We start from the raw sequence: 576,716 nt of genomic DNA on the forward strand, positions 1-576,716 counted from the left end.
TCCATCTACCTTTGTTTCCCAAGTGCTGGGATTAACGGCTTGTGCCACCACCTGGGCGAAGAGTGTTTCGGTTTCCAGGGAAATGCTATTCAACAATTGTGGAAGAATAAAATACGAAACACAATAAAGAGAAGAAGACATTAGGGCACAGAGATGCAGAGGTTGGCCCATGTGAAAAAGGTCCTGTTTCCAAGCCATTGAGAGAAGCCTCCTAAGAAACTAGTATGAGCTTTCTGTACTCTTAGAACGGCTAAAATACTCTTAGGTCCCAATGTTGGCAAGGACTTGGAGAAATCCGAGTTTTCATACATCGCCAGTGGGGAAGTAACATAATTTAGCACCACGGAAAGTACTTTTGCATTTTCTGGAAAGTTAAATATGTACTTCTTATCATCTGTAACATCCCACAGTGGCACATATCCCAGGAAATGGAAAATGACGTTCACTTCAGAATCTGTACAAGCACATTGAACCCATCTTTGCTTATAATCGCTGGTTTGGAAATAATCCAAACACCCTCTCACTTGTGACATGTGGAACAACGTATGCGATCTTATCATTGAATCCTGCTCTATCATGGAAAGATAATCAGCAGTGACTATTGGTACACACTACAGCCTGCATGAATCCTAAGGACGTTACACTGAGTGTGAGTCCATTCACATCCCACTGGAAAGAGTGAGATCTAAGGATGGGCCTGGGAAGAGAGCTCAGTCAGTAAGGTACTTGCTTCACAAGTGTGAAGGCCTGAGCTCAGGTCCCCAGCATCCATGTGTGATGGTCAACACTGACTGTCAGTCTGGTAGGATCTAGAATCACCTAGAAGAAAGGGGCTATTTGGATCAGGTTAGTCTCTGGGAACGTCCGTGAGAGATGAGCTAGAGTAGGTTAGGTGAAGTGGGAAGTCCCACCCTGAGTCTGGGCGCCACCATTCCGTAGCCTGGGGGTCCAGGACCAGATTAGAAAGGAGAAATCCAGGTGAGCATGGACCAGTCATCGCCCTCCCCCTCCTGACAAAGGGTGCGATGCAGGCAGCAGCCTCATGCTCTTGCTGTCATGACTGCCTGGTCAGAATAGCCCTCGCCTTGGACGACAAGCCAAAAGAGCCCCTTTCTTTCTCAAGTTGCTTTGATCAGATAGTTTCTTGCAGTAATAAGATAAGTAACTAATACACCATGTAGAAAGCAGGGTGTGGTGCTGCATGCCTGTAACCAGCGCTGCAGGCTGGGAGACAGGCTGGGAGGTAGGATGCGTGGTGGCCTGCAGGCTAGCTCTCCTGGTCTGCGTGGTTGAAGTCCCAGGCTCATGGGGTGTGTGTGTCCCCAGTCTGTTTTCATCATCTCATCTGCAGCCTGTGGAACAGCAGTGTGCGTGTGTGTGTGTGTGTGTGTGTGTGTGTGTGTGTGTGTGTCGGAGATATCCTTGGGATGCTCTGTCCGATTTGACACTGGTTTGGAGTCGACTCGAGCTGCTTTTGTAAATCAGGCCGATCCCTGTCTGTTCAGAGCCTTTAATGGACACTGCACAGAGCTCATGGCGCTCCAGCCTATTCTTGTTGCAGCTAAGATCAAGTAACTAGCAGATGCCCAGGAGAGTAAAGATGCATGTGTGTATGCACGTGTGTATGCACGCATGTGTGTGTATGTGTGTGTCTTGATAACCATTCCATGAAGAATCTGAAGATTTATTATTATTATTATTATTATTATTACTATTATTATTAACAATGTCACAACGAGTTCTCTTCTCAACCATTTTATTGTGCCCTTACTGTTTATCTTCCCACGCCTGCCACAAGCATTTTATGTGGCGGTTAAAATTGTAGAATTGCCAGTTTAGACTTCGAGCAGCCCAGGAATTCTTCTCTAATTTACCCACCTCAATTGCGCAGTTGTAACTAGAGTTTGCAAATGAGATATTCTCTTTGGACAGATCTGTGCTTTACCCTGCGTGGATTCAGAGTCAGTTCAACGTGTATGGCATATCTCTGTAAGGAGGTCTCTTTTTCTATAATGATGGGAGCTCCTGAGACTAGGGACAAAAATCACATCTATTTTTATGGCCAAAAATATTGTGGCAATATTGGTGCCTACATGCACCATCTCCACATTCAGATAGAACATGTCACAGTGGCATCTCCAAATGCCAGGCAGCTGTCAGTCCGGTACAGAGAGTGTGTGCTCATTATGATTATGCTTATGGTGAAGAGGATACATTTCTGGGTCTTTCTTAATCAGTGTGGTTCCATTTAAGCCACACTTACAGTAAAGCCTCACAGCCTTGTTCAGAAAGCAGGTCCCACAATTCTTATGGACTAAGATCAGACCAGTGACATTCTGTAACTAGTCACCCGTGCATGTTTCCATGGATGGACACGAGATCTAAGGAGGTCAAGGAATCAGCCTGAAAACATAGCCCGGCTGCTCTTCCTAATTTAGAACTCACAGCATCCATATCCCCAGGTCCTTCAAGATTTCTGGCTACTGGGGTCAGATGGCTGGAAACACAGGCTTCTTCTGATGAATCACAGGGTTGTGAGAGTGTGCAGTGTAGTGCAACGTCTGGGCACCTGTCCTTGTAAATTGTGCCTCTGGGTGACTATCAGAATGATTGTGTAGGTGTGAAATATTTTTTTTGCTGAAGGTTTCTCATGAGGATGCTTCACAGGAAACCATGGGGCTCTTTTAACTTTACCACCAGGTACACACAATCACAAACAAGAGAGTCATGGTTTTGGGCAGGGCTATTTCCATGGCAACAAAAGTTGCAAAGAAATAGCAGGAAAGCTTCAGAGAAGTTAGCATGAGGAATTTTATTAATGTCAAGAAGGATGCAGACACTATATTTTCAGATTAAATGCTTTTACCGGGGAAAAGTAGAACAGCTAAGCCAGCGCTGCTCTGTTTACGATCTTGGTGAAGCAGCCGGACGGTGGTGGCGCATGCCTTTAATCCCAGCACTCAGGAGGCAGAGGCAGGTGGATCGTTGCAAGTTCGAGACCAGCCTGGTCTACAAAGTGAGTCCAGGGCAGCCAAGATTACATAGAGAGACCTTGTCTCGAAAACCAAAATAAAACAAACAAAGAAACAAACAAAGGATCTTGGTGAACCACCGAGGCATGCCAGGTCCAGGCAGAGGCTCTTCATCACTGCTCCACTTTGCTGGTTGACATCTCCACCGTGTTTTCAGCTGTCTCAGGAGTGTCCTGCAGAGCCCTCTCGAGTACCATTTTGAGGGTCTGGTGCTTCAGATGATGCCTGAAGGAGCCCACGAAGAAGTAAATGATGGGGTTGGCACAGCTGTTAACAGCAGTCAGGACCAGTGACGCCAGATAAAGACCGTAAGCAAACACACCATACTCAATCTTAATCCAGATTAACAGGAACCAGTGAATGCCAAAGGGCAAGCCGCAGAGGAGAAAAACCAGCACGGTGAGCATGATGGTCACATACAATCTGGTGAGCTTCATCCTACCAGCGCCACAGAACAACCTGGCCAGCAGGGCGAAGCTGGAAGTGCAGAGGACCACAAACAAAAAGATTAGGCACGCGGCAATAAAGAAATTCGATGCCAGGCACCGCTTGTCATTTTCGTATTTTTTTTCCAGGAAACCACAAAAATACCTGTTCAAAATGCAGATCAACAGTGACAGGACCCAGATCGCAGCACACATGACAGTTGATGTGTGTTTTGGGCGGCGGCAGCGATACCAGATGGGGCACAGGACAGAGAGACAGCGCTCAGTGCTGATGGCACTGAGCATGCTCAGGCCTGCGATGTAGGGAACCATCATGACCGTGTTAAAGCTCGGCAGAAAAATAATGTCAGGGTAGGAAAACTTGAGGAGGAGCAGCGTGGAGTCTATGATGTGACAGAGGAGGAAGAGGAAGTCAGCTAGGGCCAGGTTCAGGATGTAGACGGAGAAGGCGTTTCTGCGTAAGCGGAAGCCCAAGAGCCAGAACACAGTGGCATTTCCTGTCAGCCCGAGTAGTCCCGTGATGATGATCATCAAATTTGGGATCAGGGTCCTGCTGTTGAAACTTCCGGGTACGGTTTTGTCCATTGGATTTGTTGTTGTGACTGCCATCCTTGAGGCTTCGGTGTTTAGGCTCAGAAACCCTGCACCAGTGCTGCTGGGAATGCAAAGAAGACATGAGGCCCGCTGTGTGATCACGCCTTTTGTTAAAAGACATATTTTATTAGCACATAGTAACAATATAAAATGATGATTTTATTATGAGATTTTCAGACATGTTTATAATGTACTTTAAAAAAATGATTATTTAGCCACTGTCAGGCCTAGCTTGCCACGTAGGAATAACATTCTTGGGTTTCCGGGGAGGTGGTACAGGCTGCTAAGGGCAGGCAACTGATTAAAGCCCCCCAAACCCTAGAACCTGCCCCCTCTCTTTTGAGCAGTTCATTAGAATCATACCCATGGTGTATTGATGTATGTGGATGGGAGAAAAGCCAGAGAAATAATGTCCAAATTAGGTTCAAGATTGCAATCAATATTGTAGATTAAGAAATCACTCAACTGAGAGTACAAAAAGAGTGAGGAAAAGAAGCTAACAAGATGAAACAAAATAGCAGTCATCTAGGAGGAAAAAATCAGAATCTGGAAGGTTCTTTTCCCCTCAGGGAAGGAGCAGCGAGTTCAGGAATTTGCAGAGGCAGGAGGCCTCTGGGCCAACAGAGGATGCACTGCTCTCTGGGGATGCAGACAGGCACCCAGGACCGAGTGCACAGCATCCTCACTGTGCTCTCTGAGAGACACCAGTCACCATGGTTCCGCTTGACTAAAAAAGGAAGCAAGTGGAAACCCAGTTAATTTTGTACTTCCAATTAAGGAGCTTAAGAAATGTGCAAAGCTAATTTTAGGGTCTGAAGTCTTCGTCTTTTGCATCAGACCAGGGGCTTCATAAGGAACAAGTTATACTTAGTTTGTTCACTAACAAACTTGGGTTTGTAGAATCCTCATTTATGACGGGTGGAAAAGCCCTAAAGGCTTTAATCAGACAAAGGACTCGTCCTCTGATGACGCCATCCAGGCAAGCCCTCTAAATACTCATTCCTGATCGCTTGCAGTCCTGCTCCTGGCTTTCCCTCCTCACATCACTACACACATCCACTAGGATGCTCTTCACCACTCTACACTTCCACATGCTGCTCTACATCACTATACAAGCCCACACTGATGCCACACGTCACTACAGAATCCCACCATGATGCTCTCCGTCACTGCACACTCCCACCATGATGCTCTCTGTCACTGCACACTTCCACCATGATGCTCTCCATCACTGCACACTCCCACCATGATGCCCTCCATCACTGCACACTCCCACCATGATGCTCTCCATCACTGCACACTCCCACCATGATGCTCTCCATCACTGCACACTCCCACCATGATGCTCTCCATCACTGCATACTCCCACCATGATGCTCTCCATCACTGCACACACCCATCTGATGCTCTCCATCACTGCATACTCCCACCATGATGCTCTCCATCACTGCACACTCCCACCATGATGCTCTCCATCACTGCACACTCCCACCATGATGCTCTCCATCACTGCATACTCCCACCATGATGCTCTCCATCACTGCACACACCCATCTGATGCTCTCCATCACTGCATACTCCCACCATGATGCTCTCCATCACTGCACACACCCATCTGATGCTCTCCATCACTGCATACTCCCACCATGATGCTCTCCATCACTGCATACTCCCACCATGATGCTCTCCATCACTGCACACACCCATCTGATGCTCTCCATCACTGCACACTCCCACCATGATGCTCTTCATCACTGCACACTCCCACCATGATGTTCCACATCACTGCACACTTCCACCATGATGCTCTCCATCACTGCATACTCCCACCATGATGCTCTCCATCACTGCACACACCCATCTGATGCTCTCCATCACTGCATACTCCCACCATGATGCTCTCCATCACTGCACACACCCATCTGATGCTCTCCATCACTGCATACTCCCACCATGATGCTCTCCATCACTGCATACTCCCACCATGATGCTCTCCATCACTGCACACACCCATCTGATGCTCTCCATCACTGCATACTCCCACCATGATGCTCTCCATCACTGCACACACCCATCTGATGCTCTCCATCACTGCATACTCCCACCATGATGCTCTCCATCACTGCACACACCCATCTGGTGCTCTCCATCACTGCATACTCCCACCATGATGCTCTCCATCACTGCACACACCCATCTGATGCTCTCCATCACTGCACACTCCCACCATGATGCTCTTCATCACTGCACACTCCCACCATGATGCTCTACATTAAGACAGTGTTTTTCTGTGTAGCCCTGGCTGTCCCGGACTCATTTTATAGACCAGGCTGGCCTCGAACTCACAGAGATCCACCTGCCTCTGCCTCTTGGAGTGCTTGGATTAGAGGTATGTGCCACCACTCCCAGCTTCTGGGTTATTTCCAGTTTTGATTTGTATGTTAGTCACTTTTATCTCAGTGGTGACAACAGCATATGATCAAAGCAGTTAAAAAAAAAAGAAAAAAAAAGGGTTTACTTTGGTTCATTGTTTGAGAGGATGCCATGGCAGGGAAGGTGTAGTGGCAGGAACATGAGGTGGCTGGCCACAGGTGTCTTAAGTCAGGAGAGAAGAGTGCTTTATTCTTTCTTCTCTTTTTGTCCAGTCTCGGAGTTCATTCAAAGAATGGGGTTATGCTAGCCACATTCAGGCTGAGTCTTTGCTCCTTAATTATACTACTCTGGAAATGTTCTCACAGTCATGGCCACAGATGCATCTCCCAGGCTCATCAAACCCAGTTAAGTTGCCAATGAAGAATAACTAGCTGCCACAGCCCACGTTACTCTAATAATCAGGTTCTATAGTCTGTGCATTTGTAAGTCTTATGCTATTAATAACAGCCATTTTTCTTTCAGTTTATCCAGCAAAGTCTTCTATTTCTGCATCACTTACGAGTGACAGATAAGCTTGGCATGCTGTTATTTCTTGTCGGTTACTTTTTTACTACAGTAATTTAAATACTTTACTCTGTGTTCTGGCCTGTGGGTTTTCTGCCAAGAAGTCTATGAATGGCTTTATTGGGATTTCTTCATTTGTAATGCATTAGAACATTCCTGATGCTCTCTGAATTTTTTGATTGTTGATGGGCTGGCTGTGATGCTTGGGGACATGCCTTCTTTGTGCTAAAATTCACGGGAGACCTTTGGACTTTCTGCACACTGATATTTCCTATTTTCCTGACAAGGGAAGCTTTTGTCCACATTTCTTTAAATATGCTTGCTGTATTTATTTTTTTATTTTGAATTTGACTCACTGTGTGGCCCAGGTTGGCCTTGAGTTCATGATCTTTCTGTCTCAGCCTCCCAAACTGTGATTATACTATGCGTCGCCACACTTTGTCTTCTTTCTTTTAAAACATTGTCTATTTTAAATTCTGTGTATGCGTGTGTGTCTGTGCAGAGTATCTGTACTTGAGTGTAGCTGCTTATGGAGGCCAGGAAAGGGTGCTGGGTCACCTGACCCCGAAGTTATAGTCATTTTTCTGCTGCCTGACTTGGGTGCTAAAAAGTGAACTTTGGTCTTTTCCAAGAAAAGCGTGCACTCTTTAACAGCGGAGCCACCTCTCACCTCTCCTGTGGTGCACTCAGGAGGTGTCTTTGTAACTCTCAGCCATTCCCTACACCCTAGTAAAGATTGCACTGAGATTTCAGACAGGCAGTAGTATGGATTTTTAGGCACGCTCCCTAACAGTGAGCTGCATCCAATCCCTGGCATGGGCATTTAAACAATGCTGAGTGTTCTAATGCAGGCTGCTTTTTTTTTTAACCTTTAAATGTCCTCTCCAATGGACTTAATCCTTCCACCTTAAAGATCTTTCACCCATAGTAGAATATGTTTCTAGGCATTTTTGTTGGATATGGCAGGGGACTCGTATTGTCTTTTCTACACAGCACAATATATAGCAATACTATCGACTGGTGTGTTGATGTTTTACTTTGCTGAGTTCGTTTATTAGTTCTAGTGGCCTTTGGTAGATTTCTTAAAGCTGTTGCTATAGGACCTTGCTCCCCGCAGAAGTCAGGACTGGCCTTTCTCACTCCGTATATGTATCTTTTACCTTGCCTGAATTCACCAGCAGGGACTTCTAGTACTATGTTGACTAAAACGGTGAAAACAAGCAGTATTGACTTTTCATTTTATTTGAGATTCTAGAGAAAAAGCTTCCAACTTCTCCTACGGTGTTAACCGGGCCTTATTGTGTATTTATTATGTCGAGATATAATAAGGTCCTTCTGTACCTACCAGTTCAGTTTCAGTTTTGGTGTTTTGAAAGGAATGCATTGTAAGAAATGGCATTTTTGCATCTCTTTGGATGACTCTATTTGTGTGTGTGTGTGTGTGTGTGTGTGTGTGTGTGTGTGTGTGCGCGCGTGCCCCCGCACTCATGTGTGCATACATGGATGGGGTCAGGGCAGAGTTTGATGTCCGTTGTTGTTTTCTTAGTTGCTTGGTATCTTAGATTTTAAGACAGAGTGTCTCACTGAACTTAGAGCTCACTGACTCGGTCAGACTAATTGGCCAGCAAGCCCCAAGGACCCTCCTGTGTCTGCTCTCTTATGAATAGCATTGCTGGTATGTGCCACACCTGGCTTTTATGTGAGACGCCAGGTATTTGAGTGCTTGTGTAGAAAGCACTTTGCCAACCAAGCAGTCTTCCCAGAACCTCTTTTCCTTTACTTTGTTCATTAGAGAGGGTCCCTTGGGAAGGCGCTGAGGACTGAGGCTGAGGTTTGTGCATGCTAAATACACACACTACCCCCAGGCCACCTTGAAACCTCTTGAGCCTGTTGGCAAGCGCACCATCCACACATTCAAGGAATAGTTATAGAGTTAGCGTTCGCAGTCTGACTTTGTGCACCCAGAGATTCTAAGCAGCTTGCTCATTTTAACTGGGCATCCCTAAACTTGAGGTTGGTGGTGATCTTGCTTTTGGGTGGGGTGGGGGGAGGGAGGCATCACTATTTCACCACTAGAGGGCGTTCCAAGCCCAGGTTTGTACTCAACGGACCTAGAGCCAGGCATAAAAGGGGGAACTTTGGTTACAGAAGTCCCAGGCTGGTTCTGTGTTAGACACAGGCACCCTTTCTGCTCACCAACATGCGCTCAGACACTGTAGCATTCTTCCTAGTTCTGTGTGTCCCCACAGAGTGACCAGCTCTCGCACAGTAGTTTGGTGTCCATTTCACTTTCCTTCCTCAGTCACTGCACTTCCTGGGATGGGAGAGGAGTGTGCAGTGGGCGTTGTCGTAGGAAACACAGGTTCCCAACCCCATGGAGACCATGTAGCACTCGGGAGGAACAAGCTCAGTCTGTTACAGGCTTCCTTTTTTTCTGGTAGATTCATGGTTAAACATAGTGTACTCAGATTCCATCTTAACACCCATCAGAATGGCTAAGGTCAAAAACTCAAGCGACACCACATGCTGGCGAGGATGTGGAGAAAGAGGAACACTCCTTCATTGCTGGTGGGAATGCAAACTAGCACAACCACTTTGGAAATCTATCTGGTACTATCTCAGAAAACTGGGAATAAGGCTTCCTCAAGACCTGGCTATTCCACTCCTTGGGATATACCCAGAAGATGCTCCAGCACACAACAAGAAAATTTGCTCAACCATGTTCATAGCAGCCTTATTCATAATAGCCAGAACATGGAAACAGCCTAAGTGTCCTTCAGTAGAACAATGGATAAAGAAACTGTGGTACATTTACACTATAGACACATTTACTACTCAGCTATTAAAAACAAGGAATTCCCAAAATTTGTGGACAAATGGATTGAGCTAGAAATGATCACACTGAGTGAGTTAACCCAGAAGCAGAAAGAGTCAAATGGTATATACTCACTTATAACTGGACACTAGCCCATGAAAATCTTCACCTACCAGGAAAGTGGAATAGATGTGAGGACATCCTATTGGGACTCTAGGTGAGAGAAGTATGGGAGAATGGGGAAATAGAAGGATCCAGAGTGTCCTAGAAACCTACAAGAAGAACATTATGACTGGCAGATCTGGGCCCAGAAGTTCTGCTCAGACTATTTCAACAATCAAGGACAATACATGCAGTAAACATTGAACCCCTACTCAGATCTTGCTAATGGACAGGACATTCTCCACAGTTAAGTGGAGAGTGGGGTCTGACTTTCACACGAACTCTGGTGCCCCATATTTGACCACGTCCCCTGGATGAGGAGGCCTGGTGGCACTCAAGGAAAGGATAGCAGGCTACTAAGAAGAGACTTGATACCCTATGAGCATATATAGGGGGAGGAGGTCCCCCTCAGGAACAGTCATAGGGGAGGGGAGTAAGGGAAAATGGGAGGGAGGGAGGAATGGGAGGATACAAGGGATGGGATAACAATTGAGATGTAATATGAATGAATTGATAAATAATTAAAAAACCCATAGTGTACTCAGATACAGGTGATGCAGGTCAGGATAGAATCCAAACAACTAGGGCCACTTTTCTTCCTATCTGGCATGGGGATAGGTCTGGACTTCACAACGATCTCTGTCCTGGGAACAGAGCCCTGTACGGCTCTGGTTGGCACCAGGGTTTTCTGGCTCACACTGACTACTAAGGCGACACCTTGAGGATCCTACTTTGTCTTATGCCCAGTGGCTAAGACTTGAGCCAGTGGTGTGCCATCCGAGGCTGGGAGTCGGATGGTGGCATATGCTGACGTCAGTTACTTCACAGCTAATGGATGAAGGATCCTGCACTATCCCAGGGGTCCACCAGAGCTCAGACTAAGACTGATGATGGTGAAAGTGAAACCCACGCCTGTTCTTTTAGGGAGACAGCCTCTGTGGCCTGCCAGGGCCAGTGTAGAGAATCAGTAAGAAAACACTAGCCAGGGGATGAGGTGTTTTAGCTCTGCCTCGTGTTGGACATCACTATAGTGCATCTGATATTATGATAAGGCACAGTCACACGTTCACTTTCCTGCCCTGAATCCCAGTGGGTAGAGTCTTTTTTCATGATGTGGCATGGCAAGGTTGGTGGAAACAGCCAGTAGCCCTGGGCTAGTGTAGTTCTAGAGGCTCAGTTCTTGGCCACCTGCTTAGGGGAAGTAGCTGTGGGGTTCTGACATGGTGCTAGGTGTCATAATAAAATGCCCGATGCAAGATTTTACATATAAGATCTGGACTCAATTTACTTTGCTATCTTGAAGCAGCAGGCATCTTTCTCCACTTTGCAGTATGTCAGGTGTGGGGGAGGTGATGCAGGCATCTTTTCCATGTTTGCTTCTAAGGTGCCTTTAAAAAACAGGTGCACTCAGAGGAAGGATAACAGGTCTCCAAGAAGAGACTTGATACCCTATGAGCATATACAGGGGGAGGAGGTCCCCCTCAGTCACAGACATAGGGGAGGGGAGTAGGGGAGAAGTGGGAGGGAGGGAGGAATGGGAGGATACAAGGGATGGGCTAACAATTGAGATGTAATAGGAATAAATTAATAAAATATTAAAAAAACCTACCAGGCACTCTAGCCTCTTGCCTGACTTTCTCCGCCCCTGTGAAGATGCTATGATAAATGGATAGGTGTTCCAGAATGCGAGCAGATGGGGGAAGACAGTGAATGATCCAGGGCCTTCTTGCATTTCCACCAGTCATGTGCTTGGCTGCCAGGAGAAGTGGGTTGTACGGAGAGGCAGGAAGGATAACATGGAACAGTCGACCAAGACAAGGAGAAACGCAGACCACGAGCTTTAGACCTACAGAAGAAACAACAGACCTGGCATAGAGTGATAAGAAGGAGTAGGGAAGTGAGACCTTCTTCTCTCAACGTGAATGGGGCTGTGGTCAAAACAGAAAAGCCTCACAAGCTGTCTCTGCAAAAATAGTGTTTAAGACTGTCTCTGCAGCCGGACATATGGGCACTCACCTCCAATCCCAGCACTCAGGAGGCAGAGGCAGGTGGATCTCTGTGAGTTCTATACCAACCTGCTCCACAGAGTGAGTCCCCAACAGCCAGGGCCACACAGAGAAACCCTGTCTCAGAATACATCTGAGATCACATCTGCATCTTGGAAGCATCATCCGGTCCTCAGCATTTTCTAAGTTGTTCACTGTTGCCTCGCAGGTGGATTATCTTAGGAGAGGTTGGAAAGTCAAACTGTTTGGCTAGGGAGACGACATCACACATTTTTATGTAGCCAGGCCCCCCAAATGTACATCGTACCCCCACAGGATGTTAATGTCCTGCCTGAGAAGCAGCGCAGACCTGGGGAGTTGGTGGTAATCATGGACCTGGTATCTACTTGGGTGGGAGGCACTGACTGATAAAGAAGTAATAAAGCTGAACACGCAGGGCAGCTCTAGCCTGCGTTCTGGAGCACAGATTCCAGGGCGCAAATTCAAGGGATATGGAAAGTAAGGCAGTCTGACATATTAAGAAACCCATAACTCCTCAATTACTGACTATAAAGATGCCAAATGGTTGAAATGTCAGACAATTCAAAAGCCCAGTGTTGAAGATTATGAACAACCTCAAGGCGTATTTGAACGAACTGATGAAGTGATGGTGTCAGGTGAAAACCTAAATGAGGCTGGGACGGGCGGTGCACACCTTCAGTTTCAGCTCTCAGCTGGCAGAGGCAGGAGGATCGCTGTGAGTCCAAGTCCAGCTTGGTGAACAAAGTAAGTTCCAGGTCAGCTAGGGTTACACAGTGAGGCCCTGTCTTGACACAAACAAAACTAAAACAACAACAACAACACTTGGTGAGAAAATCAGAAGTTCAACAAGAAAAATTGAGATTAAAAACAAAAACAAAAACAACAACAACAAACCCGCTTCCTCATCAAACCTAAACCCAAATGGAAGTGTTGAAAGTGAAAAAAAAACTCGGTAGATTAAATAAAAGCCAAGTGGAAAGGATGACCAGCAGGCTACAGCAAGCAGAAGGAAAGTAGAAACTCAAGGCAAGGTCAAGGATATATGACATCCATGAAGCAACGAGAAGCTGCTGCCACCAGGACGGCAGCTGAGAGTCTGCAGCCTCAGGCCAGCCCGCTCTTTAGCTACATCAGCACTTTGCTTCCTCCTCCTGACATCCCCCTCCAGTCCACAAAGCCATCTAAGCACCAGCAACCTCCTGGTGTCACCATGGCAACATACAACTACTCTTAAATTGTTAAGTCTATTATTATTGGCATACAGGAGTAGGAAAATCTTGCTAGCTTCATCAATTGACAGAAAAACATTATGGCTGATTGTCCTAGCATAATTGGTGTTGAATTTGGTGCAGGTTAGTGGCAAAAAAAAAAAAAATCAAACTGCAGATTTGGGGTACAGTAGGACAGGGGTGGTTCTGTCTATAGAGCTGTTATGAGGAGCTACTATACAGGAGCTGTGGGCACACTCATGGTATCTGACATCACTAGAAGAAGTTTATGTAACCACTTAAGCTTAACCTCACCAACCCAAACACTGTGCCAGTTCTCCTAGGAAACAGCAGGTTTGGAAGCACAGATAGAGGTACCAGTGAAGAAACCAACCAGTTTGCCAAAGAAAATGGCTTATTGTTCCTTGAAGCAAGTGCAAAAACGGGAGAGAACGTTGAAGATGCTTTTCTTGAGGCTGTCAGGAAAATCTAGCAGAACACTCAGGACAGAAGCCTGGATCTGAATGCTGCCGAGTCTGGTGTCAACAGAAAACCCCCAGCCCCGCAGGGGGGCTGCTGGAGACCTCTTGGCTCTGATCCCTCATTTGACCTTTCATCTTGGTCTGTTGGAAGCAGTACTTTTTTTTGTATTTTATTAATTTATTGATATTACATCTAAATTGTTATCCCATCCCTTGTATCCTCCCATTCCTCCCTCCCTCCCATTTCCCCTTATTTTCCTCCCTTATGACTGTGACTGAGGGGGACCTCCTCCCCCTGTATATGCTCATAGGGTATCAAGTCTCTTCTTGGTAGCCTGCTATCCTTATTCTGAGTGCCACTGGGCCTCCCCATCCAGGGGACGTGGTCAAATATGGGGCACATGAGTTTGTGTGAAAGTCAGACACCACTCTCTACTCAACTGTGGAGAATGTCTTGTCCATTGGCTAGACCTGGGTAGGGGTTAGAAGTTTACTGCACGTATTGTCCTTGGCTGGTGCCATAGTTTGAGTAGGACCCCTGGGCCCAGATCTGCCCATCATAATGTTCTTCTTGTAGGTTTCTAGGACCCTCTGGATTCTCCCATGCTTCTCTCACCTAGAGTCCCAATAGGATGTCCTCCCCTCTGTCCCACTTTCCTGGTAAGTGAAGACTTTCATGGGACATGCCCCTTGGGCTAGTGTCCAGATATAAGTGAGTATATACCATTTGAGTCTTTCGGAAGCAGTAGCTTTTACTGCTTCCTTGTATTTTGTACATCTTACCGGGTTTAATGTAAAAACAAAACGAAACAAAACAAAACAAAACACAGCACAACTCTTGTGAAAGGCAGTTCAGCAGTACTTATCTGCTAAACAACTAGATGTAATCAGGTTATCAGAGGCAAGCAGAGTAAGAAATCTCTCTGTCATCTTTTCCCCCTTTGATTGTCCTGTGATAGGTTTGTCACCAGTATATGATGTAAACTGAGCACTGATTTTGGACTCAGATTTTCACCTTCCCCTTTGTCAAGGCTTTGTCTCACTCTATAGTTTAAAATTGATCTCTTCAGCTTTTCTCCCATCTTCCAACTGCTGGGCTGTGTCTGTTGTAGCCAGTATTTCATTGCTGGGAAGTGAGTTCTGATGGTAGAGAAAGGGGGTCTGCAACTGCTTTTGTTTTTGTTGGGTGCATTCCCTGTTGTAGGGTGGCATTTTTCTTGATGAGGTTTGCGTCTGTCTTAACCTTGCACAGGGGGAAAAATACCCATTTATCGTCCCTTGTGCTTAATCAATAGCCTTATCTTTTTTCTTTATTTTTACACCATGTTGTCTTTGTCTTTTTCTTTTTGGTTTTTTGAGACAGGGTTTCTCTGTGTAGCTTTGACTGTCCTGACTCTCTTCGTAGACCAGGCTGGCCTTGAATTCACAGTGATCCTCCTGCCTCTGCCTCCCAAGTGCTGGGATTAAAGGCGTGCGCCACCACCACCTGGCTTGTCCTTTTCTTTTTTTAACAGAAAGTAAATATGGATAAAATTTGAAGGAACTAGCTAACATTACTCTCTATGTATATTATTTTAATGAAGAAAATAAGTTGATTGCTGGCATTGGAAGAGTATAAAAAAGACTGGCTGGCTTCAATATCCCACTCTTACTAATAGGTATGTTGTGCAGATAAAGCCCTAACAAATACATGTTAAACTATACAATAGATCAGAGAGACTTCACACCTAGAGAATAGTCCTTGTCATAGCTGTGGAATACATTTGCTTCCCAACAGGCAATGGAAGTTTCTCTAAGAGATATCACATGTTAGCTGACCCATAAACTCTCAGAAGTATGATTGCTTAAGCAAGATGTCATAATGACAATATCAGTTGACATGCCATGTGGATGGGGGAAATTTCACAAGACCCTACCCTAGCGGAGGAGCAACAGTCAATCAATGGCTCTTAAAAGAGAGGAGAATCAGTTTTCTTCAGGGATAAGTCTCCCATAGATTATCCAATCCCAAGTCATCATCCCTAAATACCTATCCACACAAGCAACACTAAATGATCTCACTATGTTGTATGTGTGTGTATGTGTATGCATGTAGTTGTATGTGCACATACATACATACACACACATACATGTATATAGTAATTAGAGAAGAGGTTATGGATTTATGGAAGAGCACATGGGAGGAGACACAGGAGCAGTTGGAATGGAGATAGGAAGAGGTAGAAATGATATAAATACAGTACTCATAAGTTCTCAAAAACATAAATAACTCAATTATTTATAAATAGAAATAATTTCTTTTACAAGATAATAGTAGAGTAAATCAAGAAATCAATAGCAAAGAAACTATAAAAACTTAAAATATATGGAGATAGAAACTTTTCTTGGATGAAGAAACCAGGGAGTAAATAGAAAATAACAGTGCCAAATGGTCATATACATACATACATACATACATACATACATACATACATACATTACATATATATGCATGATATAATTAGTGAAAAAAGAGGGGAGTGGAAACGGATATATGGGAGGGTTTGGAGAGAGAAAAGGAAGGGGGAAATGTAATTAAATTATAATTGGAAATATAAAAATAATATTGAAAAAATTAAATGACAAAAATTTATGTTTTGAAAAAAATCCAAGAATCATTTGAAAATCGAAAAAGAACTTAACATACATTTCACTCACAGTGAAGGCATTGGTGCTAAGTGGTGGTTTATAGCTATGAGTGCTTTTGCTGAAAAATCAGAATAAACTAAAGCAACTTAATGATGTACTTCCAAAGTCTTAGAAAACCAAGAGCAAGACAAGCCTTAGTTGGTAGACAGAAGCAACGGAGATCAGGGCAAAGGGAGCCAAGGAAATGACCTGGTTCTCTGAAAAGCTAAGCTAACATTAGTAAACCACCAGTCAAACTAAGCCCAAGTGACAGAGAGAAGACCAAAATAAAATTAGAGCTAAAAAGGTCCATTATGTCAGAGGATTACTAGGGGATATTTTGAAAAGTTATTTTCTGATAAGTTGGAAAAATCTAGAAGAAATGGATGCGTTTCTAGGCAAATGTGACTCGTTAAGCACAAATCCAATATTTAAAATGTAGTAGTTTTCTTCTATACCAATAAGAGATATACTGAAGAAGAAATCAGGAGAAGAGTCATAGTCAAGGACCTAAGAAATTCCTAGGAGTAAATATAACCAAGGCAGAAAAGAATGCAACAGTGAGAATAATAAAGCTGGCAAGAAAGAAGTAAAGAAGCCAGTTAAAGAGTTGGAGAGACTCATATCTGTTTGTTGTCCATATCAGGAATGTGAAAATGAGAAACAAACAAAAAGAAATGTGAAAATGGCTATATCGCTCAAAGTCATCCATGCATTCAGTGGAGTCTCCACAAAATTCCAATTATGTTCTCACAGAAATAGAAAGAAAACCCCTAAAAATCATACAGAAGCACAAAAGACCACAAGTGAGCATGGCAGTCCTGAGCAAGAGCAATGCTGGAAAGACCGCAGCATCTGATTTCAAATGGTAATACTGGCCCGTTTCCAACATTAAAAAAAAAAGTGATACTGGCACAAGAAACAGATAACGGAGACCAGTGTAATGGGTTGGAGGACCCAGACCTGGAACCACACAGCTACCTCCATCTGCTCCTCAACAACAACAACAACAACAACAACAACAACAACAACAACAACAACAACAAAGAAACTTGATACCTTAGCATCAAATTCAATGGGAGGAGGTCCTCTTCAGTCACAGTCATAGGGAAGGGGAATGGGGTGAAAGCAGAAGGGAGGGAGGAATGGGAGGATGCACAAGATGGGATGGCAATTGAGATGTAATATGAATGATTTTATTTTTCAATAAAAATAATTAAAAAATATAAAAAATACGATAACCTCTTATCAAAACGGGAAATCCATAGGCAGAAGATTGAAACCACCCCCATCTCTCATGCTGTACAAAGTCAATTCCAATGATCACCCCAGTCAGAATGAACAGCACCGAGGCAATAAACAGTCATGGATGCTGGCGAGGACACAGTGACCATGCATCCCTTGACGTGTAAGTTATGGCAGCCAGGAAGGAAGTCAGCATTGCTATCATTCAAAAACTAGAGCTAAAATAGCCATAGGCTCTACCTAGGCTGCCTTAGGGTGTATGCCGGAGAAATCTAAGTAAGTATACAATGGAGATAATTATATGACTATATACATCGTGGTCTTATTCACAATAGTCAAGTTATGGAGTTAATGTGTGTACATGAAAGAATGTATGGGTAAAGAAACTATATCCCCTCCTCACAGAAACACACGATGGTTTTATTCAGCTATAGAGAAAAAAAATGAGGGTCTGGGGATATGGCTCAGTGGGTCAAGTGTTTGGGTTCAGATCTTCATTACCCTTGTAAAAAAAAACCATGCATGATTGTGAGTGTCTGTAATCTCAGAGCTGGGAGGTGAAGACAGGTGATTTCTCATGGGCTTGCCTGTGAGCCAGTCTATCTGATCCGTGAGTTCCACCTTCACCGAGAGATGCTGTCTCAGAACATGTGAGGGAGGCTGGAGAGATGGTTCAGTGGATAATGCGCTTGCTGTGCAAACACAAGGATTGGAGCTCACATCTCCAGAGTCTACTTCAAAGCTGGCTAGGTGTGGCAGCCACCTGTAATCCAAGCACTTGGGAGGCAGAAACAGGCTATGCTGGAGAATTGTGTGTCAACTTGATACAGAGTAGAGTCATGTGAAAGGATGGAACCTCAAAAAAAAAGCCTCCATAAGATCTAGTTGTAAGGTTTCTTAATTAATTATTGATGGAGGAGGCCCAGCTCTTTGAGGTGGTCCCATCCCTGGGCTGGTGGTCCTGGGTTCTGTAAGAAAGCAGGTTGAGCAGTCTGTGAGGAGTGAGGCAGTAAGCAGCACCCCTCCATGGCTTCTGCATCAGCTCCTGCCTCCAGGTTCCTGCCTTGTGTGAGTTTGTACCCTACTTGAGTTTCCTGCCCTCACTATATTTGATGACGAACTGTTGTATGGAACTGTTATTGAAATAAACCCTTTCCTATCCAAGTTGCTTTTGGTCATGGTGCTCCATCACAGCAATAGTAACCCTAACTAAGACACAAGGGATCCTCAGAGCAAGATGGCAAGCCAGACTCGCTGGAGTTGGCTAGCTCTGGGTTTAGTGAGAGACCTTGACTCAGTAGATAAAGTGTGTGTGTGTGTGTGTGTGTGTGAGATCAAGGAAGACACCTTATTTCTACTTCTGAGGTACACACACACACACACACACACACACACACACACACACACACGTGGACACACACACGTGCACACACACACACACACACACACCCCTGTGTGAGCAATGAAATTATTTTAGATTGAGGGAATTGGAGAACTAAAAAAAACCTACATGAAAGTAGAATGGGGATGAAGTCGGGGTGGTGGAGACCAGCAAGAGGAGGAGGGAAAGAGGGGGTGATGAAGGTAGGAATACCATCCAGGTAGTCTGTTTACATATGAAATGTCATCAACAGAACCCATTATTTCGTATGGTTAGTATACGCTGATGAAAAAGAATAGCTGCTCAAATCGGTGTCTCAGTGAGGATATGGTTGCTTATTTCGGTGCTATGTTGCTCCCATACCTTAATTAATTTCTTGTCTTCATATCCTTGAATCTCACTGACAGTTTTAAGGAAGACTGGGATGGTCTGTATTTCCTGTCATTTCTTTTTTTTTAATAGTATTTTTTTATTAATTTATTCTTGTTACATCTCAATGGTTACCCCATCCCTTGTATCCTCCCATTCCTCCCTCCCTCCCATTTTCCCTTACTCCCCTCCCCTATGACTTCCTCCCCCTGTATATGCTCATAGGATATCAAGTCCTGTCATTTCTTTCCTTGTTTAATAACTGCTGGTGGAGGTTTGTTAGTGTTTTCAGAGGACTCACAGCTTCTTGGGATTTATAAAGCTGTATCTTTTCTCCCCCAGATAGTTGAGCATTTGTGGAGACAGTCATTTCTTTTTCGCTTTTCGTGGTGTCCTTTGGCAGCGGACAGACATAGACACCCTTTCCCCACATCTTGGTGTCTAGTCTGTGATGCTGAATAGGCAGCTGCTGCAGGTCCTGAGCGCTGAGCGCTGAGTGCTGAGTGCATGCTTTCAGTTTCTTTAGATAGCTGGGCAGTCCTCTTTGCTCTGGATTGGGTTGGGGCAGCCGACTGGGCTCTGGTGTTTGGCAAGACCACTGGCTGATATCTGCAACTAGGCTGAGAGAGAGGATGTGTACTAAAGTTGCCTCAGGTTTGGTGGAGCACTGAGTGTATTCTCTGGTCACAAGGCTCTGTGATTTGAGCTTAATTGTTGAGCAGGTTAGCGACAAAAGCTTTAGTGGCAAGGAGATCAGGATGGAGCCTAATGAATATATTGGTAGTTTCTAAGCACTCACTGTCCAGCCTTCCTGCACCAAAATCACCAAAAGAAAGTTGCATGGTCCTCATCTCTTCCTCTCCTGGCCCCCATGGCTACTTGAATATTTTGCCACAGAATGGATTTATATGGATATAAACACAGAAAAGAGAACACAAAAGATCTGGAAATAAGTTGTAGATAGAATCTTACCTTTCCCCCATTCTTCTTGCTGGATGTAGCAAGCTGGCTTGTATAGAAGGGAAGATAAAGTCACTACAGAACACTTCTCTGCTCTGGAGAAGTGGATTTAAAAGCTGGAAGGAAGTAAAGTTTATCAATCCACCAGACGGCCCTGTGGTTTCCTGCTTAGAGTCCTATTGACAAATGGGAGTGTAGGGTCTGTTACGTCATGTTCCTCCCTAGATGTTTCTCAATCTCTGGGTTTGCTATGTTTCTATCTCTCAACTTCTACTCGTCACAACCCCACTGTGTCTTCCTTCCTCTAAGTGATGGTTGTTTTGGAGTTTCCTGCCACCTGGGCAATGATACCAAGCAAGGTGAGCTGTGCTGGCAAGCGCTCAGTAAGGATGGAGTGGAGTCTTTCTAATTGTTACTCCACACTCCCCATGACCTGGCTTCTCCTTTTCTCTGTTAAAGCAATGATGTTGGCCCCTTTTCAGTTTCTTCCAAATGGCTGAGAAATGCATCAAACAAAAGGCGAATGTCTTACAAAACATTGTGCTTTGAAATGAATTGTTAAAGTGTTTATTCCCAGATATCTTATTAGCTGAGCTTATAGTTTTGATCAGCAAACATCCATTTTAGTCTTTAGAATTTGTCTGTGTTAACAGTTACATAATCCAACTCCACAAGAGTGGGGGGGGCGGGAAGACAGAGGGCCTGCAGAGAGTCGAGAACCCTTGGGCGGGGGCTTCTTTGTGAAAAGCTGGTAGGCTCTAGGAAAGATATGAGGGTGACTCTAGCTGAGACTTCTAGTAGCAGGGCTTCTGGAGACGGAAGGGGACACCCTCTAACTAGACACAAGGAGGGGAACACCAACTCGCCCACAAAACCTTTGACCCAAATCTTACTCTGTGTACAAGATGTGCAGGGACAAAAAATAAAGCAGAGATTGAGGAAATGTCCAACCAATGCCTGCCCCAACCCACCCCATGGAAGACAGGCAACCCCTGACACTATTAACGATACTTTGCTATACTTGCAGATGGGAACCTAGCATAGCTGTCCTCTGAGTGGCTCCACCCAGTAGGTGATGGAAACAAATGGAGAGACTTATAGCCAAACACTGGGGGGGGGGGAGGGAGCACAGGGAGTGTCGTGGAAGAGTGGGAAGAAGGATAGAAGGACTCAGACGGGGCAGGACCTACCTCCACAGGAAGACCAACAGAGTCAACTAACCAGGTCCCAGGGCGGGCCTGTGGAGACTGAAGCTCCAACCAAGGACCATGCATGGACTAGACCTATATCCCCTACACAGATATAGTTGACGGCAGCTGGGTCTCCATGTGGGTCCCCTAGTAAGGGGAACAGGGGCTATCTCCAACATGGACTCTGTTGCCTGCCTTTCAATCACTTCTCCCTGATGGGGCTACCTTGCCTGGTCACAGGGGAAGAGGATGAGCTTGGTCCTGATGCTACTTGACATCTGGGGTGGATGGGGGGGTTTCCCTTCTCTGAGGAGTAGGGGAGGGGGGATAGGGGAATCAGGGAGAGAGGGTGGGTCCAGAAGGAAAGGAGGGAGGGGGCTATGACTGAGATGTAAAGTGAATAATTAATAAAAAAGAAACTTAATAAAATCTTGTTACATATACTAGATATTCTGAGGAGTGACTAAGAGACTATGTATGTATGTATGTATGTATGTATGTATGTATGTATGTATGTATCTATCTATCTATCCATCTATCTATCTACCTACCTACCTATGACTGAATCTCATGTACTCCAAAATGGCTTTGAACTTACTATATACCCGAGAATGACACGGAACTTCTGGTTTTCTTGTCTTTTTTCTTCCAATGCAGGGATTATAGGCATGTGCCACCATAACTAATTTTATGTGATGATGAGGTTGGAACCTAGGGATTCTTCCATGCCAGGGAAGCACGGTACAGGCTGAGACACATCCCCATCCCCAACCCAGGAGTGAGAGATTTAAACAGCTAGTCAGTGTCTGGTAAGGAAGCGGTGGTGGATGCAGCAAAGGGCACCAAGGGTGTGTGTGCAGGGTCTTGACTACAACAGCACGTTGTGGCATCTGAATGCAGCAAACGTGGAAGTGTGACATCCAGGCAAGAGGCCGGAGTGGATGTGGGAAGGGTCATTGGAGCAGAGGCTCAAGGGAAAACAGCTATAGAGAGGAGGAGAGGATCAGGCAGATGACGTGGAAATGGTGATGTTGGAAGCCCTACTGTTGTGGAGGGTGGCTAGATACAGAACTGATGACTGAGTGGAGTGAGTGACAAGGTTAAAGAAGGTTTGAATATAGAGAAATGAGGATTGATCATCTACGTGGATGTGGTGGTGACTATACATGAGGACAGGGCTGGTGCTCAAAAAGCCTGTAAACCAGACAGGCCACAAGGTAACATAGCAGACACTTACACGCCCAATAGTGACCTTAAGAATGTAATATTGGGGCCTGGAGAGATGGCTCAGAGGTTAAGAGCACTGTGTGTTCTTCCAAAGGTCCTGAGTTCAAATCCCAGCAATCACATGGTGGCTCACAACCACCTATGATGAGATTTGGTACCCTCTTCTGGCCTACAGCATACATGTGGGTAGAATACTGTATAAATAATAAATAAATATAAAAAAAGAAGAAGAAAAAAAGAATGTAATATTTTTCTTATTTTCTACAAATTTCTCTTTAAAAATAGAAAAGACCACATATCTAACTAATGGCCCAACCCTGCATCGGATGTTGAAATTTGTGTGCCTCATTCATGGCATGTTAGAAAAAACAAGTTTTATCAAAAAAGCAAGATACTATAAAAACACACTGCCAATGGGTTTCATCACAACTTACAGAATTTAACAACAACGTTGTTGATGGCTGATTACAGTTTTAAGACACCTTCAGCATTCAAATATGAAAAGATTCGGTGTGTTATTTTGTGTGATTCAGCTTAAAGATGAATTGCTCACCCCTTTCATTTTGGGGTTACTCAACAGGTCCCCGCATGGTAGGAAACACATTAGGAAAACCTGTGTAACTGACAAAATCACAAACACCTAAGTTTTGCAATACGCTGAGCCAGTGGCATCACAGCATGACACCCTGCCTGTGCCTGACATCACATCTCGCCTGTGCCTGAATTTACAGCGTTGTTACCACATTTCCTGTTATCCGGTGGATGTCCTAAAGGCCAAAGTCTTCTATAACATTTGGACACATGCTGGGTAGTGTTTTGTTAACACAAACCTAGACATATCTGGGAAGAGGAAATCTCAACTGAGAATTTGCCTTCATTAGCTTGTCCTGTGGGCATGTCTATGGGGAATTTTCTTAATGAGTGATAATAACATGTGAGGGCCTAGCTCATGGTAGGTAGTGCCAACATGGACACACGGGCCTGGGTTCTACAGGAGAATGAGCTGAGGAAACCGTGGAGAACAAGCCAGTACGTAGTGTTCCTCCATGGTCTTCGCTTCAGTTCCTGACACCAGGTTCCTGCCTTGGCTTCCCCTAAGATGGATTGCAACTTGTAAGCCATATAAACCCTTGCCTTCCTGTGGAGGAATGCTAAGTGAGTGTATCAACCATCAATAAAGCGCTGTTTAGCCAATCAGCTGGGCAGAAGGACAGGAAGTGGGAGGCGGGACTTCCTGGAGGAGAGGAGAAAAGTTTGCCGGTTGGAGAAGGAGGAGAATTTTTGGATGGTTGGAGGAGGACAGTGGGAACTGGACACGAACCAGCCCAGGGGTCATAGTGACAAGTGTTTGGAATATATGTATGTTATAAGGTTTAGAGTAGTTTGTTTAGTTTATGAGTAGATTAGAATCAGTTCAGACTCTGCCCGGGGGAAGTGCTGGCAGCTTTAAAGTACGTTTTAGTCTCTCTGTGTCAGTTATTTGCTTTGTGGGCCGAACGGATACAAAACACTGTAACACCTTCCCAATTCTGTTTTGATCAGTGTTTTATCATAGCAGCAGACAAACAAACTAGGACAGAAACACACAGGATAGAGACTCAGCAGGGTTCCGGACCGGGGAGAACTTTGTGTCTGAAGCCAAGGAATCATAATTTGCAGCATTGAGTCATATAAGAGCCATCAAATGGGGAGGGTGTGTGTGTGTGTGTGTGTGTGTGTGTGTGTGTGTGTGTGTGTGTGTGTGTGTCTAGTGAGTATATAGGCTATGTGATTTTTTTATACATTATATACTATATGAAAATATATTTATGAGGCCCATTTCTATATCTAGTGAATATATACCAATAAAAAAGAGTCATGAATATATTTGGTTGGAAAAATTGAAAACCAGATGGTATAATTTCATAGGTGTTTTTAAAAGACCTTATTTTCTATTTTTTTACTAATGTGTATGTGTGTACTTGTGTCTGTGTCTGTGCACATGTGTGCAGTTACCTGTGTGTGCTTGTGTCTGTGTCTGTGCACATGTGTGCAGTTACCTGTGTGTGCTTGTGTCTGTGTCTGTGCACATGTGTGCAGTTACCTGTGTGTGCTTGTGTCTGTGTCTGTGTACATGTGTGCAGTTGCCTGTGTGTGCTTGTGTCTGTGTCTGTGTACATGTGTGCAGTTACCTGTGTGTGCTTGTGTCTGTGTCTGTGCACATGTGTGCAGTTACCTGTGTGTGCTTGTGTCTGTGTCTGTGTACATGTGTGCAGTTACCTGTGTGTGCTTGTGTCTGTGTCTGTGCACATGTGTGCAGTTACCTGTGTGTGCTTGTGTCTGTGTACATGTGTGCAGTTGCCTGTGGAGGCTAGAACATGGCACCGAGTCCCCGGAAGCTGGAGTTGTAGGCAGTTGCGAGATGCCTGATGTGGGTACTGGGAGCTAAGTTCTTTGGGTGGCACTAAGCACTCTTAACTACAGAACTATCTGTCCAGATCCTCGAGCTATGTTCTGAATATCCACACTCTACCTGCTAGCCTCCCCGAAGGTTAATATGTAAACTGGCGACCACAGAGAGCCTGTGTTGTTTTAGCATCTCACAGTGGTCCCTCTCTATATGTAGGTTCTTTGTGGATGAATAACCACTGTTACCAAATAGTCCTGAACTCTTGACACAACTTCTTCCCAATATAATTAACACAACATATCCTGGAAACCATTTATTAACAGTTCACATATTTATTATATAGTTGGAGACAATAGGCATTTCAAAATTATACCAATTTTCTATGACCTTTGCTCAGTCTAAATGGTCCTTCCTCTTATGGGGTGGATTTCAACCATCCCTTCCACATCCCTTAAACCTCATCTTTCCATTAGCTATACTGCCAAGGCAGTTCCCACCACATAGGGAACCATAGAGGCAGATGATGAGAGCTTTACACTCTGTGGTTCACATATATTAAAAGAGAGTAGGTCATCAGAAATGGCATTTCAAGTGTATTAAAAGAGAGTAGGTCAATTTGGAACCCATCAGGAACATTAGTGCAGGAAATAGGAGCAAAGTGGTTGCTTGGGGGACAGCAGAGGCAGACTCCAGAGCCCGGGATGGCTTCCTGTCTCTGAAAAGGGTCTGGTCAGTACAGACTGGCCGGGTCTTAACAGGACAGGAGGATCTGAGTGAAAGGTGGTGAGACCATCTGTGTATCGAGACTGAGCACATCCATGTGTCATGTGCTCTTCTGGTTTCTGCCCCCCCTGCTTAGCTTGCAGAGGATGTGAAGGAAAAAATCACAACCTCAGTTATTGTCCTGAAGAGAACACTGATCTTTTTCTCTGAGCTACTTTCATTAGAAACCATTCTCATTACTATTACCTGACAACAGCAACTTGTGGGTGGAAAGGTTTTTTTTTCTTTTGGTCCCCACAGTTTGAGGGAGTAGGGTCCACCTTGGCACAGAGGACGTGGCTGAGGCTCCCTAACACCTCCTCAGGGATCTCTCACACCTTAGGGTATCAGCAAGCAGGAAGGGGAAAAGGCTAGAATTCATCTGCCTTGTTCATCCCCGTCTTTTTTTTTTATTTAGTCCCAGGACTCCAATTTATGGGATGGCATCATCCACATTCAGGGTGCATTTCCCCTCCTCCACTAAGCCTATTTAGAAATGTCCTTAAGGATGTACCTTAGGTGAGTCTCATAGGTGATTCTGTGCATTGGAGTTTTGCCTGCATGCACGTCAGTGTGAGGGTGTTAGATCTTGGAGTTAGGGACAGTTGTGAACTTCCGTATGGGCCCTGAGAATTGAACCCAGGTCCTTTGGAAGAGCAGCCAGCAAGTACTATTAACCTTGGAGCCATCTCTCCAGCCCCATAGGTGATTCTAAATCCAGTCAGATTGATAATGAAGGTTACTAACCATCACCGCAACGAACACCAGCTGACGCTTGATGATGATGATGATTATATTTACTGTACACAGTACTGGGTTTCCTAAGGATATTTTTATATAAGTTTTATCATATCCCTTCATGCTCCATCTTTTGTTCTATATGTAATTTGTAACATAACATACAATATAATGTATGTATTATTAAATTTCATAACAAATAGTTTCTAGACATTCACAAGGCAAGTGACAACTGAGTTGAAGATGAAGGCTAGCACTCCTCAGAGGCCTCATTCCTTCTTATCCCACTGTTCTGTAGGCTAAGGGACCCCAGAAGTATTCTATTTCAGACATCGCCTCACTAAGTAACCCCAACTGCTCTGGAACTCTCTTTGTAGACAACGCTGACCTCGGACTCCTAGAGATCTGTCTGCCTCTGTTTTCCAAGTGCTGGGATTAAAGGAGTGCATTGCTATGCTAGCTCCAGGCCCTAAATATCTTTAATTTGCCTTCTAGTGAGACAGGCAGGAAGGATTCCCCAACTTAAGGAGCGCATGTACTTTCTGGTGGCCCATGTAAAAAGCAAAAAGATTTTTACACCATTAGCAAACACAGCATTTAGTAAACCCTGCCTCTATCTAACCCACAAGGTTGGATGGAAATAAGAACAAATGTTTTGTAAGGTAAGATACAAAGTAAGTATGGATGGGAAGGCAAATCTCTGGAGCCTGTGCTTCCCTTCTCGCAGTTGGCATTTGCTCTTCTGGCCTGTCTACCTCTCTGCCCCTTGGTTTCTGATTTGGTCATCAGCCTAGTGTCCTAGTCAACTTCTTTGCTGCTGTGATAAAGCACTGACCGAGAGCAACTTGGGGAGAAAAAGGTGTAATGCACCTTATAGGTTGAGTCCAACATCAAGGGAGCCAGGGAAGGAGCTCAAGCAGGGACCCAGAGGTAGGGATGGAAGCAGAAACCAAGAGAGGGCACTGCTCACTGGCTTGCTCCCTGTAGCTTGCTGTGCTTGCTCTCCTATATACCGCAGGACCACCTGCTCAACTTCATATGGAAAAAGAAAATCCCAGGACGGGCTCCATCTTAACTGGGTCTACTGCTCAGGACTTACAAGGATACAGACAAGGGGTTCATTGGGCCTGTGTGTCTCATTTTAATCTTAGGGTCTTTTATTAGCTTACTGACTGCCCTCAGGACCTAGTATTCTTCACAACATAGCCCCTTGTTCCTTAAAGACAACAGCTGAGTGTCTCTGGGACTTCCTGTCTTACAGCCAGATTTTCTTGAAAGGTCTTACTTGTTGGGCTCCACTGTCTTCCTGTTGTCCTTCCTCTTCCCTCTTCTCCTCCTCTTCCTCTTATTTTTCTTTCTCTTTCACTTTTTCCATTTTCCCCCTCCCTTCTTTCTCCTCCTCCTCCTCTTTGTAGACTGGGGATCAAATCTAGGCTGTGATGCTAGGCAAGCACTGAGACACACCCTCAACTGTACTTTCTATATCTTAGTGGTATGGGACATCTTTTGTGAGATAAATTACCTCAGATAGATTCTTTGATATTGAATGTCTTTCACGTGCTATTTTTTTTGAGACAGGGTTTCTCTGTGTAGTCCTGGCTGTTCTGGACTTGCTTTGTAGAACAGACTAGCCTCGAACTCACAGAGATCTGCCTGCCTCTGCCTCTCTGAGTGCAGGAGAGGCATACACCACTAGTTTTTTATGTGTATATTTTTATTGGTAAAGCATTGAAAATATATCTGTTCGTTTCAAAATGTAGTGTATCTTTATATTCTGAAACTGAGATTTGAATGGCCTTCATGTGTCTATCCAGACACAAACTGTTAGGAATGTGCCAATTTTACATGTCATTGGTTATGCTATGTTATGCTGTGCTATGTTACATTATGTTATGTTATGTTATGTTATGCAATGATGTTGGTTAAACACTTGCCTAGGTGCTGATTTTCAGAAGTGACTAACGGTTAAAGTCAGTAGACTCTGAGGAAAAACAGATTACCTTCCCAACACGGGTGAGCCTTGTTCAAGAAAATAAAGGTTTTAAGAGAGAGATTCTTTGTCTCGCTGTGTCTGCCTCTCTCTCTCACACACATATGATTAATTCTGTTTTTCTGAAGAACTCAAATGCATATGATTTTCAGTGTTTTAAATTGTAGAATATTATTAGACAACCAAGATCTTTACTAGAATATCATTGCTTTTAAGATCTTGAGTCTTAGGACTAAGGAATGTATATTTAAAAAGTCATAAATTTATACTGATAATCCTAACTTAAATTTAGCTTTATTTTTTTCTTAACCTCCTTGATTTTATATTTGTACACCTTGCTTAACAACATTGAAAATGATTGATTTATGTTATTTTGTAATACATAATATAAATATACAGTGGTGGTGCTGCTTCTGGTAAAATTCTAAATAAAGTTGTAGGTTGCTTTGGCATTTGTATATCCTTCCGAGGACACACAAAGTACCTTGTACTAAATTAATACAAAAATATTGGGAGATATTTTATCTTTTTGTGTAATTAGTTACACATGTTCCAAGTTTTCATTTTATTTTAGAGTTTTTTTTTGCTACTTTTCAATTTAATTTATTATTTGTATGTATGTGTAAGTAATTCATGTCTGTTCAGAAGTGCCAACTGTATATAAAGATATTCCCAGAAAAATTTGCTTTCCAGATTGCTCTTTTTCCAATTTTCAAAATTTTAATTAGTCTCAGATCTGATATATTTTTCTATTCCTGTACAATATAGTACTTGAATTTGTAGCTAAAGCAATAAGATAACTGAAAGAGATCAAGGGGATATAAATTGGAAAGGAATTAAAAATATCTTTATTACAGATGATAATATATATAAGTGGCCCTAAAAGTTCCACTGAGAAAATCCTACAGCTAATAAACACTTCCGGCAAAGTAGCTGTATATAAAATTAATTCACAAAAGTGAGTAGCTCTCCTGTGAACAAATGACAAACAGGCTGAGAAGGAAATAGGGGAAACAACACCCTCCACTAGAGCCTTAAATAATATAAACTATTTTGGGGGTAACTTTAACAATCAGGTGAAAGACTGTAAATGTTGCTTTTATTTCCTCAGATGCTGGGATGAGGTGAGAACTTTATGAATGCGTGGCTTGGGCGGAGACTAGAGGACTATCCCTGGGCCCAGGCCTGAAGGCGTCTAGCCTCCGTACTATCTAATCTTCTGCAAGCCTGGATGCTGAAGACTTCAGCTTCAAGCCGCCATCTGCTAATCCAGGCCTAGGATGTTTCCAGCCTCTGAGACTTGCTGCTGAATAAACTCACCCTTCCTGGTTCTTTCTGAACTCTGGATGGCTGGCTCAGCTCAGCTGTTCTGGGTCAAAACTCCTCTCCAAGCTGACTGATTCAAACTGGCTTCTGATGGATTCTCACTTGCCTCTACTTGGAAAAACTGTCTTTGAATTCCACTACTGACTGCATTGAAAGACCTTGGAACACCCAGCCCTAAGTGGGAAGTCTCCATCAAATACCCCCATCCCCCTCCTTAGGCCTCAAGGAATTCACTGAGATCAAGACAGCATGCACAGGGCCTGCCTGCATGGCCTGCATGGGTCTGCACCACATGGGGTCTTAGAGTTGGAAGGGAAAGTGGACATGAGCCACCATTCCTAACCCCCAAACTATCTCCTGCTGATAAGCACCTGCAAATGAAAATTTAGTTTTCTCCAACGGAGTCTCATTGGGGGAAACAACCTACTCCTAAGGCTAGGCTGCATGCCCAGCAGTAGAGGGCCAACAGATAACAAGCTCAATAGCATCTTTAGAGGTCTTGCCTCATAATGTCACAGTAGTGCATTACAAAAAATTGTATTTGCACTTTTATTTTATTTACATATTTCTCTCTTTTTACCTTACAGGTTCTTTGGGTATATATTAAGGTTTCCTGTTTAGTGTTTTTATGAGATTCTTGGGTGTGCAAGTGAGTGTGTCTCTGAATCTATATCTGTTTCTTGTGTTTGTTTGCTTTGTTGTTTTCCTGTGTTAGTTTTTGTTTATTTTATTTTATTATTATTATTCCTTAGGAGCCTGTTTGTTTTCTAATGAGAGACAGAAAAGGAGCGGGGGCAGGCAAAGTGGAGAGGAACTTGGAGTAGTAGAGTGAGGGGAAATCATAATAAGGATATAATATATGAGAAAAACTATTTCTTTTACCATTTCAACTCATTTTTAGATACTGTTTACCCTTTTATTTAAAGTTGAGTGTTTTTCCTCAAACAATATATTCTAATTACATTTCCCTTTCCTCTGCTTCTCACAGCTCTTCCCCATCTCCCCTCTTATCCTGATCCATTTCCTTTCTATCGCTCATTAGAAAAGGACAGAATTCTATGAGGTAACAAGAAAGTATAACAAAATAATATACTATAATAGCTAAAACAAAAACTAGCGTACTGAAGCTGGGCAAGCAAATCAACAAAAAGAAAAGACCCCAAGGGGAGGTACAAGAATCAGAGACCCATTCATTCACATACTCAGGAGTCCCATAAAATACTAAACTGAAAGCTGTAATATGTATACAGAGGACCTGGTACAGACCCGTGTCAGCCTTGTGCGTGCTACTTCAGTTTCTGTGAGTTCTGTGAGTTCAAAGGAGTTGCTGTCCTGGTGTTGCCCATCCCTTCTGGCTCTTGTACTCTTTCTGTCTCCTTTTCTGCAGAGTTCCTTGAGCTCTGAGGGTTAAGATTTGTTCTAGACATCCTATTAGAGTCGTGTGTTTCAAGGTCTCTCTCTGCATAATGTCTGGCTGTGGGTTTCTGTATTTGTTCCCATCTGCCACAGGAGGAAGGCTCTCTGATGATGGCTGAATAAGACAGTGACCTATGAGTGTAGCAGAACACAATTAGGAGTTATTTATTTATTTATATTTATTTTTTTTAGAAGATCAGTAGTCTCTGTGTCAGGTCTCTGTGCTATCTAGTCTCTGGTTCTTGGTCACCCAAGATTTGTCAGGGATGTGTTCCACCTCATAAGAGTGGGCCTTAAGTCAGATTTGGCATTGGTTGGTTACTACCACAAGCTTTGTGCCACCATTGCCCTAGAACATTTTGCAGGCAAGAGAGATTGTAGCTTGAAGGTCTTGTGGCTGTATTGCTGTCCCCAGAGTCCCATCCTGTATCAAAGAGACTAGAACATAGGGGTGAAGGCTCTGTGTAAGCACCAGCTTGACATCTTCATGTTCATTGAGGTGTGTGTGTGTGTGTGTGTGTGTGTGTGTGTGTGTGTGTGTGTTGTCCTTGGCAATGGAGCCCCACTGTTTGTCTGTGGAGAGCAACCCCTTGTCATAGCAACACCCTGAGTTGCTTTGGAGTTTTCATGGGCTCTTCCTTGGTCAACAACTCAACTGAGTGCAAATCAGTCCTGCCACTGGAAGCCTTGCCCGGTGACTAGAGATGGCCAAATAAGACTCTGTATCCCTGGGGGCTGGAGAGATGGCTCAGAGATTAAGAGCACTGGCTGCTCTTCCAGAGGTCCTGAGTTCAATTCCCAGCCACCACATGGTGGCTCACAACCATCTATAATGAGATCTGGTGCCCTCTTCTGATGCAGTTGTACATGTGAACACAACACTGTATATATAATACATAAATCTTTTAAAAAATGACTCTGTGTCCTCCATTACTAGGAGTCCTCATTAGGATCACTTTCATATATTCTAAGAAGTTTCCATTGTGTTAGGTTTCCTTACCACACCGCAAATGCCCATCAATACTAGGTGTCTCTTCCTGCATCTGGCCTTTCTACCCTATCTTCCCTTCCCTTCCCCACCTGATCCACACACCACCTACGAACATTTTCTTTGTCCATTTTTCTGTTGAATGACATCTTGGTTGTTTCCAGTTGTGGCTACTATGACTATTCTGGCTATTATGAATAAAGCAGCAATGAACATGATTGAGCAAGTGCCCTTGTGGTAGGATGGAGCATCCTTTGGGTATATACCTAAGACTGGTGTAGCTGAATCTTGAGGTAGATGGATTCCTAACTTTCTGAGGAACCACCATATTGATTTCCATAATGACTATATAAGTTTGCATCCCCCACCAACAATAGAGGGGTGTTTCCCTTGCTCCACATCCACATGAGCTGTTATTATTATTATTTTAGGGTTTTGAGACAGGGTTTCTCTGTGTTCATTCCTGGCTTTCCTGGAACTCACTTTGTAGACCAGGCTGGTGAACTCACAATGATACACCTGCCTTTGCCTCCCAAGTGCTGGGATTAAAGGTATGCGCCACCATGCCTGGCTGTTACTTGTATTATTGATCCTTACGTTATGACAGGTGTAAGTTGGAATATCCAAGTCATTTGATTTGCATTTCCATGATGGCTAAGGATGCAGAACATTTCTTTAAGTTTCTCAGCCATATGAATTTCCTCTATTGAGAATTCTGTTTAGATCTGTCCCTCATTTAAAAAATTGGGTTATTATTTTGATATCGAGTTTGAGTTCTTATATATTTTGGATATTAGTCCTTTATTGGATGTGGGGTTGGTAAAACTCTTTCCCCAACAACTGCCTTATTGTCTGAATGATGATGTCCTTTGCTGTGCAAAAGCTTTTCAGTTTTATGAGGGCCCATTTATTATTTGTTGACCTGAGAGCCTGTACTGTGTTAATGAGTTCTAGGCTGTTGTCCACTTTTTCTTCTGTCTGGTTCAGCGATCCTATTTCATGTTGTGTTCTTTGGTCTATTTGGAGTTCAATTTTGTGCAGTGAGATAAATATAGATCTATTTGCATTCCTCTACCTATAGCTATCCAGTTTGACCACCACCATTTGTTGGAGATTCTGTCTTTTTCTCAGTGTGTATTTCTGGCTTCTTTATCAAAAGTAAGATTACATAGATGTGTGGATTTATGTCTGGGTCTTCAAATTGGTTCCATTTATCAATATGTCTGTTTTTATGCCAATACCATGCTGTTTTTTATTTCTATATGTAGTTTTGTAGTATAGCTTGAAATCAGGAATGGTGATACCTCCAGCAGTTCTTTTATTGTTCAGGATTGTTTTAGCTCCCTCCCTCCCTCCCTCCCTCCCTCCCTCCCCCCCCCCCTCTCTCTCTCTCTCTCTCTCTGTTTCCATATGGACCTGAGAATTATTCTCTTAAGATGTATGAAAAATTGCCTCAGAATTTTTTTTGGGTGTACTTAATGTCTTAGGTTGAAGTTTTCCTTCTAGTACTTTCTGTAGTGCTGAATTTGTAGACAGATACTGCTTGAATTTGGTTTTATGGTAGAATGCTTTATCTTTTACATCTATTGTGATCAAAAGTTTTGCTGGGTATGGTAGTCTGCACTGGTATTCATGGTCTCTTAGAGTTTGTAGAACATTGATATTGACCCTTGTGGCTTTTAGAGTCTCCGATGAGAATTCAGGTTTTACTCTTTTCTTGTTTCTTGTTTTTTTTCTTTTTCTTTCTTTCTTTATTTTTGTTTTCCAAGACAGGGTTTCTTGTGTATGTAGCCTTAGCTGACTTGGACTTACTTTGTAAATCAGGCTGGCCTCAAACTCACAGAGATCTGCCTGCCTCTGCCTCCCCAAGTGCTGGGACTACAGGTGTACACCACTGTGCCTAGCGTGTCAGGTGTTATTCTAATACGTTTGTCTTTATATGTTACTTGACATTTTTTTCTTACAGCTTTTAATATTTGTTTTTTTTGTTCTGTAGATTTAGTATTTTGATTATTATGTGCCAAGGGGTCTTTTTTACTGATACAGTTTATTTGGTGTTCTGTATGGGTATTGTACCTTGATAGGCATAGCCTTGTTAGGTTAGGAAAGTTTTCTTCTATGATTTTGTTGAAAATACTTTCTGGGCCTTTTGACCTGTGTTTCTTTTCCATCATTTATTTCTATTTTCTTTAGATTTGGTCCTTTCATAGAGTCTCAGATTTCCTGGATATTTTGTGCCTGGAGTTTTTTTTTCCAATTTAACATTTTCTTTGACTGAGGTATCCATTTCTTCTACTGTTTCTTCAATGCCCGAGATTCTCTCATTCCTCCCTTGTATTCTGTTGTCGAGGCTTGTTTTTTGAGGTCCCTGTTCAAGTTCTTAAAATTTTCATTTCTAGGGTTTCCTCAGTTTAATTTTTCTTCTTCTTTTTAAAAACTTTTTATTGCTTCTTTGTGAGTTTCACATCATGCACCTCAGTCCTACTCACCTCTGTCCCTCATTGTCCACCCTCTGCCCTTGCAACCTTCCACAGAATAAAACACACATACACCAACAAAAAACTAAACAAGACAAAACAGAGCATAGAAATCATCTCCTTGTGGAAGCTGTAGCATGTCACAGTGTGTCCCACAGTGTACCTCTCTGCCCACACATCTTCACTTGCGAATGTTCATTGCAATGAGTCATTGATCTGGTTGGAGATCTCTGGCTTCTGTGACACCATCAGTACTGGATTCTCACTGGTACTCTGCCTGGTTATCTTTTTGTTGCCATGTATCATTCAGATACTGCATCTTCGGCTAATCAAAACTGGCCCTTTCACAAACCCCAGCAGTTCACAGGTGATGTAGATGTTGGGGTGGACCAACTAAAAGCTCTGAATCTGGGCCTGGGTGGTAGCTGAGCTGGTCAGCCCACTGGCCAAGGACGAGCTCTCCAGCTCTGCTCCTGCTAGCCTCCCAGTGCTACTATAAGCAGGAGGCAGGATCAGCTCTCTTGCTCTCATGCCCTTGGGGCTGGTTTACCAACACCTACAGGTCCATAGCCAGTTCTACTCTGCTTCCCAGTCGAGGTGCAGAGTCCACTCTTCCAAATGCTGCAGTCATCTATGGGCTGGGATAGCTCTTCTGCTCTCACACCCTTGGGCCTGACTTACCCATGCCTTCTCCATCAGGGCCAGCTTCAGGTACAGGGACTACTCTCCCAAGTGCTACAGCCAATGAGGGGCAGGGATAGTTCACCAGCTCTCATGACTTTAGGGTCATCTCTCTCAACTGTCTTGATTGGTGAGGGGCAAGGTGGGGAGGAGGCATCAGACCCATGCTTGTGCCACCCCATGGCAGACAAGTGGTAGGGCCGGCTCTTGGGGCTGGCTTACCTATGCCCCTGTCACCAGGGGCAGCTTCACTGTGTTGTCAGGGCAAGGCACAGGGTCTGTTCTCCTGAGTGCTGCCAGTGGTAAGTGGTGGGGCCAGATCTTTAGAGCACTGCAGCCAGTGAGGGGTACCATGGTTCTACACAACTCTTGGACAACTACATGGTCCCAGACAACTGCTCATTCCAGGGATGTTCCCATGGTCTCTAGCTGCAATATGAGCCATGTACATCAACACCAATCCCTGCTCCCGTATGGCCATGGACCCAGGCATGGCTCTCAGTGGCAGCATGGGCTGGGAGTTCACCATGGCCTCAGGTGGTGGGGCTGGTTACTCATCACAGGATATTCCTCTCCACCCTTGTGTCTCCAGTTCCATCTCTCTTCATGATGCTCAAACTGTTCTGCTTCTCTTTCTCTCCCATCTGCCCACCACATACTTTCTTATTGTAGTGGCTCCAGCTGTAGGCTGGGTGACCTTCTCTGTCCACATGCTGTGCCATGGCATCAGGTAGGTGGGTCTGTGGAGTCTGCAGCCCACCAACGTGTTTTGATCTTTCAGGTCATGAACTGTTTTATTCATTTTCCACATGATTTGCTTGTGTTTTCATAGATTTCTTCAAGAGACTTATCATTTCCCTTTTAAGGGCCTCTATCATATTCATAAAGGCTAGTTTAAGGTCTTTATCTTTTGCTTCAGCTATGTCACAATTCTCAGAGCCTATTGTGGTAGGATTTCTGGGCTTTCGTGGAGGCATATTGTCTTAGCTGTTACTGAGTGTGTTTTTTCACCAGTGTCTATGCATCTGAGTCTGGAATGTTTGTAACTCTCTAGGTGCTGATATCTGTGTGGTCTTGTTTTTGTTGGGTGGGTATTTCTTTCTTTGATTTCTATTTTCCTCTCTTAAGGAGGACCTTAAGGTTCTTAAGGAGGATGTGGTGGTCGTATGTTTCCTGGTAGGGAATTCTTCTGGGATCCTCCTAGGTATGGCCACCAGGGTTATGGGTAAAATGTGTTCTGGTATATTGGGAGCGGACACTTAGGAATGTGGATGGAATAGAAGGAAGGGGCTGAATAGATCCATGGGAGGGAGGATAGGAGGGTGCTGGGAATTGGCGGCAGAGACTGAGGAGACAGCACAGCAGGGCTGGGGATGTATCTAGGTAACTAGAAGGGACGGAAAGTGAAGATCTGCAGTTAGCCTACCTGCCTTCCTGGCTGGCATGGCTGGAGAATCCCTGGGTGAATGCCTTTTCTTTTATTGTATAAAAGGTGCCATATGAAAATGCTGTGCTGGAACTTCATTTATTTTATCTTATCTTTCTTCATCTAGCCTGAGTTTTAGAACGTATCAGTTTTACAGCTTTCTCCTCCTCCTCCTCCAATCTTCCCTCTCTTCATTTTCAAGTCTGACTAGTATCTTATATATTTTACTTATATATTATTTATATAATTAATTTACACGGTTCTCTTATGATAAATGATGTCACATGAGTGACACGGTTTGAGCGTTTACCATCTGGTTGTGTAGCTGTGTCTCCGGGATAGATCCTTATGTTAGATTTGTGGATTAAAAGCTCAGCATATATTAACGTCCTTTTGAGACATTGCCATTTTGCTATTTTCGGAGGCACTGGTCCTCTTTCTGCCAGTGAGTCAATCAGAATGCCTGTTTCTTCAGTTTCACCAACGGAAACCATTGTACAGCCTATGAATTTTTACCAATATGATGAGTAGTGGCATTTCAAGGCATTTATAGAACAGTTGCTACAATTAAGTTAGTCATTTTCTTTCCCAGAGGATTTTGTATGGGTATAAATTCATTGTGCTGCATCCCTTAAGGTCAGTTTATTTCAATTATATCGTGTGTGTTGACCACACTCACCATAGCCATTGCCTCCTCTTCCCTTTCCCCATTCCCTGCAATGTCTGTCCTTCCTCCAGCCTTCCTTCTGCTTTTACGCTGAGTGTTCGTGTGTGCATGCCTGTGTTTATGTGCACACGTGTGTGTGTGTGTGTGTGTGTGTGTGTGTGTGTGTGTATGACAGAATTACAGGACTTAAATGTAAAAGAAATCATGCAATATTTGTCTTTCTGTGTCTGAATCACTTTGCTTCAAATGATGATCTTCAGTTACATAATTTTCCTGCAAAGGACACAATTTCATTTTTGCTTACAAAGGAAGAAAGCTCCATTGTGTATATACATATTTTCTTTACCTGTTCATCTGTTAATGGACACTGGTCTGGCTAGTGTGCTGCAATATACAGAGATATGCAGGCATCATTGTACTGTGCTGATTTAGAGTCATTTGAATGTGTTGAAAGGAGTCGTACGGTTTTTTTTTGAAGCTGCATACTGATTTCCACAGTGGCTGATCAAATTTACATTCCTCTTGTCAGTTTATAAACATCCCCTTAACTCCACACTTTGGTCAGCATTTATTGCTTTGGCTTCTTAATTGGGCTGAGATGACAAAAATCTCAATATGGTTATAATTTGCATTACTCTGATGGCTAAGGATGTTGAACGCTTATCCAAATGCTTATTCATCATTTGAGAATGGTCTGTCCAATTTCATTAGCTTATTTATTGATCGGGTTGTTGGGTTTTTTGTTTAGTTAATTTCATCTCTTTATGTGTTCTAGATACTAACCCCCTGCCTGATGTACACCTCACAAAGAGTTTCCTCATTCTTTATAGGCTGCCTCATCACTCAGTCATTTCCTTTGATGAGCAGAGGAATTAACTTCATGTAATGTCCTTCTACTCTTCTTAGAGTGTTAGAGTTCTTTTCAGAAAGTTTGTGCCTGTGCCTACATCTTAAAATGTTTCCCCTAATATTTTGGGGGGTTTCCAGTCCCACTTTAGAATCTCAGATTAGTTTTAAGTTGATTTTTTTTTTTGGAGACAGGGCCCCTGCCATGATTCCATGTGGAGATGTCCAGTTCTCCCAATACCATTTATTGAAGATTCCATTTTTTCTTTTCTTCCTTTTTCTTTTTTATTGTTTAAATTTCCAAGCTACCTTTAATTCCTCCCAAAACACACACCAATAGTAAATGTTTTAAGACATTATGGCAAATAAACCACAGAAAATTTCTAAATTTTTCATATTTCTCAAGATATAATGGTTAAGTACAGCACATAGAAATGTGGATTCTAATGGCAGCTTTACATTTCAAACTTCTGAGTCTAAAACTCAATGGCATCAGAAAAGCCCCTTTTTTTAGGGATGCTGAGACTAAAATTTAGCACAGCCTGGCAAAATACAGAGGCTAGTTTACTTTCTAAGTGCAGGAGTGAGTGTGTACCACGATACACAGGCTTTCATAGAAAGCACCTTTACTCACTGAGACAACTTGCTGGCTCACCAAAGATTTCCTACACATCAGAGGGAAAAAATCACTCCAGGCTGGGGACACTGCTCAACAATATGCGAGGACCAGGGTCCCACCATGATCACCAAAACCAAACCGCTCTTCTAAACCTGAACTGTTCAACACGGGGTCAGGGTGCTGCCCTGTAGCCAACAACCTTCAGGGACCCAAGACTTCTCTGGTCAGCTCTGCTTATGCTCTCTAGCTTAAACCAGCATGGTAAGCAATGTTCCACAGGCCAACATAACCCAGTCAGTGTGAACACTGAACACAATCTAAATGTCTTTACAGGACAGCATTCAGCCCCCAGATGCAGCTGCCAAGACCCTGTTACCACTGTAAGAACTGACCTGGGCATGGTGGATGGCTCTGGCTTCCCACCTTTCTGAGATGGAGGTGGTGGACAAGATTTCTTCTTTAGGATCCACACTGCTCACTTGATCAGGCAGAGACTTCTTGGGGCCGATCTTATTACTTGGCTTCCAGGGCACTATGATCTTCTCTTTGATGCCCAGCACACCGTGTCTGAGGAGCACATGGTCAAGGCCAGTGTCAGCATTCTAGTTAACAGGGTCTCCACTGTGGTCCGTCAGAACATCCGCAAATTTCATGCACTTGACTGTCTGTCCTTGATGCTTCCCAGACACCACAACCTCATAGACCTTGGCTCTACTCTCCGTAATGAACTGAAGCACACCACACAGGCCTTTCACAAAGAAAGTCCTCCCCAGGAGACTGTAAAGCAGAGACTGCCTGGGCCATGACACACAGCCATCTTGTGGCCCCCTCTGCTGTGTAAAGCTCTATGCTGCCCACAGGGAAGCCTAACCTCTTTTGTACTACTGTAGTCAACTGTCTGATCTGACGACCTTTCTCACCAGGACCATTCTGTTTCGGGTTTTTTGCTCTGGTTGTGTTGGGGTCTCTTTAACTTGAGACTCTATCATGGTATGGTTTCTATCTTGTACCAGGCTAATTCCCAGGCACAGGCTAATTTCCAGAGATAGCTTCAGAATCAAATGTCCCAGATGTGTCTAAACCACGCTATCTCACCTCATGCTTGATCAGTTAGCACCTGGCTGGAACTGAAAGCTTAGATGCCGCTAAAGGGGCTCTGATTTGCTGGTCTCGTCTCAGGCCTGACTATCAAGGAAGTCGTCTGAGACAGAAACCCGCTTAAGGTGTCAGGTGTAAAATAATCTGGAACGCACAACGTGTGCACGGACCTGATCGGATGCCCTGGCCATTTGTGGGTTTTTTTTTTTTTTTTTGCTTTAAAAAGTTACCCTGCTATGACCTCAGGACACGGTTCCGGATTCCGAACCCAGACGTCTCCACGGAATGTCAGCTTCTGAATAAAGATACTTTGGCTTGTCTTGAGCTTGGTTTTTCATGGTGGATTATTCCCAAATTCTTAGCCCATAACAGTTGATCTGACTCAGACCAGAGCAGCCATCCTCAGCGCGCTTCCGAGTGAGAAAGTCACTCAGTTTAGCTTTGAAGATGCTATCAGCCACACATTCCGTCTCCTTGGAAGTCTGCACCGCCCTTTTACTGCTGAAAGGAAAGAAAGGGGCTCCAAGATGGAAGTGCGCATATCCCATCCTTACTTTCATTTATGTTTTTGGCATGTTTGTAAACATGCTGGCCTTCTCTATGTGAGCTATCCTTTAGGCCCTCTGTTTGATTCTATTGATCTACGTAACTGACTCTGTGCGACTACTACGTACCTTCCATTCAACACTGTTTTTCCGCTGCAATGACGTAAGTAGAATGATTTAAATAAGTTATTCGGATGCTTCCAACGCTGGGCATTTTGCTCAGGATTTCTCTGGGTAGCCGAAGTCTTTTATGATTCTGTGTTGAATTTTAGGGTTGGCTTTTCTACTTCTGTGAGGAAAGTCATTGGGATTTTGATGGGCCTCACATAATTTGTATATCATTTTTGGTAATATAGTCCTTTCACAATACTAATTCTGCCTCTCCTGTGGATGGTCCTTCCACCTGATAGTGTCTTCTGCAATTATTTTAAATACTTTAACATTTCCAATTTTTTTTCTCAGCATGTTTCTTTTTGGTATATGGAAAATTAGTAACATCTGTATGTTGACTCTGTATCCTGACACCTTGCTGAAAATGTCTATCAGTTCTGAGAAGTTTCCGGGGTAGTTTTTTGTGTCTCTTATACATGTGATATGTCTACAAGTAGGGATACTTTAACTTTTTCTTTCCCTATTTGTAAGCATTTTATATCTCTTGTCTTATTTCTACAGCTGATTTATCAATATAGTCATATTGAATAACACTGGAGAAAGCGGACACTTTTGTACTGTTATACTGAGATTCGCTCAGTATAACACCCAGGTCACCCAGATCGCAAGATCCCCAAAAAACTACCAGGACTTGATACCAATGCAATATACACAGGGTCCTGTATTATGGGCTCAGAGTTTCAGATCACAATTCTTCCTGACACAGCAGGATAGGAGAATGATACCAGAGCTTCAAGGGTAATAGGCTTATAAGGAAAAACTGTAATTAGGGGTTGGGGTCACAGGAATGTAGGTCCATAGGCAGGTTGAGTGGAGGCTGGATCTGGAGGGGAAGGTTTTGTGTGTGTGTGTGTGTGTGTGTGTGTGTGTGTGTGTGTGTGTGTGTGTGTGTTGTTTTTTGTTTTTAACTCAGAGGAACATTGGGAGTTATTTGTATCTAATCGCTCCTGCGGAGTCTCTGGAGCCTGCCGGCAGGTCTAGTTTTTGGCAGTGGTCTTTCCCGGACGGCAGGAAGCAGTGAAGTCACCTGGAGGACAACTTCTCACAGATCTTGGCATTAATTGTAGAATATACATTACATATAAAACATGGCATTAGTTTTGCCCTTAGAATACCATTCCTGATGTGATGGAAAGGCTTTGAGGTTTTCTTAATTTAGTATAAAAATTAGTTATGATCTTGTCATACATAGCCTTTATTGGGTTGCGATGTATTCCTTGTATTAGTAGTTTCTTCATGTACTTCTAAATGACAGAGTATTGGACATAAGCCATTTCTATATCTGTCAGGGTAATTGTGTGATTTCTAGCCTTGAGCTGCTTACTGTGATATATACATTTATTGATTTGTGTGTGTTTGATCATCCTCAAATTCCTTGAAAAACTGCCACTCTGTCGTGGCGAATGAACTTTTTGATGTTTAGTTTAATTAAGTTTGCAAATATTTTATTGAGAAATATTTGCATCTATGTTTGCCAGGGAGATTGTTCTGCAAATTTATTTGTTGTGTCTGTGTCTGGCTTTGGTGTAATACTATCTTCATAAAATAAGTTTGTCAGTCCCCCCCCCAACTTTTTGAGCAGTCTGAGGAGCATTGGTGTTAATATTTGAAGGGAATGAGAAAAATTAACCCTGGACTTTCTTTGTAGACCAGGTTGGCCTCGAACTCACAGCGAGTGCATGCGAACTTTTGAGTGCGAGTGCTAGGATTACAGGCGTGCACCACTAAGCTTGGCTGGCTTTTTCTCTTAATTGGGAAACTATTATTGCTTCAATCTTGTTGCTTGTCAAAGGGCCAATTGAGTGGGGTATGTCTTCTTGGGTTTAATCTTTGTAGGCCATATGTGTCTAGAAATATATTAATTTCTTCTAGATTTTTTCAAACTTCTTGGGATACAGGTTTTCAAAGCATTCTGTAAGAATCTAAATTTCACTGGTGTCAGCTGCAGCAGTCCCCTCTGTGGTGATTTGAATAAAAATGGCCCAACAGGCTCAAGTATTTGAATGTTTATTCACCAGAGGGCAACAGGATTTGAAAAGGATTAGGAGGTGTGGCTTGGCTTGGAGGAAGTGTGCCACTGGGGGATGGGCTTTGAGGCTTCAGAAAGCCCATGCCAGTCCCAGGCCCAGTGCGTCTCTCAGACAGTGGATTAGGATGTAGCTTTCATCCTCTTCTCCTGTGCTGTGCATGCTGCCGTGATGATAATGGACTAAGTCTCTGAAACTGCAAGCAAACCCTCAATTAAATGCTTTTTCTTACAAGAGTTGCTTTGGTCATGGTATCTCTTCACAGCAACAGAACAGTGACTAAGATACTCTACTTATTTATAATTTTACTAATTTGGGTGTTCATCACCCTACTTAAAAATACAGTGTCCCAGGCTCTTAGTACAGGAGACAGCTTCCTCAACAGAACACCAACGGCCCAGGCCTGAAGGACAACAATTAATGAATGGGACCTCATGAGGCTGAGAAGCTTCCCTAAGATAGAAGACACTGTCAATAGAACAAAGTGACAGCTTATAGACTGGGAAAAGATCTTCACCAACCCTACATCTGACAAAGGTCTAATATCCAAAATATATAAAGAACTCAAGAAAGTAAACACCACCAAACCAAATAACCCAATTGAGAAATGGGACTCAGAACTAAACAGAGAATTTTCAACAGAGGAATATCGAATGGCTGAGAAACACTTAAAGAAATGCTCAACCTCCTTAGTCATCAGGGAAATGCAAATCAAAATGACTCTGAGATTCTATTTTACACCCACCAGAATGGCTAAGATCAAAATTTCAAGTGACAGCATGTGCTGGCGAGGATGTGGAGAGAGAGAGGAACATTCCTTCATTGCTGGTGAGAATGCAAACTTGCACAACCACTTTGGAAATCTATCTGACACTTTCTCAGAAAACTGGGAATAGGGCTTCCTCAAGACCCAGCTATTCCACTCCTTGGAATATACCCAGAAAATGCTCTGCCACACAACAAGGACGTATGCTCAACCATGTTCATAGCAGCCTTATTCATAATAGCCAGAGGGTGGAAGCAGCTGAAATGTCCCTCAGTTGAAGAATGGATAAAGAAACTGTGGTACATTTACACTATGGAATACTACTCAGCTATTAAAAACAAAGAAATCCTGAAATTTGTGGGCAAATGGATGGAACTAGAAATGATCATACTGAGTGAGGTAACCCAGAAGCAGAAAGACTCACATGGTATATACTCACTTATAATAGGGCACTAGCCCAAAAGGCATGTCCTATGAAAATCTTCACTTACCAGGAGATTGGGATAGATGTGAGGGCATCCTACTGGGACTCTAGGTAAGAGAAATATAGGAAATGAGGAAATAGAAGGACCCAGAGGGTCCTAGAAACCTACAAGAAGAACATCATGATGGGTGGATCAGGGCCCAGGGGGGTCTGCTCAAACTATTGCACTAACCAAGGACAATACAAATAGGAAACATCGAAACCCTACTGTCCAATGGACAGGACATTCTCCACAGTTATGTAGAGAGCAGGGACTGACTCTGACATGAGCTCTGGTGCCCCATATTTGACCACCTCCCTTTGGTGGGGAGGCCTGATGGAACGCAAAGAAAGAATAAGCAGGGTACCAAGATGAGACTTGATAGCCTGTGACCATGTAGTGGGGGAGGAGGTCCCCCTCGGTCATAGACCAAGGGGAGGGGAATAGTGTGAAAGTGGGATGGATGGAGGAATGGGAGGATACAAGTGATGAATAACAATTGAGTTGTAATCTGAATAAATTAATTAAATAAAAAAAATAGTGTCTCTAGTACTCCAGACTGGCTTCAAACTCTTTATGTATCTGAGGCTACTATTAAACTCCTTACAGTTTTGCCTCCTGGGACCACGTATATTGGGACTAGGATTGACCTAAAATTATTACCAGAGTATCAGAGGTCATGCTATCTACTACCACAAATGCTGTGGGAAGAGAAAGAAATTAAATCTTTAAGTTGTGTTATATTAGAGAGCAGGCATTATGGAAAAGCAATGGGGTGGCATACTAGACAACAAGTTTATTACACTGTCTCACATGAAAGGCTATAGATAAAGGCACTCAATTATTGTAAAGCTCAGTCTTGCCCATCTGGTCGGGTAGTCAATTATATTTCTAAAACTTGTAAAATATATATTCACTTATTATCATATGTTGTAGTCTTCACTTATTCTCTGGATGTTTGGGCTTAGTAACTTCCTGGAATACAGAGTCTAGTTATTGTCTGTTAGTATCACCCCATGATCCTCCAGGAAATACCTAGGCTGGTTTTAACCAAGAAAATACAAGCCATTAACAGTTGATGTATGTTAAAATATTAATAATGTATACTGGCTGGTTTTGTGTCAACTTGATGCAAGCTAGAGTTATCAGAGAGGAAGGACCCTCAGTTGAGGAAGTGCCTCCATGGGATCCAACTGTGAGGCATTTTCTCAGTTAGTGCTCAGTGGTGGAGGGCCAGCCCCATGAGGGTGGGGGCATCCCTGGGCTGGTGGTCCTGGCTTCTGTAAGAAATCAGGTTCAGCAAGTCATGAGGAGCAAACCAGTAAGCAGTGCCCATCCATGGCTTCTGCATCAGCTCCTGTCCCAGGTTCCTGCCTTGTTTGAGTTCCTGTCCTGACTTCTTTGGTGATGGACAGCAATGTGGAAGTATAATCTGAATAAACCATTTCCTACCCAAATTGCTTTTCTGGCATTGGTGTTTTGTTGCAGCAATAAAAACCTAACTGAGACAGAATGTAAATGCAGATTCCTTTCTACACTAACGAACAGAAGTCTTCCTATAGCATGGAACACAAAAGTATCCTTATCAATCCTCTGTATTCCCTGTGGTTAGCAATAACTCTTCAATTATAAGATTAGTTTTACATGGAAGAAGATGGCACCTTGCTGCTATGAATCTTCTTAACTGTTAGCATAGTGTCTAACTAGTAAAGGGAAATCTATAACACATAGTTTTGCACATTGGATCACACTATATGCAAAACCAAACCATTACTGTTAAAAGGATAAAGAGTACATAACCCAGGAAGGCTTCCTTGAGACTTGTAAGGCTTAGGAAACAAGAAGCAAGAAAAGGTCAAAACTGAAGAAACACTCTCTGTTCTTTACAATAGAGGCACTTTTAAGAATTATTTTAATTTCTTTCTAGATACGGACAATTTTTAGAACATACTGTTAAAAATATAATCTTTTGCATGCCTGATATTTCTTTTCCCCAGGGGTAGCAATGCCCCCTCTTTGGTTTTGGACCTAAAATTTGGGGGAGTTGGGGGCTGATATGCTAGACTGTGTGTGAACATTCTCAGATTATGTGTGCACCTGAAGTAAATGTCGCAAATGGAATACAAATAAGAGCCAAGATTATGGAGATGTGCAGCTATTGCTCAGTACTCATACTCATAACTGTGCATAAGAAGCATTTCTCCTTCTCTGCACAGCTCTAATTGCTTTGGGGGGGCTGGCCTGAAAGATTCCATTTCTGTTTTTGGTTTTGGGTCTTGGGATATAGTTCATGCTGGCCTCAAACTCAAAGTTCCCCTGAGTTAGCCTCCCAAGTGCTAGGATTATAAGCATGCAACCACCATGCCCAGCATGAGTTCACTTTGGGTTTTATAACTTCCCTTCTAGTCTCAGAAAACTCTTTTTGAAGACATCACAGAGGAACCATCTGGAGGTTCGGTTTTGATTGTTCCTCATTTCTGGGATGGGAGCTGTTCTGGTTGATCTGATACCACATTGGTGTGTGTGTAAGTGACAGATGTCAAGGAGTTAGTGTGGGGAGGGAGGGAAGAACGGGAGGATACAAGGGAAGGGATAACCATTGAGATGTAACAAGAATAAATTAATTAAAAAAAAAAAAAAGGAGTTAGTGTGAATAAATCTATCTATGGCCAAGCTAAAGCAACTAAGAAGTACAAAAGTAGTACTTAATCCAAGTCGATGTAGAGTTCATTCTAAACTTAATTCTGTCTGTCCTATGGGTTACGCCCTAGCATCTACAAAATGACAGCTTGGGTTCTTTTGCTAGAGGCTATACTCTGAAGTACGTCAGTAGACAACATTTACAAGACTTACAAGGACCATTTACTCCTCCTTGTGAAGAACAGTGGAGCTAGCCAGTGTTTTCTCCCTCCCCTGGAGCATGGGGGAAGCAAATATTGGCTCAGAGTGGTGACTGGACAGAAGACTCACTTTTGGGATTAATGATGGCAAGCCAGTCAATTTATATCTTCATTAAAAAATCTCAACATATCTGAAGACAATAAAGACTAAGCAAAATTTCTAATGACACTTTATAACAACATATTTATTAAGTGTTAATTTATAAAGCTTATAAAATTAGCTTTAATATATAATAAATAATAATAATAAAATATAAATCAATGTGTGCATATGTGCTTGAGTTTGTGTCTCACAAGGACATTTTATATTTCAATCAGAAATTTTGAATCTAATGAGTCAATGAGCATAGAGGCCAGATTTAATAGTCTTTTTTATGAATAATACTAATTTTATTTTGGTAAGTTTACAATGTACATGATACCAAATTAGATACTAAAATATCTCATCTTATCATTTATAATAAAATTTTTTATTTATTAGCACTGGATAAATGTTGAGTGACAACTTTATCTTCCAACCTTACCAATGAAAAACGTATGTAAACTTCATATGGGGCAAATGCTAGAAACCATTGCAAAAGTGTCTCTACCTGTAAGTCAGTCATGTAGATTAAAAAATTTTATACTTTCATTTTATGTTTGCCTTGAAAAAATTAGTTCAGAAAATTTCAGAGTATTTAGCAAATGCAGAGTTTAATAATATTTAATAGAATAAACCTTTAAATGCGAGACATTATTTCTCTCTTTTTTAAACCCATAGCAAGTTTTCTTTCCCTTTTCAGTTTGTTTCCAGAATTGACATTTGTAAGCAAACTCCTTGCATGACCAATTTTTTTTCCTTTGCCCTAAACTTTACTGTTAACCTTTTAATTCCTGCATTTCAATTAAGCCTGTGTAAGATAAGGAGCCTAAGATAATATCTGATCCTATTTTTATAATATTTGGCAAAACAACTCTAGGTGTACACATATACATATGAGTATACACACACACACACACACACACACACACACACACACACACACACTTTCCTGATCCAGGCTGAGAGCTCTGTTGTACCCTGACATTGACTTCTTCCAGTGTGTACTCAGCAGTAGTACAACTGGGTCCCAAGATAGTTACTTCTATTTTAGAGTCTGAGGAAGCGTTTTACTGATTTACATAGTGCCGGCACTAAATTTAAATTTTTAACCAACAGTCTATAAAGGTTCCTATTTCTTTACATCTTTGCCAACACTGGTGAGTTCTGGTTGTCTTGATGGTGACCACTCTTGATGGAAAATCAATGTAGTGGTAATATGCGTTTCCCCAATGGCTGTGGATACTGAACACTTTTTCACAACCGTTCTTCTCTTGCTAATGGATATATTCATTTGCCCGTTGTCCTAAGTCACTTTTCTGTTGCTGTGACAAAACATGGTAACTATGGGCCATTTACACAAAACATTTAATTGGGGTTGCAGTTTCGGAGGGTTAAAGTCCCTGGTGGCAGAGCAGAGGCATAGTGGCAGGAATCACTGAGAGGTCACATCTTGATCCACAAGGAGGAGACAGAGAGAACTCAAAATGGTGCCTTTTGAAACCTCAGAGGCCACACTCGGTGACATACTTCCTCCGGCAAAGCTGCACCAGTTAATCCTCCCCAAGAGGCCACTAACTGGGGACCAACTATTCAAACATACGAGCTTATGGGGATATCCTCATTCAAACCATACTAATGCTGATTGCGTTAATTTTTTTTCTGTTGGTGTTTAATTTTTTAGTTCTTTGTACATTCTGGTTACGAATCCCCAGTGTGACGAACATCTGGCTAAGCCTTTCTTCCATTATGTAGGGTGTCTCATCAGTTTCATGTTCCTTTTGCTATGGGGGAACTTTTTTAGTTTGATGCTATGCCATTTGTCAACTTCAGCACTGGAGTGGTACAGGCAAGGAAGACTGCAAGCCTGAGGTCTGCTTGGGTCCCTGTGATGAGAAGGGGTCTTACAAAGGAAAACAGGAAAGAAGAAAAGAAGACATAGAAATTAGGTGCTAGTGGGCTGGAGAGATGGCTCAGAGGTTAAGAGCACTGATTGCCCTTCCAGGGGTACTGAGTTCAATTCCCAGCAACCACATGGTGGCTCACAATTAGGTGTTAAAATGGGGCTGGAGAGATGGCCCAGAGGTTAAGAGCACCCACATGGCAGTTCATGACTGTCTCTAACCCCGGTTCCAGGGGACCTGAGACCCTCACACAGACAAACATGCAGGCAAAACACCAATACACATGAAATAAAAATAAGTAATATTTTTAAAAAAGGAGATAAAACAAGAGGGGAGTGTAAAAGACAAAAACGTTGCATAAGGGTTTATATCTAAATATTTTTGTGTGTTGGTCTGATTAAAAGTTATATAGAAAATATAAGTTTTCCAAAATGAGACACAAAAGAGAAAAATAAAAACAAAATATTGAAAAGAAGACTGGTTTGTGATCTTTTAAGGTCAGTCATATGAGCAGCTGTGGAAGATTTTGACCTGCCTATGTCTTCCTTTCATGACCACTTAACTGTGTTTTACTTCGTAGAAAACAAATTTGTTTAATATTTGGCTTCCTCTCTCTTTTTTAGTGGTATTTCCCTAGCAACCGCAAGGTGTGGTTTGTGTGCAGAGACAGCTGCAGTTAGCTCTTCGTTACCAGCTATGGTAGACACATTTTCACTGGCTGCTCCTGGCCTCTCGTACCATTCGATGTCTGTTTATGGGTGGGAGTCTCAGTGCTTTGCACCACAGCAGACTGCTCGGTGTCTCTGATTTTCCATGCTGCAGCTCCGACATGCAACTACTGCTTCCCCTCACCCGCTAGCTCTCCTTGGTAACTTCTGTAATTGATGGCCGCAAGCAGGAACCGTTGTTATATCTCTCACGACTCTACCTGACTTCCCACCACGTTCGGGTTTCTGTGTCTGACTCAAAATCTTTCCTTTGTAGTTAGCTTCAGACAGGCACTCAGTGGATTAAAGCAAAACCTTTCCTGAGAATCCTCAGAGATGTGACAGTGTAGGGAACTTGGATTTCTCAAGCTGGAGGCCCAGGAACCTTTCCAAAGGGATTACCACTGCTACACAGCAACAAAATGGAGGGAACAGCAGAGAACTTTCCTAGTGCTGTTACACTATAAAAACCACACAGGACCCTCTTTTGATCGTAACGCAGTTTTGCTTGGCACCTAGAACAAAGCTTCTCTCTTTTTCTTTCTGGTCATTTCTTCTGTTGCAGCACTTCCATGGTTTCCATGTGCTAGAGCAGTTTCTTTTTCCATTCTGCTTTCTAAATTCTCTTTTTAATGAGATTATTTCTATTCACTGCTTAAAGGTTTTTTTTGAGGCTCCATTTTTCTTCATTTCTTGTATATCAGACCCTGCCCTTGGTTGCATACTCCAGACGTCACATGTTAAATGAACTTTTCCTGTTCTGCTCTCTAACTCCTCCAAAAAATAAGTCTGTCTGTTGTTGCCTATTCCAACCTCAATGCTTTCTCAACATTATCCGTCTCGAAGGGCAGCTGTTCTTCAGCTGTTTCCTCGTCATTCCCTGGAGAGGCCAGTGATTGGCTGTTGCTAATAGTCCACTCTTTTCCTGAACCAAGGGAGCTTTTATTCTTACAATAATGTTTCCATTGACAAGCATGGCTTCCCTGTTTATGAAAACTATCATATCTCATCTAGATAGAGGTAATTTGACATCTTTAGATTCTTAAGCCTCTCTTTCATTTCTTCCACTTGCCTGTTTTGTTGACATATATACTGTAGGCTTTGAACTTTTTCAAATCTACTATATTTGGGGTTCTTTAACGCTTATACCTCCCTTCCAACCCCTACCCTAGACTGGAGAGAAAGGAGGTTAATAGGAACAGGAGAAGCAGACCTTTATAGACTCAGTGACGTGGATCGATTCCACTGGCATCGTCGGCAGGATTCCAATAGATCAGGTAAACAGTAAACCAGCAATTCGGTGACGGTGACAGCAGCTGCAGGTGCTGGAACCCGGAGGAGGAGCAGCAGCAGCCAGAGCCGCCTTGAAGCATTTGCTGGAGCGGTTCTCTCTAGGAGCATCTTGAAATGGCGTGAGGAACAACCAAGACCAAAAAATCCCGCCTCCTCTCAGCGTCAGTACTAGGTTGTTTATCAATTGGCAAAGACCTCGTCCCCACAAGAAGTGATTCCTCTTCCAGTGGACAAACATCGCCTGTTCTCTCATAAGTCCGTTTTCAGTGGTGAAACACCACACCCCTTTACACAAGTCTGTTTCACATCCCACACTTGGGATCAAGACAAAAACATGTTTATATCCACTACAGGATACAGTACCCAACAGCAGATGTATCACTATTGTGGTGTCTGCTCATAGCTTATTTCTTCTGGGACTTTGGGTGTCCATTTTGAAATATAGGTGGTACTAAAGCCCTTGGAAATTGCCACTAAACTGTGGGCACTTTTTAAAGGCTCTAGTATACTACTACTACTACAACAATAACAACAACAATAATATGTCTTTTCTTGCTAATACTTTTGAATAGCTTAAGTCATGACTGTAATCCTCACTACCACCTTTAAAAGCAAACCTAACCAAAGCAGAACACCAAGCATCCTCATCAAGTTCCTTGACTCTGAGTTCTCCTTTCTGCTCACAGACCAGGCCTCTAGAATTCCAGAGGGACCCTTTGGTGTTGCCAGAGGAAGCAGGTGCCTGTGGAGGCTGGGTGACAGAAAAGTCCCTTTTTAGCCCCTTAGAGGACTTCCTCACAGACGCTTGCCGCAAGCCTTTCGCTGCACGCTCTCCACCGCGGGCAGCAGAAATGGCGGCGCTGTGGAAGTGCAGGCAGAAGCAGGGACTCCTGCAAAAGGCGGTGGGAGTCGGACCCTTCTGCTGGCCTGGCCGACTCCAGGATGAGAAGGAAGCCACGATGAGGGAACCGGAGGGGAGGAAAAGCAGGAGAAAAGGCATGGTGGAGAGTGGTAGCAGAGGAGGCAGAGGGAAGGAGCTGCAGCCTGTGCTCAGGGCTCTGTTGTTAGCAAGTAACCACTCAAATATCCATTTCATCTCAAGCGTTTGCTCTAGAGTCTTTCCTTACCGCCCCCCCCCCCCCGCCCCCGCGCTATCCTGAGTCAGACCCAGGGAGTGGGGAGAAGCCACTGTAGAGCCTTGACAGATGGTTCCTGCCCTGGAACTGGAATAGAGTTTTACCATCAGGAAATGCACAGTGTTCTTTCGAGTTTCTGGTTAGGATGGGCACTAATATTTAGTAGTTGGAAACGGGACAATAATTTTCTTGGTTTTAGGGCTGGTAGGTTGGGGTAAAGGGTACTTGGATGGCCTTTGCTTCCCTAGTGGCTACAATACTGTATGTAATGAATTAGGAGCTGGGCTTTCATCTGCTCCAACATCCCTTGGTTACCTCTTCATCCCTTCTGACTCCTGGGCCAGGGACCTGTTCAGTTCTACGCTGAAGGGACACAGCTTGTGCCAAGCACAATGCTGCAGGCACTGAGAAAGACCATGAAGGGTACCTGCTTTTCTTAGTTTTAGCTCATGCTCCTGGGGTCTTGCTGGCCCTGTAGCCATCACATGTGAGACAGACGAAAGTCTCGTCGACAGTTTAACCAGAAGTTGCATTTAGGTAGCACTTTCCCCCCTTCGCACAGACAAATATAGAGTTTTCTTGAGAGAGTAGTTCTTTACAAGTTGCTTGATTCAGAGGCTCAGGAAGTCAGGATCTCTGTAATCAGATACTTAGAAGGGACCTATCGCTTCCATTCACTGATGTGAGTTCCGTCATCTGGGCCAAAATGCTCAGGAGCTCTCCACTGATGTTGCAAGGGAGCACACGCCATACTTCAGTGCCTCTTGTTCAACCTGTGATTCTCAGGGCCGTCCTGCTGTGCAAGAATTTCTGTCCCTAAGTTACAGGAGAGGAGGCCGGCCGGCTTTCACAGACCAGGAAAACTATCATAAATTGGGGAGGCCTGCCCGCTTGATTCACATCCAGCTTTTGCTGAGTCCAATGCCTAGGTTCAGCACAGGCTCGCTACTGAAGTGTGGATATTTTGCAGCCTAATCACCATGCCATGTCCCCACACCATGTTTATATATCACGTCCATGCCCCTAGACTATTTTTGTGAGGAATGAAAAGTAAGTCTGAGATGGGATCTGACAGGCTTTGAGGAGAGATAGTAGACTTTCTTCAGTATTCTCTGTTCTGTGACAGACGAGGTCTCTGAAGTTTGGAAATCAAAAAGAGATGTTCTCAGACAATACAGGTCACTGGGATCAGCCCACTGAGGGGGAGCCGAGAGGACAGCGTGAACTCTTGGGAAAATAGGAAAGAGGGTTACTGTGCCCAGTACGCTAGACTATCTCAGTATTCCATCTATTACAGACATAACCCCTGGGACTGAGGAGATGGCTCAGTGGGCACAAATGCATGAGGACCCGAGTTCAGACCTCTAGCATCCACGTAAAACAAAGGCATACTTGTGTGTGGCCTTTAATCCCCATTAAAAGGTGGAGACGGCAGATGTCAGGAACATTCGGGCCATCCAGGTCAGTTTTAGTTTCAGCGAGAGATCCCATTTCAAGAGGGAAAAGTGGAGAGTGAAAGAGAAAGATAGCTGATGTCCTCCTCTGGCTTCTGATTGCACATGTAAGCTCTCATAAGTAAAGGAACCAAAGGGCATAAATGCTTCCCCACCCTCACTTGCTGAGAACATCTGATTATGTAGTCCAGATGGAGCTCAACTTTATGATCCTGTTTCAGCCTGAGTGCTGATTGCAAACTGGTGCTAACACACAAACAACTCACAAGTAGTCTTGACATCATTGGTTTCTAGGTGTGTGTGTGTGTGTGTGTGTGTGTGTGTGTGTGTGTGTGTGTGTGCAGAACATTGTGCTGCCATTGATTTAAATAACAAATAAAAAGAAGAATAGGCTAATTTTTTCCCCCAAGACAGGATTTCTCTGTGTAGCCTTGGCTGCTCTGAACTCACTTTGTAGACCAGGCTGGCTTCAAACTCACAGGGATCCATTTGCCCATGCCTCCCTAGTCCTGGGAGTACAGGTGAGTGCCACCACATCTGGCTACAGAATAGACTAATTTTAATCAATTGGTTTAAATGGGAAGTAGATAGGGAACCACATTTAAGGCTCTAAAACATGCATGTAAAATGAGAAGAAATGTCATTAACTGTTTTGACGGAAGCTCTCTGTAATAGAAGTATTACTTATATGTGCCCAAATAATGGAAGTTGATTCCAGATACATTCTTTAAAGAGAGGAATCGATACAGGTTTGCTGAACACCCAGAAGCATTTTGGTGCACTGTGTGGGACTAAGACTTGTCTGGGCTGAGTTGCTCAGCAGTGAATAGGAGGAGGGACTAAGTGAAGGTAAGGACCGAGTGACACTGCGAAGAGGCATTTGAAGTGGGTTAATAATGAAACACTTAGCTTTCTGTGGAACATAAAGCTACCACTCAACTTTGTGTCCTGCTCCTGTCCCTTTAAAGCCCATTGCATCAGCTAAGGTTCTTTAAAGCAACAGAACTGATGGAGTGAGTACACAGTAGATTTATTTCATTGGCTCATAGGATGTGGTCCTTGTACTGAAGCTGGCTGTTTCACTTATATTTAATTAATTTATTCAGATTACATCTAAATTGTTATCCCATTCCTTGTATCCTCCCGTTCCTCCCTCCCTCCCACTTTCACCCTATTCCCCTCCCCTAGGTCTGTGACTGAGGGGGACCTCCTCCCTCATTATATGGTCACAGCCTATCAAGTCTTATCTTGGTAGCCTGGAAAAGCCAAGAATCTCATAGTTGCTCAGTCCGTGTGGATGGGTGTCCCCACGGCTCCAGTCTGGCGCTGAAGGTCTGACGGGTGCCTGGAGAGCTGCTGGCCTTCTGTCTATGCTGGGATCTCAAAGGAATTGGTGAAGAAAGGCCACAACAATAGGGTAGATGGACTCGCTGTCAAGAGTGAAGGCAAGGAAGCAAAAAGCAGAAGTCACTGTCCATGTTCCGTATCCCCTCTGCCTGAGAGTCCAGCAGAAAGTGCTGTCCATGTCCAAGGTGGGCACTTGTGTTCCCTCACAGGAGTGTGCAGCAGCTTGTGTCTTAGTCCATTCCGGATGCAGTCAAGTTTGCAACCATTATTAGCCATCACGCCCACCAAGTGCAATTTATGCTTCCCATATGCTCTACACTCTACACTGCCTGGAGGCCTTTTTCCCCCCTCTAAGACATCTGCAGGAGGACGCAGTGCTTCATTACTGCGGCTTTAAGGCGCATGCTTCGTCAGGCATTGTCACTTTCTTTTTTTTCTTTTTTTATTATTAATTTATTCTTGTTACATCTCAATGGTTATCCCCTCCCTTGTATCCTCCCATTCTTCCCTTCCTCCCATTTTCCCCTTATTCCCCTCCCCTATGACTGTTCCTGAGGGAGATTACCTCCCCCTGTATATGCTCATAGGGTATCAAGTCTCTTCTTGGTAACCTGCTATCCTTCCTCTGAGTGCCACCAGGTCTCCCCCTCCAGGGGACATGGTCAAATATGAGGCACCAGAGTACGTGTGAAAGTCAGACCCCACTCTCCACTCTACTGTGGAGAATGTTTTGCCCATTGGCTAGATCTGGGTAGGGGTTTGAAGTTTACTGCCTGTATTGTCCTTGGCTGGTGCCTTAGTTTGAGCAGGACCCCTGGGCCCAAATCTACCTAGAATGGATAAAGAAACTGTGGTACATATACACTATGGAATGCTACTCAGCTATTAAAACCAAGGAATTCCCGAAGTTTTTGGACAAATGGATTGAGCTAGAAATGATCATAATGAGTGAGTTCACCCAGAAGCAGAAAGACTCAAACGGTATATACTCACTTATATCTGCATACTAGCCCAAGGGGCATGTCCCGTGAAAGCCTTCACTTACCAGGAAACTTGGACAGAGGGGAGGACATCCTATTGGGACTCTAGATGAGAGAAGCATGGGAGAATAGCAAAGTCACTTTCATTTATGGATGCTGACTACTGTAACAAGTGTCCTCAGGGTGTACTACTTTGTTCTTCCAGTTTGAGCTGCTTGTTTCCTCCCGGCACCTTCTGGGATTCAGGGAAGGTAAGCAGCCCTGCAAAGCACGTTAAGCAAGGAAGCCAGGGTTACAGCCGCCCAGCTTTGAGGACCAGTGCTGGCACCTTGTCAGTATTCCTGAAGTGAGTCTAAGGGGCAGCACTCTCCAAACAAAGGCAGCTTTGAATGGTTAGAGTAAAAGGGGGGGGGGATGTGTGAAGCAGGGTTGGGTGGGAAGAGTATCTGACCCTGTTCGAATCTTACATCAGGGGCATTGAACACTTGATGGTCAGAAGGAAGCTTCATTTCTGCATTTCCCCAATGGAAAAGCCACGGCTGCATGGAGCACTGCACACGCAGGGATGTGAATTCAAGCTGAGAAGAGCCTCGGGGACATGACAGGACCTCATGTGGACACTTCATTTTCATTCATCTGACACCGGAGAGCTGACTTATGCTGAAGAGACAGCATGCAAGCAAGGCTGAACTCTTCGTTTTCTAAGTTTACAGACAGATGCCTAAGGGAGTCAGAGCGAAAACTGGTAACCAAATGAAAAACTTATTAAAATTCTCAAAACTTGTGAAACTCTGCTCAGGGACTGTTTTTTTTTTTTTTTTTAAATAAATGGTTTCAATCCTAACTATCTTCCAAGGGGTCACAGCGAAGACTTAGTTCTTAGTTGATGGAGATATTGAGAGGCGGCTGAGCTTTGTGGTGTCTAATGGGTCTAGTGGTAATATTAGGGCGGCTGGCTAGTTTTATCTTGATACAAGCTAGAATCCTTCGTGAAGAAGAAGAAGAAGAAGAAGAAGAAGAAGAAGAAGAAGAAGAAGAAGAAGAAGAAGAAAACCTCAGTTGAGAAAATTCCCTCCATTAGATTGGCCTGTGGTGCATTTTCTTGATTGATGATTCATATGGGCGGTGTCACCCCTGGCCCCCCCAGGTTTGTGATTCCGAGTGCTGTAAAGAAGGAAGGTCAGAAAACAGTGACCCCCATCCCTAAAGAAAAGTGACTTTACCTCCCACAGTAGCCATCAACTGTCAGTAGATTCTCCACTAGCCGTGGGGCTTAGGAGCCCCTCCACTATTGGATAGATCTTGAGGGCAATATACTGACGAAAAAAAATCTGTCTGCAAATTGGATATTGTATGTTGTTATACAAAGTTTTAATATGTGTGTATGTAGGCGTGTGTGTGTGTATGTGTGTAAGTGTGTGCAGGTATGTGTGTATGTAGGGATGTGTGTGTAGGTATATAGGTGTGTGCATGTGTGTAGGTATGTGCATGTAGGGTTGTGTGTAGGGGTATGTGTGTATAGAGGTATGTGTGTGGGTGTATGTGTGTAAATATATAGGCATGTGTGTAGGTGTGTGTGTGTGTACCACAGTGTACAAATGGAAATAGCTCAGAGAGAATTAGTTCTATCATGCCAGCTTATGGGATCCTACTCAAGTTTTCAGGCCTGCAGCTCTGTGGCTATCACAGTCAAGAAGGGGGCTCCTGAATTCCTACCTGTTCTGAACTGGCCAAATACCTCTTTTTAACTGACTTGACTTTTCTCCTTGTTTCTAGAGGTGTTTTTCTCTACAATTTTGAATGCCAATTTTGATGTAGCTTGAGAACTGCATCTCTGTTTTCCCCACCCACATGTAATCAGTACACAGGAGTGGTCCACCCACATGTAATCAGCACACAGGAGTGGTCCACCCACATGTAATCAGCACACAGGAGTGGTCCACCCACATGTAATCAGTACACAGGAGTGGTCCACCCACATGTAATCAGCACACAGGAGTGGTGTGTAGGCATGTGTTTAGTCCCAGCACTCAGGAGGCAGAAACAGGTGCATCTCTGAGTTTGAGGCCAGCAGGTCATCATAGCAAATACACACACACACACACACACACACACACACACACACACTTATGCACGTATGTATATATATAGCACAGCTATAACATGTAAAAAACTGGGAGTAGGGAAAACATGGAAGATGGGGACTTTTGAGGAAGTAGGCTGCTGGGAGTGTGGTTTTGAGGGTTTATCTTGCTCTGGCTTTAAAACAATAACCTCTTTTTCTGTCTTCCAAAACAGTGAAGAGCAGCCTCTGGTACATGGTCTCACTACTATGCTCTTCTTCCAGAAGCATCAGTCCACATGACCATGGACTGGACCTTCAGCCAAAGAATGCATTCCTTCCCCCAAGTCGTTTCTGTCAGGTATTTTGATCATGCTATGAAGAAGTAATAAATACAGATAACTTACAGTGTTGGTGGTGATATATGTGACTATAAATATAACAGATTGTGGGAGAATTACCCATGAAAGTGGTTTCTATATACAGAAACAAAATTGTGCAGAAAGCTGAGAAGATCTGTAACACTAGTAATTGCACTAATCTTAATTTCCTGGTTCTGAAAAAGCATTCACTGCCACATTTCTTTCTTTGGTGATGTGTACACAGGAAATTCCTACATTAAAAAAAAAGCATCTTGCCATTAGTTTTAAAATTATTTAGAAAAAAAATTATTTAGAAATAAAAATAATAGCGGGGAAATGTTAGTTTATTATATAGACTGCTTCCAAGAATGAAGATGGGATATGCTAATGAGGAGTTGGTGAATCAGGCACGCAGGCAAGAAGGCAGTGCATTCATATGTTTCCTTCCGTGATGGATCTCACGCATGGCAATAACTTCTTAAAACTATTCTGATGCTGAGAAGTCCTTATCATAGAGTGACATCATAGCCACTGCTACCATCAATGCATTACTTACGTGCTTGCCACGACACAGTTGTACACAAAGACTCTACACTTCTATTAACATAGAAGCTTCACACCTACTGTGATTCCCAGTATGTAATGGCTATGGTACTGGAGTATATATCTGCTGCATTGTCTTTTTTATTGTTCTTTTAGGATGTACTTCTACCCATAATAAGAAAAAGCTTGCTGTGAACTTGTATGTATGAATACATATAGCACTCAAATACATATTGAGAAAGTTTCCTGATTGTATCATTTTTCTCTTATGATATAATCTTGTTTTGTTCATTAGGGTCCAATGATTAACAGGCTATACTAAATAGCAGATCGCCTGAGTGACAGGCTATACTGCCTAGGTTGTAAATATACTATAGTTCCATCTGATAAAACTTTGGCTCTTCCAGAATCTTTAACAATATGGATGGCAGCATCAGGTCCCTAAGGGCCTGTGTTATCACAATGAAAACAACTGAAGTGTCTGGATATTGCCCTGATAGAAAAGAGCCTCTCTCTGGGAGTTGTTCTGGGTCTTGAAGGTAACCTGTAAAGGAGGGTGGTTTAATGTCTCTATTCTTAGGTAGAGACATCAACTCACATTCTTTTCTTTCTTTTTGATTATTTTTTGTCTATTTTATTGTTTCCTCTGTCGCTATTTTATACTAAAAATTGGTTCTAAAACCGAAGTGGAGTATCTGTATCCATATCTGACAAAGTAGACTTGAAGCCAAACTTAGCCAGAAATGCTCAAGAATGCTACTATATATTACTAAAGAGCAAGTGCATCAAGAAGACATAGAAATTATAAGCACTGAGTGTTGGCACACTTAATTTTGTGAAACAAATATGAAGGGATGTGCTGGTCCAGTTATAGTAAAAGGGCTCCAACAACCCATCCTCATCAACAAATAGGTAGAACATCCAGACAAAAAGTTCACAGAGAAACGTCCAGTGTTAAACCACATTTATAGATTGAATAGGCTTAACAGACTTCTGTGAAATATGCCATCCAACCTCTATAGAATGAATATCTCCTCAGAGGTCCACAAAACATTTCTCAAAATAGTTCATAATTTGGACCACAAAATTCTTTTAAAAAAATTATTAATTTGCCGGGTGGTGGTGGCGCACGCCTTTAATCCCAACACTTGGGAGGCAGAGGCAGGCAGATCGCTGTGAGTTCGAGGCCAGCCTGGTCTACAAAGTGAGTCCAGGACAGTCAAGGCTACACAGAGAAACCCTGTCTCGAAAAACCAAAAAAATATTATTAGTTTATTCAGATTACAACTCAATTGTTATTCCAACACTTGTATCCTCTCATTCCTCCCTCCCTCCTGCTTTTACCCTATTCCCCTCCCCTAGGTCTATGACCGAAGGGGACCTCCTTCCCTACTATATGGTCATAGGCTATCAAGTCTCATCTTGGTAGCCTGCTTATTCTTTCTTTGAGTGCCACCAGGCCTCCCCACCAAGGGGAGGTGGTCAAATATGGAGCACCAGAGTTCATGTCAGAGTCAGTCCTTGCGCGCCACATAACTGTGGAGAATGTCCTGTCCATTGGGTAGATCGGAGTAGGGCTTCGATGTTTACTACTGGATGTTTACTCCCTGGTTAGTGCAATAGTTTGAGCAGACCTCCCTGGGCCCTGATCTACCCATCATGATGTTCTTCTTGTAGGTTTCTAGGACCCTCTGGGTCCTTTTATTTCCCCATCTCCTATAATTCTCTAACATAGAGTCTCAGTAGGATGTCCTCACATCTATCCCAGTCTCCTGGTAAGTGAAGACTTTCATGAGACATGCCTTTTGGGCTAGTGCCCAATTATAAATGAGTATATACCATGTGAGTCTTTCTGCTTCTGGGCTAACTAACTCAGTATGATCGTTTCTAGTCCCATCTATTTGTCCACAAATGTTGGGATTTCCTTGTTTTTAAAAGCTGAGTAGAATTCCATGGTGTAAATGTACCACAGTTTCTTTATCCATTATTCAACTGAGGGGCATTTAGGCTGTTTCCAGGTCTGACTAGTATGAATAAGGCTGCTATGAACATGGTTGAGCATATGTCCTTGTTGTGTGGTGGCACATTTTCTGGGTATATTCCAAGGAGTAGAATAGCTGGGTCTTGAGGAAACCCTATTCTCAGTTTTCTGAGAAAGCACGAGATAGATTTCCAAAGTGGTTGTACAACTTTGCATTCCCACCAGCAATGAAGGAGTGTTCCTCTTTCTCCATATCCTCCCCAGCATGTGGTGTCTCTTGAATTTTTGATCTTAGCCATTCTGATGGATGCAAGATGGAATCTCAGAGTCATTTTGATTTGCATTTCTCTGATGACTAAAGACGTTGAGCATTTCTTTAAGTGTTTCTCAGCCATTTGATATTCCTCTGTTGAGAATTCTCTGTTTAGTTCTGAGCCCCATTTCTCAATTGGGTTATTTGGTTTGGTGGTGTTTAATTTCTTGAGTTATTTATATATTTTGGATATTACACCTTTGTCAGGTATAGGGTTGGTGAAGATCTTTCCCCAGTGTGTAGGCTGTCGCTTTGTTCTCTTGACAGTGTCACCTGCCTTATAGAAGCTTCTCAGCCTCATGAGGTCCCATTTATTAATTGTTGACATTAATGCCTGGGCTGTTGGTGTTCTGTTCAGGAAGTTGTCTCCTGTGCTAATGTGTTCCAGGCTCTTCCCCGCTTTTTCTTCTAACTGATTTAGTGTCTCTGGTTTTATGTTGAGGTCTTTGATCCACTTGGCCTTGAGTTTTGTGCATGGTGACAAATATGGGTCCAATTGCATTTTTTTAAAAATGTAGGCATCCAGTTAGACCATTGTTGAAGATGCTATCCTTTTTCCATTGAATAGATTTGGCTTCTTTGTCAAAATATCAAGTGACCATATGTGTGTGGATTCACTTCTGGGTCTTCAATTCTATTCTATTGAACAACCAGCCTATTGCTGTGCCAGTACCATGCTGTTTTAATTACTGTTGCTTTATAGTACAGCGTGAGTTCAGGTATGGAAATTCCTCTGAAGGATCTTTTATTGTATAGGATTGTTTTTGCTATTCTGGGTTTTTTTTGTTTTTCCATATGAAGTTGAGAATTGATCTTTCAATGTCTTTAAAATATTTTGTAGGTATTTTGATAGGGATTTCATTGAATCTGTACATTGCTTTTGGTAAGATGGCCATTTTTACTATGGAGCACGAAATTCTCAACAGGCCCCAAACTGAACTAATTTCTTGTGTTGTATCATGTCATAATAGAATAAAACTAGAAATCAACAGCAGAACTGTATAGAATATAAACAGAAATATATAAAAACACTGAGATTGAAAATCAACTTTGAATGATTAACAAATCATAGAAGAAATTGAAGAAAATTTAAAACTTTCCTAGAGCCGAATGAAAAGTGAAAACCTCACTTACCAGAATTGTGGAATGTCAAGGGTTGAATAACATACCGTTGAGTATATGCATAACATGCAATCTGGGTGTGTGATTGCCTCATGTAAATACTTATGTTTACATAAGAACATATTTCTTAGAATCTATTCCTGTCTATAAGTGAGGAATGATATTGTAATAAACAACATACCCACCACTAAAATGAACCACAAAATACTATACATTTTGTTATATATTTTACCAATTTCCATCTTAAACACATAATGCTACAGAAGTAAATGAATAAATAACATGTTAAAAGTTCAGACCTGCATTTATTGTTATCTATACTCTTTGAGACATCTGAAGTGGCTATATGTTAAATATTAAATGTTATAGACATCACATTTAAAAGAGGCACATGGTTATATGCAAATGGTGACCATGAAATTTTTTTTCCATTTTTTTCTCCTTTATTAATTTATTCTTATTACATCTCAATGGTTATCCATCCCTTGTCTCCTCCCATTCTTTCCTCCCTCCCATTTCCCCCTTATTCCCCTCCCCTATGACAGTTCCTGAGGGGGATTACCTCCTCCTGTATATGCTCATAGGGTATCAAGTCTCTTCTTGGTAACCTGCTGTCCTTCCTCTGAGTGCCACCAGGTCTCCCCCTCCAGGGGACAGACCATGAAATTTTTGATAACCAGCTGTTAAGCTGTCATTGACATCAGGAGTACTACTATGTCAAGAACAATATGTTCAGTTTAGTTAAAAAATAAATTTTCTCCTCTGTTCCCAAGTTTGGTCCTATTGTCACTATGAATTGTCTCTTCTCCCATCTTTGTCTCCTGTGTTCCCAATTTTGGATGCATTGCTACTATGAATTGTCTCTTTTCCCATCTTCACCTGTTTCTAAATAATGTTTCTTTGAAAATATAATTACATTTTAATTAAAATATATTGAAAAACAAAAGTGAAAAATAAATAGAATTAAAAATGGAAAAAATTAATGTGGCTCTCAGAAGTGGTAGTGATACATACTAGGTAAGTGCTGGTCATGATCAACAAGCACACTTACTTCCCCATTGCACACCTCAACAACAACACACACACACACTCATACCCCATATGCAACACGCAACTCCACTCCCCCACCCACCAATGCAACAAATATGCATGTATATACACCACACACATCCACACCTCACACCACATCACCCCCAACCCACCAACACTCCCCTCCAACCTCGCAACCCAGCTCTGCATGCGCGCACGCACACACACACACATACACACACACACATACACACACACACACACACACACACACACACACACACACACACAAATGCCAGTATAGACAAGTGTTTGCAAAGAGATATCTTTTCAATATTCTGCATGCTCCTAAAGAAAACTAAAAACCAAATTTCATCACTTTTATCGTCAACATTGCTGCGTTGACAATACCAGTGACCATAGCACCTTATAGGAAGAGCACTGTAATAGCCACACAGTTCCCCAGTGGTGGGAGGAGAATGTACTCAAGGGGATTATACTCACAGTGCACCAACAGAATCTTCTAGTTCTGTTTAGCTCACTGTGCCTTCAGTTCACGTCAATGACATAGTCAATTCTTTTTTTTTTTTTAATTTTTTTATTTTATTTTTTATTTTTATTTTTCCTCCTTTATTAATTTATTCTTGTTACATCTCAATGGTTATCCCATCCCTTGTATCCTCCCATTCTTCCCTCCCTCCCAATTTCCCCTTATTCCCCTCCCCTATGACTATTCCTGAGGGGGATTACCTCCCCCTCTATATGTTCATAGGGTATCAAGTCTCTTCTTGGTAACCTGCTGTCCTTCCTCTGAGTGCCACCAGGTCTCCCCGTCCAGGGGACATGGTCAAAGGTGAGGCACCAGAGTATGTGAGAAAGTAATATCCCACTCTCCACTCTACTGTGGAGAGTGTTCTGTCCATTGTCTAGATCTGGGTAGGGGCTTAAGGTTTACCGCCTGTATTGTCCTTGGCTGGTGCCTTAGTTTGAGCGGGACCCCTGTGCCCAAATCTGCCTATGATAATGTTCTACTTGTAGGTTTCTAGGACCCTCTGGGTCCTTCTACTTTGCCTTTCTCCCATGATTCTCTCATCTAGAGTCCCACTAGAATGTCCTCTCCTCTGTCGCAGTTTCCTGGTAAGTGAAGGCTTTCATGGGACATGCCCGTTGGGCTAATATGCAGATATAAGTGAGTATATACCATTTGAGTCTTTCTGCTTCTGGGTTAACTCACTCATTATGATCATTTCTAGCTCAATCCATTTATCCACAAATTTCGGGAATTCCTTGTTTTTAATAGCTGAATAGTATTCCATAGTGTATATGTACCACAGTTTCTTTATCCATTCTTCTATTGAGGGACACTTAGGTTGTTTCCATGTTCTGGCTATTATGAATAAGGCTGCTATGAACATGGTTGAGCAAATTTTCTTGCTGTGTGCTGGAGCATCTTCTGGGTATATTCCAAGGAGTGGAATAGCTGGGTCTTGAGGAAGCCCTATTCCCATTTTTCTGAGATAGCACCAGATAGATTTCCAAAGTGGTTGTACTAGTTTGCATTCCCACCAGCAATGAAGGAGTGTTCCTCTCTCCCCACATCCTCGCCAGCATGTGGTGTTGCTTGAATTTTTGATCTTAGCCATCCTGATGGGTGTAAGATGGAATCTCAGCGTTGTTTTGATTTGCATTTCCCTGATGATTAAGGAGGTTGAGCATTTCTTTAAGTGTTTCTCAGCCATTTGATATTCCTCTGTTGAGAATTCTCTGTTTAGTTCCATGCCCCATTTCTCAATTGGGTTATTTGGTTTGGTGGTATTTAATTTCTTGAGTTCTTTATATATTTTGGATATTAGACCTTTGTCAGATGTGGGGTTGGTGAAGATCTTTTCCCAGTCTGTAGACTGTCGCTTTGTTCTCTTTACCGTGTCACCTGCCTTACAGAAGCTTCTCAGCCTCATGAGGTCCCATTTATTAATTGTTGACATTAATGCCTGGGCTGTTGGTGTTCTGTTCAGGAAGTTGTCTCCTGTGCCAATATGTTCCAGGCTCTTTCCCATTTTTTCTTCTAACTGATTTAGTGTCTCTGGTTTTATGTTGAGGTCTTTAATGCACTTGGATTTGAGTTTCATACAAGGTGACAAATATGGGTCCAGTTGCATTTTTTTACACATAGACATCCAGTTAGACCAGCACCATTTGTTGAAGATGCTATCCCTTTTCCATCGAATGGATTTGGCTTCTTTGTCAAAAATCAAATGACCATATGTGTGTGGATTCATATCTGGGTCTTCGATTCAATTCTACTGATCAACCAGCCTGTTGCTGTGCCAGTACCATGCTGTTTTAATTACTATTGCTTTATAGTACAGTTTGAGATCAGGTATGGAGATTCCTCCAGAGCACCTTTTATTGTACAAGATTGTTTTAGCTATTCTGGGTTTTTTGTTTTTCCATATGAAGTTCAGAATTGAACTTTCAATGTCTTTAAAAAATTGTGTAGGTATTTTGATAGGGATTGCATTGAATCTGTAGATTGCTTTTGGTAGGATGGCCATTTTTATTATGTTAATTCTCCCTATCCATGAGCAAGGTAGATCCTTCCATCTTCTCATGTCATCTTCAATCTCTTTCTGTAGGGTTTTGAAATTTTTTTCAAACAGGTCCTTCCCTTGCTTAGTAAGAGTAACTCCTAAGTACTTTATATTGCTTGTGGCTAATGTGAAGGGTGTAGTTTTCCTAGTTTCTTCCTCTGCAAGCTTATCATTTGTGTATAGGAAGGCTACAGACTTTTTTGAGTTAATTTTGTATCCAGCCAATTTGCTGAAGGTGTTTATCAGCTGTAGGAGTTCTCTGGTGGAATTTTGAGGGTCACTTATGTAGACTATCATATCATCTGCAAATAGGGATAATTTGACTTCCTCCTTTCCCATTTGAATACCCTTGATCTCCTTTTGTTGTCTTATTGCTCTGGCTAGAACTTCGAGTACTATATTGAAGAGATATGGAGAGAGTGGGCAGCCTTGCCTTGTTCCTGATTTTAGAGGAATTTCCTTAAGTATCTCACCATTTACTTTGATTTTGGCTATTGGCTTCCTGTATATAGCCTTTATTATGTTGAGGAAAGTGCCTTGTATTCCCAATCTCTCTAAAACTTTAAACATGAATGGGTGTTGGATTTTATCAAATGCTTTCTCTGCATCCAAAGAGATGATCATGTGGTTTTTTATTTTCATTTTGTTTATGTGGTGGATTACATTGATGGATTTCCGTATATTAAATTATCCCTGCATGCCTGGAATGAAGCCTACTTGGTCATGATGAATGATATCTCTGATGTGCTCTTGTATTCGTTTTGCAAGTATTTTATTTAGTATTTTTGCATCAATGTTCATCAGAGAAATTGGTCTGAAATTCTCTTTCTTTGTTGAGTCTTTGTGAGGTTTAGGTATCAATGAGACTATGGCCTCATAGAATGAGTTTGGTAATGTTCCATCCCTTTCTATCTTTTGGAGTAGCTTGAAGAGTATCGGTATTAGCTCGCCCTTGAAGGTCTGGTAGAATTCTGCACTGAAGCCATCTGGCCCTGGGCTTTTTTTGGTTGGGAGACTATCAATGATTACTTCAATTTCTGTAGGGGAAATGGGACTATTTAGCTTGTTTATCTGTTCTTCATTCAACTTTGGCAAGTGAAATTGATCAAGAAAATCGTCCATTTCCCTTAGATTTTCAAATTTTGTGGCATATATGCCTTCAAAGTAGGATCTTATGATTCTTTGTATTTCTTCAGTGTCTATTGTTATGTCTCCCTTTTCATTTCTGATTTTGTTGATTTCAATACTGTCTCTCTGCCTTTTAGTTAGTTTGGCTAATGGTCTGTCTATCTTGTTGACTTTCTCAAAGAACCAGCTCTTGGCTTTGTTGATTCTTTGGACTTTTTTCTTAGTTTCTAATTTGTTAATTTCACCCCTGAGTTTGATTATTTCCAGACGTCTACTCCTTTTGGGTGTTTCTGCTTCTTTTTTTTCTAGGGCTTCCAGTTGTGTCGTTAAGGTGTTTATGTGCGATGCTTCCAATTTCTTTTTAAAGGCACTTAGTGCTATGAATTTTCCTCTTAGCACTGCTTTCAATGTATCCCACAAATTTGGGTATGTTGTGCCTTCATTTTCATTGAATTTCAGAAACTCCTTGATTTCTTTCTTTATTTCTTCCCTGACCCAGGTGTCATTTAGCAGAGAGTTGTTTAGTTTCCACATACGTGTAGGCTTTTTGTTATTTCTGTTGTTGTTGAATTGCAGCCTAAGCCCATGATGATCTGATAGGATACAAGGTATTATTTCAATCCTCTTGTATCTGTTGAGGCTTTCTTTGTGAACTACAATGTGATCAATTTTGGAGAAGGTTCCATGGGGTGCAGAGAAGAAAGTATATTCTTTCTTGTTTGGGTGAAAGGTTCTATAGATATCTGTTAGATCCATTTGACCCATGGCATTGGTTAATGATGTTATTTCTCAGCTTAGTTTCTGTTTCGATGACTTGTCCTTCAGTGAGAGTGGGGTGTTGATGTCTCCCACTATTATTGTGTGGGGATCAATGTGTGGTTTAAGCCTTTTTAGCAGATCTTTTACAAATGTGGGTGCCCTTGTATTGGGAGCATAGATGTTCAGAATTGTGATGTCATCTTGGTTGATTTTACCTTTGATGAGTAAGAAGTGTCCATCCTCATCCCTTTTGATTAATCTTGGTTGAAAATCTATTTTGTTTGATATTAAAATGGCTACGCCTGCTTGCTTCTTGTGTCCATTTGCTTGGAATATTTTTTCCAACCTTTTATCCTGAGGTAATGCCTATCATTATGGGTGAGATGTGTTTCTTGAATGCAGAAGAATGTTGGATCCTGTTTATGCACCCATTTAGTTAGTCTGTGTCTTTTTATTGGAGAATTGAGACCATTGACGTTGAGAGATATTAACAACCAGTTACTATTAAGAGTCTTACTTTTGATGTTGGTTCCAGTTGAGCGTTTGTGTAGTTGTGTTTTTGCCATGGTATAGTTATCTATTTCCTGAGTAGTTTTGATTGTAGCTTGACCCTTTGGGATGGAGTTTTCCTTCTAGTACCTTCTGTAAAGCTGGATTTGTGGATAGGTACTGTTTGAATTTGGTTTTGTCGTGGAATATTTTGTTTTCTCCATCAATGTTTATTGATAGTTTTTCTGGGTAAAGTAGTCTGGCCTGGCATCTGTGGTCTCTTAGGGTTTGCAGGATCTCTGTCCAGGCCCTTCTGGCTTTGATGGTCTCTGCTGAGAAGTCGGGTGTAATTCTGATAGGTTTGCCATTAAATGTTATTTGGCCCTTTTCCCTTGCAGCTTTTAATATTTTTTCTTTGTTCTGTATGTTTTGTGTTTTGATTATTATGTGACGGGCAGTTTTTCTTTTCTGGTCAATTCTATTTGGTGTTCTGTATGCCTCTTGTATGTTTATAGGCATCTCTTTCTTTAGATTGGGGAAATTTTCTTCTATGATTTTGCTGAGAAGAGTTTCTGGGCCTTGGAGTCTGATATCTTCTCTTTCTTCAATGCCTATTATCCTCAGATTTCTTCTTTTCATGGTGTCCTTAATTTCTTGGATGTTTTGTGTCAGGAGTTTTCCAGATTTGGCATTTTCTTTATTGGTTGCTTCAAGATCTGTTATTGTATCTTCTAGACTTGAGATTCATTCTTCCATCTCTTGGATTCTGTTAGAAAAGCTCAGCACTGTGTCATTCACCTTCTTCTCTGAGGCCTCACGTTCTCGTTTTTCTTCTGTCTGTGTGTTTATCATTGAATCCATTTTCATATCTTGAACAGATTTTTTAATTTCTTTCATCTGGTTGTTTATATTTTCCTGAAAAATTTCCAGTTCCACTCTATGTGCTTCTTTTATGTCTCGCACCTGCTTCGCTGCTTCTTCCTGCATCTGATTTCGAATTTTATTTGTTTCCTCCATTATCATCCTCATTACCAAGGATTTGAGGTCATTTTCTTGTGTTTCCGTTGTATGTGAGTTCTCCAGGTTTTTTTCTTTGGGATAGCTGGGAACTGGAGACGTCATGTTGTTTTGGGTTTTTTTGCGAATGCTTTTACGCTGTCCCTTAGACATCTTGCCGTCTCTGTTTTTGTTAGGTAACTTCCAGAGTTGAGTGGAGGGAGTCTGATGATAGATTCACTTGTTTTCTCACGATTTCCATAGGCTGGAAGCCCTGATACTTCACTTGTGTGGATGGCAGGAGGTTAGCCCTGCAGTTTTGGGCTCTCACTGCCAGTGATCCTCAGCTCCCCTTTGCTGTGGGTCCTGCAATCGTTCTGGGTCTCTGAATGATCGTTGGGTCAGGCCAAGGTATCCACAACCTTTTGGGTCCCCTGTCAAGTCCAGCCAGGGATACTGGGCCCGAGCCACGCGTCGAGCTCAGCTAGTTTCTCAGGGCCTGAACCATCTGCCACAGCAGGAGAACTGTGACTGCACTGAGCAAGCACCTGGTGGAAGTGAGTGCTCCGCCCAGCTTGCGTCACAGCAGGAAAACCAAGGCTGCACTGAGCAAGCACCCAGGGTATAACTGAGCGCTCCACCCAGCCCGTGTCACAGCAGGAAAACTGCGGCAGCGCTGAGCAAGCACCTAGGGTAGAAGTGAGCGCTTTGCCAGGGTTGCGTCACAGCAGGGAAACTGGGACCACGCTGAGCAAGCACCCAGGGTAGAAGCGAGCGCTCCGCCCAACTTGCGTCGCAGCAGGAAAACCAAGGCTGCGCTGGGCAAGCACCCAGAGTATAACTGAGCGCTCCGCCCCGCTCGCTTCACAGCAGGAAAACTGCATCTGCGCTGAGCAAGCACCCAGAGTATAACTGAGCGCTCCGCCTCGCTCGCGTCACAGCAGGAAAACTGCGTCTGCGCTGAGCAAGCACCCAGAGTATAACTGAGCGCTCCGCCCCGCTCGTGTCACAGCAGGAAAACTGCGTCTGCGCTGAGCAAGCACCCAGAGTATAACTGAGTGCCCCGCCCCGCTCGCGTCACAGCAGGAAAACTGCATCTGCACTGGGCAAGCACCTGGAGTATAACTGAGCGCTCCGCCCTGCTCGCGTCACAGCAGGAAAACTGCGTCTGCGCTGAGCCGGAGCCCAGGGTGGAAGCGGGCACTCCGTCTAGCCTGCGTCACAGCAGGGGAGCTGCGCCTCGGGCCGAATTGCCCGCCGAGCCGAGCCAGCCTCTCCACAGCACAGCTCACTGAGCAAACCCAGGACTCCAGGCCGAACCGTCTGCTGAGTCCAGCCTGGGTCTCAAGGCACCACGCGACCCAAATCCTGTCCAGAGTCCCCTCTCCCGCAGCAACTCCCACCGTCCACCACACTAATCACCTCCACTGTAAGGCTCTGAGCTGCAAACCTCAGCCACCGCTGCTGGAGCCTCTGGAGCCGCTGGTGGCACTGCTGTCCCCACCGCCGCTGCTCTGATCCGAGAAAGTCCTCGCTCCTCCCGTGTGCAGGGGCAGGCAGGTCCTCCGCACCCTGGTCCCTCCGGACCGTGGAGCACTTCTGCTGCTGTGGTGTGGGGACCTTGGTGTTCCTGGCTCAGAAATCTGTGCAATTCCCTGAATTGTTCGCTGGAGCTTTCAAACACAGTCCACACTGCTCGCCGCCATCTTGGATCTCTCCGACATAGTCAATTCTTGATCTCTCATTCGTCTTATTTTAAAATAGAGTCCAGACCACAGCTTGAGCTTCCCAATCTAACTTTTAGATTTTACTTTTCTGGTTTGTCCAGCATTTCAATGGATTGGTCATATTTCTGTACTATGACTGAGAAGTAACTATTTGCTTACCATTAGCAAAGACGTGGGCTTTGATTCTAAGCCAAAACACAAGACATGTTTGTCATCACACCATGGGGAAAATCCTTCTCATAAGCCGGCCCACCTGCATTGTTCTTCCACAGACAGAGCGTGTCTGTGAAGAGGCTAGTCTCCTTAAACTGGAGATGTCAGTGATCCTTTGATGTGGTAGAAGTCATTCTTTCATAACAAAACTTACTGTCTTCACACTGGGAGAATCAGAGAATGTCAAATTCTTCGAGAAATGGCCCTGAATAAAAACATTTTATAAATTGTCACTTTCAGTTTGAGGGTTTGAATAGGAACTTTTCCACTATAAAAACTTCAAAATAATGTGGACAGAGAAATTTTCAGAGGATATTTGAGAAATTTATTGACAGTGCCAAGAAAGTTGGAGAAAAAAAATGTTAAACAGATTCTTATTTCTGAGTACTTTAGAATTATAAGAAAATCAGATAAAAAAAACCACTTGAAAGCATTGTTACCACTGTGGCATTGTTGAAAGAAAAGTATATCAATGTAATATTGACTTTCCACATCTTTCTGACTAAAGTAGGCATTATTATTTATACTTTGCTTTCTGCCATCTCTATGGTTTTCTGAAGATGGCAGTCTGTGTAGTCATTCTCCTCAGGAGTGTCCTCCAGAGCCCTCTGAAGTACCATTTTGAGGGACCGATGCTGCCTACGCTGCCTAAAAGAGCCTACAAAGAAGTAAATAATGGGGTTGGCACAGCTGTTTACACAGGACAGGACAGTAGTGATTCGGTAAAAATGACAAAGGGGATGATACAAATGGTAAAACAGGAACAAGTAAAGCCCAAGAGGCAGGCCACAGATGAGGAAGACCATCACTGTGAGTGAGATGGTGATGTACAGCCTGGTCACTGGATTCCGCCTGGAACCACAGAGGATTCTGACCAGTAGGGCCAGACTGGACCCAAAGAGAAGCGTAACTAAAGAAAACAGAAATGTAGTTACAATAAAGTCAACGTTTTTCCACGAATGATGGTGAACTTCACTCAGGAATCCTGAGAAGTACCAATCAAGGATGCTCATCCCAAGGGATAGGGCCCAGATTAGTGTGCATATGATGGCTGACATGTTTTTTGGGCGGTGGCAGTGGTACCAGATTGGCCTCAATACAGACAGGCAGCGCTCGGTGCTAATAGCGCTGAGTATGCTCAGGCCTGAGATATAGGGAACGAACGCTGTATTGCCTAAGATGTTTTTGACTAATGTATGGACATAGATGCCATAGAAACCAATGATCTGTAGCAGGGAGCCCGTAAATTGGCAGCAGAGGAAGATGGAGTCTGCCAAAGCCAGGTTGAGGATGTAGACTGAGATGGCTTTCCTGCGTATGCGGAATCCCAGGAGCCAGAGCACAGTGATGTTTCCAGCCAGTCCAACCAGGGCAATGATGAGGGTCAGGAAGTGCAGGGCCAGGATTGGACTGCAAGTTTGAACCTTGAGCTGGCCAGTTTCATTCCCTGGTGTAGATTCCGTGTTGTGGGATGACACGGTTGGATCCATGCTCACAAATCTTCCAGTAGTGACCCTGGGAACATAAACCATATTTAAGCGTCTTAACATGGTCCCTTCTTCTTGCGGCCATAATGTTTTGTAGATAATTGTTGCCGGCGTTTCTAAAGAAATTCACTTGTAAATAAAAGGAGAGTAAGATGTCTGCACGGATTAAGCCATCTATAAAGACTTGGGGGCTTCTGGACTGTGGATTCAATGCCAGAACGTGTTGAGGCTATTGTCTGAGTCGTTTCCCTGTGTATAGCTCAGAATATCTACCTCATGTGGAAATGCTTCATGTTATCCTGTCTCATATCCACAATATTCTATGAGACAAACTTCTCCAATCAGTGGCCTACATGGACCAAGCTCTACTCCTTTCTGGACCATAATTTTTTCTCCTGTGGATGGATTGACAAAAAACATAGAGGTGATTCATGACACCCCCATGATCAAGGTGGTTCCATCATCCATGAAGAATGAATATAATGTTTTTGGGCCACAAGAGTAATGCAAACTGTTTCTGAGACATTTGTTAGGATGACTGGGTCTGGTGATCTAGATAGGCGCTCCCATGCTGCCTGAGGTTTCTATCCTCCCACTAGCGCCCTCACTCCCCCCCCCCCCCCAGCCACCTATCCTGCTGTCTGCTTCCTCCCCTTAGGATCTGCAGACCATGCTGGGAAAGGGGGCTGGGAGCAGAGCCCAAAAGGCAATGGGAGGGGGTAGTTCTTAAAGACAGGAGTACTTTCTATTTTTTCTAGAGTTTAGCTCTTTGTATGTCATAGTGTGTCCTTTTCTTTTTTAAAAAGTATGTAAATTTAAAAATCATATTTAAAAAGTGTGTGTGTGTGTGTGCGTGCATGTGCACGCATCCCTGTAGCAATCAGAGTTGAAGGATTTAGTTCTCTCATTCTCTTTGTCCAAGGGATTGAATTTAGACCATCAGGCTTGGCAGCAAGTTCTTCTGCCACTACCTAATGACATTGCTCTTCCCTCAATGAGTGAAAGAACAAATGAAGTTCCTTCTATTAGTAGGTAATTTGAATTAAGTAGGAAATGTAAATAAAAATAAGTGAAAAGAATCAATATATAGATATTGTTCATTGAAACTACTTTTATACATAGCTCTGTATATTTTGGAATAGTGTCTATGCCCAAATAATTGAATATCTTTGTTGTGAGAATTCAGGATAATTTTGGCTAGCATCTAGGAATATTCTGTTATACAGTGTGAGTTCAGGGATTGGGCTGGGCTCATCAGTACAGAAGATGAAGTGGTAAGTTAGAGTGAGGTCTACGTAATATTACAAGAGGATATGAAAATAACAACGAGTGCTAAGAGTATGTTGTAAAATGCATGATGCAATCCAATTTCTGTCTCTTTAAAGATATCTCAAGTAGAGTTCGTTTGCTAATGAAAGCTTTTGTATTACAAGAGTTTATTGATGGTAGGGGTATAAAAGTACACTGTTTAAATTTGGAAGAGGGAGAGAGAGAGAGAGAGAGAGAGAGAGAGAGAGAGAGAGAGAGAGAGAGAGAGAGAGAGAGAGAAGGGGCAGATGCTTAATAACTAAAGAGAATATGTGGGAAAATAATGCCAGAGTTCAAGGGGAAAGAAACCAAGGGATAAAGTCATAAATACAAAACCTACCACTTCTGGTAGGTGGTGAGGTTAAATATGACAGGTGCATGTTATAAGTGGAGGGCAGGAAGCAGAGACAGGGAAGCCTGTGGTAGTTTCTCCCTTCTTTCTCTTTTGTTACACTTGGGCACTCAGTTTCTTGGATGAAACAAACCATCACATTCCTTCTTGAACTCTCCATTCTGATGCTTGCCTGAAGTGCCCCCTCTGAGTAATTAGCATGATTTTGTAGAATTTTCTTAATCCAGTCAAGTTGTTAGTCATGTTTAGCCATTGTAAACCCAGCACATATCAACTTGGCAGCCATATATGTCTCCTTAAATAATTCTGAATTTCCAAATAAAACCAATAGCACAGTCATAATTCTACTTAACATGATAGAAATGCCCTGTGTACAGCTGAAAATACAGTGGCACACTCTTTTAATCCCAGTAGTTTTAGCCTGCTCAGCTGCCGAGGTTCACAAATATCTTTTGAGACTCAGAGTAATTTTTTAGCTGTCATTCCTTAGGATAAATAAATTATAAAAGTTAGTTGTTAGTTTATCAAATCATGGTCATATCAATTACTAGTCTATTTTTCTCACAAGAACATACACCTTAAGTCCAACAGCTAGATATGATTCTATAGAAAAATAAGGTAAACTAGTTAGATAAGGTCTTCAAAAACCTCAGAGACATACAGAATATGGCATTTAAAATGTTTTTATTATTTTAAAGATTCACTGACAATGAGACAGGTTAACTCCTGGCAACACCCAGCCTACCTCAAAGAAGATGATGAGCATCAGAGAACCTCCTCATGGAGATGGCATCAAATGTGGCAAACAAATCATCGGGCAAAATGTTCTTGTTTCTACCACAGACAGAATTCTGCCTTGAAAAAGGGGCAAGCTTGGAGGCAGGCAGAGTCGATGGCCAAACTTTGCCAAGACAGGGCAAGCGAGTCCTCAATAGTTCCTGCCTCACAAATATGTCTGTCAGATATATTGGGCCAGAAGGCTGAAGAAGATGCTCCAGTGTGATAGAGAGTTTTGGGTGACTGTTCAGGTAGCAAACTGTCTCTGCCATCTTCTCACTTGGGAGGCTGCAAACCTGCACTTCCTGTCTACTCAGGTAATCAATCAATTTTATTTCTTCTCATATTTCTGATAGGGTTGAAGATCAGATAGTTTCATTTTATAATTAAGCTCAGCTGTTTAGGGGTTAAGCTGTTTTTAGGTCTAGATAGATGTTCTAAGTTGATAATGATGAGATATAATAGACATTGATTTACATTCTGAATTTTAGATGCACCAAAGAGAGGTTTTTCCTTCAAGGCTGCCAAATACAAATAGACGAAACACTAAGAATGTCACAATTATATAATTCCTGATTGTGTCATGGTTCTTCTTGCTGTAGGTAGTTTATTGTATACATATATATGTAATAATATAAATGTATATGTAAAAAATAAAAAAATCTAGTAAAAAAGAAAAAGTAATAAAATAGTATAAAAAATTAAATGTAGAAACTCCTAACATACAATCACATAGAGTAAACGTTCTCATCCTGAAACAGAAGACCCGGGAAATGAGAAGGAAGTAATGCACCTAAAAGCAGGAAGGAAACCCATCAGCCCACATGTTAAGTCTTGCATCTTCCTGCCCCGTCAATGAGGTCACATGGCACCGTGAATGTGACCTCAGAGGGCTCAGGGGTCCCTGCCCCTGTGGATTTTCCAATTGCAGCCTGTGTAGCCTTTCTGAATAGCTGCCTGTGTTTCTACCTACAGCAGTTTGTCCATGTGTCTGGCATCTCCAGCTTCCTTGGATTTTCATTTTGTCTTCAGCTTCGTTGTTACAGCAATTTAGTCAGTGGACTCAAAATACCATCAGATGTTTCTGATGCTTATGCAATTTCTGAGCAAATGCAAAATATATAGACAGCTAACATCATCCCGAAAGAAAAAAAAAACCCTAACAAGTCAGAAGACGCACACTGTTGGGCGCAGACTTCCCACTAAGCTCTGAGCACCAGCAGTAGGTGTAGGTGTAACTAGACCAGAGACTTATATGTGTTTTGATAAAGTTCAAGATAGTTGGTACTTTGGTACTTGTAGCTAGATGGTTTCTGTCACAAGTATTTAACTTTGCTGTTGTGTGAAGGTAGCTGCTGAGAATGCATAAATAAGGCCAATGAGGTCACTTGAACCAAACATTTCCCTGGGTTTCATCTCTAGAGCTCACATAGGGGAAGTAGATAATAGGCAGCAACAAGGGGTCCCCTCACCGCCACATACACCGTGGTGCAGGCGTACACACACAGACACAGCTCAAACATTTTCAGATGGCTGAAATGAACAAAGCAAAGAAAACCCAGTTATTGAGAACATAAGAAGTGACTGGTTTAAATATCGTTTAAATTTATTTTTGTAGTTTGTTTATTGTAGAATTCAAGAAGTATTGCTGTTCATCAAAACAGTGATATTTTTAAAATCTTATTTCATCCTTTCATTCTTTGATTCAAAGATATGTCATATTATTAAAAACATAGCTGGGCCGAGGGGCGCATCATTGTAATACCAAAGCCTGGGAGACAATGTCAGGCCGGTATGTCTGAGTTTGAAGCCAGCTCGGTCCACATAGTGAGTTCCAGGACAGCCATGGCTGTGTAGAGATGTCTCAAAAAGACATCCCAAGTTAGGAAAATTTCCCCTAATACAGTCTGACTGGACTCTGACTGATTAAAAAAAAAACTTTTTAAAAAAACTTTATTGACATTAAGAGAGCTGTGTTAACAATGAAAACAAGAAGCAATGCGGAGAGTCAATTTACAGAACGATAGAAATCCATTGACTCTCTCAACAGCCATCTCTCAGGGACGGCGTCACCTTCAAGTATCAGGAGACAGAAGAAGTGACGGGTCACCTCTGCATTATAGTGACGTATTCGAGAGCAGCAGACTTAGGACGGCTCCTCTTGAGTACCCAAGTTTGGATTCTAGCACCCACATCAGATGGCTCAGAACTACCTGTATTTCCAGGTCCAGGACATCTGATTCTTCTGGCAACCAGATACTCAAATGGTGAAAAGACACATATGGTAAAAATGTTTTCTTCATGTATGTTTTTTTAAAAATTAAATTTGATTTAATTTAGGTGCATAAGTTTTATACCAAGTGTATGCCGGGTATCAGTGGAGGCCAGAGAAGGTGTCAGATACTTCATGAGTTACAGACAGTTGTGAGCTGTCTCTTAGGTGCTGGGTACCAAAGCCAGGCCCTGTGGATGAGCAGCCAGTGCTCTTAGGGACCGAGCCACCTACTCAGCCCCATGAACATCATTAATAGCAGTGAGGTGTGAATGGATGCGGTGAACATAAATGTTTTTTTTTTTTGTTTTGATCCCAAATGGGCTGAGAAAGAGATTTGTGTGACTGTGTGCAGTATTTGCCCACTGGAAACAGACTTGTGAGAGAACATGTGATGTTTGTCCATTAGAAGAGGAACTGCCCTTTCAGGGGCATGGTGTTTGTCAACTGATAAATATATATATATATATATATATATATATATATATATATATATATATGCCACAAAACAAAGGGCTTGGCCTTTTGGTCTTGGCTATTCATCGCTCCACTTAGAGACTCTCCTAGAGAGAACCGTTCCAGCGAATGCTTTGACGTTCCAGCTGCTGTTCTGGGTTCCAGCTGCTGAAGTTGCGGTCACCTTAGCTGAATTTCTGGTTTGCCGTTCAACAGGTCTGTTGGAATCCTGCAACAATGCCAGTGGAAATGCTCCAAAGAACTGAGTCTAAAAAGTTCTACTCCTGTTCCCGTTAACCTCTTTTTTTTTCTCCTATCTAGGGTAGGTGCCTTGGAAGGCAGGCATAAGCATTAAAGAACACCAAATAAAGTAGGTTTGAAAAAGCTCAAAGCTGGTAACTTAAGTTGTGGCCGTCTTTTCTAAGCACAGTCATACAAAACACCCGAGACAGCCCTCCGTCTAGCTTTGCCCTGTTATTCCTCTGAGATGAAAGTGTTCCATCCTACAGGAACTCTCCCTCAGCAAGAAGGTAAACAATTCTAAACAGTTTCAGGAGTCCCTGAAACTGACCAGATTTTCCAGGCCCTTTCTTCCAAGGAATAAACAAGCCAAGCTGCAAAGAAGTCTGAGACCAGAGCAGCTGCCAGGAAGAAGCACAACTCAGCCCAGCTCCCTGGAGTAGGTGCCGATCCATGGGGTCCCTTGGAAAGGACACTGTCCAGTCTGCCGAGCTGCCTGCAGGGTGTGCAGTGTGCTCCAGGTTCCCAGCACGTGCGCGCTGTTGCCAGTGCTGGAGTGGGGCTTTGATGGTGCAACTGTTTTTGAGTCATTTCTGCTCCTGTGAGTAACCCCGCACCAGCATTCCCCTAAGCAACCCCAAAAGAACTCACTGGTTCACCAGTCAGACTTGGGGGGTATATAGGCTTTGGTCTGGTTTGGACTCCTTATCTGGGGTGAGAAGACTGTGTTGCATCTTACTAGAAGTTTTGATGTACAATAATTTACAGTATTTGCTTAAAAGCTTATCAACTATTTAAATGTAAGGCAAATTTCAAGTCTTTTGTATAGTGCATATTTGTCCAATACAGACTCAGAATTAAGTAAGTGCAATAATTATAACCTCCAAAGATCCCACAGACACCCCCATCCTCAAACATCTGAGGTGATAGCCAAGACTATTAGTTATTCTTGTTGTGAGGCTGAAGTCATTCAGAGATTCACCACTCTGACCCAATATTTAAATTTAGTAAAACAGAGGCTTTTATTTTTTTATTTAAAAAAACTGGCGTGGTGGCACATGCCTTTAATCCCAGCTCTCAGGAGGCAGAGGCAGACGGATCACTGTGAGTTAGAGGCCAGCGTGGTCTACAAAGCAAGTCCAGGACAGCCAAGGCTACACAGAAACAAACAAACAAACAAACAAACAACAAACAAACAAACAAAAAAAACTGTCCAGAATTGAACCAGAGAGATTTCTCTAGGTAAGGCCTCAGCTGTTGTTAGTCCAAGGATTAGAAAGGCAAAAACACAATGCTACAAATTTTGGGGAGCCAAATTAAGTCATATCCTGTAACCCATTACCTTGTAAGAATAACTGAGGCAGTGAGATAACAATCAACAGTTTTAAATATTCCAACTGAAAAGGGAAGTTGTTCTTCTTAGGCAAGTTAGCTGACAGGGTACATTAAAGACAGGAACAACTGCCTCATGGCTTATATAAGCTAAAAAATCATTTTGTTTTTACAAGCCTTTACAGATCAGTAAGTTATCATCTAAACATAATATTCATCATCACACTTCATAACCTGATTGATAGTCAGGCCTTATTGCTAAAGACATCTTAGTCCATGAACATGGAACAACGGAGCTAATGACCACCTAGATGCTTCCCTCCTAGTGACTGTTGCTCATGGTGCTGTAAGACACTGCACACTACCAGTGACCCTCAGTGACCCCCAGACAAACCCTGTAGCCTACAACAGAGCTCTAGCTGTGTGATATACTAGTATATATATATATATACATATATATATACATATATATATATATACATATATATATACATATATATATGTATCAGATATATATATATATCAGACATTAGACATATAAACAGACAGACCGACAATCTGACATAAGGACAATATATACATTTATACAACTGGTGAATGAAGTGGATTCCAGTGGGCTTCAACAACTATTTAATTCTGTCTTGTTTTTTTTTTCCCCACGTGTCTTGGGTTTTTATACCATCTAATACAAAGGTTCTTTATGTACAAAAAATTACTTCATTCAAAAATAGACACAATTGTTACATAAAAAGTTACAGTAGGACTGTTGATTGTAAGTTCTTTCATTAGTACCTTATCTAAGTAGATACTTTTGTTCATTATAAGTTTAAAGCAATGGTTTTACCTAGATGCTCATTATGAGTTCAAAGTAGAAGTTTTATCTTTTTCTTATATCCAATGTATGTTATGTGTTCAAATAGTTCAAAGAAGAGTTTTTTTTTTATGTCAAGGCTTTTCTAAGAAACAGGTGTCTGTCTTGACTCATGTAGCTGACCATTTACTGTTTGTTTCTATATGCATGTGGCTTTCTTATGGTGGTGTACACCCAGGCATCATCCTCAGAATAAACCTAAAATGAATGTATTTCCTTGATTATTATTTTGTGTCTATCTTGTTTTCCTTCTTGTTAAAATTCTGCCTCAGTCCCCCTACCTGTGATGCCATTGCTTACCTGCCATGGGGGCGTGGCTCTGCTCAGGGCCATATAAAAGGAGAAACCTTCCACATGGTCTCTCTCTCTCTTTTTCTCACTCCTGTGTCTGTGCCTGTGTCTGTGTCTGTGCCTGTGCCTGTGCCTGTGTCTGTGTCTATGCCTGTGCCTGTGTCTGTGTCTGTGCCTGTGCCTGTGTCTGTGTCTATGCCTGTGCCTGTGCCTGTGTCTGTGTCTGTGTCTGTATCTGCGTCTCTCTCTCTCTCTCTCTCTCTCTCTCTCTCTCTCTCTCTCTCTCTGTCTCTCTCTGTCTCTGTCTCTGTCTCTGTCTCTGGGGTACCCTTCCCCCCTTTCCTCCTTTCCCCATGCTCATTTAATAAACTCCTCTATAGCATAATATCTGCTGCCTGGTAACTTATTATTGTCTCATATCATTCTCTTTATCTTAAACATAAAACTTCTTGGTGTAAGTCAAGTGCTTCACAGAGATGTTAGCTGATTTTCAAGAGGGTGGAAGTTCCCTGAGTCAACTCAGGAATCATCGTGAGGAATTACAAAATCATCTTCCTGAGATTCTGCAGGAAATCTGCCCAGCAGAGAGAGCAGCACCTACGGGAACAGTAGGCAGTGAGGGGTTCTCTATTCCATGTCAGGTGTGAGACAGGCATGGAAAGGCAGCGCAGCAACAATACAAATCCCTGAGGCTCTGCCTACACCAGGGATGCACCCATTAGTCAGTCATGCGTAAAAGAGGCGGGCTGCCTCCAGGAAGTTCACGTGCTTGCTTCTGCCAATCCAGCGTGTGATTGCCTCTGACATTAAAATGTATAAAAATACATTTTAAATTAATAAATAGCTAGACAGATAGGTTAGCAGTTAAGAGCAGCGAGTGTTGTTACAGAGGACCCACGCTCCATCCCCAGAAACCACATGGAAGCTAACTCTAATCCCAGACATCCCCTGCCTTTTCCTGCCCTCTTGCAGGCACTGTACACAGACACATGCAGCAAACACCCACATGTATAAAATAAAATTAAAGCTCAAACAATAGGATTCCACATAGTGATGTCACAGTCTTAAGACAGACAGTAGTCAGAGCTAGTGAGCATTAACTCTGGCCTTGCCTGGAAGCAGATTTAACCTTCCTCTGAGCCAGCCTGCTGAGAGGCAACAGCAGCCTTACTGTGGGGTTAGAATACATGAGCAAAGCTGTCTCTCTACACACAGTGTCCACAGTGCTGATAAGAGACTTTTCCTTGGTGTTTACTGAGTCTGTGTCCTCTGTCCTTTGTATATGTGAGAATTGTGGCATTGATACACCTATCTGTTAGGTCACACACCATGACTGAACTGTAGTACAGGCCCCGTGCAATCTACTTTCACCGCCATTGATTTGCAGTTGAAACCTTGTGGTACATGATGAACATCCCAGAGGCATTTCTATCCACCAGTCTTATAATTTACATCTGCTTCTGCATGACTCTGAGCTAAGAATGCTCCTGACCATCTCTGCTTTACACCGTGATGACGTTCAGAAGAGGCTTTAACTTAGCATGCGTAGGAGTACGGACACCTGTATGTGAGCCCATCCAGACTCCCTGAGCCAAGGCCCGGGGCTTCCTGTGTTGAAGAAAATCATTGTTTTTGGAAACAATTCCCATGTTCTCCTCTCCTGCCACAGAAGGAAAATCCTCCTCAGCTCTTCTGTCTCGGCTGCTGTGATGGCTACTCCTGGAGTAGATTAAAACCCAAAGAGTTGGGCAGTGTGGGGGATTTTTTTCTTAATTATAGCTTTTGAAGTGGGAAAAGCCCTTCTTTAACTGGAATCGTTTGAGGTGCTAAGATCCACCTCTAATCTGGGCCACGGCTTCTGGTGGCAGCCTACATATAAAAAGGACACCGAAGGTGGCAGCTCTTTCTCTTTGTCTGCTTGCCCTGCCTCTGGCTAGCAATTTCATTTTTTTTACTGGTATTATTTCTTTGGAATTCTGGTATATTCAACAACATGGACTAAACCACTACTGGGTTCTCCAACTCTGCATTGGTAGACAGCCATTGCTGCACTAGGTGGCTCACAGCCTGGGAGACATTTTAATAAGCCCGCTTTCTACAAACATAGATCCGTTCTCTCAGTTCTCCTTATCTACAGAACCTTGACCAGGTGTGTGTGTGTGTGTGTGTGTGTGTGTGTGTGTGTGTGTGTGTGTGTGTTCACCTTCCCACCGAGGAAGATGTTTTTGCTGACGTAGTGCTCCACAGTGTTCGTCATCTGTTTCCTGCTTTTCTCCCAGGCTTGTCTCATACCTACCAATTAAAAAGTAGCTGCAGTTTGCCTGAACCCAGCATGAAGCCACAAGACAAAAATCTTGTTTCCTAAAATCTCTATTTAGTTGTTAATAATCTAGGCGCCTTTCCGCTTGTGGGACAGAGTAATAACTACACTGCAAGTTGAGTAGTGGCCTATGCAAGCTATCCACCTTCATCCCAGGAGAAAGAACACAAAGTGCCCACTGAGTGCTGTGCTGCTAGCGCAGGCAATCTCTGAAGTTGGGACCCGGTGAATGCAGTGACACTGCCCACAAAGGGGAGGAGCCGGCGGCTGAGCAGTGAGCAGTGGGAGCTCTCCAGCGCTGGGGAGAGGACGGACAAGTCTGCTGTTTAAGGACAAGCACAAGGACTACTGAAATGCAAGTCTCTGCACGTCTGGAAAAGGTCCGTGTCAGGAAGCACTGTGCTGTGCCCCTTTAGCACCCTCTAAGCCTAGGGGAGGTGCTCCTGTCACTCAGGACTCACTTGCCAATCAGGACCTCCAGGCTGACAGGAGAGGAGGCGGGTTCTTCCGGGTGCCAGGCTGTAGGTTCCGTTCAGTGGCTGAGGAGGTTTGAATGGTTCGGTGTGTAGTGCTGCTGCTGGGTGCCGAGGGGCGCTCAGGCAAGCTCCGAAGTCGGGTCGGTCGCGACATGGTGAGCACTTGGTCACTGCGCGCACAGCCGGGAGGGGCAGGCAGCGGAGCCGCGGGGGCTGGGTGGGAACCGACGGCCAGACGCGGCCACCTGTGAGGTCCCACCACTCGCTGGACCCGGCGGGTGGCCTCTGAGTAACTTCTCTATATTAGGGCAGCATCTTCGCAGAGCATTTGTAGCAGGCGCCTGCATATAGAAACTTCCTTGGCGGGATTCTAAACTCGGAGAGCCCTAGATTCCCTAGTATCTTATACAAATCCCGCCCTTAGCATTTAATATTTAGGTGTAAGATCCTTTTGGAGTTAATCTCATGGAGGTTGTAAGCAGCATCTCACGTGCTGGGCAGCACTCCAATAATAAGCTGTGATGTAGAATAGTGGGATTGATGATGTGAAGGATTTACCAGTGCTTAGGAGATAGTAGGTAACATCAAGCAGAATTTAGCTGGGGGAGGACGGCCTCTGAAACACCCCACATGTAAGTCGCATTCTAACCAGGCCTGTCAGAGATTAGGATGCTAAGATATACAGCTTTGTTCACCGTGATTGTCCAGAAACATGGCTCCAAACCACAGCAAAGGAAACAACTCGGATTTACAACCAGCCACTAGGCCCGTCCCCCCTAACAAGCTGCTCAAGCGGGGCATTGCAGGGTCACAACCAACATGAAGGCCTGGTGTGCCTTAAAGGTCCAGTTTTATTCCTGAGAAATGCACAGTTCTGTTGCATGCAAGCCCTCCCACAGGCCCTGCCCTGGACCATTACCAGCTCTCCCAAGCACATTCCTGGCTTAAAGAAGAAGCTCTGTGTTTTCTCTATACCCCAGGTCTTAGGGAAAGCTCCCGAGGCCTAGGCCCCAGACTGTTCCTGGCTCTGCCAGGCATGTTCCTGCGTTTCAGAAGGAGCTATGTCCAAATTCTCTTCTCACACTCAAGACAATGCCTTGACTTCCACATCTTGTAAAAATCATAAAACAAGCTATATCTTTCCAACATCAAATGGTACAGAATATCCTTCCCATTCCAATAGAGAGGAGTGTGTCCAAAGTGAGGGAAGATTAAACCAAGGCAAGAAACCCAGCAGGGCCAACACCAAATCCTGCAGCGCTGTCTCGGGCACATGGGCTTCGCATCCAAGGGCTTGGATGGCCCTGCCCCTTACCAACTTCTCACACATCCTCACTTTGGTCAGTTTCACTCCCTGTCTGCATCTCTCCATGGCAGATTTCTCATGGCTCAGGTGTCTCAACATCTTGTTTGTGGTCTCAAAATGCAACTCGGGCTTCATCCTCACAGCTTCAACGCAATGGACTCCCACAATATTGTCCCTGGGGCTCTCTGACTCTGCCAGACACAGATGGCTGGAACAGCGCTGAACTGAAACCACAGAGGAAGAGTCCATGACCATGAATCTTTCGTGTTTCTTGTTTTCGGAACCAGCACACTGCTGATCTGGTCAAGTCTGACTTCCCACCATGCTTGGACCACAGTTGCAGCCATGTCCTTTCCTTTTTATTTCTTTTTTCACGCCTCCCATTTCCTGTTCCTTGCTTTCAAATTCATAGTCACTTTTTGGTTTAGTTGTTGTTACTGTTTGATGTTGACTGAAGTTTGGCTGCAGGACTTCCCACTGGACATCGGGTACAATGGAAAGTGCACACAAAGGACCCCATGCTTGGAAGGAAAGTGGAAGATTCCACTAAAATACAAATTTACCAGACTAGGGCCCTTGGATGCGAAGCCCATGTGCCCGAGACAGCGCTGCAGGATTTGGTGTTTGCCCTGCTGGGTTTTTTGCCTTGGTTTAATCTTCCCTCACTTTGGACACACTCTTCTCTATTGGAATGGGAAGGACATTCTGTACCATTTGATGCTGGAAAGATATAGCTTGTTTTATGATTTTACAAGATGTGGAAATCAAGGGATTGTCTTGGGTGTCAGAAGAGAATTTGGACATTTGAACAGTGTACAGGCTGTTGCACACTATTAGGATCACTGAAGTGAGACTAAATGCATCTTCATCATAGGGTGACCATGAGCCTATAGTGACCAGGGTCAGAATGTAGTTGATTGAACCAAAAAGCTCCCATCAGCCAGGTGCAGTGGCGCACGCCTGTAATCCCAGCACTCAGAGAGGCAGAGGCAGGTGGATCACTGTGAGTTTGAGGCCAGCTTGGTCTACAAAGCGAGTCCAGGACAGCCAAGGCTATACAGAGAAACCCTGTCTCAAAAAAACAAAAATCAAGCAAAGAGAGAGAGAGAGAGAGAGAGAGAGAGAGAGAGAGAGACAGACAGACAGACAGACAGACAGAGACAGAGAGACACACACACACACACACACACACACACACACACACACAAAGAGAGAGAGAGAGAGAGAGAGAGAGAGAGAGACAGAGAGAGACAGAGAGAGACAGAGAGAGACAGAGAGAGACAGAGAGAGACAGAAAGGAGAAGGAGGAGGAGGAGGAAGAGGGAGAGAGAGGGGGAAGCTCTGAGATAGGATGATTTCATTGTACACTTGTGGCTTTCTTTGGGGAGCAATGGAAGCTTTTGTAGGAGGAATATTTCTAGATTCCTTATTAGGGATGAGATTTGAATATTTGTAGACTCAATTGATTTCCTGTTCTTTGTGTTTACTGTGCTGTGGTTGAAACTGATCAGCCAGCTTTTTTTCTCATGCTGTCATGCCTTCACCATTATAGACCCTATGCCTAAATCACATAATGTGAAGTAGAAGCGATTGTTAGTCAATGCCAAGCTGTTTTGCAAGCCTGATGTTTTTCTATTTTTAATTTTTTTTTCAAAGAGAAAGTTTCTTTGTGTAGCCCAGGCTGTCTTTAAAGTTGGTATGTAGAGCAGATAGGCCTCTAACTTAGAGGTCCACATAACTCTGGCTCCAGAGTGCTGGGAATAAATGTGGGCTAACATGCCTGGCTTTTTTTTGTTTTTTATTATTGGTTTATGGGCTAAAATGTAGGTTTTTGTATATGCCAAGGATATGCTGTTATGCTGTCCTTTAGCCACATCCAGACTTTTGGAATTTGGCAGGGAAAAGATTCTGTTTCTTAGGATGGCATGTGTTCATGACATTAACACTGCCTGAGCCCTCTTAGTCACTGGACCGCAGGTGTGTGACATTCTTCCTGCCTGTTATGTTTGTTTTGAGTATTTTTCCTGTCTGCATGAATATGCGCCTCACATGTGCCCTGTCAGCAGATGGCCTTAGAACCCCTGAACTCAGAGTAGCATAGCTGTGAGCTCCCATGGAAGCACTTGCAGCTGAGCCCAATTATTTGCAAGACCAGCAAGATCTTGTCACTGCGGGCCGTCTTTCCTGCCCTATGTTGCTTATTTATGATCTAGGTTTACATTGCTGATATTTTCACTTGTCCATTTGTAACTGTTTAAAGATGCATTTCCTTTTAGTAAGATCTTCTTACTGTTACAGTTTAAAGTAGGGCACTTCAGGATTCTGGAACATGAATACAGAACTAGAGCGAATGTGTAATTCTTTGTAAGAACTTCAGTAAAACTGTCTGAGTTCTTTTTATCTTTCTTGGTTGCTTGTTTCATTTTTGCAGGGGAGACAGGGTATGAATATGCACCTCTTGCAGTCCTGGAACTCACTGCATAGAGCAGGCTGGCATCCAACTCAACAAGATACACCTGCCTCTGCCTCCTGAGTTAGTGCTGGGATTAAAGGCATGTTCCAAAACACCCAGCTTGACCATAATTTTTTGTAGTTAGTAATTATTCATACAATTTCTCTGATGCCAATCAGGACTGTTTGCTTGTCTCTCTATATCTGGTAGGTGACATTTTTCTTGCAAGTCTATATCCTATTAAAAGGGCAAAAAAAAAAAAAAAAAAAAAAAAAGACAGAGGTGAGCCTTATTACTCAGTTTCCTTCTAAAATGACTTGGTAATTACATTAGAAAATAAGGAAATTACATCAAGGAATAAGTCAAGAAGGCACCAGAATTATATGAATATATTATCAGTGATGCATACATGTACAGTGATGTCAGTATCATGTTTTCTGTTGTACACATGTACGGCATATTTTAGGATGCAGTGACCTATCATGATGTGCATGTGAACTTCACGCGGGAAGAGTGGGCTTTGCTGGATCCTTCCCAGAAGAGTCTCTACAAAGATGTGATGCTGGAGACCTACAGGAACCTCATGGCTATAGGTAAGACTGTGAGTTTTCTTTCACTTTTTAAAATAAGGGAAAATGTTTCTTTGTTATTGATGCTCTTTTGTAATTCCAACTGAGTTTGAGGTAAAATTAGGTGAATAAATCAGGTTCACTGGATATAGTAACTTGAATTTTGCCTAATTTCCAATAATATATCATATATTTTCTGGTACTATATTTTAGGCAATAATTGGGAAGACCATAATATTGAAGAACATTTTCAAAGTTCTGGAAGACATAGAAGGTAATTTTTATCTGCAAGTTGATATGAATATGCCTCTGAAGAAATTTTAATGTGTCTTAGAAGTTAAAAAAAAAGCAAGTGAAAAAAGTACTGCTTTAAGTATATCAATGATTATTAAAATCTCACAAACCATGTACCGCAATGCTAAGTATCTGCTGTGGGTTGCAAGGCATTCCTCTAAGAAAGAAGACAAGGAAACAATGTCTTAACAGATACCACCATTTGAATCACAGCCCCATTACAGCTGCTCTGTAGAATGGCCCATCTGTTTAGTCTCATACCACTCACACATTGTAAAAGGAATACACCTTGAATAGTTGATAAGTATGTGTCCAAAACCTTCTAATGAGCAAGTATTCCATAGTAAACTGGTGATGCTCATATACTTATAGTAAAGTTCCTAAGGTTAGTAAGAAGGGCAGTTTATGAGAGTCAAGAATGTTGTTTTGGAGGAACCGTAATCTGATACCACATGTCTATGAGGAGCAAAAAGCCAAACTATGGGAATGTAGTGTGGAAATCTTTCATTTGTTATTCTTTTAATAGTTACATCATATGTCACGATGGATGCAAGGCATGTGAGCAGAGGGATAGTGAGAGAAGCTATATACCTCTCTGTGTCCCAGAACAGTTAGAAGATGTGTAGTGTCCCCACTTAGAGTTCCTGAGTGTGGAACAAGTTTATAATTGGTTGGGTTTCTAACTCCATTGTAAACTCTCACTACAGAAACTCCCTATGAGTACTAAGAATGTAAAAATCCTCTGTTTTACCTGGTTCCCTTTGCAAATATAGTATGAGTCACTCATTAGGAAAATTTATGAATGCAATCTGTGTGGTAAAAGTTTCACATGTCCCAATTATCTTTGCAGGCGTGAAAGAAGTCATACTCGAGAGAAAGACTCTGAATATACTCAATGTGGTAAAGCCTTTGCATATCAGAGCCATCCTCAAAGACATGAAAAAAATCATACTGGAGAGAAACCTTATGAAGGTATTCAGTATGGCGAAGCCTTTGCACATCGCAGTAGTCTCCAAATACATAAAAGCACACACACTGGGGAGAAACCGTACAAATGTAATCAATGTGATAAAGCCTTTTCACATCACACTTATCTAAGAACACATAAAAGAGCACATGCTGGGGAGAAGCCCTATGAATGTAATCAATGTGGTAAAGCCTTTGTATATCACTGCTATCTCCGAATACATAAAAGAACACACACTGGAGAGAAACCCTACAAATGCAATCAGTGTGGTAAAGCCTTTTCACAACCCAGTCATCTTCGAATACATAAAAGAACACACACTGGAGAGAAACCCTATCGATGTAATCAGTGTGGTAAAGGCTTTGCCTGTCACAGTCATCTGCAAAGGCATGAAAGAATCCATACTGGAGAGAAACCCTATGAATGTAATCAGTGTGATAAAGCCTTTTCACAGCACGGTTCTCTCCGAATACATAAAAGAACACACACCGGAGAGAAACCCTATGAGTGTAATGAGTGTGGAAAAGCCTTTGCATATCACGGTTATCTCCAAATTCATAAAAGAACACACACTGCAAAGAAACCCTACGAAGGTATTCAGTGTGGTGAAACTTTTGCACTTCCCACTGGTCTCCAAATACATAAAAGAACACGCACTCGAGAGAAGTCCTATGAGTGTAACCAATGCAGTAAAACTTTTGCATATAACAGTAGTCTCCGAAAACATAAAATAACACACACTGGAGAGAAAACCCACAAATGTGATCAATGTGATAAATCCTTTTCACAACGCGGTTATCTCCAAATACATAAAAAGACACACACTGGAGAGAAACCTTATGAATGTAGTAAGTGTGATAAAGCCTTTGCTTATCATGGTCAACTTCAAAGACATGAAAGGATTCATACTGGAGAGAAACCTTACAAATGCAATCAGTGTGGTAAGGCCTTTTCACAACACAGTTATCTCCAAATACATATAAGAACACACACTGGAGAGAAACCGTACGAGTGTAGTCAGTGTGGTAAAGCCTTTGCTTATCATGATTATCTTCAGATACATAAAAGAACACACACTGGAGAGAAGCCCTATGAATGTAATCAGTGTGGTAAAGCCTTTGCCTATCGTAGCTATCTCCAAGTACATAAAAGAACACACACTGGAGAGAAACCCTACAAATGTAATCAATGTGAGAAAGCCTTTTCACATCACAAAAGTCTCCAAATACATAAAAGAACACATACCGGAGAGAAACCCTATGAATGTAACCAATGTGGTAAAGCCTTTGCATGTCGCAGTGATCTTCAAAGGCATGTAAGAAATCATACTGGAGAGAAACCCTATGAATGTATTTAATATGGTGAAGCCTTCGCACATTTCTATAGTCTTTTTTTTTTATTATCACAAAGCTATTTATACTAGAGAGAAACCTTATGAGTGTAAACAATGTTGTAAAGCCTTTGCCCTTCACTGTTATCTCCGACTGCAGAAAAGAACACATACTGGAGAGAAAGCTTATGGATGTACTCAATGCCTTTACGTTATGAGGTCTGCTTAGATCTAGTACAACTTAAACACCAGGTCAATGCAAATGGCAAGAATTTATTGTAATCAAGCTGCTACTGATAGATCAGTGCCACAGAACAGACTCAGGAGTTGAACTGTGACCCAGAGGCCAGAATGCTACAGAGCTTTTAAGCTTGAAAACCCACAAACATCTGTGCCAAGTTACACTTAAAACTTTCCACCAATCAGGAAAGGAAGGATGGACCCAGGGGGTGCAACCAACAAAACTACCAGCCACGTAGTAGTGATGAAATGCGCCGTACAACACCAGTAACAGTCAGAATCTCTAAACAGTAAGCTACAGTGGTGCTTTTGCAGGATGCCCATCAGCAAAAGGAATATGCGGAGAAGGGCCCACAGGACACTTAATGTATGTTTTGTGGTAGTAGCGTCAACACAGGTCATATGTGGACAGGAAGTGGTACTAAAGCATTGAATGTGTTCAGGCCTGCAATAGCCTACTATATAGGAACAGCTGATCACAATGAGCAAGCCACTGGGGACCAAGATAGTGGTGGAATAAAATATGTAGGTGAATTAAGCCAGGGAACCTACAATGAAGTAATGTAGGGAGAGGAAGATGGTCCTTAGCTACACATATTGATGGAGGCTATTCCTGTGCATGCCGAAGCTCAGGATTTAGAGGATGATGGAATTTCCTGCCAGCCCCAACAGGGCAATGATGGTGGCTTGTAAGCTCCTCAGCAGAGGCACATTGCAGAAATATGGACGTTGCAGTTAGATTTTCTGTTGCTGTGGTAAAACACCATGGCCAAAATCAACTTTTGGAGGGAAGGGCTTATTTTGGGTGACTGCTCTCAGGACACACTCCATCCATCACTGAGGGAAATCAGGGCAGGAATTCAAAGGAGTCTGGAGGCAAGAGTTGAAGCAGCAGCCATGGAGGGATCCTTACTGGCTTGCTCTTTATGTTTTACTTAGCCTGACTTTCTGTAGCACTTAGGACCATTGGCCCAGGGCTGGCACCTGTCACAGTGGGCTGGCCATCCACTATCAATCATTAATCCAGAAAATGTCTGCCTACACACTGGGAAAAGGTCTCCCCCAACCTTTCATCTGACAAAGGTCTAATATCCAAAATATATATAAAGAACTCAGGAAATTAAACACCACCAAACCAAACAACACAATTGAGAAATGGGGCTCAGAATTAAACAGAGAATTCTTAACAGAGGGCTATTGAATGGCTTAGAAACACTTAAAGAAATGCTCAACATCTTTAGTTATCAGAGAAATGCAAATCAAAACAACCTTGAGATTCCATCTTATACCCATCAGAATGGCTAAGATCAAAAATTCAAGAGACACCACATGCTGGCGAGGATGTGGAGAGAGGGGAACACTCTTTCACTGCTGGTGGGAATGCAAACTTGTACAACCACTTTGGAAATCTATCTGGCGCTTTCTCAGAAAACTGGGAATAAGGTTTCCTCAAGACCCAGCTATTCCCCTCCTTGGAATATACCCAGAAGATGCTCCAGCACACAACAAGGACATATGCTCAACCATGTTCATAGTGGCCTTATTCATAATAGCCAGAACATGGAAACAGCCTAAGTGTCCCTCAATAGAAGAATGGATAGAGAAACTGTGGTACATTTACACTATGGAATACTACTCAGCTATTAAAAACAAGGAATTCCTGAAATTTGTGGACCAATGGATTGAACTAGAAATGCTTATAATGAGTGAATTAACCCAGAAGCAGAAAGACTCACATGGTATATACTCACTTATATCTGGACACTAGCCCAAGGGGCAGGTCCCATGAAAGTTTTTACTTATCAGGAAAGTGGGATAGATGTGAGGACATCCTATTGGGACTCAGTGAGAGAAGTATGAGAGAAAGGGGAAATAGAAGGATCCAGAGGGTCCTAGAAACCTACAAGAAGAACATTACAACGGGTGGATTTGAGCCCAGGGGTTCTGCTCAAACTATGACACCAGCCAAGGGCAATACATACAGTAAACATCAAACCTCTAACCAGATCTAACCAATGGACAGGACAATCTCCATAGTTGAGTGGAGAGTGTGGTTTGACTTTCACGTGAACTCTGGTGCCTCATATTTGACCACGTCCCCTTGATGGGGAGGCCTGGTGGCACTCAGAGGAAGGATAGCAGGCTTCCAAGAAGAGCATGCTCATATACCCTATGACATATACAGGGGGAGGAGGTCCCCCCCCCCAGTCATAGTCATAGGGGAGGGGACTAGGGGGTAAGCGGGAGGGAGGGAGGAATGGGAGGATACTAGGGATGAGATAACAATTGAGATGTAATATGAATGAACAAATTAAAAAAAAGAAAAGAAAATGTCTCACAGACTTGCCCACAGGCTAATCTGGTAGGCTTATTTTTCTTAACTAAGGTTCCCTTTTTCAAAATGACCACAGCTTGTATTAGGTTAGTACAAAACTAGACAACACAGTAGAGAAATGCTCTTCTTAGGTCCAGTCATTGCAGTAATGTGGGTTTCCTCAGTTGAGTTTACTGGAATCTCAAGTACCCCTGGGAGCCCAGGCACGACACAAGCACCCACAAGCGTGATTTCTCATTCTCAGGACCACAGTGTGGCATGGGAACTACTGTCCCTGTGTCACAGGGAAGGAAACAGGCACACAATTAAGTATTTTTAAAAGATGGGATGTTTTCACTTTGAGTTGGCCTGGTTCCTGTGGGCACTGAATACTATATTTTCTCTCTTTTACTGACAGAGAAATATTCTGTAGGCTAGACATTCATACAGACCCCAGCAGTCCCTGCCAGCCACCACACCATGTCTCCAGAATTTCTTAAGGTAAGAAGAGAAAAGTCGGGTAGGATTTGAGAAAGCAGGAATGTGGACATAGGCATTGTTTTGTCCTGGCCTAGAAAATTTCTCTCAGGTAATGAAATTAAAGATGGCAAAGAAAACCTCAGGCCACAATCATGACTGTTGATGTGGGAGATGATTTCATGTTGTAAGGGAGTCTGATTCTTGTGAGGGCGGATAGCGAAGACTTCTGGCTATGTAACCCAGTGAGAACAGGAATGTCTGCTTTTGAGGGTCTAACTCTGTGGGTGGCAGACTGTGTTCTTGATCTCTGCTAATCCAATGAGTGAGCGGCAGAGGACATGATGGTAGCAAAAATGAAACACAATTGTAGGTACTAAGACATTCAAGCAAAGGAAGATTAAGACTATTTTATTCCAAAATGAGAGAAAAAAATGACAGAGACATCTGCTAACGTGCACTTCCAGTTCACTCATGTAATTAAGTTTCATTCCTTCTTAAGTCTCTGATGGAGTTGAAGACCAGATAGTTTAGTCTTACAATTAACCTTAGCTGTTTAGAGGTTAAGAAGTTTTCAGGTCTAGATAGATGTTTTAAGTTGACAGAGGTGAGATAGGATAGATATTGACTCTCACTCAGAATTTTAGACTCACCAAGATAGGAAAGATGTTTTCTACAAGGCTGCCAAATACAGCTAGTCAAAACACCATGAATGTAACGTTCATATAATCCCTGATTGTTTCGTGGTTCTTCTTGCTGTATGTAATTTTTAAATTTATGTAAATAATATAAATGTATGTGCCAATAAAATAAAATCTTTAGAAAAATAAAAATATTTTCTTTTTCATGGCTCTCTTGGACAGCTCTGAATGTTTAGAAGAATTTCCTGAATATTACAGGGACAGACCTCTCTCTTGTGGCCAGCATTGGACTCACCTCCTGCTCTCTTGGTAACACTAGAAAGGGAAGCATCTTATTTCCTCCCTAGGACTTAAAATAACACAGAAGAGATAATACTATCAGGGTTTTGTTGAGGTGTATTAAGGGAAAGATACTTCCTCTCGGTCAAAAATGTGGATTCTGTGTTCTACCTCTAAGACACGACACTGGTCTGCTCAGCAGATTAAAACGTTACATAATTTTACCTCCTCCCTTGAGCTGACCAAGCTGAGCTTGTCGGTCAGCTGGCCGGGAGATTACTGCGGAGGTGGAAGGAAGGACAGCTCATTCATCTTCCTCCATGGAGCCACTCGGAGCTTCCCTCAGATGGTGCAGCTCAGCCTGATTCCCTTCTGTCTCTCTCTGCCTCTCTCTTCCCCTCCCCTCCCCCTTCTTTCTCTGTCTCTGGTTTTTTTTTAAAGACAGATTTTCTCTGTGTAGCCTTGGCTGTCCTGGACTTGCTTTGTAGACCAGGCTAGCCCTGAATTCACAGTGATCCACCTGCCTCTGCCTCCCTGAGTGCTGAGATTACAGGCATAAGCCACCACCACACTTGCCTTTTTAAAAAATATCTTACTTTCTTTTGGATATGAGCCAAAAGCTCAAGTGGGATTTTCCTGACACTCTGGACTTTCTCACTCGTCTCTGAAAACCACGTCCCCTCCCACCACGGAGTTTCTTTCCAGCCTCCATTGCTGGACATGCCAGCTTTCTTGGGACCCAGCTCAAAAGGCATGGCTTTTTCTCTTCCCCTTCTCCATCTTCCTCCTTCCCGAAGCTGCACAGATTTACAGCTTGCTTATTCTATTCTATTGCTCTGAAATCATAATAAAATTGTCAATGAGCTTCCTTTGAATCTGTTTTTGTGGGTGTGTGTGTGGTGTTTTAAAATTCTTTTGTACCTGAGGGAACCTTGATTTTTCCCCCCATAACACTAGAGCTCACTATGGCTTGGTGAGCATGTAGATTTATTTTTGCACTCTGTGTGTGTGTGTATGTGTATGTGTGTGTATGTGTGTATGTGTGTGTGTGTGTATGTGTGTGTGTTTGTATGTGTGTGTGTGTATGTGTGTGTGTATGTGTGTGTGTGTATGTGTGTGTGTATGTGTGTGTATGTGTGTGTGTATGTGTATGTGTGTGTGTGTGTCTCTGTGTGTGTATGTGTGTGTGTGTGTGTGTGTGTGTGTGTGTGTGTGTGTGTGTATGTGTGTATGCTTATGGTAGCCTGGGTTGGGGTTGAGTGGCAGAGGGTAATATATGAGTCTGGGCTGAATTGCCCAGCAACATACAGAACAACAGGAGAGTGAGGTATGAGTGCTGGGAAAAGAGGTGGTGGAATTAAAACAAAACAACAAAAGGAAGACTTAATTGGTGTGGTGTGAAGTAAGCCACATGAAAGAATTCCATTCCCTCTCCCAGGAGATCTTTAGTGGTATTTACTTAGCAGGAAAAAGCCTTTGTTGGAGAGACTACTTTTAAGGGCAGTGGAAGTGTAGAACTTAAAATACAAAGAGAGCACACACCCACACCCACACCCCCACACCCCCACACACACCCACACACTCACACCCTAACTATAGAAATAGCAACTGATCTGAAGTCAGCAGATATTTTCTCCTTTGGTTTGTTCAACAGCCGAAGAGGTAAGAGTTAACATTTTTCTCAATTGCTAGAAGATGGGACTGGAGCAGAGACGGTGAGTGATTTATTATTACTTAATACTGTGTTCTTTTTTCCTGCCCAGGCCTACCATCCCAGCATCACAGAACTACTTTCCCTTGGTCATAGAGGAGAGAAAAAAACCCCAGGGTTAATTTTCAAGTTGAACTCAAGTTTGACCTAACAATTTATGGGGTAAATAAAACATAACAGAAGCAAAGCCCAGAAATGAGGAAGGGCAGCCAGTGATGTAGAAGAAAGATATGGGTAGAAACCAGTTAAGGGCAGATGTCCCATTCCAGTGTCTCCCTTTGGCTTTAAAAAGTGGGCGTGACTCCCTTCAGAGGGCACACCTAGAAAGGAAGTTCCCAATGGACAGAGAGGACAGAGAGGGTACAGAGAGGCACCAGGAAGAGAACATGGTTCTTTTAGACAAGCTCTCAGAGCCTTAGTTGGCTGGAGGGTATGGGAAAGAAACTAAGATCTTTGTTGTCTGGACACAGTGTCCTTCAGTTTGACCATGTGGTTTTAGAGTCACTGGGAGACACCACCAGGAGACTGGAGGGAGGGAGGGAGGGAGGGAAGGAGGGAGAGAGGGACGAGGGAGGGAGGAGAAGAGAGTTGAGTTTTTGGTTCCTAGCTTTGACTCCTGAGCCTGTGAGTTGCCAGTGGCCGTGACTCTCCACTTTCATGGCTGTCCTTTTCTGCTCTAAAACTATAGCTAGGTCTTATTCCCTCTCCAAGAACTGTTTCTTCCCTGGCTATGTACAGGGTTAGACACAGTGCCTTACTATTGTATCCCTTAAGGTGATTTGTCATGCATTGCCAGTGTCCCTTAACCCTGTCTATGACTGTAAACAGCCAAGTCAAGGGACACTCCTCAAATATTTCAGGTTGTACCAACATTTTTCTTCTGGCACCTTCTCAGCTCTCAGATATGCAAAGGAGAATCGCACCGAAAGGCAAATGAAACAATAAAATCTGGCTAATAGCAGCCAGTCTAAGAAACAAGGTCTAAATGTGATCCCTGATCCATTCTTATCGTTTATTTATTTATTTTCAGGACAGTCTTTCCATGGAGCCCGGGTTGGGCTGCAACTTACTGTGTAGCCCAAGCTGACTTCAAGCAAATGTAATCCCCCTTCCCCCTCCGCCTCCTGAGTACTGAGATTAGGGGAGTGTGCAACCACATCAGCTTGCCTCTTAAATAAGTGTAAGATGCAGCATCCTCCCCATGGCAACACATTTCAATAACTGAAATGAAAGAAGGGTCAATGGTCTGGGTAGCCTTATTGGCATCCCCCCATATTCAAGGCTGCTGGCACTGTTTTCAGAAGACAGCACCGTCTCCTTCCTTTCCTTGAAGGAGATGCCATGATTCCTGTATGCAGCTTCTCAGTATGTAAACAGAAGGATATGAGCATAGATGAAAATTCTTAACAAACCCTGGGGGGAAAAAACCCCACACATCTCGGCACAAATCCTTACCTTTCTTCCAATGCTCTGTCAGGAGTTAGAGAGCTGATTGGTGCTGAAAACAGAGAGTCCTCTGTTTTATGTCCGCTAAGAAGTGCGCATAGGAGCTTTAGTAGGGGGCTAGTGGTCAAGTGAGGCTTACTGAGATGCTAGGAAGCCCATGTGATTTCCTGAGCAAGGGCCGTGGATTAATAAGATACCATATCAATGTGAGACACGTTTCTTCTCAGAGATTTCTGGATGATTTCCCAGTATCCACTCATATATGAGCCCTTCCCATGCCACCTCATCTGGTACCTCCTCCTCACCTCCTCCTCACCCCTCCTCATCCCCTCCTCACCCCTCCTCACCCCTCCTCCCCCCTCCTCCCCCCTCCTCACCTCCTCCTCACCCCTCCTCACCCCTCCTCCCCCCTCCTCCCCCCTCCTCCCCCCTCCTCACCCCTCCTCATCCCCTCCTCACCCCTCCTCACCCCTCCTCATCCCCTCCTCACCCCTCCTCACCCCCTCCTCACCCCCTCCTCATCCCCTCCTCACCCCTCCTCACCCCCTCCTCACCCTCCTCATCCCCTCCTCATCCCCTCCTCACCCCCTCCTCACCCCTCCTCATCCCCTCCTCACCCCTCCTCACCCCCTCCTCACCCCTCCTCATCCCCTCCTCACCCCTCCTCACCCCCTCCTCACCCCTCCTCATCCCCTCCTCACCCCTCCTCACCCCCTCCTCACCCCTCCTCACCCCTCCTCACCCCCTCCTCACCCCTCCTCACCCCCTCCTCACCCCTCCTCACCCCCTCCTCACCCCTCCTCACCCCCTCCTCACCCCTCCTCATCCCCTCCTCACCCCTCCTCACCCCCTCCTCACCCCTCCTCACCCCCTCCTCACCCCTCCTCACCCCTCCTCACCCCCTCCTCACCCCTCCTCATCCCCTCCTCACCCCTCCTCACCCCCTCCTCACCCCTCCTCATCCCCTCCTCACCCCTCCTCACCCCCTCCTCACCCCTCCTCATCCCCTCCTCACCCCTCCTCACCCCTCCTCATCCCCTCCTCACCCCTCCTCACCCCCTCCTCACCCCTCCTCATCCCCTCCTCACCCCTCCTCACCCCTCCTCACCCCTCCTCATCCCCTCCTCACCCCTCCTCACCCCCTCCTCACCCCTCCTCATCCCCTCCTCACCCCCTCCTCACCCCTCCTCACCCCTCCTCACCCCCTCCTCATCCCCTCCTCACCCCTCCTCATCCCCTCCTCACCCCTCCTCACCCCTCCTCACCCCTCCTCACCCCTCCTCATCCCCTCCTCACCCCTCCTCACCCCTCCTCACCCCCTCCTCACCCCTCCTCATCCCCTCCTCATCCCCTCCTCATCCCTCCTCACCCCCTCCTCACCCCTCCTCATCCCCTCCTCACCCCCTCCTCATCCCCTCCTCATCCCCTCCTCATCCCCTCCTCACCCCTCCTCATCCCCTCCTCATCCCCTCCTCACCCCCTCCTCACCTCCTCCTCACCCCTCCTCATCCCCTCCTCATCCCCTCCTCACCCCTCCTCACCCCCTCCTCACCCCCTCCTCACCTCCTCCTCCCCCTCCTCCCCCTCCTCCCCCCTCCTCAGCCCCTCCTCACCCCCTCCTCACCCCCTCCTCACCTCCTCCTCCCCCCTCCTCCCCCCTCCTCCCCTCTCCTCACCCCTCCTCACCCCTCCTCATCCCCTCCTCATCCCTCCTCACCCCTCCTCACCCCTCCTCACCCCTCCTCATCCCCTCCTCCTCCCCTCCTCACCACTCCTCACCCCTCCTCACCCCTCCTCATCCCCTCCTCATCCCCTCCTCACCCCTCCTCATCCCCTCCTCATCCCCTCCTCACCCCTCCTCACCCCTCCTCATTCCCTCCTCATCCCCTCCTCATCCCCTCCTCACCCCTCCTCATCCCCTCCTCATCCCCTCCTCACCCCTCCTCATCCCCTCCTCATCCCCTCCTCACCTCCTCCTCCCCCCTCCTCCCCCCTCCTCACCCCTCCTCACCCCTCCTAACCCCTCCTCACCTCCTCCTCACCCCTCCTCATCCCCTCCTCATCCCCTCCTCATCCCCTCCTCACCCCTCCTCATCCCCTCCTCATCCCCTCCTCACCTCCTCCTCCCCCCTCCTCCCCCCTCCTCCCCCCTCCTCCCCCCTCCTCCCCCTCCTCACCTCCTCCTCACCCCTCCTCACCCCTCCTCATCCCCTCCTCATCCCCTCCTCATCCCCTCCTCATCCCCTCCTCACCCCTCCTCATCCCCTCCTCACCCCTCCTCACCCCTCCTCACCCCTCCTCACCCCTCCTCATCCCCTCCTCACCCCCTCCTCACCCCCTCCTCACCCCTCCTCATCCCCTCCTCACCCCTCCTCACCCCTCCTCACCCCTCCTCACCCCTCCTCACCCCTCCTCATCCCCTCCTCACCCCCTCCTCACCCCTCCTCACCCCTCCTCATCCCCTCCTCACCCCTCCTCACCCCTCCTCACCCCTCCTCACCCCTCCTCATCCCCTCCTCACCCCCTCCTCACCCCCTCCTCACCCCTCCTCACCCCCTAAGTAACAGCATTCTGGAGCTTTAATTTCCGGCTATGAGCCTAGGCAGTGACAGTGTCCGGTAGATCGAGCTGCTTGTGAGATTTATAGCTAAAGAGTATTATAGTGTCTTAGGAGAATCCTCATGGCCCAACTTTTTCATTTGTCCTTTTTCTGTTTTCTCTACCTAATAATCATTGACCTGTAGGTCTCTTTTTATTGTGACTGACAGACAAGCACAAGCAAAGTGAACTTCTCCCCGAGCCCCATTCTCTGGCCTCCACACTTGTCCTTTCTATTTCCGTTGCTTTTATTTTCTCTGAATAGTAAAGTTATACTTCTGTTTTTAGGTATGCATGTTGAAAGAGGAATCAACTGAATTCCCTTACAAAACAGAGTTTAACTTATGAAGTGTATATGCCTTTCACTCTCCCGTACACAAAATTTGTTATATACTGATTTTTCTGCGCTGTGAATAGGAACATTTACAAGGGTTATCTCCTCTGTTCTCTTTTCTTGCCACACTTTATAGCCAGATTTAACTGTTTGCCATTTAAAAGTCCTTTAAAAGTCCTTTAAAAAGTCAATCTGTTAAATAATTTTTTTAAAATTATAATTTATTTACATTACATTTCGATTGTTATTCCCTCCCTCTTATCTTCCAGTTCCCGTGCTCCCTCCCTCTTCTGCCCTATTCCCCTCCCCTAGACCTCTGATGGAGGGGCTCCTCCCCCACCGTTTCATCACTGTCTATCATGTCTCATCAGGGTAGCCTGCACCCCCTTCCTTTGTGTGCCCCCAAGGCTGCCCTGCCAAGGGGCAGTGGTCAAATCACAGGTACCAGAGTTCATGTCAGAGGCAGGCCCCTCCCTTTCCCCTCCACATACACATGGAGCCCGAGCTGTCCATCAGCTACATCTGAACAGGGCATCTAGGTACTCTGCATGCATTGTCCGTGGTTGGTGCATCAGTTTATGCAGGCCCCCTGGGCCCAGATCTGTTGGCTTTGGTGGTCTCCATGTGGAGCTCCTGACCCCTCCTGGTCCTTCCACTCCCACCCCGAAAACTCTTCCGTACACTGCTCAGCTCCCCCCCAAGGTCCAGCTGCAAGTCCCAGTATCTGTCCCGAACCCCACTGGGTGGATTTTCTCAGAGGACTTCTATGTTGGCCTAATAAGTACTTAGAAAATGATTCATTGGATTTTTTTTCCTACATAATACAAAACAGCAATCTGTGTTCTTTCAGGTAGAAACCTTAACCTCCAGAACCTCGGAATGGGATGGTATTTTAAGATTTGGCCTATAAAGAAAGGATTAAATGGAGGTGCATTCATCAGCATGCATCCCAATTCAATGTGACTGGCAATTAAGATCCAGACACACAGTCTTGAAACAGGAGGAGACACCATCCACTGCCCAAAGAAAGAAACCGCAGGAAAACCATCCTTGCCAAATCCTTTCCCTGAGATTTCTAGTGCTCAAGAAAATTAAGAAAATAAAACTTTGTTGTTTAAGGTACCTGGTCAGGAAGACTTTGTTTTAACACCTCATCTAGACTTACAGTGTGGCAGGCAATTTTTTTTGGCCAGCCTTTAGAGTTATAGTGTGAACAAAACTAAATTATGGTTATTTATTTATTTATTTATTATTCTTTTAAAATTTTAAATGTATTTTAATTGAAATAGAATTATATCACTTTCCCTCCCTCATTCTACCTCCAGCCCCTCTCAGCTATCTTCCCCTAACCTCCTTACATTGCCCATCCAACTCTTAATTTGATGGCCTATTTACTTTTATTATTATTACTGTTATTAGTATTAATTGTTATCATCATCACCATTATTATTTATAAATGTATAAGGATATAACCTGCTGAGTTTGTTTTCATTGTTTTTATGTATGGTTTCAGGGTTGACCACTCTTCATTGGGTAGCCAATAAGGTGGCCTTCCCTGAGAGAGGCTAATTCTCCTTCTTCCAGTAGTCACTAGTTGCCTGGAGTTCTTTGCTTAGGAGTGGGACCTCATGAAATTTCTCCTCCCACATTAACATGTCCATTGATATCGCCACTGTCCCCACCTTGTTTATGCAGTCATTTTAGGAGAGACAGTTTTACAGAAGACTTCCTGATATTTTGGCTCTTACACTCTTTGACCCCTGACTCCATGATGTTCCCTGAGTCAAAGATGCAGGAGCTGTGATGTAGATATATCCATTGGGGCTCCCCCATGGTCTGTTGATCTCTGCATTGTGCCCACGTGTTGTTTTCTGTGACAGTTTCCATTTGCTGTAAAGACAAGTTTCTTTTTAAAAATCATTAAAAAGTTTTATTTTAATTTTATTAGTTTATTCAGATTACAACTAAATTGTTATTCATCACTTGTATCTTCCCATTCCTCCCTCCCTCCTGCTTTCAGCCTATTCCCCTCCCCTCGGTCTATGACCAAGGGGGACCTCCTCCCCCACTATATGGTCATAGGCTATCAAGCCTCATCTAGGTAGCCTGCTTATTCTTTCTTTGAGTGCCACTAGGCCTCCCCACCAAGGGGAGGTGGTCAAATATGGAGCACCAGAGCTCATGTCAAAGTCAGTCCCCACTCTCCACATAACTGTGGAGAATGTCCTGTCCATTGGGTAGATCAGAGTAGGGCTTCAATGTTTACTATTGTATTGTCCTTGGTTAGTGCAATAGTATGAGCAGAGCCCCTTGGGCCCCAATCCACCCATCATGATGTTCTTCTTGTAGGTTTCTAGGACCCTCTGGGTCCTTCTATTTCCCCATCTCCTATAACTCTCTTACCTAGAGTCTCAGTAGGATGTCCTCACATCTATCCCAATCTCCTGGTAAGTGAAGACTTTCATGGGATGTGCCCTTTCAGCTAGTGCCCAATTATAAGTGAGTATATACTATGTTAGTCTTTCTGCTTCTGGGGTAACTAACTCAGTATGATCATTTCTAGTCCCATCTATTTGTCCACAAATGTTGGGATTTCCTTGTTTTTAATAGCTGAGTAGAATTCCACAGTGTAAATGTACCACAGTTTCTTTATCCATTCTTCAACTGAGGGACATTTAGGCTGTTTCCATGTTCTGGCTATTATGAATAAGGCTGCTATGAACATGGTTGAGCATATGTCTTTGTTGTGTGGTGGAGCATTTTCTGGGTTTATTCCAAGGAGTGGAGTAGCTGGGTCTTGAGGAAGCCCTATTCCCAGTTTTCTGAGCAAGCGCCAGATAGATTTCCAAAGTGATTGTACTGGTTTGCATTCTCACCAGCAATGAAGGAGTTTTCCTCTCTTTCCATGTCCTCGCCAGCATGTGGTGTCATTTGAATTTTTGATCAGAGAAATGCAAACCATAATGACTCTGAGATTCCATCTTACACCCATTAGAAAGATAAGTTTCTCTGATGAAGGGTGGTAGCTACATTTAGCTGTTGGTATAAGGACGGATAGAATTTGAAATGTATCAAATAATTATACTGGTCTAGCAAAGGGTTGGAAGTAGACTTTTAAAAAATATACACACAATTTGCTTTAACTAAGCTATAGAAATGACAAATAAGAGCAATCTGATCACAAAGTTCACTGGAAACACTCCAAAAGGTAGAGTTATATGAAATGAGAGAATGATCCTGCCCCGGGAAGGAGAGACCCTGAGAGAAAACAGTTCACTTTTGCAGCTACCAGGTAGGACACAGCCAGAACAGAAGAATCGCAAAGCAGGTTTCCAGCATGTACCATTCCACTTTCTTTTTTTCCTATGTCATCTCAGTTTCACTTTCAAAATCCAGTGTCCCTACCGGAGGCAGCTAGATGATTCCTCTTACCTAACTGTGTAATGTTCCACTTCTCCTTTTTTGGAAAGAATTTTTGTTTTTAATTTTTCATGGGTCAACAAAATTCTACATCATAAAGTAGAAACAGTTGTGGTGTGTGTGAGGAGCCAGCTGCTTGTGGGTTAGCTATGCATTATGGGTAGCAATTTGCAGATGCTTCTCCTTGGACCTAAGAACTGTCTCTGTAATGAAGACATCCCAGAGAAGTAATTAAAAAAAAAAAAAAAAGCAAGTGTGGTCTCAGGCACACTCTAGAGGCCATAGAGCAGAAAAGAGTTCAAGTGTCAAGAGAACAGCAGTGCTCTTTCCCAACAGCCTTCCAAGCTAGTGTCAGCTTAGGCACAGAGATATACTGAAATCTAAGTATGGGAAACATGCATTTTAAAAAATTACTATTTAAAACAAAATATAAATTTAAGTATGTTTTGATCTTTTTGCTCCCCTCTTCTAAGTTCGTCTGGAACCTTTCCTCCTCCCTCCTCACCCAACTTTAAGTTCTTTTCAAAAAACAACTTCAAAACTGAACACAACAGAAGAATGCCTAAAACCTAGAAAATAAAATGCATTATAACCCAAAAAGAAAAACACAAACCAAAACCAAACAACCAAGTCCACCCCACCAACCTGTAACCAAAATAAAAGCACACACACACACACACAACTGTGAGTCCATTACTTGTTGGCCAACTACTTCTGAACATGAGACCTACCCTAGAGTGGTTGACTTATCCCGTGTCACTCCACTGGAAAAACAGACTTTTTTCTCTCCCAGCCCAAACAAATGACAATTATGTTAATCTTCACCCTAGTGGCAAGGTTTACATTATTCATTCATTCATTCACTCACACATTCATTTAAAAAAATAACAAAATAAAGTACAACACGATAAAACAAAAACTATTGCACCGAGTCCAACAAAACAGACCAGTGAAGGAAAAGAGCCCAAAAGAGAGCACAAGGGTCAGAGACCATTTGTTTCGGGAATACCATAAAAACACTAAACCGGAAGCCACATATAAGTGCAGAGCACCTGGTGCCGACCTGTGCAGCCCCTGTGCATGCTGCTTCAATCTCTGTGCATCCATATGAGCTTTGCTCATGTTAACGTAGAGGGCTTTGTTTTCTTGCTGTCTTCCATCCCCTCTGGCCCCTACATCTTTTTTTTTTTTGAGACAACAAAACAAAACAAAAAATAAAAAAAACAGTTGTAGCCTTAGCTGTCCTGGACTTCCTTATTAAACCAGGCTGCCCTCAAATTCACAGGGATCCACCTGCCTCTGCCTTCCTGAGTGCTGTGATTAAAGGTGTGCCCTGACATGTCTGGCCTGGCTCCTACACTCCTTCTGCCTCTTCTTCTGTGAGGTTCCCGGAGATTGGAGGGGGAGGAAATGGAATCTTTTCTAAGGTTCATGACATCATTAGTCTCAGGAAGCTTGCTAGGTGTCCAGTACCGTAGCTCCTTCTTAGGACAGTCAACAACAAGGAAGGGGCCCGGGATAAGGTACACATGACAAGTAGTATTTTTCTTGGCAGCAGCGATGGTAGTAGATGGTGATAGGCTGATCAGGTAGCACTTGATGCTTATGCTGAGCGTGCTTAGTTCTGTGACGTCTGAAAAGATTGACATTGTGATTAAAGAATAGAACGGATGCATGGAAGGGTTGGGAAACGCCAGCATACCCTAAGCTGGGAACTCATCCTGTGGCGGCACTAGATGAAGCGAACTCGGGTCAGATTGAGAGTTTAGGCAGTGCCATTCCTGAACACGCAGAGGTCCAAGGTTCAACATCCATCCAAATCAGCTGCCAGGTGAACTGGGGCAGCGATAGACACGTGCAGACTTGGGAATGAGGCTCTCCAAGTCACAAGGTGAGGAAGTTTGGTTTAGTACCACTCAGTGATGTTCTTCTTCCTCTGAGATGAGAGCGCTGAAACCCTGCACTGATGCTCTCAGGAATACTAGGAAGACTCAGCATGGAGTGTCTGAGTGCTTACTCATTCTTAGGACCACCCTGCCATGTGAGAATCACTGACCCTATGTTATAGGGGAGGGAAACAGAGAACAGGTGATGTTTCAAGAGCCAAAGAGTTCATGCAAACTGAGGTCACGTTGACTATAAGCTCGTGCACTCTATTGCAACTCAGATCTGTGCTGATGTGAGACAGGCTTGAGGTAAGGACTCAACATTACTCTGCCCAGGGATAGACATTTTTCTCTCAACTGGGAAAATTCAGGACAATGAGAGGTGATGTTGGTCCCTTCATGACTAAGAATACCCATACAAAGAGGAGGAGGAAAGTCAGGCTCTATGGGGTTGAGAGGTTTATGACCTGTGTTAGGATGAGTGTGAGGATGACTGAGCCTAATGGGTTATTCATCGCTCACTGTGTCAGCTACTGAAGATGGAAGCCACTTTTATATTCCATGATGCCTAGCTCTAAGTACTGCACACTATGATCTCACTATTCAGTAAATGAATGAGTGAGGAGCCTGATGTTAATAGGATATTTAGATTAATTGAAAAATGAAAAAAAAATACAATTAAAGCCCACAAGAGCACATAGCTGTGATGAGTTGAAGGAAATTGCACTCACTATAACTTTTGTTGGGAACATTTCCTTCTGACTTTGGAGCAATTACTTATGTGGGTCTGAGTAACTGAATTTGACCATTATGTGCTTTTAAGTGAATATGCAGTGAGGGTTTTCTGAGCACTTTAGAAACGTTTTAGTGTTCACTGTGTGTGGGGTTGGGCTTACATTTGAGCTGATTTACTCAGAAAAATGTGCAAAGGGGGGGTCATTGAAGAGAGTTCTGGGTGATTTTGAAAAGAGGAATTGAAGGAGAGAAATATCTACAGAAGACTACTAAGTGAGGTGTGTAATGTAAACATCCACTCTCTCTCTTTCAGTACATTCTTAGTAGAATTAGTTTTCAGATGAAATCTGTGTGTGTGTGTGTGTGTGTGTGTGTGTGTGTGTGTGTGTGTGTGAGAGAGAGAGAGAGAGAGAGAGAGAGAGAATTCTGTATGTATGCATGTGTGTATGTATATGTGATTTTAGGTTAACACATAAAGAAATTGCTGTCACTGTGACACTTCCATGTATATACTTTATTTTTAAAATCAATTCTTACCAACTACTTCTTCCATTTTCCCACTTCCACTTTCTTCAAATTTTTTTTCCTTCTTTTATTACATATATAGCTCATTACTCTATGTGGAATTTCCTTCTCCTACCCTTTATATCTCTTCCAAAAGGCCCTTTCAATACTGTTATTTGTGGGAATGTAAATTAGGACAGCCATCTATGGAAGCCAGTAGAGATGTTCCAAAATACCTAAACATAGGCTTTGCTTCAGCAGTATAGTATCGTCCTCTGCAGATTTCTTGCAGTGAGATGACCATTTAAACAACACTTGCTCCCCCTGGTGACATGTGTTGAAGTTACAGATATTACATTGAATAAACTCCTTTAAAAATATGTGTCCAACTAGCCCAAGGGGCATGTCTCATGAAAATCTTCACTTACCAGAAAAGTGGGATAGAGGTGAGGACATCCTATAGTGAGAGAAATATAGGAGATAGGGGAACAGATGGAATCAGAGGGTCCTAGAAACCTACAAGAAGAACATTGTGATGGGCGGGTCTGGGTCCAGGTGTTCTGCTTGATCTAAGGAACCAACCAAGGACAATACGTGCAGTCATCCTCAAATTCCTACCCAGACCTAGCCAAGGGACAGGACATTCTCCACAGTTAAGTGGAGACTGGGGACTGACTTTCACACACACTTTGGTGCCCCATATTTGGCCATGTTACTTGATGGGGAGGCCCGATGGCACTCGGAGGAAGGATAGCAGACTACCAAGAAGAAACTTGATCATCATATTCAAGGGGAGGAGGTCCCCTTCAGTCATAGTCATAGGGAAGGGGAATGGGGTGAAAGCGGGAGGGAGGGAGGAATGGGAGGATGCGTGGGATGCGCGGGATAGCAATTGAGATGTAATATGAATGATTTTCCTTTTCAATTAAGAAAAGACAGGAAAAAATATGTGTCCAAGTCGTAAGACAGAACAAAAATAAGAATCAATATCCTGTAAAGAAAAATATGGTACACAATGGAGGATTATCAGTGCCTGTTTCCCATCTTAGAACTGATATTTGTTCAGTTGTCTTGTCCTCTATGTCTGTCAGCTGTTGCTCAGTTGTGGTAGAGGACGTGCAGAATGCCACACTGCCTTCTTCTAGGTATACATAGCTCCTAGTAAAACAGTCGACATAGGTATATAGGAGGCAACCAGATCTTAGTAGCTAAGGATATAGACACAGAGTGTGTCTTAAGAAACTGCTCCAACCTAGAAGGGTAAGCTTAGACTCATTCAAATGGCTGCTAGTCTCTGAGTACATGCTGTGTTCCAGAGAGTTCTCTAGTTGACGTAGTTGTAAATAAGATGAAGTAAATTGGGGGAAATGATCTTAAATATTCTTTTCTAACCAGGATTATGACTCTTGACTATTATTTGATGAAACTCTGATCTGAGAAGTATTTTCATCATTGACATTTCTCAGAGTCTTGGGCCTTTAAAGATATTTGTGAATCACAGGGAAAGTAGTTGGGGTGTCTAGACACCATTTTCACAGACAGAAGCTCTTCTGGGTTCTAAAAGTGGATTTGGAGGGAGACTGACTCAGCTTGTTCTGATCTCAGCCTATTGGAGAAAGGAGAGAAGATGCAGACATGCGGTGTTGTGTGTGCTCACAACTGATTGGAGCTGGGAACCACCTTAGTGTAAGATCTTCTAGTGTCCGTTATTTAGAGATGGATAACAATGTGAGCTTGTAGTCTGTTGTCATTAGCAATTCCCATGTGTTGGCAAGGAGAACAAGCATATTTCAAATAAGTGCAGCCTAGATTAAAGCCATTGTGGACATCTTTTGGAGATAGTTTGCAAAGTTTGCATGTTTTCTTCTGTAAAGATTATCACTGTGTCTTTAAATGTTCTACCAGAAAGGATGCACAATTACCAAGTGAAAATAGATGTTTTTAAGGGAAGCCACATCTTCAAAGGCTCACGAGACAAACAAACTTAGTACTGTTGGGTCCATAAATATATTTCTTCTGTCTTCTTTTTATGTTTTTTCAAATGATTTATTGGACAAGTATTGCAGATAGTCTAAGCTTCCGCATGTGCAGTTAGTTTCTGGCCCTTTAAATGCAGCAGGATTTCCCTTCTTTGGCTGCTGCACTTATCGTAGGGCAGCATGACTACTGGAATGCGATCAGGGGAAATGACCTAAGTTGCCTTGTGGCCATAGAAGCAGTTAGTACCCACTGTCAGTCTCTCTAGAGACAACGAACTCTATGCTTCCTTTTGGGACAGAAGGCAGACTCGGTCTGAACTTGTTGTGATGGGCTTTTCCCCTATGTCCCTATAAGAACCTATGTTAAAAATAAGGTGCCTGAAGGTATGTGGGTTTGCTCTGGGTGATTTAGTCCACTGTGTACATGCCTGTTTTTGTTACTAAGGATCTTTAGTTTCCCTTGAAAGACGCCGTTGTCGTATCTCCACGTTGTTTCTTGTTAGAATTGCTTTGGGCATTTTAAATATTTTGTGTTCTTAAAAAGGCATTTTATGATATTTTTTTATACTTAAGTTTATAGTATCATTGGAATTTTATGGGCATCACGTTAGATCTGTAGATACTCTTCAGTCTTAGGGCCACATCGATGTCATCCCTTTCCGCTTTCTTGATGGCTTAGTTAACAGCACTATGATTCTCTAGAGGGCAATGGGGCTGGGGTTTAGTGTGGTTTGCAGACGGAGCAGAGGCAAGACAGTCTTCCCTAGTACACAGCCTAAACCATGATTGCGGTTGGAGTTTAGAGTAATGTAAGTGCAGAACTGAGATAGGTTATGCGACTCACTGTTCCGGTTACTTAAGGGAGAATATTGAGAGAACAGAACAAATGAGGATAAAATAAAATGGCACACACATATGAAACCCATTACTTTGTGTGCTAACCTAGCAGATAAAGCATATTGGAACCTCATTTTGACCTTAGATACCTAACCTGGCCATCAGATAACATGACACTTTATTTATTTTTTTATGGCACTTTAAAGAAACACACGCAGAGCACACAGACTGTAGAAAGTGCTCAAGAAGTGCTATTGAGGGCGAGAATAATGATATTGGTAACGATGGCAATAGCACTGTAGGCCTACCTGGCAGAAACCTTTTCCTACAAACTCTAGCGGGGTGAGGATTTCTCTAATGTTTATCCACATTTTCATCTAAGTGGTTACCCATTCTTGTATTAAAACAATTCAAGTCAGTGGACTTGTTCATTGATATAGGTCCCTGTTCCCTGATTTGTAGTTTTCAAACTGTCAAAAAGTTGGTTTTTTTTTTTAACCAAGTTTGATATCAGTGCCCTGTCCCCCATTGTACCAGAACACTGTTTGAAGCTTTTACATTTTTTTTTGTGCTATATTATTTATCAGTGCTGAAGATTTCCTAAAAAATCTTCATGTGAGCATGTACCAGATCTGAGAAGCAACCAGGCGCTGTAGATACTGGTACTCTTTGACACCTTTTATGACTTACCTCTTGTGATAATTCTGAGATTTTTATATCAGAAAAGGTCTCAATTATCAGCTTCCATTGATGATAGAAGGTATCATGTTGTCTTAGCCCTGACCAAAGGCATGGAATTGTAAATGTGGCCAACCTCAGGATCTTGAGATTAATTGAAGGTGGGGCCTTGTGTTTCCCATCCTTTCCCCCCGGGCCATAATTCTGATGAGCTTGAGAGCCATTAGTGACTGGAAGAGCGAGGTCATACATCTAGGCTGGGAAAGCTGCCATTTGGAATGGATTCTGTTGACTGATTCTACAGACTAGCTAGCCTAGGTCTAAATTGCTCTTTAATTAAGTCATTATTTTAATGGGGTTTCTACTAGAGTTACAAAAGCTATAATCCCAGCTAAATTATTATGCCCTACCTTTTAAAGTTACATCGTATTTACTTTCATTTGCTTCTTAAAAGCTAAAGAAATTTAAAACACTACCCCCAAAAGGGAGAAATTTTCTGGAGATGAGGTTAATAATCCATTACTGTTCAGATAGAGAATATCCCAGGATTCAGGGAAATATAAGTGTACAGTAAGGAAATGTGCTACTTGCCATCAAGATTTTGTTTTCTCTTCCTCTGTCCTTTGTTTCGACATAGTAACAGATTGGCTTCTATACTCTTCATCAGTGGGGTGTTTTCCTTCCAGTTTCTGGTTGAATTGCATCAGCAGGGATGGGACTCTCTGATAAAAGGCAAGCTACTTGTGTTTCCCATATGCAGGTTGTTCATGTGGCTCAGTGATGTAAGTGTCCATGCCTCCCCACCTCTCTGCTAATTCTTGTCTACTCTACAACTGCAGCTACATCCTTTCTCATCCATCACTGCTGCTTAAATGGTTCCTTTAGGCCTGAGGTGGGAAGAATGATTCTCTCCTTAAATCCAATTAGACAGCTTTTGGTTACCATCAAGATATTTTACCTTTAGGATCTCTTGCCATGGTGGCTGTGCTGGCTAGTTGTATTTCAGCTTGACCCGAGATATAATCATTTAGTAAGAGGGACCCTCAATTGAGAAAATACCCCCATAAGCTTTTCCAGCAGGTTACCGAGAAGAGACTTGATACCCTATAAGCATCTACAGGGGGAGGTAATCCCCCTCAGGAACAGTCATAGGGGAGGGGAGTAAGGGGAAATGGGAGGGAGGGAAGAATGGGAGGATACAAGGGATGGGATAACCGTTGAGATGTAACAAGAATAAATTAATAATAAAAAAATTAAAAAAGCTTTTCCTGTAGACATGTCTGCGGTTCATTTTCTTATCTCAGTCCACTGCGGTTGGTGCCATCTCTGGGCAGATGGTCCTGGGCTATATAAGAAAGTAGACTGAGGAAGACTGAGGAGCAAGCCGAAACATAGCAATCATTCATGACCTCTACATCAGTGCCTGCCTCCAGGCGCCTGCCTTGAGTTCTTGCCCCAACTTCCCTGGATTATGGACTAACAGCTCTACATTGAAATAAACCCTTTCTACCCAAGTTGATTTTGGTGGTGGTATTTTTTATCACAACAAACTCTAAGACACTGGCTATTTATTATTTTCCCCCTTGGCATCTTGCATTTTAGCACTCTGGTTCAGTTCCAGGCCGGTTACTACAAGCCCCCTGTCTTTAGCGCCCATATCGGGCAGATAACAGTCACCTGTAGCTCCAGCTTCAGGAAATTGGATGCTTTCTGGCCTCCTTGGACACCTACACTTGCGTGTGCATTCTAATGTGTACATGTGTGCACGTGGGTGCGCATGCACTCACACAAATTGAAAAAAGAATTTAAATAAGATTCACATGATTTAATGATGGTTATAGTTACTGGTTTTGTAATTGCTGAGGCATTTCCATATCAAAGTGTGACGAGTTTTACAGCCTAGTTTTAATAAGACGAATCTTCTCTTCTCATCTTGAAGTTTTTTCAGTGTATTTCTTCATCATGGAAAAAGATTCTCACCAAAGCTATATAAGTAATGAATCACACGGCCTCCAGGTTCCATAACTGTCCCCAGACTGAGCTGATGATATTACTTCAAAGCATTCTGCCCCGTGTCTGGCTTCCAGTGCTGCCATTCTGTTTTCTCCCATCTATAGGCAGTCCTTACATAAAACCAAACTCTTTTATGATATTTTAAGCCTTCCTTCCATTTTCTATCTCAAAATCCCCCAAATACTCATTCTTTATCTCTTTCAAATGCATGGCCTATTTATATACAGACATATTCCTAAATACACAGATACAACCTGCTCAGTCTATATAATGTTACGTGTATGTATGTTTTCAGGGCTGGCCATTTGGTTTTGGATAATCAACTGGTGTGTTCTCCCTGGGGAAGAACTTGTCTCCCACTCTCAGCATTCCTTATTTTTCTATAGATCCTTGTGTGTGGTTGAAACCTCATGGTGTTTCCCTTATTCACATTTGCATGTCTTTTGGTGCCATCCTTATTCATTTCATGTTTAGGCAGGGATGCTGGTGCTATAGCATTTGACATTATTAGAAGATGCAGTATTACAGAAAACTCACTGATCCTATGGCTCTTACATAGGCTTTTATGATTCCTCCTTAGGTGCAGGTGTTGTGTTGTAGATGAACAGCAGTTGGTTCTGGGCTTCACAGCCCTGCGTTTTGATTGGTTGTGGTTTTCTATATTGATCTCTGTCTTTGCAAGGAGAAGTTTCCTTGTGATATGTGAGGATTATACTTATTTGTGGGTACAAGAACAAATATTTAGAAGGTAATTCATGATTGTGCTGATTTAGTAAAGTGGTGGTGTGTAGGGCCTCCTCCAAGGTCCATGGCTTCACTAACTTTGGGTAGTTATCCCAGTTTCTGACACTAGGTATGATTTTCCTCTTGTTGCACAGGCCTTAAATCCAGTTGGATAACTGTTGTTAACTGACAAGTATGTGTGCCATTACTGCATCTGCACTGTTATCACGCGATGCTTATTATTATTGTGGTTTATAGGTGTCATAGTTGAATAAGTCTATAGATGGTTTCCCTTCTTTGGAAGCTTGTGTGGTGCTTGATTAAAATCTTAATAAACACTGTTTTCAGGGATAAAGCCATGGTGCAGAACAAACTTTCAACTATATTAGACAATTATTCCCAGAGCTTGCCTTATAAACACACTGGACTGTGTTGCATAGTCCCCGTGATCTATCGATATCCATGCAATCACTTATTCAAAACCAACTGATTTGCCTGCCATAGTAGTTATGCCACAGGACAAAATATGGTCCTGGGAATATAACTTGAAAGAAAAATAAGGACAGTTTTTACACTAACACATGTAGAATAACTATGAGCAAGGTTTTTTGGCTGTGTGTTTCTTGTATACAGTAGAATGATGGGCCCTGTTTTCACACCCATTCTGTCAGTCTGTGTCTTTTTACTGAGGAGTTGAGGTCATTGATGTTGAGAGATGTTAATGACCAATGGTTGTTAGTTCCTTTTATTTTGATGTTGATGGTGGTAGTGTGTGTGTGTGTGTGTGTGTGTGTGTGTGTGTGTGTGTGTGTGTTTCATTTCTTTTGGATTTGTGGATGTGGAGTTAATTATTTCCTGTGTTTTTCTGGGTGTAGTTAGCTGTCTTGAGTTGGAGTTTTCTTTCTAGTACCTTCTGTAGGGCTGGATTTGTGGTTAGGTACTTTTTAAACTTGGTTTTGTTATGGAATATTTTGTTTTCCCCATCTATAGTGATTGAAAATTTTGCTGGGTATAGTAGTGTGGGTTGGCATCTGTGGTCTCTTAATGTTTGCATGACTTCTGTCCAGGCCCTTCTAGATTTCATAGTCTCTGTTGAGAAGGTAGGTGTGAATCTGATGGGTTTGCCTTTTTATGTGACATGATCTTTTTCTCTTGATTTTTTTAATGTGGTGGGAAGATTTTCTTTTCTGGTTCAATCTGTTTGGAGTTCTGTAGGATTCTTTTATATTTATGGGCATTTCTTTCTTTAGGTTGGGGAAGTTTTCCTCTATGATTTTTTTTTTTGGGGAAATGTTTTCTGGGCCTTGGAGCTCAGAGTCTTCTCTTTCTTCTTTTCCTATTATTCTTAGGTTTGGTCTTTTTATAGTGTCCCACATTTCTTGGGAATTTTGTGCCAGGAACTTTTTAGTTTTAATGTTTTCTTTGATTGATGTATCTATAACGTCGATCATATCTTCCACACTGGAGATTCTTTCTTCCATCTCTTGTATTCGGTTAGTGTTGCTTGTGTCCACTGCTCCTGTTCTCTTCCCTGTTTTCCAACTCTAAGATTGCCTCAGCTTGTGCTTTCTTTGTTGCTTCTAATTCCCTCTTTAGGCATTGAATAATTTTATTAATTTCTTTTTCCATTTGGTTTAATATTCCTGTAGTTCTTTATAGGTTGTATTCAATTCCTCCACCTGTTTGAATGTACTTTCCTGAATTTCATTGACTGATTTATTTTCCTCTTTCAAGGCTTTTATCATTTTCATCACTTCAGTTTTAAAGTATTCTTCTTGTGCTTCCTGGGTGTTCATATCTCTAGGGCTTGCTGTGGTAAGATCACTGGTTTCTGGTGGTGTTATATGGCTGTGAGTTTTGTTGGTAAGTCTTCTTGTGCTGGTCTCAAGTCATCTGGTTGTCTCTGGTATTAGTAGGCCTAGGGGTTCCTCCAATGGGGTGACTGTCTGTGTCCCACATGGGCCAGGCAGGTTCAGAGCAAGCAATAAGAGCTCCAAGATGAAGGTTGTTTTCTAGGGCTCCCCAGAGTCCTCCTCAGGATGGTGGACAGTGGTTGTTGGAGCCTGCTCTCAGCTCAGCTCAACTGGGTTCCCTGTCTGTCTCCCAGTTGTGTCAGGCAGGAGAGGAGTTGCCTGATAGAATTCCAAGGCCAAAGCTTCCCAGGTGCCCTACAGCCCTTTTTTGAGATGGCAGGCCTCTTCCTATCTGCTCTGAGTTCCAGGCGTGTAGGTCAGCAAACAGCTGGGGGGGCTGGGAGAGATGCAAGTCTGAAGTGCTTGGGTGCCCCGCAGAACTTCTTGAGATGTCAGGAAATGTGAGTGTGGCCCAGGCCAGTTTCAGCTCTGCCTTTATGTCCTGTGTTCCAAATGGGCCAGGCTGCTATGCAGGTGGGGGACTATAGGAGATCTGAACCCAAAGCTGCTGGGGTGCTCCACAGGACTTCTTGAGATGGCAGGGCTCTGCTTATCTCCTCTGTGTCCCAGATGGGCTAGACCAGTAAGCAGCTGGTTGGTGGAGAGAGACCAGAGCCTAAGGCTGTTCAAGGAATGGCAACTAATGTGAAGTGTGGCACACATAGGTCTCTGTTCTCTTCCTGTCTTCTCTGTGACCTAGAGGGGCCAGGCTAATAAGCTGCAGGTGGATGGAGAGATATATGAGCCCAAAGCTGCTCACACATGGCAGGTAATGTGTAATGTGGCCCACTCAGGTCTCTTTGCTTAGCCTGTCTGCTCTATGTCCTAGCTCTGTCAGACCAGTAGGCTTCAGGTGGTCAGGGAGAGATCCTAGGCCAAAGCTGCTAGTAGTGTAGTGTAGTAGCTAATGTGGACTGTAGCCTGCACTGGACTCAGCTCTGCCTTTTTGATCAATGTCTTAGCTGTGTCAGACCAGTACGATATAGGCAGGGGGAGAGAGAAGCATGTATTTGATAGTGAACTATTATGCATGACTTGTCAGTGTTGTAGGAGTAAAGGGAAAGGGATATGATGTAATTTTATTATACTCTCAAAAATAACTAATAATTAACTTCGAGAGTTAAAAAGGAACTTTCAACTGAAACATTTTTGCACTTATATTATCAATTAGCATAAATAAAATAATCCAACAGAAATACCGAGATGCTCAGTAGGAATATCAATATATCATGCCTCAACATGTTAATTATACATATTTCCATATTATAATTTCAGATGTAATACTCACCAAAGCTGTCACTTTTTCAGGTAAGTTCCACTTCAGTGGACATCCAGAAAAAATGAACAATATCTTTCACCATGTCAGTTTATATGCACATGGCTCAGTTTCATGGGATATGCACAAGTATTGGGAAATTAACTTCTCCCCCATGACTGCTGTGTTTATAAACACAACTCAAAATATCTCACTTTGGAATATTTGTGTAACATTTATAAGACATGACATATATGAAAATAGCAAGACTGTGTAGATGTGGTGATGTGTCGTTGTAAACCCAGAGCTTCTGAGATGATTAATTAATGTTAGAGTTCATGTGATTACTCCCTTTCTCTAATGGAATTGAGTCCACATGGCAGAACATGTTAGTTTGATGTTAAAAAAATAAATATATCAGTGATTTAAAAAAAATCAGTAATGAGAGAGTGATGCCCACTATCCCCAATCCTTTCCAGTATAGTGCTGGAAGCTCCAGTTGGAACAATAAGGCAAGAGAAGGAAGTTAAGTGATACAAATAAGACAAGAAAAATATCCTTATTTGCAATGATACATTATATATTAAAATGCAAAACTATTTAGAAAAAACTAGTAACAATAACTTGAGCAAAAAGACAAGGTACAGAATTAACTTATAGAAATCAATAGCCTCTTTATACATCAAGTGAGTTTGGAAAACCGTGATGATTCATTGGGAGACATGAAAACACATATTGAGGTGAAAACAAGTTAGCAGCCAAGCATGATGAGAAAAACTAAATATGAAATTAATGTTCACATCATAGGTACAGCCCAGGAAATAGGAACTGTGAAGAAGCTATGAGAAGGCATGACTATTCCATGTCCCCATAGTATCATAGGTCTTTTCTTCTCAATGTTCTTCTCTGGCCCCGGAGGAGATGTAGACATCTAAAAAAAAAAATCCCTGTCACCTGACTTAGAGTTACCTAGTCAAAGGGACCCAGGAACACTGAACTTTGTTTTCTGAAGATATTGTGTACCTTTTTTAAAACCACTGTTATGTGTTGGAAGAATGTAACTTATTTTTTTGATCCTTGGATACTTGTAACTAAGGGCTTAGGTAAATCTCAAAAGAACGCTTACAAATGCTGTGTGAGAACTGCCGGAACTGTTATGATTTGTAGGGTAGAAGGGAAGGTGAAAATCAGCTAAACAAACACATTTTACATTACAGCAGGGATATATGTTTTAGGGTCTGTGTTGAAATATTTAATTTTAAAAATGAAATCTCCCCAAAAGTATCATGTGTTAAAGGCTTGATTGACAGCTAATAGGGCTTTAAAGGAGTCATTGTATCATGAGATCTCCTACTTAAGGCTAGCATTGTGTGACTCACAGTTTGATGGCGCCGTTAGGGTAGGATGTGAACTATATGGTAGGGCTTGGTTACTGAAAGTAGATCACTCCAGGACAGATCCTTAATCATATGGTATTTTTATGACCCATTCACATCTCTGTTTCCTGACAATCATGATATGATTATACTATTTTAACTTTACATTTTTTATTAATTACTCACTTTATATCCTGGTCATAGCCCCTACCTCCTCTTCTGCAGTCCCATCTTCCTTCCTGTTTCCTCTACTCCACAGAGAAGGGGAACCCCACACCCCCCGCATATCAAGTCATATCAGGGATGAAGGCATCCTCTTCCCCTGTTGACCAGTGAGGCAGCCTTGCCAGGAGAAAAACGACAGAAAAGTAGGCAGCAGAGTCCATGTCAGAACTAGCCCCCACTTCCTTCACTTAAGGTACCCCCATGATGACCTAGCTGCCCATCTGCTACCTGATCAGATTATTAAAACAATTTAAATCTGTCATGATGTTTGTGTCTCACTCAGTGTTCAAAACAACAGAGCCAGTAATCATAGAATGAACCCCGTGTAGTCATGAAAAATTGTTTTCCCTTTATTTCCAGTTATTTATATAACAGCCAAAGGTTGTCTCATGACCATGTGAGGAAGTATTGATGCTGGTCATTACTACCATTAGTTACTTATAATCAATGTATATAAAAATATTTGCTAAGGGCTAGAGATGGTTCAGCAGTTAAGAATACATACTGTTCTTCCAGAGACCCTGAGTTCTCTTTCCAACACTCATGTCAGGTGGCTCACAATCCATTTTGAGGTATCTAACCCCTCTGGCCCCATGGTCACCTACACTAATATGTACATACTCAAATAAACACACATAGATAAAGATTAAAAATTAAAAAACCTGCAAATCAATGCTGAAAACAGGAAGTTTAAAAGTTATGGAGACAACTTTTGAAAATCTATTATGATTAGTCAGTAAATACATAGTCAGTTACTCAGACACTTAACTTCCAGAGACATTAGGAAAATGAAATTAAAGTACAGGAACATACTGCTTCATACCCTACATGGGTAAAGTTCAAAAAATGAAGACTCCATAGTCCTTTATCCCACCTGAATGACTGCATTTATCATATATTTCTTTTTAAAATATTTATTTATTTATTTATTTATTTATTTATTTATTTATTTATTTATTATGTATACAGTGCTCTACCTGCATGTATGCCTGCAGGTCTGAAGAGGGCATCAGATTGCATTATAGATGGTTGTGAGCCACCATGTGGTTGCTGGGAATTGAACTCAGGACCTCTGGAAGAACAGTCAGTGCTCTTAATTTGTGAGCCATCTCTCCAGCCCCAATCATGTATTTTTTGTGGGAAAGGAAAACAGTAATACCACGGTGTTCACTATTAGGAAAAGTTCTTACTTTGTTCATCTTCAGTTTCCACATATGTTTTACTCTAGATTAATTACTCAGGACATATGAAAAAAATCTCTAATAACAATTCACATGCAATTCCTCTGTGAAATACTTAAACCATGGCATTTCTATCTATTTTATACAGTATTCAGCATCACAATCGATGATATAAGGCATATAATGACATTAATAAATCCCCAAAGCATCTTGTGCTGTGTAAAATGACTTAGGAAATAAAGGAATACACATGAGCTTTTGAGTAACCACCTTGTTTACTCATATCAACTATACAATGTGGACATGAATGACAATACCATATGATGACAGTAACATAAATTTTACTACTTATCCATTAATTAAACTCAATTACAGTAAAATGTATTCAAAGTTAAGACAAAATAATATTTAATGATAGATATAGGAAAATGGTTTCTCCTTGGGCAAGGGAAGTGACTTTCAGTATTATAGAGTCTTTTAGAGGAGTTTAAGTATTTTCTATCTTGATTACATTCTGAGAACATGGGTATACCAATTTCCCAAATTCCATGTGTTATATACTTATAACTTGCTAGCAACAGTACTAAACTCTAGAAAAACTAAAAATACTAGTTTTTTGTAGCACTTTATATGAATATAAAACATTTCATAATATCAGTATTATGTAATTAATGATTAAATCAATAATTTGATATATCTAGAATAAAAGATATTTTGTCATACATACTCTTAAGCAACAACTGTGTTAAGCCTGTATCCCTGCCGGGTTTAATTGTCAGCTTGGTTCAGCCTAGGGCCCTATGAGAGGAAAGCCTTGTAGCAGAATCATCTAGATCCAGTTGGTCTGTGGGCATGCCTATCAGTGACTATCTTGAATACGAATTGATACAGGGTTCCCAGCTCACTAACAGAGGCACATGTCCTAAACAACCAAGTCTTGGGCAATATGAAAAGCTAGCTAAGCATTAGCAAAAAAAAAGGCTATCCAGCAGTTAGCATTCCTCCATGCTTTCTGCTTCACGTTCCTGTTTGAATTCCTACCATGACTTTCCTCCCTGACAGACTGGGTTAGGAAGTATATAGCAAATAAATCCTCTCTTTTTTCTTAAGATGTTTTCAGTCAGAATGACTTAACACAGCAGCAGAAAGGAAATTAGAACAGACATTGGCAAAGGGTGGGAGTAGTTACTGTGATACACATAGCTATGTAGCCTTTTGTGCCCTTGGATTAGCTTGTTGAGGGATTGCAAAGGGTTTTGGAACCTTGAGTTGGAAATTCTGATGCTTTCTCAGAGATTACTAAGAAGTTATTTTAGAACCTTGGAAGATGAACTATGGAGGAATGGTGTTTGTGATTTCTGAAGAGAACCAGCACTTAATTAAGAATTTGGCAGGAAGCCATATGTGTGAAATTTTGGATTAAGAGTCAGATGGGACTGCAGAATAATCTGTGAATAAAACAGATCTGCATCACTGAGGTGAAACGTATGTTTCTCTTGGACAGTAGGATCGTTGGTCACACGGGCTGAAATGAAGACTTGGCTGTGATTAATAAGCGTTCAGCACCATTGGGACAATAGGAATGGACTTTCCTTAGGGTCAGCCCACAACAGCTTTAGTCCAAGACAACCAAGGATGTATCTTAATCTCGCAGCCAAATGTGTCAATATGCAAGAGTCTCCAAAGCGATAGTAGTTTTGAAGGTCTGAGAAATGCATGATCGAATTAGTTATAAATAAGAACTGAGTCTTGGCACCGATATGGCAGCGTGAGTCCCTTTAGAAAAGCCAGGAGATGACATTAGTAAAGCGGCATCCTCAGTTGGGGAGAAGACCCTTTGGATTGGAGATGGCAGGACCTTGGAATGTCTACCTAGGGCAGTGGCACATGTGTAGTGGAGCTAGCAGAATCCTAGGAGACAAGTTGTGTGTACTGTGTATGGCAGAGCTGGAGAAGTGGGACTCCTTAAGAATACTGTAGATCATAGACTACACAGATAGTGCGTACTGGGCCATGATTTGTGTTTACACTGCTGGATTTGGGGGTTGCTTTTCTGCTGTTATGCTGTCCTTTCATTTTGGAATAAGAAGCATGTGATTTGCCTTTCTAGAAGAACCAACAGTTAGGAGACTTTGAAGTTTTAAGGGCGAACACCTAGGAGTTTCAATGTGTTTAAAATTTTAGAGGCTGTGGAACTCTGAAATCCAACCAAATTTCATGCCATGATGTTAATATGGGATCTCATAAGGAATTGAAAGAATATGGCTTAAAGTGAAGTGTTGGTGTGTCAAGTTGAGAAGTGGCGCAATGTTCTAGTTATCAAACTGTCACCTCGTCTCATCATAGTTTCTCTTGAGAAGTCTCAGTTGAGTAAGTATCTTGATTCAGCTTGACTATGGGCTTATATGTGAGGGGTTGCCTCATTTGTTAATTGATGGAGGACTTAGGCTAGTGCAAGCCTTGCCATTCTTTGTGCAGGTGGCTTTGGGCTGTATAAGAGAAGGAGTAAGCAAGTCAACAACCAGTGTTCCTTCAGAGATTCTGCCCCCTCATACTTCCTGATTTCCTTCAAAGGTAAACTCTGATCTGGAAGTGTAATCTGTACAATTCCTTTCTTTTCTAATTTTCTGTTTTTATTGCAGAACAGGAAAGGAATCTAGAACCTGTTTATGTTTCAGACACCAGAGCTAGAAGAGTGAAGCCCTCAACACAACAGTATGAACTCCCAGGAACAATATAAATCCGACAGAGGTTCATCACAAGAGAAAAGAAGCCTAGTGGAACCAATAAAAATTTGTCATGAAAGATGGTCCCAGATTGGGAGAAACAAGTAAGCTACACAGAAATAGGGAAGAGGGAGACATGTCCTTAGAATGCTAAGCAAGGCATAGTGAAGCAGAACTTTTTCTACAGTGTACATTCACTCTTAAGCATGCGTGGCTATTGATGTATCTGATTATAAAACCTTACCTCACTCACGCAGTGCCATAAATGGTGGACACAATCACCTTGAAGGTGATGGTTCCAATCTGGGTGAATTAAAAGTTAACAGGCTTGTCTTAAAAAAATGTGTTTCTTTATTGAGTAGTTTGTATAAGAAATATTTATAAAGTTATCACATATCCTAAAACCTTCAGAAATTAAAGGAGACTAAGATTTTAGGGGACAATTTCACTTAATTCTTTTACTATTGAAAAAAATATTAAAATTTGAACAAAATATAACATTCATTTAATCACTGTCAAGTTCAATGACCAAAGACGTTCTGACATTTTCTGCACAACCTTGAGCCTTCTGTCAGGCAGATGGTGGCGATAGTGTTGTCCACAGTGGAAGCTGTTCTGTTCTCCAGCAGCAGCTCCATGGATGTTGGAGACTGAACCTCTTTGGCAAGGCTTTTATCACTCAACTTTCACAAAAATATTTTATTAACAGATTTAATGTCATGTAAGCCAGTTTCGTCTGATCAAAGCTGCTCCAGCTGCTGCACTAGACTGTTTCCAGTTACCCAGACTTTCCTGAAGAAGCTCCATCCCATCCTTCTTCCTCAGGGGTGTCCTGCATGGCTCTCTGAAGAAGCCCCTTCAGAGTCTTCAGCCTGAGCTTGCGGTGCCTAATGGAGCCAATGAGGAAGTAAATAATGGGGTTGGCACAGCTGTTAACACAGGACAGGAATACTGTTATTTCAGAAACAATGCAAGGGAAAACTTTATCCAACTTCACAATCCAATATAAGAAGAACCAGTAGAACCCATATGGCAAGCCAAAGATGAAGAAGACCAGCACTGTGAGGGCAATGGTCACATACAACCTGGTCACTAGTAACCTTCGAGAACCACAGAAAATCCTCACCAACAGGGCCAGGCTGGACCCTGAGAGGACCACAAATAAAACAATTAACCAAGCAAAAGTGATGAAACTTAGTTTCGTACACCAACCAAGACCAAAATATTGAAGAAACATGTCACATGCATTCCCCTCCAGAAGGCTCAACACCAGGGACAAGGCCCAGAGCAGGGCACACATGACAGCTGATGTATGTCTTGGGCGACGGCATCGATACCAGATGGGACACATAACAGACAGACAACGCACAGTGCTCATGGCACTGAGCATGCTCAGACCTGCAAGGTAAGCAAAATTGAATGCAATTTTCCAACAGTTGATGACGAAGACGTAGATTTTGTGGGCTTGACAACAGATGTCTATTATGGAAGCCAGAATCTGGAAGCCGAGGATGAGGAAGTCAGCCCCAGCCAGGTTGAGGATATAGACAGAGAAGGCATTCCTGTGCATCCTGAATCCTAGAAGCCACAGCACTATGGCATTTCCTGCCAGGCCAACCGAGGCAATGATGACTGTTAGAATATTCAGGGAATATGACATGGTGACACATAAATTTGGAATGTTGTCACTTTCATTCAGTGTGGTGTTGTTAGTCCTCCAGTCTGGGGTGGTTGGACCAATGTTTAGGAATTCTCCACTAGTATGCCTGAAAGAAAGCACAGGACATGAACACATGCTGTATATTCTGGGATTTTTCAGGCCTACCCTGCTCTGTGGGAATAACTGATCTTGGCTTACAAGCAGGAGGGCAAAAGCTTATAGAAATTAAGTCATTTTTCAACCCCTTAAATTGCTAGACACTAAATTTCTAGAAACTTCTTTCAATTGCAGTTTTTACTGACTTGGGGGTATGTGCAAACTAATTTATGCACCATCATTGGCATTGCTGATGGAATTACTATACAGTTGCTCAGCATCCTCTGCTGTGTTAAGAAGAGACAAGGGCCCTGAACTCAACTTTCTTTTTGTCCCAAGGCTGAGGTTTTTTTTCTCAGGTTGAGGAGTGTGTAAGACCCCACATGAACAGCTGACCTCAGTCACTGGGAGGGAGGCCTTCCAATGGGGAAAATGGAATCAAGAATAGGAGTTAGGCAGGGAATTCGGTTGCTTACTAAGACCTCTGTGAGACCAGCCAGAGTTATTATGCTTTCTAGGACTGTGTCTCCATTTCACATTCTGGAAACTATAAAGCAGAGAGTGCTTTTCTGTTGTCTGTTACTATAAGACAATATACATCTCTCATCACGGGGCATGTGGATAATTAAGAAATGTGACAAATGAATGAATGAATTATGAGTTAAAGAGTAGTTGAAAGTTGAAAGTAAACATTTTACAAATGTTTTAAAACAAGTTGAGTGTGGGACTCTGTTGGGTAAGGCTCATGTGTGACTTCTCCTGATAGCCATTCACGCTCAGTCCGTGAAGGCAGACTCTTATTTATCAGCAGCATTCTCATGCCACCTGATCTGGTAACTCCAGATTTTGTAAGGGGTGTCACATGCCCCTGAAGGAAAAAAAAATGCCTGACTCTCTCATAATAAGGAACTTTAACAAGCCACGGAATTCCTGGAAGTACCCTACCAATGCTGAGATCCTAGCTTCCAGCAAATAGCCCTTAACTGTACCTAGGAGTCATCTCCTTACACATAGAATGACTAAGTGCTGTTTTCTCCTTCCTGTGGTAGGACCCTGTGTTACTGAGGCACTGTACTGCTGTATGTAGATTAGGTATGCTGGCACCCTTTGCCTCAGTGAATCAGATACATTTATTCTCTTTTCTTTCTTTTTTTTTTTTGAGACAGGGTTTCTCTGTGTAGCCCTGGCTGTCCTGGACTCAGTTTGTAGATGAGGCTGGCCTTGAACTCACAGCGATCCACCTGCCTCTGCCTCCCAAGTGCTGGGATTAAAGGCGTGCACCACCACCACCCGGCCAGATGCATTTGTTCTCAAAACCCCTCCTCCAAGGCCCAGTATGGAAACTCATATTCTACCTCCCCGGGAAAGGCTGAGAACCTAGCCTAGTGCCCTGGCCACAAGTCTCACCCCAAAGCACTTTAGCCACCATTGAGCCAGAAACAGGACCTCTGATCTTAAGGTTGAAATCCATCCATTCTCATCTGGAAACAAGCAGCACCCGGACTAACCAGCCAGACATGGCGCTCAGGCCCACTGCTGGCCATGGAATGACAGTTGAGTATCAGAAACCACATGAAGAATGAAAAAAATTGTCATTTAGCAATGATTTGCTGTGAATTAGTAGAATTTCATATGCTACAGAGATGGATAATGATGGCCACTGTCATTCTGCAACCCGGGAGTGTCCACTATATAACTGTAAATATGATTCAGAAGAATTTCACACCCAAGGTTAGGCACTTGAGCCTGGATTAATTATGGATCCTAAAGCCAGGGGTGACTTTAAGTGGATACAAAGCCACAGGTGTATGTGGAAGGATTTGTGGGCTGAGATGAAAAAAGGAAATAGAAACCACCTCTCTTTTGCAATACTGTCCCATCCTCTGGGAAGATCACTGGTAGATATAAATGAATACAAGCATATCCTGGAACAGATACCAGCATGTGTGGGCAAGGCAGGCTCACTTAGTGTTTTTCTCTACTCTCATCTCATCTACATTTATTTGATAGATTCCCCTTTCCCCCCTCTGAGAAAGCACATCTACCTGGTACTCCCCCTTCCAATCACCACACTGGCCAATGGGAGTTGAATGAGGGCTGTTCCTGTACTTGCTGCTGTTTGGCCTGAACACAGAGATCATTGTGAGAGCTTGGCCCAGCCGGGTTCTCTTTATTAACCTTCCCATAGTGTCAGGTGGGGCTCAGGTCCCAGAGAGTTGATCCTATCTTAGTCTGTCTAGAGCTGAGAATGAAAAAAGAATCACAACCCAACTGTTCAAACCTAGTGAGCTTCAGAAACAGAAGCCTGAGAAGAACACCAAGGCCCTGATTTTTTCTGATCACCAAAAATGAATGTCTATTGTCCACATACTGTTGTGCTGTCCTGTACCTTTTTTTGTGTTCTTTCCCTTCACTGTTAATTTTGTAACATGATCCCATACACCTTTCTTCTATGGTCTTGCTGTTTCTCTCTTTGCCACTTGGCACACAACTGCCTTTATTAATTTCAACATCCCAGTTATTCTATAGTACCAACTCTTCATCAGTATTAGGAGTGTAACTGTTTTTTTCAATTGATTTCCTTATTTCTAATTTAGACATTTGGCTGGGTTTTGTGGTGAGTTATTATCTATATCCCTTCCAATGTTACTGAAAACTGAGACCTTGAACAAAGGCTATTCATTGGGAAGACACTTATAAAAGAAATATCAACACAAAGGGCACAAATTGTGATCCAGAAACAAAAAATATTAAAAAAACTCCAAGCACTATGACTTTGCCAAAATCTGATATACTTGGATAATAAAAGCTAAAAGTATACCCCATTTGAAGCCATCTCCATAGGGAGGTTCATTGATGCTCACCATATTCTTTGAGATATATTGGGTGTAGCCAGGAGTTAACTTGTCTTGTTGTCAAAGAATCTTTAAACTAATGAAAACATCTTTAAATGTCTTATTCTGTAGGTCTCTGTGATTTTTGAAGACCTCATCTATTTTACCTTATCTATCTTTAGAAGCATATTTGTCTGTTAAAGCTAGGATGTATATTATTGTGATAGATGCAGGCAGAATTGATGGCCAAACTCTGCCAAGACAGGATAAGCAAGTCCTCAATAGTTCTTGCCTCACAAATATGTCTGTTACATATACTGGCCAGAAGGCTGAAGATGAGCCTCCAGTGTTGGAGAGTTTTGGGTGACTGTTCAGGCAGCAAACTGCCTTTGTAATCTTCTCATTTGGGAATCTGCTAACTGTACTCCGGGTATACTCAGGTAATTAGTTTTATTCCTTCTCAAGTCTCTGATGGGGTTGAAGACCAGAAAGTTTAGTTTAAACAATTAAGCTTGATTAAGATGTTTTTAGGTCTATATAGATGTTTTTAGTTGATAAAGATGAGATATGATAGATATTGATTTACATTCAGAATTTTAGGCACACCAAGATAGGAAAGATGTTATCTTCAAGGTTACCAAATACGAATAGCCAAAACACTATGAATGTAACATTTATATAATTCCTGGTTGTTTCATGACTCTTCTTGCTGTAGGTAGTTTATTGTATGTATGTGTAATAATATCAATGTATATGTAAAAAATAAAAACATATTTTTATGTAAAAAATAAAGCAGTAGAAACTTAAAAAAGAAGGCTAAAGATACGAGAATGATGTTATACCAGGCAATGAAGGCAGGAGTCTAAATTGTAAAATGTTGAATGATGTCTAAGAAAATACAAGTAGATAAGTGTAAGTAACAAATTTATCCAAACTTTAGTTGATAAATTTACCTCTGAGATACAGATTCTGGAACAATGGATGAAAATCCTGGGAGGGGCAACCTCAATCATTCAAATGAAATACCCAATGGGAAGCATCTCTAGCTAACTATATCAGGTAGATGAAAGAGATGAAGATATTGAAAATGAAGATGAGAAATCATCAGACTCAGAGTACAGCAGAAAAAAGGTAAATCAGGCATTTTAATTCACATATGGGGAGGCTGTGGCATGAGTATTTCTGAGTTAAATGTTGACCTGGACTATATATTGAGCACTATATCAGCTTGTGACTTCCTCATCCTTGTGGAAAACAAATATCCATTAAAGAATATATTTGTCCTTTGGCTATATCTGAACAGTAGGTCTGGGCTCACTGTATGCATTATTCTTGGTTGGTTTGTGCAGGATCTCTGGGTCCTTGATGGTCTCCTAGTGGGGCTCCTGAACCCTCCGGGTCCTTCCATCCCCTGACTCGTCCACACCACTCTCAGCACTCTGCCCATGGTCTGGCTGCAAGTGTCAGCATCTGTCCCATTTCCCCGCTGGGTGGAGTCTCTCAGAGGACATCTGTGTTGGGCTATTATCCACTTATAAGTGAGTATATACCATGCATGGCTTTCTGAGTCTGGGTTACCTCACACAGGATGATCTTTTCTAGTTGCATCTATTTGCCTGTGCACTTCAAGATTTCCTTGTTTTTAATTGCTAAGTAGTATTCTATTGTGTAAAGGCACCACAGGATTCTTTACCTATTTTTCAGTTGAGGGAAATCCTCAAATTTCCAGATTGCCGCTATTATGAATAAGGCTACAATGAACTTAGTTGAGCTAATGTCCTTGTTGCATGATAAAGAATGTTTTACATGTATGCCCAGGAGTTGAATAACTGGGTCTTGAGGTAATACTATTCCCAGTTTTCTGAGAAAGTCCCAGATTCATTTCCAAAGCATTTGTACAAGTTTGTACTCCCACCAGCATGCAGGAGTGTCCCCCATTTACCACATACTTGCCAGCATGCCCTGTCAGTTGAATTTTTTGATCCTAACCATAGGACAGCTCATTATCCACAGCTGTGGGGAGTGCAGAGACTACAGCTGACATGACCTCTGGTGGCCCCAATTTGACCACTTTCCCTTGGTGGGGAGACCTGTTGGCACACGGAGGAAGGGGATGCAGGGTATCCTGATAAGACCTGATAAGATCTGGTCATATGGTGAGGGAGGATGTCCCCATCCAGTTGGAGAAGAGGTGGGTGGTAGGAATGGGAAGATACAAATGAGGAGATAACAATAAGGATGTAACCTGAATAAATTATAATATATGTTTATAAAGTTAAGTGTTTTTTTTTTTAAATTTCAGGATGCTCTGAGTCAACTTTTTTCAAGACACTGGCTCTAATAAAGATAAGAGTATCTGAAGATGTAATGTGCTCCAGCTTGGATCAAGAGCCCTAGGGATACAGAAAGAAACATTTGCCATCCAATGTATTTCAGACAATACCCAGAGTACTCTATTGTATTCACTAAGATTACACTATATGTTTTTGAGCCTTAATTGCCACTAGGAGCAAAGATCTCTTTGGTGCACCATCTGGGACATCAGCTACTAAGAATAATGGGATTGTTCAGCATTAAACAGGAAACTCAAGCTTGGGCAGGTAGCACTGCTGTGACCTCACACAGTTCTTTCACAATGGGCTTTTCAGCTTTAACATGCAGCAGAGGAAGCCAAAATAGAACAAAATCAGCTACAACCTTTATTGTGATTGCATTTCTTGTCTCTGTGTGTCAGTTTATTAAAAAAAAAGTCTTGCTCCTCATTGCCCAGTCTGCCTTTCTGGTCATGTGCTTGGCTTACAAGCCCTACTGGGGAAGTTAGTCTAGGAATGTCACCCAGCTTCAATGTGTGAACTCTCCATATTTTTCAATCATATCAAGTATTTTGATATTTATTATATTTCTGACCTATAACCCTAACCCTAACTCTAACCCTATAATTCAGATCTCAGGCATAATAAATGTGTATAGGATCAGCCTCTAAATAAGACAGAATAAAAAAGTAATACTTCACAAAGAAAAGGAAAAAATAGTTAAATAATGAGACTCAACGTGTGACAAAATATCATCCAACTAACTGCTGTCTGCCACAAACCCGTCTCCACTGACAAAGATAAGCACAAAGTGATATGACGTGATGGGAGATGATATTCCAAATGGATGGAAGATAGAAAATCATAATATACAAGTGCCTAGTACTTCACCCAGCAACAGTAGGACAAATGTCCTTCTCAGCTACCCACAAAGGTTTCTCTAAAATATTGTAGCCTATAAGGAAACTGTGATGGTTGGAATTCTAATGGTCTCAATAGGCTCCTATGTTTGAACACTTAGTCCTCACTTCGTGAAACTGTTTGCAGAAGATTACAAGTAGTGGCCTTGTTGGAGGAGATATGTGACTGGGAGTGGACTTTGAGGTTTCAGAAGCACAGGGCACTTCAAGAATGCCCCCTCCTCTCTCTCTCTGCCTTTACTTTATGGATCAAGATGTGAACTCTCAGCTGCTGCCGATACCTTGTCTTTGGTCCTCTATCATAGATTCTAACCTTCAGAAACCATAAACCAAATTAAACACTTTCTTTTTATAACTGGCCCACTGGCTTTGTCACAGTCATAGAAAATAACATAGAAAGTCTAATACAACAGTCTTAACAAATACAAAACAAATAGAAATGTTTTTATATTTTATAGAATCACAATGGAGTGAAGGTGAAAATGAACAACAACAAAAATCGCAGACATATGAAAAAACATATTGAACAAGCAGTTCCTTTTTTATAATTATCCAAAAGAAGAGGAGAGACTAGTCAGAGGAGGGGGGTCAATGGGAGGTGGAAGCAGAGGCAGAGGTGGATGACAACAATAATGGGGTAAAACATGATTGCAACAAATTGTTCACACATATGAAAATGATAAAATAAGAGCAGTGGTAATTTGCAGGGGATAGATAAATATTACACACGACAACCCAAGGATGATTCAACACACACAAGAAATAGCATATGTAATACAGCACATAAGTAAAGTCAATCTCTAAAAATCATTATGAAGAAAATAATATTGACAAAATGAATGGATCCTCAGGGTAGAAAACTCTGAAGAACCGTGCATAGAAACCTAATAAGGTACATAATAAAAGAGATATATCACAGTTTTCTAACTGTGGGAAGAGAAAATATTTTTAAGTAAAAAAATAAAACTATCATCCTCTCATCCCTCTTTTATTCAATATTGCGCATGAAATCTTAGTAAAAGCAATAAATAAAGAGAAAGAAAAGATCTAAAAGAACTCATATCTCATTTTAGCAGGAAATAGAATTCTTTACTATAAAAAGATAAAGCCTAGAAAGACACCAGGGTCTCAAACATTGAATACTGCAACCCTTTTTCATCTCCACTCATATCTACATGATTAGTTAGTGTGAAGCCTTAGAATTATTAGTATTATATTCAGAATAAATAAATACATGCCAAACTTTACATTTTTAGGTGATGGTTTATATAAAAAATAAAAATCATTATAGGAACGGAACACGTGATAAAGAAATTCTCCATTGTCCTAACTTTTTGTAAGCAGCCCTGATTATGTCCAGATGTGTTCATGCAGGCTTAAGTAAGTGATGCTGATCATTGAGGGAACACTGAAATAAAGACCCCACACTGTTTGGTAGGTGCTAAGGAGCACTTAGGTGCATAGCATGCCAATGGGATGATCATCTGAGATGATTGATCAGCAGAGGAAGGAAGGAAGAAAGGAGGAAGGAAGGAGGGAAGGAAAGAAAGAAGAGAGACATCTGAGTGCTGCTGCAGAGAGGGACCTGAAACACGGGCATGTCTAATGGGGACTGCTAATGGACTGCAGTAAATGAGAGATACAAGCCTAACAATGAGCCTTCTCTATAGTCTCTTTTTTTCTTTTTTTCTTACTTTTTAAAAATTAATTTATTCACATTACATCTCAATTGTTATTAGCCCATCCCTTGTATCCTCCCATTTCTCCCTCCCTCCCGCTTTCCCCCAACTCTCCTCCCTATGTCTGTGACGAGGGGGACCTCCTCCCCCTGTATATGCTCATAGAGTATTAAGTCTCTTCTTGGTAGCCTGCTATCCTTCCTCTGAGTGCCACCAGGCCTCCCCATGTCTTCATAGTCTCTTATAGAAGATGGGAAGTTTTATCTGATGATAAAAGTTTCTGTGCTGACTTCCAAAAAAGGTGAGACAGTGATGGGCATGCAGTTGCCACAACCAGAACAGGACAAGCTCATATATGGACTGAATGCATCATTTTTTTAAAAAAAGTTCAGCTATATTTTCACTTTGAATCCTCCCAAAAGCCTGTGGTATGAGTGATTATTTCTGGCCATATTACTGAGGGGAGAATTGTAACACAAAAGGTGAGTGATTATATGTGGTTCTGACAGTGTGAATTGCAGTCCAGAAAACGCTGCCTCCAGATTGGTACACTGTGCATGAGTGTGTGTGTGTGTGTGTGTGTGTGTGTGTGTGTGTGTGTGTGTGTCCATGTGTGTGTTCATGCAAGTGGTTGTAGAAGGTACAGGCTGATATCAAGTTTTTATTCAAGTAGATCACTACCTTATTGAGAGAGGGCTTCTCATTGAAAATTAAGCTCACAGACTCAACAGCAAACCAACAAAACCCTGGGATCCTCCTGTCTCTGCATCCTCTGCAATGGAATGATGGGCATGTCTTGCCAGGCCTCGATTCTTCTGGAGTCTGGAATTCACATTCTCATGCTTGGATCTAATTACTATATAAACTATGAGCCACTTAGCCTGGGCGGGATCAATATCCCACAGCCATTTTGTACACCACAACATTGTGTGTCTGTGAGCGAAGAATGAAAATGCACAGGAGGCTTACCCACTCTATAAACAAGATGGCAGCCACAACTGTGGATGAATGAAAACTCTAACTAAAAAGACCTAGTGAAGCAGCAGGCAAAAAGCACGAAATGGTGTTGAGAAATGAGGTGGTGGACAGCAGTTACAATCAGCATGAATGTGGTAGTGTTTACCTGTAACCTCAGTGCTGCTCAGTAGGTAGAGGCAGGAAGATCAGAAGTTCAGTTTTTTCTCCATGACCTAACAAGTCTGATGTCAGCATGGGTATATAGTGACCTGTTTCCTGTTCTCCCCTGTTTGCCCCCCAAAGTCAATATTCTTAATAATCTTCAGGATTCAGGAGTCTCTCCTTCCATTTAAACAAACAACTTCAGAATCCAGAACAGTCACCAAAGCAGACTTTAATATGGAAGGACGCCATCCTCTTATGGAGCAGAGATATTTATGATGGGGCTGTCTGTACCATTAATTTTCTCAGAGGAACAAGGTCTCTCACATTGTTAGCTTGAGGAAGAACAAAAGTTCAGTTGTGTGCTCATGATACTTCTCAGTTTGAACATATGCTTGCACAGTGTGAGGTCACCATCTGCATCAACTGTGGAGCTCTATAAGGTCTAGGTTATGCATTCTTCCTTTCCTGCTTTACCTAAATTCTGGACATGCCTTCCTTAAACAATGTTGTGATGTTGTCTCAGGGAGGAAGCTTGTTTAGATGTACAAAAGGGTTTTCCTGAAATCACATAAAAGTCATATCCTAGGGTTTTTATCTTCTCCATCTCTTCTGAGGCCTTTTCTCTGTTCTTTGCTATCATTCTCTCCTTTTGAAAATTTACCCAAAAATTTCATTGTATTACAATACTTGAGAGCTCTTCAAGAATGTTATAGATTGCCAGAGAACCTAAGGCCCTTAGTTTATCTCTTAACAATTTATCTGCATTTTACTTTAAAATTCTTCCCAGTTCTCATTCTTTCCATATCCCAATGACAAAACATTACTAGAAAAGATTCAGAGAAAAATGCAACAAGGCAGTTGCAGGAGTTCATAGGAGCAGCTGTCCTGCTCCTCTGTGCATCTTCCCTACACTGACACCGTGATGTGTCTCAGTGTCCTTGACCACAGTGTGCTGCTGCTCATTTAGGTCTGAGGAACAGTAATGCTGTAGTTCCTGTGTCTGAAGTGGTACAGCTGCCAACACATGTATGACAAGTTCCTCGGTAAGATATTCTGTCATTCTGAATGTAAGGAGCCTCTCTTGCACTAAAGCCAATAAGAGTTATGTTTCTGTGCATACGTTTCAATCTAATATCAAATTATTTTTATTACTGTGGGTGATTTCTCCACAAAAGCAGTATTAGAAGAATAAACTGCACACACGACAAAATAACTCTAAATAGAGACAAGGGGAGAAATACTTGACAATTAAATCTAGAAACCTCATAATGCAAGGAGACTTGCAAGTGAGAAAGTGTTTCCTCTTATCCTTCTCTCTGCTATCTGGCATCTTACATAAGTGCCTTATCTGACCCCTAAGAGTGTTCCTTTTCTCTAAGTTCTTTTTATTTGAGTCAGTTGATGTCATTTCAAGGAAACTGGAAAGCAGAAGGGAAGAGGTTTGGAATTTTAGTTTTTTAAAAAAAATCTCTCTCCTGATCGACTGTGTATTGACAACAGCAAAGCTTCTCTCTGTGTGTGGTTATCTCCTCTTACAACAACTTAGTCATAACTGTGTCTCCATTGTGTGTGTGTGTGTGTGTGTGTGTGTGTGTGTGTGTGTGTGTGTATTTGTATGTCTGTGTCTGTGTCCCTAAGATCCCTAAGACCTTTGGTCTTTGTAAATAAATGTCCTGCAGTATCCCTCAGTTATTAAAATTCTAACCATCTGTTTCTTGTTGGATTCAACATACACGTATTGCGATCAGTTTTGAGAGCCAACAAACAATAAAGCAACATGTTTCTGGCTGGGGAAACAACATATGCACATGACCTTTCTCCTTAAAGGAATGACAGGCATGAATAGGAATGATTTAAGGGAAGGTAAGAAAAGTGCTTAAGCCAGGCCATCTCTCTGCTTCCAAAGGAAGCTCCTGTCTCATGCATTTCTAGATCCTGCATGTTGCCTTTTGTGGTAGCAACACAGGCATGTGAACTCAGAGAAAACACCATGACAGTAACTCTGAACACTCTTGGGATACCTCCTTACCTCTGTTCCATTTTCTGGTTGAGATGAGGAGAGCTGACCAAGGCAGAAGAAGACCCTTCCACAGATTGAGGCTAGCCTCTGCCTCCTTGTTCTGGAATTGAGATTTGCCTCCTGGAGCTGAGCAAATGTTTCTGACTCAAGTGAGTCTTATAAAAACAATGAGCCGACCTTATGACTTCCAGTATGTGTACCAGGAACAAGGCACACACCAGAGACCTTTAAAGCCTCTAGATGCCCACTAAGATGTTTCTTGGCATCTGCCCCATTTCAACTCACATATCAGCCTCTTCCATTCCATCCTTCTAGGTCTTCCTGTCTCCAAATAATTGCTTTTCCATCCTTTGAAGACCAACTCCCATTATAGGCAGCAACGTTGAGCAGTTTCTGCTTGGGGTGTGTGACTCTATAACTGAAGCATAATGGATCATGCCTCACATATCCCCCTCTCATCCCGTCCTTACCTCGCTGTTTGTAGTTGTTGTTCACTCCATTAAGGGCCAATGCTCATCATGTCATCCCTGAGCACTTTCATTTGGGGTGTGTGACTGTATAACTGAAGAAAAAGCACACCATGCAGCCTGGCAGGGCGGTGCCTGGTGAAGGTTGTGCCACTGTTGAAACTGCTTCCTCCACAGTGGTGCTGCACTAAGTGTTCAAGTTGGTGTAAGGTCAATGGATGATCAAGGAATTATTAAAATTAGACACAAAATCAGAAAGAGACTTTTTGAGAGGAAGATGGAGATCAACAACAGCAAGGGATATGACAGGGTGTAATAAGGGCTGACCATGATCACAATGGAGTACCTGTACATATGAAATGGAAAATTAAATGACATAGCAATGATAATAATTTAAAAGTAGTACATACATTGAATAAGTTGTTCTCTTCTAAGAGTGCAATGATCCTTCAAAATAATAAAGTCAATAAATATAACACATCCTGTAAATACAATGAAGAAAAACTCCTTTGATAATTTAAAAATATGTTTAAAAAAGACTTTAACAAACACTGAATATCTTCTCTAGATGAAAACTCTGAATAATCTTGGAATAGAAACATGATACCCCAAGATGGTAAAAGTGGCATATTCCAAACAGCTAATGGTTTACTGAATGTGGAATAATAATACCACCTCTTAAAATCAAGAAAGAGACAAGCACATCCCTCATCTCTCATTTATTCACCACTATGCTTAAAATGTTAATTAAAGTAATAAATCAAGAGAAATAAAAACATCTATTTGGGAACAACTTACATTTTCTCTTTTTGAAGAAAATACTATTCTTTACTTGAAAAACATAAAGCATTTCTTGGTGTGGTAGTAGCACACACCTTAATTGTAGCACTTGGGATATAGAGGCAGGCAGATGTCTGACATAGGAAGAACCCCCTGAAAACTGTACATACTCCCTTAATCCTAACACCATGGAGACAAAGACCAATGGATCTCTGTGAGTTCTAGACCAGCCTGGTCTCCACAGTAAATCAGGGGATGACCCCTTACTGATAAATTATGTTACATGCAGAGACAGCCTAGGATTTAAACTGACAATTTCCCCCTTAAATTTACTAAGTATGTTCCTTTGTCTTAACAATAGATTATATGTCCTTACTATTTTAAATGATGGCTATACATAAATCTTAGGCTTATGTAAGGAAAATGTCATTGCTCTAAAAATGCCAGCCAATCTTCTATAAAGTGGGGCTTTCATTGGGAGAACTGGTGCCAAAGGGTAATTGGCCTGGGAGATATAATCTGTTGGTCTATGTAAGGACCAAGGTTGGGCAGGGAGACAAACATGCAAGCTGCATATGTCCCATGTCAAAAACTCTTTGTATGCTGAGTGAGGTGTCAATGCTTTTGCAGCTGGCTTATCCCTCTACATTCATGGGTCACACCAGATGCAAAAAGACACAGAGGACTTACAGGTGACAAAGTACTCATCAGTTTAGTTAGGTCCCAAAAGCTCAAAGGCTAAAATTCATATACTTAAAGGGATTACCTTAGTGCCTTTTCTTTTGCTCAGGGCAACCAGCTTATTGCTAAAGTGGGATACATTTTCTCAGGAGACAGGTAGTGGCCTAGCCTATACATCAGGTGTCACAGAAGCCTAGAGGAGGACATTTATTTTAAAAGACGGAAGTGCATAGAGAGGAGGAGTGAGACAAAAACACCTGCAACAAATGTAAACACTCAGGTACAAGATGCCTAGGGTACAGATAACCTCTAAAATGGGAGTTTAGATAAAGTTTAAAAGTTGGAAGCATCCATCCCCAGTGGAGAGAAGGGATGAGACAAAAACACCTTCAATAAATGTAAAAGCCCAAGTATGAGATGCCTAGTGTATGTGTAGATTTATTTAAGGCTTAATGACTCACCTTTTGCTCAGGGCAACCTGGCTTGTCTCTAAATGAGATACATTTTCTCGGGAGACAGGTAGTGGCCTAGCCTATACATTAGGTGCCATACAGCCTAGTAAAGGACATTTAGAACTATACCATCTTGTTTTGATTTAAATTAAATAATGATTGTATGTTCTTTGGTAATGGTAATATTATACTTCCTCTTTGAAAGAGGTCAAAATAGAGAGCAGCAGCAGCGGTGACTGAAGTTTGCAGCTGGGAACCCCCTGGCAGAGGCAATTGGCATGGTGACTGGTGAGAATTGCTGCAGGAGAGGAGACTCTGTGCAAGATTTGGGCCCCACGACCTTAGCTGAACTCAGCGTGGTTTGGGCCCAGAGACTCTAGCTGAACTTGGCACCTGGTCCTGGCCCTGAGACTCTGGGTGGACTCGGTGTATGTTCTGGGCCCTGAGATGCTAACTGAACCTTGTGAGCTCAGTGTACAGTTTGGGACCATGACCCTGGTTGGACTCAGCACTAACTGGACTAAGTGCATGGATTAGGCCCTGAGACCTGCTTGGGTCCAGAGACATGAACTGGACTCAGTGTGTATGTGGTTTGGGCCCTGTGACACTACCTGGACTCTGTGAGTGGTGTGGTTCCCGAAACACTACCAGGAACCACAGACCAACAGAGTATCAGAGCTCCAGAACAAAGGAAATCTCGTGGAGACAGGGAGTAGAGTGGCCATCAGACACCTTCTGCCCAATCTTCTTCAGTCCCTGGAGAGCTCTGGTGCCACAAGGGTGCTCAGAAAGATATGGATACTTTGGCCTGACCCAGCGTACATTCTGAGACCCAGGGTGAGTACAGGGGAGCTGGAGATCACTGGCTGTGAGAGACCCAAACTACAGGGCTGGCCTCCTGCCATCCAGACCAGTGAAGCATCAGAGCTTCTAGGAAAATCATGAGAAAACAGGTGAATCAATCCTCAGACTCCCTCCATCCAACTCCGGAAGCTACCTGCCAAAAACAGAGATGGCAAGATGACTAAAGGACAGTGTAAAATCATATGCAAAAAAACCCCCAAACAAACAAACAAACAAACAAAAAAACCAAACCCAAAACAATATGGCATCTCCGGATCCCAGCTATCCCAAAGAAAACAACCCAGAGAACTCAAACCCAATGGAATTACAAGAAAATGACCTCAAATCCTTAACATTGAGGATGATAATGGAGGAAACAAATACAATTCGTAATCAAATGCAGGAAGACACAGCCTAACAGGTAGAAGACATAAAAGAGGCCTATAGAGAGGCACTGGAAAAAATTCAGGAAAATACAAACAACCAGATGAAGGAAATAAAAAAAAACAGTTTAAGCTCTGAAGGCCTATAAAGAGGCAATGGAAGAAACTCAGGAATATACAAACAATCAGATGAAAGAAATCAATGAAACAGTTCAAGATCTGAAGATGAAAATGATTTCAATGATAAACACTCAGACAGAAGAAAAACGAGAATGTGAGAGCTCAGGGAGGATGGTGAGCAACACAGAGTCAAGCCTGTCTAATGGAATCCAAGAGATGGAGGAATGAATCTCAGGTCTAGAAGATACAATCATAGATCTTGAAGCAACCATTAAAGAAAATGCTAAATCTGGAAAAATCTTGATACAAGACTTCCAAGAAATCAAGGACACCATGAAAAGAAGAAATCTGAGGATAGTAGGCATTGAGGAAAGAGAAGATGCCAGACTCCAAGGCCCAGAAAATATTCTCAACAAAATCATAAAATAAAACTTCCCCAATTTAAGAAAGAGACACCTAGAAACATACAAGAAGCCTACAGAACACCAAATAGAATATACCAGAAAAGAAAAACTTCCTGTCACATAATAATCAAAATACAAAATATACAGAACAAAGAAAAATATTAAAAGCTGGAGGGAAAAAGGCGGAGTAACATACAATGGCAAACCTATCAGAATTACACCCGACCTCGCAGCAGAGACCATAAAAGCCAGAAGAGCCTGGGCAGAGATCCTGCAAACCCTAAGAGACCACAGGTGCCAGGCTAGACTACTTTACCCAGTAAAACTATCAATAACCATTGATGGAGAAAACAAAATATTCCATGACAAAACCAAATTCAAACCCTACCTATCCACAAATTCAGTTATACAGAAGGTACTAGAAGGAAAACTCTACCCCAAAGGGACAAGCTACAACCAAAAACTACACAGGAAATAGATAAATACAGCATCACAAAAACACAACCACACAAGCACTCTACTGTAACCAACATCAAAATTAAGACTCTTAACAGTCAGTGGTAATTAATATCTCTCAATGGTCTCAATTCTCCAATAAAATGACACAGACTAACTGAATGGATACATAAACATGATCCAACATTCTTCTGCATTCAAGAAACACATCTCACCCATAAAGATAGACATTACCTCAGGATAAAAGGCTGGAAAAATATTCCAAGCAAATGGTTACAAGAAGCAAGCAGGTGTATCCATTTTAATATCTAACCAAATAGACTTTCTACCAAAATTAATCAAAAGGGATGAGGAAAAACATTTCATACTCATCAAAGGTAAGGTCAACCAAGATGACGTCACAATTTTGAACACCTATGCTCCCAATACAAGGACACCCACATTTCTAAAAGATCTATTAATGAAGCTTAAACCACACATTGATCCCCACACAATAATAGTGGGAGACTTCAACACCCCACTCTCACTGAAGGATAGGTAATTGAAACAGAAACTAAGCCAAGAAATAACATCATTAACCAATGCCATGAATCAAACGGATATAACAGATATCTACAGAACCTTTCACCCAAACAGAAAGGAATATACATTCTCTTCACCCCATGGAACCTTCTCCAAGATTGATTACATAGAAGGTCACAAAGCAAGCCTCAATAGATACAAAAGGATTGACATAATACCTTGTATCCTATCAGATCGCCATGGTCTTAGGCTGCACTTCAACAACAACAGAAAGAACAAAAAGCCTACACACACATGGAAACGAAACAACTCTTTACTTAAGGATACCTGGGTCAGGGAAGAAATAAAGAAAGAAATTAAGGACTTCCTGCAATTCAATGAAAATGAAGGAACAACATACCTAAATTTGTGAGATACATTGAAAGCAGTGCTAAGAGGAAAATTCATAGCACTAAGTGCCTTTAAAAAGAAATTGGAAACATCCCATATAAGCAACTTCATGATGCAGCTGGAAGCCATAGGAAAAAAAGAAGCAGAAACACCCAAGAGGAGTAGATATTTGGAAATAATCAAACTCAGGGCTGAAATTAAGAAATTAGAAACAAAGAAAATAGTCCAAAGAATCAACAAAACCAAGAGCTGGTTCTTTGAGAATATCAACAAGATAGACAAACCATTAGTCAAACTAACTAAAAGGCAGAGAGACAGTATCCAAATCATCAAAATCAGAAATGAAAAGGGAGACATAACAACAGACACTGAAGAAATACAAAGAATCATAAGATCCTAATTCGAAGGCATATATGCCACAAAATGTGAAAATCAAGGGAAATGAACAATTTTCTTGATCAATTCCACTTGCCAAAATTGAGAGAACAGATAAGCAAGATAAATAGTTCTATTTCCCATATAGAAATAGAAGCAATCATTGATTGTCTCCCAACCAAAAACAAAGCCCAGGGCCAGATGGTTTCAGTGCAGAATTCTACCAGACCTTCAAGGATGTGCTAATACCAATACTCTTCAAGGTACTCCAAAAGATAGAAAGGGATGGAACATTACAAAATTCCTTCTATGAGGCCATAGTTATATTGATATCTAAACATCACAAAGACCTAACAAAATAAAGAATTTCAGACCAATTTCTCTTATGAACATTGATGCAATGTTCATACTCAATAAAATACTTGAAAAATGAATACAAGAACATATCAAAGATATCATTCACAATGACTAGGTAGACTTCATTCCAGGCATGTAAGGATGGTTTAACATACAGAAATCCATCAATACAATCCACCATATAAACAAACTGAAAATAAAAAACCACATGATCATTTCCTTAGATGCAGAGAAAGCATTGATAAAATCCAACACCCATTCATGTTTAATATTTTGGAGAGATCAGGGATATAAGGCACATACCTCAACATAATAAAGGCTATATACAGCAAGCCAATAGCCTAAATCAAATTAAATGAATATATACTCAAGGAAATTTCTGTAAAATTGGGAACAAGGAAGGCTGCCCACTCTCTCCATATCTCTTCAATATAGTACTAGAAGTTCTAGCCAGAACAATAAGACAACATAGGGAAATCAAGGGTATCCAAATGGGAAAGGTGGAAGTCAAATTATCCCTTTTGCAGACGATATGGTAGTGTACATATGTGACCCCCAAAATTCCACCAGAGAGCTACTACACCTGATAAATACCTTCAGCAAATTGGCTGGATACAAAATTAAATAAAAATGTCAGTAGCCTTACTATATACAAATGACAAGCATGCAGAGGAAGAAATTAGGAAAACTACACCCTTCAAATTAGCCACAAAACATATAAAATATTTTTTCCAAGATATATATTATTTTATTTATTTGTTCTTGTTACATCTCAATGGTTATCCCATCCCTTGTATCCTCCCATTCTTTCCTCCCTCCCATTTCCCCCTTATTCCCCTCACCTATGACAGTTCCTGAGAGGGATTTCCTCCCCCTGTATATGCTCATAGGGTATCAAGTCTCTTCTTGGTAACCTGCTGTCCTTCCTTTGAGTGTGACCAGGTCTCCCCCTCCAGGGAAAATGGTCAAATATGAGGCACCAGAGTATGTGAGAAAGTCATATCCAACTCTCCATTCTACTATGGAGAATGTTCTGACCATTGGCTAGATCTGGGTAGCGGTTTAAAGTTTACAGCCTATATTGTCCTTGGCTGGTGCCTTAGTTTGAGCAGGACCCCTGTGCCCAAATCTGCCTATCATAATGTTCTACTTGTAGGTTTCTAGGACCCTCTGGATCCTTCTACTTTGCCATCCTTCCATGCTTGTCTCATCTAGACTCTAACCAAGCAAGTGAAGGACTTGTTTGAAAAAATTTTCAAAACTCTGAAGAAAGAGATGGAAGATGACATGAGAATGTGGGATGATCTTCCTTGCTCATGGTTTGGGAGAATTAAGATATTAAAAATGGCAATCTTACCAAAAGCAATGTACAGATTCAATGAAATCCTTATCAAAATACTTACACAATTTTTTAAAGACATTGAAAGTTCAATTCTCACCTTCACATGGAAGAACAAAAAACTCAGAATAGCTAAAACAATCTTGTACAATAAAAGATCCTCCAGAGGAATCTTCATACCTGATCTCAAGCTGTACTACAAAGCATGGTACTAGCACAGCAATAGGCTGGTTGATCAGTGGAATTGAATAGAAGATCCAGAAATGAATCCACATGTGTATGGTCACTTGTTTTTTTTGACAAAGAAGCAAAATCAATTCAATGGAAAAAGGATAGCATCTTCAACAAATGGTGCTGGTCTAACTGGATGTCTACATGTAAAAAAAACCCACATTCTCTTTGTTTCTAGTTAATTGATTTCTTCCCTAAGTTTGGTTTGACGATTTCCAGCCATATACTCCTCTTTGGTATGTTTACTTCTTTTTTTCTAGAGCTTTTAGGTGTGTTGTTAAGTTGCTAGTATGGGATCTCTCCAATTTCTTTATAAAGGTAGTTAGTGCTATAAACTTTCCTCTTAGCATTGCTTTCATTGTGTCCCATAAATTTTGGTATGCTATGCCTTCATTATCAATGGACTCTAAGAAGTTTTTAATTTCTTTTTATAGTTTGTCCTTTACCCAGAGGTCAGTGAGTAGGGAGTTTAGTTACAATGAGCTTGTAAGTTTTCTGTTTTTTCTGTTATTGTTGAGTTCCAGCTTTAGTTCATGGTCATCTGAGAAGGTGCAAGGGATTATTTCAATGTTTTGTATCCATTGAAGTTTCTTTTGTGACCAAGTGTATCATCAATTTTGGAGATGGTTCCATGAAATGCTAAGAACATCTATTCTTTTTGTTTGGGTGGGATGATCTGTAGATATTAGTTAGGTATATTTGACTCATGACATTTATTAGTTTCATTATTTCTCCATTTATTTTCTGTCTTGATGATGTGTCTATTGGGGAGAGTGGGGTATTGAAGTCTCCCACTGTTATTGTGTGGGGTTTGATGTGTGATTAATGTTTCTTTTACAAATGTGGGTGCTCCTGTATTTGGGGCATACATGTCCAAAATTGAAACATTCTCTTGTTATATTTTTCCTTTGATGAGTATGAAGTGTTCTTCCCCATCTCTTTTGACTAATTTTGGTTGAAAGATGTATTATTAGCTACTAGAACGGCTATAGCATTTTCCAGTTTCTTTTGTTTTGTTTTTGTTTTTGTTTTTTTATTCATCTTTTTCTTATTATTATTAATTTATTCATATTACATCTCTGTTATTAGCCCATCCCTTGTGTCCTCACATTCCTCCCTCCCTCCCGCTTCCCCCCTACTCCCCTCCCCTATGTCTGTGACTGAGGGGGAATTCCTCCCCCTGTATATGCTCATAGGGTATTGAGTCTCTTCTTGGTGACCTGTTATCCTTCCTCTGAGTGCCACCAGGCCTCCCCATCCAGGGGATATGGTCAAATATGGGGCACCAGTGTTTGTGTGAAAGTCAGCTCTCCTTCTCCACTTAATTGTGGAGAATGTCTTGTCCATCGGCTAGTCTGGGTAGGGGTTCGAAGTTTACTGCCTATATTTTCCTTGGCTGGTGCCATAGTTTGAGGAGGACCCCAGGGTCCAGACCCGCCTGTAGTTTTCCAGGACCCTCTGGATCCTTCTATTTCCTCATTCTCCCACCTAAAGTCTCAATAGGATGTCCTCCCCTCTGACCCACTTTCCTGGTAGGTAAAGTTTTTCATGGGGATGTACCCCTTGGACTAGTGTCTCGATATAAGTGAGTATATGCCATTTAACTCTTTTTGCTTCTGGGTGAACTCACTCATTATGATAATTTCTAGTTCAGTCCATTTGTCTACAAATTTTGGAAATTCCTTGTTTTTAATAGCTGAGTAGTATTCCATAGTGCAAATGTACCACAGTTTCTTTATCCATTTTTCTACTGAGGGACACGTAGGCTGTTTCCATATTCTGGCTATTATGAATAAGGCAGCTATGAACATGGTTGAGGATATATCCCTGTTGTGTGGTAGTGCATCTTCTGGGTATATTCCAAGGAGTGGAATAGCTGAGTCTTGAGGAAGCCCTATTCCCATTTTTCTGAGAAAGCACCAGATAGATTTCCAAAGTGGTTGTACTAGTTTGCATTCCCACCAGCAATGAAGGAGTGTTCCTCTCTCTCACATCCTCGCCAGCATGTGGTGTCAGTTGATTTATTGATCTTAGCCATTCTGATGGGTGTAAGATGAAATTTCAGTGTTGTTTTGATTTGCATTTCTTTGATGACTAAGGATGTTGAGCATTTCTTTAAGTGTTTCTCAGCCATTTGATATTCCTCTGTTGAGAATTCTCTGTTTAGTTCTGAGTCCCACTTCTCTGTTGGGTTATTTGGTTTGGTGGTGTTTATTTTCTTGAGTTCTTTATATATTTTGGATATTAGACCTTTGTCAGACGAAGGGTTGGTGAAGATCTCTTGCCAGTCTGTAGGCTGTCGCTTTGTTCTCTTGACAGTGTCTCCTGCCTTACAGAAGCTTCTCAGCCTCATGAGGTCCCATTTATTAATTGTTGACATTAAGGCCTGGGCTGTTGGTATTCTGTTCAAGAAGTTGTCTCCTGTGCCTATGTGTTCCAGACTCTTCCCCACTTTTTCCTCTAACTGGATTAATGTCTCTGGTTTTATGTTGAGGTCTTTAATCCACTTGGACTTGAGTTTTGTGCATGGTGACAAATAGGGGTCTAATTGCAATTTTCTGCATGTAGACATCCAGTTAGACCAGCACCATTTGTTGAAGATGCTGTCATTTTTCCATTGAATGGATTTGGCTTCTTTGTCAAAAATCAAGTGACCAAATGTGTGTGGATTCATCGCTATGTCTTCAGTTTGATTCCATTGATCCACTAGCTCATTGCTGTGCCAGTACCATGCTGTTTTAATTACTGTTGCTCTATAGTACAGCTTGAGATCAGAGGATCTTTTATTATATAGGATTGTTTTTGCTATTCTGGGATTTTTGTTTCTCCATATGAAGTTGAGAATTGTTCTTTCAATATCTTCAAAATATTTTGTAGGTATTCTGATAGGGATTGCATTGAATCTGTATATTGCTTTTGGTAAGATGGCCATTTTTACTGTGTTAATTCTCCTGATCCACGAACAAAGTAGATCCCACTATCTTCTGATGTCATTTTCAATCTCTTTCTTCGGAGATTTAAAGTTTTTTTTTTCCTCAAATAAGTCCTTCACTTGCCTGGTTAGGGTTATTCCTAGATATTTTATATTGCTTGTGGCTATTGTGAAGGGAGTAATTTTCCTAATTTCTTCCTCTGCCTGTTTGTCATTTGTATATAGGAAAGCTACTGACTTTTTTGAGTTTGTTTTGTATCCTGCCAATTTGCTGAAGGTGTTTATCAGCTGTAGGAGTTCTCTGGTAGAATTTTGGGGGTCACTTATATACACTATCATATCATCTGCAAATAGGGATAATTTGACTTCTTCCTTTCCCATTTGGATCCCCTTTATCTTTTTTTGATGTCTTATTGCTCTGGCTAGAACTTCAAGAACTATATCGAAGAGATATGGGGAAAGTGGGCAGCCTTGTCTGGTCCCCAATTTTAGAGGGATTTCCTTGAGTATCTCTCCATCTAATTTAATGTTGGCTATTGGTTTGCTGTATATAGCCTTTATTATGTTTAGATAAGTGCCTTGTATTCCCGATCTCTCTAGAACTTTAAACATAAATGGGTGTTGGATTTTGTCAAATGCTTTTTCTGCATCTAAAGAGATGATCATGTGGTTTTTCTCTTTCAGTTTGTTTATATGGTGGATTACATTGATGGATTTCCGTATGTTAAACCATCCCTGCATGCCTGGAATGAAGCCTACCTGGTCATGGTGAATGATGTCTTTGATATGCTGTTGTAATCGCTTTGCGAGTATTTTGTTGAGTATTTTTGCATTAATGTTCATAAGAGCAATTGGTCTGAAATTCTCTTTTTTTGTTGGGTCTTTGTGGGGTTTAGGCATTAATGTGACTGTGGCCTCATAGAACGAATTTGGTAATATTCCATCCATTTCTATCTTTCAGAATAGCTTGAATAGTATCAGTATTAGCTCCTCTTTGAAGGACTGGTAGAATTCTGCGCTGAAACCATCTGGTCCTGGGCTTTTTTTGGTTAGGAGACTATCAATGGTTGCTTCTATTTCTATAGGCGAAATAGGGCTATTTAATTTGTTTATCTGGTCTTGGTTCAATTTTGGCAAATGCAATCGGTCGAGAAAATTGTCCATTTCCCATAGATTTTCAAATTCTGTGGCATAAATACCTTTAAAGTAGGTTCTTATGATTCTTTGTATTTCTTCGGTGTCTGTTGTTATGTCTCCCTTTTCATTTTTGATTTTGTTTATTTGGATAGTGTTTCTCTGTCTTTTAGTTAGATTGGCTAACAGTTTGTCTATCTTGTTAATTTTCTCAAAGAACCAGCTGTTGGTTTTGTTGATTCTTTGGATTGTTCTCTTTGTTTCTAATTTATTGATTTCAGCCCTGAGTTGGATTATTTCTAGGCGTCTACTCCTCTTGGGTATTTTTCCTTCTTTTTTTCTAAAGCTTCCAGATGTGTTGTTAGGTTGTTTATATGGGACGTTTCCCTTTTCTTTTTATAGGCACTTAGTGCTATGAATTTTCCTCTTAGCACTGCTTTTAATGTGTCCCACAAATTTGGGTATGTTGTTCCATCATTTTCGTTGAATTACAGGAAGTCTTTTATTTCTTCCTTTATTTCTTCCATGATCCATGTGTCATTAAGTAGAAAGTTATTTAGTTTCCATGTGTTAGTATGCTTTTAGTTATTTCTGTTGTTGTTGAAGTCCAGCCTTAGACCATGTTGATCTGATAAGATACAAGGTATTATTTCAGTCTTCTTGTATCTGTTGAGGTTTGCTTTGTGACCAACTATGTGATCAATTTTAGAGAACGTTCCATGGGGTGCTGAGAAAAAGATATAATCTTTGCGTTTGGGTGGAAAGTTCTATAGATATCTGTTAGATCCATATGATTCATGACATTGGTTAATGAAGTTATTTCCCGGTTTAGTTTTTGATTCAAAGACCTATCCTTGAGTGAAAGTGGGGTGTTGAAATCTCCCACTATTAATGTGTGGGTATCGATGAGTGGTTCAAGCTTTGTTAATAACTCTTTTACAAATGTGAGAGCCCTTGTATTAGGAGCACAGATGTTCAAAATCATGATGTTTTCTTTATTGACTTAACCTTTGATGAGTACATAGTGTTCGTCCTCATCCCTTTTGATTAATTTTGGTTGGAAGTCTATTTTATTAGATATTAGAATGGCTACCCCAGCTTGTTTCTCATGACCATTTGCTTGGAATATTTTCCCCCAACCTTTTACTCTGAGGCAATGTCTGTCCTTATGGTTGAGATGTGTTTCTTGAATGCAGAAGAATGTTGGGTCATGTTTGTGCATTCACTCAGTTAGTCTGTGTCTTTTTATTGGAAAATTGAGACCATTGACATTGAGAGATATTAATTAGCAGTGATTGCTAAGTCCCTTCATTTTTGATATTTGTAACAGTCAAGATTTTGTGAGGTTATGATTTTGCGATGGTATAGTTACCTATTTCCTATGTAGTTTTGGTTGTAGTTTGTCCCTTTGGGGTGGAGTTTTCCTTCTAGTAACTTCTGTAAAGCCAGATTTGTGGCTAGGTACTGTTTGAATTTGTTTTTGTCATGGAATATCTTGTTTTCTCCATCAATGGTTATTGATAATTTCACTGGGTATAATAATCTTGCCTGGTATATGTGTTCTCTTACGGTTTGCAGAACCTCTGTCCAGGCCCTTCTGGCTTTCATGGTCTCTGCTAAGAAGTCAGGAGTAATTCTGATAGGTTTGTCTTCATATGTTACTTGGCCTTTTTCTCTTGCCGCTTTTTAATATTTTTCTTTGTTCTGTATATTTTGTGTTGTTATTATTATGTGGTGGGAAGATTTTCTTTTCAGGTCTATTCTATTTGGTGTTCTGTATGCCTCTTGTATGTTCATATGCATCTCCTTCTGGTGATAATGGTGATTCAGACGCTCCCAGATTGCTTTAGATCAGCAATTAGACCCTGCAAGCATGACCTATGGCTCCCTATTTTGTGGGAGGTCCTGTTGCACCCACAAGAATGGACCCAACTCGGTTCTGTTGTTTGGGGAGTGCCGGGTCAGTGCCGGCAGCCTGGGCTGGTGGCTGGCGACAATGGCGATTCAGACAGCTGGCAGGAATCCCCTGTATCTTCTCTTTCTGCCAGTGAAAGCCAGGATGCTCCCAGATCACTTTAGGTCAGCAGTTAGCCACCGCAAGCAAGACCCACATCTCCCGATAACGTGGGCGGTCCCACTGGGCTGTGGGAGCAGTCCACGCTGGTTTCTAACTGCCCCTGTTTGCAGGGTCAATCCTTTGTGTCTGGCTTCAGATGGGCCCAGGACGTGGTCCGCGAGCTACTTGCCAGCTCTAGCTGTTTTTGGTGAGTCCCGCCACCTGTGTTTCCACTTGGGCTAGGCAGGTGACCTCCGCAGTTTGGTGTGGTGTGGATGGAGAAGTTCAATGGTAGTTTTACCCTATTCACTGAGACTCCTCAGGCTGGGGGCTCCAGAAAATCCCCTCCCCAAATGGTGAGTTTGGGTTTTATGTGACAGCTGCAGCTTGGTTGTGAATTCCGTTTCAGAGTTTGGGGAGTGCGTTTAGCACCTCCGGGCTGTTGCTTGTCCCAGGGTTAGACCCACTGGTGGTCTGCAGAGTTTGGGGCCCTACTCACCTACAGTTCTCAAAATCCAGCAGTCTGTGGCTCCATTCACATCCCTGGTCTCCTCGGAGTAGATCAGCTATGGTGCATACTGGTCGACGCCATCTTGGAATCCCGCATTTTCCAGCTTTTACTCTAAGGTAATGTTTATTTTTATTGCTAAGGTATATTTCTTTTATGCAGCAGAATCACGGGTCCTGTTTTTGTATCCATTCTGTTAGCATGTGTCTTTTTTCCCATTTTTATTATTTTTCTTTTTTAAACATATACATTTATATTATTACACATTAAAAAACTACATACATCAGGAAGAACCATGAATCAATCAGGAACTCATAGTGATTTCGCTATCTGTATTTGACAAATTAGAAGTAAATGTCTTTCCTATCTTGTTGAGTCTAAAATTCTGAATGAAAATGAATATCTGTCAGATCTCATCTGTATTAACTTAAAACATCTTTCTAGACCTAAATACATCTTAACTCCTAACTAACTAAGCATTTAAAGATGTAAAGTGCAGATGCTGCTCACAGGAGGTATGTGTCCAGACTCTGGGGACTAGGCACCAGCCTGAAGGGAATCAGGGGCTCCTCTGTGGACCAGTTGGATGGCCTGAGGCCAGACCCACTTGTGCACCATACAAGAAATTTATTTTTCCAAACTCTGACATTTATACAATAGCCAAAATTCCCACAGGGACTTAAGAATACAATTGCTACTTGCCAAGGAGTCATTCTTCTTCTCTCTGGTCAAAGAGACATATGGCTCTTCCACTAACCTGTGCTTTTGGTGCCATCAGCCCTCAAGGCCTATGGTGTCCTGTGGTCGCAGTCCCTACTCACAAGTACCTGTTACAGAATAATCCTGGATGGCATACCCTAACCCCTACCCCAAACCTCTTCAGACCCTGAGCTTCTGTTCCATTCCCCAAACTTCTATTTTCTTTTATATGATCCAGGCATTTTGGCTATGTACTCTCTTGACTCTTGATTTTCTGACTAGATTTGTTCTACTCTTGGCTCCACTCCCAGACCTCTCTTCATCTATTTTCCCTCTGTCCTCTCACCTTTCTCTTCTCTTCCTCTTCCCACATCTCCTTTATGGCCCAGTTCACTCTGGATCCTTCCAGGTACCTCTGGTTGTACTCTCCTTTATATCTACAGTGAAAACTTTTCTCTTCCACCCATATATTAAATATACTACATGCATAATTATATATGTTATACATCCATATTGTCTTAGTTAGGGTTTTATTGCTGTGAAGAGACACAATGAGCGTGACAACTGTAGTAAGAAAAAACATTTAATTGAGGCTAGATCACAATTTCAGAGGTTTAGTCCATGATCATAATCATGTCAGGAAGCATGTTAGCATGCATGCAGACTTGGTGCTGGAGGAGCCAAGAGTTCTACATCTTGATCTGCAGCCAGCTGCAGGAGCCTGCAAGGAGACTGTGTGCCACACTGGGCATAGCTTGAGCACACACCTCAAAGGCCATCCCTAGAGTGACAACCTTTGTCCAACAAGGACACTCCTACTCCAAGAAGGCCACATCTCCTATAGTGCCATTCAAACACATGAGCCTATGGAGACAGTGGCTCACTCGCTCTTCCTGCTGCCTGCCAATCCAGATGTAGAACTCCCAGCTCCTTCTCTAGCGTCATGTCTGCCTGCATGTTTACCTGATTTCAGCCATGATGGCAATGGAGTAAACCTCTGAACCTGCAAGGAAGCCAAAAATCCAATTAAATTGTTTCCTTTATAAGGAATGCTATGGCCATGGCATTGATTTACAATAGTAGAACTTTGACTGAGACAGATGTTGGTACCTAGAACTGGGGTGTTGCTATGGTAGGCCTGACCATATTTTTGTTTGAAGGAATATAAGATTTGGAAATTTGGATAGAAAAACAGTTGAATGCTTGAAGTTGGGCTTAATGGGCCATATTATTAGCGAATATAGTGGTTCTGAGGACAATTTGAACTGTGTGAGGGAGGTCAGCACAAGAGGTTTCAAAGGAGAAGAATATTATTTAACAGCCTAGAGGGAATTATTGTGGTATTTTGCTGAGGAACAAATATGGCTCTTTCTAGTGACAGTTTCTACCTTTGTAATTTAAAGCCTAGAAGCTTTAAATTTAAATTTAAAGCTTTAGTGGCTGCCTCATAAAAATGTACCAGACATTTCTATTTTCTCTTAACTCTGCCCATCTTTGTTGGTCATCCCTTCCTGAGGTAACTCTTCAATGACTCCAATTTAAATCCTTTTATTCTTTCTTGGTGGTACAAATTATGTTTCTAAATATATAAGTAGACGATCCAAACAAAGTTTATGGCTCCTTACCTTTTAAACCCATATATATCCTCTAATATCTCGATATGCCTTTTCAATTTATTAGAGTTTATTTTTGTGTGTGTATGTGTCCCTATGAACCAGTGCATGTGGCTGCTTTCAGAGGCCAGAAGATTAATGTATTCCCTGGAACTAGAGTTACATAGGGTTGAAATCTGTCTCTCATTTATTCTGGAAAAATACTTTGTAAACACTTATAAGAGCAGCAAGCCATCTTCACTGTAGTTACTGCTCCAGATCCTGCTTGAGTTCCTGCTGCTCCCACAGAGCAGCTCCAGAAACAGCAAAGAAGAGAGAAGAGAGTTGGATCCATGGTAGGGAGAATTGAGTAGGTGGCAAACCAGGTTAAGGGAAAGCAACTGTTGGTTGAACAACTAGCTAGAGGATCTAGTTGTTGAGGAGAGGTTGAAGAATGCAGGAAAAAAGAAGTAATTGGAGACTCAGGCATATGCAATACAAGCTGAAGGTCGTAAAGCCCAGGAGAACTTTATTTTCTGGCTTTCTATCTGTCTCTGTCTCTCCCTTGTTTGCTGTCTGACTGAATCATTGCTTGTTGTTACCCATGTTTCTATCTTTCTTCTTGCTTGCTTTCACCCATCTTTTTAACTCTCTTCTTGCTGTACCCCATCTCTCTCTCTTTTGCTGTCTGTATCACTCTAGTTTACTCTCTCATGTCTGTTACTTGATTGACATTCTCCTTGGGCCAACCCTAGTATTTTATTAAAATGAAGTTCAGGTGACAAGTTCATGAAAAGACTCCCTCAACGATGGACTGTGACCTGGAAATGTAAGCTAGACAAGCCCATTCTTTTCATCAATTGCCTTTTATCAAAGTGTTTTACCAAGCCACAGAAAAGGAAACTAGAACATTGCCAAATGATTTATTCAGGAAAGATGTATTACATTGCAGAAGCATTCTAAAACCAACAGAACTTAAATGAGACCAAGCATATGGTGTATCATATTCAGTTATACTAATATAATGACAAAAATGTTGATACATGATTGGAATACTGTCATTTCATAAAACTGCTAGGTAATATGCTATAAACAATCACAATACACTTTAAGAGGAGCCAGTTGATCACACAGAACAATCCAAAGAGCAGGAAGACCAGCACCATGAAGGTAATAGACATACACAGCCCAGTCAAAAGCTGTGAAAATAAAAATTGGTGCAAAAATACAACACTGATTGAATCAGTATAAAATTTAGTGAAAAACTGCAGTGAAAACATTTGCCTCCTGTTAAGGGATTTGTCAACAGTAGCCCTGAACTGTAGAATTAATATAAAGTTAACATCACAGGCAGTTGGGGAATTCCTGAGTATAACATTACAGGGACATTGCAGTCAGTGTTTGTTTAGCAAACCCTGTGTCACTCAAGTTCCCAAAGACTGATTATTCACTCAATTGATTTAAGGTCAAGTGAACAACTGAATAAGGTTATGAAAACCATCCACACTAATAAAGGCAAAGCTGTAGCCATATTTTTAAAGTCTATTTTTATTTTAGGTTCCTTAAATCTCTTTCTCCCTTCTCCACTCCAATCCCTCACAACACCCCAACACCAGATAGGAGAGAAAGAAAGTTAGTGGGAAGGGGGATATAGTTTTCCTTAGCTACTTCCTGCTGTTAAGGGGTGTTGGAGTCCTTGGGGAAGCCCAATCTTTGTTTCAGGATATCTCTGACTTCTTGTCACACTGCATCAACAGCATCCAGGATCAGCAGGAGGAAGCACCAACAACCTTCTTTCTTGGAGCCCCCAGTCTCTCTCTGGGTCTGGCTTTTATCCTCACTGACAAAAACCATGTCCCTGCACGAGGTGGTTCTCAGTTGATGAAGATCATGTGTCCTCTCAGGAGGCAATTATGAGCTGTGCACAAATTGGAGCAGCCCCCATATCCCAAATCTTGGATTAAAAAACATGTTTACATATAACCTAAAACTTCTACAACACAAAGCTATCTCTCAAAGTCATTTCTGTCTGATCAAAGCTGCTGCACTAGACTGTTTCCAGTTCTGCAGACTTTCCTGAAGAAATCCTCTCTCTACCCTTTCCATCCTCAGGGGTGTCCTGCATGGCTCTCTGCAGAATCAGCTTCAGATCCTGCTTCTGAAACCTGCAGTGCCTAATGGAGCCAACGAGGAAATAAATGATGGGGTTGGCACAGCTGTTAATACAGGATAAGAGTACTGCTATTTCATAAGTATTACAAAGCAAATTTATGTAAAAATTCTGAAATTTCTCAACTAAGAGGAACCAGTGGATTCCATAGGACAAACCAAAGAGTAGGAAGACTAGCACCGTGAGAGCAATGGTCACATACAGCCTGGTTAAAGGAATCCTGTGTGAGCCACAGAAGACCCTGAGCAGCAGAGTCAGGCTGGACCCTAAGAGAACCACAAACAAAACAATTAACCAAGAAAAAATGATGGGATCTAGTTTTTGACACCAACCTCCAAGGAAACCATTAAAGACAGCCATACATGCCTCCCCTTGCAGGAAACTCAACACCAGGGACAAGGCCCATAGCAGTACACACATGACACCTGATGTATATTTTGGTCTTCGAAAGCGGTACCATATGGGAAACAAGGCAGACAGGCAGCGCTCAGTGCTAATGGCACTGATGATGCTAAGGCCTGCAAGGTAAGCAAAGTTGAACAGGACAGTGTAAAAACTGGGGATATAGATGGGGATAAACTTGTTGATGATATTCTGCAGGGAATGCACACTCTGGAAGCAGAGGAAGAGGAAGTCAGCTCCAGCCAGGTTGAGGATGTAGACAGAGAAGACATTCTTGCGCAGGTGGAAGCCCAGAAGCCACAGCACAGTTGCATTTCCAGCCATCCCAACCAGGGCAATGATGATGGTAAGAAAATTCAGGGTAAATTTTGTGGTGTTACAAGATGAGGGTGACATGCTGTCACTTTCTTTCACTGCTGTGATGCTAGTCCTCCAGGTTGGGCCAGTTGGACCCATGCTTATGAACTCTCCACTGGTGATCCTGAAAAGAAAATCAAGATATGAGCTCATGCTGTGCTTTCTCTAACTCTTAGGACCACACTGCTGTGTGTGGATGATTTACCCCAATTCATAACCAGGAGAAACAGGATCATAGAAATTAAACAATTTATCAATCCTTGAAATTTCTCTTCAATCCAACTTTTATTAATCTGGGCTATCTGCAAATTATCTACTGTAGCAGAGACTCCACTATAGCAGTTTAGATTGTAGAAAAAAGGACTTTGGACTGACCTTTCTGTCATGAGACTAAGGTTTCTTCTCAGGTTCAGGTGAATGAAATTACTAGCATGAGCAATGATTGATCTGAGTCACTCTGAGGAAGCTATCAAATGGGAAAAACCATGTAGACGTTCTGAATGAAGATTATATTACTTACTTTTCTGTTGTTGTAATAAAATGCCATGACATAGGCAACTTATGAATGAGTTTGTTTGCATTTATACTTCCAGAGGGATATAGTTCAGTCAACACAGGGGAGGAGCATGGCACCAAGCAGCAGGTGCAGACATGCAAGCATGAAGGAGAGTGAGCAAGAATGGGACATGGACAGCCATGGTGGTACATGCCTGTAACCCCAGCACTCTGAGAAGCAGAGGCAGGCAGATCTCTGTGAGTTCAAGGCCAGCCTGGTCTACAAAGTGAGTCCAGGACAGCCAAGGCTACATAGAAAAATTGTGTCTAAACAAAACAAAACAAAAAAATGGGACACGTTTACTCTCAGAGCCACCTTCTCCAGAGACATCTTTCCTCCAGCAAAGCCAGATCACCTGAACCTCCTCAATCATACCGCTGCCTGGGACCAAGGGCTCAAATATCTGATTCAATGGAAACCATTCTAATTCTAATTAGTACAAGAGTCTTGAAGAGAATTTCACCTCTTATTAAGATGAATATGAGAACAACCAGACCTATTAGTGCAGAAGCTCTAGGTTTCCATTTCAATTTTTGTAAACCAGAAAGCAGGAAGGCTTTGGAGGACTTTTCCTGCTTCCCACTACCTATGTTACAAGTGTTCATCCCTGTACAGGGCGACAGTGAATAGTTAATGTATTTGTATTTAACTGATGAATAAATGAATCAGAAGCCTAAGGGTAGTTGAAATAGTGTAAGAAAATTTTGAGTAAACACTTTAAAATACACTTAGTATTAGAAAACACATGTAGAGAATGAAGGATATGCCATTGCTCATTATTAATTTATGGGAAGAAAAACTACTTATCTCAGCAAATATAAGCTTATATCACTATGTTTCCAATGGCCATTATTAGAATGGCCATAACAATTTCCTTGAGGAGTTTGAGCACAGATTTATGGATAGGATTATGTGCTGAATTGAATTGTGAATAATTCCCAGGAGTAAAATGCAAATTTGGGACAAGGATGGTTCTTCCAATGGTACTCAATAGGGGATATTATGACACAGAAATATCTACAGGGATATAGAAAGTTGTGTTCTATGACCTATGCAATATAATCCCCTATATCACATCACACAGATTATTTTATGTAAAATGTGTTTTACACTTGTAGTAATTTAAGCTAGAGAATTATCTGAGGGGAGATATTTTATTTAAATTTTCATGGATAAAGGGCTTTGCATGACAGACAGCATATGTTCCTACAGAAGTCAGTTGGAAATAAGAATCACTCCATAAGAAGGTGATCATAAAAACTGTGCTCTAGTCCATTTTTTGTAGCTGTGATAAAACACTGACCAAAAGCAACTTGTAGATGAAAGGGATTATTTGCCTTACACTTCTAGGTTAGATCCATCATGTAGAGAAACCTGGGCAGAAGCTATGGAGGAACAATTTGCTAGTTTATTCTCTGGCTTGTTCACAGCATCCTGTTTGACTAGCTTTCTTACATATAGCAGGATCATTGCCCAAGGATTGGTGTCATCTACACTGGGGTAGGCTCTTCTATATCAGTTAATATTCAAGATAATGCCCCCACAGAAATAGCCTCGTGCGAATCTATCTAAGTGACTCATCAGTTGAAGGTTCCCTTTCACATGATGATAGGTTGTATGAAGTTGGCAATTAGAATTAACTAGAATATTTATTTGTGTGATTAGTTCATATTTATTTTTTATGTGTCATTTGAGGCCATCACTATTATCATTCACATGAAGAGCTGAAGTAATAGAGACAGGAAAACATTGACAGTTCAAACACTAAAAAAATAGGTGAACACATGAACACAAAAGATGAAGAGATGGGAGAGACAACAAACCCACACTTCTGGATTTCTATGAGGTTGTATCAAGACAATAGGTTTTGGGGTGGGGTGGATGACATGGAAAGCCAAGAAACTACAGCAATTAATGTCATGCAAAAACCAGTTTAACTCTACCAACATTTCACTTTAGATTAGCAAAGGAAAAAGGAAATCTTACTAACTTCTCAGACCCACCAAGGAGTCTTACTAATTCCAGGTTTCCTTCTTTATGTGGCCATGTTTCTCCCCTTCTTCCTCAAAAAACATCCAGGTCATTTCTTGGCTTTGCTGTTCCATACTTCACCAACAATCCCCACTCCACTGATCTTGGGCATACCTCCTCAAATCATTACCTAGACTCTGTTTCTCCTGACTTGGTAGGCAATTCATATCCTCTGCTATCTTGCTTCCATAAGCCACTAGGTTAGCATCTCAATGTAACACTCCATAGGTCTCTTGGCTTCTCTGGTGTCTCATCTCCAAGTACCCAGAGTGAATGACATTGTGCCTCCAGGATCTTACATCCTTAGCTTCAGACTAGGCCTGCTCCTTCCTACCTTATAAGCTTCTCACTCCTCTGTAATAACTCTTCCTATTACTCTTAGTAGGTCCTGCCATTCATGGCCCACATAGGCCTCCTGAACATACAACCAGCTTCCCAAGCTTACCTGCCCATAACTGCCAGTTGACCAGAACTTACTGATAGTAGAGCAAGCAGACTTGGAGAAGCACATCAGAGAACAGAGGACAAGACTAGCAAGGGTTATGATAACTCTTTGATAGTATTTATCTGTTTGCAAGACAGTAATGCTCTCTCAAAGGAGACTTGGGATAGAGCCCACAGCCCCCAATACAAGTTCTATAAGTAAAAACCAAGTCTCACCACTTAATATTCTTCTGAACATTGTACACACATACACTGAAAGTGATTTACACAGAAAAGAAGGAAGGAAGGAAGGAAAGAAAGAAGGAACAGCTAACAAACTACTTCAAAGGAACAATCCCCAGCACAGAAAAAAGTAACACAAATTACTAACTCCATAGAAATGTACCCCAATGGGAAGGACATGGAATGTATTCTAGACAAAGAATTAAAAAAATGATCTTAATTGTGTTTTTACAAGTTAAAAGGAGTATGACTGTGTTCCAAGAGTCACAAAAAAGTGGACAAAATGCAGAAGTCAGTCCAAGATACAAAAATAGAGTTGAATAAAAGAGACAGAATTGCTAAAGAAAAGCAAAACAGAAATGACCCTGGAAGTAAGAAAATCAATTGGCAAGTAAAGCCCTCAGCAGTGGAAAGCTTCAACAACAGAATGGATCCTGTCAAAAATCAGAGAGTTAAGACTAGAAGAGAAAGTCAAGAAGATGGATCACTCACTAAAAGTCGATATCTATCATCTATCTATCTATCTATCTATCTATCTATCTATCTATATGCTATAGTAGATGGTCCTATACCTATACACATATAGGCAGTACTAAGTGTATTCAGTGTTTTTCTTTTATAAATGCATGTGGAGATGGGAGGGGGAAGAGATAGTATCATAGGAGAAGAATGAGGGGAGGTAAGCAGTAAACATTGTTCTTCAAATATCCCATATTCAAGTCTGAAGGCCCACAAAGCTGCCAAGGGACCCAATGGTTTCTTGTTTATGGAGGAGCACCCAAGGTTTCTTGAAATCTCCTAAAGGTGAAGTTAGAAGATCCTGCTCTAAGAAAAAGCAAAAACAACTTTGAGAGTAAGTTCCTGAAAAAATCTTACCTTTCCAACATTCTTCTTGATGGAGGGGGTAAGATGATCTGTTTCAAAGGGAAGAGACTCCTGAGTTACTTGTCAATATCACAGACGTGTCTGTCCTAGAAAGGTGTCCACCAAGAGTGAAGCCTGTGGCTTGAAGACATCTTATCAAATGGTAGAGAGGCCTGAGGTTTCCTGTACATAGAACTATTGGGAAATAGATGTCACTCCTTTGAGTCATGTTCTTTGTGAGATGACTCTCAACATTTGGTATGACAAGTGCTATCTTTTGTCTTCTCCTTGCACCAACCTTATGGCTTCCCTTTTGTAGTAGGGTTTATTGTATCTAAACTTCTTTCCACCAGATGACTCTAATGCTAAACACTATAAACTAGTGCTGGGAGCTTGTGCAACTAAAACCCACACTGTCCTCTCATAGTTATTCAAATAAGAAAAGATCCAAGGGAAGCTGGACCCACTCATATCTATTATTATACTAGTATTACATGATGTCTTTTATCCCAATGGCACAGATAAATATTAAATAAAACACCTTGACTTCTATTCTTGAGATTTTAAAATCTGGTCCCAGTTGTTCATCCAACTACTTTACATATTGTAATTATAGATGTTAATTGAAAACTTACATTTTCATTCCATTTCTATTAACAAAATGATAAAGTTATGAGCTATGAAAGTTCAAGGTATAGTAGATAATATGGAACTTTCAGAAAGGATATTTTTAAATACCTGTACATTAAAATGGTACATGCTCTTATAGAAAATATGAAATCACAGTTCTAATATAAATGTATAGATCTGAGGACTTGGAGAGGAAATGCCAGTCTCAAGGCACTGTACCAAACACAAAGGATACTAATGAAGAGTGCAAAACTACACAGTTAGAAAAGACAAAACACACACTTGAAGCTACAGGTTCATTAACAGAATAAAATAGAAAACTTTCAAATGGAAAAGAAGAGAAAAGCTACATGTAAACAAGAATATATGTAATATCATTCAATTGCAACAACCATAATCATACACAATTAGAACAGCAAATTGAAGCAAAGAGAAATGGACAAAAGAAATATTGGAATAAAATTGGTTGAGAATTTTTTGAAATTATTACCAGAAACCAAACATAATACTAACAAAAAGGAAAAACTGAAAATTCTTAGACACTAAGGTGCAAACTATTTGTATAACAAGGGTTAAAGATGAAATGCCAAGAGAAATATTTTAAAAAATCAGAATTAACCAAGGCATTGTAATAAATCTATTTACTTAAGAAAGAAAAAAATAGAGTGAAGTAAAGTAGGAGAAGAAGTGAGGAAGGGAGAGAGAGAGAGAGAGGGAAGGAGGGAGGGAGAGAGAGAGCGGGGGAGGGAGATTTTAATTTTGGTGGGTTGTAATAAAAACATCAATAAAACAAAAACCTAGAGCATAGTGAATAGGTAGGATCCAAAATCAACAAAACTTCAATCAATTGAGATCAAAGTAAACAGATAAAAATGTGCTGAAGACAGGAAACAGCAATGCAACTGAAACAGGAACCAATATACAAAATCAGGAAGCCCAAAACACTTTCTTCGAAAAGATGAACAGAAGAAATAAGCCTTTTATCAAGCTAAGCAAAAAGAGGTAAGATAAAAATTACTCATACTAGGAAAGAAAGAAATGACACACCCTCAGAAGTTATCAGTGAACTCTGAATACAAACTTAACAGAAGAAAAAAAATATTTAAAACTTACAACAGTAACTAGGAAGTCACTAGAGAAAATCATTGAAACCAAACCTTATTCTTTAAGATCCGTAGGGTCAGTAAGCCTCCACACATATGCTGCTCTGTGGTAGAGCCCTTGCAAATAAGCATGTGACTGTAGCTATGATAAGCAGAGGAACATGTGTATCACAAAACAAGAGATACTACCACCCTTCACCAGAATGACTAACACCCCCAAACACTGCAGACATCAAGCTCTGGAGAGGGCATGCAGTACAGGAGCACTCACACTGTATTGGTGAATGCAGAATGGTATTCTGCTTTAGAAGACAATCCCAGTGTTTCTTACAGTGGTGAACATGGGCCTATCAAAGCATCTTACAAGCAAAGTGCTAATTATATGCCCAGTGATTGAAAACTTAACTACATTTGAAAACAGAGGTAATGGTTGTTTCCACTGTGGCTGCTCAAACTTAAAATCAACCGAGATAGTCTTCATAACTGAATGGATAATCTGATAAGCATACATAAAGTAAAATATTATCTATAAATTTAAATAAATGGGTCATCAAGCTATGAAAATATATGGAAGGACTTTAAATGCATATTATTGAAATGAAGGGGGCAGTCTAAAAAAATCTCCACATTCATGACTTCAATACTAAATGAAAAATTGGAAAAACAGAAACTACATAGCTAAAAGATCAGTGATTTGCTGAGGCTCTGTAGTGAGAGGAAAGAATGGATACAGACCTAGGCATATTAGATAATTAGAAACATTCTACAAATCACTGTACTGGTATAAAATGCCATCTTACATTTGTCAAAACCCAGTGAACTGTAAAACACAAAATGAAGCACAATGGTCACTGATCTTCAATTTACAATTAATTTTTAGTATTTGGCCACTAATTTTTTTATAATTTGTTCACATTTCATCCTGATTGTAATTTTCTCCCACTCTTGTTCCCACCCTCCCTTGCTCCCTCCTTTTTCTGCTATATTCTCCTTCCCTACACTTCTGATTGGTGGAATTCTCCTCCCTCACACTCTGACTACAGCCTATCAGGTGCCATCTGGATAGCCTGCATCACTTTCTTCTGTGCTCCCATAGGACCTCTTCCCTAAGGGGCAGAGTTCATAGAGATCAAATATTAGGTACCAGAGTTCTTGGCAGAGGTAGTCCCCTGTTTCCCTACAAGATGTGGAGAATGAGCCTTACTTTGGATAATCTGAATAGGAGGGGGTGTGTCTGGGTCCCCTGCTTGCAATGTCCTTGGTTGGTGCCTCAGTTTGTGCAGGGCCCCCTGGGTACAGATCTGCCAGCCTTGGTAGTCTCCTTGTGGAGCTCCTGACAGCTGCCTCCAACCCCGATCTTTCTATGCCTCAACTCTTTCATCCAATTCACAGTTCTTCACTGTGAGTCTGGCAGTATGTCTAAGTATTCATCCCAATCCTCCGCAATGTGGAGTCTCTCAGAGGACATCTATCTTAGGCTATTACCCACTTATAAGTGAGTATATACCATGTGTGTCTCTCTGGGTCTGTGTTACCTCACTCAAGATGATTATTTCTAGTTTCACTCAGTTGCCTACAAATTTCAAATTTTCCTTGTTTTTGATAGCTGAATAGTATTCCATTGTGTAACTGTACTAGAGTTTCTCTATCCATTCTTCAGTTGAGGGATATCTTGGTTGTTTCCAGATTTGGGATAATATGAATAAAGCTTCTATGAACATAATTGAGCAAATGTCCTTGTTGTATGGTGGCACTTCCTTTGGGTACATGACCAGGAATAGCTGGGTCTTTAGGTAGCACTATTCCCAATTTTCTGAAAAAGCACCAGATTGCTTTCCAAAGTGATTGTACAAGTTTTCACTCCCACCAGAAATGAAAAAGTGTTCCCCTTTTTCTACATCATCAGCAGCATGTGCTGTCAGTTGAATTTTTTATCTTAGCCATTCTGGTAGGTGTAAGATGGAATATCAGAGCCGTTTTGGTTTCAATTTCTCTGATGACTAAGGATGTTGAGCATTTCTTTAAATGTTTCTCAGAGCATTCTCTGTTTAGCTGTTTATTCCATTTTTTAAATTGGGTTATTTGGTTTGGTGATGTTTAATTTCTTGAGTTCTTTATACAGTTTGGATATTAGCCTTTTGTCAGATGTAGGGTTGGTGAAGATCTTTTCCTAGTCTGTAGGCTGTTGCTTTGTTTGGTTGACTGTGTTCTCTGCCTTACAGAAGCTTTTTAGTTTCATGAAGTCCCATTTATTAATTTTTGACCTTAGTGCCTGGTCTGTTGGTGTTCTGTTCAGGAAGTTGTCTCTGGCACCGATGAGTTCATGACTCTTCCCACACAGATTTAGTGTGTCTGGTTTTATAGTAGCTAACAAGAAAATTGTTTCATTTAGATTTTTAAATTTTGTGGCATATAGGTTTTTGAAGTAAGATGTAATGATTCTTTGGATTTACTCAGCATCTGTGTTTACATCTCCCTTTTCATTTCTGATTTTGTTGATTTGAATTCTCTATGTCTGCCTTTTAGTTCATTTGGCTAAGGGTTTGTCTATCTTATTGATTTTCTCAAAGAATCAGCTCTTGGTTTTGTTGATTCTTTGAAGTGTTCTCTTTGTTTCTAATTTATTGATTTCTGCCCTGAGTCTGATGATTTCAAGCCATCTACTCCTCTTTGGTATGTCTACTTCCTTTTGTTCTAGAGCTTTCAGGCGTGCTGTTAAGGTGCTAATGTGGGACCTCTCCAGTTTCTAAATAAAGGCACTTAGTGCTATGAACTTTCCTCTCAGCACAGCCTTCATTGTGTCCGATTAGTTTGGATATGTTATTCCTTCATTTTCATTGACTTCTAGGAAGTTTTAAATTTCTTCTTAAAAATTTTATCCCTTACTCAGATGTCATTGCATAGGGAGTTGTTCAGTTTCCATGATTTTGTAGGCTTTCTGTCGTTGTTGAATTACAGCTATACTCCATGGTGGTCTGATAAGATGCAAGGGATTATTTCAACCTTTTTGTGTCCATTGAGGTTGCTTTGTGACCAAGAATATGTTCAATTTTGGAGAATATTCTATGAGCTGCTGAGAAGAAGGTGTATTCTTTTGTGTTTGGGTGAAAATTTCCACAGATATCAGTTAGGTCCATTTGATTCATGGCATCCATTAGTTTCATAATTTCTCCATTTATTTTCTATCTTGATGTTCTGTTTATTGGGTATAGTGGGATTTTGAAGTCTCCCACTACTGTTGTGTGTGGTTTGATGTGTGATTTAAGCTTTAGCAATACTTCTTTTATGAATGCGGGTGCTCCTGTATTTGGTGCATAGACATTCAAAATTAAGACATCCTCTTGGTGTGTTTTTCTTTTGATGGGAATGAAGTATCCTTCCCATCTGTTTTGATTAGTTTTGGTTGAAAGTCTGTTTTATCAGATACTAGAATGGCTACTTCAGCTTGCTTCTTGAGTACATTTGCTTGGAATACCATTTTACAGCCCTTTACTTACTCTAAGGTAATGTCTATTTTTATTTCTGAGGTGTGTTTCTTGTATGCAGTAGAATGATGGGTTCTGTTTTTACATCCATTCTGTTAGCCTGTGTCTCTTTATTGGGAAGTTGAGGCCATTGATGTTGAGAGATGTTAATTACCAGTGGTTATTGGTTCCTGTTTTTTTGATGGTGGTGGTGGTAGGGTGTGTGTTTTCTTTCTTTTGGTTTTGTGGATGTGGGGTTATTTATTTCCTTTGTTTACCTTGGAAAAGTTACCTTGTAAAAGTTAGCCTCTATGGGTTAGAGTTTTCCCTCTAGTATCTTCTGTAGGGCTGGATTTATGGTCACATATAGTTTAAACTTCGTTTTGTCATGTAATATCTTGTTTTCTCCATCTATGGTGATTGAAAGTTTTGCTGGGTATAGTAGTCGGGGTTTGCATCCATGGTCTCTTAGTGTCTGAATGACATCTTTCTAGACCCGTCTTGCCTTCAGTGTTTCTGTTGAGAAGTGTGGTGTAATTCTGATAGGTTTGCCTTTGTATGTGACTTGGCCTTTTTCCTCTTACAGCTTTTAATATTCTTGCTTTATTATGTACATTTAGTGTTTTGATTATTACATTGCAGGAGGATTTTCTTTTCTGGTGAAACCTATTTGGAGTTCTGTAGGCTTCTTGTACATTTATGAGTATGTCTTTCTTTACGTTGAGGACACTTTTGTCTATGGTTATTTTGGAAAATATTTTCTGTGTCTTGGTGCTGGGAGTCTTTTTTTTCTATTCCTATTATTTTCAGATTTGGCCCATTCATAGTGTCCCAGATTTTTTTGGAATGTCTGAGTCAAGAGCTTTTTAGATTTAGCATTTTCTTTGACTGTTGTATCCATTTCCTCTATCATGTCTTTTATCCTCAAGATTCTCTCTTCCATCTCTTTTATCCTGTTGGTGATGCTTGCATCTGTAGATCCTGTCCTCTTCTCTAGGTTTTCCATTTCCAGGAATGTATCAGATTGTGTCTTCTTTATTGCTTCTATCTCCATTTTCAGGTCTTGAATCTTTTTTATTCATTTCCTTTTCTTGTTTGATTGTAGTTTTCTATCTTTTGCTAATTTCTTTAAGAGATTTGTTCAATTTTTTCATCCCTTTCTTTGTGTATTCCTGTTCTAAAGATTGGATTTATCTTCCTTCTTTAAGGTCTCTATTATTTTCATAACCTCAGATTTGAAATCTTTCTCCCATGAGTCACATGTGATAGTATCTCCATGGCTTGTTGTGGTGGTGGGAATGCTGGTTTCTGGTGTTATCAAGTGATTCTGGGAGCTGTTGCTTATGTCCTTACGCTGACCTCTTCCCATTGTGATGTTAGCTGTTTTGGTCGTCTCTGATTGTCATAGAGTTTGGGTGTAGATATTGACAATGGGGCTTAGGGCCTGCACTTTACTCACTTCTGATAAGATCCCTGTCTCTGATGGCTTTCTGTTTATGACCCAGGGAGACCAGACACCTCTGTTGAGGTCACTTCTCTCTTGGCTCCCTGACTGTAAGCCAAGTGTGCTGGGGGAGTGGGCAGAAAGATATCCAAGCAGAGAGTTGCTCTGGTGGGCCTGCTTGCCTCCAGTGGTTGGAGGACAGTGTGTGACCCTAGTGCTTTAGGAGCCCACAGTTCTCTTTGGATTTCAGGAGTCAGAGATTTTGCTTCTTCCCAGTAATCCATGTTCAGATCCTGGAGCATGAGCATGCCTGCAGGAGCCAGAGAACTTTCTATGAATTGGCTTGGTGACCTGAAAACAGGTCCATTTGATTTCTAGGCTGTGGGGACTTCTTTGGTCCAGAGAGCCACAAATGCTTGAGTTCCTGCATTCTATAGCTGTTTCTGGGTCATGGATGCCAGAAACGGTGCTCCTGCTGGGGGAGCCATGGCCAGCCTCTGGAGTGTGCTGGTGCCTGCAGGAACTGGGGAGCTTTCTGTGGGTTAGACAGGCAGCCTCAGGCCAGACCCACCAATATTCTGCACAATTTTCATCCTCTCACCTGGGGTACAACAGCTCGGGTGTTTTTTAGTTCTCAATTCAGTCCATAGGTGGCTGTACAGTCACTGCAGTCCTGCCTGTCAAACAAGGTATGTATTCAGCTCTGCCATCTTGGATCTTCCCTGGTCACTAATTTTAATAAGCACATTAGGACATATGCATATCAATAACAGGAGAAATTATGCATAAATGCTACAGATGAAGAAAAGAATGTACATACCTATGAGTTGTTGGCCAAGCAGCCTTTAGAGACTCTCATAACAATAGAGGTATTGCACTGCTATCCTTCACCTGCCAGAACTAGATGGTGAGATCTTACAGCTGAAGATACTAAATATTATAGGTACATGACTCAGGCAATTCTATCTGAAACTGATCTGGAAGTTTCCTTTCTATTGATTAGTGTTCACAGTTCTGAGAGATAAAATCAGATCACAAGTGAAAAACATCATCACAGTTTTTTCCATCTATATACCACATGTAGAACAATTCCAATGTGCCATGAAAGATGTGCACTAGTGTCATAATTGTTGTGGGCTAACCAACCACCCTCTGATTGTATTTCAGGCTTACTCTACAGGAGTGTACACATACTTGATACTGTATACTTGGTCATAAAGTTATGTTTAGAGAAGTCACAGGTTTGTTGGGGGTATACTGTGGATGTTTGCTAAATAGACATGTAGTCAAACTACCTCTGAAACACGTATGTTAGTTTCCATAGACTAGTGCTCCTCTCAGCCTGGGTCTGAGAATTTTCTTTTTGCTGACAGCTTTTTGGCAACAATTAAGCAGAGACTCACCTATCTTCAAAATGTTGAGAATAAATGACTGTCAAATGTTTAACCCTAAATACAGCAATTATATCACCATGCCCAAGGCCAAGGAGCATTACAGATGGGTTGGGAAGGGTGTAAAAGACTGGAGTTGGAGAAGGGCAGGCATTAGGATGTACTGGCCTCAAAATGACATGTTGGTTGCAATCACAGACAGAAGTCACTAGGGAAATGTGAAGCAAAACACATTAATTAAAGTGTTTAAAATGGAAAAGACTCTGTTGCAGGGTCGTCTGATGTATTTTGATGCTAATTAATAAAAAGCCATCCTACCTGGGCAGGGCAGAGTAGATAGAGGTGTTGCCAAGGTACAAGAGATAGATAGATAGATAGATAGATAGATAGATAGATAGACAGATAGACAGACAGATAGATGGATAGATAGAAATCTTGGGAAGAAGAAGAAAGACCACCATGAGGAGGAAGGAGAAGAGAGACTAGGGGGTCCCGAGAAGGGAGGAGAAGGCCACCATGGGTTAGAAGGAAGAGAAACACATGGCTGGCCTGGATGGAGATGTGGCCCAGATGAAGAACATTAGCAAGCATTTGGGCTTATAGATGGGAGGTAGCTTGATAGAAGTTATTGGAAGCAGATGGCATAGGATTGGGGCAGGCTCCTCATACCTGCCCCACTATGGGAAGTAGTTTAGAGGATTAATGTCTGCCCTGCCCCAGGTTACCTAAGGTATTTTAAAATATAACAAGTGTCAGTGTCTTAACTGATTGCTAGCTGGGCGTACCAATCATACTGATAATACAGATATAATTAAAAACAACAAGACTCAGCATATCACATACTTGTGCATGTGCAGCAACTGGAGCTCTCATGCTTTGTTGGGAATAAGTACAACCATATTAGAAAACAGTGAATCAGTTCTTTATATAACGGGGGGGGTATATCATTGTGTGATCCAATATATCTAAGAAGAGAAAGCATGCATCAGCAAATTTCTTCAATGACAACATTTAAAATAGGCAGTAAATCAATATGAAATGGGTACCTGTGGTAAAACTATAGAGCTTCATAACACTGATAGAAGGAATGAATGAAATAGATGCATTCAAAACAGGAGACTGAGCACAGGATGCTAGGATCCAGACAAAGTTGATGGCTGGTAAAGAAAGCAGAAGCAGGATTTTTCTCTGGGAGCATAAGTAGTAAGTAGACATAAGTAGTAAGTAGAGGGGGCATAGAGTAACTTGCAAAACTATTAACATATGTCTTGATCATTTTGAATCCTATAAATATGCCTTTCACTCCCCACACAGAAAAAATTGTACCTTAGTCATCTTTTAAACATCAGACTCTCTTAATTATTCTGGGATTAAAATAAATTGCAAAAATTAAGAAAAGATGCAACATTTAAATGAACACATTAATTTGCTTTGTAAATCCCATTGGAAACCCACCACGAGGGCTCAGAGCACCCAACCAAACAGTTTCAAGAGGCAAATAGAGAGGAAAGGAAAGGGCTTGACCTGAGTGTCTACTGGAGGACTTGAGAAATGCAAACCACAAGAAACATCCTACCACAAACCTTACATGTTGTTGTCTTATTTGGGTATCAGACCTGACCACATGTTTGCAAAACCTAGTGTCGAAATAAACTTGTATAAAGATAAAAGCAAGTCTGATGAATTGCACAGCATGTGCATTTTGGCTTAGCATGTTGAAACTCTGGCATACAATGCAAGATGTGGCCAAGGATGCATAATGGCATGACCATTATATGGTAGCTAACTGACTTTGACTGGTTTGATACCTAAGTCATAGGAGGTAATTTTGTACCTGGTATCAATTCTATAAGAAAGTCCATATCTGGTCATATCATAGGCCCTAGAGTAGAACCTGCTACTGTTGTTTTGATAAGTAGTCATGCTGTCAAATTGCCCCCTAATTATTTTATATTTATGTCTATAGACATGATTTTATCTGAACCTTGTTCAGAGAATCTTTTTTTTTTCCTCAGTGGAAACGGTCAATGGTCAGATGCATAACTAGATAGTTAAGAGAATAAGAGACAGTGCTCAGCCTTACACTTGATATCTATCCAACATGCTACACTAAGGCACAGAGAATATGGGGGAAGAGGATATGGAAAGAATGTAAGGGACAGAGTGTGGGTGGAGTGATGTGGAATACTGCCTTCTGGACATTACATGGTTATTACACTCATAAATTCACAGCATCTGGGCTTATCTACAAGCCAGCCCTAATTCTAATACTGGTGAAGTACTTGACCGCCAGTCCTGGCACTTTACTAAGGAGCTATTAGTATTGTCGGCTGATGGAAGAGAGAGAATTATTATCGTTATGGGATATGGCCACTGGTAGGGTGCCTGTGCTCTAGTAGCTGGCCCTATACCCATGCAAATATATGGGAAGGCTAGAGCTTGATATCAGGTATCTTTGTTTATGGCTGTCCACCTTATATATGGAGATAAAGTCTTTCAAATGGATACCAAATGGATGCACTTAGCTACTCTAGCTAACCATTGTGTCTGGAGGGGACCCAGTCTTCAACTTCTAAGTGCTGGGATCAGATCCAGGCCACTATGCATACCCTACATTTCATTGGAGTGATTAAAAACTAAGGAAATATATTTCTTGATGAGTGTTTTTTAAGCACCATTGTATCACTGCAATGAACTCCTCTTTATTACAGTGAATAATATCAATAGAGTTCAGTAGGATTGCTTTTGCATGTATTTTCTTTAAAGATACTCCTTCATAGAATTCATAGAATTCGTATTAGTGCTACCTTAAATGTCAGGTAGATCTCAGCAATGAGACCAGGTGGTACTGAGTGTTTCTTTGAGATTTTCTTTTTGTTTTGTTTTGTGTTTTTTCTTTTTAAAAATATTTTCTTGTGGATATATCATTATTTGCTAATATATCTCCTCGTTTTGCCCCCTGCTTCTGTGATAACCACTACGACACAGAGAAACTAGGGGAAGAAGGGTTTTCTTAAGCTTATACTCCTGCTTCACAGTTCATAATAGAGGGAAATCGGGTAGGGAACGCGAGGTAGGAAGGCAGGTTCTGGAGGTTCTCGAGGTTCCTGGATGCAGGAACTGTAGCACAGACCATGGGGGGGGGTGTTGCTTATTGTTTTTCTCTCCATGGATTGTTCATTCTTATATACCCCAGGGCCACCTTCCCAGAGGTCACCCCACACACAATTCCCACATCAACAATTAATCAATTAAATCCCACACACAATTCCCACATCAACAATTAATCAATTAAATATCCCCATATATTTGCATACAGCAATTATATGGAGATATATTCTCAACTGAGGTTCTCTCCTCCCAAATGACTCTAACTTGTGTCAAGTTGACAAAAACAAAAACAAACAAACAAACAAACAAACAAACCTACCCAAAAACAGAAAGATTTGTTACTGATTGTAATGGTTTGAGTAAGAATGGCCCCCCTGTTGGATCTTACATTTGAGTGTTTAGTTATTAGGGAGTGGCACTGCTTGATGAAGTGGCCTTGGCCTTGTTGGAATAAGTGTATCATTGTGGGTAGGCTTTGAAGTTTTTAAAGGCCAAGACCTGGCCAGTATCTCTTTCTTCCTGCTTCCTGTTTCTGGACATAACACTGTTAGCTACTTTTCCAGCACCCTGTCTTCCTACTGTGATGATAATGTGCTAAGCCTATGAAGCTATAAACCAGCCCAATTAAATGCTTTCTCTTATAGGAGTTGCCTTACAAGATTTCCCTTGGTCACTGTAATATTCACAGTAAAAGAACAGTGACTAAATCAGTGTTATAATGAGCCTAAGTAAAAAACCTTGGAAATTTTATTATATAGATTGAGCTCTTGTATCCTCATGTTATATTTTGAATTCTGGAGGTTTTATTTTTGAACTTGACTGGAGGTCTTCTCAGTGTAAGGTTTAACCTTCTCAACACTAAGTTCCAGGAAAATTTCTCTGCTCTCTTCCCTGTATTGTCTTAGTAGAGGGGTTTACTCCAAGATGCAGAGTGAAGTACTATTAGTGAAAGCAGCTCCATGGATACCTAAGATTATACTCTGACTGGTTGCACTGAGTCTTTACAGCTCTACGGATCCTCAAAGTCTTAGGAAAGTTCCAAAGCCCATACTAGCCTTCCTTGCTTTGTGGGTCAAAATGTGATTCTATGACAGTTGCACAAAATTCTCTTAGTAGTCAAAGGCAGTGCTAAAGTTCCATCTATGAACATTGGCTTGGTCACAGATGGGCTACATAAGGTTGGAGGGTAAGTGGAAGAGAAAGTTCTTGGGCACCAAGACTAAGGTAGTGTGTATGTGCATCTCAAAGCCATAGGATTATGTATTGTCTCAGAAAGGGGACAAGTGGCTACACTAAAACTGGCAAAGCTGTGGTGGACTGACATCTTTTCAATGTGTGCACAGTTCTCAATTTGATGTGAGACATGCCTAGCAACTCTGTTGCTGTTTTTCTTTCTAGTTTACACTGGTTCCAAAGCCTATTTTGCAAAGTTTTACATTGAATTATAAGCAAAGTCCCCCATTCCTTCTCCATGGGGGAAGGTCTCTCAGCATTCCAAGCTAGAGGATGGATAATGGAGGAAGACATTTTGCCATTTTAGCTAATGTCATTAAAGTACCCACCTCTGTCATCAATATTGGCTTGGATGTAGGATCTGGGGGCTCTGTCTAGCAGTAAGTTCACATGGTAAGCCTGGTATTGATATTCTAATAGTACATTTGGACTTTATTCTCTTTTTATTCCCACACATGAGGTGTCTCTATCCACATGATACAACTTGGAGTTTGGGAAAGATAATAGAGGTTACCTTTTACTGTCTTTATCCTTAAAAATGTCCTAATTTTAGTCATACTAAAATCAGGTACTCTGGTCTTATACCTTGTTTTCTAAGCTGAAGCTTGGTATATGACTATAGTTTTTATGTGAATAGCCATTTAATTTTATGTGTCTATGAGAAGATAAGAATCGCCTAAGGATCTTATTAAGCCAACAATACTGCTCAAACCTGGCATATATTAACTGCAAATGCACATTGCAAACTTAGAGTACAGAATAAATGATATTAAAATTTTTCTGTTTTTTTCTATGTTATATGCATGGGTACTAGAATGCATAGGCGTGGTGCACATATCAAAGTTAGAGCGCAATTATTTTTTTATTTTAATTATTATAATTTATTCTCATTACATCCAGATTGTTATCTGCATACTCTTACCTTTCCATTCCCACCCTCCCTCCCCCTTCTGCCCTATTCTTCTCCCCTAGGCCTCTGCTAGTGAGCGCCCTTATCCCCTTCCTCTGTGTGCCCACAAGGCTATCTTGTCTAGGGGCAGTGACTAAATTGTGGGTAACAAACTGCATGTCAGAGGTTCAGCAGAAGTCCCTCCTCTCACCTTTTCCATGTGGAGAATCAGCTATCCATCAGCTACATATGAATAGTGGATCTTGGTTCTCTGCATGCATTGTCCTTGGTTGGTATATCAGTTTGTGCAGCACCCCACATCCCTATGTCCAGATCTGTGGGCCTTGATGGTCTCCCAGTGGAGCACCTGCTCCCTCCTGGACCTTCCATCCCCCTCACTCTTCCCTAACACTCTCAGCACTCTGCCCAGTGTCTAGCTTTGAGTCCCAGCATTCAAATTCCAATTCCCTGCTGGGTGGAGTCTCTCAAAGGATATCTATTTAGGGCTAATATCCACTTATAGGTGAGTTTATACCATACCTGTCTTTCTGGGTCTGTGTTACCTTACTCAAGATGATCCTTTCTGGTTCCATCCATTTGCTTGCAAATTTCAAGATTTCCTTGTCTTTAATAGCTGAATAGTATTGCATTGTGTAAATGTACCACAATATCTTCATATATTCTTTAGTTGAGGGACATCTAGATCATTTCCAGATTCTGACTATTATGAATAAGGCTACTATGAACATAGTTAAGCAAATGTTCTTGTTGTATGGAGGACCAACTTTTGAGTATATGACCAGAAGTGGTGTAGCTGGATCTTGAGGTAGTACTATTCTCAATTTTCTGAGAAAACACCAGAATGATTTCCAAAGTGTATAAGTCTGCACTCCTACCAACAATGAAGGAGTGTTCTCCTTTCTCCCATCCTCGCCAGCATGTGCTGTCACTTGAGTTTTTATTTTAGCTATTCTGATAGGTGAAAGATGGAATCTCAGAGACATTTTGATAGCATTTCCATAATGACATAGCCCATTTTTTAGGGGTTCCCTGCCATTCCATATCCATCTTTTGAGAATTCTGTTTAGCTCTGTCCCCATTTTTAAATTGGATTATTTGGTTTGTTGGCATTTAATTTCTTGAGTTCTTTATATATTTTGGATATTAGCCCTTTGTTTTATGTAGGGTTGGTGAAGATCCTTCCTCAATATATAGGCTGTTGCTTTGTTCTGTTGACAGTGTCTTTTGCATTATAGAAGCTTTTCAGCTTTATGGGGTCCCATTTATTAATTGTTGATCTTCAAGCCTGAGCTATTGGTGTACTGTTCAGGAAGTTGTCTACTGTGCCAATGAGTTCAAGGGTCTTCTCCATGTTTTCTTAAGAGATTTAGTGTTTCTAGTTTTATGTTGAGATCTTTAATCCACTTGGACTTTAGTTTTGTTCAGGGTGATAAATATAGGTCTATTTGCATTTTCTACATGTAGATGTCCAGTTAGACAAGCACCTTTTGCTGAAGATGCTATCTTTTTTTCCATTGTATGGATTTGGCTTCTTTGTCAACAATGAGGTATCCATAGGTATGTGGATTTATCACTAGTTCTTAAATTTGATTTCATTGATCAGAATTCCACATGTAAAACAAGAACTTCTTTCTTCTTTCCTTCATTATTTTTTTGTATTCGTATGTTCTTATAATGTAATTACTAAAAATTTCATCTCATTTCTTTTGATTTTATCTTTTTGTTTTTCGTACTATAGTTTCTTTATGCTACTTGTAATTTTTTGAATGAAATTTCAGTTGGAAAATAACATACCGGGGGTGGGGGTTTGTATGTAGTTGAATTTCCTCCCCTACCAGGGTTCTAGTACTTGCTGATTGCTACTCAGTGTGGTGGTTTGTGGAAAGTTTTGTGAAACTTTTTAACAACCAAAGCTTAAAGGATGACCCTAAGCATGTTGGGGTGATGTTCTCAGATGTCAGTTTGAAGATGTGGCTCAGTGTTTAAAGTGTGTAGTGCTTTTGCCCAGGACCTTAGTTTATTTCCAAGCATGCATATAAAGCAACTCACAGCAACCTGTAACTCCAGACTGAGAGGACTCAATGCCCTCTTCTGGCTTCTACATGCACTTGCACTCACTTACACATAGCCCTACACAAACACATACATATAATTTGTTTTTTCTTTTCAAGATAGGGTTTCTCTGGGTAGCCTTGCCTGTCCTGAACTCACTTTGTAGCTCCGCTGGTCTCAAACTCACAGAAATCCTCTGGCTTCTGCCTCTCAGAGTGCAGTGATTAAAGACCTGTAACACCATGCTTGGATCATACACATAATTAAAAAAAATTATTTTAAAAGGTACACACCCTTCCCAGTGGCATGGGGCCCAGGTAGACAGAGCATATCTGAGATAACTCCCAGTCCAGTGTTATGAGGATGAGGCAGGTAAGGCAAGCTTGAGATGAACCCTAGTCTTGTACTATAAAGCGTGGGCAGACAAACCACACCAAAGAGGACCCCTGCCTGGTACTACATACCATGTACAGGGCATAGCATTCCTGAGATGAGGTGCCACTATGATGAGCAAGTAAGTAATAGAGAGATGGAAGATAAAGAGAAGCAGAAAGATGCATGAACAATGAAGAGAGGCAGAACTGGAGACCCAAGGGTAGTGAGGAACAGCTTGATGTATGTGGCTATGCCACTTAAGGGCATAGTGAGGTCCTGGATCATGCTGACATTGATGGCCATGAGTCTGTGGTCCACAGCAGAGAGAGTACGTTACCACTGAAAAGTGGTCTGGAATGCTACTAGGGACCATGTTGAAATATGAAGACTATCAGAGCTGACCCTACCCTTCACCTGGGCATCCTGGGAGAGCTGGCCCCAAAGGCAAAAAAAGCAGGGAAGAGGATGGAGGTATGTGTGTGTGTGTGTGGAGAGTTGGTCCTGACTTTTGCCAGCTACAGCACTTGGGAGAGTGGGCTCTGCACCTCTCCTAGGAAGCACCGTAGAGCTGTCCATGATTGTCAGGGTTGAAGGTGAACTGGCTCCAGGGTCATGAGAGCAGGAGGGCTTTCTCTGCCACTCATCTGCTGCGTGGGAAAGAAAAGATGTTCTCTGCATCACTCCTTGCCACCTATGACAAGCAAGGGAGTTGCCCTTGCATCTCACTGGCTGTGGCACTTGGAAGAGCAGGCCCTGCACCTCACCTGGGCATGTGTGTGTGAGCTAGCACTTAGGTATGAAAGTGAGAGAACTGGCTCTGCCTCTTTCCAGTTGCAGCAATGGATGAGCTAGAAGGAGCAGTTCTGGAGAGTTTTCCCTAGTAGCAAAGGTGTGGGAAAGCTGGCAGGCTGACCAGCTTAGCCACCACCCAAGCCCAGGTTCATGGCTGTGAGTTGATCAGCCCTAAAGTGTATCTTATTTATGAACTGGCTGGAGCATGTTAAGTGGCTGGTCCTACGGATTTAAAGCAGCAGGATCTCCATGACACAGGGCAACAACAGGATAACCAAGAGAAGTCATAGTGAGGCTCCAGTGTTTATAGTATAGGTGGTCCAGAGGCCTTGAACAAGGGCAGTGACTCATTACAATGAACATTTGCAAGTAAAGAAGTGTGGACAAAGGGTATACAGTGGGTCACACTGTGACATGCTACAGATTTCCACAAAGAATTTTTTTCTTTTGGGGGAAAAGATGTTTCAATGGCAGAGGGTAAGTGTGAAGGGGCAGGGAAATTAATGGGAATCAGGTGCATGATGTGAAATTCACAAAGAACCAATTAAAGGCTAAATAAAAAAGATATACAGTTGTCAAGTATGTATAGGATAGTATTTCATGATTTGAAATACAAAATTGAAAATGTAAAAGAAACAAAATGAAATACCACAGTATGCCCACTGGAATGTAAAAAGATTGATAACACCAACCTCTAGTGAGAAAGAGCAGTAGGAATGTTCACATATGGTGAACAGAACCCAAAGTCAACAGGCATTTATAAAGTCAGGTGACAGTTTCTAATAATACAAATAAGAAATTTATCATTAGATACAGTAGCAATGCTACTTAGAATTCACTCAGTGAATTAAAAGTACACTCTAATATAAACCTCTACACAAGTACGTGAGGCAGAAGTCCATTGGCAAAGGTAATCATGAGACCAAATATCAAGGTCACAAAAGCATTCTAAAAGCTTGTTGCCCTTAATATGCTTGTCACATCAAGAAAGAGCAAAAATGTTCTTCATAGGTGAATGCATAACTAAACAGTGAGGCATCATTATAAAGCAAACCATTAGTCATTATTAATAATAAATGAGCACCTCAGAGATTGCAGAATGCACTAGCCCAAGTGGAGACCTGTATATTATAACCTCCTCTACCAAGGCTCAGGGGTCACCGTGGAAATAATATAAGGGGGTAGAGAATGATTCAAAGAAACAATGTTTTGCAGATACATTAGGACAGACGCACAGGTGAACTGACAGAGATTGTGACAGCAACAACATGCACAAAACCTGCAAAAGCTCAAATTGGTAATGAAGCCCCACCCCCTCAGCTGAGGATTGGCTGGCAATTTGTAGGTGCAAAGAAAGATAGTGACTTTTCTTCATGGAGATGGCCTCTGGCAGATTATCCATGTTCTAAGGATGTGGGAACACAAAAGAACATATGGGCAGCACAAAATGGACTCCATAGGTTTTAAAATATTCAGAATACAAACAGAGGAGTTTTGGGAAGTTGTGAATATGATTAAAATATATTATATAAAAATGTTAAGAATTAATTTAAATTTCTATAAACAGAGAATAAACTTCACAGTCTCAAGGTTGCCCCAAGGCTCAAAACAAAGGTGGTGGTGGTATGCATCAAAACATGAATCTCTGGAACTGGGGCACAGCTCTCTGTTTAGCTTCAAAGTTCCAGATTTCTGTCTGTGGAAACTGGCTCAGTGATAGTGGTGCCCACCAAGCATGTGAGATACATGAAATAAAACAGTAGTCCCTTGGCCACCAAGACTAATGCTGTAAGTGTATTAATGATTTTCTTCTGGTCTCAGCAAGGGTCTATGTGCCCACAATGGGGTTGGCAGTGGTTAAGGCAGATTTACATCTGGGTTCCAGTACACAGGACGAATATATCTGAATGTGTCATCACTGGTTAGTGGCACTGACTTGGGAAGTGTTAGGTGGTGTGAGAGAAGACTTAATTGGACAAGACTTTGAGTTTTCAAAGCCACACCAGACCCAGTTCCTCTGTCTCTGCTTGTAACCTTTGGATAAAGACCTAAGCTCTCATCTACTGCTCCAGAAGTATGCCTGTCTGCTTGCTGCCTTGCTGCTAGCCATTACAGTCATGGATTCACCCTTGGAAAATGTAAGCCAGGCCCCAATTACATGCTTTCTTTTGTAAAGTTCCTTTCTCATGGCATCTCTTCACAACAATATAGCAGTGGCTAAGACAGAAACCCCCAGATCTTTCTGTCATGAAGAAGATTCATCTGTTCTGTAGGAATTTGTTGGCCAGAAGCATGACCAATGGCTGCTTTCAGTTTTGGCATGGGGAGGCTAACAAGTGGGAAACATGGAAATAATGAATGAAAAACATGAGGGAATGCCAAGTCTTACTAAGACCAGTAGGAAAAGAACCAGACCTATATAGACTGTAACCCTCAGATTTGAAATTATAAAACAAAAAAGCTGTTGAGAACATTAGGAAATTTTCTGATGTCTGTTGGTATATAATAAGTGTCCATCTCTCTATAGGGATTCAAGGAATAGGTGATAATTTTCACTAAATGGATAAAGGAATATAAAGCCAAGATTATTATCAAATTCAGAGTAAATGTTCTGCAAATAAAATCACTGCTGATGATTCTGTCAGTGCACCTAAGTGCAAAGGATGCAGATTAAAGCCCAGAAAATGAATTCTCCAAGACAGGGGAGGGATTTTCCTTGATCTACAAGAATATGTGAACATTCAAACAGAGGAAGTATAGCAAATGGACTGGAATAGAACCCATAAAACAAACTGGAGGAACAATTTCTAGGAGAATTTATACATACAAATGCTGATGTACAAGGCTGCAGGAGCATGATAGTTTGATATCAAAATACAACCTGTCAGCAAAAATACATTTCTATGCAACTATCTTAAATTTGGGGTGATGGTTTGAGTGAAAATGACCCCTTGTTGGTAGAAGTGTATCACTCAATGTGGGTGGGCTTTGAGGTTTCAGATGCTTAAGCTGGCCCCAGTTTCATCGTCTCTTCTTGCTATCTACTGATCGAATTGTAGAACTCTCAGCTGCCTCTCTAGCACCATGTCTTCCTGCGGGCCACCATGCTTCCCATCATGATGATAATGGACTAAACCTCTGAACTACCAGCCATCCTCAATTACATGTTTTCCTTTATAAGAGTTGGCATGATCATGGTGTCTTTCCACATAAATAGGGTCTTAAATAAGACCGTGACAACAAATAACTCCCAATCGAACTATGTACCCATTCTGGTAAGAAGCCACTCCCCTTGGTCCCCCACCATCTGCACTACCCAAGATACCAAACTAGTTGTGCCATCATGGTTTTCTCTGTAGCTACCCATAGGCCTTCGGTAAAAGCCTCCCTCCCCCAGTCTTTGTCCCTTTGTGACTTTCCAAAAATGTGTGGTTCACCACCGTATCTGGGACCCAAATGATGAGCAAAGAACTCACACAAAAATATATAATCAAGAACCAAATTCCAAATGCCCATAATCCATCACAAAACCACAAGCAATATGAAAAACAGACACTACATCTCTCTTAACTATCATGAATCCCATAGTTTGTAGCCCCCGTGAATATAATTTACCCTGAGACTCAGTTTTCAAAAGAACAATCGAATGCTAGGTTTCCGAATGTATCCAGAGATGACACCAACCTGGATTATAGAAGAATTTCTGGATGTTAGATTAAAAACCAGCATTTCACAGAAACTTGTAAAAATTGTCCCTGGTTACCAAAAGTAATAATTTCCTTTGCTGTTGACAGAGACATGGCTACCTGTGGTGCTCATTGGCATATCACAGCCTATAATCCCTTCAGGATCCCTCACTATCAGAGTATCTCTTACACACTCCATTGTCCATGCTATCATCCTGTCCTCTCCTTCTCCACTCATATCTGGAGCCAAACTCCTGGGAGGGACACAGATGAACCCCTTTCCAAGGTGTTCACCCTCTCTTAACAGAACTAAGTTGTTGATTTGAGTTAAGGTATAGATCATTTTATTCCGCTGGCTTCTGCCAATCACCATGTTTGACTGCATATTATAAAGTCCACGCCATTGCCACTTCCTATTCCTCAGCTCTCACCACTTGTCTCTTCTTGCTCACTAGGGATGTCAAGCTCCTGGAACGTGCTTTGCCTTCTTGGGCATTCATCATGTGGAAAGACATCTGTCTCTCCTTGGATCACTGGAATCTGCTGTATGCTTCTCTACTGTGATTCAGAGCATCTCTCTGCTAAGACACTTACCTCTTTCCCTCTATTAGAATCCCCCTTCTGGTGGAATTTCTATTTGCAAATCTTTTCTCCAAGCCTCTCCTACCTCTTCTTCAAGCTCCTGAAATATGTCTGCGTACATTGGCTCTCAGCTCACTCATGGATCTTGCTCTTTCTCTAACTCTGGGATCCTCTATGGTGATCTTGTTTGCTTGGCTGAGAACACAGGATTAAGTCTTCTGGCTGTTGCAGAGGACAGCATCAGCCTTTGGATGCCAGATCCAGAAGATCTGAGATTTTATTTTCATTGAAGGAGGAGCTTGACTGGCCTACTTTGGCAAGTAAGAGTAGTCACCTCAACAGTGTCTACAGTGTAGTAGGGTCCTGGCGGTGTGTGAGGCATGGAGTTCTTTACATAAAGGTCAGTGTTATCACACTTGTCATGTCTGTTGCTTCCTATTGTCTTTGAAGATGTTTGAAGATGCTGTTTCAGAAGCTGGTATTTCTGTCTATCAGGGGAAACCTTTTATTTTTCATCAAATACCTTAAATACCACATTCAGCAATATATACACATAGTTTCCCCTGTAAATTAGTTACAATTAGCATGACTACAAGCTACCATGTTCTGAATACATTAAAGAACTTGATTAACCATAAGTTGACTGACTATTATTTGTTTTAATTATCTTTAAACACTATAAGATATAAGATTAGTATTTTTACAATTTTATTCCTGTTAAGTTTGAGACTTGAAAATTGAAATTTAATAGATGACTTTTTAGCATCAAAATAAAACTTTAAACAGTTAGCAGAGCCCATAGAGAGGCAAGAACCCTATTTTCCTGAAGTTTTTATAGTGCACCTTTACAGAATATCAGTTTCTTGTATGTCTCAGTTTCTCCAAATATCTAAAGGTAACAAAGTCAGCAAAGATAAAGTGGCTACATTTATATTAAAATTTTTATTTAATTAATTTCTTCAGATTACAACTAGATTGTTATCCCATGATTTGTATGCTCTCATTCCTCCCTCCCTCCCACTTTCACCCTATTCCCCTCCCCTAGGTCTAAGATCGAGGGGGACCTCCTCCCACACTATATGGTCATAGGCTATCAAGTCTCATCTTCGTAGCCTGATTATGCTTTCTTTGAGTGCCATTAGGACTCCCCACCAAGGGGAGGTGGTCAAATATGGGGCACCAGAGTTCATGTCAGAGTCAGTCCCCACTATCCACACAATTGTGGAGAATGTCCTGTCCATTGACTAGATCAGAGTAGGTGTTCAATGTTTACTTCATGTATTGTCCTTGATTGGTGCAGTTTGATCAGACCCCCTGCATCCAGATCTGCCCATCAGGATGTTCTTCTTGTAGGTTTCTAGGACCCCATTCTCCCATACTTCTCTCACCTAGAGTCTCAATAGAATGTCTTCACATCTATCCCAATCTCCTGGCAAGTGAAGACTTTCATGGGACATCCCTTTTGGGCTAATGTCCAATTATAAGTGAGTATATATCATGTGAGTGTTTCTGCTTCTGTGTTAACTCATGGCAGTGCCTATCAAGCACTGTATCTGATCTACCACACAGATACATTTTTCTAAACAAGAGATTAACACAAGTTACATGCAGACATTCTGGAGCATATTGTTGCCCATGTATACAATTCTTAATCATCACCCTTTTTTGTGGAAGTCTTAAGTTAATTTTTTTGTTATAAATTCTGTAAAATTAAAAAAAAATCATACTTAATTTTAAAATCCTGAGATAAAGAGAGTTTATACAATGGCCTTACAGATTCTGAGACAAAGTTTTTACTTTTGCAAAAGTTATAGAGGTGTAAAAGTAGTGAAAGTACAGAGTTAAGCATCCATAATTACACTTTGTAAAATTTAAAGATAGCAAAGAAAACTAAGAAAAGGAAGGAACCATGCAATAAGCATCAGTAAAAAATATTGGGAACAGTTACTTTTAGATGTTTTAAAGCACATAGTGCCTTTTAGGCTGTTATGTTATTCTCTTCTTTCTCCTGTCAGAGCCATGTGGCCTGCTTGATCCAGGATAGATACTTTGGAGGGAATTTTAAAAATAAAAAAGACTGAGTCTGGAAAGGGAGGAGCATAATATAGTTCTAACGCTAGCTTTTTATACAATAGAGCAGAATAAGGCATTTTTCAATATTATACATGCCCTAAACACACGAGAATCTCTGTATGACTGAATTTTATTGTCAGAGGGAGACACTAGGGAAAGCAATGAATGAAGGAAGCACAGAGATAAGACAAGGACAGAGAACAAACAGGCCTAAGAGTTAACAAGAGTTTTGAAAATTCAGAGAAGAGAAACATTAGAGATAAGAGGCATGGGGATCATTTGCCTGTGCAGTGGCAGAAGTTATTACAGTCCATGAGATTTTGAACTGTACTGAGTCTATGGTGTTTGAAGTAGGACATTAAGACTTTAATGAAATTTCTGCACTTAAGTAGGAAAGAGTTTAAAGAAGGCGGTTGAGGAGATAACAAGTCTAATTATGAATGGGAAGAGACAGTGGCTAAAGAAAAAGTAAGTTCCAGGAATTAGCTGACAGACAGGTAAGGAGGGAGCAAGGAGGAAAGAAAGGATGAGATGGGAGGGACCTCAAGAGAGACAGAGCAAGCTCTGGTGGAGAGCTGAGAGCATGTTGGGGGAAGAGCAATGACATAAGAGAGAAAGGTAAATACATTGGTGAAAAAATTCGATCCAGGGCATCCTCAAGTGTATCATGAGACTTGTCAGAGAGAGATGTCCCCAGTCACAAAGTAGAGGAATCACTTTCTATGTGATGGGTGCCTGGTGGGAAGAGAGAAGCTGCCTAACATACCAGCAGGACTTTTGTAGCAATAGTTAGTTCTAAGAGCCAAGAGAGAGACTGAGCAGGCGGCTAGCTCCTAGCTGTCACTTACCAGAGTAGGCAAGGAGAGATGAGTAGCTGGAGCAGGTGGAGGAGAAGCAGGTAAAGAGGCAGACTTAAATATGGTGGATGACAGAAGCCAACAGAAGCAAAGGCTCCATACCTTTAGGAGAGTCAGATCAACAGCTTGATTCACATAGGAGGCCTCGGACCCCTGGAAAGGCTCTATTTGTATTTAGCACCACATTTATGTGAAGATGGTGCAGGAAAGGAACCGTCAATATAACCATTCCTGCATCTGAGTGTTGTAGCTTCAAATCTCTGACTCAGTGTAAACACAGGTAACTTGGGTTACCTCTGGAAGCTAGGACACTGGAATGTGGTCTTTGGGAGGGAGATGCCTTTATAGAGACAAATAACAGAATGAAGGAAATATGAAAGTACAAGGAGAGATATGGGGGCAGTAAGGAAGAGTTACATAGAAAAAAGTTATGAGGAACTGTTAAATTAAGGGAGATGGAATTCATGGAGAATTAATAAAATTACAGGAGAATTAAGAAAACTGAGGAGCATAGAGAAACCTACTATTTTGTAGGCAAGCAATAAAAAATGACTGTATTATTGAAAAATGTGCATGTAGGGAGTTACTTTATATCCCTGGGTGAAGCTGCTTTATGGAGCAGTGGGATGATAGTTTTGGAAAGAATGTCTCAACAAACATCTTACCTTCCCATCATTCTTCTTATGGGAAGTGGTAAGTTGTTCTGTGGCAAAGAAAAGAATCCCAAGTCAGTTGTCAATATGAAACACGTTTAAGAACAGAAACTTCAAGAAACTCATTCTTAAAGAAGGATAAGAGAGAAAGAAAGCCCTGTGGCTCCCTGTACTTGGATCTGCCCAGCCTGTCACACCTTTGAGTCATGCTCCTCGCAAGACTGTTCTCAACATTTGGCCTGATGCCTATCTCTCATCTCTGGTCATTACCAACAATTAACAGGAAAGAGAGAAGACGCCTTTTTCCTGTTAGTGCTTGTTACTTTTTAACTTCTTGTACCCAGAAGGCAAGCAATGCTAAGGAATGTGAGGCAGTGCTAGACAACGATGAAGCAATAAATATAAAGATAATGATAAAATCTGGTAGATTTGCAGAAGAGTGCCCGGAAAACACAACAAATAGAAGTCTCAGTTTTGAAACTAGAAGGGTTCCTTCGGCCAGGTTCCCAGACTGTGGAAGAATCTAGGTAATGCGCAGTATTCAGGCTCCTGGCAGATTCTCCTTACTAAGATGGCTGAGAAGGAGCTCAACTCAGCACTCAGCATCAGGCATTAAAAATTGAACTCAAGGTGTGGTCTGCAAAAGGGCTATCCAAACCTGCTTCTGCTATGGTGTAAATGAAGGAGACATAAAAAAAGAGTATTAAAAAAGGACAAACTGCCTAGTAGTATGTGAAACTAGAATGGAAAGGATTGGTCGTGGGAAGGAAAAAGGGGCAAAAGCAAGAAAGTGGTGATTTAGTTGCTGTGATGCGTAGCAGCAATGGGGGGGGGACTTAGTCTTTTGAGAAACCAGCACAGCAAGGAGCCTGGCCTGTGTGGCCTCAGAGGTACATCTCAGGAGTTCCTGCCTCACATTTATACCATGCAGAATGATTTAATTAACTATTTAGCAAAGGCAACTTTTAGTAGAACTAAAAATATTAATTTTTTTTACTGTGTTTGTAACTGTGTTAGGTATGACTGAACAATTATGCACATACATGCATGTTATGCATTTAGAGACCAGAGCTCAATGTCTGGGGCCTTTTTTTTGACTCCTCACTTTATATCTTGAGGCAAGGTCTTTCACTTGAAACCATACCAACCTAGTCAGCTATTCTAGGTAATATTTTTTTTCCAGAAACTCCCACATATAGGCCATTACCCAGCAGAAATGTGGGTGATAGGGATTTGAACTCTGGTCCTCACAATTGCAGGGCAAGTGCTTTGCCCACTGACCCATCTCCCATGTCTATGTAGGAGCATTTTATGAAGAAGAATATGGTGATTTGAATAGGTTAGGCCCCCATAGACTCGTGTTTGAATGCTTGGCCCATAGGGAGTGGCACTATTAGGAGGTTTGGCCTTCTGGAAGTAGGTGTGACCTTCTTGAAATAGGTGTGGCTATGTTGGAAGAAGGGTGTCACTGTGGAGGTGGGATTTGAGGTCATATATACATATATGCTCATGCTCCTCTGAGTGTGGAATCCAGTTTCCTCCTGGCTGCCTGCAGAAGAAAGTCTCCTCTGGCTGCCTTCAGATCAAGATGAGGAGCTCTTGGCTCCTTCAGCACCAAGTCTGTCTGTATGACTGTTTGTCGGCAGCCTGTTTTATTTCCTGATCCTCCTCCAGTTTTCTGGTCCTGGGGACAGACTGCTATGCATGAAAGACCAGAAAAATCAGATGGAGGAGGGCGTGGATATGCTTTCACTCCATGATAAAACAATGGGCAGATTGCTCCCTGTGTTCTCAGGCAGAGGGAGTCCAGGTTCCCACCCTCATTTGCAGGAGCAAGCCTCTGCTTCTGCTTTCCTCTTTGGGGAGCTCTGGCCTTAAAGAGTGCTAGGTAGCCAAGCGTGCTTGGCTAAAAAGGACAGCTGAGAAACAAAGAAGTAGGTTTTAATTCATGTACTATGTTTCATAATTCCATCTAAGAACATGAATCTGAGCTAAGCTAAAGATAAAGGGAATCAAAAGGGGCCAAGGACAAGGGGTGGAGAACAAAAGAAAGAGAGAGCACCCTCTCTCAGGAACTCCAGGTTTTAAAAGCCCTGGTATGTAAATTGCAGGAAGAGTACCCAGGATATCTCCCAAGCCTGCCTCCAGAAAGGATCCTCTTGTTAATTCAGAGGCAGCTTTAAAGTTTTTTTTTCCCTGAACACAGCCAGGTTAGTCACACCTTATTGCCAAAATGGGATTTTATGGTTACTTTCTGGAGACAAGAGGGAATGCTTTCTATTATCTGTGTGCAGCCAAACTGGCTTCTCCTGAGAGGAGCTGACTCAGACTTTTGCTCAGGAAAGTCCCACAGACGCCATGTTTCCCACCATGATGATAATGAAACGGTAAGCTGGCCCCAATTAAATGTTTGATTTTGTAAGAGCAGTCTTGGTCATGATGTCTCTTCATAGCAATAAAACCCTAACTAAGACAGAAGTGACAGGCCTGACTATGCTTTGGTTTGGAAGAATGCAGACTTTGGGACCTTGGATTGGAAAAGCAGTGAGTTGCTTTAAGTGGGGCTTCATGGGCCACCCTAGTAGATATATGGAAGGCATCAGGGCTGAAGATGATTGGAATTGTGAATGCCTGAGGTTTCAGAGAAGACAAATTTTAGTATGGTGCCTAGAGATCTTTTTAAAAATATATATTTTGGTGAAGAATATGGCTGCTTTTTACTGTTGTCTGAAAAGTCTGTAAGAGAATAAGAGGATAAGATGAAGAGATTTAGATTAATTGCATTGGCAAAGGAAACCTCAAAACAGCCTAGCATAAACTCTGTCCTATATTTCACTCTTATGAAGAATGTTTGAATCCAGTGTAGCAAGCTGAGAAAGGGAAAACTACAAAAGGGATGGTTCAAAAATAAAAGGTGTACCAGGAAGTGGAACGGAGCTAAGAATTAAAGCAGCACTAGCAAGTGGAATGAAACTAAATCCTTTGTGCAGGGACTAGGTATAGCATTATTTGGACATAAGGAGATATGACAGAGAAGCTTAGGCCCAGTTGCAAGGGTACAAACCTTTAATCCCAGCACAGAAGCATGCAGCTCTCTGAGTTCAAGGCTAACCTGATCTACGGAGCAATTTCCAGAAGAGCCAAGCTTAGGCAGTGAGGGAAACCATTGGAACAGTGAGATAGTGAAGATGTCGTTGCACAAGGGGGCCATATTCCAGCCTTAGCAAGCAGCTCAACTTGGCAGGTTTGTCCACGTGGTTGTGGCTATAGATGGAATTTCTCTCTGCAAACTAAAGAAAGCCACAGAGGCCACGAATGTGTCAGGGACATGCCTGCATGGAGGCCCCCAAAAGTCACTGTGTGTGTCAGCCAAGGTTGTTCTTTGTTCTGGCAGCTGGATTTGGTAGTGAGTAAGTGTCACCAAGGTGGTACTGGTTTTGAAGGCATAAAGGTGTCACCAAGATCTGCTGACATTTGGCACTGTGTGAAGGAAGGAAAGGTCATTGGTGAAGGTGCAAGCTAAGTGCCAGTTGGAGGCCCAGGGCTGAAGAAGTCATGAAAAGATATTGAGACTTCTCACCATGTTGAGACTTTATGAGAGGCTACTGTTGGAAGTGCATCCCAGCTGCAGCCGGAGACAACCCCATAATTTTGGAGATGGCAGTATCATGGGATGATGACCAAGGACAGCAGAAGCAGAAGCAGAAGCAGAAGCTGTGTTCCAGAAGTTGTGAAAGTTAAGCCAGGATTTGCTCGGAGGATTCAAGAGATTAGATATTCCAGAGCTTTTGCATACCTCCTGAGGAAAGCTACTACCAGGGAGTGGAACCAACTCAAGAGTAAGAAGTGTATTACAGTCAACAAAGATGACATGAGTTGGAGATCTGAAGAGCACTTTGACCTTAGACACGGAGATACAGAGTTTGGAGTTTGGCCAGCTGGTTTTTCATCTTTCTATGGACCAGTATTTCCTCACTGTGCTCCCTTCTGTGTGTTTTGGACCAGTAATATCTATCCTGTGTCGTAATATGTTGGAAGTATATTGTCTACCTTTTGATTTTGATTTTATAGTGAGTTACAGTTAAGAGATTGAATGCGTCTCAGAGGAGACATTGAACTTTGGACTTTAAACATTGTTGAGACTGTGGTAGTCTATGAGGATTTTTGATTTTGGACTAAGTGCATTTTTCGTTATGTTAAGTTACAAGCCTCCAGAGGCCAGGGAGTGGAATGTGGCAGTTTGAATAGGTTTGGCTCTCATAGACTCATGTTTGAATGCTTGGACCATATGAAGTGGGATTATTAGGAGGTGTAGCTTTGTTGGATGGGGTGTGCCACTGTGGGGTCATGTTTTGAGGTCTCCTATGCTCAAGGTCCACCAAGCATGAAATCCAGTGTCCTCCTGGCTGCCTCCAAATCAAGGTGTAGAATTCTTGGCTCTTCCAGCACCAACTCTGCCTGCATGATGTTATGTTTCACACCATGATGATAAGGGACTGAACCTATGAAGCTGTAAGCCAGCCCCAATTATATATTTGCCTTTATAAGAGTTGCCTTGGTCATGGTGTCTCTTCACAGCAATAAAACTTAAGGCAGAAGCAATATACCTTCACATTTTCCACCTTTTAAATATAAATGATTTTTTAAAAGATATGAACTTATTCACTCAATTTTGTTTGTTTGTTTCTTGGGTAGATTTTCTGCAATTCAGGAAATAGTATGGTGTGGATTAGACAGAGAAGATCTTCTTGTTTACTCAGAAACCAAGTAGCAGTGCATAGTCTATTACCTTTTGGGCCCATCAAGGGAAGAGGGTCAACAACCAAATGAATTTGACAAAAGTCCTCTAATGACATCGGAATATTCAGTAGTCCCAACTTTCCAACCAAGAGTTCTGAACCCTATTATGTCCTGAAGGAAAAAGAAAGGTCAGAGCAGGCCATATGAGGCAAAGATAGGACTATGGGCCCATCACTGAATCCATCCAGGAGTCCTCAGCCATGATGCATGGCCACTACAGTGACTCAGAGGACCCTTCCTAGAGATAGGAAGGAAATTATGATGGAGATTCACGAGGACAGTGTCATTTCTTGCCAAGGCTAAGTCATGTGTGATGGCGCCATATTTATTGAGTATGCATGTCTAAGGGGGTCAGTGTCATTAGGACTGGAAAGCCTTTTTATATATTGTGTATTATCAGAGTCCATTTCCATATGTGAGTTACTTAGTGCTCATGGAATACAGAATAAATATATGTATGAATAATGAATATGAAGAAATGTGATAAAAGAAGGAAGGCATGTCAGAATAAAGAATAAAAGAAGGAAGGGAGAAAGAAGAGAGAGTCTTATTGCAGTTGAAAATGTGTCAATATCACAGAAATGCTTTGTTAATAAATTTAGTTCTTTTACAATTTTGTACAAAAAACACTTCATTCTCCACTCCTACACTCTCTTCTTCCTTCCACTCTTACCATCCCCACTTTTTCCTTATAAATATCTTTTTTATATTCACATATTTTTGGTTGGTTTTATGCCAGAAATAACCTAGGTCCATTATGTAACCATGGCTTAAGAACTAGCCATCATAGCCCAGGGGGCTCAAAGGAGCTGCACAGCTTCATATAATGTTTTACTTTCTTCCAGAGTATTTTATCTGCCAACATTTCATCAGTAAGTAGCAGTGCCTTATAAGCCTCTTCTCTATCCAAAACTAATTGTTCAGTGGAACTAATTTGTGGAGTCCGGGTGCCAGTAGATAAAGTAGCTGTGAGCTGATGATCCCCATGACTATGTTATACTTACAAGATGGCATTTTACATCTCTCTCCATATCTTTAACTCTTACATTATTTTATCCTCCTTTTGGTATTATTTCCTGAGCCTTAAGGGCAATGGTATAAATGCCTTATTTAGGTTAAAGCCATGCACCTTCCTTTAGTCCTAACACTTTGTGCAGCCACAGGTCTCTGGATTCACCTCCATTAACTGCAGAGACTTCTCTGATTAAGATTGGGGTTAGTGTTTGTGTGGGGATGTAAACATCAATATTAGACTTGGCCAATAAGCAGTAAGGGTTTTCAACTAAGGCTTAAAGTTCCCTAGGTCACATGTTCATGACCAGATTTATAGTACTATGTATGAATTCCCTCTTTTGAATCAGATCTCAAATCCAAACAGGAAGCAATTGATTACTCTCCTAACAGTCATGCCATTATTGAACCAATGGGCATATCTTGCCTGGCAGTTTTTGTATTGTACTTTGAATACTTTATTAGTTAAAAACTCACTCCTCATGATTCCTTCAGTACAAAGTTCTGGTTACATATGAGGTATTCTTTGTGCATTGTGATATGGCTAATATTGGTCACGAGTATGCCTTCCAAACAGGGAAATTCAGAAGGTGGCTATGCTGAGACTCTATGGTCATATGTTATGAATTTGTTCAGCAATGAACTTGCTTTCCTGATATTGTGTAGTGATTTAAAGCAGATGTGAGAGAAGGAATGAAGCTGTTCTAGTTAGGTGAGACAAAGCAATGTTGGAGATAATTATTACATTTTCTATAAGGCTTTGTTATAAACCAATCCATTGCTTCTCCCAGGTGAACTAAGCAGGGTTTACTCTCAATTTAAATATTGAAGAAAAAAATTCATTAGAGAAGGATATGGAAGCAGAAACTGGACCTTTTAGTGTGCTGAGCAAGGTTGTTGGTGATGAGTCTCTGCTTTGGAAAAGATAAAGAATCACTTACACATGTATATTAGGAGTGAACTGAGTGCTTTCTAGAGTCCATTGAAGTGCCTACTGTTAATTTCATCTTACTGATAAGGAGAAAAAGAGATCAAAGACATGTTTCAGGGATATGAAATATTGTCCATGAGCTGTGTCAGAGTGTTTGTCCTTCATTACTCATCTGGATCAATTTGCAGGGTTTGTGGCCAACTAAACAAGGAAAGAGGAACCTTATAAAAATGACCAATTCCTATCCAAAATGATCTCCTAAAGATGCTTTGTGTAAACCAATAAGATTTCTAAAATCAAGGAAGAGAAAGCAATCAAATAAGAAGAGGAAAAATAAATAACTACAACTAATACAGGCATCTAGATGTATGAGCTCTTTCTTGCTTCAGAAAAGACAACTTTCAATCATCTATGCTGCTGAAGAGTCACTTGCGCTGGAATAATCTGAGTGGGAAGAAGTTGCATTGCCTACTAGAGATGAGAGTCAGAATGAAGCATCAGTCACATACTCTGCCAGTGTTTCCTCATGGCTGGTTAGTAAGTTGAAGAAAAAGTGCAAGGCCTCTTATCTTCTCTCAAGCCAACCTTGACTTTTTAATCCTGGAAGTAAATATACTTTGCAGCTCCATTTATGAATGTGCTTTCCCCCTTGGTCCTTCATTAAACTCAAAACCCTGTAAAGTCTAGACTTGTCTTGTGTTTATCATTGCATCTCCAGCATCCAGCACACGGACATTAGAGAATCTGAGACTCAGCATACAGTGATGTTCTGAGATCACAAGGTTTAAAGAGATTTCAGTAATAGCTTAAGTTACCTGGATTGATATTCTAATTTTACCTATTACTCAGTTATGAGAAACATGATATTTGTGGTGTTCCTGAGAAAATCTTAGATCCTTGAAGAAATGACTGTGAACCAGAGGCTTTTAGATACTCCAAACTTTCTCTCAATGTTTGTCTACTTCTGCAACATAGTGAATTTAGGATTTAAACACAGAAAAACGATCCCAGTTCTCAGCCTCTCTTGATACTAGATGGCAGCACATGACTTGGTGACGACAAATAGGAGGTGGATAGAGAGTTTTGTAAATATCCTATGGACCTGATGTCAGTATGAGGACCACAGACTCCTTTTCCCTTACAGAAGAATGCTGAAACATTTCAAAGGCAGATGGGAGCACTAAGATGAGAGTAGTTCGCCCTGGATTGCCAAGTTCTAACAAATTTCCCTTCTGTTTAAGTAGGTATTCCTATGTATAGAACCAAACCACATAAGCTTTTAAAACACAAATATTTACATAATTCCATTGTATTCATTTCATTCCATTCTTGAGGCAGTTATGGTGGCAGCAAGATTATTAAACAGAAGTGACACTACATATAGAGATTTGAACACCTGGTAAAAGATAATAGAAGGATCCAATTCATCACACTGAGATAAATTTCTGGGATAGTGCCTAAGTGATGTAACTTTCCTGTGGCCCATTACCTCAACCATGGCTATTACAGCCAATTATGAATCCTTTTAACTTCTCTCCATCATATCAGTCCTGGTAATATAATACTCTGTTGGCATATGTTATGCACTGTGGAAAGTTTACCCTTACTAATGAAAATGCTGATTTCTTTATCCCACTATCTGATTTCAATCTGGACATGGCATTGTAAAGTTTATTCTAAGTATCTTATGTTTCAAGTTTATGTAAACATGCTCAACATTTGTTCCCTGTTCTTCTAATAAAATTGATCATCCAACAGCTGGACATTAGAGCCAATATGGTGGCATTTCTATATCTAATGAGAAGAAGAAAGAAGGAACAGGATCTGGGACATAGGAGGAAAGGTCCAGAAGGTGTGATGTGAAATAGGCATTTCCAGATAAAATTATAATGCAAGTATTAGAGATTGGGGCTGAGAGGAAGATATATTATTATTGGAGTAATAGAATATATTCCTTAATGCCTTATACTGAGCTCATCAAGTCTATTAAATAAATCAGTCTCTCCAGTTATTCTGAGAAACATCTGGTAGAAGAGCAACTGCTAATTTACTGATTCTATGAACCAATATTAATTTTAATGATCATTCAACAACTCCCCACTAAGATATGCTTCTATGTTCTTCTTAGCAATTCTTACAACTTTGTGGATAGTCTGCACTGAAGATATGTCATTTACTGCTTTACGTATGACTTTTGATTTCTGAGGGTGTGATTGTACATGCATAGAATTTGATGGAAAAGAGTGGTGGGTACCAAGAAAATCTATAAAGCTTGAAAATATTAACACCAGTTTTGGATATGTGCTTCACTAACCTCATGCCTCCTTAAAACAAAGATTTAGTCACCTCAAAGCACTCTTCGCTTGGGAACCTACCAGCTATGCCAGTCTAGCAATTAGGAAGGCAATTTTCACTCTCTTTACTGTTCTTTATTACAAATCCCCTTGTCTCATCTCTAGCCCTGTAGTAGACCACTTGCTAAGCCCTTTTTTCCTTTTCAGACTTTACTTCCTAGGGGCTCCAATGAACCTCTGAGAAGACTCAGCTTTCTTATTTTCTGTAGACATCTCAATCACCACTCCTAGCCCACCCACATTCATTCATGTCAGCTTCTAAGACATAAAAACATGCTTTATTTCAGACACCAATGGCCCCAGCTTACAAGGACTCAGAGGCAAGCAAAAGCCACATATTTTTAATCCCTAGAGGGCATGGAATGTAACGCACACTCAACAAAGATGTGACTGATTATCAGCACCCAGAGAATCACTATCATTCAAAACCTAGATGCCTGGGCACAGGCCCACAAGCACATCCACTAACACCTAATACAATCTGTCACTAGAACCCAGCAACACTACTAATGTGGGTCTTAAGAAATGCAATATAGTTAAAATACAAATCAAGGCCTTCAAAATAGCTGTTGTGAATATGTTCAATGGTGTAAAGGAGATCTAAATAAATCTATTGTTCAAGCCCTGAAAGCAAAACAGTAGAATAAAATAATAAAAAATAGTTTAGTATATGGAGGTAGAAATAGAATCACGAAAGGAAGCCCAAATGGAGATACAATTTAAAATGAAAAAATGTTGGAAGTAAAATATAAGCCTGAGAGGTAAGCCTCACCAACAGAGTACAAGAGAAAGAAGAGAAAATCTCGGGCACTGAAGACAAGATAGAACAAATGAAGACCTCAGCTAAAGAATAATTTAAATCTACAAAAATCCAGGCACAAAACCCCCAGGAAATTTGGGGTACTATGAAAATACAAAACCTAAGAGTAATAGAAGGAGAAGAAAAGAAATTGGGCCAAAAAAACAGGAAATATTTCCAACGAATTCATAGAAGAAAATTTCATAACCCAAGGAAGAATGTATCTATCAAGCTATGAGAAGCATAAAAAGCAAACAGTAGACTGGACCAGAAATGAAACTGCTCATAACACATAACAATCAAAACATCAACTATACCGAACAAAGAAAGAATATTAAAATGCAGCAATGGAAAACATAAAAAAATGAAGCAATGTATAAAAACATACTCATTAGAATAAAACTGGCCTTTTCAATAGAGATGCTGAAAGCTGAAAGGCCTGGGTGGATGATCAACAAACTCTTAAGATACCACAGATGTCAGATTATACCTAGCAATAGTTTCAATCTTAATAGATGGAGAAAGAAAACATTCCATTATAAAACCAAATCTAAGCAGTATTTAAATACAGCTCTAGTTCTACAGAAGTTAATAAAAGGAAAACTTCAATCTGAAGAAGTTAATCACACCCCCAAACCCACGAAGAATAAATAATCTCATACCAATACCTCAAAGAGGGATGGAGGACCTAAACTATAGCCAAACAATAATAGAAATTAATAGACATTGTTCCTTGGTAACTCTCAGCATCAGTGCTACCAATTCTCCAATGAAAGGACAGAGACTATTCTCAAGTCTCTGATGAGTTCAAGAAACAGAATATGTAGTCTTACAATTAAGCTTAGTTGTTTAGGGGTTAAGATGGTTTTAGGTCTAGGTAGAAGTTTCTTGGTTGCTAAAGATGAGATATGATAGGTATTGATTTTCATTCAGAATTTTAGACACACCAAGATAGGAAAGATATTTTATTTAAGGTTACCAAATACAAATAGCAAAAACAGTATTAATGTAACAGTTATGTAATTCCTGATTGTTCCATGGTTCTTGCTGTATGTAGTTTATTTTATTTATGTGTAATAATATAAATGTATGTGTAAAAAAGAAGTATAATTTTAAAAATTGCTTTTCAAAAAGGAGACAGACTAACTGATTGGATTCCAAAAGAGTATCCATCCTCCTGCTGTATCCAAGAATCACATCACATTATCAAAGATAGACATCACTTCATGGTAAAAGAATAGAAAAAACCATACTCTAATCAAATGGAACCTAGAAGCAAGCTAGTATAGCTATTTTAATATCTAGAAAAATAGACTTCAACCCAAAACTAATCACAAGATATATGAAAGGATGCTGCATACTTTTCAGAAGAAAAATCCACCAGGAGGATATTGTAATCCTAAACACTTACGTACCAAACACAGTGCTACGTAAGTTCACAAAAGGAACAAAACTGGCCACATACTTGGACCAAAAACAAGTCTCAATATATTAAAAAATTAACACCCTGCAATCATAGCTGAATATCAACAACATAAACAACAAAAAGCTTATAACCTCAGTAAAACAGAACTGTACATTACCGAAAGAAATATTGTGTCAAGACAGAAATTAAATAACTTTAAGCTAGGCTTCATGACCCAGGCCTATAATCCCAGCAATTGGGGAGACAGAGGCAGGTAGACCTCTGTGAGTTTGAGTTTATGGCAGTCAAGGCTATACATAGAAACTCTGTCTCAAAAAATAAAACAAAATATGTTTAAAATGTTCTAGAATTTAATGAAAATGAAGACACAACATGCACAAACCTATGGGGCACAATTAAGGCAATTTCATAGCAATAAATGGCAACACAAAAATTAGAGAGATATCATACTCGCAACTCAACTCAAAATTTTAGAGAAAAGACAAGAAGCAATACACAAAAGAAGTAGATAGCAAGATGTATTCAAATTCTGGCCCGAATCCAATAAAATATAAAGTAAAGCAACAAAAGTTCCAACAAAGTAGAAATGAACAGTTGGTTGATTGAAAAAAATCAATAAGCTTGATAAACCCTTAAAAATTAGCCAAAACAGTAGGGACTTAATCATAGACATCAGGGAATCCAGAAATGGAGAACCTAAAGGAAATGTGTGTGTATATATATATTTGCATAGTTAAGTCAATATCAGAGAAGAAATTGAAACAGATCTATAACCCCTCATGCAATATAAGCTGTAGTTAAGAACTTTTCTAATAAAAAAAATAAGGAAAAAAATAAAGAAAAAAGCCTAGGATCAGATGGATGAAGCCAAGGATTCTATAACATTTCAAACACATCAAATAAAATCAAATAAAAAAGATAATGCCAATGTTCTTCAAATTATCCATGAAATAGAAGCAGAAGGAATGTTGTTTAATTTTTTTTACAAGGCCATAGTTACCCTGCTCTCCAAGCCATACTAAGCCCCAGCAAAGAAATAGAATTACTGACAAATTTCTCTTATTGGCATAGATTCAAAAATACCCAATAAAACACTTGGAAACAGAATCCAAGGAAACATAAAAAGATCATCACCATGATCTGATAGGCTTCATCCCAGAGGGACAATGGTGGATCAATATATAAAAGTCAATGAATATAACCTGCCATATAAGCAAACCAAAGGGGGGAAAACACATGATCATGCCATTAGAGGAAGAAAGTGCTTTTGAAAAAATCAACACCCTTTGTGATATCTCCTTGAGAGACTAATGATACAAGGCACATGCCTCAAAATAATAAAGTCAATTCACAGCAAACCCATACCCAATATACACTAGAACAGAGAGAATCTCAAAATAGTTCCACTAAATTCAGGAACAAGACAAGAGTATCTACTCTTACTATACCTATTCAATATAGTAGTTGAAGTCTTAGCTAGAACAATAAGATGACTGAAGGAAATCAAGGAGATACAAATTGGAAAGGAGGAAGTTAAAATATCTTTATTTTTCAGATGATTTGATTATATTTATAAATGATATATTAGTCAATCTACTTAGGAAACCATGAAATTCACAGGTAAATGGAGTGTTCTAGAGAAAATAATTTTGAGTGAAGTAACCCAGAACCCAAGTCACTAACATAGTATGTGTTCACTATGAGGTTACTAGATGTTAAGTTTTTGATAAGTGGACTATACTCTGTATAACCACGAAAGCTAGGTATAGGTAAGGGATTAGGTGGGAGGAAGTATCTCCTCAGGAACTGGAAATTGAGTGTATACTTATGGAATGATATGCACTGAATGGAACCAGAAGATTAGGTTAAATGAGAGGTAAGGGAGGGAATGTGGGGAGTGACAGGTAAAACTGGGGCCTCCTATGGAAACCTACTACAATAGAAATGTATATATATATGAAGAAATTTAAATGGAATCACCAAATAGTAATGAAAACAAAGCCCCAACTACACATCTCTCTCTTTCACATGAAACCTCAGTGCCAAGAATGGCATATATCTAATTGAATTCTTAGTCAAAGGAGAGGCCCTTGGAAACTCCCAAACAACCAGGCCATTGCTATGTAATTGGTTGATCTTCAAAAACCAATGGTAGGTTCCTATTGCTGAAGAAAATAGCTGCATAACTCATTGAACAGAGAAGTCAACTGGTGCATACCTAGAGCCTTCACCCTGACTGAATCATGGCCAATGTACTTGAATGTACTCTGCCCACAACCAGAGGAGGAAGATAAAAACCAACTGAGTTACAGACTCTTTTCTCTACTATAGAAAACTGTCTTGTTGGTACAATATGACCTCAAAAGTTGTAAGGAAAATATATTGTCTGAAACACAATCTATTTTTAAAAAGGATCATAAAGTCACTGTGAACAGTGTTTGCATATGTAGCTGTAGGAAATAATGCACCTCATTTAATCATGCTAGCTGGAAGTGAAAAACAGCCCGGGCTTTCACAGAGGGAGGGAGAGGCAGAAGTGGAGACTGGAGGAAGGCAGGAGATAATAATGAAACCCAGGACATCACATGGACGTTGGGCTCTTATCAAATGTGGAGACTTTTCCTATCACAGGACAGCACATGGGCATCTGTGGGGCCCAGAGACAGAAGATAATATAACCTCTTCTGTAAAACTGTGCTCAGTCTGAAGACTAGAAATTTATCTTAGGGTCAAGTAATGATCTTCTGTTTCCAGGCAGCTCAGAGCTGCTTTGGAAGCAAGTTCCTTCTAACTGAAACAATTGTTCCTAGGGAGAAGGAAGGAGGACCCTACAGCTCTCTGACCAGCTGAGGCTGCCTGGAGAAGACTCTTGCAATTAACATGTCCTACTGCCTTCAGGTCCTGCAGAGAGCTCCAAAACTGCAGATTTCATTATTTGTCATCCATGCTGGGGTGGGTTTTTAAGATATGGCTTTCCCTCAATAATCCAGACTCCTGTAAGTAACCACTCATCCACACTCCACTAGTCATCCCTTACTCATTGTCTTGTAAGACACCCCAATAAACTAATTGGTTCAACAAGTTGAACATTAGTAGAACTGTTACTTTGTTCTTCATGGCTTATGGTGGTGGTGGGATGGCTGGTTTTTGGTGGCATCAAATGGTCCTTGGATTTCTTGCTTGTGTTCTTAATGCTGACCTCTTCCAATTGCAATGTCTCTGGTGTTAGCTGGTTTGGTGGTGGTCTCTGATTGTCAGAGAGTTTGATGGTATATACAGACAGTGTGACTTAGGCCCTACTCCTGCTGAAATCACTGTCTCTGTTGGCACCCTAATTGTGAGCCTGGTGAGCAGGGGAGCAGGCAGAAAGTTATCTGAGCAGAGAGCTTCTCCAATGGGTCTGCTTTCCTCTTTGGGTCCCTGGGTTAGAAATTGAGCTCCAGCTAGGTTTACTGTGGCCAGATCCTGGAGTGCACCTGTGCCTGCAGAGACTGGGGAACTTTCTGTGAATTGGCCTGGGGACATGAGGTCAGGTCCTCTTGTTTTCTAGGCTGTTGGGTCTTCTATGGTCCAGCAGCCCAGATGCTGGAGTTCCAACATCTCCCAGCGCTTTGTGTGTCCCAGAGGCCAGAAATTGCCCTCCCGCCTGGCATGCTGTGGCTAGTCCTTGGAACTCACCTGCATCTGTCAGTACCCAGGAACTTTCTGTGGGGTTAGCTGGGTGGCTTGAGGCCAGACCCACCATACTCTGCACAGTTTGCACTCTTCTCACTTGGGGACCAACAGCACTGGTGTTTTGTAGTTCTTAGCTCAGTCCTTAGGCTGCTGTATATTCACTGCTGCACTGCTGGTCAAACAAAATGTGCATTCAGTTCTTCCATCTTAGATTCTCTTAAGACTTTGAGTTTTCAAAGCCCAGAGCAGACTCAGTCTCCTTCTCTATCCCTGCTCTTAACTTTTGGATAAAGACCTAAGCGCTCATATACTGCTTCAGAACTATGCCTTCTGACAAGCCTTGCCCCAAGCCATTATGGTCATGGATTCACCCTCAGAAAATGTAAGCAAGGCCCCAATTCCATGCTTTCATTTATAAAGTTCCTTTGTCATAGCGTCTCTTGACAGCAATATAACAGTTACTAAGACTGAAGCTCCAAGGTCTTTCTGTTATGAGGAAGATTCACTTGTGCCGCATGACCAATGGCTGCTCTCAGTTCTGGTATGGGGGTGGCTATCAAGTGGGAAATTTGGAAATAATGAATGACAAACATGAAGGGAATATCAAAGACCAGTAGGAAAAGAACCAGACCTATAGGCTAACATAACCCAATCTTCATTTCAGATTTGAAACTATAGAACACAAAATCTGTTGAGAACATTTAGCAATTTTCTGATGTTCATTGCTATGTCACAAGTGTCAGTCTCTATAGGGATATAAGGAGTAGGTGACAATTTTCACTAAATGAATCAATGAACATAAAGCCAATAATATCTGAAAATTCAAAGTAAATGTTCAGTAAATATTTAGCAGGTTTAGCTCCACAAAACACATATAAAATTTAAAAAGCTCATTGCTGGTGACTCTGTCAGTACAGCTGTGAATCCTTAATATAAAGGATATAGATTAAAGCCTAGAAAACCAATTCTCCAGGGCAGGGAGTTTGAACATTCAAAAAGAGGAAGTATTGAAAATGTACCTGAATAGAGCCTGTAGAACAAACTGTAGTGACAATTTTTTGGGAGAAATGATACATAAAGAATGCTCATGTACAAGGCTGTGGTAGCATGTGTCTTTTTTACTAGCAAAACAAAATCTATAAAAAATAAGTTTCTATGCAAGCATCTTAAATTTGGTGTGATAGTTTGGATGACAATGGCACCGATAAGCTCATAGAGAGTGGCACTATTCCAATGTGTGGCCTTGTTGGAGGAAGTATGTTGCTCACTGGGAGTGGGTTGTGAAGTTTTAGGTGCTCAAACCAGGCCCATTGTCACTGTCTCTTCTTGCTATCTACTGATCAAAATGTAGAACACTCAGCTGCCTCTCCAGCTCCATGTCTGCCTATGTGCAACCATGCTTCCCACCATGATGATAGTGGACTAAACTTCTGAACTATAAGGCAGCCTTAATTAAATGTTTTTCTTTATAAACATTGCCATGATCATGGTGTCTAGTCCCATCAATAGAAACCATAAATAAGACCCTAACAGCAAATAACTGCCAAGCAAGCTGCACATCTATTTTGGTAAGAAACCACTTTCCTTGTCCCATAGCATTAGGACTACCCAGGCTACCAAACTAGTTTCCCTTCTTGGTTCTTTCTGTTGGTACTCATAGGCCCTTGGTAAGAGACACCTTCCCCTAACATTTATTCCTTGGGGATTTACCAAAAGTGTGTGGTTCACCACCATACCAGGGACTCACATGATAAGAAACGTACATACATACATACATACATACACACACACACATGATATAATCAAGAACCAAACTTCAAATGCCCATAATCCATCACAAAATCATAATCATGAAATATGAAATATGAAAAAGAGACAATATGTCTCTCCTAACTAGCATGAGTCCCATAGTTTGTAACCTAGCTGAGTACAATTTAAGTGAAACCTCAGACACAGTATTCAAAAGTAGAATAACAAATTGTTAGGTCAGAATGTATCCAGAGATGACTCACCTTGTATTATAAAAGTATTTCTCGATGTTAGATGGAAGCCAGCATTCCACAGGAACTTGTGATAATGGTTACCAGCTATGAAAAATAATAATTTCCTTGGCTGTTGGCCTAAGAGACATGGCTACCTGTGGTACTCTTCAGTATATCAAAACCTATAATCCCTCCATGATCACTCACCATCAAAGTGCCTGTTACACATTTCAGTGCTCATGCTATCAGCCTGTCCTTTCCTTCCCTGCACACATACATCTGGCACCAAACACTTGGAGGGACACAAATAGACCTTTTCTCAAGATGCCCAGCCTCTCCTATCAGAACCAAGTGGTTGATTTGCCTATTAAGGGATAGAGCATTTGTTTCTGCTGGCTTCTGCCAATCAACAAATTCCAAATTCTAGATTCTACTCATTGGCTGCTCCCCTTCCACCAGCTCTCAGCACTTGTCTCTCCTTACCTACTATATCTGTCCAGTTTTGGAAACTGCTGGGTAGCATAACATGGAAAGACATCTGTATCCTTGGCTATCTGTAGACTTCTGTGTGTTTCTCTACTGTGATTAAGAGAATCTCTGTGCTAAAGAATTTACTTCTTTTCCTCTATTAGATTCCTTCTTGGGTGGAGTTCAAGTTTACAAGCCATTTCTCCAAGTCTCTCCTATCTCCTCTTCACTCTGCTTCTGAGAGATGTCTTATTTCTTGCTTGCTTTATCTCTCAGCACACACCTGGAGCTCACTCAGTCTCTAACTCTGGGATCTTCCGTGGTGATCCTGATGGTTTTGCTGAAGACAGAGGTTGCCAGTTTTCAGGTCCCACACAGGATTAAGTCTTCTGGCTGTCAGAGAGGACAGCATCAGCCTTTGGATATCAGATCCAGAAGATCTGACTATTAACTTATATGTCATAATTATCTTTTAACAGTTTAAAAGATTAGTATTTTTTACTTTTATGCTGTTAAGTTTATGATTTAAAATTGGAATTGAACATTTAATTGATGATCATTTAGCATCCAAATAAAATTTTAAACAATAAAACAGAGTCCATAGAGAGGCAGGGACCCCATTTTCCTGAGCTTTTTATGGTGTTCCTTTACAGAATATCAGCTTCTTGTATGTCTCAGTCTGTCTAAGTATCTAAAGATAAACAAAATTAGCAAAGATAAAGGTACTAGATATACATCATTGGGTGAGTTTTTGCTAGTTTGAATAGACATTACTGACTTATAGTCCATACTTATCAAACCTAAGTTGTTTTATATAGAAGAATGTTGCTGAGTACAGTTAGAACAGATATAAGTAGTTAGAGCTGCACCTCTAAGTCAGTTTTTGTTAGCCTGAATTGACTTTTACAACTTTGGAAATTTATAAACCTTAATCATCAATCATATGTTAGTCAGTCTCATTTTCCATAAACAGAAATTGAATCCAAGTTGTAGTATTCTGTATCAGATATGTTTTTCTAAACAAGAGTTGAATCCGAGTTACATGTGAACATTCAATAGCAGATTGCTGTACTTGTACATATTTTTAAATCATCAGCCATTTTTAAAAAAGTTTTAAGTTAACTTTTTGCTGTAGATTATGTAGAACATTTGAAAGTCACATCCAGTGAACTTTAAAATCCTGAGATAAAGAGAATTTACACAATGGCCTTACAGATGCTGAGATAAAGTAATTGCACTTTGTAATTTTTAAATATGGCAAAGAAAACAAGTAAAGAGACATGAGATAAGCATCAGTAACAACTATTAGGAATAGTTACTTTTTAATGTTTTAAAGCACATAGTGTCTTTTAGGCTGTTATGTTATGATTCTTCCTGTCACAGAGTCAGGTGGCCTCTTTGATCTCGTATAGATAATTTGGAGGAAACTTAAAAAATCACTTGAGTCTGGAGAGGGAGCAGCATAACACAACACCAGAGCCAGCCTTTTTACACAACAGAACAGCATAAAGCAAAATTTCAATATTATACATACCCTAAAGACATTAGAATCTCTGTAAGACTGAATGTTGTGGTCAGAGGGAGAGACTGGATGGAGCAAAGAGTGGAGAAATATTAGAGATAAGACAAGAAAAGAGAGCAAAGAGGGCTTTCAGTTACAAGATTTTGAAAATGTACATAAGAGAAAAGTTAGAGATAAGAAGGCTTAGGGATCATTTGCTTGTCCAGTGGCAGAAGTTATTATAGTATGTGAGATATGGGGAATTGAGGATGTTATTGAACTGTACTAAGTCCATTGTGTTTGAAGTAAGGCAGCAAGGATTTAATGAAATTTCTGAGTTCTAGGAGGAGAGAATTTAACTAAGTTGGGTGAAGAGAAAACAAATTCAGTTATGAATGAGAAGGGCCAGTGTTTAAAGACAACGTATATTGTAGGAGTTAGCTGAGAGCCAGGTAGGGAGGGAGCAATGAGGAGAGAAAGGATGAGATGGAAGAGACTTCAAGAGAGACAGAGAAACATCTGTTGGTGAGATGGAAACATGTCAGAGAGAAAAAAGATGTAAGAGAGAAGGGTAAATACCCCATGTGAATCAAGTGGTGTGTAGTGTATGTGTGTGTGTGTGTGTGTGTGTGTGTATGTGTGTGTGTGTGTGTGTGAGAGAGAGAGAGAGAGAGAGAGAGAGAGAGAGAGAGAGAGAGAGAGAGAGAGAGAGAGAGAGAGAAATAGGCAGAGGGAGAGAGAGAAACAGAGACAGAAACAGAGAGAGTCAGAGAGAGACAAAGAGAGTGAGTGGGCAGCTTCTAAGTGGCACTTACCAGAGTAGACAAGGAGACATGTGTGGTTAGAACATGTGGAGGAGAAGCAGCTGAAGATACTAAGTTAAATATGATAGGGGCAGAAACAAATGATTCATATCTTTGAGGAGTCAAATCAAGAGCTAAGTTTGGATAGAAGGCTTGGGCCCCTTGAAAAAGCATCTATTTGTATCCCTTCTGGGTATTTGATACCAGATGTATGTGAAGGTGGTACAGTAAAGAAACTCCATTATTGGGGGAAGATTTTGGTTATGAATAAGGGAGAAAAATATCCAGAGGTCTCTTAAAGAGTCCAGAGAAGAGATAAAAAAGCAGACTGGACATGGCCAGGACTAGGGAAGTAGAAGAGTGGAAAAGAATAGTAGAGAGAGTGAGATAAAAGGTCTTCACTTACCAGGAAAGTGGGATAGAGGTGAGGACATCCTATTGGACCTCTAGATGAGAGAAGTATGGGAGAGTGGGGAAATAGAAGGGTCCAGAGGGTCCTAGAAACCTACAAGAAAAACACTATTATGGGTGGATCTGGGCCCAGAGATTTCTGCTCAATCTATGGAACCAACCAAGGACAATACGTGCACTCATCATCAAATCCTTACCCAGATCTAGCCAAGGAACAAGACATTCTCCACAGTTGAGTGGAGAGTGGGGACTGACTTTCACACGAACTCTGGTGCCCCATATTTGCCATGTCCCCTTGTTGGGGAGGTCCGATGGCACTCAGAGGAAGGATAGCAGACTACCAAGAAGAGACTTGATACCCTAGCATCATATTCAATGGAAGGAGGTCCCCTTCATTCACAGTCATAGGGAAGGGGAATGGGGTGAAAGTGGGAGGGAGGAAGGAATGGGAGGATGCAAGGGATGGGATAACAATTGAGATGTAATGTGAATGATTTTATTTTTCAAGAAAAAAAGAAGTAAAACATAGAGCAAAATGAGAGAAGGAATAGTGAGAATAGCAAGAGATGACCAGAATAGTGAGAATAGGAAGTGATAATGAGACAGAGAGCAAGAGAGACAGAGTTGGGTAGATCAATGATATGAATTATAAAGATGATAAGTAGCTTGTGGGAAGGGCCTGAATGCTAGCTTGGACTTTGAAATATGTAACAGGGGTTGGCATGAGGTCAGCATGGGCTTTAATATACCACAGGTATATATCAATTGGAGAGCCATATATCCCTTCTACCAGGTAAGAAAAACCTGTTTTGCAAATTTCAAAGGAATGATGGATTTTATCTAACACACCAAATAATCATTGTATAGTTCAGTCTAATGTAATTTCTGAAATATATGTGCAGCTGAAGACCTAACAGAAACATGTCCAGGAGATCAAGGAATGCAAAGAGGATTTGAATGAACACTAAATGAACATAAAGAGGACAGGAATAAAACCTGATTAAAGTGAAAAGAACACAAATGGCCAGCTGTATGTATAGCTGAAGATTAGAGTCTAGAACATAAAGAACTTAAAGAGTGAAACATCCAGAAAAGAAGCAGTACAGTCAGTGAGTGGACTATGGAAATCTCCAAAGAAGAGATATGACTATCTGTCAGCACTTTGAACAGTGTTCAATATAATTAACAATAAAAAACTGCAAATTAAAACCACTTTGGGATTGCATCTGATCCCAGACAGAATGCAACTATCAAGAAAACAAATGACAGACCACACACTGTGTCTGGCAGGATCGAGTCTAGGGACAGGGCTGGGAACTACAGACCACAAGACCTGGAAAGCCCTACGTGAGAGAGGACGGTGCAGAGCACAGGTGGGTCTGGCATGTAACCATCCAATTGGTCCATGGAGAACAGGTGCCCAGTCCTCAGAGTCTGGATGCATATCCACCTGCAAGCTGCATCTGTGCTCTATATCTTGGACTCTGTATCTGGGACTGAACTGTGGGAGGTGAAGTGCCAGCATCTGGGTCTGCAGGCCCAGGGGAGAACCTAGGAGAATGGGTGGATCTGACCCTCAGACCACCCTACCAGGCCACAGAAAGCCCCAGGGTCTGGTGTCTGCCAACAGAGTCTCCAAAGCCCAGCCAAACATGGACTATTGGGTGGTACCTGCACTCTCTCTCTGACTGAACTGTGGCTACAGAGCACCAGTATTAGGGTCTGCTGGCCTGGGGGCATAAAGTGTGTATCTGGGATAGATCTGACTTTTGATCACCCCATCAGTCCAGGGCCCAGGTGGGGAACCCAGGTAGTTGTGGACACATTCTGCAAAGCCCAGCCAAACACTGCAGCCTAGGGAGTAGTACCTGTACTTTCTGGCAGACTAAACCAAAGCCCCAGAGCATGCACACCTGAAGCACAGCCAACTGCCACAAGCCAGCACTCAGTACCTGCACTCTCTGGTGGACTGAAACAAGGCCTTAGGGCCTGAGTGGGCAAGGCCACATGCACCCAAGCACAGACAACCACCACAAGATAGTGCTTGGTATCGCACTCTCAGGCAGATGGAACCAAGGCCTCAGTGACCTTGGGAATGGTCTCCAAAACCCAGCCAAATGCAGGATAACTGGTTGTATCTACACTCTCTCAGACTGAACCTTGGCCTGCAGAGCATGAGCATCAGTCTATGCTGGCACAATGGGGAGCCCCAGGTATAAAGCAATGTATCACGGAGCCAAACCCATGTCACCTGCCTGATTCAGAGAAGGGGACCCTGATCCCCATAGATGAAAGCTCTTGACCTATACACACTCACCAATGAACTCTCAATGGCCAGTGAAGGACACCAGAAACTGCCACCCAATATTCAGAAACACCAAGATGACTAAAGGCCAGCATAGAAACACAAACATCAAAAGCCAAAATAATATGGCATCTACAGAACCCAATTATTCCAAAGAAATCAACACTGGAAAATCAAACACAACTGAAGCACAAGAAAATGACCTCATCCTTCATAATGAAGATGATAATGGAGGAAATGAATAAAATCTGTAAAAATACAGGAAGATGGAGCCAAAGTGGATTGAGAACCTTAGAGAGGCCAGGACAGAAGCCTATAGAGAGGAAATTAAGAAATCACTGGGAGAAATTCAGTAAAATACAAACAATGAGGTGAAGGAAATCAATAAAATGGCTCAAGATCTGAAGATGAAAATAGAAACAATAATAAAAACACAAACAGAAGAAAGCTGGGAATGAGAGAACTTAGGAACCGCAGAGGTAAGCATTGATAACAGAATTCAAAAGATGGAGTAATGAATCTCATTTGTAGAAGATACAATAGAAGAATTTGATGCAACCATTAAATAAAATATTAAATCTGAAAAATTCTGGACAGAAAACATCCAAGAAATCAAGGACACCATGAAAAGATGAAACCTAAGCATAATTTGAATTGAAGAAAGAGAAGACTCCAAGACTCCTGGCTCCAAGGACCAGAAAATATTTTCAACAAAATCATAGAAGAAAATCTCATCAATTTAAAGAAAGTGATGCATATAAACATACAAGAGGCCTACACAACACACAATAGAATAGATCAGCAAAGAAAACCCTCCCACAACATAATACTTAAAACACAAAAGGTACAGAACAAAGAAAAAATATTAAAAGTGACAAGGGAAAAAGGCCAAGTAATGTACAATGGCAAGCCTATCAGAACCATACCGGACTTCTCAGCAGAGACCATAAAAGTGAGTAGGACCTGGTCAGAGGTCTTGCAAAATCTAAGAGACCACAGATGCCAGTATAGACTACTTTACCAAGTGAAAATTTTAATAACCAGAGATGGAGAAAACAAGATATTTCATGACAAAAACAAATTCAAACAACACTTACCCCAAATTCGGCCCTATAGAAGTTACTAGAAGGAAAACTCCATCCCAAAGTGGCTTACTACAACCAAGATAACACAGGAAATAGATAACTTCACCATAGCAAAACATAACCAGACAAACACACAAACACTCTATCACAACCAAGATCAAAATCAAGGGACTTAACTGTCACTGGTAATTAATATTTCTCAACATCAGTGGTCACAACTCTCTAATTAAAAAGACACAGACTAACAGAATATATGAATAAACAAGACCCAACATTTCTCTGCATTCAAGAAACACATCTCAACCACAGTGATAGACATTACCTCAGGGTAAAAGGCTCGAAAAATGTATTCCAAGCAAACAGACACAAGAAGGAAGCTGGTGTAGCCATTCTAATAACTAATAAAATAGGCTTTCAACCAAAATTAATCAAAAGACATGAGGAAGGACACTTCAAACTCATCAAAGGAAAAGTCAACCAAGATGACATCACTATTCTAAACATTTGCACCCCTAATACAAGGACACCCACATTTGTAAATGAAACATTATAAAGCTTAAACCACAATTTGATCTGTACACATTAACGATGGAAGACTTCTACCCCCCCCCCCATTTTCACCAAAGGATAGGTCAGTGAAAAAGAAGATAAACTGAGAAATAGTGACCCTAATTGATGTTATAAATCAAATGGACTGAACGGATATCTACAAAATTTTGTACCCCAAAACAAAAGATTATACCTTCTTCTTAGAACCTCATGGAGCCTTCTCCAAAATTGACCATATAATAGGCCACAAAACAAGCCTCAACACATATAAGAAGATTTAAATAACACCTTGTATCCTATCAGAACCATGGATTAAGCTGGACTTCAACAACAGAAATAACAAAAAGCCCCCCCACCCTACATGGAAACTGAACAACTATCCATTGAATGACAACTGAGTGAGGGAAGAAATAAAGAAATAAATTAGGGACTTCCTGAAATTCAGTGGTAATGATGGTACAACATACCCCAATTATTGGAAAGCAGTACCAAGAGGAATATTCAAAGCACTAAGTGTGTACATAAAGAGATTGGAAATATCTTATATAGGCAACTTAACAACACATCAGGAAGCACTAGACAAAAAAGAAGCAGAAACACACAAGAGGAGTAGATGGCTGGAAATCATCAAACTCAGGGCTGAAATCAATAAATTAGAAGTCAAGTAATAAACAAAACCAAGAGCTAGTTCTTTGAGAAAATCAACAAGATAGACAAACCATTAGCCAAACTAACTAAAAAGCAGAGAGACAATATGCAAATCCACAAAATCAGGAATGAAAGGGAGATATCACAACACACAATGAAGAAATACAAAGAATCATTCGGTCTCATTTCAAAAGCCTATACACCATAATATTTGAAAATCTAAAAGAAATTGACAATTATATTGATGGACTCCTCTTGCAAAAGTTAAATCAAGATCAGATAAACAAATTAAATCATCCTATTTATCCTACAGAAATAGAAGCAGTCATCAAATGTCTCCCAACAAAAGAGTCCAGGGCCAGATGTTTTCAGTGCAGAATTCTACCAGACCTTCAAAGAAGAGCTCATATGGATACTTTTCAAACTACTCCACAAAATATAAATGGAAGTAACATTACCAAACTCATTCTATGTGGTCACAGTCACCTTGATACCTAAACTTCACAAAGACCCAACAAATAAAGAGAATTTCAGAACAATTTCTTTGATGAACATTGATGCAAAAATACTCCATAAAATACTCGCAAACTGAATCCAAGAACACATCAAAGATATCATTCATAATGATCAAGTAGGCTTCATTTCAGGTATCCTGGTATGGTTCAATATATGGAAATCCATTAGTGTAATCTACCTTATGAACAAACTGAAATAAACAAAAACTTCATGATCATGTCCTCAGATGCTAAGAAAGCATTTAACAAAATCCAACACTCTTTCATGTTTAAAGTCTTGGAGAGATCAAGTATACAAGCACACACCTAAACATAATAAAGGCTATATCCAGCAAGCCAATAGCCAACATCACATCAAATGGAGAGAAATTCAAGGAAAGTCCATTAAAACAAGGACTAGACAAGGCTGCCCAGTCTTTCAATAGCTCTTCAATATTGTACTTGAAGTTCTAGCTAGAGCAGTAGGACAACAAAGGAGATCAAGGGGATCCACACTGGAAAGGAGGAAGTCAATTTATTCCTGTTAATAGATAATATGATCATGTACATAAGTGACCCCAAAACTCCAGAGAATTCCTACAGCTGATAAACACTTTAAGCAAAGTGGCTGGATACAAAATCAACTCCCAAAAGTCAATAGCCCTACTCTATACAAATTACAATTGTGCTGAGAATGGAATTAGAGAAACCACACTATTCACAACAGCCACAAATAATATAAAGTATCTAGGTGTAACTCTAACCAAGCAAGTGAAAGAATTGTATGAAAAAACCTTCAAGTCTCTGAAGAAGGAAATTGAAGATGATATCAGAAGATGGAAAGATCTCACATGTTCATGGATTAAGAGAATTAACGTAGTAAAAATGACCATCTTACCAAAAGCAATTTACAAATCAATGCAATCCATACCAAAATACCTACACAATTTTTAAAGACTTTGAAATACCAATTCTCAACTTCATATGAAAAAAAAAAACCAGAATAGCTAAAACAAGCCTGTGCAATAAAATATCCTCCAGAGGAATATCCATCCCTGATCTCAAATTGTACTATAGAAAAACAGTTATTAAAACAGCATGGTACTGGGAAAGCAATAAGCTGGTTGATCAATGGAATAAAATTAAAGACCCAGAAATAAATCCATACATCTATGGGTACTTGATTTTTGACAAAGAAGCCAAATCTATACAATGGAAAAAGGATAGAATCTTAAACAAATGGTGTGGTGTAACTGGATGTCTACATGTAGAAAAATACAAGTAGATCCATATTAATCACCATACACAAAACTCAGGTCCAAGTGGATTAAAGACATCAACATAAAACCAGATACACTAAATATGTTAGAAGTAAAAATGAGGAAGAACCTTGAACTCATTGGAGACAACTTCCTGAACAGAACACCAACAGCACAGGCACTAAGGCCAACAATTAATAAATGAGACCTCATGAAACTGAAAAGCTTCTGTAAGGGAAAGGACACTGTTAACAGAACAAAGCAATATCCTTCAGAACTGGAAAAGATCTTCACCAACCCAACATTTGACAGAGGGCTAATATCCAAAAATATATAAAGAACTCAAGAAATTAACCACCACCAAACCAAATAACCCAACTAAGAAATGGGGTTCAGAGCTAAACAGAGAATTCTCAGCAGAGAAATATCGAATTGCTGAGAAACACTTAAAGAAATTCTCAACATCTTTAGTCATCAGGGAAATGCAAATCAAAATGACTCTGAGATTTCATCTTACACCCATTAGAATGTAGAAGATCAAAAACTCAAGTTACAGCACATGCTGGTGAGGATATGGAAAAAGGGGAACACTCTTTCATTGCTGGTGGGAGTACAAAATTGTACAACCATTTTGGAAATCAATCGAGTGCTTTCTCAGAAAATTCGGAAAAGGGCTTCCTCAAAACAGAGCTATTCAAGTCCTTGGTATATACCTGAAAGATGTTCCACCACATAACAAGAACATTTGCTCAACTATGTTCATAGCAGCCTTATTTATAATAACCTGAATCTGGAAACAACTCAGAGGTCCCTCTGTCTAAGAATGGATAAAGAAACTGTGGTACATTTACTACACTATGGAATACAACTCAGCTATTAAAAACAAGGAAATCTTGAAATTTGTAGGCAAATGGATGGAACTAGGAATGATCATCCTGACTTAGTTAACCCAGACCCAGAAAGACACACAGGGTGTATACTCACTTATAATTGGATACTAGCCCAACATGGATGTCCTCTGAGAGTTTTCACTCAGCGGAGGATCAAGGAACATGCTGGGACTCTATAATGGGACTCCAGGTGAGAGTGTTATGGAAAAATGGAGAGATACAAGCCCCCATATGGTCCAGGAACCCTAAAAGAAGACCATCAGGCTGGCAGATCTGGACCCAGGGAGCCTGCACAAACTGATGTATCAACCAAGGACAATTCGTTCAGTATATCTAGACCCCCTATTCATATTTAGGCAATGGACAGAATATTCTCCACAGTTGTGTGGAGAGTGGGGGACTGATTCTGACATAAACACTGGCAGCCCCTATTTGACCACTTCCCCTTGGTGGGGAGGCCAGATGGCACTCAGAGGAAAGAGAAGCAGACTATCTGGATGAGACCTGATAGGCTCTGATCATATGGCGGGGAAGGAGGTCCCCTTCTATCACATGTCTAGGGGAGGGGAATAGGGTGAAAGAGGGAGGGAGAGGGTAACGATAAGGTACAAGTGACAGAATAACAATCGGGATGTAATCTGAATAGAATATTTAAAAAATAATAATAAATGGGAAAACAGAAACCAAATGATGAGAAATGTTGGTGAGTAAATGGGAAAAGAATGGTAATTCCCTGTTGGTGGTAGGAATGCAAACTGCCCACCACTATGAAAATCAGTGTGGTGATTCCTCAGAAACAAGAGGCATAGCATCTATGGTATCCAATAATAACAAGCAAGAATATACCCAAACGACTTTATATCCTACTACAAAGATCATAGTTTATCCAGGTTCCTTGCTGTTGTTTTCACAATAATCAGGAAATACAATTATCCCTGATGTTCAAAAACTGGTACGTAGAGAATGCAATGCTGCACATACATACGATAGAAATTTATTCAGCTCTAATAATAAATTCTATTGCAAAATGTGTATGTAAATGGGTTGAAGCGCAAAAATTATATCGAGGGGAAATTTGAGGAACTCATTTTTCAACAATACTTCATATTTATTTGTTTAGTTACAAAGCAGTAGGTTTCTCTATGCTCTTCATTTTTACTATTTCTCCCCTGATTTTTAAATTCCCTCCTAATTCTTTATCCCCTAACTTACCTTTTCTTCCACCCTTTTCCCAGTCTAAATCTATCTGCTCCCATATCTCTCTTTGTCCTTTCATATTTCCTCCATCCTATTCATTTGCCTCTATCAAGGCATCTCCCAATCAAGAGCAACAAAAAGGCAAATGCCATATATTCCCGAACTGAGTAGCCTAGCTTCAAAGCTCTGACTTTGTGTGACCTATGGCACTAAGAAAGGGATCTTTAGGATGGAGATTCCTTGATAGAGACATAAGAATAGAATGAAGGGAGTGTGAAAGTACAAATAAAGATTTACAGAGAGATTTACAGAGAAAGAAAGGTTGGAGGAATAATTAAATTAGAGGGGACAAAATCAGGGGAAAAATAATAAAATTATTAAAATTAGTGGAGAATTAATAAAAGTAAAGAGCATAGAGAAACCACTATTTGTAACTAAACAATAAAATATGATGTATTTTCAAAAACTGAGCTCGCATGGAGCTACCTTATGTACTTGGGGGAAGCTGTTTTGAGGAGCTGTAGGCTATTAAAAAATACCCTGCCATAAATGATATAACTCTTTATGAGATGATGGTCAGTGAGACCCACAAGCCCCTAAGCAACAGCCTCTTGTCATTCCTTCTGCTTTCCTATCACAACTGCATGTTCAGACACTATTACTTAAGATATTCCACAAACTGAGTGTACCAACTACACAGAACAAGCTCGTACCAAGGTGTAAGCTTCCTCCATGCTGGCTAGCTTTCACTGCATATAAAGTGCTATTCAGGCTGGTGGGGAACAAACTGTGTCCGTGGTCTTACCCAGTTGGGAATTTTGCAATCCATAAGACCAAACTGCTAGGCAAGATGCAAACACTTGTGAAATAGTGGTAGTATAGTTACAGACATAATTAACTGCACTCTGATTGGATTTAAAGCCCAATACATTGAAAGAAATACTTTCATGGTTCTAGAAATCAGATTTAAAAAAATAAAAATTCTGGGAGATCATCTGCCATGGGTGGAAGCTGAATAGTATTGAGTAAATTGGCACAACATAAGGGACTGGTCAGTAAAGAAGACACTCGTGGCTGCACAACGTACTAAGAAAAAGTAGTGTTTAAGTGTTTAGTCCTAGGAAAGTCATTTATATCATAGTCCCTGAGACTTAGGTAACATTTCAGATGAAAAAAAAACCAAAAGAGTGTAAGCACAGGAAAAATAAGGATAACAGCTTCAAAATCACATCTCCCTACTAAGACACAGTCATTTCACTCACAACTTCAGAACATTTAGGAATAATCACATAATTTATACACAAAAATGTTCCCATAAACACCCAGGCATGGATGGATGATGAATTCTGGATGGGCAACCTCTACCAGCTGAATAATTGTCTAACAAGAGACTTAAGGAAAGGAGAAATCATTGCCCTTCAATCAACTGCACACTAGTAAACAAACCAGGTTCTAATAGGTAGTTCAAATCACCTAATGGGTACAAATAATAAATGTTATAAAACAAAACTAAAAATGATAATCTCAAAAAGGAACTAGCAGAGATGGAGACTGATAAATATGAGGTGAATAATTTAACGAGCTGGGGGGATTAAACAGAGTACATTGTGGGATAAATGAAATTATCAAAGGACAAAATTAATCAATATTTAATGCCTTGGGTAGAGCACAGGTATCCTGTAATCATAGCGACAGCCAGCTCTGGGTGCAGAGGATTTCTACTTTAGAACAGTTGATAAAGTTCTACACTCAATGTTCTTTTCTTGGGGATTGAAGTGGGTTAAACATTTCATGTAACTTTCCCTACATATGCACATTATGTATATACTATAATTAACTGTGACCCTGTCACTCAATTTTACAACTTCTGTTGCCTACTGAGACAGAAAAGCACAAAGGAATAGAAATGTTCCATTACAGGACACACAGGTGACTGAGATACTGAGAGAACTGTGTTTTTTAGAGATGGTGCCTGTACCCATTGCTTGCTAAATCAAGGAGAGTGGCAGAATTCTCACGATAGCATCATGTTTAAGTAGTTGGGAAGAGAGGAGAATGGAAGAAAGTATTAGGGGAGGGCATTATCTTGGTTCAGCAGCTTCCAGGAGTCCAGTCTGCCAGCCTACAATGCTGTCATGAGGACTTTTATGACTCCTGTTTCTGTAGAAACACATGAAGCTTCTTGGATTTTCCACCTTGATGTGGTTTTATATGGCCACAGACTAAGAAAATACATGATAGCTTTAGGATGAATGTCTCAAAAAGCATCTTACCTTTCCTCAGTTCTTCTTTGAGAAATGGTAATCTGTACTCTGGCAAAGAGAAGAATCCCCTGAGTCCGGGGCCAATATGAAACATATCTTAGCAGATATGAAGAGAAACTGAAGAGAAACTGGTGCCTGAGGGAGGATAAGAGAAGGAAAACCTGTGGTTGACTGTACGTGGATCTGCACTGATAATCACTCCTTTGAGTCATGCTTTCCACAAGACTTCTCATGATTTTGCCTGGCTCTTATCTCTCATCTGATCATGCCAACCCTTTCGGGAAAGAGGCAAAGCTCCTCTTTCCTGTTAGTGCTTGTTTTTTTTTTTTAAACTTCTTGCATCCAGAGAGTGAGCAATGCCAAGCAATGTGAGCCACTGCTGTAACAATCATTATCTGGCTATCAAATCTAAAGTTTATGCTTGCAAAGTGAGACAATGATGAAGCACTAAGCATAAAGGTAATGATCGCATCTGGTGGGTTTGCTGAAGTGTGACTTGAAAATAAATACAGCAGGTAGGAATCTCAGTTCTGAAACTAGAAGAGCTTCTTTTGACAGGTGCCCAGTGTAGGGAAAGATCTAGGGAATGTGCACCATTCAGGCGCCAGGAACATCATCACCCTTACTTCTATGATGGCCAAGTGGAGGTCAACTCAGCCCTCAGAAGCTGGGTTATAAAAATTGAGCACAAGATTTGGCCTGCAAAAACGTTGTCTAAAACTGCCTATACAAAAGTGTAAATAAAGGAAACAAACAAACAAACAAACAAACAAAAAAGCACCAGAAAAGGATAAACTTTTAAGTAATATGGTGCAACTAGAATTGGAGAGGTGATGGACTGGAAAACAAGTCAAAACTGGAAAGCTGGTGATTTAGTTGCAGTGAGTGGGTAACAGCAACAGGTTGGGTCTAGCCTCTGAGAAACCAGAAAAGAAAGGAGGCAGGTTTGTGTGGTCTCAAAGTATGTCTTAGTAGTATCTGCTCACAATTGGCCCATGGGAAATACATTAATTAATTATTTTGCAAATGTGAATTTTAGTAGCACCAGGACATTTAAAGATTTTTTTTTTTACTAAGGATGTTGAGCATTTCTTTAAGTGGTTCTCAGGCATTCGATATTTCTCTGCTCAGAATTCTGTTTAGCTCTGAACCCCATTTCTTAATTTTGTCGTTTGGTTTAGTGGTGTTTAATTTACTTGGTTCTTTATATATTTTGTATATTAGCCCTTCAACAGATGTAGGATTTGCGAAGAACTTTTCCCAATCTGTAGGCTGTCCCTTTTTTCTATTGACAGTGTCCTTTGCCCTACAGAAGCTTTTCAGTTTCATGAGGTCCCATGTGGGGATTTAAATATGTAGACCTCCCCATAGACTCATACGCTTCAATGCTTGGCTTATAGAGAATAGCACTATTTAGAGATATGACCTTCTTGAAGTAGGTGTGGCTTTGTTGGAATAAGGATGTCACTCTGGAGGTGGAATTTGAGGTCATAGACATATTTTCAACTCCACTGAGGGTGGAATCCAGTTTCCTCCTACCTGCCTGCTGAAAACTGTCTCTATCTGCTGCTTTGAGGTCAAGATCTAGAACTCCTGGCTCCTTCAACACCAAGTCTGGCTGCATGATGCCATGTTTTCCAAAATTATAATAATGGACTGAACCTCTGAAACTATTAACCAACCCCAGATGAATGCTTGCCTTTATAAGGGTTGATTTGGTCATTGTGTCTCTCTGCATCAGTGAATCCCTAACCAAGACAGAAGTTTGTGTGAGAGACTGGGGTGTTACTTCGACAAGCCTGAGCATGCTTTTGTTTGGAGGAATGTAGAATTTGGGACCTAGGATTAGAAAATCAGTGGGATGTTTTTAGTGGACCTTCATGAGCCACCCTAGTAGACATATGGAAGATAGTGGTGCTGATGGTGATTTGATTTGTGGGGGCCTGAATCAAGAGGTTTCAGAGGAGAAGAATTTTAGTATGGTGCCTAGAAATCATTCTTGCTTTTACCCTTGTCTGAAGAATTTGCCTTAGAAGAAGTAGAAGAGATTTATAATGATTGCATTGGCAAAGGAAATCTCAAAGCAGCTTAGTGTAAGCTCTGTCCTTTAGTTCACCCTTATGAAGAATGTTTTGATCCTGTGTAGCAAACTGAGAAAGGAAATATAAAAAAATATATGGTTCAAGAATTAAACAGGTGTGAGGGGCCATGACAAATGGCCTGCTCACTGATAGCACAACTGCCTCAAGGTGCCACATAGTCTTAGCTACAGCAAGCATCTGCAATTTTCCATTGTTGGACCAGAATTGCTGTTTTTCTAAATGTTTACCCAACTTCCTCTTCTATCTTGGCCTAGAATAGCTTGAGAATACACTGCATCATGTTTTTTGCAGTTTTACCCAGAACTCAGCTTCCTCCCTATATATAAGCTGCCCCAGGATGCTCAATAAACAAGACTTGATTGGACTGCCATCTTGTCTTCATTTCTTGCATCTCTTGTCCCTCTCCATTCCCACTCCCTCTTCCAGAATCTTCATTGACAGTCCTGCAGATCGGGACAGATGGGTACCGGGAAGTGGAGTGGGGCTAAATCCTGTGTTCAGGCACTAGAAATAGCTATCATTTAGACACAAGGAGATATGAAAGCAAAGCTTAGGCCTAGACGTAGTAGTTCACGCATTTCATACCAGCATTTAGGAGATTGAGGCATGGTATTTCTCAATTCAATGCCAGCCTGATCTACAGAGCAAGTTCCAGAACAGACAAGCTCTGGCACGAGGGAAGCCAATGAAATCAGAAAGTTGGTGAAGATATAATTGTACATGTGGGCCATGTTCCAGCCTTAGCAAGCAGAAGAACATGGCATATTTGGCCATGTGGTTGTGGCTATAGAATCAAGGATGGAATTTCTCTCTGAAAATAAAGAAAGCCCCTGAGGCCATGAATGTGTCAGGAGCATCCATACATGGAGGCCCAAAACATCCATTGTGTGAGGCAGACAATATTGTTCTTTGTGCTGGCAGCTGGACACGGTAATGTGTAAGAGTCACCCAGGTAGTACTGATTTTGAAGACATAAAAGGATCATGGAGGGCAACTGAGAGAGTCCAGGATAGGCCATTGGTGCATGTGCAGCAACAGTGTTAATTGAAGGCCCAGGAATGAAGGGGTCATGTAAAGAAGTTGAAGATTGGCACCATGAGGAGATACTGCAAGAGGTTGTGGTTGAAAGTGCAGGCCAATTGCAACAGAAGACCCCATCATTTTGGAGATGCCAGTACCATGGGATGATCACCAAGGAGTGAGTGCATCAGAAGAAACTGTGTTATAGAACCTATGAAGGTGAAGCCTGGAATTCCTTGGAAGACCCCAGAGGCTAGAGGTCTAAGAACTGGTGGGGTACCTGTTGAGGAAAACTGCTAACAAGGAGTGGAACCAACCTAAGAGAAAGAAGTGTGTTACAATCAACAATGCTTAATGGAGTGGAGATCTGATAAGTGTTTTGACAGTAGACAAGAAGATACAGAGTTTGGAGTTTGCCCAGTTGCATTTTGGTCTTGCTTTGGACCAGAAAATTTCCTCATTGAGCTCCATTCTCTATGCTTTGGAACAGTAATGCATATTCTGTGCCATGCTATGTTGGAAATATCTGGTCTACATTTTGCTTTGGATTTATAGGAGATTACAGTTAAGAAATTGCATGAATCTCAATGGAGATATTGAACTTTGGACTTGTAAACATTGTTGAGGCTGTGGTAGGCTACAAGGATTTTTGAAGTTGGACAAAATGCATTTTGCATTCTGCTATGTTTGCACGTCTATAGGAGCCAGGGAGTGGAATGTGTGGTTTAAATAATTTTGGCTCTTATAGACTCATTTTTGCAAGCTTGGTTCATATGGAGCGGCAACATTAGGAGGTATAGCCTTGTTGGAGGGAGTGTGTGTCTTTGGAGCAGGTTTTGAGGTCTCCAGTGTTCAAGCACCACCAAGTATGAAATCTACTTCTCAAGGCTGCCTGCAGAAGACACTGTCCTCCTTGCTGCCTCTAATCAGGATGTAGAACTCTTGGCTCTTCTAGCACCAAATTTGCCTGCTTGATGCCATTTTCATACCATGATGATAATGGACTGACCCTCTGAAACTATAAGCTGGCTCCCATTAAATGCTTGCCTTTATAAGAGTTGCCTTGGTCATGGTGTCTCTTCACAGCTATAAAACATTAAGACTGAAGTAATCTTTAACATAAACTATTCCACATTTGAAATATAAATGATTTTTAAGGATATGAGATTATTTACTCAATTTGTTTGATTTTTGTTTGTTTAGCTTTTCTGAAAACTGTGAAATAGAATGATAGGATTTAGATAGAGAAGATCTTGTTTAGTTAGAAACCCAGTAGCTGAGTTTTCCTTCCATGCTCACCAAGACAAAAGGATCAAAAATCAAATGACCTTATCCTGGGCTCTGCATACATCGACAAAAGCCCTCTAGTGACATTGGAATATTCAATATTCCCAACATTCCAACCCAGTGTCCTGATAACCATTATGTCCTGAAAGAAGAAGAAAGGTTTACCTCTATGAGGTAAAGACAGGACTAAAGGTTCATCACTGATCCCATCCAGGAAGAGGAGGAGGAAACTGGAATTTTCAGTCATGATGCAGGACTATAGTGACAGGGTAGGTCCTTCCTAGAGGTAGAGAGGAAATAATGATAGAGTTTTATGGGAATAGTATCATTTCTTGCTAAGGTTAAGACAAATTTGAGAATGCCATACTTATTGAGTATGAGTGTCTAAGGGGGTCAGTGTTATGAGGATAAGAAAGCCCTTTTTATATATCATGCATAATAGAACCATGTGTGAGTTATATTGAATGCTCATGGAATATAGAATCAGTATATAAATATGGGAAGAAAGGTGAAAAAAGAAGGAAGGAAGCTCAGAGAAAAGAGGAAAGGAAGGAAGACGAGGGAACCTTTTTGTAGTTGAAAATTTGTGTCAATAGCACACAAATATTTTGGTAATAAATTTCGTTCTTTGACAATTTCATACACATACACTGCATTCTGGTTGCTCTCCACTCCCACTCTTGCTTTTTTCCCACCACACCCTTACCAGCCCCACTTCTTCCTTATAAATATCTTTTTCATATTCATGACTTGCCTGAATTAACATAGAGTCATTATGTAACTGTGGGTTAGGAACTAGCCATCATATCCTGGTGTGCTCAATGGAGCTACCGAACTTGATACAATGTTTCCACCCCTTCCAGAATCTGTTTTCTGCTAATATTCAACAGTAACTGACAATGTCCTATCAGTACTTTCTCTATTCAAGGATGACTGGTGGACCTAGTTTGTGGAGTCCCAGTGCCAGTAGACAAGACAGCTATGAGTTTACAATTGCCATGACTGTGTTATGCTCACAAGATGGCATTTTGCAGTCCTTTACCCATGTTTATCTCTTGCATTATTTTATCCTCCCTTTTGGTAACATTTCCTGAGCCTTAAGGGCAATGGTATAAATGCCTTATTTAGGCCCAAGCCCTGCACCATCCTTTAGTCCTAACACCCTGTATAGCCACAAGTCTCTGAATTCACTTCCATTCATTGCAAAGAGACTTCTCTGATTAAGGTTTGATGTAGCCTTTTTATGGGGATGTATACATCAATATTTGAAGGTGGTTTGATACTACTTCAAATTAGCCAATAAGCAGTAAGAGTTTCCTACTAAGCTTTAAGAGCCCCTTGTTCCTAAGTTCATAACCAGATTTACAGTACTACACATGCTTTCTTTCGGATCAGACCTCAAATCCACCCAGGAAGCAATTGATTACTCTTTTAACAGTCACACCACTATTAAACAACAGGCACATCTTCCTGGCAGTTTTTTTTACTGTACTTTAGAGAATTTATTAGATAAGAAACTCACTCTTCATGATACCTTCCATGTGAAGTTCTGGTTATGTATGACGCATTCTTCGTGCTTTCAGATATGGCTGTTATTGTTCATGAGTGTGTCTTCCAAATAGGGAGGTTCAGTAGACGGCTCTGCTGAGTCATATTTTATGAATGTGTGTCAGCAGTGAGGTGGCTTTCCTGGCATTATGTAGTGATTTAAAGCAAATGTGTGAGACGCAATGCATATGATCTGCTTAGGTGACACAAAGCAATGTTGGGGATCATTATTAAGTTAGTTGCTATAAGGTATAATTGTAAGACTAACCCATTGTTTCTCCCAGGTGAACTGGGCAGGAGTTTATTTTCCCTTTAAATATTGAAGAAGACAATTCAGTAGGGAATGGCATGGAAACAGAAAATGGGCCATTCACTACGCTGAGCAAGGATGTTGTAAAGATAATGACTCAAGTGAGTCTCTGCATTGGAAAGAATAATGGAGAAGTTAAGTATGTATATTAGAAATGAACTGAGTGCTTTGCAGAGCCCATTGAAATGACTACTGTTAATAATTTCATTTTATTTATAAGGGGAAAGAGGTGTTGAAGACATGTTACAAGGACAGAAAATTTTGGCCATGAGCTATGTCAGAGTGTTTGTCCTTCTTTAGTCGTCTTGATCAGTTTCTAGGTTTTTTTCATCCAACTAAACAGGAAGAGAGAAATCTCATCAAAGAATGATGAAGTCAAGTCCAAAATGAACTCTCAAAAATGCTTTTTCCTCAGGAATTTCTGAAGTCAAGGAATACACAGCAATCAAATAAGAGGAAATATAAATAGTGCAACCAATACAGGCATCTAGATGTATGAGCTATTTCTTGCTTCAGAAAAGACAACTTTCAATCATCCATATTGCTGAAGAGTCACTTGTTCTGGAATAATCTGAGTTGAAAGAAGTTCCATTGTCTACTAGAATTGAGAGTCAGGATGAAACATCAATCATGTGCTCTTCTAATATTTCATTGTGGCTGGTTAATGAGTTGAAGGAAAACCACAAGGCTCTTAGCCTCTCTCAGGCCAACTTTGTCCTTTTATTCCTTGAAGTAAATGCATTTTGCAGTTCTACTTATGAATGTATTTTTCCCTTGGTCCTTCTTTAAACCCCAAACTCTATAAAACCCAGACTCATCTGATGTGTGTGGTTGCATCTCCAGCCTCCAGCACATGCACACTAGAGAATCTGAGACTCAGCATACAGTGATGTTGCTGAGATCACAAGGTTTAGAGAGAGATCAATAACAGCTTAACTCATCTGGATCCATGTTCTAATTTTACCTGTTACACACTTGATATGAGATAGCAGCACATGACTTAGTAACTACAAATAGGAGGTGGAAAGAGATTTTTTTTGTAGTATTCCCGGGATCCTGATGTAAGTATGAAGACCACAGTTTCCTTCTCCCTCAAAGCAGAATGGTAAAACATTTAAAAGTCATGTGGGAGCAGGAAAATGAGAGAAACTTTCCCTGGGTGTGTCAAGTTCTAACAAATTACCCTTCTGTTTAAGTAGTCCTATGTATAGAACAAAAACATATAATACCCACATACTCCCATTTTATTCACTCCATTCTATTCTCAAGGCAGTTATGATGGCAGTAAGATTATTACACAGAAGTGACACTACATACTGAGGTGCAAACACCTGGTAAAAGATAATAGAAAGAGCCAGTTCATCACACTGAGATACATTTCTAGAATAGTGCCTAAGTAAGGTAACACTACTTTCCTGTGGCCCTTTACCACAACCATGGCTACTACAGACAACTGGGAATCCTTTTAACTCATCTCCATCCTATCAGTCCTAGTAATATAGCACTCTCTGTTGGCATAATGTTATTATTCACTGTGGAAAGTTTACCTTTCTTCATGAAAATGCTGATTTTTTTCCTCCCACTATATTGTTTCAAACATAACAAGGCAATGTAAATTTTATTCTAAGTATATCATGTCTGAACTTTATGTAAACACACACATAATGTTTTCCATGTCCTGCCAATAATATTGGCAATCCAGTAGCCTGGCATTAGAGAGACTAGAATGGCACATCTGTTTCTAATGAGAGGAGGAGTGAAGGAGCAAGATCTGGGCCACAATGATCAGAGGTCCAAGAAGCATGATGAGAAATAGGAATACCAGAGAAAAATTTAATATTAGTACTGGGAACTGGGGCTGGGAGGAAGATGGATTAATCGTTGAGTAATAGAACATATCCCTATTGCCCTCTACTGAACCCATCAAGTCTATTAAATAAATCAGTCTCTCTGTCTGGTTATTCTGAGAAGCATCTGATTAAGGAGTAACTGCCACCTTACTGATTGTATGAAACCATATTAATATTAATGGTCACTCAACAACTCTTTACTAAAACATGCTTCTATGTTCCTCCTAGCAATCCTTACACCATTGTTGAGAGTCTGCACTGCTTTATTGTTTTATTTCACCCCTTTTGTTTTCTGAGGAGGTGCCTGTATATGAAAAGAATTGGGTGGAAAATAGCTGTGGTTATCAAGAAAATCTATAAAGCTTGAAAATATTAACACCGGTTTTATAAATGTGCTTCACTAACCCCATCTCTCCCGAAAATCGATATTTTATTCACCTTGAGGCACTCACTGCCTGGGAACCTGCCAGCCATGACAATCTGACAATTAGGAAGACAATTTTCACTCTCCCTGTCCTTCCTTATAAATCCCTTAGTCTTACCCCTAGCCCTGTAGCGGACTGCTTGTCTTTACTCCGTTTCTTCCTTTCTTCCAAGGGGCTACAATGAACCTCTCAGAAGACTCAGCTTTCTCATTTACTCTGGACCATATCAGTCCCCATTTATAGCCCACCAAAATTTGTTCATGGTAACTCCCAATATGTAAAAAGATGCTGTATCTAAGAGACCAAAGTCCACAGCTTACAGGAACACAGAGACAACCCAAAGCCACCACTTTCTTAAGATCCTTACAAAAGAAAAAAATGAATAAAGGTAACATTCACTTGACAAAGACAAGACTTGTTATCAGCACCCTGAATCTCTATCATCCAAAACTTAGATGCCTGGACACAGGTTCAAAAATACATCCATCAACACCTAATACAATATGTCTTCACTAGAATCCAGAAACTCTACTAAAGTGGGTTTTAAGCAATGCAATATTTGAATTCTATACCACTGTATCTAAAATTAAACTTATCTTGTATCCATATACAAAACTCTGTAACAGTGAATTAAAAATAATTTGGTGAGTGACAATTAAGGCATTAAGTTGAGGAGTAGTTTCACTACTGTACTTTTTGTTATTTCTTCCCTATATATTTCTATAGTCTCCCTTCTTTCTTTTCAACCCCTATCTCCAAACCTAGAAATGGAAGATAAAGGAAAGGAGAGACATCCTTGAGTCCAACCTTGTTTTCTCTCTAAATAAGACCAATAATACCTTATAAACAACTTCCATTGAAAATAACCCTCTATAGCCCAAGAAATCAACCGTAAACCTACCTAACCCCCCCCATAAGACATAATTCTTTTAAGGTTTCTTCCTGCTGATTTGGGACAAAAAGTATCTTTGTAGGTGCCCACTTAAAATTGGTGAAATGGTTAAACAAACTAGGAATAGCATTTATGATCCAGTTTCTAAATGTTGAGAAATTTCAGGCTTTATTTGAGTCCGGTGTGGAACAGTCCGAAATGTTGGACCAATTGAGATTGGAAGCTTTTTTCAAAGGTGTCCTGGGAGCTGTCTTGTTCTGATGAGGAAAAGCAACATGAAGGGTGCAGGATGTCAGGGTCCAGCATGCTGAGAGGAATGAATCCTGTTAGTTATAATCCGGTGTCAGTGTCCAGTTCTTTTGTTCTGAAAACATATAATTCCTCACAAGTATTATACAGTCCTATAATTATAAATATATAAGGTGATCATGATGCACAGAACAATTAAGGCTGGTTCTCTGTTCTTTGTATGAGCAGAAAAATGGACATCTGTAAATTTTCATTCATTTCTTACAAAGAATGGCATCTAATATTAATTCATATGGATTGCAGTGGTATAGAATTCAAATTTAGGATTATCCATCACACACATTATATATATATTTCTACTCTAATATGTGGTATTTTAACCATATAACTAAAATATAATAAAAGGGTTACTTCCAATACTTTGAAAGCACTATTGCAGGCTGTTTAGGATAAATAAGTTATATAAGTTAATTGTTAGTTGATCAAATCATGGTCATATCAATTACTAGTCTATTTTTATCACAAGAATAGACACCCTAAGTCCAACAGATAGATATGATTTATAGAAAAATAAAGTAAAATAGTTAGCTAAGCTCTTCAAAATCTCAGAGACATACAGAATATGACATTTAAAAATCTTTTCAAAATCTTTTAAAGATTCTTTGAGAATGAGACAGGTTAACTCCTGACAACATCAAGCCTACCTCAAAGGGGATGATGAGCATCAAAGAAACTTTTTATAGAGATGGCTTCAAATGTGGCAAACAAGCCACGGGGATAAATGTCCTCATTTCTACCATAGACAGAATTTGGCCTAAAAAAGTGCAAGCTTGGATGAAGGCAGAGTTGATGGTCAAACTCTGCCAAGAAAGGTTAGACAACTCCCCCAATAGTTTCTGCCTCATAAATAGGTCTATCAGATAAATTTAGCTAGAAGGCTGGAGATGATGCTCAGGTAGCAAAATGCTTCTATCATCTTCTCATTTGGAAAGCTGTTAACATGCATCCTCTGTACACTCAGGTAATTAATTTTATTCCTTCTCAAGTCTCTGATGGGGTTGAAGACCAGATAGTTTACTTTTAAAATTAAGCTTAGATGTTTAGGGGCTAAGATTCTTTTAAGTCTACATAGATGTTTTAAGTTGTTAGAGATGAGATAGCATAGATATTGATTTACATTCAGAATTTTAGATGCACCAAGATAGTAAAGATGTTTTCTTCAAAGCTGCCCCATACAAATAGCCAAATCATGAGGAATGTAACATTTACGTGATTCCTGATTGAGTTTTGGTTCTTCTTGCTGTAGGTAGTTTATTGTATATATATGTGTAATTATATATATATACATATATATGTATATATATATGTTTTTAATAAAAATACTGTCAAAATGCAATATATTTAAAGGATGAAACAAGGACTTTAAATAGCTATTATGAATATGTTCAATGTTCTTAAAGAGATCTAAATAAGTCCATTGTTCACATCTTGTAACCCAAACAACACAATAAATTAATAAAAAATAGTTTAATACATGGAAGTAGAAATAGAATCACTAAAGAAAGCCAAAACTCAGGTACAAATTAGAGTAAAAATGTAGGAATTCAAGTAAAAACTTCATAGCTAAGCTTTACCAACAGAGTAAAAGAGAAAGAAGAGAGAACCTCAGCCATTGAAGAAAAGATAGAAAAAAAATGAAGACCTGAGCTAAAGAAAAATGTATATCTACAAAAACCAGGTGTGAAACATCCAGGAAATCTGGGTTACTATGAAAAGACCAAACTTAGGAGTAATAGATGTAGAGCAAGAAGAAGGAACTCAGGTCAAAAGAAAGGAAAATATTTCCAACAAATCTGTAGAAGAAAATTTCCATAACCTAATGAAGGATGTATCTATCAAGGTATGAGAAGCATAAAGAGCAAGCAGTAGACTGAACCAGAAAAGAAATCACTCATAACACATAACAATCAAAATATCAAATGTATGGACCAAAGAAAGAGTACTAAAATGTTGTAATAGAAAAAAACAAAAAAGTGAAGTAGTGTATAAAAGCAGGCACATTAGAATAACAGTAGACTTTTCAATGCAGATGCTAAGAGCCAGAAAGGCCTGGATGGATGTTCAACCAACTGTTATGATACCACAGATGGCAGACTATCCTTAGAAAAACTTTCAATCTCAATATATGGAGAAAGAAAATATTCCTTTATAAAACCAAATCTAAGCAGCATCTAACTACAGATCTACCTCTACAGATGTTAATAAAAGGAAAACTTCAATATGAAATGGTTAACCACACCCCAAAACCCACAAAGAATAAATAATTTCAGACCAACAGCTCAAAGGGGGATAGAGGACACAAACTATAGCCACAAAATAACAGATATTATTAAATATTGTTCCTTGGTAACTCTCAACATCAATGTCAACAATTCCCTAATAAAAAGACACAGAGTAACAGATTGGATATGAAAAGAGGATCCGTCCTCTTGCTACATCCAAGAAACACACTACATTATCAAAGATAGGCATCACTTCAGGGTAAAATAATAGAAAAATATACTCTAATCAAATAGATCCTAGAAGCAAAGTGGTGTAGCTATTTTAATATTCTTGAAAAATAGACTTTATAGTCAGAAGATACAGCACAGGATGCTGCTTACTCAATAAAAGAAAACTCTACCAGGAGAATATTTCAGTTCTAAACACTTATATAATTCAATTTCTATAATTCAATAAAAATAAAGACACAACATAGTTAAACCTATGGGACACAATTACTTCAACTTCATAACACTTAATTGCAACACAAAAATTGGAGATCTTATATTAGCAACTTAACTGAAAACTCTAGAGCAAAGAGAAGAAACCAAAGTAGTAGATGGCATGAAATAATCAAACTTTGGCCTGAAATCAATAAAATATAAAGTAAAACAAACAACAACAGTTTCAATGAAATAGAAATAAAGAGTTGTTTGATTGAAAAAATCAATAAGATTGATAAACCCTTAGGCAAATGAACTGAAAGGCAGAAAGACAATCAAAAAATTTAAAATTAGCTAAAAAGTGAGGGCATAACTATAGATATCAGAGAATACATGGAATAACAAGGACATCAATTAAATAAATATATACTCCACAAAATTGCAAAACTTAAAAGAAATAGATGGACACACACAGATATATATATATCAGAGAAGCAATTAAAACAGATCTATGACTTCCAATGCAAGAGAAGCATTGATGAAAAAGTTTTGTAATGAGACTCTCTCTCTCTCTCTCTCTCTCTCTCTCTCTCTCTCTCTCTCTCTCTCTCTCTCACACACACACACACACACACACACACACACAGAGAGAGAGAGAGAGAGAGAGAGAGAGAGAGAGAGACAGAGAGAGAGAGAGAGAGAGAGAGAGAGAGAGAGAGAGACAGAGACAGAGACAGAGACAGAGACAGAGACAGAGACAGAGACAGAGAGAAAGTCAGAGAGACAGAGAGAATGAGAAAAAAAGAAAGAATGAAAGGAAAAGAATAAAAGCCCAGCAGCAGATTGATGCAGCCTATAATTTTATGAGACTTCCAAAGGAGAACTAAGGCCAATGTTATTCAAATTATCCATGAAATAAAAACAAAAGTAATGCTGTTTAATTCTTTTTACAAGGCCACAGTTACTCTGATCTCCTATCCACACTAAGACCCAACAAAGAAAGAAAATTGCTGAAGAATGTCCCTTATTGGCATAGATGCAACAATACTCAATAAAATACTTGCAAACAGAATCCAAGAGCACATTAAAAAGATCATTACCATGATCTAGTAGGCTTTATCTCAGATGGCAAGAATGGCTCAATATACAAAAATCAATAAATGTAATCCACCATAATGCAAACTGAATGGAAAAACACATGATCATTTCATTGGAGGAAGAGTTTTTGACAAAATCTAACACCCTTCATGCTATCTCCTGGAGAGATTAGTGATAAGAGGCACATGCCTCAAATTAATAAAGGAAATTTACAGCAAACACATACACTAGAACAAAGAGAACCTCAAAATAGTTCCACTAAATTCAGGAACAAGAAAAAATTATCCACTCTCTACCTATTCAATATAGTACTTGAAATCTTAGAACAATAAGACAACTGAACAAGATCAAAGAGATACAAACTGGAAAGGAAGAAGTCAAAGTAGTCTTACTTTCAGATGATTTTATTGTATTTATTAATACTAATTTAGTCCATCTTCTTTTGCTGTGGAGAGATACCATGACCATGGCAACTCTTACAAAAGACAGCATTTAATTGGGGTTGGCTTATAGTTTCAGAGATTTAATCTATTTTATTATGGCAATGTTCATGGTGTCATACAGGAATGGTGCTGGAGAAGCAGCATAGAGTTCTACATATGGATCACCAGGCAGCAGGAAGAAAGAGATACTGGGCCTGACTTAGTTTTTGAAACCTCAAAGCCCAGCTTCAGTGACAAACTTTCTCCAACAAAGCCACACCTCCCAATCCTCCTAAGGTAGTGGCACTCCTTGATGACCAGGGATTCAAAAATATGAGACTAATGGTGTCCATTTTTATTCAAACCACAGCAATGACTCTAAATTTTCCACCAGAAAACTTCCACAGCTAAAAAATATTTTCTTCAAAGTAGCTGGATAGAAAATTAACAAATATCAGTAGCCTGTCTATGTACAAATGCCAAATTGTACATGAGAAAGACATAAAGGAGGAAATGCCTTTTGCAATAGTTTCAAAATAAAATATCATAAGATAACATCAATCAAACAAATGAAAAACTTGTATGATGAAAAACTTTAAAACACTGAGGAAAAAATGAAGAACATATCAGAAGATGAAAATATCTCCCATGCTCATCTTAATAGCACTAAGGTAGTTAATAATGGCCATTCCACCAAAAGCAATGTACAGATTCAAAGCAATCACCATCAAAATTCCATGATAATTATTCACAGAACTTGAAATGATAATTTTCAGCTACATCTGGAAACACACACTTACATACATCATGAATAATAAAAGAACTACTGGTGGGTGGAGGTGACACTATCTGTAACCTCAAGTTCCATCACTGCACAAAATTCCTTTCCAGGTAAATAAAAGACCTCAAATAACTGAGTTCCACAGAAAAGAACACATAGAACAGTCTTGAGATCATTGGCACGGGAAAAGACTTTCTGAACAAGACATTGATAGAACAGGAACCAAGAACAACAGATTAATAAATGGGACCTCATAAAGCCAAATGCATCTATATAGCAGTAACCTGGGAATGGATCGACCCATAGCACTCTTGCCATGTACCCAAAGTACTCTACTACAGAGACATTTGCTCATCCTGTTTATTGCTGCTCTATTCATAATAGCCAGAAATTGGAAACAGGATGGATGTCCATTAGTGCATGAATGGATAAAGAAAATGTGGAACATTTACATAATGGACTATTTATTACTCAGCTACTTAAGAAACAATTCATGATAAATGGATGGTTATAGAGAAAATCATTCTGAGTGCAGAACCAAAATCACTAATATAGTATGTGTTCACTTACATGAAGATGTTAGATATTAAGTAGTTGATAAGTGGGCTATACTCTGTATAACTACAAAGGCTAGGTATAGGTAGGGGATTAGGTGGGAGGAAGGCTCTCCTCAGGGAAGTGGAAATAGAATGTATAATTATGAGTTGACATGTACTGGATGGACCCAGAACATTAAATGAGAGGTAAGGGAGGGAATATGGGGAGGGACAGATAAAACTGAGGGCTCGTATGGAAACCTATTGCCATAGAAACTTCTTTAAATATATACATATATGAAGATATCTAAATGGAATCACCAAATATCATTGGAGACAAAGCCTCAACTATATATCTCTTACTTTCACACGAAACCTCAGTGTGAAGAATGGCATATATCTAATTAAATTCTTAGCCAAAGGAAAGGCCCTTGTAAACTCCCAAGCAACCAGGGCATTGCTAAATAATTGATTGATCTTCACAAAGTGAGTATAAGCTCCTATTGCTGAAGAAAATAGCTGCGTAACTCATTGAACACAGAGAAGTCAACTGGTGCATACCTAGAGCCTTCACCCTGACTAAATAATGTCCATGCTATTTGAAGGTAGTCCTCACACAACCAGAGGAGGAAGATAAAAACCAACTCAGCTATAAACCTTTTGCTCTACCATAGAAAACTGTCATGCGTGATACGTTGGTACAATATGGCCTCAAAAGTTGTAAGGAAAATATACTATATTAAACATAATCTATTTTCAAAAAGGAAGAGAAAGCCAGGCATGATTGGATTAACTGCGGACAGAGTTTGCATATGCAGCTGTAGGAAATGATGCACCTCATTTAATCATGCTAGCTGGAGGTGAAGAGCAGCCAAAACCTTCATAGAAAGAGGAAAGCAGCAGAAATTATGACTGGGAGATGGAGGGATATACAAATGAAACCATGTCATGAGCACATAGGTTCCTCTGTCACTGACTGAATGGCCCAGGACATCACAGCAGTATCAGGTTCTTACTGAATGTGGAGACTTTTCCTATCACAGGACAGCATATGGCACTCTGTGGGGCCCTGGAACTCCAGAGAAGACAACCTCTTCTATAGCACTGCTCACAGTCTGAAGACCAGAAGTGTATTTTATGGTCAAGTAGTGACCTCCTGTTTCCAGGCAGCTCAGAGCGTCTCTCTGGAAGGAAAGAGGATCCTGCAGCTCTCTGCCCATCTGAAGCTGCATGGAGAGACTCTTGCAATTAACATGTCCTACTGCCTTCAGGTACTGCAGGGAGCCCCATGGCTGCAGCCTTCATTAGCTGTCATCCGTGGTGATGTGGACTTTTTAAGGTGAAGCTGTCCCTGAGTCATCCAAGCTCCTGTAAGTAACCCCTCATCCACATTTCTCTAGTAACCCTTCACTGATACTCCTGTAAGACACTCCAATAATTAATTGGTTCACAAAGCAGAACTTTGGCAGAATTGTTAGTTTGCTCTTCATTGGTTTCCTGGGTAAGCAGATGTTTATTCACATCTGCTCTGAAAAGTCACACAGCCACTTGGTGTCCAAACCTGGTCAACAAAATCAAAGAAATTTGAGAAGAGGGTGCCTGGACCATACAATGAAAATCACTAAATGCATCATCCATTTTGAAATCACACGACTTTTTGGGTCAAGAACAGAATGTTCAGGTTTGAGTGAGGAAAACACTCCATAAGTTTAAATGCTTTAAATTCTTCCTCACCAGGGCCTGGAGATACTGTGAAGACTGCAGCGACTTTAGGAGTCAGAACGTACTAAGTACGCCAGTGGGAGGGATGCCTTGTCCCCTCCTGTCACATCCTGTGTCCTGTCTTCCATAGTGCAACCTTCCATCTTCTGCTATGTGCTCTGTTCTTCAATTACATTCTACTCAGGTGCATGGTACCAAACAGGCTTTGACCAAATCATCAAAACATAAATATAAGTAAATGGTTCCTGTCTTGTTTTCTGATAAATGTTTTTATCACAGTGTTCAGCTGCAGTTACTGTGATAAATAATCTCTCTAGTGCATCATTTGTAGGTGACACAGAGGTTCTTGGGCTCACAGATAAGCTATAGGGAATTCAGAAATATTAAACACATGGGTGTTCCTCTGTAAGGGAGAGAAGTATAATTTTTTTATCTGCCTAGAAGGCTGGGAGCAGATATGGTTAACAGCTTGGTGAGTTGTACTATCTCTATGATAACGACCACATTGGCTCCTCCCCCAGACACTTATCATGAGCTTATATTATTTTCATTCAATCTATAGATCCAATCTTTGTTGAAGATGTCACATGTTCTGTACAAAGACCTTTGATGTTGTCAAGTCTTAAGCTTTATCGTGCAGATGGGATTGAGTTAATCATCACCAGGAAACTACCCAGTGTCAGTGTCACGCTATCAAGGTTTGAATTAACACTGGTACTGAGTCATGTTAAACTGGATTTCCTCCCTCCCTTCTTTGCATTGACAGTCTGCCTGCAGAGAAGCCACCTTCTCCCAACATTGGATTTACCTTACATTGTTTTTTTTAAAGATTTCTGCAAGTGTTTTATTTTTAAACTATTTGTCTATAGTTCATGAAATTCATGTCTTTTCCTCCCTAAATTTTAGATGGAACTCAGCAGTGATCTGCATAGTTCTGAGATTTTCTTGGACTGAGACTTTTTCTTGTGGATAAAGTATCATTACTTTTTTTTGCAATATTTCATTTCATAATTCTCTCTCTCTCTCTCTCTCTCTCTCTCTCTCTCTCTCTCTCTCTCTCTGTCTCTCTCTCTCTCTCTGTCTCTCTCCCTCTTTCTCTCTCTCTCTATCTCTCTCTCTGTCTCTCTCTCTCTTTCTGTCTGTGTGTGTGTGTCTGTGTGTGTATGTCTCTGTGTGTGTGTCTGTGTGTGTGTCTCTGTGTGTGTGTGTGTGTGTGTGTGTGTGTGTGTGTGTGTGTGTATCAGGTCCTCACGGAAGGCAGAAGCATTCGATCCTTCTGAAACTAGAGTTGCAGGTGGCTGCGAGCTACCTGGTAAGGACTCTGGAACCAACCTCAGTCCTCTGCAGGAGTAGTGTGCACTTTTAACTGCTGAGTCACATTTCCAGCCTCATTTTGTGTTCTCCTGGATATAGTATGGTGAAGATGATGTGTATCTCTCTAGGTCTGTTCATTTCTAATAGTCTGCCACCTTTTTATCATCTATATGCTCATAGAAACTCTAATTCTTTGTTTTTCAGTGGCACCAACCCTGAAGTATTTTTCATTATTGATATTGTTTATTTGAGCCCTACATCTCTTTCTGTTAGTCTGGATGGATTCTGGGCAGTTTAGTTTCTCCTTTCTATGAAGCAGTTCTTTGTTTTCTTCATTACTGTTATGTTTGAATGTTTACTTCACCTATGTCTTCTCTGGGTTATCACTTGTTCCCTTTTACTAATTTTGCTTTTACTTTTCTTTCTTGTTTTTCTAGCTCACTGTGACATCCATATATTTTCATTGTTAGTTATATGTATATGTTTGATGATGCTGAACACATTCACAGTGCTCCTGTGGAAAAGAAGACATGGTTTGGCAGTCAGCTCTGTCCTTCCACTGTATAAGTCTCCAAAATGAAACTCAGATGACCAGGATGAGGAGCAAGAGATCCCACTGATCCTGTTCACTGTCATATCTATTGGTTTTCCAACTCAATGAGTCTACTTGATAATAAAGAAGGTGCATGTGTGGGATATCATTCTTGAGATTCAGACAACCTACATACCAATTTTGACCCCCCAAAATATTTGTCTCTTTAACTAGGAATCATAAACTGCCAAGAGCACCTCTAAACTCCATGCAGAAATTTTATTTTCTTCCTCTTTTTCTGTGAATTTCAGGTATGAGCACTATATATTATCCCTCTTGCCATAATTCTTCTCATGATCCCCACTTCCTCACAAATCAAGACTTTTCCTTCTCTATATTGTTATTATTACATACTTATACACAGGATGGGGAGCAACTATATCTATGTATTTGTGTGTACGTATAAAACCCAGAGTCTGTTTAGTTCTGTTCCTAAGTACATGCGTTTAAGGCTGACTGCTGTGGATTGAGTAACCTGTCAGGCAGCTCATCCCTGCAGAAGACTGTTTCTCCCTCTCTCAGCAGCCATTGATTACTTGTCGCTCTTCATCTAGGGATGTGTCCTTGTGAGATTTTCCCCATCTATAGTGGAAAGTGTATTGGTTGTGCAGGTCTTGTTTAAATAACTATATTGCTGAGATTGTGTGGGTGCAGCTTCCCTGTCATGCCTAGCAGTCATTTTTGTCTTCTGGATATTACCATCTTTCTTTCCCACTGCCCTCAATGTTCCTTGAATCTTAGGTGTAGTGTGTATGTTGTAAATGTACAAAATGGGGCTGAGCAACTCATGGTCACTTATTTTTTTACACTTAGACCTATTGTGAATTTGTAGTAGATTCCATATACTGCTGTCTTGTGGTATCCAGAGGTCGAATTCAAGTCACCAACTAGGATGTTGTGCAAGAACATCTGACCTTGAGACAACCCATAAATAAATATTTAAAAGAGCGCTATGCCAATACAAAACAATGAATTATGTAAAAAAAATTCAGTTAAGCCTGAAATGAAAAACATAGATTGGGATGACAATGGTCAAAATATTGCAGAGCTCAGCTCTTGCTGCTCACCGTACATGAGAACCTGTGCTTCCTCACTAGAAACACAAATGGGGGAGAGGTTCCAAACAGATGCGCATTGCATACTTGATTGTCAGTAGTCCACCCATTTAAATATGCACTGTCTAATACAGAAATAAGAATAGCACTTCCATGCTGGGCCAAAGCAAAATAAATATCCAAAATTAAGGTAAATAACAATAGACAGACCAAGCCAAACAAGTTATATTTAAAAATCTACATATCTATCTATCTATATCTGTCTATCTATCTATCTATCTATTTATCTATCTATCTATCTATCTATCTATCTATCTATGTAAAAGGAATTGGGGAGGAAAGAGGCTGTTAATTTGAAACAAAACAAGGGTTTGAATATGGGAGATCTTGAAGGCAAAAAGGCAGGGGAAATGGCATAATTAAATCATACCGTCAAAAAGAAAAGCATAAAATAAATATAAATACACAACGGTGTTGCCACTAGTTGTCCATCTGAAAATAAATCCATGTCATAGTAAAATTAAATGATGAACAGATGTATCATTCTATAAAGATTTAAGTTTGCCATGTTTATTGAATTATTATTCATAAAATTCAAGGCAAGTGAGCAACCCAGAAAAGAAACAATGGAGGAATGCTTTGTGAAATTGTGGCCATCATATAAAGAGCATGATAACTCACCTATTAAAGACAAAGTGATTTACCACATGTAGATGACTTAATGTACATTATTTTGCAAGATTATATACACATTATGCACAATATGTTGCAAGAGAAAAGTTTCACATCTCATTTAGAAGTACAATGCATTTCAGAAAGTTGGTATCTATATATTAACTATATATGACTATAAGTAATACAGAAATGTTGAAGTGATTAACAAGTCTTTATGTTAAACAGAAAGAAGGTAAAAAATATATATGACAATATTAAGTAGCAAAACCATGAAGTAAAATTAATTGTCATGGTAATACACAATAACCAAGTCAACTCATACATGAAAGTATTTAATTTGGGGCCTCACAGTTCCTGAGGCTTTAGAGTCCATGACCTCCATGGCCAGAAGCCTGGCCATGGGTTGGCATGGCACTGGAGCAGTAGCTGAGAGCTTACCAGTGATCCTCAAGCATGAGGCAGATAAAAAGCTAACTGGGAATAGTACTGGCTTTTGATACATCAGAGACTACCTCTAGTGAGATACCTGTTCTAACAAGGGCACACATTTTAATCTTTCCTAGACAGTTCTAACAACATGAGGCAAGCATTCAAAAGATGAGACTGTGGGGAAACTTTTGATTCAAATCGCAACATTCAAGTGCCTGGACCCCGTAAGCTTATAGTTATATCATGTGGAAAATGCATTAAGTCCAACTTGAAGGATTCTCATGGTCGTTTGGCCTCAACACAGTTTAAAATTGCAAAGTCTCTCCTGAGATTCAAGACAATCTCTTAAGTGTAAGCCCTTCCCCATAAAAAGTAAAATACTACTTCCCGCATACAAAGCTACGGAGAATACGTTATCAAAAGGGTAAAATTGGGGATTAGTGAGGTAATACAGGGCCAAAAGAAAATCAAAATCCAGCAGGCAAACTACAAATTTTGTACTTTCATATCTTGGTGTGAAAAGGCTGAGATGGCTTTACATTGTCAGCTTTGTGACTGCAACACACTTTTCTTTCTTGTGCTGGGTTCATTCTTTCTAAGCAGCTCTCCTTGGCAGGCATCCCAGAGTTCTGGCATCTCCAACAGTTTGGGTCTTCAGTGAAATCTGGGCTTCATTTTCACAGCTTCACACAATGTCCTTCCCAGGACTCCCTGCAGAGACTCCCCTGGCACATGCCTGGACTCAGTGGTTTCTTTAGCCCTATAGGGAGGTGCCACAACTCCTTTACTCCTGCTTCTTCTTGACTTGAATGCCAGAACCACAGGCTTATGCTTCCCAGTTCTGTTACCTGCTCAGTATGGACCTTGACCTGACCTCTACCTTGAATTACAGTTGCATTAACTCTGAGTTATTGCATTCATTAGGAGAGTCTTTCCATTTGCTAGTTAAAAGTTTAGCTGGGTAAAGTCTTGCCCTGGAGGAGCACTCTCTTTATTCCATTTCATATAATCTCTTTGAACACAAGACTTAGCTCCAAAGTTAAATTTACTTGATGATCTTTTTCTCTTCCATAGAAAAATTTGTATTTCTTTTGCCCTTTAACCTCTTTTTCATTGTAAACCTAATAGCCTTTGCCAAAAAAAAAATCAGTCCCAAAAATTTCAATTTAGCCCTAGGCTAAAAGCAGCCTCATTTTTTTGCAAAATATTTCAAGACTAGTCTCTGGCCCAGTTGCTAACATCTTTCCCCTCTGAAACCTCTTAATCTGGGCCTTAGCAGTCTACACTGCTCTAAGCATGACTGTCATCCACGTTTTTGCTAGCATAGCCTGTTAAAACCCACTTACAACATTCAACTGCTTCCCTAGTCCAAAGTCTTCCTCATTTCTTAGAAAAGCAGCATGGTCAGACATATTACAGCAATAGTACCCTCACAGATACCAGCTTCCATTTAAGTAACATTTCTATTGCTGTGATGAGAAATCACAAGAAAAACACTATATAATAGAAAGTACTTATTTTAGTAAGTCACAGTTCCAGAGACTTCTTTTTATATTTTATTTTTATTTTTTATTAATTTATTCTTGTTACATCTCAATGGTTATCCCATCCCTTGTATCCTCCCATTCTTCCCTCCCTCCCATTTTCCCCTTATTTCCCTCCCCTATGACTTGAGGGAGATTACCTCCCCCTGTATATGCTCATAGGGTATCAAGTCTCTTCTTGGTAACCTGCTGTCCTTCCTCTGAGTGCCACCTGGTCTCCCCCTCCAGGGTTAGTTACACTATGGAATACTACTCAGCTATTAAAAACAAGGCATTCCCAAAATTTGTGGATAAATGGATTGAGCTAGAAATGATCATAATGAGTGAGTTAACCCAGAAGCAGAAAGACTCAAATGGTATATACTCACTTATATCTGCATACTGGCCCAAGGGGGCATGTCCCACGAAAGCCTTCACTTACCAGGAAACTGGGACAGAGGGAAGGATATCCTATTGGGACTCTAGATGAGAGAAGCATGGGAGAATAACAGTTCCAGAGACTTAAAGAGCATGACCACCATGGCAGCAGGCAGGCTGGCATGGCACTGGAACAGCAGTTGAGAGCTTACATCTATTTCACAGACCTGGATTGTGGTGGGACACCAGGAATAGCCTGGTCATTTGAAAGGTCAGAGACAACCTATAGTGCCACACCTCCTCCCACAAGGCCTTTCCTACTAACTCTGCCCAAACAATTCCACTTAAATATATGAGTCTATGGCAGTCATTCTCATCCAAACCACAATAGTAATATACAGCATGAGACATTTTTTAAAATAACAGTGCATCTCACAAAAGAGTTTTTCTAATTATGAAGTTTTTGACACAAGGAGAAAAATGAATATTTATATGATATGTTGTTTAGGTTAATTTGCTCAACAATAATAATCATCTCTCCACATGTATACCAAAAGTTGCATTATCCTCTTTTAATTTGTATTCTAAATTTTAGTTTAGAACAGAAATATAAACAATATATTTACCTTAGAAGTAAAAGGTTTTGGCTGGAGAGGGAATGAAATTAAGATATGTAAGAGATTGTTTTGTGTCTTGATTTTGTTCTCAGTCATGTAGCCACACTAACTTAAGAAAATATGTTGATTTGTTCCCTTTAATCTGTTCATATTGTGCTCACCTAACTGTACTACAATGGAAATCATCACACACTACAGCTTTAAAATTAAAATATGTTGCTAAAATATGTGTAATTCAAATAATAAATGGAATGGGATCCTGGGAGTGGCATAAATTTGAGACAGGTTTGATTTCAAGGCTGCCTTGTTTAGAATATCTCATTGGAAATTGGTCATAACAGATTAGACAGCCAGAAAGAGGGATAATCAAGGCAAAGACAAGAGAAGAATGAGAAAAGGCTTGACTATAAAATAATAAACAAGGCATTCTGGAAGGAATCATGGAGGACAGTCTCTACATACTTCAGCTGCCCATGAACGCTAATGGTTTTCATTATACAACATAACTACACTCTTCCAATGTGAAAAATGGAAGACAGTGAACTTAAAGGTGAGAACTACACCAAGTGAATAGAGACTTAACAGATGTCTCTTGAGAATATTTGTTCATTAAGCAATTCATATAAGAAAGAATAGTGCTCCATAAATTCTTTTAAACCTATGGAAATTAATAAGGATTGGGATTATAAAATATATCTATTTAAACCTTCAAATAATAAGAAAAAAATTTGCTTTAAAAAATAGACATTTTTTTGCAATGGATTTAACCATTATGAAATGACAAAAGAAATTCAGCTCTTTTCTGGAGTTCCTTGAGCCTTCTTCTGGTCAAGGTAAGATTTGGCAATAGTGGTCAACATCTCTACTGGATTTAAGAGATTACAAGGAGACCCATCAAAAGCAGATAGTGAAGCTATTGGTAAGGCAGCCCCAGAAATGCTACAGTCAGTTCCTCTGTAACAAGTCCAGTATCAATCAACCTCTGCAAGATTGAATGTTTTCCCAACTGAATTAACACAGGGTCATCACCTAAAAAAGGTTATGAAAATGCCACAAACTAATTAGATCAAAGGTGTTTCTTAAAGCTATTCCTGTCTGATCAAAGTAGCTCTCAGTCCTTGCCAGACTGTTTAAATTTCTCTAAATCTTGCTGAGGGACCCATTTCTCTATGTTCTTCCTCCTCAGGAGTGTCTTGCATGGCCCTCTGCAGAAGCAGCTTGAGAGTTCTGCGCTGGAACCTGCGGTGCCTAATGGACCCAACAAAGAAGTAAATGATGGGGTTGGCACAGCTGTTAACACAGGACAAAAATATTGTCACTGGATAAAAATCACAAGGCATAACATTATGAAAAATTTCGATCCATGCTATGAGGAACCAGTAGATCCCATAGGGCAGACTCAAGAGTAGGAAGGCCAGCACTGTGGACACAATGATCATATATAACCTGGTCAGAGGAATTCTATGTGATCCCAAGAAGATAGTAACCACTAAGGCCAGACTGGACCCCAAGAGAACCACAAATAAAGTAATTAACCATGCAGTTGTGATGAAATCAAATGTCTGACACCAACCAAGACTATCAAATAGATAGCCACATTCCTTTCCTTCCAGGATGCTCAACAGCAAGGACAAGACCCAAAGCAAGGTACATATGACAGCAGATGTGTGCTTTGGGCGTTGGCATCTATACCAGATGGGCCACATTACAGACAGGCAGCGTTCAATGCTAATGGCATAGAGAATGCTCAGCCCACAAAGATAAGCAAAATTTACCAGAACAAAAGAAAACGAAGGAAGACTGATGAGGCTGAGGTAGAAGATATCCAAGACAATGTGAAGGCAATATACAATTTGAAAACATATGAAGAGAAAGTCAGCACCAGCCAGGTTGAGAATATACACAGAGAAGGGATTTTTGGGCACGTGGAAGCCAAGGAGCCACAGCACTATGCCATTTCCAACCAGTCCAGCTAGGGCAAAGATGAGGGAAAGCAATATCATGGTACAGGATATGATGTCACAAAATGAAATTCCATGGTGGCCACTTCCATTCACTTCTGTGATGTTACTCCCCAAGTCTGAGATATTTGAATCCACGTTTAGGAGCTCTCTGCTAGTGTACCTGGGAAGGAAAACAAGACATGAACCCAATGCTATGTTCTCTGATTCTTACCATCACTTTGCTATGTGTGAATGGCTGACCTGATTCATAAGGAGGAGAAATGGGATTGTATGGACTGATTAAATAAAAAAACAATACCTCCAGAGCCTTAAATCCACCTTATATTTATTAGGGGTATATGCAACCCATGTCCTGTGCTTATACGAGAGTAGCTGATGGCCCCATTATAGACACTCAGTGTGTCAGCCTGTGTCAGAAAGTAATAGAACTCTGAATCCAACTCTCTTTCTCTCCAAAGGCTGGTTCTTCTCTGCTGCAGGAGTTTGGAAGCCAGAAGCAAGACCAACAGCTGCTCTCAGTCCTGGCAGGGAGAAGCTATCAAATGGGAAGTTATGGAAATCATGAATGGCCGTCATGAAGGGAATGCCAAGGCATATCTAAGATATCCTGTATACAATATATTTATTTTATTGTAGCAAAATTGCAGTTATGGTGTAGCAATGAAAATATTTCATAGTTAGGTGTCACAACATAAGGAACTATATTAAAGGATCACAGTATTAGGAACATTGGGGAACCACCGAGCTTCAGGATTAGGCACAGAATTATAAGATTAATTGCATTTCTAACACTCTTCAGGAGTTAAAATGTTAATTTTTGGAAACAGAGAGGAAGAAGAAAAGAAGTGGCTACCATGCTAAATAGACGGTATTGTGACACAGCAACAACTTGAAGGCAGAGATGCTCTCAAGGAGAAGGTGATAGAAACAGTTCTATTAGCCATGTTAGTTTACTTGTGGAATACCAGAAGTCTCGATGCTGCAGGAGAAAGAATTCCATGAGGTCACTGAGAGTCTGAACTACATAGTGAGGTCCAGAAAAGCCTGGGCTGTGGGAGACAACAATCTGTGATAAAAGGGGAAATTATAAGAAATCTGAGGCTCAATTTAGAGAGTAAACCTATGAATTCTTTGTGCAAAGGATCAGTTTGGGATGCAAACTAAAGCACAGAAAACTAAATCCCTGAACCAGAACACAGATTTCCCTCGAACTACAGGAGGATAAGGACATGCCAACAGAGGAAGAGTTCCAAATGTACGTGACAAGAAATAAACAAGTATATATTGCATTTTAGTGACAAGTGTCAGGTGTAGATGACACATAAATAATGCTAATGTTAAAGGATGTAGGGGCATGTGCCACTTCACATGAAAAAATGAAACCCTTCAGAAAGATAGCAGATGTCTATGCCAACATCTAAAGCTGGGAGGCCATGGAAAGACGTACTCTTCATTATGAGATCAAACAACTGTCAATCAAGCTGCACACCCTTCCTGGTATGAAACACTAAGTACCGTTCTCTTGCCTGTTGCTATATTAAAAACAAAACCAAAAGAGATGAATCTGGGAAAGGGTCTAGAGGAATCAAGGAGGAAGCTTAAAGGGATGAGATGGAGGTAAAAAAAAAAAGAGAGAAAGGGAGAGTAATCAGAACACATCCTATACAGAAATCAAATTCTCAAATAACAGAATCAATCAATGGGTAAATGTGGTTGCATTCCTGGGGCAGCACAACTCTACATCTATGTCCACAGTAACATAGCTCTTGGTTCAGATGACTATTACTTTATTGTTGTGGATAAAGCCCCACACTCTGTGTGCTTTTCATGGGTTGGAGATGGGGCTATCAACCTGAACAAGTACATTACTGATAATCTATACCTATGTTCTCACTCGCTCATTTTTAGGCCACCTGTTTCTACTGAGACAGAAATACGAAGGAATGGAAACTTTCCATTGCAGGAAACACAGGTGACCAAGAAACTGACAGAACTGTGCTTTTATAGAGGGTGCTTGTACCCATTCGCTGGCCAAGCGAAGGAAAGTGGCAGAATTCTCACAATAACAGAGCATTTGGATAGTTGAGATGAAAGCAGAATGGGGGAAATTACAAGCAGCCAGTGCCTTGATTCACAAGATTCTAACCTTCCAGAGTCAAGTCTGTCAGCCCAAATGGCTAGAGAATGACTTTTGTGTCACCTGTGTCTCCAGGAACATCCAAGGCTCCTTAGAATCTCCACCTGAAGGTGTAGTTAAATGGCCACAGACTGAGAGAAACAGAGGACAACTTTGAGAATAAGTTCTCAAGAAGCCTGTTACCTTTCCTCCATTTTTTTCCTTATGCGACGTGTTAAGCTGGTCTGTGGCAAAGTGAAGAATCCCCAAATCAGCTGTGAATGTGAAACACGTCTGAAGTTCGTAGATGGCAGTGTGAGTGACGCTTGAGGAAGGCTACTCAGGATGGCAGAAAGATCTGTGGTGTCCTCTAGTTGGATTTGCTGGCATTTGAACGTCACCACTTTGACTCATGCTCTTCATGAGACTGCCCTTGACAGTTGGCCTGGCTTCTATATCTCATCTTCTGGTCATGCCAATCCCTCTGGCTTCCTTATTCTTGTTAGTTGCTGTGGAAACAAGAACCTAATTATTAATCTAATCTATGTAACCAACTTTCCCCCAGGTACGCCCAAGTGCTGGGTTGCAGACAGGCCACAAACCAGTGTTAATTCTGGTAAGAGGGACTTGAACTCAGATCCTCACATTTGCAGGAAAAGTGCTTTAACCACTGAGCCACCTCACAAGACCACCTAGGAACATTTTAAAGATTTGACTATTTTAAAAATCCAATCATAGGCACCTCCTTCTTCTCCTCCTGGTCCCACCCTCCCTCCCTCTTCCTCCATTCCCCCATATGCTTTATAAAAGTGGAGCCCCTGTCCACACAGTTCATCAAGTCTCATCAGGACTCAACATTTCCTCATCCCATGTGGCCTGGCAGGCAGCCCCACCAGGGAGGGGTAATCAAAAATCAGGCAATGGCGTCCATGTCACAGGCAGTCCCCAGTGTTTCTGACATGGAGAATACTCCCACTTCACTTTCCTGTTTGTTTTTTCTTAAATATAAATGACTTTTTATTTATTTATTTATTATTTGTATAGTATTCTGCCTCCCTGCCAGATGAGGGCACCAGTTCTCATTACATTTAAAAAATGGGATGAGGTAGGATTCCCCCACCTCTTAAAAATGTTTCTAGAGCTGCCAAAAAAAACCCCTACATTTACAAAATAGTTGATATAAATATTCTTCTGGATTGTACAAGAAGGGAGGCAAGGGCCCCTCACAGATGGGATGGATGAATAGTCAGAGTTGGCCTTTTTCTCTTCTACCTCAGAGGCTGGGTTCTGGTTTTCTGTCTCTTTATTTTCTGAAGACAGATCTGTAGTTTGCTTGTCAGCCACTTTAGCCTGTTACCTTTCACTCCCCTCTTCCCTTTTGCTTGCACTTTTTGTTCTGATGATTTATCTTTTCCCATGGAAGGGGCAGGCTTGACTGACAGCCTTGCAGAGCTGCATTTGGGATCCACCTTCACAACTCCATCCATGCAAACCTTCCTCTTGGGCATCATGGTGGCCCTTGCTGAGAGATGTTTGTGCTACAAAGCCAGTCACCAAGCTGCACTGCCAAGCCACTGCTGCACGAATTTGAAGTCTCATTTTTATATAATTTTATTTTTTTAAAATTAGTTATTCATTTATTTATTTTACATATATGAATGCTCTATCTGAATGTATGCCTGCATGTCAGAAGAGGACATCAGATCCCAATATAGGTGGTTGTGAGCCACCATGAGGTTACTGGGAATTGAACTCAGGACATCAGGAAGTGCTCTTAACCTCTGAGCCATGTCTCAGTGGTTCTTATTTTTTAAATTTATGTATTTACTTTACCTCCAGATCAATGCCTCCCCTCCATCTTTTCTCTTCCTAGTCTCCTCCTCCTACCTTCTTTCCCCCTCCACTCAACTGCCATCCTTCAATTCTCCCCTTCTTCTCAGAAAAGGCTCAGAAAAAGGAAGGACTCTTATAGATATCTCCCTGTCCTGGCCCATCAAGTTGAAGTAGAACTAGTTGCATCCTATCTCACTGGGGCTAGGCAAGGAGGCACTGCTAAGGGAAAGGGATCCAGAGGCAAACAACAGAGTCACAAACAACTCTTGCTCTCACTGTTATGAGTTCCATATGAAGACCGAGCTGCACACTTATTACAAATGTCCCTAGGCCTACATCTATCTCATGTATGCTCTCTGCTGGTGCTTCAGATTAGCTGATTCTGTGTCTTTTCTTGTGTTGTTTTTGACTTCACTAGTTCCTCCAATCTTCCCCCCTTCCATAGAATTTCCCACACTGCACTCAATGTTTGGCTGTGGGTTTCATCGTCTGTTTCCATCGGTTGCTGGGTGAAGACTCCCAGATGACAGACATGCCAGTGCCTTTATGTAAGTATAGCAGAATATCATTAATAGTGTCAAGGGTGGGATCTCTCTCATGGCATGAGTCTCAAGATGAGTCATTGGTTGGCTTTTCCTTCAATCTCTGCTCCATCTTCACTCCTGCACAACTTGTTTGCAGAATTGTAGGCCTAAGATTTTGTGGGAGGGCTTATGTGCCCATCCCTCCATTGGAACTCTTTCTGGCCACAGGTAGTGGCCATTTCAAACTCTATATACACAAATGCTAAGAGATCCAGCCAGGGTTGCCCTCGTAGATTACTGGGAGCCTCCCTTGTCCCAGGTTTCTAGCTCCTCCCAGAGATTATGCACCACACTGATTTCATTTCTCTCTCACCATATTATTTCACTCTGCTCCCACACTTGATCCGTCCTTATGCCCTCTGATCCTCACACCTCATTCCCCCACTGTCCACCACTGATGTCCACACTATTTCCCTTTCTTAGTGAGATTTAAGTATCCCTCCTTAGGCCCTCTTTCTTACTTTCTTTGTGCCTGTAGATTACAGTATAGTTATCATCTACTTTATAGCTACTAGCCACTTATAAGTGAATACATACCGTGTTTGTCCTTTTGTGTCTGGCTTACTACACTCAGCAGATCAGAGAGATTTCCTCGAGCAAATGAATGGAAAAGTTGTAGAGTCACACAGCCATATATTGGATTTGCATATCAATTTCTGAAACTATGAGATGTAGTAACTAGGAAGAAGTCTTCCAAGTCAACCAAGCAGCTAGATTTCAAACATTCAATAGGGGATTGCTAACCTTGTACAGATTTTTTTAAGTCATCAGCCAGGTTTGTTAAAAGTTTTAAGTTGGAGGGATGCAAGATGGTAGCACCTATTGCACATGGCTTCTGATTAGCAGAACAACCAGGACTGCACAATGACCTAAAGACCAAACTGAGATCTCCAAATCAACAGTGCTGCTAATTTCCAGGTGAAAGAGACCCACATTGTTTGTGGCATAGTTGGGTCTGGCCCCAGTCACCTAGGCAACCCACATAAAAATCCCAAGCGACATCCCACATTAGCCCCTATCTTGAGAAAGACTGTGAGATATCCCTGCAGCTTGGGCTGTCACCACTCATCTACTGCTTGTCAGATCCAGGACAAGGAGCAGATAGGCAGATCATCAAGACAGAAACTAAATGAAAAATAAGGAAACTAACAGACATCATGAAACAAATGGGCCCAACTGATATCTACAGACAAAAATATACACTTTCTTTTCAGCACCTCACAGAATCCTTCTCCAAAATTGACCATATACTTGGTCACAAAGAAAACCACAATAGATACAAGAAAATAAAAATAACCCCTTGCATCTCATCAGACCAATATGGATTAAATCTGGAACTCAACAACAAAAGAAAACCAAAAAGCCTACAAACTCATGGAAACTGAACAACTCCCTACTCAATGAAATTTTGGTAAGGGACAACATAAAAAGGGAAATTAAAAACTTTCTAGAATTCAATGAAATTGAAGGCATAACATACCCAAACTTTTGGGACACAATGAAAGCAGTGCTAAGAGGAAAGGTGCCTTTATAAAGAAACTGGAGAGATCTCATACTAGCAACTTAACAGCACACCTGAAAGCTCTGGAATGAAAAGAAGCAGACACACCCCAGATGAGTAGATGGCTAGAGTCACCAACCTCAGGGCTCAAATCAATAAATTGGAAACAAATAAAACAATTCAAAGAATCAATGAAACCAAGAGCTGGTTCTTTGAGAAAATCAACAAGATTGACAAACCTTTAGCCAAACTAACTAAAAGGCAGAGGGAGAGTAGGAATCGACAAAATAAGAAATGAAAAGGGGACACAATGACAGACACTGATGAAATCCAAGAATCATCAGGTCTTACTTCAAGAGCCTATATGCCACAAAATTTGAAAACCTGAACAATGCGGACAATTTTCTCGATAGCTACCAATTACCAAAATTGAATCAGGATCAGGTAAACAAACTGAATAGTCCTATTGCATCTAAGGAAATAGAGGCAGTTATCAAAAGTCTCCCACCAAAAAAAGTCCATGACCAGATGGTTTCAGGGAAGAATTCAACCAGACATTCAGAGAAGATCTAATACCAATTCTCTTCAATATATCCACAAAATAGAATCAGAGTAACATTACAAACTCGTCCTATGAGGCCACAGTCACCTTGATACTGAAACCACAGAAAAACTCGACAAAGAAAGAGAATTTCAGACCAATTTCTCTTATAAACATTGATGCAAAAATACTCAAAAAAAAAAACCACTCACAAACTGAATGCAAGAACACATTAAATCTATCCTTTGCCGTAACCAAGAATGCTTCATCCCAGACATGCAGGGGTGGTTCAATATCCAGAGATCCATCAATGTAATTCATCATATAAACAAACTAAATGAAAAACCACAAATGATTACCTCCTTAGATGCCGAAAAAGCATTTGTCAAAATCCAACACCCATTCATGTTAAAAGTCCAGGAAAGAACAGAGATAAAAGGCAAATACCTCAACATAATAAAGGCAATATACAGCAAGCCTATAGCCAACATCAAACTAAATGGAGAGAAACTTAAATCAATTCCACTGAAATCAAAGACAACACAAGGCTGTCCACTCTCACCATCTCTCTTCAATATAGTACTTGAAGTCCTAGCTAAAGCAAGAAGACAGCTAAAGGAGATCAAGAGGATAGAAATCAGAGAGGAAGAAGTCAAGCTATCACTATTCACAGATGAAATGATAGTATACATAGATCACCAGAAAAATTCTATCAAGGAACTCGTACAGCTGATAAACACCTTCAGCAAAGTGACTGGGCACAAAATCTACTGAAAAAATCAGGAGCCCTTTTGTATACAAATGACAAACAGACTGAGAAAGAAGTTAAGGAAACTACATCCTTAACAATAGCCACAAATGATATAAAGTATTTTGGTGTAACTCTAACCAAGAAAGTGAAAGATTTGTATAAATAAAACTTCAACTCTCTGAAGAAAGAATTTGAACATCACAGAAGATGGAAAAATCTCATATGCTCAGCTATCAGGATAGTTGACATAGTGAAAATGGTTATCTTACCAAAAAGGATTCTACAGCTCTAATGAAATTCCCACCAAAACACCAACACAATTCTTTACAGATCTTGAAAGATCAATTCTCAACTTCATATTGAGAAACAAGCAAAAAACCCAGACTAGATAAAACAGTTGTGTATAATAAAAAATCTTCTGGAAGAATCTCCATCCTGGACCTCAAGCTGTACTATAGAGCAACAGCAATTCAAATGGAATGGTACTGGCGTAGAAATAGGTTGTTTGATCAATGGAATCTAATTGAAGACACAGAAGTAAACCCACATACTTATGGACAATTAATTTTTGAAAAAGAAGCAAAAATCTATTCCTTTGATGAAGGATAGCATCTTTAACAAATGGTGCTGGTCTAACTGGATGGCTACATATAGAAAAATGAACGTAGATCCATATCTATCACCCTGCACAAAACTGAAGTCCAAGTGGATTAAAGATCTTATCATAACACCAGGCACACTAAATCTGTTAGAAGAGGAAGTGGGGAAGAGCCTTGAACCCATTGGCATAGGAGACAACTTCTTGAACAGAACACCAACAGTTCAGGCCCTAAGAGCAATCATTAATAAATGGGACTTTATGAAACTGAAAAGCTTCTGTAATGTGAGGGAAACTGTCAGCAGAACAAAACAACATCCCACAGACTGGGAAAAGATCTTCACCAATGCTACATCTGAAAAATGGCTAATATCCACAACATATAAAGAATTCAAGATATTAAACACCACCAAACCAAATAATCCAATTAAAATTGGGGTACAGAACTAAATAGAGAATTCTCAACAGAGGAATATTGAATGGCCGAGAAAGACAGAAATTCTCAACATCCCTAGCAACTCAAAAAGACTCTGAGATTCCATCTTATCCCTACACATATGGCTAAGACAAAAAATTCAATTGACAGCACATGCTAGCAAGAATGTGGAGATAGGTGAACACTCCCCTATTGCTGGTTGGAGTGCAAACATGTATAACCAGTTGAAAATCAATCTGGTGCTTTCTCAGGAAATTGGGAATAATTATACCTCAAGACTCAGCCATACCACTCATGGGAATATACATGAAAGATGATCCATCACACAAGAAGGACATTTGCTCAACTATGTTCATAGCACCTCTTTTTAGTAAGAGCCAAAATCTGGGCACAACCTAGATGTCTATCAACTGAAGAATGGGATAAAGAAACTGTGGTACATTTACACAATGGAATACTATTCAGTTATTAAAAACAAGGGAATCTTGAAATTTGCAGGCAAATGCATGGAACTAGGAAAAGATAATCCTGAGTGAAGTAACCCAGACCCAGTAAGACTTGCATGGAACATGCTTATTCATAAGCAGATATTAGCCACACAATACAGGATAAATACACTACAATACATAGAGTGATACAAGGAGCATGTATGATGTGGACCTAGACACTCTGCTCAGAATTAGTAGCACAGTCTCCTTGTTGTTCCACAATGTGGATATTAGTGACTACTTCGGACATGCACTCTGGCCACTGAACTTTGATCACTTCCCCCTGGAAGGGTGGACTTGCCAGGTTACAGAGGAATATGTTACAGGTAGTACAGATGAGACTTTATAGGCTGAGGTCATGTGTTAGGGGAGGAGGGCTCCCATTACTGAGGACTAGGACAGGGAGGGATAGGGGATGAGAGAGGGAGGGTGGATCATGAATGGATGAGGGACGAGGATAGGAACTGGGATGTGAGTAATCAAACCGCAGAACAAGCAGGTAACTTATATTGCCAATCTCACTACATGGGAACAGCTCTGAGACTGGCTGAGACATGAATGTCTAGGCAAAGACGATGCTTCTTGTTGGCTACAGAACCCCATGAATTATTATTAGGTGCCATTCTTTGTATGACATGAAAAATATTTACAGATATCTTTTTTTTCTGCTCATACAAAGAGTAGAAACCCAGCCTTAATTGTTCTGTGCATCATGCATACCTCATACATTTATAATATAATATAATGCTTGTAAGAAATTGTATGTTTTCATAACAAAAGAACCAGACACCGACATTGGATCAGACCTGACAGGATTCATTCCTCTCAGCATGCTGGACACTGACATCCTGCATTCTTCATGTTCCAGTACCAAGTGCTTCCATTAGTGTTCATCATCAGAACAAGATAACTCACAGGACACCTTTGAAGAAAGCTCCCAATCTCAATTGGTTCAGAATTTCAGACTGTCCCACACAGAACTCTATTTAAGCCTGGAATTTCTCAACATTTAGAAACTTGACCTCAAATGCTATTCCTAGCTTGTTTAACAATTCCCCTAATATTATTTGGGCACCTATAAAAGTATTGTTTGTCCCAAACCAGCAGGAAGAAACTTTAAGAGAATGATGCCTCATTTCCTTTAAGGGGGGCTAGGTAGGTTTTTGGTAGCTTTCTTGGACTATTGATGATTATTTTCAATGGAAGTTGGTTATAAGTTATTATTCATTGTATTTAGACAGAAAACAAGGTTGCATGCAGGGATGTCTTTCTTTGCCTTTACCTTCAATTCTTAGGTTTGGATATAGGGGTTGAAAAGAAAGGAGGGGAAATATAGAAGTATATAGGGAAGAAAGAACAAAAAGTAGATTAGTGAAACTACTCCTCAACTTAATGCCTTAATTGTTACTCACAAGGTTATTTTTAATTAATTCACTGGTATAGAATTTTGTATACAGACACAAAAATAAGTTTAATTTTATATACAGTGTTATGGAATTCAAATGTAAGGAAATTACTCAATATATATATATATATATATATATATATATATATATATATATATATTCCTACTCTAATATGTGGTATTATACCCATATAACTCTACTATAGGTTTACTTCCAATACTTTGACAGTGCTATTTCAGGCTGTTTAAGATAAATAGGTTATACAAGTTAATTGTTAGTGGATTAAATCATACTCATATAAATTACTACTCTATTTTTCTTTTTATTAATGAAGCATTTTTTTATTTTTTACATGTACATTTATATTATTACACGTATATACAATAGACTACCTATAGAAAGTAGAACCATGGCACAATCAGGAATTATATAAATGCTACATACTTAGTGTTTTGGCTATTTGTATTTGACAGCCTTGAAGGAAACATCTTTTGTATCTTGGTGCACCTAAAATTCTGAATGTAAATAATCTCCATTACATCTTGTCATTATCAATTTAAAACATCTATCTAGACCTAAAACATCTTAACCTCTAAACAATTAAGCTTCATTGTAAAGCAAAGCTTCCTGGTCTTCAACTCTATCAGAGACTTGAGAAGGAATAAACTTGATTACCTGAGTATGCCGGGAATGCAGGTTAGTAGCTTTCCAAATGAGAAGATAACAGAGACAGTTTTCTACCTGAATAGTCACCCCAAACTCTCTATAATGTTGGAACATCTTCTTCAGTCTTCTGGCCCAACACATCAACAGACATTAGTGAGGAAGGAACTTACCACTCTATTTTTCACAAGAATATACATCCTAGGTGCAACAGATATATATGAATCTATGGAAAGATAAGGCAAAATAGATGTTTTCAAAAACTTCAGAGACATATAGAATATGACATTTAAATTTTTTTTATTTTAAAGGGCAAAGAGAGCTTACAGTTATATGATTTTTGAAAACAGAACAGTAAAGTTATAATTAAGAGGCTTTGGGAATCATTTGCTTGTGCAGTGACAGAAGTTATTATAGTCTGTGAGATTTGGGAAATCAAGGATGTTATTGAACTGTTCTGAGTCCAATGTATTTGAAGTAAGGCTGCAAACCTTTGATCAAATTTCTGAATTCAAGGAGGAAAGAGTTTAAGTAATGTAGGTGTGGAGAAAAGAAATCTAATTCTGAATGGAAGAGACAGTGGTTAGAGACAGGGCATGTGCCAAGTATTAGCTGAGTGACAGATAGGGTGGAAGCAAGGAGGAAAGGATGAGATGGAAGAGATTCAAGAGAGACAAAATAAGCTCTGGTGGTGAGCTGAAAACATGTGGAAAGTAAAGTAAGTATGTGTGTGTGAGAGAGAGAGAGAGAGAGAGAGAGAGAGAGAGAGAGAGAGAGAGAGAGAGAGAGGAAGAGAGAGATAGAGAGGAAGAGAGAGAGGAAGAGGAAGAGAGAGAGGGAGAGAAAAAGTGAGAGTCTAAATCTCAAAGAAGAGGAATCATTTTCTTTTTTGTTGTTGTTGTTTGTTTGTTGTTTTTTGAGACAGTGTTTCTCTGTATAGCCTTGGCTGTCCTGGACTAACTTTGTAGACCAGGCTGGCCTTGAACTCACAGTGATCTGCCTGCCTCTGCCTCCCAAATGCTGAGATTGAAGGCAGTGCCACCACCTCCTGGCTGAGAAATCACTTTCTATGTGATATGTGACCAGTAGTTTGAGAGAAGCTTCCTGACATAAAAACAGAAGTTTTGTAGCAAGAGTAAGTTCTAGGAGCCAAGAGAGATGAAGCAGGAAGGTTCTAGGTGCACTTACCATAGAAGACAAGGAGAGATATGTGGCTAGAGCAGGTGGAGAAGCAGCTGAAGAGGCCAACTTGAGTAGTGGGTGACAGAAGCCCACAGAAACAAATAATCTATAACTTTGAGGAATCACATCAACAGTTAAGTTTGGATATGAGGCTTATGCACCTTGGAAAAGGGTCTATTTGTACCATTCCTGGGTGTTTGGTACAAGATGTACATGAAAGTTGTGCAGTAAAGAAACAACTACCATAACAATTTTATTATTTAAGGAGGTTTTGGTCATGAATGAATGAGAAAAAATATCTTGAGTTATCTGAAAGAGTGCATAGAAGAGGGGAAAGAAAGCCAACTGGACATAGCCAGTGTTAGGGAAGCAGGAGAGTGGGAGAGATAGTGGAAAGAGTGAGATAGTAAGAAGCAAAAAACAGCCAAGTGAGAGAAAGAATAGTGAGACTAGTAAGATGTGAACATGAACAGACTATTGAGAATAGGGAGGGACAGACAGAGATGGGTAGACCAATGATATGAATTATAAAGAGGACCAGTAGCTGGTGGGAAAGGCCTGAATGCTAGCATGGACTTCGAAATGTATAAAAGGTAAATATTTACGATAGTGAGGGAGCCATGATGTCAGCATCATCTTTGATATTCTAATCAGTACCACAAGTGTATATCAATTGGAGAGCCATATGTGCCTTCACGAGGTGAGGAAACTCAGCTTTGCAAGCTTCTAAGGAATGCTGGATTTTATCTAGTGCACACACACACACACACACACACACACACACACACACACACACACAAACCCTATATAGTTCTTTCTAAGTTAATTTCTGAATGTATGTTTAGACTAAGACGTAACACAAATATATCAACGAATTCCATGAATTTAAAGATGACTTCCATGAATACTGAATGAACATAAAGAAGCCAGGAATAAACACCTGACTAAAGTGAAAATAACACAAATGGCCAGCTATATGTACAGCAGAAGATTAGAATCTAGAACATAAAAAACTTAAAGAGTGAAACATTCAGAAAAGAGGCAATACAGTCAGTGAATACATTATAGAAATCTCCAAAGAAAAAATATGAGTATCTGTCAGCAGTTTGAACAGTGTTCAATATCATTAACCAGAAAAATACAAATTAAAACTTCTTTGAGATTCCATCTGATCTAAAGCAGAATGTTGCCATTAAGAAACCAAATGACAAGAAATGTTGGTGAGGAAATTGGGAAAGAATGTTAATTTACTGTTGGTGGTGGGAATGCAAACTTCTCACAATTCTGAAAATAAGTGTGGTGATTCCTTAGTAAACAAATGACAGAACGGCTATAGTATACAACTATAGCATGCCTGGGAATGTATCCAAAATAATTTATATTCTAATGTTTAGATCCTAGTTTATCCATGTTCCTTGCTGTTGTGTTCACAATAACCAAGAAATACAATCATCCTAGATACTCAACAGCTGATGATTAGAGGATGAAATGTTGCCTATACATATAATTGTATTCATCTATAATGATATATTATATTGCAAATTTTGTATGTAAATGGGAGGAAATTGAAAATTATATTGAGGGAAAATTTGAGGAACTCAGTTTTTAACAATATATCATATTTTAATATTTAGTTATAGGTAGTAGGTTTATCTATGCTCTTTATTTTTATTAATTTTATTAATTCCTTCTTAATTCTCCCTCCCTTAATTTACCTATTCCTATACTTTTTTCCCAGTGTAAATTTTTCTGTCCCCCATATCTCTATTTGTCCTTTCATATTTCCTTCCTTCTATTCTTTTTTCCTCTATCAAGGAAACTCCCTTCCAGGAGAACAATAACGCAAATGCCAAATATTATCAATCTGGATAATCTAGCTTCAAAGTTCTGATTTTGTGGGATCTACCTGTGGAAGCCAGAACACTAGCAAGAGTCTTTGTGAGGGAGATGCCTTGACAGAGACATAAGAATGGAATGAAGGAAATATGAAAGGACAAAGAGAGATTTGAGGGGATAAAAAGACTTACACTGAAAAAAAAAGGTGAAGGAATAGTTAAAGTAGGAGAGATTCAACTAGGGGAGAATTAATAACATTAGGCGAGAATTAATAAAAGTGAATAGCATAGAGAAACCTATGCTCTTATAACTAAACAATAAAATATGATGTATTGTTTAAAAATGGGTTTGCAGTGAGCTTCCTTATGTACCTGGGGGAGGATGCTTTGAGGAGCCATGGGTTGTTAGACTAAACAGCTTGAGGTAAGTGGTGTGACTATTTATGTGAGGATGATCAGTGAGTCCACAGAGACACTAAGCAACAGCCTCTTGTCATTTCTTCTGCTTTCCCATCACAACTACATGTTCAAACACTGTTACTTAAGATAGTCCACACATTGAGTGTACAAATTATATAGAACATGTTGGTATCAAGGCTAGCTTTCATAGTATATAAAGGGCTGCGCAGGCTGGTGGGCAATAAGCTGTGTCTATGGTCTTATCCAGTGGTGAATTTTGCAATCTATGGGACTAACCTGCTAGGCAGTATGTCAACACTTGTGCAATAGTGGTAGTATAGTTATAGATGTAACTAACTGTACCCTGGATTTAAAGCTGAAGACACACAAAAAGAAATACTTTCTTGGAACTGGAAATCAGGTTAAAAAAAACCCCCAAGGGTCTGGGAGATGATATGCCTCATGCAGAAGCTGAATACAGTTGACTAAATTGACATGGCTTAAGGAACTGGTCATAAAAGAAGACACTCATGGGCACACAAAGTACTTAGAATAAGTGGTGGCTGAGTGGTAAGCCCTAACAAAGTCACTTAGATCATCTTGCTTGAGACTCAGGGAACACTGCAGAAGAAAAAGCAGAAATAATGTAAGAGCAGTAAGATTAGAAGGGCTTCCAAATGACATTTCCTTACCAAGGCACATTCATTACAGTCACTAGTCAGAGAATTTAGGAATAACCACAGGGGTTATGCACAAAAATATTCCCATGATCAGCCAGGTATGGGTGGAGGGATGAATTCTGGATGGTCACACCTCCCAGATGAACTAACAACAGACTCAAGGAAAGGAGAAATCATTGCCTTCAACCAGGTACACACTACTAACAAAACCAGGTTCCAACAGGTAGTTCAAATTACCTAATTTGCACAAATAATAGTTACAAAACAAAACTAAAAAGGTTAATCTAAAAAACTAACTGGTAATGATGGAAATTGATAGAGTTGGGTAGAGTTGTTTAGAGATCTGCTGAGAGTGATCACAGTACATGTGGCAGAAATGAAGTTATCAAAAGAGAAAATTAACCAATATTGAGTGCCTTGGGAGGAGCACAAGAACGTTGCAATCATGGCAATAGCCAGCTCTTGGTGCAGATGACTTCTACCTGACAACAGTTGATAAAGCTGCACACTCGTGTTCTTTATTTGGGAGTTGAGATGGGTTCAAAATTTCATGTAACTTTCCCTAAATATGCATATTATTGATAATCTCTACTTAGTTGAGTTCTTCTCGGTCACTCAATTTTACAACTTGTTTCCTACTGAGACAGAAAAGCCTAAAAGAATAGAAACGTTCCATTACATAACACACAGGTGACTCAGGTACTGACAGAACTGTGCTTTTAGAGTTTGTGCCTGTACCCATATGCTTGCCAAGTCAAGGAGCATGGCAGAATTTTCACAATAGCATCATATTTAAGTAGTTGGGAAGAGAGGGGAATTGAAGAAAGTATAAGAAGAGGACCCCACTGTGGTTCACTGGCTTCCTGCCATCCAGTCTGCCAGCCTACAACGCTGTCATGAAGAACTTCCATGACTCCTGTTTCTGCAGAAACATAGGAGGCTTTTTGGATTTTCCACCTTACATGTATGTATATGGTCAAAGAATAAGAAAAATAGATGATAACTTTGAGAAGAATGTCTCAAAAACATCTTACCTTTCCTCAGTTCTTCTTTGGAAGATGGAAATCTGTTCTACAGCAAAGAGAGAATCCCCTCAGTCAGTTGTTTATAGCATGCATGTCTTACTTGCACAGAGACCGAAGATAACTTAGTGCTTGAGGAAGGATAAGAGTAAAGGAAAAGTCTGTGGCTGACTGTGCTTAGATCTGCACTGAGTGTCACTCCTTTGAGTCATGCTCTTCACAAGACTGTTGTCAACATTTGGTCTGGCTCCTATACCAACCCCTAACAGGAAAGAGGCAAAGCTCTTTTTTTCCAGTTAGTGCTTGCTGTTTTTTTTTTTAACTCCTTGTATCCATAAGATGAGCAATGCCAAGAAATGTGAACCACTGCTGTTGCAATCATTATCTGGACATCATATCTAAAGTTTATGCCTGCAAAGTGAGACAAGGAATGAAGCAATAAACATAATGACAATGTTAAAAATCCGATGGATTTGCAGAAGTGTGACTTGAAAATGCACCAGGCAGCAGCATCAGTTTTGAAACTGGAAGAGTTCCTTCTGACAGGTGCCCAGCTTAAGGAAGGATCTAGGGAATGTGCAGCATGCAGGCTCCCGAGACATCTTCCTTCCTTGTAAGATGACCAAGAAGGGGATCAGCTCATCACTCTGCAGGTGAGCTGAACTCAAGATGTGGCCTGCAGGAATTTTGTCTAACACTACTCCTTCAATACGTTAAATGAACAACAACAACAGCAACAACAACAACAACAACAAAGCATCAGGAAGGATAGACCTTCAAGTAATATGGCACAACTAGAATGGTAGAGTGGATTGAACAGGAAACAGGTCAAAACTAAGTGAATGTGTAGCAGCAATGGGGGGGCCCCATCCTCTGAGAAAGAATCCAGGTCTGTGTGGTCTCAAAATACATCTCATTAGTACCTGCCTCACATTAGTCCCATGGAAACACATTAACTAACTATTTTGCAAAAACAACTTTTAGTAGCACCAGGACAATTAAATAATTTTTATTTATTGTGTTTGTTCCTGTGTCGGTTGTTACTGAAGAGTTATGCACATGTAAGCATATTACGCATTTGGAGACTAAAGCTCAGGGTCTATGGTCTTTTCTCATTCTCCACCTTATGTCTTGAGGCAAGATCTTCCTCCTGAAATTAGAACCAACTTATTCAGCTAGTTTTCCCCCCAGGGACTCCCAAATGCAGGCCATCATCCATCCAGCCCGTGCGTGAAAGAGATTTGAACTCAGGTTCTCACAATTGCAGGGCAAGTGCTTTGCCAACTGACCCATCTCCCATAACTGTCTGGGAATATTTTATGGAGGAAGATGTGAGGACTTAAATAGGTAGACCCAACTCCTCTTAGACTCAGGTGGTTGAATGCTTGGCTCATAAGGAATGACGCTATTTGGAAGCATGGCCTTCTTGAAGTAGGTGTGGCTATGTTAGAATAGTGATGTCACTCTGGAGGTGGAATATGAGGTCATATACATATGCTCAACTCCAGTGAGGGTACAATCCAGTATCTCCCTGTTTCCTGCAGAAGACAGTCTCTTTCTGCTGCCTTCAGATCAAGATGTAGAACTCTTGACTCCTTCAGAACCAAGTCTGCCTAAGTGGTGCCATGTTTCCCACAATAATAACAATGGACTGAACCTATGAAACTATAAGGAAGCCCCAGATAAAATTTTGTTTTTATGAGAGTTGCCTTTGTCATTTTGTCTATTCACAGCAATATAATCTGAAAACAGAAGTTTGGTTTTTTTTTTTACATTTTACTATCCATTTATCAGTTATTTTTTTTTACTTTATTAATTTATTCTTGTTACATCTCAATGGTTATCCCATCCCTTGTATCCTCCCATTCTTCCCTCCCTCCCATTTTCCCCTTACTCCCCTCCCTTATGACTGTTCCTGAGGGGGATTACCTCCCCCTGTATATGTTCATAGGGTATCAAGTCTCTTCTTGGTAACCTGCTGTCCTTCCTCTGAGTGCCACCAGGTCTCCCCCTCCAGGGGACATGGTCAAAGGTGAGGCACCAGAGTATGCAAGAAAGTAATATCCCACTCTCCACTCTACTGTGGAGAGTGTTCTGTCCATTGGCTAGATCTGGGTAGGGGTTTAAGGTTTACCACCTGTATTGTCCTTGGCTGGTGCCTTAGTTTGAGTGGGACCCTTGGGCCCAAATCTGCCTATCATAATGTTCTACTTGTAGGCTTCTAGGACCCTCTGGATCCTTCTACTTTGCCATTCTCCCATGCTTCTCTCATCTAGAGTCCCCAGAAGCAGGAAAACTGAAGTTTGTATGAGAGACTGGGGTATTGTTGTGACAGGCCTAACCATGCTTTTGTTTGGAGGAATGTGGACTTGGGGACTTTGGATTAGAAAGACAGTGGATCCTTTTTTTTTTTTGCAGTGGTTGCTTTAAGTGGGGCTTCATGGGCCATACTAGCAAAAATATGGAAGACTGAAAGTTATTTGATTTGTGGGGGCCTGGATCATGAGGTTTCAGAGGACAAGCATTTTAGTATGTTAGAGAATGTGGCTGCTTGTCTGAAGAATCTGCTTTAGGATAAGATGAAGAGATTTAGATGAATTGCATTGGCAAAAGAAATCTCTTTGGTAGTCTGCTATCCTTCCTCTGAGTGCCAACAGACCTCCCCATCTAGGGGATGTGGTCAAATATGGGGCACCAGAGTTCATGTGAAAGTCAGACCCCACTCTCCACTCAACTGTGGAGAATGTCCTGTCCATTGGCTACCAAGAAGAGACTTGATACCCTATGACCATATACAGTGGGAGGAGGTCCCCCTCAGTCACAGGGGGGGATGTAAGGGGAAAATGGGAGGGAGGGAGAAATGGGAGGATACAAGGGATGGGATAACAATTGAGATGTCATATGAATTAATTAATAAAATATATTTTAAATATCTCAAAACAGCCTACAATAAACTCTGTCCTTTACTTGAATCTTATGGAGAATGTTTTGATCCAGTGTATCAAGCTTAGAAAGGAAAAATACAAAATGTATGGTTCAAGAATCAAGTGGACACCAGGAAGTGGAGTGGAGCTAAATCCGGTGTTCAGGGACTAGGGATAGATATCATTTGGACATTAAGGAGATATGGAAAAAAAGCTTAGGCCCACACTGAGTGGTTCATTCAATTAATCCCAGCACTTAGGGAATAGAGAAGTATGAAAATTTCTCAGTTCAAGGCCAGCCTGATCTACAGAGAAAGTTCCAGAATTATACCTTACCATAGAAACAATTTAAACAGAACTGTAACCCACAATACAATAGGATCTGTAATTATTAGTTTTCTGACAAAAAGAAAGAAAAAAAACAAAGAAGTGAAGTGAAAAAAGCACAGGAACAGATGAATGTAGCCTAGATTTCTATGAGACTTTCAAAGTATAACTAATTCCCATCCTCAGTTACATATTTCCTCAGACAAGACCATACTTCCTAAACCTTTTCAAATAGTGTCACTCCCTGATGATCAGGCATTCAAATATATGAGCCTAATGGAGGCCAGTTTTACTCAAACCACAGCAACAACACTAAAATTTATACCAGGAAACTTCCACAGCTAATAAATATATTCTGCAATGTAGCTGGATAGAAAATTAACTCACAAATATTAGTAGCCCTTCTATATACCAACAGCAAAAAGTCTGAGAAAGAAATAGGGGAAACAATACCCTTCTCAATGGTCCCCAAAATTAAAATATCATAAGGTAGCTTCAATCAAGAGGATGAAATAGATGTATAATTAAAAACATAAGACAGTTAAAAACAACCATTGAAGAATATATCAGAAGACAAAAAGCTTTCCTATGCTCATTGATCAATAGGATCAATATAGTAAGAATGGCCATCTCACCAAAAACTCCATGAAAATTAATCACAGAACCTGGAATGATGATTTTCTTCTTCTTCTTCTTCTTCTTCTTCTTCTTCTTCTTCTTCTTCTTCTTCTTCTTCTTCTTCTTCTTCTCGCTCATATTAAAACAATACTGTATATTAAAAGAATTGATGGAGGCTGAAGGTGACACACGCCTTAATCTCAAGTTCTGTTTCTGAACAATCTTCTCTCTGGAGGAATCAACGACCTGAACATAATTTAAAATACATTGACTGACAACACACCATGTGGAATAGTGTTGATCTCATTGGCACAGGAAAAGACTTTCTGAAGAGGACACTGATACCACAGGCACTAAGAACAACAAGCTAATAAATGGGATCTCATCAAGCTGAAAGCATTCATGTAACAATAATAAGGCAGTAGATCTGCTTATACCACTCTTGTGCATATACCCAAAGTACTCTACATTCTACTACAGAGATACTGCTCAGCCCTGTTTATTGTTGCTCTATTCATAATAGCCAGAAGTTGGAAACAGGGTGGATGTCCATTAGTGCATGAATGGATAAAAGATGTGGAACATTTACATTATGGGATGTTACTCAACTACTTATGAAACCATGAAATTCACAGGTAAATGGATGGTGATAAGGAAAATCATTCTAAGTGACCCAGAATCAAATCACTAACATGGTATAAGTTCTCTTATATGAAGATGTTAGATATTAAGTATTTGATAAGTGGACTATATTCTGTATAACCACAATGGCAAGGTATAGGTAAGGGATTAAGTGGGAGGAAGGATTTCCTCATGAAGTAGAAATTTAATGTATAATTATGGACTGATATGTACTGAATGGAAGCAGAAGATTAAATGAGAGGTAAGGGAAGGAATATGGGGAGGGACAGATAAAACTGAGGGCTCATATGGAAACCTACTACAATACAAACTTCTTTAATATATACATATATCAAGACATTTAAATGGAATCTCCAAATATCATTGAAAACAAAGCCCCAACTAAACATCTCTTTCTTTCACATGAAATCTCAGTGCCAAGAATGGCATATAAGTAATTGAATTCTTAGCCAAAGGAGAGGCCCTTAGAAACTCCCAAACAACCAGGCCATTGCTAACTAATTGGTTGATTTTCACAAAGTAATGATAAGTTCCTATTACTGAAGAAAATAGCTGCATAATTCACTGAACACAGAGAAATCAACTGGTGCATACCTAGAGCCTTCATCCTGACTGAATCATGGCCAATGTACTTGAAGGTAGTCCACACACAACCAGAGGAAGAAGATAAAAATCAATTACACATGATATGTGAGATATGTTGGTGCAATATGGCCTCAAAATTGTAAGAAAAATATACCATATGAAATACAATCTATTTTCAAAAAAGGTCAGAAAGCCAGGTGTGATTGGCTTACCTGTGGACAGTGTTTCAGTGTTTGCATATGCAGCATTAGGAAATGATACACCTCATTTAATCATGCTAGCTGGATGTGAAGAACAGCTGAAAACTTCATAGATAGAGGAAAACAGCACAAGTTATGACTGGAAGACGGAGGGATATATAAATGAAACCATGCCATGAGAACATGAGGTCTACTGCCACTGAATGAAGGGGCCCAGGACATCACAGTGGCATCAGGTTCCTGCTGAAGGTGGAGATTTTCCTATCACAGGACAGCATGTGGCCTTCTGTGGGGCCCTGGGACACCAAAGAAGACAACCTCTTCTGTAGGACTGTCCACAGTCTGAAGACCAGAAGTCTATTTCAGGGCCAAGTAATGACCTCTGTTTCCAGGCAGCTCAGATCTGCTCTCTGGAATAAAAGAGGACCCTGCAGTTCTCTGACAAGCTGAGGTTGTATGGAACAGATTCTTGCAATTAACATGTCCTAATGTCTTTATTTCCTGCAAGGAGCTCCAAGGCTGTAGCCTTCATTAGTTTTTTTGTCCATGCTGAGGTGGACTTTTTAAAGGTGAAGCTGTCTCTGAGTCATCCAAGCTCCTGGATGTAACCCCTCATCTGCACTCCATTATTAATCCTTCACTCAAAGTCCTGTAAGCCACTCTAATAAGCCAAGCCAAACTTTCATAGAATTGTTGCTGTGCTTTTCAAGAGTTTCCTGGATAAGTAGATGTTTATTCACATCGTCTCTGAAAAGTCATCCAGTCCCTATGTGTATAAACATGGCAAACAAAATCAAAAGGAGTTTGAGAAGAGGGTGCCTGGATGCTTGAATGAAGATAACTAAATGCATCTTGCTCTCAGAAATGCACATGACCCTTTAGGGTCACAAACAGACTGTTATGATTTGAGTGGGAAAACACTCCATAGGTTAAAATGCTTTAAATTCTTTTTTATCACCCATTTTAGCTTTTTTTTACTTTATTAATTTATTCTTGTTACATCTCAATGGTTATCCCATCCTTTGTATCCTCCCATTCTTCCCTCCCTTCCATTTTCCCCTTATTCCCCTCCCCTATGACTGTTCCTGAGGGGGATTACCTCCCCCTCTATATGTTCATAGGGTATCAAGTCTCTTCTTGGTAACCTGCTGTCTTTCCTCTGAGTGCCACCAGGTCTCCCCCTCCAGGGGACATGGTGAACCGTGAGGCACCAGAGTATGTGAGAAAGTAATATCCAACTCTCCACTCTACTGTGGAGAGTGTTCTGTCCATTGTCTAGATCTAGGGGAGGACATTCTAGTGGGACTCTAGATGAGAGAAGCATGGGAGAATGGCAAAGTAGAAGAATCCAGAGGGTCCTAGAAGCCTACAAGTAGAACATTATGATAGGCAGATTTGGGCCCAGGGGTCCCGCTCAAACTAAGGCACCAGCCAAGGACAATACAGGCGGTAAACCTTAAATTCTTCCTCACTAGGGGCTGGAGCTACTTGCTGAGACTGCAGGAACCTAGAAGATAGAACACACTATAAATGTAAGCCAATGTGAGTGATGCCTTGTCCCTTCCTCTCATACTTTGTGTCCTTTTGTCCATAGCATGACCTTCCATCTTCTGCTATGTGCTCTGCTCTTCTATTATATTCTGCTCAGGTGCATGGTACATAACAAGCATTGACCAAATCCTCAAGCCATAAGTATAAGTAAATTGTTCCTCTGTTGTTGTTCTGATAATTATTTTTATCACAGTGTTCAAAAATAACGCAGCACATTTATTGCTCATCATATTTGAAGTGCCTAGTCCTTCAATCAGCTGCAGTTACTATGATGAATAATCTCTCCACTGCACAATTTGTAGAAGACACAGAGGTTCTTGTGCTTACATATAAGCTACAGGGAATTCAGGAGTTTTATTTTTATTTTTTATTTTTTTAAATTTCTTTTTTTAAATTAATTTATTCATATTACATCTTGATTGTTAGCCCTTCCCCTGTTTCCTCCCATTCCTCCCTCCCTCCCACTTCCCCCCTTCTCCCCTCCCCTATGTCTGTGATTGAGGGAGACTTCTTCCCCCTATGTATGCTCTAAGATTATTGAGTCTCTTCTTGGTAACTTGCTATCCTTCTTCTGAGTGCCACCAGGCCTCCCCATCCAGGGGACATGGTCAGAAAAGGGGCACCAGAGTTCACGTGAGAATCAGATCTCACTCTCCACTCAACAGTGGAGAATATTGTGTTCGTCGGCTAGGTCTTGGTAGGGGTTCGAAATTTCTTGGTAGAATTCAGGAGTTTTAAACACACAGGCGTTTCTCATTAAAGGGATATAAGTATAACTTTTTATCTGCCCAGAGGGTGGGAGCACATGTGATTAATAGCCTGGTGACTTCTTTTCTATCTGTATGATGGAAACCACATTAGATCCTACATCAGACACTTATCATGAGATTATATGATTTTCCATCAATCTATAGAACCAATCTGTCTTGAAAATGTCACATGTACTGTACAAAGACTTTTGATCTTGTCATGTCTTAAGCTTTATTGTGCAGATGGAATTTGGTTAGTTATCACCAGGAAACTACTGGTGTCAAACTATCAAAAAATTGGATCAACACTGGCCGCTTAGTCACATTAAACTGAATTTTTTTCTTTCTTGCTGTGGTTTACAGTATTCTGGCCATGGTGTTTGTAGAGACAACCCCACATCTCAATCGTTCATCTTGCCTTACTGTTATTTTTTGAACATTTTCCCAAGTGTTTTTGAAAGATATTTGTTTATAGTTCATGAAACTTTTGTCTCTTTTATAAATGTTAGATGTAAGTCACCAGGGATCTCTGTGGTTCTGAGATTTTAATGGACTGAGATTTTCTTGGTGATTCACTATCATTGCTTTTCTTCAATATTTCATTTCATGTGGATTATTTAACCTACTCTTCAACCTAAGTCCTTACTTGTTACTAACAAAAAAAGTTATCTTTTAAGTCATTGGTATAGAACTTTGTATAGTGATATAAAATAAGATTAACTTTTATACGTTGATATAGAATTCAAATTTAAGACTATTTTCTTTTTTTGAGTAGAAACACTTTCTTTTTTAATTTTTATTTTTTAAATTAATTTATTCATATTACATCTCAGTTGTTAGCCCATCCCATGTATCCTCCCATTCCTCCCTTCCTCCCTCTTCCCCCCTACTCCCCTCCCCTATGTATGTGTCTGAGGGGGACCTCCTCCCCCTGTATATGCTCATAGGGTATCAAGTCTCTCCTTGGTGACCTATTATCTTTCCTCTGAGTGCCACCAGGCATCTCCATCCAAGGGACATGTTCAAATATGGGGCACCAGTGTTTGTGTGAAAGTTAGATCTTCTTCTCCACTCAACAGTGGAGAATGTCCTGTCCATCAGCTAGTCTGGGTAGGGGTTCAAGGTTTACTGCCTATTTTTTCCTTGGCTGTTGCCATAGTTTGCAGAGGACCCCAGGGCCCAGACTCGCCTGTAGTTTTCCAGGACCCACTGGATCCTTCTATTTCCTCTTTCTCCCAGGCTTCTCACACCTAAAGTCTCAATAGGATGTCCTCCCCTCTTACTCACTTTCCTGGTAGGTACAGTTTTTCATGGGGACGTACACCTTGGACTAGTGTCTCGATATAAGTGAGTATATACTATTTAGCTCTTTTTGCTTCTGTGTGAACTCACTCATTATGACAATTTCTAGTTCAATTCATTTGTCTGCAAATTTTGGAAATTCCTTGTTTTTAATAGCTGAGTAGTATTCCATAGTGTAGATGTACCACAGTTTCTTTATCCATTCTTCTATTGAGGGACACGTAGGTTGTTTCCAAGTTCTGGCTATTATGAATAAGGCAGCTATGAACATGATTGAGCATATGTCCCTGTTGTGTGGTAGTGCATCCTCTGGGTATGTTCCAAGGAGTGGAATAGCTGGGTCTTGAGGAAGCCCTATTCCCATTTTTCTGAGATAGCACCAGATAGATTTCCAAAGTGGTTGTACTAGTTTGCATTCCCACCAGCAATGAAGGAGTATTCTTCTCTCTCCACATTATCTCCAGCATTTGGTGTCACTTGAAATTTTTATCTTAGCCATTCTGATGGGTGTAAGATGGAATCTCAGAGTTGTTTTGATTTGCATTTCCCTGATGATTAAGGAGGTCAAGCATTTCTTTAAGTGTTTCTCAGCCATTTGATATTCCTCTGTTGAGAATTCTCTGTTTAGTTCCAAGCCCCATTTCTCAATTGGGTTATTTGGTTTGGTGGTGTTTAATTTCTTGAGTTCTTTATATATTTTGGATATTAGACCTTTGACAGATGTAGGGTTGGTGAAGATCTTTTCCCAGTCTGTAGGCTGTCGCTTTGTTCTCTTGACAGTGTCTCCTGCCTTACAGAAGCTTCTCAGCCTCATGAGGTCCCATTTATTAATTGTTGACATTAATGTCTGGGCTTTTGGTGTTCTGTTCAGGAAGTTGTCTCCTGTGCCAATGTGTTCCAGGCTCTTCCCCACTTTTTCTTCTAAGTGACTTAGTGTCTCTGGTTTTATGTTGAGGTCTTTAATCCACTTGGACTTGAGTTTTGTGCATGGTGACAAATAGCGGTCTAATTGCATTTTTCTACATGTAGACATCCAGTTAGACCAGCACCATTTGTTGAAGATGCTGTCATTTTAAGACTGTTTTCTATACACATTATATATATTTCTATGATACTATGAGGCACTGATCCCACACAACTCAAGGATGATATAAAGCTTACTTACAATATCTGGAAAGTACTATTGCAGACTGATTAGGATAATTAATTAATACAAGTAAATTGCTAGTGTATCAAATTATGATCATGTCAACTACGAGACTATTTTAATTCACAAGAATATAATCCTACATTTAACAGAAAGATATGATCCTATATATAGATAAGGTCAAATAGATAAAGTCTTCAAAGCCTCAGAGAAGTAAAGAAATGTCATTTAAGTAGCTTTTAATATCTTAAAGATTCTTTGACAATAAGACAGGCTAACACATGGCGACACCCATCCTACCTCAAGAAGATGATGAGCATCAATAATCCCCCTAATGGAGATGGCTTCAAATGTTGCAAACAAACCACTGGGGAAAATGTCCTCCTTTCTACCACAGACAGAATTCTGCCTAAATATGGGCAAGCATGGATACAGGCAGAGTTGACTGCCAAACTCTGTAAAGACAGGGAAGAAAGTCATCAACAGTTCCTGTCTCACAGTATGTCTGTCATTTATATTGGGCCACAAGGCTGAAGACGATGCTCCAGCATTATAGAGAGTTTTGTGTGATTGTTCAGGCTGTAAACTGTATTTTTGTTCTTTCCTTCTCATTCTGGAAGCTGCTAACCTGCACTTCTGGTTCACTCAAGTAGTTAACTTTCATTCTTTCTCAAGTCTCTGAAGGAGTTGAAGACCTGATAGTATAGTCTTACAATTAACCTAAGCTGTTGAGGAGTTAAGATGTTTTTAGGTATATATAGAAGTTTTGAGTTGGCAAAATGAAAGAGAATAGATATTGGTTCTCATTCAAGATTTTAGACTCTCCAAGATAAGAAAGATGTTTTCTACAAAGTTGCCAAGTTAATCAAAATAACCTGAAAGTAACATTTATATGATCTTTGATTGGTTTGTGGTTCTTTTTGTTGTATGTAATTTTTGGATTATGTGTGATAATCTAAATGTATATTCCAAATTAATTAACTAATTAATTAAAAAAGGAAAATATGTACTAAAACATCATATGAGGATAGAAGTAATTTAAAATATTTAGGTATAATAAATACAGGAGTGGACTTCAAGCTGCCACTTGGTATGCATAGTATTGTAGAATGAGACATTAATTTCCTTACTCTATGGAATGTAAAGATGATGAAACAAGTAACTAATCTATCATCTAATTCATATCCTGTCCTTTCCTGGCTATTAAGTCAACCAAATAACCAATGAGCCAATCAATCTACCAACCAATGTACCAACCAAACACACAACCAATGAACAAACCAAAAAAGCAACCAATGAACAGACAGACCATGGAAAGAACCAACAGATCAACCAATGAACCAATGAACAAAATAACCAAGGGACAAACAAACTAATTGAACAACCAGCCAGCCAGCCAGCCAGTCAGCTAATGAAACAACCAAACTAACACAAATAAACTTGCAAACACATAGAAAAATTCCTTCTCTTAAAAATAATTTCCACTTAGAGTATGGTAAATTGTGACTTCCTCTTTCATATAAATGTTAAGAACTAGATCTGAAAGAGATGGCTCAGTGGGTAAAGCACTTGCGTGGCAATTGTGATGAACTGAATTTTTACCCATTACCCACACTGATGGAGAATGGCACCTTGCCTATAATTTCAGCACTTGAGAGACCCTGGAGAATGAGAGTTTAAAAGAATATCTCAATAAATAAGTTCTAGTTTGATTCAGAAAACCTTGATTCAAGATGTAAGATGAGGAGAGCTAGAAGAAGACACTGGACAAGCCTGGCTTCACTGGCATATACACCCATAAGTGTGAATACTTGTAAGAGCATTTAGTTTATCAACATCCATGGAAAACAACATCCACTGAATTAAAATTAATTTACCAAAATGTCCAATAGCAACTAAATTTATGTTTGCAAAATAGTTTATGAAAGTAGAATGAGTCATAAAAAAGGTAAGATAGGAATTACTGAGGGGATATAGCTATGAGACCATCGGCCTCACTCTTTCCTCTCTTGGTTTCTCAGAGGCCAGGTAAACCCGATTGCTGATTATCACTCACTGCAACTAAGTCACCATTTCTTAATTTTGATGTGATCTCCTTTTTCCTTTCTTCCCATTCTAGTGTCATTATTTTTATTGAAGCAATATTATTTTTATTGGGTTTCTGTTTCCTTCATTTCCAAAATGCGGAGCAGTTTTAGCCAGTAATCATGCAGACAATGTCTTAAGTTCTGTCATAGCCCTGCTGCTGAGTGCTGAGTTGACCGGTCCCTTCACCATTTTAGCACTAAAGAGGATGAACCAGGAGTTTGCAGGCAACACATTCCCTAGATACTCTACTTATACAGGACACCTGAGAGAGAGAATACCTTTGTGTTTCAAAACTGAAATTCCTACCTGGTATGTTTTCAGGCACTATTCATCAAACTTTTCAAATTTTACCATTATCTTTGTGTTTCTTGCCTTCACTATTGTGTCACTTTAAAAGATAAAGTGAACTCTGATACTCAGATAATGGTACAGTACTGACTCACATGGCTTGGCATTGCTCACTTTCTGGGTGCACAACATAAAAAAAGCAGTAACATGGAGGAAAAACCATTGGAGTTGGTATGGCTAAAGATGAGAAATAAAATCCAGGCCAAATGTCAAGAACTGTTTCATGAACAGTGTGTCATAAGAGTGAAACTTAGTCAAGATCTAAGTATAGAAAAACTTCTTTTCTCCTTCTTTTTTTATCCTTCCTCAAGCACCAGTTTCTTTACAGTGTCTGTGCTAATACTCCTTACATATTGAAAACTGACTCAGGGGACATTTCTATTTAATACAGACCAGATAACAATATCCAATAAGAATTGAAGATAAGTAAGATGCTTTTTGAGACATTCTTATAAATCTTTGATCTATTTTTCTTAATTTGTAACTACATATGTTCAAGTGGAAAATTCAGTGAGACTCATGTGTTGCTGCAGAAATAGGAGTCATAAAAGTCCTTCATGACAGCATTGTAGGCTGGCAGACTGGATTGTGGGAAAACACTGAACCAAGTTAGTGCCTGCCTCTGGTACTATCCTCTGTTCTCTTCTCATCCCAATTACTCAATCATGATACTGTTATGAGAATTCTGCCACTCTCCTTGACTTGTCAAGCACATGAGTACAGGCACTGCTCTGAAAGCACAGTTCTGTCCAGCCCTCAGTCACTTGTGTATCCTGCAATGGAAAGTTTTAATTTCTTTGTGAATTTCTGTCTCAGTAGGAAACAGATTGTCTAAAATTGAGTGACTGTGAGGGACACAATTAGTCCTAATTTACCAATAAAGTACATATTTAGGAAAAGTTGTGTCAGATGTTTTATCCATACCCAACCCAAGAAAAGAACCTGTGGTGAAGAACTTTATCAACTGTCCTACAGTATATGTAGTCTTGACCCAGATTTGGTGGTTGCTGAGATTGCAGGGTAGACCCTAATCTTCTGCTGCATGTACAGCTGGATAATTGTTTTGGTTTTGGTTTAACTTTAGTTAGGTATTTCTTCCTGTCTTCTGTAAATTCATTCTGGTGTTTATTCAAATCCTTTTAAAATCCTTTGAACTCCTGAAAATACTTGTTGCTGTTCTTTTGAATTCTGTATCCTGAGCTTCATCTAAATTATACTCACTGGGAACACATACTAAAGGATTAATGGTTGTTAAGAGAGAAATATTGTTTTTATTTTTCATATTGTTTAAATTTTTGATAGAATCTAAACCATGTGGGGATCAACCAGTCCATTGGTTACATATATGTAGGAGGCCTAGATCCAGTCCATGTATGCTCTTTGGTTGTTGCTTCTCTCTCCCTGTAAGGCTTCATTGCTCTAGGTTATTTGATTCTATTGTTCTTCTGGACATTGTTGACCTTCCAGGAGTTCTATCCTTCATCCCCGTTCTTCCACCATTGATGGAATGTCACTATATTTTTGTAGATTAAGTGATTCCATACTAGGATAACATCATGGAATTAATTCTCTTTGCATTAATCTGCACCCAGGATCCATCCATTGCACAGAGGACACCTTGGGGCTCCAAAGTTCAGGTTTTTCTTCTTTTTATCCTTCCTTTCTTCTTTCCTTCCTTCTTTCTTTTCCTTCCCTTCTCTTTCCTTTCCTTTTTTCTTCTTTCTTTACCTTCATCCCAGGCATTCATGAACTCAATGTGTAGCTCATACTGTGCTTGAACACATTGAAATCTTCCTGACCCAACCTCTAGAACCTTATATTCCATGATTTAGCTACTATATTTGGTAGGTGGTTTCTATTATACTCTGTCTTCCCTTGTATATGTTTTTGTGTCACAATACCCTCTACTTAGCACAATGATGACTTTTTCTTGTTTGTTTTCCAGAAATTTGTTATTTATTAACTGAGAGTGTTAGAAATTTAGATACTCTCACAGTCAATGCCTAAATTCTGAGCTGAAAAATCTTCTAGTTCATTGATATGGCCATTTGTTGGACATTCTTGTGTTGTGGAATGAGGAAGTCCATCATTAGCCATCCCACAACATAACATGTTCTTTCAAAAACACTAGAACTTTCTGCTAAGAGAGCCATCTGAAATTTTTATTTTTTATGAGTTTTGATATTATACTTAATCTAAAATATTTGTAACAACATTTAATCTAAATGTGTATGTACTGTTGGGCAGATAGCACTAAATTATTTACTTGTGTATAATTATCACATATGAATTATATGTGATACATAAGTATATGATGTGTACATACAGATTTAAATAACGTGTGAGAAATTAAACAACTGAAAATATTTAATTACTCACTGTCTCAATAGAGAGGTGTATACATGTGATAGAGTGACAGACAATGGAAATGCACTTAATGTCCTTAAATATTTTCCTGCTTTCTACTTTCCTATCTGAATTGGAGACTGAGTCACATTAGCCTACATGTCTGATATTTTTCAAACTGGTTGTACACTGACTTGCCATTCCTTTCATGACTGTCATTCATGATATCCATAGTTTCCCACTTGATAGGCTTCACCCACAAAGCCATTACCTAGAGTTGCTATTGTTCATGCTTTTCTGTCTTCCAAGTTTCTAGAGGAGAGAAGAACCAGCCATAGGAGAGAAAGAATGTTGCATACAGAGGTCTACTTCTTTCTGACGCAGCCTCAGACACTACGTGGTGTCTACACTGCGGACAGGAATTACCATCATATCAGCACAGGACATGGGTTGGATATAGCCTAAATAAATACAAGGTGCATTTCAATTAAAGCTCCAGAAATGCTGGTTATGATAAATTACTTAATATCTATAATCTTGTTTCTTCTCCTTATGAACCAGGTTAGTCATTCAAGCATAGATCGAGTTCCAGAGAATCAGAGAGAACACTGCATGTGCTAATGAATTGTTGTTTCTCTTGTTCCAGGAACACTGGTGGAGATTTTTATGCAAGGATATAAGCATCTCAACATGTCAAACTAACATTATAGCACTGAACAGAAGCTACTACATCATTACTACACTTTGTGACACAAGGACCAAGTCAAGATTTTGCTTTCTGTCATCAATTCTCTGATCTGAATGGTACTAAATGCCACAGTGCTGTGGCTCCTGGCCTTCCAGTTGCACAGGAATACCTTCCTTTTTTTACTTCCTTAACCTGGCTGTGGCCGAGTTTCTCTTCTTGTGCTTTCAGCTTGTGTTCACTTTCTTGCTGTCATTTACATCATCTACATCATTTATCCATATCCTCTTTTGTAATGTTGTGCCAACATTTGCTTATCCTTCTGGCTTGAGCATTATCAGCATTATTAGTGTTGAATGGTGCCTGTCTGTCACGTGGCTCATCTTCTATCACTACCAATGTCCAAGACAGACATCAGCTCTCAACTGCATCTAGTTTTTCCTCTGACTGACATTGTTGATTGGTCTGCAGGAAAGGAAGGCATGTTGTTTAGTGTGTAATATTTTTGATTATCTTTTGGTCTCAGGCATTTTATTTCATCAGTACTGGCATGGTCAGTTGTTTTACTTTTTGTTCTCTCTGTGCTTAGCCTCATTCTTCTAGTCAGATCTTCTATGTGGCTCACACAGGATTCCTGTGACCAGAATGTATGTGACCATTGCACTCACAATGTTGGTGTTCCTAATCTTTGTTTTTCCATTTGGGATCTATTGCATCCTTGAATAATGGGTTGGATATTTGTATTATATTAAAATTTATGGTTTTTACCATGAGACATTATTCCTATTCTGTGTTATCAGCTTTTAAAACCCCAGGATATTCTTTCTTGTTGGATCCATTAGGCATTGTTGGTTCCATTGGAAAAGTCTGAAGTTGCTTCTGCAGAGAGCCATGTAGGACACCCCAAGGAGGAAGATGCTGACATTGTTGTGATTTATAGTTGTGTGGGATTGTTCTTTGTTTCTCTTGTTTGGAAGATTGTTCTTTTACATCCTGTAATGACAGGTCTCAATGAGGAGACAATAATGTTAGTTCCATTTCAGTCCTCTGGGTTTTGTGTCAAAATTTAATTGACTCACTAGCAATAGCAACCTTTCATCTTTGGAAAAGAAATCAAGAGAATTATTCCATATGTATTAGTAATCTCTTAGATAGCCATGTTTGTCTTTATATTTAAATGTAATACATCTCTGAATTTAGTTTCTTATTGGATGATGTATATGATGCATATTTATGTTATAGGTAGATTATTAATGATCAAATGCACAGATCTTATCTGATTAGGACCTTTCACTCATTTCTGTTCATAATTCTGAGTATTAAGTACAGGTTCTGATGTACAGGGGCTACATTTTCGTCCTCTTCAATATTTTGTTTGTTTTTTAATTTATTAATTAATCTTGTTACATCTCAATGGTTATCCCATCCCTTGTATCCTCCCATTCTTCCCTCCCTCTCATTTTACCCTTATTCTCCTCCCCTATGCAGCCTGGTGACATGTTTCTACTTCTGGACTTCAGAAGTAAGCAGTAGAGAGCTTCCTTCTGACCTTTACAGTTCATCCACATCAACTATGTGGTGGCATAACACAAATACAAGATTAAGAAAATTTAAAAAATACTTTAAGTATTATTTAACATTCTAGGATTTACAATATATATTTGAAATTAAACATGAAATGTGGAGCACATTCTGGTTCACTATGATTTTCTATGACTATTTCCTCGTTGTTACATGAAGATGCACAGCCTTTCACAACAGCTAATGAAATGGGTGAAAAAGAACAGCTTCTCATTGTCGTGTGATTAAAATGCAGGACACATTAGTGTAGATGGAAGGAGTAGCTTATGATACTGCCGGTATCTGTGAGCAACTCAGTGTGGATAGGGATATTACAAGCTTGGAGAATGAACAGAAAATCAGTTATAGGTTTTGATTTGGAGCCCAGTAACAGGCCCTCCTTGTGAAGTTTGGTGTTGGACATAGTTCCTCTTGACTACCTCTAAATCAGAGTTCAAATGAGAACCATTAAAACAGTATTTGCAAAAAGAAAACATCTTCATCTAATACCCATCCTCCAAAGGTGAGTAGCAGAGTGAGGGAGAAGCAAGACTTAGCCTGCTGTACATTAGGCAAGAACAGCAGAGGGCATCATTTAGCGTGCGGTGCCATGACTTTAACCAAAGAACCTAGTTTTAGTAGAAAAGCAGGCTTTAAACACAGACTAGGGCTGGGTACAGAGCTGCCTGTGGAAGCATCTGCATAAAACCTAGGCACTCACTAGATAGGCTTCAGTGTCTGCCGACATCACTGCCAATTGTACTGTAGGCATATGCCCCATTGCAAAGAATGTGTATATGGCTGTAATTATGGGACTCAAGTGCACATCAGGTTGTTATTAGTCTTGGTGTCCAAGGGACTGTCTCCATCACTTGCACTCAAACCTTGTGTAACACAATGATGTCCAAACCAAAGGTCAAGAACCACACTTTGGTTTTGTACTAGACAGAAAATTCTGCTCCAGTGATACAGATTAATGTTTTGATGCACATCCTCACAAGGTTTCCATATTAGCTTTGCACAACCCAAGTCTCTGTGGATTCCTAAAGATTTATGACTCAGATTATTTCAGAGCCCAGAATCAGTCTATGTGTCCAGGGGGACTGTTGTCTTCATTAATAGTTCTGTGATCTTGAGACTTATGGTGTGTAGTAAAGTTTAATGTATCAGAGATAAGACATAAGACTAAGCAGAGCTCTTTTCCCCGGATCTCTGTACTGAGTAGGTGTCTATCTCAACAGTAGACCTCGCATAGTGTGGATGTTTGTGTTGTTTCAGGACTGTGTTTATTTTGATGGGTTGTATTCACAGTATGCCAACCTTAGAGTCACACTGCAGATTCAGTATAATATGGGAGCTGTAGATAGTCTTATTTGTAGTGGATAGTGCTTTAGTATAAATCAAATGGAAACATGAAATTTGGGGGTAACTGGATTAAACTGAGTGAAATAACACAGATCAAGAAAGTTTAACACTATATTCTGTTTTTTTATTTGTGTATCCTAATTACAAATCTTTATATTTTTGTATATAACCTGAGGGAGTCATTTGTCCTACTTTGGTTTCTGTTGTTGTGATAAAGACCACAACCAATTGCAACACAGGAAGGAACGTGATTATGTGGATTATATATCCTGGGTTGAACCCATTGATGAAAGTCAAAGCAGGCACTCAGGGCAGGAAGCTGAGGTTTGAAACTGGAACAGAAAGAATGAAGGAATGTTGCCTCCTGGCTTGCCATATAAGGTTTGCTCAGTCTGCTTTCTTATACAAACCATGACCACCTGGGCTGGGATGATTACTGTCGTACAGTCGCTCCCTCCTACAACAATTAATCAAGAAATTCCTTCAGAGGTTGCCTCCAGGCCAGTTTAATGAAGAAAATATCTCATTTAGGATTCCTTCTTTCCAGATATGTCTAAGTTTGTGTTGAGTTGACAAATACTGATCCACTTTACAAGACAGAATAAAGTAAACTTAGGAGCAGGGAAGAGAAGAGAATAAAGAGAGATGGAAAATATAACACAGGTCCTGCGGAGAAGAAATTTAAAAAACAGGTGAGGAGTGCACTGCAGAGTGATAAGTAACACTATAAATATCTGAAAACGGGAAAAGGATATAGATATTTTATAACCTTTCTTCTTTCTTTTTTTAGTTGTTCAAGACAGAGTTTCTTTGTGTATCTCTGGTTTTCCTGGAACTCATTATGTAGGCCAGTGTTGGTCTGGGGAGCCATATATCTAGGGATAGCCAGCCTGGAGCAAGAATGATGTTGAGACATGTGCACAAAATATTGTCTTGGGAAAAGTAAGAGAAGGACTGTTCCCTCTATAACCTGGTCCTGCACATCTTAGCATAAGTAGCTATAATGCTTTCATCTCTACCACCCTAAGATGGCTGCATTCCAGGAGGTCACACTACAGGTTGACCTTCCTCTTATCTTATAATGTAGGGTCATGTGCGTCCTCCAATTGTTTGTGTAGTTTTTGTTCCCCCTAATTAAAGTCCAATCTCACTGAAGCATGTCTGTGGCTGAGAAATTACCTTGCATACTTATTCTCTGTTAATATAAAACAAGTTGCTTAGTTATAAATGTACACAGGTTCTTGTAAGCAACTTGATTTTCATGTTTGTTTCTTACCCATAATATGTAAAACATTTAATCATGTGAAGGTACTTAGGAACATATTTTTCTTGTGTATCCTCATTGTAATCATTTACTTAAAGAGAAATAGAATACAACCACATGGTGATTTTTGTATGCTTGAAAGATCTTGCTGGGATATATAAACTGTGGGAGAAATAATACAGTTGTTGGAATAGTTTTTCATCTACAAAGATGTGTGTTTGTGTATATGTATGGGTATGAGGTTGTTTGAACTTGCTCTTTGGAGTTTGTTCCATCCACAGATCTCTCTCTCTCTCTCTCTCTCTCTCTCTCTCTCTCTCTCTCTCTCTCTCTCTGTGTGTGTGTGTGTGTTTGTGTATGTGTGTGTGTGATTGTATACAATAAGAGAAACTTGAAAGAAGCTTGTTGAAATCTACCTGCTGCATTTTGTCTTACTATATTGCCATGTGTAAGTGTAAGTGTACGTGTGTGTGTGTGTGTGTGTGTGTGTGTTTCTTTTCTCTCCTTTTTCCCTTTCTTTTTTAGATCTTCTACCATGATCAGTGAAAGTCCTTACTAGGGACCATCATCTCTAGCTCTTGCTTGCCACAATCAGTGGAAGCCCCCACTAAAAGCCAACAACTCTAGCCCCTGCTAGGAGCCATCATCCCTCTGCCCCACTTGCCACCATCATTGAAAGCCATGGTCAGTAAAATTCAGTTCCAGCCTAGAAGTATACTCTCAGAGAAAGGTTTCAGGACTTCCAGCCAGCTGCAGAATCTATGCCCAGCCTCAGTTTCCCCAGATGATTTTGAATCTGTACTTCTATAAGTAATGTAAGGCCCCCTGATCTCTGTGAGCCCACTTGTGTCCTGCTCATTTGATTATGGGGGTCATGTTTTGTGGTATCCTTGACTCCTCTGGCTCTTCAAGCCCTGCCTCTCTCTCAACCTTAGGACTTCATGAGCTTCGTTGAATCTTTGGCTGTAGGACTACATCTCCTACCAATATTTGATGAGTTATATCTCTCTGGTCACAGCTATGCTAGGCTCTGGCTCTAGCACACCCTGTAAGCATAACAAACCATAGGTCAGAGGTTTTGTGGCTGGGTTGGTGTCCCAATCCTTCCAATCTAGGCCTTGAATGGGGTACAGTGGGTGGTTGTTTTAAGCTCTGTGTCCCCTATTACTATACGTCTTTGCTAGGGACACCTTCACAGTTTCTACGGAGTTTCTATTGCACAAGTTTTATACCTTGTTCCAAAAATGCCACATGCACAAACGTCTATTATTATCTAATAATAAGAGGTGTATCTCATTTTTTATTAAAGAGATTTTCTTTGGAGCACATTGGGCCTTCTATGAGAACCTGCAACTTGTCAAAGTGTCAGAAATAAGTGACCATGAGGATACACAAGCCCATGAATTACATCTAAAAACCAACCTCTGTACCTGAGAACCAGGGATCATTATGTGGAATGGGGCTGAATGATTGCAAGACCCAGAAGTCCACTGTAACTGCCTAGATAGTGTCTTCTAAACATGAATAGAAGGCTGCTACCATGCATACAAAAATGTTGAGAACTCATTTTAATTTTTATCAGGAGAAAATAAACTTCTCGGTCTCAAGGTTGCCCCAAGGCTCATGACAAAGGTGGTAGTGATATGGGTCAAAACATGAGTATGTGCCACTGTGGCATGAGTCTCTGTCTGGCTTTAAAGTTCTAGAGCTCTGTCTATGAAAACTGGCTCAGTGAGAGCTGTGCCCACTAAGCATGTGGGATACATGAAAAAACAAACAGACAAACAAACAAACAAAAACAGTCTCTTTAACACACCAAGGCTAATGCTGTGGGTGTATTAATGTTTTTTTTTTCTGGTCTCAACCAGGGATTGTGTGCCCACATTGAGGTTGGAAGTGGGTAAGGCAGAGATTTACATCTGGATCCCTGTACACAGGGCCAGTTGAATTCTGCTACAGAGTGCTCTGTATATGGTCCCAACCTGTGTGTAGAGCTTCTCTTCCTGCTAGTACTGGCTCCTAATTTGGGAGCATCGACAGAGCTCCAAACAAACCCTCTGCTTTGCTTTCCTTCTCTACAACAGATAAAATCTTATCTTCCTTTACTGTGTCACACAAGATCGAAGGTTTGGGGTTGGTAGATGGCATGCCTTCTGATAATACACTTCCACTGGTTAAGATTGTGGCCGTTGACTTGGAGGTAGGTAATAAGGGTCTCTGTGAAGTACCAAGATTCACATAGGAAGCTTGGTATTGGATTCCATTGCCAGAGAGAACATAATTGTTTCTTCCCCAAAGGAGTATATCTAGGCTGTGATGCTGAGATTTAGGGGAGGGTAACTTTCTTATTCTGTCTTCTTCAAATGCTCTATGATTTCATTGTTCTGTAAATGTGCATCCTGAGCTTTAATTTTCTTTCCTTGGCTGCTGCTTTGTGAAAAAATTATAATTACCCAAGGATTTACTTGCTCAAGTCTTCTGCCTGCCTCTGATTTTGATTAACTTCACATGCACATTGAAAACTCTAACATAGGAAATAAATGAACACTTAAAAGTAATACTATGGATGTGCCAAGGCAGAATAAAAACTGGAGTGATGTAATATGTTCACTTAAACAAGAGAAAAAAAGAGTTTGGAAAGCGAAAGGCTAAGAGGCAGCTCATTATTCATGAGGATTTGTGCCCCATACCAAGGACTGCCATATAAAGTGAAAGATATGCAACAGCATATGTGTGTATTTGTTAGGAATTAACACACCTAATTAACTCGCATTTAAATATTCACAGTCTAATATGACAGTTCATTCACAGAGACTTGTCTTTCATTTTAAGACCAAGATCTAACTTTATACTGCCACCAATTTCCCACATTATAAATGAAGACACACATCCAATTGAAATAAAATGATGGACTATTTAAAACCTACAAGAAGAACATTATGATGGGTGGATCTGGGCCCAGGGGTTCTGCTCAATCTATGGCACCAACCAAGGACAATACATGCAGTCATCATCAAACCTCTACCCAGATCTAGCCAAGGGACAGGACATTCTTCACAGTTAAGTGGAAACTGGGGACTGACTTTCACACAAACTCTGGTGCCCCATATTTGGCCATGTCCCCTTGATGGGGAGGCCCGATGGCACTCGGAGGAAGGATAGCAGACTACCAAGAAGAAACTTGATACCCTAGCATCATATTCAAGGGGAGGAGGTCCCCGTCAGTCACAGTCATAGGGAAGGGGAATAGGGTGAAAGTGGGAGGGAGGGAGGAATGGGAGGATGCACGGGATGGGGTAGCAATTGAGATGTAATATGAATGATTTTATTTTTCAATAAAAAATACTTTTACCAAAAAAGAAAAGAGAGAAAATTTTACATGTTTATTGGAACAATATTAGTAACATTCAATGCATAGAAACAAGCCAGACATACAACAATGGAGGAATGGATCATGGACCTGTGGCAGTTACATACAAGACATGATTATTAAACCATTAAAAAGAAGAGCTAGTCATTGGCTGAAGTATTGATGGCCTGAAAACACATTGTGTTGTTTGAAATTAAACACAGAAAGAAACATGTCACATGATCTCAAATAAGTGATACGATAGTGGTCAACATAGTGACTGAGCCACTAAGCAGTGTTCTCTGCGGCTACTGCCCAGGTCCTGCATCCATAGTGAGTCCAGTGGGTCAATTCTCAAGGGGATGCAGTAAAACCTCACTAAGATGATTGTAGGAAAGTTGCTGGTAGTATTTCTATTAACAGTCCTGTATCCCTCTACTTCCACGGGAATGATTAATTTCCCAACTGATTTAACTTCAGGCCACCAACTCAACAATGTTGTGGAAATGCCCCATGCGGATAAGGGCAAAGTTGTCATGCAAAGCCTCTTGTGTTTGGTCAAAGCAGCTCTCACCTGCTTCGCTAGAGTGTAGTGCTCTCTTCGCAGCCTTCACTTTCTTTCTCAGGACTGTCCTGCAATGCTCTCTCCAGGAGCAGCCTGAAATCCCCACACTGGCATTGGCAGTGCCTAATAGAGCCAACGAGTAAGCAAATGATGGGATTGGCACAGCTGTTAACAGAGGATAGGAGCAATATTATCCCCCAAAATGATTCCCAATGCACAACATCCTCCATCCAAATTAGGAGGAAGATAGTAATCCCAAAAGGGAGGCCACAGATCAGGAAGACCACCACTGTGAGCACAATGGTCACATACAGCCTGGTCACAGGAGTCTTCTGTGATCCACAGAAGATCTTGACGAGCATGGCCTGATTAGACCGAGAAAGTACGAAAAATAAAATAAATAGCCATACAAGAATGATGATTTTTAATTTCACACACCAATCAGCATTATGTAGGTGTATGCAACCTTGCCATTCCAGGATGCTCAACAGCAGGGATAAAGCCCAGAGCAGAGTACAAATGACAGCTGATGTTTGTTTTGGGCGTCGACGCTGATACCAAATGGGCCAAATGACAGACAACCAGTGCTCAGCACTAATGGCTGTGAGTATGCTCACACCTGCAAGGTAAGCAAAAGTGTACAAGGTATACAAAAACAATGGTGAGATGCTGATCTTCATGGGATGGAAGAGGCCAACGATGACTTCCAGGTAATATAGAATGCCAGAGCAGAGAAAGAGGAAGTTTGCCCCAGCCAGGTTGAGGATGTAGACAGAGAAGGCATTCCTGCGCACACGGAAACACAGAAGCCACAGCACTGTGGCATTCCCAGCAAGCCCAATCAGGGTAATGATGAAGAAAAGCACATCCAGGGTATAGGACACGATGTTAGAAAGTGAAGTTTCAGTGTCATCACTTCCATTCAGAAATATGTCTTGCTTCCTGTATGAGATGTTGGAATCCATGTTGGAGAACTCTCCACAAGTGTCCCTGGAAACAAAAGCAAGACTTGAGCATGTACTGTGCACTCTCTGATTCTCATAACCACTATAGAATGTGTGAATGGCTGGCCTAGTTCATAAGATAGGGAAACAAGATTACAGAGATATAGCATTTCTGGAGCCTTCTTTAAATTCAGCTTGTATTTTTGGGCTATCTATAGTCCATGTCCTGTACTGATGTGAGAGTATTTGATGATCTAAGTATAGACATTCTGTGTCTCAGGCTGTGACAGAAAGAAACAGGACTCTAAACCTGTTGGATCGAATTAGAATGGTTTCCATAGACTCATATTTGAATGTTTGGTTACCGGTTGGTGGCACTGTCTCAGGAAGTGTTACCCTGCGTGAGAGAAGACTTAGATGGACAAGATTTTGAGTTTTCAAAGCCACACCAGACTCACTCTCTTTCTCTATCTCTGCTTGTAACTTTTGGATAAAGACCTAAGCTCTCATCTACTGTGTCAGAATTATTCCTGTCTGCTTGCAGTTTTGCCCCCACCCATTATGGTCATGGATTCACCCTAGCAAAATGTAAGCCAAGTCCCAATTACATGCTTTCTCTTATGAAGTGCTTTGTCATCGGTCTCTTCACAACAGTATAACAGTAACTAAGGTGTAACCCCAAGTTCTTTCTGTCATGATGTGGGTTCTTCTGTGTACAGGAACTTATGAGCTAGAAACATGACCAATGGTTGCTCTCAGTTCTGGTATGGGGGAGGCTATCAAGTAGGAAATATAGAAATAATAAATGAGAAACATGAAGGGAGTGCAAAGTCTTACTAAGACCAGTAGGAAAAGAACTAGACCTGTAGGCTAATGTACCCCAGTCTCCATTTCAGATGTGAAACTAGAAAACAAAAAAGCCATTGAGAACAATAAGGAATTTTCTAATGTCTGTGCAATATCAGTTTTCACCTCTCTATAGGTATGCCAGGAGTAGGTGATAATTTTCACTAAATGAACATGATGCCAAGATTATCTTCAAATGAGAGTAAATGTTTTTAGAGTATGTTTACCTCCACAAAACACATAGAGACTTTAAAAAATTCATTGCTGGTGATTCTGTCAGTTTACCTGTGAATCTTTACTGCAAAGGATGCAGATTAAAGTCCAGAAAACTGGTTCACCAAAGAGGGAAGGGATTTTTTCCTTGATCTACAGGAAGATGTGAACATTCAAAGAGAGGAAATATTGAAAATCTTCCTGAAGAGAACCCATTAATCAAACTCCAGTGACAATTTCTGGGAGAAATGGTGATTAAGGAATGTGTATGTACAAGGTTGCAGGAGAATCTGTCAGTTAACTAGCAAATCAAAGTCTGTCAGAAAAAAAATAGACTTCTATTTCAACCATCTTAAATTTGGTATGATGGTTTGGATGACAATGACCCCCCATATCTCAAAGTAAGTGGCACTATTCGAATGTATGGCCTTGTTAGAGAAGATGTGGCCCATTGGAGGAAGTCTGTCTCTCCCTGTGTATGGTCTTTGAGGTTTCAGATGCACAAATCAGATTCAGTGTCACTTTCTCTTCTTGTCTACTGATCCAATTGTAGAACTCACAGTGGCCTCTCCAGCACCATGTCTGCCAGTGTGCTACCGTGCTTCCCGCCATGATGATAATGGACTAAACCTCTGAACTGTAAGCCAGCCCCAAGTAAATGTTTTCCTTTATAAGATTTGTCATGATCATGGTGCCTCTTCACAGTAATAGAAACCTTAAATAAAACCCTAAGAACCGATAACTGCCAGTCAAGCTGCAAACCTATTCTGGCAAGAAACCACATTCGTTGTTCCCACACCATCAGCACTACCAAAGCTATCAAACTAGTTCCCCCATCTTGATACTCTGTAGGTACTCATAGGCCGTTGGTAAGAGCCTTCCTCCTCCAACATTTGTCCCTTTGGAATTGTCCCAAAGTGTGTGGTTCACCACCCTTCTTTGGATAGAAATGATGAGCAGAATACTCACACGAAAAGATAGAACCAAGAACCAAACTCCAAATGCCCAGAATCCATCACAAAATCACAAGCAATATGAAAAACAGACACTACATCTTTCCTGACTATCATGAGTCTCGTTGTTTGTAACCCCAGTGAGCACAATTTAGGTGAGGCCTGAAAAACAATATTCTAAGGACCAGGTATACACTGCTAGATCTAAAAAATGTATCAAGAGATGACCTCAGTGTGTGGATTATAAAAAGTTTTCTGGATGTTACTTAAGAGCCAGCGTTGCTCAGGAACTTGTGAAAATGGTTCCCAGTGCCCAAATATAATAATTGCCTTTGCTGTTTCCAGCAGAGACTTGGCTACCTGTGGTGCTCATCAGCATATCGAAGACTATAATCCCTCCAGGATCCTTCACTATCAAATTATCTGTTATAGATTTCAAAGTCCGTGCTATCACATGTCCTTTCCTTCCCCACTCACATACCTCTAGAGTCAAACACCTGGGAGGAACACAGATGGACCCCTTTCTAAGGTGCTCAGCCTCTGCTAATAGAACCAAGAAGCTGATTTGACCCATAAAGTATAGATCATTTGTTTCATCTGGCTTCTGCCAATCAACATATTTGACTCGAAAATCTTCCCCTCCATCAGCTCTCACCTTGTCTCTCCTTGCCCCTAGGTGTGTCAGGCTCCTGGAATCTGCTGTGTCTTCGTGGACACCCATCATGTTGAAAAGCATCTATTTCTCCTTGGATCACCATAGTCTGCTGTGTGTGACTCTGTACTGTGATTCAGAGCATCTTCATGCTAGGGCGCTTACATCTTTCCCTCTCTTGGAGTCCTAATTCTGGGGAAGCTCCTGTTTGGAATTCTTTCCCCAAGCCTCTCCCACCTCCTCTTCACTCTGCTTCTGAAAGATGTCTGATCTTATGTTTGTTCTATCTCTCATCTCATCTTGAGCTTGCTCTGTCTCTAACCCCATTGTCCTCCGTGGTGGTCTTGGTGGCTTTCCTGAGGACAGATGTTATTAGTCTTTAGCCACCACACAGGATTAAGTCTTCTGGCTGTCCCAGAGGAGAGCATCAGTCATTGGATGTCAGGTCCAGGACAGCTGAGAGATTTTTCAGTGGAGGAGGAACTTGACCCTGCCACCTTTGGCAGTGAAGAGTAGGGCAGTCACCTCAACAGTGTCCACAGTGTGGTATGATCCTGGCAGTGAGTGAGGGACGGAGCTGTTCTCTGCCTAGCGGTCAGTGTTATCACACTTGTAGAATGTGCTGCTGTACATCTTCCTTGAAGATAACTTGAGATGCTCTTTTAGAAGCTCCTATATCTAGGGAAGCCCTTTTTCAGTAAACACCTTAAATACCACACTCAGCAGATCTCTCTGAGGGGTGTGACATCCTCTAATCTGATAAGAATACCTGATATTAGCTTTACTTGTTTTTAGTTAATTGTTTTAGGCTTGATCTTCAGTGTGTGTGTGTGTGTGTGTGTGTGTGTGTGTGTGTGTGTGTGTGGGTGTGTGTGTGTGTGATTGCTGGACAAAAGTTGAGTCCTACTTCCTTTGGATTAGTCAAGGTAAAGTGCTAGGAAAAGGAAGGTGACTCTCTTCTGTTCCCAGCAGGGCTCTAGATAACATTTCCTGAGAAGTGTCAAAGACCTGCTTTTGCTTCGATAAAAACAAAACAAAACAAAACAAAATTTGAAAGCCATTTTGGGAACACCTAAGGGCTTTCCAGGGATAAGCTCTCAGGATATTTGCTACAAATAGAAATGTATCCAGGGATCTCTTTTACAAACCAAGGCTTAAAAGTCCCAGCCTCTGGAGTGGTGGTCTCCTTTCTTGGTAGTGTTTTTTTTTCTGGCTGCTCTTCTGTCCCTTCAGGTCACCTGTCCTTCCTCCCTACTCTGCCTTTCTGTTCCATATTATCCTTTTGGCTTTTGACTCCCCTGTGACACAGAACGCTCCATACTTAGAATGCACATTAAAGTTTCCTTCCTTGCTTTTTGGCTGCCTCATTTTGGCTGGTGATTTTGAATCCCTTTGCATTTTCGAAACTGTGGCTTCCTTCCCTGCTGGAGAGACACAGCAGGGGCACCTTCCTGCCAAGAGACCTGAGATTCTGGATTCTCTCTGCCATAGAGCACAAAGGTTCTCATGCACCAGGACACTGGCCCCTGTACTTTGTTACAGTTTTGCTGCTTAAGACATCTCTGTTCCTCCATCTGATACTCATATTCTCCATTACAGCAAGCCCAGGGCTATGGAGCAGCTCCACTGAGCAAGTTTCATCAGAGCTAGGAGTAGTGGAATAGAAGTGAGAACAACTCATATATATGATCATAAATTGACTGAGTATTGACTTATATGTCTTAATTATCACTTAACAGTTTATAAGATATAAGATTATTATGTTACACTTTTATTTGTGTTAAGTTTGAGACTTAAAAATTGCAATAATTTTTATTGGTGATTGTTTAGTATCCAATTACAAATGTAAACAATAAACAAGTCCATAGAGATCCAGTAACTCTGCTTATCTGTGATTTTTGTATTATACTTTTACATAATATCAGTTCCATATATGTCTGAGTTTATCCAAATACATAAAGTTAAACAAAGTCAGAAAGATAAAGATCTTTGGGTCAATTTTTGCCAGCCTGAATAGACATTAGGGATTTATGAAGAATATTTATTAAACATAAATTATTCAATATCTAACTTTTGTTAGAAGGCTGGTGTTGCACACAGTTAGCAGATATATATGGTTAGAGAGGCATCTCTAAGTCAGATTTTATTAGCCTGAGTAGACTTTTACCTTGGAAATTTATAAACATTAACCATCAATCATATGTCATTAGCAAGTCCTATTTTCCATAAATAGGAATTGAATCAAAGTTGTATTATTCTGTAGAAGATATATTTTCTAAATAAGAGTTGAATTCCAATTACACGCAAGCATTCTAAAGAGATTAATCTACTCATGTATAGAATTTTAATTGTCAAACATTTTTGTCAAAAATTTTAAGTTAATTATTTGTTATAGATTATGTAAAATTTCTAAAACTCACTTACAAATGCTAAGATAATAGAATTTACACAATGGCCTTGCAGATCCTGAGATAAATTAAATACTTCAGCAAAAGTTTTTAGAGATGTAAAAGAAATCAAAATACTTGCAGAGGTAATTTTTATATTTTGTAATTTTTGTGTGTGTGTATTTTTCCTTTTTTATTAATTGATTCTTGTTACATCTCAATGGTCATCCCATCCCTTGTATCCTCCCATTCTTCCCTCCCTCCCATTTTCCCCTTATTCCCCTCCCCTATGACTATTCCTGAGGGGGATTACCTCCCCCTGTATATGCTCATAGGGTATAAAAAAATACCTACACAATTTTTTAAAGACATTGAAAGTTCAATTCTGAACTTCATATGGAAAAACAAAAAACCCAGAATAGCTAAAACAATCTTGTACAATAAAAGGTGCTCCGGAGGAGTCTCCATACCTGATCTCAAACTGTACTATAAAGCAATAGTAATTAAAACAGCATGGTACTGGCACAGCAACAGGCTGGTTGATCAGTGGAATCGAATCGAAGATCCAGATATGAATTCACACACATATGGTCACTTGATTTTTGACAAAGAAGCCAAATCCATTCGATGGAAAAGGGATAGCATCTTCAACAAATGGTGCTGGTCTAACTGGATGTCTATGTGTAAAAAAATGCAACTGGACCCATATTTGTCACCTTGTACAAAACTCAAATCCAAGTGGATTAAAGACCTCAACATAAAACCAGAGACACTAAGTCATTTAGAAGAAAAAGTGGGGAAGAGCCTGGAACACATTGGCACAGGAGACAACTTCCTGAACAGAACACCAAAAGCCCAGACATTAATGTCAACAATTAATAAATGGGACCTCATGAGGCTGAGAAGCTTCTGTAAGGCAGGAGACACTGTCAAGAGAACAAAGCGACAGCCTACAGACTGGGAAAAGATCTTTACCAACCCTACATCTGACAAAGGTCTCATATCCAAAATATATAAAGAACTCAAGAAATTAAACACCACCAAACCAAATAACCCAATTGAGAAATGGGGCTTGGAACTAAACAGAGAATTCTCAACAGAGGAATATCAAATGGCTGAGAAACACTTAAAGAAATGCTCGACCTCCTTAATCATCAGGGAAATGCAAATCAAAACAACTCTGAGATTCCATCTTACACCCATCAGAATGGCTAAGATAAAAATTTCAAGTGACACCAAATGCTGGAGATAATGTGGAGAGAGAAGAATACTCCTTCATTGCTGGTGGGAATGCAAACTAGTACAGCCACTTTAGAAATCTATCTGGTGCTATCTCAGAAAAATGGGAATAGGGCTTCCTCAAGACCCAGCTATTCCACTCCTTGGAATATATCCAGAAGATGCTCCAGCACACAACAAGAAAATTTTGTCATTTTTAAAGATAGCAAAGAAAACCAAGAAATGAAACAATCTATGAGATTAACCTGCTGGGAAAGATGTGAACACTTGTGCAATAGTGGTGGTATATTTATATATGTAACTAGCTGCATTCGTATTGGATTAAAAACCCAGTACATAGAAAGGAATACTGACACGGTACCGGAAGCCAGGTTTAAAAAGAACTTTGAAGTTCTGGGAAATCATATGCCTCATTTGGAAGCTGAAAACTCATGGCTGTACGAAGCACTAAGAAAAAGTAGTACCTGAGTGTTTAGTCCCAGGAAAGTCATGTATATCATCTTCCTGAGACTTAAGTAACATTTCAGAAGCAACATCAGAAAGAATGTAAGAGCAGGAAAAATTAGAAGAGCATCAAAATGATATCTCCTTCAAGACACTGTCATTTCAGTCACAGACTCAGAGCATTTAGGAATATGTAGAGAGGTTATGCACAAAAATATTCCTATGAAGAACCAGGCATGGATGGAAGATGGTTCTAGAAGGGCTACCTCTTACAGGTGAATAATTGACTAACAAGAGATTCAAGGAAAGCATAAATCATTGACTTCAGTGAGGATACAATAGTAAACAAACCAGGTTTCAATACATAGTTCAAATCATGTAATTGGCACAAATAATAAACGTTATAAAACGTAGCTAAAAATGGTAATCTCAAAAAAGAACTGGGAGAGATGGGAGGAATAGTTTAGAGAGCTGGGGAGAATAAACAGAGTGCATTGTGGAATAAATGAAATTATCAAAGGACAAAATTAATTAATATCAAATCCCTTGGGCAGATCACAGGTACTGTGCAATCACAGCAGCAGCCAACTCTGGGTTTAGAAGAGTTCTACTTTACAAAAGTTGATAAACTCCACAGTCCATGTTCTTTACTTGGGAACTGGAAGTGGGTTAAACATTTCATACAACTTCCTTCAAATATGCACATTGTTAATAAACTATACCTGTGTTCCCCACTGTCACTCAATTTTAGAACTTCTGCTGCCTATTGCGACAGAAATGCACAATGGAATGAAAGCTTTCCATTACAGGACACACAGGTGACCGAGACACTGACAGAACTGTGTTTTTAGAGCTGGTGCCTGTACTCAAATGCTTGCTAAAACCAGGAGAGTGGGCTGAATTCTCACCATAGCATCCTGTTTAAGTAGTTGGGAAGAGAGGAGAATGGAAGAAAGTACAAGGATAGGATACTACTTTCCTTAATTGGATCCCACAGTCCAGTCTGTCAGCCTACAATGCTGTCACAAAGGGCATCCATGATGCCTGTTTCTGAAGAAACACATAAGGATTCTTGGATTTTCCACCTCAATGTTTACTTATACGGTCATAGACTAAGAAAAAATAGATGATAGCTTTGGGAAGAATGTCTCAAAGAGCATCTTACCTTTCCTCGGTTCTTCTTTGGGAAGCTGTTCTATGGCAAAGAGAAGAGAGCACCTTCAGTCAGTTGTCGATATGAAATATGTCTTAGCACAGAGAGTGAAGGGAAACTGGTGCTTGATGAAGGAGAAGAGGAGAAGAAAAATCTGAGCTTTCCTGTATTTGTATCTGCACTGAGGGTCACTCCTTTGAGTCATGCTCCTCACGAGACTGTTCTCAACATTTGGACTGGCTCCTATCTCTCACCCTCTAATCATAACAACTCCTAAGAGGAAAGAGGGAAAACATCCTCTTTCCTGTTAATATTTATTGTTTTCTTTTAACTTCTTGTATCCATAAGACAAACAATGAATGCCAAAGAATGTGAGCCACTGCTGTAGGAATCATTATCTGGGTATCAGACTTAAGTTTATGCTTGCAAAGCTGCACAACGATCAAGCAGTAAACAGGAAGATAATGATAAAAATCTGCTGGATTTGCAGAAGTGTGAGTTGAAAATACATCAGGTCAGAACCTCAGCTTTGAAACCAGAAGAGCTCCTTCTGTCAGGTGCCCAGCCTAAGGAAGGATCTGTGGAACATGCAGCATGCAGGAGGCTGGGACATCCTCTGTACTTGTAAGATGGCCAAGAAGGAGGCCAACTCAGCCTCAGCAGCAGGGCTATAAACATTTAATTCAAGATGTCTGCAGGGGTGCTGTGTAGAACTGCTTCTGCAAAGTTGTAAATGAATGAAACAAACAAACAAACAAACAAAAAAGGCACCAGAAAAGGATAAACCTTCAAATAATGTGGTGCAACTACAGTTTGAATGGGGATAGAGTGGAAAACAGGTAAAAAACCAAAAACAATGGTGATTTGGTTGCAGTGAATGGGTAGAAGTCATGGGGAATCTAAGGAATCAGGGGAGAAATGAACCATGTCCGTGTGGTCTCCAAGCTATGTCTCAGTAGTTCTTGCCTCACATTTGACCCGTGCAAAACACTAATTAACTTTTTCACAAAGCAACTTTTGTAGCATCAGGACATTTAACAATTTTTTTTTTTTACTGTGCTTCTACACGTGTTGTGTGTGACTGAACAATTATGCACATATATACATGTTTTGCACTTGGAGAGCAGTGCTCAATATCTGATGTCTTTTTTATGACTCTTCAACTTAAATCTTGAGGCAAGGACTTCCACCTGAAATAGAAGCAACCTATTTAGATAGTCTAAGTAATGATTTCCCCCCCAGGGACTCCCACATGCAGGCCACCACACAGCATATATATGGGTGATAGGGATTTGAAGTCAGCTGCTGCCAATTGCAGGACATGCACTTTGTTCACTGACCATGTTCATCTGCCATGTCTGTCTTGGAACATTTTATGAAGGAGGGAAATGGGTGTTTGAATAAGTCTGACCCAGATAGACTTGTGTGGTTGTATGCTTGAAACATAGGGAGTGGTACTATTTGGAGGTATGACCTTCCTGCAGTAGGTGTGGCCTTGTTGGAGGAAGAGAGTCATTCTGGAGGTGGAGTTTGAGGTCATATACTATATTGTGTACCTCAAGCTTCACTGAGGGTGGGTCCAGTTTCTTTCTTACTGCCCACAAAAGACAGTCGCATCCTGGATGCCTTCTAATCAAGACATAGAACTCTTGGCTCCTTCAGCACCAAGTTTGCCAGAATGATGTCATGTTTGTCCTCCATGGCAATGATAATGAAACTATAAGCCAGTCCCAAATAAATGAGAAGCATGGGAGAATGGTAAAGTAGAAGGATCCAGAGGGTCCCAGAAGCCTACAAGTAGAACATTATGATAGGCAGATTTGGGCCCAGGGGTCCCGCTCAAACTAAGGCACCAGCCAAGGACAATACAGGCGGTAAACCTTAAACCCCTACCCAGATCTAGCCAATGGACAGAACACTCTCCACAGTAGAGTGGAGAGTGGGATATGACTTTCTCACATACTCTGGTGCCTCACCTTTGACCATGTCCCCTGGAGGGGGAGACCTGGTGGCACTTAGAGGAAGGACAGCAGGTTACCAAGAAGAGACTTGATACCCTATGAACATATACAGGGGGAGGTAATCCCCCTCAGGAACAGTCATAGGGGAGGGGAATAAGGGGGAAATGGGAGGGAAGGAAGAATGGGAGGATACAAGGGATGGGATAACCATTGAGATGTAACAAGAATAAATTAATAAAGTAAAAAAAAAAGAGTAGCCTTGGTCATGGTGTCTCTTCGCAGCATTAAAACCCTAAGACAGAAGTTTGTACAAGAGAAACTGCAATGTTGTTGTGACAGGCCTAACCATGCTTTCATTTGGAGGGAAGTGAGTTTTGGGTCTTTGAATCAGTAAAGCAATTAGATGTTTTAAGTGGGGCTTCATGGGCCATCCTACAAGAAATATGGAATACATTAGTGCAGGTGGCGTGATTTGTAGGGGCCTGCATCAAGATGTTTCAGAAGATAAGAATTTTAGTACGGTGCCTGGAGACCATTCTTGTGATATTTTTATGAAGAATGCGGCTGTTTTGTTCCACTTGTCTGAAGAATCTACTTTAGCATAAGGTGAAGAGACTTAGATAAATTGCATTGGCAAAGGAAATCTCAAAACAACCTGGCATTAAACTCTATCCTTTAGTTTACTTTATGAAGAATGTTTTGATCCGGTGTATCAAGCTGAGAAAAGAAAATTACAAAGTGTATAGTTTCAGAATTAAATGGGCACCAGGAAGTGGAATGGAGCAAAATCCTGTGTTTCAGGACTAGGGGTATTCACATTTGCACTGAAAAGTCACACAGCCGCTTTGTGTCCAAAGATGGCCAACAAAATCAAAGAGGAGTTTGAGAACACAGTGCCTTGACCCTACAATGAAGATAACTAAATGCATCTTGCTTTTTGAAATGCACATGCCCCTTTAGGGTCAAGAGAGGAATGTTATAATTTGAGTACGGGATACACTCCATAGGTCTAATGCTTTAAATTCTTCCTCACTCAGCGCTGGAACTACTTGCAGACTGCATGACCTTTAGAAGCTAGAACACACTATAAATGTAAGCCAGTGTGAGAGATGCCTTGTCCCTTCCTCTCATACTCTGTGTCCTGTTGTCCATAGTGTGACCTTCCATCTTCTGCTATGTGCTCTGTTCTTCTATTATATTCTGCTCAGGTGCATGGTACAAAACAAGCATTGCCCAAATCCTCAAAACATAAATATAAGTAAACTGTTCCTCTCTTGTTATTATGATAAATATTTGTATCGTAGTGCTCAATACTAATCAAGCACATTTTTTTTGCTCAGCATATTTGAAGTACCTGGCACTGCAATCAGTTGCAGTTACTGTGATGGATAATCGCTCCACTATACTATTTGTAGGAGACACAGAGGTTCTTTGTGCTCACAGATAAGCTACATGGAAATCAGTACTTTTAAACACATGAATGTTTCTCTTTAAAGGGAGTGAAGTATACCTTTTTAATCTGTCCAAAATGTTGTGAGCAGATATAGTTAATAGCTTGGTGACTTTTGTACTATCTATATGACAGAGACCACATTGGATCCTCCACCAGACACTTATCATGAGGTTATATGATTTTACAGTCAATCTATAGAACCAATCTTTGTTGAAGATGTCACATGTACTGTACAAAGACCTTTGATGTTGTCATATCTTAAGTTTTATTGTGCAGATGGAATTGAGTTAGTTATCACCAGGAACCTACTGGTATCAGACTATCAGAAATTGAATCAGCACTGGCTACTTAGTCACGTTAAACCGAATTTTTTCTTTCCTCCTCTGATTGACCATACTGTTTTTTCAAGTGTTTTCCTTTTAAGATATTTGTGTGTAGTTCATAAAATTTTTGTCTCTTCCTCTTTAAATGTTAGATGTAACTCACTAGTGATCTGTGTGGTTCTCATATTTTTTTGGACTAGACTTTTTCTTAAGGATTCACTACCATTGCTTTTTAAAAATATTTCATTTCATGTATTATTCTATTTCTCTCTCTCTCTCTCTCTCTCTCTCTCTCTCTCTCTCTCTCTCTCTCTCTCTCTCTGTGTGTGTGTGTTTTAGGTCTTTATGGAGGTGAGAAGCATTAGATACTTCTGGAACTGAAGTTGCAGGTGGCTGTGAACTACCTGGTAAGGATTCAGAAACCAAGAGCGGTGTGTGCTTTAACTTCTGAGTCACATCTCCATCCTCACAATTAATTTGTGTCTTCATAAGTATAGTGTCATAAAGGTGATGTGTCTTTCTCTAGGTCTGTCTATTTCTACTTCTCCACCACCTTTGTAGCATCTATATACTCTTAAAACTCTCTAATCCATTGCATTGCAGTGGTATCAGCCCTGAAGTTCTTTCCACCACTTATACAATTTATTTGATCCGTATGTCTCTTTCTCTAAATTAGTCTGGTTGGAATTTTGCAATGTAGTTTCTTCAAGTGGCTATTTGTTTTGCTCACAGTTGTTGTGCTTGAATCGTGTCTGTCTTCTCTTGTTGTTATCATGTATTCCCTTCTAATAACGTTAATTTTGGTTTTCTAACTTATTTTTAATAAATCCTGTGATGTCCATATATTTTGATTATTTATTCATGTATGTTTTGTGATGCAGAGGACATAGCACAGTGTTCCTGTGGAGAAGAGTTGTTTGGCACTCATCTCTGTCCTTCCACTGTGTAAGTCTCCAAAATGAAATTCAGATGGTTAGGCTGGGGAGCACTAGACCTCCACTGATGCAGTTCACTCCCATATTCTACCCATTACAAAATGCAATGAGGCCAATTGATGCCAATGATTGGTGGGGGATGGCATCATTCTTGAGAGTCCAACAAGGTACTACCAGTTTAGCACCACCAAAGAAAAATTTATCTCCCTCTCCAGGAATTATCAACTGCCAAGGGCACTTCTTAACTCCGTGCAGAATTATATTTTATTTTCATTTTTTTGAAAATCTCTACAAACATGAATACTATATTTGCATCATCCCCTCTGCCACAATACTTCTCATGCCCCCAACTTACTCTCAAAATCGAGACTTTTTCTTTATATTCTTACTCTTACATAGTTATACACATAGAGATATATCTATATATGTATGTGTATTTATAAAATCCACTGAGTCTGTTTAGTTCTGTCCCTAGGTACATGTGTTCTAGGCTGACTGCTATGGATTGGGAAACCTGTCAGGAAGCTCATCCCTGCAGAAGACTGTTTCTCCTTCTCTCAGTGCCATTGATTACTTATAGATAGTCATCTAGGGATGAGTTCTTGTGAGATTTCCACATCTACACTGGGAAATCTACTGATGCATGTCTCAAGCTCAAATGGAGACCATTTTGAACATACCGACCCCCTCCACGAGAAGATAGGTATGCGAGTTCTTGGGATCAGTAGGCTTCTGTAGACTTTGGGTGCCAGCATTCACTGAAATTTCCAAACCACTCTACAAAGCCACTAAGGAGCAGGAGAACACCTTAGATTGAACACATGAAATGGATAAAGCCTTTCAGAGACTAAAGAAAGCTTTGCTAGACCCACCACCTCTATCCCTGTCAGACATTTACAAACCTTCCACCTATACACAAAACAAAAAAATGGAGATAGCAAAAGGAGTGTTGAGTCAGACCTTAGGCCCTTGGAAAAGGCCGGTGGCATACTTGTCTAAACAGCCCCAGTGGCAAGGGACATAGGTGCAGCCACTGCCCTACTAGTTAAAGATGTGGACAAGATTACTATGGGACAAGAACTGGTCATAAATACCCCCAATGCCATTGAAGGCATCTTAAAGAATCCCCCGGGTTGATGGCTTTCAAATGTCTGATGAGCTTATTATCAATCTTTGCCATATTACCACCTGAACTTCCTGCCTCATCCCAATATGATGAGAAAGACAAAAAAGGCATAGCCCAATGTCAAGGAGTTTATCGAAAACACAGATGGCTCCTCCCTACCGATAATCAAATCATCCTGCCTATAGACTTTGCCCAGCAACTTATTCACAAGATTCACCAGACTACACACTTGGGTCAAAGAAAAAAATCAAGGAACTATTAAGTGGGGCCAAATATAAGATTTTCCATCCAAGGAAAATAGTTGATAAGATTATCTCTCATTGTCCAGTGTGCACGGCTATTAATGCAGCTGGCCCAAATCAAAGATTGACTAGGACTAAGGTAAGAAGCCAACTCCCAGTGGCCAACTGGGAAGTAGATCACACTGAAATAAAGCCAGGAATGTATGACTTTAAGTATTTCCTAGTCTTTTTAGATATCTTCTCAGGTGGATAGAAGCCTTCCCCGCAAAGAAAGAAACTGCCAATGTAGTAGCTAAGAAGATGCTGGAGGGCATCGTACACAGGTATGGACTGCCTACCCTCATAGGGTCAGGTAACCCAGGAACTTATAAATATATTGGGGATAAATTGGAAACTTCATTGTGCTTATCATCCCCAAAGCTCAGGCCAGGTAGAAAGCATGAATCAGACCCTAAAAGAGGAACTAACCAATAGCCCTTGAAATGGACAGTGACTGGGTGGCCCTCCTTCCATAGGCATTGTATAAGGCTAGAAACACCCCTATACCTTAGGCCTTACTCCCTTTGAAATCCTCTATGAGAGGCCACCTCCTCTTCTTGCCAGTCTTCAGTCAGAGATTCTTGCTGAATTTGATAACCAGATATTTTTTTAGTCTCTTCAAGCACTACAGGGGTCTCAAAAGAAACTCTGGCCTTTTATGAGGGAGATTTATGAGTCTGCCCCACCTCCTAACCCACATTGCTTTGAACCAGGTGACGAGGTTTGGATTCAGAGGCACAACCATAAGACCTTGGAGCCACACTGGAAAGGGCCTCACACCGTGATCCTGACTACCCTCACTGCTGTGAAGGTAGAAAGAATCTGGACCTGGACACACAATTCCCAAATCAAGCCAGTGGGGCAAGCCACCTCCCAGCAGTGGAGGCATCCTAGAGATCAAATCCCAACAGAAGACTAGAGAAGCTGGAAGGCCATGGCTCACCCCACAGACCCTCTGAAGCTTCAGTTATGTTCATACTCTTGCCTTTCCTTGTTCTCCATTCCCTCACCACCATGAACCCTCCTCAACCACTCGACTTCACCTGGGTAGTGACTCACATTGAGAGTGGAGACATCCACTTTCAGAGTTCTCAAATTACTCCAAAGGGTACTTGGTTCCCAGATATTGCATTAAACACAAATGGTATCTTAGCCTGTACAGCATGGGAAAAAAACTGCATGTTCCTTCTATGTTTCCCCAGGGCATAACCTAACTAGGGACAGAAGAAAAGAGTGCAGAGGTCAAGCTGACTATTTTTATGCCTCTTGGGACTGCATTTCCACAGGCCACATTTCCTGGAAGGCACCTGTCACTACAGACCTGATCACTATGTCCCAAAAGCTTGAATCCTTGAGAGGTATACACGCCAGATATGGCTGTAGAAAGGGTGGACTAATCATCATAATCAAATTTATGGAATCTGGTAAGAAAATGAATTGGGACACTGGGAAGACGTGGGGGATAAATGCATACGGTGGATGAACAGGGGACATCAATGGGAAAAAGGGGGATTTTTAATTAGTATCCAACTAATGAGTCAGATGCCAACTCAGAAACAATCCCCAGGGCCTAATAAGGGTTTGTTTAAACCAATCCAAGACCCTTCTATAGACCCTCTCCAAGCAATGCCTGAGCCCACCTTTACACAAGAGTTAACAATTAAGCAATCCAGGACTGTCCCCACCCTTATCCCCAGCCCCAGCTCTAGATTCAGGGGGCCCCTAAGGCTTTTAGAGGCCACCTACAAAGTTTTAAATACCTCCAGGCCAGGCCTTACTGAAGCTCGCTGGCTGTGTCTAGATGTTAAGCCACCCTATTATGAAGGTCTTACAGTAACAGGCAATTATTCAGTAGTGTCAAGGGTTTCAGCCTGTAGATAGCAACAATGTGTGTGTGTGTGTGTGTGTGTGTGTGTGTGTGTGTGTGTGTGTGCGCGTGAGAGAGAGAGAGAGAGAGAGAGAGAGAGAGAGAGAGAGAGAGAGAGAGAGAGAGAGAGATTTACCTTGCTGGAAAAGGTTTCTGCCTAGGAAAATTAGTTCCAACAGATTCTCTCATCTCTGTAATGACACCTAGATGCCTAAAAGTATGGGGTATGCTATCCCACATGAAAATACATGGTGGGCCTGTAACTCTGGGATAACTCCTTGTGTGCACACTGTAACCCTAAATAATACCAATGGCTTCTGTGTTCTTGTCCAACGGGTACCTAAGGTTACCTATCATCCCAGAAATGAAATTTATCCACACCAGAGGGCAATCACTACAAGGGTAAAAAGAAAGCCAATTATGGCCATTCTCTTGTCATCCCTTATAGGGACTGGGGCAGTAGGAGCCTTAGGGACAGGAGCTGTGGCCCTTGTACTACAAGACAAAAGTTATTAATATTTAAGGACAGCCATAGATTCAGACATAGAACAGGTGGAAAAATCCATGACTCATCTACAAGAATCACTCTCTTCTTTGGCTGAAATAGACCTACAGAATAGAAGAGGCCTAGACCTCCTGTTCTTACAACAAGGAGGTTTATGTGTAGCCCTAGGAGAGGAATGCTGTTTCTACATTGACCACTCCAGCATAGTAAAAGAATCTATGGCTCTGGTTAGAAAAAGATTACAAGAACAATCCCAAAGCTGGTTTGAATTTATGTTTAACCTGTCCCCCTGGCTTACTACATTTTCTCTGCCCTCACTGGACCTATTATCCTATTATTGCTTGCTCTCACTTGTGGCCCATGTATTATTAACACTTTAATAAGATTAATCAAAGAACGCATTTCTATGGTCCTAAAACAACAATATCAAGCTATAGATGCATCTTAACGATTTGAGATGGGACATATCTCAAGGGGGAATAAGGGGACCTCCCCTAAGGATCCCAGGGACCCCAAAATCCCCAGTTTACTTAACTAGGGCAACTCCATAACAGGCTTCAGGTTTTTACTCTGCCTAACTATGCCAAGGTCCTAACAATTCCTAGAGAAACCACAAGTTACAGACAGCTCATGGGCAACTAATCAGTTTATAGAGCAAGATGACTAAATACCATGCTTTTATTACTTCATAGCCTTGATAAGGAACACGGCTGTCCCCATCCAATCAAATTAAAGGCCAACTCCTGAGTAAGAGCCAAAACTTCAGTGACTCCAAAGTCCCCAATAACCAAACAAACAGCCAGTCCAGAATCCCCTCGTACACTCTGACTCAATTCTGTCATCACAAAACCCTCCAACTGTCTATAAATTGAGCCTGTGTGCTCATTTTGGAGTTGCCATCTAGAAAGAGGCAATCCTATCCGTATCATGCTAGACTAAAACACTCTGTTTTTTTTTCATTCTGCCTTGGAGTCTTTCTTCAGTAGACCACCCAAACCCTAACACTCCACTAGCCATGATAGCTTTCTTTTGGAATAGCAGAAGTCGAGATGCTGGAGCAGAAAGAATTCCATGAGTGCCTGATAGTATGAGCTACAGAAAAGCCTAGGCTGTGCGAGAAAAGAAGCATCCGAGAGAGAGAGAGAGAGAGAGAGAGAGAGAGAGAGAGAGAGAGAGAGAGAGAGAGAGAGAGAGAATAGAGGAAGAAGAAGAAGAAGAAGAAGAAGAAGAAGAAGAAGAAGAAGAAGAAGAAGAAACCTTAGACTGTATTTAGAGTGTAAACCCATGAATCCTTTGTGTAAAGTCTAGGTCTGGGATGCAGACTAAAGCATAGAAAACAAATTATATGAATTAGAACATTGGTTTTCCTTGATGTACAAGAGGATATGAACATACAAAATAAGGAAGTATTGAAAATGTACATGACAAAAAAGGAACACATACACACTGAACTTTAGTGCCAAGTGTCAGGAATAGATGGCAATTAAATAATGATAACGTTAAAGGATGCAGGGAGCATATACCACTTTACTTGCAAAATCTTTCAAAATTCAATGTTTCTATGCTCACATCTAAAGATGGAGGGCCATGGACAAATGTGTTCCTCGTTATGAGAACAAACAACTGCCAATCAAGCTGCACACTTTTCCTGGTATGAAAGATTAAGCACTTTTTTCTTCTCTGTTGCTATATTACAAACAAAACAAAAAGTGATGAATCTGGCAAAGGGTTGAGTAGGGATGAATGAGGAAGTTTAAAGGGATGAGATGGAGGTGAGAGAAGGGAGAGTAATCAGAGTACATAGAATACAGAAATCAAATTATCAAATAAAATTAATCAATGAATAAAAATGGTTGTATGCCTGGGGCAGCACAACAACACCTACGTCCACAGCCCTTGGGTTCAGATGAATACTACTTCATTGCTGTCGATAAAGCTCCACACTCCATGTGCTTTCCTTGGGCTGGAGATGGTTTTAACACCCTGAGTAACTTTCCTTAGACAAGTATATTCCTGATAAGCTATACTTAAGTATGTACTTCGCAGTCACTCATTTTTGGCCATCTGTTTCCTACTGAGACAGAAATACAATGGAATGGGAATGTTCTATTTCAGGAAACACAGGTGACCAAGAAACTGACACAACTGTGCTTTCATAGAGGGTACTTATACTCATATGCCTTCAAAGGCAAGGAAAGTGGCAGGATTCTCACAATAGCAGAATATTTGGATAGTTGCGATGAGAACAGAATGGATAGAAATTACAAGTGACCAGTGACCTGATTCACAAGAGTCTAAACTTTCAGTGTAAAGTCTGTCTGCCCACATGGCTAAGACTCTTACCTCTCCTGTGTGTTCAGGAATATCCTTAGGTTCCACACCTCAAGGTGTAGTTACATGGCCATGGAATAAGAAAAAATTATTGGGAATAGGGGGTGTCAAAAGCCTCTTGGGTAGATAACATTAATTTATTCAAAAATTCAAAAATTATTTGAATAATCCTCAAATATAATTTATATGTGATATATAAACCTATATGTATATACAAATTAAAATGATAATTTGTGAAAAATTAAATAATTTAGTATATTTTATTACTGTCTCAATAGAGAGATGTATACATGTGATAGAGCAACAGACAAAGGAAAAGTGCTTAATGTCCTCAAAGGCTTTCCTACTTTCTACTTTCAAATCTGAATTGGAGACTGAGCCACGTTAGTATAGGGGTCTGATTCTCTTCAAACTTGTTTACTATGCCTTGACATTCCCTTCATGACTGTTATTCATGATGTCCATAGTTTTCCATTTGATAGCTTGACCCCACTGTGCCATTATTGAGAGCTGCTATTGGTCATGCTACTTTCTGTCTTCCAAGTTCCCATAAAGAACCAGCCTTAGTGGAGAGTGGGGTATGACTTTCACATGAACTCTGGTGCCTCACATTTGACCATGTCCCCTGGAGGGGGAGACCTGGTGGCACTCAGAGGAAGAATAGCAGGTTACCAAGAAGAGACTTGATACCCTATGAACATATACAGGGGGAGGAAGTCCCCCTCAGGAAGTCATAGGGGAGGGGAATAAGGGGAAAATGGGAGGGAAGGAAGAATGGGAGGATACAAGGGATGGGATAACCATTGAGATGTAACAAGAATAAATTAATAAAAAAATTTTTTTAATTACAATGGTGAAATTAAAAAAAAAGAAACAATGAAAGTTGGGTTCAGAGCTCTATTTATTTCTGACACAGCATGAGACACTAAGTGTATGCACTAGAGCCAGGAATTACTCACATAGGATATGGGTTGTATATAGCCTAAATAAATCCATGTGGGATTTAAATTAAAGCTCCAGAAATACTGGTTATGATAAATTACTTTATAAACTGTATAATCATGTATGTTCTCCTTATGAACCAGATCAGTCATTCAAGCATAGCTGGAGTTGCAGATAATCAGAGAGAACATTGCATGTGCTCATTTATTGTTGTTGTTCCAGGAACACTGGTGTAGATTTTTATGCAAGGATATAAGCATCTCAACTTGGCAAGTTAACATTATAGCACTGAATGGAAGCTACTACATCAATACTAGACTTTGTGGCAACAAGGACCCAGCCAAGATTTTGCTTTTCCCCCACCAATTCTCTGGATTGAAATGACACTAAATGTCACAGTGCTGTGACTCCTGGGCTTCCAGTTGCACAGAAACACCTTCCTTTTTTTTTACATCCTCTAGTTGTCTGTGGCCGATTTTCTCTTCATGTGCTTTCAGTTTGTGTTTCACCTTCTTGCTGTTATTTACACCCTCTACATCATTTCCATCCATATCCCCCTTTTAAATGTTGTGCCAGCATTTGCTTGTCTTTCTGGCCTGAGCATTATCAGCATCATTAGTGTTGAATGCTACCTGTCTGTCATGTGGCTCATCTTCTATCACTACCAATGTCCAGGACAGACATTAGCTGTCACCTGCATCTAGTTTTTGCTCTGACTCTGTTGTTTGTTGTCTTGAAAAGGAAAGTATGTTGTTTAGTGCATAATAGTTCTGACTTCTTTTGGTGTTGGGCATTTTATTCCATCAGTACTGGCATGGTCAGTTGTTTTACTTTTGGCTCTCTCTGTGTTTAGCGTCATTCTCCTTGCCAGATCTTCTATGTGGATCACACAGGATTCCTGTGACCAGAATGTATGTGACCATTGCACTCACAATGTTGGTCTTCCTAATCTTTGTTCTTCCATTTGGGATCTACTGTATCCTTGAACAATGGGTTGGGCATTTTTACTATGCTAAAATTTGTGATTTTTGCCATGAGACATGATTCCTATTCTGTGTTAACAACTGTGCCAACCCCATCATTTTCTTTCTAGTTGCATCTGTTAGGCACCGCAATTTTCGGTGGAAAAGTCTGAACCTACTTCTGCAGAGAGCCATGCAGGACACAGCTAAGGAGGAAGAAGTGGAGACAGCAGTCCTTCAGGAAATCCTAAAGACATGGAAACAATTTAGTGCAGCAGCTGAGAGTTTTTTGATCAGATAGAAAGGATTCTGATAGAGATTTTTTTCTTATTCATGTGAGCTATTTTTCACAACCTTGTTCAGTTTGTTGCCCAATATTCAACCAGGCAAAAAAAAAAAGCCTAAAATTTTTTGTGAAAGTATAGTGATACAGAACTTGTTATACAAAAACTGACTGCAGAATTTCTGGAGCTGTTACTCAGTTCTTCACTGCCTTCTTCTGATGGCAGTCCTCAAAAGGATTCTGTACTCAAAGACTACTACCATTGACAAATCCCTCTTTCATCAATTGGGTAAAGAAAATGCAGGAGAGGATTGCTTTTCTTTAGGGTTATATCTTGCATTAAATTTTTTTAAAAAACCCTTTTCTCAATGTTCTGGATGTTCACACCTTTAATCTCAGCACTTAGGAGCCAGAGCCCAATGGATTGCTGTAAGTTTGAGGCCTTCTTTGTCTACAGAGTGAAAATCAGGACAGCCAATGCTGTACAAAGAAACCCTGTCTGGAAAAACAAAAATAAAGCAGCGACAACAACAAAACCCACAAGACTGAGGAATTAAGTAGATACACTTTATTATCCTAGTACTTGCTAATTTCCACAGGTTGTAAAGAGTATATGTAATGAGCATATTTCTGAATGTATATATAGCTTAGCAAACAAATATTCATTCTTAAGAGAGGGTCTTTATATTTCTATTCACCCAGTAGAGTCCTCACATTCAAATTCACTGTGTCTTTCCCTTTTAGCATTGAAGAGTTCTGTTGTTTAATGAGATGCATCAACATCCCTGTGTACATGAAGTGTAGAGAGACCACCATGTGTGCTTCTCTTCACAATGCCTTGCACGGTCAAGTCTTCTCTCTTTCCCCTTCTGACTTTGACACGAGTCCCTTTCTCTCCGACTGCCTAATCCTTTATGATAAATTTCTAGTGAGTCCTCTAGAATAGGTTTCTTTGAAATAAATCCTGGCTCAAGCTACATTACTCTCCAGTGGCCACAGCATTGATTATTTGAATTATCCATATTTTAGTAACATTTTTCTATTAAACAATGCTTCAGTTTTAAAGCTGCAGAGAGTGACATTTTCAGTTGAAGCACGATTAAGAGAGCACAATATACACAGACCAAAAGAAACAGGTCAATAAATTGTCTTCAGTGAGTGTGGCTGTAGCACTCAGAAGCAATCAACTCATGGAAGTATCTTTATCTCTCTTCATTTTCCTTCCTTTTAGTCATGACTCTTTCCCTGAGAGACTTTTACTGTCCATATTTCTGTTCTATACTTTTAGAGTGCAAATTGAAAAAGTGTAGTGGGAAGATTGGTATACATGAGGCAAAATGATTGATGTAGTTGGACAAACTAACCTATACATTATCTAACATAAATACTGATTTTTCTTCTTGTGACAAAATTTCATATTTAAAAGAAGTCTTAGGTTAAATCACTGTTATTTCAAGATATAGCATAATGTCTATTACTATAATGGTGCAAATGGGAATGGTCCCCATAGGCTCATGGATTTTAATTCTTTGTCCACATTTGGTCGAACTGTTTGGAAGTGATAAGGAGGTGAATGCTCATTGCAGGAGATGTGACATTGGATATGCACTTGAGGTTTCAAAGGCAAGTATTGTTTCCATCCTTCGTGTGTGTGTGTGTGTGTGTGTGTGTGTGTGTGTGTGTGTGTGTCTGTTTTGTACTTATGCATATCAGATTTATGGAATTAGCTACTGCTACAATGCTATGTCTGCCTGTTTTCCGGGCTACTGCCATGTTCTCTGCCTTGATGGTCATGCACCCTAAGCCAATGGAAACAAGGGCCCCCAAGTTATTTTTTAGAACTTTCTCTGACCAATGTAAGTAGAAATGTAACCAAAACATAAGCTGGTACCAAAATCAGGGATATTCCTGGAGCAAGCCTGACTATGCTTCACTTTGGGGGTCATGTGGAATACTTTGGGACATTGGAATAGGAAAGCAGTGGGATTCTAAAGGTGGCCTTTAGTGGAAGCTTGAAAGACAGTCATACAACAAACAACAAGGACTATAAAGATCAACTCAAGAAGTTTCAAGGTGGCACAATGTTTGCAGCTGAGTTACAGACCATTTCTTTGCCATGCCAGCCAGCAGAATTGACCAGTAACTAGTTATGGTGCATGAGGATTGAAAAATAAAAAAGGTATATGAAAATATAGAAAAGATATAGCAAAAGAGATAAGGAAAAAAGTATTTGTGAGGACTAACAGTAAATACTAATGCCTGAGTATATTTTTCTCAGATTTTTAAATACAGTATTCATCCATGAGAATCTAAAGATTCTTGAAACAGAAACAAATGCTACCAATTAATTTAGTTATCTATATGCTTACACTTCTTTCATCTCAAGGCCAAAGAAGTACATCAAGCTCCACATCTTAATCTGGAATTAATAATAAACTTTCTTATCTAACACAAGTATATTGCCAAGTCTTCAAGACTGTGAGAAAGTCTGTAAGCCAAGGTCTTAAGTTCTTGGCCTGATTCTGTTAAGCACTAAAAATATGCTTCCCAACAATTCTTATGATATTTTGGCAAATAATGTGACTATATTTTGCCCTTGTCCTAAGAATGTGCCTGGGGGTATGGTGGGGCCATTAATCACAGCTCTCAGGAGGCAGAGGCATGTGGATCGCAGTGAGTTCAAGGCCAGCCTGGTCTACAAAGAGAGTCCAGGACAGCCTTGGGTACACAGATAAAACCTGTCTCAAAAAACAAACAAACACACACACACATAAAGAGGGCTGGAGAGATGGCTCAGCAGTTAAGAGCACTGTCTGCTCTTCCAGAGGTCCTGAGTTCAATTCCCAGCAACCACATGGTGGCTCATAACCATCTATAATGTGATCTGGTGCCCTCTTCTGGTGTGCAGGTGTACATGCAGGCAGACTGTATAAATAATTAATAAATCTTAAAAAAAAAGAATGTGCCTGAAACTAAATTGAAAACTTTTGGATAAATTTTGTTTGAGGAGGGGATTAGGTCAACCACTAAGAAGAGCAAGCAGTGAAAATTTGAGGTGAAAAAAAAATATACATTAGGAATCTGGTGTTCTGCTCTGAGATATTAGTAATTGAAAGAAAGGCCCAATGTGTAATGGAATAAAAGGAGTGTTGCTCCAGGACAAGATCCTACCCAGTTAAACTTCCACTTGCAAAACAGAAATGCCTAAAGATAGCTAAAACAATGGAAAACTTATTCAATAATTGAAAGCTACAAATCAAACCATATGCAAATATAGTTGCAGGAGGAGGTGAGATCCCATACTAAGCTGGCAGTAGAACTTAGCAACATCAATCATGTGGTTCTGGCCTCCAGATAAGAAGGATGCAGCAGCAAAAGATTTATAGAATTTTCCTCCAATGTTAAGGAAAGGCACTGAAGCCAAGTATGTGGTCCCTTCATGGAGGCCCACAGAGGTCATTGCATGAACCTGTGAAAATGAAGCCTAGCTTATCACTGGACACACAAGATGCTGGCGATGCCAGAATTGTGTTATACCTGCCAAGAAGAGATGCGTAGAGGATATGGAACCATCCCAACTAAGTGAAATGTGTTGCAGTTACAAATCTGAATAGGCAGAAGCTTCTCAGCCTTTTGACCCCAAGACATGGAGCTACAGTATTTGTAGTTTGCCACTGTGGAATTTGCTTTAGGTTTGGCCAAGTATTCCCTAATTATTCCCCATTTCTCTCTTTAGGAATGGTACTGAATAGCCTGTACCACTGCATGATGGAAACATGAACTTGGTTTGTAATTTGAAAAGGGGTTACAATTACAAGACTGTCTTGAGTTCTAGGACAGGCTTTGGACAATTAAACAGCGTCGAGACTGTCATAGCCTCTGGGTACTGCACTGAATGCATTGTCCATTATGATTTGGCTACAAGCCCATGGGGGGGCAGTACATGAACTGTGCTGGTTTGAATGAGCATTTTCTAAGTAGGCTCATGCATTTGATTGGTCAGTCCAAAATTGATGGGCAATTTTGGGAAAGATCATGAGATGTGGCTTTGTTGGGTAAAACACATCACTTAAGGTGAGCTTTTCAAGATTTAGAAACCTTTCTCATTCCCTGTTGTTGTGGCTCCCCAGCTTCTTTCTTGGGGAGCCCATGTAAGCTGTCAGACACTGCTCCAGTGCCATGCTTGCCTTCCACCATGCTAGCTCCCATGATGCTCATAGACCTTACCCTTTAAAACTGTAAGTTCTCAAATTAAAGGTCAACCAAGAATTTTTATAAGTTGCCCTATTCATGGTATCTCATCTCGTCAATACAAAATGAACTAAGACAGTAATTTTATGTTATCTTACATGATTGTTACTCAGTATCACTGACCTAAGCTCTTTGTTTTCTGTCTTTTACTCATGAAAAGACTTGCCAACCCTCATCATATTGTTGTTCTGTGTATACTGACTCTGTAAAATACATTCCACTTTAAAATGAGATTATGCGTTTGTTTCCTTCTATTGATCTTTTAAAATTGTATAATATACATTAAATCACCCACACTGCAGCAAATGGCCAGGTCTCCTTGCTCTTTACAGTTGAGTCATCATGTTCTGTACATGACTGTCAGTTTCATGACCAATTCCTTCCTTGTCTGAGTTACACCCCTACCTTGACTATTGGAATAATTATTCAATAAACATGGAAAATATGCATTTATAGAATGATATATATCTGTCCATCATTTAATTTTAAGCTGAAATGGCTTCATTTTAAAAAATAGGAATCTGATATCATTTTAGTTCTTTTTAATTATTTTATATTTCTTTCATTTTTGTGGGTATTATATGAAACCATTGTTAGAGTTCTGCTCAGTATTCCTACTTGTGATGTCATTGCTTACCTGCCATGGGTAAACCCTCCATGTGGTTCCTCTCTCTCTCTCCCTCCCTCTCTTTTTCTCCCTCCCCCCACCCACCCCCCCTCTCTCTCTCTCACTCTCTCTCCTTGTCACTCTTTCTGTCTCTGTATTTCTGTCTCTCTCTGCCTTTTTCTGTCTCTCTGTCTCTCTCTTGCATACTCTTTCCTCCTTTCCTTCTCTCCATGCTCACTTAATAAACTCCTCTATAACATCTTCTGCTTGGTATCTGATATCTTTTTTATCTTATTGTCTTATTATCTTATATTTTATATTAATCATAAAATTTGTGGCCCGTATAGGGAACTACTGTTATGATTGGGGAATCTCTATTTTTATAATAAATTTACACACTTTAGATGCCATATTCAGCAGATCTCTGACAAGTTTGAGGGTTGGCATATTTGAGTTAATTGATCTCTGTACCTCCTTATCTGCTTTAAATTATAGTTTGTAAACATAAAATAGAATATTATGATCTCATTCTATGTTTGACCATGAAAATATAATTAATCACTTTGTTTTTTTAGCATGATTAAAACACATTTTTGAACATGTTAAAGGAATTGATCATTTATAAGCACTTAACAATTAAAGCTAGGAGTTTTGGCTTTATCCTGGTTAACTGGAGCATTAAAACCCATAAGCACAGCCCAAAAAGAGCAGAACAGTTTTGTATGATCAATAAGATCACATTTAGAATTCTAGGCTAAACATATTTTAAGGCAGTGATTTAAATATTAACATTGTAAACAAATGAATGTTAATACAGAATAAATTGCAGAATAATTCAAAAACTATATCAAACCTATTAGCCAGGAATGGTTGGATCCAGGTTATCTGGTGACAGGAGGAACAACATTTATTTACTTGTCTAGGAATTAGAAAAAAAAACATAAGAAAAAACACAAAACTTTATGGATCAGGATAGATACACACCCAATAAACTGTCATATGATTTTTTATTATTGAGGGCAGAAAAGAAATAAGAGACTATTTTTATTTTTACTTTAAAGGAAGGCAAGTTAACACAGCTTTCAGTCACAATTCACCATGTGGAGAAGGGTAACTCTGCCCCTGGCTTTCCCTGGTCCACCTTTGGGCAGTAGGAGCCAGGCATGTGCCTGTCTTATGTACCTTTGGTGGGCCTTTGGTGGTAAAGGAGGAGGGACCAGGACAGTGGCAGGAAGCAGGCATCTGTAAAGTGTTTGCCATTAAGATGGCAGCTAGCAACTTGGTTTACTCAAAAGCTCTATCTACCTCCTCCATCCTGAACCAACATGTTGTAGCTGCCAGTGCAGGGGCATGGTTGCACAGCTGGCTTCACAGTGGCTCTGTTGCCAGGGGAACATGGTTGTAGCTGTGGCTGTGGGCTCTCTACCGACCCTGTTCCATCCTGTTCTGGGCGCTTAGCTCTGTGCAGACCTTGGGGTTCTAAAAACCCCAAGATCCTCAGGCTAGCATTCCAGAAAGGCAGCCGTGTGATGGTGGGGCTGCATTAGATCTCCATTGGTGCCACAAGAGTCTCTATCTAGGGGGGTTGAAGGAGCAGCTGGCAGAGCTCAGCTAGGCCAATGTTACCCCCCTAGAAGGACCCAAAATTGGTCATAGTGTGTGATGGGCATTTGCTCGCCAAAAACAGATCCAACAGGGACAACGGTGATGTTGGGACATTGGGATGGCAGCCAGGTTACTCCAGCCAGTGGCCGTCTATTGGTTCAGTCAAGGTTCACCAGGAACAACTTCTTTGAGGGAGGGGTTCAGCCATGTGCCAGAGTGAATTACCTGCACTCCAGGTCCCAGGAGAAAGCAAAGCAGAAGAAATTGTCTCAGCTTAGAATCTCGGGTCTGAAGGCAGAGTGGTGATGAGGTAAGACCAGAATGAAAGGAGATTTTAGAATGAAATTTGGAATAATGGAGTTCAGTATAAAGGATTCCAGACTTAAGTTAGTCATGGAAGAACCTTTTTTATACAGAGCCACCAATTTTAAGATTAAAAAAAATGAGGCAATGAGATGATAAGGTAACAAGATAAGATAAAGTAATAAAGTACCTGGTGCTAGGTAGTCTCTGCCTATGGTGCCATGCTGCCACAGGGGACAATTGGGATACTGTCTATTTACCGGGGTATGACTAACTATTCATCTCTGCCATTTTTATTAATACATAGATTCCTTTAGGTGACAATTTATACTTCTCAGGGCTCTGACCACATTGATGGTTAAACTGATGTTAGCTTGCTAGCTAGAAAACAAGCATGATCTGCTTAGCCCAAAGCAATCTGTCAACTCACTAGCTAGTTAAGACTACTAGATACTAGATCTCTTATTTAAAAAGACAAATATGCTTGTCTTATTCACAGGCCTCAGGTTAATGATAAACAGGCTTCAGATACCTTCCCAGTCCTCTTCAAATGCAGGAGATCGAACTTTTAACTGTCAGGTTTTGGGACTCCCCTATCCCTAACTACCTGATTGCCACCTGTTTGCACATAACAGCAGCTGAATTCTCTCTTCCTAGCAGCATAATGCTTCCCTTTGTCTGAGAGACTGTCAACACCTCTCTGGTTCACTGGGAGCAGAGGTTTCCAACCCTGGTCTGCATGACTGTGGCTGGTCCTTCTCACTAAACTACAACTAGGACCTTCTCCTCCCCTCTCCCTAACTTCCCAATTACCACCTTTCAGCACTAAACACCTGCTGACAACCCTGGTGTACATGACTGTGGCTGTTTCTTCTCACTAACCTACAACTAGGACTTTTTTTTTACTGGGTGAAACAACCGACACAACTCTTCTACTGCCTCTGCTGCCACCACCAAAAACTTCCTATTACTAAGTGGGCTCTGTCCCTGAGCCAGATCATCCACAGTTGAGCTGCACTTTTGGTCACTGCTAAATACTGATGAGTCGCTGGAACCCTGTCCCATGGGTTACTATCCATTTTTGGGACACACTAACAGATAATTGGCTCCACTGTCCCATGAAAAACAGTCCATCTGCCTCTTCTCCAGGCTCCTCTGGAATGTCTTCTGAGAACTTCAAATCCTTACACCAGCATTAAGGGCTTCTAAGCTTACATGCCTCTGCAACCAATCTTGGACAGATACAGAACTAAACTGTTTTAATTATTGCCAGCAATCACGTAAAATGGAAGGAAGCTCCCTATATCTGGACCTTTTCATTGCTCTCCCATGTTCAAGCCTCTTCTAAGGTAAAATGGAAGCAAATATCCCATGTTTGAAACTTTTCTTTTCTCTCCCCAAATTTTTAAGCATCGTCAGAATTGTCTCTTTCGTTGTTTTCAAGCCTTTTCTCTTTGCTCTCCCAAGAGTTTCAAATGTACACCTCAAGGGTATTTTTCCCTAATCTACTAACTTTGTCTTCTGCCCGCATATATGTTCCAGTATCCTTTCAGACTTCCTACATCTGGGACATCATCAAAGCAGCTACCCACAAGTGCTCCTGTCCAACTTTGTATATCATGCCACCTGGACCTACATTGTTCCTTCTAGCTGAACCTGTATTGCCCTTCCCAGATGCAGATGTTCTTTGACTCTGAACAGCAAATCAGCAGCCTGTTCTTCTGGAACCAGGCCAACATTTTAGCCTTTTAAACCCCCTATTGCCTGCCCCCACCCCTGGTGCCGACTTCTACTCTCAGCAAGAAGCAGTTAGGACAATTATGTTTGCCCCTTATCTATTGCAAAAGGATGAAATGGTGTGCTCCAGGCCCAGGACAAACAGCTCCAGGTTCCCCCAGCACTCCTTGGTCCCTAGCTGCTGCAGGACATGGCTGACATAGCCTGCCTCTACTGAAACTTTCAGTGCAGAACTTTTCCTTCCCCTTCACTATAAAATCTGGACATTTTGTTCCTATTGATTTTTTTTTCTCTCTCTCTTTTCCTGTGACATGGCAGCCAAAAGCTGCTTCCAATGAACCTACATTCATATATTTTAACTTACCTTATATAAAATAATGCAACATTCCTCATTTTTTAATTATAGGAAAAGGTTAGAGTTCAGCTTCAGTCTGCCTACCTGTGATGTCATTGCTTACCTGCTATGGAGGCATGGCCATGCCCAGGTCCATAAAAAAGGACATACACTCCATGTGGTCTCGCTCTTCTCACTCTTCATGTCTGAGTCTCTCTCTCTCTGGGGCAACCCTCCCCCTTTCCTTTTCTCACATTTCTCATTTAATAAACTCCTCTATAACATAATATTTGCTGCCTGGTATCTGTTTTTTTTTCTTCTCTTATTATCTTATTTTTTATTCATCATAATAACCATAATTTCCCTTTATTTTTCACTCCAAAATGTCCCTTACATTCTTGTTTTGTTTCACATTAATAACCACTTTTGTCACTAATTTTTGTTACATACTTACATGTAGACATATATGCACACACATATAATCCTAAATATATGTGCTCATTATATGTTATTTGTTTTTAGAGATGAAACTTTTGTATTGTATAACCAGTTGGTATGGATTTTTTTTAAAAGGAAAGACTATATTCCCCACTCTCAGCATTCCTTAGGTGCTTGTTGTTTGTAGGAAGTGTTGAGGTCTTGTGGACTTATCCCATACCAGTTTGTCGTGTCTATTGTTACTGTACATTGTTTGTTTTCTTTTGGGTTCATGTTGGTGAGAGTTTATGTGTGTAGGGTCAGATATTACTTGGAGATACAATATCACAGCAAACTTCTAGATCCTCATGCTCACAAGATCTCCCACTTCCAAATCTCCCACCCTTCTGCAATGACACCGAAAGCTTAGTTGCAGTGGTTGCTTTATAGATGTACTCACTGGGACTGGGCTTCATAACTTCATTTTGATTGGTCATGTTTTCTTTATTAGTCTGCATATATTGTAAAAAGAATTTCATTTTATGAGAGGGGAGTATGATACTCCTAACTGAGTAAAAGACTTTTCCTGAAGTTTAGTAAAGTTGTGGTTGTAAGTTCTCTTTGAAGATCAATGACTTCACTACCCCTTAGTGTATGGCTATGTTTTGAGTGCCAGGCATGATTTCCATCCTGTTAATGTCATCTTAAGTCTAATTACAGAGCTAATGGTTACAAGCAAGGTATTTGTGCCACTGTTTACCCTTATAGTTGTCATGAGATGCTGGATATTGTTGTGGCTTATAGCTGAGTAGGATTTTTCTTTGCTTCCCATTGGAAGATTGTGTGGTTCTTTTACATGAAAGTAATGATAGATCTCAATGAGGAGACAATAACATTAGTTCCAATTCAGGTCTACGGGGTTTGTGTATAAATTGAATTGACTCCTTAGCAATAGGGTCTTACCTTTCATATCTGGGAAAGAAACTAAGAGAATTATCCCATATTTTTAGAACTATCCCATATCTCTTAGATAGCCATGTTTGTCTTTATATTTAAATGTAATACAAGTCTCTATATTTAGTTTCTTTATTAGATGATGCATATTTAAGTTATAGGTAGATTATCAATGGTCAAATGCACAGCTCTTACTGATTAGGGCCTTTCACTCATTTTTGTTTCTAATTCTGGGTATTGAGTAGAGGTTCCCATGTACAAGGAGCTACATTTTCTTCCCTATTCAATATTTTGGGTTTTTTGCATTCCTAGATCTTTTGGATCAGTGTAATTGTTTTATTTCCACACCATTTTTTCTGTGATGGCATAACATCCTTTAAAAATAATCATATATTAGCTGTCTCAACGGCAAAAATTCTTGCATGCAGCCTGATGACCTGATCTCAACCTCTGGACTTCAAAAGTATGCAGTGTTGTCTATATGTGTAAATATATATATATATATTAAAAAATTTTTAAAGAAAAGAAAGAGCAAATATATTTTTCCATATCATCTTTGAAATGCCCCTCATTTCCAAGTCTCTCTTACCACATTCTGTAATATAAAGAAATATATCTCGTTTTATTAAAACAAAGAATCTATAAAAAATACTGCATTAGCAAAAAGAAAACGTTTTCATCTGATACTCATCCTCCAATAGTGAGTGGCATAGTGAGGGACAAGCAAGTCTCTACCTGCTGTGCATGGGCAAGAACAGCAGAGGGCATCTTTAGAGTTTGGAGCCATGCCTTTCACAAAATGATCTAGTACTCGTAGAAAAACAGGCTCTAAACACAGACTAGGACTGGGGAACAGAACTGCCTGTAGAAGTATCTATGTGAGACCTAGGCACTTACTGGACAGGTTTGAGTATCTGCCTACATCACTGCTAGTCATATGCCACCTTGCCAAGAATGTGTATATGGCTGTGGTTATGGGACTCAGGTACAAATCAGCTTGTTATTAGTCTTGGTGTCCAAGGGACTGTCTCTATTACTTACCCTCAATCCTTGAGTAACACAACTATGACCAAGCATAAGGTCATAAACCAAACTCCAAAAGTGTTTTGGACCAGAAATAAAATTCTGCTCCAGTGAAGCAGATCAATGTTTTGATGCGCATCCTCACAAGGTGTCCTTTTTAGCTTTTGGAAAACCCCAAGTCTCTGAAGATTCCTAAAGACTTATGACTCAGACTCCAGGGGACAGAATCAGTCTAATTGTCCAAGGGGACTGACTGTTGTCTTCATTAATAGTTCTGTGATCTGGAGATTTATAGTGTGTGGTAAAATTTAATATATTGGAGATAAAACATAAGAAGAATGAGCAGAGCTCTTTGACCTCAAACTATACTGAGTAGGTAAAGCCTTATACTGAAAAGATCTGTAGGGTAGACCATATGAATCTACAAGGTCTCATTCTATATAATAACTATTTGAGCCAGACATCGACATAATATGCTGAGGTCACAAGTCTATCTCAACAATATGGATCACATAGGTTCATGCTGTTTCAGGACTGTGCTTATTTTTCTGGATTGTGGGTTCACGGTATGTCAGCCTTGCAGTCAAACTGCAGATTCAGTGTACTATGGGAGCTGGGGATAGTCTTATCTCAAAGATTACTATCATGTCTAGGACTAATGCCAAAGTCTGTGGCTACAGTTATGTGATGAGCCACATATGTGAGACTGCCCTGGCACCAGAGGAGATATTAAGCTGTGTGCAAAACCTCACAACATCCCAACACAGACTTGACATTTTGAAAGACATACTAAATAGGGAATATCTAACAAATACCTAAAGAAAAAATTCCAGAAAGTAACAAAGAAAAATATAGTTTTGATCATGTGAAAATACTTGATAAATTGCTGACTGCACTCCATGTCATGATTGTTAAACACATGAACTGGCAGCAGCTGTGTACACCTGCAAAGCATCTAGCCGGTTAAAAATTATAGTTGGGCTCCAGTCAACTTTAGTATGATTACAAATTGTTTCATCAACTAGGGCATCAGAGTTGAGAATTCTGAAAGCTCAAATAGTGACCATTTGTAAAAGTCTCAGCTATAATACTCCTTGGCACATTCTCACAGGTCTTGACATCATACTCCAAAGATACTCTATCAGCTATGTTCATTGATAGATATTCTCTTCAAAATAGCAAGAAAATGGAAACAGCCTAAACCTCCTTCACCTGGTCAATGCGTAAGGTGTAGTGGATAGTGCTCAAATATAAATCAAATGGAATTATAAAATTTGGGGGTAATGGATGAAACTGAGTGAAATAACACAGATCAAGAAAGTTTAACATTATATGCTATTTTTTCTTTGTGTATCCTAATTTCAAATCTTTGTATTTTGAGTTTATAACCTGAAGGAGCCAAATGTCCTACTTTGGTTTCTGCTGTTGTGATAAATATCATAATCAAAGGCAACATAGGAAGGAAAGTGACTATGCAGCTTATATATCCTGGGTTGAATCCACTGATGGAAGTCAAAGCAGGAACTCAGGGCAGGGACTTGCAGTTTGGAACTGGAACAGAAACCACGGAGGAATGTTGCCTACTAGCTTGCCCTATGAGGCTGAGCAGGCATGGTTACTGTCGTACATTTGCTCCCTCCTACATCAATGATTAATCAAGAAAATTCCCTCAGAGGTTGCCTACAGGCCAGTTTAATGAAGAAAATATCTTATTAAGATTTCTTCTTTTGGGCTGGAGGGATGGCTCAGAGGTTAAGAGCACTGTCTGCTCTCTTCCAAAGGTCCTGAGTTCAATTCCCAGTAACCACATAGTGGCTCACAACCATCTATAATGAGATCTGGTGCCTTCTTTTGATGTACATGCAGGCAAACACTGTATATATGATAAATAATAAATCTTTTTAAAAATTCCTTCTTTCAAGATATGTCTAGGTTTGTGTTGAGTTGACAAATACTGATCCACTTTACAAAATAGAAGAAAGTAAACTTAGGAACATGGCACAGAAGAGGATCAAGGGAGGTGGAGAATATAACACAGGTCCTGTGAAGAAGAAATTTTAAAAAATAGGTGAAGATTTTAGTGCAGAATATTAATAGAAAGGGAGAGGGATAAGAAACATTATACATATCTGAAAATGGAAAAAGGCTATACACACATTATGATCTTTCTCTCTTCTTTCTTTTTTTTTGTTATTCAAGACAGAGTTTCTCCACATAGCTCAGGTTTTCCTGGAACTCATTATGTAGACCAGTGTTGGGCTGGGGAGCCATATACCCAGAGACAGCTGGCCTGGAACAAGAATGATGTTGAGGCATGATCAAGTGCACAAAATCTTGTCATGAGAAAGCAAGAGTAGTACTATTCCCTCTATAACCTCAGCCTGGCACAAGTAGCCCTTTGGCCATCCTGCCACCTTTGAGATGGCCACATTCCTGGAGGTCAGACTACAGGTTGATCTTCTTACCATATGAGGTCATGTCCAGCAGAGACCTGGAGTTCTTCTTCATGATAATAAGGCATTGCAAGCACCTTGACCATGGCCAATGATGTTCACTCATCATAAGTGTCTCTATCCGTTCTCCAATGGTTTGTGTAGCTTTTGTTTCCCCCATTTAAAGTCCTATCTCTTTGAACCCTGTCCCCCAGGACGTTTATTTCTCCTGCATTCACTGCAACCTGAAATTTCAATCTTCCAGCTGTTTCTGCTTTCCTTCTCCTCTCAGGATCCACTGGTTGTGATTGTAGGTGGTTGTGCCATTACAGTTTAGGAAGTATTGCCAAGAATCCTTGCTGGCACCACAGCATTGGGCTTGAATAGATGGCCACAACAGGCATGAGGATAGTGAGTCATCTCCTAGAGGGATACCAATCACCACCACCCACCTTGCCTCTCCATATGAGAGCTGGCAGTGTGTATTTTCCTTTTCTCCCTTAATTCCAGGTTAATGCCATTCAGCAGAACTAAGTAAGGTGAAGAAAATGTTGAAACCTTCTGGCCAAGTTTACTTCTTGGCAATGGTAGAAGGTCTCTAACCCTCTTCTCAGGCCTTGACAGCTGATCGCCCCTATGTTTTATTTTATTAAAAAAGAAAACCTATTTACTCATAGCCCAGTAAAAGCCAATTAGTGCAGTCTTCAGTTTGCCTGATATTTTCAGTCAGGCTCTTGTTTAGGGACTTTGGGGAATGCCTCAATGTAGAAATCGCATGGCCTCCCAGGAAAGTATCTCTCTGACCTCTGTATTTCAAAACTTTCTTATCATATAAAAACTAAAAAAGAGCATAGAGAAGATTCACAACACAATAGCTTCATCATTCTTTGAGGCTCACTCTGGCCCCACCCATTCTGCTCTAAGATTCCATGAGGGCTGCTGCCAGCACATTCTGGCCCAATGATGTTGTCAGTTGCCAGCCAAGGGATAGTTCCCCACTGCTCCCACCCAAGTGCCACTCGTGCCACCACACCATCAGGGCAGCAGGGCTATGGCAATGAAGTCAAATGCTACACTAGAGAGATGCTCATTTCTTTTCCAGCTCTTTCTTCCAACAAAAAACAATAGTACCTAAATCCAAAGAATGACAGGGAAGGTTCTGCTCCTGAAGTCTGAGCTAACACAACTAGCACAAAACTTAGAATTTTCTTGTTTGTTTGTTCCAATTTTTGAAAAAAAATGTTATAATGGAAATAACTCAATATTAAAGGTCCCTTCATAAGAAATGGTTTTTTCCTTCCAATCCTGGGAATAACTCATTGTCAATGGTCCCTTCATAGGAGAAAAATATCTAGGATGAGCTCTACTTATAATACAAAAACAATCACACCTAAAACATAAAGTACTAAGCCAATACTATTTATAACATTATAGGTATTAGTCATTAATTACATGGAGGATCTTCTTTTGATTATCTACTTAATGATTAAGTGCTTTATTTTCAAAATAAAGAAAAGAAAATAGATTTCACAATTCTAAACTCTACTATTAGGTACACTCTTTTTAAAAGTATAAATTTATCATTATAAAAATGAAAGCAAATCTACACACTAATGAGAGAAACATGTTTGTTTATTTTACACGAAGAAATAAGTCTTGCAGCTGCAGTGATGGCTCATCAGTTAAGCGCACTCACTGGCTGCTTCTTCCAGAGGACCTGAGTTTAGTTTCCAGCAGCTACATAATTGCTTGCAACTACTTGTAATTCCAGTCATAGGGGATCTAAACACTCTTCTGGCCTTGGTGAGCACCAGGCATTCATATGACACAGACACAAACACAGGCAAAGCACTTGGGCACATAAAATAATTAAATAAAAATATAAAAAGAGAATTAAATCTCAGCTGAATACTTGATACTATAAAGTACTTTACAGAGTGGAGATTTTGACTTTATAACTATAATGCTGAGAATGTCAAATCAGAGAATTATGTGGTATGAAATGGCAGAAGTACATTTAGCACCATTTCAGAAATTGTTACAAATTCTGTCCCAACTACAGCAAAATCCATTAACGAATTTTAAGTGAAACTCAAGTCAGCAACTCAAATGACAGTTTTAAAAATAAAATATCCCAACACAATACCATCCAAAGATATATTAATTTGCTTCTTACATGCTAAGGGATGACTGTTGGTAACAATCACCTTTTGCCATTAACCTATTGTGTTTCTAACAGCAGAACATTTTGTATATATCTTTAAAAACACCCTGCAATTTATAATGTATAATAATTTCAAATATGAGCAAAGACACTTAGGCATCAGGAATTGGGGTGTTTTCTGTGGTAACTGTACAGGTAATGGGGTCATTTTCAGCTATTGGGCCTGTATTTCTAACCCTCCAATTAACATGGGAGTAAGTTGTGGAGATTTATATATTCCTAAGACACACTGAATTTTCTTGGCTACTGCTTCTTTAGCAGAAGTTACAAGCCTATGGAGGAGGGTAAAGAAATTATAAATTTTACTATGGAAATACAGCATGTTCCTATTTATATGGGTAATGGAACTCAATGTCTAACTATAACTTTTCAAATGTGGTCACATATAATTTATACTACCCAAGATTTTCACAATAAGTCTTATATGCCTCGTGTATCTTGTTCAAATGTGCTGGAAATTAATGTTACTAGGTCCATTAATCTGTTTTGTAAGATGCAGGCTATCAACAAGAAATCTGTCTGGAAACATTGTCAATAGTTTAAAAGTAAAAACCCTTGAGTGCTTGTTAATATCTCTCATAGAGAAGCTCTTATGGCTTCCCTCAGGGAAATTATTCTCATTTAGAATTAAGATGGCAAAGTTATGTTTCAAGTGAAACTGTGGAAATTAGTTCTACTGTTAAAATACCTAACCAATGACATGAAAAATTATGTCAACTCCTCTCTTAAAGTTTGGTGATTCGGTTCAAACTAATGTGAAAATAAACAATTGCCTTCTGTCCTCTTAACACGTGAAAAGAAGGGTAAAATTTAGTGATGACAAGTATTCTTTGCCTTTTAGATTAAGACTGACTCAACCCTCTGTAGCTTTTGTAGAATTGCCTTGATTATTACTGAAATGGCTTCATGCCTATTTCCTCGTGTGCATCTTGCTCAACTTCAGAGGATAATGAAAACATGCTCCTTTTGTGTGTCCTTTATTACTAATCGAGGCTCACAAACTATGGGCACTATGGTCTCAAATCCAATGTCCTCTAGCAAATGAATGTCAGCCACATCCCCAAAATATGTCTTTGTCACTGTTGACATGCACTCTCCTTTCATATAGATGCAGACCAAATGGAGAAAACTCAAAAAACTTAATTCATCACGTGCTTTCTCCACCTTTGCAATCATCATGGCTTTTCCTACAGAGATAGAAACTGAAAATGGCCCTAATTTTATGAGTTTCCAATTGAAAATCTGCTTTTGCTTTTTCCCTTTTTACTCTCTCATATATTACCTCCACACTGAAGTTTCTCCTCCCTCTCCTCCTGACCCCAGTGTCTTCTTGCCACCTTCTTCCCTAAGATGCACCATTTTTACCTCCCTTCAGAGAGGATCAGGCCTTTCATGACGTGAACCAAATATGATACAACAGGCTCCAGTAAGACCAGGCACATATTCCCACAGCAGCCTGAAAAGGAATCCCTGTAGAAGCAGAAGGGTCCCAAGATCAGAGACAGTCCCTGCTCCCCTTGTTTGGAATCCCAAGAGAATATCAACCTACACAACTGTATTATATGCAGAGGACCTAGGTCAGACACTGTTGGAGACCATGCAAGAGAAACAGTAAAATAGCTCTAGAACTTACGGAATAAGTTGCATCAGTAGGCATACCCATGATGGGTGTGTCTCAGTGAGCCTAACTCTGAGAACTATGTGTCCTGAGGACTTCGTGATGTCATGAAGCATAGCTCAACTGGTTATCCTTGTGGTCCTCATAGTCTCCTTAATATATGAATTGTGTGAGTACTGTAAAGGGGGCTCCCAGCCCCTCACCTGGCAGTATATTTGGTATAGGCAAGAACAATGCTTAATCTTTCAGACATTATGCTGGAGCAGGTAAATGATTCAACCACCACCCTTGAAAAGAATCTACAGATGTAGATTGCTAACAGTGACCCTTAGAAAGAATTTGGAAAAATAGATTGTTTAACAACATTAGGTAAAGATGTTTTTGTTAGTAGAAAGGTTTAGGGAAAAAATGAATTGTTCAGAAAGGTTAGGTAAAGATGTTTCTGTTATTGGCTCTGATGCAGAACATCTTAGGGAACAATTTGAATGTAAGAAAAACTACAGTCTTAATGGTAAAGCTAGGGACTTTTTGAGGTTGGTGTGCAAAGACAATACCCCAATTAGAACCAGCTGATGTGACTCTCTCACTGAAGCTGAATATCAAGGTTACTAATTTCTTATACTTAATTTTGCCCTCAATTTCCTGATATATTTAATAAAATTATTGATGAGTAGCTGACCACCATCAGGATTTAAAATAGAAATGGCTGTTTGTTTTTTATACAGAAGTATAGATTTGTGATTCTTTTAAAATTTCTAAAGCTGGGCACGGTGGCATACACCTTTAATCTCAGTATACAGGAGGCAGAGGCAGGTGGATGGCTGTGAATTCAAAGCCAGCCTGGTCTACAAAAAAAGTCCAGAACAGCCAGGACTGTTACACAGAGAAACCATGTCTCGAAATACCAAAAAAATTCTATAAGATTATTTTGAAGATATTTAATTTTTTTCTTTGTAACCACAAATTGCAGGCTGACAGTTAAAAAAAAGTTGGCTGAGAAATTATCTTGCATGCTTATTCTCTGTTAATATAAAACTAGTTGCTTAGTTAGAAATGTATACAGGTTCTTGTAAATAACTTGTTTTTCATGTTTGTTTCTCACCCATAATACATAAAACATTTGATCATGTAAAGGTACTGAAGAAGCTGTTTTTCTTATGTATACTCATTGTAATCATTCACTTAAAGAGAAACAGAATGCAACCACATAGTGATTTTTGTGCTGCCTGCAAGATGTTGGGCTATATAAACTGGGAGAAACAATAAAGTTGTTGGAATCATTTTTCATCCAAAAAGATGTGTGTTTGTGTACATGTATGTGTATTAGGCTGTTGGAACTTTCTGTTTGGAGTTTTTCCATACACCAAGAAGTGTGTGGTTGTATGTGGTTGTGTGTGTGTGTGTGTGTGTGTGTGTGTGTGTGTGTGTAGGTATGTATGTTTGTGAATGTGGAAGAGAAACTTGTAAGTAGCAGCTTGTTGAAACCTACCTGCTGGAGTCTGTCTTACCACATTACCGTGTGTGTGTGTGTGTGTGTGTGTGTGTGTGTGTGTGTGTGTGTGCGTGCGTGTGCGCGCGCGCGAGCTCGCACGCACATGTGCATGTGCATGTGTGTTTCTTCTTCTTTCCCTTTATTTTTTAGATGGTCTACCACCATCAGTGGAAGGCCCAACTAGGACCTGACAGCTCTAGCCCCTGCTAGGAGCCATCAGCCTTATGCCCTACTTACCACCATTAGTGAAAGCCATTGCCAGTAACAATCAGTTCCAGCCTAGAAGTTTGCCCTCAGAGAAAGTCTGCAGGGTTACCAGCCACCCACGGAATCTATGTCCTGCCTTGGTTTCACCAGATCATTTTGAAACTGCACTTCTATAAGTCATGCAAGTCACCCTGATCTTTGTGAGCTCCCTGTGTCCTGGTCACTTGACTGTTTGGGCCATGTTTTGTATAATATCCTTGATTCCTCTGGCTCCTCCAATCCTCCCTCTCCCTCCTCCATCCATTACCACCAGTTCTACTGAATCTTCGGCTGTAGGAATTTGCATATCTTCCCAATATTTGATGGGTAAATTCTCTAGTGTCACAATTATGGTAGGCTCTGGTCCTAGCACCTAGCACAGGTATAACAGACTGTAGATCACAGGTTTTGTGGCTGAGTTGACATCCCAGTCCTTCCAATTAAGGACTTGAAACAGGAAAGAAGGTGGCTGTTTTAGGCTCTGTGTCCCCTATTACTATAAGTCTTTGCTAGTGTCACCTTCATAGTTTATATGGAGTTTCTATTGCACAAGATTTCTACCTTGCTCCCAAAATGCCTCCCAAAGTAAATGTCTATTCTTATCTTATAATAAAAAGGTATCTCATGTCTTATTAAAGAGATTCCTTTAGAGCAGACTGAACCAACTATGAATATCTACTACTTGTCAAAGTGTCACAAAAAAGTGACCATGAGGATGCACAAGCCCATGTACTACATCTACCATGCAACCTCTGCAGCTAAGACTCAGGGATCATTATGTGAAATGGAGCTGAAAGAACGTAATTCCCAGAAGTCCACTGTAACTGGCTAGATAGTATCTTCTACACATGTCAGGAAGGCTGCTCATATCATATAAAATGTTGTGAATTAATTTGGATTTTTATAAAAAGAAAATAAACTTCACAGTCTCAAGGTTGCCCCAAGACTCACAAGAGAGGGGGTGGTGGTATGCATCAAACCACGAATACATGCAACTGGGGCACAGGTCTCTGCCTGGCTTCAAAGTTCTAGAGATCTGTCTGTGAAAACTAGCTCAGTGATAGTTGTGCCAACCAAGCATGTGGGATACATAAAAAACAAACAAACAAACAAACAAACAAACAAACAAACAAACAAACAAAACAGTCTCTTTACCACCAAGGCTATTGCTCTAGGTGTATTAATGTTTTGTTCTGGTCTCAGCAAGAGTCTATGTGCCCACCTTGAGGTTGGCAGTGGTGAAGGCAGAGATTTACATCTGGATGCCTGTACACAGTTCCAGTTGGATTCTGCTACAGTCCCTATCTGTTCTGTTTATAGTTCCAACCTGTGTATAGAGCTTTTTTTCCTGCCGGTACTTGATCCTATTGTGGGAGGCTCAGCACTGGGATCCTAGCAAATTCTTCTGTTTTCATTGCCTTCTCCATAGCAGAGAAAATATTACTCTTCCTTTACTGTGTCACAAAATATCAGAGGTTAGGTATTGGTGGATTGCATAGCTTCTGATAATGCAATCGCTGAGATTGTAGGTATTGACCTGTGTAGAGAAATTATAATTACCCAAGGATTTACTTACTCAAGACTACTGCCTAATTCTGATTTAGATTACCTTCACATGCACATCGAAAACTCTAACACAGTCAATAAATGAACATTTAATAGTAATACTGTGTATGTGCCAAAACAAAATGAAAACTGGAGTGATGTAAAATGTTCACATATACCAGAGAACAAAAGAGTTTAGAAAGAAAAAGACAAAGTGTTCAATGGGGTTCAAAGTGCATTTCACTTTTCATGAGGATTTGTGCTCAGTACCAAAACCTGCCATAATAAGTGAAAGATATGCAACAGCAGAAATTTGTCTATTTGTTAGGAATTAACCCACCTAATTAACTAGCACTTAAATATTCATGGTCTAATATGACAATTCAAATAGAGAGACTTGTGGTACATTTTAAGACAAAAACCTAACTTTATGCTGCCAACGGATTCCCACATTAAAATGATGATACATATCCAATTAAAATCAAATGATGAACTAGTTCAAATATAGTTTTACATGTTTATTGGAGCATTCTCAGTAATATTAAAGGCATGAAAACAACCTAGACCTGCAACAACAGAGGAATGGGTCATGGAACTGTGGCAGTCACATACAAGATATGATTAATAAGCTATTCAAAAGGAGATCTAGTCATTGGCTGAAGTATTGATGGCCTTAAAACACATTGTGCTGTTTGAAATTAAACACACAAGGAAATATATCACATGATCTCATATAAACCATATTTTAACAAATCAGAATATGGAGGTAATTGCTATGATAGTGGTCAACATAGTGACTGAGCCAGTAAGCAGTGCTCTCTGTGGTTACTGCCCGCAGTCCTGCCTCGTTTCCTACTGTGACTTTCCTCAGGGGATGGACTCTGCACTGAAGGTACAGAACAGACAAGGCATTTTCTCTCTTCAGTTGTTAGTGGTCAACATGTCTTCCCAGGCAACAGAAAAGGAAACTATAACATTGTCCAAATTACTTAAGAAATATTTAGCAAGTTAGAGTTACAGAAGTATTCTCAGTTATACAAAAATTAAAGAAAACCAAAATGCTGATCTATTAGCTTCTTTTAATATTTAAACAAAATGAGCAGAAATGATAGGTTGGTGCAAGGTCTAAACATCCTTTTAACCACTATCAAGTTAAGTGACTAGTGAAAATCGGTTATTTTCTGAGGCGCTCTGACCTTATGCTGAAGAAGTTATATGTCAAAACTGGGAGTGATCCTGGACCCTTAGTGAATCCTAAGATGATTGTAGCTAAGTTGCAGGCAGCATTTCCATTACCAGTCCTACATGCCTCTACTTCCATGAGCATGATTACTTTCCTAACTTATTTAGCCTCAGGCCATCAACCTAACAAGGTTGTGGATGTGCCTCACATGGGTAAGGGCAAAGCTGACTTGCACAGACTCTGGTCAAAGCAGCTCTCGCCTGCTTCGCTAGAGTGTAGTGCTCTCTTCGCAGCCTTCACTTTCTTTCTCAAGAGTGTCCTGCAATGCTCTCTGCAGAAGCAGCCTGAGAGTCCCACACTGGCATCGGCAGTGCCTAATAGAGCCAACGAGTAAGCAAATGATGGGATTGGCACAGCTGCTAACATAGGCTAGGAGGGATATTATCCTCCAAAAGGAATTACAAGGCAAAATAGAATGAACTTTCCTATTCCATTTTAGGAGGAAGACACTAATCCCAAAGGGAAGGCCACATATCAGGAAGACCACCACTGTGAGCATAATGGTCACATACAGCCTGGTCACAGGAGTCTCCTGTGATCTACAGAAGATCCTGACCAGCATGGCCTGATTGGACCGAGAAAGAATCACAAATAAAACAAGTAACCATACAAGAATGATGATTTCTAATTTCCAACACAAAACACCATTAGATACGTTATATATGTATCCACAAGCCTGATCATCCAGGATGCTCAACAGCAGTGACAAAGCCCAGAGCAGAGTACAAATGACGGTTGATGTCTCTTTTGGGCGTCGACGCTGATACCAAATGGGCCAAATGACAGACAACCAGTGCTCAGCACTAACAGCTGTGAGTATGCTCACACTTGCAAGGTAAGCAAAGGTGTACAAAATATTGAAAAATGATGATGGGATGCTGATCTTTGTGAAATTGAAGAGGTATATGATCTCTTGCAGGCAATATATAATACCAGAACAGAGAAAGAAGAAGTTTGCCTCAGCCAGGTTGAGGATGTAGACAGAGAAGACATTCCTGCGCAAGCGGAAGCATAGAAGCCACAGCACTGTGGCATTTCCAGCAAGCCCAATCAGGATAATGATGAAGGAAAGAAAAACCAGGGTAGGGACCAAGATGTAACAAGATGAAATTTCAGTGTGGTAGCTTCTCTCGAGGAATATGTCTGGCTCCCAGTCTGAGATGGTTGAATTCATGCTGGAGAACTCTCCACAACTGTTCCTGGAAATAAAAACAAGACTTGAGCATGCACTGTGCACTCTCTGATTCTCAGAACCACCATGATATTTATGAACAGCTGGCCTGGTTCATAATGTGGGGAAACAGGATTACAGAGATTATGTAATTTATCAAAGCCAACATTTCTGGAACATTCTTTATATTCAGCTTGTAGTTATGGGATACCTACAGTCCATGTCCTGTACTGATGTGAGAGTGTTTGATGGTCCCAATATAGACATTCTGTGTCTCAGGCTGTGACAGAAAGAAACAGGACTCTAAACCCGTTGGTCTGAATTAGAATGGCTTCCAAAGACTCATATCTGAATGTTTGGTTACCGGTTGGTGACACTGTCTCGGGAAGGGTTAGGTTGCATGAGAGAAGACTTAGTTGGACAAGACTTTGAGTTTTCAAAGCCACACCAGACTCAGTCTCCTTCTCTATCTCTGCTATTACAAGGTCTTTTTGGATAAAGACCTAAGCTCTCATTTACTGCTCCAGAATTTTTCCTGTCTGCTTGCAGTCTTGCCCCCACCCATTATGGTCATGGATTCACCCTAGCAAAATGTAAGCCAGTCCCCAATTACATACTTTATAAGGTTTTTAATCATCTGTCTCTTCACAACAGTATAACAGTAACTAAGACAGAACCCCAAGTTCTTTCTATAATGACGTGGGTTCTTCTGTGTACAGGAATTTGGGAGCTAGAAACATGACCAATGGTTGCTCTCAGTTCTGGTATGGGGGAGGCTATCAAGTAGGAAATATGTAAATAATAAATGAGAAACATGAAGGGAATGCAAAGTCTTACTAAGACCAGTAGGAAAAGAACCAGATCTATAGGATAGTGTAACCCAATCTCCATTTTATATGTGAAACTATAAAACAAAAAAAGCTGTTGAAATAATTAAGCAATTTTCTAATGTCTGTTGTTGTATCAAAATTATCCATCTCTCTATAGGTATGCCAAGATAAGGTGATAATTTTCACTAAATGAACATAAAGCCAAGATTATATGCAAATTCTCCCCTTGCCATTTCATATTTCCTTCACTCTATCAAGACATCTCCTTAACAGAAAAAGAGACAAATGCCATGTATTCTCAAACTGAGCAAACTATCTTCAGAGCTCTGACTTTGTGTAATCTACCTGTGGAAGCCAGGACACTAGAAAGAGGTCTTTGGGAGGGAGAAGCCTTGTTGGAGACATAAGAATATAAAGAAGTAAATATGAAGGTACAAAGATATGGAGAATGCAAAAATATTTACACAGAAAAACGGAGGAATAGTTAAATTATGGAGATATAATTAGGCAATGATCAATAAAACTAAGGAAGAATTAATAAAAGTGAGCAGCATGGAGAAACCTGCTATCTTGTACCTAAACTGTAAAATATGAGGTATTATTGAAAAGTGAACATGCAGGGAGCTTCTTTATGTACCTTAGGGAAGTTACTTTGAGGAGCCATGGGTTGTTAAACAAAATACACTGCCATAAATGATCGACTCTTTATGAGTTGATCATCAAAGGGACCCCAGATACCCCTAAGCACTAGCTTCTTGTTATTTCTAATGATTTTCCATCATATTTACATGTTTAGACACTATTACTGAAGACATTCCACACCTCAAGTGTACAAAATACATAGAACATCTTGGTACCAAGCTGTAACCTTCCTCCCTGGTGGCTAGCTTTCATAGTATATAAAGTGCTATGCAGGCTGGTGTGGAATAAACTGTATCCATGTCTTACTCAGTTGAGAATTTTGCAATCTATGAAACTAGCCTGCTAGGAAAGATGTGAACACTTGTGCAATAGTGGTGGTATACTTATATATGTAACTAACTGTACACATATTGGATTTAAAACCCAATACATAGAAAGGAATAATGTCATAGTACTGGAAGTCAGGCTTTAAAAATCCTGGAGATCATATGCTCCATCATGGCTGCACAATGCACCAAGAAAAAGTAGTGCTTGAGTGTTTAGCCCCAGGAAAGTCATTTATATCATCTTCCTGAGACTTAGGTAACATTTCAAAAGAAAAATCCTAAAGAATGTAAGAGCTGGAAAAATTAGAAGAGCATCAAGGTGATATCTCCTTCAAGACACTGGCATTTCAGTCTTAGATTCAGAACATTTAGAAATATCTACAGAAGTTATACACAAAAATATTCCCACGAAGAGTCAGGCATGGATGAAGGATGAATTCTAGAAGGGCTACCTCTTACAGCTGAATAATTTACTAACAACAGATTTAAAGAAAGAATAAAATGGGCAACTTAGATGCAGGCAGAGTCAACGGCTGCACTCTGCCAAGTCAAGGTAAGCAAGTCCTCAATAGATCCTGCCCTGCGAACAAGTCTGGCAGAAATATTAGGCCAGAAAGCTGAAGGTGAGGCTCCAACGTTATATAGTGTATTGGGTGACTGGTCAGGCAGTAAACTGTCTTAAGTCAATTTGTACATTTTGGAAGCTGCTAACCCACACTGCTGGTTCACTCAGGAATTTAAGTTTTATTCCTTCTCAAGTCTCTGAGGGGCATTGAAGACAAGATAATATAGTTATACAACCAAGTTGAGCTGGTTAGGGGACAAGATCATTTTAGATCAAGATAAAGAAGTTAAGCTATTAGAGTTGAGATAAGATAGATATTGAATCTCATTCGGAGATCTAGACCCAACAAGACAGGAAAAACACTTATTTCAAACGAGACGAATGCAGATGGCCAAGTCACTATGAATGTAACATATATAGAACTCATTATTCTCATGATTGTCACATGGTTCTCCCTGTTGTATGTAGTTTGTTTTATACATGTGTAATAAAATAAAAGTATATAAAAATAATTTTAAAAAAGTAACTAAGATATGAAAAAAAAGAAAGTTTCCAATCCCAATTAGTTCAGCATTTCAGACTGTCCCACACAGGACTGTAATTAAGCCTGAAATTTCTCAACATTTAGAAACTGGACCACAAATGTGATTCCTAGCTTGTTTAACCATTTCCCCAATTTCATTTGGGCCCCTGCTAGGTGGTATTTGTCCCTAACCAACTGGAAGAAAGCTTAAGAGATTGACACCCCATTTCTTTAAGGGGGATCTGGTAGATTTTTGCTTGCTTTCTTTGTCTATAGAGAGTAATTATCAGTGGGAGTTGGTTACAAGTTATTATTGGTCTTATTTAGAAAGAAAACACGTTAGAATCAGTGATATCTCTGTTTTCCTTTATCTTACATTCTTAGGTAGATAGGGGTTGAAAAGAAGGAAAGGGGGAATATAGAAATATATAGGGAACATAGAACAAAAAAGAAATTAGTGAATCTACTCCTCAATTTAATGCCTCAATTGTCACTCACAAGGTTATTTTTAATTCACTGCTATAGAATTTTGAATATAGATGCAAAATAAGTTTAATTCTCAATGCATTTATAGAATTCAAATGTAAATTTATTCCTCTCTCTCTCTCTCTCTCTCTCTCTCTCTATATATATATATATATATATATATATATATAATGAGTTATTGTACACATATAACTCAATTATAATACAAGGTTTACTTCTAATACTTTGAAAATGGGATAACTATTGAGATGTAACAAGAATAAATTAATAAAAAATAAAAAAAAGAAAATGCTATTGCAGGGTGTTTAGGAAAAATAAGTTGTACAACTTGATTATTAGCTGATCAGATCATGTTCATGTCAATGGCTGGCCTACTTTTATCACAAGAATATGTATTTTAGTTGTGGCAGATAATATGATTCTATAGAAAGCTAAGGTAGGATAGATAAGGTCTTCAAAAGCTTCAGAGACATGTAGAATATGGCATTTAAAATATTTTTATTATTTTTAAAAATTCACTGACAATGAGACAGGTTAACTCCTGCCAACACTAAGCCTGTGTCAAAGAGGATGATGAGCATCAAAGAACCTCCTTATGGAGATGGCTTCAAATGTGACAAACAAGCCACTGGGGAAAATATCCTCATTTCTACCACAAACAGAATTCTTCCTAAAAAAAAAAAAAGGGGCAAGCTTGGATGCAGGCAGAGTCAACAGCCAAGCTCTGCCAAGACAGGGAAAGCATGTTCTCAATAGTTCCTACTTCACAATTATGTCTGTCAGATATATTAGGCCATAAGGCTGAAGAAGATGCTCCAACATAATATAGAGTTTTGGGTGAGTATTTACATAGAAAACTTTCTCTGCCATCTTCGCATTTGGAAAGCTACTAACCTGTACACCCAGAATACTCAGATAATCAAGTTTATTCCTTCTCAAGTCTCTGAGGGAGTTGAAGAACAGGTAACTTAGTTTTACAATGAAGCTTAGTTGTTTAGGGGTTAAGATATTTTTAGGACTAGATAGATGTTTTAAGTTGATAATGATAAGATGTGATGGAGATTGATTTATACTCAGAATTTTAGATGCACCAAGATAAGAAAGATTTTTTTTCTTCAAGGCTGTCAAATACAAATAGCCAAAACACTAAGAATTTAACATTTATAAAATTCCTGATTATGTCATGGTTGTTCTTGCTATAGGTAATCTATTGTATTTATGTGTAATAATGTAATGTAAATGCATATTTAAACATTTTTAAATGTTAAAAAAATAAATTGTTGCCTTCAGTAAGGGCACAATAGTATCCAAACCAGGTTGCATATTTCAAATCACCTAATTTGCACAAATAATAAGTGTAATAAAACAAAACTAAAAATGATAATTTCCAGAAAGAACTGTAGAGATGGAGATGATAGGGATGGGAGGAATAGATTAGAGAGCTGGGAAGAGGAAAGAGAGTACATTGTGGCAGAAATGAAATTTCCAAAGGACAAAATTAATTAATGTCAAATGCCTTGGGCAGAGCACAGGTACCCTGCAATTCCAGAAACAGCCAACTCTGGGTTTAGAAGAGTTCTACTTTATGACAGTTGATAAAGCTCCACACTCCATGTCCTTATCTTGGGGACTAGAGGTAGATTAAACATTTTGCATAACTCCTTAAATATACACACTATTGATAAACTATACTTGGGTTCCTCATGTCACTCAGTTTTAGAACTTCTGCCTACTGAGACAGAATGCACTAAGGGATAGAAACTTTCCATTGCAAGACACACAGGTGACTGGGGTACTGACAGAACAGGGCTTTTGGAGATAGTGGCTGTACCTATATGCTTGTTAAATCAAGGAGCATGGCAGAATTCTCACAATAGCATCGTGTTTAAGTAGGTCAGAAGAGAGTGGGATGGAAGAAAGTACAAGTACAGACACTACTTCCCTTCACTGGCTTCCATCAGTCCAGTCTGCCAGCCTACAGTGCTCTTGAAGAGCTTCCATGATGCCTGTTTCTGAAGAAACACATAAGGATTCTTGGATTTTCCACCTCAACATTTACTTATATGGTCACAGACTAAGAAAAAAAATACATGACAGCTTTGGGAAAAATGTCTCAAAGAGCATCTTACCTTTCCTCAGTTCTTCTTTGGGAAGCTGTTCTATGGCAAAGAGAAGAGAGCACCTTCAGTCAGTTGTCGATATGAAATATGTCTTAGCACAGAGACTGAAGAGAAACTGGTGATTGATGAAGGAGAAGAGGAGAAGAAAAATCTGAGCTTTCCTGTATTTGTATCTGCACTGAGTGTCACTCCTTTGAGTCATGCTCCTCATGAGACTGTTCTCAACATTTGTAATAACCTCTAATATGAAGGAGGAAACCTCCTCTTTCCCGTTAATGCTTGTTGTTGTTTTTTTTTAACTTCTTGTATCTATAAAGTGAGCAATGCCAAACAATGTGAGTCACTGCTGTAGCAATTATTATCTGGGTATCAGACCTAAGTTTATGCTTGCAAAATGATCAAGCAGTAAACAGAAAGATAATGATAAAATCTGCTGCATTTGCAGAAGTGTGAGTTGACAATACATCAGGTCAGAACCTCAGCTTTGAAACTAGAAGAGCTCCTTCTGCCAGGTGCCCAACCTAGGGGAGAACCTATGGAATGTGCAGCATGCAGGCTCCTGGGACATCCTCCTTTCTGGTAAGATGGCCAAGAAGGAGGCCAACTCAGCCTCAGCAGCAGGGCTATAAACATTGAATTCAAGATGTCTGCAGGGGTGCTGTGTAAAACTGCTTCTGCAAAGTTGTAAATTAATGAAACAAACAAACAAACAAAAAAGACACCAGAAAAGGATAAACCTTCAAATAATGTGGTGTAACTATAATTGGAAAGGGTATAGAATGGGAAAAAAAGGTCAACCCCCCCCAAAAAAATGGTGATTTATTTGCAGTGAATGGGTAGAAGCAATTGGGAGGTCACAGCCTCTGAGAAATCAGGGGAAAATGTGTGGTATCAAAGCCATGTATCAGTAGTTCTTGCCTCACATTTGGCCCAGCATAAACTCAGTCTTTTAGTTCACTCTTATGAAGAATGAGACTTCAGGTGAGAGTAGCATAGAAGAATGGGGAAATAGTAGGACCCACAGGGTCCTGGAAACCTACAAGAAGAACTTTATGACAGGCAGATCTGGGTCCTGGGGTCCTCCTCAAACTAAGGCACCAGCCAAGGAGAATATAGGCAGTAAACTTTGAACCCCTACCAAGACCTAGCCGACGAACATGATATTCTCCACCGTTGAGTGGAGAGTGAGATCTGACTCTCACACGAACTCTGGTGCCCCTTTTCTGACCATGTCCCCTGGATTGGGAGGCCTGGCGGCACTCAGAGGAGGGATAGCAAGTTACCAAGAAGAGACTCGATATTCTAAGAGCATGTATGGGGGGAGGTCTCCTTCAATCACAGACATAGGGGAGGGGAGAAGGGGGGAAGTGGGAGGGAGGGAAGAATGGGAGGAAACAGGGGAAGGGCTAACAATTGAGATGTAATATGAATAAATTAATTAAAAAAGATTTAAATGGGCACCAGCAAGTGGAGTGGAACAAAACCCTGTGTTCAGGGACTAGGGATAGATATCATGTGGGCATAGGAGATATGAAAGAAAAGCTTAGGCCCAGACATAGTGGTTCATTCCTTTAATCTCAGCACTTAGGGGACAGAGACATTCAGATTTTTCAGTTCAAGGCCAGCCTGATGTATAGAGAAAGTTCCAGAACGGCCAACCTTGGGAACTGTGGGAAACTATTGAAAACAGAAAGCTGGTAAAGATGTAATTGTATAAGTGGACCATGAGCCAGCAGAAGAGCATGGCAAATTTGGCCATGCCAGTGTGGCTATAGAACCAAAGATGGAATTTCCCTCTCCAACTAAAGAAAGTCTCTGAGGCAGTGAATGTGTCAGGAGCATCCTTTCTTGGAGGCCTAAAACATCCATTGTGTGAGGTAGACAATGTTGTTATTTGTACTAGCAGCTGGAGTTGGTAATATGTAAGATTTACCCAGGTGGGACCAGTTTTAAAGGTCATGCAAAGAAGTTGAGGATTGGCACTATGAGGAGACTATGAGAGGCTGTTGTTGAAAGTGCAGCCAGTATCATGGGATGACCACCAAGGACACCAACAGCAGAAGCTGTGTTCCAGATGTTGTGAAGGTGAAGTCTGGATTGCCTTGGAGGATCCAAAAGGTTAGACATCCCAGAGCCATGGGATACCTGCCAAAGAAAACTGCTAACAGGCAGTGGAGCCAACCCAAGAGAAAGAGGTGTGCTATTGTCAATAAATATGAAGGGAGTTGGAGATCTGAAAGAAGCTCTGACATTAAACATGGAGATACAGAGATTAGAGTGGGCCCATCTGGCTTTTGATCTTGCTTTGGGCCAGTATTTCCACACTGTGTTCCTTTCCCTGTATTTTGGAGGACTAATGTATATTCTGTGCCATGATATGTTGGAAGTATATGCTCAACCTTTTGATTTTGATTTTATAGGGGATTACAGTTAAATGATTGTATGAATCTCAGAAGAGACATTGAACCTTGGACTTTTAAACATTGTTAGAGTGCAGTAAGATATTTTTGAAGTTGGACTAAATGCATTTTGCGTTGTGCTATAATTACAGTTGTATAGGGGCCAGGGAGTGGAATGTGGTAGTTAGAAGTGGTTTGACTCTCATAGACTTATAATTTTGAATGCTTGGCCCATGAGGAGTGTTGCTACTAGGATATGTGGCCTTGTTGGAGGGAGTGTGGGGGCAGGCTTTAAGGTCTTATGTGCTCAAGCTCCACTCAGTCTGAAATCTGGTCTCCTCCTGGAGGCCTGCAGAATCCAGTCTCTATCTGTCTGCCTCCAGATCAAGATGAACAGCTCTTGCCTCCTCCATCACCAAGTCAGCCTGCGTGATGCCATATTTCACACCTTGATAATAATGGACTGAACTTCTGAAAATGTAAGCCAGCCCCTATTAAATGTTTTCCTTCATAAGAGCTGCCTTTGTCAAGGTGTCTATTCACAGCAATAAAACCTTAAGGCAGAAGTAATATAACTTCATCTTTTTTACATTTTAAATATAAATTATTTGTTTGTTTTCCCTTTTTTGTATGTTTGGTTTTTCTGAAATGCAGGAAATAGTATGATATGGATTAGATATAGAAGACCTTCTTTCTTAGTCAGAAACTCAGAAGCATAGCACAGATTGTTTCCTCCCAGGCCCCCGAAGACTAGAAAGTCAACAACCAGAAGACCTTATTCTGGTCTTTGTATAGTTTGACAAAAATTCATCTAGTGACACTTGTATATTCAGTAGTCCCAACTTTCCAACCTAGTGTCCTAAACCCCATTGTGTCCAGAAAGAAGAAGAAAGGTCTGAGCAAGTCATATAAGGCAGAGATAGGACCATGGACTCATAACTAATTACATCCAGGAAGAGCAGGAGGAAACTGGAATTTTCAGTCATGATGCATGGCCACTACATTGACTAGAAAGGACCTTCCATGTGTGAGTTACAGTGAATGCTCATGGACTATAGAGTAAATACATGAATAAGGGAAGAAAGGTGAGAAAAGTAGAAAGGAAGGTCAGGAGAAAAAGAAAGGAAGGAAGGGAGGAGGAAGAAAGAAGTTTATTGTAGTTGAAAATTCAAGTCAATATCACAGAAATACTTTGTTAATAAATTTAGATTTTTTTCAAGGTGCTGAGTGCTGAATTGACATGCTTCTTACTAGGAAGGAGGATGTTGCAGAGGGCTGCAGGCCACACATTCTCTAGAACCTTCCTTAGGCCAGGATTCTGACAGAAGGAACTCTTCTAGTTTCAAATGCAAGACTCTTCCTGATATATTTTCAAATCAGTATTCTGAAACTCCATCACATTTTTCCTTATCTTTATGTTTATTGCTTCATTTTTCTTTGGCTTTGAAAACATAAAGTTAGATCTGATTCCCAGAAAAGGCTACAACACTGAGTCCCATTTCTTGGCATTGCTCATATACTCTATTCAAGAAGTTAAAATACAAAACAAAACAAAACAAAAAAACAAAATCCAAGCACTACCAGGAAAAGGAGCCATATGAGTTGGTATAGCCAGAGGATGAGAGATAGGAACCTGGCCAAATGTTGAGTACAGTCTTGTGAAGAGCATGACTCAAATGTGTGATGCTCAGTGCAGATTCAGGTGCAGGAAACCACAGATCTTTCTTGTTGTCTTACTTATGTTCCCTCAAGCACTTGTTTCTTTGCTGTCTCTGTGTTATGACATGTTTCATATTGACAACTGTCTCATGGGATTATTCTTTCTGCCACAGACCAGATTACACCTCCCATAAGAAAACTGGAGCAAAGGTAAGATGCTTTTTGGGACATTCTTCCCAAAGCTTTCGTCTATTATTTTTAGTCTATGGCCATATAACTACACCTTGAGGTAGAAAATCCAAGAAGACTTATGTGTTTCTGCAGAAAGAGGAGTCATGGAAGTCCTTCATGAAAGCATTGTAGGCTGACAGACTGGACTGCTGGAAGCCAGGGAAGAATGTTAGTGTCCTTTCATTGGGCTTTATTCCACTCTTCAATAATATCAACTACTTGAACATGCTGCTATGGCAAGATTTCTGCCACTCTACATCACTTCTCAAGAATGCACATTCAGGAAGCATCTCTAAAAGCGCAGTTCTGTCAGGACCTCAGGCAACTCTGTGTACTGTAAAGGAAAGATTGTTTCCTTTGTGAATTTCTGCCTCAGTAGGCAACAGATTGTCTAAAATTGAGTGACTGTGGGGAACACAATTAATTATAATTCATCAATAATGTGCATATTTAGGGAAAGTTACATGAGGTATTTAACCCATCTCCAAGCATTTCTTAAAATCATAAAGTAGAAGTCATCTGCACACAGAGCTGACTGTTGGCATGATTGTTGGGTACCTGTGCTCTGCCCAAGGCATTTAATATTGTTTAATTCTGTTCTTTGATAATTTTATTTATGCCAAAATGTACTCTTATTTCTCCCCCCAGATCTCTCAACTATTCTTCTCATCTCTGTTAATCTCCATTTCTACCAGTTCTTTTTTGAGATTATCATTTATAGCTGTGTTTTGTAAAATTTATTTATCTATTGGAACCTTGTTAGGTTACTAGTGGGTACCTGATTGAAGGCAATGGTTTCTCCTCTTCTTGGTTTTTGGACCATAAGATGTGCATTTCCCCCTACTTTTGGAGTAAGCGATTCCTTTGTTGAGGCCCAATGAACAGCAAAAGTGGGACAAAATTAGGGTGCATTTTACGGTCCAATTGCTGTCCCATTGAGCATAAACAAAAAAGTCACTTACCCCAAAACATGGGGGAGTGTATCTTATGATCCAAAAAATATGGTAAATATTCATCTGAGAAAGATATCCTTCCCAGAACCCATCCTCCATTAATGTTTGGCTGTTCATGGTAATATTTTTGTGCATAACGTGTGTTGGTAAACCCAACTTCACTGAGTCTGCTACTGGAATGACTGTGCCTTGGGGAGGAGATGTTAGTTTGAGTCTCTTCTCCTTATTTTTCCTTCTCTTATATTCTTTCTGCTTTTTCTTTTGCTGTCTTGCCTGATCCTCAGAGAAGATGATATAAATAACTTTCTTAGTGCTAAAATCTCAATCACTACTTATCTTCACTACTTTGCGTTGCCATGAATCTCTTCTTTTACAACCATTTTATTGAAAAAGAAGTTTTTCTGATAAAAGTTGAATGTAGTGGCTATACATGATTATATGCATAATATTCAGAGAAAGCTTAAATGCTAACTCAACTTAGTTCAACAACTGAGTTCAGTTTCAGTATAGTGCATACATTCTCCCCAGTCTTTTTTTTTTTTTTGTATTATGATGTCCAGCCCTAGGCAGGTATTCCTTCACATGAGATGGGTATCAAATTTTGTCAGAATGCAGTTAGTTACCTCCATAACTACACTGCTGCAATTGTACAATTGTGTACATATTACCAAAAAGGCTGTTCTCACAGACAGCAGAATTCATACCTGAGTAAGTCTCTAGATACAGTTTGTCCCACAGAAACCTGTATAGCAATTTCTGGGACTATGAGTGCTATCCATCAGGGAGGAATCTTCCTCAGCACCAGTTTGTTTTTTTTTATTTGTCCGTGTGTGTGTGTGTGTGTGTGTGTGTGTGTGTGTGTGTGTGTGTGCGTATGTGTTTTGTTTTTTGGGTTTTTTGTCCTTGTTTTTAATAGCTGAATAATATTCCATTGTGTAATGTACCACATTTTGCTTATCCATTTTTCAGTTAAGGGACATATAGTTTTCTTCCAGATTCTGGTTATTATGAATAAATCTGCTATGAACACAGTTGTAAAAATTAGTGTTGGTATTCTGATGGTGATTGCACTGAATTGGTAGCTTACTTTTGGTAAGATGGCCATTTTTACTATGTTAATCCTGCCTATCCATGAGCTTGGGAAATCTTTCCATTTTCTGATAGCTTCTTCAATTTCTTTCTTCAGAGACTTGAAATTCTTGTCATACATGTCTTTGGCTTGCTTGGCTAGTGTTACACCACAGTACTTTATATTATTTCTAGCTATTGTGAAAAGTATAGTTTAATTACTTTCTTAGCTCATTTGTCATTTGTATACAGGAGTACAACTGATTTTTAAAAATTAATCTTGTATGCATTTTGTTTAAGGTGTTTATTAGCTGTGGGAGTTCTCTGGTGGATTTTGGGGTCACTTATGTATACTATCACACTATTTGTAAACAGTGATACTTTTACTTCTTTTCTGACTTGGATACGCTTGATCTCCTTTTTTGTCTTATTGCTCTAGCTAGAACTTCAAGTACTATATGGAAGAGATAAATATTGAAGAAATATGAACAGAATGGGCACCTTTGTCTGGTCCCTGATTTTAGTGGAATTGCTTTGAATTTCTACCCATTTAATTTGATGTTGGCTATTGGCTTAATGTATATAGCCTTTATTATGTTTAGGTATGGGCCTTGTGTCTCTGATCTCTCCAAATCTTTTATCATGAGGGGATGTTGTATTTTTCCAAAGACTTTTCTGAATATAATGAGATGATAATGTAATTTTTTTTCTTTCAGCCTGTTTATATGGTGGATTTCATTGATGGATTTTCATAAGTTGAATCTGCATCCCTGGGATGAAACCTAATATATCATGTTAGATGATATAGTTTATGTGTTCTTGGATTCTATTTGGGAGTGTCTTATTGAATGTATTTGCAGTGGATGATTTCTGGGGAGCAAGACGACTTATATTTCACAGAGGTGTGAGCATTGGAAATTAGGTTGTTTGTATCCCTCAAATGACCAAAATATGTAAACATATCTCAGCATCAAGAAAACTCAGTGAGAGTCTTTTGCTCCTGAGCCTGAGCACCTGAGTTCCATTTCTGGGACTCACAGAGAGTAAGGACAAAACTGCCTCCCAACATTGTTTTATGACCCCTACAGGTGCAACACTGATGTGTTCAGCATCCTCTCACCTACATAAATATGTAAATAATTAAAAGAATCTGCACATCGCAAGGAACTAGAAAACTAGAAAGGAAACTAAAATCAAAATTAGTAGAAGTGAATATATTATAAATATCAGACAATACACACAGGAAGTAAAGATTCATCAAATTCACAATAATGAATGAAACAAAGAATGGCTTCATAGAAAGGAAAAACTAGATTGAAAACTCTCTATTCAGTTTAACTTAGAAAAAGTTATAGGAATAAAAGAAGTGTAATCATTAGTTTAAAAAAGTCTTTAGCACTGATGTCATGGAAATGAAAAAATTTATTAGAGATTGTTATGATAGTATAGACACAAAAATGTTAGTAACTCAATGGGCATGGACACACTTATAAAGGTACACATCACTCATTACCAAGACATATTCATGAAAACACAAAAATGATGACACTGGGAATGTGACTCAGGAATTGGAAGCATACACAGTTCTTACAGAGGACCGAGTTTGAGTAAAGCATCTACACCAGGCACCTAATAGCCATGTATAACTTCAGCTAGAGGGATCCAATGCCTCTGGCTTTCACAGAGAGTGAGAGAGAGAGAGAGAGAGAGAGAGAGAGAGAGAGAGAGAGAGAGAGAGAACTATACATGGAGTTAAACTTAAGGAAAACAGTGATACTGTATCTACAATAAAAATCTCAGTGTAGGAAAATTTCTGAGATATCAAGTCTCTTCTTGCATATACAGGGGGAGGAGGTCCCCCTTAGTCACAGTCATAGCGGAGGGGGGTAAGGGGGAAATAGGAGGGAGGGAGGAATGAGAGGATACAAGGGATGGGATAACAATTGAGATGTAATATGAATAAATTAATAAAATATATTTAAAAAGAAAAGAAAATTTCTGAACCACATACAGCTCACTGCTGAGATACATATCACATATAAGAAGGAACAGGCATAAATAATATTATACTAATAGATTGTTAGATCCATTTGATTCATGACATCTGTTAGTATCATTATTTTCAGTTTAGTTTGTTTCAATGACCTATCTTTTGGTGAAAATGGGACATTGAAGGCTCCCACTATTAATGCATGGGGATCAATGTGTAGTTTAAGCTTTTACAATTTCTTTTACAAATGTGAGTGCCTTTGTATTTGGAGCATGAATATTCAGAAATGTGATGTCATCTTGGTTGGCATTACCTTTGATGAGTATGAAGTGTCCTTCCTCATCTCTTTTGATTAATTTTGGTTTAAAGTTTATTTTATTAGATATTGAAATTGCTTCTTGTGTCCATTTTCTTGGACTATTTTTACTTTGAGGAAATGTCTATCCTTGTGGGTGAGATGTGTTTCTTGAATGCAGAAGAATGTTGGTTCTTATTTATGTATCCATCCAGTTAGCCAGTGTCTTTTTAGTGGAGAATTGAGACCATTGATGTTGAGAGATATTAATGACCACTGACTGTTAAGAGTCTTAATTTTGATGTTGGTTACAGTGAGTGTTTGGGTCATTATGTTTTGCAACTCTGAACTTACCTATTTCCTGTGTTGTTTTGGTGGTAGTCTGTCACTTTTGGTTGGAGTTTTCCTTCTAGCAATTTCTGTTGAGCTGGATTTGTGAATAGGTACTGGTTGAATTTGTTTTTGTCATGTAACATCTATTTTTCTCCATCAATGGTTATCTGTGGTCTCTTTGGGATTGTAAGACCTCAGACCAGGCCCTTATGGCTTTTATGGTTTCTGCAAAGAAGTTGGTGTAATTCTGATAGGTTTGCCATTATGTTACCTGGCCTTTTTCCCATGCTGCTTTTAATATTTTTCTTTGTTCTGTACATTTTGTGTTTTGATTATTATGTGACAAGAAGATTTTATTTTCTGGTCTATTATATTTGGTGTTCTGTAGGCCTCTTGTATGTTTGTATGCATCTCCTTATTTAAATTGGGGAATTCTTCTTCTATGATTTTATTGACAATATTTTCTGGGCCTTGGAGTCGTGTGTCTTTTCTTTCCTCAATGCCTATTATCCTCAGGTTTCGTCTTTTCATGGTGTCCTTGATTTCTTGGATGTTTTGTGTCAGGAATTTTTCAGGTTTAGCATTTTCTTTGATGGTTGCTTCAAGTTCTATGATTGTATCTTCTAGTCCCAAGATTCTTTCCTCCATCTCTTGAATCTATTAGAGAAATTTACCTCTGTACTGCTTGCTTTCTTCTCTAAGTCTCTTGTTCCTGACTTTCTTCTGTCTGTGATTTTTATCATTGTTTCCATTTTCATCTTCAGATCTTGAAATGTTTTATTGGTTTCTTTCATCTGATTATTTGTATTTTGCTGAATTTCTTCTAGTGTCTCTCTATAGCCTTTTTTAATGTCTTCAGTCTGTTTGGCTGCAACTTCCTGCATTTGCTTGTACATTTTATTTGTTTCCTCCATTATCGTCTTCATTACTAAGGTTTGAAGTCATTTTTTTGAGCTTCATTTGTGTTTGAATTCTCTGTTTGATTCTTTTGGGTAGCTGGGGTTTGGAGATACCATATTGTTTTGGGTTTTGTTGTTTGTTTTTTTACACTGGCCTTTAGTCATCTTGCTGTGTCTACTACTTGGAGATAGCTTCTGGTGTCCTTCACTGGTCATTGAGAGCTGTTTCTTGATGAGTATCTATAGGTTGAGGGCCCTTACCTGTGAGTATTCATGAACTCTTCCCTGAGTCAGGCAGGTGAGCTGGTTTCAGCTCTAAGGGACTTCCCTCCACACCCTGGGCTTCCACTGAGTCAGAAGAGGTAGATGCTGGTGCTCTGCAGCTCCCAAAAGCAGTTTGAGATAGTGTAGGTAGAGCTGGTTATCCTGTCTTTGGCTGGGCTTTGAATACCCTGTCCTCAGGCCATGGGGTTTTGGGGCCTAGGCTCAGACCACCCTAGAGTGCCTGTACCCCTACTGGTTTATAGCAATTGTTTAGGCTTCTTCTTAACTATCTAGGCAGTGGGGCCTAGGTTCAGCCCAACAGAGAGAGAGAGAGAGAGAGAGAGAGAGAGAGAGAGAGAGAGAGAGAGAGAAGAGAAGAGATGAGAATGCCCTATGGTTGTTGTTGGTTAGCTTGGGTTCAGCCTGATCCCTTCAGGCTGGTTCCATCCTGTCTGAGTGTGTGGGAATTGCCTCTGGGTTGGGATGGCTGGTTAGGTTTCTACCCTATCCCTTCATGCCAATTCAGCCTCTCCTGAGAGCATGAGAGTCCTTTCTGCTCGGTAGAGACTGGCTAGGCTGGGTCATTCTTCCCAAATGTGCAAGAACAGTCTACTGGGGCAGGTAGCTAGGCGTCTCCCCAGTTGCTCAGATTAACCAGCAGGGTCTGGATAATGTGTCCACAGCCACCTTGGCCCCTGCGTGATCCCTGGGGCTTTCTGTGGACTGATGCAGGAGTTGGGGGGCTTTGAGGTTAGATCCACCCTTTTCCTGAGATTTCCCCAGGCCAGCAGTAGCTGCAGTGCTTTGCAGCCCGGAGTTCAGTGCCAGGCTATAGTTAGCAGGTGGGTTCAGGTCCAGACTCTGGGGAATAGGCATCCATCCTCTGTGGGCCATTGGATGGCCTGAGGCTAGACCCACCTGTGCTCTGCACTGTGCAGACTCCTCTCACCTAGGTCTTGTGGTCTCTAGCTCCCGGTCAGGTCCTTAGTCTCCATCCTATAGATCAGACACAGTACATGTTCGACGCCACCCTCTAATTTCTTATAATTTCTCTGCATCCCTTCAGCTCTGGAAATAGGAATGCTTCTCCACTAAAATATGCTGCATTTTTTTTTAATTCAGTCATCCTAATTCTTGGTAAAGAGCTCACATTGGAGATAGTTCAGTTGCCATTTTATCTTATGCCATCTTCCTTTTTAAGGGGTAATAACATAGACTAAGAATGTTTTGGAAATAGCTATGAAAAGCAAGAAATTCAATGAAGCCTGAGGATATTACAACCATTTGTAAATTTAGCTTCATTATCCATATCTCTGCCAATGCCAGGATCAGAAAATTAGGCATCATGGTTGGATTAACTGTAGACAGTCACATGTGTGGCTGGAGGAAGTGGATCAACTTATTTTAGGTTTCTAGCTGGAGGGGAAGAACATCCACAACCTTAACAAAAAGAATAAATGGGCAGATGTGGAGACAAGAGGAGAGCAGGAAATAAAAATAAAACCAAGTCATGGGCACATGAGGTCCATTATCACTGAATTGAGGGGCCCTGGACATCACAAGGGCATCTGGTTCTTACTGAGTGTGGAGACTTTTCCTACCACAAGATCGCACATGGGCTATTGTCAGGCCTGAGGACACCAGATAAGACAATGTTTTCTGTAGTGCTGTCCCAAGTATGAAGACTGAAAGTCCATCTTATGATCAAGTAATGGTCTCCAGCTTCCAGACAACTCAGAGCTGCTCTTGTGAGGCAAGTCCCTTCTGACTGAAATATTTGCTCCTAGAGAAAATAAAGGATCCTGAGGCTCCCTGACCAGCTGAGGCTTACAGGAGAAGAATCTTCCGATTAACATGTCCTACTGCCTTCAAGTCCTGCACAGAGCTCTAGGTCTGTAGATTTCATGAGTGTGCATCCATGCTGGGGTGGCTTTTTAAGGTATAGCTGTAACTTAGCCATCTATGTCCTGCAAGTACCTCTCATTGACACTTCACTAGTATTTCATCACTACAGTCCTATAAGGCACTTCAATAAATTAATTGGTTCACCAAGTAGAACTTTTGCAGAATGGTTACTTTTTTTCCTCATGGGTTTCCTGGGTAAATCGATGTTTATTCATACCACCCCTGAAAAGTCACATAGCCACTTGGTGTCCAAATATGGGCAACAGAATAAGAGAGCAGTTTCAGAGGATGATACATTAACCTTGCAATGCAGATAACTAAATGCACCTGGCATTCTGAAATGCACATGACCCTCTAGGGTCAAGAGCAGAATTTAGTGTTTGAGTGAGGAAAACACTCTAGATGTAAATGCTTTAAATACTTCCTCATCAGAGGCTGGAACTACTTGGTGAGACTGCAGGAACTTTATAAGCTATAATGCATTAATTAACTAAAGCAGTGGAAGAGATGCCTTGTCCCAAGCTGTATACAGTCTTCTCTAGTGTAGCCTTCCATCTTCTGTTATGTACTCTGTCTTTCATTACATTCTGCTCAGGGGCATGGAACCATGCAAGCATGGGCCAAACCTTCAAAACATAAATAAAATAAACTGTTACTATTACTTTACTCTGTAAAATATTTTATTACACTGTTCAAAACTAACCCAGCACATTTACTACTCAGCATATTTGATGTACTTTTCATTGCAATCAGCTTCAGTTACTCCAGTGAATAATCTCTTTAGTGCACCATTTGTAGGAGGCACAGAGATTCTTGGGATCAAAGATAAGCACCAGGGGAATATTTAATATTAAACACATGTGGATCTCTCTTTAAAGGGAGGTTAATAGCCCAGTGACATTTGTGCTGTCTGTATGATAGAGACCACATTGGATCCTCTCCCAGATCCTTATCATGAGATTATATTATTGTCAATCTATAGATCCCATCTGTGTAGAAAATGTCACATGTTCTGTACAAAGATCTTTGACATTGCCATGTTTTAACCTTTATTGTGCTGATGTGATTGAGTTAATCATCACCAGGAAACTACCTGGTGTCAGACTGTCAAAGACTGAATCAACACTAGGTACTGAGTCATATCAAAATGAATTTTCTTCCTTCATTCCTTCTTTGGATTGACAGTCTGCTAACCATGGTGCTTGCATAGACAACCCCCATCCAAACAATTTGATTTCCCTTGCTGTTATTTTCTTGAAGATGTTCCTGTCTATCCCTCTTTAAATGCTAGATAGAACTCATCAGTAATCTACATGGTTCTGAGATTTTCCTCGACTGAGACTTTGCTCTCTCTCTCTCTCTCTCTCTCTCTCTCTCTCTCTCTCTCTCTCTCTCTCTCTCTCTCTCTCTGTGTGTGTGTGTGTGTGTGTGTGTGTGTGTGTGTGTATAAGGTCCTCATGGAGTTCATAAGCATTGGATCCTTCTGTGACTGGAGTTCCAAGTGGCTGTAAGCTACATGGTAATGATGCTGGAATCAACTTCAGTCCTCATCAAGAGCAGTGTGTGCTTTTAGTTGCTGAGTCATTTTTCCATCCTCATCACTAATTTGTGTTTTCATGAATATATTGTGGTGAAGGTGATGCATATCTCTCCATGTTCTTCCATTTCTACTAGTCTACCACTTTTTAAGAATCTATAAACTCATAAAAATCTCTAACCATTTGTGTTTCAGTGGTATCAGCCCTGAAGCATTTTTCGCCATGGATACCATTAATGTGAGTACTAAGTCCCTTTCTCTGGGCTAGTCTGGATGGAGGTTTTGCAGTTTAGTTTTTCCATTTTACAAAGCAGTTCTTCATTTTGTTCATCATTTTTGTGTTTGTATCTTTACTTCATGTATGTCTTCTCTTCTCTTTATCATTTACTCCCTCCTACCAATTTTGATTTTGGTGTTCCTTCTTGTTTTTCTATTTCCTTGTGGTGTACATATTTTTCATTATTTATTTATTGGCGTTTGTGAGGTGATACTGAATGCATTCACAGTGTTCCTATGGAAAAGAGGACATTTTTGGAAGTCAGATCTGTCCTTACAGTGACAAATTGGGCCACAGGTGATCAGTTTTGGGAGCAAGAGATCCCCTATCAACCAGTTCACTATCATGTGAACCTTTTCAACCACATTAGTAAAATTTATATTGATGACATGTGCTTGTATAGGAAACCATTCTTGAGATTGAGACAACCTACAGTTTATTACCTCCAAAGAAAAGTTAGTCTTTTTTCTCAGGAATCATCAACTGCCAAGAGCACTTCTTAACTCCATGCAGGGTTTATTTTTATTTTTTAAGAATTTAAAATATGAGTACCAGACATCAGATCCCTCCAACTTCCCTTCTTTTCCACTTCCTTGAAGGCAGCATCTGAATCCATGCAGACAGCATCCTAATTTGCAGGTTTCCCAGTGAAGACAGACTTGAAAACTGGATCATAAGGAGTTGGTAAAAGATTCCAAGATGGCTGTGAAACTGACTGAAGGGAACAACCCAGGAGTTGGGGAGGATCAGAACCAGCCCCCGCCACCCTCATCATGGCTGAACATTCTTCTGCTTCAGGAGTCATAAGCTCTGAGGGAATCAGGAACTGCTAGCAACCTGCATTCTTCCCATACTCTCATATTCATACTTAAGCTGAGTGCAGGCACCCCTCAAGGAACAGAGGATTGGATGCAGCAAACCTATAAGAGAAAAGGCTGCTGGATACAAAAAACCTAAATTTGGTGTTTCTCAGATATAAGGGGACAAACTGGGAATTTGCAGCAGTCTTCTGGGTGTAACAAACAGTGGGCACCATGCATTGTCTACATAAGAGAACCTCAAGAACAGCATCCCAGGTACAGAGTTCTGGAATCCAAGCCACTATTCTCCTCTGCTGCTGATCCTCCTGAGGAAATCAAGTAGTCAGTGGAATCCTGATGAATCCCAGATCCTAGGTGGCAGAGCTCAGCCAAATCTAAGTTTGAGGACAGTGTCTGCTAGGCCTATAAATTAAGCAGTATCAACTGCCAAATTAGAAGGACTCGTACCTTGGAAAGCCAGATTGGAAAGACCATGTCCCCACAGCAGATGGCTAAAGAAAGGAGTAGTAATACAATAAACAAAACCGAGGACAGCATAACCCAAAAAGAAATCCTAAAAAACAATGGATAATACAATGCAGCTGAATCAGAGAAAATGACCTTAAAGCTATGATTATGCAGTTATTTGAGAAGTACATGTAAGAAATAAATAGATCTTTTCAAGAATTACAGATAAATAAAAAAAATGAATAGAGGCCATTGAGGACACACAGTAAAACACAATCAAACAGAGAAAGGAAAATATTAAAGCTGTTCAAGACATGAAAACAGAATCAGAATCAATCAAGAAAAGACAAACTGAGAAAATTCTAGAAATGGAAAAATTAGAGAAGAAATCAGGACCAACAGAATGCAAGTGATGGAGGAGAGAATCACAGGCACAAAAAATACAGTAGAAGAAATTGATATATTTCTCAAAGAAAATATTAAAACAGAAAAATATGACACAGAAATCAAAGACACCATGAAAATACATAACCTCAGAATAATAGGAATAGATGAAAAAGAGAATGTGAAGTTCCAAGGAACAGAAAATATTTTCAAGAAAATCATAGAAGAAAAATTTCCCAACCTACAGAAAAATGCCCTTGAACATACAAGAGGCCTACAGAAAACCAAATAGACTAGACCAGAAAAGAAATTCCTTCTGCCATATAATAATCAAAACACTAAATCTACAGAACAAAGAAAAGATATTAAAAGCAACAAGGAAAAAAGTCCAAGTAACATAAAGGCAGACCCATCAGAATTACACTTGACTTCACAACAGAGAACATGAAAGCCAGAAGGGTCAGGGTCGATGTCATGCACACACTAAGTGACCACAGATGCCAACCAGGACTGCTATATCTAGCAAAACTTTAAATCACCATAGATAGAATAAACATGATATTCCATGATAAAAACAAATTTACACAATATCTATACACCAACCCAACTCTACAGAAGATACCAGAATGAAAACTCCAACCCAATGAAGTCAACTACACCCAAGAAAACACAGTGTATAGATAATGTCATAACAGCAAACCCAAAAAGATAACAGGCATAGCCACACAATATTACCATGAACTCCACAATAAAAGGAATTAATAATCATTAGTCACTAATGTCTCTCAACACCAATGACCTCAGCTCCCTAATGAAAAGATACAGACTAACAGAATGGCTGCAGAAACTATATCCAATATTTTGCTCCATTGAAGAAACACACCTCAGCAACAAAGATAGTCATTACCTCAAAGTAAAGGGCTGGAAAAGGGTTTTCCAAGCAATGGACCCAAGAAGCAAGCTAGACTAGCCATTCTAATATCTGATAAAATAGACTTTCAACTAAAATTAATCAGGAAAGATGGAGAAGGTTGCTTAGTTCTCATAAAAGGAAAAATTCACCAAGAGGACATCACAATCCTGAATATGTATGCTCCAAGTACAAGGGCATCCACATTCATAAAAGAAACACTTTTAAAGTTTAAATCACACATAGACACCAACAAAGTAATAGTGAGACCCCCTGTCAGAGGTTTAAGGGAGGGAAATATGTCAGAAGAGTGAGTGATAGTGGAAACAGGAAGATAAGAGCAAGGGAATAACAATCAGGATGCAATGTGAATAAATTATAATAAATAAAACATACATTAAAAAGAAAAAACAAAAGACTTACAGTGCTGTCTAAGAGACTAGTAAAACTTACAGGATATTGCCGTTTCCCTTGCCTCCTTGGCAGAGGTAGAAGGTACGACCCTATTGCAGAGGCACCCGGGCTGGACCTGAGTTGAATGCCTTCTTCATGAGAGCTAGCTTGCATGGTACCAGAAAGTGTCACAAAAGCTTCTAAAGGAGGGAAATAACCAATACTCCTGCACATCTATGATGCCTATGAATTGTGCTTGGCATGGCACAACTACCCAAATGGTGCATTCCACAGGGCTCCATTACAGAGGCAGATAAACTTCCAGTCTAGGTCATGGCCTCCCTAGCCACTTTTCCCATAGTCCACCAAGGTTTCAAACCATGGGATGCCATTACAAAGGCATATGGATCTCCATGCCACCTCATTGCTTTTGCTGCTCCTCCTCCCTGCATCAAAGCAGAGAGAGCAGGAGGGATTCCTTCTTCTCTTTCCTCTGACCCACACAACTACACTCTCCAAGAACCTGCCAAAGAATCTGAGCAGATGCTACATAACTACTTGGATCCTTCCTCCCAGCCAAAAGGAAAATAAATCTAATCAATCCCCAGGTTATTTCCACTCATGACTCTTCCAGGAGTATATAACCCAAGGCATTCAAAATTGATGACCACCCCACAGGGGCTGAATCCCACCAAAGCCAGATTGTCATTTAAACAGATTTTTCCACAAGGTGCTGCTGCCACACATCCCTCTTCCATATTTAGGCTTAAGATGGAGTCTTCCTTCCCTCTAGCTTAGGGGACTCTAACTCCTGCTCAGGGGACACACTTAGAGCTTTTCTAGGGTTTGGGCAGATGGAAATGTGCACCCCTCCCACTGCCACATGCTGGCCTCTGTTGGCGCTGGGTCAAGACAGCAGGCAGGTACACATGCGTCTTGAATGATGACGGGTCCTACTGGATGGGAATGGTGGTGAAGTGAGCTCTTTCCACAGTCCTGGCATGGGTGATATCTGAGCAGAAAAGACCACTCAGATATTGGCATAGCCAGAAGAACAGGTTCAATTTAAAGCCTCTTAAAACTGTGTGTACTAGCTAACCCTAGCTACAAGACCTAAATTGTAGGAATGATGAGTGGTTACAATTATGCTAGTTCCAATAATGGGTGGAACCAATAATGGTCTTAATGCTGCTACACAGCGTGGAACAACGCAGCCTGCCCACATGTTAGAATTTTCATGTTTCTTTGTCTGAATTTTGTTTAAATGATTGTTTTTCACTAATAAGAGGATTAAGTAAACCAAAAACTGTTTCCCAAGTCTCTGCTGACACAAAGATATGTATCTACTGCCTTTAAATATTTCTTTTAAGCTTCTCAGAAACATCTTGGATCTACCTCTCACAGGTCAGATGGACTATGTAAACAATCATAGATTTAAGACTGACTTTAAGAAAAGATTTAATAATGTTCCTGTTAATTTGATCAATATCTGTTTAAGATAAAACCAACATTTTAACATTTCCTTTTTATTTTACCACTATATCTAATAGGTTATTCCAATGTAAAACCAATACAAAAACTAATTGGCACATTTATTTGCCCTCTTTTATTTTAAAAATTTTGTCTTCAATTAATAAAACTAAGAGCATCTGTTTACAACTCAATTTTCAATTAATAAACTAATACCATGTATTTAAGCCAATTTATTTTTCCCAAAGTATGTGCATCTAGTAATGAAGCATTCTAGTAGTTAAAAATCTCCAAACACATGTATTTCCTCCATGAAAACAAGATTAATTCCAGGGACTTGGTTTCTAACACTTCTGTGGCTTATGCAGTCATTAAAAAAAATAATACCAAGGCTACAGAGAATCTTCTTACACAGTTGACATAATTAACATGACACTTCTTTTATCATCTGCTTTAAGCAGGTGGGATAAATGATAAAGGATGCCAGATCAGGACTCTCTCTCTCTCTCTCTCTCTCTCTCTCTCTCTCTCTCTCTCTCTCTCTCTCTCTCTCTCTCTCCAGGCCTGCACCAAAAGGCTGCTGGTGTGCTGCCCATCAGATTGTTACTGGTTTAACGTGTACATTACCTCCTTTCTTTGTACAGTGTAAAGGAAGAGTAACCTCCTGCCAGGATTTTTCATCCCCATTGTCATTATCCAATAGGTTTATCCCTATGAGGAAGAGAAAACAGCACTTCTGCTACAGACCAGACAAAAATTCAAGATATTACTTTCTTCACTATAAAGTAGTAGGGCTGCCCTCTCACTCAGACCTGCTGAGGCCTTCACAGATGCCATAACCCAGATGCACCACCTGGATGTAGACTTTCCTGACAAGCTTAATCAGGAGATGGCATCTACAGCTGACAACCCTGAATCCCTCCAGCAACAAATAAACTCTCTTGCTGGGGTCATGTTCCAAAACTGGAGACAAATACATCTAATGACTGCTTAACATGGAGGAACTTGTATAGTATTGGGGGAAAATGTTGTCTATACAAATGAATCACGTATTATTTAAGACCAATGTTAATACCCTCAAAAAACACAGTATAGCATTGCTATCAATATTTCAACCCACTGAGCAATTAAATTGGTTCAATATTCCCTTGATTTTCTGCCCCTCATCCCTTATCAGCCTTCTGATTATGGTTTATTTTGATTCTTGCATTCTTACTCATCCATGTTTTAAAGTGGCAGATAAGTAGCACTGCAAGATCCACTGCCAACCAGATTCTAGTTTAATGCCAAGCTGTTCACAACATACAAAATTATCAACACTCTCCTTTATTAAATAAAAAGAAGGCGTTGTAGGACACATGACTGTGCCACTAGGAAAACTGGCATGGGGCAAGAATGAGATTGAGACGTGTCCAAACTCTAAAAATGTAAATATTGAGACTATCAGAGGTAAGGGTTGTTCCTTCACTATTCTATGCCTACATGCCCCAGCACATGTACCCTGTGACCCCTCCCTCACAAGGTAGTCACATAGCCTAGCATCTGGAATCCCACTCCTTGCAAATAAAGGATCCACAGCATCTCAGCCCCAGCCAATAATGCACACCAGCCCTGAAAACCCCTTCCCGGTTTCCAAAGTTCATGTGCGCCTGGTTCAACCCAAATAAAGTGCACAAGCTGTTTCACTGAATGTCACCTAGGAGGGTTGTAACACTGAAATCCTTGGAGCAGGTCTTCTCTTGAAGGGCACTCCCAGCCAGACCAGGATCCTGCATAATACTCACCAGTTCTCCAATTGCTTCATTCTTCCCAGCCTAGTGTAAAGCAGTGCCAAGACATCCTTAGGGAAGAATCAGATCAAGGCACCACAAATGTAGATGACTTAATATACATTATACTATATTATGCAAGATAAATGTAAGGGAAAAGTATTACATCATCTCATTTAGAAATAAAATATATTTCAAAGAGTCAGTATCTGTACACTAACTATATATGACAACACACACATACATATATAATAAAACAATATTGTAGTGGTTAACAAGTCTTTTATTTTACACATACAGAAGGTGAAAACATACTTTAAAATATTAAATAGCAAAAATATGAAGTAACAGTAACTATCATAGGTATTTTAGGTTACTATGATAATACAGTAAGTCAACTCATAAAAGAATTTAGTTTGGGACCTCATAGTCCTTGAGGGGTAGGGTCTAAGGCTATCATGGTCAGAAGCCTGACAGCAGGCAGACGAGTTGGCATGGCACTGGAACAGTAGTGGAGAGCTTATATGTGATCCTCAAGCATGAAACAGATATAGAGCTATGTGGGAATGGTACCTCAAAGACCACCCCTAATGAGACTCGTGCTCCAACAAAGACACACATTTTAATCATTCCCAAAAAGTTCCACCAACTTGAGGCCATGTTTTCAAAAGATGAGACTGTAGGGAACATTTGCACTCAAACTACCACATTCTAGTCCTTGGACCCCATGAGCTTATAGCATTAAGTCCGAATTGAAAAGTCCTCATAGTCTTTCACAGTCCCAATACAGTTTAAAAGTCCAAAGTCTCTTCTGAGACTCAAGGCACTCTCTTATCTGTAGCCCCTTGTCACGTCAAAAATGAAGTACATATTTTCAACATAAAGGCACAAAGCAAACATTACCATTCCAAAAGGTAGGAATGGGGAAGAGTGAGGTAATACAGGGCCGAAGCAAAAGCAAAATCCAGCAGACCAAACTCCATGTTCTGTAGCTCCATGTCTTGATGTGAAAAGGCTGAGATGGCTCTGTACTTTCAGTTTTGTGAGTGCAACACACTTCTCTCTCTCTCTCTCTCTCTCTCTCTCTCTCTCTCTCTCTCTCTCTCTCTCTCTCTCTGGCCTTTTTATTTCTTCTACGCAGCTCTCTTTGGCAGGTATCCCACAGTTCTGTCATGTTCAACATCTTTGTGTCTCCAGTGAAATCTAGGATTCATTTTTGCAGTGTCACACAATGGCATCTCTAGACCTTCATGCAGGGACTCCCCTGCCACAGGCCTGACCTCAGTGGCTTTTCCTAACCTTGGAGGAAGAGCCCACAACCTCTTTACTTCTGTATAATTCTTGACCTGAAATCCGGAACCATAGTGACTGATGCTGCCAAGTTCTGATAGTGTGGAAACTGACTTCTTCCTCAAATTACATTGCTTACATTTCTTGAATAAGTTTACCTTAGGAGAGTCTTTAGGCATGTTCTTTTTGCAAGATAGAGGATTAGCCTCCTACAATTATCTTAGCATTACTGTCATCCACATTCCTCTAGAAGATTCATCTGCTTCCCAAGTGGAAAGTCTCATAGTCTTCCTCATTCCTCATCAAAAGCATCATTGTCAGGCCTGTTACAGCATTGGCACCCTCACTACTACCAGCTTCTGTTTCAGTTACACTACTATTGCTTTGACAAGAAACCACAATGAATGCAATGTACAAAAGAAAGCATTTAATCTGGGAGGTCACAGTTCCAGAAAGTTAGAGAGCATGCCCACAATGTTGGGAAGCATGGCAGCAGGCCGGCCAGCAAGCAGTCATGGCACTGGGGCAATATTTTAGAGCTTACATTTATACCACAGGCATGGATTAGAGGTGGGGCACTGGGAATGACTTAGGCATTTGAAACCTCAAAGACAACCCCTAGTGCCACACCTTCTACCACAAGGCCTCACATAATAACTGCCCAAACAATTCCATGAGTTATGGTTAAGAATAAGACCTGGTGGCACTCAGAGGAAGGACAGCAGGTTACCAAGAAGAGACTTGATACCCTATGAGCATATACAGGAGGAGGTAATCCCCCTCAGGAACAGTCATAGGGGAGGGGAATGAGGGGGAAATGGGAGGGAGGGAAGAATGGGAGGATACAAGGGATGAGATAACCATTGAGATGTAACAAGAATAAATTAATAAAAAATGAAATTAAAAAAAGAATTCAAATATATGAGCCTATAGCATACATTCTCATTCAAACCACAGCATTAATATCCAGCCTGAGATCTCTTTGTAACAACACTGTATTGCACACATGAGTTTTTCTAAATATGAAGGCTTTGCCACCAGGAGAAAAATGAATATTTACATGAGATGATGTATAGGTTAGTTTGTTAAACTATAACAACCATTTCACCACCTGTATACAAATCTTCTTTATGTTACACTCTTTCAATTTGGACTCTAAATTTTAGTTTAGAACAGAAATATGAACAGCACTTTTACCTCTGAGGTAAAAAGTTTTGACTGGAGAGGAAATGTATATTAAGACATGTAAGAGTGTGTTGGGTCTTGATTCGGTTCTGAGTCATGTACCCATGCTAACTTAAGAAAATATGTTGATTTGCTCCCTTTAATATATTCATACTGTACTCTCTTAACTGTCCTGCAATTGAAATGATCACGTACTACAGCTTTAAAATTGATACATATTTTATAAAAAATGCTTCTAAAATATGTAATTCAAGTGATAAGTGCTGTAAGATCCTGCGAAAGGCTTAAATTTGAAACACGTTTGATTTCAAGAAAGCGTTGTCTAGAGTATCTCATTGGAAAATTGTCAAGCAGAGTAGACAGTAGGACAGAGGCAGAATCATGGCAAAGACAAGAGAGTAATGAGAAAAGCCTTGACTATAAAAGGCTAAATAAAGCACTATGGAAGCAACCACAGAGGACAGCATCTCTACACATTCAGGTAGGTGCTCGTGAATGTTGATGGTTCTCATTACACAATCTGTCCGCACTATTCCAATGTGAAAATGGGAGGCACAATGAACTTGAAGGTGAGAACTGCACCAGGTGATCAGAGATTTTACAGACTTCTCTTGAGAATGTTTATTTGTTTACAGAGCAATTTATATAAGAAATAGCAGTGCTCCATAAATTCTTTAAAACATGCAGAAACTAATAAAGCCTGACATAGTAAGATGCATATATTTAATCCTTCAATTAGTGAGAAAAATATTGTTTTAAAAACAGATTTTTTTTGCAATGGATTTAACCACTATCAAGAGACAAAAGAAATGCATCTCTTTCCTGCACTTTATTGAGCCTTTTGCTGAAGGAGATATTTGTTGATAGTGGTCAACAAGCCTCCTGGACACCAGGGAGCTTACAAGAGTCCATCAAAACCAGATAGAGAATCCATGGGTAGGGCAACTCCAGACATGCTGTAGTCAGTATCTTTGTAACAAGTCCAGAGTCAATCAACTTTTGCAAGAATGGCTATTTTCCCAATAGAATTAACATTGAGTCACCAACTAAACAATGTTATAAATATTCCACAAAATGATAAGGTCAAAGATATTTCTCAAAGCTATTCCTGCCTGATCAAAGCAGCTCTTGTTCCCTGCCAGACTGTTTTCACTTCTCTAGATCTTCCTGAAGGACCCGTCATTCCACTTTCTTCCTCCTCAGGAGTGTCCTGCATGGCCCTCTGCAGAAGCAGCTTGAGAGTTCTGCGCTGGAACCTGTGGTGCCTAATGGACCCAATGAGGAAGTAAATGATGGGGTTGGCACAGCTGTTAATACAGGACAAAAATAATGTCAGTGTATAAAAATCACAAGGCATAACATTCTGAAAATTTTCAAGCCAGTCTAAGAGAAACCAGTAGATCCCATAGGGCAGACCAAAGAATAGGAAGGCCAGTACTGTGGACACAATGGTCATATACAGCCCAGTCACATGGATCCTGTGGGAGCCCCAAAAAATAGTAACTACTAAAGCCAGACTAGACCCCAAGAGAACCACAAATAAAACAATTAACCACCCAGTTGTGATGAAATCAAATGTCTGACACCAACCAGGACCAAGACTATCAAATATGTAGCCACATTCCTTTCCTTCCAGGATGCTCAACAGCAAGGACAAGACCCAAAGCAAGGTACATGTGACAACAGATGTGTGCTTTGGGCGTTGGCATCTATACCAGATGGGCCACATGACAGACAGGCAGCGTTCAGTGCTAATGGCACTGAGAATGCTCAGCCCACAAAGATAAGCAAAGTGTACCAGAACAAAAGAAATAAAAGGAAAACTGATGAGGCTGGGGTAGAAGATATCCAAGACAATATTAGAGCAATGTACAATTTGAAAACACATGAAGAGAAAGTCAGCACCAGCCAGGTTGAGAATGTAGACGCAGAAAACATTTTTGCGCACATGGAAGAACATGATCCATAGCACTATGCCATTTCCAACCAGTCCAGCTAGTGCAAAGATGAGGGAAAGCAAAATCATGGTATAGAATATGATGTTACAAGATGAAATTTCATGGTGGTCACTTCCATTCACTTCTGTGGTGCTACTCTCCAAGTCTGAGACATTTGCATCCACAATTAGGAATGGTCTGCTAGTGTACCTAGAAAGAAAAACAACATATGACTATATGCCATACTATCTGATTCTTAGGATCAACGTCTATGCGTGAATGACTAACCTGGTTCATAACAAGGAGAAATGTGATTGTAGAAACAGTATTTTTGGAGCCTTAACTAAAATCCATTATATTTATTTGGACTACTTACAACCCATTCTTTTTCTGATGTTAGAGTAGCTAGTGGCAGCAGTATAGACACTTGGTGTCTCAGTTGTGTCAGAAATGATTAGAACTCTGAATCCTACTTTTCTTCTCACCTAAGGCTGTTTCTTTTCTGTTTCAGGAATTTAGATGCCAGAAGCAAGACCAATATCTGCTTTTTTCCTGGCAGTGTGGAGCTATCAAATGAGAAACTGTGGAAATAATGAATGAATGAATGAATGACAGTTATTAAGGGAATGCCAATTCATATCTAAGATATCCTATATATCAGATATTTATATTATGATTCATAACAGTAGCAAAGTGAACAGTTAAGATGTACCAAGGAGAATAATCTTATGGGTTGGCTGTCACAACATAAGGAACTGTATTAAAGGGTCACAGTATTAGAAAGGTTGGGGACAACTGACCTTGAGGAATAGGCATGGAATTATGAGATGAATTGAATTTCTAACACTGTTCATGAGTTAAAAGTTAATATTTGGAAACAAAGAAAAAAGAAGTGGCTACCATGCTAAGTAGAAGGTATTGTGACACAAATATGTACAAGGCTTGAAGACAGAGGTGTTCTCAAGGAGAAGGACAATAAAAACACTTCTACTAGACATGTTAGCTTACTTGTGGAATACCAGAAGTCTAGGTGCTGGAGCAGAAAGACTTCCATGAGTTCAATGACAACCTGAGCTACACAGTGAGGTCCAGAAAAGCCAAGACTGTTAGAAAAAACAAAGAGGAAGAGAGAGGGAGAGAGATGGTGTGTGTGGGGGGGAGGGAATTGGTGACTCCTTTGTGGAAATGAACGATCTCGCATGCAGACTAAAGAGCAGAAAACTAATTCCATGGACTAAAAAACTGCTTTCTCTTGAACTACACAAGAATATTGACATCCCAACAGAGGAGGTGTTCCAAGTGTACATGACAAGAAATGAACCCATATACATCAAACTGTAGTGACAATTTTCAGGTGTAGATGACACATAAATAGTGCTAATGTTAAAGGATGCAGAAGCATGTGCCACTTTACTTGCAAAATAAAACCTGTCAGAAAATAGCAGATTTCTACATCAATATCTAAATCCTGGGAGGCCATGGAAAGGTATTTTCATCATCCTGAGAGCAAACAACTGCCAATCAAGCTGCACATCTTTCCTCGTGTGAAACATTAAGCACTTTTCTCTTGTCAGATGCTATATTACAAACAAAACAAAAAGTGATGAATCTGGCAAAGGGTTGACTAGGGATGAATGAGTAAGTTTAAAGGGATGAGATGGAGGCAATGGGGGGAGGGGAAAGTAATCAGAGTACATCTTAAGCAGAAATCAAATTATCAATTAACAAAATTACTCAATGAGTGAAATGTGGTCGTATGCCTGGGGCAGCACAGCTACACCTACATTCACAATAACACACAAATCTTGATTCAGATGGCTATTGTTTTATTACTATTGATAAATCCCCACACTCCATGTGTTTTTCTTGGGTTGGAGATGGGTTTATCACCCTGTGAAACTTTCCCCAAGCAAATACATTACTGACAAGATATACTTAACTGTGTCCTTCTCAGTCATTCATTTTTAGGCCATCTGTTTCCTGATGAGACAGAAATACAAGGGAATGGAAACTTTCCATTGCAGGAGACACAGGTGACCAAGCAACTGACAGAAATGTGCTTTTATAGAAGGTGCTTGTACCCACATGCTTGCCAAGCCAAGGAAAGTGGCAGAATTCTCACAATAGCAGAACATTTGGATAGTTGAGATGAGAGCAGGATGGGAGGAAATTACAAGTGGCCAGTGCATTGATTCACAAGATTCCAACCATCCATAGTCAAGTCAGCCAGACCAAATCACTAAAGAATGAGTTTTTTGCCTCCCATGTCTTCAGGAACATCTGAGGCTCCTTAGAATCTACACCCCAAGGTGTAGTTACATGGCCATGGAATAAGAAAAAAATATTGGGAATAGGGTGTCCAAAAGCCTCTTACCTTTCCTCCATTTTTCTTACGGGAGGTGGTAAGCTGGTCTGTGGCAATGTGAAGAGTCCCTTGAATCAGCTGTTGATATGAAACATGTCTGTAGCTCATAGACGGCAACGCGACCAATGCTCGAGGAAGGCTAATCAGGGGGGCAGAAGGACCTGTGGTTTCCTGCAGTTGGATCTGCTGGCATATGAGTGCTACCCTTTTGAGTCATGCTCTGTCAGTGGGCCTTGCTTCTATCTCTCATTATCTGGTCATGCCAGCCTCTCTGGCTTCCCTACTTTGTTAGCTGCAGTTGAAACAAAATATTCTTATTAATCTATTCTAAGTAACCAACTTTCCTCAGGTATTCCTAAGTGCAGGTAGGCCACCAATTATCATCAATGTGGGTAATAGGGACTTGGACTCAGATCCTCACAGTTTCAAGAAAAGTGCTTTAACCACTGAGCTACCTCCCAAGGCTACCTAGGAACATTTTTAAATATTTATTTATTTTACATCCCATTTGTAGTCCCCTACCTCTTCTCCAGATCCCACCTTCCTTCTGCTATTCCTCAGAAAAGGGCATCTTTCCTACCCACCCACTTTAGCTTGTCAAACTGCATCAGAACTGAGCACGTCCTCTTCCCTTGTGGCCTCTCAAGGCAGCCCCACTAGGAAGAGTGATCAAAAAGCAGCCCCCACTGACTCTGACATGGGAAAAATTCCAATTCCTCATTTTTAAAATAAATGACTTTTTAAATAATGTGAACAGGCACTGGCTTGCTGGTTTGTATGCTAGGTTTATGGTTGGTTAGATAGGATATGAATTACCAGAGGGCATGGTTGTTCTGGCTTCAGGTTTACACTCCACAGGGTAAAGGGCTTAACTTCTCATTCTACAACTCAATGCAGACTAAGGGACAACTTAACAAATTCAAGGACTGCATTTAATATGCTAAAATATTTTAAATTATTTCTATCCCTATGACATTTTAGTATATTTGTTTCCAAGTACAACTGCTTACTTGACGTTTTCCCTTTCATATCTATGAACTTTATAATGCTCTTGGATGTGCTATTACATTTTTCTGACTTGTGTCAAGGGGATATGAAAGAAAAAAAGCTTATATATGCTGTAAAATTGTGAACTGCTAAGACAGGTAAAAATCATATCAGTAATTGAAAGTAATGGTACTTAAGGAAACTTCCTCAAATGTTAAATTGAAAAGTTCCTGGAGTGACTTGAACAAGAATCATAGTGTGTTGCTTTATAGCCTTTTTGTGCTGATTTTTAGGTCTGTGAACATATTAATCAAATTTTAGTTATGAAAAAAAGCCTCATTGAATTTTAAATTATTTATTTCACTTATTCAATTAACATAACTAGGGATATTTTTCAGAGCCTGCTAGCAGATAATAAGAGTGCCCTTTGTGGGGAGAGATGGAAATGAAGTCATCCATTTAACATTTTTATTTAATATTTTTAAAATATTCATTCATTTATTTTATATATATGAGTGTTCTATCTGCATGTATGTGTGCATGACCTAAGAGGGCATCAGATCCCAGTATAGATAACTGGAAGCCACCATGTGGTTGCTGGGAATTGAACTCAGGACCTGTGAAAGAGCAGGCAGTGCTCTTAAATGCTCAGCCACCTCTCCCATATATGTATGTGTATATATATATATATATATATATATATATATATATATATATATATATATGTTTACATCCAGATTGAAGCCTCCCCTTCCTCCCTTTTTTCCCCATTATCCTCCTCCCACCTCCTTTTCCCCTATACCCCACTACTTGCCATCCTCAAGTCCTCTCCCTCTCCTCAATAAAGGCTGAGAAAAAGGGACGCTTCTCATGGATATATATACCTGCCCTGGTCCATCAGGTTGCAGTAGAACTAGGTGCATCCTCTCCCACTGTGACTAGGCAAGGCAGCTCAGCTAGGGGAAAGGGATTCAAAGGTGAACAACAGAGTCAGACACAGCTCCTGCTTCCACTGTTAGGAGTCCCAAGTAAAGTCTAAACTGCACAACTGCTACAAATATTCCTAAGGCCTAGGTCTGTCCCATGTATACTCTCTGTTTGGTGGTTTAGGTTAGTTGATTCTGTATGTTTTCTTGTGTTCCTTGACTTCTCTGGCTTCTTCAACCCTTTGCCCCTTCTTCCACAGACTTCCCCAAGCTCCACCCAATATTTGGCTGTGGGTCACCACATCTATTTCCATCAGTTGCCGGGTGAAACCTCCCAGATGACAGGCATACCAGGAGCCATTTTGTAGATTAATATAGTCATGGGTAGAATTTCTCGTGGCATGGTTCTCAAGCTGGGCCAGTCATTGATTGGCCATTCTTTCAATATGTGCTCCATCTTTATTCCTGCAAACCTGTTGACAAGAAAATTGTGGTTCTACGGTTTTTGTGGCAGGATTCCTATCCCCACCCTTCCATTGGAAGGACATGTCAGGCTCCCTATCCCCCACTGCTAGGTGTGCCACCTAGAGTCACCCTCATAAATTACTGGGAACCTCCCTTGCCACAGATTTCTAGCTCCTCCCAGAGATTCCTGCTTAACACTGATTCCAGGTCTGGTCTCTCTCATCCTGTTCTCCCCATCTGCACATTTGATCTCACCCGATCAACTCCCCAGCCCTTCCCCGACCCCATTGCCTCATTCTGTCCACCACTGATGTCCATTCTATTTACCTTTATCAGTGAGACTCAAGCCCTCCCTACTTGGGCCCTCTTTCTTAATTTCCTTGGATCTGTGAATTGTAGTATGGTTATCCTGTATTATATGGCTAACTAGCCACTTATAAGAGAATACATGCCATGTTTGTCTTTTTATGTCCAGATTATTGCACTAAGAATTATCTTTTCTATTTTTACCCATTTGCCCGCATAGTTCATGATTTCATTATTTTAAAAAGCTGAGTTATATTCCATTGTGTAAATGTACCACATTTTCTTTATCCATTCTTCAGTGGACAGACAGCTGGATTGTTTCAAGTTTCTGGCTATTATAAATAATAGTTTCTATGAACATAGTTGACAAAGTGTCCTTGTGATATGGTGGAGCATCTTTGGGTATATGCCTTGGAGAGGTAAAACTGGGTCTTGAGGTAGAACTATTCCAGAACTATTCTGAAAAAAGCACCAGATTGATCTCCAAAAGTAGTTGTACATGTTTGTACTTTGACCATCAATGGAGGAGTGTTCCCTTTATTCCACATCCTCACCAGTATATGCTGTAATTTGAGGGTTTTTTATCTTGGCTGTTATGACAGGTGTAAGATGAATTCTCATGGTTGTTTTGCTTAGCGTTTCCCTGATGACTAAGGATGTTGAGAACTTCTCTAAGCATTTCCTGGGCGTTAGAGAGTCCTCTATTGAGAATCTTTAGTTCTCTTTGCCATGTTTAATTGGGTTATTTGTTTTACTGAGGTCTAGTTTCTTGAGTTTTCATATATTTTTGCAGCTTAGAATTCCAATAGCTTTAAAAACAAAACAAAACAAAAAGGCTCACAGAATAGCAGAAGCCTGCACCCACACCCCCAGTCTAATGTAACAGGTTAGCCATGAATAAAATAGTAAAAGATGTCACAACCACATCATTAGCTCAGGTGGCACAGCAGATGGATCCAATGTGGTGGAACACAGCTTTACACACCACTCAGCTACTGACCACTGATGTAAGCTAGGCTCAGGTATCCTCTAGGTCAGTGACACGTTAGGACAAAACCAAAATGCAAAGCGCTCAACAAAATGGTGGGGTCAGGGCTTGCAAACAAAAACTTACAGATGGGAACCCTCAGGACATCAGAAAGAGGAACAAGCAGGGCCTCCTCAGAGGGCCTGGGTCAGCATCATGGACATGGCCAAGAGTCCCTGCCCCTTGAACCCAGGTTGGGCCTGAGGATGTACCCCAGGATGGTAATGGGTCCCTGATCTGACTTGCAAGGAAGACACCCCAGTTCAGATCTCTGGGAGAGCTACTCTAACCTTAACCTCCTTCCTCACCCCAATAAAAGGGAACTCTAGAAGCATAGAGGGAGGTCAGGGCAGTCAGCAGTAAAGGCTCCCACCATGCAATAGCTGCTGGGCAGCCCACCCTCAGGGAGGTTTTTACATTCTGAAGTCCCTCTAAGCAGAGAACAGCTTCACTAGGTGTGCTGCCTGGACCCCAACTGTCTCCCCCAGTGGACGGGAAGCCTGTAGGGTGGCCCCATACAGGAAGGACAACACCATGCAGCCAGCAGCTTTCACAATCAGGAAGCTGGAGTGGTCTTGCCACGAAAGGGGCACAGAGAGGTACTTGGTGCGTATTCTTCCATACAATGGACACGGGAATAAGGAGAAGACAGTGGGGATGTGGCAGAGAGCTGCTGGTGGCTCACTGTGAAGGTGGACAGTTGTGTGGGGGAGACCATGGTGCTGGTCACTGTCAGCCTTCCTGGCCCTTTTCTTAGGGGGGTGGTATTGTGTCTGCAAGGTCCAGAGCACAACAGCCGCTTGAATGACGTAGCCTACCTGTGTGTACAAGAGCACATGGCCCTGCAGTTGACAGCTGGCAGCCAGCTCTTCCCATGAGCCACCAGCTATGTCAGCCAGCTGCTTAGGGGTTATGGCTGTAAAGATTTCCTCCATGTGGAGGGGCCAGGGGAAGGGGGATCACCAGGACTTCAAGATGATGAGACCTGAGCTCCACATTTATAACACTAAGCAAGTTACTCAGTAGCAGAGTGCTTGCCTCATTGGAATAAGGCTGGGGTTCCATCTCTAGGATCACAGACAAACAAAACAACCCATCTGTTGTCCATCTGTCAGGCCAGGTCCACAGTGGAGCAGGTAACAGCTGAATCTCTGTAGATCTTCCAACCTGGTGACCATGTAATCCTCTTGAGGCACATGTGCTACTGAACAGCCTTGGGAGAAGAGCTGTGACCAGCAGCCTTCACATTCAGAGCTGGACTGTTCTGGCCACACATCTAGTGCTTCTTGCTACCCTGTTTTGTTAAAAATATAATAATCATCTTGGTAGTGTAAACTTGACCAAATGCACGCAACAAAAACAAAACAAAAAATCAGAGGGGAGAAGGCTAGATGTGGCAGTCCCCAGAAAGTTGGAAAGACCAGGCCTCAGATCATAGCATGCCTTATGCTGTGTGCTATGTGTAGACGGGTCAGCTTCTGGGACCAAGTTCGTACCAGTTTTCTTTCACAGCCACTATGGACACTTGACCATTGGAGGGACAGTGAATGATGCTAGACTGTTGGTGGTGCTCACTGGAGCTGTGGGGAATGACAGGCCTGGATGCTGCTTTTCTGAAGGTGAGTTGTCTGGAAGCAGTCAGTGTGCACTCTCTCTGTGGTACACAGGGCTTGTGGCTAAGTCTCCCAAGGAACAACCTGTATGAGCTTCCAGAAGAGCATCATCATATGGTAGATGGTCTTCAGGAGCAACTTGGGCTTGTTCTTCCACTAGACACAGCAGAAGTAGACAGGCAGCCCACTGAGGATGGTGGCAAAGCCAATGGCATACTCTGTGGGTGTCTTCCAGAAGGACACAACAATATGTTTTTTATCTTTATGTATCACTCCTCTGTCAGGTGTAGAATGTAGAGTTGCTGAAGATTTTTTTCACATTCTGTTCTGCCATTTTGTCCTTTTGATGGTGTTCTTTACCTTAGAGAAGCTTTTCAGTTTTCAGGTCCTATTTATTAATTGTTGGTCTTAGTGCTTGAGCTGTTGGTATCAGGAAGTTGTCTCCTGTGCCAATTAGTTTAAGAGTTCAAGCCTCTTCCCCCACTCTCTACTCTATCAAAATTAGTATATCTTATTTTATGTTGAGGTCTTTGATCAACTTGGCTTGAGTTTTCTGCAGGGTGATAGATATGGATCTATTTACTTCTTCTATATTCAGATACCCAGTTAATCCAGCACTATTTGTTGAAGATACTTTCTTTTATTCAGAGTATGGTTTTGGCTTCTTCATCATAAATTAAGTGTCCATAGATGTGTGGGATTACTCCCAGGTCTTTAATTCAATTCCATTTATCATCCTCTCTGATTTTATGGCAATTACCTGCAGTGTTTTTTATTAATATTGCTCTGTAGAACAGCTTGAAATGAGGCATGGTGATACCTCCAGAAGTCATTTTATTGTACAAGATTGTTTTATTTTGCTAGGTTTTTCCCCATATGAAGTTGAGTATTGCTCTTTCAAGGTCTCTTGGAGTTTTAATGGGCATTGTATTGAATCTGTAGATTGTTTTTGGTAAGATGGTTGTTTCTACCATGTTAATCTTACTGACCCATGAGCATTGGAGATCTTTCCGTTTTCTGATATTGTGGAAAATAGCTGTGAGTTACAACAATTTAGAAATTTCACTTCACTAGCCACATTTCTGTCTAAAATCAAGATCAGAAACCCAGACATGGTCAGATTAACTATGAACAGTCACATGCATGGCTGAGGAAATGTAGCAACTCATTTAATCTTGTTATCTGGAGGTTAAAACAGTGAGGCTATTACAGCAAAAGATAAGGGATAGATGTGAAGATTAGAAGAGACCAGTAGACAAACATAAAACCATATCATGAGCACATGGGGTCCACTGTCACTGAATTAAGAAGCCGAGGACATGAGAGGGACATCAGGTTCTTACTGAATATGGAGGCTTTTCTTATCACTGGACAGTACATGGGATTCTGTGGGGCCTGAGGACATCAAATAAGACAGCCTCTCCCATATAACTGTCACCAGTCTGAAGACCAAAGTCCATTGTAGTGTCAAGTAATGGCCTCCTGCTTCCAGGCAGCTTGGAGCTGCTTTTGAGAAATAAGTTCATTCTAACTGGAACTTTATCTCCCAGAGGATGAAGGAAGCTCCTGTGGCCCTCTGACCAGGTGAGGCTGCCTGCAAAAGACTCTTGTAATTAATACTTTCTACTGCCTTCAGGTCCTGCAAGGAGCTGAAAGTCTGCAGCTTTCTTTTTTTTCCAAAATAGCAAACATATATCAATAGGACCAATTAAATGGTACAATTTAAACAAAAGTTAAAGGTGAATCCTTACCATGTTTTAGGGCCAGAATACACATTTCAGAAATTGTTTTAGAGGGCTTTAAAAGTTAATATATATTTTTAACATTTTTTCTTTAAAATAGAAGGCAGACTGTAATTAGTGGATAATGAACAGAATCAATGACATTTGTATTTTTGTTTAGAAAAGAGTTCCCTTGGAGTTAGCTCAGGTGAACACAATATAATAGCTCAAATTTTCATTAGAGTAATAACTGTGTGAACTACAACTTCTAAAGAAAATCGGAAGAGAAGTCTTCGTCAACCTGGGAAAACAAAACAGGTCTATGTGGCCCAGGTTGTCCTTGAGCTACCCAGGAAGCCTAGTATGACACTGACCTCCTAGACCTACTTCCTCCATCTCCTGAGTGATGGGACTATAGGTCCTTCATTTCTTGGATTCTTCTAGTGAAGAGTCAACACTGAAAATAAGAAGAGTTGGTGAACCAGAGGAACACCTCTAAATGCTGTTCTTATGTGGATGTGCAGTTCTCAGCATTTAAACTAAAAGACACTGTATTATTATTTGAAGGTGTGCTTTTTGTACCTCTGAAAGTCTGCAGCTTTCTTTCATTGTCATCCATGCTATGGTGACCTTTTAGAGAACAGCTGTCCTTTCAAGTAAACCCTCATCCACACTCCATGAGTAATCTCTCATTAATAGTCCAGTGAGACACCCCAATAAAATAATTGGTCCACCAAACAGAGCTTTGGTAGAATGGTTATTTTGCTCTTCATTGGTTTCCTTGGAAAGTAGATACTTATTCATATCTACCCTGAAAAGTCATAGAACCACTTCGTGTCCAAACATGGCCAACAGAATCAAAGAGGAATTTGAGAGAAAGATGCATGCACCCTGAAATGAAGATAACTAACTGCATGTGGCATTCTGAAATGCACATGACCTTCTAGTGTCAAGAGCAGAGTGCTGAGGTTTGGGTGAGGAAAACATTCTAGATAGCTTTTTGGAGAGGTTGCTGGTACTTTTAATGCTAGAATACACTTAAGAAGTCAGCAAATGGGAGGGATGCCTTGTCCCTTCCTGTCACATTCTGTATCCTGTGTTCTATAGTGTGACCTTCCATCTTCTGCTGTGTTGTCTGACTTCCATTATATTCTGCTTAGGTACATGGTACCAAACAATCATGGACCAAACCCTCAAAACATAAATATACTTTAACTGTTTCTGTCTTGTTATTCTGTAAAATATTTTATCACAGTGTCCAACAATTAACCAACACATTAAGTGCCCAGCATATAATGAAGCACCTTTGTGCTGCAATTGGATGCAATTATTGTGAATAATCATTCTAGCGCACTGTTGGATTTCCTTTACTGTCATTTTCTTTAGTGTTTTTACAAGTGTTTTTGAAAAATATTAATCTATAGTTTTCATGGGGCTCATGTCTGTTCCTCCTTAAATGTCATATGGAGCTCTACAGTGAGTTGTGTGGTTTGGGTCTTTTCTTCTACTGAGGTTTTTATTTTGGACTCAGGATCACTGTTTTTCTTCAGCTTTTATTTCATGTATAACACACTCCTTCTCCCTCCCTCCCTCCCTCCCTCTCTCTCTCTCTCTCTCTCTCTCTCTCTCTCTCTCTCTCTCTCTCTCTCCCTCTCCCTCTCCCTCTCCCTCTCTCTCCCTCCCTCTCTCTCTCTCTCTCTCTCTCTCTCTCTCTGTGTGCTTGTCTGCTTTGTGTCAGTCTGTATCTGTGTGGTGGTAAAACATGTGCTTATGGAGGCCAGAGGTATTGGATCTCTCTATCTCTATGTACAGGTGGTTGTGTCATTTGTTGTGGATGTTGGAACCAACTTCAGTCCTCTGAAGGAGCAGTGTGTGCATGCAACTGCTGAGTCACATCTCCAGCTCCATCATTTTTGTGTCTTCAAGAATGTATCAGAGTAGGGGTTCGATGTTTACTATTGTATTGTCCTTAGTGCAATAGTTTGAGCAGAGCCCCTGGGCCCTGATCCACCCATCATTATGTTCCTCTTGTAGATTTCTAGGATCCTCTGGGTCCTTCTCTTTCTTCATCTCCTATATTTCTCTTCATCTCCTATATTTCTCTTACCTAGAGTCTCAGATCTACCCAATGGACAGGATATTCTCCACAGTTATGTGAAAGAGCAGAGACTGACTTTGACCACCTCCCCTTGGTAGGGTGGCCTGGTGGCACTCAAAGAAAAAGTAACCAGGATACCAAGATGAGGCTTGATAGCCTATGCCCATATAGTGTGGGAGGAGGTCCTCCTCGGTCATAGACCTAGGGGAGGGGAATAGGGTGAAAGTGGGAGGGAGGGAGCAATCGGAGGATAGAAGTGATGGGATAATAGTTGAGTTGTAAGCTGAATAAATTAATAAAAATTTTTAAAAGGATGTATCTTGATGAAGGGTGGTGTATATGTCTGTAAGTATGTCCATTTCTATTAAGCTATCAACCTTTTACATCTGTACTCTTACAACACCTCTAATGATTTTTTTTCATTCTGTGGCATCAGATCTACAGTCTTTTTCACCAAGGGCATTGCTTATTTGAGTCCTATATCTCTATCTTTAAATTAGCCTGGATGGACACTTTTCAACTTAGTTTCTCCTTTCTATGAAGTTGTTGGGTTTTTTTGTTTGTTTGTTTGTTTGGTTGGTTTGGTTTGTTCATTGTTGTATTTGAATCTTTACTTTGTGAATGTCTTCTCTGCTATGCATTAAGGAAGCCCAGATTTTCAGGGAGTGCAGGGTAGCCAGGCTTACCTTGCCAGAATAAAACAGCCAAGAATCAATGAACTAGATTTTATTTTTTATTTTATTTTTTTAATTTTTATTTTTTAAATTAATTTATTCATATTACATCTCAGTTGTTAGCCCATCCCTTGTATCCTCCCATTCCTCCCTTCCTCCCACTTCCCCCCTACTCCCCTCCCCCTATGTCTGTGACTGAGGGGGACCTCCTCCCCCTGTATATGCTCATAGGGTATCAAGTCTCTCCTTGGTGACCTACTATCCTTCCTCTGAGTGCCACCAGGCATCTCCATCCAAGGGACATGGTCAAATATGGGGCACCAGGGTTTGTGTGAAAGTCAGATCTCCTTCTCCACTCAACAGTGGAGAATGTCCTGTCCATCAGCTAGTCTGGGTATGGGTTCGAGGTTTACTGCCTATTTTTTCCTTGGCTGTTGCCATAGTTTGCGGAGGACCCCAGGGCCCAGACTCGCCTGTAGTTTTCTAGGACCCGCTGGATCCTTCTATTTCCTCATTCTCCCAGGCTTCTCACACCTAAAGTCTCAATAGGATGTCCTCCCCTCTTACCCACTTTCCTGGTAGGTAAAGTTTTTCATGGGGACGTACACTTTGGACTAGTGTCTCGATATAAGTGAGTATATACCATTTAGCTCTTTTTGCTTCTGTGTGAACTCACTCATTATGACAATTTCTAGTTCAATCCATTTGTCCACAAATTTTGGAAATTCCTTGTTTTTAATAGCTGAGTAGTATTCCATAGTGTAGATGTACCACAGTTTCTTTATCCATTCTTCTATTGAGGGACACGTAGGTTGTTTCCAAGTTCTGGCTATTATGAATAAGGCAGCTATGAACATGGTTGAGGTATGTCCCTGTTGTGTGGTAGTGCATCCTCTGGGTATAGGGATCTACATAGTAAAAATGGCAATGAACTAGATTTTAATTCACATATTAAGTCTCATACTTTCAGTGTAGCGGTGAGAGTCTGAGCTAAGCTTGCAAAAAGGGAGAATGGTAAATTTTTAATGACTGCTTCCATTTACTTAGAGGTTATAGGACTATATAACTTGTTTACTTGATCTTGATCTAATTTTAGTAAGTGAAATCTATCAAGAAAATTGTCCATTTCATTTAGATTTTCAAATTTTGTTGAATACAGACTTTTGAAGTAAGACCTACTGATTCTCAGGAATCAGTGTCTGTTGTTATGTCACCCTTTTCATTTCTTATTTTGTTGATTTGGATATTGTCTCTCTGCCTCTTAGTTCATTTGACTAAGGGTTTGCATACCTTGTTGATTTTCTTAAAGAAAAGGTCTTGGTTTCATTGATTCTTTGTATTATTCTCATTCTTTCTAATTTATTGATTTCTATTTTGAGTTGTATAATTTCCTGCCATCTATGTTTTTTGTGTGTTTGCTTCTCTTTTTTTCTAATATTTTCAGGTGAAAAGTTAAGTTACTAGGATAAGATCAATCTAATTTCTTTATAAATGCACTTAATGCTATGAGCTTTCCTTTTAGCATTGCTTTCAGGGTGTTCCATAAGTTTTGGTATGTTGTGCCTTCGTTTTCATTGATTTTTTAGTAATTCTTTATTTTATCTCTAACCTAGTGGTCATTGAGTTGGGAGTTGTTTAGTTTCTATGAGGGTGTAGGCTTTTTGTTATTTTTTTGTTGAAGTCCAGAATTAATCCATGGTGATATGAAAAAGTACAATGGGTTAATTCAATTTTCTTATATCAGTTGAGGTTTGCTTTGTGACCAAACTATATGGTAGATTTTGGAGAATGTTCCATGTCATGCTGAGAAGAAGGTATATTCTTTTGTGTTTGGATGAAAATTCTGTAGATATGTTAGGTCCATTTGATACATGACATCTGCTAATTTCATTATTTCTCTATTTAGCTTCTGTCTTGATGTCCTGTCCATTGGTGAAAGTGGAGTAAGTAGGATATTGGATTCTCCCATGATTAATGTTTAAGGATTTATGTGTGAGTTAAGTTTAAATGTTTCTGTTACAATTGTGAGTGCCCTTGTATTTGGGGCATAGATATTCAGGTTTGAGATGTCCTCTTGATGTGTTTTTCTATTGGTGAGAATGAAGTGTCCTTCCCCATCTTTTTTGATTAATTTTGGTTGAAATTGTTGACAATTCACAGCCAGGAAAGCCTTCTCTGCCAGACGCTCTTTATTTGCTTAGAATACTTTGTAAATTTTGTGGGAAAGTGTGTGTATCCCTGATGTGGAGCTCTAGCAACCAGGCTGGAAAACCTCAAGTTTTGCTTGTTGGCTCCCCTTGGGTTTCTGGGTACCCTTATTCACCTCTTCAACTCTCTTAGGGGCCACAAACTGTAGTTCCTGAAAAGAGGTGTTCAGATAGTCATGTTGTCCTGCTGGCCTCTTTACACTTCTGGAAAGCAACATCTCACGACTCCAGAGCAGCTAAGATTAAATCTCCACCTCCCTGAGACCTCAGATCAGATGCCTGGAGAAATTGAGAAGCTGAAACCACAAAGAAAACAGCAGCACATGAAGCCTCAGTTACAGATGCTTCTGACAGGGAACTCAGAGGGAGGGAGGCATGTTTAACTAGAGCTAGTCTTTGAGGTCCCAAGGCACAATCTTTATGGTAGCAATGTATAAACTAGCCATTCCTCCAAGGCAGGGAGTTTTCATGGTCTGATACTGCCAGGCCGGGATCAGAACTAGAAATCTGACTCCTTAGTATAAGTTCACAGTTTAGTTGAGGAAAGTTGTTTTGTCTAGTGTAGAGATCAAGACTTTAAAATCCTTACGGAGGCCTCTCTCCCACACCTCTCTAACTGTCAAACTGGCAGTTCAAGCCTCTAATTGTCACAAAGGCCATCCCTAGACCCTCGGTGGGACCCCTCCCAGATTTATGCTAATTTATGTGAAAAGGCTGAACAAACCCCACCAATCCGTAAGTTTTCCACAAACTGGAAATCTCTGCTTTAGCAATCTCTGCCCCATAAAAATCCTTATACAAAGGCTAAGTTTGCCCAGTTATCTGCTGTCTCCTCTTGGGGCAGAGGCTAGCACTCCTGGACTCATCTCTCCTCTCCAAGATTGTCTCTGCTGTGTCTCTTTCATCAGAAGAAGAAAAGGAAGAAACAAAATAATAGCAGAGCTTAGGTCCTTAAGCTCAGCTCATCAGGGGTTGGAATAATCCTGCTAGGTCTGCCTTCATATATTACTTGACCTTTATTCCTTGCAGCTTTTAATATTTTTCTTTATTCTGTACATTTAGTGTTTTGACTTTTATGTGATGGGAAGATATTCTTCACTTGTCTAATCTATTTGATGGTCTATATGCTTCTAGAATAGATAGCTTGGGAAAGTTTTCTTCTATGATTTTATTGAAAATATTTTCTGGTCCTCTGAATTGTTTTTTTTTTTCTTTTTCTTCTATTCCTCTTATTCTGAGATTTTATCTTTTACTTCTTTCCTTGATTTATTGAGTGTTTTGTGTCAGGAAAAATTTTAGATTTACCATTTTCTTTGACAGAAGTATAGATTTCTTCAATTGTATCTTCTACCCCTGGGATTCTCTCTGCTGTCTCTTGTATTCTGTTGGTGATGCTTACCTCTGAACTTCTTGTTCTTTTCTCTAAGTTTTCCCTCTCCAGAATTTCCTCAGTTTGTGCTTTGTTTATTGTTTCTATTTCCATTTTTCAGGTCTCGATCTGCTTTATTCATTTATTTAACCTGCTTTATTGTATTTTCCTGTATTTCTTTAAAAGACTTATTCATTTCCTCTTTAAAGGTCTGTGCCATCTTCATAAATGTAGACTTAATGCCATTTTCTTGTGTATCAGCTGTGTTAAGATATACAGTGCTTATTGTATTAGGATAGCTGGGTTCTGGTGGTACCATGTTGTCCTTGCTTTTGTTGATACTGTTCTGATACTGACCTTTAGCCATCTAGTTATCCTTGGCATTGGCTGCTTGTTCCTCATTCCTGCTGTGATTCTCAGGCATGTGGAAAGTGCCCTGGGCCAGAGCCTGGATATGCCTGTGTTCAGCAACCTTCCTCGGGGTGGTGGGTAAAGCCTAGGGGTGGGATCTTAGGAAATGACCAGCAGCAATCCTTTGGTGTCTGTGCCCCAGTGGGACCTACAGGCAGGGGTTTCAGGTGGGGGTGTCTAATCTCTATGATTCTGAGGTCCAGCAGGCATCCTTTGAAAGGCTAGTGGATCTGAGGAATTGAGGGTTTGAATTGGGCTTATCTGGTAGCTGGGATCCCTAATTTTCTTTGGATGAATGGAGGCTGGCATTTTGAAGTAATCAATCAGTATTGTCACTCATTTGCTCATCCGTCACTGAGCATGTGGGCACCACCATCTTGGAGTGAGACTCAGTGTGATCCTGTTGTCTGGCACGTCTTCAAAGGGAGATGTATAGAACTATGGATCAGAGACTGGAACTGGGGACTAGGATAATGTCCCTGGAATCCAGGAGTCATCATTGGGAAAGTGGGGAGATTCTGATGTCTGGAATGTGGAACGGTGTCCCTGGAACTATTCATGGGTAATTGGAAGACACTGAGCAGCTGGAGCCTGGGGACATGTTCCTAACACTCAGGATCCCTAGTCTCTTCAGGAAAATCATGGATGCTGGAGTTCTGGAGACAGGAGCACTCTGCAGTCTCTGTGCTCCAGGTACTCAGACATCATGGCACCACAATCTAAGAGCCTCTCCCCTGCAAGATTTTTTTAACTAGCATATGATTTTGCTTTCTGGCAAAACAAACTGGGCCATGAGGGGAAAAGTGCATAAGTCTGTAGGAAATACCCAATTTTAAGACATTGAAAAAACAAGCAAGCAAGCAAAAGAAATCAAGGAAGAAACGACAGGTTGGAAGTAACTTTCATGCTCATGAAAGATCTAATATTGTGAAAATGTCAATCATACAAAAAGTTTATCTATAGATTTAGAACAATCTTAAAACTTATGTAGAAGCAGGATAGATAGGAATATCCAGAAGAATTCTAAACAAGAAGAATATGGCAGGAACTCTCACCAAACTGGTTTTCAATTTATATTACAGAACCAGAGTAACTAACAGGAAAGCATGACACCCTCGCAATATAGACATGGGGATCGATGGTATAGAAGACAGGACTGGATAAATGATTTCCAGCTCAAGTATACATTATACACACACATTATGGGGTGTAGAAATTGCCCATTCCTAGCTTAAGATCAATCTCTCTAATCTCTCTCTCTCTCTCTCTCTCTCTCTCTCTCTCTCTCTCTCTCTCTCGTGTGTGTGTGTGTGTGTGTGTGTGTGTGTGTGTGTGTGTGTCATATGTATTCTCATGACTCTTCTGTCTTTTCATGTTTTAATACCTCCCAGAGGTTGACTAGACCAGCATTTGGTTTTCTGTTAATTTTTCCTAGTAACTCTGGCTGAACTCAAATCTTGCCACACCTGCCTTTGAGTATTTCAGATGCACGCCTTTGTCTGTTTTCCCTTCTCTTATTTCTATATTCACTCACTGCTGCTCAATGACCCTGGTGCTTTTGAGAGTTACTATGAATAAAGGTAAACTCTGCTCCAGTATTTATTAAGGCCCAAGGATTCTGCACACTAATGCATAGCCAATAATTCTGTGATTTGACATGTGGCCTCAGATCATATGGATGTCAATTTATGGTCACAGGTTTATTCCTTTAACTTGTAGAAAGCCATAGCTACTCTAGCAGAGGAGGGTTTTGATCATTTCCACCTATGAAGGGTATCTTCCACAGCACAGAGTACAGTGGCGGCCATTTGTAACTTCATATATTCCACTGCCTTAAAGATTTTTGAAGAACCACTGAATTCCTCATCCACCAAAGCCTCTCTGACCTTGTAAAGATCAGTCCACTATAGGACTCAGAAAATCCACTAGAGCCTCATACCAGTCGCATGCTCCCTGAGGGAACCAGTTTTTTTTTTCGTAATGATTCTTCTTGCGTACCATCTGCCTCATTCCCAGTTTCTTCAGGAATTCCCATTCTTCCTCCACTGTCTCCCCTTGGCAGTCATGGGAACCTCAGCCTGCTCTAATCAAGTGTTATGAATGCTTGTATGAGCCAACGCTTCAGGGACTGCTTTCTTTCATATCATCTCATGTTATACAGCCATTTTCTTATGGAGAGATGTGTAGCTATATTATTCAATTTTTTTCTCCATTTACAGCACTCACAGTGAGATAATCCACCCCCGTGTCCTGCAGTCTCCTAAGCAGGCTGTGAGAAGTTCTTTAAGTGATTATTTTTAAAAAGTGTTTTGCAATATAAGCACTACACTTGCTAAGAATTAACTGGCTACCATAGTTGCTCTAAACCCTCAACTACTCTTAGGTGTCTCTTTACTCACATGGGTATCTCTACTCATGAAGTGGCGTGCCATTCTATACCACAAAGAAGACTAACACCTTGGACATCCCACACAGACACTTTACCTTAAAATGATTCACCTAGGTTACACATCTCATGTCGGAGGATTATGCGGCCATCAAAAGAGTAAGATGCACACTACATGGGCAACCATGTCATGATTCAGTTTGGCGATCTCCCCATCCAGATGGTTCTGTTTCTGTTGCATGTCTCAGAAGCCATCACAACCACTCCTTCCAAACTCATCTCTGGTTTGGTCAGTCCAAGTTTACATTACCAATTTGTGATTTTCCTGGAATTACACTGCTAAACATATACATTGCAGATTAGAAACTGGATAATAGACAAGGAGTAACAGTTCTACTGAATTTCATCTTGGTGACCAAAGATTTTATTGTGGCAATTTACAAAAGCCTGTTGCTGGGGCGTTCCTAGTGGAATGTGAATGAGGGGTTACTTACAGAAGCATGGATGACTCAAGTGCAGATAAAACAGCTAAAGGCCACTCCAACATCATATTCATGATAACATCAACCATAGACTCCTGCAGGATCTGACAACAGTTGGACATGTTAACTTGGAGTCTTCTCCTGTTATCTGCACCTGATCAGAGAGCCATGGGCTCCTCATTTCTCCCTTTAGAAGAGAATGTTTCAGTTATAAAGGACTTGCTCCACAGCACCTCTGCACTATTTCAAAGCAGGAGTCCATTACTTGACTGTAAATGAACCTCTGTCTTCAGACTGAGGACATTCATATAGAAGAAGCTGTCATCTCTGTGGTATCTTCAAGACTAGAGAAGCCCATGTTATGTCTTGTGGGAAGAAAAGGCTCCATATTCAGTAAGAAACAGATGGCACTCTAATGTCTCGTGGAGGAATTCAGTAATAGTGAATTCCATATGCTCATGACATGGTTTTATTTTTTAATCTCCTGCCCTTCTCCAGACACCACATCTGGATTTTCTCTCATACTTTAAACGTTGTGCCTGTTTATCACCTCAATATAAAAAGCTTAAATGAATTGTTTAATTTTCTCCAGCCATACATGAGAGTGCCCACTATGAAACTGCCCATGACTGGTTTTCTGGTATTGGTTTTAGGACTAGATGAAGGTAATGATGCCCACTTCACTGATTTTTCTTATTACTCATTGATATTTATCACTATATGCCTTATGCCTATAATCACCCCTTAGAAACAGAAGGCAGGAAATAAAAAGGTAACTGAGCTGTATTCAATGCAGAGTGTTACCAAGATATATGTAGGGCTAAGAGAAACATGAAGCATATTCTAGTGGAGAAGCATTTCAATTATCAGACAGAGTGGCTGTAGAGAAATTGGAAAATTTCAGAATTAGATCTAGATACCTGTATTGTGGGAATGGGGCATTGGAAAGGCAGGGTTTCTCTGACACTGTCAAGTCACAGCCACACACACACACATATGCACGGATGTATGTGTGTGTGTAATATATATATATATATATATATATATATATATATATATATATATATATATATATAGAGAGAGAGAGAGAGAGAGAGAGAGAGAGAGAGAGAGAATGGGGCCATATAATAGAGAATTAAAGCAAAAAGCAATAAACATACAACCAAGTTACTCTCCTATTGAGTAATGTAAATGCATGGTTTTACCTATGTTCAGTGAGAACTTAGCATGAATTAAAACCTATAGATAAGACATATTGATGCTTTTCCCTAGGATAAAGAAGGATATCTTAAGGATGAAAGCCATTTGGTTATAAGATCACATTAAGTTCATGTTTGCTGAAAAATTCAAGCTTGACTATACCTTAACTTTTTAAAATCAAGATCCAATATCCTCCCCATCCTATAGTGTGTGACTTACACTTTCAATGTGCCCTGATAAGATTAGATATTCCATCAAACAATTTTGAAATATTTAGAAAATTCTTCCAGAAATCTCCCAAACCCTGAAAACTGCCTACTCTTTCATTGTATAAACCTTAACTTTTCCTATGTTTGATTTTATTTTTCCAAACCCCACATCAGGGATATATCCCTGTATGACAGAAAATCAAGATGTGCCTAATTTGGGTAATGGTCTTTACTCCCATTCATTGGGATTAACAATACTAATGAAAAATTTGTGTCTTTCTGTATTCATATTTTCCTGCAATGTTTGCATGGTTTGTATTTCTAAGAACTTTATCTCAGTGTGACAAACTGGATTTTCCTATTATCTTCTACCAGTTTAATTATACCTTATTTGATGTCATTTCAGTGGAATGATCTTACTGTCACCATACCTGCCATAGGGGAAAAAAGTGAATAAAATGGAAGTATGCTAGTATTTGTGTTTTTTTTAAATTATGGGGTTTGTGTCTATACAAAGGAATAGAAAACAGAATGGAAAGCTTCTTAGGTCTTTGTGCACTTCTCTCAACATACTGGTCCTATCTAACCCTGAAATACATCACCACTTCAGATTGACAGAATATGGATCTGTGATCCTCATGCAGTCACCAGAACCCAGGGGATTTGCAAAAACATCTATCCACCATCTATTTGTCAGCATCAAGTCACACACTGTCATCTAGTATCGAGAGGCTGAGAATTAATTCATTTGTTAGATATTGAACTCTAATAATCACCATGTTACAGAAGAAGACAGATGAAGGGAAATTGCAAGTGTCTATAAGCTTCTGGTAGACAGTCATGTTCTACATGCATGTGAAGGTTCTTTTTTTTGTTTGTTTGTTTGTTTTTGAATACCACACAGGTATCATTTCTCATAGCTGTGTAATGGGTAAACTAAGAGCATGGATTTAAGTGATTAAAGCTGTTATTGAACTCACTCTGGACCTCATGATCGCAGAAACTTCATAGAATCAGAACTTCTGATTCTCTGATGTGCACATGCTGGCGGCTGGGGATACAACCACAGACACAGGACAAGCCTAGACCTTATAGCATCTTGGATTTAACGAAGAACCAAGGAAGAAAGCACATTTAGAAATAGAGCTCCAAAATGTTTTTGTTTCAAAGAATTAAAAGGCAAAGTTGGCCTGAGAGTATAAAGATAAACCTTTGGTTTTTCCCACAGCTTATTAACCAGCCATGATGCAGGACTGGATAAGCATGTGACAGATGCTTCAGCCCAGCTCTGACACTAACCTCCAATAGAGAATGCAATTTCTCTCCACTTAGATTCTGCCTGCCAGATGAGTCCTCAGCTGTGAATGATTGACAGTTGTCTTTCCCGAAGCAAGAAAGAACTCATTCATTCATCTCTCTATATCAGTTTCCTTTATTTCAATTTCCTTTTTACTTGTTTACTTCTTCCTTGATTTGATAAATTTGCTGAAATTCATCAAGTATGATGGTCCTTTTAAGATTTGACTTAGTCATGCTTTGTTGGTTTTTTTTCCTTCGTGTATAGCTGGCCATGAACCTTGGAAATTGATATACAGGAGTAATAAATAAATAAATAAAACAAGGACTCTGGCATATGCCCATGGAAACAAATTTATATCCTTGGAACACGTCTTCAACCTCTTTATGCATCTTTCTTCTTACAAGTAAAATGAAAATATTAACAGCAGTTGCCTCATTGGGCCCTAAAAGAACCATTCTGCTTCTAATATACACTTTTAAATGACTCGTTACTCTTTCCCAGGGTGAAATGCACATGAGTATCTATCTTATAACCCATAATCTCGCTCTTCATTCTAAGTTCATTTTATGCTTCCAGTCACTTCTTTAATGTATTCTCTTCTCTAATATCTAAATTGGGAACAAAATCCTACTCTGTTCACCAGGGGAATGTAATTGGGTCATTTTACAATGAAGCCATGGAGATAGATCACTTAATAGCTATTCCCCATATTGCCGTGCCTCACCTTCCCTGATCAGCTGCATTGCCTTCCTCACATTTGCCTTAAGCTACTCAATAGTGTCATAAATACAGTTCATCACTGAACATGGTCATAAAACATTATTTTATATTCTCAGTAGGACCGTCTACTGCACCTCTCTCTTGAGAGGCATGCTTACAAATTATATTAGCCACAGTGGCAAGCCCAAGGAACTCTTCATGACTAAATAGAATTTTCCACTGATCATATAATAAAGTCTGATTCCTTAACATGCTATGGATTCTATAAATAACATTTCAAAACTGCCAGGCAAGATGTACCTGTTGGTGCACTAGGGGCATGACTGTTATGAAAGCAAGCAGTTGCTCCCAGGTTGGATCTGAGGCCTGCACCACAAGATCAAATCTGGCACAGTACTGTAAATTCAATAAAAGACCCATGATTGATGAGGTCTTAAGCCCTAGGTAAGAGAATACTAGTGTTTCTTATCTCTTTTGACATAGTTTCAAGACATCTTCAAATATTTATATTTACAAACGTCGACAAAGGCTACTCTTAGACTTAATCTGAGAAGTATCTTTTTTAAAATATTTTTTTATTATTTTGTCCATATTACATCTTGATTGTTAGCCCTTCCCCTGTTTCCTCCCATTCTTCCCTCCCTCCCACTTCCCCCCTTCTCCCCTCCCCTATGTCTGTGATTGAAGGAGACTTCCTCCCTCTATACATGCTCTAAGAATATCGAGTCTCTTCTTGGTAACTTGCTATCCTTCCTATGAGTGCTGCCAGGCCTCCCCATCCAGGGGATGTGGTCAGAAAAGGGGCACCAGAGTTCGTGTGAGAGTCAGATCTCACTCTCCACTCAACGGTGGAGAATATCATGTTCGTCAGCTAGGTCTTGGTAGGGGTTCGAAGTTTACTGCCTATTTCTCCTTGGCTGGTGCCTTAGTTTGAGGAGGTCCCCAGGACCCAGATCTGCCTGTCATAAAGTTCTTCTTGCAACAAGAGAAGTATCTTTTTGCAGAGTGCAGAAGAATCCAGAGACACAAGGCTGCACAAGTTGCACAAGGTATTGAGAATATAAGGTACTGGGGATGATGCAGGACTCATCCCCAAATAAGGAATTCGTATCATCACCTTTAATGTTCAGGAAATATTACCAAAAAGGGGGCTGAAATAATTTAAGATCAGAAGATAGAGAAAAGAGGTGTAAAATGCCATCTTCTAACCATGACATGGTCAAAGCAATCATGAACTCAGAGCTGTTTTGTCTACTGACACTGGGCCTACACAATTTGGGTCCAGGAGACAGTCAACTATGGATACAGAAGGGAATCAGAGATCCCTGCTAGTTGATGCTGAAATCTAGGCAGATAACTGATTCTTGAATAATGGGAAACACTATATCCCACAAGACCTTCTATTACTTTTTCTTTCCTTCCTTTTTCCCTGCCTGTCTCTTCTTCCTTTCTTTCATTACTCATTTGTTGATCATATAATTCATGACTACTCATTATAACCTCCACATGGACACAGACTTCTGCACTACACAATATATATGAAGGTTTTCCTGTCCTTATTACCATCTCAGAGTTAAGAAGTATGATTAGCCTCACATCTGCCTTATCAAGTATTTGTGGGGCTAGGGAGCCCTGGGCTCACAAGGAACCAGTCTGGAACAAAAATGGAGTTGAGTTTCTAATCCCCAGAAATATTTTCCTGAGATTAACAGAATAGGATCAGGTCCCCACCCCCAAGCTCCAGCAGATTTTCCTTAATTGCCATTATTTTCAAGTATTGATATGTTACATGACTCATAATTTCATGGCTTTATATCATATATAACACACACCCACATTTGCTTTCATATTGCTTTAACAAAAGTCAGAAAATTATACCACTAGGAAGTTCACACAGCTTTGAGAGGACCAAGATCAAGGAACAGCTTTTTGTAGGAAAAAAAAATCTACTAAAATACCATATGTGGAGGAAAAATAATTTATAATATTTTAGACATAGGAAACATAGTACCTGAGTTTAATTTTCCATTTGGTATGCATAGTATTATAGAATAAGAAGTTAATCACTTTACCTATAGACTGTGAAACTGAAGATGCAGAAAACCACACCATCCTGTAAGTCATACCCTACCCTTTCATTTTTATCAGAATAGTGGTATCCAGAAGCAGGCCTCAGGTTCAGAGAGGGCCCCTGTTCCAGTTGTTGGGGGAAGCCACATGAAAACAAAGCTACACATCTGCTACATATGTGCAGGGGCCCAGGACCAGTCCATGTATGTTGTTTGGTTGGTGGTTCAGTCTCTGTGAGCCCACATTTAAAAGAAAATGTTACAAAAATATGCTTAATTCAAGTAATAACTGCTGTGGTCTCCAGAGAATGATGTAAACTTGAGACAGGTTTGATTTCAAGGTAACCTAGTCTAGGGGAAATCATTGGAAATTTGTCATGAGGGATCAGAGAGTCAGAAATAAAAGGAATCATGGCAAATACAAGAGAGAACAGAGAAAATATTTGACCATGGGATTCTGAGCAAGGCATTGGTGAAAAGAACCACAGAGGATGGCCTCTCTCCACCTTCATATGCACTTGGATGTTGATGTATCTGATTACAAAACCTTACCACTGTCTCTGATGGCAGTGATACCAGACTGGCCACATGACAGACAGGTAGTGCGCAATGCTAATGCCACTGAGAATGCTCGGGTCAAAAAGATAAGCAAATTTTGGCACAACATAAATAACCCCAAAAGTAGGTAGGTGGACGTGGAATAGATGATGCAAATGATACCAAGAAGGCAAAACACGAACTGAAAACACGAGAAGAGAAAGTCAGCCACAGCCAGGATGAGGATGTAGACAAAGGCATTCTTGTGCAACCAAAAGCTCAGGAAGTGCAGCACTATGGTAGGTAGTACCCTTGCAATCAGGGAAACGATGAAGGAAAGCAAAACCATAGCTTGGAACTTGATGTCACAAAGTGAATTATCAATGTAGTGGCTTCCATTCAGTGCTGTAATGTGATTTTCCTAGGTTAAGATGCTTAGAACCTTGATTAAGAAATCTCCACTGGAGTTCCTATAACAACAACCAGCACAACAACAAAAACATGATCACATGTTATGTACTCTCTGATTCTCAGGAATTCCCTGCTACCTTTTAATTACTAACCTGGGTCATAAGGAGGAGAAACAGGATTGTAGAGATTGAGAAATTTATCAAAAAGAGTACTTCTGGAACTTTAACTTAAATCCAGTTTATATTTATTTGTGCTAGCAACAACCCATTCCTGTGCTGATGTGAGAGTAGATGATGGCCCCAGTATAGGCACTCAGTGTCTCAGGTTGTGTCAGAAAGAAATAGACCTCTGAATCCAAGTTTCTTTCTGTCATAAGGCCAGTTCTCTGCTGCAGGATCTTGGAAATCAGGAGCATAACCAAGAGCTGCCCTGAGTAATGGCAGGGAAGTCAGGAGTCAGGGGAGGCTATCAAATGGGAAACTATGGAAATCATGAATAACAATCATCAAGGGAATGCTAAGTCATAGTATGATTAATATGAAAAGAATAAGACCTGTAGGCTAATGTGGCTCAGTCTCCATTTCAGATTTAAAACTAGAAAGTAGGACATTAAGCACTTCCCTGTTATCTGTTGCTATATCGTAAGTATGCAATTATTTGTAAGGCCACAGAAAATAGCTAAGGATTATATATATATATATATATATATATATATATATATACACTATAGGTGTAGATATCACATATAAATTATATAAAATTATTCACAAATAAGTAAGTTAATGATAAGCCCAACAATAATTACAAATTTAGGTTAAATGATTTCACAAATATTATAGAGCAAGGTTAGTCCCACAACACACAGAAAAAAAGAAAAAATATCATTGCTGATCTCTGTAGGCAGAGTGTTCTACTGTGTTTGAAAGAATGGCTTATCCTGCAAGATGGCTAATGATGGACTCTGTCATTCCCCAATACAGGAGTATCCAATAAATAGGTAGATTGACGACCTAGAAGAATTTCAGCCCAGAATTTAGGCATTAATTCTGAGATTAATTGAGTTTCTAGCACTCTTGAGCAATAAAAAGACCAATTTTGAAGTAAGTTAAAAGGAAAAAAGTGAGAGCTCTACTAAATAGAGGACACTGTGACACAGAAACATTTACAGGGGGAGATAGAGTGTAGTAGGATCCATCTACCAGACATGGTAACCTACTTTTGGAACACCAGACTATAGAATATGAAAGCAGGAAGATTTAGATGAGGTAAAAAACAGTAGGCCATATAGTGAGTTCCAGAAAACCCACAGCAGAAGGGAAAAGGGGGGGCAATGAAAGAAGGAAAAAAGGAAAGGAGGAAGAAAGGAAAAGAAAGGAAGAAAGGAACAACTGAAGTGAAAGCAACTCAATTCTCCAGCTGTACATACATAGAGCAGAAGATTGGTACCTAGAAAGATAAAGAGCTCAAAAAGTAGATTATCAAAAATGAAGCAACCCATTCAAACAAAGATTTGAACAGACACATCCCCAAACAAGAAGTATAAAAATAAAATAATAATAATGATAAAATAAAATAAAATAAAAAGAAGTATAAATAACTGCTAACATTTTGAAAGATGTTCAATGTCAGTGGCCATCAATGAAATGCAAATTTCATTGCTTTGAGATTCTAGTTTATTCAAAGCTTGATGAATTTCACCAAGAATCCAAAGAACAAGAAATTCTGATGAGGACACTGTGGAAAGAATAGCACTAATTTACAACATGTGGTTGGAGAGAATGTCACCCCCTCTAGAAATAAGTATGGTGATTTCTCAGAAAATAAGATGGAACTGTTATTGTACTGTACTGGCTAGTTTATGCTGACTTGGCATAAGATAGAGTCATCATAGAAAAATGAGCCTCAACTGAGAAAAATCCCTCCATAAGATCAAACTGTACACAAGTCTGTGAGGCATTTTCTTAGTGATTGATGAGGAAGGGCTCAGCCCACTGTGAGTGGTGCTATCTCTGGGATGGTAGTCTTAGGTTCTATAAGGAATCAGGTTGAGAAAGTCATAAGGGGTAACCCAGTAAGAAGCACTCCTCTGTGGCCTCTGCATAATCTCCTACTGTTGTTTTAATTGAAAATCCCAGATAGTTCTGTTTTATCAATAAAGACTCAAGAGCCAGATCTTCGGCTGAAAAAACTTGCTAGCTCTGAGACGCATGGACCATGAAATATTGTAATACATACAGCAAGAATTTTCTCAGCTGTAAAGATAAATTATACTGTGAAATTCTCATGTAAATGAATGGAACTTGAAAAAAGTTATGATGGAGAAAACGCAGAAACAACAGAAAGGCAAATGCCTTACATTTCCCTCGATCTGTGGATCCTAGTTTCAAATCTCATTTTTTGTGTGATCTTTTAGGGTTACCTGTAGAAGCCAGGACAGTAGGAACACTGATGTCAGTTTTACTTAGCATAACCTGTCTTATTTAATGCTCAAGATGATGTCTATTATCTTAACCGTTATAAGACCAGGGAGAAGGAGGAGAAAAGTTAAGAGAACGCACCAGATTAATAAGGGCATTGTCTTTCAAACATATATGTTTGCACAAAGCAGAGATTTTATTTATCACTGTTCAACTGTTTGTCTCTCCATCCAAGATCTCTGGGGTTCCCCTGTATAAGACCAGCTCCACATTTATCGTCCATGGAATGGCTCTACAAAGGGCTTTGTAGAGTCAGCTAGGTCTGAGGTGAAGACATAGAGTTGATAGCCAGTATATCAACAGCTGATGTTGTTGGCAGACCTGTTAACAGAGGGTAGAATCAATGGACAAGAAAAAACAAGCAAAGAATGTGTCCAAATCATTCTAAGCCTAGAAAAGTATGATGCAACAGATGAATGGAGGCAGGTTACAGATGAAAAAAAAAGACCACACTGCAAGCCCAAGGGTCACATAAATCTTTGTCACTCCTAGAATCTCAAAGGTCCTAGCCAGAAGAGGCAAGCAAAGCCCAGAAAAAAACCAAAACAAAACAAAAAATAATTGGCCATAGGCTGGGATGAAATAATTTGACAGATAGAATTCATAGCCATCTGTGAAGTAGCCAGCCACATAAGGCTTTTTACAGGATGCTAAGCAACAGAGATAGAATCTAGGGCAGGGAAAATTTTAACTGTCCAGTGTTCTAGACAGAATTAGTTATACTAGATAGGTTAGAAGACAGACGAGCAATGTTCAGTGGTAATGACACTGAACACGTTCTGGACTGTAGTGTAGGGAGAGGGTAACATGGTGGTGGTTAGTCTAGAGATAAGGACTGTATGATACAAAAGGTGAGGGTGAATTTATATCATGACACTAGAGAAGGTAGAAATCAGCCCATATAAGTTTGATATTTTTTAGGCAGAGAAGACATCCTTGCCTATGCAGACTCTTGATAACGGAGAACAGTTCATTTCCTGCCAGCCTCTCAAAAGTGTTTAAGGTCGGCAAGTCAATGATAGAAGTCTCCTTCTCCCGGGCTCTACATACTTTGACAAAAGTCCTCTAATGACATTAGAATATGAAGTAGCCCCAGCACTCTAATTCATTGTCTTAAGCCATATCATGTCTTGAATTTAGGAAAAAGGTCTAATCAGGATGTATGAGACAGGAATAAAACTCTAGCCTTGTCTCTGTGTCTCTCCTGGAACAGGGAAATAAAAACTGAGGCTGTCAATCATGATGCATGCCCACTCTTAGTAACTGTGATGGTTTACTTAAGATATACTAAGGAAACCATGGTGAAGATTCATGAAGGTAATGTCACCTCTTGCTAAAGCAGGTGCAGACATACTCATACTTTGTGAGCACACTGTGGTTATAGGTATGTGGAGACATTTTTACAGATTGAGTATTACAAGCGCCTATTTCCATGTACACATTATAGAGAGTAGTCATGAAAATGGACTCAACAAATGAATAATGGAATGGTGGAAGGAAGGAAGGAAGGAAGGAAGGAAGGAAGGAAGGAAGGAAGGAAGGAAAGAAAGAAAGAAGGACACATTGAATAAAGGAAGATGGAACAGATATAAGAGCAAGGGCAGAAGGGAGAAAGGAAGAGGAGGAGAAAATGGAGAGTCTTATTGATGTTAAATTTGAGTCAATATCTCCCAAATATTTTTATTAATAGATTCAGTTCTTTGAGAAGTTCATACAAGATATGCATTATGGTTATGCTCTTTTCCCACCTCCTCTTCCTTCTTTCTCACATTTACAAGCACCATTTTTCCTTTAAAACATATTTTTCATATGCATAACATTTTCTTTGGTGTCCCAGAATTAATTTAGGATGATCTGCATGACCATTGATTTGGAACTAGCCATCTCAGCCTGATAGACTATACAACTTGTTACACTGATTTTTTTTTCTTCTTCTTCTTACGGAATCAGATATCTGCCAGTAGATCAGCAGCAAGTGACAGGGCCATGTGAGTCCTTTCTCTATCCAAAGCTGGGCTATTCAAAGGGCCTTACATGTATAGGTCCAGAGCCAATAAACACAATTGCTGTGAGTTTATATTGACATCATCATGTCATGCCTGTAAGGATGGATTTCAGAGCACTTCTCCCTAACTTCAGCTCTTATATTATTTTTTAATTTAATTAATTTATTCAGATTACAACTAAATTGATTTTATTATATATTTTTATTAATTTATTCATATTACATCTCAATTGTTATCTCATCCGTTGTATCCTCCCATTCTTCCCTCCCTCTTGCTTTCCCCCTATTCCCCTCCTCTATGACTGTGAGTGAGGGGGACTTCCTCCCCCCGTATATGCTCATAGGGTATCAAGTCTCTTCTTGGTAGCCTGCTATCCTTCCTCTGAGTGCCACCAGGCCTCCCCATCCAGGGGATGTGGTCAAATATGGGGCACCAGAGTTCGTGTGAAAGTCAGTCCCCTCTCTCCACTCAACAGTGGAGAATGTCCTGTCCTTTGGCTAGATCTGGGTAGAGGTTCGAAGTTTACTGCACATATTGTCCTTGGCTGGTGCCATAGTTTGAGCAGGACCCCTGGGCTCAGATCCACCCATCATAATGTTCTTCTTGTAGGTTTCTAGGACCCTCTGGATCCTTCTATTTCCCCATTCTCCCACGCTTCTCTCACCTAGAGTCCCAATAGGATGTCCTCCCCTCTGTCCCACTTTCCTGGTAAGTGAAGACTTTCATGGGGCATACCCCAAATGATCATAATGAGTGAGTTAACCCAGAAGCAGAAACAGTCAAATAGCATATACTCACTTACAGCTCTTATATTATTTTTGCCTCCTCTTTTGCATCATTCCCTAAGGCTTAAGGGAGTAGTGCAAATGCCTTTTTATGACTGAGCCCTGTACTCTCTTTCATTCTGAGTAACTTGTGCAGCCTTGAGTTTCTGAATTCCCCTCCATTCACTGAAAGAAAGGCTGGGAGTAGCCTTTTTCTGAATTTGTTGGGGGCTGTGCAATTGAAGGAATTAGTCTCAAGCAAGCCTGAGGTTGAGAAATGTTGAAACCCTAAAAACCTCATCGTGAGACTAGCAGAAATAAGGATCATGCTCTGCCTGTATCAGGTCTGCTCGACCTGGTGCACAAAGTTTGGCGTCTCTAAGGTAGTCATATAGACTGGTAGCCAAATTGCAGGTTTCACTTCTTCTCTCTTGATAAGAAGTTGTCCAGCAAGCACCTAGAATCATCTTCATGAAAATGAAGCATTCACAGAACCTCAGATCCAGCCAATACTGTACACTTAACTGGAAAACCCCTACACACTCTCCAAAGTTTATATAACCCTTGTTCACTCCAAATAAGAGAGCTGTTTCACTGAATATTCTCTGAAAAAGCTGTTTCTATTTTGTCCCAAATAAAGAAGAGCTGTAGGGTTGAAAACCTTGTTAAAGAACATCTTCTCTCCCCTGTCTCCCCGGCCCCACAACCAGAATGAGATCCTCCCAGGTGGCTCATTGCAGTACAGCCTCATCCTTTCCAGTCTGATATACAATGGTTTCTGGAAACCCATACAAAAGAGATATCAATATTTGAAGATGTTTCAATACTGTGTTAAAGGAGATGAAAAAAATAGTAGTAGGTTTTCACTTAGGACCTAAGACCTTGTTAATTGTGAGTTTTTGGCCTGATTCACAGGACTATGCATAGACTTGTATTGTAGAAAGGCCTGAAATCCAACCAGGAAGCTCACCTAACAGTTATGCAACTATTGCACCATCAGGCACATTTTGCTTGGCAATTTGGCATTATGTTTCATGCAATCTATAGCTGGGTAAAAAAAAAATCACTTCTCATGCTGCTGTCAGTGTAAAGTTCTCATTCTTTGTGAAGAATTACTTGTGTATGCAGATGTACTAATGTTTTCTATGAGCATGTTTCCCAAGTAGGAGATGCAGAAGATGTTGTCACAGAAAAGCTAATGCCATATTACATGAATGTCTTCAGCAACAAATGGTAGTCCTGCCACTATTGAGTAGTTTAAAGCAAATGCAAGAGGGGCAGGGGAATGCAGATGGTCTATGAAAGTAAGGCAAGGCAACGTTAGGGACAATTATTAAGTGACTTTCCATAAGGTCTTATTGTAATCTAGGCCAGTACTTCCCCCAGGTAACTAAATGGGGTTTTACTTCTAACTTAAATATTGAGGAGAATTCATTAAGGAAATTAGTATAATTGGAAAATGAGCCTGTTATTATGCTGAGCAAGATTGCTAGTGACAAGATAAGCATTCGTGTGAATTTCAGCATGGTAAGTGAATATACTTGGCGTGTATATTAGAAACCAAATAAGTGCTTCCCAGGGCCCATGAGGGGACTACTGGTCATATTCTCTTTTATTGATAAGAAGAAAGGAGTTGAAGATCTATTCCAAGGGCATAAACTTGTGTCCATGGACTGGGTCTGTTTATTAGTCCAGCATATCCCATATCCAGGTATCTTGGCAAACTACACATGTAGGGAGGACAGCAACAAGAAATGAACAATAAAATCTAAATCATGAGGTTTTTATTTTTTTCAGAGAAATTTGGAATCGAGGAAGCAGATTCAATCAAATGAGGGCAAGATATCCAAATACAGCAAACCAATATAGGCAGCTGAATGCCTGAGTTCTTTCTTGATTAATAAAATACAACTGTCATATTAATACACAGTGGAAGACTCACCAGGAGGCAGAAGCTAAGTAGCAAGAAGTTGCAATCTCTATTAGACATGAGCATCAGCACTGGGCTGGCACATCTGTAACATGCTCTTCCAGTGCTGCAAAATGGCCATGGCTGATTAGTGAGTTATAGGAAAACCAGAAAGTTTATTATACTCTCTAACGGCAAATTTGTTTTTTCCTTTATTGCAGTAAGCACTCTTTTTAGCTCTATTTATGAATGAGTTTTTTTCCCTTGGTCCTTCATTAAGCCCTAGATCCTAGAAAATCTAGACTTGTCTGGCATTTGCAGTTGTGTCTCTAGCCTCCAACACATGCATATCCGAGAATCTAAGGCTCAACATGCAGTGATATAGCTGAGACCACAAGGTCCACAGGGAGTTCAGTAGCATCTTGAGTTGTCTGGATCCGTGTTCTAACTTTACCCATTACACCACTATCAGAGCTGATACCAGTGTGGTGTTTTTGAGAAAAACTTTCACATGCCTGTAGAATGTGGCTGCCAACAAGAAGGTTATAAGCTTATAAAATGTTCTCTCAATTTCCCTTAAATATAATGAGTATTAGAACTTAAGCTCAGAAGAGTTACCATAATTCTCAGCTGCTTTACTTCATTTTTGTTTTTTTGGAGACTGTTTCTCTGTGTGGCCCTAGAGGTCATGGAACTCACTCTGTATATCAGACTGGCCTCAGACTTCCCAAGTGCTGGCATTAAAGGCATGTGATACCACTGCCTGGCATCACCATCTCTTGACACTGGATGACAGTGTGTGACTTGATGCTAACAAGTAGAGGTGGATAGTGGCTTCTGAAGCATGTCCAGGGTCCAGGTGACTGTATGAGAAACACAGATTTTGTTCTTACATAAATCAGAATGCTAATGCATTTAAGAATTATGGGGGGAGAGACCAGTGAGATGAGAAAAGCTCTTCCCAGGTGTGTCAAGGTCTAAGAACCTTTTTCTTGTTTAAGTCACTCTTCATATGTATAGAAGCATACCCAACCAGTTAATTAATTTTAAACATAAATAGTGTCAGACTTCTATTCTATTCCCTTCTCTTCATTCTTATGGTAGCTGTGCTGGCAATGAGATCATTCCACACACGTGACACTAAGTACAAAGATACAATCAAACCAGTAGAAGATAATAGGAAAAACAATTTGTCACAGTGAGATAGAAAAGTTCTTGGAAATATAAGCCCTGTGGAGGCACCAAAAAACATTTTAAAACTTCCATTTTATATTAAAATCTTGTATTTTCCCTTGGCACACTTCTACATCTTCAAGAAAAATCACTGTGTCTTATCAATGGGTTTCTAGCCAGGTTAATTCCAATTTTACATAGGTAAAGCCGTGCAGTGACTGTATTCAGGAAGAGAACAACTTGGTGGTATGTGGTGGTGTGTTTATTGTTTTTTATTTACTTTTCAGTCTCACTTTTTCTCTCTATCTTTCTGTATTTATTTCTCTGCCTTTATCACTGTGTCTCTGCATGTCTGTCTCTTTGGATCTGTCCTTTCTCTGTCTCTGTATCTGTCTCTGTCTCTCTCTGTATATCTCTATCTATCTCTTTCTCTCTGTGTTTCTCTCTCTCTCTCTCTCTCTCTCTCTCTCTCTCTCTCTCTCTCTCTGTGTGTGTGTGTGTGTGTGTGTGTGTGTGTCTCAAAATTAATAGTGTTATAGAAAACCTACCTTCCCAATGGTCCATTCCCAAAACCACAGATACCTTCAGCCAATTCTGGGTTCTTATAATTTCTCTCCATCCCTTCAGTTCTGGTAATAGGGATGCTTCTCCACTAAAATATGCTTCATGTTTCTTTCAGCCATCCCTACATATTGGTAAAGAGTCCACATTGAAGTTAGCTCAGTTACCATTTTATATTATGCCTTCTGTTTCTAAGGGGGTAATAACAGGTACTAAGCATGTTGTGAGAAATTGCTGTGAATGCAGGGGAAATCAATGAATTCTAAGGATATTACAACAGTTTGGAAATTCGGGTTCACTAACCACATCTAGGCCTAAAAGAGGAACCAGAAAACCAGTCGTGGTTGGATTAAATCTGGACAGTCCATGTGTGGCTGGAGGAAATGGATCAACTCATTTAAACTCGCCAGCTGGAGGTGATAAGTAGCCACAGACTTCACAGAAAAGGAGAAGAGGCAGGAGAGGATAATAGAGGAAGGCAGGAGATAAATTTTAATCATGTCATGAACACATGAGTTTCACTATCATTAAACTAAGGGGCTGAGGACATCTCATAAGCATGAGGTTCTTAGTAAATGTGAAGAAATTTCCCACCACAAGATAGCACATGGGTTTCTTTGGGGCCTGAGAACATCAGATAAGACAGCCTCCTCTGTAGGGCTGTGCCCAGTCTGAAGACCAAAGTCCATTTTAGGACCAAGTAATGGCCTCCTGCTTCCACGCAGGTCAGAGCTGCTCTTGTGAAGCAAGTTCATTCTACATGAAACATTTCCTCCTAGAGGAAGGAGGATCCTGTAACTCTCCCAACAGCTGAGGCTGCCCAAAGAAGCCACTTGTAATTAGCATGTCCTACTACCTTCTAGTCCTTCAGGGAGCTCCAAGGGTGCGGTTATCATCCATGTTTGGGTGACCTTTTAAGGTGTAGCTGCCCCTGAGTCATCCAGCCTCCTGCAAGTAACTCCTCATCCACATTTTACAAGTAATCCTTCACTCACAGTCCTGTAAGACACTCCAATAAACTAATTGGTTCACCAAGCTGAACTTTGGTAGAACAGTTACTTTCTCTTCCTCGGTTTCCTGACTAAGTAGATGTTTATTCACAGCTCCCCTAAAAAGTCACACAGCCACTTTGTATCCAAACATGATCAACAGAATCCAAGAGGAGTAAGAGAGGAGGGTGTGTGGGGACCCTGCAATGCATATAACTAAATTCTCCTGGCATTCTGAAATGCACATTATTACCCTGTAGGGTCAAGAACAGAATCTAAAGGTTTCAGTGTGGGAAAACACTCTATAGGTTTAAATGCTTTAAATGTTTCCTCACCAGATGCTGGAGCTAATTAGGGACACTGTAGGAGCTTTAGAAGCTAGAATATCCCAAACAAGAAAGACAGTGAAAAAAATGCCATGTGCCCTCCTGTCACACTATGTGTCCTGTCTTCCACCGTGCAAGTTTCCATCCTTTGCTATGTGTTCTGACTTCCATTATATTCAGCTTAGGTGCCAAACAAACATGGGCCAAGCCCTCAAAACATACATATAAGAAAGCTGTTCCTGTCTTGATATTCTGTAAAATATTTTATCACAGTGCTCAAAAACCTAACCCAGCACGTGTACTGCTCAGCATATAATGAAATAACTTTGCACAGCAATCAGCTGCAATTGTTGTGGTAAAAAAAAATATTTCTAGGAAACTAATGTAATTTCTTTACTGTTTATGATCTTTAATGTTTTTGAAAGTGTTTTTTTCTAAGATACTAGTCTATAGTTCTTCATGGGACTCACAATTCTCAGCCTCTTAGTTTTTCCTTTTTTGCATTTTTGAGAATAGGTTTCCTCTGTAGTCCTAGATATCCCAGAACTCACTGTATAGGTCAGTCTGTCCTCAGACTTACTGAGATCTACCTACTTCTGTTTCTGAAGTGCTACAATCGAAGACATGCGCCACCAATGACGGGCATCACTATCTCTTGATACTGGATGACAGGAATGTGATACTAAAAAACAGAGGCATATAAAGGCCTCTATAGAAACATACTGAGGTCCTGGTGACTGTATGAGGAACACAGATTTCTCTTCATTAAATCAGATTGCCAATGAATTTCAATGATTTTGGGAGTTACAGGGGACCAGTAAGATGAGAGTTCTTCCAAGATGTATCAAAGTCTTATCAGCTTTCTCTATTAAGTCACTCTTTGTATGTATAGAACCATACCCAATCACTTAACTATTTTAAAACATAAGTACTAGCAAATTCATATTTTATTCACTTCCTCTCACTCTTGTGGTAGCTGTGGTGGCAGGGAGATCATTCCACACAAGTGACACTAAGTATGAAGACACAATCAGACTGGTAGAAGATAATAGGTAAGACAGCTTGTTTCACTGAGATAGACAAAGTTCTCAGAAATACAAACTCCGTGGGGGACCCATAAAGACATAAAATACATTAATTTTCAACTAGGATCTTGTATTTTCTCTAGAAATTCTTCTGCATCCTGGGAAAAGACATCACTGTGTCTCATCAGTGGGTTCCTAGCCAGGCTGATTCCTAGTTTGCATACGTAAACTACACATTGACTGTTGTCAGGAATAGAGCAACTTAGTGGTATGTTTATTGTTTTCCTTGATTTACATTTAGTTTTTTTTCTATATATATACCACTGCTTCTTTCTGTATTTGCGTCTCTGCTCTTATCACTATGTCTCTGTCTTGCTCTCTCTCTCTCTCTCTCTCTCTCTCTCTCTCTCTCTCTCTCTCTCTCTCTCTCTCTGTGTGTGTGTGTGTGTGTGTGTGTGTGTGTGTGTGTGTGTGTTTGTATGTGTGTATGAGGCTGTTATGTGACAGTGCCTTACAAACCCTAATTTCCAATGGCTATTCCAATAATCACAAATACCTACAGCCAATTCTGAATTTGTATAATTTCTGTCCATCTCTTCAGTTCCTGTAATAAGAACATTCCTGCACTAAAATATACAGTCCTCCTCACCTCTTTATAAAGAATATACACTGAAGATAGCTCAGTTACCATTTTATATCATGCCTTTTGTTTATAAAGGGGGTAATAACAGACACTAAGGATGTTGTGGAAAATAGCTTTGAAGTGTGAGAAAATCAGTGAAGCCTAAGGATATAAAAACATTTTGCAAACTTAGCTTCACTAACTACATCTCTTCCTAAAAGGAGGATTAGAAAACTTTTATCTTTGAATTAACTCTAGACAGTCACGTATGCTGGAGGAAATGGAACAATTCATTTAATCCTGCTAGCTGGAGGTGAATAACAGACACAGCCTTCACAGAAATAGAGGAAGTGTAGATGTGAATACAAGAGGAATGCAGGAGAAAAAATAAAACCATGTCATGAACACATGGAGTCCACTATCATTGAATTAAGAGATCGAAGGCATTACATGGGCTTTGCGTTCTTAGTGACTGTGGAGACTTTTCCTACCATAGGACAGAACATGGGCTTCTGTGGGGCTGGAGGACATGAGATAAGACAGCCTCTTTTGAAGGTCTGTCTCCAGTCTGGAGATCAGAGTCCATTTTAAAGGTTCAATAAGAGCCTCCTGCTTCCAGGCAGCACAGAGCTGCTCTTGTGAAACAAGTCCTTTCTAACTAAAGCATCCTTTCTTGGAGGAAGGAAGGAGCACCCTGAGGCTCTCTGATAAGCTGAGGCTGCCTGGAGAAGACTCTTGGAACTAACATGTCCTACTGCCTTCAGTTCCTGTAAGGAGCTCCAAGGCTGCAGCTTTCATTAGTTGTCATCCACGCTGAGGTGGACTTTTAAAGGTATATCTGTCCTTGAATAATCTAGACTCCTGTAAGTAACCACTCATCCAAACTCCACTAGTAATTCCTCACTCAAAGTCCTATAAGACACTCCAGTAACATAAATGGTTCACCAAGCTGAAATTTGGTAGAATGGTTACTCTCTCTTTGTGAGTTTCGTAGGTAAGTAGATGTTTATTCACGTCTCCCCTGAAAAATCACACAGCAGTTGGTGTCTAAACATGGCCAACAGAACCAAAGAGGAGTTTGAAAGGAGGGTGTGTAAACCTTGTGATGAGGATAACTAAATGCATCTGGCATTTTGAAATGTACATCATCCTTTAGGGTCAATAATAGAATGTTAAAGTTTGAGCATGGAAAATACTCTATAGATTTAGAGGCTTTAAATGCTTCCCCCAGCAGATGCTGAGGCTACTTAGGGAAACTACTGGAACTTTAGAAGCTAGAATCTACTAAACAAGTAAGACAGTGAGAAGCATGCCTTGTCCCTTTCTGCCACACTCTGCATCCTGTCTTCCATAGTGTGACCTCCCATCTTCTGCTATGTGATCTGACTTCAATTATATTCAGCTCAGATGCATGGTACCACAAAAGCATGGAACAAACCCTCAAAACATACATATAAATATACTGTTCTTGTCTCATTTTTATGAAATATTTTGTCAAGGTATTCTAAAATAAATCCAGCACTTTTATGTTCAGTGTATGCTGAAATACCTTTGTACTGTAGTCAGCTGCAGTTATGGTGCATAATCTCTCTATGATACTTTTGGATTTGCTCTACTGTGTTGGATTTGCTCTACTGTCATTTTCTTTAAGGTTCTTGCAATAGTTTCTTTGAAAGATATTTATGAGAGAGGTATGGGAGAATGAGGAAATAGAAGGATCCAGTGGGTCCTGGAACCCTACAAGAAGACCATCAAAGCTGCCAGATCTGGACTGAGAGGGGCATACACAAACTACTCTACCAACCAAGGACAATGCATGCAGTAAACCTAAATCCCCTATTCAGATCTATCCAATGGACAGGGCATTCTCCACAGTTGTGTGGACAGCTGGGAGTGACTCCAACATGAACTCTGGTCCTCCTTATTTGACCACTTCCCCGTGGTGGGGAGGCCTGGTGGCACTCAGAGGAAGGGGAAGCAGGATACTCAGATGAGACTTGATAGGCTGTGATCATATGGTGGGGGAGGAAGTCCCCTTCTTTCACAGGCCTAAGGAAGAAGAATAGAGTGAAAGAGGAAGGGGAAGGGGAATGGGAAGATACAAGTGAGGGAACAACAATCGAAATATAATCCAAATAAACTATTTTTAAAAAACTAAAAATTAAAAAAATATATTTGTATATAGTTCTTCATTGGACTCATATATTATCCTCTTAAATTTTAAATGGAGCTCAGCAGTGAGTAGTGTGGTTTATAGCTTTTCTGACACAGAGAGTTTTATTGTGGACCCAGTATCACTGCTTTTCTTAATATTTCTTTTCATGTATAGTGTGTGTGTGTGTGTGTGTGCATGTATGTTTGAATGCCTATGTCTGTGTCTGTTCTATGTCTGTGTGGGGGTAGAGAATGTGCTTATGGAGGCCAAAGACATTGTATCTCTCTAGCTGTAGTTACAGGAGTCTGTGAGGTGCCTGGTGTGGATGCTGTAACCAAACTCAGTCCTCTGCAAGAGCAGTGTATGCTTTTAACAGCTGAGTCACATCTCCATCCTCATTGTTTTTGTGGCTTCAAGAATGTATCTTGCTGAGGATCTACAGGCATCAACCTTTGTAAATCTATACTCTCATAACAATGTCTGGTGATATTTTTATTTCCATGAAAAGTCTTTTCACCAATGATATTGTATATCTGATTCCTATATTTGTTTTTCTAAGTTAGTTTGAATGGAGGATTTTCTATTTAGTTTACTCTTTGATGAAGTAGTTGTTTTGTTCATTGTTGTGTTTGGATTTTTACTTCACTTATGTCTTCTCTGGTCCTTATCACTTACTCCCATCTATTAACTTTGATTTTTTTTCTTGTTTTCTCTCTCTTAGAGATATCTATATACTTTTTCATTATTTACATAATTTTGTAGGTGAAGAATTGCTGCATAGATCAATGGTGCACTTGTAGAGGTCAGAAAAGACACTGGAGGTGAGGTTCAGTTCTCTCCTTCTACTGTGCGAGTCCCAGAAATGGAACTCAGTTATTGAGGCTCAGAAGCAAGACACTCCTACTGAGTCCTGTTGGTGCTGGTGGTATGTTTGGAACAATTTGGGGATTCAGACAACCTATCTACCAGTGCCCACACTCTCAATGAAAAATAAGTCTCAGGTAGAGTTGTTCCTTGGAAGCCCCTCATAATTTCATGATGGAATGTGTTTAAGTTTTTTAATGTCATACATGAGTACTAGGGTTACACATTTTTACCTCTTCTATAACCCCTACGCCCTTTCAAATTACAAAAAAAAATGTTCTTCATTATTGTTACATGCATATATACATACCTGGACATCTGTATCTATGTGTATTTATAAAACCCAATGAGTCTATTTAGTGCTGTTCCTAACTACATGTGTTCAAGGCTGACCATTTTGGGGTAAGAAACCTGTCGAGATTTAACTCTAAAGAAGACTGATTCTCAATCTCTCAGTAGTCATTGGTTGCTTGTGGCTCTTAAGATATGGATGATTCTTTTTGTGATTTCCTCATCCACATTAGAATGTCTACTGGTGCCATCATTAGGTAGATTATTTAGGCAACAATATTGTTGAGATATCATTTAATTATTAATTGAAGTATTAAATATTCCTGTCATGTTTATAATATACTATCACCCACAGTTACAGTTATCTTATGGATCTTATAGCCTTTCTGCTCTTTTTATATAATGTTCTCTGTGTCTTAGGTGTACAAGTTGTATTGTAGATGGAATTCATGGGCTTGCACATCTTAATGGTCACTTATTTATTATACCTTGACAAATCATTTTTTTTCTTTTTATTTATTTATTTTTTTTTCCTTTTTCCATTATTTTTTATTATTAATTTATTCTTGTTACATCTCAATGGTTATCCCATCCCTTGTATCCTCCCATTCTTCCCTCCCTCCCATTTTCCCCTTATTCCCCTCCCCTATGACAGTTCCTGAGGGGGATTACCTCCCCCTCTATATGATCATAGGGTATCAAGTCTCTTCTTGGTAACCTGCTGTCCTTCCTCTGAGTGCCATCAGGTCTCCCCATCCAGGGGACATGGTCAGAGGTGAGGCACCAGAGTGTGTGAGAACGTAATATCCCACTCTCCACTTTACTGTGGAGAGTGTTCTGTCCATTGTCTAGATCTGGGTAGGGGTTTAAGGTTTACCGCCTGTATTGTCCTTGTCTGGTGCCTTAGTTTGAGTGGGACCCCTGTGCCCAAATCTGCCTATCATAATGTTCTACTTGTAGGCTCCTAGGACCCTCTGGGTCCTTCTACTTTGCCTTTCTCTCATGAATCTCACATCTAGAGTCCCACTAGAATGTCCTCTCCTCTGTCTCTGTTTCCTGATAAGTGAAGGCTTTCGTGGGACATGCCCGTTGGGCTAATATGCAGATATAAGTGAATATATACCATTTGAGTCTTTCTGCTTCTGAGTTAACTCACTCATTATGATCATTTCTAGCTCAATCCATTTATCCACAAATTTTGGGAATTCCTTGTTTTTAATAGCTGAATAGTATTCCATAGTGTATATGTACCACAGTTTCTTTATCCATTCTTCTACTGAGGGACACTTAGGCAAACCCAGAATAGCTAAAACAATCCTGTACAATAAAAGGTTCTCTGGAGGAATCTCCATACCTGATCTCAAATTGTACTATAAAGCAATAGTAATTAAAACTGCATGGTACTGGCACAGCAACAGGCTGGTTGATCAGTGGAATCGAATCGAAGACCCAGATATGAATCCACACACATATGGTCATTTGATTTTTGACAAAGAAGCCAAATCCATTCGATGGAAAAGGGATAGCATCTTCAACAAATGGTGCTGGTCTAACTGGATGTCTATGTGTAAAAAAATGCAACTGGACCCCTATCTGTCACCTTGTACAAAACTCAAATCCAAGTGGATTAAAGACCTCAACATAAAACCAGAGACACTAAATCACTTAGAAGAAAAAGTGGGGAAGAGCCTGGAACATATTGGCACAGGAGACAACTTCCTGAACAGAACACCAACAGCCCAGGCATTAATGTCAACAATTAATAAATGGGACCTCATGAGGCTGAAAAGCTTCTGTAAGGCAGATGACACCGTAAAGAGTACAAAGCGACAGTCTACAGACTGGGAAAAGATCTTCACTAACCCCACATCTGACAAAGGTCTAATATCCAAAATATATAAAGAACTCAAGAAATTAAATACCACCAAACCAAATAACCCAATCGAGAAATGGGGCATGGAACTAAACAGAGAATTCTCAACAGAGGAATATCAAATGGCTGAGAAACACTTAAAGAAATGCTCAACCTCCTTAATCATCAGGGAAATGCAAATCAAAACAACGCTGAGATTCCATCTTACACCCATCAGAATGGCTAAGATCAAAAATTCAAGCGACACCACATGCTGGCGAGGATGTGGGGAGAGAGGAACACTCCTTCATTGCTGGTGGGAATGCAAACTAGTACAACCACTTTGGAAATCTATCTGGTGCTATCTCAGAAAAATGGGAATAGGGCTTCCTCAGGACCCAGCTATTCCACTCCTTGGAATATACCCAGAAGATGCTCCAGCACACAGCAAGAAAATTTGCTCAACCATGTTCATAGCAGCCCTATTCATAATAGACAAATCATTTTTTATTATAGGTTCAGTCTGCTCAAAAATGAAATCTCTTTAATAAAAAAAAATAAGGTACATTTATTATTATAAAATAAGAATGGGGATTTATATTGAGGGTCATTTGGGGCGTGAGGAAGAAATCTCATGTAATGGAATCTATGAGGGTGGCACTAATGAAGATTTCTACTAACAGGGAACACAGGCCTAAACCAGGCACACTCTGTAACCAGGCAAGGACTCATGTGGAGAGATTGGGACACAGAGCCAGTACCAAATCCTCTGACCTACTGCTTGTCATGCCTACAGAATGTGCTGGGACTGGGGCCTAGCATAATCACTATCAAAGAGACCAGAGATTGTATGCAACAACTGATGGGAAAAGTTTCAGAGTACCACATCCAAATATTGGGTAGATCATTAGGAGTCATGTGGAGGAGAGGAGGAATAGTTGGAGGAAACATAACAATCCAGTATATCATAAGAACACAACCCACACAATCATCTGACTGGGACTCACGTGGGCACACAGAGAACAGTGAGACTGTACAGACCTGACCAAGGTCCTCTGCATATGTTAGAGTTGTCTAGCTTGCTGCTCTTGTGGGGGGCTTAACAATGTAAGTGGAGGATGTTTCTGGTTCTTTGCTTGCCTTTAAGACCCTTTCCCTTTTACTTGGTTGTCTTGTCCAGGATGATGTGAAAATTATATGTGCCTGTGCTTATTGTAGCTTTCTTTGCCATATTTGGTTTATGTCTCTGGAAGGCCTACTGTTTTCTGAGGGGAGGTGAAGTGGGTGCCTCTGGAGGAAAGAGGAGGTGGGAAGAAGGTACTGGGGTGAGGAGATGGAGGAGAAAATGAAGTCAGGATATAACATTTGAGAGAATAAATAAAAAGGAAAAATTAGAAGCAAATGTTTTTCAATGGTGGGCTAACAAAGGCCAGACATTATCATCTTTTATCTGTTGAGAAATGACCGTGGCGACAAAGGTGGGGAGCATGTGGTGAATTAGCTTTTTGAGTTTTCTCCCATTTGGCCTATAGCCCATTTAAAATGAGAGTATGTCTCAAGAATGACAAAGACATATTTTTGGTGGCCAAATTGGGGGGTGGACGTGGCTGGCATTAATTTGCCAAAGGGTATTGATTGGATTTGAGGCCCCAGGGTTAGTGTCCACAGTTTATAAAGCTGGGATAGTAACAATGGATGATTGTATTATCTTCTGAAGTTGATCAAGATGAATATGGGAGAAACGGGCATGAGCCTTTTCAGTAACAAGCAAGGCAATGCTACACATGCTGCAAAGGGTTGACTCTGACTTAATCTAAAAAAAAAAAGTATAGTTACTCTCATTAATATTTTACCTTCTTTTTCATGCTGTAAGAGGGCAGAAAGTATTTGTCAATTTTCACAAATTAGTTTGAACTGGATCATCAATTTTGAGAAAACTTGACACCATCTCCTTTTCATGTCATTGAATAGGCTTATTAACAGTAGAACTAATTTCCAGAGCTTTGCTTGAAATTTATCTTTGCTATCTCAATTATGAGTGAGAACAATTTCCTCAAGGGAAGCCATAAGCGCTCCAATCAGTGACTTCTCCATGAGAGATATTAACAAGCACTGGGATTTTTTTTTTTTACTTTCACACTGTTGACAAAGTATCCTATGAGATTTCTGATCTGACAAAATGGCAGATTAATGGACCTAGCAGGATTTTCTGTCCCTTGAAGCCAGATTCGTGAAGCATACAAATACATTATGGAAATCTTGGGTAGTCTTAATTATAAGTAACCACATTTGAAAATTTATATTTAGACATTGTGCTCATTACCCATATAAATAGATGTTCTTGTATTCTCATAGTATAATTTTTCTTTGTCCTTCTCCATAGGCTTACGAGGTCCTTGATGGTGATAAGGATAGACACGAAAATCCATTAAGCACAACATTCAAATCTCCCAAACTTGCAAGTAGGTTAATTGGATGATTTGGAATAGAGACCCAATACATATGAATGTTCCCCATTACCTGTATATTTACCACACAGCACAGCCAAGAATCAAACTTGAAGCATTCTTGATGGCATCCATAACTTTTTTGTCTCCTATAGAAACATAAGCACAACCTGCTTGGCCCCATATTAGTACCTTTCCTGGTTTTCTGATATTAAAATATACTTGTTTTAATATCACAGGCTGACTCTACCTAGCCGGTTTTCTACAATCCAGTGCCTTTCAGCAGCTGTTGTGCCTGCTTCATTAGCATTTAAAATTTGAAGTTAGGAAATCATTATGCAATCTATTCCTGAAAGTCCTCATGTCTTTCTGTTATTTAAAAAGCATCTCTTTTAGAGTGAAATTAGATCTTCCAACCATTGTTTGTTGTAGCTACAAGAATATCAGAGTTAATTCTGAATTATCAGGAGTAATTTCAGCAGATTCTATACGTAGTATAACCTCTTCTGTATGTTGAGAATTAATATCATAGTAAAAGATTTATTATACTTTAATAAAAACATTAGAAGGGCACACAACTTTGATTTTTGGACAGAAGCATATGGGCTTTGAACTACTTATATTTCTTGATTTATAAGTCAAAAACTTAATTAACCATTGTTTTGGTCATATTATTTAGTAGACTAATAATTTGTTTTATTTTTAGGTGTTACATTTTATAGAATTTAACCTAGAGTTTTCAGAAAGCAACTTAAATAACAGAGCTCAAAACAGATACAAATATACCCAATGGTAGGGGAGGGAGGGAGAGGGGGTGACAGAGGGAGGGAGGAACAGGAGGTGACAAGGGAGAGGAATACAATTGGGATGTGAAATTTTTGAACTACAGAACAAGCAGGTAGCTTATATTGCTAATCCCACTATATGGGACTAGCTCTGAGACTGGCTGAGACATGAATGTCTAGACATAGACAATGCTTCTTGTTGGCTACAGAATCTCTGTGAATTATTACTAGATGCCATTCTTCATATGATATTAGTGAAGATTTACAGATGTCTTTTTTTTTCTGCGCATGCAAAGAGCAGAGAACCAGCCTTAATTGTTCTGTGCATCACACACACCTTATACATTTATGATTTTAGGACCACATAAAGCTTATGAGAAATTATATATTTTTGGAACAAAAGAACCAGATACTGACATTGAATCAGACCTAACAGGATTCATTTCTCTCAGCATGCTGGGCATTGACATCCTGCATCCTTCATGTTCCAGCACCAAATGCTAAACTTAATTGCTATTCCTCGTCAGAACAAGAGAGTTTCCAGGACACCTTGGATGAAAGCTTACAATTCCAATTGGTGCAGCATTTCAGACTATCTGACACAGGACCCTAATTAAGCCTAGAATTTCTCAGAATTTAAAAACTGGATCACAAATGCTAGTTCTATCTTATTTAACCATTTCTCCAACTTTACCTGGGCCCCTAAAAGGTATTGTTTCAAATCAGCTAGAAGAAACCTTAAGAGAACAACACCCCATTTTCTTTAAGGGGGTAGGTAGGTTTTTGGTTGCTTTCTTGGGCTATAGAGAGTTATTTTCTTTGGGAGTTGGTTAAAAGTTATTATTGGTCTTCTTTAGAGAAAAAACAAGGTTGACTCAGGGATGTGTCTCTTTCTCTTTATCTTCCATTCTTAGGTTTGGAGATAGGGATTGAAAGAGAAAGAAGGGGTTATATATGGAGGATAAACAAAAAGTAGATTAATTATTCTATTCCTCAACTCAGTGGCTTAACTGTCACTCACAAGGTTATTTTTAATTCACTGGTATAGGATTCTGAATATAGATGCAAATTAAGTTTAATTTTAGATATAGTAGTATAGAATTAAAATTTAAGATTATTCTTCATATACAATATATATATACATATATGTGTATATATATATACATATATATATATACTCTAATATGCAATGTTGTACCCATAAAACTCAATTATAATACAAGATTTACTTCTAATACTTTGAAAGTGCTATTTCAGGCTGTTTAGAATAAATAAGTTATACAAGTTAATTGTTAGTCGATCAAATCATGGTCATATAAACTACTACTCTATTTTTATCACAAGAACAGACATCCTCGGTGCAACAGATAGATATGATTCTATAGAAAGATAAGGTAAAATAGATAAGGTCTTCAAACATCAGAGACATACAGAATATGACATTTTAAAATGTTTTTAATATTTTAAAGATTCATTGACAATGAGACAGGTTATCTCCTGGCAACACCCAGCCTACCTCAAAGAAGATGAGCATCAAAGAACCTCTTTACAAAGATGGCTTCAAATGTGGCAAACAAGCCACTGGAAAAAATGTCCTCATTTCTAGCACAGACAGAATTTTGCCAAAAAAGGGCATGCTTGGATGCATACTGAGTCGACGGCTGCACTCTGCCAAGGCAAGGTAAGCAAGTCCTCAATAGTTCCTGCCCTGCAAACAAGTCTGGCAGAAATATTAGCCCAGAAAGCTGAAGATGAGACTCCAACGTTATAAAGTGTATTGGGTGACTGGTCAAACAGTAAACTGTCTTAAGTCAATTTGTACATTTTGTAAGCTGCTAACCCACACTGCTGATTCACTCAGGAATTTAAGTTTTATTCCTTCTCAAGTCTCTGAGGGGCATTGAAGACAAGATAATATAGTTCTATAACCAAGTTGAGCTGGTTAGGGGACAAGATCGTTTTAGATCAAGATAAAGAAGTTAAGCTATTAGAGGTGAGATAAGATAGATATTGAATCTCATTCAGAAATCTAGACCCAACAAGACAGGAAAAACACTTACTTCAAACGGGACGAATGCAGATGGCCAAGTCACTATGAATGTAACATGTATAGAACTCATTATTCTCATGATTGTCACATGGTTCTCCCTGCTGTATGTAGTTTGTTTTATACATGTGAAATAAAATAAAAGCATTTAAAAAAAAGAACAGAACTGAGAGATGGAATGCTAAATTACAAGTAGTAGGAATAAAGGAAAGAAAAAAGGTTCTTAGCTCTCTGGCTTAGCGATGTCTGTCAGATCTTTCTGCTGACTGCCTACTGACACAGAGAAGCAACACCTATATTCCAAAAATGATGAGCAGTATTCTGCTACTGTGGTATTAAATAACATTGCTGGTCCAGAAGTCTGATTTTGTTTTGTTTTGTTTTGTTTTGTTTTGTTTTGTTTTTTGCTTCTTTGCTTGATTTTTATTTGAAAGTTTTTTGGTTTTGGTTTAAGTCAAAATTCCCTTCATGGGAAATATTTGTTGTTGTTTTGCTTTGCTTTGCTTTACTCTGATAGAGGGGATAACATAGTAATAAAAGAAATTATTGGCACATGAGATGTTAAATAGCCCCACCTTGTGTCAATATTTTGTACATCAGCTGTAAGAAATGAGTCATAAACACTTTCCTCAATCTATAATTTATCATTATATGGATGATATCTTGCTGGCTGATTCAGATGCAGATACCTTAGAAAAATGTTTGTTGAAGTAAATAGAATTTTGCCTCATTTCAGATTATAAATTGCTCCTGAAAAATACAAATAGGAGATTCTATCAATTATCAAGGACACAATATAGGTCTACATAAATTCCAATCACATAACATTTAGATAAGAAGAGATCAGTTTAAGATCTGGGATAGATATTCCTCCAAAAGATCTTTTATTGTACAGGATAGTTTTAGCTATTCTGGGTTTTTTTGTTTTTCCATATGAAGATTAGAATTGATCTTTCTAGTTCTGTAAAGAATTTTGTAGGAATTTGGGTGGGAATTACATTGAATCTGTAGATTGCTTTTGGTAAAATGGCCATTTTTTAATTATAATTTACTCAAATTACATCTGAATTGTAATTCCCTTGCTCTTTTTTTTTTTAAAACAACACTGTGCAATTTATTAACCATTCAATTACAATAGCACCTGGTGAGATTGGGACAGAATTTGGATGGCAAAGTAAACAGATATTCAGCATCTAACAGGTTGGAAGGATCCACTACGTACTTTTCACAAACGCCTTCCAGTCAATACAGTACTAGCCAGTAACCCAGCACCGAGGGTGCTGAAGTGGGAAGGATGCAAGGAGAAAAATAGCTACGTTAGAACAACACTTCTAAAAAGAGTAAAAAACACTTTCCGTTTCTCCCCTTAAGCCCCTAAAACATCTCACAGTCTGATTCTACATATACAGTCCCACATCGGCTTCTAGAATAGTTGTCAGGAGGAGAAAAGTGAATGGCACTAGTCAGTACAGTCTTTGGATATTTAGGAAGGGGTTGGGGAGAAAATAAGTTCTCGGGACAAATTAGTCAGCCTCAGTCTCATACGCAGGATCTTTGGAGTCTCTGCTCTTCAGAACCTTTCCTCATGCTTGTCCTCCTCTCACAGAGGCTCCAGCTTGGCAGCCATTTGCGCCTCCCAGTTCTCTTTGTTAGCCTCCATTCTGTCGGCCAGTTTCTCCTCTGCCATTTTGCAGAAGTTGTTCTCCTTGGTAGCTTTCTGGAACACTTCTTTTTCACCCTCCCTCTTCTCAGCCAGCTGCTTCAAGACTTGTGCTTCATGAGACTTGCGTGTTTGTTCTGCATCTTCTAATTTCTTCTGAATTTCCTCCAGGGAAAGATGCTTCTCCTTTGGGGATGGGAGGGGAAAATTGGGGACAGATTCTTTTGACCGAGGCCTGAGAATCAGCTCAAAGGCCTGGCCTGAAGCACGCTTCTCCAGTTCTTTCACCTGAATATCAGAAGATGCCATGGTGGACAGAAGGCAAGAGACGGCCTGTGTACTCTACACAGTCCACTGGCAAAGAAAGCCCTGCTCAGTTGCAGCCACCTGGCCACACTCTCCCCTCTTGCACTTATTTTCCTATTCCCACCCCACTTCCCGTCTCTTCCTCTCCCCTAGACCTCTGACAGGTGGGGTCCTCCTCCCCCACCATCTGACCACAACCTATAAGATCTTATCTGGACCGTCTGCATCGCCTCTTCTGTGTTCATACAGAGCCACTCCACCAAGGGGCAGTGATGAAATCCCAGGCACCAGAGATCTTGTTAGAGGCAGTCCCCCATCCCCATGTAGAGAATAAGCTGTCTGTTAATTGGCTACACCAGAAAAGGGGGTCCAAGATTGCTGCTTGCACTGTCCTTAGTTGGCCCATCAGTTCGTGCAGGTCCCCCTGCGTCCAGATCCATCAGCCTTGATAGTCCCCGTGTGGAGACGCTAAAAACACCCCCGCCCCGGTCTTTCTATCCCCAAACTCTTCCACACAACTCACAGCTCTTGGCCCAAAGTCTGGCGGCATGTCCCAGTATCTGTTCCCATCCCCCACTGGATGGGGTTTCTCAGAGGATATTTACATTGGGCTAAAATCCGCTTATAAGTTATACTATGAGTTACCTCACTCAGGATGATCATTTCTAGTTCCATCCATTTGCCTGCAAATTTCAAGATTTCCATGGTTTTGACGGTTGAATAGTTGTGTAAATATACTGGAGATTCTTTATCCATTCTTCAAGTGAGGGACATCTAGGTTGTTTCCAGATTCTGGCAATTATGAACAAAGCTGCTATGAACAGAGTTGAACAAATGTCCTTGTATTATGGTGGAGCATCTTTTGGGTATATGCCCAGGACTGGAATAGCTGAGTCTTGAAGTAGCACTATTGTCAATTTTCTGAGAAAGCTCCAGATTGATTTCCAAAGTGGTTGTAGTAATTTGCACTCCCACCAGCAATGGAGGAGTGTTCCCCTTTCTCCACATCCTCTCCAGCATGTGTTGTTGCTTAATTTTTTATTGTACCCATTCTGATGGGTGTACGATGGAATCTCAGAGTAATTTTTATTTGCATTTCCCTGATGAGTAAGGACAATAAGCATTTCTTTGTTTCTCAGTCATTTGATAGATCATTTCTCTGTTGAGAATTCTCTGTTTAGGTCTTTATCTCATTTTATAATTGGATTATTTGGCTTGATGGCGTTTAATTTCTTGAGTTCTTTATACGTTTTAGATATTAGCCATATATCAGATTTAGGGTTGGTGAATACCCTGGCCAGCAGGGGTTCCACTAAAGCTCGGGAGAAGATTCGCCTGTATAAAAATACAAGACACAAAGAAGGAGAGTAAGTCTGAATCATTGATCAAGCTCTCAAATTTTATTTTTCAAGCAGCAACTTTTATAAGGCAGGAGACACGGAAGCATATTGCTATGGCAACCCAGCTGGAGGCTACCTCAAGACATTGGGAATTCCAAGCAAGTCATAACGTTCTGCCACACCAAATATTTTGTTCTACCTTTATCTAATCTAACTGATAAACCACAACAGGGTGGCTCCATCTTAATCTTATCTTTAGTCCAACTGCCAAACCACAACAGGGTCAGCTGGTTTCTGGTAAATGACAGACTGATGGAGAAACAGAAACCTAAAGATGCAGGCTCTGACAAGATGGTTGAACAGTGGCCATATGGCCTACTGTGAAGGTTTTTTCAATGTCTGTAAGCTGTTGTTTTGTCCTGTTGACAGTGTCCTTTGCCTTACAGAATATTTTCAGTTTCATGAGGTCCCATATATTAATTTCTTACCTTAGAGCCTGAGCCATGGGTGTTCTGTTCAGGAAGTTGTTCCTATGCCAATGAGTTCAAGGTTATTCCCCAAATTTTCTTCTAATAGATTTAATATGTCTGGTTTTATGTTGAGGCCTTTAATCCACTTAGACTTTAGATTTGTGCAGGGTGATAAATATGGATCTATTTGCATTTTTATGCATGTAGACATCCAGTTAGACTAGCTCTATTTGGTGAAGATGCTATCCTTTTCCCATTGTATGGTTTTGGCTTCTTTATCAAAAATGAAGTCTATAGGTGTGTGGGATTATTTCTGGGTGTTTGATTCTATTCCATTGATCAACCAGCCTATTTCTATGCTGGTACCATTCTGTTCTTACTACTGTTGCTCTATAGTACAGCTTTAGATCCGGGATGGAGATTCTTGCAGAAGATATTTTATTGTACAGGATTGTTTTAGCTTTTGTTGGCTTATTCTTTTTCCACATGAGGTTGAGAATTGATCATTCTAGGTCTTTAAAAATTGTGTAGGTATTTTGATAGGAAATGCATTGAATCTGTAGATGGCTTTTCCTAAGATGGCCATTTTAACTATGTTGATTCTCCTTGTCCATGAGCATGGGAGATTTCTCCAACTTCTGAAATCTTCAAGTTCTTTCTTTAGAAATGGGATTTTTTTGTGCAAGTTTTTCACTTTTTTGTTAGAGTTACATCAAGATATTTTATATTATTTATGGCTATTGTGAAGGGTATAGTTTCCCTAACCTCTTTGTCAGTCTGTTTTTCTTTTGTATAGGGATGGCTGTTGGGTTTTTTTTTTTTAGTTGATTTTGTTTCAGGCTACTTTCCTAAAGGTGTTTATCAGCTGTAAGTGTTCCTTCATATGATTTTGGGAGTCACATATCATCCACAAATAATTATACTTTGTCTTTCTCCTTTACAATTTGTATTGCCTTGATCTCTTTTAATTGTCTTATTGCTCTAGCAAGGACTTCAAGTACTGTATTGAAGGGCTATGGAGAGAATGTGCAGCCTTGTCTAAGTCTTGATTTTAGTTGAATTGCTTTGAGTTTCTCGCTATTTAATTTAACATGTTTAGGTATGTACCTTTATCGTTGATCTCTCCAAGACTTTAAACATGAATGGGTCTTGAATTTTGTCAATTTTTTTTTTTGGCATCGAAGGAGATGATTATGTGGTTTTTTTCTTTCAGTTTGTTTATATGGTGAACTACATTGATGGATTACCATATATTGAACCATCCCTGCATGCCTGGCATGAAGTCTACTTGGTTATGGTGGAAAATTTTTTTATGTGTCCTTGGATTTGTTTTGTATTTTATTGAGTAGTTTTGCATCAATATTCATAAGAGAAATTGTCCCAAAATTGTGTTTCTTTGTTGATTCTTTCTGTGGTTTAGGTACCAAGGTGACTTTGGCCTCATAAAACGAATTTGGTAATGTTTCTTCTGATTCTATTTTGTGACAGAGTTTGAAAAAATTGGTATTAACTCTTCTTTGAAGGTCTGGTAGAATTCTATGCTTAATCCTTCTGGCTCTGGGCTTTTTTGGTTGTGAGGCTTTTCATTACTGCCTTTGGAGATATAGGACCATTTAATTTGTTTACCTGATCTTGATTAAATTTTGCTAATTGGTAGATATCAAGAAATTGTCTATTTCATTTATATTTTCAAAATTTGTGGCGTATAGGCTTTTGAAATGAGACCTAATAATTCTTTGGATTTCCTTAGTGTCAGTCATTATGTGTCCCTTTTCATTTCTGGTTTTGTTAATTTGAGTACTTTCCTTCTGCCTTTTTTGTCTATATTGTTTATCATCTCCAAGAAACAGCTCTTGGTTTCATTGATTCTTTGAATTTTTCTCTCTCATAATTTCCAGCCATCTACTCCTCTTGGGTATGTCTGTTTCTTTTTGTTCTAGAGCTTTCAGGTGTGCTATTAAGTTGCTACTATGGAATATCTCCAATTACTTTATAAAGACACTTAGTACTATGAAGTTTCCTCTTAGCACTGGTTTCATTGTATCCCATAAGTTTGGGTATGTTGTGCTTTCATTTTCATTGAATTCTAGGAAGTTTTTAGTTTCTCTTTTTCTTTTATACCTTACCCAGAGATTATTGAGTGGGGAGTTGTTCAGTTTCCATTATTTTGTACATTTTCTGTTCTTCCTGTTGTTGTTGAGTTCTAGCTTTAACCCATGGTAATCTGATGAGATGCAAGTGATTATTTCAATCTTCCTTTATCTTTTGATATTTGCTTTGTGACCAAGTATATGTACAATTTTGGGGAAGGTTTTGTGAGGTGCTGAGAAGAAGGTATATTCTTTTGTGTTTGTGTGAAGTTTTCTATAGATAGCAGTTAGATCTATTAGTTTCATTGTTTCTAAATTTAGTTTATGTCTTGTTAATTGGTCTGTTGGGGAGAGTGGCGTGTCTCCCACTATTAGTGTGTGTGTTTCGATGTGTGACTTAAGCTTTAGTAACGTTCCTTTTAAAAAAAGTGAGTGCTCCTGAATTTGGGGCATAGATGTTTAGAATTGAGACATCATCTTGTTGTATGTTTCCTTTGATGAGTATAAAATGTCCTTCTCCATCTCTTTTTTATTAGATCTTCTAATGGAAAAGAATTATTTTTAAAATAATACTTTGCATTTTAGGTGTACTCTTACATGTAGTATGTAATAACTTTTGATTAAAAGAAATAATAGCAAAAAAATGAAAATCTATTTTATTAGATATCAGAATGGCTCTCCAGCTTGCATCTGGGGGTCCATTTGCTTGGAATACAATATTCCCACCCTTTATTCTGTCTATCTTTATTGCTGAGGAGTGTTTCTTGTATGCAGCAGGATAATAGGTTCTGTTTTCACATCCATTGATGTTGACCAGTGATGGTAATGTCCCATTATTTTGATGTTGGTGGTAGTGTGTGTGTGTGTGTGTGTGTGTGTGTGTGTGTGTGTGTGTTTCCTTTCCTTTGGATATGTAAGTGTTGGGTTATTTATTTCCTGTATTTTCCTTGGAGTATTTAGTTTTATTGGGTTGGGGTTTTTCTTCTAGTATTAAGACCAAGCTATACCACTCCTGGACATAAATACAAAAAATTCTCCACTCTACAAGGACATTTGCTCAACTATGTTCACAGCAGCTTTATTCATGATAGCCAGAATCTGAAACCAACCTAGATGTCCCTCATCTGAAGAATGGATAAAGATTCTCTGAAACCACATGCTGGTGAGGATGTGGAGAAAGAGGAACACTCCTTCATTGCTGGTGGGAATGCAAACTAGTACAACCACTTTGGAAATCTATCTGGCACTTTCTCAGAAAAATGGGAATAGGGCTTCCTCAAGACCCAGCTATTCCACTCCTTGGAATATACACAGAAGATGTACTACCACACAACAGGGATATATGCTCAACCACGTTCATAGCTGCCTTATTCATAATAGCCAGAACATAGAAACAACCCACGTATCCCTCAGTAGAAGAATGGTTAAAGAAACTGTGGTACATCTACACTATGGAATACTACTCAGCTATTAAAAACAAGGAATTTCCGAAATTTGTGGACAAAAGGATTGAACTAGAAATTATCATAATGAGTGAGTTCACACAGAAGCAAAAAGAGCTAAATGGTATATACTCACTTATATTGAGACACTAGTCCAAGGTGTACATCCTCATGAAAAACTTTACCTACTAAGAAAGTGGGTCAGAGGGGAGGACACCTATTGAGTGTGTGAGAAGCCTGAGAGAATGAGGAAATAGAAGGATCCAGTGGGTCCTGGAAAACTACCGGCAGGTCTGGGCCCTGGGGTCCTCTGCAAACTATGGCAACAGCCAAGGAAAATATAGGTAGTAAACTTCGAATCCCTACCCAGACTAGCTGATGGACAGGACATTCTCCACCGTTAAGTGGAGAAGGAGATCGGACTTACACAAAAACTCTGGTGCCCCATATTTGACCATGTCCTGCGGAGAGCCACAGATAGCAGCGCCCCCTGCTGCTTCCCCGGCTCAATGCGCCCCCTTGTGCGCATGCACACTGCGCCCCTTTGCGCATGTGCAGTGCGCCCCTTTTTGCGCATGCACAGTGAGTAAACCTTATGCGCATGCGCAGTGAGCAAGCCCCTTATGCGCATGCCTGGAGGCATGGCGTGAGGTGGCGTGATTCGAACAAGTTATAGTGTGAGGTGGTGTGATCTGAACAAGGCATGGCGTGAGGTGGTGTGATCTGAATGCACCAACCAGGAGCGACGATGTGGCAGTTTCTGATAGGACCAGGCACACTATAAAGGTTCTGTGGGAGCTTTTCCCGGGGTCACTCTGGTAGTCAAGGATCCTGAATAAAACTGCTGCAAGAAGAGTTCCTGGTGTTGGTGTCTTTCCTGCTGGACGGGGGCGGCATCGGCATTTTGGTGGCCCATACGGGGAATCACAGAACTTGCGGCAGCCAGGGCAGCTAGCTGGTAAGTTCCCGGTCAGTGGGACATAATTGTTAAGTTCTCAGGCTTTGAGACAATAAAGTTCCGGGGCTCGGACAAAATGGGGAATTATATTTTGGGGAAAGTGAAAGAGGAACAGTTTGAAGGGGATGATTCTGGCCCCAAGGACGAAGAATTAGAGGAGTTGGCAGAACAGCTAGATAGCATTATTATACCAAAAAAGAAGGAGACCAAGATTACGCAGCCATCAGCTCCTGAACTAGAGCCACCTAAATCTCCAGGCAGAATAAGACCCCCGCCCCATATACCAGCGGGAGGTAGGTCTGCCTGTCCTGAGGTATGGAGGCAATTTCATTTGCAAAATGCCCCTCATTGTTACCCAGTTTTTCAGAATGCACAAAGGAATCATTATCACGAACCCTTGGATTTTAAAATTGTCCAAAGACTGGCTGAGTCTGTTCGTGCTTATGGCACGACCGCAGCCTTTGTTATGGCGCAGTTGGAATCCCTAGGGAGATATTGCATGACACCCTCAGACTGGCAAAATTTAGCACGAGCCTGCCTTTCACCTGGCACCTATTTAGATTGGAAAGCTTATTACATTGAGTTCTCAGCTGAGCAGGCAACTGCCAATGCAGCTAACGGACAAACGGCATGGGACCAGGATATATTTATGGGGCAGGGACGTTTCGCTAACCAACAGACAGGATATCCGGTGCAAGTTTTTGAGCAAATTAATTTTATTGGCACAAAGGCATGGAAAGCCCTTCCTAAACGAGGGGAAGTATCTGGAAATTTCACAAAAATTATTCAAGGAGGCAATGAAATATTTGCCAACTTTGTGGCCAGATTAGTTGATGCCGCTGGAAAGATCTTCGGCGACCCAGATACTGCAATGCCTTTGATAAAACAACTTATTTTTGAGCAATGTACCAAGGAGTGTAGACAAGCTATAAATCCATACAAACATAAATCTTTAGATGTGTGGTTAAAGATCTGCAGAGAGATAGGAGGAACATTATCAAATGCAGGATTGGCTGCAGCCGTGATGCAGGCAGCCCAAGGAGGGAATAGAAAGGGAATTGCTGGTCCTCAAAATTGCTTCAAGTGTGGCAAAGAAGGACATTTCAGACGCCAGTGTCCCAGGGGGATTAATCAGACTAGTCAAAATCCTCCTCCACGTACACCTGGCCTCTGTCCCAAATGCAGGAAAGGAAATCATTGGGTTAATGAATGTTGGTCAGTAAAAGACATTTATGGTCAGCCACTAGCAGCAGGATTTGGGGGAGCACAGCCAAAAAACGGGACACGAGGCCCTCGTCCTCAGGGCCCTCAAATATATGGGGCAATGGAGGAGACCAGAGCTCCAGAACAGTGGCCGAGTCTGCGTTCTCCCATAGAATGGCAACGCTCTGGAGAGCTACTAGAGGGAGCACAGGCCTTGACCTCTGTTCCACCACCAGACTTGTACTGACCCCACAAATGGGGCCTCAGTTGGTAGCCACTGATTTCACTGGCCCTCTACCAAAAGACACAGTGGGACTACTAATTGGCCGTAGTTCTACTACATTGCAAGGCCTTATTATTCATCCTAGTGTAATTGATTCAGATTATACAGGCACCGTAAAAATTATGATCTCATCTCCTCGTGGGGTGAGCACAATTTTGCCTGGTGACCGTCTAGCGCAGTTGCTCATTCTTCCTAGCTGTCATAATTTATTCCCGGCAAAAGATCAAACACGTGGAGAGAAGGGGTTTGGATCCTCAGGAGCTTCAGTTTACGTGGCTATGATTTTACAAAATTGCCCCACTCTAAAACTTTTAATAGAAGGAAAAGCAATCACTGGTCTTATGGATTCGGGAGCAGACATCAGCATAATTGCAAAAGGTAATTGGTCCCCCGGATGGCCTGTTCAAACCTCTAGTCACTTACTCAGAGGGTTGGGTTTCGAGAAAACCCCAAATATTAGTGCCAGAATGCTAAATTGGAAAAATGAAGAGGGACATGGAGAAGTTTTCCAATCCTATGTATTAGAAGTCCCCATAACCTTGTGGGGAAGAGATTTATTGAATGCAATGGGATATAAGATCACTAATCAGGAGTCCTACAGCAGACAGTCCCAGGAGATGAGGAATAATATGGGATATATTGGAAGAAAAGGACTTGGAAAAATTTTGCGGGGACGTCCAGATCCTGTTGCCGGCATTCCAAAGCTTGACCGTAAGGGTCTGGGTTTTTCCTAGGGGCCACTGAGGATACAATTCCCATTACATAGAAAACTGAGGAACCTGTATGGGTTCCCCAGTGGCCCCTGCCCTCAGTAAAATTGCAAGCCATTCATGAGTTGGTTAAGGAACAACTGGAACTAGGTAATTTACAGGCCTCAGTTTCACCATGGAATACACCCATCTTTGTTATAAAAAAGAAATCAGGCAAATGGAGGTTATTACATGACTTGTGAGCTATTAATAATCAGATGATGCCAATGGGGCCAGTCCAAAGAGGCCTCCCATTGCCATCCACTTTACCTGAAAATTGGCATATTATTGTGGTAGACATCAAGGATTGCTTCTTCTCCATTCCTCTGTCTCCAAAAGACACAATGAGACTTGCTTTCACAGTACCCTCAATAAATCATACAGAGCCTGATCAGAGATTTGAATGGGTAGTGTTACCACAGGGATGGCTAATAGTCCTACGATGTGCCAGTTATATGTCACTGATGCCATTCAGGGATTTAGGAAAGAATTTCCTCAACTTAAGTGCTTTCATTACATGGATGATATTTTGACTTGTGCAAAGAGTGAGGAGGTTTTAGTTCAAGCTTACACCCGGCTAGTCCTGAGCTTAAAGGTAAAAGGATTGTTCATTGCTCCAAAGAAGGTGCAGAAGGCTACAATTATTGATTATCTAGGAACAAGAATATGTCAGGATAGAGTTACCCCACAAAAATTTACATTAAGAACTGATAGTTTGAAAACACTTAATGATTTCCAAAAATTGCTAGGGGATATACAATGGCTGCGACCCTACTTAAAACTCACTAATTCCCAATTACAACCACTGTATGATATTTTGCCTGGGGATCCTGCCTTAACTTCCCCTAGAATTCTTACCCCTGAGGCAAGAACGGCCTTATCCCTTGTTGAGGATGGATTAATTACTGCAAGTCTTACCAGATGGAATCCCAATATAGCATTCCAATTATTAATCTTGCCCTCATATAGACAACCTATGGGTGTGTTATGGCAATCGGCACCTTTATTATGGATTCATCCAAAGATTTCCCCCAAGAAAAACACTCAGCCATTATCCTGATGCAGTAGCACAATTGGCCTTTGTAGGTTTACATCAAAGCCTTCAATATTTTGGACAATGGCCTGAGAAGCTTATAATACCTTATACAGCTCAACAATTTGAAGTACTTTCTCATACTCTGGATAATTGGGCAATACTTCCCTGCAGTTATACTAGAGATATTGATAATCACTACCCCAAAGATCCCATTCTCCAGTTTGTCTCAGAGCATCCTGTTATTTTTCCTGTGGTCACCTCTAAGCAACCATTAAAAAATTGCCCCACTATTTTTACTGATGGATCTAAAACAGGTCATGGAGCATATTCAGTTGATGGAGGCCAGCCGGTAATAAAGAAATTTGCCTCTGCTTCAACTCAAATAATTGAATTACAAATTGTCATCACTGTTTTTCAAGAATTCCTACAATCTTTTAATCTTCTCTCCGACTTCAAATACGTGGTTAATATAGTCAAAGAGTTAGAGATAACAGGGAAAATTAATATGAAAAGTGTGATTGGAGAATTGATATCCCAATTACAAACCCTCATTTGGAAACATACTCAACCTTTCTTTATTCAACATATTCTAGCAGATACCAGGCTCTCAGGGCCTTTATCAGAAGGTAATGATATAGTAGATAAAGCCACACGGGCCCATTTAATCCTAACTGCTTTGACTAATCTGGATCGAGCCTGTCAATTCCATTCTTATTTCCATGTTAATGTGAAAACTTTAGCTTCCCGCTTTGCCATTACATGAGAGGAGGCACAAATTGTGGTGAAAGAATGTCAAGCATGTGCTCTTTTTAGGCCTCAACTACCCCTGGGGGTAAATCCTCGAGGCCTATGTCCCTTGCATATCTGGCAGATGGATGTCACTCATATACCAGAATTTGGGAAGCTAAAATATGTGCATGTTTCGATTGACACTGCCTCAGGTATTATATTTGCATCCCCACATACCGGAGAAAAATCCCATCATGTTATTGATCATTGCTTTGCGGCATGGAGTGCCTGAGGCATGCCAAAAACTTATAAAACTGATAATGGTCCAGCTTATACATCTGCTACTTTTACCTCCTTCTGTGCACAGATGGGTGTTACATTACTTCATGACCTCCCTTATAATCCTCAGGGACAAGGCATCATTGAAAGAGCACATCGCACCCTTAAAGAATGCCTTCAAAAACAAAAAAGGGGAATAGGGTATAAAAGAAGACCTAGAGAGTGCCTTTCTTTGGCTATGTTAACTATAAATTTTTTTCAATTAGATAAGTCCGGCATGATGGCCGCCGAGCATCATGAGAACCGAGACTCTACTTATAAAGGCACAGTCATGTGGAAGGATGTCCTTACAGGGCAGTGGAAGGGCCTAGACCCAGTATTGGTCTGGGCGAGAGGATCTGTTTGTGTGTTTCCACAGGATGCAGACCAACCAGTGTGGGTGCCTGAAAGGTTAACTCGACTTACAAAAAGAAAAAATGATGATGTTCCAAAGCCTCTGGCAGAGCCTGACCCCATATATGGGAATCTGGATGATAATGGTGGGAAACATTCCAGGCTCCATGACACAGCCTGAATATAGGTGGAGAATCTTGTCGGGTTTTCCAAAACATACAACCGCAATTTTCCCAAGAATCTTCACCACCAATGTTTCGTTAACAAAAGAGATTGCACCTGATACAGAAAATATGGGCTTTCCCCTTAAGGGAAGCTTATGTTTTCAGATTATTAACTTGTCTAGCAGTCTCTCCCAGTATCTTGCAGGTAACTGGAGCAGAAGCCTGGATAGTCCCCTGCAGGAACTGCGTTTCTCCCTAGTGCACATCAATTCTACACAAACTGACGTCTCCATGGTCCCTGGGCTGTCACAGTGGTTCCAGAACGCCTTCTCTCATCTGCAGGAATGGGCAGGAATAAGAGCTTTGACAGTGTGTCTGGTCCTTGTCAGTTGCCTAGCACTCTGGTGCATATGCAGGATGCACACCCGCCAACATCACACGCAGGCCTCTATGATGCAAACATTTGCTGCACTGGAGGCTGGGCAATCTCCTCAAATGTGGCTTGGCATGATAGAGAAGTAGTCAGTGACGGGTATAGATCCTCCGTGCACTTGGCAGACCAAGGCCATGACACTAATGTGCTTCCGTTTCCCCTTCCTTGGCATGGTGAGAATGGTATATACTCAGATATTGCCTGCCGTAAGGCATGGGCACCTGCAAGGGGTGTAGGACGAGGTACCACAGGGGGAAGACCCGATTGTCCAACTCTGAGTCCCCCGAGAAGTAAACCTGATTGCATAGAGGTTGATGTCGGAAACTGTCTTGTTCACTGTATGTTGGGGATGCCCACAGACAGCAGATCAGGACCCCCCTCTCCTCCTCAAAAAGACATCTTGACAGGCCAATGTGGCCCAGGAGGATCAGGTCAATGCTTCCCCCCTCTGGTTAATGCCCGCTCCCTTCGGGGACCCAAGCTCACCTGTATATGATGGATCCATTTACCTCCTTTTCTAATAAAGAGAGGGAGGAGAAGAAGAAGATGTTGGGGATGGGCTATAAGGCCAATGTTCAACCATCTTGTCAGACTATTTCTCCAGTGCAGGGGGTACAACCTACCAGGCATTCTCTGTGCCACTTGCTCAAAATTTAATGAATAAGGGGGAACTGTGGAGAGCCACAGATAGCAGCGCCCCCTGCTGCTTCCCCGGCTCAATGCGCCCCCTTGTGCGCATGCGCCCCTTTTGCACATGCACAGTGAGTAAACCTTATGCGCATGCGCAGTGAGCAAGTCCCTTATGCGCATGCCTGAAGGCATGGCGTGAGGTGGCGTGATCTGAACAAGGCATGGCGTGAGGTGGTGTGATCTGAATGCACCAACCAGGAGCTACGACGTGGCAGTTTCTGATAGGACCAGGCACACTATAAAGGTTCTGTGGGAGCTTTTCCCAGGGTCACTCTGGTAGTCAAGGATCCTAAATAAAACGCTGCAAGAAGAGTTCCTGGTGTTGGTGTCTTTCCTGCTGGACGGGGGCGGCATCAGCAATGTCCCTTGGATGGAGACGCCTGGTGGCACTCAGAGGAAGGATAATAGGTCACCAAGGAGAGACCTGATACCCTATGAACATATACAGGGGGAGGAGGTCCCCCTCAGTCACAGACATAGGGGAGGGGAGTAGAGGGGAAGCAGGAGGAAGGGAGTAATGGGAAGATACAAGGGATGGGCTAACAACTGAGATGTAATATGAATAAATTAATAAAAAAATTTAAAAAAAGAATCTCTGGTACATGTACACAATGGAATATTATTCAGCCACCAAAAATATCTTGAAATTTGAAGGCAAATAAATATAACTAGAAACAATCATCCTGAGGTAACCCAGACCCAGAAAGACATGTAAGGTATACACTGACTTATAAGTAGATATTAGCCCAACGTATATTTCCACTGGAGACTACACCCAGCAGGGGAGAGGGACAGATCCTGGAACTCAAAACTGGACTCTGGAAAAAATGCTGCAAGTTGTATGGAATAGTTTGGGGGATAGGAAGTTGGGGGAAGGGTTGTCAGTAGTTCCACAAGAAGACTATCAAGGTTGGTGGATATGGACCCAGGTAGTCCCTCCACAAACTGATGCACCAACCAACAACATTGTAAGCAGAGAACCTAGACTTGATGTTCAGATGTAGGCAATTGGCACCTCATTCTCCATGTGGGGAAGAGGGAGGAAAGTGAGGGACTGCCTCACTTTATATCCCAAGTGTGGGATGAGGAACAGACTTGTGAGAGAGCAGGTGATGTTCATCCCCTTAGAAGTCAAACCACTTTGTGGGGGAGCTTGATTGCTACCAGCTGAAAAACATCCTTGAACAGATTATGAGAGAGATATAAATGGAAACCAAAAACAGGACGTGGGACATCTTTGGAGACTTGGGGTTGTTTAGCTGTTCATTGCTCCACTTTGAGACACTGCTAGAGAGAAAGCTCAAGGGAAGGCGTTGGGGCTCGGGACTCCAGGCTCCAGATGAGGTTCTGGGTTACAATTGCTTCAGGTTCCAGCATAAGAAATCCTGCTTCTGAGCCCCATTTCACAATTAGGTCATTTGGTTTCTAGAAATTATCATAATGAGTGAGTTCACCCAGAAGCAAAAAGAGACAAACGGTATATACTCACTTATATCGAGACACTAGTCCAAGGGATACGTCCCATGAAAAACTTTACTTACCAGGAAAGTGGGTCAGAGGAGAGGACATCTTATTGAGACTTTAGGTGAGAGTAGCATGGAAGAACGGGGAAATAGAAGGATCCACAGAGTCCTGGAAACCTACAAGATGAACTTTATGACAGGCAGATCTGGGTCCTGGGGACCTCCTCAAGCTAAGGCACCAGCCAAGGAGAAATAGGCAGTAAACTTCAAACCCCTACCCAGACCTAGCCGATGAACAGGATATTCTCCACTGTTGAGTGGAGAGTGAGATCTGACTCTCACACAAACTCTGGGGCCCCTTTTCTGACCACATCCCCTGGATGGGGAGGCCTGGTGGCACTCAGAGGAAGGATAGCAAGTTACCAAGAAGAGACTCGATACTCTAAGAGCATATATAGGGGAAGGAGGTCTCCCTCAATCACAGACATAGGGGAGGGGAGAAGGGGGGAAGTGGGAGGGAGGGAGGAATAGGAGGATACAAGGGAGGGACTAACAATTTAGATGTAATATGAATAAATAAATTTTAAAAATGAAAAAAAAAGAAATCCTGCTGACTATGCCAGGAGAATCTTTCCTCAGAACTGATACTCAAAAGGCTTTGTTCTTGTGTTCTTTAATTTCCTTTTCCTCTTGTTTAGGTTAGTTGGGTTATAAGTGAGGTACCCTTGGTGAATAAGTTCATAATAAAATATAATTTTTAAGAATATTGAGCCTACATTAGATTATCTTCAAACACTTCATAGATCTGAAGAATATGACATTTAAGATTTTTGCTAATAGAAGGCTTCTCTGATACATCAACTCCTGACACCTCTCCTATTCTACTCTAAAGAATTATAGGCACAAAGAATCTCCCCATGGAGTTCACTTCAAATGTGGCAAAACTGGCCACTGGGCTATAAACTGTCCTGTACCCAAGTTCTGACAACATGCCATACAGGCTGTGGACAAGCAGGACAATCTGGGACAGTCCCCCAAAATTCCTGCTTCACAGGAATGTCTGTCAAATATTTTGGGCCTGGCAACCTAAGATGGAGGACAACCAGCCACAAAGGATCCTTGGGTGACTGCCAGATAGCCAATATGTCTCTGTCAATTTTTTTAGATTCAGAAGCTGTTTGTTCTGCACTGCCTACTTGCTCAGGTAAAATTTATCCTTCTCAGGTCCCTGACAGAGTTAAAGACTATAGACACAGTTTTATAAGTTTGTCAGTAGCAGCCAAGGCTTGTGATATCTTCTCTGTTGTTTTCATGTGCAAAAATCAGTCCATAGGCATCACTTTCCTAGAGCTTTATGTCTGTCTGACCTTTTTCCTTGTTAAAATTCAGAAAAGAAAAACAAAAATAGGAATAAAGTTTATAAAGGTTGAAAGGCATAAAGTTTAAGTTGGGAAGTATCTAAGAAAGTGTTTTAAGGTCTAAAAAGAAGTTTTAAGGGTGATAAACACAAGCGATAAAAGCTGGAGGACAGGAAAGTTTAAGTTATAAGACGGTATTATGAAGGTTGGAGGACAGGAAGGTTATTATAAAGATTATAAAGGTTGAAGGTTGTGAAAGACTGAATTATAAGAATGTGTTACGAATGTTGTAGGATATGAGAGTTTAAGTTATATGAATGTGTTTTAGGGCTGGAGAGATGGCTCAGACACTAAGAGCATTGTCTGTACTTCTAAAGGTCTTGAGTTCAATTCCTAGCAACCACATGGTGGCTTACCACCATCTACAGTGAAATCTGGTGCCCTCTTCTGGCCTCCCAGTGTTACATGCAGGTGGAACACTGTATAAATAATAAGTAAATAAATCTTTTTTTTTTTAAAGAATGTGTTCTACAGTTGATAAATGCAAGTTATGAAGGCTGAAGGACCTATGAAGTTGTTTTAAGGTTGGTAATTGCAAGTTGTGAAGCTTAGAGGATTTGAAAGCTTAAATAGTGATAAGAAAATTACTTAAGGCATATACACTTCAGAGTTCTTTCCTTCACTCATTTAACACAAACCCTCTACAGAACTTTGGACTCACCAAGATAGGATAGACAATGGAGTACTTTCTCCAAAGTTGCTAAATAAAAGTAGACTGGACATTCTGAATATAATTTTAACCTTGATAATTTTATTTTTTTTTCTTTTATCTAACTGGTATTAGAGATAAAATCATTTCTTGGACTAAATGAGGGAGATATTGGAGTGATCTTCTCCCATATATTGTATGAAAGTGTGTCCCTATATTTTCAATTGTTAATTGCTGAAAAGGCAGACCTAGTGCTGAAAATATTTGGTATTCCCTTCTCTATGGCCAATCATCAGCTCTCTATATGAAAATGTTTGTACTTCCAAACACGCCCAAAAGATGATTCTCTGAGATTATCATGTTAAAAAGAAAGCTGCCATGGTGAAGATCATATAGCCCTTACTGTCAAATGGCAACCCAAACAGATACATTGGGAGTTGTCCTGCAGTTTATATTGGAATGTGCCTTTTGGCAAAATAAAAATCTGGATTTTTTTTTTTTTTGCTGGGGCATAGGACAAATGGCAGGAGGAGGAACAGGAGAGGGCAAGAGGCAATGAATAAAACAGAGAAACACAGTGACAGGGAAGTTGGGTTGTTAGAAAGTAGCTGAGAGTTTGCCCTAGCCAAAGCAAAACAAAACAAAACCCCACAATCCTAAACTATATAAATGTCTCCATCTCTTAATTAAACCTCGGGCAGGATCCAAAAGTCTTGAATTACAGGTAATAAATGGAGGCTCTGCCCAATATTGAGCTTCATAAGGGGGATCTATTAATGGGCTACAAATCAAAACCTAGATTTAATTTTCTGTTGGTGCCCCAAGCTTGTAGTGTCCCTGTCCACACACAAGCCACTTTTTTCCTTTCCATCTCCACTAGTGTCCCCTGCATTTTAATCATATTACAATGAGAATTTTTTTACTTTTTAACCCATTTATTTTGCTGTTGTTATTGGCTGTGCATCTTCATGTGACTATGAGGAAATAGAATCATACTGGGCCATAATACTGTTCTGCTTCTGATTTTTTAACTCGAAATACACATGGTTAATCCTAGGATGGAAAATAAATGAATAGTTAAGGTGTTTAATTTTATTTTGCATATTCTTGTGTAATTGTGCTAATGCAACCACATATATGCTGTGGATAAAGTGTGGAGATCAAAAGAAAAACTCCCAGGAGTTTTCTCTACTGCTACCACAGTAGTAGTAGCTCAGGGTATCAATCTGCATGTGGTAGTATCTGCCCATGAGCCATCCCATAGACGAATGCATTGAAGAAAGTTATTCCAGGGCAGAAAAGAAAGGTAGTAATAAAAATAATCCAAATGAGCCAAAGAACAACAAAATATATTAGAACATAAAAGATCAAAATTTTGAATACGTATGAGAGTGTAGCACATTAACCACGAGAACATGTGCTCAATACACACAAGTACAAACAGAAATGAGTGAAAGGTCCTCAGGATCCATTCCTCTCAGCAAGCTGGATGCTGACATCCTGCACCCTCCATGTTCCAGCCCCAGGTGCCTCAGTTGCTGTTACCAGTCAAAACAGGACAGCTTCCAGGACAGCGTTGTAGAAAGTTTCTGATCCCAATTGGTCCAGCAGTTCAGACTATCCTACACAGGACTCCTATTAAGACTGGAATTTCACAACTTTTGAAAAATGGACCACAAATGCTATGCCTGGCTTACATAACCATTTTCCCCAATTTGGTGTGTGTGTGGGGGTCTTTCAACAGAATTATTCATCCTAAATCAGCCTGAAGAAACTTTAAGAGAATGAGAATGCCCCCATTCCCTCTAGTGGGGGCACAGTTAGATAGGTTTCTGTTTACTGTCTTGGTCTACAGATGCTTATTTTCATTGGGAGTTGGCTATAAGTATTATTGGTTTCTTAAAGAGAAGAAACTAGGTTTGACTCAGGGATGTATCTCTTTTCCTTTATCTTCCTTTTGTAGGTAAGGAGATAGGAACTAAAAAGAAAGAAAGGGGGATATAGAAATATAGAGGGAGGATAGAACAAAAGGTAGATTATTGAATCTACTCCTCATCACAAGGCCCTAATTGTTAGTCACAAATAAGGTTATTTTTAAACTCAGTAGTATTGAATTTTGTATATTGATGCAAATCATGCTCATGTCAAAAACTAGTCTAATTTTATCACAAGAATATATATCTAGGACTAATAGATAGATATGATTCTATAGATATATGAGGTAAAATAGTTAAATAAGGTCTTCAAAAATCTCAGAGACCTACAGAATATGGCACTTAAAGATGTTTTTATTATTCTAAAGATTCTTTGACAACAAGACATGTTAACTCGTGGTAATACCCAGCCTGCCACAAAGAAGAAGATGAGCATCAAAAAAAACCTCCTTATGGATCTGGCTTCAAATGTGGCAAACTAGTTACTGGGGAAAATGTCCTCACTTCTGACACAGACAGAATTCTGCCTAAAATTAGGCAAGTTTACATGTAGGCAGAGTTGAAAGCCAAACTCTGCCAAGACAGGGTAAGCAAGTCCTCAATAGTTCCTGTCTCACAAATATATCTGTCGGATATATTGGTCCAGAAGGCTAAAGATGATGCTCCAATGTTATAGACAGTGTTGGGTGACTGTTCAGGCAGTAAAGTGTCTCATCCATATTTTCATTTTGGAAGCTGCTAACCTGCACTCTGAGTTCATTCAGGTATTTAAGTTTTATCCCTTCTCAAGTCTCTGATGAGTTTGAAGACCAGATAGTTTAGTCTTTCAATTAAGATTAGTAGGTTAGAAGTTAAGATGTTTTTAGAACACGATAGATGTTTTAAGCTAATAGAGCTGAGATATGATATATATTAATCTCCATTCATAAATTTAGATCCAACAAGGTAGGAAAGATGTTTACTTCAAGTTTGCCAAATACAAATAGCCAAATCACTATGAATGTAACATTTTTATAACTCCTGATTGTTTTGTGGTCCTTCCTGCTGTATGTAGTTTATTTTACTCATGAGTAATAATATAAATGTGTATGTTAAAAAAGAAACATAATAAAAATATTTTAATATATTTTATTAATTTAGTCATATTACATCTCAATTGTTATCCCATCCCTTGTATCTTCCCATTCCTTAGATGCAGAGAAAGTATTGGATAAAGTCCAACACCCATTCATGTTCAAAGTTTCAGAGAGATCATGGATACAAGGCACATACCTCAACATAATAAAGGCTATATACAGCAAGCCAACAGTCAAAATCAAATTAAATGGAGAGATACTCAAGGAAATTCCTCTAAAATTGGGAACAAGGCAAGGCTGCCTACTCTCCACCTATCTCTTCAATACAGTGCTGGAAGTTCTAGCAAGAGCAATAAGACAACAAAAGGAGATCAAGGGGATCCAGATGAGAAAGGAGGAAGTCAAATTATCCCCATTTGCAGATAATATGATAGTGTATATAAGAGACCCCAAAAATTCCACCAGAGAACTCCTACAGCTGATAAACACCTTCAGCAAATTGGCTGGATACAAAATTAACTAAAAAAAAGTCAGTACCCTTCCTATATACAAATGACAATCGTGCAGAAGAAGAAATTAGGAAAACTACACCCTTCACATTAGCCACAAGCAATATAAAATATTTAGGAGTTACTCTAACCAAGCAGGGGAAGGATTTGTTTGAAAAGAATTTCAAAACTCTGAAAAAGAGATTGAAGATGACATGAGAAGATGGAATGATCTTCCTTGCTTGTGGATCAGGAGAACTAACATAGTAAAAATGGCCGTCTTACCAAAAGCAATTTACAAATTCAAGGCAATCCCTATCAAAATAACTACAAAAATTTTTAAAAGATTGAACATTGAAAGATCATTTCTCAACTTCATACAGAGAAACAAAAAACCCAGAATAGCTAAAACAATCTTGTACAATAAAAGATCCTCCAAAGGAATCTCCATACCTGATCTCAAGCTGTCCTATAGAGCAATAGTAATTAAAACAGCATAGTACTGGCACAGCAATAGGCTGGTTGATCAGTGGAATCAAATCGAAGACCCAGAAGTGAATCCACACACATATGGTCACTTGATTTTTGACAAAGAAGCCAAATCTATTAAATGGAAAAAGGATAGCATCTTCAACAAATGGTGCTGGTCTAACTGGATCTCTATGTGTAAAAAAAAATGCAACTAGACCCATATTTTCACCATACATAAAACTCAAGTCCAAATGGATCAAAGACCTCAATATAACACCAGACACACTAAACTGATTAGAAGAAAAAGTGGGAAAGAGCCTGGAACATATTGGCACAGGAAACAACTTCCTGAACAGAATACCAATGGCCCAGGCCTTAACGTTAACAATTAACAAATGGGACCTCATGAGGCTGAGAAGCTTCTGTAAGGCAGGAGACACTGTCAACAGAACAAAGCGACAGCCTACAGACTGGGAAAAGATCTTCACCAACCCTACATCTGACAAAGGTCTAATATCCAAAATATATAAAGAACTCAAGAAATTAAGCATCACCAAACCAAATAACCCAACAGAGAAATGGGACTCAGAACTAAACAAAGAATTCTCAACAGAGGAACATTGAATGCCTGAGAAACACTTAAAGAAATGCTCAACATCCTTAGTCATCAGAGAAATGCAAATCAAAACAACTCTGAGATTCCATCAGAATGGCTAAGATCAAAAACTCAAGCAACACCACGTGCTGGTGAGGATGTGGAGAGAGAGGAACATTCCTTCATTGTTGGTGGGAATGCAAGCAAGTACAGCTACTTTGGAAATCTATCTGGCACTATATCAGAAAACTGGGAATAAAAATATTATAAAAATAAGCCATTATTTTTATATTCTTCTGGGAATTGAACTCAAGTCCCCATGTACACTCAGGAGGCACTCTACCAACTGAGTTGAATCCTCAGCCCTCAAATAAACTATCTTGAATAATAAAAAAACAAATTCAAGCCATAGCACATGCTGGAAAGAATGTGGAGAAAGGGAAACACTCTTTCATTGCTGGTGGGAGTGCAAACTTGTATAACCACTTTGGAAATCAATCTGGAACTTTCTCAGAAAACCAGGAATAGGTTTGCCTCAAGACTTAGCTATACAATTCCTGGCCATATACCCAAAAGATGCTCCACCAAACAACGACAGTTGTTCAACTATGTTCATAGCAGCTTTATTCATAGTAGCTATAATCTGGAAACAATCTAGATGTCCCAAAACCAAAGAATAGATACAGAAATTGAGGTTCATTTACACAATACAATAATACTCAACTATCAAAAACAAGGAAATAATAAAATTTGCAGGCAAATGGATGGAACTAGAAAAGATCATCCTGAGTGAGGTAACCCAGAGTCAGAAAGAAATGCATGATGTATACTCACTTAGGAGTGGGCATTAGGCCAGCATAGATGTCTCCTGAGAGACTTCACCCAATGGGGGTGATCAGAACAGATGCTAAGCCTTGCAGTTAGATCCTGAGCAGAACACTGAGATTCATATGAAAAAGTGAGGGGATGAAAGGACCAGGAGGGAATAGGAGCCCCACAAGGAGACCATCAAGACTGGTGGATCTGGACCCAGGGGGACCTTCCCAAGTAGTGCACCAACTAAGGACAATGCATTCAGAGAACCTAGACCCCTTGTTTAGATGTAGCTGATGGATTGCTCATGCTCCATGTGAAGAGGGAGGAGTAGGGACTACCTCTGACATGAACTCTGGTTCCTGCAATTTGATTGCTTCCCGTTGGTGGGGCAGGCTTGCAGGCCCACAGAAAAAGGGCATGCAAGCTATCTTGTTAAGACCTGATAGGATGTAGTCAGATGATAGTGAAGTCCTCCGTGCCAGAGGACTAGGGGAGGGTAATAGGGCAGAAATGGAGAGAAGATGGGTATGAGAGGATACGAGAGAGGGGATAAAAATCTGTATGTAATATGAGTAAATTATTATAAAAAGAATATAACTGTCAATCAAGTGCCACATTCATCCTGATAGAAACCATTCTCCTTGTTTACACCCAATTGAGACTATTATAGCTAGCTAGCTATATACCTTACCTTGGTCTTCTCTGTAGGAACTCACAGTACCCTGTTAAGAGACTCCCCCCAAAATTTTTTCCTTTGGCTGTAGTTCACAACTCACCTGGGCACTCCAAAATGGTGATCAAAAACTTATACAAAAAGACGTAACCAAAATCAAACTCCAGATGCCCAGGGCCTGTTATAAAGTTACAAACAGTATGAAAAATAAAAACAACATATCTTCCTAAAGATCACAAACTCTATAGTATATATCTCCAGTGGGTATAATTTAGATGAATCTCAAAACACTGGATTCAAAAGAACAATTATAAGCACATTTGGGAGTTCAAATAATTCAAAGAGAATTTGGATAAACACTTGAATGACCTTAAATAATACAGAAATAAATACCTGATTAGAATGAAAACAACACAATTGGTCAGTATATACACTGTTTAGTGTCTAGAAAACATAAATACCTCAAAGAATGAAACATTAAGAGATGAAGCAACCTAATCAATGAAAGAACCATAGATTTGAACAAACACATCCCCAAAGAAGAAATATGAATATCTGTTAACTTTTTGCCAAGTGTTCAATGTCAGTGACCATCAATAAAATGCAAATTAAATTGCTTTGAAATTCTATCTCATCCCAAAAAATAATGTATACCACCCAGAATCCAAAGAACAAGAAATTCTGATGAGGATATGGGGAAAGAAGAGCACTAATTTCTTGTTTTTGAGAATGCAACCTGGTCCTAACACTATAGACATCAGTATAGTGATTCCTCAGAGATTAGATAGAAAATAATTGTTATAGTACCTGTACTGGGTAGTTTTGTGTCAGCTTGACATAAGCTATAGACATCAAAGATGAGAGAGCTTCAGTTAAGAAACTGCTTCCATGAGCTCAAACTGTACAGAAATCTAAAGGCCATTTTCTTAGTGCTTGATGGGGACAATCTCAGCCAATTATGGGAGATGTTATCTCTAGGCTGGTAGTCCTAGATTCTGTAAGGAAGCAGGTTGAGCAAGTCATAAGGAGAAAGCCAGTAAGTGATACTCCTCTGTGGCTTCTGTGTGAATTCCTATCTCCAGGTTCCTGCCCTGCTTGAGTTCATGTTTTGACTTCCTTTGCTGATGACTTTTCATATGCAAAGACAAACCAAGCCCTTTCCTCCCCAAGTTTTGTTGATCATGGTATGTCATCGTAGCAATCATAACTCTAAGATAGTACTGTACCATGCCTTGGCATGTGTCCTAAAAACTTCACATCCTAATAAAAATAATACTTTATTATCCATTGCTGTTCTGTTGAAAAAAATTAAGACAGAAAATCATCCTAGTAGTCTATCAACTGATCAATGTGCATATAGACAATGGAACTTTATTCAGCTGTTGAATTAGATTGCAAAATTTTAAGGTAAATAGCTGGAACTTGAAAAATTATATTTAGAGAGAAAACCCAGGAACACCAAAAATGCAAATGACATATGTTCTTCTCCATCTGTGAATCCTAGCTTTAAATTTCTTTTTTATCTTCTAGGTTAACTTTGGAAGCCATAACCCTCCAAGAGATCTTTAGGAGAGAATGCCATAATGGAGGCAAAAGAATTGAATGAAGAAAATAAGAAAGTACAAAGGGGAATACTAGTGTAGAAAGATTTTCACAGGGGAGGTGTGGAGGAATAGGTAAATATGGGGAAATTAAGATGGTTAATAAAAATCAGCAGCCATATAGAAACCTACTATATTGTAACTGAACTACAAAACATTTTGATGAACAGAATGTCTTGCCAGACATGTATGTATGTATTATGTATTGTGATGTATGTATTTTACATATATATGTGTGTGTTTTGAGGAGTTCCAAAAGACCCCCAAAAAGCAACACAGAATCTTTTAATTCCTTCTGTTTCTCTATAGTAATTGCATGTTCAGACCCTATTGCTCCAGACACTACACACCTTGAGTTTACAAATTATATAGAACAAGCTGATACTGAGGTGTAAGCTTCCTTCTTCCTTGATAGCTCTCATGGGCAATGGTAGAAGATGGATTCTGGGAGGGCTACCTCTCCCAGCTGAATAATTAACCAACAGATTCAAGGAAAAGATAAATCAGCGCCTTCAATCCATTAGTAACCGAACCATGTGCCAATATATAACTCAAATCACCCAATCACCATACAGAATATATTTTGGTAGAATGGTTACTTTGCTCATCATGAGATTCCTGAGTAAGTAGATGTTTATTCACATCTGCCCCTGAAAGGTCACACAGCCACTTGGTGTCCAAACATGACCAACAGAATCAAAGATGTGTTAGAGAGGAGGATACATGGACCCTGAAATGCACATAGCAAAATGCACATGGCATTCTGAAATACACATGACCCTCTAGGGTCAAGAACAGAATTTAAGTTTGAGTGAGAAAAACACTCTATAGGTTTAAATCTTTTAAGTGCTTCCTCACCAGAGGATAGAGCTACATGGGAGACTGCAGGAACTTTACAAGCTACAGTACACTAAATACATAATCCAGTGGAAGAGATCCTTTACCCCTTCCCATCACATTCTGTCTTCCATAGTTTGACCTTCCATCTGATATGTGTTCTGAGTTTGACTATATTCATCTCGAGTGCATGGTAACAAATAAGCTTGGACCCAAAACTCAAAACATAAACATAAGTAAACTGCTCTATCTCCTCATTCTGCAAAATATTTTATCACAGTGTTCAAAAAACTAATCCAGCACATTTACTCCTCACCCTATGCTGAAATATCTATGCACTGCAATCAGCTGCAATTACTTAAGAAAATTTATTGAACACATTTCTTTAATCTATGCATATTATACTCTCTTAATTATGATTCAACTGAAAATACCACGTACCATATCTTTCATATATAAATAATATTATACAGAAAATAATACTAAAATATGCATAACTCAAGTAATGAGTGCTGTGGGGTGCAAATAATGATGGAAACTTGAGACAGGATTGATTTCAAGGGAATCTAGTCTAGAGGACTTCATTATAAATCTGTCATGAAGGATTAGACAGTCAATAAGAAAGAGAATCATGGCAAAAACAAGAGAGGAAAAAGAAAATTCTTGACTATTGGATGCTAGGCAAGGCATTGAAAAGAGAACCACAGAAGACAGTCTCTCTCCATCTTCATGTGTGCATGGATGTTCATGTATCTCATTACAAAACCTGACCACACTTTTCCAATGTTAAAAATGAAGACATGGTGAACCTGAAGGTTAGGACTCTACTTCATGAAAGAGATTTAACAGACTTCTCTTGAAAATTATTATTTGTTTACCAAACACTGTATATAGCAAAGACCATCACTTCATTTATTCTCTACCACTGCCAAAATAATTGAGCACTATAATTATAAAATATATTTATTTCACTCTTAAAACACTGAAAATAGGATTTTTAAAGAATTTTTTGCAAGACATAACATTTATTTAAGCAATATAAAATTCAGTGACTAAAAAAATTGCATCCTTTCCTGAACTTTCTCGAGCCTTTTGAGGAAAGAGGGATTTGTCAACAGTAGAAGTAGTCCTTGACTTTAGAATCTTTTTGAGGAGTGTCATCATAAGGAGATAGTGAGGCCCCGAGTAACACAGCTCCAGAAATGCTTCAGTCTGTATTTGTATAACAAGTTCTGTACCAATCAACTATCACAAAAAATGATTGGGTTTTTTTTATTGTTTTACATGATTGAAGATCAGAAAACAAACAAAACAAGACTGTGAAAATAGCCCACACAAATAAGAAAAAAGTCTCTCTCAAAACAATTTTAACTGATCAAAATGGCCCTCAGTTGCTGCATTAGACTGTTTCCACATCTTCAGGATTTCTTGAAGAACCCTTCTCTCCACCTTCTTCCTCCTCTGGAGTGTCCTGCATGGCCCTCTGCAGAAGCAGCTTGAGAGTTCTGCGCTGGAACCTGCGGTGCCTAATGGAGCCAACGAAGAAGTAAATGATGGGGTTGGCACAGCTGTTAATACAGGATAGGAGGAAGGTTTCAGGATAAAAATCACAGATTTTACCATAATACAAATGTCCAATCCATTTGAGGATGAGCCAGTAGATGCCAATGGGAAGACCAAAGAACAGGAAGAACAGCACTGTGAGTGCAATGGTCACATACAATCTGGTCACAGGAATCCTGTGTGGGCTACAGAAGATCCTGACAAACAGGATGAGGCTGAACCCACAGAGAACCACAAATAAAACAATTGACCATGCAGGCGTGATGAAATAATAAAATGTGTCACACCAAAAGAGGTCAAAACCATTATACAGCAAGCCACATGCATTCTCTCTCAGGAGACCCAACAATAGGGACAGAGCCCAAAGCAAGGCACAGGTGACAGCTGATGTATGTCTTGGACGTTGGCAGCGATACCAGATGGGCCACATGACGGACACACAGCGCTCAATGCTAATGGTGCTGAGAATGCTCAGTCCAGAAAGATAAGCAAATTGTGACAGAACATAAATTAAAAGGGGGTTACCTATGTAAGTGTTACCGAAACTATAAAGGACAAAACGAAGGCAAAACAGAAACTGAAAACACAGGAAGAGAAAGTCAGCCACAGCCAGGTTGATGATGTAAACAGAGAAGGCATTCCTGTGCATCTGGAATCCCAGCATCCATAGCACTATGGCATTTAGTACTATTCCAGCCAGGGAAATGATGAGAGAAAACCAAATCATGACTTTGTCCTTGATGTCACAATATGTGAAATCGATGTAGTCAGTTCTATTCAGCGATATGGTTGTAGGTTCCAAAGTTGGAACAGTTAGATCCTTGCTTAGGAAATCTCCACTATTGTTCCTGCAACAACAACAACAACAAAAGACATGAGCATAGGCTGTGTACTCTCTGATTCTCAGAACAACCCTATTATGTGGCAATGACTGACCTGCTTCACAAGGAACAGAAACCAATTGTAGAATGAAGTAATTCATAAAAACCAGTATTTTTGGAGCCTTGTTTTGAATCCAGTTTGTATTTTTGGGCTATCTACAACCCATGTGCTGTGCTGATATGAGAGTAGTTGATGGCCTAAATATAGACATAACAGGCCGTGTCAGAAAGAGAGCTCTGAACCCAGCTTTCCTACTGTCCTAAAGCTGGTTGTTATCTGCTGCAGGAATTTGGAAGCCAGAAACATGACTCTCAGGAATAGTGGAGGTTCAGGGAGGCTGCTCAATGGGAAACTATGGAGATCATAAATCAGAGTCATGAAGGGAATGCCAAGTCTACTAAAACCAGTATAAGAATAATCAGACCTATAGTGTAATGTGACTCAGTCTCCATTTCAGATTTGAAACTAGAAAGCAGGAAAGCCTTTGAGGACAGTAAGCACTTTTCTGTTGTCTGTTTTTTTTCCCTCCTTTATTAATTTATTCTTGTTACATCTCAATGGTTATCCCATCCCTTGTATCCTCCTATTCTTCCCTCCCTCCTATTTTCCTTTATTCCCCTCCCCTATGACTGTTCCTGAGGGGGATTATCTCCCCCTGTATATGTCTGTTCTTATACCACATGTGTACATTTCTCTATTGAGACACAGTGAGTAATTAAGATATTTCACTGATTTATTATTATTAAAAAATTATTTATATATGTATATATACTACATATCTACCACATATAAATTGTATGTAATAATCACCCACAAATGAATAAATTAAAGATAAACACAATAGTAGATATAATTTTCTATTGTATTTTTGCAAATATTTTGAGCAAGTTTAATGCCACAACACACAGGGAAAATATCATTGCTGATATCTCTGTAAGAAGAAAGTTATACTGTGTTTGAAAGAATGGATTATGTTGCAAGATGGCTAATGATGAACTTTTTAATTCCCCAACACAAGAATGTCCAATACCTGGTTATATTGATGACCTAGAAGAGTTTCAGCCCAGAATGTAGGCATTGATTTTGAGATTAACTGAATTTCTAACACTTCTGAGGTGTAAAAAATGAATTTACAGAAAAATTAACAGGAAGGAAAAAGTGACCAGTGTGCTAATTAGAGGCATTGTGATACAGAAACATCTACAGGGGAAGACAAAATGTAATATAAAAAATCTACCAGAAATAGTGCCTTACTTATTCAATATTAGATTCTAGAGGTTAAGCCAGGAAGATTTCAATGAGTTTAAGCAGTGTAAGCTCTTGAAAAGATCTTGAAGGAAAAGAAAGGAACAAAAAAGAAGGAAAAAAGAAAGGAAAGGAAAGAAGGAAGGAAGGAAGGAAGGAAGGAAGGAAGGAAGGAAGATAAGTTAAAAACCAGTCTCAACTTTGGAGACCCTGGGTATCATTTGTACAAAGATGCAGTCTAAAGCACAGAAAACTAATTTCATGGCATTATAGCATTAAGGATTTTCCTTAATCTACAAAATATATGGACATTCTAACAATGGTGGAAGAGTGAGGGTGAAGGATAAAAGGTACTGGATAAGGACAAGAATATCACAAGAAAACCAACAGAGTCAACTAACCTAGACACATGGGGGCTTGCAGAGTTGGAATATCAACCAAAGAGCATGCATGGACTGGAACATATGTAATGAATGGGCAGTTTGATTTTCATGTGGGTGCTGTAGTATGTTGAATGAGTATGTCTATTACATGGACTCATTTGCCTGCTTTGGATCATGTCGCCCTAATTGGGCTGCCTTGCCTGGCCTCAGTGGATAAGGAGGAGCTCATTCATGTTGATATTTGATGTGCTGGGGTGGGTGGTTGGTGGGGTTGGTGGGTGGTTCCCCTTTTCTAAGAAGAAGGGGATGGAGGATACGGGGGAAGAGAGTGAGAGGGTGGGACTGGGAGGAGTGGGGGATTGCTGTGATCAAGATGTAAAGTGAATATATAAATTTTAATAAATAAATAATAAATAAGAAGAAAGTGTCAGAAGTAGTTGACACTTAAAGAATGCTGATGTTAAAGGCTACAGGAGCATGTGACAGCTTAATTTAAAAGTAAAACTTATCAGCAAAGTAACAGAATTTAGTATAAACATCTTACAGCTAGAAGAGAACAGAAATATAAAGTTCCAAACTCTGAAAGATATAACTGTGAAACAAGTGTCACACCCATGCTGATATGAACCTATTCTCCTTGTTTACACCCTTTTGGGACTATTCTATCTATCTAGCTAGATACTACAACTTGATCTTCTCTGTAGAACTCACAGGACCCTCTTGAGAGGCTACATTCCTCAAACTTTGTTCCTTTGGGATTCCTCCAAATTATGTAGTCTACGACACACATGGCAACTGCAAAATGGTGACCAAAATTTATATAGAAATACATAAACAAGAACCAAACTCAAGATGCTCATGTCTGTCAAAAATTATAAACCAGATCATGAATCATATAGTATGTGTTCCCAGTGAGTACAGTTTAGACAAAGCTCAAGACAAAGGATTGAAAAGAACAGCAAGCATGTTCAGGAGTTCAAGGAAATTGAAAAGGATTTAAATAAAATCCTGAATGAACTTAAAGAAGACAGGAAGAAATGCCTGACTAAAGTAAACATAACACAATTGGCCATCTATACATACAGCAGAAGACTGGTGTCTAGAAAACATAAAATCTCAGAGAGTAAAACATCAAGAAAAGAACCAGAGATTTGAACAAACATCTCCCCAAAGAAGAAACATGAAAGTGTTCAGTATCAGTAGAAATCAGGTAAATGCAAACTAAGTTATCTGGAGATTCTGTCTAATCCCAAGCAGGATGGTTATCTTCTAGAATCCAAAGAACAAGAAATTCTGGTGATGATACGAGGAAAGAAGAATGCTAATTTACTGTTGTTGGTGAGAGTGCAACCTGGTACCTCTACTTTAGACATCAGTATGATGATTCCTCAGAAAATGATATACAGTTGTTGTAGTGCCTGTACTGGCTAGTTATATGTCAAATCGACACTGGCTAGAGTCATTAAAGAGACTAAGCTGAGAAAATGCCTCCATTAGATTGAACTGTGCACAAGTCTGAAGGGCCTTTTCTTAGTTAATGATTAATGTAGAAAGGTCTAGCCCATTATGACTGGTGCCATATCTGGGCTGTTGGTTCTGGGTTCTATAAGAAAGCTATAAGAATCAAACCCATAAGCACTACTCCACTGTGGCCACTGCATCAGCTTCTGCTTCCAGATTCCTACCCTGCTTAATTTTCTACATTGACCTCCTTTGATAATGAACTGTGATGTGGAAGCATAAACCAAATAAACCATGACCAAGTTGTTTTGGTCATTGTATTTGATCAGAAGGATAACATTCTCTCTCTCTCTCTCTCTTTTTTTTTTTAGTTTTTCAAGACAAGGCTTCTCTGTGTAGACCTGGCTATCCTGGACATGCTTTGTAGACCAGGCTGGCCTGCAACTTGCAAAGATACACTTGCCTGTGCCTCCCAAGTACTGAGATTAAAGGTGTGTGCCACCACACCCAGCAACTAAGATAGTCCCAGACTATAATATGCCTTGTCTTATCCTACAGATTTTATATCTTGATAAAAATAATCCTTCATTACACACATTCATTGCTGTTATATTCATAATAACTAGGATAAAATTAAGCCTATATGTCCTTCAACTGATAGATGTATAATGAAACAGTATACATATATACAATAGGACTTAATTAAACTGTAAAGATATATTGTACAGTGAATTTTTCATGTAAATGGCTATAACTGGAAAAAACTATATTGAGACAGAAAATCCAGGAAGAACAAAAAGGTAAATATCATATATTCTCCTCCATCTTTGAATTCTTACTCCAGAACTTTAACTTTTGTGATTTTCTATGATTACTTGTGGAAGCCAGGGCACTATAAAGAGGTCTTTGGGAGGGGGTGTCTTAAAGAAGGCAAAAGAATGAAATTGAGAAAGTCTGAAAGTACAAAGATGGATATTGGGGTAGAAATATTTACACAGGGGAGATGTGGAGGAAAGGGTGAATAAGGAGGTTGTGGAGGTAACCAACTGTTTTCTGACTTCATGTGACTCCCACTGCATATGAAGAAATATTTGCTTAGTGCTGGAAATCAGATTAAAAATGCAAGCTTGGGAAGGGCATAAGCACTATAGTGAAGCTGAATTCAGTTTTTTAACTAAATTGACATAGCATTGAGCTGTTCTTAATATTTATATTTATACTCACATATCAACACTAAACCTTAATCAGAGAATCTTCTTTCTCAATAAAATGATTGTCAAAGAAGAGATATTTTGCAACACAAGATAGAGAGAATAAGAAATGTTTGCATATTTTACCCTAAGAAAGTCACTGATATCATCTTTCCTGAGGCTCAGGTAACATTACAGAAGAAAAAAATAATAATGTAAGAGCAGGAAAAGTAAGGAGAGCTTCAAAATAGCATCTCCTCACCAAGATATAGTCATTCCAGTCACAGATTCAGAGAAGGTGGAAATGCCTAGAGAGGTTATGCACAAAAATATTTCTGTGAACAGCCAAGCATGGATGGAGGATGAATCATGAAAGAGCTATCTCTCCTAGCTGAATAATTGATGACCAACAATTTCAAGAAGAGGAGAAACCATTTACTTCAAGCAGTTACCTACTAATAACCAAATCAATAGCTAGTTTAAATCACCCAATTGCATACAGAATAAATTTCTCAAAATAAAACTAAAAATGATCTCAGTAGAACTCACAGAGATGGAGTCTGATAGAGACGGGAGGAATAGTTTAGAGATCTGGGGAGAGTAATCAGAGTACATTGTGGCATGAATAAAATGATCAAAGACTGAGATTAAGTAATACTTAATGACTGGGCTGAGCACAGCTCCCATGTGATCGCAGCAACATCCAGGTCTGAGAGCAAGTGACTTCTACTTTATGACAGTTGGCAAAGCTCCAAACTCCACGTTTTTGGGAGGATTGGAGATGGGTTAAATATTTCATGTAACGCATGCTAAATATGTACATTATAGATAAATTATACATAAATGTGGTCTTCACAGTCACTCAATTTTAGACCAGCTGGTGCCTACTGAGACAAAAATGCACAAAGAAATGGAAATTTTCTACTGCAGAAAATTGGTTGACTGAAGCAATGACAGAACTGTGTTTTTAAAGTAGTGCCTGTCGGATCTGGGTCCTGGGGTCCTCCTCAAACTAAGGCACCAGCCAAGGAGAATATAGGCAGTAAACTTCGAACCCCTACCAAGACCTAGCTGATGAACAGGATATTCTCCACCGGTGAGTAGAGAGTGAGATCTGACTCTCACACGAACTCTGGTGCCCCTTTTCTGACCACATCCCCTGGATGGAGAGGCCTGGTGGCACTCAGAGGAAGGATAGCAAGTTACCAAGAAGAGACTCCATACTCTAAGAGCATATGTAGGGGGAGGAGGTCTCCCTCAATCACAGACATAGGAGAGGGGAGACCGGGGGAAGTGGGAGGGAGGAAGGAATGGGAGGAAACAAAGGAAGGGCTAACAATCGAGGTGTAATATGAACAAATTAATAAAATAAATAAATAAAGTAGTGCCTGTACCCATATGCTTGCCAAGTCAAGGATAATGGAAGAATTCTAACAACAGAAGCATTTGAGTAGTTGGAACAGAGGATAATGTAGTAAAGTACAAGGGAAGGGTAATACCTTGCTTCACTGCCTTCACACAGTCCAGTCTGGATGCTTACAAAGCTGTCATGAAGGACTTTCATGACTCCTGTTTCTACAGAAACATGAGTCTCATTGAATTTTCCACCTCAGTTGTAGTTACACGGTCATTGACTAAGAAAAACAGATAATACTCTTAGGAAGACTCTATCAATAAACATGTTACCTTCCCTCCATTGTTCTTAAGCAAGGTGGTACGCTCCTCGGTGGCAATGAGAAGAGTCCCTTGAGTCCGTGGTCAATAAGAAAGATGTTGTAGCAGAGAGAATGAAGATCAACTAAGGCTTGAGGAAGGAGTATGAGGGGAAGAAAGGCCTGTGGTTTCCTGTCCTTAGTCTTCACTGAGTGTCACTGTATTGAGTCATTCTCTTCATCAGATTGTTCTAAAGATTTGCCTGGATCCTATCTCTCATCCTCTAATCACGCCAACCCCCATGGCTCCTGTTCCATGTAAGTTCTTGCTGTTTTTTTATCTTCCTGCATCCAGGAGGCAAGCAGTGTCAGGCAATGTGAACTAGTGATGTAGCATCATCTGGGTATCAGACCTAATTTTATGTTTCAAACCTACACAATGACGAAGTAATAAATGTAAAGATAATGGTCAAATTGATGTGTTTGATGAAGTGACTTGAAAATACATCAGATAGGAGTCCTGGTTTTGAAACTTGAAGAGTTCCTTCTGTCAGGTGCCCAGGCTAGGGAAATATTTAGGGACTGTGTGGTCTGAGGTCTCCTGGGACATCCTCATTACTGCTAAGCTAGCCGAGAGGTCAACTCAGCACTCAGCAGCTGGGTCATAAAGAAAGAACTCAAGATGTTGTCTGTAGGAGTGCTGGCTAAACCTGCTTCTGCAATGGTGGAAATGTAGAAAACCAAAAAGTCAACAGAAAAGGATATGTCTTCAATAAGAGTTATGAAACTAGAGTGAGAAGGAAGGAAAAAGGAAAACAGATCAAAACCAAGAAAATGATGATTTAGTTGCAGTGAGTTATGAACATAAAAGGGAAGGCCTGGTACAAAGTGCACTCTGACAATATCAAACAGATCCTATATCAGGGAGTGAGAATTAGGAAATAATAAAATAAAATAAATAAGAAACCGAGGCAAGAAAAGTAAAAAACAAAGGATATATTACGAATGGCTTGCAGTCAATACTGCAGCGGCCTTGATATTGCACTCATAACCTCAAGCATGCTAGGCAAGTGTTTTTCCCATCGCTCTATCTGTCCCATGTTCTGCTTTTTTGGGTGCTGAAACAATCAACTCTCAGCTCAGAGGGCACAGTGTATTCTTTCTGAAAGTCTGAAGACCTTGAGTGTATACTTAGCGGAACATCTCATTTAATCATGGTCTCAGCAAGTCATGTGATTATTTTGCTTGAGCAGAGAGCAGAAGAGCAGTGCCTATGGGTAAAGAGCCTTTACACATGGCTCCTAACAACCTGGCCTCCGAGAAGCCAGGAGAGAAAGGAGCTAGGACTGTTTAGTCTCAGAGCTATGTCTCAGTAACTCCTGCCTCACTTTTATGTGTTACAAAGTACTTTTATAACTATTTTGCAAGTGCGAATTTAGTAGATATATGGCACTTAAAATTCTATATTTATTCTGTATATGCGAGTTTGCATGTGTGTTGATAAAGTTGATGCTCTTACAAGTATTCATACATATGTGTACACAGGCTAGTGAAGACTGAAGCTCAATGTATCATTCTCCACTGTGTATCTTGAATGAAGGACTTCCACTTAAAACCAGAATTTACCTGTTGAGCTATTGTTTTTAACTTTCATTCTCCAGGATCTCCCAAGTGCTGAAATAAAAGATAGGCTACAAATCTGCATCAACGTGGGTGATGGGGATTGGACCTCAGTTCCTCACAATTGCATGGCAAGTGCTTTACCCACTCAGCCATTTCCCAGATCTAGTTAGGAACATTTTCATAGAGGAGGAAATCACAATTCACTATCTTTTAAATATAAATGATTAAGAGATGGGATTATTCTATGTGTTTGCAAGTTCATTTGTGTTAGGTTGAATGTTTGGTTGGCTGGCTGCCTGGTTGGTTGCTTGGTTTGTTCAAGAGTTGGTTGTCTGGTTTGTTGGTCATTGATTGATTGGTTTGATCACTGGTTGGTTTATTGGTTAGTTCATTTGTTGTTTGGTTGTTTGGTCCACTGGTTGGTGGGTTGATTGGTTCCTTGTTTAATTGGATGACTTTCTTGATAACCAGGAAAGGGTAAGATATTAATAACAGGATGGTTTGGTTATCTGCTTCTTCAGCTTTACATTCCACATGATAAAGTTATTAACTTCTCATTCTACAGTACTATGTACACTAAGTGGCAACATTAATTAAAATACTGCATACCAATATATTTAGAATATTTTAAATTACTTCTATCACCATATGATACTTTAGTAGATTTTACTACAAAAAGCTGTTCCTTTATTTTGGTCCTCTTAAAGATATGTGAATTTCATAATGCCTTTTATGGTGGTATTACATCTTTTAATTTTTTCTTAGAGTGTTATGAAAGAAAATGTGAGTGATATATATATATATAAAGTGAAAGAGTGAGACCTGTAAAAATCTTATCAGAAGTTGAAAGTAATGGCACTTAAGAAAAATCTGCCTCCAAATGTAAAGGTGATAACTTCCTAGAGTGACTTAAACAAGAATTGTAATAGATGGCTTTTCAGATATTTAGGGATGAATGACTGACAGGTCTGTGCACATGTTAAACAAATTTCAGTTGTAAAAAATGAAATAGTGCTTTTTAAGTCATTTATTTCACTTACAAAATTAATATTTGTTAACTGGGCATGTACTTAAAGGCCTGGTAACAATCAACAAAACTAGTCTTTGTAGGAACAGATAGAAATTAAGTCTTTCATTTTAACCAGACAGAAACTGGAGTACATTGAAATAAACTCATTAGAGATGGGACATTATGTGTCTATTAGGAGCCATGGCACCCTTGGCTTTTCTGGCAATTCTTTAGTTCTGCAGAAGAACAGAATGGTCAACATCAGAAACAATTCTAAACTCAAGAGTTGGTGACGCTCATATATGGATGACATGACTCTATTTATGTGATTCTGAGAATACTGATGACATGTTTACTTAAGCGACACTATCTTATTTAATGTTCAAGAGTATGTTTAATACCTTAACCATTATTAGATCCGGGACCAAGGAAAAGAAAATTTGTTGGTTTTTTTTTTCATTGTCAAATAGTATTTATTCACAGAATATTTCAGAGAAAAACATTTTGGTTAAAGTCTTTTTTTTTTCCTAGTAGAGTATTTCTTACCAAAGTGGAAACTTCACACTCTATTTGTCATCCCAGGAAAGCGAGGGCATTAATAATAGTTGTACTTGGAGCGAGGACATCAACTCCCACAAGAATTTAGTAAGGTTTAGCAAATCTAGAATAATGTGAATAGTTCCCAAGGAGTATGTCTGAGTGTCTGAGTGATTTTTTGATGTTTCCTCTGTTATTATCATTATCTACTGTAATCAAAGAGAGTGGACCATAATGTCTTTCACCATGTTACTGAGCTCACAGAGATTGAGAGGAAAAATATTATTTAAAAACAGTTTCAACAGACCTTTATCCCCAAGACCTTATTTTAATCGCAAAACTTTTGTGAAATATAAATGCCATACACTGTAAACTTTTTTTTCCTAGTAATATTTTACTTATCCGCTTTCCCCACCTTAAGCTGTGAACTTTAAGCCAATATCATAGGGGTTTGTATGCCTCTCCTATGTTAAAGCCTTTACACTTATGTTTTTAATTTAATATAAATAATAAGAACTTTATTCTTTCTGATAGGACTATTTTAGTATGCACCAGGAACTTCCCCAGTGCATTTGTTTGCCTATTGTGCTTTACTCTGGAAACCGACAACTCTGAGGTAGCAGCCTCTTTATAGAATAAAGGAGACATGAAGATACTTCTAACAGTTTAAATCAGATTATCTTTGTCCACAAGTATATTAATATATATTAACGGAATAAATTACATGTACAGAAGCATACACGTTTAGATTAGGCTTGGGTTTTTCATTGTTTACGGGGCTAGCTTTGAGTAACTTAAGCAACGCTTGTTAAGTAGAAGACACTCAGAGGCTGAGATGACTAAGTCACAAGCAACACACAAAGAAGATGCACAGGTTTCCCCCTGAAAACAAGTCATTCTCTTCAGGATTACTTCAAATAAATAAGCAAGTCTCATTATAAGAATGTGAACCTTCCCAAATGTGCCTAACTAAATCCTACCTCAATTGACAAATGAAAATACAGAGAACTATATCAGTGCATTCAAGCAATACATCAAATAACTGTGTATAAAGAAGATCAGTAAAGATGGTCATTAATGATGGTACTGCTAGGCCTCTGAGAAAATGTGACATTTCTGTTTAGATTTTTGAAGAACTACAATTTCCAGCTATTTTCAGACCAACAATACTATTAAAGTCATATTTTTCCTCCAAACCAATAAAGGCATTGTCTCTCAAAACATGTCTGTTTACCCAAAACAGAGATTTTGCCACTGTACACTACTTGCCTAAATCTCCAGGATTCAATGAATAAAAGTAGCTCTACATTAATCCTCTGTAAAAAAAAAAAAGGTGCTACAAAGGACTCTGTAGAATCAACTGCATGGAGTTAAGGACCAACACATCAACAGCTGATGTTGTTGGCATTTCTTTTGAGAGAATGTAGAATCAATGCACTTGAAGAACAACCAAGGAGTGTACCCAAATCAGCCTGAACCTAGAAGAGTGTGGCACAACAGATGCACGAAGGCAGGCTATGGAAGAGGAAGAGCCACACTGTGCACAGAAAGGTCACATAGAGCCTTGTCATGCATATCTGCCTGGAACATCAAAAGTCCTGACCAGTAGAGGCAGGCAATATACAAATAGAAGAAACAACAAAAAAACAATCAACCACAGGCTATGATGAAATTGACAGATGCAATTCACAGCCAACTGGCTTAAGTAGCCAGCCACATCAGGCTTCTACTGGATACTAAGCTGTCAAGAGAGAATTCAAAGCAAGAGAAATGCTAGCTCCCCAGTGTTTTAGATAAAATTGGAGATATGTTACAAGAAGACAGGCAGTGCTCAATGGTAATGCCACTGAGCATGCTCAGGCTTATAGTGTTGGGAAAGGATACCACAGTTGATGATGAACATAGTAAGACTGTACAATACAGAAAGTGAGGGTAAGTTTATATCATGACACTAGAGGAGGTAGAAATCATCCCATAAAAGCTTGAAAATTTTAGGCAGAGAAGACATCTTTCTCTATGTAGAATATTAACAGTGGAGAACAATCCATTTCCTGCCAGACTCTCAAAGGTATTGAGGGTCAGCAAGTCAATAATGGGAGTATCTTTATTTGGTGTTCTCTATACTTTGACAAAAGTCCTCCAATGACAATTGAATATTGAGTAGTCCCAATACTCTAACTCAGTGTCCTAAATTATATAATGTCCTGAAAGCAGGAGAAAGGTCTGAATAGGCTGTATGGGACAGAGCTAGAACTATGGCCTTGACTCTGCTTCTTTCCTTTAACAGAGGAGGAAAAACTGGAACTCTCAATCATGATGCAAAGGTCCATCCAAGATACAGTAAGAAAATCATCATGAAAATTGATGGGTGTAACGTCAGCTCTTGCTAAAGCAGATGCAGAGGGAGCTATACCTTGTGGTTATGACACGGTTATATATACATAAAGACCTTTTTATTATGACACAGATATATATATATATATAATTCCTCAGAAAAGGGAAACCCCACTTCCAATCCATGCCAGCTCATCAACTTCCATCAGGACTGAGAGCATTCTCTTCCCCCTATGGCCTGGCAAGGCAGTCCCACCAGGAGGAACTGATAAAAAAAATTGGCAACAGTCTATGTCAAAGAAAGACCCTGTTCCCCTTACTAGAAGACTAACATAAAGCCTAAACTGCACATCAGTTACATCTTTATAGGAGGCCAAGGTCCAATCCATGCATGGTTCTTGGGTGACACTTCAATCTCAGAAAGGCCCTCTGGAGACTGCCATGTTGGTGCTGTGGGTGTTCTCGTGGATAGCCTGTCTCTCACAGATCACCCCAACTTTTTTACAAAACTCCCTACACATCACCCAATGTTTGGTTGTGACTCTCAGTATTAGTTTCAAAACGCTGCTGTGTGGAGTCCCTCAGAGGACAACTCTGCTAGGCTCCTGTCTACAAGCATAGCAGAGTATCTTTAATAGGGACAGGGGCTGGCTCTCTGCCGTGGGGTGGGGTTTGGGTTGGGCCAGGCATTGGTTGGACATTCTCTCAATCTCTGCTCTGTTATATCTTTAACTTTGCACATTTTGTAAGCAGGGTGAGTTTGATGTTTGTGTGGGTTAGTTGCTATTCCCCGCCCTCTACTAGGAGACTTGTATAGTTAGCGGGTATACTCTTCAGTCTCTATAGCCCCTGCTCCCAGAAGTCTTTGCTGTAGTCTCCCACATTTCCTCCCATGAGCCTACCCTGACTTAGGTCTGAAGAGTCTCATGGAGATGCTCCTGTCCACAGTTTCTCTTTTCTCTACAGACCTTCTTTCCTCCTCCCACCTCACCCTCTACTGCTGTCCCCAGGTCTAGTCTCCACACTTACTTCTCTTTGCACTTCCATACTACTTTATTTGCTCTCTTCAATCACTGTCACTGTCTATTCTAGCTCTTCTGGGTAAGATTTATGCATGTTTTCTTGGGTCGTCTTTGTTATTTTTCTTCTTTGGGTCTGTGCACGGTTGTATGTTTATCCTGTACTATAAGACTAAAAGCCACTAATAAGTGAGTATATACCATGTGTGTCTTTCTGTTTCTGGGTTACCTCATTCAGGATGATCTTTTCTAATTCCATAATTTTGCCTGAAATTTTTATGATTTCATTATTTTTGATAGCTGAATAGTATTCCATTGTGTAAAGGCACCACAGTTTCTTTACCCATTCTTCATTTAAGGGACACCTAGGTTGTTACCAGATTCTGGCAATAAGAAAAAAACCTGTTATGAACAAAGTTAACTAACTCATTGTGATCATTTGTAGTTCAATGCATTTGTCCACAAATATCAGGAATTCTTTGTTTTTAATAGCTAAGTGGTGTCCCACAGTGTAAATGTACCACAGTTTCTTTATCCATTCTTCTACCGAGGGACACTTAGGCTGTTTCCATGTTCTGGCTATTATGCATAATGCTGCTATGAACATGCTTAAGTATATGTCCTTGTTATCTGCTGGTGCATCCTCTGGGTATATTCCAAAAAGTGGATTAGCTGGGGCTTGAGGAAAGCTTAATCCCAGTTTTCTGAGATAGAGCCAGATAGATTTCCAAAGTGGTTGTACTAGTTTGCATTCCCACCAGCAATGAAGGAGTGTTCCTCTTTCTCCACATCCTGGCCAGCATGTGGTATCACTTGAATTTTTGATCTTAGCCATTCTGATGGGTGTGACTCTGATGGAATCTCAGAGTCATTTTGATTTGCATTTCTCTGATGACTAAGGATATTGAGCATTTCTTTAATGCCATTCTTAGCCATTTGATATTCCTCTGTTGAGAATTCTGTTTAGTTCTGAGCCCCATTTTTTTTGGTTGACTTTACCTTTGACGAGTACGAAGTGTCCATCCTCGTCTCTTTTGACTAATTTTGGTTGAAAGTCTATTTTATTAGATATTAGAATAGCTACCCCAGCTTGTTTCTTGTGACCATTTGCTTGGAATATTTTTCCCCAACCTTTTACTCTGAGGCAATGTCTGTCCTTGTGGTTGAGATGTGTTTCTTGAATGCAGAAGAATGTTGGGTCATGTTTATGCATCCACTCTGTTAGTCTGTGTCTTTTTATTGGAGAGTGGAGACCATTGACGTTGAGAGATATTGATGACCAGTGATTGGTAAGTCCCTTCATTTTTGGTATTTGTAACAATCGAGTTTTTGTGAAGTTGTGATTTTGCAATGGTGTAGTTACTTATTTCTTATGTATTTTTGGTTGTAGTTTGACCAGTTGGGGTGGAGTTTTCCTTCTAGTAACTTCTGTAAAGCCGGATTTGTGACTAGGTACTGTTTGAATTTGTTTTTGTCATGGAATGTCTTGTCTTCTCCGCCAATGGTTATTGATAATTTTGCTGGATATAGTAGTCTTGCCTGGCATCTGTGTTCTCTTAGGGTTTGCAGAACCTCTGTCCAGGCCCTTCTGGCTTTCATGGTCTCTGCTGAGAAGTCAGGAGTAATTCTGATAGGTTTGCCTTCATATGTTACTCATCCTTTTTCTCTTGCCACATTTAATATTTTTTCCTTGTTCTGTATATTTTGTGTTGTTATTATTATGTGGCAGGAAGATTTTCTTTTCAGGTCTATTCTATTTGGTGTTCTGTAGGCCTCTTGTATGCCCGTATGTGTCTCCTTCAAATTGGGGAAATTTTCTTCTATTATTCGATTAAAGATATTTTCTGGGCTGTGGAGTTGGTTGCCTTCTCTTTCTTCTATCCCTATTATTCTCAAGTTTCGTCTTTTCATATTGTCTTTTATTTCATGAACCCTTTGTGTCAGGAACTTTTCAGATTTAGCATTATCCTGGATGGTTGTTTTCAATTGTGCGATTGTATCTTCAAGTCCCGATATTTGTTCTTCCATTTCTTGCAATCTGTTAGTTAAGGCCACCTCTGAGATGCTTGCTTTCTTTTCTGATGCTTCTCGATCACATTTTTCTTCTGTGTGTTCTTTTATGATAGCTTCCATTTTTATCTTCAGGTCTTGAACTGTTTTAATGATTTCCTTCATCTGGTTATTTGTATTTTTCTGAAATTCTTCAAATGTCTCTTTATATGACTCTTTTAAGTCATCAGCCCTCTTGTTTGCTTCCTCCTGCATTTGTTTACAGATTTTATTTGTTTCTTCCATTATCATCTTACTTACTAAGGACTTGAAGTGGTTTTCATGTATATCAATTGTTGTTGGGTTCTCCAGGTTGTTTTCATTAGGATTGCTGGGATCTGGAGATGCCATCCTCTTTTGGTTTTTGTTAGCATTCTTTCATTGTCTCCTTGTCATTTTGATGACTCTAATGTTGGGAGGTGGTTTGTAGTGACCTTCCCTGTTTGGGAGTGGATAGATGATGTCTGATTATAGGTAGGGTGCCCTTACCTGTGGGGAACAGGGAGTACTTCCCTGGACCAGGCTGGTGATTCAGATTCTACTCCCAGAGATTTTTCTCAACACCTTAGGCTCCAGGCTGAGTCATGCAAAGTAGGTTTCTGTTTGGGCCTTTTCACCTTACTGCTGTATCTCAAGTCAGCAGTTTTGAGATCTAGAGTAAGGTCAGCACACAAGCTCTCTGGTTGTGTAGGTTGATCCCAGCTGTCTGTCTTTCCTGTTGCTTTGTAGCCAAGACCCCAGGTGGATCAGATCTTCCGAGTTGTAGCTGTCTTTTATCTCTGCCTCTACACTCTGTAGGAGTGTCCAGCCTTTCTCATGAATTTGGGAGTTCTTCCTGGGTCTGCAGGAGCTGACACAGCTAGGATCTGCCTATTGAAGATTACAGGATCAGTGCCTGGTTGGCCTGAAACAGTATGGTTTCAGGCCACTGGCAGTATCCAAGGAGGTAGCAATTTCCATGCCCCTGTATGCCAGGACACTCCCAGCTTGCTACAGATCAGCAGTTATAACCTGAATGCATGAGCCACCGCTCCCTATATCGTGGGACCCAGCTAGGTTCTGTTGTTTGGGGAGTGCCAGGTTAGTCCAGCAGCTCGTCCCTGTGGCTGGTGACAAAGGCAGTTCAGGCCGCTGGCAGGAATCACCTGTATCTTTTCTTTCTGCTAGAGAAAACCCGAGTGCTCCCAGGTTGCTTTAGGGCAGCAGTTATTCCCTGCCAGCAAGACCCATGGCTCCTGATAACTTGGGCAGTCCTGACGAGGGCCCACAAGAATGGACCCAGCTAGTTCTGTTGTTTGGGGAGTGCCCGGTCAGTGCTAGCAGCTCGTTGAGCCCCATTTTTCAATTAGGTTATTTGGTTTGGTGGTATTTAATTTCTTGAGTTCTTTATATATTTTGGATATTAGACCTTTGTCAGATGTAGGGTAGATGAAGATCTTTTCCCAGTATGTAGGCTGTCACTTTGTTCTGTTGACAGTGTTTTCTGCCTTACAGAAGCTTCTCAGCCTCATGAGGTCCCATTTATTAACAGTTGACCTTAAGGCCTGGGCTGTTGGTGTTCTGTTCAGGAAGTTGTCTCCTGTGCCAATGTGTTCCAGGCTCTTCCCCCACTTTTTATTCCAACTGATTTAGTGTCTCTGGTTTTATATTGAGGTCTTTGATCCACTTGGACTTGAGCTTTCTGCATAGTGACAAATATGGGTTTAACTGCATTTTTTTTACACATAGACATCCAGTTAGACCAGCACCATTTGTTGAAGATGCTATCCTTTTTCCTTTGAATAGATTTGACTTTTTTGTCAAAAATCAAGTGACCATATGTGTGTGGATTCATTTCTGGGTCTTCAATTCAATTCCATTGATCAACTAGTATATTGCTGTGCCAGTACTATGCTGTTTTAATTACTATTGCTCTATAGTACAACTTGAGATCAGGTGAAGATTCTTCCAGAGAATCTTTTATTGTACAAGATTGTTTCAGCTATTCTGGTTTTTTATTTGTTTATTTTTCCATATGAAGTTGAGAATTGATCTTTCAATGTCTTTTAAAAATTGTGTAGTATTTTGATAGGGATTGCATTGAATCTGTAGATTGCTTTTGGTAAGATGGCCATTTTTACTATGTTAATTCTCCTGATCCATGACCAAGGGAAATCTTTCCATCTTCTGATGTCAGTTTCAATCTCTTTCTTCAGAGATTTGCAGTTATTTTTCAAACAAGACCTTTACTTGTTTGGTTAGAGTTACTCCTAGATAACTTACATTGCTTGTGGCTATCATAAAGGGTATAGTTTCCCTAATATCTTCCTCTCTATGATTGTCCTTTGTATATAGGAAGGCTACTGACTTTTTTAGTTAATTTTGTGTCCCACCATTTTGCTGAAGGTGTTTACCAGCTGTAAGTGTTCTCTGGTGGAATTTTGGGGGTCACTTATGTACACTATCATATCATCTGCAAATAGGGATAATTTAACTTCCTCCTTTCCCATTTGGATACCCTTGATCTCCTTTTGATGTCTTATTGCTCTGGCTAGAACTTCAATTACTACATTGAAGAGATATGGAGAGAGTGGGCAGCCTAGCATGGTCCATGATTTTAGAGGAATTTCCTTGAGTATCTCTCCATTTAATTTGATGTTGGCTATTGGCTTGCTGTATATAGCCTTTATTATGTTGAGGTATGTGCTTATTATCTCTGATCTCTCCAAGACTTTAAACATGAATGTGTGTTGGATTTTATCAAATGTTTTTTCTGCATCTAAGGAGATGAGCATGTGTTTTTTTTCTTTCAGTTTGTTTATATGGTGGATTATTTTGATGGATGTATACTAAACCATCCCTACATGCCTGGAATGAAGCCTACCTGGTCATGGTGAATGATATTTTACTGAGCATTTTTGCATCAGTGTTCATTAGAGAAATTGGTCTGAAGGTCTCCTTTCTTGGGTCTTTGTGAGGTTTAGGTATCAAAATGACTGTGGTCTCATAGAGTGAATTTGGTAATGTTTCATCCATTTCTATCTTTTGGAGTAGCTTTTGTGGGCCTTGGAGTCTGGCATCTTCTCTTTCCTCAATGCCTATTATCCTCAGGTTTCTCCTTTTCATACTGTCCTTGGTTTCTTAGATGCTTTGTGTCAGGAATTTTTCAGATTTAGCATTTTGTTTAATGGTTGCTTCTAGATCTACGATTGTATCTTCTAGCTTCATGATTTGTTCCTCTATCTCTTGGATTCTGTTAAAGAAGCTCGAGTCTGTGTTGCTTTCCTTCCTCTCTAGGCTCTCTCATTCCCATTTTCCTTCTGTCTGTGTCTTTATCATTATATCCACCTTCATCTTCAAATCTTGAACTGTTTTATTGATTTCTTTCATCTGATTGTTTGTGTATTACTGAGTTTCTTCCATTGCCTCTTTATAGGCCTTCAGATCTTGAATTGTTTTATTGATTTCCTTAATCTGATTGTTTATATTTTCCTGAATTTTTTCCAGTGCCTCTCTATAGGCCTCTTTTATGTCTTTCACCTCTTTGGCTGCATCTTCTTGCATTTGACTACAGATTTTATTCATGTCCTCCATTATTGTCTTCATTACTAAGGATTTGAGGTCATTTTCTTGTATTTCAATTGTGCTTGAGTTCTCCAGGTTGCTTTCTTTGGGATAGCTTGAATCTGAAGATGCCATATTATTTTGGGTTTTGTTGTTTATGTTTTTACATTGGTCTTTAATCATTTTTTGCCATCTCTGATGTTGGGAGGTAGCTTCTGGTGCCGAGTGGAGGGCGACTGAGGACAGATCCACCCATTTCCAGAAGATTTCCCTAGGCCAGGCATTTTGATGCTTCACTGCCAAGATGACTTCAGTCCCATTAAACGAGTTCAAGCTGCCAAGCAATGCCACCACTCCTAGCTTGCAGGCAGTCTCTGGACCAGGCTCTGGAGACTGGTCTGCCTTGCTCCCTGTTCCTCTGACTCACAGGAGGTCACACTAGCCCAATGAGGGTCTCTCTCAGACAGTGATCCTCTGCTCCCCTGGTCTGTGGCTGCTGGTAGTGTCTCTGGTCTCAGACCACACTCTGAGTCTGGTCACAGTGACCACAACCTTCTGTGCACCCGTATGGCACCTAGGCTCTCTGTCTACTGGCACGGGGCAGATGGAGGGGGTCTGAGGAGAGATCCACCTGTTTCCTGAGATTTCACTAGGCCAGGAATTTTAATGCTTCACTGCCAGGATGATTTCAGTCCTATTTACCAAATTTGTGCTGCCAAGCAAGGCCACAGCTCCCAGATCTCAGGCAGGCTCCAGACAAGGCTGTGGGGAATGGTCTGCCCTCCTCTGTGTGCCTCTGTATAGTGGGAAGTCAGACCCACCCATGGATCTGTGGTCCGCACTGTGCAGATCTCTTTGACTCTGTGATCTCCAGCTCTCGAGGTGGTCTGTGACTCCCAGTAGTTTCCACAGTAATTTCCCTGCAGATCAGACACCACGTGTCCTCATCACTGCCATCTTGGAACCCCAGTCCTTGTCAGAGGGGTGAGTCTCGGTGTCCAAGTCACTGCAGGACAGAGATGCTGGAAGCAGGGCACAGGTGGAAGAAGGCTCTGCTTCGCTGCACAGTGGTGATCTGGCATGCAGCATTCTCCTCTCTGTTTTCTCTCTGCCTCTTTTCCACTCCTTGGCTGTGCAGCGGTCTTTTGCTTCAATTTTAATTCTTTCTCTTTTTCTATCTCACTGTCTCTTTCTGTATCTGTTTCTCTGTCTCTATAACTATGTCTGTGTGTGTGTGTTTGAGAGAGGGGGGGGGGTGCTGTGAACTGACAGTGCCATAGAAACCCTACATTTCTAATGTGCCATTCATTCCATCAACCACAGATACCTACAGCCAATTCTGAATTTGTATAACTACCCCTCTTCCCTCCAGTTTTTTAATAGAAATGCTTGTCCCTGAAGATGAGGCTCCAGCATTATAAAGTGTATTAGGTGACTGGTCAGGCAGTAAACTGTCTTAAGCTACTAACCCACACTGCTTATTCACTCAGGAATTTAAGTTTTATTCCTTCTCAAGTCTCTGAGGGGCATTGAAGACAAGATAATATAGTTCTATAACCAAGTTTAGCTGTATAGGAGACAAGCCCGTTTTAGATCAAGATAAAGAAGTTAAGTTATTAGAGGTGAGATAAGATAGATATTGAATCTCATTTGGAAATCTAGACTCAACAAGACAGGAAAAACAGTTACTTCAAACGAGATGAATGCAGATGGCCAAGTCACTATGAATGTAACATATATAGAACTCATTATTCTCATGATTGTCACATGGTTCTCCCTGCTGTATGTAGTTTGTTTTATACACATGTAATAAAATAAAAGTATTAATTTAAAAAGAGAAATGCTTGTCCACTAAAATATGCTGCATGTTTCTTTCAGCCCTCATTACATCTTGGTAAGGAGGCCACATTGAATATAGCTCAGTTACCACTTTATTTCCTGCCTTCTGTTTCTAAGGGGGTGATATCAGATACTAAGGATGTTATGGAAAATAGCTATGACTAACAAAAACATCAGTGAAGTCTACGGCTATTACTACAGTTTGAAATTTTGCTTCACTAACCACATCTCTGCCTAAAACCAGGAGCCAGAAAAATTCATGGTTGAATTAAGTCTGGACAGTCATAACAAGTGCAGCTGTAGGAAATGGAGCAAGTCCTTTAATCTTGCTAGCTAGAGGTGAAGAATAGTCACAGCCTTCACAGAAAAAGAGAAAGTGCAGATGTGGAGAAAAGAGGAGAACAGGAGATAAAACTGAAACCATGTCATGGGCATATGGGTCCACTATCACTGAAGTAAGGGTGTCAGGACATCACATGGGCATCAGGATCTTACTGATGGGCTTCTGTGTGGCATGAAGACGTCAGATAAGATAGCCACTTCTGTAGGGATGTCTCCAGTCTAAAGACTAAAAGTCCACTTAAGGGGTAAATAGTATCCTCCTGGTTCCAGACAGCTGAGAGCAAGTCCCTTCTAACTGACACATTCTCTCCTAGAGGAAGGAAGGAGAATCCTGAGGCTGTCTGACCAGCTGAGTCTGCCTGAGCAAGACTCTTGTAATTAATATGTCCTATTGCCTTCAGGTCCTTCAGGAAGCTCCAAGGCTGCATTATTCATTAGTTGTCATCAGTGCTATGGTGGCTATTTAAGGTGCAGCTATCCCTGAGTCATTCAGGCTCCTGTAAGTAACCCCTCATCCACACTCTACTAGTAATCCTTTATTCATAGTCCTGTAAGACATTCTTATAAACTAATTGGTCACCACATAGAATTTTGGTAGAATGGTTACATTGCTCATCATGAGATTCCTGGATAAGTAGATGTTTATTCACATCTTCCCCGAAAAGTTACACAGCCACTTGGTGTCCAAACATGACCAACAGAATTAAAGAAGGGTTAGAGGATACATGGACCCTGAAATGCACATAGCAAAATGCACATGGCGTTCTGAAATGCACATAACCCTCTAGGGTCAAGAACAATGTTAAGTTTGAGTGAGAAAAACATTCTATAGGTTTAAATGCTTTAAATGCTTCCTCACCAGAGGATAGAGCTACATGGGAGACTGCAGGAACTTTACAAGCTACAATACACTAAGTAAGTAACCCAGTGGGAGATATCCCTTACCACTTCCTGTCACATTCTGTGTCCTGTCTTCCATAGTGTGACCTTTCATCTGATATGTGTTCTGACTTTGATTATACTCTTCTCAGGTACATGGTAACAAATAAGCTTGGATGCAAACCTCAACATATAAATATAAGTAAACTGTTTCAGTCTCGTTATTTTGTAAAACATTTTATCACAAGTGTTTAAAAACTAATCCAGCACATTTACTCCTCACACTATGCTAAGTACCTATGCACTGCAATCAGCTGCAATTACTGTAGTGAATAATCTCTCTTCATTTTCATTAATGTTTTGAGAGTGTTTTTTTTTAATGTTACTCTATAGTTCCTCATGCAAGTCATGTCTGTTCCTATATAAATGGCAGTCAGGACTAGCCAATGAACTGTAGCTCAGAGACTTTTATTGTGGGCTCAGTATCATGCTTTTTCTTAAGATTTCAGTGTGTGTGTGTGTGTGTGTGTGTGTGTGTGTGTGTGTGTGTGTGTGTGTGTGTGCCTGTCTGTGTCTGTTCTTTGCCTGTTTGTATCTGTGTCTGTTCTTTGCCTGTGTGTATCTGTGTCTGTGTGGTGGGAGAATATGGACTTATGGAGGCCCAAGGCATTGGATCCCTCTAGCTATAATTACATGTGGCTGTGAGATGCATTGTATGGGTGCTAGAAGCAGCTCCAATCCTCCACAAGTGCAGTGTGTGCTTTTAACTGCTGAGTCACATCTCCATCCTTATCATTTTTGTGTCTTCAAGAATGTTTCTTGATGAGGGGTGGTGTGTACATCTACAGGTATGTCCACTTCTATTAAGTTACCATCTTCGTGCATCTGTACTCTCATAACAGCCACTAATGATTCTGTTAGTTCCATGACATCAATGCTTAAGTCTTGTTCACTGATGATATTGCTAATTTCATTCCTACATCTCTTTCTCTAAGTTAGTCTGGATAAAGGGTTTTGCAATTAAGTTTCTGATTTCTATGAATCTCAGAAATGGACTCACTTTTTCAGGGTCAGGATCAAGAGATCCTACTGAGTCCAGCTGATACTGATGACATGTTCACAGGTTTTGGGTCATCTTGTGGATAAAGACAACCTACCTACCAGTGCCCACACCCCCACTGAAAAATAAAACTCCTTCCTCAACAACCATCCTCTGCCAAAAGTCCATCAGGCAGAGTTGGTTCTGAGGGAACCTCTCTTAATGTCATTATGGAATGTTTTAATTCCCTTCTCTACCACAACTCCTTGTGTGCCCCGTAATCTTTTTCAAATCCAAGAAATTATCTTCTTCATTACTATTACATGCATATACACATACCTGGATATGTGTATTGAGCATATGTATAAAATGCACTGAGTCTGTGTAGTGCTGTTTCTAAGTACATGTGTTGATGGCTGATCACTTCAAGTTGAGAAACTGGTCAGGAGATTTATCTCTGAAGAAGAATGTATATCCCTCTCTCAGCAGCCACTGATTGCTTGCAGCTCTTCACCTAGGGATGAGTCATTGTGTGATTTTCTTATCCTCACTGGCATGTCTACTGGTGTTATTGTTAGGCGGTCATTTGGGCCACCATATCTTTGAGACTGAGTGGGAGCCTTCCTGTCATGTCTATAAGACACTGTCTAGCTACAGTTTCAATGGTCTCCTCGATCTTATAACCATTCTGTCCCATTTTCCATAAAGGTCCCTGAGTCTTAGGTGTAGAAGTTGTGTTAGAGATATAATTCTTTGGCTTTTGCATCCTTATAGGCACTTATTTGAAATACCTTGACAAGTTGTGGATTTTCTTGGTAGGTTCAGTCTTCTCCAAAAGGAAATCTCTTTAATAATAAATGTGATAGATTTCTTTTTTTTTAACTAATAAAAAATTGTATTTACTTAGAAGCATTCAGAATGTCAACAAAACAGCCGCAATTTTTTTTTTTTTGCAATTACAGAGTGGTATTCAGTTAACAGAACAACAATTATCTTCGTATAAGCTGCATCACAGACAACTGAAGATGGAAAAAAACCAAAAAACAAAAAAACAAAAACAAAAAAGGGGGGGGAAAGAAAAGAAAAATTAACAAAACAAAACCTACCATCCCCATATATAACTAATTTGTTCTGTGCACCAAGAACCTGCTTTAAATTTCCATGCCAATTTACAACCCCCAGACTGTACCAGGCAAGGTCAGTGGCCATTGAAAATACCACCAGGACAGGGCTAGCTAAAGACACATTCGGTAGTGTGTTAACTATACAAAAAAAGACACTGTACAGTTTAAAAACAAATCTTACACAGCCTTACATTTCAATTTTTTTTCTTTAAAAAGAGGGAGTTGTGTACAGGGGGGTTAAATGCTTTATAGACAAGAAAAAAAACTGTGCTAGAACCAACTTATTCATCATCATCTTCTTCTTCCTCATCCTCATCTTCCTCTTCTTCCTCCTCTTCCTCATCTTCTTCATCCTCCTCATTGTCTTCCTCTTTCTTCTTTTTCCTGCTCTTTTCAGCCTTGACCACCCCCTTTTTCGCTGCATCAGGCTTTCCTTTAGCTCTGTGGGCAGCAGTATCCTTTTTGTGCTTCTCCTTCAGCATGGCCGCCTTCTTCCCACAGGGCTGCTTGTCGTCCGCAGCCGTATCGTTCCACATCTCTCCTAGCTTCTTTGCAACATCACCAATGGATAAGCCGGGGTGCTCTCCCTTGATTTTGGGGCGGTACTCAGAACAGAACAAGAAGAAGGCCGAAGGAGGCCTCTTGGGTGCATTGGGGTCCTTGAACTTCTTTTTGGTCTCCCCTTTGGGGGGGATGTAGGTTTTCATTTCTCTTTCGTAACGAGCCTTGTCAGCGTTTGCCATGTCTTCAAATTTCCCCTTTTCCTTGGCAGACATGGTCTTCCACCTCTCTGAGCACTTCTTGGAGAACTCTGAGAAGTTGACAGAAGCATCCAGGTGCTTCTTCTTGTGCTCCTCCCGGCAGGTTTGCACAAAGAATGCGTATGAAGACATTTTGCCTCTCGGCTTCTTAGGATCTCCTTTGCCCATGTTTAGTTGATTTTCGTCCGCGAGGCTCAGAGTCACCCGGTTGCCCGTCCGGCTCACGCTTGCCCCGGCGCTGTCTCTATGGAGCTCAATGTACTGCCGTGATAGATTTCTTATTATACTATAAGGATAGGCATTTAGATTGGGTGACATTTTGGGAGGGACTTTAATCCCAGCACTCAGGATACAGAGGCAGGTGGATCTGTGTGTGAGTCCAGCCTGGTCTGTAGCTCCTGGCCCTGCTTCCACACCCATAAATGCTTGACTGCCCATGATCATAACCAGTGAATCTTGGAAGTGAGAGCAAACCAGAAAGGGCTAGGAGATAAAGCCGTCGGGTGGTGGTAAGCACTCAAGAAACAGACTTCCAGGGAGGCAGGCTTCAGTGAGACAGCTCATTTAATTTGAGGAAAAATTTTGTAGTAGGTAGAGGCTTTCGAGGTGAATGGACATCATTCACAGGGGCCAAGCTGTTGGGAATGCCTTATTTGCATGAAGAGGAATACCAAGTGCTTGTTGAACAGGACCTTATACTGTGAGAGGAAGTTTGTCCTGTATTCTGGTCACCAGGCTATGTGACCATCTCAAGTTTTACAGAGCTTGGGACTCTAAGGCTACAGGCACCAGGACACACAGGCAGTCCTCCTCTTACCTGTGTCAAGGTGAGATTTGGGGGGTTGGACACATCTCAACCTCACTCTTAATCCAGACTGGCTTTCCTTGTTGCACTGATCCCCAGCCCCACATCTCCCCCTTTTTGTTTTATAAAGGGGAGGCATCATCATGATGGCTAGTCATCAGTCTCTAGGTTGGGAAGGGTTTGGTATTGAACCAGAACCTACATGGTAGTGACTCTGTCAATGTTGCTTAATTTCTCTTATTTCTCTTTTAGAAAATGGATGAAAACAAGGGCCAGGAGCATGAAAGTTCTAATGGCCAGTAGGGATTGTGATCCTCAAAGGCTCCTGGCACCCTTTTGGAGGGCAATCTCCTGTTCCTAAGAATTTGTTGTGTCTGCAATAAGTTTCTGTAGCAAAAATTGCAGTGGTGGGTATTGGGTGGATTACGAGGGACTAGGTGGTAGCTGAGTTATAAAGGAGAGTAACAAACACAGCCATAAAAACGAAGGGGACTGAGGCGTGTGGAGGACATATGGTCTTGGGCAGCAGCTATTAGTTCATGGATGTTCTTCCAGATCTTGTTATCCAGTCAGGCAGGGGTGTTGTCTCCTTCACCTCCTCAGTCCTTGACCCATCAATGAAAGACTGTCCAGCTTTGTGTTTTGTGGGTTGATATCAGAAATGTCTGACTGGGACTCAAATAGGGCTGGGCAGGTCCTGTTGAAAGAAGGAAAACCCCTTCCTATTGTGATAATATGCTTGGGTCCTTTCCGTATTCCATGTAAGGCATCAGAATTGTTCCTGTTGTGTGCCAGTTGAGGAAGAGAGGAGGATGTTTGAATTTTTGTAAATGTTAAATATAGTTAAGAGTGGGTATGACTAGATCACATAGTATCAGAAGTTGGTAATGCAAAATTATAAAAGATAAAAATCAATACCCCTCCCCAGCTGTAAAGCCTAAAAACCAAAAGGAGATACATTCTGGCAAGATATTCCCCATGGTACAATGATGGCACATTTATCTTGTGGTAACAAACAGCTGTCTAACTGAATACAAGCCTACCTGATGGAAGGAACGCATGCCTACTCTTCTCATCTGCAATGAGTGGGTCTATTAGCAACATACATTGCTAACTGTATGTTGGTGTTAGGATTTTGTTTTTTAAGTTGAAACTTGAATGGACAGAACACTCTCCACAGTAGAGTGGAGAGTGGAGAGTGGGATATTACTTTCTCACATACTCTGGTGCCTCACCTTTGACCATGTCCCCTGGAGGGGGAGACCTGGTGGCACTCAGAGGAAGGACAGCAGGTTACCAAGAAGAGACTTGATACCCTATGAACATATACAGGGGGAGGTAATCCCCCTCAGGAACAGTCATAGGGGAGGGGAATAAGGGGAAAATGGGAGGGAGGGAAGAATGGGAGGATACAAGGGATGTGCCAACAGTGACAAACCCATATTTTTGGTGATTGAATTGGGGAATATGCCATCCCATTTTCCTGTAATTGAATACGTTTATTAACGGTATAACTAATTTCCACAGTTTCATTTAAAATATTTTTATCACACAGCAGTTCCCTCTTTGGTTCACCTTGCACAACCCTAGACTCCAGTCCTGGTCATATTTCCCCAACCCCCCTTCAGCGGGAGCAACAGAGGCGAGTGTCACCACCACCACCACCACCACCCCTGCCCAAGGACACACAGACAGGACCTCAATGATGTCACTCACCAGGTGTGCATTCTTGGGAAGCCACCTCCAATGCTGCCCAGGGCCAGAGTGTGTGACCTCATCTGCCACCACAGGATTTCATTTCCACCCCTCCCTCACCTGCCATGTAAACAAAGCTAACCTTAACCTATGGATTCACCTTTGACCTCTTAGGGGATAGGGGGAATGTTCAGACCTGCAGTCTGCCTCACTTTCCCCTCTGTGTGTCTACTTTAAGTTCCCCACTTCCCCCCAGCCTGTCTCCGCATGACATCACGGCCCCCTCCATCCGCCCCCTGCAACATAAAGGAACAACACACTACACACTACAACTCTGTGACCCATGACCCTGTGATGTCACTTCTGCCCACTTCATAAACAAGCCAGAAGCCAGTGTATACGTGTAGCAGTGGACCACTCTTCCCCCACCACCACAGGCCACACCTGTGCCTCAGTTTCCCCTCCATGACCCGCTTAACCTATACACTGAGGCCCAGACTCTTAACCCCTGCCTCAGTTTCCTCTCTGTGCCTTCCAGTGCTGGGTGTGACTCCAGTGACATCACAATCACCCCAGGATCTAAACAAGCTGCACACATCCCTACACCTTAGCATATACTTTGAGGCCAGGCCTCCCCGCTGAGTCACCTGAATCACACAGAACTGGTCCAGACCAGTCTCCTGTGGCTGCTGTTGTGGCTGCTGACCCTGTGACCTCACTGTGACCCCGCCCTCCCGCCCCAGGGATAAAAACACCCAGGGCACTGCGGAGCTGAAAGAAGTCTGCTCCTGCTGCTGCCACCAAGCTGCTGACCCCCGTGACCCCACTGTGACCCCAACCTCCTGCCCCAGGGATAAAAACACCTGGGGCACTGCAGAGCTGGAACAAGTCTGCGCCTCCTTGCTGCTGCCACCATCAGGGTCTGGGCTGTCACTTCTGGGGTCACGTGGCGGTCACGAGGTCACAGAGTCAGGAGGAGCTGCACAGACTACAGGAACAAAGATGCCACCCTTTCCCCTCCACTTCCCCCTCCTCCTCCTCCTCCTTCTCCTGGTGGGCTCAGCCTCTGCGGGCCCTGGCCCCAACTTCGTGCTCATCATGGCCGACGACTTAGGCATTGGGGACCCAGGATGCTATGGCAATACCACACTCAGGACACCCAACATTGACCGCCTGGCTCGCGAGGGTGTGAAGCTGACACAGCACCTGGCAGCCTCTCCCCTGTGCACACCAAGCCGAGCGGCCTTCCTCACAGGGCGGTACCCGGTGCGATCCGGCATGGCGTCCCGGAACCTCGTGGGCGTCTTCCTCTTCACTGCTTCCTCGGGTGGGATCCCCCCAAATGAGGTCACGTTCGCGCAGCTGCTGAGGGAGCAGGGGTATAGCACGGGGCTAGTAGGGAAGTGGCACCTGGGCCTGAGCTGCCACACAGCCCACGACTTCTGCCACCACCCACTGCACCACGGGTTCGAGTTCTTCCACGGGATTCCGACCACCAACCTGCGTGACTGCCGGGTGGGAGCAGGCTCTGTGTTCGGCCGCGCTTACCGCGTGCTAGTGTGGATGCCTCTGCAGACGCTGTGCGCCTTGGCGCTGGGGCTGGCGGCGCTGCGCGCGCTAGGGACCCTGGCAGTGCCACCCTTCGCATTCCTGGCCCTAGCCATCGCGGCCGGCGCCCTCACTGGCGCCTACTTCGCCTTCCGGCACTACTTCCGGCCCGCCAACTGCTTCCTCATGACCGGCTTCGAGGTTGTGCAGAGACCCACGGAGTATGCAGGGCTGGCCGGGAGGCTCGCCGAGGAAGCCGTCGGGTTCCTGCACAGACACGCCCACGGCCCGTTCCTGCTCTTCCTGTCCTTCCTGCACGTGCACACGGCCCACTTCGCGGGTCCCGAGTTCGCGGGGCGGAGCCGACACGGGGCTTATGGGGACGCAGCCGAGGAGATGGACTGGAGCGTTGGACGCGTGCTGGACACGCTGGACGAACTGGGGCTGACCAACAACACACTCGTGTACTTCTCGTCAGACCATGGCGCGCACGTGGAGGAGGTCAGTGCCTGGGGCGAGATGCACGGCGGGAGCAACGGCGCCTACAAGGGCGGCAAGGGTAACAACTGGGAGGGCGGCATCCGCGTGCCCGGCCTGGTGCGCTGGCCAGGCGTGCTCCCAGCGGGCGTGGAGATCGATGAGCCCACGAGCAACATGGACGTGTTCCCCACCGTGGTCAGGCTGGCAGGCGCGGAGCTGCCAAGGGACAGGATCATCGATGGCCGTGACCTGATGCCTTTGCTGCGTGGTCACAGGACGCGCTCGGAGCATGATTTCCTGTTCCACTACTGCAATGCCTACATGAATGCCGTTCGCTGGCGGCCACCCAACAGCACCTCAGTGTGGAAAGCCTTCTTCTTCACGCCCAACTTCAGCCCTGCCGGCGCCAACGGCTGCCCAGATGCGCATGTGTGCCCCTGCTCTGGTGCTGGTGTCACACATCATGACCCACCACTGCTGTTCGACGTCACACATGACCCAGGTGAGCGCCGCCCAGTGACCACAAGGGAAGAGCCGCGCTTTCATGCCATCTTGGCCACTATGCAGGACGCCACTGCCCGCCATCTGCGCTCTGTGTCCCCAACAGTGCCAGACCAGCTCTCTGTGACCAACCTCATGTGGAAGCCATGGCTGCAGCTCTAATAACTTCATGCAGGCTGCCCCGTCCCACGAAACCCGCCATGGTCATCCATGGTCATATGTGTTGTGTTTTCCAGACCCCTACAAGGGGGTCACACACGCTGGGTCCTGCCCACATCACGGGGTTGCTCTGGAACACATGTGTCCCTTGCTCTGACCTCCCAAACTCCAAGCTTTCCCATGTGCCCCTCCACACCCACATGAAGGTCACGTGACAAATATGTCCCTTCTGGTCTCTTGTTGATGGCATAACCTTCGGGGCAGATGGATGCTGATGTCATCCATGAGTTCCACATCCAGTGGACCACGCCTTCACGACATGTGATGTCAGGTGAGTCACATCCCCCCCAACACCTCCCCTTCCCTGCCATCACTCAAGACAGCACAAGGACACAGACGTCCAGCTCAGCACCGCACAAGGCACCTCAGTCAATTAGAGGCATGAAGGAGGGTCGCTGGGTTCTACCAGATCAGTGTTAAGGGTGGGCTGGGACTCTATGTTGCACAAACGTGTCCCGCCTGCCCAGCGTCATGTGTGTACACCTTCCTTTCCCACTTCTATTTAAATAAAATGGAAACCAAGAAAAAATAAAATAAATCTTTTTCATGTCAATTCTGAGTGAGTCAATTCCGACTCAATTTAGCAGTTTTTTTCCCACAATCCAATCAATGCTGTTTAGCAGCTGTTGTCCTTGCTTAAATAGCATTTAAGAAATTTAAAGTTAGCAAAGCATAGTGCAGTTTATCCCTAGAAGTCCTCATATTTTTCTGATGATTAAAAAGAATCTCTTGCAGAGTGTAATTAGATTTTTCAACAATTGCTTGTTGTAGTTACATGAATACCAATGTTTATTCTGAATTATCAGGAAGAAGTAGAGCATTTCTATATGCAACATAACCCCTTCTGCATATTGAGAATCAGTGGTTATATTAAAATATTTACTAAATTTTAATAAAATCATTAGAATTGCACATAACTCTGATTTTTTTGGACTTTAATATATGGACTTTGAATTGTTCATGATTCCTTTAAAGGAGTTGGCTGAGCTTTCAAGGACCTATTTTTGTATTGGCAGTCTCAGAAGCCAAAAACTTAATTCTTGCTTGAGCCATATTATTTAATAAGTTAATAATTTGTTTTGTTTTTATGTGTTATATCATACAGAATTTAACTGAGCGTTTTCAGAAAGAGACTCAAAGAAGAGAGCCAAAACCAGATAAGAGTGTACTCAGTGGTATGGCTTAAAGTTGTCAATTTTGTTTTCCTTTTGTTTATTATGAAAATTAATCAGAGGAGGACATCCTATTGGGACTTTAGGTGAGAGAAGCATGGGAGAATGGGGGAAATAGAAGGATCCAGAGGGTCCTGGAAACCTACAAGAAGAACATTATGATGGGCAGATCTGGGTCCTGGGGTCTTGCTCAAACTATGGCACCAGCCAAGGAAAATATAGGTAGTAAACTTCGAACCCCTACCCAGACCTAGCCGATGGACAGGACATTCTCCACCGTTGAGTGGAGAGTGAGGTCTGACTTTCACACAAACTCTGGTGCCCCATTTTTGACCATGTCCCCTTGATTGGGAGGCCTGGTGGCACCAAGAAGAGATTTGATACCCTATGAGCATATACATGGGGAGGAGGTCCCCCTCAGTCACAGTCATAGGGGAGAGGAGTAGGGAGAAAGCAGGAAGGAGAGAGGAATGGGAGGATACAAGGGATGGGCTAACAATTGAGATGTAATATGAATAAATTAATAAAATATTTTTAAAAAGAAAATTCACCGTGAAAGCATAATTAGATGACCAAAATAAGATCCTACATACTTAGTGACTAATACATCTGAAATTTTAACTAGTATTGGCTTAGTACTTTCTGTCTTAGTTGTGATTGTTTTGTATTAGAAGTTCAGCTCATCCTAGATATTTTTTCCCATGAAGGAATCATTAAAAGTGAGTTATTCCCGCTATTAGGGAATTTTTTCCTATGAAGGGACCTTTAAAATTGAGTTATTCCCATTATGAGGGGAAAATTTTCAAACAAAAATGAAGCAAACAAACAAGAAAATTCTAAGTTCTGGGCTAGCTGTGTTAGCTCAGGGTTCAGGAGCAGAGCCAAGACTAACATTCTTTGGAATTCAGGTATTATTGTTTTGTGTTGGCAGGCCCTTAGTGGAAAGAGCTGGAAAAGAGCTAAGTACCTCTCCAGTGTAGTGCTTTACTTTGCTACCATGCCCCCCTGCTACCCTGGCCTACAGCATGCCAGGCTGGGGACGGTGGCACCAGTGGAACCTGAGTGAGATCATGAGGGACTGCATTTTCATCCTGGGTTGGACCAGAGTATGCTGGTAGCATCTATCGTTGAATCCCAGTGCAGACTAGGTGGGGCCAGAGGGAGCCTCCAAGACTGAAGAGTCCATTGTTTTGTGAATCTCCTCTAGAAGCCTGACTGCAAATATCAGAAAAACCTGGGACCTCCCTAAATGGCTTTTAACTGGGCTATGAGTTAGTGGGTTTCCCACTTTTAACAGAATAAAAGATAAGAGCTATTCGCTGAAACCCTAGAGGGCTGTCAAGGTCTCAAAGAGGATTAGAGACCTTCTGCCAATGCCAAGAAGTATCCTTGGCCAGAGGGTTTCAATTTTCCCTTCACCTTACTCAGTCCTATGGAATGGCATAAACCTGGAAGAAAGAAAGAGAAGGAAAATACACACTTCCAGCTCTCATATGGAGAGGCAAGATGGGTGGGGGTGATTGGTGTGCCTCAGAGAGGATCACTCACCATCCTCCCCACCTATTCTGGCAGATTCTCCAAGCCTCATGTTGTGGCACCAGCTGGGGTTCCTGACAATACTTTCATACCTGTAATGGCATAACCACCTGCAATCACATCCTTTGGATCCTAAGAAGGGGAGCAATGCAGAAACAGCTGGAGGATGGAGATTTCAGAATGCCATGAATGCAGGAAACAGATTTTCTGGGATTCATGCTTCAGTGAGGTTAGACTTTAGTTGGGGGGAAACTATTGCTGTATAAACCATTGGGGAATGGGTAGAGGCTTTTAGGGTGAGTGTACATTCATTGCCCAGGGCCAATGAGCTGGGAATGCTTTATTAGCATGACGAGGAATTCCAGGTACTTGCTGGACATAACCTTATGGTGTGAGAGGAAAGTCAACAGTAGCCTCCAGAGTAAGTGGCCACCACAAGGGGTGAAGAGGTGAGTGCCATAAGGCTACTTGTGCCAGTACATGCAAGCCCAGGACAGGGAGGGAGCAGTCCTCTTCCTGCCTGTCTCAAGATGAGATTTTGTGTGTTTGGGTAAAATCACCATCACTCTTGGTCCAGCTCTGCTATCTCTGGGCTTGCTCCCCAGCCCAGCACTAGTCTACATAGTGAGTTCCAGGACAGGCCAACCAGAAAGAGCTACACAGAGAAACTCTGCCTTGAATAACCAAAAAAAGAAAGAAGAAAGAGAGAAACAAACAATATGTGTGGGTGAGTATATGTGTGTGTGTGTATATATATATATACTCACCCTCTGTTTATATTAGTATTGTTCACCTTCAGCAGTTAAATCTTCTCTTTTTTTTTTCATTTCCTCTTCACAGGACCTGTATTCTACTGTCCACCTCTCTTCATCCTCTTCTCTGCCATAACCCTAAGATTACTTTCTACTATCCTGGAAAGTGGGTCAGTATTTCTCAACTCAACAAAAACCTACACATATCTTGAAAGAAGAACTCCTAAATAAGAACTTTTCCTCATAAGCTGGCCTGTAGGCTAACTGAGGGAATTTTATTGATTAATCATTGATGTAGGAGGGAGCTACTATGGCATCTGTAACTGTCCCTGCTCAGGTGGTCCTGTGTGGTATAAGAAAGCGGACTGAGCAAACCATAGAGAGAAAGCCAGTAGGCAGCATTACTCCATGCCTTCTGTTCCAGTTCCAAACTGCAGGTTCCTGCCCTGAGTTTCTGCTATGACTTCCATCAGTAAACTCAACTCAAGATATATAAGGCAAATAATTACTTTCCTTCCTATGTTGCTTTTGGTTGTGGTCTTTATCACAACAATAGAAACCAAAGTAGGACATTTGGCTCTTTCAGGTTATATGTGCAAATACAAAAATTTGAAGTTAGGATCAACAAAGAAGAAATAACATGTAATGTTAAATTTTCTTGATCTGTGTTTTTTCACTCAGTTCCATCCATTTACCCTCACATTTCATGATCCCATTTTCTTTATACTTGAACACTATCCACAGCACATTATCCATTCATCAGATAAAGGATATTTAGGTTGTTTCCATTTTCCTACTATTTTGAGGATAGTGTCAATGAGTATGTACCAAGGAATAGTATAGCTTAGCCATATAACTGATCACTTGTAAAATTTTTAGAATTATCCACACTGATTTACATTGTGGTCACACCAGTTTGCAACTCTAATAGTGACAGGGAACCAACTGGAATTTTTGGATGAGTGGATCTTGTGTAGGTATCCACAGCTGCTGCAGGTTGATGTGTTTAACAGCTATGCCATGGAATGTGGTTGGCAATTTATCAAATGTTTTATCATTATGAAGCCTATATTTTTCTTCGTCATCATCTGGATTTTTCTCTATAGGTATTTGTTAGAAATTCCCTATTTAGTATGTCTTTCACAATGTAAAGTAGGTGTTGGTATATGGTGAAGTTTCCCATGCACACAAGCATCTCTCTGGTGCCAAAGTCATCTCACATATGTGGTTCATCACGTGATTGTAATCACTGATTTTTTTTCATTAGCCCTAGACAGGAGAGTAATCATTGATATAAGAATATCTCAAGATCCCATATTATACCAAATCTGTACAATGAAGCCAAGGTTGACATACTATGAACTCACAGCCTATCAAAATAAGCACAGTCCTGAAATAACATGAAAATTCACACTACTATCGAGATGGACTTGTGATCTCATTATAATATGTTGAACCCTGGCTCAAATAGCTATCATATACACTAGAACCTTGTGCAATCCTTTGGACTATACTACAGAACTTCCCAGTATAAAGTACAAATATCAAGGACAAAGAGTTCTGCTTATTCTTATGTCTTATCTCCAATACATTAGGCTTTGACACATACTATAAATCTCAAGATCACAGTACTATTAATGAAGACAAAAGCCCCTTTGCACACCAAGACTGATTCTGTGCTAGGTGGTACTGAGTCACAAAGCTTTAGGAATCTTCAGACCTTGAGATTGTCCCAAAACTCAAAGGAAACCTGGTCATGATGTGCATCAAAACATTGATCTGTACCACTGGAGCAGATTTTTCTGCCTTGTCTAAAGGACTTTTAGCTTTTGGTTTATGGCTGTTGGCTTGGTCATGGTTGTATTGCTCAAGGATAGGGGGTAATTGATAGAGACAGTCCCTTGACCACCAAGACCAATAACAAAGAGATGTGTACTTGAGTCTCATAACCACAGCCAAATATACAATTTATGTAAGGAAGCATGTGCCTATAATACAATTGAAAGTGATGTGGGCAGATGCTCAAGCCTGTCCAGTGAGTACCTGGGTCTCAGTTGCTTCTGCAGCCAGCTCTGTCCCCAGTCTTAGTTGGTAGATTGTGTTTTCTACTATTGCTAGATCATTTTGTGAATGGCTTGGCACTGAGCTCTAAACAATGCCCTCTGCGATTATCCTAGGCAGCAGATACAGTCTTGCTTTTCCCTCACTTTGCCACTCACCATCGCAGGATGCGGTATTAGATGAAGATGTTTCTTTTTAGTAATGCTGTTTTAGTGGCTCACCTGTGAACACTGATTTGGAAAGAGTCAAGAGGATTCCACCCAACACTCCAACACTAAACTTCTCAAAGAGGGCCTGGTACTGGCTCCAAATAAAAACATATACATACTTTTCTGTTCATTCCCAAACCTCGTAGTGTTCCCGTCCACACAGTGCCGTTCACATTTAGAGGAAGTATTACAAGCCACTTTTTCCATCTCCACTAATGTGCCCAAATTTCACTCATACTATGATGAGAAACTGTTCTTTTCCACCCACTTCCTTAGCTGTTGTTAATGGCTGTGCATCTTCATGTGATTATGAGGGAGTAGTCACAGAGAATCATAGTGAGCCAAAATATCTCTGTACATTTCATTTTTAACTTCAAATTTACATTATAAATCCTAGGATGGTAAGTAAATGAACGTTTAAAGTTTTTAATTTTTTTTATTTTGTGTATGCCTCTGTATGTGTGCTATGCAATCACATAGGTGATGTGTATAACATGTGGAGGTCAAAAGAGAACTCTGAAAAGTTGATTCTCCACTGCTACCTTATGGAATCCAGAGGTTGAAATCAGGTCATCAGCCTGCATGTGAGAATCCTTGACCCTGAGCCAGCTCATAGATGAATATTTTTGAATAATGTCATGTTGTGACATTAAAAAATGCAGTGAAAAATGTCAGTTGAGCAAAAAGAAGATCAAAAGATATAGAAATGCAAAAAATCAAAATATTGAATAAGGATGGAAAATGTAGCTCACTATTCATGAGAAACTGAACTTAATACCTAGAAGTACAAACAGCCATGAGTGAAAGGTCCCAAGCAGATGAGCACTATGTATTTGATCAATAATTATCTACCTATATAAATATTCACTTAAAATACATTGTCTAACTCAGAAACTAAATATATTTATATTATATTTAAATGTAGATACTCCTAAAACATATGGGATAATTCTCTTGATTTCTCTCCAAGAGGTAGAAAGTAAGACCCTATTGCTAAGGATCCAATTCAGTTTAGACACAAAGCCCCGAGGCTCCTGACCTGGAACTCACTTGAATACCTCCTCAGTGAGGACTAACATTACTGGATGAAAAGGAACCTTACAAGGTTGCTAAGGAGGGAAAGAACCAACAGTCCTACCCAGCTATAAACCACAACAATGCCCAGCACATCATGGAAACCATAAGGGTAAATAGTGTCACATATACCTTGCTGTAGTTAGACATAAGGTGAGCTAAACAAGAAGGAAATTCCACCTATCACTGAAAAACATAGCCGCCTAGCAAGAACTAGTGAAGTCAATATCTTGGAAGAGTACCCACAGCCACAACTTTACTAAACCCCAGGATAAGTCTCATACCCAATGATTAATCCTCACATATCATCAAATAAATGTCTCTTTGCAACAGATGGAGAGTAATAAAGAAGATGACAACCAATCAAAAAGCTTCTGCGGAGCCTAGTCACAATGAGTACATATGCAATGCAAACCCCTACATCCAAGGCATTCGTATCATTCCAGAAGGTTGGTGGATGTGGGGTGGCAGATTTTGAGAGCATGACGGTCTGGAAGTTCGCTGTGAGATTTGTGTCTCCAAGTAATATCAGAAGCTACACACATAAACCCTCACCAACATGAATCCACAAAGATAAGCTGAACAAGGACAGCAACAATAGAAATGGCAAACTGCATAGGGATAAGACCGCAAGACCTGAAAACTACACAAGAAGCAACAAGCAATGAAGGAATGCCAAGAGTGGGAGAAACAGTCTTCCCCTAAGAAAACCACACCATCTGGTTATAAAACAGAAGTGTCAGTTATAATAACACGTAATATATAGACTGAGCACATATTTGAGAATATATGTGTATATTTGTGTATGTAATAACAATTAGGAATAAAAGTGGTGGTTAATGTGAGGCAAAACAAGTAAGGAGATAAGGTAGGTTTTGGAGGGAGAAAAGTGAAGGGAAATTATATTATTAAATAATAATCTCAAAAATTAAAGAAAACGTAAAATAAAAAGAGGTAAAAAATGGTACCAGATGCCTATTTGGAAAAAGCCATTTCAGATTAAAATTAGTGATGGACAAAGATATATAATTCTACAGAAAGTATGTTTTGCATGTTTATTGAGTAATTATTCCCAATATTACAGGTAGGAGAGTAATGCAGACAAGGACCAATGGAAGAACTGGCCATGAAACTGTGGCAGTCAGATACAGAACATGATTACTCACCTCTTAAGAGCAAGAACCTTGGTCATTTGCTGTTGTATGGGTGATTTAATGTACATTATGCAATTCCTAAAAATATATGAAGAGAAAATCACATAATCTCACTTACAAGTGGAATGAATTTTAATGAGCCAGTGTATACAGAACAACAATAAAGTGGTTGACAACTCTTTTGATAAGTCAGGGACAGAAAACAAAAATCATATATCAGTAATATTGAGTAATATAAATATAGGCTGAAGTAAAACCATCATCTTAGTTCATTTTGTATTGCTGCAATGAGACACCATAAACAAGACAACTTATAAAATAAAATATTTAATTTGGGGGCTTATAGTTCCAGAGGGGAAGGTCCACGAGCATCATGGGAGAAAGCATGGCAGTAGGTAAGCATGGCCCTGGAACAATATCTGACAGCTCACGTCTGATCCACAAGAATGAAGCAAGTAGAGGGAAGGGTACAATAACTGGGAATGAGACAGGTTTTTTTTTTAACCTGAAATCTCACCCTAAGAGACATGCTTTGCCCAACAAAGCCTCATCTCATCATCTTTCTGAAACATTCCACCAACTTTGGACCAGTCATTCAAATACATGAGCCTACTTGGGCTATTCTCATTCAAGCCAACACAGTCCACTCACTGGCCACCATTGGCTTGTAGCCATATCATAATGGCAAATGTACTCAGTCCAACTTCAAAAGTCCTCTGAGGCTGTGACAGTCTCAAGACTGTCTGAAAATGCAAAGTCTCTGCTGACACTCAAGACAATCTTATAATTGTAACCACCCTTCAAATAAAAAAAAAAAAAACCAAAGTTCATATTGCCAACATTCAGCGGCACAGATTATACATTATAATCCCAAATGAGAGGCATGGGGAATAGTGAGGAGAAACTTGGCCAACACAAAATGAAAATCCAGAGGGGTAATTCCAAATCCAGTAGCTCCATGGCTTAGTGTCAATGGGCTGAGATAGCTCCACGCTTTCAGATGTGCAACTGCAATGCACTTTTCTCTCTCACTCTCTCTCTCTTGTGCTGGCTTCGTACCCTCTATTCACCTCTCCTGAGTAGGAATCCCAATGTTCTGGCATCTCCAACATCTTGGGTCTCCAGTAAAAATCTAGGCTTCATTTTCACAGCTTCACACAGTGGCCTCTCCAGGCCTTGGCACACAGAATATCCTCCCACATGCCTGGCCTCAGTGGCTTTCCTTAACCTTGGAGGAAGATTCCCACCACACCTTTACTCCTGCATCCTTCTCGACTGGAAGGGCAGAACCATGTGACTGATGCTCCCAAGTTCTACTCCCATCTTAGAATGGAACCTCAACCCTTCCTGGAATTATATTTGCATAAGCCGTGATTTATTGCTTTCATTAGGTGAATAGATTTCTCTTTGTTTTAGGAGTCTCTAGGCATTTCCTTTTTGAAAGTTGGAAGCTCAGCTGGGTAGGATCTTGCCCCGGAGCAGCGCTCCTTTTATTCCATTCCACATTGGGCCTTTCTTTAAATTACTCATATCTCTGAGCACAACACTTAGTTCCAACTTTAAACTTCCTGGTGTATTTTTTTTCTCCTCAAATTGTACAATTTGTGATTCTTTTTGTCCTTATTGCTCCTCTTCATGGTTTACCTAATCCCCTCTGAAAACAAAATTAACCCAAAAGTTTTCAGTTTAGCTTCAGGTAAATCTTAGAACAAGCACAAAAAGCTCATACATTCTTTGCAAAATATCACACTAATGGTCTTCTAGCCCAATCGCTGACATTGTTCCCTTCTGACACCTCCTGAGTTCTTCTTTATAGTCCTTTCTGTTTGCAGGGCAGTGTCTTCCATGCTTCCACTTAAGGCCACCTATAGCATTCAACTGCTTTCCTATTCCATTGTCCCCACATCTTCCACATAATCCCAAAGAGCACCATAGTCAGGCCTGCCCCAGCCATATCCCAGTACCTGATATCAGCTTATGTCTTGGTTATTTTTCTACTTCCCCTAAGCAAGGATACTTCTAAACATTTAATTTAGGGACTCACGGTTCCAGAAGGTTTAGATCCAACACCACCATGACAGCAAGCATGGCAGCATGGCACTTTAGCAGTAGCTAATTGCATACATCCGATATACCTAAGCATAAGACAGACAGAAAGAAACACACACACACACACACACACACACACACACACACACACAGAGAGAGAGAGAGAGAGAGAGAGAGAGAGAGAGAGAGAGAGAGAGAGGATGAAAATAATGTCTACTTTTGCAATCTCAAAGTGAACCCCCAGTGACACATCTCCAATGAAGCCTAAGCTCCTATCATTCCCAAACAATTCCCCCAAGTGGGGACCAAGAATTTAAATTTATGAGCCTATGGGGGCCATTCTCATTCAAATCAACAAAGTGATAAAGAGCATAAGATCATTACATAATAACGGTGTATTGCACATAGGGCTTCTTCTAACTTTGACATTTTTGCCACAAGAAGAAAAAGGAGTATTTATATGATATATATATATATATATATATATATATATATATATATATATATATATATATATATATGTTTGTTCAACTATATAAACCATTTCAACACATTCAACAATATTTACATTACATCTTTTCAATTTGCACTCCAAATTTTAGTATAGGACAGATATATGGAGCGTACTGATCTTGAGGCAAAGAGTTATGACTGAAGGAACTGGAAATGAAGAAATATAAAGATATCTTTGTCTCTTGATTGTTTCTCAATCCTGTAGCCACACTCACTTAATAAAATTTGTTGAACTGTTTCCTTTAATCTTCACATATTGTGCTTTCTTAATTGTGCTTCAGCTGAAAATATCACATAGTGCAGCTTTCGATTTGAAGTGTTATTATGTAGAAAATATAACTAAAATATGCATAACTCATGTAATAAATGCTGTGGGGTCTGGAGAATGATGTAAACTTGAGACAGGATTGATTTCATGGGAACCTAATCCAGAAAACCTCATTGGAAGTCTGTTGTGAGGGATTAGACGGTTGGGAAGAAAAGGAGTCATGGCAAAGACAAGGGAGAAAAAAGAAAAATCTTGACTATGGGATGCTAAGCCAGGCATTGAAAAGAGAACCTCATAAGACAATCTCTCTCCACTTTCATGTGTGTGGATGTTGATGTATCTCATTACAAAACCTCACCACACATTTCCAATGTTGAAAATGCAAGATATGGTGAACCTGAAGGTTAGGACTCCATTAGGTGAGAAGAGATTGAACAGACTTCTCTTGAAAATGAATATTTGTTTACTAGGCACCATATATAGCAAAGATCATCACTTCATTTATTCTCTATAACCTGGAGAAATTAATAAGTACTGGAATTATAAAGTATACTATCTAACTCTTGAAACACTGAGAATGTGGTTTTTAAGATTTTTTTCAATATCTAACATTTGTTTAAGCACTATAAAATTCAGCAACTAAAGAAATGCGTTCTTTCTTGCACTTTGTTTAGCCTTCTAACAAAAGAGGGGTTTGTCAACAGTAGAAGCAGACCTTAAAGTCAGGATGCTTTGGAGGAGTCTTATCAGAAGGAGATGGTGAAGCCCTGAGTGACACCGCTCCGTGAATGCTGCAGTCTGTATCTGTATAACAAGCTCTGTATCAATAAACTTCCACAAAAATAAATTTTTTTTACCGGATTGAAGGTCAGGCAACATACTGAACACAGTTGTGAAAATAGCCCACACAAATAAGAAAAAAATCTCTCTCAGAACCATATTTTTCTGATCAAAACAGCACTCAGCTACAGTACTAGACTGTTTCCACATCTTCAGGATTTCTTGAAGAACCCTTCTCTCCACCTTCTTCCTCCTCTGGAGTGTCCTGCATGGCCCTCTGCAGAAGCAGCTTGAGAGTTCTGCGCTGGAACCTGCGGTGCCTAATGGAGCCAACGAAGAAGTAAATGATGGGGTTGGCACAGCTGTTAATACAGGATAGGAGGAAGGTTTCATGATAAAAATCACAGATTTTACCATCATACAAATGTTCAATCCATTCAGAGATGAGCCAGTAGATGCCAAAGGGAAGACCAAAGAACAGGAAGAACAGCACTGTGAGTGCAATGGTCACATACAGTCTGGTCACAGGAATCCTGTGTGAGCTACAGAAGATCCTGACAAACAGGATGAGGCTGAACCCACAGAGAATCACAAATAAAACAATTGACCATACAGCCATGATGAGATAATAAAATGTGTGACACCAAAATGGATCAAAATGAGTATACAGTAAGCCACATGCTTTCCCTCTCAGGAGACCCAACAATAAGGACAGAGCCCAAAGCAAGGCACAGGTGACAGCTGATGTATGTCTTGGACGTTGGCAGCGATACCAGATGGGCCACATGACGGACACACAGCGCTCAATGCTAATGGTGCTGAGAATGCTCAGGCCAGAAAGATAAGCAAATTGTGACAGAGCATAAATAAATAGGGAAATATCTGTGTACGTGATACCGAAGACGTAGAGGACAACAAGAAGGCAAAGCAGAAATTGAAAACACAGGAAGAGAAAGTCAGCCACAGCCAGGTTGATGATGTAAACAGAGAAGGCATTCCTGTGCATCTGGAAGCCCAGGATCCACAGCACTATGGCATTTAGTACCATTCCAGCCAGGGAAATGATGAGAGAAAACCAAATCATGACATAGTCCTTGATGTCACAAGATGTAAAATAGATGTGGTAAGTTCCATTCAGTGATACAGTCTTAGGTTCCAAGGTTGAGAAGCTTAGATCCTTGTTTAGGAAATCTCCACTTTGGTTCCTGAAACAACAACAACAAAAGACATGAGCATAGGCTGTGTACTCTCTGATTCTCAGGACAAACCTATTATGTGGCAATGACTGACCTGCTTCACAAGGAACGGAATCCAGATTGTAGAAATGAAGTAATTTATAAAAACCAATTATTTCTGGAACCTTAATTTAAATCCAGATTGTATTTGGGCCATCTACAACCCATTGGCTGTGCTGATGTGAGAGTAGTACAGACACTCAGGATAGACTCAGTGTCCCAGTATAGATACTCGGTGTGTCAGGATGTATCAGAGAGAAATAGAGCACTGAACCTGCCCCTCCCCAAGACCAGCTCCAGGAATGGCAAAAAGAAGAAAAGTGGTTCTGCAGAAGGGAGAATTGAGCAGGCAGTGAATGGCTGGTTAAGGGAAACCAACCGTCGATTGAACAACTAGCTAGAGGAACCAGTTGTTGAGGAGAAGTTGAGGAACGGAGGAAAAGAAATACTCTGAGACTCAGCCACACATGGTACGAGCTGAGGGTCTTAAAGCCTAGGAGACCGTCTCTATCTGGCTCTCTGTATTCTCCATCTCTGTCTCACTTGCTTTCTGTCTGTCCAACTAACTCCTTGCTCACTTACTAGCTTCCTGTCTGTCTGTCTGTCTATCTATCTATCTATGTATCTATTTATCTGTTTTCTAATTATCTACATATCATATAGCTAGCTAGCTTGCTTGCTTGCTGTTACCTGTCTTTCTATCTCTTGATTCCTTGTTCCCCATCTATTTCTCTTCCTACTGTTCCACATCTCACTCTAGCTCTCTCTCTCTCTCTCTCTCTCTCTCTCTCTCTCTCTCTCTCTCTCTCTCTCTCTCTCTCTCTCCCTCATATCTGCTAATTGCATGTCTTTGTAAACTAGCCATAGTTAACCTGATGCAGGGCAGACATTAATCCTTTAAACTACTTCCCAGAGTGGGGCAGGTATCACCCATAATCCTATGCCATCTGCTTCTAATAACTTCTAATCAAGCTACCTCCCATCCATAATTCCAAATATTTGCTAATGTTCTTCATCTGGGATAAATCTCCATCAATGCCTGCCACATGTTTCTCTTGCATCTAACCCATGGCAGCCTTCTTTTCTCTTCTCAAGGCCTCTCTTCTCTTGCTTGCCTTTTTTTTTACCATTCCCCATCTACCCATCTCTCTTGCTGTTCCTCACCTCACTCTAGCTTACTCGCTCATGTCTGTTACTTGCTTGCCCCCTTGCTTGTTGTCCAACTAACGCTCTCCATAGGCCAATCCCAGTATTTTATTAAAGTGAGGTTTAATTTTTCATTACATATTTACATCATGATTTTTCTCATCTTTTATAATCAATAGGGTATTCAAAATCAACAAAGCAATAGAACAGTCTAACAAGAAAACACAAACAGTTCTGTATAACCTACAATAAAACATACAGTAAAAATCAATTAATTTCCAAGCAATGGTTGGCATAAACTTATTATTATTTCTTAAACAATACTGGGAAAGTTTAATCATAAATTCCCTGAGCTAAAGCCAATGTGTTTAGAAGATGGCCATAGCAACATAGCTGAGCTAAATGTTCTCTAAAGAAAAAACTTGACCCACGTCTAGTCCCAGACCAACAGGTGTGCTATCCAAGCCTAGATTAACTGCCAATGGATACTCTATTGTAAAATATCTGTAAAGCATTATATTCAATGCTTCTATTGTTCTCAGAGCAGATTCTAAGGAAATGTTTCTACAGGTAACAGCATCTAGCCACTTACTGTTATGTCCAGGTCTTAACTTTCTTACATACAGTTTCTGTTTGTCTCAAGCCTTTGGCCATATGCTCTCTTTCAATATTCTCTGTGGGAAAAAGCTTTCCCTATGTGATTTTCCTTAGGGCTGATAAATAAAGAGAAAAAATAGTTTAAGGAGAAATAGCAGATATCTAAACATTACACCTGGACCATAGATGATATTTGGGTGACAATGGTGATCAGCCAAGAGATCTTTGGAACGTTGTCAAGCAAATTCTCAACAGCTGCTCTGGATGTCTAGTGATCATGCTGGACAGGCAGAGGTCTCTGGAACTTTGTCAAAGCCTCTATGATTTATCTCCATATCTGCGACAAATAAGAGAATCTTCTTTTACAAGAAAATGGTTTAAGAGATACTTAGCAGCACAAGGTACAAAAAAAGAGAAATTGCTGAATACTTAACCCTAAGAAAGTCATTCATATCATCTCTCCTAAAGCTCAAGGAACATCACAGAAGAAAAATAAGAAAGAATGTAAGAACAGAAAAAGAGAGGAGGAGAGCTTCAAAATAACATCTTCTTACCAAGATACACTCATTCCAGTAACAGACTCAGAGCAGTTGGGAATTACCACAGAGGTTATGCACAAAACTGCCAGGCATGGTGGAGGATAAATTCTGGAAGGGCTATCTCTCCTAGCTGAATAATTGACTAACAACAATTTCAAGGAGAGGAAAATGGAATTACTTCCTAGTAATTCCTAGTAATACATGAGTAACCAAACCAGAAGACAATAGATAGTTTAAATTACCAATTGGCATACAGAATGAATTTTACAAAACAAAACTAAAAATGATATCTCAATAGAACTCATAAAGGTGCCAACTAGTACAGCCACTTTGGAAATCTATCTGGTGCTATCTCAGAAAAATGGGAATAGGGCTTCCTCAAGACCCAGCTATTCTACTCCTGGGAATATACCCAGAAGATGCTCCAGCACACAACAAGAAAATTTGCTCAACCATGTTCATAGCAGCCTTATTCATAATAGCCAGAACATGGAAACAGCCTAAGTGTCCATCAGTAGAAGAATGGATAAAGAAACTGTGGTACATATACACTATGGAATACTACTCAGCTATTAAAAACAAGGAATTCCCGAAATTTGTGGATAAATGGATTGAGCTAGAAATGATCATAATGAGTGAGTTAACCCAGAAGCAGAAAGACTCAAATGGTATATACTCACTTATATCTGCATATTAGCCCAAGGGGCATGTCCCACGAAAGCCTTCACTTACCAGGAAACTGAGACAGAGGGGAGGACATTCTATTGGGACTCTAGATGAGAGAAGCATGGGAGAATGACAAAGTAGAAGGATCCAGAGGGTCCTAGAAACCTACAAGTAGAACATTATGATAGGCAGATTTGGGCCCAGGGGTCCTGCTCAAACTAAGGCACCAGCCAAGGACAATACAGGCGGTAAACCTTTAAACCCCGACCCAGATCTAGCCAATGGTCAGAACATTCTCCACAGTAGAGTGGAGAGTGGGATATGACTTTCTCACATACTCTGGTGCCTAACCTTTGACCATGTCCCCTGGAGGCACTCAGAGGAAGAACAGCAGGTTACCAAGAAGAGACTTGATACCCTATGAACATATACAGGGGGAGGTAATCCCCCTCAGGAACAGTCATAGGGGAGGGGAATAAGGGGAAAATGGGAGGGAGGGAAGAATGGGAGGATACAAGGGATGGGATAACCATTGAAATGTAACAAGAATAAATTAATAAAAAAGGAAAAAATTCTAAAAAAAAAAAAAACTAAAAAAATAAAGATGGAGACTGATAGAGATGGGAGGAATGGATTAGAGAGCTGGGGAGAGTACATTGAGGCATAAATACAATTATCAAAAGCTGAAATTAAGCAATATGTAATGCCTTGGGCAGAGCACAGGTACCACACAATCACAACAACATCAAGGTCTGGGAGCAGATGACTTCTATTTTTGACAGTTGATAAAGCTCCACACTTCATGTTTTTAGGGGGTGTTGGAGACAGGTTAAACATTTCATGTAACTCATAATTAATAAGCATATTTTACATAATTGTGGTCCTCACAGTCACTCAGCTTTAGACAATCCGTTGCCTACTGAGACAGAAATGCACAAGTCTCTATTGCAAGTTTCTATTGTAGCAAGTCAGGTGACTGAGGAACTGACAGAACTGTGCTTATAAAGTAGTGCCTGTACCCACACTACCCCAAGGGGCATGTCCCATGGAAGTCTTCACTTATTAGGAAAGTGGGATAGATGTGAGGACTTCCTATTGGTAGTCTAGGTGAGAGAAGTATGGGAGAATGGGGAAATAGAAGGATCCAGAGGGTCTTAGAATCCTATAAGAAGAACATTATGACAGGTGGATCTGGGCCCAGGGGTTCTGCACTGTGGCATGAATCAAGGACAATATGTGCAGTAAACACTGAACCCCTACCTAGGTCAGAACATTCTCCACAGTTGAGTAGAGAGTGGGGACTGACTTTCACATGAACTCTGGTGCTCCATATTTGACCACCTCCCATTGATGAGGAGGCCCGGTGGCACTCAGAGGAAGGATAACAGGCTATCAACAAGAGATTTGATACCCTATGACCATATATATGGGGAAGTAGTCCCCCTCAGTAGCAGACTTAGGGGAAGGGAATAGGGTGAAAGTGGGAGAGAGGGAGGAATGGGAGGAAACAAAGGGTGGGATAACAATTTAGGTGCAATATAAATAATAAAAAAGATTAAATAAATAAATAGAGCAGTGCCTGTACCCATATGCTTGCAAAGTCAAGGAGAGTGGTGAAAGAATTCTCACAATAGAAGCATGTTTGAGTAATTGGTATAGAGGAGAATGGAGGAAAGTACAAAGGAAGGAAAATATTTTGGTTTACTGGCTTCACACAGTCCAGTCTGGCTGCCTACAATGCTGTCATGAAGGACTTTCATGACTTGTTTCTGCATAAACACATGAGTCTCATTGAATTTCCACCTCAGGTTGTAGTTATATGGTCATGGACTAAGAAGATAGATGATACTTTTAGGAAGAATGTCTTAAAAGCATCCTACCTTTCCTCCATTCTTCTTATGAGAGGTTGTAAGCTGGTCTGTGGCAAGGAGAAGAGTCTTCTGAGTCAGTTGTCAATATGAAAGACGTATCACAGAGACTGAAGATAAACTGGTGCTTCAGGGAGGAATATTAAGAGGGGACAAAAGACCTGTGGTTTCCTGTGCTTGATCTGCATTGAGGGTCACTCCTTTGAGTCATGCTCTTCACGAGACTGTTCTCAACATTTGTCTGGCTCCTATCTCTCATCTTCTGGTCATACCAACCCCTGTTAGGGCTCCTCTTCCCTGTTAGTGCTTGTTTTTTTTTAACTTCTTGCATTCAGAAGTTGATCAATGCCAAGCAATGCAATCCAGTTCTGTAGTATTATCTGGGTATCAGATATGACTTTATGTTTTCAAAGCTACACAATGGTGAATCAATAAACATAAAAATGGTGGTCAGATCTGGTGGCTTTGATGAAGAATGACTTGAAAAGACTTCAGATAGGAGTTGTAGTTTTAAAACTCAAATAGTTTCTTCTGTCAGGAGCCCAGCCTAGGGAAGTATATAAGGGAATACGTGGCCTAAAGGCTCCTGGGACATCTTTTTTTACAGCCGGCCAAGAAATAGCTCAACTCAGCCCTCAGTAGTAGGGCCATAAAGAAAGAAATCAAGATGTTGTCTGCAGCAGTGGCTGGCTAAAAACCTGGTTCTGCAACAGTGGAAATGAAGAAAATAAAAAAGTCAACAGAAAAGGATACATCTCCAGTAAAAACCATGAAACTAGAATGAAAGGGGAGGGAAAAAAGGAAAGCATATCCAAACCAAGAAAATGATGATTTAGTTGCAGTTGGTGACGGATGTGAAAGGGTGAGCCTGGCCTCTGATAAACCAGGAGATAAAGGAGCCAGGACAGTTCAGTCTCAGAGCTGTCTCCTCAGTAACTCCTGCCTCATATTTTTTTGTGATTCAAAGTACTTTCATAACTATTTTACAAGTGTAAATTTAGTAGACATAGAACATTTTAAAAGTTTTTTATTTATTGTGTATATGTGTGTTTGCACGTGTGTTGGTAAACTGGATGCTCTTACACGTATTCACACATATGTGTACAAAGGTCAGTGAAAACCAGAGTTTGATTTCTGCATATTCCTCTATCACTCTTGATCTTATATCTCGAATAAAGTACTTTCACTTAAAACCAGAACTTATCTGTTGAGCTATTGTTTTTAACTCTCATTCTCCAGGGTCTCCCAAGTGCTGAAATTATAGTCAGGCTGCAAACCTGCATCAATGTGGGTGATGGGGATTGGACCTCAGTTCCTCACAATTGCATGGCAAGTGCTTTGCCCATTGAACCATTTCCCAGGTCTAGTTAGGAACATATTTTTTGTTATGCTTCTTTTTTATGTATACATTTATACTATATACACATGAATAAAATAAACTACATACAGCAAGAACCATGAGACAGTCGGGAATTATATAAATGTTACATTCATAGTGATTTGGCTATTTGTATTTGGCAAAATTGAAGTAAACATCTTTCCTATCTTGTTGGGTCTAAATTTCTGAATGAAGGTCAATATCTATCATATCTCCTCTGTATTAACTTAAAACATGTATCTTGATCTAAAAACATCTTAACCCCTAACCTACTAAGCTTAATAGTAAGACTAAACTTACTCAACCCCATCAGAGATTTGAGAATGACTACAACTCAAATACCTGAGTGAACTGGAAGTGCAGGTTAGCAGCTTCCAAAATGGAAAAAAAAAATGGCTGAGACAGTTTACTGCCTGAACAGTCACCCAACACTCTCTATAACGTTGGGGCATCGTCTGCAGCCTTTTAGCCCAAATATCTGACAGACATATTTGTGAGTCAGGAACTATTGAGGTCTTTCTTACCTGTCTTGACAGAGTTTGGTGGTCGACTCCGCCTGCTTGCAAGCTTGCTTATTTTTAGGAAGAATTCAGTCTGTGGCAGAAACAATGACATTTTGCCAGAAATCACTGTTCATTATGATTTTTAAGAGAAGGGACTATTGAATGTGTCTGCAAGTTTATTTGTTTTAGATTGGATTGTGGTTGGATGGTTAATTGACTGGCTACTTAGTTTTGTTTGTTTGTTTGTTTAGTTGGTTGCTTCATTGGTTGGTTGATTGGCTCACTGAGTGGTTGGTGGTTTGTTGGTTCATTGTTAGGCTGGTTGGTTTAATCGTTGTTTGGTTTGTTGGTTGGTTGATTACTTGGTGGGTTGATTAATTCCTTGTTTGATTGGTTGACTTTCTTGATAACTAGGAAAGAACAAGATGTTAATTTCAAGACGGTTGGGTTATCTACTTCTTCAGCACTACATTCCACATGGAAAAGTTATTAACTTCTCATTCTACAATACAGTAAAGTTGTTAACTTTTCACTCTACAATACTATGCATACTAAGTGGCAACTATAATTCAACTATACATATCAATATGTATAAGATATTTTAAAATACTTCTATCCATCCCCATATGATATTTTAGAGATTTTTTTCTACAAAAAGCTGCTCCTTGATCTTGGTCCTCTCAAAGCTGTGTGAGTTTCATAATGCCTTTTGTGGTGGTATTATTTTTTTTTAATTTTGGGGGGATCTGAAAGAAAATGTGAGTATGTGATATATATGATGTAAAACTGTGAATGAGTGAGACATGTAAAATCTTATCAGAACTTGAAAGTAATGGCACTTGAGGAAAATCTTCTTCTAAATGTAAAGATTATATTTTCCTAGAGTAACTTAAACAAGAATTGTAGTAAATGGCTTTTTAGATATTTAGTGCTGAATGATTGACATGTCTGTGCACATATTAAACAAATTTAAAATGTGTCAAGTCTCTTCTTGGTAACCTGCTGTCCTTCCTCTGAGTGCCACCAGGTCTCCCCCTCCAGGGGACATGGTCAAAGGTGAGGCACCAGAGTACGTGAGAAAGTCATATCCCACTCTCCACTCTACTGTGGAGAATGTTCTGTCCATTGTCTAGATCCGGGTAGGGGTTTAAGGTTTACCGCCTGTATTGTCCTTGGCTGGTGCCTTAGTTTGAGCGGGACCCCTGGGCCCAAATCTGCCTATCATAATGTTCTACTTGTAGGTTTCTAGGACCCTCTGGATCCTTCTACTTTGCCATTCTCCCATGCTTCTCTCATCTAGAGTCCCACTAGAATGTCCTCCCCTCTGTCTCAGTGTGTTTAAAATCATTTCTTTTCCTTACTCAATTAACATTTATTAACTGGGGATGTCCTTCAAGGCCTGCTGACAGTCAAGAAGACTACTCCTTGTGGGGGCAATTGAAATTATGTCTTTTATTTTAATCAGACATAAACAGGAGTAAATTGAAAAAACTCACTAGAAATGGGACATTCATTCTGTGTCTTTTATAAGCTGTGGTATAGGAAACCTTGGCCTTTCTGCATTGGTTTCAGTTCTATGAAAGAGGAGATTGGTCAACATCAGGAACCTTTCCAGACTCAAGAGATGGATGACGTGACTCTATTGGACACTCTTGTCGCTTTTGCATAACAGTCCCTGTCCTGTTTAATGTTCAAGAGCATGTTTGGTATCTTAACCATTGTGGGATCAGGTACCAAGGGGGAAAAGTTTTTTTTAATCCTCCAAACTGAAAAAGGGCATTAACTCTCAAAACATATGTTTACCGAAAGCAGAGATTTTGCAACTGTTCCATTGCTGGCCTAAATCTCCAGGACTCACTGAAGAAAACTAGTTCTACATTAATCCCCCATAAGAGGGTGCTACAAAGGGCTCTGTAGAATCAACTACATAGAGTTAAGAGCTGGTGTTGCTGACACACCTGTTGAAAGAGTGTAGAACCAATGCACTTGAAGAACAACCAAGGAGTGTATCCAAATCAGTCTGAACCTAGAAGAGTGTGGCACAACGGATGCATGAACACGGGCTACACATGAGGAAGAGCCACACTGTGAACACAAGGGTCGCATAAAGCCTTGCCATGTATATCTGTCTGGAACCTTAAAGGTTCTGACCAGAAGAGACAGGCAAACACAGATAGAACCAACAGCAAAATAATCGACCACAGACTATGATGAAATAACTTGACGGATGCAATTCCGAGCCAACTGTTTTAAGTAGCCAGCCACATCAGGCTTCTATAGGATACTATGCTACTGAGCAGCTAGAATTCAGAGCAGGAAAAAAATGCTAGCTGACCAGTGTTTTAGATAAAATTGGTAATACTGGATAGGTTACAAGCAGACAGCCAATGTTCAGTGGTAATAGCACTGATCCTGTTCAAGCCTGCAGTATAGGGAAAGGGTAACACAGTGGTGATGAACCTAGAGATAAAGACTGCATGATGCATAAAGTGAAGGTGAAATTATATCATGACACTAGAGGAGGTAGAAACCAGCCCATAAAAATGTGACATTTTTAGGCAGAGAAGATATCCTTGCCTATGCAGACTGTTAATGGCAGAGACCAATCCATTTCCTGCCAGCCTCTCAAAGGCATTGAGGGTCAGCAAGTCAATAATGGGAGTATGTTTATCTGGAGTTCTCTATTCTTTGACAAAAGTCTTCTACTTGACATTAGAATATTGAATAGTCCCAATGCTCTAACACAGTGTCCTAAGCCATATTATGTCTTGAAAGCAGGAGAAACGTCTGAACAGGCTGTATGGGACAGGGATAGAACTATGCCCTTGTCTCTGCTTCTTTCCTGGAACAGGGGCAGAAAAACTGGAACTCTCCATCATTAAATATGCTCAGTCTTAGCGACTTGGAAGGTTCATTCAAGATGGAATAAGAAAATCATGGCAAGATTCATGAAGGCACAGTCACCTCTTGCTAAAGCAATTGCAGAGGTGGTCATATGTTGTGAGTGTGGTATGGTTAGATTTACATGAAGGCTTTGTAATTTATTTATTTATTTATCCACTTTACAAGCTGGTCATATTCAGCCACCTCCCAGTCACACCCTCTCCCCCATCCCTGTCTCTTATTCCTCAGAAAGGGGGAGCTCTACTTCCAATCCACCTCAGCTCATCAAGTTCCATCAGTACTGAGCACATTCTCTTCCCTTGTGGCCTGGTAAGGCAGTCCCACCAGGGAGAAATGACCAAAAATCTGACAACAGAATCCATATCAGAGAAATCCCCCGCTCCCCTTACTAGAAGACTCACATGAAGACTCAGCTGATCGTGGCCTACACCTTTGTAGGGAGTCAAGGTCTAGTCCATGGGTGATGCTCCAATCTCAGCAAGCCCCTCTGAAGCTTGATTAGTTGGCACTATTGATCTTCTTCTGAATATCTTGTCTCCTCCAGGTCCTTTATTTCTTCCCCACACTTTTCTACAACACTCCCTATGCATCACCCAATGTTTGGCTGTGAGTCTCAGCATCTGTTTTGAAATGCTGCTGGGAGGAGTCCCTCAGAAGACAACTCTACTAGGCTCTTTTCTATAAGGGTAGCAGAGTATCATTAATAGTGCCAGGGATTAGCTCTCTCCAATGTGGGGGATCCTGGGTTGGGCCAGGCATTGGTTGGACAGTCTCACAATCTCTGCTCTATCTTTTATATCTTTTAACCTTGCACATCTTGTAGGAAGGGTGAGTTTGGAGTTAATTTTTTTGTGGGTGAGTTGCTGTTCCACTCCTTCTAGTAGGAGATTTGTGTAGTGAAAGGTCCTCTTCAATCTCTATGACCCCTGCTACTAGGAGTCTTTGCTTTAGTCTCCCTCATATCCTCCCAGGAGCCTACCATGACTTATTTCTCAAGATCCTCACAGAGATGATTTTTTTCTCTACAGAGAAAAGAGTTTCTCTTTTCTCTATAGACCTTCTTTCCTTCTCCCAACTCACCACCTACTGCTATCCCCAAATCTGATCTCCCTTATTTCTCTTTGCACTTCCTGACTACTTTGTTCACTCTCTTGGAGCACTACCTCTGTCTATTCTATTTTCCCCTTCTGGGTAAGATTTATGCATCTTTCCTTGGATCCTCTTTGTTATTTATCTTCTTTGAGTCTGCATTGTAGTATGTTTATTCTGTACTATAACGCCAAAGGCCACTAATAAGTGAGTACATACCATGTATGCCTTTCTGATTCTGGGTTTTGTCACTCAGTAAGATCTTTTCTAATTCCATAATTTTGCCTGAAATTTTCATGGTTTCTTTGTTTTAGATAGCTGAGTAGTATTGCATTGTGTAAATGTACCACAATGTCTTTATCCATTCTTTGCTTAAGCAACATCTAAGTTGTTTCCAGATTCTGGCTGCTATGAATAAAGATGCTATGAAAAGAGTTGAGCAAATGCTCTGGTTGCATGGTGGAGTATCTTTTGGTTATATGTCCAGAAGTGGTATAGCTGTGTCTTGAGGTAGATCTATTCCCAATTTTCTGAGAGCACAAAATGGATTTACAAAGTGGTTCTACAGTTTTGCACTCCTACCAGGAATGGAGGTGTGTTCCCCTTTCTCCACATGTGCTTTCACTTGAGATTTTTATATTAGCCATTTTGACCTGTGTAAGATGGAGTATCAGAGTCATTTTGATTTGCATGTCAATGATGACTACTGATGTTGAACATTTTAAGTGCATCTAGGTCATTTCACATTCCTCTTTTGAGAATTCTCTGTTTAGTTCTGTGCCCCATTTTTAATTGGATTATTTTGTTTGTTAGTGTTTAATTTCTTGAGTTCTCTATATATTGTGGATATTAGCCCTTTGTTGGATGTAGGATTGGTGAAGATCTTTTCCCAATCAGTGGACTGTCATTTCTTTTTGTTGACAGTGTCCTTTGCCTTACAAAAACTGTTCAGTTTTAAGAAGTCCCATTTACTAATAGTTGTTATTAGAGCCTGAGTTATTGGTGTTCTGTTCAGAAAGTTGTCTCCTGTTCCAGTGATTTCAGGGTTCTTTACCACTTTCCCTTCTAATAGATTTAGTGCGTCTGGTATTATATTGGGTTCTTTGATCCACTTGGACTTGATTTCTGTGTACGATGGTAAATATTGATCTATTTGTATTTTCTACATGTAGACATCCAGTAAGACCAGCACCATTTGTTGAAAATGCAGTCTTTTTTCCATTGAATGGTTTTGGGCTCCTTTGTCAAAAAGTAAGGATCCATAGATGTGTGGATTCATTTCTGGGTCTTCAATGGAATCCATTGAGCAATCAGTCTGTTTCTATGCTAGTACCATGCTGTTTTTATTACTATTGCTCTGTAGTATAGCTTCAAGTCAGGATGGAGATAGCTCCATGAGTTCTTTTATTGTATATGAGTGTCTTAGCTATTTTGAGTTGCTTTTCCATATACAGATTAGAATTGCTCTTTCAAGATCTGTAAAGAATTGTGTTGGTATTTGATGGGGATTGCATTGACTCTTTAAATGGCTTTTGATAAGATAGCCATTTTACTATTGATCCATGAAAATGGGAGATCTTTCAATCTTTTGTTAGATTCTTCAGTTTCTTTCTTCAGAGACTTGAAGGTCTTGTCATGTAGTTATTTGACTTGCTTGGTTAGAGTTACACCAAGATATGTTATACTATCTGTGGTTGTGAAGGGTGTTATTTCCCTAATTTCTTGCTCAGCCAATTTGTTTTTGTATACAAGAGAGCTACTTATTAATCGTTTAACCTGCCACTTTGCTAAAGGTGTTTTCAGATTTAGGAGTTCTCTCATGGAATTTATGGGGTCACTTATGCATACTATCATATCTTCTGTGAATACTTTGACTGTGATACTTTGACTTCTTCCTTTCTGATAGGTATTCTCTTGGCCTCCTTAAGTTGTTTTACTAACCCAGATGGAATTTCAAATACTATATTGAAGATATATTGGTAGACTGGGCAGCCTTTTCTTGTCCCTGATTTCAGTGGAATTGATTTGAGTTTCTTTCATTTAGTTTGATGTTGGCTATAAGTTTGCTGTATATAATATTTGTTATGTTTAGGTATGGGCCTTGTATCCCTGAACTCTCCAAGATTTTCATGATGAAGTAGTTTTGTATTTTGTCAAAGGTTTTTTTCTGCATCTAATGAGATGGTGATGGTTTTTTTTCCAGCTTATTCATATGATGTATTACATTGATGAATTTTCATGTGTTGAACCATCCATCCATGCCTGGGATGAAGCCTATTTGATCATGGTGAATGTTGTAATTCATGTGTTTAAATATTTGCAAGTATTTAATTGAGTACTTTTGCATCAAATTTTGTGAGTGAAATTAATACGAAATTCTTTTTTGTTAAGTCTTTCTATAGTTCAGGTGTCAAGGTGAATGTGGTTTCATAGAATGAGTTCTGCAGGAAGGAATTTGATGGCTGTTTCTGTATCATTAGGGATTGTAAGACTGTTTAAACTGTTTACTTTGTAAACTTTGATAAGTGAAATCAAAAGAATAATTCATTTCCTTTAGATTTTTCAAATTTGTAGAACACAGGCTTTTGAAATAAGGCCTAATTATTTTTTGGATTTCCTAAGTGTCTGTCATTAAGTCCCACTTCTCATTTCTAATTTTGTTAAATTTGATATGCTTCCTCTGCCTTTTAGTTAGTTTGGCTAAGGGTTTGTCTATCTTCTTGATTTAAAAAAAAATACAGATCCTGGTTTCATTGATTATTTGTATTGTTCTTTCCTCATTGATTTTAGCTTTGAGCTATATGATTGCCTGTTGTCTATTCCTCTTTTGTGTGTGTGTTTCCTTTTGTACTAGACCTTTCAGATGTGCTGTTAAGTTGCTAGAATGTGGTCTCTCCAAATTCTTTATGAAGGTGCTTAGTGCTATGAACGTTCCTCTTAGAACTGCTTTCGTTGTTCCCATGAGTTTAGATACATTGTGACTTCATTTTCATTAAATTCTAGAAAGTCTTTAACTTCTTTCTTTATTTTCTCCCTCACCCAAATGTCATTGAGTAGGTAGTTCTTCAGTTTCCACAAATTTGTAGGTTTTCTGTTGTTTTTGTTATTCTTGAGTTCCAGCTTTAATCCTGATAAGATTTATCTGTTGAGGTCTGTTTTGTTACAGACTATATGGTTGATTTTGCAGAAGGTTCCATGTGGTACTGAGAAGAAAGTATATTCTTTGTGTTTGGGTGAAAAGTTCTGTAGACATCTATTAAGGTCCATTTGATTCATGACCTCTGTTACTTTGATTATTTTTTGTTTAGTTTCTGCTTTTGATGATCTGTCCATTTGTAAGAGTGGATTGTTGAAGTCTCCCACTATTAATATGTGGTGATGAATTGTGATTTAAGCTTTAATAATGTTTCTCTTACAAATACAGGTGCCCTTGTATTTGGGGCATAGATGTTCAGGATTGAGATGTTCTCTTGGTAGATTTTTCCTTTGGTGAGAATGAAGTGTCCTTCCCTGTCTCTTTTGATTAATTTTGGTTGAAAATCTATTTTATTAGATATTAGGATGGCTACTTCAGCTTGCTTCTTGGGCCTGTTTACTTGAAAAACCTTTTTCTAGCCCTTTACTCTGAAGTAATGCTGGAAATGTTTCTTGTATGCAGCAGAGTGTTGGGTCCTGTTTTTACAACTGTTCTATTAGCCTGTGTCATTTTATTATAGAGTTAAGGCCATTTATATGGATAGATATTAGTGGCCAATGACTGTTAGTTCTTTTTATTGTGCTGTTGGTGGTGATTATGTGTTTTTCTCTGCTTGCCTTCTTTTGCTTCTGCTAATGCGAAGTTATCTATAATCTGTGTTCTCTTGAGTGTGGTCGACCTTGATGGGATATAGTTTTCCTTCTAGTATCTTCTGTAGGGCTGGGTTGGTGCATAAATATTGTTTGAATTTGGTTTTGTCATGTGACATCTTGTTTTCTCCCTCTGTGATGATTGAAAGCTTTGCTGGGTGTAGAAGTCTGGGCTGGCATCTATACTCTCTTGGTGTCTGCATGACATCTACCCAGCCTCTCCTGTCTTTCATAGTCTATGTTGAGAATTCAGGTGTGATTCTGATCACTCTGCCTTTTATATGCTACTTAGCCTTTTTCCTTTGCTGCTTTTCACATTTTTCTTTATTATTTACATTTAATATTTTTATTATTATGCAGCAAGAGAAATTACTTTTCTGGTCTAGTCTATTTGTTGTTCTGTTAGCCTCTTGTATGTTCAAAGGCAGCTCTTTCTTTAGGCTGGGGAAACTTTCTTCTATGATTTTCATGAGAATAGTTTCTTGTCCTTGAAGCCTGGAATCTTCTTTCTAATTTATTCCTATAATTCTTAGAGTTTGTCATTTCATGATATCCTTGTTTTTTGGATGTTTTGTGTCAGGAACTTTTTGATTTAACATTTTCATTGACAGATGAGTCAATTTCTTCAACTGTGTCTTCTAGGCCTAAGATTCTATCCTCTATCTCTTATAATCTGTTGGTGATGCTTACAACTATGGTTCTTATTTTCTTCTCTAAGTTTTCCACCTCCAGAGTTTTTCTCAGTTTGTATTTTCTTTATTGATTCTATTTCCATTTTTAGGTTCTGAACCATTTTATTCATTTCATTCATCTACTTGACTGTATTTTCCTGAATTTCTTTGAGATATTTATTTATTTCCTCTTTAAATGTCTCAAACAACTCCATAAACATAGCTTTAAGGTCTTTTTCCTGTGTTTCAGCTACATTAAAATATCAAGTGTTTGGGAAGGGTTCTGGTGGATCCATGTTTGTGGAGGAATGCTGAGTGAATTTATAAACTGTCAATTAAGTCTCTATGGCAGAAGGCTCCTGGATCCTCTTTGCCTGTTCTTGGCTTTTGTTATTCAGGGAGAAAGGCAGAAAGCTGAGAGATGCCAGGCTAAGTTACCAACAATGAGACAGGAAGAAGGTACCAAACTCTTTTCCATAGAGTTGGTAATGGCTGAAATTCAGAACTTATTAGCTGCAAGGTGTTTGTCAGCTCTTTCTGGAAAGGGTCCACCTATGGACATTAGCAATAACTAAATTCAAAAGAATGGTGGACAGGCAGGGCTTCACTTACTGATGCCTAAATTGGTGCAACTGACCCAAGACTTAGAATTTTTATTTTTGTAGATTTTGACAGGAATTGAGACAAAATATTTGTGCAGGGTGGTGGTGGCACACACCATTAATCTTAACCCAATGGAGAAAAAGACAAGTGGATCTCTATGAGTTTAGGACTAGCCTGGTCTTCACAGGGTGTGACACCTCTGCTTATAAGTTACTTGCAAAAACAGTCTAGGATTTAAACAGACATGCAAACTGCATGCCTCCCACATTGAAAAGCCTTTGTTTGTGGAGTTAGTGTGTCACTGCTCTGGCAGCTGGCTTATCCCTCTAAACGTGAGCTGCTTTCATGGGGGACAGGTGGCGGTCACACCAGATACAAAAAGACTTGCAAGTGACAAAGTATACATCAGCCTAGTTAGATCCCCAAAACTCAAAGGATAGAATTCACATACTTAAAAGGGTAGCCTTAATGCCTTCTCTTCTTTTGCTCAGGCAACTAGCTTGTCTCTAAAATGGGGTACATTTCCTCAGGAGACAGGTAGTGGCTTAACCTATCCATCAGGTGTCATCGAGCTCAGAGGACATATACTTTAAAAGGTGGACGTGTCCATCCCCTATGGAGCAAAGAGGTGAGACAAAAACACCTGCAACAAGTGTGAAAACCCATGTACATGGTGCCTAGGGTATGCATAAACTCCTCAAAAATGGGAGTTTATGTAAGTGTATAAACCCTGGTACTAATGCCTAGGGTATGCATAAGTTTATTTAAGGCTTAATGCCTTCTCTTCTTTTGCTCAGGGCAACCAGCTTGTCTCTACTACTGGGTGCATTTCCTTGGGAGACAGGTAGCAGCTTAATCTTTCAATCAGGTGCCATAGAGCCTAGAGAAGGATATTTAGTTTAAAGGGTGAAAGTGTCCATCCCCTATGGAGAGACAAAAGCATCTGCAACAAATGTGAAAACCCAGGTACATGGTGCCTAGGGTATGCATAAATTCCTCAAGAATGGGAGTTTCTGTAACTGAATGCCTAGGGTATACATAAGTTTATTTAAGGCTTAATGTCTCTTCTTTTGCTCAGGCAACCAGCTTGTCTCTACAATGGGGTGCATTTCCTCAGGAGACAGGTAGTGGCTTAACCTATTCAAATACTGGCATACTCTCATTTTATTCACTTCCTTTCATTCTATGGTAGCTCTGGTGACAGTGAGATCGCTCACACAGTGACACTACATAAGAAAACACAATCAACCTGATAGAAGTAATAAAAAAAACAGTTGGTAACACTGAGATAGAGAAAGCTCTTGGAAATACAAACTGTGTGGAGACTCCAGAAAGACATAAAATACTTTCATTTTTCACTAGGTCATATATTTTCTCTAGGCACTATGCATCCTCAGAAAAGACAAGCCTGCATCTCATCAATGGGTTTTCCTATTTTACATAGATAAAACCACACACTGACATTAGTCTGAAGGCAACGCATTTGTGCATTTATTGTTGTGGTGGGTTTTTTGTTTTTGTTTTTGTTTTTTGCTTCACTTTTAATTCTCTCTCTTTTTCTAAATCTCACTGTCTCTTTCTGTATCTCTTTGTCTCTATCATTGTGCCCCTGGGGGGGGAGGGGGACTATCAACTGACAGTGTCATAGAAACCTTAACTTCCCAATGTTCCATTCGTTCCAACAACAACAGATACCTATAGTCAATTCCAAATTTGTATAACTTCTCTCCGTCCCTTCAGTTCTTTAATAGGAATGCTTCTCCACTAAAATAGGCTGTAGGTTTCTTTCAGCTCTTGGTAAGACAGCCACACTGAAAATAGTTCAGTTACAATTTTATTTCCTATCTTCTGTTTCTAAGGGACAATAACAGATACTAAGGGTATTGTGGGAAATAGCTGTGAATAATGAGAAAAATCAATAAATCCTAAGGATATTACAACAGTTTGGATATTTGCCTTCACTAAACACATCTATTCCTAAATCTAGGACCAGAAAACAAGGCATGGCCATATTAACTGTATGTTAATGTGTGGGTGGGGGATATGGAGCAACTCATTTTAAGCTTGCTAGATATAGGAGAAGAACAGCCCAAGCCTTCACACACAGAAAGAGAAGGAGCAGATGTGAACACTTAGAGGAGGGTAAGAGATAAAAGTGAAACTATGTCGTAAGCACACGGAGTCCATAATCACTGATTTAAGGGGTACAGGACATCACCTGGGCATCAGATTCTTACTGAATGTGGATCCTTTTCCTACCAAAGGACAGCACATAGGCTTCTGTGGGGCCTGAGGAAACCAGATAAGACATCCTCTCCTGTAAAGCTGTGCCCAGTCTGAAGATGTGAGGTTTATTCTAGGATCAAGTAATGGCCTCTTGGTTCCCGAGAGATCAGAGATGCTCATGTGAAGCAAATTTCTTCTAACTGAAAAATTCTCTTCTAGAGGAAAGAAAGAGACTCTCATGGCTCTCTGCCCAGTTGAGGCTGCCTAGAGAAGACCCTTACAATTAACATGCCCTACTGTCTCAGGTCTGGCAGGGGGCTCCAAGGCTGCAGCTTTCATTGGTTGTCATCCATGCTAGCTATGGTGGCCTTTTTAAGGTGCAGCTGTCCCTGAATCGTCTGGGCTCCTTTAAGTAACCCTCATCCACATTTCGCTATTGATCCTTCATTCATAGCCCCATAAAACACTCCAATAATTTAATTGGTTCACCAAGGAGAACTTTGGTAGAGTTGTTAATACACTCTTCGTGAGTTTTGTGGGTAAATAGATATTTATTCACATCTGCCCTGAAAATCACACAGCCACTTGGTGTCCAAACATGGCCAACAGAATCAAAGAGGAATTTGAGAGGAAGGTGTGTGGGGCCCTGCAGTGTAGCTGGTGCCCTGAAATGTGCATGACTCTCTATGGTCAAGAGCAGAATGTTATGGTTTGAGTGTAGAAAACACACTATAGGTCTAAATTCTTTAAATGCTTGCTCACCAGATGCTGGAACTTCTTGGGGAAACTGCGGGAACTTTAAAAGCTACAATACACTAAGTAAGTAAGGCAATGGAAGTGATACCTTGTCCCTTCCTATCACACTCTGTGTCCTGTCCTTCGTAGAGGGACTTTCCATCTTCAGCTGTGTGTTCTGACTTCCATTATATTCTGCTCAGGTGAAAAACAAACAAACAAACAAACAACAACAACAACAAAACATGGGCCAAGCCCTCAAAACATAAAGATAAGCAAACTGTTCCTGTGTTGTTGTTCTGTGAAGAATTTTATCACAGTGTTTGTAACTACCCCAGCACATTTACTGCTCAGCATTTGCTGGAGTACCTTTGCACTGCAATCAGCTGCAATTACTTCGGCGAATAATTATTCTAGAGCACTGTTAGATTTGCTTTGTTATTTTTTCAATGTTTTCTCAAGTGTTTTAAAAAAGATAATAGTTTATAGTTCTTCACAGGACTCATCTGGACCTCCTTAAATATTACATGGTCCTCAGCAGTGAGCATGTGTTTCAGAGATTTTTCTTCCACTGAGATTTTTTTATATTGCTGGTCATTTATTTAGTGATACACTTGACTTCTTTTTTTATTATTATTAACTTATTCAGATTACAATTCAATTGTTATCCCATCACTTGTATCCTCCCTTTCCTCCCTCCCTCCCGCTTTCCCCCTAATCCTCTCCCCTAGGTCTACAACGAGGGTGACCTCCTCTCCCACTATATGGTCATAGGCTATGAAGTCTCATCTTGGTAGCCTGCTTATTTTTTCTTTGAGTGCCACCAGGCCTCCCCACCAAGGGGAAGTGGTCAAATATGGGGCACCAGAGTTCATGTCAGAGTCAGTCCCTGCTCTCCACATAACTGTGGAGAATGTCCTGTTCATTGGGTAGATCAGAGTAGGGGTTCGATGTTTCCTACTTGTATTGTCCTTGGTTAAGATGTCAAGATGTTCTTCTTGTAGGTTTCTAGGACCCTATGGGTCCTTCTATTTCCCCATCTCCTATATTTCTCTTACCTAGAGTCTCAGTAGGATGTCCTCACATCTATCCCAATCTTCTGGTAAGTGAAGACTTTTGTGGGACATGTCTTTTGGGCTAGTGCACAATTATAAGTGAGTATATACCATGTGAGTCTTTCTGCTTCTGGGTTAACTCACTCAGTATGATCATTTCTAGTTCCATCCATTGGTCCACAAATTTCAGTATTTCCTTGTTTTTAATAGCTGAGTAGTATTCCATATTTCCACTGAGATTTTTATTGTGGACTCAGAATAACTTTTTTCTTAAGGTTTATTTCATGTATAATTCTCTTTCTCTTCCGCCTCCTCTGTGTCTCTATCTCTGTGTCTCTCTGTGTCTCTCTGTCTCTCTGTGTCCCTCTGTGTGTGTGTGTGTGTGTGTGTGCGCGCGCGCGCACGCACATGCGCGTCTGTGTATGTATGTGTATCTATGTGTCTGTCTGTGTGCACGTGCGTGTTTCTGTTTTGGATCTGTGTGTATTTGTATCTGTGTGGTCCTATCACCTGCACTTATTAAGGCCCAAGACATTGTATCCCTCTAGCTGTAGTTACAGGTGCCTGTGAGGTGTGTTGTGTGGATGTAGGAACAAACTCAGTGCTCTGCAAGAGCAGTGTGTGCTTTAACTGCTGAGTCACATCTCCATCCCATCAATTTAGTGTCTTCAAGAATGACTCTTGGTGGTGTGTGATATGTTCATCTGTAAGAATGTCCATTTCAGTTAAGCTACCAAGATTTTTGCACCTATACTTTCAATTATCTCTAAAGATCTTTTTTCATTTCCATGACACCAGTGCTAAAGTCTTTCTCTCCAATGATATTGATTATTTGAATCCTACATCTCTTTCTCTGTGTTGGTCTGGATGGAAGCTTTTCAATTCAGTTTCCCCTTTCTATGATGCAGTTCTTTGTTTTGTTCACCATTGTTGTGTTTGAATCTTACTTACTCTATGACTTTTCTTATTGTTATCCCACATTCCCTTCTACTAATTTTGATTTTGTCTTTCTTTCTTGTGTTCTAGCTCCTTGAGTTGTCCAGATATTTTTCATTATTTATGTATTTGTATAGGAGATGGAATGATGCCCACATCAATGGTGCGATTGTAAAGATCAGAGAATGATGTTGGGAGTCAGTTCTGTCCTTACATTACATGAGTCTCAGAAGTGGAACGCAGGTGCTCAGGGTCGGGATCAAGAGATCCCACTGAGACCTGTTGATGTTGGTTGTATATTCACAGGTTTGGTGTCATTTTTGGAATACAGACAACCTACATACCACTGCCCACATCCCCAGTGAAAAATAAGTCTTCATCCCCAGCAACCATCCTCTGCCAAGAGTGCCTCAGGCAGAGTTGGTTCCTAGGGGACCTCTCTTAATTTCATGATGTAACGGTTTTAATTTTTTAAATATATCATACATGAGTACTGTATTTATGTATTTCTACCCCTTCTCTACCACAATTCCTTATCTAATTCAAGAACTTTTATTCTTCATTACCATTATATACATGTACATATACCTGAATGTGTGTTTCTAAGTATATGAATAAAACCCACTGAGTCTATTTAGTACTGTTCTTAAGTACATGTGTTTAAGACTGACCCCTATGGGTTGAGAAACCTGTCAGGGGATTTGTCTCTACAGACTGAGTCTCCCTCTCTCAGCAGCCACTGATTGCTTGCAGCTCTTCATCTAGGGATGAGTCTTTGTGTGATTTCCTTGTCCACATTGTCATTTCTACTGGTGTTATCATTAGGCAGGTTATTTAGGCAACCATATTGTTGATATAATATTACTTAATTATTAAATATTTCTGTCATGTTTAGAAGATATAGTCTATCCAGAGTTACAGTTTTCTTCTGGATCATATAGTCTTTCTGCCCCATTTTACACAATGTTGCCTGAGTCTTAGGCGTAAATGTTGTATTGTAGAAGTAATTTGAGTGTTTAGACACCCTCATGGACACTTATTTGTTACACCTTGACAAGTTGTAGATTTTCATAATAGGCTCAATCTGCGCTGAAAGGAAATTTCCTTGATAAAAAATTAGATGTATTTCTTATTATAATATACAAATAGAAATTTAGATTGGGGACATTTTGGGAGCAAGGTAGAAATCTTGGAATGGAGCAATGGAAACTATGGAATCTATGAGGATGACACTAGCAAAGAGGTCTAGTAGTGAGAGACACAAAGCCTGAATGAGCCACCCTTGGTAATGTCAAGCCCTCATGTGGAGGGATTGGGACCCCATCCCAGCTACAAATCCTCTGACCTAAAGTTTGCCATAGCTACAAGATGTGCTTGGACCAGAGCCTAGAGTAATGATCATCAGAAAGACTTTATCCAGCAACTGATGGGAAGAGATGCAGAGTCCCACAGCCAAATATATTGGATAGATCTGGAGAAGTCCTGTGCAGGAGAGGATGAATGGTTAGGGGATCCAGCAGGATCAAGTACATCACAAGAACACAGCCCGCACAATCAACTAACTGGGACTCAAATGGGTTCACAGAGATCGGGGAGCCTGAGTGGGTCTGACAAGGCCCTCTGCATGTGTTATAGTCATAGGGCTCAATATTCTTGTGGAGGTCCTAACAGTGGGAGTGGGGCCTGTTTCTGGCTCTTTTTCCTGCCTTTGGGGCCCTTTTCCTTCTACTGGGTTGCCTTTTCCAGCCTGATGTGAGAATGTACGTTTGGTCTTATTGTAGTTTCTGATGCCTTATTTGGCTGATGGCCCTGGAAGGCCTATTATTTTCTGAGGGGAGGTGAAGAGAGTGCATCTGGGGGAGGAGATAATGGTGGAGGACATGGAGAGGAAACTGCAGTCAGTATGTAATATATGAAAGAAGAATAAATAAAAAGGAAAAATTAAACAATTCTTAAAAGACAATAAATAAATGTTGCAGATGGAAAAAAGGTATAGGCATCTAGAATGCAGGCACGAGTTCTTCCCATCAGGCAGGCTTGTATCCAATTAGACAGTCTTTGGTTACCACAAGATAAAAGTGCCATTATTATGCCATGAGGATGTCTTGCCAGGGTGTATCTTCTTATGGTTTTTAGGCTTTACAGATGGATAGGATTCTTGATTTTTCTCTTTCTTAATTTTGCATACCAACACTGATTCTATGAATTCTATCAAGTTTCAGCTTGATTCTTACACATTGTTTGTCTGAAATATATAAAGTTTGGCAACAGTGTCCTCCCTTCATGCTTCAAGGAGAAATCAAATGGGTGCCAATAGCCTATATTGCTTTAGGAGTCTCTTGGACATCCATGACCATTAATTCAAAAAGAGGTATCGCATATCTAGAACTGGGAATTTTGATAGATAGCCTATGATTCTTGACAGGATCAGTATCCTATATAGCAGAACTCCATTTACAATATATTGTTTAAGAAAGCTTATAGAAGCCAAGTGGTGGTGCTGCATGCCTTTAATGCTAGCACTTGGGATGCAGAAGCAGATGGATTTCTGAGTTGGAAGCCAGCCTGGTCTGCCGTTCCTCACCACACTTCCAGAGCTGTAAAGGTGTGACTGCCCATGATCACAATTGATGGATCCTGGGAGGGGAAGAAAGATGGAGGGGAAGGGATGGAGGATGAAGACCCTCAGGTTGCAGTTAGCATGCAAGAAACAGACTTCCAGGGAGACCGGCTTCAGTGAGACAGTCCATTTAACTGTAGGGAACAACAGCTATTAAAATCTCTGGGGAGTAGGCAGAGGCTTTCCAGGTGAGTATACATCATTGGCTGGGGCTACACTGTTGGGAATGAAAGTCTTATTTTTCTTGAACAGGAATTCAAAGTGAGAGAAAGTTTAATCTGTAACCTGGTCACCAGGCTATGTGACCACATCAAGGGTTACAGAGGTTGAGGCTATAAGGCCACACATGGAGGGACACGCAGGCCCAAGGAAGGGAAGAAACTGTCCTACTCCTGACAGTCTCAAGGTGGGATTTTGAGGTCTGGGCACACCTCAACTTCAACCTTGCTCCAGACTGGCTCCCCTTCTGGTGCAGCTCCCTAATGACACATCTCCTTGTTTTTGTTTTCTAAAGGGGGAGGCATCATCATAGTAATCAGCCTCTGGGTTAGGAATGGTTTGGTACTGGGCCAGAACTTGCTTGGTAGTGACTCTGGCAATGTTGATTACTTGTTGTTTCAGAAATTGGATGAAACAGGGGTCAGGAGGAGGAAGGTCCCAGTGGCCAACATGGATGGGAATTCTTAAAGGCCCCTGGCACCTTTTTGGATGTGATGTACTGTTCCTATGAATTTATTGTGTCCGTAACAAAAAATCCAGTGGTAGATATAGGAAATGATTGGGGTGCAGGGCTGTGTGTTAGCAGAGTTAGAATGGATAATAATAACAAAGACAGCCACAAGAATGGAGAGAGAAAGGCTTGTGGAGGGCAAGGGCATATGGCCTGGGAAGTGGACACTAGGTCATGGATGTTCTTCCAGGAGAGCTTTTTTTTGTATTGGCACTCTCAAAAGCCAAAGACTCAATTAAAGATTGTTCAGGCCATATTATTTAATAAGGTAATACTCTTCTTAGTTTTTAGCTCTTACATTTTATAGAATTTAACTGAAAGTTTTCAGAAAGCAACTTAAGGAACAGAGCCCAAAACAGATAAGAGTGTACCCAGCGGTATGGTTTTAAATTGAATATTTTGCATTCCTTTTATTTATTTAATCAGAAAATTGAGCATTTAAGCACTAATTTGATGATCAAGAGAAGATCCTCCATATAATGAATGACTAATATCTCTGAAATTTTAATAGCATTGGCTTAGTACTTCATGCCTTAGCTGTGATCATTTTTGTATTACAAGTTTAGCTCATCCTAGATATTTTTCCCATGAAGGAACATTGACAGTGAGTTATTGGAAAAACATTTCCTTTAATATTTAGCTATCCCATTATGAGGGAAGAACAAAGAAACACTCAAAAAAAAGTGAAGCGCACAAATAACAGGAAATGTCTACGCTCTTGTACTAGCTGTGTTAACTCAGGCTGCAGGCACAGAGCTCTGCCTGTCATTCTTTGGAATTCAGACAGTATTGTTTTGTGTTGGCAGGGCTTTCACAGAAAGAGCTTGTCAACAGCAAAAGAGGTAGAAAGGTGGGTGACAGCAAGTAAGAAGAGAGATAAACTCTGGTGCCTCATATTTGACCACGTCCCTTGGAGGGAAAGACCTGGTGGCACTCAGAGGAAGGACAGCAGGCTACCAAGAAGAGAACTGATACCCTGTAGGCATATACATGGGGAAGAGGTCCCCCTCAGTCACAGTCATAGGGGAGGGGAGTATGGGGAAAATGGGAGGGAGGGAGGAATGGGAGGATACAAGGGATGAAATAACCTTTGAGATGTAATATGAATAAATTAATAAAATAAAATTTAAAAAAAGAAAAGAGATTAAAAGATAGGTAACAACAAGCAGGAAGACAATTAGAAAGATGGGCAGCAAGTTTGCGAGCCACGTGAGTGGTTCCCTAGCACAGTGCTAGACTTTACTACCCTGTGTCCCTGCTTCCCTGGCATGCAGCAGTCCAGGGCAGGGGCAGGAGGCAGGGACACCAACAGGACCAGGAACGGGGTCATAGGGGATTGCTGCTGACTGGCAACTGGCTGCCAATAGTGTGTCTTCACCATGGGTGTGACCAGAGAGTGCTGGTAGAGGTGCTCTTCGAATCCTGGGGCAGACTGGTTGTGGCGATAGTGTGCTGCCAAGACTGATGAAGCTATAGTTTTATGAATCTCTACGGCCATTTTTAGGTTTTTCACAACTGGGGAATGGAAAGATGTGATAAGACAAAGTGGGCAAACATAAATGAAGTGGTCAGAAGAGCCCAAAGCATTGCCCCCCAACCTTCCCAATTAACTCAGACTGTGAGTGGTTGCCCCATCTCTGTTGGGCTTTGATTCATACAAGCCACTTGGCATTACAGCAGCAGTAGACATAGGTCCTCAGAACCCCTGGGTTGTGGAACCAACTGGGGACAGTTCATTAGCTCCTTTGAGAGCCAACGTTGTACTAGGCTTTGCTAGAGATGCCTATGTTGAGCCCATGGGGTTTGGGGGCACAGGCAGATGAACTAACCATGTTTTCATGACCTGTGCTACCCAGAGGCTATGGAGCCTAGAGGCAAAGGGATAATGAGTACTCCACAGGGCATGGCATATCTGAGGCAAGATGAGATGACCATTCCTGACACATAGAGATGAAGTATCATCAAGTAGAAAAGACAGCTGAGGAGGATGAAGGGTGGTCCACAAGGTCCCAAGGGGCTGATGTAAGTTGGTGAAGTATTTTTGGACCTGTCCCAGCTCATGACATCTTGTTGGCTGGCTCTTGATCCTGATCCTTTCACACCTTGGGCATCCAGCTGCCCGTGGCTACCTCAGGAGCTGTAACTGAAGAGGTTTGTATGATCTGGTGTGTAGTTGCTCATGGCAACTGGCCATTGTACACACCTTCACATCCATAGACCCTCTGGGGACCAGTGTCAGTCAAAACCTAGAAGCCAACTGTGACAAAGTAGTTGCATGACAGTGAGTCTGAGCGCTGGGACAACAATGACCACTGTTCTCATGGCAACACATGTAGGGCTGAACTGGACATCTTGGTTTGACACCTGTGAAATGTTCTGGCCCAAATTCAGAGGCCTGGGACAGATGTCCTTTTCAAACAACAGATCTCTAGTTGAAGTGTCCTCTAGACAGTGTGGTGGTGCTGGCTGAGAGGAGTTGGTGCCCTTGTACTATGTCCCTGCAGTGCTGGGTGCCATTCCTCTCAAAGCATGCTGTGTCAGTCATCACCAGGTCAGAGCACAAGACAGAAGCATTTGGAGCTGTTGTTGGCAGGTGGATGCTCCACAGGTGAGCTGTTTGTGGAGACTTGAGCTTGTGGCCAGACACAGCACCCTGGCAGCCAAGTTTCCATCCAGGTAGGCACCCAGTCACCTCCACAGAAAGCAGGGTTCCATCACTGCTCTCTGGACGTCCAGTGTGTGTGCTGCAGGAAGAGTCTGTAGTTGTCTAAAGTGCATTGGAGGCCTGTTTCCTCAGTGTCATCATGAGATGCATGGACCACTTGAGCCTGCTGACCAGCGGGGTCAGAGGTGATCAGTGCATCTTGCAGGGTCCTGCGTGAAGCAGTCAATTGTGTAGTCTTCCAGGAGGGATCCAGTGGCCTTGTGGGATTCCTGCAATAGGCAATGGTCAGTTGTAGGGTAGCCAGTGGGTGCCACTGGGAGGCTGGAGCATATGCCTGGGTCCTCACGGGTGACCCAGGTAAGGGAGGATTTTTCTTTCTTTCTTGGGTAAGTGGTCATCACACATGTGCTAAGAGACTCTGGTCACTAACAGCACATACATTAGTCACAATTATGAACGTTCCCAGGGAGTCACAGGAGTCTTGTCAGGTGAGCTGATGGCCATATATTACCACACAGCTGCCCAGAGTCTCTTGGTCAGTGGGGAGGGCAAGCAGAATGGGCAGGTGACAAAAGGAGTGACTCACCCAAGCCGCCCCATCAGTATTCCAGATACCGGGTGGGAGATGTCTTCTCTCACAGGAGACTGTGGGCTCCTCAGGACTGGGGGATTTGCTGGCACTGGCTAGGGCTGGGTGGGAGCCATACAGCTACACTCTGTTCTGTGCAGAAACTGTACTTGTACTCCTTTTTAGTTTTTGCCAGAGACTTGATGGTGATCCCCAAGAGATCAAAGGGCTTCATACTTTCTGGAATTCAGGAGAACTTCTCTGAAATCATCCATTGCTGATATGGCATACAGATTGGAAATCTGGTACTCATAGTCTGTGCTGGTGTTGTTCCTGCCTCAGAAGGTAGCTGATAGCATTAGTGAGATGTGCCTGGGAAGGATTGGGGCTGAGGTGTAAACAGCTGACAACTATGAAGGTGTGGTGGGTTGGGATGAGTCATGGCTTCTTGGCACTTTGCCCATGTGATACCAGATGCCCACGCTGTTCAGTTCCCCAATAAACATGTACTGGGGAGGTGCCTGTTTGGTCTGGCCCATGATGCAAATGTCACAAATGGCAGTGTCGGTTGACATTCCTGAGGAATAAATTTAATGCATAGCCTCTTCTTCCTGAAGACCACTTCCTGTGTGTCCACCATCTCCTGGATGGGGATGAAGCCCACAGGCAATGTATCCTGACACTGATGAGCTTCATGTCCACCAGCACATTCCCCAAGAGACTATTTTCTTTGGAAAATGATCTTGTGAAACACAGGTATCTGGTAACCTTGGACTTGAAAAAGCTGTCCTTCCCAAGGTCAGCATCCGTGCCATCTGCTGTCTACTCAACCTGGCTCCATCCTCAGAACACTGCTGCCATTCGAGTCCCCAGCTCGCTCCAGGTGTGAGGCCGAGCTGAAGCACCAAGAGCCCGCGGTGTGGCATCGTGCCAGGCAGAGGCCACCCTCTGGGGCCTGCCCTCTGGAACTGACTTCAATGCCTCCCTAACAACCAGCTTTACTGAATGAAAAGGAACCATACAAACTTCCTAAGGGAGGAAATAGCTAACAATCCTACCCAGCTATAAACCACAACAATACCCAGCATGTCGTGATAAGGGTAAATAGTGGCACACATACCTTAATGGTAAGCAACAACTGTAATTGTACTAAAGGTGATCTCAACAAAAAGGAAATGATTCAGGCACTAAAAACCTAGCTATCTACCAAGGGCTAGCAAAATCGCTGATCTCGGAAGAGAACCTACAACCACAACTTTACTAAGCCACAGGATAATTCTTAACTGTATTCTAGACTTATGTGCTTAGACACACTGATGAGTACAGTCCTCACTTCTCATCAAATACACTTCTCTTTGAAACATATGGATATTAATATGCAGATTGACTCAGCTAGGCTTGTACAGGAACTGGGCGGAAAGTGAAACATCCAGCCCTTGCAGGACTCCCAGGGCCTGGCCAGCATTCGAATTCTCTTAGGGTTCTCAAAGATGCCATAACCCCAAGGCAGTCAGAAGCCATCTAAAGAACACAATGCCCTCATTCCTGAGAGGTGGGATGGGCAGTTATTGGTGTTCAGAGTGTTAAGCATGTTTGTTGTCACTTAGCGAGTTGGTTAAAGTTATAGGTAGGAAATACAAATAACCAAAGCACTATGAATGTAACATGTATATAATTCTTGATGGTTTTGTGCATCTTCTTGCTGAATGTAGTTTATTGCATATATGTGTGTAATATAAATGTATATGTAAAAAATAAAAAATATTTAATAATAAAAAAATTTAAGTTATTACTGGTCATTGTCATGGAGGAAACAAAGGAAAATTGGTTAAATTTAAGAATTTTTTCTCTCTCCCCCTCTATCTTTTTTTCCTATCTACTGTTATGGGGGGAAAGGGGAAAGCAGTTAAAGGGAAAATGAGGCTAAATTATTGTATCTCCTTGGTAGGAAAAAAAGGGGGTGGATTATTATATGTTCTTTATAAGAAAAAGAAGGGTGTGTTATTGTATCCTTATTTAAACTGGAAAGCAACAACAAACCTCAAATATTTTAGATTGGCATGTAATTTTGTATGATAGAAATTTAATGTCATATTTGCCACAATATATTGTATATATGATTCAACTCTTACTCAGGGTTTATGTGTGTATAATTTCAATGCAATTCATTTAAATATGTTATGTATGTCCTAGTCTTGTGAAAACTACCGTCATAAATTTTCACGGATAATTAAGAAATACAAGTTAGTAGTCAGTCACCTAGAAATAATCAAATTTTTTTTAAAAAATAATTTATTCAGATTATATCTCAATTGTTATCAACTCACTTGTATCTTCTGGTTCCCCCTCCCTCTCTCTTTCACCATATACCCCTCCCCTAGGCCTGTGACAGAAGAGGACCTCCTCCTCACCATATGACCACAGTCTATCAGGTCTCATCTGCATAGCCTACATCCTCTTCCTCTGAGTGCCATCAGGCATCCCCCACCAAGGGGAAGTGGTCAAATAGGAGACACCAGAGTTCATGTCTGAGTCAGTCCCCCTCTTCCCATGACCATGGAGAATGAGCTGTCCATTTTCTAGATCTGAATAGGGGATCTATGTTTACTGCATGCATTGTCCTTGGCTGACACAGCAGTTTGTGCAGGCCCCCCTGGGTCCAGATTTGCCAGCCTTGATGGCCTTATTGTTGGTTTCCTGGACCCTCTGTGTCCTTCTATCTCCCCATTGTTCCATACCACTCTCACCAGGAGTCCAATAGTGAGTCCCAGCATCTGTCTCTGATCCCCCCACCTCTGAGTGAGGACTCTCAGAGGACATACATGTTGGGCTAATATCCAATTATAAGTAAGTATACACCATGAGTGTCATTCTAAGTCTAGGTTATCTCACTCAAGATGACCATTTCTAGTTGTATCCATTTGCCCGCAATTTTCAAGATTTCCTTCCTTTTAATAGCTGAGTAGTATACCATAGTGTAAATGTACCACAGTTTAATTATCCTTTCTTCAACTGAGGGACATCTAGGTTGTTTCCAGCTTCTGACTATTATGAATAAGGCTGCTTTTAACAGAGTGGAACAAATGTCCTTGTTGTGTCATAGGGCATCTTTTGGGTATATCCCAAGCAGTGGAAGAGCTGGGTCTTGAGATAGCACTATTCCTAATTTTCTGAGAAAACACAAGACTGATTTCCAAAGTAGTTGTGAAAGTTTGCACTTCCACCAGAAGTGAAGGAGTGTTCCCCTTTCTCCACAACCTCGCCAGCATGTGATGTCTCTTGAGTTTTTGATCTTAGCCATTCTGAAAGGTGTAAATGGAATCTCATAGTCATTTTGATTTGCATTTCTCAGATGACTAAGGAAGTTGAGCACTTCTTTAAGTGTTTCTCGGCCATTCAATATTACTCTGTTGAGATTTGTTTAGCTCTGAACCCCATTTCTAAATTGGGTCATTTGGTTTGGTGGTATTTAATTTCTTGAGGTCTTTATATATTTTGGATATTAGACCTTTATCAGATGTAGGCTTGGTGAAGATCTTCTTCCAATCTGTAGGCTGTCATTTTGTTATGTTGTATGTTTCTTTTACCTTACAGAAGCGTTTCAGTTTCATGAGGTCCCATATATTGGTTGTTGATCTTAGAGCCTGACTGCTGGTGTTCTGTTCAGGAAGTTATCCCCTGTGACAATGAGTTCAAGGCTCTTCCCTACTTTTTCTTCTAACAGACTTAGTATATCTGGTTTTATGTTGAGGTCTTTAATCCACTTTGACTTGAGTTTTGTGCATGGTGACAAATATGGGTCCAGTTGCATTTTTCTACATGTAGTCATCCAGTTAGACCAGCACCATTTGTCAAAGATGTGTGTTATTTTTCCATTGTATAGATTTGGCTTCATTGTCAAAAATCAGGTGCCCATAGGTGTGTGTATTTATTTATGGGTCTTTGATTCAATTCCATCGACCAACCAGCCTGTTGTTATGCCAGTACCATGTTGTTTTAATTATTGTTGCTCTATAGTACAGCTTGAGATCAGGTATGAAGATTCCTCCGGAGGATATTTTATTGTACAGGATTGTTTTAGCTATTCTGTGCTTTTTTGTTTTTCCATATGAAGTTGAGAATTGATCTTTCAAGGTCTTTAAAAATTCTATAGGTATTTTGATAGAGATTGCATTGAATCTGTAAATTGCTTTTGGTAAGATGACCATGCTCACTATGTGAATTCTCCTGATCCATTGACAAGGGAGATCTTTGCATCTTCTGATATGATCTTCAATTTCCTTCTTCATAGACTTGAAGGTTTTTTTCATACAAGTCTTTCACTTTCTTGGTTAGAGTTACACTTAGATACTTTATATTATTTGTGGCTATTGTGAAGGATGTAGTTTCCCTAATTTCTTTCTCAGCATGATTGTCATTTGTAAACAAGAGGGCTACTGGTTTTTTAATTGATTTTGTATCTGCCACTTTCCTGAAGGTGTTTATCAGCTGTAGGATTTCTCTGGAGGAATTTTGAGCATCACTTATGTACACTATCATATCATCTGTGAACAGGGATAATTTGACTTCCTCTTTTCTGGTGTGGATCCCCTTGATCTCCTTTAGTTGTCTTATTGCTCTAGCTAGAACTTCAAGTACTATGTTGAAGAGATATGGAGTGAGCAGCCTTGTCTAATCCCTGATTTTAGTGGAATTTCCTTGAGTTTATCTCTATTTAATTTGATGATGGCTATTGGCTTGCTACATACAGCATTTATTAAGTTTAGGCATGTGCCTTCTATTGCTGCTCACTCCAAGACTTTAAACATGAATAGGTGTTGGATTTTGTCAAATGCTTTTTCAGCATCTAAGAAGATGATTATGTGTTTTTTTTCTTACAGTTTGTTTATATGCTGGATTACATTGATGGATTTCCATATATTAAACCACCCCTGCATGCCTGGGATGAAGCCATATGGTCATGGTGAATGATATCCTTTTGTGTTCCTGGATTTGGTTTGCAAGTATTTTATTGAATATTTTTGCATCAATGTTCATAAGAAAAATTGGTCTGAAATTCTTTTTCTTTGTCGGGCCTTTGTGAGGTTAAGGATCAATGTGACTGTTCCATCCATTTCCATTTTGTGGAGTAGTTTGAAGAGTGTCTATATTAGCTCTTCTTTGAAGTTCTGATAGAATTCTGTGCTGAAATGATCAGGCCCTGGGCTTTTTTTGGTTGGGAGACATTGAATGACTGCTTTATTTCTATAGGAGAAATGTGACTTTTTAATTTCTTTATCTGATTTTGATTCAACTTTGGCAAGTGGAATCTATCAAACACTTGTCCATTTCCTTTAGAGTTTCTAATTTCATGTGTATAGGCTTTTGAAGTAAAAGTTGCTGATTGTTTGTATTTCCTCAGTGTCTGTTGTTATATCTTGCTTTTCATTTCTGATTTTGTTGATTTGGATAATGTCTTTCTGCCTTTTAGTTAGTTTCTCTACTAATTTGTCTATCTTGTTGATTTTCTCATAGAACTAGCTCTTGGTTTTGTTTATTTTTTGAATTATTCTCTTTGCTTCTAATTTATTGATTTCAGCCCTGAGTTTGATGATTTCCTCTTAGGTGTTTCTGCTTTTTTTTTTCTAGAGCTTCGAGATGTGTCCATAAGTTGCCTATATGAGATGTTTCTAATCTCTTTATGAAGGCACTTAGTGCTATGAGCTTGCTCTTAGCCCTACTTTCAATGTGCCCCATAGATTTGGGTATGTTGTACCTTCATTTTCTTTGAATTTTAGGGAATCTCTAATTTCTTTCTTTATTTCTTCCCTGACCCAGTTGTCATTGAGTAGAGAGTTGTCCAGTTTCCATGTACATGTAGGCTTTTTGTTATTTCTGTTGTTGTGGAAGTTCAGCTTTAGTCCATGGTATTCTCATAGGTTACAAGGCATTATTTCAATCTTCTTATATCTGTTGAGGCTTGCTATGTGACCTATTATATGATCAACTTTGGAGATGTTTTCGTGAGGTACTGAGAAGAAGGTAGAATCTTTTGTGTTTGGTTAAAAAGTTCTGTAGACATCTGTTATATCCATTTGATTCATGACATTGGTTAGTGTCATTATGCCTCAGTTTGTTTCTGTTTCATTGACCTATCCTTGAAAGCAGAATGTTGAATTCTCCTATTAGTGTGGGGGGGATCAAAGTATGATTTAAGCTTTATTACAGTTTCTTTTGCAAATGTGGGTGCCCTTGCATTTGGGGAATAGATGTTCAGAATTGGGATGTCATCTTGGTTAAATTTTCCTTTGATGAATATGAAGTGTCCTTCCTCATCTCTTTTAATTAATTTTGGTTGAAAGTATGTTTTATTAGCTATTAGAATGACTACACAAGTTTGTTTCTTGTGTCTGCTTGCTTGAAAGACCTTTTTCTAGTCTATTACCCTGAGGTAATATCTATCATTGTAGCTAGGCAGAACCCCTGGGCCCATATCTGGCCATCATAGTGTTCTTGTATGTTTCTAAGACCTTCTGGATCCTTCTATTTCCCCATTCTCCCATACTTCTCTCTCACCTAAAGTCACAATAGGATGTCCTCACCTCTATACCACTTTCCTGGTAGGTGAAGACTTTCATAGGACATGCCCCTTGGGCTATTGTCCAGTTACAAGTGAGTGTCGGGTCCCAGCCCACGGGAAAAATTGAATCAGGGTTCACCTTAAAGAGGGAGTGGGGATTGAAAGTAGGATACAGAGATGAGAGAAATAACGAATCAAGTCAGGAAATTTCTGATCAAGATTCACTTTATTGCCAACTAGCAGGAACATATATAGGGCAAGGTCAATAGGATCTGTTCTTATCCCACTCACCCTAGCCCCCAGGCAAGAATGCAATAGCCTAAATCGCTCCCTGTAGAACTTCCTAGTTCTCTGAGTAGTTCCTTGTAAGAACTTCCTAGATCCTCTGGGTGGTTCCAAGTTGAGACTTCTCTACTTCTTTCAAAAGTAAATAGTCCAAGGATAGCCTAGAACACAAGACCTTGTGGTAAGGTAAAGGTCAGCAACTCGAAGGTCACAGCATACAGCCTAAGCACAGGATTTCTGACATGGCAGAATTTGGCATGGGTTCCCACAAGTGAGTATATTCCATTTGAGTATTTCTGCTTCTGGGTTAACTCACTGATTATGATCATTTCTAGTTCCATCCATTTGTCCACAAATTTCGGGATTTCCTTGTTTTTAATAGCTGAGTAGTATTCCATGGTGTAAATGTATCAAAGTTTCTTTATGCATTCTTCTACTGAGGGACATTTAGGCTGTTTCCATGTTCTGGCTATTATGAATAAGACTGCTATGAACATGATTGACCAAACGTTCTTGTTGTGTCCTGGAGCATCTTCTGGGTATATTCCAAGGAGTGGAATAGCTGGTTCTTGAGGAAGCCTTAGTCCCAGTTTTCTGAAAAAGTGCCAGATATATTTCCAAAGTGCTTGTACTAGTTTGCATTCCCACCAGCAATGAAGGAGTGTTCCTCTTTGTCCACATCCTCGCCAGCATGTGGTGTCGCTAGAATTTTTGATCTTAGCCATTCTGATGGGTGTAAGATGGAATCTCAGAGTCATTTTGATTTGCACTTCCTTGATGACTAAGGACATTGAGCATTTCTTTAAGTGTTTCTTAGCTATTCAATATTTCTCTGTTGAGAATTCTGTTTTGTTCTGAGCCCCATTTCTCTATTGGGTTATTTGGTTTGGTGGTGTTTAATTTCTTGAGTTCTTTATAGATTTTGGATATTAGCCCTTTGTCAGATGTAGAGTTGGTGAAGATCTTTTCCCAGTCTGTAGGCTGTCAATTTGCTCTGTTGACAGTGTCTTCTGCCTTACAGAAGCTTCTCAGCCTCATTAGGTCCTGTTTATTAATGGTTGACCTTAAGGCCTGGGCTGTTGGTGTTCTGTTGAGGAAGTTGTCTTCTGTGCCAATGTGTTCCATGTTCTTCTCCACTTTTTTCTAACTGATTTAATGTGTCTGGTTTTATGTTGAGGTCTTTAATCCACTTGGACTTGAGTTTTATGCATGGTGACAAATATGGGTCCACTTGCATTTTTCTACATGTAGACATCCAGTTAGACAAGCCCATTTGTTGAAGATGCTATCCTATTTCCATTGAATAGATTTGGCTTCTTTGTCAAAAATCAAGTGACCATATGGGTGTGGATTCATTTCTGGGTCTTCGATTCAATTCCATTGATCCACCAGCCTATTGCTGTGCCAGTACCATGCAGTTTTAATTGCTATTGCTCTATAGTACAGCTTGAGATCAGGAATGGAGATTCTTCCAGATGATCTTTTATTGTATAGGATTGTTTTTGCTATTCTGGGTTTTTGTTTTTCCATATGAAGTTGAGAATTGATCTTTCAATGTCTTTAAAATTTTTTGTAGTTATTTTGATAGGGATTGCATTGAATCTGTAAATTGCTTTTGGTAAGATGGCCATTTTTAATGTTAATTATCCCAATCCACAAACACAGGAGGTCCTTCCATCTTCTGATGTCATTTTCAATCTCTTTCTTCAGAGATTTAAAGTTGTTTTTTTCAAACAAGTCGTTCACTTGCTTGGTTAGAGTTACTCCTAGATATTTTATATTGCTTGTGGCTATCATGAAGGGTATAGTTTTCCTAATTTCTTCTTCTTCATGTTTGTTATTTGCATATAGGAAAGTTACTGTGTTTCTTGAATACAGCAGAATGTTGGGTCTTGTTTATACATCCACTCTGTTAGTCTGTGTCTTTTTATTGCAGAGTTGAGATCATTGATGTTGAGAGAAATTAATAACCAGTGCCTGTTACATCCCTTGATTTTTATGTTGGCTGTAGTAGTGTGTTTGTGTGTTTGTCTGGATTTTGTTTTGTTTAAATTAACTTTTATATTTCCTGTGTTATTCTGGTTGTATTTAGCCACTTTGGGCTGGAGTTTCTATTAACTTCTGTAGAGATGGATTTATGGATAGGTACTGCTTGAATTTGTTTTTGTCATGGAATATCTTGCTTTCTCCATCTGTGGTTACTGTAAGTTTCAGGAGGTATAGTAGTCTGGACTGGCATCTGTGGTCTCTTAGGGTTTGCAAGACCTCTGCAAAGACCCTTTTGTCTTTTGTGGTCTCTGCTGAGAAGTCAGGTGTGATTCTGATAGCTTTGCCATTATATGTTACTTGGCCTTTTTCCCTTGACACTTTTAATATTTTTTCTTTGTTCCACACATTTTGTGTCTTAATTATTATGTTGTGGGAGGATTTTCTTTTTTGGGTTATTCTATTTGGTGTTCTGTGGCCTCTTGTATATTTATATGCATCTCTGTCTTTAAATTTGGAATATTTTCTTCTTTGATTTTGTTGAAGATATTTTCTGGGCCTTGGAGCCAGCCATCTTCTCTTTCCTCAATTTCTATTATTCTTAGGTTTCATCTTTTCATGGTGTTCTTGATTTCTTGGATGCTTTGTGTCAAGAATTTTTCAGACTTAACATTTTCTTTGATGATTTCATCAAATTCTTTATTGTATCTTTTACACCCAAAATTCTTTCATGCATCACTATTATTCTATTGGTGATGCTTACCTCTGCATTTCCCTTTTTCTTCTCTAAGTTATCTCCCAGCTTTCCTCTGTTTGTGCTTCTATCATTGTTTCCATTTTCATCTTCAAATCTTGGGTCTTTTTATTGATTTCCTTCACCTGATTGTTTGCATTTTCCTGAATTTCTTCCAGTGAATTTTTCATTTCCTTTCCATTGGCATCTGTCATGGCCTCTCTAAGGTTTTCATTCTGTTTGGCTACATCTTCCTGTATTTGTTTACAGATTTTACTTGCTTCTTCCATTATAATCTTCATTATGAAGGATTTGAGGTCATTTTTCTTGTGTTTTAATTGTGTTTGAGTTTCTAAGGTTGATTGTTTGGGGATAACTAGGTTATGGAGATGTCATATTATTTTGGCTTTTTCTTGTTTGTCTTTTGGGGCTGGCCTGTAGTCATCTTGCTGTTTCTGACATTGGATGGTAGTTTCTGGTGTCCTTCACTGGCCATTGAGAGCAGTTTGTAGGTGAGTGGCTATAAGATGAGACACCTCTCCTGTGGGGATCAGGGAACCTGTCAGGGACTGTAAATTGTGCCTCAGCTTGTGGCTAAGCTCAGTAGGAGCTGCACTTGCAGTGCTGCCATGCTGTGGTCTTTGAGCTGTTGACCCCTGCTGGGAGGACCCTCTGTGCTGCATATTATACTCTTTGAGTTGCTAATGTTTGTTTTGGTAAAGAAACAAAGGAGCTATTCTGGAGAATGCACTCTTTTCAGCCTGCCCAAGGGGCTGGGAGGGATGGAGTCTGTGCAGGTGCCAGTGTGTCTTTGCTATGTAAACCGCACTTCTTTGAAATAAAGGGAGCCTTGATCAGGATTTGCTTGTCTTGGCTCCATTTCCTTTATGTCTCTTCTCTTCCATCTGCACCCCCTTTTTCAGATTGATCTGTTCAATATCACCCACAGGACAGCACAGGAACCCTTCCCTGGATCAGGCAGGTGACCTGTGTTGAGGTCCAGGGGATTTTGCTCCACATCCTGGGCTCCCACTAGGCCAGCAGACACTGATGCTGGTGTTCTTTAGCCTAAGGTTCAGTCCAAGAGAGTGTAGGTAGGTACATCCCACTATCCTGCATTTGGGCTATGGACACCTTGCCCATGGCTAACTAGGCTCTGGGGCCTTAGTTCAATCCTCCTGGGAGTGCGAGTACTTAAAGCTAGCCTACAGGATTTGGCTGGGCTTTGGTGTGCATGCTTGTGCCCTCCCAGGCACAGAGCCTTGCTTTAGTTGACAGAAAGTGCAGGTACTACACATAGCCTGTGGCGTTTAACTGGGCTTTAGAGAATACAACCACAACTGCCTGGGCCCTGGGTCCCACTGTGGACTGGCGGGGTGATCTGAGGTCATCCCTATCCCAGGTCCACACTCTGGGCTCCACTCCGGGCCAGCAGACACTGTCACTGATGCTCTGTGTCTCGCTAGCCTGCATTTGACTGGGCTTTGGTGAGCTTGCCTGCACCCACTCAGGCCCTGGGGTTTTCTGTCGACTGATGAGGTGGTCTGAGGTCAGATCCACTCATTCTCCTGGGCTCTTCCCTGGGCCAGATGCTTGTACTTCATCATCCATAGTTCATCGGGTGGATGATGAACCCATCACCCGGATACAGAGTCTGAAATATAGAGCACAGATGTAGCTCACAGGGAGTTATGTGTCCAGACTCAGAACTGGGCAGCCGTCCTCGGTGGACCAGTTGGATGGCCTGAGGCCAGACTCATGTTCTCTACACCATGTGGACCCCTCACACCAAGCATTTTCCAGGTCTTGTGGTCTGTAGCTCTCAGCCTAATCCCTAGATTCAGTCCTGCCAATCAGACATTGTGTGTGGCCTGTGCCACCATCTTGGATCGAAGCTCTGATTTTATGAGACCACACACAGCTGGCCACATATGAGACCTTTGCTCAATATCCTATTATCAAATTATTTAATTACATTCAGAACTATATTGTGGTCATCCTAAGTGTTAATGTAGTTGATTGCAGGGATAAGCTTTATTTAACCTCCTATATAAGCAAAAGACAAGTAAATAGAAATAGACAATTTTGTCTATTTAGATGACTTTAGATAGATAGCTGGTTCTCAGATTCTTCAGAGATCTGCAGAATATGGCATTTAAGATGTTTTAAAAATAAAAGACTTTTCTAACAGTAAAACACATCAGCTTCTGACAGCACCTCCATTCTCCTCCAAAGTAGATGAGAATGAAATAACCTCTACCTGGAGCTTGATTCAAAGTAACAAAGCAGGCCACTGGGCTGTAAACTGCCCTTTCCCTCAGCTGCCAACAGGATGCTGTCCAAACTGTTCACAAGCAGAAAACTAGGAAATTGATTACCCTACTTTGCCTGGACAAACTGGGACAGAGATCCAGCCCCCCAGCACACAGTCTAGGCAGGGCTTTTCAAACATGCCTTTAAAAAATCCCAGCTGGCTCCAGAAAAAAACAGCTGATGATATGATGATGAAAGGCCAGTGTAAAAATACAATTAACAAAAACCAGGGCAATATCGATCTACCACAACCAAAAAACCAAACCAAACCAAACAAAACAAAAAGATATCCTAATACAGCTGAAATACAGGAAAATCTCTTAAATCTATGAAGATGTTAGAGTATTTTAAGGGGCAAAAATAAATCCCTCAAAGAAATACAGGAAAATACAATCAAACAAATAGAAGCCTTCAAAGACATAGAGGAAAATACAATAAAACAAGTGAAAGAAATGAGTAAAATGGTTCAAGATCTGAAAATGGAAATGGAATCAATGAAGAAAAGACAAACCAAAGAAATACTGGAGATAGAAAACATAGGGATAAAAAGGAGCTACACAAATAAGCATTGCCAACAGGATACAAGAGATGGAGGAGACAAGATAAAATTGAAAAAAAATTGATATGCCTGTCAAAGTAAACATTAAAATCTGAAAAATTCCTGACACTACACATCCAAAAATCAAGGCGACAGTGAAAAGACAGAACCTAAGGATAATAAGAATAGAAGGAAATGAAGACTTCCAACTCCAAGGACAACAAAATATTTTCAACAAAATCATAGAAGAAAAATCTCCCAACCTAACATTCTCTACAGTAGAGTGGAGAGTGGGATATGACTTTCTCACATACTTTGGTGCCTCACCTTTGACCATGTCCCCTGGAAGGGGAGACCTGGTGGCACTCAGAGGAAGGACAGCAGGTTACCAAGAAGAGACTTGATATCCTATGAGCATATACAGGGGGAGGTAATTCCCCTCAGGAACAGTCAAAGGGGAGGGGAATAAGGGTAAAATGGGAGGGAGGGAAGAATGGGAGGATAAAAGGGATAGGATAACCATTGAGATGTAACAAGAATAAATTAATAAAAAATTTAATAAAAAAAGGAAAAAATATAAATAAATAAATAAATAAATAAATAAATAAATAAATCTCCCAACCTAAAGGAAGGAATGCCTTTGAACATAAAAGTCTAGTAGATTAGACAAAAAATAAATTCTTCCTGTCATATAATAATAAAAAATTTAAATGTACAGAGCAAAGAATAAATATTAAAAGCTTCTAGGGTAAACAATCAAATAACATATAAAGGCAGACCAATCAGAATAATACCTCACTTCTCAACAGAGACTATGAAGGGCAGAAGGGCCTACACAGATGTCATGCAGACCCTTGAGAGCATAGATGTCAGCCCAGACTACTATACACAGCAAAACTTTCAATTGCCATAGATGGAGAAAATAAGATACTCCATGACAAAACCAAATTTGAACAACATCTATGCAGCCCTACTGAAGATACTAAAAGCAAAACTCCAACCAAAGGAGGCTAACTACACCCAGAAAGACACAGGAAACAAATAATCCCACATCAGCAAAATGAAAAAAATGGAAACACACACACACACACACACACACACACACACACACACACACACACACTACTGCTACCACCAACATCAAAATAATAGGAATTAACAATCACTGGACACTAATATCTGTCAACATCAATGGACCAAGTGCCACAATAAAAAGACACAGACTAGCAAAATGGATGCAAAAACAGGATCCATCAATCTTCTCCAAACAAGAATCACACCTCAGCAATACAGATAGAAAAAAGTATTCCAAGCCAATGGAATTGAATAGCAAGCTGGGGTAGTCATTATAGTATCAAATAAAATAAACTTTCAAAAAAATTAATCAAGAGAGATAGAGAAGGACACTTCATACTCCTGAAATGAAAAAAAAAAAAATCCACCAATATAACCTCTCAATTTGGAACATATATGCCCCAAATGCAAGGACACCCACATTCATAAAAGAAACATTACTAAAGCTTAATTTACACATTGAATATTACATACTAATAATGGGAGATATAAACACTATAGTCTCACCAATGGCCAGGTGATCTAGACAGAAACTAAACAGGGAAATAATGAAGTTAACAGATGCCATGACTCAAATGGACCTAACACATATCTACAGAACATTTTACCCAAGCACAAAAGAATATACATTTTTCTCACCACATTATGGAACCTTCTCCCAAATTTACCATATACTTGATCAGAAAGTAAGCCTCAAGAGATTCAAGAAAACTGAAATAACCCCATATATCTTATCACACCTCCGTGGATTAAAGCTAGATATCAACAACAGAAACAAGAAAAAACTTACAAACTAATAGAAACCTAACAACTCTTTACTCAATGACCACTGGGTCAGAAAAGAAATAAAGAAAGAAATTAAAGACTTCCTAGAATTCAGTGAAAATGAAGGCACAACATACCCAAACTCATGGGACACAGTGAAAGCAGTGCTAAGAGGAAAGCTCATAGCACTAAGAAACTTTGTAAAGAAATTGGAGATATCTCATACTAGCAACTTAACAGCATACCTGAAAGCACTAGAACAAATAAAAGCAAACACATCAAAGATGGGTAGATGGAAAGAAATAGTCAAACTCAGGGCTGAAATCAATAACTTAGAAACAAAGAGAACAATACAAAGAATCAATGAAAGTAAGAGATGGTTCTTTGATAAAATTAATAAGACAATCAAACCGCTATCCAAACTAACTAAAAGGCATAGAAACAGTATCCAAATTAACAAAATCCAAAATGAAAAAGGGGACATAACAACGGACAGTGAGGAAATTTAAAAATTGTTAGGTCTTACTTCAAAAGCCTGTATTCCACAAAATTAGAAAATCTAAAGGAAATGGACAATTTTCTTGATAGATTTCATCTACCAAAGTAAAATCAAGACAAGGTAAACAGTTTAACAAGTCCTATATCCTCTAAGGAAATAAAAGACATCAAAAGTCTCCCAATGGGTGTACGGGGGAAAGCCCAGAGTGGTTTAAGCCCAGAATTCTACCACACTTTCAAAAAAAGAGCTAATACCAATATTCCTAAAATTCTTCCACATTTTAGAAACTGAAGAAATATTACCAAACTCATTCAATGAATCCACAATCACATTGATAACTAAACCAAACAAAGGCTCAACAAAAAATAATAATTTCAGAACAATTTCACTCATGAACATTGACAAAAAATACTCAATCAAAAAATACTCAATAAAATACCTTCAAACACATCAAATACTTCATCAACCATGATCAAGTAGGCTTCATTCCAGGCATGCAGGAATGGTTCAACATATGAAAAACCATCAATGCAATCCACCCATATAAACTGAAAAAACTCATAATCATCTCTTTACATACTGAAAAAGGCTTTGACAAAATCCAGCACCCCTTTATGATAAAAAGTCTTGGAGAGATCAGAGACACAAGGACCATACCTAAACATAATGATGGCAATACACAGCAAGACAATGGTCAAAATCAAATTAAATGGAGATAAACACAAAACAACTCCACTAAATTCAGGGACAAGACAAGGCTGCCCACTCCTTCCATATCTCTTCAATATGGTACTTGAAGTTCTAGCCAGAGCAATAAGACAACTAAATGATACCAAGGTGACACACATCGAAAAGGAAGAAGTAAAGTATCCCTGTTAGCAAATGATATAATAGTATACATACGTGACACCCAAAATTCTACCGGATAACTCCTACAGCTGATAAACCCTTCAGCAAAGTGGCTGAATACAAAAATCAATTCCAAAAAATCAGTAGCCCTCCTGTATACAGATGATAAACAGGCTGAGAAAGGAATTAAGGACACAACACCCATCACAATAGCCACAAATAATATAAAGTATCATTGTGTAACTCTAACCAAGCAAGTGAAAGACCTTTATTACAAAAACTCTATGTCTCGGAAGAAAGATATACAAGAAAATATCAGAAGACAGAAAGATCTCCTGTGCCTTCAGTAGACTAATAGTAAAATTGGCCATCTTACCAAAAGCAGTCTAAAGATTCAATGTATATCCATTAAAATATCAAAATAATTCTTTACTACCTTGAAAAAAAACTTCTCAACTTCATATAGAAATAAACAGAATAGCTAAAGAAATTCTATGCAATAACAGAACTTCTGGAGTTATCTCCATCCCTGACTTCAAGTTATACTACAGAGCAATAGTAATAAAAAACTGCATGGTCTTGGCATAGAGACAGACTGGGTGATCAATGGAATTGGATGAAAAACTGAGACATAAACACACATACCTATGGACACTTGATTTTTAACAAAGAAGCCAAAAACCATAAAAAGGAATAAAAGAAAGCATCTTCAACAAATGGTGCTGGTCTAACTGGATGCCTATATGTAGAAAATGCAAATAGACTCACATACATCATCCTACACAAAACTTTAGTCGAAGTGGATCAAAGATTTCAATATAAAACCAGAAACACTAAATCTATTGGAAGAAAAAGTAGGAAGGAGCCTTGAACTCATTGGCACAGAAGACAACTTCCTGGAAAAAAAACACCAACAGCTCAGTCTCTAAGATCAACAATTAATAAATGGGCCCTCTTGAAACTGAAAAGCTTCTGTAGGGCAAAGGAATTATCAACAGAAGAAAATGACAGTCCACAGACTACGAAAAGATCTTCACCAACCCCTGACAAATGATAAAGGACTAATGTTCAATATATATTTGGTTTGGTGTGTGTGTGTGTGTGTGTGTGTGTGTGTGTGTGTACACTCAAGAAATTAAACACCACCAAGCCAAATTATTCAATTTAAAAAATGGGTTATAGATCTAAAATAGAATTCTCAATAGAGGAATCTTAAATGGCTAAGAAGAACTTAAAAAAATGCTTAACCATCAGGGAACTGCAAATCAAAATGATTCTAAGATTCTATTCTACACCTGTTAGAATGTCCAAGAACAAAAATCAAGTGACAGAATATGCTGGCAAGGATGTAGAAAAAGGGAAACACTCCTCCATTTCTGGTGGGAATGCAAACTTGTACAGCCACTTTGGAAATTAATCTTGCACTTTGTCAGAAACTCATCAATAGCTCTACCTCAAGACCCCCGCTTTACCACTCCTGAGTATATACCCAAGAAATTCCCTACCATACAATAAGGACATTTGTTCAACACTGTTCACAGTAGCTTTATTTATAATATCCAAAACCTGGAAACAGCCCAGATGGCCCTCAACAGAAGAATGGATAAGGAAACTGTGGTACATTTACACAATGGAACACTACTCAGCTATTAAAAACAAAGATATCATGAAATTTGCAGGCAAATTGATGGATCTGGAAAAGGTCATCCTGGGTGAGGTAATAGAGACTCAGAAAAATACACATGGTATGTACTCACTTATAAGTGGATATTGGACATATAGTACAGGATAAACACACTACAATTCCCAGACCCAAAGAAGCTATGTAACAAAGGAGGCCAATGGGGGGATGCTTGATTCTCACTCAGAAGGGGAAATAGAATAGATGGTGGAAGCAGTTAAAGAGAAGGAACGGGATAGGTGAGGTAGCATTGAGGGAAATGAGGGTGGGTATCAGATGTGGAAAGAGTGGAGGTGGGAGGACAGAGGGCTTGCAGAGAGAAAAGAAACCATGGGCAGAGGCATATCTGAGACAAACAGGAGACCTACAACAAGGTAGGCTTCAGGAAGGATATTGGGGTGACCTTAGCTGAGACCCCTTCTAGTGGCAGACTGGGAAACCGAAGAGGCTACCCTCTAACTAGATAGGACTCCTAGGAGAGGGAGGGGAACACCAATCCACCCACAAAAATGTTGACCCAAAATTTACTCTGCCTACAAGATGTGCAGGGATAAAGATAGAGCAGAGATTAAGAGAATGCCCAACAAATACCTGGTCCACACCTGAGACCCACACCGTTGGAGAAACCCAGCTCTTGAGACTATTAAGGGCATTCTGTTATGTTTGCAGATAAAGCCTTGCATGGCTATCCTCCGAGAGGCTCTACACAGCAGTGCACTGAAACAGAAGCTGAAACAGCCAAACATTGGGTGGAGCATAGGAAGCCTTGTGGAAGAGTTGGGTGAGGGATGGAAGGACCCAGAGGGGACAAGAGCCCCATACAAATACCAAGAATGCCAACTAACCAGGGACCTAGGAGGCTTGCAGAGACTGAAGCATGCACTAAGGACCATGCATGGTCTGGACATAGGCTCCCTACATATATGTACCCAATAAGCAGCTTGTTTTTCATGTGCATCCCCTAGAATAGGGAGTAGGGTCTGTCTGTGACATGGCCTCTCTTGCATGCTTTTTGATCAATGCCAGGACACTGTAAAAGAGGAAGAGCTCAGTCCCCATACAACTGGATTGCTGGTGTGGGTTAGAAGAGGAGGCTCCCCTTTAATGAGGGGGTGTGAGGGGGACAAGGGGAAGAAGGAGGGAGGGAGCAGAGAGGCTGGTAAAAGAGGAGGGAAGGGGCTATGATTGAGTCATAAAGTGAATAACTAAATAAATAATTTTTAAGCTAAACAAGAAAATTTGTTGAACTGTTTTCTTTGGTCTGTGCCTATTGTGCTCTCTTAATTGTGTTTCAGTTGAAACTATCACATACTGCAGCTTTAAAACTGAAATACTGCTTTGTAGAAAATGTTACTAAATATGCATAATTCAAGTAATAAATGCTGAGGGCTCCTCAGAATTATGTAAACTTTAGGCATGTTGGGTTTTGGGGGACCTAATCTAGAGGACTTCATTGGGAACTTGTCATGGGGGGATCATACAGTCAGAGAAACAGGGAATCATGGCAAAGAAAATAGAGGAAAGAGAAAAGACTTGACCATGGGATGCTAAGCAGGGCATGTGAAGAGAACCGCAGAGGACAGTCTCTCTCCACCTTCACGCCTGCATGGATGTTGATGGTTCTCAGGACACAGCTTGACTGCACTCTTCCAAGGCTGAAAATGAGAGACACGCTGAACATGAAGGTGAGGGCTCCAGTGGGTGAATAGAGGTTTAACAGACTTCTCTTGAGAATGTATATTTGTTTACAGACAATACAGGCGGTAAACCTCAAACCCCTACCCAGATCTAGCCAATGGACAGAACACTCTCCACAGTAGAGTGGAGAGTGAGATATTACTTTCTCACATACTCTGGTGCCTCACCTTTGACCATGTCCCCTGGAGGGAGAGACCTGGTGGCACTCAGAGGAAGGACAGCAGGTTACCAAGAAGAGACTTGATACCCTATGAACATATACAGGGGGAGGTAATCCCCCTCAGGTACAGTCATAGGGGAGGGGAATAAGGGGAAAATGGGAGGGAGGGAAGAATGGGAGGATACAAGGGATGGGATAACCATTGAGATGTAACAAGAATAAATTAATAAAGGAGAAAAAAGGAAGATGATCATTCCATACATTCTCTGTAACCTGCAGAAACTAATAGGGACTGTGGACTATAAATTGTGTCTACTTAACTCTTGTAAGACGGAGAAAATGTTGCTTTTTAAAAAGAATTTTTGTGAGATATAGCATTTGTTTAAGCACTATAAATTTCAATGACTAAGGAGATGTAACTCTTTTCTGCACTTTCCTTGTCTGATGAAGAAGGGATTTGTCCACAGTGTGAGCAGTCCTTGACCTAAAATACACTGTCGAAGAGTACCATGAAAAAGAGATAGTGAAGCCCTGCGGAACACAGTTCCAGAAATGCTGAGTCAATATTTGTATAACAAGTTCTGTATCACTCAGCTTTCACACACACACAAAAGATTATTTCTTTAACTGATTAAAGATCAGGTAGCAAACTGAACAATGTGGTGAAAATATCCAGATTGTTTAAAAAAAATGTCTCTCTCAAAACTGATTCTGTCTGATCAAAAGAAATCTCCGTTTCTGCTTTAGACAGTTTCCACATCTTCAGAATTTCCTGAAGGACTCCTCTCTCCACTTTCTTCCTCCTCGGGAGTGTCCTGCATGGCCCTCTGCAGAAGCAGCTTCAGAGACTTCCACTGGAACCTGCGGTGTCTAATGGACCCAACGAGGAAGTAAATGATAGGATTGGCACAGCTGTTAACACAGGACAGAAATAATGCATCGTAATAAAAACCATAAAATGAAGTAGACGTGTTTTCGACTAATTGGTGGAAAAACCAGTAGACCACAAAGGGAAGACAAAAGATCAGGAAGAATAGAACTGTGAGTGCAATGGTCACATACAGCCTGGTCACTGGAATCCGCTTTGAGCCACAGAAGATCTTGACAAGCAGCGTGAGGCTGAACCCACAGAGAACCACAATTAAAACAATTGACCATGCGCCTGTGATTAAATTAAATGTCTTACACCAATGCTCATTCAAACTACTAAACAGAAAGCCACATGCCTTCCCTTCCAGGAGACACAATAGCAGGGAGAGAGCCCAAAGGAAAACACAGGTGACAGCTGATGTGTGTCTTGGACGTTGGCAGCGATACCAGATGGGCCACATCACCGACAGACAGCGTTCAATACTAATGACACTGAGAATGCTCAGGCCAGAAAAATAAGGAAATTTTGGCAAAACATATAAAAACAAATCCATTTGGTAGGAAATAGGGTTCATATTGGTATTATCAGTGTCAAAAATGATATTTAAAAGGCAAAAAAAAAATTGAAAGCACAGGTAGAGAAAGTCGGCCACAGCCAGGTTGAGGATGTAAACAGAGAAGGCATTCCTCTGCATCTGGAAGCCCAGGATCCTCAGCACTATGCCATTTATGACCATCCCAACCAAGGAAATGACGAGGGAAAGCAAAATCATGGCTTGGAACTTGCTGCCATACTGAGAAATATCAAAGTCACTTTCATTCCGTGCTAAGAGGCCAGATGAGATGTTTAGGTCCTTGCTTGGGATATTTCCACTGGTGTTCCTGGAATAAAAAAAACAACAAGAAGAAAGGACATGAGCACATGCTGTGTACTCTGATTCTCTGGACTGCCCTGCTACAGGATAATGACTGACCAGGTCCATGCAGAGAAACAAGATTGTAGAAATTAAGTAATTTATCAAAACCCAGTCTTTCTGGAGCCTTAATTTAAATCAAGTTTGCATTTTGGGAGCTATCTATAAGCCATGTTCTGTGCTGATATGAGAGTACTTAACGGCCTCAGTATAGACACTCAGTGTCTCAGACTGTGTCAGAAGAAATAGAACTTGAGGCAAACTTTCCTTCTGTTCTAAGGCTGATTCTTCTCTGCTGCAGGAACTTGGAAGCCAGAAGCATTAACAGCAGATGCTCGGTCATGGTGGTGTAGGGAGACTATCAAATGGGAAACTATGGAAGTCATGAATGGCAGCCATGAAGGGGATGCCATGCCATAGTAAGACCAGTATGGAGAGGACCAGACCTATAGGGTAATGTGACTCAGTCTCCATTTCAGATTTGAAACTAGAAAGTAAGACAGCCTTTAAGGACATTAAGCACTTTTCCACTGTCTGTGGCTATATCACAAATGTACATCTCTATTGTGACACAGTGAATGAGAATTTTCACTGATTTATTATTATTCACAGATTATATATATATATATATATATATATATATATATATCACATATAAATTATATATAGCATACATTAATGATTAAACCCAACAGTAACTACAAATTTAGACTAAACATTTCTGCAAATATTTTACAGCAAGTTTAGCATCACAAAACATATTAAAAATGAAGAAAATTCATTTCTGATGGTTTTGCCAGAGGAAGTTCTAGTGCATTTGAAAGAACGGCTTGTACTGAAATGATGGACTTGTCATGTCCCAACCTAGCAATGTCCATCAAAAGGTTATATTGATGATATAGAAGAGTGACGACAGCATAGAATTTAGACATTGATTCTTAGATTACTTGAACTTCTAACACTCATCAGAAATAAAAAGAGAAAATTTAAAGAAAAATAAAAAGGAGAAAAAGAAGTGACAACTGCCTTAAAGAGAGGGCTTTGTAACACAGAAATATCTATAGGAAATGACAGAGTACAAAAGACATCATTCACCAGACATATTAGCTTACTTGTTGAATATCAGACTCTATAGGCTGGGCAGGAACTTTTCAATGTGCTCAAGGACAGTCTAAGCCACATAGTGAGATACAGAAAAGCCAGAGCTGAAGAAAAAAAGAAGCAATGAAAGAAGGACAAAGAAAAGGATGGAATAAAGGAAGGAAAATAGAAAAAAATCTCAATTTGGAAGATCCTAGGTATCTTTTGTGCAAAGGATGGGTCTGAGATGTGGACTAAAGGAAAGAAAACTAATTCCATGATGTTATATCATTAAGGATTTTCCTAAACCTACAAAAATATAGGGACATTCCAACTGTGGAGGAATGGCAAATGGGCATTAATATTTTTTTAAAAGGAACCAGTATATAACAAAATGTAGTGACAAGGGTCAGAAGTAGATGACACATAAAGAATGCTGATGTTAAAGGCTTCAGGAGCATGTGACAGTTTACTTTCAGTGTAAAACCTATCAGCAAAATAACAGAGTTCAGTGTAAAAATCTTAGGGCTGGAAGAGCAAAGGAAGATAATATTTCACATCCTGAAAGATGTGATTGCCAATCAAGTGCCACACCGATGATGATAGAAACCACTCTTCTTGTTTACACCCTCTTGGTCTACTCTAGCTATCTGGCTAGATACCCCATCATGATTACAGGTCTCTGATAAGAGACTCCCACCCCTGTTTTTTTGTTTGCTGCTTTTTTTTTTGGAGATTCCTCCAAAGTACGTAATCCATGACACACCTGTGCACTCCAAAATGGTGACCAAAATCTTATAACAAAAGACATAATCAATAACCAAACTTCAGTGCTCAGTTCCTATCACAAAATTATAAACTTGAAAAATAAAAACAATATGTCTCCCATAAAGATCATGAATCCTATAGTATATGTTCCCAGTGAGTATAAGACACGGGATTCAAAAGAACAACTACAAGCATGTTCAGGAGTTCAAGGAATTCAAGAAGAATTTAAATAAACACCTGAATGAACTTAAATAAGACAGCAAAAAATCTGATTAAAGTAAACACAACACAATTGGCCATCTATACGTTCAGCAGAAGATTGTCTAGAAAAATAAAGATCTCAAAGAATAAAACATCGAGAAAAAAATCAACTCAACAAAGGAAAGAATCATATGTTTGAACAGAAACCTCACCCAAAAAAAGAAAAATGAATAACTGCTAACATTTTGAAAAGTGTCCATCAGGAAAATGCAAATTAAAATTGCCTAGAGATTCTATCTTATCCCAGGTAGAATGATTATCAGCAAGAATCCAATGAACAAGAAATGATAAAGATGATATAGGGGGAAAGAACACTAATTAACTGTTGTTGATAATAATACAACCACTATAGAAACTGGTACTGGGATAGCTAAAAAAAATCAACATAGAACTGTTATATAGCACCTATACTGGCTAGTTTTATGTCAAATTGACATAAGCTGTAATCACCAAAAAGAAGGGAGCCTCCCAGTGGCACTCAGAGGAAGGATAGCAGACTACCAAGAAGAGACTTGATACCCTAGGACCATATTCAGGGGGAGTAGATCCTCCTCAGCCACAGACATAGTGGAGGGGAATAGGGTGAAAACGAGAGGGAAGGAGGAATGGGAGGATACACGGGATGGGATAACAATTGAGATGTAATATGAATGAATTAATTAAAAAATTATGATGCAAAAAAAGAAGGGAGCCTCAACTGAGAAAAATGCTTCCATAAGATTGGACTTAGACAAGTCTATAGAGCATTTTCTTAGTTATTGATTGATAGGGAAGGGCCTGGCCCATTATTAGTGGTGCCATCACTGAGCTGGTAGTCCTAGGTTCTATCAGAAAGCAGGTTTAACAAGCCATAAGGAGCAAGCTAGGAAGCAGCACTCCTCTGTGGCCTCTGAATGAGCTCCTATCCCCAACTTCCTACCCTGATTGACTTCTTGACTTTCTTTGATGGTGAACTGTGACGTGGAAGCCTAAGCCAAATAAATCCTTTCCTCTCCTAAGTAGCTGTGGTCATAGTATTTCATCACAGCAATAGTAACCCTAACTAAGTAGTACCTGACTATAACATACCTTGGCATGTATCCTAAATACTTTATATACCAATAAAAATCATTCAGTATCTATGTTTATTGTTTTTCTATTCACAATAACCAGGATAGGTAATAAACCTAGATGTCAATCAGCCAATGGATGGAAAATGAAATATTGTACAAGTATATAATGGGTCTTTACTCAGCTGTAAAGATATTTTATATTGTGAAAGTTTCATGTAAATGGTTGTAACTAAAAAAAAAATTAAGAGAGAATCCCCAGGAACAACAAAAATACGAATAGTTTAAATTACCTAATTGGTATACAGAATATGTTTTATAAAATAAAACTAAAAACAATAATCTCAAAAAAGAACTAGTAGAGATGGAGACTGACAGAGATGGGAAGAATAGCTGAGAGAGCTGGGAGAGTAATCAGAATATATTGTGGCATAAATGAAAGTATCAAATAACAAAAGTAATCAAAATTGAATGCCTGGGACAGGGCTCAGGTACCCTGAAATCACAGTAACAACCAGCTCTGGGTGCAGATGACTTCTGCTTTATGGCAATTGATAAAACTCTTCACTCCGTGTTCTTTTTTTTTTTTTCCGCTTGGAGATGGGTTAAATATCTCACATAACTTTCCCTAAATATGCACATTATTAATAAATTATAGTTAATTTAGTTCCTCACAGTCACTCAATTTTGTACAATCTATTGCCTACTGAGACAGAAATACACAAAGTCAAGTAATCATTCATTTATAGGTACAGGTGACTGATGGACTGACAGAGCTGTGCTTTTAGAGTAAATCTTGTACTCATTTGCTTGCCAAGCCAAGAAGAGTGGAAGAACCTCACAAAAACAGCATGTTTGAGTAATTGAGATAGAAAAAGAACAGAAGAATGTACAAGAAGACACTGCCTCGGTTGCCTTGGTTGCCCTGGTTCGCTGGCTTCCAGCAGCCCTGGATGCCAGCCCACAATGGTGGCACGAAGGACTTTCATGACTCCTGTTTCTGTAGAAACACATGCTGCTCCTTGGATTTTCCATGGTCACAGACTAAGAAAATTATATTATAGGTGTGGGAAGAATGTCTCAAAAAGCTTCTTACCTTTTCTCCATTCTTCTTAAGGAAAGTGGTAAGCTGGTCTGTGGCAAACAGAAGAGGAGTCACCTGAGTCAGTTGTCAATGTGAAATATGTCATAGCATAGAGACTACAAAGAAACAGGTACTCGAGGAGAGATAATCAAAACAGTAAGGAAGACCAGTGCTTTCCTGTGCTTGGATCTGCACTGAGAGTCACACCTTTGAGTCATGCTCTTCATGAGACTATTCTTAACATTTGGCCTGGCTCCTATCTCTCAATCTCTGGTCATACCAACTCCTCTTGCCTGGCAGTTCTTGCATCTATCAGGTGAGAAACGCCAAGAATGTGATTCAGTTTTGTAACATTATCTGGAAATTAGACCTAACTTTATGTTTGCAAAGCTAGACAGTGATACAATAAACATAAAAATAATGATCAAATCTGATGAATTTGGAGAACACTGACTTGAAAATATGTCCGGTAGGAGTCTCAGGTTTGAAACACCAGATTTATAGATCCTGGGTCTTCCACTATCATTCTCTACCTTATATCTTGGATCAAGGAATTCCAGTTGAAACCAGAACTTACTTGTTGGGCTATTCTCCTTAATTCTCTTTCACCAGGGTCTCTCAAGTGCTGAGATTATATTTAGGCTACCAACATGTATCAGTGTGGATAATAGGAGTTAAACTCAGTCCGTCATGGTGGCATGGCAAGTGATTCATTCACTGAGCCATTTCCCGTGTCTAGTTAGGACCATTTTTATGAAGAAGGAAATCTGACTTCATCATCTTTATATAAATGATTTTTCAAGAGATGGGATTATTCACTGAGTTTGTAAGTTTGTATTAGGTTGGTTGGTTAAATGGTTGGATGGTTGGGTGGCTGATTAGTAAGCTGGTTAATAGGTTGATTGGGTTGTTGGTTGGTTAGTTGATTTGTTGGGTGCTTGGTTGTGTGATTGTTTAGTTGGTTGAGTCATTGGCTCATTGATTGGTAGGTTTGTTGGTTCGTTGATTGGTTGGCAGTTGGTTGGTTGGGTTTGTTCACTGGCTGAGTAGCTGGTTGTTTTGATAACTAAGAAACAGTAGGATACCACTTAAAGAATGGCTGTTGCAATATTCAGCTTTACATTCCGTAGGGTAACATGATTAGCTTCTCATCCTACAATACTATGCATGCTAAATGGGAATTTAAATTCAACTACTATATTTATTGTCTAAAATATTTTAAATTATTTCTATTCCCATATGATATTTTTTTAATTTTTTTCTTTTTTTTCTCCTTTATTAATTTATTCTTGTTACATCTCAATGGTTATCCCATCCCTTGTATCCTCCCATTCTTCCCTCCCTCCCATTTTCCCCTTATTCCCCTCCCCTATGACTGTTCCTGAGGGGGATTACCTCCCCCTGTATATGTTCATAGGGTATCAAGTCTCTTCTTGGTAACCTGCTGTCCTTCCTCTGAGTGCCACCAGGTCTCCCCCTCCAGGGGACATGGTCAAAGGTGAGGCACCAGAGTATGTGAGAAAGTAATATCCCACTCTCCACTCTACTGTGGAGAATGTTCTGACCATTGGCTAGATCTGGGTAGGGGTTTAAGGTTTACCGCCTGTATTGTCCTTGGCTGGTGCCTTAGTTTGAGTGGAACCCCTGAGCCCAAATCTGCCTATCATAATGTTCTACTTGTAGGCTTCTAGGACCCTCTGGATCCTTCTACTTTGCCATTCTCCCATGCTTCTCTCATCTAGAGTCCCACTAGAGTGTCCTCTCCTCTGTCTCAGTTTCCTGGTAAGTGAAGGCTTTGGTGGGACATGCCCCTTGGGCTAATATGCAGATATAAGTGAGGATGTGGGAAGAGAGGAACACTCCTTCATTGCTGGTGGGAATGCAAACTAGTACAGCCACTTTGGAAATCTATCTGGTGCTATCTCAGAAAAATGGGAATAGGGCTTCCTCAAGACCCAGCTATTCCCACTCCTTAGAATATACCCAGAAGATGCTCCAGCACACAACAAGAAAATTTGCTCAACCATGTTCATAGCAGCCTTATTCATAATAGCCAGAACATGGAAACAGCCTAAGTGTCCCTCAATAGAAGAATGGATAAAGAAACTGTGGTACATATACACTATGGAATACTACTCAGCTATTAAAAACAAGGAATTCCAGAAATTTGTGGATAAATGGATTGAGCTAGAAATGATCATAATGAGTGAGTTAACCCAGAAGCAGAAAGACTCAAATGGTATATTCCCATTTGATATTTTAGTAGATTTCTTTTACAAAAAGCTTCTCTTTGATCTTGGTCCTCTCAAAGATGTGTGAACTTTGTAATGCCTTTGGTGGCAGTATAATAGTTTCCTGATTTTGTTAAAGGTATATGAAAGAAAATTTGAGTGCGTGTTATAGATTATGGAAAACTGTGAATTGGTGAGACATGTAACATCATATCAGTACTTGAAAGTAATCTCACTTAACCTGCGAAGGAGGATGGGGGGAAGGTTTCTGGAGTTGGGACATGCTCTGACCCACTTTTACTCCAGAACAGCTCCTTGTGGTCCCAGGACTCCCTGGCCCCACAACCCCTGAGGATGCTATACTTCATAACTCTGAGATGGCAATAGAGACAGGAAGACCTTCATATAGATTGTGTAGTGCAAAAGTCTATTTCCACTTGCAGGATATAGGAGTAGTCATGAAATACAGGATAAACAAATGAATAATTAAAGAAAGGAAAGAAGCAAAGACAGGAAGAAAAAGTGAAGGGAAGAAGTAACAGAAAGCATTATTGTAACTGAAAATTTTAGTCAATATTACAAATATTTTTGTTAATAAATTTAATACTTTGACAAGTTCATACACATTTAAAATGCCTCCATTACTCTTTTCACCCACCCTCTCACCTTCTCCTCACCCACTGTCAGCCTCAGTTATTTATTACATCTCTCTCTCTCTCTCTCTCTCTCTCTCTCTCTCTCTCTCTCTCTCTCTCTCTCTGTGTGTGTGTGTGTGTGTGTGTGTGTGTGTGTCTGTCTGTCTGTCTGTCTGTCTGTCTGTCTCTGTCTCTCTCTCTCTGTCTCTCTCTGTCTCTGTCTGTCTGTCTGTCTGTCTGTCTGTCTGTCTGTCTGTCTCTCTCTCTCTCTCTCTCTCTCTCTCTCTCTCTCTCTCTCTCTTTGTGTGTGTGTATTTGTGTTTGTGTGTGTGTGTGTGTTTGTCCCAGAGTTAAATTAGGGTCATCTATATGAAAATGGCTTTGGAACTATTCATCACTGCCTGGTGGGATACAATGTTTCCCTCTTCTTCCAGAAACTATTATCTGCCAATCTTTCAGGAGCAAGTAGTAGGGCCCTCTGATCCCCTTCTCTATCCATAGCTGACTGTCTCATGGGCCCAACTTGTGTAGGCCCAGTGCCAATAGACAAAACAGCTGTGAGTTCATGATTGCCTTGACCATGTCATGCTTAGAAGAAGGCATTTCACAACTCTTATCTCTATCTTCTGCTCTTAAATTATATCAGCCCCCTCTTTGATAATATTTCATGAGCATTAAGGGTGATGGTATGAATGCCTCATTTAGGGCTGAGCCTTGCAACATCCTTTATTCTGAATACCTTGCGCAGCCTAATATCTCTGAATTCTCCTGCAGTCATTGCAAAAAGTAGCCTTTGTCCATGTTTGTAAATATAAATATTTGAAGATGTTTTGAAGTTACATCAAAAGAGGTAAGAAACGGTAGTAGGTTCTTACCTAGGCATTAAGACTTCATCAATAATAGGCTCTTGATTGAATTTACAGTACTGTGCTTGGATTTGTTCTTGTGGCACAGGCCTCAGATCCAACCAGGGAGCACTTAGTTACTCTCATGACAATCACGCCACTATTGCATCAGCAGGCACATCTTGCCTGGCAGTTTGGAGAATGTTATTCATAGAGTTTATGGCATGCTAAGAAATCACACTTCATGATTCTATCAGTGGAACATTCTAGTTTGATGTGAAGAGTTCCTTGTGCTCACCAATATGGCTACTATCATTCATGAGCATGTGTCTCAAACAAGGAATAGACAGTGCTACTGGGAATCTAAGGTACCCTTTTATGAATATGTTTTTTGTTTTTGTTTTTGCTTTTATTTCAAGGCAGCATTTCTCTGTGTAAACTTGGCTCTCATGGATTCACTTTGTAGACCAGGCTGGCCTTGAACTCACAGAGATCTGCCTGCCTCTGCCTCCCAAGTGCTAGAATTAAAGGCATGTGCCAACACTGCCAGGTGTTTTATGAATATGTACAATGTTGAACTGTATTTCTGACTGTTTATTAGATTAAAGCAAATGTGAGGAAGGCAACGCAGCTGATCAGGGAAGGTGAGGCAAGATAATGTTGGGGATAGTTATTAAGTGATTTTTTACTCTATGGCCTCATTTTAAAAAAATAACCCATTCCTTTCCCCAGGTGAACAGAATAGGAATTTGCTCCCAATTTAGATATTATAGAATGCATTAAACACATAAGTGGAAACAGAAAATGGACAAAGTATGCTGAGCAAGATTGTGGGTGATAAGATAGATACCCATGTTTCACCTTGGGAAAGAATAATGAGTCATTTTAAGTGTGTATATTAGAAGCTGACTGAGTTTTTTAAAGCCTATTGAGGTAACTGTTGTTAATATTTTCATTTTACTGGTGAGGAGAAGGAAACACAGAGGGGTTGAAGACATGTTCCAAGAATATAAATTTGGGCTATGTCAGAGTCCTTGTTTTTTTTATTATTTCTGCAGGTTTCATGGCCAGCTGTACATGGAGGAAAGGACACCAAGAACATATGACTAAGTCAAATCCAGAAAGGACCATCACACACGCGGCATTTCAGCAAAATTCTGAAATCAAGGGAAATGAAGCACTCAAATAAGAAATGGGAATTCAAATAGTGCAAACTGATATAGACAGCTGAATGTATGAGCTCTTTCTTGCTCCAGAAAAGACAACAGTTAATCACCCACAGCTGAGGACTCACCTGGCCAGCAGACTCTAAATAGAAAGAAATTGAATTCTCTAATAGAGATGAGTGTCAGCACTTGGCTGAAGCATCTGGCACACGCTTCTCAAGTTCTGCATTGTAGCTAGTTAATGAGTTGCAGGAAAACCACAAGGTCTCTTATCCTCTCTCAGGCCAACAGTATCTTTTTATTCCTTTGCAGCAAACACACTGTGCTGCTCTATTTATGAATGTGGTTTTTTCCTTGGTCATTCATCACACGCAAAACCCTATAAAGTCAAGACTTGCCTTGTGTCTGTGGTTTCTATCTCCAGCCTCCAGCACATGCACATCAGATAATCTGAGGCTCAGCATACAGTGATCTTTCTGACATCACAAGGTCCAGAGTGGGTGAAATAACAGCATGAGTCATGTGGATCATGTTCTAATTTATCCTTTGCACAGCTATAAGAAATGATACCTGTGTGGTGTTCCTGGAAAAAAAACCCCTTCATATGCATGTAGAATGTGACTATCAAGTAGAAGCTTATAGACACTTGCAATTTCCTCTCATCTGTCTTCCTCTGCAACATAGTGAGCGAATCTTAGAGTTTAAGCTCTAAAATATTATGGCAATTCTCACCCTCTTTTGATACTACATGACAGTGTGTGACTTTATGCTAACAAGTAGAAAGTGGATTGGGTTTTTTGCAAATATCCTGAAGTCCTGATGAATGTAGGGGAATTGATCCAAAGTGCTGATGCGTTTTGGAGACAGATAGGACCCAGATGTTCAGAGAAGTCCTCCCCAGGTACATCAAGACCTAACAAATCTCCATTCCATTTACTATTCCTTTGTATAGAATCAAACCCCATAATTTTTAAAAACACAAATACTAGTGTCCTCCCATTATTCACTGCCTTCTGTTCTCATGGCAGCTATGGTGGCAGTAAGCTGGTGGCAGTAAGATACTTCCAATGAAATGACACTGCATAAGATGTAATCAAACCCATAAAGGTAATAAGAATACCCAGTTTTTCACCCTGAGATAAAGTTCTTAGAGATACAAAATGTGTAGATATTGCAAGAAGACATAAAGACACACATTTTCCATTACTTTTGTTCATTTCACTTAACGAGAGAAAAGACCATTTACACAAATTAAGTAAGCTTGATTTCCTTTTAGACAGGGATAGCTCCCTAAGGCAGGGTTTCAAAAATAGCATCAAACATAAGAAAAGGTAGGTTTATATAACATAAGAAAAGGTAGGTTTATATAACACAAGAGTAGGCAGTTTTCAGGGTTTGGGAGATTTCTAGAGGAACTGAGGTTATGTCGAACCTTGGCTGAACATTTCAAAATCATTTGTCAGAATATCTTCTCTTCTCATACTCATTTAAAGTGTGAGTCAAACTCCATAGGGTGTGGAGCATTGTCAAACTTGAGAAACAGGTTAAAACCAAGCCAAGCTTCAATTTTTCAGCAAACACACATGAATTTAATCTGATCCTATAACAAAATGGCATCCATCCTTAAGCTGGATTCAAGCTGGTCCATCAGTATCTTATTTGTCTTCTTCGTGTTTTTCTTTATCCTGTGGGAAAACATCAACATGTCTCATCAGTGTGTTAATGCTGATTTCTCACTGAACATAGGTAAAGCCATATACTTACAGTAGTCAATAGGACATTAGCATGACGGTATGTCTATTATTTTCTTTGTATTCATTTTTCATTTTTTTCACTTTACATCCTGATTATAGCCCCCTCCCTCATCACCTCTAGATCTGACTCTGCCTCCCTCATCTCACTCCCTCCCCTAGTCCTCAGAATTGGGAGCCCTCCTCCCCTCTCATCTGACCTCAACCTATCAAGTCTCATCTGAACTGTCTGTATCCTCTTCCCCTATGGCTTAGCAAGGCCACACCACCAAGGGGAAGTGGTCAATGAATGAGCACCAGAGTCCATGTCAGAGGCAGCCCCTACTCCCCACATTATGGGACGAGAGGGTCTAGGTCCTCACCATACATGGTCCTTGGTTGATGCATCAGTCCCTGAAGCATGCCATGGATTTGTTAGCCCCATTGGTCTCCTTGAGGAGCTCCTGTCCCTTCCATGTCCTGCAGTCCCCCAACTCTTCCATAAGACATCCTATGCTCCACCTCCAGTTTGGCTTCGATCCCCTGCTGGATTGAGTCTTTCAGAGGACCTCTATGATAGGCCCCCATCCAGCTTATCTTCAACTGCTTCTGGTGTCTATTCTATTTGCCCTTCTGAATGAGAACATTCTTCCTAGGGTCTCCTCTCTCTCTCTCTCTCTCTCTCTCTCTCTCTCTCTCTCTCTCTCTCTCTCTCTCTCTCAGTTTTTTTGATACAGGGTTTCTTTGTGTACCATTGGCTATCATGGACTCTCTTTGTAGACCAGACTGGCCTCGAACTCAGAGATCTGCCTGCCTCTGCCTCCCAAGTACTGGGATTAAAGGCATGTGCCACCACACCTGGCTGTTATTTCCTTTCTTTATGTATGTGTATTATAGTGTGGTTTCCTGTATTATGTGGCTAATATCAGAATATAAATGAATATATATCATGCTTGTATTTCTGAGTCTTGAGTTACCTCACTCAGGATGATTGTTTATAGTTCCATTCATTTACCTGCAAATTTCAAGATTTCTTTATTTTCAATAGCTGAGTATTATTCCATTGTGTAAATGTTTCAGTTTCTTTATCCATTCTTCAGTTGAGGGACATATGTTTGTTTCCAAGTTCTAGAGATTACTAAAGAAGCTGCTATGAACATAGTTGAGCAAATGTCCTTGTTGGATGGTGGAGCATCTTTCAAGTATATTCCCAGAAGTGGTATGGCTGGGTCTTGAGGTAGCACTGCTCCCAATTTTCTGAGAAAGCACCAGATTGATTTCCAAAAAGGTTGTACAAATTTTCACTCCTACCAACAATAAAGGAGTGTTCCCTTTCCTCCACATCCTATCAACATGTGTTGTCACTTGAGTTTTTCTCTTAGCCATTCTGATAGGTATAAGATGGAATCTGAGAGTTGTTTTGATTTTCATTTCCCTGATTTTCCAAGCCATTAAATAGTCCTGTGTTGAGAATTCTCTGTTTAACACTGTGCCCCATTTTTAATTGGATTGTTTGGTTTGATGTGTTTACTTTCTTGAAAACTTTATATATTTTGGATATTAGGCCTTTGTCAGATGTAGGGTTGGTGAAGATATTTTCCCAGACTGTAGGCTGTCATTTTCTTCTATTGACAGTGTCCTTTGCCTTACAGAAGCTTCTCAGTTTCATGAGGTCCCATGTATTAATTGTTGATCTTAGAGACTAAGATGTTGGCATTCTGTTCAGGAAGTTGTCTCCTGTGCCAATAAGCTCAAGGCTTTCCCCCACTTTTTTTCTAACAGATTTAGTGTGTCTGGATCCTTAATCCATTTGGACTTTAGTTTTGTGCAAGGTGATAAATAAGGGTCTATTTGCATTTTTCTACAAGCAGACATCCACTTAGACCAGCACCATTTGTTGAAGATGCTATCTTTTTTTCCATGGTATGGACTTGGCTTCTTTGTCAAATATCAAGTGTTTGTAGGTACGTGGGTTTATTTCTGGGTCTTTGATTCAATTCCACTGATCAACCATCCTATTTCTATGCCAATACCATGTGGATTTACTACTGTTGCTATACAGTCTGCTTGAGTTCAGGGCCAGAGATCTTCCAGAAGATCTTTTATTGTATAGGATTGTCTTAGCTATTCAAGGCTTTTTGTTTTTCCATATGAAGTTGAGGATTGATCTTTCAACATTTACAAAGAATTTTGTGTGTGTTTTGATGGGAATTGTATTAAATATGTAGATTGCTTTTGGTAAGATGGCCATTTTTATGTTAATCCTAGCAATTCATGAGCATGGGAGATCTTTCTATCTGGTTGTCTCTGGTGTTAACAGGCCTGGAAGTTCCTTGATGAGGTCACTGTCTGTGTCCCAAGTGGGCCAGGCAGATCATGAGCGGGCAAAAAAAAAAAAAATCCAAGCTGAATGCTATTTGCTAGGGCTCCCCAGAGGCCTCCTGAGGATCACAGGCAATGAATGGGTGATGGACCCTGCACCCAGCTCAGCTCTTCTGAGTTCGCTGTGTGTGTGCCAGTTGGGTCAAGCAGGAGAGGAGCAGGCTGAGAGAGCTCCATGCTGAAAACTACTTGGCTGCCTTTCAGGCCTCCTTGGTATGATGGATAATGTGAATTGTGGCCCACACCCAACTCACCTCTGCTGGTTCACTTTCTGTGACCCAGATAGACCAGGCCACTAAGCAGTGGCAGAGAGAGATCCAAGCCCAGAGCTGTTCAGATGTCTTACAAATCAACTCAGGATAGCAGCTAATGTGGGTTGTGGCCCACGCCCAACCCAGCTCTACCTGTCTAAACTAGACTTTCAACAACAAATTAAAAGGAGAAAAACTTAAAGCAATTCCACTGGAATCAGGGACCAGACAAAGCTTCCAATCTTTTAAAATTAATTTTTTTTAAAGAAATTTTTAAAAAATCAGTATACAATACTGTATACAAATGACAAATGGGCTGAGAATCAGGGGAACCACACCCTTCACAAACAGCAACAAATAATATCAGGTCTCTTGGTATGCTTCTAACCAAGCAACTGAAAGACCTGTGCGACAAGAACTTCAAGCCGCTGAAGAAAAAACTTGAAAATGATATCAGAAGATGGAAAGATAGTCAACCTGTTCTGTTACCTTCAGGTCCTGCGTGGAGCTCCAAGGCTGCAGCTTTCGATAGTTGTCCTCCACACTGAGGTGGGCTTTTTGAGGTGCAGCTGTCCCTGAGTCATCCGGGCTCCTGTAAGTAACCCCTCAGCCACCCATCACTAATAATCCCTTCACTCATAGTTCTATAAAACATGCCAGTAAACTCATTGGTTCACCAAGCAGAACTTTGGTAGAACTGGTACTTTGTTCCCCACGGGTTTCATAGGTAAGTAGATGTTTATTCACATTGCCCCAGAAAAGTCACACAGCCACTTGGTGGTCAAACATGGCCAACAGAATCAAAGATAAGTTTGAGAGGATGCTGTGTGGACCACCCCCACTGCACCCCCACCCCCATCACCCCCACCCCCCCGCCCTGCAATGAAGATACCTAAATGCACCTGGCGTTCTGAAATGCACATGAACTTCTAGGGTCATGAGCATAGTCATGTTTGAGTGTGGAATACACTTTATAGATTTTAATGCTTTAAATGCTTCCTCACAATATCCTGGAGCTACCTGGGGAGACATTACAAACTTCAGAAGGGTGACTATACTAAAGAAGTAAGCCAGTGGGAGTGATGTCTTGTCCCTTCCTGTCAACTCTGTGTCCTGTCTTCCATCTTCTGCTATGTGCTCTGATTTCCATTATATTGTGCTCAGGTGCATGGTACCAAACAAGCATGGACCGAACTCTCAAAGCATAATATAAGTAAACTGTTCCTGTCTGGTTATTCTGTAAAATATTTGATCACAGTGTTTAAAAACTTACCCCAGCACATTTACCACTCAGCGTGTGCTAGAGTACCTTTGCATTGCAATCAGCTGCAGTCGTTGTTGTTAATACGCTCTCTAGGACACAGTTGATTTCCTTCACTGTTGTTTTCTTTAATGTTTTGGCAAGTATTTTTTTAAGATACTAGCATATAATTCTGCAAGGGACTCATGTGTGTTCCTCTGTAAGTGTTAAATGGACCTCAGCGGCTAGCTGTCTGATTCTATATGTAACTAGCCAGTAAGCTGTGTAGTTCAAATTTTTTTTTCTTACACTGATATTTGTATTCTGAACACTGTATCACAGTTTTTCTCAATATTTCATTTCATGTATAATTGTGTGTGTGTGTGTGTGTGTGTGTGTGTGTGTTTGTGTGTTCTGTGTCTGTATATATCTGTGTCTGTTTGGTGGTAGAACATGTACTTATGAAGTCCAGACACATTGGCTCCCTCTAGCTATGGTGACAGGTGGTTGTGAGGCGCCTTTTGTGGATTCTGGAACCCAACTCAGTCCTCTGAAAGAGCAGTGTGTGGTTTTAACTGCTGAGTCAAATCTGCATTCCCCATCATTTTCGTGTCTTTGAGAATGTCTTTTGGTTAAGGGTGACGTGTACATCTCCAGGTACATCCATTTCTATTAAGCTACTAATCTTTTTCCTTCTATATTCTTATAACAATCTTTAATACTCTCTTTTTATTTCCACAATATTAGTGCTAAAGTCTTTTTCACAAATGTTATTAATTATCTGACTCTTGTATCTCTCTCTCTATGTTGGCATGAATGGTGGTCTTTCAGTTTAGTTTCTGCTTTCTATGAAGCAGGCCTTTGTTTTGTTCATCGTTATCCTGTTTGAATCTTTACTTCATGTATGTCTTCTCTGGTCTTTATCACTTATTGCCTTCTACAAATTTTGATTTGGGTTCTCTTTCTGATTTTCTAACTCCTTAACTTGTCTGGATAGTTTTTCGTTATTTACATACTTGTGTGGGTGAGAGGATGCCTCACACATCAAAGGTGCACCTGCAGATGTCAGAGAATAATTTGGGGAGTCAGTTCTGTCCTTGCACTGTGTGAGTCTCAGAAATGGAACTCAGGTGCTCAAAGTCTGGATCAAGAGATACCACTGAGTTCTGTTGATGCTGAAGACATGTTCATGGGTTTGGGATCATTTTGGGGATACAGACAACCAGTGCCCACATCCACAATGAAAAATAAATCTCCCTGACCAGAAACCATCAACTGCCAAGAGTGCCTCAGGTAGAGTTGGTTCCTTTGGAGATCAACTTAGCTTCATAATGAAATGCTTTTAAGTGTTTTCAGTGCCATACATTAGTACTGACACACCAGGCAAGGACATTGCAAGCAGAGAACCTCGACCCCCTATTTAGATAGAGCTGATGGACAGCTCATTATCCACATGGGAGAAAGGGCAGCGGGAGAGGTGACTGCCTCTGACTTGAACTCTGGTGCCACCAATTTGATCCCTACCCCTTGGCAGGGCTGCCTTGCTGGCACACAGAGGAAGGGGATGCGAGCTATCCTGATGAGATCTGGTAAGCTGAGGTTAAACAGTGGGGGAAGAGGACCCTCCCCCATCAGAGGTCTAGGGGAGGGGAATAGGGCAGAAAAGGAAGATAAGGTGGGAATGGAAAGATAAGAGAGAGGATAACAATTTGGATGTAATGGGAATAAATATAATGAAAGAATTTTAAGAAAATTCATTAAGCATCATAGGAATATTTAAATCTCCCAAACATACTCTTACATTAATTGGAAGATTAGGTCAAGTCTCTGAGGGGTGTTAAAGATCAGATAGGTTAGTTTTACAATCAAGTTTAGTTTGTTAGGGGATAAGATCTTTTTAGATCAAGATAAAGGAGTTAAGTTAAAAGAGATGAGATAGGATAGATTCATTCAGAAATTTAGACCCAACAAGACAGGAAAGATGTTTACTTCAAGTTTGACAAATACAAACAGCCAAATCACTATGAATGTAACATTTATATAACTCATGATTGTCACATGGTTCTCCCTGCTGTATGTAGTTTGTTTTATGCATGTATAATATATATATATATATAATTGGATTAAACAAGAATAATAGCAATAATTGGAAAACATGAATAAAATATTTATATTACTGGGAAAAAAAGAAATATAGGCCCAATGTCTATGAATGATCCTTGTTTCCTGTACAGTTACCATAGACAGCATAGCAAGCAACAAGTAGTAGCATTCATGATGGTATCCATAACTATTAGTCTCCTGTTGAAACATAAGCATGCAACTTTCTTGGCCCAATCTTAATACCTTTCCTGGTTTTCACTCTGAAGTTAAGACATTCTTGTAGTACACAGACTGACACAATTTAGCAATTTTTTCCTACAATCCATTGCCTTTTAGCAGCTGCTATCCTTGCTTCATTAGCATTTAAAACATTTAACGTTAGCAAAGAATTATGTAATCTGTCCCGGGGTGTCCTCGTATCTTTGTGTTGTTCAAAAAGCAACTCTTTTAGAGTGCAAATTAGATCTTTTACAATTGTTTGTTGTAGTTACATGAATAGCAAGGACAATTCTAAATTGTCAGAAATAAGTTGAACAGTTTCTTTATGCAATATAACTACTTCTTCATATTGAGAATCAGTAGACACATTAAGAGATTTATTAAATTTTAATAAAACCATTATAATGGCACATAACTGATTTTTGAATGGAAGTCTATGAACTTTAAACAACTTAGGTTTCTTGATTTATAACCAGCCATTCCTCTCCAGGAGCTTGCTCAGCTTTCACTGGCCTTTTTTTTTTTAAATTGGCAAGCTCAAAAGCCAGACTCAACCCTTATTTAGGCCATATTATTTAATATGATAATAATTTGTTTAGTTTTTAAGTGTTACATTTTATTGAACTTAACAGAGTTTTCAGAGCCAAACATAAATAAGAGTGTACCCAATTAGATATAGTTTAAAATCATGATTTTTTTCCTTTTGCTTGCTTAGTATGAAAATTAAGCATGTAAGCATTAATTAGAGAAGATCCTCCATATAACAAATTACTAATACCTCTGAATTTTTAAATAGATTGGCTTAGTACTTTGTCTTAATTGTGATCATTTTTGTATTAGAAATTTAGCTCATCCTAGATATTTTTTCCCATGAAGTGATCATTGACAATGAGTTATTCCCACCATTGGGGGAAAAAATGCTTCATTCCTTTTGAAGATCCTTATGAAGGAACCTTTAATATTGAGTTATTCACATTATGAGTGAAAAAATTCAATCAAAAGTGAAGCAATCAAACAACCAGAAAACTGTAAGTTCTAGGCTACCTGTGCCGCTCTGCTCCAGGAGCAGAGCCCCGCCTGTCATTCATTGGAATTCAGGTACTATTGTTTTGTGTTGGCAGGCCCTCAGCAGAAAGAGCTGGCAGGGAACTGAGCACTTGTCTCGTGTAGCTCTAGGCTTCCTTGCCATGTCCCCCTGCTGCTCTGACATGCGGCACGCCAGGGCAGGTGTGGGGGCACCAGTAGAGCTGGGGCAGCAATGCAGGTTGAATGCCAGGATGGATTGAGTGAGGCCAGAGCGTGCGGGGAGCAGCAATCCTTGAATCCCGGGTTAAACTGGGTAGGACCAGAGTGTGCTGCTGAGACTGATGAAGCAAGTACTTTGTGAATCCCATCTGTGTCCTCCCTTTTTAGGTTGTTTGTGATACAGTTTTTTTTTCCCTCCTTTATTAATTTATTCTTGTTACATCTCAATGGTTATCCCATCCCTTGTATCCTCCCATTCTTCCCTCCCTCCCATTTTCCCCTTATTCCCCTCCCCTATGACTGTTCCTGAGGGAGATTACCTCCCCCTGTATATGTTCATAGGGTATCAAGTCTCTTCTTGGTAACTTTCTGTCCTTCCTCTGAGTGCCACCAGGTCTCCCCCTCCAGGGGACATGGTCAAAGGTGAGGCACCAGAGTATGTGAGAAAGTAATATCCCACTCTCCACTCTACTGTGGAGAGTGTTCTGTCCATTGATACAGTTTTTAAGTGCCGAAGTCAGAAAGGACTTTTCCCGGGAGGCCATGCAGTTTCTACAAGGGGATTTCCCAAAGTCCCCCCATGTAAACCTGACCGCAAATATCAGGAAAACAGGCAAACTTCCTAAATGGTCTATGTGTAACCGGATTTTTTAAAGAGGAAAAAAAGATAAGGGGTTCTTGTTGACATCTAAGCTGTTGGGGTCTGGGAAGAGGGTTAGGGACCTTCTACCAAGCCCAAGAAGTATCCTTGACCAGGTTTCAATTTTCCCCTCACCTTACTCTGTCCTGGAGCATAGCACATAAGCCCAGAAGTAAGAGAGAGAAGGAAAAGACTGACTGCCAGCACGCAATAGGAAAGGCAGGATCGGGTGGGGCCGACTGGCATTCCTGTGGGAGGAACGCTCACCCCCCTCCTGCATGTCCTGGCAGTTACTTCAAGCTCCACCTTGTGGCACAAGCTGGCGTTCCTGGCCCTACTTCTCCACCTGTAACGGCGTTGCCACCTGCAACCACAACCAGTGGATCCTGGGATGGGGAGCAAGGCTGGAACACTTAAAGGATGGAGTCTGCAGGGGGCGGTGAGTGTGGGAGAAACAGACTTCCTGAGGGGCAGACTTCTGTAAGACAGTTCGTTTAACTTGGGAGAACAAAGCCTACTTAAGCCTCTGGGGAGTAGAGAGAGACTTTTAGGGTAGATGTACATCATTGGCCAGGGAGAAGGTGGTGGGAATGCCTTATTTGTATGAAGAGGAATTCCAGGTGCTTGCCGGACAAGACCTTACTAGCCTGTAACCTGGACTCCAGGCTGTGTGACCACCTCAAGGATGGCAGAGGTGAGAGCCATAAGGCTACCTGTGCCAGGACATGCAGGCTCAGGACAGGGGGAGAGCAATCTTAGTCCCGTCTGCCTCAAGATGGGATTTGGGGGGATTGGACACACCTCAACATCACTATTGCTCCAGGCCAGCTCTCCCTGGTGGAATGGCTCCCCAGCACCACATTGGTCTACGTAATGAGTTCCAGGACAGTCAGAGCTACACAGAGAACCGCTGCCTCAAAAATACAAAAGAAAAAGAAACAAACAAATCCATAAAGTAATATATATCCCCTTTGCCTTTTGAGATATCCATAGTGTTTCTTATCCCTCTCCCTTAACAGTACAATTACATACAATACATCTGCATTTAAGTCTTCTCTCATGTTCTCATTTCCTCTTAATAAGACCTGGGTTCTACTCTCCACCTTTCTTGATCCCCATCTCTCCCCTACTCCCATATTGCCTTCTGCTATCCTGGAATGTGGCTCAGTATTTGTTAGCTTAACACAAACCTAGACATATCTGGACAGAAGGACACCAAAATGAGGAACTGCCTTCATAAAACTGACCTGTAGACAGTCTTTGGGGGAGTTATCTTGATTAAGCACTGATGTAGGAGGGAGCGACTGTGGTAACCACAGCCTTCCCTGCTCAGGTGGTCCTGAGAAAGCCGACTGAGCGAGCCATAGAGAGCAGTGTTGCTTTTGGTCATGGCCTTTATCACAATGATAGAAACAAAAATAGGGACATTTTGGCTTCTTTGGTTACTTCAGGTTACAAGTTTAATAACAAAGATGTGAAGTTGGGATCCATAAATAAGATGTAACATGAATTGTTAAAACTTCTTAGTCTGTGTTATTTCACTCAGTTCCATCTAGTTACCTCCGAAATTCATGATTCCATGTTCTTTATTCTATCAACTATGTCTGATTCATTTATCACTTGAGAGAGATTTAGGTTGTTTCCATTTCCTCCCTGTGGTGAGGAGAGTGTCAATGAGCATTGCTGAGGAAGCATCTGTGGAGTAGGATGTCAAGTCCTGTGGGCACATGCCAAGGCTTAGTATAACTGGGCCCAACAACAGATCGGTCTCAGGTTCTTTATAAATATCCACACTGATTTCCACAGCAGCTGCACCAGTTTGCAATCTACAAAGAGTGACTGGCGACCAACTGGACTCTTTCACTGTCTTGATAGTAGTTCCCCACTCCACATCTGCCTCCACGGGTGCCCAGGCACTGCTGCACACTGGCCTGGGAAGGGTGAAGTGGGGGCCTGAATGGCTGACATCTGCAAGATTCTGGTCCAGCTGGGAATTCAGGGACCAAGGCCTTCTAAGAGGGTTTCAGTGTTACAGCTTTTAGGGGCAATAATAGCCCAGGGGTCTGCTTCTTACCTTCAGAGTGTTCGGGCACTGGAGTGTGCTGACACTGGACCAGACTGGCAAGACAGGGGAGTCAAAGGATCCCAGTCTAGGGGTGAGTGCCGCAGAGGGGGGTAAATCTTCTCCAGAACAGCTCTTTAAGTGTTACAGCACTAGTGTAGCTCAGACCCCTCCCAGTGGCATGGCAATACAATAGCTTTTAGGTGATAAATAGCTTTTTCGAGTTTTTTCAGGGTGAGCAAGAGCTATATGAACCTTTGGGAGTTGGAAGGGATTTTCAAGGTTCATTTCAGTGGCTGGAACTAAGAGACTGGCTAATAGAAGGATCTGGAGAGAACAGGAGCCCCACAAGAAGACCAATAGGGCCAACTAACCAAGCCCCAGAGGGACTTGCTGAGACTGAAGCACAAAGCAAGGACCATGCATGGACTGGACCCTTTTTGATCACTTCCTCCTGGCAGGGCTGCCTCACCAGGCCACAGAGAAAGTGGAAACACTCAGTCCTGATGCAACTTGATGTGCTGGGTGGGTTAGTAAGGGGAGGGGGTCTCCCCTTTTCTGAGGAGTAGGGGCGGGGGAATAGAGGGAGAAGGGAAGGTGAATGGGGCCAGGAGGAAAGGGTGGAGGGTGCTACGATCAGGATGTAAAGTGAATAAATAAATAAATAATTTGTAACAGATGCTGGGGATGCTTTATTTGCATGAAGAGGAATTCCATGTGTCCTGACTGCCCATAGAACTGCAAAGGTATGGGTCATTTAGACTTCCTGCACTGGCGCATGCAGGCACAGAACAGAGAGGGAAAGATCTTGACACCTATAGGTCTCAAGATTGAGGTTTTCAGGGTTTGAGCATGTCTGAACCCCAGTCTAGGTACATGCTAATTTCCCAGGTTCATGGTCCATGTGCCCTACAATTGATCTTGTGCTGGTATCCACAGCTGCTGCAGGTTCACGTATTTAACAGCCATGCCATGGAATGCGGTCCACAGTTTATCAAAGTCCGTCCCGTTATCAGCCTTTTAATTTTTTCCACAATTCCCACTTGCTGGACTACATTTTTCTTTGACATCTTTTTAAATTTTTTCGTTAGGTATTTGTTAGAAATTGTCTATTTAGTATGGCTTTTACATTAAGTAGGTCTTTGGATGTTACGAGGTTTCCTACATCCATAAGCACCTCTCTGGTGCCAGGGTAGTGTCATATATGTGGCTCATCACAGAACTGTAGTCACAGACTTTAGCATTAGTCCTGGGTGTGAAAATAATCTCTGAGTATATATTACCTTGGGCTTAATATTTTACTGACTCCCGGTGATGGTTTTTCTGCCTGGTTGAAAGCATTTTTAGAGTTTGGTGTATGCCCATTGGCTTGGTCATAGATGTCTTACTGTAGGTTGAGGATAAGTGAAGGAGACAGTCCCTTGTTCGTCAAGCTTATTCCTTATGCCTTATGCCTTAACATAAATTAGGCCTTATCACACAATAAACATCTCAAGATTGCAGTAGTACTAATGAAGCTAACAGTCCCCTTCGACACCCAGACTGATTCTGGCTTAGGGGCTTTGAGTCACAAAGCTTTAGGAATCTTCAGAACTTGGGATTGTCTCAAAGCTCAATGGAAACCTGGTGATGGTTTTTCTGCCTGGTTGAAAGCATTTTTAGAGTTTGGTGTATGACCATTGACTTGGTCATAGATGTGTTACTGGAGGTTGAGGATAATTGAAAGAGACAGTCCCTTGTCCACCAAGACTAATAACAAACTGGTGTGTACTTGAGACCCATAATCACAGCCACATACACATTCTTTGCAAGAGGGCACATGCCTACAGTACGATTGGCAGTGATGTAGGCAAATACTCAAGCCTGCCCAGTTAGTTCCTAGGTCTCTGTTAGATGCTTCTGCAGGCAGCTCTGTCCCCAGGTCCTAATCTCTGTTCACAGCTTGGTTTTCTACTAGTGCCAGATCATTTTGTAAGAGACTTGGTTGGCACTGAGCTCTAAACAAAGCCTTCCGCCATTCTTCTTGCCTTCTGCACAGCAGGTACAGTCTTCCTCTTCCCTCACTCTGCCACTCACCATTGGAGGTTGGAGGATGGTTATTGGATGAAGGGTTTTTTTGGTTTCTTGTTGTTGTTTTGTTTTGTTTTGTTTTGTTTTGTTTTGTTTTTGCTAATGCTGTTTTAGTGGCTCTCCTATGAACACTGGTTTGGAAGTTGGTGGGGTGAACTTCCCCCACATTATATGAAGGTGTGTTTCTGTAATTTCAATTGTTAGTTGAAAATTAACAAATGATATGTGCTGGCAGAACATTTGATACTATCCTCTCTATGGACTATCATCTGCTCTCTCTATATAAATATTTATCCTTCCTCGCCTGTCCAAAAGATGTTTCTCCGAGATTATCATGTTAAAGGGCAAGCTGCAGTGGTGAAGTTCACCCAGCCCTCCAGGTCAAAGGACAATCCAAAGCAATGGATCAGACATTGCCCTGCTGCTGATTGGTTCAGACTAGAACGTGTCTTTGGCAGAATAAAAAGCTGGCAGTTTTGCTGGGGCAGAGTGTGAAGATCAGGTAGAAGCAGTGAGAAACATGTGAAGAGTCACAGTGGCAGGGAAACTGGGTGACAAGTTAAATGACTGTCTACCCCATCAAAGGGTCAACAGCCTTAAACTATATAGATGTTGAAGTGTATTAATTAAACCTCAAGCAGGATCTGAAATCCCCAATATCTGGCTCACCAACCTGGGCCTAAGATCTAGATTAGGGCACAAGTTCCAAACAGGAAAGCTGGATGAGAGAATCCAGGCATAGAAGCATGGAGCAGAGACATCTGTGGAAGACAGAGAAGCCGAAATCCCAGACTTCTGAGTCAGTAATGTATGCTCAGTGTGGACATCCCCAGGTGACAGAGTTTAGGCAAGCTTAAGTACAGAAATGAACATGAAGTTTAGAAACAGTAAAAAAGAAATAAGTAGAAATGTCTTGTAAATGTGGGTACTTAAAAAAAGAAAGAATATAAGTATATACCATCCTAAAAATAGTGTTTGAATATAATAAAATGAAGTCTCTGAAGGAAGGAGATAGAGAAATAAGTAGAAATGTTTTGCAAATGTGCATAGATAATGAAGTCTCTGAAGGAAGGAGAGCATTAACAAAACTGAAAAGAAAATATTTTTCTTGTTAAAAAAATTAAAAATATTATAGAAGAAGGCACATAGCTCCATTTTAGTGTGTGTCATCATGGGACCAATTACAATATGTTCAGTAACGATCACAGTTTTCTGGGCCCTCTCTAGGAAAAAATAATAAATCAGACTCTGATAAGGAGGTAACTGAGAGATGGAACGCTAAATTACAAGCCAGAGGACTAGATGAAAGAAAAGCTTTTCCTGCTAGCAAATAAAAAAATTGATGGCAGCTGGAAATCAGAGCTCTCTAACTGTGACATGCCTGTCAGCTCTTCCTGCTGAGGGCCCACCAGCTCAGAGAGAAAACAGCTAAATTTCAAATAATAATGGTCAGGGTTCTGCTGCACCATGAGATATCACAGTTGGCCCAAAGCTCAGAGTTTTCTTGTTTTTTGCTTTATTTTCATTTTAAGGTGGTGTTGTTGTTTTTGTTGTTGTTGTTGATGATGATGATGATGATGATGTTCTAATAGTGGGATAACTCAATATTAAAGGTCCCTTCACTGGAAATGATCCCCTCAATAGTGGGGATAACTCAATACTAAAGGAACATCTTGCCTCAGGGGACATTAAACACCCCCACCTTGTGTCAGTATTGAGTACAGCAGACCCTATAAATAAGTCATAAACAGTTTCCTCAGTCTGTAATCTATTATCTTGCCAGATGATTCTGATACAGATACCTTAGGAAAAAATGTTTGTTGAATAAAACACAATTTTTCCTTTTTGGAGATTACAAATCGCTCCTGAAAAAAATACAAAAAGGATAATTCTTTCAGTTATCTAGGATATAAGTTATGTCTGCATAAATCCCAACCACATGAGATACAGATAAGAAGAGATCAGTTACAAATTTTTAATGATGTTTAAAAATTGCTGGGAAATATAACTGGATTAACTACCGAAGAATTAAGTAACGTTTTTCAAACCTGATTAGATAATCTGGATTTAAATAGTCCAATAAAATTATCAGATGAAGCTGAAAGAGAACTGGCTCTGTCAGAGAAGAGATGACAGGATGCACACTGGGACCACTTAGAGCCCAGGCTTCATCGCATTTTAGTTATTTTGCCTTCTACTCATTCTCCCACAGAAACTCATATGCAGAGAGAAGATAACATCATAGAATGGATATCTTAGCACATAAACAGAATAAAGAATTAAAAATCTATATAGAAATGGTTTCTGGCTGGCTTTTGAAAGGAAGAAGAAGACTTTGGCAGAGACTATACTGCTTTAGACTAATGCTGAAATAACCTCATTATGGGGAGACAGTGAAGACTGGCAAAAAGCTTGCAGTAAGTTTTTTAGAGAAATTAACAAGTACACCAAAGCCAGAAAGAACTGGTTGGATTCTTCGTCATCTAGTGTAAGGCTCTCTCTTTCAGCCAGCTTGGGAATGTGACCCAGACAAGCTTGGGAAAATGACCCAGAGAGAACCAAAGGCCAGCTTAGCTTCAGTTTCTGAGACCAAGGTGGCCAACCGAGATAAACAATTTCACCTAAGGTAAACAATTACCATTTGGAAATTCTCTGGAAACTCCCCAACACCCCTCTTTGCCAAGAACAGCTCCAGAGGCCAACGACCCCTGCAATAGCCAATAATAATTAGACAAGCACCCCTAGCGACCACCAGAGCCAATCCTAACATAGGACACGCAGCCCCTCCTAACCTTTGCGGTTTTAGCCTTTAAGAATAGTCTGTAACAGTAACTCAGGGTGCCTCCCCTCCCGAGTGAGTGCTGAGGTCCCCTGACGCGCGTCAGCAATAAACCTTGTGCTTTTGCATCAACACTGTGGTCCTCGAGTGGTCTCTCGTGACGACCCCCTACTACCCTAGTGGACTCTAGGGTCCAACACTAGTAAGAGGAACACCAATTCCTAAATTTACCTTTCATACAGATACCAACTAATTAGGAATGGCAGATTATAAATCAGGAAATCTAATTTAAGTAATTCAAAGTCCAAGGGCTTCAGTTCAAAAACCAGAACTATATGCTATTCTCGTGGCTCTTTTAAGATAATTACTGAGTTTGGAGGAAATTAATGTATATACACTATAAAATTGATAGCTGTGCAGGATTCCAATAGGCTTCTACCTTGAGTTCTAAAAAGGCAGATTACACACTTATTAAAAGTTAAGGATATCTTAGAAACATCTTTATGGATTAAAACTGACCATGCTCTGACATATGTATCCCATAAAATGACACATCTTTAAACATATTAGCATACACATGTCACAGGTATACCTTACAATCCTACAGGTCAAGCAATTGTGGAAAAAAAATCTAACCACACTTTAAAAGAAATGCTCATAAACCTGAAGGGGATATGAGATCACCCAAAGATAGATCACATACTGCTTTGTTAACTTGAAATTTTTAACATCAATGACACAGGTAGCCCAGCTGCTGAAAAACTCTGAATTTTTAGAAAAGGGTGCTAAAGTAAAAACAGCATGTATAATTTAAGGTTGTGTTAATTTCAAAATGAAAGTCAAAAAATGTGTTGCCTTCATGAAGAGGCTAAGCATTTATCTCCACAGGAAACGAAAAGCTATGGATTCCTTCAAAGTTGACAAAGATAAAACTTGACTACAGGAGACTTCCTGAAAACCTTGGCCTCTGACGTGAAAGCTGTGAAGAAAGAGACACAGAAGAGCAACAAAACAGGCGACACGAATGCTGATCCTCCTACGTGTGAACAGCTTGGGAGACTGGCTAATAGCTGTATCTCTGTAGTAGCTAATAAGTCTTTTTTAGCTACCAGGTTCTCATAACTTACTATTACATGCCTGTCTTTCATATGGCATGGATGGCCCATATGACCCATAGGCATATAACACCCTATTACCATTTGGTTATGCAGTCCAGATGGGCTTATGATGACTGAAAGATTCTTTTCACCTGCTCAGAGAGTACAGAATCATTACCTGATTTGTTCACATGGCACATTCCAAAAATGTGCTAATGCAGAAATGTCCCTACAATGTTACTTTTAAAAATTTGTGTGTTTTCGGAGCAAAACGACCAGACACGGATGAAGTCAAAGCTAATCACTGCTCCGTCCGTCTCACTTCCTGGCCAGCTTAAACAGCAATAGTCAACTGTTTCTGCTGACATCCACTCAGATTCCTTCCCTGGGTGAAGGTATCTCCTACCTGTGTGGTATTCTTTACCTCTTTCTCTCATGCCAAAACCCCTGGTGCTAGGTGAAATGGGGCTGCTCGTGTATCTGAGCAGGCCACTGGCAAACCGTGTCATGACACATTTGACTATGTTGTGCTAACTCATTTCTAGTTTCCCGAGTCTTCTGGGATGCCATTGATCAGGCTTGGGACCAATTTATTTCTCTTTTCACCCACCCAAGGGGACAGAGCCCCCAACTCAAACCTACAAGCTTTTTGGAGACATGTAGCTGCTAAATTGTCTAATTATACCACGCACGTAATTGGAGGAAACATAAGAAAAAGTTTCTTTCCTGTGCCTTTTTTTTTTTCCTCAAAAACTTGGTTTTACTCAGCCTGAGCACTGTTCCTGCCCTCAGCTACAGACCAAGCTGGGAACTTAACCACTCCTTTACAGGTAGCCTGTACCTCATGCCTCCTTATGTGTCTGCCCTCCTGGAGCCTGGTGGCAGGGATGACTGCTTCCGCACACATTTGCCTTGCTACTGCCACCACGGAAGCCACAGTCCTGCCTGCCCACCACTTTTACAGGTATGCCTGGACCACTTGTTCATTTTGATTCTAAATTCTACTTACAGATTCTCCTCTGTGGCTCTGACTCCAGCTTTCTTCCACTTCTGGCAGCTTTCCTCTGTAACTACAGCTCCAGGTCCAGCCTACCCCACAGCCAGGTGTGGTATTGGCAGGTGCTGATGACAACAGCAGCCACAGCAGCTCTAGCCATGGCTCTGATGGCAGCAGCTGCTGGCAGTGGCAACCCCAGCTGTGGTGAACCAGGCAGCAGAGGCTAGAAGCCATGGCAGACCCAGCAGTACTTTCAAAACTGCCGACTTCCAGCTGCTTAAAACACATGGTTGATTGCCATGTTGCTTTGGGGATAAAAGGGGTTAGGCTATAGTTTCATCACCATCTTGCCTAAGGGAATCATATAACTAGCTGCCATCTTTTGGGGGGGACAGGGGGGATAACTCTGGCTCTGCAGCCATCTTTACTGAGGGCTACCAGCCCCATTCAAATCCTTGTTAAACTCCAAATGCAACTTCTGTCTTTTAAGCTTGTGTTGTTCAGTCTACCATTACAGAATTCAGCTTTACCTAGTCTCTGGTTTTACATTTTTTCAAGGTTACACTTTGGGACAGGTAACTAAAAAACAACAGAACTCAAAATTAAAAATTATGTTTTTACAATATGGTACACATATGATTCAACACTGGTTCAAATGTTTTTATATAGTGTTTTGTTTCCATGTTATCAGGGTCTATCTAAATTAACAAGCTAATTTTAAATGTATGTCTAACCACTTAATGTCTTTATTAGATTCTCCTGTGTGGCTCTGACACCAGCTTTCCTCCACTTCTGGCAGGTGACCTCTGTACCTACAGCTGCAGGTCCAGCCTACCCAACACCCATGCATGGTATTGACAGGTGCATGAATGAACAAATGCTGATTCTCCTGTCACCAACTGCACTGGGTTCACCTTCTGGCTTCCTGGCCAATGCCTTTGATATAATAAATTCAAAGGTAATTTTAAATTTTTTCTATAGTATCATAGTATATTGCCAGCTATGGGAACTCTGATATATTAGTTTTAGAGACATTTATTTATTTCAGTGTTAGAACTTGGCTATTATGCCCTATCTTCATTCTAAAAAGCTTAAAAATCACTGCCTTATAAATATGTTTAGCCTTGTTTTCTGAATATTAATATGTTAATGTAGCCTTAAACTTTTATAGGCTATGGACTTTTTTTCTCCTTTATTAATTTATTCTTGTTACATCTCAATGGTTATCCCATCCCTTGTATCCTCCCATTCTTCCTTCCCTCCCATTTTCCCCTTACTCCCCTCCCCTATGACTGTTCCTAGGGGGATTACCTCCCGCTGTATATGTTCATAGGGTATCAAGTCTCTTCTTGGTAACCTGCTGTCCTTCCTCTGAGTGCCACCAGGTCTCCCCCTCCAGGGGACATGGTCAAAGGTGAGGCACCAGAGTATGCGAGAAAGTAATATCCCACTCTCCACTCTACTGTGGAGAGTGTTCTGTCCATTGTCTAGATCTGGGTAGGGGTTTAAGGTTTACCGCCTGTATTGTCCTTGGCTGGTGCCTTAGTTTGAGCAGGACCCCTGTGCCCAAATTTGCCTATCCTAATGTTCTACTTGTAGGTTTCTAGGACCCTCTGGATCCTTCTACTTTGCCATTCTCCCATGCTTCTCTCATCTAGAGTCCCAATAGAATGTCCTCCCTTCTGTCTCAGTTTCCTGGTAAGTGAAGGCTTTGGTGGGACATGCCCCTTGGGCTAATATGCAGATATAAGTGAGTATATACCTTTTGAGTCTTTCTGCTTCTGGGTTAACTCACTCATTATGATCATTTCTAGCTCAATCCATTTATCCACAAATTTCTGGAATTCCTTGTTTTTAATAGCTGAATAGTATTACATAGTGTATATGTACCACAGTTTCTTTATCCATTCTTCTATTGAGGGACATTTTGGCTGCTCCCATGTTCTGGCTATTATGAATAAGGCTGCTATGAACATGGTTGAGCAAATTTTCTTGTTGTATGCTGGAGCATCTTCTGGGTATATTCCAAGGAGTGGAATAGCTGGGTCTTGAGGAAGCCCTATTCCCATTTTTCTGAGATAGCACCAGATAGATTTCCAAAGTGGTTGTACTAGTTTGCATTCCCACCAGCAATGAAGGAGTGTTCCTCTCTCCCCACATCCTCGTCAGCATGTGGTGTCGCTTGAATTTTTGATCTTAGCCATTCTGATGAGTGTAAGATGGAATCTCAGAGTTGTTTTGATTTGCATTTCCCTGATGATTAAGGAGGTTGAGCATTTCTTTAAGTGTTTCTCAGCCATTTGATATTCCTCTGTTGAGAATTCTCTGTTTAGTTCCAAGCCCCATTTCTCTATTGGGTTATTTGGTTTGGTGGTGTTTAATTTCTTGAATTCTTTATATATTTTGGATATTAGCCCTTTGTCAGATGTAGAGTTGGTGAAGATCTTTTCCCAGTCTGTAGGCTGTCGCTTTGTTCTCTTGACAGTGTCTCCTGCCTTACAGAAGCTTCTCAGCCTCATGAGGTCCCATTTATTAATTGTTAACATTAATGCCTGGGCTGTTGGTGTTCTGTTCAGGAAGTTGTCTCCTGTGCCAATATGTTCCAGGCTCTTCCCCACTTTTTCTTCTAAGTGACTTAGTGTCTCTGGTTTTATGTTGAGGTCTTTAATGGGCTATGGACTTTTTATAAATTAAATCATATTGGAAACTGTTAATGCTCCAAACTGCTATACCATAAAAGATCAAAAGGTTCCAAATTTCTTTTTTACTTTTTACATATGCATTTATATTACATTTATATTATATTATTACATATTATATTACATATATCATACATATATATAATGCATACAGCAAGAAGAACCATTAAACAATCAGGAATTATATAAATGTTACATTCATAGTGCTTTGCTTATTTCTATTTGACAACCTTGAAGAAAACATTTTTCCTATCTTGGTGAGTCTAAAATTCTGCATGTAAATCAATATCTATCATATTTCATCTTTATTAACTGAAAAAAATCTATCTAGACCTAAAAATATCTTAACCCCTAAACAACAAAGCTTTATTGTAAAACTAAACTATCTAGTTTTCATCCTCATCAGAGACTTTAGAAGGACTAAAATTAATTACCTGAGTGAACATGAAGTGCTGGTTAGCAGCTTTGAAAATGAAAAAAATGACAGAGACAGTTTGCTACCTGAACAGTCACCCAACACTCTATAACGCTGGATCATCATCTTCAGCCTTCTGGCCCAATATATCTGACAGACATATTTGTGAAGCTGGAATGATTGAGGAATTGTTTACCCTGTCTTGGCAGAGTTTGGCCATCAGGTCTGCATGCATCCAGTGTTGCCTATTTTTAGGCAAAAACAAGGATATTTTGCTCAGTGGCTGGCTTGCCACTTTTGAAGCCATCTCCATAAGGAAGTTCTTTGATGCTCATTATCTTCTTTGAGGCAGGCTGGGTGTTGCCAGGAGTTAACATGTCTTATTGTCAAAGAGTCCTTTTAAAAAAAATATTTAAATGCAGTATTCTGTAAGTCTCTGAGGTTTTTGAAGACTTTATCTATTTTACCTTATCTATCTATAAAATTATATATATATATATATATATACATATATATATATATATATATATAATCCTAGGATGTATATTCTAGAACTGTAAGTTGATCAACTAGCAATTAATTTGTACTATTTAATTATCCTAAATAGCCTGCAATAGCACTTTCAAAGAATTGGAAGCAAACCTTGTATTATAATTTAGTTGTATGGGTACAATACCTCTTATTAGAATAAAAATATAGATACCACCAATAGAGTTCACTGTACCTAATAAAATAAAATATATTTCTTGAGAATGAACATTTGTTTACTAGTATATATATATATATATAAAAGAAAGACCATAACTCCATATATTATTTTTAACCTGCAGAGACTAAGGATTAGAATATAAGGTATATCTATTTAACTGTTAAAACACTGAGAAATGTTTTTTAAAGGATTTTTTCAAGATATAACATTTGTTTAAGCACTCTAAGTTTCCTGAACTTTCTTTAGCCTTTTGATGAACGAAGGATTTGTCAAGAACAGCAGCAGTCCTTGACTGCAGAACGCTTTTGAGGCATCCCATCAGAAGGCGACGAAGCACTGAGTGACGCAGCTCCTGAAATGCTACAAGCAGTGTTTGTATGACAAATCCTGTATCTCTCAACTTTTACAAAATGAATGTTTTTTCCCTTTACCAATTGAAGATCAGACAACAAACTGAAAAATGTTATGCAAACAGCCCACACAGATAAGAAAAAAATTCTCTCTGAAAATTATATCAGCTCTCAGCAGATGCACTAGATTTTTTTCCCCACATCTTCAGGATGTTCTGAAGGTCCCTCCACCTTCCTCCTCTGGAGTGTCCTGCATGGCTCTCTGAAGAATCACCTTGAGAGTCTCCCACTGGAATCTGTGGTGCCTAAGGGAGCCAACAAGGAAGTAAATGATAGGGTTGCCACAGCTGTTAATGCAGGATAGCAATTGTATCTTATTTAAGAAGTCACAATATCTATCAGGACACAAATCTTCATTCCATTGGAGAACCCAGGAGATCCCAAAGGGAAGACCAAAGATCAAGAAGAACAGCACTGTGAGTGCAATGGTCACATACAGCCTGGTCACAGGGATCCTGTGTGAGCCACAGAAGATCCTCACAAGCAAGGTGAGACTGAACCCACAGAGAACCACAAATAAAGCAATTGACCATACAGCCGTGATAAAATCAAATGTCTGACACCAAAAGGAGTTAGAACTATTAAACAGTAAATCACATGCCTTCCCTTCTAGAAAAGCAAACAACAGAGACAGAGCCCAAAGCAAGACACAGGTGGCAGCTGACGTGTGACTCCAACGTTGGCAGCGATACCAGATGGGCCACATGACAGACAGGCAGCGTTCAATGCTAATGACACTGAGAATGCTCAGGCCAGAAAGATAAGGAAATATTGACATGGAATCCAAAATATATACAGTGTGGATAGGAATGCAGTTGAGAGTGTAAATGATAGCAAGAAGGCAAAACAGAAACTGGGAACACAGGAAGAGAAAGTCGGCCACAGCCAGGTTGAGGATGTAAACAGAGAAGGCATTCCTGTGCATCTGGGAGCCCAGGAACCATATCACTATGGCATTCAGTACCATCCCAACCAGGGAAATGATGAAGGAAAGGGAAATTAGGACATGGCATTGGATGTCACAAAGTGAAGTGTCATTGTTGCTTCCATTCGGTGCTGTAAAGCTTGTTTCCCAGGTTGAGATGCTTAGATGCTTGGTTAGGAGATCTCCACTAGTGTCCCTGGAACAACAACAATGAAAAGACATGAGCGCATGCTGTGCACTCTCTCATCCTCAAGACCGCTCTGCTACGTGGTAATGACTGACCTGGTTCATAAGGAAAGAAACAGGGCTGTAAAGATTAAGTACTTATCAAAACTCATTATTTCTGGAGCCTTAATTTAAATCCATTTTGCCTTTATGTAGGCTATTTACAACCCACGTCCAGTGCTGATATAAGAGTAGTTCATGGCTCCAGTGTAGACATTAAGTTTTTCAGCTGTGTCAGAAAGGAATAGAACTCTGAACCCAACTTTTCTTCTGTCCTAAGGCTGGTTCTTCTCTGCTACGGAAACTAGGAAGCCAGATACATGACCAACAGTGCCTCTCAGTCCTTGTGTAGCTTAGGCTATCAAATGGGAAACTATGGAAATCATGAATTACAGTCATGACGGTAATGCCAAGTCATAGTAAGACCAGCATGAAAAGAACCACACCTATAGGCTAATGTGACTCAGTATCGAATTCAGATTTGAAACTAGAAAGCAAGAAAGCCTTTGAGGACGGTAAGCACTTTTCCATTTTCTATTGCTACATCACAAGTATCCATTTCTCCATAAGGGCACAGTGAATAGCTGAGAATTTTCACTGACTTATTATTAGTCACAAAGTATTATATACATATATGTATATATCACATAATAATTATACATGTGATAATTATTCACAATAAAATTATGATAATAGTAGCTATAAATTTAGCTTAAATGTTCTTGCAAATATTTTAGAGCTAGTTTAGTACCACAGAACACAGGAAAAAATAAGAAAATATTGCTGATGGCTCTGCCATCAGAAAATTCTAGTGTGTTTGAAATGATAGCTTCTGCTGAAAGATAGCTATTGGTGGTCTTTGCCATTCCCCCACCCAGGAATGTACAATAAATGGCTATATTAATGACCTAGAACAGTTTCAGCCCAGAATGGAGAGATTGAATCTGAGATTAGCTGAATTTCTAACACTCTTGAGAAATAAAAACGCAAATTTGGAGAAAAAATAAGGAAAATAATAACAACTGAATTGCTCTCTCCTCCCCTTCTCTCTCTGTACTCTCTCTTCCTGTCTCTGTCTCTTTCTGGGGTACCTCTTCCCCCTTCCCCCCCCCAGGTTTATTTAATAACCTCCTCTACAACATAAAAAAAAAAACTGAATTAAATAGATGGCATTGTAACACAGAAAAATCTACAGGAGAAGACAGAATATAATAGAAACCATCCATCAGATGTGGTAGATTATTTCTGAAATTCCAGACTCTAGAGCATGGGTCATGAAGATTTCTATGAGATTTAGGACAGTCTAAGGCATATTGTGAGTTCCAGAAAAGCCTAGGCTGAAGGAAAAGAAAAGATGTAAGGAAGGAAAGAAGGAAGGAAGGAAGGAAGGAAGGGGGAAATCTCAACTTTAGAGACTCTAGGTGTCCTTTGTGCAAGCTATGGGTCTGACATGAAGACTAAAGCACAGAAAACTAAGTACATAGTGTAATTACAAAAATATGGGAATATTCCAACAATAGAGGCATTCCAAACAGACATGAATAAAAAAAAGAACTTCTACATAACAATATATAGTGACAAATGTCAGAAGTAGATGACACATTAAAAATGATGATGTCAAAGACCACAGAAGCCCCTATGATCATATAGAGGGGGAGGTAATCCCCCTCAGGAACAGTCTTAGGGGAGGGGAATAAGGGGAAATTGGGAGGGAGGGAAGAATGGGAGGATACAAGGGATGGGATAACCATTGAGATGTAACAAGAATAAGTTAATAAAGGAGGAAAAAAAAAGACCACAGAAGCATGTGACAGTTCACTTGCAAAGTAAAACCTATCAACAAAATAACAGAGTTATCTGGAAGAGCATAGAGAGATAATGATCCACACCCAGAGATAATATTACTGCCAATCAAGTGTCACGCCCATTCTAGTAGAAACCACTCTCCGCCCTCTTAAGACTACTTTAGCTATCCAGCTAAATACCTCACCACTATAGGAACGCACAGATCTCTGATAAAAGACTCTCTCCTCCAACTCTGTTGTTTTAGGGGATTCTCCCAAAGTAGCCAATGACCTGACTGTGCATTCCAAAATGATGACCACAGTCTTATACCCCCCCCCAAAAAAAAACCTAAGAACGAAACATCAGATGCTCAGGTCCTATCATAAAACTGCACACTGTATGAAAAGTAAGAAGAATGCATCTTTCCTCTCCTTGCTGAATAAGTAACTGAAAACAGATTCAAGAAGAGGAGAGATGATTGCCTTCAATCAGGCACCCACTAGTAACCAAACCAGGTTCCAATAGTTTAAATCACCCAGTTGGCCTAGAGAATACATTTTACAAAACAAAAGTAAAAATGGCATTCTCAAAAAGGAACTAATAGGGATGGAGATTAACAGAGATGGGAAAATAGTTTAGAGAACTGAGGGGAGTAATCACAGTACATTGTGGCATAGATAAAATTAACAAAGAACAAAATTATTGTTGTATGTATTGAATGCCTTGTTCATAGCCCAGGTACCCTGCAACCACAGCAACAGCCAGCTCTGGGTGCAGATAACGTCTATTTTATGACCATTGATAAAGCTCCACACTTCATGTATTTTGGGGGAGTTGGAGATGCATTAAAAATCTCACATAACTTTCCCTAAATATGCACATTATTAATAAACTATAGTTGTGTCCCTTGCAGTCACTCAATTTTAAACCATCTGTTGCCTCCTGAGACATAAATGCACAAAGGAAAAAAATCTTTCCATTATAGGCCATGCAGGTGACTGAGGTGCTGACAGACTGTGCTTTTAAGAGGAGTGCTTGTACCCATATGTTTACCAGGTAAAGGAAAGTGGCAGAGTTCTCACAATAGCAGCAGGTTGAGTAGTTGGGATAGGAGGATAATGGAGGAAAGTACAAGAGGAAGACACTACCTGGGTTCACTAAACTTCAGTAATCCATCCTGCCAGCCCACAATGCTGTCATGAAGAACATTCATGAATCCTGTTTCTGCAGAAAGAAAAGCTGGTCCTTGGATTTTCCACCTCAAAGTATATGGTCACCAAATTAGAAAAAAAATATATGATAGCTTTGGGAATAATGTGTCCAAAAAAGCATCTTACCTTTCCTCCATGCTCCTCATGGGAGGTGGTAAGATGATCTGTGGCAAAGAAAAGAGTCCCTTGAGTCAGGTACCAATACAAAACATGTTGTAGCACAGAGACCGAAGAGAAACAGGTGCAAAGGAAGCATTATCAAGAGGAAAAGAAATACCTGCGGTTTCCTGTACCTCGATCTGCACTGGGTGCCACTCCTTTCAATCATGTTCTTCGTGAAGACTACTCTCAACATTTAGCCAGGCTCCAGGCTCTCATCTTCTGGCTATACCAACCCATATAACTCCTCTTCTCTGGTAGTTCTTGGGGTTTTTTAGCTTCTTGCATCCAGCAGGTGAGCAATGCCAAGCAATATGACTCAGTGCTGTAGCATCATCTGGAAATCATACCCAACTTTGTGCTTGCAAAGCTAGACCATGTTGAAGCAATTAAGCATAAAGATAATGATCAAATCTGATGTATTTGCAGAACACTCACTTGAAAATGCATCAGGTAGGAGTCTCTGGTTTGAAACTAGAAGAGTTCCTTCTGTCAGAAGCCCAGCCTAAGGAAGGATCTAGGGAGCGTGTGAACAGTAGGCCCCTGGAATATCCTCCTTACTGCTAAGGTGGCCGAGAAGGAGGTCAGCTCAGCATGCAGCAGCTTGAAAAAGAACTCAAGATGTGGGCTGCAGGAGTGCTGGCTAAACCTGACTGTGCAAAGGTAGAAATTAAGATAACCCAAAAAAGGCAGCAGAAAATGATTCATCTTCAGAAAAAAAAAAAACATGCAACTAAATTGGAAGGAAAGAAAAAGGAAAACAGATCAGAACCAAGAAACTGGTTCTGATTTAGTTGTGGTGAGTGGTGGACAGTAAGGGGGAGTCCCTGGCCTCTGAGAAACCGGGAAAGACAGGAGCCAGGTCTGATTGGTCTCAGAGCTATATCTCTCCAGTAATTTCCTGCTTTCCTCTCATGATGAAAAAGCTATTTTGCAAAGGCAAAGTTAGTGGCTATAGGACATTTTAATTTTTGTTCTGTGTATGTGGATTTGCTTGTGCATTGGTAAGTTATATGCTCATACAAGTATTAACACATATGCGTGCACATAATCAGAGCCCATTGTCCAGGGTCTTCCTCTATCACTCTCCACCTTATATCTTGAATCAAGGGCTTCCACTTGAAACCAGGACTTATCTGTTGAGCTGTTCTCCTTAACTCTCTTTCACCAAAGTGTCCCAAGTGCTGAGATTATGACCAGGCTACCAACCTGCATCAATGTAGGCATAAGGTTATTTTGTAATTAAAATGCTGATTTCTGTAACTCCCATATCTGGTTGCTATCTTTATTCTGAGAATCTCCTGTCTCAATGTTGTGTAAACACTGGTCTTCAATTGTCCCCTGGTATGCCAATAAAGCTGCTTACATCCAATTGCTGAGCAGGGGGAGAGAATAGAGCTAGCCTTCCTGCCAGTCATGGGGAAGAGAAGTTAGAAATAGAGGATTCAGCCACAAAGAGGGCCAGGAAACAACAGGAGAGAGGAATGGAGTACAGAAATCTACACAGTGCAAGTGTCTCTAAGATGTAAGCTGGGAGGAAAGGAAATTAGCTTAAAGCATTAAGAATATAGTGATAGTTTCTCAGGTCTTATGACGTGAAACTTGTTTGAATAACATAATACAGTCTTGATTATTTGTGTGATACTTGGGTTAAGACAGAAATTCAGGGCTGGAGAGATGGCTCGGAGGTTGAGAGCAACACCTGCTCTTTCAGAGGGCCTGAGTTCAATTCCCAGCAACCACAAGTTGGCTCACAACCATCTATGATGAGATTTGGTGCCCTCTTCTGGCCTCCAAGTATAAAACAGTCATATACATTAACTAAATAAACCTTTTTTTAAAAAACAATAAAATTATTTATTTTAAAAAAGACAAGAGATTGAGAAACAAACACAGTTATATAAAAATAACATTAAAACATCGATGTGGATGATGGGAGTTTAAATTCAGTTCTTCACAATTGCACAGCAAGTGTTTTACCCACTGAACCATCTCCCAGGTTTAGTTGGGAGCATTTTTATGAAGAAGTAAATCCCTTCACCATCTCCTAAATATAAATGATTTTTAAGAGATGGGATTTTTTACTGAGTTTGTAAATTTGTGTTAGGTTGGTTGTTTGGTTGGCTGGATAGTTGGTTGGTTGTGTGGTTGGTTGTGTGGTTGTTTAGTTGGTTGGTTGGTTGGTTGGTTGGTTGGTTGGTTGGTTGGTTTCTCAGTTGGTTTCTTGCTTCATTGGTTGTATGGTATGGATGTTGTCTTTCTTAATAACCATAAAAACAGTAGTATATGACTTAAAAGATGCTATGGTTGTCTGCATCTTCAGCTTTACATTCATAGATTAAAGTGATTAACTTCTCATTCTATAGTACTAGGCAGAGTAAATGGCAACTTAAATTCAACTACTGTATTTACTATGTCCAAAATGTGTTAAATTACTTCTGTCTCATATGACACTTTAGTAGATTTTTTTCCTTAAAAAACAAAAACAAAAAACAAAACAAAAAAAACTTCTCCTTGATCTTGGTCCTCTCAAAGCTGTGTGAACTTCAAAATGTTTTTGGTGGCAGAATTACAATTTTCTGGCTTTTGTTTAAGGGCTATGAAAGAAAATATGAGTATATTATATATTATGGAAAACTGTGAAGTTGTGAGACATGTGGAAATAATGACACTTAAGGAAAATTGGCCTAGATTGGGAAGGGGGAGAGGATCCTAATTATCCTGATCTCAGAAAAAGATTTCTGGGATTTGGACATTGCCTGGAGACCACTCTTGCTCCAGACTGGCTCCTTGTTGTCCAAGGGCTCCCCAGCCCTATAACCGCTTCCTAAGACAGAGGTGAGTGTGACTGTACTTCATAACTCTGAGATGGCAATAGAGACCTTTATACATATTGTGTAGTGCAGAAGTCTATGTCCATGTGGAGGTTATAATGAATAGTCATGAATTACAGGATCAAAAATGAATAATTAAAGAAAGAAAGGAGAGAAAGACAGGAAGAAAAATAGAAAAGAAAGAAGTAATTGAAAGCATTATTGTTGCTGAAAGTTATAGTCATGATCACACAAATATTTTTGTTAATAAATTTAGTTCTTCGTCAAGTTCATACATACTTACAATGCCTCTGGTTACTATTTTCTACCACTCTCTCTTCTTTATCTCACACTTGTCAGCCTCAGTTCTTTCTTACAACTGCTTTTTCCATATTCATAAGTGTGTGTGTGTGTGTGTGTGTGTGTGTGTGTGTGTGTTCCAGAGTTAAATTGGGGTCATCTGTGTGAAAATGGGTTTGAACTATCCATCACTTCCTGGTGGGATACTGTTTTCCCTTCTTCCAGAATCTGTTATATGCCAATATTTCAGCAGCAACCAGAAGGGCCCTCTGCTCACTTTCTCTATGACTGTCTCATGGGTCTAACCTGCGTAGGCCCAGTGCCAGTAGACAAAACATCTGTGAGTTCATTATTGCCTTGATCCTGTCATGCTTAGAAGATGGCATTTCACAGCTCTTCTTTCTATCTTCTGCTCTTAAATTATTTCATCCCCCTCTATGGTAAGATTTCCTGAATGTTAAGGGTGTGAGGTATGAATGCTTCATTTACAGCTGAACCCTGCATCGTACTTCTGGATACCTTGTACAGCCATGCATCTCTGAATTCTCCTGCATTCACTGCAAAAAAAAAAAGACATTTCTCAGGTTAAGGCTAAGAGTAGCCTTTGTCCACATTTATAAATATAAATAGTTGAAGATGTTTTGATATTATGTCAAAAGAGATAAGAAACACTAGTAGGTTCCTACATAGGACTTAAGACCTCATCAATTATAGGTTCTTGGTTGAATTTACAGTGCTATGCATGGATCTGTACTTGTGGTGCAGGCCTCAGATCCAGCCAGGGAGCAGTTGGTTACTGTTTTAACAGTCATGCCACTTTTGCACCAACAGGCACGTCTTGCTTGGAAGTTTTGAGAATGTTAGTCATAGAGTTTGTGGGAAGTTAAGAAATCACACTTATGAGTATATTAGTGGAACATTCTAGTTTGTTGTGAAGAGTTCCTTGTGCTTGCCAATATGGCTACTATCATTCATGAGCATGTGTCCCAAACAGGGAGGTGCAGTAGATGGTGCTACTGGGAATCTAAGGTACTGTTTTATGAATATGTACAAGGTTGAACTGTATTTCTGACTATTTATTAGATTAAAGCAAATGTGAGGAAGGCAATGCAGCTGATCAGGGAAGGTGAGGAAAGGGAATGTTGGGGATAGTTATTAAGTGATTTTTTTTTCTCTATGGCCTCATTACAAAATAACCCATTACTTTCCTCAGGTGAACAGAATAGGAATTTGCCCCCAATTTAGATATTAGAGAATTCATTAAAGACATAAATGAAAACAAAAAATGAACTTAGTATGAAGAGCAAGATCCGTGGGTGATAAGATAGATGTTCATGTGAGTTTTAGCCTGGGAAAGAGTAATGGGTTATTTAAGTGTGTATATTAGAAGCAAACTGAGTTATTTTAGAGCCCACTGAGGTAACAGCTGTTAATATTTTCACTTTACTGGTGAGGAGAAAGAAGCACCGAGGGGTTGAAAACATATTCCAAGGATATATTCACAGGGCTACAGCAGAGTCCTTGTTTTTTATTACCTCTACAGATAAAATCTCCAAGGCTCATGAAGGAAGGAACACCAACAAAATATGATTAAGTCAAATACAGAAAACGACCATGACACATGATGAATTTTAGCAAATTTCTGAAATCAAGGAAGATGAAGGCATCAAATAAGAGAAGGAAATGCAAATAGAGCCAGTGAGGATAGACAACTGAATGCACAAGTGATTTCTTGCTTCGGAAAAGAAACTGTCATGTTCATCCACCGCTGAGGACTCCCCGGCAGGCAGAATCTGAGTGGGAAGAAGTTGCATGCTCTTTTAGAGCTGAGTGTCGGTGCTGGGCTGAAGCCTCTGACACATGATCCTCCAGTCCTGCATCATGGCTGGTTAATGAGTTGTAAAAAAAACCACAAAGTCTCTTATCCTCTCTCAGGCCAAATTTGTCTTTTTATTCCCCCACACTTTGTAGCTTTATTTATGAATGTGGTTTTTTTTCCCCTTGGTCCTTCATTAAACTCCAATCCCAATGAAGTCTAGACGTGTCTAGTGTTTGTGGATGTTCCTCCAGGCTCTAGCACATGCACATTAGATAATCTGAGGCTCTACATACAGAAACGTTGCTGAGATCACAAGGTCCAGAGTGGGTTAAACAACAGCACGAGTCACCTGGATTGTGTTCTAATTTATCCCTTACACAGCTGTGACAAACGATACCTGTGTGATATCCCTGAGAAAAACCTTCACATGCATGCAGAATGTGACCGTCAGCCATAAGCTTACAGACACCTGCAATTTCCGCTCAACTGTCTTCTTCTACAACATAATGGTTCTTAGAGTTTAAGCACAGAAAAATGATAAAAAATAAAAATAAAATTCTCAGCCTCTCTTGATACTAGATGACAGTGTACGGCCTGATGTTCACAAATAGAAGGTGGATAGCGTGTTTTTGCAAATAGCCTCTGGGTCCTGGTGAGTGTATGAGGATCACAGGTTCATCTTTACTCAACCCACAATGCGCATTTCAGACTCAGGTAGGCAAAGGATGTTGAGAGAAGTCCTCCTCAAGTGCAACAAGGCCTAATAAACTCTTCATTCTATTCAAGTCATTATTCCTTTGTGCAGAACCAAGCCCCGTAATTTTTATAACACAAATACTAGTGTGCTCCCATGAGTCATTTCATTCTTTTCTCATGGGAGCTACGGTGGCGGTAAGATCATCACACTGAAATGACACTGCATAAGGTCAAACTGGTAGAAAATAAAGAGCAAGAGCCAGTTTGTCACACTGAGATAAAGTTCTTAGAAATACAAACCATGCAAATATTGCAGGAACACACACATACAGAAAGACACAAATTTTCCATTAGTATTGTTTAACCCCACTGAACGAGAGCAAAGATGATTACCCAAATTAAGCAAGCTTGATTTTCCTGTCAAACACAGCTATCTCCTTGATGCAGGGTTTGGAAAAAAATAACATCAAACATAGAAAAAGATAGGGTTTTTACAATGCAAGAGTAGGTACTCCTCAAGGTCTGAGAGATTTCCTGAGGAATGGTGGTGGTTCTATAGGAACTTGGCTAAGCATTTCAAAATTACTTGGCAGAACACCTTATCTTATCAGGCCACATCAAAAATGTGAGCCAAACCCCATAGGGTTGGGAGCATTTCAAACTTGAGAAACAGGTTAAAGTATACTCAAGCTTTAAACTTAATCCGACCTTATAACAAAGTAACATCTATCCTTAAGAAGGAGTCAGGCTGATCCAACAGTATCTTATGTGTCCTCTTCATATTCTTCTTTATCCTGGGGGAAAGACATCAGTATGTCTCATCAATAGGTTTCATCCATGCCGATTTCTCACTGAATATAAGTAAAGCCATACATTTACAGTAGTCAATAGGAGAGTAACTTGGTGGTGCTTTTAATGTTTTGGTATTTTCTTTGTTTTTAAGTCTCTCCCTCCCTCTCCCTCTCCCTCTCCCTCTCCCTCTCCCTCTCCCTCTCCCTCTCCCTCTCACTCTCCCTCTCACTCTCACTCTTCCCCGTGTGTGTGTGTGTGTGTGTGTGTGTGTGTGTGTGTGTGTACAAGGCTGTGAGCTGATAGTACATAGGTACACTGCCTGTGCAAAGCAATAGTACCTTGCAGTGGTCCTTTCCCACAGCCACAGCCACAGCCAATTCTCAATTCTTATAATTTCTCTCCATCCCTTCAGTCCTGGAAATAGGAATGCTTCTCCACTAAAATATGTTGCGTGCTTCTCTCAGCCCTCCCTATGTCTCTGTAGAGAGTCTGCACTGAAGATATTCCAGTTACCCTTTAATTTCCTGCCTTCTGTTTCCGAGGGGTGATTGTAGATATGAGCCATATCATGGTAAATAGCCATGAATAACAAAAAAAATCAGTGAATAACAACAACAGTTTGGGAGGTGGTCTTCATTATCTTCGTCTCTTTCTAAAACCAGGGCCAGAAAACCAGGCATGGGCAGTTTCACTGTGGACACTCTCATCGCACATGATGGAGGAAATGAAGCAATTTATTTAAGCTTGCTAGCTGGAGGGGACAGACAGCCACAGCTTTCACAGAAGGATGGAAGAGGCAGATGTGGAGACTGGAGAAGGGAGAAGATAAAAACAAAATCATGTCATGAGCACATGGAGTCCACTATCACTGAATTAAGGGGTCTATTCCTCCATGAGACATCAGAGTATCTTCTGGTACTTACTGACTGTGGAGCCTTTTGTTACCACAGGACAGCACATGGGCTTCTCTGTGGCCTGGGGACACCAGATAAGACATCATCTTCTATATGGATGTCCTCATCCTGAAGACTGTGGTTCATCTTAGTGTCAAGTAATGGCCTTCTGCTTCTAAACAGCTCAGAGTTGCTGTGAAGCAAGTTCCTTCTAACTGAAACATTCTCTTCTAGGGAGAGGAAAGAGGAGCCTGTGATTAACTGCAAATAACTGGAGAAGACTGCAAGTTAACATGCACAGCTGCCGTCAGGTTTTGCAGGAGTCTAATGTTGAAGATATCATGAGATGTCACCCATGCTGGGGTGGCCTTTTGGTGATAGAGCTGCCCTTGGGTCATCTATGCTTCTGTAATCCCTCATTCATACTCCATTAATAACACCTCGCCCTCATACTTTTGTGAGTTACCACAATAAACTTTTTGATTTTCCAAGATAGAACTCAATAGAATTGTTGCTTGTTGCCTATTATAAATTGGCATGCCCCCTTCATGAGTAGAGATCCCCATATGAGTAAAAAGACACCTAAGAATTAGTTGAAGATTTAGCGCAAACTCTGATAGCCAGGTAATAACTAGATGTGCACTGCTTATACTGGAAAATATTTTTAAAACAATCACTGAAAGAGCCTGTCATAGCCTATGTATGAGGTTGTTGGACATGGGAGTGGATTATAGCATTCTGAGCAGCATAAAGGAAGAAAACTTGAATACTATAACTACCCATCTCTCCATAAGAAAATGGCTGTATAACATGGGATGATACGAAAGAAAGCAGTCCCTGAAGGGTTGGCTCATACAAGCATTCATAACACTTGATTATAGCAGGCTGAGGTTCCCATGACTATCAAGGCGAGACAATGGAGGAAGGATGTGGATTACTGAAGAAACTGAGAATAAGAGAGATGGTATCTGATGCTCTCTATATATAAGACGATTGGTTAAGAAAGAAGTTTATTCCTCAAGGATCATGAGACTGGTATGAGGCTTTAGTGGCTTTCCTAAGTCCTATAGTGGACTAATGTTTACAAGGTCAGAGAGGCTTTGGTGAACATGAGCAATTCAGTGGGTCTTAAAAAGCATTAAGGCAATGGAATATATGAAGTTACAAATGGCCTCCACTGTATTCTGTGCTGTGGAAGATGTACTTCCTGGATGTAAATGATCAAAGCCCTCCTCTGATGGAGTATTCAAGGTGTTCTACAAGTTAGAGTCATAAACCCGTAACCATAAATTTGGCAGGCATATGACCTGAGACCGCATGTCAAATCACAGAATTATTGGTTGTGCATTAATGTGCAGAATCCTTGGGTCTTAATAAATACTGGAGCAGAGTTTACCTTTATTTATACTAACCCCCAAAATCACCAGGGTCATTGAGCATCAGTGAGTAGATATGGGAATGAGAGAAGGTAAAACAAAGGTTTGCACCTGGAATACTCAAAGGCTAGTGTGGCAAGATTTGAGTTGAGCCAGATTTACTAGGAAAAATTAACAGAAAACCAATGCTGTGCTAGTCATCTGCTGGGATGTAGGATGTAATAAAGCCTGAACAGCTGTTCACAGAAATAATGGATGAGAGAGAGAGAGAGAGAGAGAGAGAGAGAGAGAGAGAGAGAGAGTTGAAGCTAGGCGTGGGCAGTTATCCCCACGCCAAAATGAGTGGTGTAAAGTATACTGGAGATGAAAATCATAAGTTTTAAGGTTGTTATGACTCTCTAGATTACTTTTTTGTATGATTTCCATTTTCACAATATTAACTATTCCAATTCATAAGTATGGAAGCTCTTTCCATTGTCTGCTTTCTTCTTTGATTTTTTTGTTTGTTTGTTGTTTGTTTTTCAGTGTCTGAAAGCTGATATAGAATTATGTACTCTTCTTCCCATTATCCAGAAATTTCTCTAGTTTATGCCACAAAACAAAACAATATTCTTGTTTTTTTAGAAAGTCTTAAATAAGAATGTTCACAGCAGATTTATTTGTAACAACAAAAAGTTAAAAATAATTCATGTCTTGAACTCTGGTGCCCCATATTTGACCACTTTCTTGAAGTGGGGAGACCTGGTGGCACTCAGAGAAAGAATAGGCAGGCTAACAAGATGAAACTTGATAGGCTGTGACCATATGCTGGAGGAGGAGGTCCCTTTCTGTCTCAGACCTAGGGGAGGGGAATAGGGTGAAAAAGGGAGGTATGGAGGGAGGGAGGAATGGGAGGAGACAAGTAAGGGGATAACAATTTAGATGTAATCTGAATAAATTAATAAAAAAAGAAGTAAACCAGGCACACAAAAAAAAACAAAAAAAAAAGAAAAAACATTCATGTCTTACATATACCTACTAAAATGAAAATAGTTAAATGTGGTAAAGTTAAATACAATAAATAAATGTATCAGCTTCATAAATGCTGCTAATGGAATGAAATAGCATAGGTAAATCTAAACATATGTATCACATTAATCTAAGCAAATAAATTAAATGCCAAGTAAAACTTTGCTTCTAGAAGTAACCACAGTGTCTGGTGCTCAGGGTAGCAAGAACAGTAGGAAGCTTGAAGGGAATTTTTAGAGGATGAAAATATTCTGTCTTCATTGACCTATACTCACATGGGTGTACTCGTCTACCAAAACTTATCAACTGCATGCTTATGGCATTTGCATAATCACTGTACATTATAATTATGACTCATATCTATAAAATACTCGTGACAAATTTTTATAATGATTAAAGTATGTGAGCTCTTGAAAATTAAAGAGAAAATTTAAATATATTCATCTAATGTTAAAAAGCATGGAATGTGTCACAAGGTTTTGGAGGTAGACAGAGGGCTAGAACATTCAAGAAGATCTGGAAAGAGTTCTCCTGGGAATTAATGGAAGGTGTGTGAGAAACTGTGGGAAGATAATCTACCTCAAACCCTAGATAAGCAGATTGGTTTATCTGGTTACAAAATTTCTTACTTGTCAAACCTGTAGATAGTCAGAGAGATAAATATAAAGATGGTGACTCAAAGTTCTGAATGGAGATTTCATGCAGGCTTCTCATTTAAAAAGGCAGAATCATGGGGGCTGGAGAGATGTTTTGGAAGTTATGGGTATTTGTTCTTGCAAAGGACCTGAATTCAGTTCTGAACAGCAATGTTACTCACAACCATCTGTAACTTGAATTCTAGGGGATCTGATCCTCTCTTCTGGACTCTTCAGGTACATATGCACACATGAAGACAAACATTCACACATAAAATAAAAATAAATAAGAAACCAAGGCTTATTTATTCATTAAATCATTTATTCAATAGGCATACAAAATTTAAAGGAAACTAGGATTATGTAGCTAATAATTATTTTAATATAATTAGAACAGAAAGTATAAGGAATAGATATATCATGTCAAAACTAAATAAATTTTTTTAAGAAATCAAAGATTAGGACTTCCAAGATGGCAGTGGCATACTGTATCTGAGTGACAGAACATCAGAGACTGTGGTTACAGTGAATAACACAGCAACTGACTCCAAAACACCAATATGTCGGTGTTTCCCAAATGAGGGGGGACATCCTGGGAGCTGGGGATGCACAATTCCAGGACCCCCACAGCCATCTCCTGGGTCCAGGAGTTGAGGTGCCTGGTGCTTTCTGATTATAATGAGTATGGGTCCCCAGTCCCTGAAGAGCTCTGCTCCAGCACTAAACCTCAGATTCCTCTTGCTCGCCTGATGACAGTGCTTCGATACCAAGGTCAGTATCCCAACCCCAATACACAGTTCTATTAGTCCCCCTGTGGAAGCCAGCTGGTCAGTATGAGCATACAAGGCCCCAGGTCCAGGATTGAGGATCCCACTCAAATCTGAGTACTGAGAGTGCAATGCCTGCTAGGCTACCAAGCTACTTGGGCTGAATCCACATTTATAAAGCCAGCACCCATTTGCTGCACAGCTGACTTTGTAATGCCAATGCCCACTCATAATCTGCCTGATCTCCCCAGCCCACCCGGGACACAACCAGGAGAGAGGTGAGCTATAAGCAGAACCCAAGCCCCATTGTCTACCATCCTTCGGAGGCCAGTCGGGGTCAGGGTCCATGCAACATTCAGCTTAGAGACCTCTCCCTGCTGACTCTAGATCTGCCTGACTCACTTAGGACAAGGCCAGCAGAGGTGAGCAGTACTTGGGTTCCAACCCACATCATCCATCTGCCATCCCAATGAGGCCTGTATGAGGTCCAAGCAACATCCAGCTTAGAGCCCTCTCTGCCTACTCCCAAACTGCCTGACAATCAGGAACCACCATTCCCTAACACCAAAGACAATCAGATGGCTATACATCAGCTTAAGCACACAGCAACAAAACCTAGGACCATCTGACAACACCAGATACCAGCTATCCCACCACAGCAAGCCCTGAATTGAAAAAAACAAAAACCTTAACTTTGAGGTTATAAAAATGAGAGGCCTTAAAGAGGGAAAATAAATCCCTCAAAGAAATACAAGAAAATGTTATCAAATGGGTGAAGGAATTGAATAAATCTCCTAAAGAAATACAGAAAAATACAATCAAAGAGGAGAAGGAAATGAATAAAACTTATCAAGACCTAAAAATCTAACTAGAAACAATAAAGAAAACAGAATTAGGGGCAACCCTGGAGATGGAAAACCTAGGGACGAAAACAGGAACTACAGACACAAGCAGCACCAATAGAATACAAGATATGGGAGAAAGAATCTCAGGTGTAGAAGAGATAAATGAAGAAATAGATACATCAGTCAAAGAAAATGTTAAATCTAAGAGGTTTATGACACAAAGCATTAAAGAAATGAACTACACTATGAAAACCTAAGAATAATAGGAATAGGAAAAGAAGAAGCCCAGCTCCATGGACCAGAAAATATTTTCAACAAAATCATAAAAGAAAACTTCCCCAATCTAAAGAAAGAGAGGCCTATAAACATACAAGAAGTTTACAGAACACCAAATAGACTGAAGCAGAAAAGAAAATCATCCTGCAACATATGTTAGAATGGGCTGGAAAAAGGGTTTTTCAAGCAAAAAAACTCAAGAAGCAAGCTGGAGTATACATTTTAGCATCTAATAAACTAGGCTTTCAACCAAAACTAATCAAAGGAGATGGGGAAGGATGCTTCATACTCATCAAAGGAAAAATACACCAAGATGATGTCTCATTTATGAACATTTGTGCCCCAAATGCAAGGGCACCCACATTCATAAAAGAAACATTACTAAAGCTTAAATCACACATCAAATCCCACACATTAATACTGGGAGACTTCAACAAACCACTGTCATCAATAGACAGATCATCAAGAAGAAACTAAATGGAGAAATAGTGAAACTAATAGATGTAATTAAGCAAATGAAATTAGCAGATATCTGCAGAACATTTCACCAAAACACAAAAGAATATACCTTCTTCTCAGAACCTTCTCAAAACATATACTCAGTCACAGAGCATGCCCCAACAGATACAAGAAGATTGATATAACCCCTTGTATCTTATCAGACCGCCATGGATTAATGCTGAAACTCAACAACAAAAAGGCCTACAAACTCATAGAAACTGAACAATTCCCTATTCAATGATCACTGAGACAGGGATGAAATGAAGAAATTAAAGACTTTCTAGAATTCAATGAAAATGAAGTCACAGCATACCCAAACTTACGGGACACAATGAAAGCAGTGCTAAGAAGTTCATAGCACTAAGTGCTTTCATAAAGAACCTGGGGATATCTAATACCAGAAATGTAATAGCACACCTGAAAGCTCAAGAACAAATAGAAGTAAACGCACTCAAGAGTAGGAGACAACAGGAAATAATCAACCTTAGGTCTGAAATCAATAAAATAGAAACAAAGAGAACAATACAAAGACTCAATGAAACCCAGAGCTGGTTCTTTGAAAAAAATTATCAAGATGGACAAACCCTTAGCCAAACTAACTAAAATGGAGAGGGGAAAGTATACAGATTAACAAAATCAGATATGAAAAGGGGGACATAATGACAGATAGCAGGGAAATCAAAGAATCTTACTTCAAAAGCCTGCATTCCACAAAATTGAAAAATGTAAAAGAAATGGATGGTTTTTCTTGATGGATTTCACTTACCAAGTTTAAATCAAGATCAAGTAAACACTTTGAACAGTCCTATAACTCCTAAGGAAACAGAAGGAGTAATCAAAAGTCTCCCAACAACAACAACAACAACAACAACAACAACAAAAAGGCCCAGGGTCAGATGGTTCCAGCACAGAATTCTACTAGACATTCAAAGAAGAACTAACACCAATACTCCTCAAACTATTCCACAAAACAGAAACAGAAGGAACATTGTTGAACTCATTCTATGAAACCACTGTCACCGTGATCCACACACAGACTCAACGAAGAAGAGAATTTTAAAACAACTTCATTCATGAACATTCATACAAAAATACTCAATAAAATACTCACAAACTAAATCCAAGAACACATCAAATACATTACCCGCTATGATCAAATAGGCTTCATCCCAGGGATGCACAGATAGTTCAACATATGAAAATCCATCAATGTAACCCACAATATAAACAAACTGAAAGAAAAAACACATGATCACCTCATTAGATGCATAAAAAGCCTTTGACAAAAATTGGAAGTCTTGGAGAGATCAGAAATACAAGGCCCATACCTAAACATAATAAAGGCTGTACACAGCATGTTGGTAGCCAACATCAAATTAAATGGAGAGAAACTCAGAGCAATTTCACTAGAATCAGAAGACAAAACAAGGTATATCTTTACAATATGATACTTGAAGGTCTAGCTTGAAGTTCTAGCTAGAGCAAGGACAATGAAAGGAGATCAGCGGATACAAATTGGAAAGGAAGAGGTCAAAGTATCAGTATTCACAGATAATATGATGTACATAAGTGATTCCAAAATTTTCACTAGAGAACTCCTACAACTGATAAACACCTTCAACAAAATGACTAGATACAAGATTCATTTTTAAAAAATCAATTGCCCTCCTATACAAACAACAAATGGGCTGAGAAAGAAATTAGCCTTCACAATAGCCACAAATAATATAAAGTATCTTAGTGTAACTCTACCCAAGCAAGTCAAAGTCCTGTATGACAAGAACATCAACTCTCTGAAGAAAGAAATTGAAAAGGATATCCATGCTCATGGATTGGTAGGATTAACAGAGCAAAAATGGCCATTTTACCAAAAGCAATCTACAGATTCAATGCAATCCCCCATCAAAATACAAACAATTCTTTACAGGCATTGAAAGAACAATTCTAAATTTCATATGGAAGAACAAAACCCCCACGAATTGCTAAAACAATCCTATACCATAAAATAAAAAATAAAACTTCTGCAGGTATCTCCATACTTTACTTCAAGCCATATTGTGGAGCAATAGTAATAAAAGCTGTGTGGTACTGGCAAAGAAATATACTGGCTGATCAATGGTATCAAATAAAAGATGCAGAAATAAATCCGCACGCCTATGGACACTTGATTTTTGACAAAGGAGCCAAAACCATACAATGGAAAAAAGTTAGCATCTTCAATGAATGGTTCTGGTCCAATTGGATGCCTACATGTAGAATATGCAAACCGATCCATATTTATCACCTTGCACAAACTTAAGCCCAAGTGGATCAAAGACCTCAAAATAAAACCAGATATACTAAGTCTATTAGAAGAGAAAATGGGGAAGAGTCTCGAACTCATTGGCACATGAGACAACTTTCTGAACAGAGAACTAAACGTTCAGGCTTAATAAATGGGACCTCTTGAAACTGAAAACCTTCCATAAGGCAAAGGACACTGCCAATAGAATAAAAAGACAGTCTACAGATTGGGAAAAAATCTTTGCCCTCCTACATCTGACAAACTAACACCCAAAATATATAAAGAACACAAAACATTAAAAACCAACAAACAGAATAACCCAATTTAAAAATGGAGCAAAGATCTAAACAGAGAATTCTCAACAGAGGAATATTTAGTGGTTGAGAAGCACTTAAAGAAATGCTCAACATCCTTAGTCATCAGGGAACTACAAATCAACCTTTCTGAGATTCCATCTTACACTCATCAGAAAGTTGTGGAGAAAGGGGAACACTCTGCCACTGGTGGTGCTTAAACTTGTACAATCGCTTTGGAAATCAATCTGGTGCTTCCTCAGAAAACTGGGAATAGGAATAGGGCTACCAGCAGACCCAGCTACACCACTCCTAGGTATATACCTAAAAGATGTTTCACCATACAACACTTGCTCAACTATGTTTATAGTAGCATTATTTATAATAGCCAGAATCTAAAAACAACCTAGATGCCCCTAAACCAAAGAATGGATGAAGAAACTGGTACATTTACACAACAGATTACTACTCAGCTATCAAAAACAAGGAAATCTTGAAATTTTCAGGTTAAGGATATGGAACTAGAAAAGATCATCCTGAGCGACATAACCCAGACTCATAAAGACACACATGGTATGTAACTCACTTATAAATGGATTTTAGCCATATAGTGCAGGATAAACATAATGTAATTCACAGACCCAAAGAAGATAAGTAACAAGGAGGATCTAAAGGAGGGTGCTGCACTCTCTCTCAGAAGGAGAAATAGAATAGACAGAGGTAGTGGTTGAAGGGAGGGAACAAGATAGGAGAGGGAGTGCAGTGAGACATATGAGGGTAGAGATCAGACCGGGGAAGAGTGGAGGTAGAAGGACAGAAGGTCTGTAGAGAAAAGAGAAACTGTGAGTGGGGCATCTCTGTGAGAAGCTGGAGCCCTAAGTCGGGGTAGGCTCTTGGGAGGATATGACAGGGACTCTAGCAGACACTCTGGTAGCAGGTCCCATCCACTTAACTAGACAAGAGGAGGGAAACACCAACCCACCCACAAAAACTTCAACCCAAGGTTCACCCTGCCTACAAGATGTGCATGGATAAACACAGAGCAGATAGAGCAGAGACTGATGGAATGCCCAACCAATGCCTGGCCCAGCCAAGACCCACCCCTGAGAGAAAGCCAGCCCTTGACACTATTAACGATGTTCTGCTATACTTGCAGACAGGAGGCTAGCAGAGTTGTCCTCTGAGAGGCTCCACCCAGCAGTAGTTCTAAACAGATGCTGAGACTCACAGCCAAATTTGGGTGATGCCTAGGGGAAAGGATAAAAGGACCTGGAGGAGACAGGAGCTCCACAAGAAGATCAGCAGTGCCAACTAATGAGGACCTGGAGAGGCTTGCTGAGACTGAAGCACCAACCAAGGACCATGCATGGACTGGACCTAGGTCCCCTACAAAGATGTAGCCAATGGGAAGTGCAGGCTTCATTCGTGTCCTCTATTAGGGGGACTGCAGGCTGCCTCTGACATGGACTCTGTTGCCAGCTTTTTATCACTTCCCCCCAGCAGGACTGCCTTGCTAGGGAGAGGAAAGGCTCAGCCCTGATGCAATTTGATGAGCTGGGGCAGATGGGAAGTTGGTCTCCCCTTTTCTGAGGAGTAGGGGAGGGCTATGGGGAAGAGGGAGAAAGAATAATACTAGGAAGTCAGGAAGGGTGGGGCTATGACCAGGTTATAAAGTGAATACATGAATTAATTTTTAAAAAAGAAATCAAGGATTATATTTATTAATTAAATCATTTATTCAATAGGCCTACCAAAATCAAAGGAAGCTAAGATTATGTAGATAATTAATTATTTTAATATAATTAGAACAAAAAGTATAAGGAACGGAAAGAAAATTGTATCAAAAATGTTGGGGCTACAGCATTGGTTCAGTTGGTGAAATGCTTGTTCCCCAGAAGCCATGTTTTGTTTTGTTTTGTTTTAAAGAGCTGGGCACAGCAGAGAATCTCTGTAACCCAAGTGCTGGGGCGGTGGAGACAGATCCCTGGGCTTGCTAGCCAGCTAGTATTGACAAAGAAGTGATTCCTGTGTTCAATGGAAGGTTCTGTCTTTTAAATGAATGAGAAGGACGGTGATAGAGTAAGATAATTAGAATCAATGTCAGGTCACACATGTGCACACATACACAGGGACATGTATCTACAAACATACATGAACATGTGAACACTCACACACACACACACACACACACTGCAACACCTGTTTGTGTTGTCAAGTGCCATACGGAAATAAATTTTTGACATTTTCCACAGTGCTTTACCTGTCTGCCAGAGGAAGGTTTTGCCAAAAGTGGACATAGTCCTGCACCCTAGAATTTGCTGGGGTGCGGTTCTGAGAGAGGCACTTGTAGAGACACTGGAGTGGGTGTTTGTTTGGCAGGTCCTATCTCATATCTCATGAGGGTGATTATTATCTTAACTGCTTTCAGGTCAACTGAACAAGGCTAAGAAATAAGCCTGCAAACTGATCGAGGAAACGCTGAAGCCATATCTGTGTGTCTAAAACAGAGGCTCTTAAGTGCTCGGCAGAATGTCTATGATTCTGAAAGCCTGCTCCCCAGAAGATCCTCCATGGCACATGGAGAAGCATCCAAAGGTTCTGCCACATCAACCTCCACTGCCTAAAGAGACCAACAGAGAAGTGAGTAGCAGAGTAGGCACAGCTGCTATCACAGGACAGGAAAACTGTCACCAGATAAAGATGACAAGAGATACTGCCTTGATAACATCCAAGGAAGAAGTGGCAGAGATGAGAGAGCCAGATAGTCCCAGTGCCTGGAGCTTTCCTCAGCAGACATCCCATGATCCTGGCAGGCCAAAGAGGAGAAAGACCAACCCCAGAGTACTATGATCTCCTTGCAACCAGGTCAATGGGATTGGACAATGCCTGCAGAGAGATAGATGGGACAAATCAGCCATGCGGTAGTGACAAAATTAAAAGCCCAACAACAATCTTGATTAACATCCTTAAACAAGAAGCTGTGACTGCCCCCTTCTGAGGCGTTCAGCAATAGGGAGGGAGTGCAGACTAAGGCACACATGGTGTCTGAAAAAACTCTTGGGCTGTGTCAGAAGTACCATACGGGGCCAGGTGTGGTGTTGCACCCCCTTAATCCCGGCCTTGGAAGACAGAGGCAGGAGGGTCCCTGTGAATTCAAGGACAGCCTATCTACATAATGAGTTCCAGGGCAGCCTGGATACTCTGTCTCAAAACTCAAAAACAAAAGAAGAGGGAGAGGGTGGAGAAGAAGGAGGAAGAGGAAGAGGAAGGGGAAGAGGAGGGGGAGGAAGAGGAGGAAACGTGTCCTAAGATGGACACACGGTGCCCAAAGGTAATGGTACTGAGCATGTTATGGGATGGTGAAGTAGGTAACTGAACTTCTCCAGGTCATCAGTAATCTGGAAGCAGAGGGAAGTGGTGTTGGCCATGTTGAAAACGTAGACAGGGAGACAATTGAATTTGATATACACTTACCAAGCAGAAATAACAACTGGAATTTCACTTACCTAAAACAAGCCCCGTTTCCTACGTATGTTTGCAGACTTTTGTTTCATGGATGTAAATAGGACAGGCGCTTGGATTTTAATCTGGCAGGCTTACTTCTTGTTGTTGTTTTGGCTTTTATTCATTTTATTAATTCTTGGGATTTCATACAGCGTGTTTTGATAATGCTCAACCACCTCAGCTCCTCTTAGCTTTACCCGTGTTCCTAGTCATACAGTTTTGTGTCGTCTTTTCTTTAACCCATCCAGTTCAGTTTCTGCTACGTATATATCCCTGGGTACCTGAACATCCTCTGGAGCATGCCTGACCTACTAGGGACCACACTTTTAAGGAGAGGCTTGAGGATCACTGCTGGGAGGAGGCAGAAAAGTTTGGAGGCAGTGACAGTGATGACCACAAGGAAACAACATTTTCAAGCAAAGCAGCAGTTTATATAAACTCAGCACTGTGACAGCATCACAAGACCTCTGCAGCCTCCATCAGGACAGCATCCCAGCATGGAGAAGGGGGGCAATACAACCCCCCAGCATGGAGAAGGGGGGCAATACAACCCCCAGCACGGAGAAAAGGGGCAATACAACCCCCCAGCATGGAGAAGGGGGCAATACAACCCCCCAGCATGGAGAAGGGGGCAATACAACCCCCCAGCATGGAGAAGGGGGCAATACAGCCCAGCAGAGGAAGTATTGGTAATTGATAGCTGACAAATTTACTTCTAATCCTCAGGGCATAGGACAAACCTGGCACACACTGGCATTTCATAAGTATGTGTAAATGGATGTATGTGATGCATGTTTAAAAAAAAAAAAAAGGATCAGCCTAGGACAAAGAGAGCACTGTCTGTCCTACTTTTCCATTCCTGAATTCCTCCAGGACCACATCTCATGCTGCCTGAACTGAACAAATTCTGGATGGTAGCAATATTAAGTAGGTAAAGAAAGCAAAAGCTAAATCATAGTGTGCCGAAATCACTGTGCATTTAGAAGATGTAGCCTTCACTCCCAGCTCTGCTCCGGTGAAGAAAGAAAATGAGCCAAAAACAAAAAACAAAACAAAGAAACTAAAATAAGCCAAATGCTTGAAAATAGTTAAATGTAGAAAAATCTCAGC

General features: G+C 40.4%; 16 protein-coding genes, 2 long non-coding RNA genes and 2 pseudogenes across 49 annotated transcripts; 5 read left to right on the forward strand and 15 right to left on the reverse strand.

The window, feature by feature from the left end:
• Positions 1-2,746: 2,746 nt before the first annotated feature.
• Positions 2,747-20,454, reverse strand: LOC311592462 (mas-related G-protein coupled receptor member A). 3 transcript variants are annotated; one of them, XM_084772902.1, is made up of 3 exons: positions 20,338-20,454; positions 3,624-4,133; positions 2,747-3,509 (listed from the first exon to the last, which is right to left on the reverse strand). In XM_084772902.1, exons 1-3 carry the CDS (start codon positions 20,346-20,348, stop codon positions 3,146-3,148), a joined length of 885 nt encoding a protein of 294 aa, XP_084629028.1. In that variant the 5' UTR covers positions 20,349-20,454; the 3' UTR covers positions 2,747-3,145. The 3 variants fall into 3 exon arrangements, with proteins under 3 accessions (XP_084629028.1, XP_084629027.1, XP_084629026.1); XM_084772901.1 differs by having other exon boundaries at positions 2,748-4,130; positions 20,338-20,418; XM_084772900.1 differs by having other exon boundaries at positions 2,749-4,133.
• A 51,162-nt stretch (positions 20,455-71,616) lies between these two features.
• Positions 71,617-72,743, reverse strand: LOC311592463 (mas-related G-protein coupled receptor member X1-like; the record flags this gene model as incomplete). Its single annotated transcript, XM_084772903.1, has 1 exon — positions 71,617-72,743. One exon carries the CDS (start codon positions 72,741-72,743, stop codon positions 71,775-71,777), a length of 969 nt encoding a protein of 322 aa, XP_084629029.1. The 3' UTR covers positions 71,617-71,774.
• A 10,731-nt stretch (positions 72,744-83,474) lies between these two features.
• Positions 83,475-285,646, forward strand: LOC311592453 (zinc finger protein 120-like). 8 transcript variants are annotated; one of them, XR_014777417.1, is made up of 6 exons: positions 83,480-83,590; positions 87,660-87,786; positions 87,976-88,036; positions 88,907-89,028; positions 93,326-93,408; positions 94,248-95,137. XR_014777417.1 is itself a non-coding variant. In XM_084772870.1 (5 exons), exons 3-5 carry the CDS (start codon positions 87,753-87,755, stop codon positions 90,378-90,380), a joined length of 1,569 nt encoding a protein of 522 aa, XP_084628996.1. In that variant the 5' UTR covers positions 83,475-83,590; positions 84,813-85,588; positions 87,660-87,752; the 3' UTR covers positions 90,381-94,231. The 8 variants fall into 8 exon arrangements, 5 of the variants coding, with proteins under 5 accessions (XP_084628996.1, XP_084628998.1, XP_084628999.1 ...); XM_084772870.1 differs by lacking the exon at positions 94,248-95,137 and adding an exon at positions 84,813-85,588 and having other exon boundaries at positions 83,475-83,590; positions 88,907-94,231; XR_014777415.1 differs by lacking the exons at positions 93,326-93,408; positions 94,248-95,137 and adding an exon at positions 285,597-285,646 and having other exon boundaries at positions 88,907-91,676.
• Positions 122,623-123,504, reverse strand: LOC311578137 (mas-related G-protein coupled receptor member B1-like; the record flags this gene model as incomplete). Its single annotated transcript, XM_084747869.1, has 1 exon — positions 122,623-123,504. The coding sequence occupies one exon, from the start codon at positions 123,502-123,504 to the stop codon at positions 122,623-122,625; it is 882 nt and encodes a 293-aa protein (XP_084603995.1).
• Positions 152,118-255,140, reverse strand: LOC311592456 (mas-related G-protein coupled receptor member X2-like). Of its 16 annotated transcripts, none has more exons than XM_084772887.1 (5): positions 255,004-255,126; positions 213,472-213,597; positions 197,610-197,775; positions 158,267-158,304; positions 152,118-154,261 (listed from the first exon to the last, which is right to left on the reverse strand). In XM_084772887.1, the coding sequence occupies exons 3-5, from the start codon at positions 197,613-197,615 to the stop codon at positions 153,256-153,258; spliced, it is 1,050 nt and encodes a 349-aa protein (XP_084629013.1). In that variant the 5' UTR covers positions 197,616-197,775; positions 213,472-213,597; positions 255,004-255,126; the 3' UTR covers positions 152,118-153,255. The 16 variants fall into 16 exon arrangements, with proteins under 16 accessions (XP_084629013.1, XP_084629012.1, XP_084629017.1 ...); XM_084772886.1 differs by having other exon boundaries at positions 197,610-197,778; XM_084772891.1 differs by having other exon boundaries at positions 158,267-158,449; positions 197,610-197,778.
• On the reverse strand, positions 236,164-255,138 carry LOC311592461 (mas-related G-protein coupled receptor member X2-like). 2 transcript variants are annotated; one of them, XM_084772898.1, is made up of 3 exons: positions 255,004-255,138; positions 241,277-241,581; positions 236,164-239,116 (listed from the first exon to the last, which is right to left on the reverse strand). In XM_084772898.1, exons 2-3 carry the CDS (start codon positions 241,285-241,287, stop codon positions 238,123-238,125), a joined length of 1,005 nt encoding a protein of 334 aa, XP_084629024.1. In that variant the 5' UTR covers positions 241,288-241,581; positions 255,004-255,138; the 3' UTR covers positions 236,164-238,122. The 2 variants fall into 2 exon arrangements, with proteins under 2 accessions (XP_084629024.1, XP_084629025.1); XM_084772899.1 differs by having other exon boundaries at positions 241,103-241,581.
• LOC311578141 (mas-related G-protein coupled receptor member B1-like) lies at positions 270,620-300,424 on the forward strand (annotated as a pseudogene). The gene is made up of 6 exons: positions 270,620-270,795; positions 276,777-276,892; positions 278,522-278,745; positions 293,723-293,800; positions 297,466-297,539; positions 300,210-300,424. The product of its transcript is annotated as a mas-related G-protein coupled receptor member B1-like (transcript).
• LOC311592464 (mas-related G-protein coupled receptor member B8-like) lies at positions 278,088-287,596 on the reverse strand. Its single transcript, XM_084772904.1, has 2 exons — positions 287,450-287,596; positions 278,088-279,596 (listed from the first exon to the last, which is right to left on the reverse strand). Exon 2 carries the CDS (start codon positions 279,569-279,571, stop codon positions 278,624-278,626), a length of 948 nt encoding a protein of 315 aa, XP_084629030.1. The 5' UTR covers positions 279,572-279,596; positions 287,450-287,596; the 3' UTR covers positions 278,088-278,623.
• A 21,306-nt stretch (positions 300,425-321,730) lies between the features above and the next one.
• On the reverse strand, positions 321,731-329,313 carry LOC311592037 (mas-related G-protein coupled receptor member B8-like). Its single transcript, XM_084771970.1, has 2 exons — positions 329,110-329,313; positions 321,731-323,636 (listed from the first exon to the last, which is right to left on the reverse strand). Exon 2 carries the CDS (start codon positions 323,609-323,611, stop codon positions 322,646-322,648), a length of 966 nt encoding a protein of 321 aa, XP_084628096.1. The 5' UTR covers positions 323,612-323,636; positions 329,110-329,313; the 3' UTR covers positions 321,731-322,645.
• Positions 329,314-333,271: 3,958 nt separating this feature from the next.
• On the forward strand, positions 333,272-354,254 carry LOC311592039. Its single transcript, XR_014777272.1, has 3 exons — positions 333,272-333,368; positions 352,783-352,864; positions 354,028-354,254. It is a non-coding gene; the product is annotated as an uncharacterized lncRNA (long non-coding RNA).
• On the reverse strand, positions 349,379-356,050 carry LOC311592035 (mas-related G-protein coupled receptor member B1-like). Its single transcript, XM_084771967.1, has 2 exons — positions 355,891-356,050; positions 349,379-353,726 (listed from the first exon to the last, which is right to left on the reverse strand). Exons 1-2 carry the CDS (start codon positions 355,899-355,901, stop codon positions 352,682-352,684), a joined length of 1,056 nt encoding a protein of 351 aa, XP_084628093.1. The 5' UTR covers positions 355,902-356,050; the 3' UTR covers positions 349,379-352,681.
• Positions 356,051-402,892: 46,842 nt separating this feature from the next.
• LOC311592038 (stathmin-like) lies at positions 402,893-403,302 on the reverse strand (the record flags this gene model as incomplete). The annotated part of the gene is made up of 1 exon (XM_084771971.1): positions 402,893-403,302. Exon 1 carries the CDS (start codon positions 403,259-403,261, stop codon positions 402,893-402,895), a length of 369 nt encoding a protein of 122 aa, XP_084628097.1. The 5' UTR covers positions 403,262-403,302.
• Positions 403,303-409,187: 5,885 nt separating this feature from the next.
• LOC311592040 lies at positions 409,188-409,455 on the forward strand. The gene is made up of 2 exons (XR_014777273.1): positions 409,188-409,251; positions 409,283-409,455. It is a non-coding gene; the product is annotated as an uncharacterized lncRNA (long non-coding RNA).
• A 19,030-nt stretch (positions 409,456-428,485) lies between these two features.
• LOC311592036 (mas-related G-protein coupled receptor member B2-like) lies at positions 428,486-436,027 on the reverse strand. Of its 2 annotated transcripts, XM_084771969.1 has the most exons (3): positions 435,949-436,027; positions 429,159-429,949; positions 428,486-429,064 (listed from the first exon to the last, which is right to left on the reverse strand). In XM_084771969.1, exons 1-3 carry the CDS (start codon positions 435,957-435,959, stop codon positions 428,895-428,897), a joined length of 972 nt encoding a protein of 323 aa, XP_084628095.1. In that variant the 5' UTR covers positions 435,960-436,027; the 3' UTR covers positions 428,486-428,894. The 2 variants fall into 2 exon arrangements, with proteins under 2 accessions (XP_084628095.1, XP_084628094.1); XM_084771968.1 differs by having other exon boundaries at positions 428,486-429,949.
• A 17,019-nt stretch (positions 436,028-453,046) lies between these two features.
• Positions 453,047-454,272, reverse strand: LOC311580361 (high mobility group protein B1-like). Its single transcript, XM_084751855.1, has one exon. The coding sequence runs from the start codon at positions 454,178-454,180 to the stop codon at positions 453,533-453,535; it is 648 nt and encodes a 215-aa protein (XP_084607981.1). The 5' UTR covers positions 454,181-454,272; the 3' UTR covers positions 453,047-453,532.
• A 3,023-nt stretch (positions 454,273-457,295) lies between these two features.
• On the forward strand, positions 457,296-468,901 carry LOC311592455 (steryl-sulfatase-like). Of its 3 annotated transcripts, none has more exons than XM_084772875.1 (3): positions 457,296-459,531; positions 462,809-462,890; positions 466,398-468,901. In XM_084772875.1, exon 1 carries the CDS (start codon positions 457,515-457,517, stop codon positions 459,201-459,203), a length of 1,689 nt encoding a protein of 562 aa, XP_084629001.1. In that variant the 5' UTR covers positions 457,296-457,514; the 3' UTR covers positions 459,204-459,531; positions 462,809-462,890; positions 466,398-468,901. The 3 variants fall into 3 exon arrangements, with proteins under 3 accessions (XP_084629001.1, XP_084629000.1, XP_084629002.1); XM_084772874.1 differs by lacking the exon at positions 466,398-468,901 and adding an exon at positions 464,898-465,344; XM_084772876.1 differs by lacking the exon at positions 462,809-462,890 and having other exon boundaries at positions 466,398-468,899.
• Positions 468,902-471,002: 2,101 nt separating this feature from the next.
• Positions 471,003-471,906, reverse strand: LOC311592465 (mas-related G-protein coupled receptor member B2-like). The gene has a single exon (XM_084772905.1). The coding sequence runs from the start codon at positions 471,874-471,876 to the stop codon at positions 471,022-471,024; it is 855 nt and encodes a 284-aa protein (XP_084629031.1). The 5' UTR covers positions 471,877-471,906; the 3' UTR covers positions 471,003-471,021.
• A 27,590-nt stretch (positions 471,907-499,496) lies between these two features.
• On the reverse strand, positions 499,497-500,334 carry LOC311578146 (multivesicular body subunit 12B-like; annotated as a pseudogene). The gene is made up of 2 exons: positions 500,314-500,334; positions 499,497-500,230 (listed from the first exon to the last, which is right to left on the reverse strand). The product of its transcript is annotated as a multivesicular body subunit 12B-like (transcript).
• Positions 500,335-516,529: 16,195 nt separating this feature from the next.
• LOC311592459 (mas-related G-protein coupled receptor member B2-like) lies at positions 516,530-524,754 on the reverse strand. Its single transcript, XM_084772896.1, has 2 exons — positions 524,587-524,754; positions 516,530-520,300 (listed from the first exon to the last, which is right to left on the reverse strand). Exons 1-2 carry the CDS (start codon positions 524,595-524,597, stop codon positions 519,292-519,294), a joined length of 1,020 nt encoding a protein of 339 aa, XP_084629022.1. The 5' UTR covers positions 524,598-524,754; the 3' UTR covers positions 516,530-519,291.
• A 27,471-nt stretch (positions 524,755-552,225) lies between these two features.
• Positions 552,226-557,722, reverse strand: LOC311592458 (mas-related G-protein coupled receptor member B2-like). Of its 2 annotated transcripts, XM_084772895.1 has the most exons (4): positions 556,923-557,722; positions 556,772-556,809; positions 556,583-556,658; positions 552,226-553,620 (listed from the first exon to the last, which is right to left on the reverse strand). In XM_084772895.1, the coding sequence occupies exons 3-4, from the start codon at positions 556,645-556,647 to the stop codon at positions 552,645-552,647; spliced, it is 1,041 nt and encodes a 346-aa protein (XP_084629021.1). In that variant the 5' UTR covers positions 556,648-556,658; positions 556,772-556,809; positions 556,923-557,722; the 3' UTR covers positions 552,226-552,644. The 2 variants fall into 2 exon arrangements, with proteins under 2 accessions (XP_084629021.1, XP_084629020.1); XM_084772894.1 differs by lacking the exon at positions 556,583-556,658 and having other exon boundaries at positions 556,923-557,714.
• Between the last annotated feature and the right edge of the window lie 18,994 nt (positions 557,723-576,716).

This window comes from Acomys minous (genome assembly GCF_964271855.1).
Source record: "Acomys minous genome assembly, chromosome: 2".
Classification (NCBI taxonomy): domain Eukaryota; kingdom Metazoa; phylum Chordata; class Mammalia; order Rodentia; family Muridae; genus Acomys; species Acomys minous.

Coding starts and splice junctions, on each gene's coding strand:
- LOC311592453 (XM_084772869.1), top strand. CDS start 83,513: ATGGTTCGGTGTGTAGTGCTGCTGCTGGGTGCCGAGGGGCGCTCAGGC. Junction 87,787..87,975: donor CAGGAACCTCATGGCTATAG/GTAAGACTGTGA, acceptor ACTATATTTTAG/GCAATAATTGGGAAGACCAT. Junction 88,037..88,906: donor AGTTCTGGAAGACATAGAAG/GTAATTTTTATC, acceptor TTATCTTTGCAG/GCGTGAAAGAAGTCATACTC.
- LOC311592456 (XM_084772877.1), bottom strand. CDS start 213,372: ATGTGTTTCTACAGAAACAGGAGTCATAAAAGTCCTCATGACAGCATT. Junction 154,262..213,283: donor CTGGAAGCTGCTGAACCAAG/ATAATGCCCTCC, acceptor TTTTCTTTTCAG/GATCACCAGTGGAGAGTTCA.
- LOC311592464 (XM_084772904.1), bottom strand. CDS start 279,571: ATGGATTCCAACATCTCATACAGGAAGCAAGACATATTTCTGAATGGA.
- LOC311592037 (XM_084771970.1), bottom strand. CDS start 323,611: ATGAATTCAACCATCTCAGACTGGGAGCCAGACATATTCCTCGAGAGA.
- LOC311580361 (XM_084751855.1), bottom strand. CDS start 454,180: ATGGGCAAAGGAGATCCTAAGAAGCCGAGAGGCAAAATGTCTTCATAC.
- LOC311592455 (XM_084772875.1), top strand. CDS start 457,515: ATGCCACCCTTTCCCCTCCACTTCCCCCTCCTCCTCCTCCTCCTTCTC.
- LOC311592465 (XM_084772905.1), bottom strand. CDS start 471,876: ATGGTACTAAATGCCATAGTGCTGTGGATCCTGGGCTTCCAGATGCAC.
- LOC311592458 (XM_084772894.1), bottom strand. CDS start 557,000: ATGTTGAGAGTAGTCTTCACGAAGAACATGATTGAAAGGAGTGGCACC. Junction 556,810..556,922: donor CGAGGTACAGGAAACCGCAG/GTATTTCTTTTC, acceptor TCTTTGCCACAG/ATCATCTTACCACCTCCCAT. Junction 553,621..556,771: donor ATGAGGAGCATGGAGGAAAG/GTAAGATGCTTT, acceptor TTGTTGTTCCAG/GGACACTAGTGGAGATCTCC.